We start from the raw sequence: 576,716 nt of genomic DNA, 5'->3' as shown, positions 1-576,716 counted from the left end.
TCACTGGGATGTCAAAGCCCTGGGATGCCTCGGGATTCATGCCTTGAAGATGATGGCACGTCAGCACCCTAAATGGTTGCATGGAGCCCAGCACCGCCTCCCCAGGCCCATCAGACTTTACGTGAGAGAAGAGTGAACTCCTATTGAATGAAGCCACTGGATTTCAGGGCCTACCTCTTACAGCATCTGCCATTACCTTAACCAACATATCAGCCCCATGCTCTGATGAGAAATGAGAAAGAGCAGATACCAACATACTTCATTAGCTTCATCACAAGCACATTTAACATCTTCTGCTCCAGGATAATAACAGTCACCACAAACTGAGTGTTGGTCACGGGCCAGCCTTTGTTAATAACTGCTTTGCCTGTATTAATTCAGGCAATTCTCCTCACAACAATCTAATTGTTAGTAAAGGGTGGTGCTATTACAATCCCTGTTTTGCAGATGCAAGCTGAGTTAGGTGGCTGGGTGCTGTTAGGTATTGTGCCCAAGGTCACACAGTGATAGTCTCTAGTAAGACGCCATCTGTCTCTAGCCCTCACATGCTAAACTACACCATCTGCTCCCCAAAGACGCAAGGCCCAATCCTCAACTGTGCGGAGCTTATGTTTCAACTGGGAAGACCTGATATATACCTGGGAGCGTGAATTTGGGATCAGGGAGCAGAATTTTTCTGACCCTACTGTTGCTCACTAAATTCAGATATATATGACCCCAGAGTTGAAGGAGGAAAGGAAAATGAGATTAATGGGACAAGGACAGGTCCATAGAAACCTTAGGGATTTGAGCAAATAATGTGTAAGTTTGAAAAACTCCGCGTGAATCACATTCCCAAATTTCCCTTTCCCTCCCATTCTCTGCACCACCCTGCACTCTTCTTTAACTTTGTGGTTTCAGGTCTCTCCCAATAGTTGAACACAGGACAGAGTCCCGTTGTATCCCTGGAACCTACAACAGTGCCAGGCACATAGTAGATGCTCAATAAATATTTGTGGAGTGAATTAATGGGGAGAAACAGTTGGCTGGAACTTGGCAGCAAGTTCCCATCCACTCAGGGTCTCAAATCATTGAATCTTATGGACCGTGGAACACTCAAGAAGCCATTTGGTCCATGCTTTGCTTCTACTGAGGACTGCCTGCCAGCCACCCCCTCTTTCCTTTTCTGAAAGACTTAATGAGACTGGGTGCGGTGGCTCATGCCTCTAATCCCAGCACTATGGGAAGCCGGGGCAGGTGGATCACCTAAGGTCAGGAGTTCAAGACCAGCCTGGTGAAGCCCCATCTCTACTAAAAATATAAAAATTAGCTGGGCATGGTGGTGGGTGCCTGTAATTCCAGCTATGTGGGAGGCTGAAGCAGGAGAATTTCTTGAATCCAGGAGGCAGAGGTTGCAGTGAGCTGAGATCACACACTGCATTCCAGTCTGGGCGACATGAGTGAAACTCTGTCTCAAAAAAAAAAAAAAGAAAAAAAAGAAAAAAAAAAACTCAATGAATGTCAGGGCTGATGGAGACCTTTAGATACCATCTAGCTCTGCAAGTCTCAAACTTGATCATGTACAGTATTCCAGCTGTGGACCTCACTCCTAAAGATTCCGATCGAAACTATCTGAGTTGCGGCCTAAGCATGGGGATTTTTAGCAGTTCCCAGGTGATTCTAATGTGCAGCCAAGTTTTAGAAAAAGGGATGTCGTTCAGCCCCCTCCTTTTATGGACCAAACTTCAGAGAGGGGAGGGGCATGCCCAGGATTCTCCACGGGTTATTGACGGGGCTGACCCCAAATTCAGCAAGTGCTGCTCTCTACCCAAAAGGCATCTCCATTATCTATTCAGAAAATACATTTTAGGGTCTCCTGGCTCTTTCAGTAGAAGATTCTTCCTTAAGTCATATCCTTCAAGCTTTTCCTTGATCTGCCCAGAGCAGATTTAGTTTAAATCCAGCAGAAGTGCAGCTTCACTCAGGTCCTCCCTCCTGCTCAGTGCTGTCCTCCCTTTAAAATCCTGTGCATAGCTGGGTGTGGTGGCTCACACCTGTAATCCCAACACTTTGGGAGGCCAAGGTGGGTGGATCATGAGGTCAAGAGATTGAGACCATCCTAGCCAACATGGTGAAACCCTGTCTCTACTAAAAATACAAAAATTAGCTGGGCATGGTGGCACCTGCCTGTAGTCCCAGCTACTCGGGAGGCTAAGGCAGGAGAATCGCTTGAACCAGGGAGTCAGAGGTTGCAGTGAGTCAAGATCGTGCCACTGCACTCTAGCCTGGTGAGAGAGCGAGACTCCATCTGAAAAATAAAATAAAATAAAATAAAATCCTGTGCACTGATGTATTCAGTTTCTCAGAGAAGTCTCCGATGATGCACCTCCTTGGATGCCTCCCTCTGCTCTACCTCTTTGTCCCTTGCCACTTTGTTTCTGGCCTTCCTTCCTCCACCTGGCCTCTAGCCCGTTCATTCTTCTTGGGCTAGTCCTCCCCAGATCGCCACTGCCCCACTGAGCTGCTCCCCAGCAAGACCTGGAAATAAGTGAATTTTTGACTCCTCATTTTTCACTCCTTCATCCTTGTGACTTCCCTCCGGCTCTGCAAAGTGAGGGCTGGCCCCAGAGGATCCAGCTCTGTCTCCCTCACAGCTGGCAAACAGCTAACTTGAGTCATGGCCTTGGAACACAAATAATCTGTTCTCATTTATTTAAAAAATAAAACAAACCATCAGCAGCCAAAACAATACACTGATAAAGGCTTTGGTGAAAGATGATCCAGAGTAGATAAACTGTTCCTTAATCAGTAGTGCGGTAAATAAAACCCCTCTCGGGGAACCTTGCTGAGGGTATTTTGGGCAGCCTGGAGAGTTTTTAACCCTCATTAGCCCAACTAAAACTGGACCCACTGGAATTTCTGCACGCAGCTATTAAGCATTGAGTAGGACTTTGAGTGTGTTATTACAAACGCTGTTACTGATTACGCCTCCCAATCTCTCATGAGCAGAGAGGGAGGCTGTTTTGTGCCTATCTTCCAGGGATGAGATCACTGCTGCTCTCACCCCTTCCTGACAATTTCTTCACCTCCCAGCCATGCCCCTGGGCTCGGTAGAACATCCCCTGCTGCCTTTTAGAACTTTGCCAATCATGGCTGGGCATGGTGGCTCACGGCTGTACTCCCAGCACTTTGGGAGGCCGAGGCAGGCGGATCACCTGAGGTCAGGAGTTCAAGACCAGTCTGGCCAACATGGTGAAACCCCATGTCTATTAAAAATGCAAAAATTAGCTGGGCGTGGTGGTGGGCATCTGTAATTTCAGCTACTTGGAAGGCTGAGGCAGAGGAATCACTTGAACCTGGGAGGCGGAGGCTGCAGAGAGCCAAGATCACACCACTGCACTCTAGCCTGGGCAACAGAGTAAGACTCCATCTCAAAAACAAAAAAAAAAGAAAGAAAAAAAAACTTTACCAATCATATCTATTTCAAACGTATTACAGCCAATAAAACCATGAGTCAACTGTATGTACGTAGCTCAGACACCTAATGATGTATGGAAAGCATAGGCGCAATGTCTCTGATACGCAGCAGGAGTTCTATACATAGAGAATTCATTCTTCACCAGTTGCTTCCCTCTGCAGCACCTTATTTAATCTTTATGGAACTCCTGTGAGGTGGGTGTTACTGGACCAACTTTTAAAAGAGGAAGCAGACTCAAAGACATATGGCATGGCCAAGTCTACTCTTTGCACTGATTATGCCTTAAAACAAGTCTGCATCGTTTTGGTTCTCATTTCCCCAAAGACAGGGGCTTAGCATCTGCATGCAAGAATAATGCTGAAGCTTGGCGCAATGCGGTCACACCTGTAATCCCAACATTTTGGGAGGCCAAGGGGGGCAGGTCACCTGAGGTCAGAAGTTCAAGACCAGCCTGGCCAACATGGTGAAATGCCATCTCTACTAAAAATACAAAAATTAGCCAGGTGGGGTGGCCATGCCTGTAATCCCAGCTACCCGGGAGGCTGAGGCAGAAGAATTGCTCGAACCCAAGAGGTGGAGGCTGCAGTGAGCCGAGATGGTGCCACTGCACTCCAGCCTGGGTGACAGAGTGAGACTCCATGAAAGAAAGAAAGAAAAAGAAAGAAAGAAAGAAAGAAAGAAAGAAAGAAAGAAAGAAAGAAAGAAAGAAAGAGAAAGAGAGAGAGAGAGAAAGAGAGAGAGAAAGGGAAAGAAAGAAAGAAAGAAAGAAAGAGAGAGAGAAAGAAAGGAAGGAAGAAAGAGAAAGAAAGAAAGAGGAAGGAAAGAAAAAAGGAAGGACAATGCTGAAAGCAGAGAATGATGGCCAAGGGGAGAGGCAGGAAGAGAAAGGTGTATAGAAAAATAATCTAGCCCAGAAAGGAAAAACTGGCCACTGCACACTGAGATGTCTTATAGATGTGTCTTCAATGGCCTGTACACTGTTTTGTGATGGAATTTCTTGCCAACAGTTGAAAAATCAAAACAATTCCTAAAAAGATCCAGATGTCTTGAAAAAGTGTAGCTCTGAGAACACAAGGCACTTGGCCAGTGATTGGTTGACGCTGACTAGAGGCTGCATCTCTATTTTTTTTTTTTTTTTTGAGACAGGGTCTCGCTCTGTCGCCCAGGCTGGAATGCAGTGGCATGATCTCAGCTCACTGCAACCTCCATTTCCCAGGAGGTTTCCACGTGATTTTCGTGTCTCAGCCTCCTGAGTAGCTGGGACTACAGGTGTGCGCCACCACGCCCAGCCTAGTTTTTTATATTTTTAGTAGAGACGGGATTTCACTGTTGGCCAGGCTGGTCTCGAACTCCTGGCCTCAAGTTGATCTGCCTGCCTCGGCCTCCTAAAGTGCTGGGATTACAGATATGTGCCAGGGCGCCTGGCCAGAGGCTGTCTCTTTCTAAGGGGGCCTGCCCTCTCCAGTTTGCCACACCCCTGTGCAGACAACTTCGCTTGTTTCTGTTATCTGTTGCCTCCCAGTTGACATCTGAGGCTACGACCCCTGATCTATTTCTACCCACCCGTTTCCTGTAAGAAAAGCAGGACGCTGAGAGATGAAGAGACCAAAATCTAAGGCAAATGGGTGAGTTTGAGAAAGCTACTTAGCTTCCCTATGATGCAATTTCTTCGCTAATAAAGGGGGAATATTGATAGTGCTTGTATTAGGCTGCCATAATAAAGTGCCACAGGTTGAGTGGTTTAAACAACAGACATTTACTTTCTCGCAGTTGTGGAGGCTAGAAATCCATGATCAAGGTGTTGGCAAGTTTGGCTTCTGGTGAGGGTGCTCTTCCTGGCTTGTCGATGGCCACCTTCTCACTATGTCCTCACATGGCGTGCGTGTGGAGAGACAGAGTGTGAGGGAGGGATAGAAAGAGAGGCACAGTGAGAGGAGAGAGACAAAGTGCTTTGTGGTGTCTCTTCTTACAAGGACACTAATCCTATTGGATCAGGGCTCCACCCTTATGACCTCACTTAACTGTAATTACAACCTTAGAGGGTCCACCTCCAGATATAGTTGCTCTGGGGGTTAATGCTTCAACACATGAATGTGGGGTGGGGGAGGACACACAACAGCACCCCTTTCTTAGGGAGGTTGTGTGAGGATGGAGTGAGTCTGTGAGAAGCACGGAGAACAATGTCTGGCATGCAGTACGTTCTTGGTGAATGTCAGCAATAATACATACTGGTCATATCGAGGGGAAGGGTTTCCTCCTGAGCTTGTCATAGCACCTCTTCTGTCAAAAGATGCATTTGTCCTGGGCACTCATTCTGTTCCCCAAATAGCTGCCATCTTTCATGAGGCCTAGGAAAGTGTTATGATCAAGGAAGACCTGTTGGCACATTTCTTTCTTTTCTTTTCTTTTTAGACAGATTCTCCCTCCGTCACCCAGACTGGAGTGCAGTGGCACCATCTCGGCTCACTGCAACCTCCACCTCCTGGACTCATGTGATCCTCCCACCTCAGCCTCCCGAGTAGCTGGGATTAGAGGCGCCTGCCACCACACCTGGCTAATTTTTGTATTTTTGGTAGAGACAGGGTTTCGCCATGTTGGCCAAGCTGGTCTCGAACTCCTGACTTCAAGTAATCTGCCCACCTTTGGCCTCCCAAAGTGCCGGGATTACAGGTGTGAGCCACCGTGCCCAGCCTGTTGGCACATTTCTAATGCTGAACCCGTTCCTCAAACTGGATGCTCAGGGAGGATCAAGAAAGAAGGTTGGACTCCCTTCCTATATAGCCATGGGCTCCTTGTCTCAATCCAGTACATCCAGGAGTGGATTCAGCCTCTGAATGTGCTGGCGCTGACAGTCTGAACACACCAATGTCTTGTTTTACCTCATGTATTATTCAGTCCTGTGACGTCTCATCTGTTTTTCCCTTTTATCTCTGTGTGAAACGCCCCCAGAAGGCCTGGGGTATGTGCCAGTGTCCTGAAGATTGGGGATGCATGAGGTAGTCTCTGTCTGTTCCCCAAATCCACTTTCTTCCCTGCTTTGTGCACAGGAGGCTGCCCTCAGGGGGCTGGGGCTCCTGACCTTGCTGGCTCCTCCAGGCCTCGGTGGGGGAGCTTTCCAGATGTTTCCAGTCCTGGATGCTTCGCCATCCTTGGTGTTTCCCTTCATCCTGCCTATACCTCTGTTAACATTCCCTTCACAAGTTTATTTCACTTACACCCTTTTCAGAGTTCCACCTGCACCCTGCTTGCCCCCTGACTGATACAGGAGGAATCTGAGCTGTATGTAGTTTTCTGGGGAATTGTGGACAAGTCTGAATTCAGATAATACTGTTCACTGGCCGGACATGAAGGGGATGCACCCATTGTGCTCAGGGAAGAGATTCTGACTCTAATTTTGCTGACTATTCATAATACAAATCCTCTGGCATTCACTAAATAGGTAGGGACTGCTACCTGCCTCGCCCAGGACATTCCAGGCTGAGCTGAGATGAGCAGGTATAGCTCCCTTCAAAGCACACAGGTTCCTGGACCTTCGGAAACTCCCCAGCCTGGCTCCTGTACAATCCCAATGCCATGCCTCCAGTTTAACTGCTTGAGGTCTTGCTCATCTGACTGGACAGGCCTGTAGCAGTGTGTTCTCATTTCCCTTGGAATAAAGATGCTATCTTATTAAGCTCATTTCATTTTTGTCTTTCTGAAGTGCCAGGGAGCTCAAAGGGGAACTTCCCCACACCACCCCTGCTGTCCCAAGGCATCTGAGCAACAGCTCCCCTCTGTATAAATCTGTCCAGGAAACCCCTGCAGAGGCCAGGCCCGAGCAGCTGCAGGATGGCTGCTTTCCTAGGAAGGCCAGGCACAGAGCCTGTGGCTGCACTGTTAAAAAGGTGACAGCAGGTTTCTCCCTGAAGGCTGCCATTGTAAGAGAAGGCAGTCATTTTACAGCAGATGATCCTCTTCTCTGGACAAAGAGGAGCTGCCATCCAAGAAAGGCTTAAATTTCTGCTCCCTCTCGCCAAATGTCCTCAAAGCACCCTAGAACCCTAAACCTGCAGGAAGGACCATTATCCAGGCCCGAGGCTCTCCATGGATTATTCAGATCCTAGTCTGGCTCTTTCCCCTGGCCGTGGTCATTTAATGTCTTATTCTCTGCCATTTCCCCCCTCCTCTGGCATCCCCCCCTCCAAGAGATAGGTCAGAGATGTAGATGAATCTGAAATTCCAGGCACTTCCCTTGGAGGCAAAAGTTGGAAGTAACAGGGCAGTGTATAAACTCTTTGATCATCAGGACGTCTGGGAAGTGTCTGTTATTACCACTTAAATTGATGTTCTTCCTGCTATTAAAAAGGAAAAGAAAGAAAAGGAAAAAGGAAATAATTACATTAAAATGATCTAGGTCTAATTCCCAGTTCTGACACTTACTAGTTACATTACCGTGCAAGTTGCCTAACTTTTTAAATCTCAGTTTCTTCTTTTGTAAAACAGAAATAATAATATGTATCTCACGAGGTTATTATAGTGGATATTTATTATGTATTTTCAGTCCCCATCCTTTAAAACTTTTCATTCAGAAGGCCGGGCATGGTGGCTCAAGCCTGTATTCCCAGTACTTTGGGAGGCTGAGGTGGGCAGATCACAAGGTCAGCAGATCAAGACCATCCTGGCCAACATGGTGAAACCCGTCTCCACTAAAAATACAAAAAATCAGCTGGGCGTGGTGGCATGTGCCTGTAATCCCAGCTATTCGGGAGGCTGAGGCAGGAGAATCGCCTGAACCAGGGAGTCAGAGGTTGCAGTGAGCCGAGATCGCGCCACTGCATTCTAGCCTGGTGACAGAGAGAGACTCCGTTTCAAAAAACAAAAACAAAAACAAAAACAAAAAAACTTTTCAGAAATAATTTAAAACTTACAGAAAAGAGGCAAGAATAAGAATAGTACAAAGAATACCCATATACCCTTTACCCAGTTGCAAATATCATGCCCCTTTTTCTCTATATATTTTGGTGTGTATTTCCTACGACTAAGAATATTCTCTTATATCACTAATGTCGTTAATAAATGGATAGTTATTAGTTAACATGGATACAATACTTTTTATCTAGTCTAATATGTATATTTCAATTTTTGTCAGTTGATCATTTATATTTATCATTTATATTTTTTCCTGCAGGTCAGGATCCCGTCTATGGTTATCTATTACATTCAGTTATCTCTCTTTAGTCTTCTTCAGTTTGAAACATTTCTACAGCTTTTGTCTTTTATTGACAGTTTTAAAATATGCAGTTTTGGGCCGGGCGCGGTGGCTCATGCCTGTAATCCCAGCACTTTGGGAGGCCGAGGCAGGTGGATCACGAGGTCAGGAGATCGAGACCATCCTGGCTAACATGGTGAAACCCCGTCTCTACTAAAAATACAAAAAATTAGCTGGGCGTGGTGGCGGGTGCCTGTAGTCCCAGCTACTCGGGAGGCTGAGGCAGGAGAATGGCGTGAACCCGGGAGGCGGAGCTTGCAGTGAGCCGAGATCGCACCACTGCACTCCAGCCTGGGTGACAGAGCGAGACTCCTTCTCAAAAAAAAAAAAAAAAAAAAAAAATGCAGTTTTTAAAAAATATAGAACATCCTTATTTTGGATTGGTCTGATGTTTTTTCATGGTTAGATTCATGCTATGGATTATCCGCCAGAATATTGCATGGGGAATGCTGTGTTCTTCCCAGGACATCACTTCTGTATACGTATGATGTCCATCTGTCTGTCAACGGTGATGTTAATTTTGATCACATGGTCAAAAGTTACACCTGTTGTATTACTATTTGACTGAATAGTTACTATTTTTCCCCTTGCAACTAATAAGAAATCTGGAGGAAGACACTTTATTTTTTTTTTTTTTGAGACGGAGTCTCGCTCTGTCACCCAGGCTGGAGTGCAGTGGTGCGATCTCTGCTCACTGCAAGCTCCGCCTCCCGGGTTCACGCCATTCTCCTGCCTCAGCCTCCCGAGTATCTGGGACTACAGGCGCCCGCCACTACGTCCGACTAATTTTTTTGTATTTTTAGTAGAGATGGGGTTTCACCGTGTTAGCCAGGATGGTCTCGATCTCCTGACCTCGTGATCCGCCCGCCTCGGCCTCCCAAAGTGCTGGGATTACAAGCGTGAGCCACCGCGCCCGGCCAGAAGACACTTTAATATCATGCATAGCCTACTCCCCATCCGAATATCCCCCTTAGATTTAGGATCCGTTTCTGATTCTTGCCTGAACTAATCTTTATTGCAATGGTTGCCAAATGATGATTTTCTAACTCTAGCACTCTCTCTACACTGGCATTGTATTCTACACAAGGATCTTCCCTTCTTCCCGATTTATTTATCTATTTATAACCAATATGGACTTATGAATTCCTATTTTTTTCCCAGTGATTTGTAATTCATTACTGTTATTATTTTGTACTGAAAGTGTCCCAGATTTGAGCAGTGGAAGCTAACTCTTTGTCCTTGTGCCTTTGTGAAATGCCCTTATTATTTTTTAAGCAGCTAATTTCTGACAGAATAAGATTGTGAGAGTTAATTTTGGGTGTCAATTTGACTGGACTAAGTGATGCCCAGATAGCTGATAAAATATTATTTCTGCGTATGTCCATGAAATTATTGCTGGAAAATGTTATCATTTGAATCAGTGAACCGAATAAAGCACCTGGCCCTTTTCAATGTGGGTAGCATCATCCAGTCCTCCGAGGGCCTGAGTGAACCCAAAAGTTAGAGGGAAGGTGAATCTGCTGTCTCTGTTTGAGCTGAGACATTCATCGTTTCCTGCCCTTGGATGTCAGTGCTCCTGGTTCCTGGACTTTTGGACTCAGACAGGGACTTAGACTATCAGCTCTGCAATTCTCAGGCCTTCCGACTTGGGCTGAATTATACCACTTGCTTTACCAGTTTGCCAGCTTGCAGACAACGGAGCATGGGACTTCTCGACCTCCATAACCATGTGAGCCAATTCTTATAATAAATAGCCTCTAATATTATCTCTACATAACCTGTTGGTTCTTTTTCTCTGGAGAGCCCTAATACAAAGGCAATCTGGGTTCATCTTGTATTTACCCTGCACCAGCCATGGAACTGGCCATTTCCTTTTTTTTTTTTTTTTTTTTTGAGATGGAGTCTCGCTCTGTTACCAGGCTGGAGTGCAGTGGCGCAATTTCGGCTCACTGCAACCTCCACCTCCCGGGTTCAAGCAATTCTCCTGCCTCACACTCCCGAGTGGCTGTGACTACAGGCGCTCACCACCATGCCTGGCTAATTTTTGGATTTTTAGTAGAAATGGGGTTTCACTATGTTGGCCAGGCTGGTCTTGAACTTCTGACCTTGTGATCTGCCTGCTTTGGCCTCCCAAAGTGCTGGGATTAGAGGCGTGAGACTGCGCCTGGCCCTGGAAATGACGATTTCACCAAGGAGCCCTGGGTTTTGTTTTGTTTTTTGACGGTTGGGGAATGGTATTTAAAAACCAAGGTATGGGTTCCAGGCTTGCTCATTGCTACTGGAGCATCTTTGCTTCTTGGCTGTTTCAGCATATGGCACTAGTAAATATATGTATATAATACATACAAACATGCATAAATATGTAGATAAATACATGCATATATACATATTTTAGAAATGAGTTATCAATACCTACAACTCCAATTCATCCTACAGGGTTTCTTTTTTTCTAAATTTTAAATTCCTGTAAAAATTTCTGTTTCCTCTGCTTGACTCAGAGCCACAGGGTTTGGTTTTGTTTTTTTTGTTTCCCCTCATTCCATATTTGTATATCTCTTCTTCCATAGTGAGAACACCGTCTCCCAACAACATCAATATATTTATTTATTTGTTCAATCCTATAAGACATCTAGAATAGTCTCAGAATTGTGCAACCTCTTTTTTTAAATGTATTTTTTTCATATAAAAACCCCGTAATGGGATGCAACCTCTTTTGAACACACTCTTTTTATGTCTGTGGAATTTCCCACCATGTGAGTCTTTTTTCCCTAAGATAAAATCTAAAAAACTCCCTTCCCAGTCTTCTTTGTAGGTAGGGCACAAATAAGTTACCTGAGTTCCACCAGTTAACTCCACCCGTGTGGGATGCTGGTCCACAATAAAGCAATGGGAGGAAACAGGCTCTGCCCTAAACATCTATTTATCTGGTGAGAATGGCTGATGGCTGAAAAGTCTGGAATTCAGAGTCCACTGAGTGTGTTAGGTGGAGCGCTACACAGAAATGGCATTGGAGGTGGCAACAAGGGCCACTCCAGCAAAGTCAATTTGGAGGCAATGTAAGTTGTGTGGTCTAGAATCAAAGGTGGTAGCAGAAATTCCTCATCAGTCCAGTGCTGAAATGTGGCTTTGGATATTGACCTTGGAAGCTTAGCCTAAAGCATAGTTCTCTAGTCCTACAAGAAATTCTGTGAGCTACTCAGCATTCTTTAATATGTTTTTTCCTATGTGGGCAAACAGAGTCAGCTTTGATACTTATTATGAAGAATTCTGCCCCATAACTTTTTCTGATCATGGGTCATTTTCCTCTAAAAATTTTGCATTTGTTTATTTTATTGTTATAATTTTTTCATTGAGACAGGGTCTCACTCTGTCACCCAGGCTGGAGTGCAGTGGCACCATCACGGCTCATTGTAGCCTCAACCTCCCCAGGCTCAGATGATCCTCCCACCTCAGCCTCCCAAGTAACTGGGACTACAGGTATGCACCACCATGCCCAGCTGATTTTTGTATGTTTTTTTGTAGAGATGGTGTTTCACCATGTTGCCCAGGCTGGTCTCAAACTCCTGGGCTCAGGCAATGTGCTTGCCTTGGCTTCCCAAAGTGTTGGAATTATAGGCATGAACCACCACACCAGCTTTGTTTTTCATTTAAATAATTAACTCAACTACAATTTTAAAACTTTCTTTCTTTTTTTTTTTTTTTTTGAGATGGAGTTTTGCTCTTGTTGCCCAGGCTGAGTGCAATGGTGCAATCTTGGTTCACTGCAGTCTCCGCCTCCTGGGTTCAAGTGAATCTCCTGCCTCAGCCTCCCAAGTAGCTGTGATTATGGGAATGCGCCACCATGCCTGGGTAATTTTGTATTTTTAGTAGAGATGGGGTTTCACCACGTTGGTCAAGCTGGTCTCAAACTCCTGACCTCAGGTGATCCACCTGCCTTGGCCTCCCAAAGTGCTGGGATTACAGGCATGAGCCCACCTAGCCTTCAACTTTTTTCTTAAGGCTATGTCTTAACCCAGGTTCCCTAAAACTTGCTTCTCAAAGTGGGATCCTTAACTAGCAGCATCAGGGAGAGTTATTAGAAATGTAGATGCATAGGACTCACCCCAGACTCACTGAATCAGAATCTACATTTTAATGGGCCCCCTAGGGGATGCAAAATTTGAGACCCACTGCCCTAAAAATAGAGCCTGAAGCAAGGATTACGTGCTGATGCTTTATTTGGGGGGTGTTAACTCAGAATAACAAGAGTAGGAAAAAAGAGAATTGAGGCAAGGAAAACTGGAAGCAATGCACGGTTGTGGGTTTCTACTCTGGCCTCTACTTTATAATGAGCCTCAAAAGACACTGCAGGTTGCTTGGCGGGTGTGTACACTTGACCATGTGGCAAGTGTTTGGACAGGCTGTATAGAGAAACCCTGCCTAAGAGAAATCCACCAATGGAGGTAGGTGAGGGAATAATCCTCATAAACCTCCCATCTCCTGTTTCCCAATGGTTGCTCCACAGGGAGTTAACCCTTATGCTTCTGGGTCATGTCTCTCAGACCGTTTGGTGGCCATTCAGAAGCCAGATTACATATCCTGTTGCATAATATTTTATCCAAGTGTGGAAGTGGCAGGAGGAGCCAGAGAGTACATCCACCAGCTAGCCACTCTGGTTATAAAATGGCAGCCAGAGAGAAGGGCCTGGGCAGTGGGACTGGGTGGAGCTGGTTGGCTACAGCAGCAGTCAAGGCCAAGGAAATCTGAGAAGACGTTAGAAGACATATCTAATACAGCTTACCCGTTCACCAATCAGAAAAGTTGTGTGGGGTAACATGCCAACGGATAGGACCTTCTGTAAGCTTTAGATGTGGTGCTGGTTGAGCCCTGTAGACAATTAAAGCAAACTCATATATGCTATGCATATTGATTCTGGTAAAAATAAATCACTGCCCCAGAGCAGAAGGCATGCCTTTCCATTATAGATGACTCCCACATTAGAATATGGAGCTGCAATTCTTTAAAATAAAACAAAATAAGAACTCTTCACCTCTTTTCTAAGAGAGGAAATACAAATCCATTTATTTATAAAGTTCCCTTTAAGGTGGTGGGCAATTGCAATTTTCTGGAAGGCCTAATGGAAGAGACAGATGTATCAAGCTACAGAAGGCTTGATTCAAGCTACTGTTACTGGTCCTAAGGCTATAATTGATATTCATCATCTCCCTTCTCCACCACCCATGCTAGACTTCCTTCTTGTCCAACACTTCAGCTGGTTCATCTAGATTGGTTGCCTGATTGGATCATCTTTGTATCTGGGAGAGGAGGTGGGGATCTGAAGCTCTTAGCTGAACAGCGCTTATTGAGTTATAATTGCTTTACCAGGAGTGGAAGTACTAGGAGGTATCTCAGTGAATCCCCTGGATTTCCTGCAATCCAAGAGGAATAATCCAGGCTGCTAAAGGTTTTATAAATTTTTTGGAGACAGGGTCTTGCTCTGTTGCCTGGGTTGGAGTGCAGTGGCGTGATCATGGCTCCCTGAAGCCTTGCGCTCCTGTGCGCAAGCGATCCTCCTGCCTCAGCCTCTTGAATGGCTAAGACTATAGGTGTGCACCACCATGCCCAGCTGATTTTTTAATGTTTCTGTAGAAACAGGGTCTCACTATGTTTCCCAGCCTGGTCTTGAACTCTTGGGCTCAAGCAATCCTCCTATCTTGGCCTCCCAAAGTGCTGGGATTACAGGCTCATTCATGAGTCTCCATACCTGGCCAATTATTATAATTATTGTACTTTAACTCCTTTCTTTGCCCACTGACTTGTGGTGCTCAAGGCAGCCAGGTAAGTAGTTACAGCTTCCAGGTCAGTGGAGCGTGAGTATGTGCCCTCACAGAGATATCTCCTGGGAAACCAGAACTTCTAACACAACAGAGTCCAAAGTTCCGGGACTTCCTGAACAAAGTTCCGCAAAAATTCCTCAAATGTATCACTGGGTATAATAGTGAAAGTGGCCACTTCTACTTCCACCCCTTGGTTTCTGGATTCATTCTTTCTAGCCATTACAGATTAGTACCATATACTGGTCTTTAGTTCAAAGTGTATTATAACCTGGAGGACTGTGCCACAACCCTGTGAGATGTTGTCGCCTCGCTTTGCCTTATCTGAATCTCAACAGGCTTTTCCACGATACTATCAGATCAGCTGCTCTTGCATGTGTGGTACATGGTAAGGCCAGTAGACCACGGTCATCAGCCCATTTTCATTCCCTCTTTCACCATAAAATAGCTCTCTTGTTTGGAGGAAGTGTTACATGGGTTAATATGTCAATGGATAAGGTATCTATGAGCTCTCAGATGGTGGTACTTCTGAAGTCTGTGGCAGGAAAGGCAAACCCATGTATTATATTTATATTAACATATGTGTTTATATTTTACCCCTTGTGTTTCTACCTCACCCCTTGGTAGGGTGACCATAGGTGTCAGTTTGATTGGGATGGTCCTGGTTTACACCCACTGGTATTTACCCATTGTTCCTGTGTAATCATGACTAGCATTCCTTTTTGCTCTCAACAGTGACCCAATTTGCACAATAAATTCTGTGGTTACCCTTCCCCTAGGAACACTATGCTATGTTAGCCGAGCACCATGAGTCCCTGCAGAGAAGGTCATCCTGATTGCCCCTCTACCTTGCTGTCTGTTGTGGTAAGTATGGCTGCCTTGTCCTTTACGGTGAAGTGCTCCCACCTGGCCCCTGCAATTCTGGGATTTTTATCATCTCCACTAACAATAGGGAACCCAGTTCCATAGCAGCCTTTTCCTTACCGACAACTCTGGACTACAAGGAGAGCCAGTACCACCCAAACCAATGCCTCCAAAAGCCTCCTCGATAGTGCATTCTTTTTTTTTTTTTCTTTTGAGATGGAATCTTGCTCTGTTGCCCAGGCTGGAGTGTAGTGTGGCATGATCTCGGCTCACTGCAACCTCTGTCTCCTGAGTTCAAGCAATTCTGCCTCGGTCTCTTGAGTAGCTGGGATTACAGGAGTGTGTCACCACACCCAGCTAATTTTTATATTTTCAGTAGAGACAGGTTTTTGCTATGTTGGCCAGGCTTGTCTCGAACCCCTGACCTCAGGTGATCTACCTGCCTCTGCCTCCCAAAGTGCTGGGATTACAGGTGTGAGCTACCATGCCTAGCCAATAGTGCATTCTTTATTGGCTTAGCAGGGAGTGTCGTCTGGGCCAGCCCAGGGAACCAGGCAGGTGGTGGGTTCTTGAGCCATACCTAGGAAACACTTCAAATACTCCCACCTCCTTGAGTCTTCTGACTCCTTCCTGAATAATACACAAGGATATCTGGCTTCTCCACTTTGCTTATTGTAGGCCATTGCTGAGACCAGGCTTTCAAGAGCTATCCCAGAAAACAACTAGGACAAGCTCCAGCCTTCCCCGCTGAACGTTAATTCTCGTGTTCTGTATGTATGTATTAGCCAGGGTTCTCCAGAGAAACAGAACTGGTAGGATATATACACTGATATATAAGGGAATTATTATGGGAATTGGCTCAGGCAATTATGAAAGCTGAGAAGTCCCACAATCTGCTGTCTGCAAGCTGGAGAAACTAGGGAAACTGGTGGTGTAATTCAGTCTGAGTCCAAAGGCCCGAGAACCAGGGCGGCTGATGGTGTAACTCTCAGTCCAGGGCCCAAAAGCCTGAGAAGAAGGGGTGGGGGCAGCTTGGGCATAAGCCTCAAAGTCTGTAGGCCAAAGAACCTGGAGGTCTGATGTCTGGGGGCAGGAGAATATGGATGCCCCATCTCACGAAGAGAGAAAGAGAGAGAATTTGCACTTGCTTTGCCTTTTTGTTCTATGAGGGCCCTCAATGGATTGAGTGATGCTTGCCCATACTGGGTGAGGGCAGATCTTCCTTACTCAGCCCAGGGAGTAAGAAAGTCAAATCTCTTCTGGAAACAACTCACAAAAATACCCAGAAATAATGCTTTACCACCTATCTGGATAACCCTTAACCCAGTCAAGTTGACACCCAGTCAGGTCCACACACATTTCCACAATTCCTGCCAGTCCACATTAGCCAAGCTCTGCAATATCTTTGGCAAGTATGCTTTTTTCTCCCTAGAGCAGGGCATTTTCTCCCCAGTATGGGCCGTGCTATAACCTGACTCTGGTATTGTTGGAGACAATAAGGGGTGGGGTCAGGTCTTGAGGAGAACAAGTCATGAGGAAGTGGGTCTTCTTTGGGCAGGAGACTTCAAGGCATTTGACTGGTCAAGATGCTCATCCACTCTGATATCCCTATCCCAGGTCTCAGTGTCCCAATCTTCTCCTATCTGGGCTCTCACTTTGACCTGGCAGCCTATAAAGGGCATGCGTTAATTTCCTTTGCCATTCTGCTACCCTTTGATCTTGGGCTTGATTTTAAGAGCCTATCCTATGAATACAGGAAATAAGACTTTCTCTTAAAGTTTCCATAGAAGCTTTCTGGCTTTAAAGCATTGTATGACTTGGCTCCGAGCCTGCTATTTTTTGTTTCCAAGATCTCCAGTGCCTTATAATTTATCATTGTTTCTGAGCTGATTATCACAGCCACTTGATCTTCCAAGGTCTTGCTCTCCATACAGTTTACCCCAATTAAACCCAAGTGAAAGCTATGGTGCTATTGCATATCAGGGTTATCACCATCTGCCTTAGAGAGGTCTCTATTGATTTCAGGAAGGTGAGCTATACAAACCCAAAATTTATCTTGAGGATTTGCTTTCTAGAACTACTTGTGACCCAGTTGTCTTAACTCATTTTCTCTAGAAAGCAGAATCTGAAACAAAGATTAACTGCTGATTGGGAAGGCAGACAGAGTGAGTAGAAAGGGAAATGACATTGGCTAGGATGAAAAGCAATGCAAGGTGGCATGCTATCATATAGGCAACTGCTTCATGACCAGCGGCAAAGAGCCATGGCAGGTTACTTAGTAGGTACGTCTGCTCAGCCATACAGGACATCTCTGGACAGGCTATTTTGGAAAACCATAACTCAGAATAGTTCATAGGAGGGAAGAAAGGGAATTTATCTGACCAGCTCCCTCCCATCCTGGTTTGTTGGTTTTTATTTTTATTTAATTTTAATTTTTTTTTTTTGAGACAGAGTCTCACTCCGTTCCCCAGGCTGGAGTGCAGTGAGGCAATCTTGGCTCACTGCAACCTCTGCCTGCCAGGTTCAAGCAATTCTTATGCCTCAGCCTCCTGAGTAGCTGGGATTACAGGGGTGTACCACCACACCGGGCTAATTTCTTGTATTTTTAGTAGAGATAGTGTTTCACTATGTTGGCCAGGCTGGTCTCAAACTCCTGGCCTCAAAATGATCCACCTGCCTCAGGCTCCTAAAGTGCTGGGATTATAGGCATGAGCCACCGCGCCCGGCCTCTCTCCTATCTTGTTTCTCATTGGTCAATATGCTCCCCATAGGGAATTAATTCCCTAGATTGCATCATCCAGCCCCTCTGGCTGCTCGGAAGCCAGATCCCACATCCTGCAGTGTGGTGTTTCATCTGAGTCCAGAAGTGGTAGTGGACCAGAGACTCCAGACAGGTGGCTGGCCAGCCTTGTTGTGCAGCAGCAGCCAAATGGAGAGCTGAGCACTTCTGAGCAAGTGACTAGTCAGTCACAGATGGCTGAATGCACAGATCTAGTTGGCCATGGAGGTAGCTGTGGAGCAAGGAGAAAAGCTAGACCTAGGGAATGTGAGGCGGCACATGGGATGTGTCTGATACATTTATGAATAAGCTATTAATACACACATTGTTTTATATGGCAAATGTCAAACATTCATAAAAATTGAGAAAATCATTTAGTGACTCTGTGTACCCATATTTTAGTTTCAACAATTATGAGCATTTTACCAACTGTTTTTTTACTGCAACATTGTAAAGCAAGTCCTAAACATTGTGTCATTTCACCCATAAATATTCATTATGTGTTTCTGAGATTTTACATAACCACGTCACTGATAAAGCTAACGAATTATCAATAGTTTTGTAACATTATATAATGCTTAGTCTATATTCAGATTTCCTTAGTTCTCTCATACGAGTTTGTTTTATTTTGGTTGGTTTTGGTTTTATAGCTGTTTATTTGAAATAGAATCAGAGCAAAGCCCACACATTGCATTTGATTGCTATATATCTTAAATCTTTTCAGTTCTATTTGGGTAATTCCCCACCCCATCCCACACTTTTTTTTCCCCATTGCCATCAGTTTGCCACTGATTTGTTAGAGACAGTGTAACATTTGTCTCACATTCTGAATTTGACTGTTTCCTTCTGGTGTCACTCAATTGTTTCTTCTATCCCCACTTAAAATTTTTTTAAATTTTTTTGTAGAGTTGGGGTTTCACCATGTTGACCACGCTGGTCTCAGACTCCTGGCCTCAAGTAATTCGCCCTCCTCAGATATCCCTTTTAGTTCCTAAAAGTTGTTCTTTAGATCCAGACACTTAATTACAGGTTCAACTGTGTTTTTTTAAGGCAAGAACACTCCATAGGTGCTACTGTATACTTACTATGGCACAACACCATAAGGCTCATGTCAGGCCTCTGAGCCCAAGCTAAGCCATCACATCCCCTGTGACCTGTATGTACACATCCAGATGGCTGGTTCCTGCCTTAACTGATGACATTCCACCACAAAAGAAGTGAAAATGGCCTGTTCCTGCCTTAACTGATGACATTGCCTTGTGAAATTCCTTCTCCTGGCTCATCCTGGCTCAAAAGCTCCCCTACTGAGCACCCTGTGACCCCCACTCCTGCCCGCCAGAGAACAACCCCCCTTTGACTGTAATTTTCCTATACCTACCCAAATCCTATAAAACAGCCCCACCCCTTTCTCCCTTCGCCGACTCTCTTTTGGGACTCAGCCCGCCTGCACCCAGGTGAAATAAACAGCCATGTTGCTCACACAAAGCCTGTTTGGTGGTCTCTTCACACCGACGTGAGTGAAATTTGGTGCCGTGACTCGGATCGGGGGACCTCCCTTGGGAGATCAATCCCCTGTCCTGCTCTTTGCTCCGTGAGAAAGATCCACCTACGACCTCAGGTCCTCAGACTGACCAGCCCAAGAAACATCTTACCAATTTCAAATCCGGTAAGCGGCCCTTTTACTCTCTTCTCCAACCTCCCTCACTATCCCTCAACCTCTTTCTCCTTTCAATCTTGATGCCACACTTCAATCTCTCTCTTAATTTCAATTCCTTTCATTTTCTGGTAGAGACAAAGGAGACACATTTTATCCGTGGACCCAAAACTCCTGCGCTGGTCACAGACTAGGGAAGGCAGCCTTCCCTTGGTGTTTAATCATTGCAGGGACGCCTCTCTGATTATTCACCCACGTTTCAGAGGTGTCAGACCACGCAGGGATGCCTGCCTTGGTCCTTCACCCTTAGCAGCAAGTCCCGCTTTTCTGGGGAAAGGGCAAGTACCCCAACCCCTTCTCTCCGTGTCTCTACCCCTTCTCTGCCTTTCTGGGGGGCAAGAAACACCCAACCCCTTCTCCTTCACCCTTAGCGGCAAGTCCCACTTTTCTGGGGGAAGGGCAAGTACCCCAACCTCCTATCTCTGCACCCCAATCTCTTATTTCCACACCCTGACCTCTTATATCTCTGTGCCCCATCCCTTATTTCCGTGCCCCAACCTCTTATATCTCTGCACCCCAATCCCTTATTTCCATGCCCCAACCTCTTATATCTCTGCACCCCGATCCCTTATTTCCACACCCCGACCTCGTATATCTATGCCCCGACCCCTTCTCTGCTTTTCTGGAGGGCAAGAACCCCCCACCCCTTCTCCGTGTCTCTACGTTTTCTCTGGGCTTGCCTCCTTCACTATGGGCAAGGTTCCACCTTCCATTCCTCCTTCTTCTCCCTTAGCCTGTGTTCTTAAGGACTTAAAACCTCTTCAACTCTCACCTGACCTAAAATCTAAGCGTCTTATTTTCTTCTGCAATGCCACTTGACCCCGATACAAACTCGACAGTAGTTCCAAATAGCCGGAAAATGGCACTTTCAATTTTTCCATCCTACAAGATCTAAATAATTCTTGTCTTAAAATGGGCAAATGGTCTGAGGTGCCTGATATCCAGGCATTCTTTTACACATTGGTCCCTCTCTAGTCTCTGTGCCCAGTGCAACTCATCCCAAATCTTCCTTCTTTCCCTCCCACCTGTCCCCTCAGTCCCAACCCCAAGCGTCGCTGAGTCTTTCTAATCTTCCTTTTCTACAGACCCATCTGACCTCTCCCCTCCTCCCCAGGCTGCTCCTCGCCAGGCCGAGCCAGGTCCCAATTCTTCCTCAGCCTCCGCTCCTTCACCCTCTAATCCTTTTATCACCTCCCCTCTTCACACCTGGTCTAGCTTACAGTTTCGTTCTGTGACTAGCCCTCCCCCACCTGCCCAGCAATTTACTCTTAAAAAGGTGGCTGGAGCTAAAGGCATAGTCAAGATTAATGCTCCTTTTTCTTTATCCCGAATCAGGTAGCATTTAGGCTCTTTTTCATCAAATATAAAAATCCAGCTCAGTTCATGACTCGCTTGGCAGCAACCCTGAGACACTTTATAGCCCTAGACCCTAAAAGGTCAAAAAGCCGTCTTATTCTCAAAATACATTTTATTACCCAATCTGCTCCCGACATTAAACAAAACTCCAAAAATTAAATTCCAGCCCTCAAACCCCGCAACAGGATTTAATTAACCTCGCCTTCAAGGTGTACAATAATAGAAAGAAGTTGCAATTCCTTGCCTCCACTGTGAGACAAACCCCAGCCACATCTCCAGCACACAAGAACTTCCAAACACCTGAACCTCAGTGGCCAGGCGTTCCTCCAGAACCTCCTCCTCCAGGAGCTTGCTACAAGTGCCAGAAATCTGGCCACCAGGCCAAGGAATGCTTGCAGTCCAGGATTCCTCCTAAGCCTCGTCCCATCTGCGCGGGACCCCACTGGAAATCGGACTGCCCAACTCACCTGGCAGCCACTCCCAGAGCCCCTGGAACTCTGGCCCAAGGCTCTCTGACTCCTTCCCAGATCTTCTTGGCTTAGCGACTGAAGACTGACGCTGCCTGATCGCCTCGGAAGCCCCCTAGACCATCATGGACACTGAGCTTTGGGTAACTCTCACAGTGGAGGGTAAGTCTGTCCCCTTCTTAATCAATATCGAGTCTACTCACCCCACATTACCTTGTTTTCAAGGGCCTGTTTCCCTTGCCTCCATAACTGTTGTGGGTATTGGCGGCCAGGCTTCTAAACCTCTTAAAACTCCCCAACTCAGGCTGGGCACGGTGGCTCACGCTTGTAATCCCAGCACTTTGGGAGGCTGAGGTGGGCGGATCACGAGGTCAGGAGATCGAGACTATGGTGAAACCCTGTCTGTACTAAAAATACAAAAAAAATTAGTGGGGCGTGGTGGCGGGCGCCTGTAGTCCCAGCTACTCGGAGAGGCTGAGGCAGGAGAATGGCGTGAACCCGGGAGGCAGAGCTTGCAGTGAGCCGAGATCACGCCACTGCACTCCAGCCTGGGCCACAGAGCGAGACTCCGTCTCAAAAAAAAAAAAAAAAAAAAAAAAAACTCCCCAACTCTGGTGCCAACTTAGACAATACTCTTTTAAGCACTCCTTTTTAGTTATCCCCACCTGCCCAGTTCCCTTATTAGGCTGAGACACTTTAAATTATCTGCTTCCCTGACTATTCCTGGATTACAGCTACATCTCATTGCTGCCCTTCTTCCCAATCCAAAGCCTCCTTTGCGTCCTCCTCTTGTATTCCCCCACCTTAACCCACAAGTATAAAGTACCTCTACTCCCTTCTTGGTGACTGATCATGCACCCCTTACCATCTCATTAAAACCTAATCACCCTTACCCCGGTCAATGCCAATATCCCATCCCACAGCATGCTTTGAAAGGATTAAAGCCTGTTATCACTCACCTGCTACAGCATGGGCTTCTAAAACCTATAAACTCCCCTTACAATTTCCCCATTTCACCTGTCCTAAAATCATACAAGGCTTACAGGATAGTTCAAGATCTGTGCCTTATCAACCAAATTGTTTTGCCTATTCACCCCATGGTGCCAAACCCATATACTCTCCTATCCTCAATACCTCCCTCCACAATCCATTATTCTGTTCTAGATCTCAAACATGCTTTCTTTACTATTCCTTTGCACCCTTCATCCCAGCCTCTCTTTGCTTTCACTTGGACTGACCCTAACACCATCAGGCTCAGCAAATTACCTGGGCTGTACTGCTGCAAGTCTTCACAGACAGCCCCCATTACTTCAGTCAAGCCCAAATTTCTTCCTCATCTGTTACCTATCGGCATAATTCTCGTAAAAACACAGGTGCTCTCCCTGCTGATTGTGTCTGATTAATCTCCCAAACCTCAATCCCTTACAAAACAACAACTCCTTTCCTTCCTAGGATTGGTTAGTGTGGTCAGAATTCTTACACAAGAGCCAGGACCACACCCTGTAGCCTTTCTGTCCAAACAACTTGACCTTATTGTTTTAGCCTAGTCATCGTGTCTCCATGCAGCAGCTGCTGCCGCCCTAATACTTTTAGAGGCCCTCAAAATCACAAACTATGCTCAACTTACTCTCTACATTTCTCATAACTTCCAAAATCTATTTTCTTCCTCATACCTGACGAATATACTTTCTGCTCCCCGGCTCCTTCAGCTGTACTCACTCTTTATTAAGTCCCACAATTACCATTGTTCCTGGCCCGGACTTCAATCTGGCCTTCCACATTACTCCTGATACCACACCTGACCCCCATGACTGTATCTCTCTGATCCACCTGACATTCACCCCATTTCCCCATATTTCCTTCTTTCCTGTTCCTCACCCTGATCACGCTTGATTTATTGATGGCAGTTCCACCAGGCCTAATCGCCACACACCAGCAAAGGCAGACTATGCTATAATACAAGCCACTAGCCCGCCTCCTAGAACCTCTCTTTTTCTTTCCATCGTGGAAATCTATCCTCAAGGAAATAACTTCTCAGTGTTCCATCTGCTATTCTACTACTCCTCAGGGATTATTCAGGCCCCCTCCATTCCCTACACTTCAAGCTCGAGGATGTGCCCCCACCCAGGACTGGCAAATTAGCTTTACTCAACATGCCCCGAGTCAGATAACTAAAATACCTCTTAGTCTAGGTAGACACTTTCACTGGATGGGTACAGGCCTTTCCTACAGGGTCTGAGAAGGCCACCACAGTCATTTCTTCCCTTCTGTCAGACATAATTCCTCAGTTTAGCCTTCCCACCTCTATACAGTCTGATAACAGACCAGCCTTTATTAGTCAACTCAGCTAAGCAGTTTTTCAGGCTCTTAGTATTCAGTGAAACCTTTATATCCCTTATGGTCCTCTGTCTTCAAGAAAAGTAGAACAGACTAAAGGTCTTTTAAAAACACACCTCACCAAGCTCAGCCACCAACTTAAAAAGGACTGGACAATACTTAACACTTTCACTTCTCAGAATTCAGGCCTGTCCTCAGAATGCTACAAGGTACAGCCCATTTGAGCTCCTTTTTATTAGGCCCCAGTCTCATTCCAGACACCAAACCAACTTGGACTGTGCCCCAAAAAACTTGTCATCCCTACTATCTTCTGTCTAGTCATACTCCTATTCACTGTTCTCAACTACTGATACATGCCCTACTCTTGTTTACACTGACAGTTTACACTGTCTCTCCAAGCCATCACAGTTGATATCTCCTGGCGCTATCCCCAAACTGCCACTCTTAACTCTTGAAGTAAATAAAAATCTTTGCTGGCAGGACTATGCTGAATCTCCTTAGGCACTCTCTAATCAGATGTCCTGAGTCGTCCCAATTCTTAGACCTTTTATACCTGTTTTTCTCCTTCTCTTATTCCATTTAGTTTTTCAATTCATACAAAACTGTATCCAGGCCATCACGAATAATTCTAAATGACAAATGTTTCTTCTAACAACCCCACAATATCACCCCTTACCACAAAATCTTCCTTCAGCTTAATCTTTCCACTCTAGGTTCCCACGCTGCCCCTAATCCTGCTCGAAGCAGCCCTGAGAAACGTTGCCCATTATCTCTCCATACCACCCCCCAAAAATTTTTCACCATCCCAACACTTCACCACTATTTCATCTTATTTTTCTTATTAATATAAGAAGTCAGGAATGTCAGGCCTCTGAGCCCAAGCTAAGTCATCATATCCCCTGTGACCTGCATGTACACATCCAGATGGCCAGTTCCCGCCTTAACTGATGACATTCCACCACAAAAGAAGTGAAAATGGCCTGTTCCTGCCTTAACTGATGACATTGTCTTGTGAAATTCCTTCTCCTGGCTCATCCTGTCTCAAAAGCTCCCCCACTGAGTACCTTGTGACCCCCACTCCTGCCCGCCAGAGAACAACCCCCTTTGACTGTAATTTTCCTATACCTACCCAAATCCTATAAAACGGCCCCACCCCTATCTCCCTTCGCTGACTCTATTTTTGGACCCAGCCCGCCTGCACCCAGGTGAAATAAACAGCCACGTTGCTCACACAAATCCTGTTTGGTGGTCTCTTCACACGGACGTGAGTGAAAGCTCATAGTGATGATGCTATGACTGACAAACTCATGTGGAATTAATTTTCTTATATAGCGGGAGGTAGGAATCCAGCTTCAACTTGGTTGTGAGGCATGATAGTTTTTATACATTGCTGGATTCCATTTGTGGATATTTTGTTTAGGATATTTTCACTTATGTTCCAAAGTAAGATTATCAGTAATGTTCCTATCTTATACTTTCTTTGTCTTATACCAAGATTTTACCAGCTTAATACGATTAATGGGGGAGTGGTTCTTTTTCTATTTTCTCAAAGATTTCATAGAGGATTTGTTTCTTCAATATTTGATGTGATTCAAGTAAAACTCTCTGGGTCAGGTGATTTTTTTGGAGGGTAAATTTTAACAGTTATAGGACTACTAAGATTTTCTATTTTTTCTCAAGTAAGTTTTGAAAATATGTTCCCTTAGAAATTTAAATTGTTAGCTGGGTGTGGTGGCTTACTCCTGTAATCCCAGCACTTTGGGAGACTGAGACGGGTGGATCACCTGAGGTCAGGAGTTCTAAACCAGCCTGACCAATATGGTGAAACCCCATCTCTACTAAAAATACAAAAATTAGCTGAATGTGGTCACGGGCACCTGTAATACCAGCTACTCAAGAGGCCGAGGCAGGAGAAATGCTAGAACCCAGGAGGCAGAGGTTGCAGTGAGCTGAGATCGCACCATTGCACTCCAGCCTGGGGGACAGAGTAAGACTCCATCCAAAAAAAAAAAACAAAAAATTAAAATTGTTTTTTGTTTGTTTTTTGAGACAGGGTCTCACTCCTGTCACCCAGGCTGGAGTACAGTGATACAATCACAGCTCACTGCAGCCTTGACTTCCTGGGCTCATATGATTCTCCCACCTCAGCCTCCCGAGTAGCTGGGACTATAGGCACATGCCACCATGCCCGGCTAATTTTTTTTTTTTTTTTTTTGAGACGGAGTCTCGCTTTTTCACCCAGGCTGGAGTGCAGTGGCTCAATCTCGGCTCACTGCAAGCTCCGCCTCCTGGGTTCATGCCATTCTCCTGCCTCAGCCTCTCCGAGTAGCTGGGACTACAGGCACCTGCCACCACGCCCGGCTAATTTTTTGTATTTTTAGTAGAGACAGGGTTTCACCGTGGTCTCGATCTCCTGACCCCGTGATCCGCCCGCTTCGGCCTCCCAAAGTGCTGGGATTACAAGCGTGAGCCACTGCGCCCGGCCTGCCCGGCTAATTTTTTTATTGTTTTACTTTTAGTAGAGAGGTAGTGGGGTGAAAGAAATTTAAGTTGTTGACTTTGTTTTCAAATTCATTGGCATAATGTTTTCATAGTATTCTATTTTCTTTTTAATCTGTCATATCTATAATTTCTCTTCCAACTTCATTTGTTTCTATTATTGCTTAAGTCATTCCTCTTTTTTCTTATTAGTCTTATCAGAGGTTTTTTTTTAGCTCATTAGTCTTTAAAAAAAATCAACTTTTGGTTTTGTGGATCCTGTCTCCCATAACTTTCTTTCTTTTTTTTAAATTTATACCTGTTCTTTTGTTTATTATTTCCCTTTTTATTTTCTTTAAGTTAATTCAGTTGCTGTTTTATAACTTCTCATGTTGCACGCTTAACTCATTACTTTTTAGCCTTTCCTATCAGTACTAGAAGTAGGATCCTAAACATGTGATCCTATCACAGTGATCTGTTGGCACATGGCAAGGAAATACACATTATAGGCTGGGAAGATAGGAACCTAGGTTATGTAGTAACAAAACACTTGGTAAAATGGTTGCTTGCAGTGACTTGATTGCAAATCTGATCAAGTGCCTACCTACTACTGATTCAGCTGCTTCAGAGGAAGTTGTTGGAAAGAGCCAGAGTGTTAGCATGTGTTGGTTGCCTTTTGCTTTGTTTAGCAAGGTTTTTAGATAAAGAGATGATCCCTGGAAAGAATTGACTAATACATGAAAAATGGAAAAGAATGGACTGAGCACAGATACTTGGCACTTTCTTGTGTTAGAAAAAAATTGCTTTTAGACCCCAAATACAAAGTAAGACTAATAAAAGTTTTGAGTGACTAAGGCCAATTAACACTTTCTAAAAAAAAAACAAAGTGATTCAGTCTATGGTAAAGATCGGATTGGAAGTTTAGACTTCTCACTCAAGCCTATTATTTCAGACGGCCTCAAAATAATCATTATTAGGTGAAACAGAAAGGCATGCGGACAAGGAAATTAACTAGGCTTGGGAATTTTATTTAAAAGAGAAATTCGGATGTGCTTGTTGGCATATGGAACTATCTAGAAGCAAATAGGTTAAAAGCCTATGAAATTTTAAGGAATTGTACAGCCAAAGAAATCACAAATGCAACTTTGAAAAAGGCTTTGACTATTCAAACTTTAAATTAATCCTAAAGTCCTTAAATTCACACCACCATGGCATTGGCTGTAAGAGTTCTGCAGCCCCCCCAAGGATGTAGCCACTTCAGATGTGTCCATAGAAGAACCAGAGAGCAGAGTGAGGGGCTATGATAACACAGGATAAAGAATCTTTCCAGAAAGCGGAATCAGGGTCTAAGGAAGGAACTTTCCCTATCCTCAGGGCAGACTTCATAATGCTTATTTCTCAGGGTGTAAGTGATAAGTTCCAGGGACTTATTTATTTATTTATTTTTTTTTGACAGAATCTCGCTCTGTTGCCCAGGCCAGAGTGCAGTGTTGCAATCTCTACTCACTACAGCCTTGAACTCCTAGGCTCAAGCAATCCTCCCACCTCAGGCTCCTGAGTAGCTGGGACCACAGGCATGTACCACCATGGCCAGTTAATTTTTTGTGCTTTTTTTTATAGAGACGGAGTTTCGCCATGTTGGCCAGGCTGGTCTCAAACTCCTGGCCTCAAGTGATCCGCCCACCTCGGCCTCCCAAACTGCTGGGGTTACAGGCGTGAGCCACTACTATGCCCAGCCTGCATCTAATTTTAGTATCTGAAGTCTTTAGAGATTTAACTCTAGTTGTGTATGCTGACTCTTGATTTTGGTGGCTTGCTTCCTTGTGACTTGGTAATTTTTAGACATGGGTTTCTGTTTGCCTGAGCTCTTTAGGATTACCTGTGGGCCTGGGTTGAGGATGTGTTTATCCAGAAAAGATGTTCATTTGCTGTTTCCAGGCACCTAAGGACATTATCAACCTGGCACTATTTAAACATGATTTTTCAGCTTGGGTTTTCCTGAACTATCCGGATAGTGTAAGTTAACTGCAAGGCCAGATAATATAGTTACAAACTCTTGAAGGAACCTTTTTTATTATTATGCTTTTTTCTATTCAGAGCTGAGGCTGAAATGGACAAGTTATTTTTGTGGTTTTCCTTTGCTGGCTGGACTTTGGGCCAATTATTTAACCTTTTCCAGTTTCAATTTAAAACTTATAGCATAGATTTCTTGTGAGCATTAAATGACATAATGCAGGTGAGGTGCTTAGATTGTGCTTGGCATAAAGTACTCAATAAGTGTTGCTTTTTGTTTTGCTCTTTCTGTGGCGAGAACTAGATCCAACCCAATTAGAAATGGTACAAAACAGGCCAGGCATGGTGGCTCACTTCTGTAATCCCAGCACTTTGGGAGGCTGAGGCCAGTGGATCTCTCAAGCCCGAGTTTGAGACCAGCTTGCGTAACATGGTGAAACCCCGTAATATGGCTTGGATTTGTGTCCCTGCCCAAATCTCATGTCGCACTGTAATCCCCAGTGTTGGAGGAGGGGCCTAGTGCGAGGTGATTGGGACATGGGGGTGAATTTTCCCCTTGCTATTCTCGTGATAGTGAGTTCTCATGAGATCTGGTTGTTTAGAAGTGTGTAGCACCTTTCCCTTTGCTCTCTTCCTCCTGCTCCAGACAAGTAGGATGTGCCTGCTTCCCCTTCACCTTCCACCATGATTGTAAGTTTCCTGAGGCCTCCCCAGCCATGCTTCCTGTACAGCCTGTGGAAACATGAGCCAATTAAACTTATTTTCTTTATAAATTACCTAGTCTCAGGCAGTTCTTTTTTTTGTCTGTTTTTGTTGTTGTTTTGTGATGGAGTCTTGCTCTGTCACCCAGGCCGGAGTGCAGTGGCACAATCTCAGCTCACTGCAATCTCTGCCTCCCGAGTTCAAGTGATTCTCTTGCCTCAGCCTCCTGAGTAGCTGGGATTACAGGTGCATGCCGCCATGCCCGGCTAATTTTTGTATTTTTAGTAGAGACAGGCTTTCACCATGTTGGTTAGGCTGGTCTCGAACTCCTGACCTCGTGATCTACCCACCTTGGCCTCCCAGAGTGCTGGGATTACAGGCGTGAACCACCACGTCCAGGCTGACAGTTCTTTATAGCAATGTGAGAATGGACGAATACATCCCGTCTCTACAAAAAAAATAGAAAGAAAAAATAGCTGGATGTGGTGATGTGCACCTGTGGTCCCAGCTACTCAAGATACTGTGGTGGGAGGATCACCTGAGCCCAGGAAGTCACGGCTGCAGTGAGCTGAGATTGCACCACTGCACTCCAGCCTGTGCCTATGAATAGGTGACAGTTCATGTGATTCAGATACTACCGTGGAATATATGCAAAATATCCTTTAGGGAAGTGAGGGATGAAGAAGCTATTTGATTTTTCTGAGACCTCCAGGAAAGACACTTAAGTTCCTCATTTGGCATTCTCTTCTGTGGTCCTAGAACAACACCAGGATTGCTAAATCTCATGATTTACAGAAGATTAGTGTTGATATTTAGTGAAAAAGTCAGTTCACTAGTTCAGTGCAGTGGTAACATCCCTCATCAGGATGATCATAGGCCCTGAACACATGGGCCGAACCTCCATCAGCCCCATGTGGGTATCAGCCTCATATGGGGTGTATTAGTTTGCTAGGGCCACTATAACAAAGTGCCACAAACTGTCCGGGTGCGGTGGCTGATGCCTGTAATCCCAGCACTTTGGGAGGCTGAGGAGGGTGGTTCACCTCATGTCAGGAGTTCGAGACCAGCCTGGCCAATGTGGTGAAACCCCATCTCTACTAAAAATACAAAAATTAGCAGGGCATGATGGTGGGTGCCTATAATCCCAGTTAATTGGGAGGTTGAGGCAGGAGAATCACTTGAACCCAGGAGATGGAAGTTGCAGTAAGCTGAGATTGCACCACTGCACCTCCAGCCTGGGTGACAGAGCAAAACTCTGTCTCAAAACAAACAAACAAAGTGCCACAAACTGAGTGGCTTAAACAGAAATTTATCGTCTCACACTTCTGGAGGCTGGAAGTCTGACAGCAAGGTATTGGCAGGGCCAGGCTCCCTCTGAGGGTGCAGGGAAGGGTCTGTTCCAAGCCTCTCTCCTGGATTCTGGTAGTTCCTTGGCTTGTGGCAGCATCACTGCAATCTTCACATGGTGTTCTCTCTGTGCACATATCTGTCTCTGCATCCAAGTTTCCCTTTTATAGGGATATCAGTCTTACTGGATTAGGAGCCCAACCTACTCTGGTATGACCTCATCTTAACTAATTATGTTTGCAAAGACTATTTTTGAATAAGGTTACATTGTGAGGTGCTAGGGGTTGGAACTTCAACATATGAATTTGGGGATGGGGACACACAATTCAACCCATAACTGGGTAGATCTTCCTCTGTGCTGTCAATAGAGGCAGAAACAAACTCTTCCTGTTCCTGTGTGCCACTGCCTGCCCACTCCTGTGCCTCCCAGCTTTTTCTTTTCCCCTCCATACACCCATGGCTTGTTTGAAATATACATCCCTTTCCCTGGGCAGCTGCAGTAATTTCTCAGTCTTGACTCCCAGGCAGTGAAATGTGCTGGGAACAGATGTCTCCAAATCTGTCTGGGTCACTGTCTCAGATTCAGATGAAAGCCCAACTTACATGTACCAGGAATTTAGCATGTGTGTTTACATACCTTACCTCTCTGTCCTCATGACATCCCTCTAGAGTAGTATCATATCTTCTTCATGAGGAAATTAAGGCTCATAGATGTTGAGTAACTTACCCAAAATTGCACCATTAATAACTAGTAGAGCTAGAAATATGAACCATCAGGGTAGGATTTTGTCTTATTTCTCGTCACGATACTAGCTGGCATTTGAATAATGAGATATTATCTAAGTCCAGTTCTCATTCCAAACTTTTCCACTATGCTTCCCTGCTATACCGGTGGCCTTTCTCTCAGAGGGTGAGCATCCAGTCACCATGTCCTTGCTCAAACTGCAAATTGGCCTTGTCCCACTATGTGTATATGTGGCTGTGTCAGTCTTACTAACTACCAGAACATTCAAAATCCTTAATCTAACTGGCCTGGGTTCACTGGAGCGTCATATAACACAAAATACACAAGGAAATGAAGAACAAAGTTGGCCGGCCCATGCAGCCTAGTTCAACTGTCAAATGAGAAGGAATTCTGGACAAGACAGCCCTTCTGCCTGACACAGCACAATTCACTTCAGAAGCTTCCTTACCAGCTCTTTGGAGAAGTAGCACAATCTCCTAACTACATTCATGTGCCATGCCACTTGGCTCTCCACTCCATCCCACTGCTGGGGAAGAGAAGAAAAGATAATTGGAATATTGGAGATGAACAGCAAAAGCTCTTCTCCTCAACTGTCAGGGAGTCCTGAGGTGCTTGGAGGCAGGAAGATGAACTGATAACCCTCTCAGGTCCCCAGGACTTTAATTCAGGTAAAGCAGGATGCAGGCTCTGGCTTAACAGGGTAATCGTAGGAGCTCGGACTTGACCTGAGTGGGGACACTGGGAAGTGATTCCAAGGAAGGTGACCCTTGCCAGACATTCTTTGATGTTCACCAACTGGTCTGTTCACCTGAGCTTTGAGAGCTCAGTTTTCTCCAGAGGGACTGTCAGGTTAAATCCTCATTCTCTGCATACAGGTCCTCATCCTGAAATTCTAGTCTCCTGGACTTGAAACTCCCGGGAAATGTGGAGAAAAGGGTGGATTTGAGAGGTGAATGCAAAAAGAAGGGAAGAAGAATGTGCAAGATGAGAAAATAGATCACTCTGAGGCATGTTTTCTTTTAATCAGGAAATGAAAACTGAGGCAATTATATGGTGAGGGGATAATTTTCTTTCACTCCTTGCTTTTTTTTTTTCCAGGTATTCTTCTCGCAGTCAAATGAGTCAGACAATTTCATGAATTGGCCCATTTCCTTTTGTCTCTATGAACCTAAGATATTATTCTCATTATTTATTTTTGTTTTACTTTTAGAAATAAAGTTTCACTCTGTCAACCAGGCTGGAGTGCAGTGGTGTGATTATAGCCCACTATAATCTTGAACTCCTAGGCTCAAGCAATCCTCTCACGTCAGCCTTAAAAAAATTTTAATTTCAATAGTTTTTGGGGTACACATGGTTTTTGGTTACATGGATAAGTTCTTTTGTGGTGATTTCTGGGAATTTGGTGCACCCATCACCTGAGCAGTGTATATTGTACCCAATATGTAGCCTTTTTCTTTTTTTTTTTTTTTTGAGACAGAGTCTCACTCCGTCACCTAGGCTGGAGTGCAGTGGCGCAATCTCGGCTCACTGCAAGCTCCACCTCCCGGGTTCATGCCATTCTCCTGCCTCAGCCTCTCCCAGAAGCTGGGACTACAGGCGCCCGCCACCACGCCCGGCTAATTTTTTTTTTTTTTTTGTATTTTTAGTAGAGACGGGGTTTCACCGTGGTCTTGATCTCCTGACCTTGCAATCCGCCCGCCTCGGCCTCCCAAAGTGCTGGGATTACAAGCGTGAGCCACTGCGCCCAGCTAATTTTTGTATTTTTAGTAGAGATGGGGTTTTGTCACGTTGGCCGGGCTGGTCTTGAACTCCTGACCTCAGGGGATCTACCCACCTCAGCCTCCCAAAGTGCTGGGATTATAGGCATGAGCCACCCCACCAGGCCCAATATATAGTCTTTTATCCCTCACCCTCATCTTCCCCTTCCTGGCCCACCACTGAGTTCCCAAAGTCCATTATATCATTCTTATGTCTTTGCATCCTCATAGCTTAGCTCCCACTTATAAATAAAAATATATGATGTTTGGATTTCCATTCCTGAGTTACTTCACTTAGAATAATGGCCTCTAGCTTCATCCAAGTTGCTGCAAAAGACATTATTTCATTCCTTTTTATGGCTGAGTAGTATTCCATGGTGTATATATACCACATTTTCTTTTCTTCTCTGTTTTTTTTTTTTTTTTTTTTTTTGAGACAGAGTCTTGCTCTGTCGCCCAGGCTGAAGTGCAGTGGCACGATCTCAGCTCACTGCAAGCTCTGCCTCCCAGGTTCACGCCATTCTCCTGCCTCAGCCTCCTGAGTAGCTGGCACTACAGGTGCCTGCCACCATGTCCGGCTAATTTTTTGTATTTTTAGTAGAGACGGTGTTTCATCGTGTTAGTCAGGATGGTCTTGATCTCCTGACCTCATGATCCACCTGCCTGGGCCTCCCAAAGTGCTGGGATTACGGGCATGAGCCACCGCACCTGGCCTATATACCACATTTTCTTTATCCACTCATTAGTTGATGGGCACTTAGGTTGTCCCATATTTTTGCAATTGCAAATTGTGCTGCTATAAACATGCATGTGCACATGTCTTTTTCATATAATGACTTCTTTTCCTTTGGGTAGATACCCTGCTGTGGGAATGATGGATCGAATGGTAGTTTTAGCTCTACTTCTAGTTCCTTAAGGAACCTCCGCACTGTTTTCTATAGTGGTTGTACTAGTTTACATTCTCACCAGCAGTTTTAGGCGTGTTCCCTTTTTGCCTCATCCACATCAAAATCTATTATTTTTTTACTTTTATGACAATTCTTGCAAGAGTAAGATGGTATCTTCTTGTGGTTTAATTTGCATGTCCCTGATAATTAGTGATGTTGAACATTTTTTCATATGTTTGTTGAGTGTATATCCTCTTTTGAAATTGGTCTATTCATGTCCTTTGTCAATTTTTTGATGGGATTGTTTTTATCTGGCTGATCTGTTAGAGTTCCTTGTAGATTCTGGATACTGGTCCTTTGTCAGATGCACAGTTTGTGAATATTTTCTCCCACTCTGTGGATTGTCTGTTTATTCTGCTGATTATTTCTTTTGCGATGCAGACCCTTTTTAGTTTAATTAGGTCCCATTTATTTATTTTCATTTGTGTTACATTTGCTTTTGAGGTCTTAGTCATGATTTCTTTTCCTAAGCTAATGTCTAGAAGAGTTTTTCTCATGTTATCTTCTAGAATTTTAATGGTTTCAGGTCTTAGATTTAAGTCTTTGATCCATCTGGAGTTGATTTTTGTGTAAGGTGAGAGACGAGGATCCAGTTTCATTCTACATGTCCACTTCAGCCTTTTGAGTAGCTGGGACTACAGGCGTGTGCCACCACATCTGGCTAATTTCAAAATATTTATTTATTCATTTAGTAGAGAAAAGGTCTTGCTATGTTGGTCCAGTCTTTAATTCCTGGCCTCAAGTAATCCTTTCTCCTCTTTCTCCCAAAGTGCTGGGTTTAAAGGTGTGAGGCACCGCGTCTGCCCTATTCTCATTATTGAATCTATAAAGTCCTCGGCATGGGCTCTGTCTCAGGGAGCAGTGCAGGGCTAAGTCCAGAATCCAGGTCTCCTCACCCAAGCCCTGGCTCTCAACTACCCCTCAGGGGTCTCTGCCCTCCTGTGGAAGAGAAGTTCCAGTTCCATGACAGGCAACTTGTCAGGATAAGCATCCAGAAACTGACCCACCATCAGTGGCTCTTTGACAACTGTCTTCTTAATTCAAGGTTCACTTAGCATAGGTCTCATAACTGCTTTGCTCAGAGCTGGCCTGCTGACCTGCAGTTTAAAGAGAAAGGATGCTATGGCCAGGATCCTCAGTGTCACAAGAGAGGGAGTCAGGGAATCACAGAACCTTACGGCCAGAACAGACCCTGGAGAGCGGGAGGTCTGCTCTCCTTTCAGAAAGAGAAGCTAAGGCCCAGAGCAGGGAAGTGGCTTGTCCAGGGTCACACAGCTGAGCAAAGTGACAAACCTGGACTTGGAGCCAGCCTTCAGGTCCACAGTCTGGTGCTCTTCCCACCTCAACTTGCTCTCCTCTTTCTTAAAGAAAAAGAAAGATAAGATGTTTCAGTAGTGAGTGTGGGATAGCCACCCACTTCACCACGGTTTGGAAACATCTATCCATCCCTCCTCTCACTCGACAGCTGTGGCAGAACAGTCAGGGCCTGCCTGACCTCTTGGGTTTTATTGTCTCCTCTCAACTTGGGCTTAAAGGGACTTTATTAACCATGACTAATACCAGGGGATCCAAAGCTGCACCCACTTGTTAATTTTGAGGAATTTTTAAATGCGGGATTAAAAAAAGATTTAATTTCACGCATAGGTATGAACAGCCCCTCATCATCCCAGGTAGAGGATGAACCACTCATCATCCCGGTTAGAGGCACGTTAGTGTGTACAGCGTCCCTCAGGCAATGCTGTTCTGATGCCAAACCCTCTGCTTCCGCGCGGTCACTTCTCGGGTGGTTTTGTTTCTCCTCTGCTTCCACAGTTGCAAACCCTCGAAGTGCCACGACCCCTGGGGAAACTCGATCTTAAGTCCCATGGCCAAACGCTCCAGCCCGCGGGGCTCCCAGGACACGACAGCGATCGGATTTCGCGTGGCCGCCAGGCTCCCCCTACTCCTGTCCCCTCCCGCCAGGGAACCCCTGGAGCCAATCAGAGCGTCGCGGAGCTCGGGGTTGTAGAGTCCCGAGCCCGGGACCCGCCCCTCTTTGTTGCGGTGGCCAATAGACGCATTCGGAACATCGGCGGCTGCCCGGGTGACTTGGTTATATGTCACAGAATAACATTCGAGAATGGGACATGGAATGAGGCGACGGCCCAAGCAAGCCCCAGCAGCCCCAGCCCCAGCCCCAGGCCCAGCAGCAGCAGCAGCAGCCCCCGCTGTCCCGCCGCCTGGAGAGGCTCTGCAGCCATGAAGCCAACCGTTCCGAGGTAGGATCTTGGAGCTGCCGCGCGCCCTTCCTGCGCCCCACCCGCCTGCAGCCAGTCCCTCCCGGTGCTAGGCGCTGGAACTCGGGGAAAAGGGGGCGGATGGAGCTCTTTCCACTAGATCCCCGCCGGGGTCCGGGAGGGCTTCCTGGAAGAAAGCGGGCCGCTTTGCAAGCCAAGGCTGCTGCAGCGCCCTCGCGCCAGCCCTGGGCGCTCACGTGCCGGCACGTTCGTGGCTCCGCTCCTCTCTCGGCCACATCTGAGGACCCAGGAATGCGTGGAGCCTTGCGGGAACCTCCTGTTCCTGCATGCTACACAAGCTGTCTTTCTTCTCCTCACACCTTGCGCTCCGCATCCGCCAAGCTCCTTGTGCCACTCCATCCCCAACCCCCGGGGTTTAGGTGTGTGTGAAGCTTCGTGGCACATTTTGAGCTGCCTTTCTAGGTAATCGCAGGGCTGGAAGCCCGTCATCCATTCCCAGGGAGGCTGTCAGCGTGCAGGGGGGAGCGGGGAGTGTCGTGGAGACACTCCGGGGCCCCCCACTCGGTTCCTCTGTGCGTCCACTTAGCTGTGGTGTCAGCTGTGTCTCCGCTGATTTCAGGCACCGCCGGTAAGCAGGGAGCCTCCGCGGAGCTCCCGCCGCCGCTCCCCCTTGGTGCGTCCTGGTCCTGCCGCAGCGAGAGGCATGGAGAAGGCCGCCCCCGCGGGGCGCTGATCCCCGCGCCGCGCCCGCGTGCACACGCCCCCACCCCGCTGCCGCCGCCTCCGCCGCCGCGCGCCCCCAGTACCTCGCTCCCCGCCCAGGCCCCACCATGACCGGCTCTGCGGCCGACACTCACCGCTGCCCCCACCCCAAAGGCGCCAAAGGCACCCGGTCCCGGAGCAGCCACGCGCGGCCCGTGAGCCTCGCCACCAGCGGGGGCTCGGAGGAGGAGGACAAAGACGGCGGGGTGCTGTTCCACGTTAACAAGAGCGGCTTCCCCATCGACAGCCACACCTGGGAGCGCATGTGGATGCACGTGGCCAAGGTGCACCCTAAGGGGGGAGAAATGGTGGGCGCCATCAGGAACGCCGCCTTCTTGGCAAAGGTCAGTGTCTTCCAGGGCGGGTTTGGGGGCCTGGGGGTAGGTAGGCAGCGATGGGACCGTTTCAGCCTATACGTAGCAAATAGAGGCAATCTCCATTTTCCTAGTCCTGCTACAAACTCCCTTCCTCTCCCCATTCCTCCCTGCCAGCCCTTTTCTAATTGAGATGTTTAGATTGGAAGCCTAAGAAATGGGGAAAGGGGAGGTAGCGGGCTTGCTATCCTGGGACTGTGTAATTGGATTGTGCCAAGGTGTCTTTGAACCTCCAGCCAAACTCTATTATTTACTCACCCCCACATACATCCTTCTTCAGCAAAAGCTAGAGCTACCAGGTACCAGCGATGCCAAAGAATGCATAGACCCCAGGGATCCCACCCTGCTTGTTCTCTTTGGAGTGTCTTGCTCCTCCTCTGCTCCCCTCTTCCCCCAGCAAATGATTTATTAAGCTGTGAATGAATTTGAAATCAACCAGTCAGACTTCTCAGTGTGAATCATTTCCAGACTTCTTGCCAATTTTTTTCTTTTCTTTTCTTTTCTTTTTTTTTTATGACAGTGACTTTCACCTCTGAAACTTGCAAAACAGTGAACTCTCTCTCTCTCTCTCTTCCCAGCTTATTTGGGCTCCAAGAAAAAAGAGACTTTTGGCTGAGACTTAAAAGGGACTTTCCAGTACACATGATGAATTAGTCTCACTGGATAGAAAAAGAGGCTGAGGAGTGAAACTCTCTTTTTGCCTTGGAGAGAAGCCAGTGAGCCATTTGGGTTTGGTGGCTAAGGATATCTTTACCGAGGGAGGGAGATGTCCCCTGGTGGGAGTAGATACGTTATATGAAACATCAAAATGCAAACTGGGGAGAAATGCTGCCGAGCCTCAGGGTTATAGCGTGGCGGATGGTTTCCCCTGGACCCTGGGGACGCTGGTACGGCTGAGAAGATTCCTGGGCAGGTCTAGGAATGCCAGACTTGAGACCCGGAAGGCCATCTGGTTGAGTCCCCAGCCTGGTGACAGCTGAGCATCTGAGCCTGCAGGCCAGAAAGCTGTGTGTGTCCTTGGGGAAGTGACAGAGCCTCTAAACTTCCTGCTGCAGTCAGTTACAGTGTTATATTACTCTGCTGGTCAACGAGATCTTCATTGTGCCCAACTAGAATCTTGCCTGCTTTAGTGTCAACCATAATTACCCTTGCTGAGTTCTTGAACATGAGAACAACCTTGTTCCTGGTTTGCAGTTCTGACTTGAGAATTTTTCCTCCAGTGAGGAGCTGAGAGCCCTTAAACTTGGAAGAAAAGTGACCACAAGGAAAAAAACACCTGGTCCTACTGTCCCATGCTGCCTTTCTTAGTAGCACCAGCACCAACCCTGCCTCTAATTGTGCTTTCATCCTTCCCCCAACCATGTATGTGGGCGCGTGGCGGGGTGAATTTTCTATGTGGGAATCATGGAATTTTGCTGTTTGTAGAGACCAGTCTCCCACCTCTCAACAGAATCCCCTCCTTTTTCTGAAGATCTCTTGGGAATGGGGAGCTTGCTGCTTCCCAGGGCAGCTGATCTTAGGCCTGGCCAGAGTTGATTGTTAGGAAAGACCAACCATAAATCCTCCTCACAGCACCCTCCCACCCCCAAATCACATTTCATCACTGATTGTTGTGTTGCTTTTTGAATAAGGGCAGAGCATTGTCAACTTCCTTTGCTACTCACAGCACCCTTGAATGTATGAGAGAGTGGTGTTAGGATGGAAGGGACTTGAGTAGAAATCAAGGAACTGAATCTTAGTCTTGGTTGTATGACATCTAGCCTTGTGCCTCACTTAAGTGAGGTCATTCACTTAAAATCTCTGTCCTTAGTTTTCTCTTCTATAAAATGGGAATAGACCAGACTTTGTAAGTTCTTTCCAACTTTAAAATCTCATGATGTTATGACCTGTGAGTCTCCAGGTCGCTAATGCTGATCTGTGTGATGCTAGAGGTCTGCTGGACTATCAGCCCTCAGGACTGACTTTTTCTATAATTCTGCTTCTGCTTCTTCCTTTGGCCTTCTTTGTCCACAGATAGCTCCTTTTGCCCTTTTTCTTTTTTCTTATTTTGGAGACAAGGCTTTCCTCTGTCACCCAGGCTGGAGTGCAGTGTGTGATCATGGCTCACTGCAGCTTCAACCTCCCAGGCTCAAGCAATCCTCCCACCTCAGCCTCCTGAGTGTAGCTGGGACTACTGACACGTACCACCCAACCTGGTTAACTTAAAAAAGAATTTTTGTAGAGACAAGGTCTCACCGTGTTGCCCAGACTGGTCTCGAACTTCTAGGCTCAAGCGATTCTCCCTCATTGGCTTCCCAAAGTGGTGGGATTACAGGCGTGAGCCACCGCGCCTGGCCTTTTGCCCTTTCTTATATGTCATAGCTCCTAGACCAACTCACCCTCCTCCTTCTGAGACAATTCCTAGTTTGTCATTAGTCATTTGCAAGCACATATGAAACACAGGATTCTAAATCATGTCTGAGCAGTTTAGAACACAGACTGCTACTTCCTGAGGCCTGTACCTGATTTTTCCATTATTGTAGGTGAATGCTGTGTTCTTAAGAAAGTGTTCCCTTTTTTTTTTTGAGATGGAGTCTTGCTCTGTCGCCCAGGCTGGAGTGCAGTGGTGCGATCTTGGTTCACTGCAACCTCCGCCTCCTGGGTTCAAGCAATTCTCCTGCCTCAGCCTCCTGAGTAGCTGGGATTATAGGCACGTGTCACCACGCCCAGCTATTTTTTGTATTTTTAGTAAGATGGAGTTTCACCATATTGGTCAGGCTGGTCTCGAACTCATGACCTCATGATCCGCCTGCCTCAGCCTCCCAAAGTACTAGGATTACAGGTGTGAGCCACCGCGCCCAGCCGGTCTTCCCTTTTTTACACGGTGGCCACATCATATTGTACTTTTCATAGTAACTAGAAGGTCACATGAAAACTGCTTCCAAGCCAGGAATCCCCAGCCCAAATGTGGACAGTCAGCTTTTTGGCCCTAAATATAAAGAACTTAACATTTCTCTCACATTGCATCTTAATGGTTGGTTCTCTATCCCCAATCCTATCACGGTATCTCCCCTGACCGTGACATTCCCCAAGCCCTGACCGCTGCCTAGGCCTTAACATGGGAAGAGCCTCAAAAGCTCCCTTTTCCAGGGGCCACTCGTCTCGGATTAGAGGGCTATTCCTGTGCTGAGCATGGCAGACTCTTTCTTCTGTGGTCAAGTCCTTTTCTCCATCAACCAAATCAATATCTTACCAAGGAATTCGTACAGAAGAAGGGTGGTAGGTTGGCGGCGCTGGTAAAAGCTTGGCAGGCTTCAGGGGGATTAACCATTTTTGGCCATTGAACATAGACTAAGAAGCAAAAGAAGTGGATGGGGGAGGTTTTCAAGGGCCTGCATGGAGGACTAAATGACACTTCATTTGACTACAGGACATTCCCTTAGCAGCCATGGTAACTTCTGCCTGAAGGTCCAGATGTCCCCATCTTGCAGGGATTCCCCTGCTTTGAGATCCTCCTTCTAAATTTGTGACTGTAGGCCTCTCCCCTGGTGGTTGTTGAGTCTGAAGTTAGCAGTTGACCAGGTCAAAGGCAGGATTTTTCAGAGACTTTAAGGAAACAGCAAGAGTCAGTTGGAAGATAATAGCAGATGGGAAGCGAGGCTCAGAGAGAGTGGCCAGCCCAGAAGAAAACAGTGGGCATTCTAGGAAAATTCTAGGACAATCCTCCTGTTTCTTAACAGCCTGGAACTGGACTCTCCTTGGGGCAGAAAACCAGGATGGATTCAGCAAGAAACAGCAGTCGGTTTCTTGCAGACCTCACTTCTTGTGCCTTATTCTCAAGTTGATTCCCAATTGGAAAATAATTCGCATTTAGAGGACTGAGCTTCACCTGAGTGAAGACACGGGCGTGTTTGATACTAGAAACCTGGCTGCAGTCAAGGCTGTTCCTGCCCGCTGCCAGCTCTTGCGGGCAGCTCCTTCCCTCCTCAGTCCTGGACCGAGAACCTTTCATCTGTCTGTCTGTCCCGCACCTCTGTCCCAGGCCATTCACAGATTCCTGGCTGCCTCTGTTGCAGGAGCCTGGGGCCCATTCTGGGCTCACGGGTGCTGTTTTGTACTTCTCTTCCCAAGCCGCCAAAGAAGATTTTTCTGCCTGGTGCCTGCATAGTGTTTTCAGAGTAGGGATGACAAAAGGTTTTGAATTCCCCTTGCTCTTGTTAAAGATTCCTAGTGCCTGGGGTTCTTGCTGCCTCTCTGGCTCCTTTCCTGGTCTTTCCCTTCTCTCCCACACGGCAGTGTCAGTTACACAACTGTCCATCCGTATCACTTCCCTTGCATTCTTCCCACAGGTCAATTGTGCTTCACAAGAACAGAGTGGAAGAGAGGCTGCTCACGAGAGCCTTGCCTGTGGTTTGTTTCATTGTTCTTTCTCTTGAACACCATCTTTCTGTCTACTCCACTCCCTCCTCCTGCCCCCTAGCCCTCAAGTTTGCTGGGGCCCCCACCCCTAGAAAACAGGCACAGTGCCTGTGTGAAGAGGTTGGTTTCGATCTGTTTCCTCTAGATTGTGCCTTCATCAGCCTGGCCACGGCTGTGGGGCTAATGTAGGCAGCAGGTGGTAAGACCCTTGAGGGGAAGGGCTACAGAAAATCAAAGTCAGAGTTTCAGGTAGTACAGCAATTGATGAAATCTGGCAGGAAAATAGCATGAGGAGGGATTCTGCAGACCCCAGTCACGAACAGAAAAAAGGGATACGCCCTGGGCTTTTCCTGAAAAGGTTGCACCAATTTATGTTTGCCTTGATCCTCTAGGAGAACATCCTTACCAGCATTGGGTATCTGCATTTCAGCACGTTTTTGCTAATTGGAGAGGTGAAAAATGACATTTTGCAGTGGCTTTAATTTGCATTTCTTATATTAGAGCACTTAAACAATTTTTTTCAAGTATTTGGTTATTATTTGCTTTTCTTCTTTTGTGAATTGTCTTTTCATGGCTTTTAAAATTGTGAAGATATATACATATATATGTGTATCATACAGTTTACCATTTTCACCGTTTTTAAGTGTGCAACCTTCACATTGTTGTGCAGCCATCACCACCATCCATCTCCAGACGTTTTTCATCTTCCTAACTGAAACCTTGTACCCATTCCACACTAACTTTCCATTTCCCTCTCTCCCCAGCCCCTGGCAACCACCATTCTACTTTGTGTCTCTATGACTTTGACTACTCTGGGAACCTTATATAAGAGGAATTATTCAATATTTGTCCTTTTGTGATTGGCTAACTTCATTTAGCAAAATGTCATCAAGGTTCATCCATGTGATAGTGTGTGTCAAACCGTCTTTCCTTTTAAAGGCTGAATCATGTTCCACTGTATACCATCGTATATTCCGTGGTACTCCACATTTTGTTTATTCATTCATCTGTCAATGGACACTTGGGTTGCTTCCACCTTTGGGGGCCATTTTTATTTCCACTGAGGCCTAAAGAGTTTTCTTGTCACTTTGCATGAGCTCATAATGAATTAAGGATATTAACTCACTATCACCAATGCATCCCCAAGGAGCAGTGAATGTTTTCATCCTCTCCATTAAGGTGAGAAGGTATCTTCATGATGTGAAGCTCCCAAGCTGAGTGTCCAGGGACTCTGCTGCTGCTGATTCTGTTTTCCAGTTCCAGAAAGTTTGGATCATTCAGGTTTCCCCAGCCTAGACCCCTGACAATATATTGGTGATGAATAATAACACAGCTTACACTTTTTTTTTTTTTTTTGAGATGGAGTCTTGCTCCGACACCCAGGCTGGAGTGCAGCGGCTCAATCACTGCAACCTCTGCCTCCCAGATTTAAGCAATTCTCCTGCCTCAGCCTCCCAAGTAGCTGGGTTTACAGGCGCCTGCCACCATGCCCAGCTGATTTTTGTATTTTTAGTAGAGATGGGGTTTCACCCTGTTGGCCAGGCTGGTCTCAAACTCCCAACCTCAAGTGATCCACTCACCTTGGCCTCCCAAAGTGTTGGGACTACAGGTGTGAGCCACGGCACCTGGCCAACACAGCTTACACTTAATGAGCACCATATGCCAAGCCCCAAGTTGCCTACTTTTGCATTAGGTCATGTAATGCTTACAACCAGCTTGGAAGGTTGGAAGTAGGTGATACTATTCCTATTTTATCAGGAAGAAAACAGAGGCTTAGAGAGGTCATGCAGCTTGACCAGGACCCACAGCTAGTAGGTGGCAGAGCAGGGCTTTGGACCTGGTTGGTGTGTGTCTCCTAATGACACTCCAGGAAGCCCACCTGGTTTACAGTCCATGGCCAGTGGGAACGTTGGCAGCCCGAGGCGCTGGTTGGAAATGGACCCCCCAGGCTGAGCCCAGCCAGCTCTCCCAGACATCAGAGTGAGCTGTAGCCTATGACATCATTCCCTCTGCGGTCTCCGCGCCTCCCCGCCACTGTCCTGCCCCCAGCTGGGACTTGGGGAATGTATACGTTTGTCCTCCCATTGGGCAGGAAGTGTGGCCACAGCTCCTGCACTCTGCTCACAGCCAGGCTGAGGTAACCATGCAGCTGTTTTTAAAAGCCCTTGGGCGCCATCGGGTTGCTATTTTGAGGACCAGCTGCCGTCTGCTCCCACCCTGCCATCCAGCTCTTGTGGGCTCTGTTGGGCTTGAGGGGGGTTGAAATAATTTGGTGGTCAGTCCTTCAGCAGACTCTTGAACCAAGTCACTGGCTACAGCAAGGCTCTGGCCTAGGGACAGCCCTCTGGGGATCCCTTAGGTGGCTGGTGTTTCCTCGGGGCATTTTCCCACACTTATCAGCTTTTCTATTAAAGAGGTTCAGACTGTGCTTTTCTGTGCAGAAATGTTTATGTCTTTTTTTTTTGAGACAGGGTCTTGCTCTGTCACCCAAGCTGGAGTGCGGTGGCCCATTTATGGCTCACTGCAGCCTTGACCTCCTGCGCTCAAGCCATCTTCCTACCTCAGCCTCTTGAGTAGCTGAAACTACGGGCGTGCACCACCATGCTCGGCTAATTTTCTTTTTTTTCTTTTTTTAGTGATGGGGTCTCGCCATGTTGCCCAAGCTGGTCTTGAACTTCTGGGCTCAAGCGATCCGCCCACCTTGGCCTCCCAAAGTGCTGGGATTACAGGCGTCAGCCACTGCGCCCGACCTGCGTATGTCTTAATAAACTAGAATTCCCCTCCTCTCTGCCTCTGCTCCTGGGCTTTCTCTCCCGTTCATACAGGGCCTAAGCTTGAAACATAGGAGGTGCTAAAGACATATTTGTTCGCATCTCCCCTTCTCTCCTCACTTTGTGAAATCTCTGGCACATTTTTTACATAGAACACTTTCTAGTGTATGTTAGGGCAGAAACATAGGATACACTTTACATTTTGACTTGCTCTGTGTGTGTGTGTGTGTGTGTGTGTGTGTGTGTGTGTGTATGTGTCTGTGTGTCATGGGAGCAAATATTCAATGCCTTGCCCCCTGAAATGACTCTCTCAGACAGCAATGTGATTGATTTGGGTTGACACGTTGTAAACAAAATGGAGCTTGCAGAATAGCTGTGCCTGAGTGTGCACACACACTCACATTCACATGCACATTCACACACACACACGCATAATACCTTGGCTGTAATGCAGGAAGTGTGATTCTGATGAGTTTCCTTCCAGCTGAGGAGGCAGTTGCTGTGAAGTTGGACATTTCAAAGCCAAGAGAGAATTGAGGCAGTGAGAGGAAAGGAATGTCAAGGAGTATTTGCAGTAAGTGCAGCCAGCGGGGTGGAAGTACGGAAAGACCCCAATGCCCAGGCGGGGGGGGGGCAGCGTGCCCTCAGCCTCACACTGGGGCTGGCACCTGGAGAGCCAAGGAGAGAGCCTCAAACAGCCTTAGGCAGTGGTCTGGCTCTGCTGCCTGGCCTGGCTGCACAGGGCCTTCCCCTCGTCTCCCCAGCGGAGTCCCCTTCCATCAGCGGAGCACCAAATCCCCAGGGCCGCCCTTGCCCTGTTTGCTCTGAGGATGGGTCTCATCCGTCCTCAGGCCCTTTCTGCTTCTCCTTAAGTGGCGTGGCCTGGAGGAGCCTCCTTTCTCCTTCCCAGCAGCAGCACTGCTGGAGCTCCACCCACGTGGGCTGAGATTCTCTGTCACCAAGGACCCCAGGGAGAGACAGAGGTCAGAAGACCAAGAAACATATAGGTGAAATAAAGCAAAAAACAAAACCAACCAAGAAAACCCCAAACCGTGCCTGGCTTTTCAGCAGTGACTTGATTGGACGTCCCTGTCCGTTCTTGCTCTTGGCCTTCAGGGTACGGCTGCTCAGAGCCGAGTGGGTGTCTTAGCTCTAAATTCCTGAGAAGAGGGACCTGCTTCCCTCTTTCCAGTCCTTGCCTGACTTTGGTTCTTTCTCTTCCTGGCAGGGATTAGGACTTTGTCTGTTATGTTGTAGACATTCAGGGAGTGTTGATTGAGGGGCAGACTAGGAAGTGAGTGTGCTGATGGAGCTGCTGTGAGGGGTAAAGTGGTAAGATGGCGTGTGAGTCAGAGGAGCTGCACTTGTCTGGGGAGAGTCAAGGCAAGAGGAGGGATCTTCCCTAATCCTTCTGGGGTGGGACTCAGGGAAAGGGACATACTGGGTGTTGCAGGGAAGGTAGTATTGAGATGCGGCATTCGTAGTGCCATGTTGCAATTCTCTAGGGCATCATTCACTTTATTTACTTATTTAAATTTTAGAGATGGAGTTTCACCGTGTTGCCCAGGCTGGTCTCAAACTCCTAGACTTATGTGATCCACACGCCTTGGCCTCCCAAAGTGCTGGGATTACAGGCGTGAGCCACGGCACCTGGCATCCATTCACTTTATATTCTGTGTAAATGTTGCCCTGCAGTAGAGCACTTGTAGTGGATCACCATTTGCCGTGCAGCAGGCATTATGCAATCATTGATGGAATGCTTTCGTGTCCGTCCTGGGCCAGGCTCGGCAGGGGGACACAATAGAACATAGTTCTTCACCTCATGGAGGCATTAGGCTCCTGCAGGGAAAAAGGCTGTGTTCACACAGCACGGAGGGCCATAGAGAACCACCATGACTCAGAGGGAACTCAGAGAGGGAGAGCTTCAATGAGGGACCCACTGTTCCTGGGAGACCTCATGGAGGAGGCACTGCTCAATCAGGTAACCACGCCAGGGTGACCATGCTGCCTTCGGCTCTCAGGAGCACCTCTCTCTCTGGTGGCTTCAGCCCTCTGCCTGTCCCCAGAAGCTGGGCCCCAGAGCGCCTCCTTAATAAACACCTCCTCTTCTCTATTTTTCTGCAGCCTTCAATACCCCAGGTCCCAAACTACAGGCTGTCGATGACGATCCCAGACTGGCTCCAGGCGATCCAGAATTACATGAAGACCCTACAGTATCCTTCCAACCAAGGTCTGAGCACACCCAGCCAGGGGACAGGCATGGTGATCGCAAGCCTGCTGGCAAATCTGTCCCCAGCTGGTCATCAAAAGCTCTCTAAGGTTGGTGAGGCCAGGCATGGAGGGATGTCCCAGGTGGGAGTCTAGAAAGAGTGTGCATGGAAGTTGTAATTGCAGTGACCCAATAGGGCAGGCTGGTTCCCCTTGAGCCCTTCTGGCTTCTCTTTCTCCCTCCTCTTCCCTGTCCTTTCCCTTTTTCCCCTGAGCACCCCTCTTCCTTCTATCTTCTCTTCTTTCTCCACTTCCTTTCTCTTGGGCATCTTTATTCCCCTCCTCCTGTTCTCCTTCACTGTCCTTGTTTTTGAGATGAGGACTTGCTTTGTCACCCAGGATGGAGTGGGTTGGTGCACTCTCAGCTCACTGAAACCTCCACCTCCTGGGTGCAAGTGATTCTCCTGCCTCAGCCTCCTGAGGAGCTGGGATTACAGGCATCCGCCACCACACCTGACTAATTTTTGTATTTTTAGTAGAGACAGAGTTTCACCATGTTAGTCAGGCTGGCCTGGAACTTACCTCAAGTGATCCGCCCCCCTTGACCTCCCAAAGTGCTGGGATTACAGATGTGAGTCACCACACCCAGCCCTCCACTGCCTATTGCCTTCTTCCCTCCTACTCCTCCATTTCTTTTCTCTTTCTCTGTTTTGCCCTCATCCCTAACTGCTCATGATCTACAAGAGGCCCACCTGGTGCTGCCTTTGTTTCCTCAGGTGACCCAGGCTGGTGACCTGCTTGATTCTACATGAATGGTTCAGCTTCTGGGATTGGGGGCCCTCTCCCCCGACTCAAGCTTGGAGAAGACCTAAGAAAGTCACTGGGTTCAGTATGAATTCAGACCAGCTGGTTTGCTCCCTTTCTTCTCCGCATCCGCAGGTTGTTTGCAGTCAGGATTAGATCAGTTCTGAGAACTCCCACAAGCAGCACTGTAGGGACAGAGGGGCAGGAGCAGGTGGTCCACCTGCCCCTTCTGGTATTTTACAGAGGAGTCAGATGGGAAGCTGGACCCCAGCACATAGTCCAGGAGGTCAAGCTTCTGTGGACCGCTATCCTTCCTCCGTAAATGTATAAAACATAGCCTGTTCTACAAGGTCCCAGGCACATTGACTGGCTTTCTGTTTGTCTGCCCATACCCAGCCCTGAGGCAGAAAGGATTTCAGGGGGCACTGCACACATGCCCCACATGTCCCAGAAAAGCCCCTCCATTCTATGTTATGGCAAAAATCTTTCCAGTGGATTTTTGTGTCTTCCCTGCAGGGACCAAACACTAGCACCTCCCCCACAGGGCTTGGTGTTACTAGATCGGAAAACACCAATTTCTGCTCATTTGGGAGATTACTTGATTGGCTTCTCTGTTTTCACTTCACGGATCATCAACTCTCCAACATGGCATCTTCCCAGTAAAATCCTAAAGCAATATTAGGAGGAGGAGGTAGCGCCGGCCTCCAAGAGTGAGACTGGCGGCCTTGGCCCTTGGAAGGCTATCTGGTGTTTGTGCTGATCCCCACTCTGGGACCCGCATGGGGAGTTCCACATGGTCCCAAGGCACAAACTCCTGCCAGAGCAGACCCGGACCCCAAGAGCTGGCCCTTTCTGGATGTGACTGACTCCTCATAGGCTATTCTAGAAGGTGACAGCAATTAGAATGCCTCCCCACCTCTTTTATTTTTTTAACTTGAAGTCAACTGATTATAGGCTTTAAGACTCCCCACTTCTATCTAGGACATGGTCTTCACAAGGATCAGCTGGCTGAGAGTTAAGAGAATTAAACTCGGAATGCATTGATGGGGCAAATTTGCATGTGCTTTACATATCGTTTGCTCACACTGCTGTAAACCTGACAGCATATTCTCTGCCACGTTTTCGTGGTTGCCCTGAAGGATCTGCTTTTCCATTTTTCTCTTCTCTGACTCATTATGACTGCGAAGGTCAATGACCAACAGCATCACTGACTGCAGAGAGGGCCAGAGAAGGGAAGCACCAGCAGGCTGCGGGGTCCTGCTCCCAGCCCCCTGCCCACTGGGGCCACTGCACGAGGAAGGCAGGGCATCCACTTTTCTACCTGCTGACCTGACTTTTATCTAGTTCCTTGGGACTTCCTACTGCTTTGTTCTGGACACAGTGACAGGTGCCAGGATATGGGGACTGGTTGGCGTCAGTCCTGACTGTGAATGTGCTCAGCTGGCAGTGGGGATAGGAAAGGACAAATCCTGCCTTCCCCTCGGACATCCTCAGCAGCAACCAACAAGCGTGCTGGTGTTGCATGGGGTTCTGGAGAGAGGTGCCGTGTGAGCTCTGCTGGATTGAGGGAGAAGCCTTCTAACAGCAAATTCGGGCTCAGTGAGTATCTCCCCCTCAGGGCGTGTTTAGAGCAGATTTCTCCCCAGCCCACTTTCAGGGGCTCAATGATTAACTCTGAGGAACTGAAAGAAGACGTTCAGGTACACTTTTTAAAAATTATTTTACTCTATGTTTGTCTCATTTGTTACACTAGATGTACAAATTAGATATGTGAGCAGAGGAAAGTTGGGCATAGAACTGAATTTTCGCCAATTGAATTCTACTTTATGTACCAGGAACCTCGTTGCTTGTATAAAATTTTTGGTGAGGTAAAGAAATCACTTCGCAATGAGAATATTTAGCCCTTCATGTTCCTCTTTTACCTCTAGGATCTTGTATGTTGTATGTTTTAAAAACTGGGCAAGCCTGTATGGTTAGTTGTTGTTCTTATGGCCCAGGTCAGTAACTCTCAAACCGGTGATCTTGGGAGGCCCCCCAGCCCTCACCCTGAAGCTTCCTGCTCAGTCATCTAAGGTGAGGTTACTCTGAGTAGCATCCGGGGTTATGAACCACGGCCTGAAATCAGACTCTTCAGGGCTGGAGCCCAGAATCTGCTTATACTGAGCTCTTCAAGGGGTTACGTGTGCTCGTATCTGAGTGACCAAGCACAGCTGTGCCAGGAGAGGAATCCCAGCCCTTTTCAGGAGGGATCGAAGTGCCGCTAGGCACCCCTGTCACTGTGGGGCACCCATTGACTCTTCCACCCCCACCTGGCCTGCAGCAGCTCTGGGCATAGAAGTTCAGGCTTCATTAGCACCTTCCCGACATGCACTTTTCCTATAGGCTTTTGTTTGAGGCAGAAGAGCAAAACCTACAAAGCAACTTCTCATTAGGCTCAGAAAAATCAAAACCCAGTCCTCAGAGAGCACGGCATCAGGGAACTCTCCATCTCCTTCAGAACAACTTGGTGCAAGCTGGTCAGTCCCTGAGACCTCTGGGTAGTCAGCTAAATCCCGGATAGTGAATAATGGTGCAGCTTCTCAGATTTAGTAATCAATGCCAAGTGCCAGCACAGGCATGAAAAAAAGTGACATCTCCACAGTAAGCCCTGCTACAGAGTCTATGCACTACTGAAAAGCCCTACTGCTAACAATCCACCCTTTCATCCTTGCTTCCATCCGACCCCATCCACCCTTCCATTCCATCTATCCACTCATTCATCCATCCACCTTTCCATCCATCCATATATTCATCCATCCATTCATGTATTCCTCATTCATTTAGTAACATTTGTTAACTTGCATATGTTGGGTTTCTGCCAGGTTTTTTTTTTTTTTTAGACAGAGTATCACTATGTTGCCCAGGCTGATGTGCAGTGGCAAGATCTTATCTCACCATAACTTCCGCCTTTTAGGTTCAAGTGATTCTCCTGCCTCAGCCTCTTGAGTAGCTGGGATTACAGGCCTATGCCATTACACTTGGCTAATTTTTGTATTTTTAGTAGAGACTGGATTTCGCCATGTTGGCCAGGTTGGTGTCGAACTCCTGACTCAGGTGATCCACCCGCCTCAGCCTCCCAATGGGATTACAGGCATAAGCCACTGCACCTGGCCTTCTGCCAGATTTTATGGGTGATATAAAGATAATGAAAGAATAGTTCTATCTAGGTATGGTGGTGTATACCTGAGGTCCCAGCTTCTTAGGAGGCTGAGGCAGGAAAATCACTTGAGCCCAGGAGTTCAAGAGAAGCCTGGGCAACATAGAAAGATCATGTCTTAAAAAAATTGTTTTTTTAAAAAAAGAATAGTACCAGCTCTCAAAGAGCTTGTAGTCTATCTAGTAGGTGAATTAAGACAAATAGTCAACTACCCAGAATACAGAGCAGATTGAAAAGAGCTATTACAAAGGTCCATGGTACTTTGAAGCCTAAGTTAGAAATTAGATTTCCAGGGCAGGATAGTGAGGAGTTAGAGGCTACTAGCTACCTTCCGGGTGCTGGCGACTTCTGAAAGCCCTCGCATCCTCATCTCATTGAGAAATCAGAATGCATAGCTTTCTCTGCCACATTACTGGGACCTTTGGAGTTTTCTGTCACTTTCCCTTTACATACTTTACACAGATATAATCACACAGGGACCCAGTTCTTTGAAATTAGGAAAATGAGACCGCTGAGCGGGTAAGTGGTGCATGATCTATGGGCCAGGTGACCTCTCTCCTACCTTCGAGCTGCCAGCTTCCTCTCCCAACCTCTATTTCTGTAGCCCATGGCTCAGGTATCCTAGTCTGTAAGGGGTGGAGGTGGAGGGTGCCCCAGGGCCAGGTTGGAGGTGGGACTGAGGACTGAGCAACTCTGACGGCGGAGCTCAGTGGTGAATTCTAACTTCCAGGGTGGAGGAGGCTTGTAAACTCTGCCTCATGAGGCTTCCTTTATTTGTTCTATTGTAATGGCCCCATCCTGGGGCATTGGGAGGGTGCTATGGAATATTGGCACTAACTCCAGGAATTAACTCTTGTGCTTTGGTGCCTTCCTGTGAGACGACTTCTCCCTTTTCCCTCCGTGCTCCTGCGTGGTTCCTGGTGTGGGGACAGGCATGCTGATGGATTGACAGACTGACCGAGTGTGTAATTAAATAGGTTCTGAGATCCTCTGCTGTGCTCTATCCTACAGGTTAATGGAAACAGCAAAAGAAATGACTCGAGAGTCCTTGCCTATCAAATGCCTTGAAGCTGTCATCCTGGGCATGTATCCTTTAAGTTTTGTACGCTTAGTTTACTCCATAAAGGCGGCTTCACAATGGGGCTGGTTGTGCCTTTAACATTGTAAATTCGCAGAGATGATGCCCATTATCTCCTTTGAGGAAAGTGTCAAACCCCTCTGGTTCATCTCTTTAACTTTCACCATGTAAAATTGAACCAAATCAATGCTTGGCTTCTTGGACCAATATTAGTCTAACCTGTGAGCTGCAGCCTCCATCAGGGCCAGCTCTCAGGCCAGTGACCTTGCAGACTCACTAATCACAAGGAGAATTCTAACTTGGAGGGACTAGAGAGAGTGTGTATGTGGCTGTTCTTTGCATTAATATGACATTGCAGCAGGAAAGACAGTCAAGGGGAAATGCAATCAGAGCCAAGAGTGCTAGTATCCAAACCCATCTCCAGGGAAAAGTCTTTGAAAATTCAGTGATGTGATCTCAGCTCACTGCAACCTCTGCCTCCCAGGCTCAAGTGACCTTCTGACCTCAGCCTCCTGAGTAACTGGGACTACAGGCACATGCCACCATGCCCAGATGATTTTTTTTTTTTTTTTGTATTTTTGGTAGAGTTGAGGTTTCACCATGTTTCACCAGCAGGCTGGTCTCAAACTGCTGAGCTCAAGCGATCTGCCCACCTCAGCCTCCCTAAGTGTTGAGATTACAGGCAGAAGCCATCGTGCCTGGCCTGCCAGGGAAAATTCTAAGAGTGGCGTGTGGAGGAGACCAAGCAGTGGTGGTGTATTCTGACTTGACAGAACCTACAGCTAAAACAAGGGTCTAGCTTCTCCCACACTTTCTGTTCCATTTTTCACCAGACTCCCAGCTCTTCAGCCTGAGAGGAATATGGTGCAGAGAAACCGTGATGGCATCAACATATTGGTGGTGATGACCACCTCCCTTACACAATAGTCTCATCCCTGCACAATTTTATACATTCGAGCATCATGCCATTGGAATCAACCACAACCTTTTGAAATTGTGGGGATAGACCCAGGAACAGCCTTTGAGTCTGATCTGCCACGATCAGATAGAAGAGCAAAGATGCTCCGAAGTCCTGTGGGATGGATGGCTGGAAGGGACAGTGGAAAAGGAAACACTGCAAGACAGGAGCTTGAGAGATGGTCCCAGGCAAGATCAGTTAGGTCCTTGAGCGCTGTGCTGAGAAATAACTTTTTTCCAAAAGGCAACGGGCAACCCAGATGAAAGCTCTGAAGCAGAGGTGCGGCATGCTTAGGTATATGCTCTAGAGAGGTAGTTCTCCAAAGGACAGGCTGAAGGATGGATTGGGAAAGGCTGGGCTGGATCAGCAAAGCCCATTGGGAGCTGTTACATGAGGGAATGGTGAGGCTAGACTCATGGCCCTGGGGATGGGAATGGATTTCAGGGAATGGTTTGAAGAGCTATCAAGGAGATAGAATGTATAGGACTTGCAGGACAGCTAGACGCAGGAGTCCATGAGGAAGGAGTCAACATCTCCAGGTTTCTGAATTGGGCAATCGACTGCGGGATTAGCTGGAGGAATGACAGTGGCAGAGAAAGGATATGCGTCAATGCAGACCTGAACTAAGACAGTGCCAGTGAAGGTGGAGGGAAGGGATGGAGGCATACATCATCACCACCACTGGGGGACTGCTTAGATGGGAGGAGTTATTGGAGAAAGGCAGTGACTCCACATTTCTGGCTTGCATGATAATGCCACAAGGGAAGGACTTCAAGGAGAGGATCAGATTTAGGGAAAGATGAGCTCAGATTTGGTCATGTTAAATTTGAGGTGCCTCATGGGATGTCGGAATGAGGTATTTGCAATGTGGAGCTCACAGGGGAGCCTGCACTGGAAATGCGAATTTAGGAGCTGTGATTAGGAGGTTGTGCTTACTGTTCAATAAGTGAGAAGAGAAAAAGATCAAAGATGAAATCAGTATTTTTTGGTCTAGTTTGGCACAAAGAGCCCATGAAAGAGACTTAAGAAGGAAAGTCAGAGAGGTAGAAAGAAAACCAGGAGAGAAAGGGGATGGAGAGGTCAGTGGAAGGACATGGCTCAGAATAAGACTGGGGACAGGAGGATTGGTCTAGTCTGTTTTCTGGGTTTCTTGGACATCTTTGTGGGAAGGAGAATCTCTGTGCCTCTTTGCAGTCTGTGGAACACTTGCAGGCCTGATCTGAAACCAGATTGACCACAGGTGCCTTGGCTGACATTTGAAAAATGGAAACTTGAAACTTACTGAGGCCCCTCTCCAACCCTCTTGCCATCCTCCTCCCTGTTTCCCACAAAGGAGATGAAATATGTGCCTGGGGAACCCAGCAGGAGGCTGGGAATGGGGGTCGGGGCAGCAGATGGCTCAGGGCCCCTACTCTTTAGTGGCAGGAGTCAGCCACAGCTGTTCAGCGAAGCCTCCTGCAAGTTTAGTGGGGGCAGATAATTGGCTGGGGATTTGCTGGTGGAAGAGATCAATGAAGGGGAACATAAGCCCAGGCCCTTCATGGGATAGACAAGCTAACCTCAGACTCTTTGTGGAGGGGTATCTGAGTGCCTCTGGATTTAGGTCATTGAAATGACCACCTCCCTTACACAATAGTCTCATCCATGCACAATTTTATACATTCGAGCATCATGCCATTGGAATCACCCACAACCTTTTCGAATTGTGGGGATAGACCCAGGAACAGCCTTTGAGCCTGTCCAAATCAGAGAGAGTGTGCTTGTGGTTTTCCTTTGTTCTTATCCTTCTGACATTTCAGAAAAGTGCGGGAAGGTAGAGAGCTTCAGTTCACACTGCTGAACTCAGGGAAATTTGACTCTTGCACACAGACAGGAAACACAGACCCGAATTCTTCTTTTTTTTTTTTTGAGACAGAGTCTTGGTTTGTCGCCCAGGCTGGAGTGCAGTGGCGAGATCTCGGCTCACTGCAAGCTCTGCCTCCCGGGTTCATGCCATTCTCCTGCCTCAGCCTCCCCAGCAGCTGGGACAACAGGCTCACTCCGCCACGCCCGGCTAATTTTTTTGTATTTTTAGTAGAGACAGGGTTTCACCGTGTTAGCCAGGATGGTCTCAATTTCCTGACCTCGTGATCCGCCCGCCTCGGCCTCCCAAAGTGCTAGGATTACAGGCGTGAACTACTGCGCCTGGCCCGAATTCTTTTTTTGAGACGGAGTCTCGGTCTGTGATCCAGGCTGGAGTGCAGTGGCGCGATCTCGGTTAAGTTTTTGTATTTTCAGTAGAGATGAATGTTCACCATGTTGACCAGGCTGATCTTGAACTCCTGACCTCAGGTGATCTGCCCGCCTCAGCCTCCCAAACAGACCTGGATTCTAAAAGTTACAGCATCTCTGTCTTTTCTCGTTGCTTTTGTCAGCATCCCTGGGTCCTGCTTTCCACTCGGGGATAGTGAAGGATACGAATGGGTTCATCCGTCTGTGTCTCCCACAGGCCCTTCTGCAGGTCCTGGCTCGACAACTTTGAAACTGGTTGGCTTGGCTGCTTGGATGCCTGTGTCCATCGGCCTGTCCTTCCTTGCTTTCTGTTTTTTTGACTTTGGCCCAGAGTTCAGGATTCATTAGTTCTGAGCCACTTCTTTTTATCTTGCGTAAGGGCATGCGCATGCTTTTACATGCATGCTAGAAAGGTAGATCTTTGCTTCCAAATTATCTTGTGAACTATGGCAGGTATTTTGGGGGGCCTCACTGGCTATGGTGGGGTTTTCTTGTGGTACTAAAGCACTGTGGTTTATTAAAGAAACAGGTTCATTATGAGAGGCAGGTTAGGAATAGCCCCAGGAGGCTGGATGCCAGAAGGATGATCCTGGGCTTGGCACTGATGCTCCCGCTTCCCTGGAAATGTAGGTTACTCCCCTGCCTGCCTCCATACTACCTCACCACCTCCCTCTCCATTCCCAGTTGCTCCAGGTCCCAAGGCTTTACCAGTTGATGTCATGATGGGAGAAATCCTCAAGATCAGTTACTCATGACATGAGGGACTGGTGCTCTCTCTTGTCTCCTCCCCACTTCTCCACCTGGCTGACTACTTATCCTGTAAGATGAATCCCAGTGTTACTATGCTGAGGCCCCTCCTCTGTCCACCCAGAGGTTGCTAGGCTTGCCTTTCTTGTAGCACACTTCACATTGTGTTTTGGTTTTTATTGTGGTAAAATATAACATAATTTACCATTTTAACCATTTTTAAGTGCACAGTTCAGTGACATTAAGTGCATTCATAATGCTCTGCAAAATGACCACCATTCCGGCCAGGCGTGGTGGCTCATGCCTGTAATCCCAATGCTTTGGGAGGCCGAGGAGGGAGGATTACCTGAGGTCAGGAGCTCGAGACCAGCCTGGCCAACATTGTGAAACCCCGTCTTTACTAAAAATACAAAAATTAGCTGGATATGGTGGCGGGTGCCTGTAATTCCAGCTACTCAGGAGGCTGAGGCAGGAGAATCGCTCAAACTTGGGAGGCGGAGGCTGCAGTGAGCTGAGATCGCACCACTGCACTCCAGCCTGGGTGACAGAGTGAGACTCTGTCTCAAAAAAAGGAAAAAAAGGCCACCATTCCTCCCCAGAAATGAAAGCCCATACCCGTTAAACAGTACTCCCCATTTCCCCCTCCAGCCCCTGCCTACCACCGTTCTACTCTCTGTCTCTATGCACTTGCTACTCCAGGTACCACAGATGAGTGCAATCATACCATATTTGTCCTTTTGTATTTGGCTGATTTCACTCAGCATGTCTTCAAGGCTCATTCTGCACATTGCAGAATTTCCTTCCCTTATGGGGCTGAATAAATTCTATTACATGTATGCGCTACATTTTGTTCATCCCTTTATCCATCGATGGATATTTGGGTTGTTTCCACCTTCTGGCTATTGCAAATAATGCTGTTCAGAGCATGGGTGTACAAATACCTGTTGCGGTCGCTGCTTTCAATTCCTTTGGGTATGCACCCAGAAGTGGAATTGCCAGGTCCTAGGGTAATCCTATTGAATTATTTGAGGAATTGCCATACTGATCACATTGTGTGCATTCTGAGTCCATCTCCCACCAGACCTCCGGAGAAGGGCTGTGTTCTTACCTTTGGCTCCACAGCCCTACCTGGCAGGCTGTCGGGCACAGCAGACACTCAGGGTAAGTGTTTGTCACACTGACTTAAGCAGCTAAGGAATGCCCTTGTTCCAGCCCCAGAGAACTTGCCCCAGAAAGCAGCTAGGAATTTATGTAAGAGGACTCAGAAGGATGTGATTTCACTCCCTAACTGCCAGTTGATCTCACATGATAAAGTGAAGAGAAAGCAGGTACAAAACATTTTTAGAGAGTGGAGCCATCCGTGATTAAACCGAGGGCAGAGGACAAGGCTGCCACCAGTGCTGTGGATGGATTCTGTCAGCATCCTTCTCTTCGGGACACTTGGATTAGCTCTGCACCGAGAGCAGCCCTTTTAAGTGTAAGGCAGTGCGCATCCGTGATCCAAGGTTCATTCTTTCTGTAAGCATTAAACAAGCCCGTCTGTGTACCAGGCCAGTGCTGTGCCCAGGGGATGCCAGGATGTGAGACACAACCCCTGCTCTCACAAGATACAAACAGTTACAATACAGGATGGGTAAGCACCAAGTGCCATGGGGGTTCTTGTATGTTTTGGAAAGATGATCCCAGGCTTGGTGCTGCTGCTCCCTCTTCCCTGGAAAAGCTCAGGTTATACTCCCCTGCCTGCATTCACACTTCCCTGCCACCTCCCTCTGCATTCCCAATTGCTCCAGGTCCGAAGGCTTTACCAATTGACTTGGGGTGGGGCGGGGAGCAAGAATACCTAAGCTAGGACGAGGAAGGTCAGGGAGGCATGACACCCAGGAGAGGGGAAGGGATGGTCATGAGGCTGTTCCAGGCCGGGGTGCAGCCTGTGTGAGTCCTGGGAGCAGAGGGAAAAGTGCCTTGTTATTGTTTTGTTTTGCATGTATGTAATTACTGAAGAAAATGACAAGTTTTTCTTTTTGTCTCATATTAACTTGGTTTGGATATACAACATATAGTAGATAGTCAAAGATAACAAGTGAATCCTTTATAAAAGGATTAGTCTGGAAAAGTTAGATGTGGGCCTGCTCAGAGGCAGGGGGATGGACTCACTGACCCCTTTGGGACACTTTCCCTTCCTTTGCTTCCAGGCTCCAAATTTTCAAGGTCTCCTTTCTCTTCCTTGACTCAGATTGTCTAAGCTACTTAACCAATGGACAGCCTTCCATCGAGCGGTTCCCCATCAGCTTTAAAACCTACTTCTCAGGAAACTACTTTCACCACGTTGTGCTGGGGATTTACTGCAATGGCCACTATGGCTCACTGGGCATGAGCCGTAGGGCTGAGCTGATGGATAAGCCATTGACTTTTCGGACTCTGAGTGACCTCATCTTTGACTTTGAGGACTCCTACAAGAAATACCTGCACACAGTCAAGAAGGTCAAGATTGGGCTGTACGTCCCCCATGAGCCTCATAGCTTCCAGCCCATTGAGTGGAAGCAGCTGGTCCTCAACGTCTCAAAGATGCTGAGGGCTGACATAAGGAAGGAGCTGGAGAAATATGCCAGGGACATGAGAATGAAGGTGGGTGCTGGGAAGACAAGGAAGCCATGTAGGAGAGCTCTTCTCCCATTCCTTTCTCTCTGCCTCTTGCTCCAGGCCTCATTTTTCTAGGATGGTCAAAAATTTCTTGAGGTTAAAGTCTCTCTTTGCATATACTACTGCAAAGAAAGCCATCTAAAATCAATTTAGATGTGACAGATCTAAATCAGATCTAAAGTGTTAGTCATTTTATATTGAAGCGCTAGTTTGTTCTGTTTTGTCAATGTAACAGGGTGACGAATTGTACTAGTTTGCCTGGAACTGCGGGTTTTCCCAGGACATGAGATTTTCAGTATTAAAACCTGGAAAACCTTATATGCCGGCCTTATATAGACTATACTCATACGTCCCTCTTCCCCCTCTCAGTTTTACCTCCAAAGTGATGTGATTCCCGCTTGTCCATGTCCCTCCAGGGCTTGTGCAGTCACTAAGAGAAAAGGATTATGCTGACTTCAGGCCTGGCTATGTTTAGCACTTGTGGACTTGTCATCTTTACTCTGCAGGACCTGGGGTGGAGATTCCTGATCAATTAAAACCATTCTGTCATATGTGTGGGATGGGAGCATCAGAGGAAGAACAAGCTGGTTTCTGGGGCAATGTAGATGAGACTTTGCCTTCGTGAGGAGAGGAACTTGCCAAGCAAACAAACACAGCCCCGGGGAGACTGAGGCATTGGGCTGTGTTCCTCTCTCCACACGGCACAGGGAGCACAATGTGACCATCTGTATATCCGTCTTGGAAGTGGTGCCCTTGCTGCTTGACAGCACAGGACGAGAGAGGAATGTGTGTGTCTCCAGCCTCCTTTTTTAGAAGTCTTCCTGCTCAATGCCTTCTAAACCATGGCATCATGATTGGGCTGGGGGGTGGGATGTGGTGCTGGAAGAATACCTGAGGGTGGAGATCCTTTAGGAACCAGGGTGATTAACTCCTCACATCTCCTTCAGATCTTGAAACCTGCAAGTGCTCACTCTCCGACCCAAGTGAGAAGCCGGGGAAAATCCCTGTCCCCCAGAAGGAGACAGGCAAGTCCCCCGAGGAGACTCGGCCGTCGAGACAAGTCGTGAGTAATATTTCCTCTTCCCCAACTCAAAGCCCAACACAAACATTCAAGGGGTTGTCCTGGCCCATGGGGACAAAGCTGTGTCTTGGGCCTGGCATTTGAACCTGACAGCAATCTCCAGGAGGACTGCCCCTCATTCAGGGGATGTCTGTGGAAAAGGATCCACTGTGCACATCACCCCCATTGCCACTTCTCTGCTGTCAGTTGCACACAAACAGAGGGATAAGCCCCAGGCAGAATGAGGTGAAGAATAGCCTGAAATGCAGGTGGTCCGGAGGGAGCCTTGGACTTAGAATTAGGAAACCTGGGGCTGGAACCGGCGCAACTGCTTGGGGATGTCTTTGTTATCTTTCTGGGCGTAAGTTTTCTCACCCATAAAATGGGATTGTTAGAATTTATGAACTTTCCTAAAATTCTGTAGTCCTCTGTACCCAGCAGAAAGTGTGATTACCATCAGTGGACGGTGGCATCAGAAACACCCACCGGCTCATCTTCTTCCTTGTCTAACTCTACCGTCTCCGTTTCAGCCCTGAGGCCAGTGATCCCACATCTACTTCTTAGATCAAAATAACCCACTTAAGCAATGACAGATTGGAGATGCTGGGGATGCCCAAATTCACCAGTGATAATCTGCTGGCAAATATTTGAACTATAGCCATCCTGGGAAAAAATACTGCTTTTCTTAATAATAGCAGCATGCTGTGTCACCCAGCCTCTTGCCGTGCTGGGACCATGTGGCACAGTGCACAGGGGCCTTGGTTGAATCCCAACTCTGCCACGTGTTAGCTGTGCAGCTGGGCACATCCTTCCTCCTCCGGGAGCCTTGGTTTCTTCATCCATGAAAGAGTATCAGATGCTCTCCTTGCCTATCTGACACGGTGGTTTGTGAAGATCCAAGTAGATGATGTAACGAGAGTGACTTGTCAGCAGTGAACTGCTTTCACACAAGCACATTATCATCATCACATCAATCCTGTACAGTAAGCAGGGAACATTTTACAAGTTTTGTTTTCAGGTAAAGAAACCAGGACACAAAAAGGGCTTGTTATCTTGTAGTAAGTTCTGTAGCTGGTCAGTGAGAAATGGGGCCGAAACCCAGGTCCTCTGATTCTGGGAGGTGGCAGGGCAGAGTCGGGGAGGGTTCTGTTTTCGGAAGAACAGGACGGGACGAAGTATTTTCATTTCCAAGGAAGGTTCTTTACTTGCCCCATTCCACGTCCTACAGCCAGTCCTGGGTTCAGCAGGTACTGCCACGAGGGCCTTGGTGACAATGGCTGTCGTTCTGGGTTGGAAAGGAGGGTGTGAGGTGTGAAGCAGTGAGAGGTCAGGTGTTCCTGGTAGCAAGAGAGGCTGAAGATGAGAATAGTTTCGGCATAGGTTTGTCCTTGTAGGGAGCAGGATGGCTTCCAACCTTTCACACATGACCTCCTGACCCCAATCCTCCCCCTGATGCTGGCCACTGCCCTTGACCCTTGACCCCTAACCTTAGCCCTTACCCTATCTCTCTCTCTGTCTTTGATTCAAACATCAATTAACTGCTGTCACTGCATAAAGTAGCGGTTGTCTCAGAGGACTATGAACATAGAAATCTTCCCAGAGGGTCATTTAGCACAGAGTGAGTGACCCAGCAATAGCAAGTTGCTCATGAAACAACTGATTTTGTCTGATTTATTATCTGTTTTGCCCAGGGAGGGCTGAGTCATTCCCTGAGGAGCTCCCAGTCTTCAGCAAATGTCGAGCAGAGTCTATAAAAGCCTGCCCTTCCCTTTAGACTCTAGAATCCAGAGGACATGAAGGCCCAAGCATTCTGCCTGGCAATGGATTCCTGCACAGAATGGTGGCTATTGATTTTGAAGACTAGTCCTGGTGGATCCATTTTACTTGGATCCACAGGGACTTTGCATTCACAGGGCCGTGTTGAGTTTTTAACCAGGAAACGTGACCATAAATGCGAGGGCATGGTAAAGATCTTAGAAACCATGGTAACAGGATGATGTCAGGAGTCAGGAGGTGCTGGTGGCTGGTTTGGGAAATGTGGAGGAAGGAGAGTTTGAGTTTGGATGATGGGATGTGGGGTGCATCTTTGGCATCAGGGGAGCTGCTAAAAATGCAGACCTGGAGTTTGAGGAAGCTGGGGGATAAAAGTCATATTGGAGCCATCTACTTAGAATTGCCAGCTGAAATGACAGCCAGATAAGTCTGTGAGCAAAGAAAGAAGAGAAAAAAGAAATGGCCGGGCGTGGTGGTTCACGCCTGTAATCCCAACACTTTGGGAGGCCAAGGAGAGATAATTGCATGAGTCCAGGCATTTGAGACCAGCATGCCTGTGCCACATAGGGAGACCCTGCCTTTACAACAACAAATTAGCCAGGCATGGTGATGCATGCTGTAGTCCCAGCTTCTTGGGAGGCTGAGATGGGAGGATCGCTTGCGCCTGGCAATTCAAGCCTGGATAGCGCCATTGCTCTCCAGTCTGGGTGAAGGAGTGAGGCCCTGTAAAAAAAAAAAAAAAAAAAAAAAAAGTGATGACAAGGCCCTGAGGAAGCCCAAGAAAAAGAGCCAGAACAGAAGATGGAAAAGGAACAGTCAGAGAGGGAGAGGATGGATCAGGACTGTGAGTGCACCTGCGCCTGCAGAAGACAGCTGTCAGAGTGCTGCAGCCGTGAGTGCAAAGCTACCTTCTGGTGTTGAGGCACCACTTGCCCTCTGCCCTCCTGCCCATCTGGCACACCAGAGTGGGCCTGGGAATGGGGAGAGAGACCAGGGAAAGGGAGTGGTTGCCTGAGGTCAGGAAGGAAGACCTGCAGGAAGAGGGCATTCTCCTCCATTACCTTCTGTCCCCCATACCCCGGAGTCGACCCCAGCCCCACTGGGGGAAGCACAGGAGCACAGAGGTGATGGCTCAGGGCTCAGCAGTGAAAACATAAGCTTTTCAAAAACGATGAGAAGTGGCCACAACAAGGTGAGGAGGGGTGGGCTTCAAGAGGAAGGAGGGAAAGTAGTGGGGGAAGGAGAAGCGCTATGGACTGGGGTGACATTTAAAGAGGCAGTGTTGAGAGGCTGAGGAACCAGCCTGTGAAAGGGAGTGAGAGTGAGAGCTGATGGAGCTGATGCAGGCCAGGATTCATTTATCAAGAAGGAGCCCTGAACAGAGATGCAGCAACCTGATTTCTGTCTCCAACTCTGCCATGAACCAGCTTGCGGCTTTGAGCAAGCTGCGTCTCTGTGCCTCACCTGCGTAAGGGGACAGGGGACTTAGAGCAGATTATTCTAGGTAGTTTGTAAACTCTATAGAGTTCTCCTGGGCCTTTCGTCTTTCTAGAATTGGAAGAGACCAGAGTGTCTTTGGACACACAGAGAAAATAACCAGGAGAAAGAAATGGATGTTCAAGAACAAAGGGATTAATGGAGGAAGATATATGAGCAGCTGGGGTCACATGGTATGGAAGGCTACAGAGAGGGCTTAGAAGGTGGTGGGTGGGGGAGAGGGTAGGGCAGAGGAAGGGGGGGGACATTAGGGAGAGCTTGACATACATGAGGAGGTAGAAGTTGAAGGACTATACCTTAAGTGGCCTTTATCCTGCCAGTGAAGGAGTTGAAGAAAGGGCCCAGCTGAGGACAGATAGATAGGCCCTACAATCCTGTTCTTACCTCTGAGTGTGCACCAGCATCACCTGAAGGGTTTGTTGAAACAGAAGACTGCTGGACCCCTTTCCCAGAGCTTCTGATTCAGCACATATGGGATGGAGCCTGAGAACTGGTGTTTCTAATGATGCTGATCCTGCTGGTCTGGGGACCACACTTTGACAGCTACCGTTTGCTTCAGCCGCAGGCCTCCACCTGTGTTCGATGAATCAGAATGGGAAAACTGAGTTGGTGGTTGACCCTGAAAAATAACAGTCACTGGCTGAAAGTACTGGGTCTGCTGAGAGGGTCAGATAAAGCCGTTGGATGTGATTTAGGGGCTCAGCCTTGTCCAGTGTCGCCTGGATCTCTGGATAATGAGGTTGTGGAAGCGAAGTTAGGGGGTCTGACCCTGCGCTGGCTCCCATGTTTGGGCCCCAGTGAAGTCATTCTGGGAAGGGCCCAACTGTTCACTCTCCTGGGGGCCAGACCAGGCCTCCGGTCCTTCATCCCCTAGGCCATGCCCATACGCTAATCTCTGACTACTTTGTCATGCAGCCAAGGCAAGTGACCACCCCTGCGCCTGCAAAGGACAGCTGTTAGACTGCGTCAGTTGTGAGTGCAAAGCTATCCACTCTCCCGCTCCCCTCCTACCCTGCCGGCACATCAGAGTGGGCCTGGGAATGGGGAGAAAGTCTGGGGAAGGGAGTGGTCGGTCACTCGAGGTCAGGAAGGAAGACCTGCAGGAAGAGGGGAATTCTCTTCCATCACCCTCCTCCCTCCATGCCCCAAAGCCAATCCCAGCCCCAGTCGGGAAAGCCCCAGGAGCACGGAGGTGATGGCTCATGGTTCAGTGAAATCATCAACTTTTCAAAAAAGGTGAAGAGTGACTGCCACCTGCCTCAGAATCCCCCTGACTCATGCCCCTGCCCTGGAGCCCTTCCTCCCGGGTAAATATTGATTCCCAAAAGTCCTCCTTCCTAAACTGCTCCCAGTAGGTCAGAGTCTTTGGGGTTTTTTTCCCCACAACTAGGGCCGAGTGGCCTTGGAACAGTTTGACCATCCACAGAGCCCAGTTGGCTTGTAGGTGCCCGTGGACAATTTTGTATGAGCAAATCCAGTAAGACCATGGTTATTCTTGGTGGCAGAAACCTTTGCCACTTCTTTTCTCTTTCTCTAGCACTTGGAGGTTGGGAGGGAACTCTAGAGGGCACATCTCTCAGCTGAAGTTTCAAATGGATTGAGGTGTTTGAGGAGGGAAGATTCTCTCCCTAATTCCCCCGAAACTTTGACTTCTGAGTTGCAGGGCTGGGGAAGGGATTGCAGGCGCTACTGTGTAGGAGGAGAGGGAAGAGAGGTGCGGGACATGAGAATAAGAAGAAGGGCTGTGAGAGGCCACAAGCACTGGATTGCCAAGCCCCAGCTTCCCTCTCTAGATTCCAGCTCCCGCCATTCTGCCACACTAGAACTCAGGACAGCCGCGTTCCTGGAGGTATGTTTGGAGAGAAGCAGCTCCTCAGCTTCCACCCATGGCCTTGACCAAGCAGGCTTTTCTCCAGGTAATCTTGCTTTTGGCGAGGAAATGAGAAAGTGACAAATATGGTCTTGACCCAATCACTCCACAAACTCTGAGAATCTTACTGTAACATGGCCAGGACTAGGGTTTGGTGACTGTCCCTGTGCTATTCTGTCAGCATTACATAAGGCCATCGCGTCATTTCTAAATGTGTTGGGTGTCATGAGGAAGCTTGGGAGGGGCCCAAAGGGTGGAAAATTACCATAACGGGCAAGAGGCCCATCAGCTGTGGGGTCCCAGTCCCTGTCTGCCATGGATAATTTTAGTGGCATTATATCCCCATCCACCTCCTCCCTCCAGCTGGAGCGACTTCCAGCCTTGAATTCCTCTCCATTTTTGCACTTGTCTAAATAATCCCTTTGGAGAGGAGGATCAGTGTCACCGGGTTGACAAGAATCAGCTGAGTGGGAGGGCAGGTGAAGATGACTGCGTAGCATCCGCTGAGACCAAGTTTCAAGAGGGAAACCAGGACTCCCCCACCCTTCCACCCACGGGTCCTTTCTCACACTCTGCTCCTCTGGGAGTGTTTAAAGCACCTACTACACTGAATTGTCAAGTTTTTTCCTGTGGTTCGTAAAGAGAAAGGAAGAGGGAGGTTGAGATTCATGTTTCAAAGGCCATCTGTGAACTGAAACCAACTCCTTCCCAGCCCTGGGCCTCAGAACCCTTGCAGCTCTTCACTGAGGGGTGTTCCCAGGGGTTCTCAACTGGGTCAGCTCTGGGAAAGGAGAGATAGAAATGTGGTGGGAGGTGGAAGTGTTTGCTGCTCACATCTTGGTAAGTGAGGAAGCTCCTTGTTAGGGGCAGGGGCCTGAGATGGTAAATGCCCCGCAACGCCCAGGACCACCCTGCCCAATAAAGAACCGTTCCACCTCAAATGCCAACAGCGCCCTCGCTGGGAAGCTTCAGCGCTCTCCGAAGTCCTTTCCATTTCTGACAGTTCATGACTCTTGGCTTGCTGCCTATGACCTGGCCCTGGGTGAATTGGAGTGAGCAGATAGTGATTTTCTGGTTTTGCGGCCAGAGTGACCACGTGGAACATTCTTCTCAATTGAGGCCAGTGTTCCTGAGGACCCATGAGAACCTCTTCATCTTCTCTCCCCTGTGTGGCTGCTTTTTTCCCGCTGTCCCTCATCCTGTTTTCTTTGCTGGTCATCTTTCTTTGCCTCCCCTTTTCTTCCTCTTTGATTTCCCTTCTTCATCATTGATCTCTGTGGCAGTTCATGGCTCCAGCGGGCTTTGTCTACCCTGCTGGACACCCTGGGGGTCCCAGAGGTTAGTAAGCCCTGAAAGCCCATCTCCTTTCACTGCAGGGCCTTGAGCTGGACAATGGAATTCATGCTCCATTCTGTCAGGAAGGATTACATATGTCCAGACATGTGGTTGAGTAAGGGCAGAGGTTGTTTAATGAAGTCATTGAAAATAAATTTGATTCCATGGTCTAATCACATTGACTGGTGCCCAAGGAGTAATTCTCCTTAGATCCCAAATGAGAAATATCCCCAGTGGGAAAAGGAGATTTCCTTAGGGTAGAAAGTAGAGGGAAACAAACAAAAAAGAACACTAGGAAGGCTATGAAGGGAAAAGCTAAACCTCCAAGATGGTGAAGGGCAGTTTCTTCTCCAATGACTGCCTGGTCAGTTCCCCCAGGGAAATTCATATGGTCCAGAGTCTCCAGGGATGCTTGGAGAAATCAAGATGGAATGATGGGCCTCATCAGAAAAGACCACCTCAGGCAGAGTGAGCCAGGAGCCTCTGTGAGCTCCCCAGGGTCACTTAGGGTCAGACAGGGGCAGACAGGGTGAGGTTTCCTAGAGCTGAGGGGTTCTTGTCCCAGAAAGGAGAAGTGACATCAGAGCCTGGAAACTGTGCCCTGGAACCTCCAACAGTTGGCCCATGGCCAGAGCCTCCTGCCTGGGGAGGGCTCAAAGGGATGGGCACCGGCTGAAAAATCTCTTCTGGGCCGAATCCGTCTTGGGTGAGGCCTCTGTTTACATAGCAACATCAGCTGTCTGCCCTGGCAGCTGCTGGCAGCAGTGCCTTCCATCCGGGGAAGCAAGGAATGTGAGGGAGGAGCGGACTGGCCTGGAATGAAGGTGACAGGTGTGAATGAAGCTTCCCTTTCCCTGTGTCTGTCCAGCTGAGGCCATGCTCTGCCTCTGAGGCCTACCCAGACAGGCCATGAATCCTAAATCGGGGCCTGGTCTGACCTGATTCCAGCCAGACTCCACAAGAAGGGGGGCCCTGGGGTCTTTGCTTAAACTTGTAAATGCTGGGCCGAGAGCACCCCTGATTTAATCTCTTCCACACTCTTAACATCCGGGATTAAGAGTCTAACGTTTAGAGTGGCACTTTTCCCACACTTCCCTTCCTGGACTCCCGAGCCTGCAGGCTGTACCGCCAGTCTGGCCTTTGTGTTTCTGTGTGAGGGTGAGTGCCGGCACATGTGCCCAGACATGGCCCTCGGTCAGAGATGCGGAAGAGAGACTGGGTGGTTGAGGGAACCCCGTGAACTTCCTCTCCTCGTCCTGTTTCTTTTCTTAAACCTCATCTCTCCCAGATACACCCCTATGCATGTTCAGCCTTGGGATGTGGTGATGTCTCCACTCCATCACTTTCTGGTTCTGAGGCTTCTTGTGGCTGCACAGATGGCACCATCTGGTCAGGCCGAGCTCCTCCTCTGCACCGAGGCTGCCTCAGAGTGTGAAGGACTTCGTGTGCAGCTGTCAAAGTTGAGATAGCAGTGGCAGAGAGTAGTAGGATTTTTGACAGAATAACTTCTCTGTGGAACCACCACCCTGTTCTCCCCAGCCTACCTCCTGCTTTGAGCAGCCTCCGTCCAGCTGGCTCCAGGAATGCAGACCTGTCATTGGGGTTAAGCGTAGCCTTGGGGCCAGGCCATCAAGCTTTCACCCTAGTTCACTCTGAGTCCATTTACGTCACAACAGGTGAGGCTGGGACTGTCCGTGCATGTGGATATCCTTCCTCCTGCAAAGTGAGTCAAAGTAAAGTTTTCTACTCTTTTTCCCCTAAAACAAAATGTTGCCTGAGAACCTTGAAAAAAGAAAATTCTTTCATTTCTTTGCCTTGTTTGGAGGAGGATGGCAGGGAGGTGGGGTTGGAGAAATATATTAGTCTAAAATAATAACCCTGGATCTGATGAGAGGTTCTGGGCAAGTGCAGACCGGGGTGAATCACCATCCTAGTGCTCGTGTTTCTTAAAAATAAACCCCCTTGCAATATTCTAATTATAGCTGGGGGAGCACTTGGAAGAGGCCTCTCTACACATAATAGCTCACCCAGCTCTGGCCCTGAGATGAGCTGGCAAGGACTGAACGACATTTCTGGCTGGGCCTCACAGGCAGGTGGCATGCTGTGATAACCTACTTCTGCCCTATGCCAGCCAAGGAAATTGCAGCCACGGTTGCGGTAAAAGAAAAGGATTTCATCTTCCGGGCAGTTCACCAGGAATCTCAGTTTAGCTCATTTTCTGCCAGTATTAGTCCTTTTCTTCTCCTGGGTTCTGGGTACTTAGTGGAAGGTGGCAGGGGTGGGGATACAGAAAAAGAAGATGACCTAGTCCCTTTCCTTTGGAAGCATTCAAGCTGTTGATGCATTCAGCTTAATGAGTAGGCAGGTTCCCCACATGGCTTTCAGGGGTAAAGCAAACTCGCTCCAATACAGAAAATAAATGTTCTTCCTGCTTGTTAATTCTGAAAATGTTGTCATGGTAACTTGAATTCCTGGCTTAGGACTTTGTCTCTAAAATAAAATATCCCATGATAAAGGTAACAGATGATTTCCTATCATCCATTTACATGTTAGTGAGAATTTGATTGATAGGTACATATTCCACGGTGAGATTCATAGATGAATTTCCTTGGTCCCTGCTTTCAAATTGTCCACAGTCTCTGAGGCAGGCCTAAGGATTATGAATTGGCAGGATTCTTGAACAGATGTTGTCTTAGTCCATTTTGTGTTGCTGTAACAGTACCTGAGACTGAGTCCTTTATAATGAACAGGAAATGTATTGGTCCATGGTTCTGGATGCTGAGAAACCCAAGATCAAGTGGCTGACATCTGGTGAGAGCCTTCTTGTTGCACTGTCACATGACAGAAGGGCAAAGAGAGGGAGAGAGGAAAGAAAGAGAACAAGCACAAGTGTGCAAAGGGGCCAAACTCATCCTTTTATAAGAAACCCACTTTTGAGAAAACAATACTAATCTATTCATGAGGGTGATGCCCCAGGATCCACACACCTCCCACTAAGCCCTGCCTCCCAACCCCATGGCACCGAGGATCGAGTTTCCAAACCCATGAACTTTGGGGGACACATTTAAGCCATAGCAAATGTACCAAAGAAAGTGCCAGGGCATACAGAGCAAGTAGCGGATTGTGATGATAGGGAGTCAGAAAATACTTCCTGAGGTAAGTGACATTTGGGATTGCCTTCTAAGGATGAGGAGATGTCGGGGAGAGCATTCTAGACAGGAGACAGCATAAGCCAAGGTGCAGAGGCAGGAGTGGCATGGTGTCCTTCTCAGATGCTTGGAAAGATGCTTTGAGGTGGCAGAGGAAGGGGGAAGTTTGCATTGTGGTTCAGGGTGTGGGCTGTAGATTCTGGGGACCAACTCTGGCTCTAACACCTGCTAACTGTGTGACTTTGCTTTGAGCAAATTCCCTACCTTTCAGTACCTCCATTTTCTCTTCTATAAAATGGACAATACCAGTATCAACCCCACGGGTTATGGTGAGAATTAATCCAGGGAAACCTCTTAGAACGATGCCTGGCACATCATTAAGTGCCTAATAAATAAAAGCTATTTATAATGGTGATTTCCTGGTACCTGGAAGGCATGGGAAAACTGGTGCAAGTGCGAGGGAAAAGACTAAAAAAAGGAGTTCAAAGGTTCCCAAATTAAATTTCATCTATTTTCAAATGTGCCAATAGCAGAACACAGGTAATGGTAAAGAGTGAAGTTTAAGAAACACACCAACTACAAAAAAATTTATGGGCTGAGGGGCTCCAAAGTGAGGAATTAAGGTGAGTGGCCAAAAAGTGGCTTCTCAAGGAGGTGGCAGGCCTGTGGCTAGTTAGCTACAGTGATCCCAGTGAGCCTCCATGACAGGGATGAGCGGGTGGGCTTTGTTTTCTCCCTGAGCCTACCCTGTAGGCTGTCCTGGCCACTGACTTTCTAGGAGAGACTGTCGGGCACAGGACTGAGGGAGAGAGAACAGGTCACTGCAGATCTAGTCCAACAACTTGAAAATACTATGAAGCTAGTGTCTTATTTTCTTATATGAAGGGCAGCATATTTAGAGTTTCAGAAGGAGGAGAGGTGTGACTTGGTGTTGAGGAAGATGCCAGGCCAGGAAGGGAGCATATGTAAGAAAGCTTCAGAAACTGGGGTGAGCTAACTGGTAGGTCCTAGAAGGACCATGGAACAAGAGAGTCTCTTGTTAAGCACATGCACTGCTTAATTTTCAGAGACATCAGGAGATCTAAAGAGCTACCATGGCTTAGGTCCTACATAGTTTGCAGGGTTACAGGAAAGACTGACTCTTAGCAGTGAGTACGACTCCTGACTTCATTTGGACTGTGGCCATTCCTCCCGAGTTAGAACTTGCTAGAAACATGTTCTCCATACTCCACACAGTAACCTTCCTCAGGTTGACTTAGCACCCACTGTTAGTAGATCAGGTTTGGCTAAGGTTAGGTAGCTTAAACATAATTCACTTTTTTTTTCTTTTTTGAGATGGGGTCTTGCTTTGTTGCCCAGACTGGAATGCAGTTGTGCAATCTCAGCTCACTGCAACCTCCACCTCCTGGGTTCAAGCGATCCTCTCATCTCAGCCTTCCAAGTAGCTGGGACTACAGGCACACATCACCACATCTGGCTAATTTTTTTTGCATTTTTTTTTTTTTTTTGTAGAGATGGGGTTTCACCATGTTGCCCAGGCTGGTCTGAAACTCCTGGGTTCAAGTGATCCTCCCTTCTCAGCCTCCCAAAGTGCTGGGACTACAAGCATGACCCACCGCGCCTAGCCATCATTCACTTTTACGTTAAAAGCAGCTCAACAGAGGTGGAAATGGGCTTCCTGCTGCATGCCATCTTTAGAGACCATCTTTTTTTTTTTTTTTTTTTTTTGTGACAGAATCTCACTCTGTTGCCCAGGCTGGAGTGCAGTGGCACGATTTTGGCTCACTGCAACCTCTGCTTCCCAGGTTCCAGTGATTCTGCCTCAGCCTCCCAAGTAGCTGGGACTACAGGAATGCGCCACCATACCCGGCTGTTTTTTGTATTTTTAGTAGAGACAGGGTTTCACCACGTTGGTCAGGCTGGTCTCAAACTCCTGACCTCAAATGATCCACCCACCTCAGCCTCCCAAAGTGCTTGGATTACAGGCCTAAATCACTGTGCCCAGCCCTAGAGACCATCTTGAGGTCCCCACTCCAGCCATCACTTCCATCAGCAGGAAGAACAAAGGAAAGAAAAAGGTGAAGGGCACATACCAGTTGTCTTCTGAAGACGTGTCCTGCTAACTGCCACACCACACTTCCATTTAAATCTCACTGGCTACAACTTAGTCTGAGGCCATGCCTGGGTACAGGGAGGCTGGAAGATGTACTTTGTATTCAAGGCAGCTACGTACCTAGTTAAAAATCGTGAATGGGAGACAGGGGTGTTTTATACTAAAGAAGGGAAGAGTGGATGTTGAGGGGCAACTAATAGACACTGCCGCACACAGATCGTTAGATAAATCAGTTATGAAAATAATCTAATACAAAGGTAGTTTATATTTGGATAAAAAATATATGCTTACCTAGTTACAAAACCAGGAAAGATAGTGTGGAAATAATATTTTACTAGCTTTAGGAAATGACCCGCATTTAATCTTTTTCTAAAGCAAGGAATGCATAGGTACTGCAGGTTTATCCTTTTGCCTTATCCTGCAGGCAAATTGAATTTTTGATTGTTGAATTTTCTACAAGTGGGGCACACTGTGGAGAAGTGATTTACTTTTCTAACCACATCTGCATCAGGCTGATGCTAACGTATGGGGAGTCTACTTGAGAAAGTCTCAGATTAGCTATTTGTAAAGATGACACCACCTCAGGTAAGGAGACAAAATGGAGGCTCCCTTCAGGCTTTATGAGAGAACCAGATGCATATGGACTCTTTAAACCTGACTTGTGTGTAAGAACCCTAGTTCTCTCCACATTAGTGGGCTGAAGGCTAGGGTAGGAATATAAATTTGAATCCCCAAGCAAATGTGTGTTCCTTTTCCTGTCAATCCAAGAATGGTCCTCATAGTGTCCTCTGGGGGCCACTCCTCCAGGCCTGTAGCAGTGGCTTTGTTTAAGGGAATGGCTAATCTCCAGGGCATGCAGAGGCTGGACACCATCCCCTGAAGGATGGAAGCCTTGAGCTCTGATACAATGAGCAGGAGTCTACACACTAAAGTGTAGGGATTTCTACTGGCAGTCAGCTGTGTTAATTAGCATCATGTGTATGTCCCAGGCGCTATGGGGAGAGACACAAAGAAATAAGAGGTATAACTCCTGACCGATAAAGGAGGGCACATGGTCAAGCTAAGAAATAAGGCCCATGCAACAGATAAGTAAGGTTACAAGATTTGAGTAAGGCCTAGTCAGGGACGGTTTCTTGACCACCTTGAGTAGTCAGGTTTCAGAGGGAATGATCAGACTGTTGATGACTGTTCCTTCCCATTTCAGAGACAGAGAGAGAGAGACAGAAAGAGAGAGAAGGGGTAGTGGAATTGCTGGCAGAGATTAATGCCATTCACTGAGCTGTGCTTTAGATAGAAGCTAGCTGTTGATTTCTAGTTCTATCAACATAGAATTAGTTGGACCACTTTTATGCCAGGGAAAAACCATTAGCTGTTAGGAAATCTTTCAAGGGCATAAACTAAGGCAACTTCTAACAATTGTATTTTCTTTTTTTTGTTGTTGTTGTTTTGTTTTGTTTTTTAAAATACTTAAGAACAAGGTTCGGCTGGGTGTGGTGGGTCACGCCTGTAATCCCAGCACTTTGGGAGGCCGAGGCGGGCAGATCACCTGAGGTCAGGAGTTTGAGACCAGCCTGACCAACATGGTGAAACCCCGTGTCTACCAAAAATACAAAATTGGCCTGGTGTGGTGGCACATGCCTGTAATCCCAGCTACTCAGGAGGCTGAGGCAGGAGAATTGCTTCAACCGGGGAGGCAGAGGTTGCAGTGAGCCAAGATGGCGCCACTGCACTCCAACCTGGGCAACAAGGGCGAAACTCCATCTTAAAAAAACCAAAACAAAAACAAAAACAAGGTTTACGTGTAACCTAAACATGTCTTTTTCTTGCAAAAATGGATGTGAAACTTCTGAATTAGAACTCACTAGCCATATTGAACATCATAAACTTGATTCATGATCTTAGTTCTCTCTTATCCAAGGTGAGAAGAGGCTCATTAAGAAATGGAAAAGTTGTAAGATACATTGTGAGATCGTTTAGGCATAATTGTATATTGGAAGTCATTTAGGACGCATCTTTAATGAAGACAGATGATGTGCTATTGATGTGAATGTTGTATTTCCCAGCTTGAAGTACTTTCTCACATGACTTTGCATAATTGCTTAGTTGTAGTTTTATGTTGCAAGTGACTTTAGCACGTTTTTAGGGAAGACATGTTTTGCCACTGAGTGATTTTCCACACTGACATGCTTTTTCAGATGAATCCTAAGATTCACCTTGATTTTATACATTCAAGCCTGAACATTAACCCTCTTCCTGGGAACGTGAGTCACCTTTGATTCCTGGGCTTCCTCCAAGACATGAACACTAGGAAGCCAACGTTTCAAGGAGAATTTGACTCAGATTGTTGGCTCTACTTTAGAGTATGTGAATTTCATACCCTTGCAAGGTTCAAGAGTACTGGGTTTCAAAAGCTATAGTGTAACCAAAGTCAGGCTTAAAGCTGCAGAAGCTCATTCGACACCCTGAAAACTTTTCTGAACTCTACATTGAAAGTCTGTTAAAATGTTCCTTCAAACCTTTAAAGGTGGACTTAAGAACAAGAAGTAGAGTTGTGAGCTAAGGCTGGCAGGGTGGGGGAATGGGAGGATGAGACAAGTATCAGAAGGATTAGGAAAACCCGAGTAGAGGACCTTGAAAATGCTGTTATCTTTCTTTGTCCCATCCCTTCTCCTCCACCATTTTCTGTCTTTTACCCTTAGGCCTGCACTGCCTGAAAAGAAGGTGGCTGATCTGAGCACTCTGAATGAAGTGGGCTATCAAATCCGAATTTAGCCAAGCCATACCGGCCAGCAAGAGGGTTTCTGTGGTGCTTCTCTCTGCACTTTACCCAACATCTTCAGGAGGAACTGCAACTATTTATTAAGAACCTGTGAATTTTATTTTTAAGAATTCACCTGGAAATAGAATCTGAGTGGGTGGTAACCATTAGCTTTAAAAACTTCACTAAAAGTCACCATGAAAAGGCTGAAGTAATAAACCCCACTGGGGTTGGACTATGTCCCTCACTCAAGATCTTAAGGGTAACAACCATAACTGTAGTTTTATATTTTTCCATTTACCTACTTTCTTTTACCTGCTTTGAACATTATGCCTCACCAATAGTAAATGTTCATGAAATAATCTCTTAAACTTTTGGTATAGTAAGGTAACTCTAACAGTATTACTGTCTTTTTGAGCAATAACAGAAAGCAAAAATGGGTGGGTTTTTTTTAAGCAGTTATTACCTCAGCATTTTGACATCAGATATGCAAACTTAATGGTGTTTTGTTTTTTTATATTCTATTTGTATTCTTTCCCCAGTATTTCCCATGGGGATCTCCACAAGTTTGGAGTTTTTTTCCTGGTGCACACACGTGAGGAGATTTAAGGTATTGTATGCAAGTGTTTTACTAAAAAGCACTGAAATTCTTCCGGCAATACAAGAACCATTTTCAGGATCTTGGAGTTACTTCCTTCTTAATCTTTCTTAAAGCATTCACTGATGTTTTTGTTTTTTCAAAATGAAACAAAAATATCACATTGAGAAGCTAGTCTATGTTCTGTCACTAACATTTAAACTTTGCAGACTCTAGCAAAAAGCACAAGAGGTCATGTACTATTATACAAATGTAGCAGTACTGGATTACCTCTGACACCAACATACTCAGGCAGAGACCAGGAGTGATCAGCAGGTCTTCAGAACCAAAAAACCTTTCTGTTCACATTTCATCTGATTTTTAAACTGAGGCAGGCTTTGATTCTTCTGAAGGATGCAAAGAATCAAACTAAGGGAGGACTCACTGTTAAAGATGTGTTCTGATGTCTTATATTAAGACCAAATGTGACATGATGTGATTATCTTCCAGTACTTTGCTTTTAGGTACCATTTCATGACATTTTAGGAATGCGTATTGGAAAATATAAAGAATTAGAAAAGCAGGATTTTTTTTTTTTTTTTAATGGAAAAGTCTTCGGTCCAGTGTTAACCTTATAGTGTGATTCAGTCCCTAAGCACAGAATGAATGTCTGGCCTGCATATGGTAGTTACAGTGTAACCTCTGGCTGCAGACCACACAGGACAACCCTAACAGCCTAGTCTTGTATGGTATAAATATCAAGAGTACAGCTTCGATTTCATTTGCTTTATCTTAGCAACAATGCCAACTCAGGAGACCAGTCGGCCGATTTCAGTGAAGTCTGGTAGTCAACACATGTTATTTCAGTCTCAGTGCATCTCCTCTGGCTTTCTTTGACTGAAGGTGTTTATAGGAAGGAAGTTTAAAAAAAATCCTCATTGAGATTCTTTACCAATTCTTTACAAGATTTCTGGGGGTGACAGGGAAAGCAAAAGGACTTCATCCTTTAGCTACGTGCACAAGAGCTTACTTCACCCTAAAAATCAGTATTATTAATGAAAAGTACTGTTTTCTTAAAAAAAAAGAAGTCTAATGTCCTTTAGATGAACAAGACCAAGTATACATCTCCATTAGATTAAAATGTAGCACAGGGTTAAAAATTCTCAGTTTAATCTCTTTAAGAACAGTATTATCAGAGTTTAAAATGAGTTCTCTCTGTTTATCTTCACACAGCAAACCCATTCGCAGCCTCCCGGCCACATGTATTCAGATGTTTGAAATAGTGAATCATTTCATTTTCATTCTAAAACAATACGGACTTAGCCATATATCTTCTGTCAATCTGAAACTTGCTTACATCTAATAAGTAGACCTCTTATAACACTGCAACCATTCTAAGAGTTGGAATTTATTTTTGCCAAGTCTTAAGTACTGCTAAATCTAAAATACAGAATATCAAATGGTTGCATAGCTTGTTTCCCACAACAAGGAGGAAAAGAACAGGAATACAAACTCTGTAATATGCTGATATAGAAGCCTTAGAACTGCTAACTGGCTTGATGGTTCAATTAGTAAGCTAATTTCTCCCACACCTGCTCCTTGATTTTTAGACTAATTTTCCCAAAGCAAGGTTTAGTCACACAAACTTGAAAGTACATTTAAAATGTTCTTAGTTGTCATCCTACTTTTATTGCCTATGGAATATGCTAATTTCTAAAAAAAAAAAAATGGGAAAGGCACCAAACCTCTAAATTCTAGTGCAATAATTTAATTAAAAAAAAAAAACAAAAACCAACATGTTATATGCACCCCCCTCCCAAGGCTGATTTTAAGACTGGCTAGAATTCAAAATATAAAAAATAAAACTATGAAGTGATTTGAAATCGGTTTTAAAAAGTTCTTAGTGCAAGAGAAATTTTATGTTTAAGCCATCATGGCAATATATGCAAAGTTTAAATGAATGACAGAAATCTTGATTTTAGACTGTATGTTGTGCTGTTTTGAGTACACTTTATTTCGGAAAGTGATATTTAGTATTTTCTATACACTCTGAAATCATGAGCATTTCACTTTTTCTAAGTCAATTATTTCATAAGGATTTTATTAATAGATATTGGTAAATAGAACTTTGGAAATCTTAATTCAGAATTCTTACTATACCTGAGGCTTTTGTAAGCTATAGTTTTATGTACAACCTTGTACAGTTTTTTTGACATACAATTCAGAACTTTGTTTATTCTCTTGGACTTTGTTCTGGCCAATACATTTTTTTTTAAATCTTTAAGAAGAACTGTGATTGTTTTAGTGGGTATTTTTCTAAGTAAATGAAAACTTGTATAATGGTATTTTAGAGAATGCCAGATAAGTGCATGTTTCGAGTTAATGTTTTTCTCATCACTTGTATGTTTCTAACACAGCATGGGACTTTAATAAAACCATCCTGGAAACTTAAGGATTGTTTTTCTTCTAAATATGTAAGATGTGGCCGGGCTCAGTGGCTCAAGCCTGTAATCCCAGCACTATGGGAGGCCAAGGCGGGTGGATCACCTGAGGTCAGGAGTTCGAGACCAGCCTGACCAACATGGTGAAACCCCGTCTCTACTAAAAATACAAAAAATTAGCTGGGCATGGTGGCGGGTGCCTGTAATCCCAGGTACTTGGGAGGCTGAAGCAGAAGAATCGCTTGAACGCGGGAGGCGGAGGTTGCAGTGAGCTGAGATCCCGCCAATGTACTCCAGCCTGGGCGACAGTTCGAGACTCAGTCTCAAAAAAAAAAAAAAAAAAAAAAAAAAAGTCAGATGGTGTGATTTTTTTTGGTCCTCTTTATTATATACTTATTCTAGTGAACCTATTTATCATTCTTTCACCCTTCTTTCACAATCTGCAGACTCTATATTAAAAACTACTCTATTACTTTATTTTGACACATCTCAATTCACTTATCTTTTAGCATCACCCCTAAGTAAAAATGGCTGAAAAGAGCAATGAAATAGTTTAGTAAAGGCAACAGGATAGCTTATACATCTCAGTATACCTATTACAAAACCTTCAGGCACAGAAGTACGAGTATAATAGTTTATTACATAACTTACAGGTACAAAGTGCAAATGACTTGACACCTCTCTTTCCCCAATCCCTTGAACTCTCTGGATCTCAAACTTTCTTTAGGAAAGCAAATGGTTAAAAGTAGACAGTAACTAAATTCCAAATAAAGACAAGATTTCAAACATGCATATTATCTTGATAGCAAAAGGTACAGTAAAACCAAAATTTCATTACTCCACAGTTTACCTTTCCATTTAAAACTTGGATAGTATAACACTTGAGACAGAGATTTGGTTTCAGGCATTAACCAGATTTAATTGTTTTTGGCAGGTAAGTACAGGCTCTGGCAGAGTTACCAACTATTCTGGTCAACAAAAGTAAAGACAAGTGGGTAATTATTTTTAGTGGAGCTTTAAAAACCTGTGAGAAGCTCACATTGACTTTTTGGCCTCCAGTCCACAAAATAATACTTCACTTGATAAGCTAAAGTAGGGAGCAATTTTATGGACTAACTCTATCAAAGTGAAGCACATGAAAAATGGGCCTAAAGTCACAATATATTAATCAGGATATAAAAAATTAAATTTTCACAGAGGTTTTCAGGGATGTTCGTTTGTTAACAATGACCTATATGTAATAATGCTATTTGTTAATAAATTCACATGACACAAAGCAGTAATTAACTAATGAATTTTCATTTTTCTTTCCCCAATATTAAAAAGGGATAATTATACTATCATTATAACTTGATAATGTCTGTATCTGCTAATTAGGGCATCTGCAAACTACTACTATAAAATGTGGGAAATCCTGGAACTATAATTAATACTGTAATTAAAATCCCCCCAAAGGCCAAGCATGGTGGCTTATGCCTGTAATCACAGCACTTTGGGAGCCTGAGGCGGGTGGATCACCCCTGAAGTCAGGAGTTCAAGACCAGCCTGGCCAACATGGTGAAACTCCATCTCTACTAAAAATACAAAAATTAGCTGGGAATGGTGGTGCACGCCTGTAATCCCAGCTACTTGGGAGGCTGAGGCAGGATAATTGCTTGAACCCAGGAGGCGGAGGTTGCAGTGAGCCGAGTTCGCGCCACTGCACTCCAGCCTGGGCGATAGCGGGAGACGCCATCTAAAAAATAAAAAAATAAAAACCCCCCAAAGTGAGAAATTAAATATTTAAACATATTCAATTACAATTTTCTAGACAAATCTTATAATCCACATACCTTCTTTGAGGTTTTCATCTGTTTTTTTAAAAATAATTACAGCAAATGCTTTAGCACAAAGACTTAGTCCAAGACTATTATTGTTTTCCAATTTAAGGTGGAGCATTCTATTAATAAAACTCACTGTAAAAACATTTATAATTCAGTGTAAAATTACTACTTAGTAAAAATGCATATAATTCCTTGTTCCTACTGTCTACAAAAAAGGAAACTTTCACTTTTTATGTTTTAAAATTGATTCAAACACTTGTATAGAAGATTTATTAAACCTGCTCATAACCACTTCATAGAAAGTGTCAGCACCATCTCATACTGGTGCATCACTGTAAAAGAAAACATTTTAGAAACAAAACCACTAAAACCAACGTTTAAATGACTATTTACAGAGTATTAGGTCTCCAAGTTAATATCTCCCCACTAGAGTTTTACAGGCTTCCTCATATTTCTGAGGCATAACAAAAATAATTTTATAGCTGCCACTTTGTTCCAAAGACAAATTTCCTAATAAAATAAATTTCTATAGAACTGGTTCAGTAAAATAAAATCTCTCTCTTAAACCAGAGATCTTAAAACTGAATTTTAAAAAAATGCTGCCAGGAGCAGTGGCTTCCGCCTGTAATCCCAGCACTTTGAGAGGCTGAGGTGGGCGGATCACCTGAGGTCGGGAGTTCGAGACCAGCCTAACCAACATGGAGAAACCCTGTCTCTACTAAAAATACAAAATTAGCTGGGAGTGGTGGCGCATGCCTGTAATCCCAGCTACTCAGGAGGCTGAGGCAGGAGAATCGCTTGGGCCCGGGAGGCAGAGGTTGCAGTGAGCAAAGATGGCGCCATTGCACTCCAGCCGGGGCAACAAGAGTGAAACTCCATCTCAAAAAAATAAAATAAAATAAAAATAAATAAACAAAAATGCTAGGGAAACAAAGGTATATCCCCAAGTCTCTGCTTCTATTAAGCCCACCTCTGTCTGTTCCAGGGTGAAAGAGTGAGCTTTATACGTTATGCTGACTTATATTTCCCAAACATTTCCCCAACACGATGCAGGCATATTACATGGCTCAGGACAGTAATAAGATGGATTAAGCATTCTGTACAACTTAAAAAGCATTATCAAACCCCTTCAAAAACAAACTAAACAATGGCTGGTTGGATACCTGTGGATGACCCAAGGATTTCTAAGATAAACTATTTAGAACTCAATAGAGGGGTCTCCTAATGAAATCAAGCCTTCTGGAAAGGAAACAACTTGTAGTTTGCAAGAACTCAAAGAAACTTTGGATCCACTACAGAGCTTGCCAAAATTATGAAATGAAATTTTTTACTAAGCAGACAAAGGAAGATGCATTATATTTAAAAATCACTGTCAATTTTACTAGGATTTAGAATATAAAACCTTTACATCTCTTTTACAATAAAGAGTATTTGAATCTCACTTGTCAGGAAAATATTTTTCATTATTAAAAAAATTGTTATAAAGTCGTTTCTTTTGATGTGGAGTTTCAAAGCATCTAACATAACCGCTTCAGAATCTCCACAGTGCAAAAATAAACAACATGCATACACTTCAGAACTTTACATTCTTTGAAAAACAATACAAATTGGAAAGAAAATTAGTATGTGATCAAAGAGAGTCAGAGCTCAAGTCTGAACTTTGCCAATAAAGGCAGATGATCTGAAGAGTTATTTTCGTTTGGAAGTCCATTAACAGTCCACAAGTCTTGTTCTGTAAGAAGTGACAGTCTAGCTAGAAGTTTCAAGCCACCAACCAAAGCAACTTCAGCTCCTACATTAAAGAAGCACATACATATTTAGTAAAACTGTCAACAGGTTATTGTAAATTAATCATACAAGTCTTTTCTCCAAACAAATACAGAACTTGAGGCCTCTCCAGAAGACTGAAAACTATGAAACAGTTTTTAGAATATTTAAGCTTTATTGAGTTATAACCTAATTATAATTATCAAACACACAGCAGTTTGAGATATTTTTTCTATTTCCAGCTCTGTAAACAATCTTTAGAAGAAAATATAAATGTAATACTTAAGAATGTTAAGAGTAATTTGTGGTTGACAACTACATAAGAAACTCATCCAGCAACCATTCTGTAGTTGCATAAAGCCAGAGACACCGGGCCACAGCTCTGTAGAAGTTTATAAGGTGAATGGAGAATAAATTAGTATAATTTAGTCCCAGAGACTCAGCACCCACAGAAGTAAAGATGACATCCTCTTTTTGAAATGCTGATCCATAACACTCTCCCGCCACCTAGTGAACTTCTGTCAGCATGACAACTACAAAAACCTTAGTATAAATTCAAAGCAGCAGGCATATTTTTTGTAGAGTAAATCTAGTGGCAGGAGTAAGTCATCTCCTGAGTGTTACTAATAAGGTTATTCCCAGAAGAAAGGAGGTGGGAACAAACAGAGGGGAAAAGGGTAAAGAAAAAGAAGCATCAAAAAAAAAGGAAGAGAAAAAAATGAAAAAAATCAGAAAAGAAAAAAACAGCTGCTCACATTCCAAAGTTTTCTTAATGATATTTTTGTACTTCCAGTAATCTTAAACTGCATTTTCTTCTCCACTTTAAATCCTTTGGCTAATGTTTAAAACCTGATTTTTGACCGGGTGCGGTGGCTCATGCCTGTAATCCCAGCACTTTGGGAGGCCGAGGCGGGTGGATCATGAGGTCAGGAGATCGAGACCATCCTGGCTAACACGGTGAAATCCCATCTCCACTAAAAATACAAAAAATTAGCCAGGCATGCTGGTGGGCACCTGTAGTCCCAGCTGCTCGGGAGGCTGAGGCAGGAGAATGGTGTGAACCCAGGAGGCGGAGCTTGCAGCGAGCTGAGATAGCGCCACTGCACTCCAACCTGGGTGATGAGCAAGACTCCGTCTCAAAAAAAACAAAAAAAATTATATAGTCTTTTCTGACCGAATGTGGTGGCTCATGCCTGTAATCCAAGCCACTTTGGGAGGCCGAGGTGGGCAGCTTGAGCCCAGGAGTTTGAGACCAGCCTGGGCAACATGGTGAAACCCTGTCTCTACAAAAAATACAAAAATTAGGTGGGCATGGTGGCTCGTGCCTGTAGTCTTGGCTACTCAGGAAGCTGAGATGGGAAGGGCACTTGAACCCGGGAGACAGAGGTTGCAGTGAGCCAAGAATCATGCCACTTTTATATATATATAAAAGTATATACATTTACTTTTCCTCCTCAGAAAAATCCAATATTCCAGAGTCAACATGACAGCATAAGCTGTGTTGCTGGCAGTGTAACTATGGTCCTCCAATGAAGGCAGCACGCCTCAGTAAAATTTAAGCACAAAACTATGATGACCATTAACAACATATTCAGTTCCTGTCAAAGGAAAAACAGTAAATTTATGGCAAGCAAAAAGAAAGGGCAATATGAAAGACCTATAACTCAGAGGCTGACTGGAACTGGAGGGTAGGACTGATAATGTAATTCTTGGGTAATAATTTGCTTGGATGTGTTTTATTACCTCCCTCATATGCAAGTAATCAACTGATTTATTCAAATATATTACCAATCTGTCTATTTCAAAATATTTTTACCTTCTAGATCTAGAACTTCAACTGGATGTTTAGAGAGCTTTCTTAACTTTAACCTTGAGGTTTTAGCTACTGTGCTCTCTAGCAGAATTTAACATTACATGCATTCCTTACCTGGGTGCTCAGCAACATCTTCCTTTTCTGCAGAGTAGAAAATATAATCCACAGTTATGGCACTTCGGGAATGACAGGTGGTCACTTCTGGAATTCCAGTGTCAGGAAAGTAATGTGAATAAACAGATGACAAGCTGAAATGGTGTTGTAAATTTGAAGATAATCTAAATAGAAAAGAAGAAGTGTTTAGAATCCAAGTTTTTTGTAACTTCAAGAATTCCTCCTATCTAAAGTTCTTTTTTCATTTAATTTCTAGACTAAGACCAGACATTAGGACAAGCCTTATTTAAATAGACCATATCATAATTTAGTATTAATTTACTTATGCAGTGATATCTAAAACCCATCAATAAAGCCATCATAAATGTGGTTTAAAAAAAAGCTCAATAATTAACATACTAATGTGTTTTTTCATTATTTATAACATGTATGAATGCCTCCACTTACTAAAGAACATGTATTCTAAAACAACTTAAAAGTTTTATTGTGTTTTTAAGAAAGAGAATCAAGGGGGTCTTCAGGAACACTATTTGGAAACCCCTAGACTTTTGATGACAGAGAGGCCATATTCTTCTCTAATTTTTCTTGCTATGACATATGAGACAATTTTGTACCGCATCTTAAAACAGCTTCTCTAATAGTTTATTATATTTGCCCCATGCACAAATATAATACATGTGATGTTATGAGTAAAAGGTTTAAAGATCACTTTCTAGTGATACTTTATGAATCTTAGGGATCTTTTATGCCTTGAAGGAAAATAAAATTTTAAAAAACTTATCCAACAAACATTTACCAAACATCTTCTAAGTTCTAGGCAATATGTCAGGTGCTGAGAATACGTAGATGAAGATGTTTCCCTTGCTTTTAAAGTGTTCATATGTCAGGAACAAAGGTAAATCGTTAAAAATGCCCTCTTAAGTTTTAGCAACTTTTTATGTCTAAGGATTTATAATATTAAACATAAATAGGGCCGGACGCGGTAGCTCACACCTGTAATCCCAGCACTTTGGGAAGCCAAGGCAGGAAGATTGCTTGAGCTCAGGAGCCCGAGACCAGCCTGGGCAACAGAGTGAGACCTCATCTCTACAAAAAAATCAAGAAAATTAGCTGCGCATGGTGGCACATGCCTGTGGTCTCAGCTACTTGGGAGCCTAAGGTAGGAGAATTGCTTGAGCCTGGGAGGTGGAGGCTGCAGTGAGCCAAGATCATGCCACTGCACTCTAGCCTGGATGACAGTGAGATCGACTCTCAAATAAAAATAAATAAATAAAAATAGGTCTTCTGCAAACTGTTATCTTACTATCAATTTTTCAGTTTACAGATATAAGCTATGCATATAAACACTCTGTATTTACATAAAGATACTAAAAAGTATCTTTTCTTTTTTTTTTTTTGAGACAGAGTCTTGCTCTGTCGCCCAGGCTGGAGTGCAGTGGCACGATCTCGGCTCATGCAACCTCTGCTTCCCGGGTTCACACCATTTTCCTGCCTCAGCCTCCCAAGTAGCTGGAACTACAGGCGCCCACCACCACACCTACCTAATTTTTTTTTGTATTTTTAGTAGAGACGCGGTTTCACTGTGTTAGCCAGGACGGTCTCCATTTCCTGACCTCATGATCTGCCCACCTCGGCCTTCCAAAGTGCTGGGATTACAGGTGTGAGCCACCACGCCTGGCCTGGCCTCTTTTTTTCTTTTAATTTTTAGACATCAAGGGCAAGTAAGGTATCTGTTTTATTTTTTAATATTATTATTATTATTATTATTTTGAGACGGAGTCTTGCTTTGTCGCCCAGGCTGGAATGCAGTGGCGCAATCTCGGCTCACTGCAACCTCCGCCTCCCCGGGTTCAAGCAATACTCTGCCTCAGCCTCCCTGGGATTACAGGTGCCTGCCACCACGCCTGGCTAATTTTTTGTATTTTTAGTAGAGATGGGGTTTCACCATCTTGGCCACACTGCTCTTGAACTCCTGACCTCGTGATCCACACACCTCAGCCTCCCAAAGTGCTGAGATTACAGGCATGAGCCACCACGCCTGGCCAGAATGTTTTGATTTTTTTTTTTTTTTTTTTTTAATAGAGGCAGGGTCTCACTGTGTTGCCCGGGCTGGTCTCAAACTCCTGTTCTCAAGCAATCCTCCCGCCCTGGCCTTCCAAAGTGATGAGATTACAGGCGTGAGCCAACACGCCCAGCCAATATCTTTTTTTATATCCTATATTGTTATAAAAAGATTTAAGAATCACTCAAAACGAAGTACTTATTAGATTAGCCTCCTTATTAATCTTATTCAAAGAAGTTTTTACTATATTGAAAGGTTTAATCGTTAATTTTTAAATATTCATTTAAAAAAATTTTTTAAAAATTGCTTCGTCCATTTTTGCCGGGCACGGTGGCTCACGCCTGTAATGCCAGCACTTTGGGAGGCCGAGGCGGGTGGATCACGAGGTCAGGAGATCGAGACCATCCTGGCTAACATGGTGAAACCCCGTCTCTACTAAAAATACAGAAAATTAGCTGGGCGCGATGGCGGGTGCCTGTAGTCCCAGCTACTCGGGAGGCTGAGGCAGGAGAATGGTGTGAACCCAGGAGGCGGAGCTTGCAGTGAGCCGAGATCACGCCACTGGACTCCGGCCTGGGCCAAAGAGGGAGACTCCGTCCCCACCCCCCAAAAAAATTGCTTCCATTCTTATTAGTTCTTATTTATGTAGTAATATTTTCTCAAAACAAGCTATACAAAATAAAGATTGAGAAGCAGATAAATGAGAATTGGTTCCTAAATTTAAATGTTAAAACAAAAAACTATAAAACAGCCACAATATAAAACAATCAAGATATTTCAAGAATCTCCCCGAGACAAGATTTAAGTCTCTGTCCTGTTTTATTAACATGTATCAATTTCTCAACCATAGCCCCAAATATTCCTATTTCTTTAATGAAGAATCCCAGCATCTTCACCCCTCTGACAATCTTCTCCTACAGTTCAAGAGATAAATTAAAATGATCATCTTTTCAACTGGCATATTCATTTTTGGATCAATTTTTTTATAGACGGTTTTGAGATTTAGTAAATCAAAGACAACTAAAGATCCTCTTGGGATCTGAAAGATATTCTTCTGTCATCTTGACCTTTGTTTATGTGAGTTTCAAAGAGTATTTGAGCTGGTCCAGGTCCACAGACAAGTTGTTTCCCTTCCTAACACTACCTAGGCACTTAACTATGTTTCAAACATTGTGCTTTGTATGCTTTGTCTCATCTAATCCTCACAACAACCCAAACTATAGACAAAGAAACTGAACCTCAGAGATGTTAAGTTTCTTGCTCAAAATCATTCTGCTAAAACACAGCAGAGTCAGGACTGGAACTCAGGCCTATCTGACTTAAGGGCCAGCACTCTTCACCAGCATGGAATATTATCACCTTCATTTTTTTATCCAAGTGATTTTTGAGAAATGAGTTTTTTATTCAACTAAAGTTAGCAAATGTCTCCTTTTGCTTTCCAGAACTCACTTTTCAGCTGTCACTAAGACCTCTGTTTGCTTCAGCTGTGTTTGTGTCAGATCACTGTCTGTAAAAAGAGGAAAATATATTAATGTTATTGTTCTAGTTTGCCTTAGTACCATCATCTTACTCTAGAAACAATATTTAAGACTTATCTAGGTTAGAAAGATGCCTAGTTACTTGTTTCATTCTGGAATCTATATATTTCAATGGCCTCCAGAATTAGGAAAAATAAAAAAATGCAAACAATTCCAAAGCAACATGCAAGTAAATCATGCACAGATAATTCTAGAAGTTCAACTTTAAAAAGGTAAATTTAGAGGTCTTAAGAAAAAGAATGAATAACTATTTTTATATATGAATATTCATCCCTGAGATTTTTTCTTTTTAAAAACTTAGTTTTATGTCTTCAAAGGGAACATGATTACCCAGCAGACTGCCAAAATGTATTACAAACACTTACCTGTCTTTTCTACTTTTGGTACCTGCTGTACCTCATACACACAGTTCTGTGAGATACCTAGGTTTGGGGGCCAAATTGGAATAGATAAAATTCTTTGTCCCCGTGAAGACTGTTCCTGGCCAGATACCTAAACAAAATTTCAACAGGTATCTTAAGTGAAAAGATTTTAAATAGTTTATGAATTGAAAAGTTTATGTATTAAATAAAAGGTAATCCAAAAGTGGTAAATTATTACCCTTTATTCATTATATTAAGTGATTCTTTGGACTTACAAAATCTTCTGTTCTTCAAATACAATTCAGAAAGCACTTATCATTTACATAAAAATGACAATCTTTTTCCCATACATGTTTTTCTTTAATTTGGACATACAAATGATCTATCGCTTTGGACTAACACTGCTCATCTTTTTACCACCTGCAATATAGTTCCTATTGTATCAAATACAGGCATGCTCAGAGACACTGTGGGTTTGGTTCCAGGCCGCCACAATAAAGTGAGTATCTCAATAAAGCAAGTCACATAATTTTTTCAGTTTCCCAGTGCATATAAGTTGTGTTTATACTATACTGTAGTTTACTAAGTGTGCAATAGCATTATGCCTAAGAAAATACACACCTTAATTTAAAAATACTTTATGGTTAAAATATCCTAACAATCATCTGAGCCTTCAGTGAGTCATCATCTTTTTACGGATGGAGGGTCTTGCCTAGATATTAATGGCTGCTGGCTGATCAGGGTGATGGTTGCTTAAGGTTGGGGTTGGCTGTGGCAATTTCTTAAAATAAGACAACAGTGAAATTTGCTGCAGCCATTGATGCTTCCTTTCATAAAAGATTTTTCTGTAGTATGTGATGCTGTATGACAGCACTTTGTCCCCAGAACTTTTTTTTTCAAAATTGGAAACCTTGCCAATGTTTTATCAACTAAATTTATGTAACATTTAAAATCCTTTGTTGTCATTTCAGCAATGTTCACAGCATCTTCACCAGGAATAGACTGCATCTCAAGAAAATACTCTGCTCATCTATAAGAAGCAACTCCTCATCTATTTAAGTTTTATCATGAGATTGAAATAATTCAGTTAATTCTTCAGGCTCTACTTCTAATTCTAGTTCTCTTGCTATTTCCACCACATCTACAGTAACTTCTTCCAGTGAAGTCTTGAACCCCTCAAAGTCATCCATGAGGGCTGGAATCAACTTCTACTAAACTCTTTTTAATGGTGATATTTTGACCTCCTCCCATGAATCACGAATGTTCTGAATAGCATTTAGGATGCTGAATCCTTTCCAGGTTTTCAATTTACTTTCCCCAGATCCATCAGAGAAATCACTTCTATGGCAGCTATAGCCTATGAAATGTATTTCTTAAATAAGGAGACCTGTAGGTACAAAATTACTCCTTGATTCCATAGGCTGCAGAATGGATGCCGTGTTAGCAGGCATGAAACAACATTCATTTCCTTGTACATCTTCATCAGAATTCTTGGGTGACCAGGTGCCTTGTGAACGAACAGTAATCTTTGGAAAGGAATCTGTTTTTCTGAGTAGTGGTCTCAGCAGTGTGCTTAAAATATTCTATGCCATAAACAGATGCACTGTCATCCCCAAGCTTTGTTTTTCCACTGATAGAGCACAGGCAGAGTGGATTTAGCATAATTTTTAAGTGCCCTAGGATTTTCAGAATGGTCAACGAATGCTGACTTTAACTTAAATTAACAAGCTATATTAGCTCCTAACAAAATAGTCAGCCTGTCCTTTGAAACCAGGCACTGACTTCTTCTTTCTAGCTATGAAGTCCTAGATGGCATCTTCTTGCAATATAAAGTGGTTTCATCCACATTAAAAATCTATTGTTGGTCAGGTGCAGTGGCTCACACCTGTAATCCCAACACTTTGAGGGGCTGAGGCAGGAGGATTGCTTGAGCCCAGGAGTTCGAGACCAGCCTGGGCAACATGGTGAAACCCCATCTCTACCAAAAAATATTTGAAAATTAGCCCAGCATGGAGTCATGCACCTGTAATCCCAGCTACTTGGGAGGCTGAAGCAGAATCGCTTGAACCCAGGAGGAGGCTGCAGTGAACCGAGATCGTGTCACTGCACTCCAGCCTGGGCAACAGCGAGAGACCCTGTCACAAAAAAAAAAAAAAAAAAATCTATTATTTAGTGTAGCCACCTTCATCAGTGATCTTAGCTAGATCTTCTGGATAACCTACTGCGCTTCTACATCAGCAGCACTTGTTGCTTTACCTGCACTTTTACGTTATGGAGATGGCTTCATTCCTTAAACCTCACAAATTAACCTCTGTTAACTTCCAACTTCTCTTCTGCAGCTTCCTCATCTCTCTCAGCCTTCATAAAATTGAAGAGACTTAATGCCTTGCTCTGGATTAGGCTTTGACTCAAGGGAATCCTGTGGCTGGTTTGATCTTCTATCCAGACCACTCAAACTTTCTCCATATCAGCAATAAGGCTGTTTTGCTTTCTTATTATGCCTTCATACACTGGAGTGGCACTTCTAACTTCCTTCAAGAACTTTTACTTTGCATTCACAACTTAGCTGTTTGGTGCAAGAGGCCTAGCTTTTGGCCTCTCTCAGCTTTCAAAATGCCTTCCTTGCTAAGCTTAATCATTTCTAGCTTTCGATTCAAAGTGAGACATGTGAGTCTTCCTTTTACTTGAACACTTAGAGAGCGCTGCAGGGCTATTACTTGGCCTAGTTTCAATATGGTTGTGCTTCAGGGAATATAGAGGCCCAAGTAAGGGGAGAGAGATGATTAGTGGAGCAGTCAGAACACATTTATCAATTAAGTTCATCGTTTTATATGGGTACAGTTCATAACACCCCAAAACCATTACAATAGTAATATCGAAGATCACTAATCTTGGATCAACATAACAGATGTAATAATAATGAAAATGTTTGAGTAATGCAAGAGTTACCAAAACGTGACAGATACAGGAATTGAGCACAATGCTGTTGGAAAAATGGCACTGATAGAGCTGCTTAAGGTAGAGTTGCTACAAAACTTCAACTTTGTAAAATGCAGTATGTTTGAAGCTCGATAAAGCAAAGCACAATAAAATGAGGTACACCTGTACTAAGAGCGATTAACTCTTCTAAAATTTTAAACTATTGGCTGGGCACGGTGGCTCACTCCTGTAATCCCAGCACTTTGGGAGGCCAAGGTGAATCTCCAGATCACCTGAGGTTGGGAGTTAGAGACCATCCTGGCTAACACTGTGAAACCCCGTCTCTACTAAAAATACAAAAAATTAGCCGGGCGTGGTGGTGCATGCCTGTAGTCCCAGCTACTTGGGAGGCTGAGGCAGGAGAATTGCTTGAACCTGGGAGACGGAGGTTACAGTGAGCCGAGATCGCACCATTGCACTCCAGCCTGGCGAAAGAGTGAGACTCTGTCCATCTCAAAAAAATAAATAAATAAATAATTTTCAACTATTACTCAAAACTCCAGTGTTGGAGAGCTTATTTTGGTAAATATACTGAAGATCAAATGATCTAAAGTAAGGAGAGGAAAGCACAATAAAAATAATTACATGAGATAAATTGTGCTAAGCTAAAGAAAATATTTATTATTATACAAGGGAAACTTACATAATAAATGTTAAATTACTGTTTTGCCCACAACCAGCATTCAAAATTCTATCCTGCCACCTTGTGTTACTTATTTGTGAAGTATCCACGTCTGTCAATACTTTTTTTTTTTGCTGCCTGTTAATTCCTCCAAGCAGTATGTTGCCACAGATAGATGAAAATCAACCAAGTGAAAATAATTACTTACTAGAAGAAGCTGGGCACAGTGGCTCACACCTGTACTCCCAGCACTTTGGGAGGCTGAAGCGGGTGGATCACGAGGTAAGGAGTTCGAGACCAGCCTGGTCAACAAGCTGAAACCCCGTCTTTACTAAAAATACAAAAATCAGCCAGGCGTGGTGGCACACACCTGTAACCCCAGCTACTCAGGAGGCTGAGGCAGGAGAATCACTTGAACCCGGGAGGTGGAGCTTGCAGTGAGCTGAGATCATGACACTGCACTCCAGCCTGGGCAACAGAGACTCCATCTCAAAAAAAAAAAAAAAAAAGAAGTCATGGAAAATCATAGTTTGATAAAGTGAGGGTACTGGATCATCCAAGGTTTTCAAACAGCCATGTACTGACTATCTTCACATTATCATGAGCAGAGCAACTATGTCCACTTCCTAATAACAATGAAGAAAGCACTTACCTTTCCTATGGGAAGTCCTTCATAATTCAATTTTCCTTCCTTTATGAAACTATATAGTGGAGAACCAGGAACAGAATTAAAGTCACCACACATAACAATAGGGCAGAAGCTGCCATCTTTCTGGTGGGCAACACTGGAAATCTCTGCCAGTAGCATTGCCAATTGCGTCAGCTTAATATCACCTCGCCTTGGATTATACAATAGATGCGTATTTGCTACGCAGATTGCAGGAGAGGCAGCATATGGAATTTTGGGCTGCAAGAGTAAAACTAATCCAACATTGTCTCTGTCCAACAGAGAAATATCAGGGCGGAAGAATTCCACTGGGTTCACTGACAAGAGTGAAAATTTGGAATGTTTGAAGCAAATAGCACAGCCATCAGGTTTCCTTCCTGTCCGCATCTTATATTCACAGTGATAACCTACAAGAAACAAATGAATTTAAAACAAATGACTGCTTTTATATATTTGTCAAAAGACAGCTCACCTGATACTTCTGAACAATGTTTACCAAACTGTATTCTGCAAAACATTAGTAACGTAGGATGTCAATAAACATTGGAATAAAAAACGTTTGACACTGGGTCTAACAGGCCTCTTTATGCACAGACTTCAGCCCTTGATATGCTAATGTGTTATTATCAGTCTCCCATTGCCATCCTAGTAAAACTCAGTCAAACAGTAAAGCCTTATAATAATCTATTCTCTCACTCTCTCCACCCTATATTCCTGATCTTTTTGCCTATAACTCCTTCCCCCTCACTTCATTCCAATCTCACTGGCCTCCTCACTTGCCTTAACACACTCTAACCTCAGGGCCTTTCCCTTGCTATTTCTGCTGCCTAGAATGTTTTAGGCACGGCTTATTCCTTCACCTCCTTCAAATATTTGTTCAAATGTCACCTTGTCTGATCATTTTGTTTAAAACTGAAACCTCTCCCATTCCACTTTCCTGCTTTTCTCCAGAAAACTATCATTACTTAATATGCTATTTACTTATTTATTTGGTTAGCCTTTCTCCACTAGAAGGTACACTCCACACGAGGGAGAAATTTTTTAAATCTTTTTTGCCCAGTGCTATATCCTCATTCCCTAGAACAGTGCATGGTATATAGTAGGCACTCAAAAAAAAATTGCTAATGAAGGCTGGGCATGGTAGCTCAGGCCTATAATCCCAGCACTTTGGGAGGCCAAGGTGGGTGGATCACGAGGTCAGGAGATCAAGGCCATCCTGGCTAACACAGTGAAACCCCGTCTCTACTAAAAAAATACAAAAAATTAGCTGGGCATGGTGGTGGACGCCTGTAATCCCAGCTACTCGGGAGCCTGAGGCAGGAGAAAGGCGTGAACCTGGGAGGCAGAGCTTGCAGTGAGCCGAGATTCTGCCACTACACTCCAGCCTGGGCAATAGAGGGAGACTCTGTCTCAAAAAAAAAAAAAATTGCTGAATGAATGAATGCAAAGTAGGCACACTTCTCAAGTATATGGGACCACAGATAACTTGTTTCTAGAAGTGTTTATTTATCAAACAGGTTTTTGGCATCTATCCATTAGGTAGACACTGGTAGGCACTGGTATTATAATGATGAACGAGACAAAATGGTACCTGATCTCCTGGAGCTCAGAATCTTATAGGTCTAGAGGTGGACAGAACAACTCCTAGGAAAGGGAGCTACTAAGATATTCTTACACATCTTTCTGTTTGAATTAAAATTATACACCAACACAAGTTTCCAGTGAGTACCTCAATCTTTTCCTGACTCTTTGAAATTAAGTTTTCAAAACTAAGATTTTTAGCCAAAATATGCCACACATCTTTGTTAGCAAGTTATATTTTAATGACACATGAATTTTCAAAAGTAAATTTGGCTAAAAGTTACATTGCCTTGTCTCTATAAAAAAAAATTAAATAATTAGCTGGGCATGGTGGCACACATCTCTAGTCCCAGCTACTCAGGAAGCCGAGATGAGAGGATTACTTAAGCCCAGTAGGTTGAGGCTGTAGTGAGCCATGATTGTGCCACTGCACTCCAACTTGGGCGACAGAGTGAGACCCTGTCTCAAAAAAGAAAAAAAAACAAAACAAAAGAGTTGCATTGTACCCAGTGATTCCAAACTTGGCCTGATCTCTGCTCCATAATGATCTTCTTGAACTTCTTGTAAACAAAGTACCTTGGAAGAAAAAAAGAGCTTGAATTAGAACACAGAGATGCAATCATGAATTTCCTGGTGCTTTTATCTTAAAATATCTAAAAGCAGGCTTCTAAAATTCCACACCTGATAAGAATTGAAATAAAAGACTTACCCGTTTTTCTTATTATAGATCTACCAAATTAATGTTTCCAAATTTTGATCAATCTCAAAACTCTGGCCCTCAACCACATGGAGTTCCCTTAGTACTCCAAATTATTATTTCCAAAAGGAAATATTCTTAGCTCACATGTCAGGATATTTTTCCGGGTTTTACATATTCATTGGTACTACCTTTCAGGTCTTAAGAGGCTGATTTCTTTGAATGCTATCAGGTAGGTGACATTTTTGCATGAATTACTGAAATTTCAAATCAAAGTTAATATTTACTGAATACTTAATATGTTGCCAGTTTCTGTCACAAAACTGACCCATACTTAAAAACTTTTTGGACCCTCTTTGAAAAGTTAGATGATTATTCATACCAGCAACACTAACAAATGCCTCTCTGAAAGTTTTACCTTATTAAGACTTATTCCATCATTATTCTTAAACATATTCCTTTCTTACCCCACAAACAAAATGGATAAAACCATTTAGTTCATAAATGCACAAATGAAACATTTAACCCAACTTTTTCTTTCTTTCTTTTGAGGCAGAGTTTTGCTCGTTGCCCAGGCTGGAGTGCAATGGCGCAATCTCAGCTCACTGCAACATCGACCTCCCGGGTTCAAGTGATTCTCCTGCCTCAGCCTCCTGAGTAGCTGGGATTACAGGCACGCGCCATCACGCCCGGCTAATTTTGTATTTTTTAGTAGAGACGGGGTTTCTCCATGTTGGTCAGGCTGGTCTCGAACTACCGACCTCAGGTGATCCACCTGCCTCAGCCTCCCAAAGTGCTGGGATTACAAGCATGAGCCACTGTGCCCATCCCCAACTTTTTCTTATGTGAAGAATTTCAATAATATTTTGCACTTACGTCTGCATCAAAATGTTTAATTTCTTTCAGAATATTGGGAAACCTAAAACTCCAGTGTAATACTGGCCGCCGGCAATGTCTATAAAGGTGAGAGTTATCTTCCAGTAAATCTTGTGAAAGTATATTATAGGACATCACTGAAAAGTCAAACTTGTTCTCACTGTCTTCACATTTGGGATCAACATTTTTGTCTCCTAGGATCTTCGTTTTTTCTTTATCATGGCTACATATATATTCCCAATTCCGCTTTATCACGCCTGTTAAAATATATTGCACAAATATAAGGAATTAATCAAAAGCAGACCATACAGTTTCACACATATATGTATTTTTCAGCCTCTTAAAAATTCCCATAAGCAATGAATAGAATGTTTTTCCCTAGGAAGTGACAATATAGCACTGCATAATTAGAACTGTTATCAAATTGGTTACAAATGTGGTAACACAATATACTGACTGACCAACAGGTTTAAAACAGGTTTAAAAGAATCTTGCAAGTCATTCTGGAAGCTGAGAGTATGTGCTAACAAAACTAAGACTATACAGAGGTTGTGGTTTCTCACTTCTCTACAGTTAAGAAGTGGCTCTGCCACAGATGTGATTGGCAGTTTTGTAACTGTAACAACATATTTGTATGTCAAAGTTGGCTTTTCAATAAGATGATTTTATATTGTATTTTATTCCCTATTAGTGGGATAAGATCATCAAATGATTAACTAAGTTCCAGAAGCAACCCTTAGTTCAGAATTCTAGTTTATACATGAAAGAAGAGTATATAATGGCAATATATGGAAGAAGTTTTAGTGTTTAAAACAGTAAAGTGGAACATGCAAACAAAATAACAAAAGAAATCTTTTAAATGTACAACAAAGAAAAAGTTAAATATCACATAGCTACAGAATGCTAGTAAATGATGGCTAACCAACAAACCTAGCATGCAACAACCAGGAGTGTGTCATAGTTCATATTCTGCAAACACATCATGCATTCTGCAAAAGTGATGAAAAGAGAATAAAAAAAATGAGACTTTGCAATCATAGGCAGTCCCTGACTTAGAAATAACCGTGTGTGTGATGTGTGTGTGTGTGTGTGTGTGTGTGTGTGTGTGTATTCACCTTTGATCTTGTCTCCTACATCCTATCATTAAAGAGCATGCTCTTACTGCCATGGAAACCATGAAGAGAAACACAGAATTTTTAGAGAATTTATGAGCTCAAAAGAAAGAGAAAACAAAAAATGGGAAGAACATGGGAAAACAGATTTGGAAATGGACTTCTAAGTATGATTAAATTATATAAAAAATTTCAGCCCCTAGAATATCTCCCTCTATCCTGCAAAGGTTTTCACTTCACTGGAATACAATGCCTGGAATTCCACCAATCAAAAATTAAATTGAAGTTAAAATATCCTATACACTTATACAGAGGGTGAAATAAAAGACTAAAAGGAAATACACCAGTATTTTCAAGAGTAGTTATCTCTGACTGTTAGGACTGTGAAATATTTTTGCAAATCTTCTGCACAATACATTTACAATCAAAATATCAATATGCTATTTAAAAATGCCAATGAAGTAATCATTTTAAAGTATGATTAGGCCAGGCACGGTGCCTCATGCCTGTAATCCCAGCACTTTGGGAGGCTGAGGCGGGTGGATCACCTGAGGTCAGGAGTTCGAGACCAGCCTGGCCAACATGGCGAAACCGTCTCTACTAAAAATACAAAAATTAGTCGGGCGTGGTGGCATGCGCCTGTAATCCCAGCTACTCAGGAGGCTGAAGCCGGAGAATCGCTGTAACCCGGGAAGCGGAGGTTGCAGTGAACCGAGATCGCGCCATTGCACTCCAGCCTGGGCAACAAGAGTGAGACTCCATCTCAAGAAAAAAAAAAAAAGATGGAAAGAAACAAAACCAAACTAAACAAGTCTTCAACTATGAAGAATTTTGCCTAGAGCCTATCCTATGCCCAGGAAAGGAAACTATCCTCTTCCCTATCATTCACTGAAGATAGGAATCCTACCCCCAATGGCTCAGAACTAAGGCTAATTATACTGGCTCTGCAGAGCCATTCAGATTTATAACAAAATTTCTATAGGGAAAACAGAACTGATTGCCCAGGCATGGTGGCTCACACCTGTAATCCCAGCACTTTGGGAGGCCAAGGCGGGTGGAACACAAGGTCAGGAGATCAAGACCATCCTGGCTAACACCATGAAACCCTGTCTCTACTAAAAAATACAAAAATTTAGCCAGGCGTGGTGGCGGGCACCTGCAGTCCCAGCTACTCAGGAGGCTGAGACAGGAGAATGGCGTGAACCCGGGAGGCGGAGCTTGCAATAAGCCGAGATTGCACCACTGCACTCCAGCCTGGGCAACAGAGTGAGACTTCATCTCAAAAAAAAAAAAAAGGAACTGATCATGTGTAGAACACAATTCATTCATAAACTGGAGACTGTCTATGATGGTTTTAGCCAAATCAAAGTCTTCTTATGCATACAAGATGGAAAGGGTTCTAGTCATGCAAACAATATATAAGCTATCATCATAGATGGAGCACTACCCTGGTTTCACTGCCATATTAAAATATGAAAATTAAGGTCTAAAAACCTTATTCATATTTCCTTATAAAACATGTACATGTAATGGCATATAAATGCATTAAGATTTTTATTGTCCTGGTCATTAAAGTTTGTAACCAACTCTTTTTGCAATTCCATTTTTTAAACAACCAGGACCATTAGTTTATCTGGTTAATACAGTGGCTTTCAAACTTCTACAGCTTGTAGAACCCTTCTGCGTTACTTTTCATGTCATGGAACACCAATCCCTGGCATGCTGGGACTGGGGCTGGGATGATGGAGTGAACACATATTTTATACTGACCACATTTGCTTTTAATAAACTTACAGAAATGTGTTCAAATGTGAGGGTTCCATGGAAGACAATTTGAAAACCACTGATAAGAGTGGATAGTCTCTGGCCTTCATATGCTTCACAACATAAATTCACACTACAAAAGCTTATATACCTTCCATATCAGGAGGAACAAGGTGATCACAGCAGAGAAGACAGATGAATCAAAGAAAGTAAGCAATAGGCCTGATCAGGATTTTAGGGTGCCTAATTACAAAGTCATAATTGTATCACACAAATCCTTCAAACACCACTTTAAAGTGATAGGCAAGTTAGCAATGCTGTTTTCTTGATTGAAAAGTATTAGTGAAATATCGGAAGTCACAAATATGGCTTAACGAAGAGCATTTTCCTTATTCACAACACCTAGGAAGAATGGACATATAGAAAGTCAGGTTGTCATCAAGCTTTATCAGTAGGTAAATGTAATTCCCCATCCATTAAGGGAAAACAACACCATAATTTTCTGAGTACCTACTATGAAGCCAACAGTGTGTTAGGCACTTTGACATACAGTATCTCATTTCATTCAACAGACTTTCAAGTAGGCATTATTTTACACAAAAAAAATCAAGGAGCAAAGAGGTTAAGTAAGCTGTCCAAGTTTATTTAATTAGTGGTGGGGCAGAAAAGAAAGCAGGGAGTGGTTCCTCAATCAATGCTTATGTAGCTATGCTACAGCTCCATCTGAAAGCATCCCAGATTTCTAAGAGGTTAAACAAAAGAGGAGTGTGCTGACCTGATGAACAAATTTTTATGAGTGAAAAGCAATCTGGTATCATCTTACTGCCCTATATTTATAGATCTTAGGATTGTTCTTAGGAACCTAATTTGAATGCCTCTAAATACACCTTTCATTGATTCAAATATTTCTTGTTTATCTCCCTATGCTGTGGTTAAGTACTATATACAAACGGATTTTCACTTTTGGATAGTTAAGAATTTCTACAAATGTTTGTTTGTTTCTGACTAGGTTCTTTGTAACTGCGCAGCAATAAGTTACATATTTATTTGAATATTAGCTTAGCAAAGCTGATTGGGACCCAGCTGAAGCCTGTAGACTACTTTCTGATAACAAAACCAGAGGGAACCTGAAGAGCACTAATTCTAGCTTTGACTTCCAGATGAGACTCACCTTGAATGCCTTCCTTTGACAAACTTACATGTCAGCTCCCTAAACATTAACACCCACACATCCTTCTCTCAAATATCTTCAGAGGAATTATCTTCACTGAAAATTATGGTTCAATAAGAAAGACAATTCCAAATTCTACCTAGACACCTCACTTATACTTTCAGGAGATGGGGTTGTGGTGGGGGCAAGACTGGCAGCACAGAAGGAGTCTAGTGAATTGTTCAAAGTAGAAAGAATATGAAAAAATAGAAGTAAATTAACACATTTTAAAAAACTGTTTCTCAAAGTGGAATAAGATGTGGTTCCCTTTCTAAAAGATAATACTTCTGGCAAACTTTCAAGATTTTATCTATGGACCCCAATTTGAGATATACAGATGTAATAAACGAAAATCTTATCCTATAAGACCATGTCTTTCATTTATGATTGCTTCTATTTATGAGTCCTTTTGTCTTACATAAAAATGTTAGCTTAAAAATGAAAACACTAAAATTTTTTTAGATCTGTAGACTTCTAAGCATATAGCCATCAATTTCTAAGAAGTCTAAGGGCCTTTGTTTCAAAAACATTGGATTTAAAAATTATCCTTAAATAAAACCTACTTTTGTAATCTATTTCTCCTTTCTTTGCCAATCTTATTCTCTCTGTAGACTCATTTCTATTTTTATAGTCAGAAATACACAATTAGTTGAAGATAAAGACTTCATTTAAGGAAGAATTCATTTTTTTCTAACATAAAACTACTGGCTAAAAATCAACATCAAACACCTCTAAAACCTTAGGAGGTTTAAAGGATTAGATATGAAAGTTTCAATTTAGTCTATCACTTGTATCTATTTCTACACCAAGATAAATGTCACCTTTACCTTGGTGTTTTCTTCGTTTTGATGAAGGCTCATCTCCCTCAGCGTTCATGACGTAACTAGAGAGATGAATCAAAGATGTCTGGCTCAGGTTGTCAGGTCTCCAGTTACAGTACTGGAACTGAGTTCTAGACTCAAACAAACAGGGTGGTCTCCAATTTAGTGAAAAATGCCTACTACTGAAGTATGGGTAAGGAGCTCGAGAGTAATGTCCAGGCCACCTCATACAACTAGAAATATGTCTGTTCCAGCAACACCTTTGCAGATTCTCCCACGGTGTAGTCCAGTCTCTGCCCAGACTCCTCGAGTGATGGGGAAACATGGGGTATCTAAAAGAAATAAATACACTCCTTGAGGCACCACTTTTTGTTCAACTACAGTTTACAAAATCTAAGCCTGTTTCCTCAAGGGAAGACAATGTCTAACATTTAAAATCTGGCTTCTAAATCTGTGAAGGATGAAGGGGAAAGCACCCATGATTTACCTATTAGCATCAGTATCTCAATACTCTCGTCCTAAAAAACCATGAATGGTATTCTGAATACTTAACACAGAATGTCTCCCAGGCTCCCAAAATACCACATACCCCTCAAAACGTACATAGTTCAACTGAGAGATGAATCAACTATCAAAATGATATTCAGAGTAGCTTTCAAGCACCTACGAAACTCAATGAGAAAATAAAACATACAACAAATATTATACTGAAATCGAATAAGGAACTCATATGACACTACAATTAAAGTAAATCTCTCCTCCCACTTGGAGTAATAACAAGTTTCTGAACAGTTTTTTATACCAAGGGCAGATTTTTCCAAACACTTGTATAGCTAGGAAAACAAATGCCTATCCACAACTTCATAAATTCACAAAACTACTTCTCTTACTAATCAACGGGTGGATAATTTATTTCTCCATTCTTTTTTAAGCATGATTCTCCTTGGGGGAAATGAAAGAGGATGGTGATTACGTACTAAGAATGCACCAACACTCCAAACCAATAGCTTCAATTTAACCCATCATCCAAAACATCTCCAAAGTGGCGCTAACATTTTTAATAGATATGTTGCTCTCAGGCTCTCAAGAAACACTTCAGCTTAATAAAGCACCATGTTCCTCTCACTATACTACTTTGGCAAAATGTTAAAATTCAGAGAAGGACTTTTATCCTTTCCTCCAAAATTCTTAACAGCTAAATTTCTACTACAGCATCAACAATGTGCTCTCCCATCCCTAAGGGAATTTTAAGGTGCATTTACTGTTATTTAACTTTATATGCTGTTATTTTCGTTTTAACAGCATTTAAATTTTTATTATATATTTTTACAGTTTAAGTATTCGCTAGTTGTTCTTTAAAATCAACTTAATTGTAAATCTTTAAAGGCATAACATGGGCATTCTACACTGCTTTGTGATAACTCTGAAAGCCATAGGAATTTGGGCACTTGGTCCATGCATTTTCTATCCTAATAAAACACTGTATTGAAATATAATACTTATACTACAAAAGCTATTCTCTATATTTGCAGTTATTTATTCAGACTTTTTTTTCTCTTCAGATGTTAAGCTCCTTCAGGGCCAGAACCGTCTTATTCATTTTAATTCCGTTATCTTCACAAGTGCCTAGCACAGTGCCTGGCAAACAGCTGGTACTCAGGAAACATTGTTGAACTCAATTACCATCAAGTCCCAGGCCTATGGGAGTTACAACCAAATCCCCATCACTTATGTAATAATACATGCTGTGTTTCCCAAGCGTGGTGGGTGGTACACGAGTCGGTTTCATAGGGTACACAGTTAAATTACTTGATTGTAATATCTAAATACTTATGTTAGTTTATTAGGAAAAAACATAATCTCACATCAAATCCAAGACTCTGCAGACACTGCTTAGGGTGAAGCTAATGTGGGCAGCACCTACTTAAGTGCTTTTTTTAAAAAACTGAGTCAATTTAAAGAAAAATATCCAGTAAATAATACACGTGAAACAAGAACTTGGCCGTAACAGTAAGGGATGACATACAAGTGACTAAAGTTTGAAAGACACTAACACATCAACAAAAATCAAGCCCCTCCTGGGCGTGTGCCACACACGCGCCTCCAAGGGATCAGGCCTGCCGAGACCTACTGCGGAGAGGCGGCCTCCCCGCCGACGCTCGGTTCCCAGGACGGTGCTGCGGAGTGCGTGGAGCAGGCCAGCGCTGGTCTGGAGGCTGGGTTGGGGGAAGCAGGCCAGGGATCCAAAGCCACTGGCACAAGCCTGGCCGGCGGCCCATGAACTCCGCGCCAAGACCACAGACCTCGTTGGCCCAGCGTCCCGCCGGCTGCGCGGCGGGTTTACCTATCCCACTTGGTCTCTGGAGGCCCGTCCCGGATGCACCATCGCCCAGACCCTCTTCCTCTTCCTTCCTCCCCTAGCCCGCCCCGCCCCGCCCCGGGTTAGTCCCGGACGCCCGCCCGCGCCTTCAGGCCGCCCGCCCCTCTCTCCTCCCTCCAAGTACCCAGCCCTACTGACCGGCCTCTTCCCACCACACAGTGGCCGTAGCCCTTCCTCACACAGCGCCAGGCTTCCATCTTCTCCCTCCGCGTGCGTCCAGTTCCCAGGCCCCGGGTTCCACCTCAATCTCTATAACCGATGCGACGGCCTAAAGTACCTAGGGAAGGAACCCCATCACTCTTAAGTACCGACTCCAGTCCCGGCTGCAAGGCATGCTGGGAGGTGCAGTCTCGCCGCCCGCCGGCCTACACTCCATCTTGCGCAGTGAGAGTCCCTGAATGCCTTAACCCGGAATTCTGCTCAAGGAGCATGCGCAGAGCGTGGGAAGCGCGAGCAACCATTTCTGAAGAGGGCAAAACACCCGACCTTCGTCTTAAAGAAACAGAAATAAACTTTCTTTCTTTTTTCTTTTCTTTCTTTCTTTCTTTTTTTTTTTTTTTCTTGAGGTGGAGTTTTCGCTCTTGTCGCCCAGGCTGTAGTGCAATGGCACGATCTCGACTTACTGCAACCTCCGCCTCCCGGGTTCAAGCGATTCTCCTGCCTCAGCCTCCCAAGCAGCTGGGATTACAGGCATGAGCCACCACACCCGACTAATTTTTGAATTTTTAGTAGAGACAGGGTTGCACCATGTTGGCCAGGCTGGTCTCGAACTCCTGACCTCAAGTGATCCGCCCGCCTCGGCCTCCCAAAGTGCTGGGATTACAGGAGTGAGCTATCAAGCCCGGCAGAAATAAACAGAGCAGTGAAATTTTTTAGTTGCCCAAAGTGCAGATTCCCAGCTGAGGCTGAAAAACGCATCCTCTGGGTGCCCATGGAACTGAGGTACCAGAGAATTTTGCAATTAATTTTGCGGAAGCACAGCGTAGCTCTCACTTTAAAATGTACGTGTGGGCCGGACGCAGTGGCTCACGCCTGTAATCCCAGCACTTTGGGAGGCCGAGGCGGGCGGATCACGAGGTCAGGAGATCGAGACCATCCTGGCTAACGTGGTGAAACCCCGTCTCTACTAAAAATACAAAAAATTAGCCGGGCGCGGTGGCGGGCGCCTGTAGTCCCAGCTACTCGGGAGGCTGAGGCAGGAGAATGGCGTGAACCCAGGAGGCAGAGCTTGCAGTGAGCCGAGATAGTGCCACTGCAGTCTGGCCTGGGCTAAAGAGCGAGACTCCGTCTCAAAAAAAAAAAAAAAAAAAAAAATGTACGTGTGGGCCGGGCGCGGTGGCTCACGCCTGTAATCCCAGCACTCTGGGAGGCCAAGGCGGGCGGATCACGAGGTCAGAAGATTGAGACCATCCTGGCTAACACGGTGAAACCCCGTCTCTAGTAAACATACAAAAAATTAGCCGGCGTGGTGGCGGGCGCCTGTGGTCCCAGCTACTCGGGAGCCTGAGGCAGGAGAATGGCGTGAACCCGGGAGGCGGAGCTTGCAGTGAGCCGAGATTGCGCCACTGCACTCCAGCCTGGGCGACAGAGCCAGACTCCGTCTCAAAAAAAAAAAAAAAAGGTACGTGTATGTCTTGTGTGTCCACCTTTATTAAATGTAGTATAGGACTGCAGATTGTTGGAAGACATTATTTAAGTGGAGACCCTGCAAGAAACAGAAGAGAGAAACCGAGAAAGAATAAAGTATAGAGAGTAGAGGGGAAAAGGATACTAGAAGGCAGGAGCACTGCTTTTATAGGCTGTTTGAAACAGTGGTAATTTCTTGGGAAGGCTTTTCTTATCCCTGGTGTTTAAAAGGAAATAAAGTGTATTTGAAAAAAACGCTTTCCCTCAGTATGTAATTGATTCTTGTTATTTGCAGTAGTTAGGTTCTGTAAAGTTGCTGGAAACACTGAATTAGTAAATACTGAATCATTCATTACTCCTAAGGGAAATACAGGATTAGGATCCCGTAAGCCTCTGGTCGCATTTTCATCAACTTATCAATACATGGTTTTGTTGTATGTGTGTTTCCGCTTAAAGACATCCTATTTAATATATATTGTTGATTCATTAACATTGAACTCAGTCAACAGCACCGTAATTCATACCTCAACAAAGCTTATCTAACACTGCTGTTTTCTCTGCAAGGCTCATGACAGCCTTCTTGTGCTTAGGAGCACTATACAGCACAACGCTTGGGGACCATTTTAAACAGCAACATCAACAAAAAGTACAAAAACGTGAAAAACATATCACTAAATGGAATGTGAAAAGGACACTTGGTCCTGATGGCTCACGCCTGTAATCCCAGCAATTTGGGAGGCCAAGGCGGCTGGATCGCTTCAGCCAGGGAGTTCAAGACCACACTGGACAACATGGCTAAATCCCGTCCCTACAAAAAATACAAAAATTAGCCGGGCATGGTGGCTCTCGTCTGTAGTCCCAGCTACTCCAGAATTTGAGGTGAGAGGATTACTTTAGCCCGAGAGGGCGAGGCTGCAGTGAACCAAGATAGTGTCGCTGTATTCCAGCCCGGGCAACAGTGGACACTATGGTATAGCATGAGAGCTGAAACAAAAAGGCAGAGGATGCCTTGTTCAGCCTCAGCTGGGAATGTGCACTTTGGGCAATTAAAAATTTTCCCTGCTCTGCCGGGCGCGGTGGCTCACACCTGTAATCCCAGCACTTTGGGAGGCAGAAGTGGGTGGATCACGAGGTCAGGAGATCGAGACCATCCTGGCTAACACGGTGAAACCCCTCTCTACTAAAAATACAAAAAATTAGCCGGGCGTGGTAGCCGGCGCCTGTAGTCCCAGCTACTTGGGAGGCTGAGGCAGGACAATGGCGTGAACCCAGGAGGCGGAGCTTGCAGTGAGCCGAGATCACGCCACTGCACTCCAGCCTGGGTAACAGGGCGAAACTCCGTCTCAAAAAAAAAAATTTCCCTGCTCTGTACATGTCCAAGAATACATGGAGGTTACAGATCAATTTTAGCAAGTAGGCAAATTTGCAAATATGGAATCCACAAATAATGGAGAAAGACTGTATTTCTGTTTTATACTGCCCTATTTTCTAGTTGTACTCACAATTTTGTAGTTCATTAAATTGACTAGTAGTTTACTGTTATGTCTTGTCTCTATAATGAGATTGTAAATAACTTCTGAGGGAAGACCATGACTCATTATTTCCAAAATTTACTTGACCTAGTGCTGTGCTAAGTACACAATATATAGTAGTAAAAATATTTTTGAATGAATGGTTAACAGTGGGCCAGAACCTAGGACTTGTGAATGACCAGAAGCTTTTTCCTTTAGCACACCCTAAAAGGTAAGGAGAAATGTAACATTTTTAAATAAGTAAAAGAAATTAATAGATATCTTTTCATGCAGTGTTGGAATTTGGGGGTTTATCTGATCCTAAAAGATATTTGCCTTTATCTGGGCCTAGACTATTGCAAAGATTAAAGTTAACTTGCAGGGCGCTTATGGCAGTGCAAATGATTTTTGTCTATGGACTTGTAAAATAATTCTACCTGGTTGTGGGGAGAACTCTCCACCTCTATGGAAAAGCCAGTTTTGGCCGCCTGCAGTGGTTCACACCTGTAATCCTAGCACTTTGAGAGGCTGAGGCGGGAGGATCACGAGGTCAGAAGTTCGAGACCAGCCTGACCAACATGGTGAAACCCGGTCTCTACTAAAAATACAAAAATTAGCAGGTGTGGTGGCACGCCTGTAATCTCAGCTACTCAGGAGGCTGAGGCAGGAGAATTGCTTGAACCCTGGAGACGGAGGTTGTAGTGAGCCGAGATTGCGCCACTGCTCTCCAGCCTGGGCGACAGAGCGAGACTCTATCGCAAATAATAATAATAAACTAAACAACAACAACAAAAAAGCCAGTTTTGCACCATTTACAAGTTCAATATTTCTGATCTATAAACATGTCTGCTTTTTGGATTCTCCTTTGAACAGGTGATAACATCTGTCTGGTTCACCTATTTAATGAGTTAAATAAAATGGCTGGGTGCAGGGGCTCATGCCTGTAATCCCAGCACTTTGGGAGGCCGAGGCAAGCGGATCACTTGGGGTTAGGAGTTCAAGACCAGCCTGGCCAACATGGTGAAACCCCATCTCTAATAAAAATAGACAAAAATTAGCCGGGTGTGGTGGTTCATGCCTGTAATCCCAGCTACTTGTGAGGCTGAGGCATGAGAATCGCTTAAATCTGGGAGGCGAAAGTTGCAGTGAGTCAAGATCGCACCACTGCACTCCACCTTGGGTGACAGAGTGAGACTCCGTTTCAAAATAAATAAATAAAATAAAATGACCGATGTGTTCGTATTATATCTGTTTGAGAGTCATGATTTTACCTTTTTTTTTTTTTTGAAAATTATCTTTTAAAAGTTCAGTAGTTCCCACCAAGATGCCCAATGTATTCATCTGACAGAGGCAGGTGAATTTTATCACTGTAAAAGTACACTTCATGGATTGCCTGAGTCCTGGCAATTTTCTTGCTCCCAGAGATAAATCTAAAATGGCAAAAGAATGTTGCTGAGTCTTTGTTTTTCTAATTTTTATTTTCTTCTCCACTAATTGTGTGTTTTTCTTTGATTTATACAAGCATATCTTGTGTTATTGTGCTTCACTTTATTATGCTTCACAGATACTCTGTTTTTTGCAAATTGAAGATTTGTGGCAACCCTCCCTTTTGCAATTCTATTGATAACCATTTTTCCAACAGCATGTGCTCACTTTCTTTCTCTGTATAACATTTTGGTTATTCTCACATATTTCAAACATTTTCATCATTCTTATATCTATTATGGTGATCTGTGATCAGTGGTCATTGATGTTACTATTGTAATTGTTTTGGGGCACCACAAACTGCACCCATTCAAGATGGCAAACTTAACAAATGTTGTGTGTATTCTAACTGCTCTACTGACTGACCAACCATTCCCTGTCTCTCTCCCTCTCCTCAGGCCTCCATATCCCCTACACAATATTGAAATTAGGCCAATTAATAACCCTATGATGGTGCCTAAGTGTTCAAGTGAAAGGAAGAGTTACACATCTTTAAATCAAAAGCTAGAAATTATTAAGCTTAATGAAGGGACGACAAAAGCTGAGATAGGCCCAAAGACAGGCATCTTGCACCAAACAGTTAACCAAATTGTGAATGCAAAGGAAAAGTTCTGGAAGGTAATTAAAAATGCTACTCCAGTGTATGAAGGCATGATAAGAAAGCAAAACAGCCTTATTGCTGATATGGAGAAAATCTGAGTGGTCTATATAGAAGATCAAACCAGCTACAACATTCCCTTAAATCAAAGCCTTATCCGGAGTAAGGCCCTAACTCTCTTCAATTCTATGAAGGCTGAGAGAAGTGAGGAAGCTGCAGAAGACAAGTTGGAAGTTAGCAGAAGTTGCTTCATGAGGTTTAAGGAAAGAACCTGTGTCCATAACATAAAAGTGCATGCAGAAGCAGAAAGTACTGTTGGAGAAGCTGTGGCAAGTTATCTAGAAGATCTAGCTTTGATTACTGATGAAGGTGGTGACAATACACAACAGATTTTCTTTGCAGGTGGATCAGCCTCTGTTGGAAGAAGATGCCGTCTAGGACTTTCATAGCTAGAAAGAAGTGAATGCCTGGCTTCAATGCTTCAAAGGACAGGCTGAGTCTCTTGTTAGCAGCTAATGGAGATGGTGGCTTTTAGTAGAAGCCAATGCTCATTTATCATTCTGAAAATCCTAGGACCCTTAAGAATTCTGTTAAATCTACTCTGCCTGTCCTCTATCAATGGAAGACAACGCCTGGACAACAGCACATCAGTTTATACCATGGTCTACTGAATATTTTAAGCACACTTTGTGCTTAGAAAAAAAGACTCTTTTCGAAACGTTACTGCCCATTAACAATACACCTGGTCACCCAAGAGCTCTGAGTTGAATGTTATTTTATCCCTGCTAACACAACATCCATTCTACAGGCCATGGGATCAGGGAATAATTTTGACTTTCAAGTACCCTCATTTAAGAAATACATTTTCTAAGGTTCTAGCTGCCACAGAAGGATCTGGGGATAGTAAACTAAAAACCTCCTAGAAAGGAGTCACCATCTTCGATGCAAATCTTCTGGAAAAGATTTACCATGTTAGATGCCTTTCAGAACATTTTGATTCATGGAAGGAGGTCAAAATTTCGACATTAACAGGAGCTTGAGAGAAGTTGATTCCAGCCCTCATGGTTGGCTTTGAGGGGTTCAAGACTTCAGTGGAAGTAACAACAGATGTAGTAGAAATAGCAAGAGAACTAGGATTAGAGCTTGAAGAGGTGATTGGATTGCTACAATTGCATGATAAAACTTGAACAAATGAGGAGTTGCTTCTTATGGATGAGCAGAGAAAGTGGTTTCTTAAAATAGAATCTACTCCTGGTATAGATGCTCTGAACATTGTTGAAATGACAAAAATGGGTTTAGAATATTATATAAACTTAGTTGATAAAGTGGAATGAGCATTTCAGAGAATTGACTCCAATTTTGAAAGACATTTTCTACTGTGTATAAAATGCTATCAAACAGCATCACATGTACGGAGACATCTTTCATGAAAGGAAGAGTCAATCTATGCAGCAAACTTCGTTTTTTTCTAAGAAATTTCCACAGCCATCCCAACCTTCAGCAACCACCAATCTGATCAGTCAGTAGCCATTAACATAAAGGCAAGACCCTCCACCAGCAAAAAATATTATGGCTTGCTAAAGGCTTAGTTGATTGTTTGCATTTTTTAGCAGGAAAGTACTTTTTAATTAAGATACATACTTTAGGCCGTGCGCAGTGGTTCACACCTGTAATCCTAGCACTTTGGGAGGCCAAGGCGAGTGGATCACTTGAGGTAAGGAGTTCGAAACCAGCTTGACCAATATGATGAAATCCTGTCTCTACTAAAAATACAAAAATTAGCGGGTGTGGTGGTATGCACTTGTAATCCCAGCTACTCGGGAGGCTGAGACAGGAGAATCGCTTGAACCTGGGAGGCAAAGGTTGCAGTGAGCCCAAATCGCCCCATTGCACTCCAGCCTAGGCAACAAGAGTGAAACTCTGTCTCAAAAAAAAAAAAAAGATGCATACTTTGTTTTTTAGACACGATGTTATTGCACACTGAATAGACTACAGTATAGTGTGAACGTAACTTTTATATGCACTTTGAAACCAAAAAATTTGCATGACTTACTTTATTGCAATATTTGGCTTATTGCAGTGGTCTAGAACCAAGCCCACAATATCTTTGAGATATGCCTGTACATGGCCAATAAGTTATTTCCCTCTGTTGGGAGCAATGATTAAGAGTTTGGTTACATGGTCTAACCATTTGGTGATCTCTATAAAAGATAAAAGTGATAGCATTAAACAGAAAAATCTTAAAATGGAGTCATTCTTGAAATTCATTACTTTATAATTTTATATATTTAAATTTTTATTAACAATGTGGTTTACAGAGATATAATTTCTGTTGAGTGAGAGACAACAGAAAACCTTGTATGTTCTTTTTATTTATTTGTCTATTTGCCTATTTTGAGTTCAACTCAAGAATTTTGTGCCCATTGGAAGGAGAACAGCTCATTTATATCTGTACTGGTGAGTTTTTGTGTTCCTGTTTACTCTTGACCCATGGTTGAAATGGTAGAATTGAAGCCATAAATTCTCCATATATCTGTCTGTGTGTCTGTAATTTATAAATGTCTTTATACCTCACTATGTGAGTATAAGATATTGTCCTGCCTCTGTAAGGTATTACTAATTAAAATCTATTTTTATCAAAGGATCTCTGCTCTGATTGGCTTATAGAGATAAATAAGCACTTACATAAATTTAATTCCTAAAATTACCTGAAAATAAGTAAATCAAGACATTCCAAATGTAATATACTTTAAAGAAAAATAGACAGCTGGGCACAGTGGCTCACGCCTGTAATCCCAACACTTTGGGAGGCCGAGGTGGGCGGATCACAAGGTCAGGAGATCGAGACCATCCTAGCTAAGACGGTGAAACCCCGTCTCTACTAAAAATGCAAAAAACTAGCCAGGTGTGGTGGCTCGTGCCTGTGGCCCAGCTACTCAGGAGGCTGAGGCAGGATAATTGCTTGAACCTGGGAGGCAGAGGTTGCAGTGAGCCAAGATCGTGCCACTGCACTGCAGCCTGGGTGGGAGAGTGAGACTCCATCTCAAAAAAAAAAAAAAAAGAAAAAAAAAAAAGAAAAAAATATATAGAAACTAACTCAGAAATATTTTAAAAATTCAAGCTTACATCATTAAGGTCAATCTGTAGTGAAAGGCGATTTCTTTTTTTGAAGTAGTTTTATGTTAATAAGAATTGGGTAAGGAGAAACATTGATTGATGTTTGGAATACCATCCAACCATAATTGCATACCTAGTCAGGGACTGAGACAATGAAGAAGGGTGGGCAAAAAAACCTCAGAGACCAAGGTCTCTGCTAAAGAGAAGCAAAGTATTTTGGACAAGCACATGGAGTTTCATCTACTATGGATGAAATTCAGGAACTTGAATTGGCTGGGGTGTGGGTAGCCAATATGGCAAAAGTATGAGTTAAACCTCACCCAGAAGGACTGAGGTTTGAAAGAAAATTGAAGTACTTCAGAACTCACATTTCTATGACATGGAGAGAGCTTGGACACTCACGGGAAGTTGTTCTCCGTGGCAAAAACTAAAGTAGGGAAAACTGTCCTCTCTTCTACTGGTATTGCCAGATCTGATTACAGAAAAGAGAGGAGGATTGAGAGGTACAGTGGAATGAAGTCCGTGTGTCTCCTGTCCTGAGGAATAAGTCACTAGTGGAGGGACTTTCAGAGTGTGATCGAGATACAGGGAATCTCATTAAGGACTGTACAACTAGAAATTGAGAAGGCTAGAGCTATTGAAATGTGACAGAGGATGAAACTCAGCATATGGATTTCCAGCAAATAGCAGAGACCCTTAGAATTACCTGAAAATTGATTGTTTTTCAGATCCCTGAGCAGGAGAGTGACCATTTCAGCTATCTGGTCTAGAATATCCAGATTGGCTCAGAAGACAAGGCAGAGCCAGGGTTATGATGGAGGAAAAATCCAGAACAGACTAGAAAAGAAACATTTTATTTTGACATGCCTATATAAGGCCTTCATTAGTTTCTAGAGGGCAGGAGTCACAAGTTAATATTAATAGTGCAACAAGAGGCTGGGTGCAGTGCCTCATGCCTATAATCCCAGCACTTTGGGAGGCCAAGCGGGAGGATCCCTTGAGCCCAGGAGTTCAAGACGAGCCTGAGCAACATAGCGGGATGCTGTCTTTACAAAAATAAAAAGTAAATAAAAATTAGCTGAGCATGGTGGTGCACACCTGTGGTCCCAGCTACTCAGGTGTCTAAAGCAAGAGGATCACTTGAGCCTGGGAGGTCAAGGCTGCAGTGAGCTATGATCATGCCACTTCACTCCAGCCTGGGTGACAAAATAAGACCCCATCCCTGCTCTCTCTCCCCAACAGAAAAACCATAACAAGAGCATAGCACTTTGCAATTTGTTAAATTCCGATTTAAAAATCTCTCCAGATACTATTAAAGTTCTATCTCTATACCAGGTGGATGCCAATGACATTTGCAAATTCAAAATTCATTCACTCATTCATTTATTTATTTATCTCCACACCTGGTTTAAGAAATAAAATATTACAAATACAGTTGAAGCCTTGGCATCCCATCTGCAAACCCTTTTCTCTCCATCTCCCAAGATGAAACTACCATCCTAAATTTAGTGCTTTTCATTCTCATGTGTACCATTATATATTTTTATATGTGTAAGTATTATAGACAATATATAATAATTTTATATAACATATTTTAGAACTATATGTAGATGGTATCATACTCTGTATCTTTCTCCAACTTTTCAGTCTCAACATTATGTTTTAAGATTTAACCATGCTTATACCTGCAATTCTGGTTAATTGATTTTTCACTACTATATTCCAAATACAAATCACAATTTATTAATCCTTTATTCTGCTGATATACATTTAGTATTTCACCTCCTTCTCTCCTCCTTCTCATACTCTCTATGCTGAGACCTTAATGAATTCCTTAGTTCTACAAATTTACTAATTTTTTCTTTAACTGAGACCAGTCTATACTGTGTTTTGTCTATTCAGTATTTATTTCAACTGCTATATGTTTTTTTCTGCATCCCCCTTTTTTGTTTTATTTCTGCTTGCTTTTATAATTCCTTATTCTTGGCTAAGTGCAATGTCTCACGCCTATAATCCCAGCATTTTGGGAGGCCAGGGTGGGTGGATCACGAGGTCAGAAGTTCAAGATCAGCCTGGCCAACATAGTGAAACCCCGTCTCTACTAAAGATACAAAAAATTAGCTGGCATGGTGGTGCGCACCTGTAATCCCAGCTACTTGGGAGGCTGAGGCAGGAGAATCGCTTGAACCTAGGAGGTGGAGGTTGCAGTGAGCCGAGATCGCACCATTGCATGCCAGCCTAGGTGAGAGTGCCGAGACCAGCTCAGTCGGGGAGACCCTAACCCAGCAGTGCTAGAGGAATTAAAGACACACACACAGAAATATAGAGGTGTGAAGTGGGAAATCAGGGGTCTCACAGCCTTCGGAACGGAGAGCCCCGAACAGAGATTTACCCACATATTTATTAACAGTAAACCAGTCATTAGCATTGCTTCTATAGATAGTAAATTAACTAAAAGTATCCCTTACGGGAAATGAAGGGATGGACCGAATTAAAGGAATAGGTTGGGCTAGTTGACTGCAGCAGGAGCATGTCCTTAAGGCACAGATCGCTTATGCTATTGTTTGTGGCTTAAGAATGCCTTTAAGCAGTTTTCCGCCCTGGGTGGACCAGGTGTTCCTTACCCTCATTCCTGTAAACCCACAACCTTCCAGCGTGGGCATTAGGGTTATTATGAACATGCTACAGTGCTGCAGAGATTTTGTTTATAGCCAGTTTTGGGGCCAGATTTTGGGGGCTTGCTTCCAACATGTCCCCCTTCTCTGATTTGCAAAGCAATAAAAGCAAAGGCAGCTTTGTCATGGTGAGCTACTTCTCTCAGGAGTCAGGATCCACATCTGCAGACTATACAAAGACAAACAACACAGATTAGAAGCACAATCATCATTGAAATCACAGAGCTTCCAAGTGTTTTTATCCATTTCCTTTAAGCACTCCGGTTCCTGGCATTAATGTCAGGTGTGCCGGGGATGCTTTAAATATTTGTTCATTAATTTTACTATATCCTAAAACAAGTTTGTAGAGTGTCCTAGATGCGTTTTTATTCTTTCCCAAATTTTGATCTTATTAAGAGTTATTAATAGTTTCCACAAATCCTTGTGTTTAGCTCCTAGAGCGGGCCATATCATGAGGTTGAGGTGCCACTATACTGCCATGGTTCCAGATAAAAGGAACTCTTGTCATACTTCTTATATCTACCATCTGACCATTTTGTTCAGATCAGCTGAACATAGTGTGGCCATGGCATGCAGACTGAGAGGTGCAATTTAAGCTAAACATCCCTTTAGGGGACCAATTAATAATGATTCCATAGGAATCATTGTGCAGCACCTCTGCCTGTTCTGCAAAGCAATCTTCCTAAACAAGTACGTTCATTTTTTCTAACTGGGCCCAATCCTGTTTACAAAAAGGTTTTTGAGGGCGGTATGCCTCAATTACAGGAGCAGATTTATTATGGTAAATACTGAGATCAGAAAGCATGTGTAACTGTGTCACAGAGTGATTGCATCCAGGAATTATTGCCAGCCAAGATTGATAAATATGCCCAATAAGTATAATTGTTCTCTGTGTCAGCCCTTGTTGAAGGAATACGGCAGTGGTGATAACCGCTATCATAGCTACAATTAAATTACTCATTGTGACTGATTGTCCTGCTTTCCTCAGGTTTTCTTTCACCATCTGTGACAGCTTCTTGATCTTTCCCCTGGTGGGTGGCTGTGTCTGACAGGTGTTGCTCGTGACAGTTGGGGTCCTCCTCAGCATCAGTCTCCATATGGCTGCAACCGAGGGGTCCTTGGGATCCTCCCGGAAGCTCTTCCTTGGCATCTAACTCATGATGAGGTTTCAGGTGTCTTGATGGTATCCAAATCGGCTGTTGATTTTGGCCTGGAGAAAAGCAAGCATAACCTCTACCCTAAGTTATTATTTTACCTATTTCCCAACTTTTTGTAATCGGATCTCTCCACCAAATCAGTTGTTCTGCTTCTGTTTTGCAGCTGGTTTCTGTAGATGCTGCTCAGCTGCTGATAACATCTAGCCTTTGGGGAGGCTCAAAAAATTTAAAGTTAATAATGTTAGATTCAGTTGCATTTGTGGGGTTCCATATCTCTGTCTCCCCCTTTCTGCTTTTGCAACTGCTGTTTTAAGGAGAGATTTATTCTTTCCACTATGGCTTGTCCTTGAGAATTGTATGAGATACCAGTAATGTGTTTAATATTCCACATAGAGAAAAATGTAGCTAGAGCTTGGCTAGTATAGCCTGGGGCATTATCTGTTTTAATAGAAGCTGGAATGCCCATCACCGCAAAACACTGCAAAAGATGACATTTAACACAGGCAGAAGACTCTCCTGTTTGGCATGTAGTCCAGACAAAGTGAGAAAAGGTGTCCACACATACATGTACATAAGCTAGTCTCCCAAATGAGGGAACACGTGTGACATCCATTTGCCAAAGAGAGTTTGGTTCCAATCTTCGAGGATTAACTCCTCCTGTAAAAGATGAGGAGTGCACCATTTGGCAAGTTGGGCATCGCTGGATAATAGCTTTAGCTTCTTTCCAGGTAACACTGTATCTGCGTTTGAGACCAGAGGTATTAACATGGGTTAAATTGTGAAAATGTCTAGCATTAGATATTGCGTTAGCAACTAGGCAATCGGCCATTTGATTCCCTTCAGTCAAAGGTCCTGGAAGAGGTGTATGAGCCCTAATGTGAGTGACGTAAAAAGGGTGCATTCTACTTCTGACTGCTGTTTGCAATTGGGTAAATAAAGTCATCAGTTGTTCATCTGTATGAAATCATAACTGAGCATTTTCAATTAACTGTGTGGAATGAACCACGTATGAAGAATCAGAAATCACATTAATAGGCATATCAAAAGCAGTCAATACCTCAATTACTGCTACAAGGTCCGCTTTTTGAGCTGAAGTACAGGATGTCTGGAAAACTTTACTTTTTGAGCCAAAATAAGAAGGTTTACCATCACTAGACCTATCTGTAAAAACATTCTCAGCACCTTCAATTGCTTTAAATTTCGTTATTTTGGGGAGAATCTAATTAGTTAATTTCAAAAATTGAAACAGCTTCACTTTTTGGAAAATGATTATCAAGAATACCTACAAAGTCAGCTAAATGGGTTTGCGAAGTAAGACTATTTATAAAAGCTTGCTGTGTTTGTGCCATCATGAGTGGGACAATAATTTTTCCAGGATCATATCCATGTAATTTAACAATCCGAGTTCTCCCAATCCCTATCATAGTAGCGATTTGATCTAAGTAAGGAGTTAGAGTCCATGAATTAGCATGTGGAAGAAAAAGCCACTCTGCTAAGTCCTGTTCTTGGAAAATAGCACCAGTAGGTAAATGTCGAGTTGAAAAAATTAGCAAATCTAGAGTCTTCTCTGGATCTATTCTGTTTATTTGAGCTTTATGGACTTGCTTCTCAATCAGTTGTAACTCTGCCTCAGCCTCCTTTGTTAATTGTCGAGGGCTAGTGAGACTAGGATTTCCTCTAAGGATAGAAAACAGATTACTCATGGCATAGGTAGGAATGCCTAGAGCAGGTCATATCCAATTAATACCCCCTAGTAATATTTGAAAGTCATTTAATATTTTTAGTTGATCCCTACATATGGTTCCTTTCTGTGGCACAATGGTAGTGTCATTTACTAAGTTTCCCAAGTAGGAGTAAGGAGTAGTAGTCTGAATTTTGTCAGGAGCTATAATTAAACCAGCGCGAGAAATCGAATTTTGCAAGTGATCATAACATTGGAGTAATATTTCTCGAGTGGGGGCAGCACAAAGTATACCATCCGTATAGTGAATAATGTAACACTGAAAATTTTTTACGAGTAGGTTCAATTGCTTGCCCCACATACGTCTGGCAAATTGTGGGACTGTTTAACATGCTCTGTGGCAACACTTCCCAATGATAACCCTTAGCAGGCTGCAGGTTGTTTACTGCAGGAATTGTAAATGCAAACCTTTCACAGTCTTGCTCAGCTAAAGGGATAGTAAAGAAACAGTCTTTTAAACCTATGATTATTAAAGGACTTTTTTTGGAATTATAGCAGGAGAAGGCAATCCTGGCTGTAATGCTCCCATAGGTTGTATAACTGAATTGATAGCTCTTAAGTCAGTTAACATTCTCCATTTACCTCATTTTTTCTTAATTACGAAAACTGGAGAATTCCAAGGGGAAAATGTTGGAGATCTGTTCCCATTTTCTAATTGTTCAGTAAATAATGTCTCTAAAGCCTCCAGTTTCTCTTTACTTAGCAGTCTTTGTTCTATCCAAATTGGCTTATCTGTTAACCATTTTAAAGGTATAGGTTCTGGAGGCTTAACAATGGCCGCCATCAAAAATAATATCCTAATCTTTGGCGGGAACTTTGTCTTTCCACTTGAAGTGGTTTTTTTCAAACCTTGCAAATTTTTTTCTAGTCCCATACCAGGAACATACCCCATTTCATGCATTGTATGTTGACTTTGAGGGCTATATAATTGTTCTGGAATTAGAACTTGCACTCCCCATTGTTGTAATAAATCTCTTCCCCATAAATTTATAGGTACAGAAGTTATAATTGGTTGAATAGTCCCAGGTTGTCCATTGGGTCCTTCACAATGCAAAATATAACTACTTTGATATACTTTGGGGCTTTACCAGTTCCAACTATGTTACATTGAGCGGGTTGAATTGGCCACATGGATGGCCAGTGCTGTAGAGAAATGACTGAAATATCCGCTCCTGTATCTACCAAACCCTTAAATTTCTCTCCCTGAATAGTTATTTCACACTTAGGACATTTATTAGTAATCTGATTTACCCAATACGCTGCTTTGCCTTGTTTATTTGTGCTTCCAAATCCTCCTGTTCATTTAATTTCACTTTTTCCTGTTCCCACATACAGCAAAATCAGGAGCTGTGCTATGCGCTCTCCTGGCTCTGCTTTCCAGGGAACAGAAGTAGATATAACAATTTGAATTTCCCCATTGTAATCTGAATCAATGACTCTTGTATGTATTTGTACTCCTTTTAAACCTAAACTAGACTTTCCTAAAGGTAATCCTATTGTCCCCACTGGCAAGGGTCCACAGACTCCTGTTGGGACCTTTTGCAGGGGTTCCCCAGGCAGAAGGCTCACAGGTTTTGTGCAGCATAAATCTACTGTGGCACTACCGGCTGTGGCAGGGGACAGACATTGTACGGGGTGAGGGAATGGCCTGAGCTGGAAATGCCCCAGTTTAGTAAATGGGAAATGCCCCATTTAGGGTTGGGCCCCTCATGGCGTTCCCTTCTTTACCAAACTTAGAGTGACACTGATTAGTCCAGTGTTTTCCTTTTTTACATTTTGGACATATTTCAGGATCAGCAGTTTTCTTTTTTCCCCTATCTGGCAGCCTGACTTGCTGATTGTTTCTACATTTTTTTTTTAGTATGACCATGCTTCCCACAGTTAAAACAAGCTCCAGGAAATGGAGTATTTCCCTTATCCACTCTCAGTCCTGCCATTGCCTGTGCTAGCAGAGTAGCTTTATGCAGATTACCTCCGATACCTTCACAGGCCTTGACATAATCAACTAAATGTGCTTTCCCTCTGATAGGTCGCAGAGTAGCCTGGCAATCGGGATTAGCATTGTCAAAAGCTAATAACTGCAACACTATATCCTGAGCAGCTGAATCTGCAATCATCTTTTTAAGAGACTCCTGTAATCAAGCTATAAAATCCACATATGGTTCTCTTAGTCCCTATTTTATAGCACTAAAGGAAGGGTATTGTTCTCCACCTGAAGTGATTTTTTTCCCAAGCTCAAATGCACAATCTGCTAAGCTGTTCTATGGCATCATCCTGCATGACCAGTTGTGCATCTAAACCAGTCCAGCCGCCAACCCCCAAAAGTTGGTCTGCAGTTATATTAATTTGAGGTTGGGCTTGGGCATTGTGAGCAGCCTGAATGGAAGCTTCATCTGCCCACCAAGTTTTAAATTGTAAGAACTGAGCAGGAGTTAGACAAGCTTGAATAGGAGCATCCCAGTCAGTAGGTATCATTCGAGTGGAAACAGCAACATTCTTTAACAGTCCCATTACAAAAGGAGAACCTGGTCCATACTGATTTATAGCTTGTTTAAATTCTTTGAGTAATTTAAAAGGAAAAGGCTCAAATGTAGCTGTAATATTTCCCTGTTGTTCTGGTGGGTGTATTCTAATGGGGAATTGCCAAGCCTCTATAGCACCCTTTCATCTAGCTTGCTGAATTCCTGCCTGAATAGAACTAAGAGTGGTTGCTCGAGGCCCTGCTTGAACAGTCACTGGGGCAACTACTTTTCACCCAGTGTCCTCCGGAAAAGAAAGATCTGGAGTGTCTTTTTTCTTCAAAATAATAAGGAGGGGATGCAGAAGGGTAGGGATGAACCTCTCCTTCCTTTGCTGCTTTAGCTTTAGCTGGTAAATAAACATGCTCTGTAACCTCTTCTGTTACTTCGTTATACTCTCGTTCCTCCTCATCATCAGTGTGAAAAAGTTCCAAGGTGGAACGAACCAGACCCCACACCTGTCCCATTATTACCCTGATGCTTCCAAGCTCCCCTTCTTACTCACCACGGAAATTGCTTTAAGAGTATTCGCTTGTCCTCCAGCTAGTTTTCGATTCCAACCCTCACTCTGGTGACCCTTCGACCTGGATTCCAGCCCCCACGATGGACACCACTTGCCGAGACCAGCTCCTTCAGGGAGACCCTGACCCAATGGTGCTAGAGGAATTAAAGACACACACACAGAAATATAGAGGTGTGAAGTGGGAAATCAGGGGTCTCACAGCCCTCAGAGCTGAGAGCCCCGAACAGAGATTTACCCACATATTTATTAACAGCAAACCAGTCATTAGCATTGTTTCTATAGATATTAAATTAACTAAAAGTATGCCTTATGGGAAACGAAGGGACGGGCCGAATTAAAGGAATAGGTTGGGCTAGTTAACTGCAGCAGGAGCATGTTCTTAAGGCACAGATCGCTTATGCTATTGTTTGTGGCTTGAGAATGTCTTTAAGCAGTTTTCCGCCCTGGGCGGGCCATGTGTTCCTTGCCCTCATTCCCGTAAACCCACAACCTTCCAGCGTGGGCGTTAGGGTCATTATGAACATGCTACAGTGCTGCAGAGATTTTGTTTATAGCCAGTTTTGGGGCCAGTTTATGGCCATATTTTGGGGGGCTTGCTCCCAACATGAGAGGTCGAGAATCTGTCTCAAAAAAAGTTTTTTTCTTATTTTTTTTTAACTCTCTCAAATGATACTAATCACACTTGTTTAAGCTCATCTTCTGATTATTCTGTTATGTTCATTTTGTCTGGAGTAAATTTATCTGCCCTATTTTGATTTTGTTGGTGGCTATTCTGAGTGTAAATTTCTTCATGTGTTTTGGAATTTTCATGTGCAAACATCCTGATTAAGAGATTTTTATTTTTTCTGTCTGTTGACCCTGTTTGTCTTAATTGCCTCCATCCCCACTCAAGGGACTCCTCGACTAGAATCAGGTTTTATATTGGTGGCTTGGGTCTGTCTAGCTATGCTACCAGAGATGTTACATTTCTAGTCTGTGAGCTAGTGGATAGCTTGGCCCAGGTCCTAGATGTGAAGCTGTATCCCTTTTCTCCTGCCTCCCTAGGCCGTGGCTATGGAAGTAGTCACTGCAGCACCTTTCAGCCTTTCTTCATGGGTAAAGTAGCCCTTAGTTTCAACAGCGAGCCTGAATCCATCCCTTCTCTTTCTTGGGAAGGCTTTTAGTTCCTGTTACCCTTCAGTAGCAAAATTCCTGGATAGGAGGCCCAGCATGTCTCAGCTTTGATGTTTCTGGGCCTCAAAAAAAGTTAATATTGCTTTTGAGCATGATGGTGTTTTCCAGTTCTGTTTTGTTATGATTTCTCTTTTTATATTTTATCTCTCACTACCATGTGTTTGGAGCAGAGACTGTCTTCAATGCAAGAACTTAAATAGTATCTGCACTAGAAGTACAAATATACAGTATTATGTAATATTCAGAAAAAAATATCTTTATAAGCTGAAAGTCTGTTCCTCAAGAATTATTGAGATGTAGTGTGGCACAGTAAAATGGGAAAACTTTTTTTTCTTTTTTGAGACAGAGTCTCAAAGCTGGAGTGCCAGTGGTGTGATCTCAGCTCACTGCAGCCTTAACCTTCTAGGCTAAAGTGTTCTTCCTGTTTCAGCCTCCCAAGTAGCTGAGCACCACCATGCTTGGCTAATTTTTTATTTTTTGTAGAGACAGTGTCTTGCTATATTGCCCAGGCTGGTCTTGAACTCCTGGGCTCATGGCTTCCACCTCAACCTCCCAAAGTGCTGGGATTACAGGTGTGAGCCACTGCACCTGGCTGGAAGACTCTTGAGTCAAATAGACCTGGGTTTTAACACAGACTCTGACACTTCTCAGTTGTGGCAATGGGCAAACATATCACCTCTTTGGTCACAGTTATCTGCAAAATGGGGATAATAGTACTTATAAAATATTATGAAGATGGCTGGGCGCAGTGGCTCACACCTGTAATCCCAGCACTTTGGGAGGCCAAGGCGGGCAGATCACAAGGTCAAGAGATCAAGACCATCCTGGCCAACATGGTGAAACCCTGTTGCTACTAAAAATACAAAAGTTAGCCAGACGTGGTGGCACGTGCCTGTAGTCCCAGCTACTCGGGAGGCTGAGACAGGAGAATTGCTTGAACCCGGGAGGTGGAGGTTGCAGTGAGCCGAGATTGCGCCACTGCACTCCAGGCTGGCAACAGAGTAAGACTCTGTCTCAAAATAAATAAATAAATAAATAAGAATTAAGATAAATAAAATGATATATGTAAAGTACCTGTCAAAAGATACAAAGGGGCAGAAATATTTTGTTTTTTCATCACATTTATATGCAAATTTTTTCATCACATTAACTTGATTAATAAAGCAGCATAGCTGTGGGCGGTGGCTCATGCCTATAATCCCAGCACTTTGGGAGGCCGAGGCGGGTGGATCACCTGAGGTTGTGAGTTTGAGACCAGCCTGACCAAAATGGAGAAACCCCGTCTCTACCGAAAACACAAAATTAGCCGGGCATGGTGGCGCATGCCTGTAGTCTCAGCTACTCAGGAAGCTGGGGTGGGAGAATGGCGTGAACCCAAGAGGCGGAGCTTGCAGTGAGCCGAGATCGCACCACTGCACTCCAGCCTGGGTGACAGAGTGAGACAACATCTCAAAAAAAGAAAAAGAAAGCAGCATATACTGAGTGGATAATATACATATAACAGAACTTTGTGCTGTTCTGTTCCTTTGGAAAATAGTACAGAGAAAAATTAAAAACAAGACAAAAATTATATAAAATGAGAAGTAATATCATATAGATTCAATACATAAGAGAAGTATCTATCTGATACTTTCAGATTTTTCTAAAAAATTATCTATTTTGGTTATTGTACATTAGCATACTCCTTTGGAAGATTGATGTTAATCTTCCTGTCCATCAGGAAAATGAGTATCCTTTGTTAAATAAAAATCTCCCTAATTAGTAGTTACATAATCATATATACATGCTGATAACATTTATATATAATTCTAGGACTTTGCCCTTTTCTTCTGTCTTAGTCTGTTTTGTGTTGCTATAACAGAATACCTATGGGTAGTTTATAAACAAAAGAGGTTTATTTAGCTCACAGCTCTGCAGGCTCAGTTCAAAAAGCATGGCACCAGCATCTGCTCAGCTTCTGGTGAGGGCTTTTATGTTGGCTCAAGACATGGCAGAGAAGGTCAAAGGGGAAGGGAACATATGCAAAATCCGAGGGGCATACTGGCTTTACAGCAATTCACTCTCATGGGACCTTCCCACAAAAATTAATCCAGTCTTGTAAGACTGATAACTCACTTACTACTGCAAGAACTGCACCAAGCCATTCATGAAGGATCTGCCCCCATAACCCAAACACCTCCCACTGGGACTCACCTTCTAATACCACCACATTGGGTGGTATTAGATTCGATTCCCCACATTGGGAATCGAATTTCTTTTCTCTCTTTTTTAATTTTTTAATTAATTATTTATTTTTTGAGACAGCGTTTCACTCCCGTTGCCCAGGCTGCAGTGAAATGGCATGATCTTGGCTCACTGCAACGTCCACCTCCTGGGCTCAAGTGATTTTCTTGCCTCAGCCCCTCGAGTAGCTGGGACTATAGGCACACACCACCATGCCATGCTAATTGTATTTTTTGTAGGGAATGGATTTCACCATGTTACCCAGGCAGGTCTCAAACTTGTGAGCTCAAACCATCCACCTGCCTTGGTCTCCCAAAGTGCTGGGATTTGTGAGCCACCATGCCTGGCCATGGGAATCAAATTTCAGCATGAGTTTTGGAGGGGACAAAGTCAAACCCATAGTACCACTTATAAAACAGAATTTGGCAAAATATAGGTTGCGAGGAAAAGCTAAAAAATAAGGATGAAAAGCCCATTCAGAATGTCTCTCAACTCCCACACATGTACTTGTACTTTGCTCTCAGCCTCCAAATTCTGGAAAATGTTTCTGTATAACCTACCAACTCTTTCAGTAAAAATATCCCAGGTTGTCATGGTGACATAGTTTTTCCCTTACAGAACCTTATAGTCTGGTATGGTAGTTTCCTAATTTTTTATGGTTGTGGAATTCTTTCTTTCTTTTTGGTACTATTTCTTATTTTTCCAGCTGAATATTATATCTAGGCTTGCTGAAGTGGTAGCAAATTATAGATTTAATTTGAAGCAGGGCAGATTTAACCAATGGTCTTATAGGCATCAGTAAGTCAGTCTATAATGCTGATAGAGTACTCCATGAGTATGTGTTCTGCAGTGGTCCTTGATGAGAACATCTAGCACTTAGCCCTTGCTAGAATTTCTAATTTCTTTCTCTAACACGTGTAGACTAAGAACTTTTGATGTCCAGGCTTTTAAAACAGAATCACAATGATAGGAATTTGATAGGATATAAAATTTAAGTTAGCTCTTCTCTTTCCTTTCCTCCATCCCTAAATCCTTCTTCTTTTTTTTGTTTTTGTCACCCAGGCTGGAGTGCAGTGGTGCAGTCTTGGCTCACTGCAACCTCCACCTCCCTGGTTCAAGCGATTCTCCTGCTTCAGCCTCCTGAGTAGCTGGGACTACAGGCATGTGCCACCACGTCCGGCTAATTTTTGTATTTTTAATAGAGGTGGGGTTTCACCATGTTGGCCAGGCTGATCTCGAACTCCTGACCTCGTGATCTGCCCGCCTCAGCCTCCCAAAGTGCTGGGATTACAGGCGTGAGCCACCGCCCCTGGCCAACCCTTTCTTGTTTCTACCTCTCAGCCCCAGAATGGGGCTTTGCAGATTTGTGAGAACTTATACTACAGAGACTTGTGGATGTTATGTAATTGAGCTCATCTCTAGCAGATGACCTTAGTGCCTGGCCTGGTTTGTTTTAGGGTTCTTAAAATGGTTTTTCTGGGAAGGTATTAAGAAGCAAGAGCCAATCTAAGGGGCTCCTTAGACCCAGGAAAGAATGAAGAGGCTGAGCAATGGAAAGTCAGAGAAGAAATGAGAAAGCTGTATGTAAGAGCAGAAGTGCTTTCTGTGGTTGTCTGATACCCATCTGAGGAGAGAAATCATGTCTATTGTTTGTTAAATAATGAATAAATAAATGGCTATTTGGTGGTCACATATTCTGCCTCTGCCCATGCCAAAGCTAGATATTGATCTGGAAGAAGTGTATGTTCTTGAGTACGATTAACATCGAGGAGTAAGGTATGTATCTTTTTGTTTCTTTTAATGAATGTTTTGTTTATTGATATCTAAACCTTGGGTGTCTGGAAAACTGGAGGTTAAAAAAATGATTTAAGGGACTCTTTGAGCTATTACAATATTTTGAAAAAAATCTAATAGAAATTGAAGAAAAATTCACAGCCATAAAGCAGAAGTTCACCAAAACCTCAAGTGTCTTTGTTTTTGATTGATAATATATAAGTTTAATATGGTAAGATTTGTTATTCTGGTCAGAAGCTCACATCTGTCAATGACTTCAATTGGCAAAGACAAAAAAAGATGATATTGTTGTTATATTAATATTTAATATATTTAATTTAGTTATACATTAATTGCCTTTTATTTGTGATTAATTAATCTGGACAGCCTCCATTCTACAAAATAGAATTAGGACTTCCGGCCAAGCATGGTGGCTCACGCCTGTAATCCCAGCACTTTGGGAGGCCAAGGCAGGCGGATCACGAGGTCAAGAGATTGAGATCATCCTGACCAACCAACATGGTGAAACCCCGTCTCTACAAAATATACAAAAATTAGCTGGGCATAGTGGCGCATGCCTGTAGTCCCAGCTACTCAGGAGGCTGAGGCAGAAGAATCACTTGAACCTGGGAAGTGGAGGTTGCAGTGAGCTGAGATAGCGCCATTGCACTCCAGCTGGGGTGACAGAGCAAGACTCCATCTCAAAAAAACAAAAAGAAAAGAAAAAAAAAGAACTTCCATTGGCCAATAACAGAAAAATGGGTTTTGTAAGATGGGAACAAGGAAACAGAACAATCGAAAAAAAAAAAAAAACCTGGCCAGGCGTGGTGGTTCACGCCTGTAATCCCTGCATTTTGGGAGGCCGGGGTGGGTGGATCACCTGAGGTCAGGAGTTTGAGACCAGCGTGGCCAACATGGTGAAACCCCTTGTCTACCAAAAATTCAAAAATTAACCAGGCGTGGTGGTGCAGACCTGTAATCCCAGCTACTCGGGAGGCTGAGGCAGGAGAATCGCCTGAACCTAGGAGGTGGAGGTAGCAGTAAGCCGAGATCGCGCCCTTGTACTCCAGCCTGGGCAACAAGAGTGAAACTCTGTCTCGGGAAAAAAAACAAAAAAACAAAAAACAAAAAAACTAACAAAAAAAACCTAATTGGTTAACATCAGGTTACTTTTTTGTAAAGGATAATGCAGAAGAGACTTCCTTATTATGATGACTCAGACTAGAATCTCCTGTTTTCAGAAAAGAAACTGGTATTATTTGGAACCTATCTACTTCCTTAAAGTTTCAGTTTGGTTAGGTGGTGTTTAGGATGAGTGACTCCATTTTGGTTTGGTTTGTTTTGGGCCCATTGCGGGAGCTCAATTCAAACAATGACCTGTCATAATCTTGTTCAACAATTCTTCCCTTTTTGGTCAGGCTCTCTCCTAGGTGGGAGTGTGACCAAAACTTAGGGTGTTAGTGCTACTCTCAGTTACCACCACTCTGGGTTTCCAGTCTCAATACACCATTCATAGGTTACAGTGTCCTCATGATCATACATTTCTTTGTTCCAGCCAAAGAGAGATTATTTGACGTTTGGTGGATGACTGCATGCAAACATTTAAAGCCTTTGAGCGAATACAGCATAGCAGAGACACTTCTATTATGACTATCAGAAGAGTAATCCAATAGTTTGGAGTATACTCTCTTGAGCCAGGATCCCCATGAACCAAACCAACTAAAATTGATTAGATCACAGAGTGAGCCAGAAGAGGAGTCTACTCATTTCAACCAAGTAGCCTGTTTGTTAATTTTTGCAAACGAGGCTCTACAATATCTGATGTATTTATCCATGTGCAACAAGAAATGTCAGCAACTGCACAGACTCATCCTATTCAGTTAGCAGATAATCTAGCATCCCATGATGGAGTTAAATTAAAACAGGGAATGAGAACAAGTGGATCTAGAAGTTCAACTCTATAAAAGAGACCATGAGTACAATTTGAAAAAAAAAAAACAACAGTGGCATTAGGGATGTTGCTAAAGTTAGCTAATGGGTGAACTAATGGATCTTTAAAGCCACGTAAAGATTCAGGTTTGACATGACGGATCCAACACTTCAAGTTGCCTGCAGAAGCTACTGATTGTGAAATTCTAATTATAGCATTATCCTGCCAAGTGAAAGAGGTAGGTATAAGCAAAGAAAAATTAAGAGAGGGAAGAGTCTCATTATGATGGGGAGTCTGTTCTGATGTCTTGGGAAAAGCTGTCCAAAGCATGAAGTCATCAACTTCCCATGGCCTTCTATAATTTTCATTTAACAGTTGTAAACTGTCTTATATCAGCATTCACCATTTCGTAATTTCTAGAAATATGTTTCCTCCATTTTCCATGTTAATTAACAGATCCAAATATATTTAGCTTATTTATACTGTACAAAAACAAGATGCATATATACATATTTTTAAATTAAGTTCAACAATTAATATTTTGGTATTTTAACTTACTGAGAAATGACTCAGACATTTCATGAACATCTATCTCTTATATAATATAGCTAAGATTTCAAGTTATGAAAAATAATTCTGTAATTATTACATTAGCCTAACTTACTCAACAATTATGTTTGAATTGCTCATGGCAAACAAGGTTTGCCATCATCTGAAGTTACTTTTTAACAAGTCAGGCAAGTATCAAAAATATCACAGAAGCAAAGAAATGAAAAAGTTAAGTATGATTTTTCCCTCTGTTTTTCCTTTCATTAATGACATGCATTAACCAATTTATTTTCATCGTGTATTCGGCTCCTAGGTTGGATTTATAGTTTTATGACCTTAACCATCTAGGAGATAAAACTTGTTTGACTAGTAAGTCTATGTTTTAAAACTGCATGCTTGGGCCAGGTGCGGTGGCTCACGCTTGTAATCCCAGCACTTTGGGAGACCAAGGTGGGCGGATCATGAGGTCAGGAGTTTGAGACTAGCCTGGCCAACATGGAGAAACCCCATCTCTACTAAAAATACAAAAATTAGCTGGGTTTGGTGGTGCATGCCTGTAGTCCCAGCTGCTCGGGAGGCTGAGGCAGGAGAATCGCTTGAACCTGGGAGGCAGAGGTTGCAGTGAGTCAAGATCAAGCCACTGCATGCCAGCCTGGGCAACAGAGTGAGACTCCATCTCAAAAAAACAAAACAAAACAAAAAAAACTTAGAGCGAACATGTTGCCTGTTAACAGAGGTTAGTGTCATAGAGGCTGTGGAGTAGCTTTTGGGTCCAAATGTATCCAAAACTCACTTGAGTGACAAAGTATCCATTTCTGCTAAATCTGGATTTGATGTATTTTCCTCTAATTTGATCTTGAGGTTGTCTCTGGAGAGTGGCTATGAATTCCAGCCCTGTCCTGGTGGAAAGCCAAGAGATTTGGTCATGGATATTTACAGTAAGCCTTTCATGGGATACTTCTTTATCCTGGAAGGCAGCCTAACACCTAAATGCCTGATCTGCAATGTGTCCGTCTGAAAGGAAACTTGTTTATATTGCAGATGCCCATGTGGCTCCATGATTGTCCTGTGTCCAGTTTATTCCTATCATGAGAGCCACTTTCTAGGAGAGCCCTGACTAGGAGAAGAGTTAGGCTCAGCTGTGTCAGTCAGGTGAGACACAGAGGCAGGCCCCTGTAATCCCAGCTACTTGGAGGCAGGAGAATCGCTTGAACCCGGGAAGTGGAGGTTGCCATGAGCCCAGATCGCGCCACTGCACTCCAGCCTGGGTAACAGAGGGAGAAAAAAAAAAGAAAAAAGAAATTAGCTGTGTGTTGTGGTGAGCGCCTGTAATCCCAGCTACTCAGGAGGCTGAGGCAGGAGAATCGCTTGAACCTGGGAGGTGGAGACTGCAGTGAGCCGAGATGGTGCCACTGCACTCCAGCCTGGGTGACAGTGTGAGAGTCCATCTCAAAAAAAAAAGGAAGAAGAAGTTCAAGATCAAGGTGTCAGCGGAGTTGTTTTCTTCTGAGGGCTTCTCTTCCTGGCTTTTAAATTTACTAATACTAACTTACTAATACTAATTGGGATACAACATGCCCATAGATGCCTATCATCTGTGTCTTCAAATGGTCTTTCCTCTGTGTCCTAGTTTCCTCTTCTTGTAAGGACATAAGTCATATTGGACTAGGGCTCATCCATATAATTTCTTTCTTTTTTTTTTTTTTTTTTTGAGACAGAGTCTTGCTCTGTCACCCATGCTGGAGTGCAGTGGTGTGATCTCGGCTCACTGCAAGCTCCACCTCCCGGGTTCATGCCATTCTTCTGCCTCAGCCTCCTGAGTAGCTGGGACTACAGGTGCCTGCCACCACGCCAGGCTAATTTCTTTTTTGTATTTTTGATAGAGATGGGGTTTCACTGTGTTAGCCAGGATGGTCTCGATCTCCTGACCTTGTGATCCGTCCGCCTCGGCCTCCCAAAGTGCTAGGATTACAGGTGTGAGCCACTGCGCCCGGCCCATGTAATTTCATTTTACCTTGATTGCCTCTTGAAAGGCTCTATCTTTAAATACAATCACATTCCGAGGTACTGCAGGCAGAACTTTTCAGTATGTGAATTCTGCAGGGACACAGTTCAGCCCATAACACCATCCTAATGAATGTGAATTTGTAGCTCATTGTGGTTTTGATGTGCATTTCCCTGATGACTAATGCTACATCTTTTCAAGTGCTTATTGGCCATTGGTATGGATTCTTTGGAGAAACATTTTCAGATCATTCGCCTATTTTAAAATTGAGTTATTTATCCTTCTATTGTTGGGCTGAAAGAGTTCTTTATATATTCTGGATACTAGACTCTTGTCAGATACATGATTTGCATATATTTTCTCCCATTCTGTGGATTCTCTTTTCACTTTGATAGTGTTCTTTGACATACAAAAGCTTTTAATTTTGATGAATTCCAGTTTATCTATGTTTACTTTGCCTGCTTGTGCTTTTTGGTGTCATAACAAACCATTTCCTATAACGAGGCCATGAAGATACACACTTATGTTTCCTTCTAAGAGCTTTATGCTTTTACCTCTTACATTTCCATCTTTAGTCTATTTTGAGTTAATTTTAGTATGTGGTGTTAGGAGGGGTCTAAATTCATTATTTTACATGTGAATATCTAGTTTTCCCAGCACCATTTGTTGAAGACTATTTCTCTGCTCTCCCCATCTCTCCTTCCTATTGATTGCTCTTTGTTGAAAATTGCTTGACTGTAAACATATGGATGTATGTCTGAACTCACAACTCTATGCCATTATCTATACAGTTACCTGTATACCAGTATCACACTGCCTTGATCACTGTAGATTTGTAGTGAGTTTTGAAATCAGGACATGTGAATTCTCCAATCTTTATTAAGATTGTTTTGCTATTCAGAGTCCTTTGCATTTCCATATGAATTTTAAGATCAACTTGTTCCTTTCTGTTAAAAAAAAAAAAGTTGAAATTTTAATAGGGATTGCACTGAATATGTATTCTATTTGGGGAGTATTGCCATCTTAATGACTTTCTCTCAGTATTTTATTGTTTTAGGTGTACAAGCATTATATTTCCTTTGTTAAATTTATTCCCATTAGCCGGGTGTGGTGGTGCACGCCTGTAGTACCAGCTACTTGGGAAGCTGAGGCAGCAGAATCGCTTGAACCTGGGAGGAAGAGATTGCAGTGAGCTGAGATTGTACCACTGCACTCCAGCCTGGATGACAGAGCAAGACTCTGTCTCAAAAATAAATAAATAAAATAAATAAACAAATTTATTTCCAAATACTTTATTATTTTTGACAGTATTGTAAGTAGAATTACTTTCTTAATTTCATTTTTGGATTGTTCATTGTTAGTGTATGGAAATATAATTAGTTTTTATAGAGGGGTCTTGTATCTTTCAACTTTGCTAAACTTATTCTTTGGCTCTAAAAGCTTTTGGAGAGTGTGTGTAGATTCTTTAGAATTTTCTATATGTAAGATCATGTTGGCTGGGTTTGGTGGTTCACACTTGTAATCCCAGCACTTTGGGAAGTTGAGGCGGGTGGATCACTTGAGCCCAGGAGTTTGAGACCACCCTGGGCAACATGGCAAAACTACATCTCTACAAAAAATACGAAAATTAGTCGGGCATGGTGGTGCGTACCTGTAGACCCAGCTACTTGGGAGGCCGAGGTGGGAGGATCACATGAAGCAAGGGAGAGGGTCGGGGGAGGTGAGGGGGTGGGTTGAGGCTGCAGTGAGCCATAATTTTAAAAAGACAAACAACAACAATGACAACAAAACCTAAAAACAAACAACTTTGGCTGGATGCTGTGGCTCACACCTGTAGTTCCAGCACTTTGAAAGGCCAAGGCAGGCAGATTGCTTGAGTCCAGGAGTTCAAGACCAGCCTGGGCAACATGGTGAGACTCCATCTCCACAAAAAATACAAAAATTAGCTGGGCATGGTGGTGCACACCTGTAATCTTAGCTACTTTGGAGGCTGAGGTGAGAGGATCACTTGAGCCCAGGATGTCGAGGCTGTAATGAGTCAAGATTGTGCCACTGCACTCCAGCCTGGGTGACAGAGTGAGGCCCTGTCTCAATTAAAAAAAAATCATATCATCTGACAATAAAGATTGTTTCACTTCTACCTTTCCAACCTGGATGACTTTTATTTCTCTTTCTTGTCTAATTGCCTCCACTAGAACTACCAATACAATATTGAATGGATGTGGAAGAGCAGACATCCTTGTCTTGCTCCTGCTTAGGGGGAAAGCTTTCGGTTTTTCACCATTGAGAATGATGTTAGCTGTGGGTTTTTCATCAGTGCCCTTTTTCAGTTTGAGGAAGTTCCCCATCTATTCCTAGTTGGTTGTGTATTCTTATCATGAAAGGATGTTGGATTTTGTCAAATGTCTTTTCTGCATCTATTGAGATGTTCCTGTGTTTTTTCCCTTTATACTATCAATATGGTGTATTACATTGATTTATTTTCATACATTGCACCAACTTTGCATTTTGGAGATAAATCCCACATGGTCATGTCACCTAATCCTTTTACTGTGCTGCTCGATTTGGTCTGGGAGTTTTCAGTTGAGGATATTCACAAGGAAATTTTTTTTCTTGTGATTATTTGGCTGTGGTACCTGGGTAATACTGGCTTCATAAAATGAGTTGGAAAGTGTTCTCTTTTCTTCTTTTATTTGACAGAGCTTGAGAAAGATTGACGTTAATTCCTCTTTAACATTCAGTTTCACTGAATTCATTGGAAAAACTTCTAATCCCAGGCTTTTTTTTGTTGACATTTTTTGATACAGACTTAATGTCTTTACTGGTCTATTCTGACATTTTTATCTTCTTGAGTCAGTTTTGGCTTTGTCTTTGGTTTCTTTAGATGTGGTTTTCTTTAGCTTTTTGGATGTATTTAAAGTAGCCAATTTAAAATTTTTGTCTAGCAAGACCAACATCTGAGCTTCCTCATGGACATACTTTTTAAATGATTGCTTTTTTATCTGTGTATGGGTCATACTTTTTGTTTTTTATAATGCTTCATAAATTTTTGTTGCAAAATTATTTTAAATATTCTAATATGACAACTCTGAAAGTCAGATTATCTCTCCTTCCTAGAGTTCATTGTTAGTGCTTACTGTAGTAGTTGTTTAGTTTTCTGAACTAATTTTAAGTCTGTTATTTGTTGTGTGTGACCACTAAAGTCTCTGTTCCATTAGCTTATTAATTAGGCAGAGATTGGACAGCAAATGATTGGACAGTGATTTCCTTAGATGCTGGAGCCAAAAAAACAGCTCCCAGTCTTTGCAGAGAGGCCCTGTTTTTATTTTATTTTATTTTTATTTTTTATAGCGACAGGGTCTCACTATATTGCCCAGGCTAGTCTCAGACTCCTGGGCTCAAGCAATCCACCTACCTCAGCCTCCAAAGTGCTGGGATTATAGGCACGAGCCACCGCGCCTGGCCTTATTTTATTTTTTATTTTTATTTACTTATTTATTTTGAGACACAGTTTTGCTCTATCATCCAGGTTGGCATGCAGTGGCATGATCTTAACTCACCACAACCTCGGCCTCCCAGGCTCCAGCAATTCTCTTGTTCCAGCCTCCGGAGTAGCTGGGACTATAGGTGTACCCCACTATGTTGGGGACCAGCCTCAACACCACCCGTAGGGTACTTGAAGTCTGGTGGTGACAAAGGAATGAGAAAAGACAGGTTAAGAGTCTATAAAGGTGGGAGCCAGGGGGCCAGTTGCAAAATGGAGGCTGCAAAAGGTTCAGAGCTCTGGTCTCTATACCATTTATTGAGTACAATTACTTAGATTTAAGAAGCAGATGTTTAGGGTGAAAGGGTGGCAGTGTGTCATAGGTGTAATTTATAGCAATAGCGGTTTAAATGAATCTCCTTTGTGCTCAAACAGCGTATCTTTAACTCATCGGAGAGTAGCTAGTGGGAGTGGCTTAACTAGGAGCCTGCACGTCTGTCTACATTTCAGTGTTTTAAAGGAGTGTCTTTCTCCTTGAACACAGTGTTTACAGATAAGAGAGCGGGTCTTGTTCTGAGCATGGGAACATGATGGCAATTAGGAGGCTTTCCTCCTCAGAGGCCTCTTGTGGCTTTCCACAACCTATTGTCCATATTTTTATGGTCAGTTTATACAGGCACCCCACAAGCCCTTTTCCCAACACCACTATGCCCTGCTATTTTTTTTTTTTTTTTTTCATTTTCTTGTAGAGATGGGGCCTCACTATGTATCCTAGGCTGGTCTGGAACTCCTGGGCTCAAGTGATCCACCTGCCTCAGCCTCTCAAAGTGCTGGGATTATAGGTGTAAGCCACTGTACCCAGCAGAGGCCCTGTTTTTATGCAGGTGTACATCTTCAACACTCAGCCAGGCAGTTTACAACCCTGCCTTAGTCTTCTCATCTTGCTTGTACAGAGCTTCAAGGTTGGCCAGATGTGAAAGCTTAAAGCCTTCTCAAGTCTTTCCTGAGCATCTGCATAGCTCTGGTCATGTGCATGTTCTTCTAGATTCTCAAGAATATATTGGAACTTTTCAAGGCCCTTATTCTTCCAAAGCTTCTCATTCTCCAGCCTTTTCTCTCAAGCTTCTTGGGCAGTCAATTGTTTGCTCAGCTGTTATCCATTACTTCAGGCAGCAATGACAAACACATTTACCTATAAATGTTGTGGAAAAATGTCCCCTGGTTAATGGCTTTAGCGTTGGGACAAGGTGAAGATAAGCCTTTTGAGCTGGTCTTCTGAAAGCCACCAGACAAATAAGACCAAATATTTATTTATTCATAGTAATAATTACTATTCTATAAAAACGAGGTCTCTTCTCCCTCAGAACTAGTTGTAGGAATGTTGGCTGTTATTTTCAAGGATATCCCTGAGCTGAGGAGCCTAGGGTTAGTTAAAATGCCAGAAAGTTTGCTGTTCTTGAAGATTCAGCCTATTTTCTTTCTTTCTTTCTTTTTCTTTCTTTTTTTTTTTTTTTTTGAGACAGAGTCTTGCTCTGTCACCCAGGTTGGAGTGCAGTGGCATGATCTCAGTTCACTGCAACCTCCGCCTCCCAGGTTCAAGCAATTCTCCTGCCTCAGTCTCCCAAGTAGCTGGGACTACAAGTGCCCACCACCACACCCGGCTAATTTTTTGTATATTTAGTAGAGACGAGGTTTTACCATGTTGGCCAGGCTGGTCTCTAACTCCTGACCTCGTGATCCACCCGCCTCAGCCTCCCAAAGTGTTGGGATTACAGGTATGAGCCACCACACCCGGCTGAGATTCAGCCTATTTTCTTAAATAAGTGTTCCTGGGTTGCTGTAAGCTTTTGGTTAGCTTCCAGAGTTCTGAAAGAGTTAATACTGAGAGTTTTTGTTAGTTTTTTCATAGTTTATGTGGAGCAGTGAACTTTTGGAGTTCCCCCTAACAAATAATCAGTTTTTGGTTTCATTGGTTTTTCTTTATTGCTTTTCTCTTTTTCTATTTCATTGTTTTTCTCTTTTTTTAAAAAATTTCATTGAGTTAATACTCTTTTCTTTATGTTTTATTCCTTATTCTTGCTCTAGGGTTCAATATTTTTTTTCCAGCTTCTTAAAGTAGAAGCTTAGTTCATGACCCTTCTTCTTGTCTACTATAAGCCGTCAAGGTTATACATTTCCGTCTAAGCACTGCATTAGCCGTGTCCCACACATTATGATATGCTTCCATTTTCATTCAATTCCAAATATGTTTAAAAGATTTTTGTCACTTATTTTTGATCCAGGCATCTTTAAGAATTGTATTTACTTTCCAAATATTCATGAATTTTATGGCTAACTTTCTATTATTAACTTCTAGTTTAATTCCCTGAGGTCACAGAGCAAATCCAATTTATATTGGTTTTAAAAAATTTGTTAACATTTATTTATTTATTTACTGAGACAGAATTTCACTCTTGTTGCCCAGGCTGGAGTGCAATGGTGCGATCTCAGCTCACTGCAACCTCCGCCTCCCAGGTTCAAGTGATTCTCCTGCCTCAGCCTCCCGAGTAGCTGGGATTACAGGCATGTGCCACCATGCCTGGCTAATTTTGTATTTTTAGTAGAGACAGGGTTTTTCCACGTTGGTCAGACTGGTCTCCAACTCCCAACCTCAGGCTATCCGCCCACCTTGGCTTCCCAAAGTGCTGAGATTACAGGCATGAGCCACTGTGCCCAGCCTGTTAACATCTATTTTATAGCCCAGGATATGGCCTGACTTGTTGAATGTTTTCTGTACACTTGAAACAAACATTTTCTGCTACTATTGAGTGGCGTGTTCTATAAACGTCTATCAGGTAGAGTTGGTTGATAGAGCTTTTCAGGTTTTCTGTATCCTTATTCATTTATTTGTTTATGTGTTTCGTCAATTACCGAGAGAGGAGCATTGAAATCTTTTTTGTTTTTTTTGAGACAGATTCTCGCTCTGTTGCCCATGCTAGAGTGCAGTTGCATGATCTTGGCTCACTGCAACCTCCGCCTTCCTGGTTCAAGTAATTTTTGTGCTTCAGCCTCCCAAGTGACTGGGATTACAGGAATGTGTCACCACACTGGGCTAATTTTTGTATTTTTAGTAGAGATGAGGTTTCGCCATGTTGGCCAGGCTGGTCTTGAACTCCTGGCCTCAAGTGACCTACCCACTTCATCCTTCTAAAGTGCTAGGATTACAGGCATGTGCCACCATGCCCGGCCTGAGTGTTGAAATTTTAACTATAATTGTGGATTTGTCTATTTCTTCTTTTAGTTCTAATGGTTTTTCCTTTTACATTTTTAGTTTTGTTATTAGGTATATACACATTTAGAATTGCTCTGTCTTCTTTATGAATTGAATTATTTAAGTTTTGTCCTTCTTTATTCCTGATCATATTTCTTTGTCTTAAGTATTTCTAGCAGTGTTTCCGTGGCACATGTTTTTTCACTTTTAAAATTTTTAATCAATAGTATCTGGTAAATCAAAGAAACTCAGAGAACATGGAGAGGAAGTTGCTAAGGATGATCTCAAATACCTAACTAATGTAATTAAATGGAGAGTAAAACCAGTGATGGAGATAGAAATAGGCGTATGAGGGGAAAAAATGTTGAGATTTTGATTTGTTCTGTTTCCAGTGTTAGATATATAATAAAGATGTAGGTAAAGTGAGTCAAGTCCTGGAAGAGAGATATGCTGGGAGATAGACATTTGCAAGTCAATGGGAATAAAGAACAAAGCATCAAAGGCAAAATCTTGACAAACAAGAATACTAAAAGTTCTTGGAAGGAAGAGAAACCAGCAAAGGAGACTGAAAAAAGAGCGAGTCATCTGAGTATAAAAGAGAAAAGAGAAATAGTGCTGACTCATATGCTAAGAACATAGAAAAGTTTTAAAAAGGTAGAAATGGTCAGAGACTTTCAAAATCCAGAAATATTGGGCAAATTGAGGTCATTGGAAACTGTTTTCAGAGCAGTTTCAGAGTAGCAATATAGAGGTGAAACCAGATTGAATTGGACATGGTAATAAATGGTTGATGATGCAATACTGACGTAGATTACTTTAAAATCAACTTAAACAACTTTGACAGTGAGTAGAAGGAGAAAGAAAGGAAGAAAAGAAGGCAAAATGAATAATGCCCTTTACTCCCTTCTTTCCTGGCTAACTCCCATCTCTCTTCCAAAATTCAGTCTTCTATCAGAAAGCCTTAGGCGATCTTCCATTCTGAATTGATGCGCTCTTTAGCACTCCATATATACATTCACCATGGTACTTATCACAATATATTTTGTGATTTTATTTTTCCCACTAGATGGTACATGAGAACAGGGACTATCTACTTTTTTTTTTTTTTTTTGAGAGAAGTCTTGTTCTTGTCCCCCAGGCTGAAGTGCAATGGCGCGATCTCAGCTCACCGCAGCCTCCACCTCCCAGGTTCAAACGATTCTTTTGCCTCAGCCTCCCAAGTAGCTGGGATTACAGGCGCCTGCCACCACGCCCGGCTAATTTTTTGTATTTTTAGTAGAGACGGGGTTTTACCATGTTGGTCAGGCTGGTCTCGAACTCCTGACCTCAGGTGATCTGCCCGCCTCGGCCTCCCAAAGTGTTGGGATTACAGGCGTGAGCCACCGCACCCCGTGGGAGAACAGGGACTATCTTTGTAACTCCAATGCCAAATTGGCATCATGTCTGGCACGTAGTAGGTGGTGAATTCAGGTTTAATGAATGACTAGTAGACTTAGATATATGTAGGTTGAAAAGAAGGAGCCAGTGGTGAGAAAGAGATTAAACACATAGAAAGATTTGGAATGTCATTGAAACAGTGTCTTAAGGTCTGCCAAAGAGGATGGGATTCAGATCACATGTGGAGTCATTAGTTGTAAAAATGAGCAAGTGATATGTGCACGTCTCAGACTGGCATGGAAATGTGAGAAGATGAAGGAATTGGTACTAAGGGCCATAGCTGCTTCTTTCTCTTCTTTTTTCCCTGTGAAGAAGAGTGGTGGTGCAGAGAGTAGGGAGGCAAAAGGAAGAGGAACAGAGTCTTTAGGATAATGGCAAAAACTAGGAATGAATATTTTGTGGAATGAAAAAGAACCCTGATCACAAAAAGATAAAGGAACTGCCAAGCATTGATAACAACCTCAGCTGAAATTGGAAACTGTAGTGAGTGGCTTGGAGGGGCGAGTGACATATTTCTTTCTTCTAGCCAGAGGCGGACTCCAGATTTTCGAACCTAAGGGGATTTTTAAAAGATTGATATTGGCTTGGGAGCTTTTTTGGGTTGGGGGCTTGCTGTGCAGATGTGTTACACAAAGGCGCTCAATGGAAGGAAATTCGTCTTAGAAAGAAGGGATATGTCTCAGAGAACGAGATGTTGCTGTGGGTATTTAAAATGATAGACCGTGAATAGGTAAGGAAAGAAGGTGCTAGGCTATGGTATCTCTCCATCCCTTCAACACTCCACGTAAGTTTGTACTACGGCGGGGCGGAGGCAGGGAGGACCACGCTCTCCGGGTGTGGCGTGGCTATACCAACTCTCACAAAATCTAGAAGGTGACGGAGCTAGCGTACAAGGAGTCTTTAGTGGAGAGGCCCGAGGTCTCCGCAGTGACGGGGGTGGCAACGCGACCCCTTAATCTTCAACTACAGGCCAGTCCCAGGTGCCCCAAAAGGGCTAGAATCTAAGGGAGAGTCTCCCCTCCCCCTAGAAGCGGGAGACAGCCAGGCCCGGAAGCTTCTTTGCTGACCCGGAAGCAGAGCTGTGCAGCGGAGGCGCTGCCGTGGAGCCGCCTTGGAGCCACCGCCCCCTCGCCGCTTCGCCGCTGCGTTGGGGAACCTGGACCGCGGCGGCGCCGGGTTGCCCTCATGATCCCGGGCGGGCGGCGGCGGCGGCAGAGGCGGCGGGAGGATGACCTCTTACCGGGAGCGGAGTGCCGACCTGGCCCGTTTCTACACTGTCACCGAGCCCCAGCGACACCCAAGGGGCTACACAGTATATAAGGTCACCGCCCGGGTGAGTGCCGGTGTCGGGCTGGGATGGGAGCTTGGATTGGGACCTGAGGATCTGGGGTGGGGACCGTGGTGTGAGGGTACCTGACTCTGGCTCAGAGCCGAGGGTGGGACTGAGTGCTGCTCCTACTGGCGGGACTTGGGTGTCGGAGGTTGGGATTTTTAGAGTAGTGGCTGAGTGTGGTGTGCCCAGGGCTTCACTGTAGTAGGTCGTGGTAGAGTCCTTTTTCTGGGGGTGGGGCAGTCAGTGGTTGATGGTTTTAAATTGATGACTCAGTTCTCATCCCGTTTGGACTTTCTCTTCTGAGTTCGCAATTTGCAGAAGTGGTTTTGCTTGCTCCAGGAAGATAATGCAGATTTAAAAGTGTTAATTTATGTATTGTTTGGTTTATGTAATATAAGTTATTTTTTCTCTTGACCTTTATCAGGTTTGCTGTGAGGAAGACAGACTCTTGGGACAGATGTCAGTGTTAGGCCACCAACCTAGGAACTGTGGATCCGGGCTTTGTCAAACCCTTGAGTTTTTCATGTTTTTCAGTAGGAGACGTGAAAAAAATCTGCTGAGGGTGGCTTGTGTGAGCTACCATGAGGGCACATTTTAAAGTTGGGAGGCTCCTTTACATCAACTAACTGGTCCAATTTTTAGTACCCACTTTATGTTTCATTGCTTTTGCCTTGAGTTTTAAAGAGAGTCTGCATCTTCTTATAGGAAAGTAAGAATAAATTAAAATTAAATAAGTATATATGTATGTGACGTATGTGTGCATGAATATATGTGTATAGTAGGCATTTTGTACACATCACCCAATTTAGTTCTCATTTTAGTGAGGAAGAAGCAGATTAAAGCAAGTTTAGTAACTTGCCCAACTTTACATTGCAAGGCAGTAGCAGATCTGTCTGGGATCTGAAACCAGTTTTGCCTAACTCCAAGTTATATAAAATATTAAGAATTAACTTTATCAATTTTTAAAGAAGAGAGGTACAGATTAAGTAACTATAGTTCGATATACATTTGGAGGATGTAAAGCAGGCCTTCAGAAGAATCTTTTTTTTTTTTTTTTTTGAGACGGAGTTTCGCTGTTGTTGCCCAGGCTGGAGTGCAATGGCATGATCTCTGCTCGCCGCAACCTCTGCCTCCTGAGTTCAAGCGATTCTCCTGCCTCAGCCTCCCGAGTAGCTGGGATTACAGGCAGGTGCCACCATGCCCTGCTAATTTTTTGTATTTTTAGTAGAGATGGGGTTTCTGCATGTTGCTCAGGCTCATCTCGAAGTCCTGACCTCAGGTGATCCGCCTGCCTCGGCCTCCCAAAGTGCTGGGATTACAGGCGTGAGCCACCGCACCCAGCCTGAGAAGAATCTGAAAGGTTAAATAGATCAGTTTGGGGCATGGGAGTGGCACGTGGTGTATGGAAATGGTGCACAATTCAGATAAATGTGAGAAGGAGGGATAGATGAACATGTCTGTATAAAGATAGTGAGAAAACCTGACCTGCTGTTGCCGATTGCTGTTCGGAGAATAGAGGGCAGTTTGTTGCTCCCTGTTTGCACGTAAGGTTGTTATATGGGTGGAATGTTAGTTTCAGGTTGTGTAAAGAAATTTTGTGAGATTGAGGGGCCCTTGTTATACCACTCTTGAAACCTTTCTAGTCATTGGGCCCTTTGAAAATCTAGACTTTGTTTCCTAACACATAGTGTGTGGAATCAGAACAGTTTTCAACATACATAATGTTTCTCTCACAGAATCCTACTTACCCTTTAATTTAACAAGAAAGTTATATTGTATTAATTTAGTTGCATGTCTGTGTCTCTTAGTGGATTTAGAGCAGTTCTCTGTCACTGGCATTTGTTTCTGCTTATATCAAATAATAGATAAAAGAACATGCATGTGCATGGCACACAGTGCCTGAAAAACATTGTTGAATGTTTTCCTCTTCATTGTACGCAGCACACCCAATAAATGTTTAGATCCAGGCACTAAATACTGTGAGGGACGTAAGGCTGAATAAAGCAGGGATCTTTATTCCTTTCAAGGATACTCATAGTAGAAGAGAGTTTAGTATACTTAAAAGAAGTGTGATATAACACAGGAAGTTCCAGCAGACACTACAGAAAAGGGCTGTGGGAAGACAGATTGCTTCTGGATCAAGAGATTGGGGAACATGTACCAATCAAGATAGTTAAAAGGGGAAGAATCCAGAAAAGGAGAGGATATGAAAAGGTAGACAGTTGAAGGGGTAGAGTCCATAAAGACCTGGAGGTATGAATATGTGTGGAACTGGAATTGGAAGCACTGAGTATAATTATTTGTATTGTTACTTTACAAAAGGAAAGGTTAACCAAATTCAGAATTTTTTTTTTCCAGGGCGTAGTCTCGCTCTCTTGCCCAGGCTGGAGTGCAGTGGCGCGATCTTGGCTTACAGTAACCTCGCCTCCTAGGTTCAAGCGATTCTCCTGTCTCAGCCACTCAAGTAGCTGGGATTACAGGCGCCCGCCACCATACCTGGCTAATTTTTCTGTTTTTTGTAGAGACGAGGTTTCACCACGTTGGCCAGTCTGGTCTCGAACTCCTGACCTCAGGTGATCCACCCGCCTCAGCCTCCCAAAGTGCTAGGATTACAGGCATGAGCCACTGCGCTGGCCAAATTCAGATCTTAAATATCTGAAGCTGTGACCTATTTACTGAGCTAAGTTTTGACAATATAAACTAGATAAAGTAGCACATTGCCTTAGAACTAACCAAATTTATATATATGCATGTTACATATTGCTCTGGTTATTTGAACTTGAAAATTGCGCACGCTGCCTTTTTTCTTCCCGTAAATGTTTATGTCTTCATTTATTGCTTATGTTACAGATGTTGTTTTTAAAATGTAAGGTCTGAGAGTCAACATGGAGACATACTTTTAAAGTAACTGTGCTTAGTATTATAAAATATTTCTTGAGCGTTAGGGAGAAAAACGCCTTTTTTCAGGATAATTAACCAGGTAAATAGTGCTCTCCTGAGAGAACTTCATGAGATAAAAATTAAGAATGTCTTCTGTATATTTTCTACTACTGATTTACTTCTAGCTTCAAGGAACAATTTTCTATATTTTTGATCCTTGCAGGGTTATTTCTGTAGGAGTAGAGTTTTAATCATTGGAAGTACCAATGTTAAATTTTGGATAGCAAAAGAGCTTTTTCATCTTCTTAAATCTCCTTTGTGCTTTTCTGCAGTTCTCTGAAATCTGGCAAGCTTAGATGATTTTGAGGCCAGTTGCAAGCATACTAACAGATTCTGCAGTTAAACTCTGTGTTATTTCTTAATTTTTATCTAGAATAAGTACCTCTATTCAGAATTGGAAAATTCTTTCATAAGTTCCCTTTGATTCTTTAGTTGAAGGAGACACAAGTATAAGAGAACCATCAGCAGTGTTTTTCAGTTATTTCATCATGCTAAGTTTACAAAATTCTCATATTGTAATATAGATTTCTCAGCAGCAGTAGGTGAATGGCAGTTCTTGCCTGTATTTCCATGAGTATAAAAGGTATGTTTTTATTCTCAAAAGACAGTGCTGCATTATAACTTATTTAGTTTGCATTGAGTCATAATTTACATACAGTAAAATTCACCCATTGTAAGTGTCCAATTTGATGAGTTTTGACAAATGTATACAGTTGTGTAACTACACCATGTTCATCACTGCACAAGTTCCCTCATGTTCCTTTACAGTCAGTCACTCCCCCTCATCCCCTATCTCTAGGCAACCACTGGTTTGCTTCCTGTCATTATAGATTGGGTTGCATTTTCTAGAATTTTGTATACAAGGAATCATACAGTATGCACTTTTTTTTTTGATCTGGCTTCTTCCACTCAGTATGATTATTTGAGATTTATCCATGTTGTCATGTGTTTCATTCCCTTTTCTTGCTGACTCATATTCCATTGTATGGTTATACTGCATTTTATCTGTTCACCTGTTGATGGATATTTGTGTTGTTTCCAGTTTTTGGATATTATGAATACAGCTATTAAGAACATTCATATACAAGTCTTTGTATGGACATACGGTTTTATTTCTCATGATACCACATGACTTTGTTTATGTAGCTTTATACTAAGTTTTGAAATCAGGTAGTCTAAGTAGTCTAACTTTCTTTCTCAAAACTGTTTTGGCTATTCTAGATTGTTTGCATTTGTGTATAAAATTTAGAATCAGCTTGTCTGGTTTCTACAAAAATGCCTGTCCAGATTTTGATTGGGATTATATTGAGAATGAAGATGAATTTCAGAAGAATTGGTATCTTAACAATATTGTCTCTGATCCATGAACATATATATCTCACCATTTATTTAGCTCTTCAGTATGAGCAGTACTTTGTAATTCTCAGGATACAGTCTTGCACTGTTTATTTTTATTTATTGATCTTTTTCAGAGATGGGGGTTTCACTGTATTTCCCAGGCTCGAGTGCAGTGATGCAATCATAGCTTACTGCAGGTTGAGCTCTTGGGCTCAAATGTTACTCCCTCCTCAGCCTATCGCCTGGGATTGTGGGCACAAGCTACCTCATTGGCTTTGCACATATTTAAAGTAGTTTGGGTTTATTTTGAAACCAGGAGAATGTATAAATCCTAGTTTTACTATACATAGCTAGTGTTTGTTGAGTAATAACAGCAAACACATGGCGCTTACTGAGTCAAGCAGTTTATATTAAATTAACACATTTGTCACAGGGGCCGAGTGAGTAGGTACCATTATCATTTCCACATTTTCGATGAGGACATTGAGGCACAGAGACGTTTAGTAACTTGTCCAGGGTTGTATAGCCAGCAAGTGGTAGAGTCTACATTTGAACCCAGGTAGACTGGTCCCAATCACAGTGCTTTTAATCCCAATGCTATGCTGCTGAATACCTGTATTATAAAACATTTTTCATTAGGTGCTGTGTGAGTGTGCATATGGGGACACCTATGTGTCCTCACAAGGGCATTACTATAGTTTGGCAAAAGTGATGGATACATGAATAATAAGTAACTGTGATGATGTGAACAAAGGGGAGTAAGGGAATTAATGGGAAGTACTGAGCTTCACTTAAGTCTGAAAAATTACCATTTCCAAAGCTTCAAATCGAAGCACTATTTATATTGCTTGGAGGGAACCTGTCTTCAATTCCTGACCATATTCTTGAGCAGCCTGCTTGTGCCTGAGAACGGAATTATTTGTGGTTTCCAAATTAGGTTAGAACACTACATTCTTCCATATCTCTCTGTTAGATGCTATTTTCTCTGTCTGAAATACTCTTTCCTTTTGTCTTGGCAATCTCTGCTCATCTCAGGTGTCAGCTATACCCTGTGTTCCGGGAAGCTTTTTATTTTTTAGGCGTTGCTGTCTATATGTCTTGTATCTCCTCCATTATCATAATGTACTTGACACCTCTTCTGATGGCAGATTCTATTCTTTTTTGAGAGTCTCACTCTGTCACCTAGGCTGGAATGTAGTGGAACGATCACGGCTCACTCTAGCCTTGACTTCGCAGGCTCAAGCAATCCTCCCACCTCAGCCTCCCTAGTAGCTGGAACTACAGGAACGTGCCACCCTGCTTGACTAATTTTTGTATTTTTTTTAAGAGGCAGGGTTTCACCATGCTGCCCAGGCTGATCTTGAACTCCTGAGCTCAAGCGATCCACCCACCTCGGCCTCCCGAAGTGCTGGGATTACAGGCGTGAGCCACCATGCCTGGCCAACTCTGTTTTTTAACTGTATGTTCTTGGTGCCTAGCACAGAGCTTGGACCGTAGTAGGTATTTCAGGTAGGCTGGAAGGAGGCAGCGCTTTGCTTTTCAAGTGTTGATTTTTAAATTAACATACAATGAAATTGACTTATTCTTTTATATAATTCTTTGAATCTTAACATGAGTATAAATTCATTTACCACCATAATCAAGAAACAGAAGTTTCATCATCCCAAAAAACTCCTTCATGCTATCTCTTTTTCCCACCCTTCCCCCTACTCCTTATACCCTGGCAAGCAGTGATCTATCTCTACAACTATACTTTTGTCTTTTGAGAATGTCATATAAATAGAATCATACAGTATTTAGCCTTTTAGACTGATAACCTGCCTATTTTTTTCTTTGGGTTGTTTTCATACTCTTGAGTTTTGAGAGTTCTTTATGTTCTGGGTATCTTTTTTTTGGGTCAGATATGACATTTGTAAATATTTTCTCCTGATCTAGAGCATATCTTTTAATTCTGTTAAGTATCTTTTTTTTTTTTTTCCCTTTAAGACAGTCTCCCTCTGTTGTCCAGGCTGGAGTGCAGCGGCACGATCATGGCTCACTGTAGCCTTGACCTCCTGAGCTCAAGCAATTCTCCCACCTCTCAGCCTCCTGAGTGGCTGGGACTACAGGAATGTGCCACTGTGCCCAGCTAATTTTTGTATTTTTTAAATAGAGACCCAGTTTCACCATGTTGCCCAGGCTGGTCTCAAACTCCTGGTCTCAAGCAATCTGCCTGCCTTGGCCTTCCAAAGTGCTGGGATTACAGACGTGCGCCTGGCCTTTTTGTTTTGTTTTGTTTTTTTAGAGATGGGGTCTTGCTGTGTTGCCAGGGCTGGAATGCAGTGCTTATTCGCAGGTGTGATCATAGTGTGCTACAGCCTCGACCTCCTAGGCTCAAGCGATACCCACCTCAGCCTTCCAAGTAGCTAGGACTACAGGTATGCCACTGCACCCAGACAGTGTCTTTTGCAAAGCACAATTTGTAATTTTGGTGAAGTCCAGTTATCAGTTCTTTATTTTATGAACCATGCTTTTAGTGTCATACCTAAAATCTCTGCCTAACCTCAGGTTACAAATATTTTTCCCAATGTTTTCTTTTAGGTAACTTATTTCTTCGCATTTTATATTTTGCTCTATGATCCATTTTGAGGTTTTTGTTTGTTTGTTTGTTTGTTTTTATAAGGTGTAAGGTTTGGGTTAAGGTTCTGTTTTTGCCTCTGGTTGTCCCATTGCAACAAAACACCATTTGTTCAAGAGGCTAACCTTTCTTCATTGAATTGCCTTTACTCCTTTGCCAAAAGTCAGTTGACTATATATGTGTAAAGCTGTTTCTCGATTCTCTTATTTTGTTCCGTACCATACTATCTTGATTATTATAGCTTTATACTAAATCTTAAAATTAGGCAATATTGTTTCTCCAATTTTATTCTTTTTCAAAATTATTTTGACTAACCTAGTTCCTTTGCTTTTTCATATATATTTTAGAATCAGTTTATCTATAGCTACAAAAAATCCTTTTGGGATTTGATTAGGAGTGCATTAAATCTGTAGATCACTTTAGGGAAAAATGGACATCTTTTCTATGTTGAATCTTCAAATCTATGAACACAGTATGTCTTGCAATTTATTTGTGTTCTCTGATCTCTTCTATCAGTGTTTTGTGGTTTTAAGCAAATTGCTTCTCTGTATGTTTTGTTAGATTTATTCCTCACTATTTCGTATTTTTGTAGCTATTGTCAATAGTGTTTTTAAAAATTTTGGTTTTCAGCTTTTCTTTGCTAGTATATAGAAATTTAGTTCATTTTTGTGTTGTCCTTATATCATGTGACCTTTTTTTTTTATTATACTTTAAGTTTTAGGGTACATGTGCACAACGTGCAGGTTAGTTACATATGTATACATGTGCCATGTTGGTGTATCATATGACCTTTCAAACTGACTTATTAGTTCTAAGACTTTTTAGTAGAATTCTTGTTTTTTTCCTGCATAGACGATCTGTGTTGTCTGCCACAAGGCATAGTTTTATTTATTCTTTCCAAAATTTATGTCTTTTATTTCTTTTTCTTGCTTTATTACACTGGCTATGACTTGTAGTCCACAGTCTTGAATAGGAATGGTGAGAGTAAACTTCCTTGCCTTGTTCCTGATATTAGAAGGAAAGCATTCAGTCTTTTATCCTCTAGTATAATTTTCACGGTAGAGTTTTTGTGTATGGGAGGCTGCATGTTTTATTTATTTATATATATATATATATATATATTTTGAGACAGAGTCTCACCTGTCATCCAGGCTGGAATGCAGTGGCACAATCTCAGCTCACTGCAGCCTCCACCTTCTGGGTTCAAGTGATTCTCCTGCCTCAGCCTCCCGAGTAGCTGGGATTATAGGCATGTGCTACCACACCCGGCTAATTTTTTTGTTTTTTTTTTTGAGACGGCATCTCGCTCTGTTGCCCAGGCTGGAGTGCAATGGCGTGGTCTTGGCTCACTGCAACCTCCGCCTCCCGGGTTCAAGTGATTCTCCTGCCTCAGCCTCCCGAGTAGGTGGGACTACAGGCACCCACCACCATGCCCAGCTAATTTTTATACTTTTAGTAGAGACGGGGTTTCATCATGTTGGCCAGGATGGTCTCGATCTCTTGACCTCGTGATCTGCCCTCCTTGGCCTCCCAAAGTGCTGGGATTACATGCATGAGCCACCATGCCCGGCCACACCCAGCTAATTTTTTTGTATTTTTAGTTGAGACAGGGTTTTGCCATGTTGGCCAGGCTGGTCTCGAACTCCTGGCCTCAAGTGATCCGCCCACCTCAGCCTCCCAAAGTGCTGGGATTACAGGTGTGAACCACCGTGCCCAGCTGCATGTTTTACTTTTTAATTTTGTTAGCTTTTAAATTTTAAAGTAATATATAGTCATACACGTTTCAAGCAATAATTTGAGTCACTTTAAAGGAAAAAAAAAGAACCTACTAAATTTTAAATCCTTAACCCGTTAGGATTATTAACAAATGTCTGATATTAAAGCAGTGGGAGTTGTTAGATTTCAGTTGTTTAAAATCAGTAGCTTCTTGAAGATTTCTTGAATAAATACTTAGTTTTGGCTTAATCTGGAGATATTTTCAACAAACAAAATAATCATAGGGATAGGGAGGGCAATTAGTTTGTTGTAAAATATATTTATGCTTAAAATTTTTGAAAAATGGCTCTCAAGGTGTCTTGTGTTTTCTGGAGTCTAGTTTTATTCTACTCTTCCTTTGTTTTTGACTTGTAATATTGTTTAGTAGAAAACTATCTAATATACCAAAAATTCCAGTAAATGGAACTTAAAAAATGTAAACCATTCCTGATTTCATCTTGTTTGTTGACAACTTGATCTCAGATATTAAGATTTTACGTTAAACTGCTAACTTTCTTTAACATTAAGGATTTTGATTTTCCTTGAACCTTGATTGGAAAATAATTTAGAATACTGCTATAATTGGTAAAATTTGAGGTGAGAAAAATAACTTTAGCAAACATTTACTGAGTATCTAGAGATAACTTGCAGTTTTAGCTTCTTTACTCTCCCTGAGATTTGGGGATTTTAATAATATAGAAAGCCATAACTCCTTACTGTCTTTGTCAGTTTGGATTTTTATAACAAGATATTATAGACTAGATGGCTTCAACAATAGACATTTCTTTCCCACAGTTCTGAAGGCTGCAGGCTGGGAAGTCCAAGACCAAGATGCCAGCAGATTTAATACCTGATGAGGGCCCACTTCCTGATTTGCATACAGCTGCCTTCTTGCTGTATGGTCTCATGGCTGAGAGAGATCATTGTCTTTTTCTTGTAAGCGCAGTAATCCCATCATGAAGTTCCCACCCTCATGACCTGATTACCTCTGGAAGGCCTCACATCCAAATCCATCACCTTGGGGATTAGAGTTTCAACATGAAATTCAATATGAATTTTAGGGGGAACACAAACATTCAGTCTGTAGTACTTTTGATATAATGCTTTCGTGAAAACTTGCTAGAAAGTTGAATGTCTAAAATTTGTCCCACTGACTTTATCTATCTTATATGGGAGTTCTTTCACTCCAGAGAACTAAAAATTATAAAATGTCTAATTATGGTTTGTGCAGGTGTTGCCTCTTGGGTCCAGACTGCCTGGCTGGTGGGTGATAACCAGCCCAAATATTCTTGCTAACCAGTGCCACCTGTGGCTCTGCAGGGACGAGCAGGAGAGAGGAACTGAGATGCAGGTGGTCGTGAAAGGGAGGTTGAGTTTGGTAAGGGAACAATTGCCTATGTGAGCTGGGTGCTTTGACCTACTTTTCGTGCAAGACTTGTGTTTTTTTTTTTAAATATATGATGTACAGTGTAAATATGTCAGTATATTTACATGAAAGTATGGATTTTATGAAAGTTAATGTCTGAAAATCAGGACTGCATGCATTATATTGACGAATGTGCCACTTGGTATACCTGATCACCACAAGGAGAAATGTTCAGAATAGTGTAGCCTTCTATTTCTGCATATCGTATTATTCCTGTCCCACATTCAGAGAGTCATATCTTTGAAAAATGAAGAGTGGACATGTTTTCCATGTCTGATTATTTGTACCTTGACACTTAGTGTAATTACTAAGTATTACTTTTGTCACTTTTTCTTCTTAGCTCTGCTACCCTAAACTAGCAGCTGAACAGTGATAGTGAAGTTAGCCCTCGGAAGACTTGATTACAATACTTTGCTCATAAAAGTAGCTTCTTAAATTTTATATTTAACTTCTCATCAATATTGGTTTCTAAAGGGGCTTATTTTATCTTTTTTTTTTAACCTAGGAAATATTATAAGTTTGAATAATTTTTGTAGTTTTGTTTTCTAGTACAGGTTGAGCATCCGTATTCTGAAAGTTTGAAATCCAAAATGCTCCAAAATCTGAAACTTTTTGAGTGTCAAAATGATGCTACAAGTGTGAAATTTCACACTTGACCTCATGTGATAGGTTGCAGTCATGCACACAATTATTAAAAATACTGTATAAAATTACTTTCAGGCTATGTATATAAAGGTATATATGAAACAGGAGTTTTGTGTTTAGCCTTGGGTCATATCCCCAATATATTTCATGTATGTGCAAATATTCCAAAATCCAAAAAAAAATCCAAAATCTGAAACACTTCTTGTCTCTTGCATTTTGGAAGAAGGATATTCCACCTGTAGCTACTTAACTATCTTATATGGGAGTTCTTTCACTCCAGAGAACTAAAAATTATAAAATGTCTAATTATGGTTTGTGCAGGTGTTGCCTCTTGGGTCCAGACTGTTAATCTTTGTTAATCTTAACAAAGAATACAGCTTTTTGTATATGTCTAACAGAGTGATTTCTAATCATCATTATGGTGGTAATCAGATAAGAGAGTGCTTTTGAATCTTTTTTTTTTGGATGGAGTCTCGCTCTGTCACCAGGCTGGAGTACAGTGGTGCGATCTTGGCTCACTGCAACTTCCGCCTCCCGGGTTCAAGGGATTCTCCTGCCTCATCCTCCCAAGCAGCTGGGACTACAGGCACACCTTACCACACCCAGCTAATTTTCGTATTTTTAGTAGAGACAGGGTTTCACCATGTTGGCCAGGATGGTCTCGATCTCTTGACCTTGTGATCCACCAGCGTCAGCCTCCCAAGGTGCTGGGATTACAGGCGTGAGCCATCGCATCTGGGCAAGAGAGTGCTTTTGACCTGACTTTTAAGGAAATGTGGTAATATTTATTAAGAAGTAGATAGAATAAGTTAGCATACTGGAAAGGATTTCAGGGACCCAGTGACAATGTGACCTGTTGATTATTATGGAACTGACCTAGGCCAAGCCTCAAAGTCTGATCTTTGTTTTCAGAATAGGCAACGGTGCTGACTGGGTCTTGTCTTTGCTTTTACTTTGTTTTAGTACTGAGCTGGCAGAAAAAGCAGTTCATGGGCAGTACCAACACCATTATTCAGACCCCATTCTTTTTAGTTCCAAGCCCCTTGATTTTTTTCTGCTTTTCCAAAGTGGTTCTTCAATTTCTGTATTTTAGTTGACTTATAAGACAAAGGGTTTATCTAACTGTAATGCCTATAGGCATTTTGTCAGAGATATTTTGTCAGGAATATTACCTGAATACTTGGAATTTTAATCTTGAAAAGAGCCAATTGACTCATGGCCTAGAGAGAGCACTTTGGAGTCATGGAGTTGTGAGATCTGGTCCTGCCTCTGTTATTTGATTGAGTCTATTTTCTAGGTCTTTTGTTATCTCATCTTACCAAGCATGGTTGTTGCGTTTATTGAATGGAGTATTTAATTTCTTAGCACAGTAAGAGATAGTTACTTTTGCTGTGAGACATTGTTTTTCTAAATTCATAATTTGCTGTTCATGAACAGAGGCAGATGGACTACAAAAATTGTGGTAGTATTTCTCGAGTGCTTCAAATTTTAGTAGGTGTTGTACTAAATAAATAATGAGGATGATAATAATAATAAATAACATAAAAATAAAAAGTTGACTGGCTAGATGTCTTTGGGAAATACTATGTGTCTTCCTTTTGGGGATTTACTAGGCATAGTAATGTATTAAAGGGTTTGAAGAATTCTGCTGTAAACAACATTCCCTTCTTAAACAGAGGTAAACTGAATTGATTATTAAGCCCTTCCTGTGAGATCACTGATTTTAACAAATACTGGTATTCCATGTAACATGGTTTGTGAAGCACTGCTGTAGGGTAATACTTTTTTTTTTTTTTTTTGTATTTTTAGTAGAGTGTAAGGTAATACTTTTTAAGACGAGTTGGTGATAAATTTCTAAAAAGCAAGAAGCTTTTCAAGATATATAGATAGTACTGAGTCAGTGGCAGTTAATGCTTGCAGTGGAAATTTGTGAACTTTATTTTTATTTTTATTTATTTATTTTTGAGATGGAGTTTCACTCTGTCACCCAGGCTGGAGTGCAGTGGCGTGATCTCGGCTCTCTGCAACCTCTGCCTCTCTGGTTCGAACTGTTCTAGTGCCTCAGCCTCCTGAGTAGTTGGGACTACAGGGACATGCCACCACACCCGGCTCATTTTTGTATTTTTGGTAGAGGTGGGGTTTCACTGTGTTGGCCAGGCTAGTTTTGAACTTGTGACCTCAGGTGATCCACCTGCCTTGGCCTCCCAAAGTATTGGGATTATAGGCATAAGCCACCAGGCCTGGCCAAATTTGTGAACTTTTTTTTTTTTTTTGAGATGGAGTTTTGCTCTTGTTGCCCAGGCTGGAGTGCAATGGCGCAATCTCAGCTCACTGCAACCTCCACCTCCCGGGTTCAAGTGATTCTCCTGCCTCAGTCTCCGTAGTAGCTGGGATTATAGGCGGATGCCGCAACGCTTAGCTAATTTTTGTATTTTTAATAGAGACGGGGTTTCAACCATGTTGGTCAGGCTGGTCTCGAACTCCTGACCTCAGGTGATCCTCCCGCCTCGGCCTCCCAAAGTGCTGAGATTACAGGCGTGAGCCACCATACCCGGCCTTTGTGAACTTTTTTTTTTTGAGATGGAGTCTTGCTCTATTGCCCAGGCTGGAGTGCAGTGCCGTGATCTCGGCTCACTGCAAGCTCCGCCTCTTGGGTTCATGCCATTCTCCTTCCTCAGCCTCCCGAGTAGCTGGGACTACAGGCACCTGCCACCACGCCTGGCTAATTTTTTGTATTTTTAGTAGAGACAGGATTTCACCGTGTTAGCCAGGATGGTCTTGATCTCCTGACCTTGTGATTTGCCCGCCTCGGCCTCCCAAAGTGCTGGGATTACAGACGTGAGCCACCGTGCCCGGCCTTTTTTGTTTTTGTTTTTTTTTTGAGACAAAGTCTCGCCCTGTTGCCCAGGTTGGAATGCAGTGGTGCGATCTCGGCTCACTGCAACCTCTGCCTCCTGGGTTCAAGTGATTCTCCTGCCTCAGCCTCCTGAGTAGCTGGGATTACAGACGCCTGCCACCATGCCTGGCTAAGTTTTGTATTTTTAGTAGAGATGGGATTTCACCATGTTGGCCAGGCTGGTCTCCAACTCCTGACCTTGTGATCCACCCTCCTCAGTCTCCCAAAGTGCTGGGATTACAGGCGTGAGCCACCGCCCCCAGCCCTTTGTGAACTTTTAATGAAAAGAGTCACTGTTTTAGATTCCAACTTTTGTGGAATTTATTGGTTGAACTTTGTGACAAACTCTCTTGAAATTTATCCAGAGAAAAATTACTGAGTTGCTAGCTCAGTTTTATTCATTGTCAGTATGGTTATATTCTTCCCTCAGATTTCTGATTGATATTCTTATTTTTCATTAACTTTTCAGTCACAGAAGATAATTACACAGAAAGAATTGTTACTTATGGATGTTTGCACTCAATTCACATTATCCTAGCTGTTTTGTGGTTTTGGTTTCCGTTTTGGGGGACACATTTGTAAAGTATTTAAATGAGATGTCACATTTGGGAATACTGAATCCCTAATAGTGGGGTACCAAGTGGTTGAAGTTGGTAATGTATTTGGGAAGTGATTGTATTTTTATAATGCGGTTGCATAGGAATCAGACCTAGTATGTTCTCCATTGTACTGCAGTACCTGGCAGCAGAGTAGGCCCTAATATGTGTTGAATGAATAGGTGCAATAAACAAAAACCTAATGGCGATGGAATTTTATGGAAATAAGTAAACTTCATTATTGCTGAAAATACCACAGATAAATAGAGGGAGGCAGTGTAATAGAGTGGAAAGAGCAGTAGACCAGGAGTCAGACAGTCGAGGATCTCATTCTAAATTTGAAGGTGAATAGCCATGTGACTTGAGACAGGACTCTGAACCACGTTGTTTTCTTATCTGTAAAAGGGGAAGTCATTAATAGCTACTCCTGCCTAACTCATAGGTTGTTGAGAAAATGAAGTGATTCATTAATATAAAATTCTTTGCAAATGTAAATGTACAAAGTCAAATTTTCCCTATGCCTAGCACAGTGCCTTGAACAGTATTAGCACAGATATAGACTGTTAATAATAAAAATGAGGCTAAAAAACAAGAGTTTAAAACTGATTCTTGGAGTGCTCGCAGAATACTAGGGGGCAGAAGGATGAAGAATAACCTACAAAAGAGAAGCAAAAGCACCAAAGAGGAAAGAGAATCAGGGAAGTATAACCCTGTACTTTTAAGACACAGTTTTCACTAAGCTTTAGGCTTGTCAGGTAATACCTAAGTAGCTTTTGATTTGATTTTCCAAACCCTGTCTAAATTTCCTCCTTCACTGTGAAGTATTTGGTGGGCACAGAGTAGTTCCTTTTGTAAGCCTAAAATTAAAGACCTTCACTTAGGTAGTTTAAGTGTACTTCAACTTTGATTTTCTGTGTATTGCATAATAATGATGAATTACTTTTGTTACCAAAACACCAGGGGTTCTGTCTAGGTCCTGCTGCTTGTCACACAGAAAGCAATCTCTGAGACAATGAGTATTGCTAAGGAAGCTGGCTTTAATCAGGTGCTGCAGCCAAGGAGATGTCTCAGATCCATTTCTCTGACTAAAATTAAGCGTTTATATAGCAGGGAGGAAATGTGATTATCTATGGGAAAACAGGAACTACAGAGGGTTAAGGAAGCAATCGTGACGGATGAGAGGTCTGGCATCTCATTGTTTGGATGCAGTGATCTGGTGAATTTCAGTTCATTTGATATTGTAAAAGGAAAATAAATCTTGGGGCCCCCAGATCACTAAGCTAAAGGTAAAAGTCAAGTTGGGAACTGCTTAGGGCCAACCTGCCTCCCATTCTCTTCAAAGTCACTCCTCGGCTCACTGAGATGACTGTTAATACATACCAGATTGCCTCATTTGGAGAAGCGAATCAGAAACTCAAAAGGATACAGCCATTTGTCTTTTATCTACCTGTGACCTGAAAGCCCCCTCCCCACGTCGAGTTCTCCCACCTTTCTGGACTGAAGCGGTGTACATCTTACACATATTTATTCATGTCTTATGTCTCCCTAAAATGTATAAAATCAAGCTGTGCCCCTACCACCTTGGGCACATGTTGTCAGGATCTCCTGAGGCTGTGTTACGGGCGCGGATCCTCAACCTTAGCAAAATAAACTTTCTAAAGTAATTAAGACCTGTCTAAGATATTCGGGGTTCACAATATTAATACTTTTTGAGAGGCCTCAGGGCCCTTTCCTGAAGAAGGAACTCTGATAAAACAAATGTTAAGTTTCAAGCTTTAATACCAGAAGGGTCAGTTTCCATGTTTATCCAAAAAAAAACTGTCCGTAGGACCATTGGGTCAGTGTCACTTTTATTATCATGAAGACATTAAGAGTCTTACATCACTAAACCGTGACTGGTTGACTGCTTTTGGGATGCCACTTTGCTCTGCACAGTGAGGATTCAGTGTCATGGGAAGGATCTAGGATGAAGTATTTCCCAATCTGTTGCTTAGCATATTACTGTTATCTGAGGTATGGAAATATGTTTGGGAAATACACCCTCCTCCACTCTGCACTCCCCTCCCACCCCACCACTGTGTGCTCCAGGAAGAAAGGGACTTGCTCACCATTGTAATACAGCACATAGATGTATGTAAAGCACTAAGAGGACAGCTGAGAAATAATCAGATTGGTTATTTCTGATAAGATGGTTTTAATATTGTGGCTATTGTTAAGGGATGGCTAATGTGGTTTTGTTTATGCAGTACACATGTATTTGATTTCCAGGACTGGCTTATCTGAAGAACACCCAAAATGTGGTACTTCTAATATGTACACCAAACTAAGAAATAAGTTCTTCTGTCTCAAAAAGATAATTTGCTTATATTAAGGAAGATTATTTAAAATGCTTAAGATACCTTAATATATTTATAAATTCAGGAAATGTATTAAACTGAGAAAAACATAAATTGTGAAATTTAAGGTACATTTGAGTAGACCTTGCTGTGAATGACCGTGTGCTATTTTTGGTGGGTGGATTATTAGTGGATTGGTTATCCATGACTTTTCTTCTCAATACTTTTAATAAAAATGTAAGAACGGCAGGGTGCAGTGGCTCACGCCTGTAATCCCAGTACTTTGGGAGGCTGAGACAGGCAGATCACGAGGTCAAGAGATTGAGACCATCCTGGCCAACTTGGAGAAACCCTGTTTCTACTAAAAATACAAAAATTAGCTGGGCGTGGTGGCACATGCCTGTAGTCCCAGGTACTTGGGAGGATGAGGCAGGAGAATCACTTGAACACGGGAGGCGGAGGTTGCAGTGAGCCGAGATTGTGCCACTGCACTCCAGCTTGGGTGACAGAGCAAGACTCTGTCTCAAAAGAAAAGAAACACAAGAAGCAAAATTAGTCATACTATGTGAAATACTATACTTTTGGAAAGGTGTGTGTGAGGGGACAGGCTGGTATTTGAAAGTAATAGCTAAAATCAAAGATTTGAATAATGTATAGTTGTTAAGTTACCTGTTACAGTCTCTTATACTAAATCTGTGTTGTCTGATTTGGTAGCCATTAACCACATGTAGCTATTTTGATTTAAATTTAAATTAAGGCCTGCAGTGGCTCACACTTGTAATCTTACCACTGTGGGAGGCTGAAGTGGGAGGATTGCTTGATCCCAGGAATTTGAGACCAGCCTGGGCAACATAGGGAAACCCCCATCTCTACCAAAAAAAAAAAAAAAGTGTGTGTGTGTGTGTGTGTGTGTGTGTGTGTGTGTATGCCGACTGTGGTGTTGTGTGCCTATAGTTCCAGCTACACAAGAGGCTGAGGTGGGAGGATCAGTTGAGTCCAGGAGTTTGAAGCTGCAGTGAGCTGTGATCATGCCATGGCACTCTAGCCTGGGTGACAGAGTGAGACCCTGTCTCTTTAAAACAAAAATTTTTTTGAATTAAATGAAATGAAATTAATGTAGTTTCTCAAAGTAGCCATATTTCAGTGGCTCAGTAGCCACACACATGTGGCTAGTTGTGGCTGTGTTGAACACTGCAAATAGAGAACATTTTTTTCTATTATCACAGAAAGTTCTATTGCATAGCACTGTTGTATAAATTAATGAAAATTGCTACAAGATTTCACCAAGTTTATATATTCTGAAAGTTGGAGAATAGAGTGCAAGATATTTGTTCTCTGGAATTCTTAGGTGGGACCTTTTACAGTGGTTAACCTGTCTGGTAGGGGACAGAGGAAACTTTTAAATTATAGAGTTCTTGCTATGTTCTTATTTGTTGTTCACAACAGCCAGGCCAGGCAGTTAGTATTATCTCCGTTTTATCGATGATATCAAACCTGTAAGTGGAGGAACTGTAATTTGAACCGAGGTTTGTCTGACTTTACATCCTCTATTTTTTGTTCTTGTTTTGGACTTTAAGGGTGGTGCTGAATAGATTATAATCCCTAGTTCATGGTGTATTGTCATTGGATATCAAAGACCCTTTTCTTCCTCACACTCATAGGCAACCATTTTAATGTGTGTTTGATCTTTTTTTAAAAATTTTTTTAAAGTGAAAGCAAGTTTATTAAGTAAGGGAATAAACAATGGCTACTCCATAGGCAGAATAGCCTGATTTATCTTTTTGTTTATTTTTGCAAAATACACCACTGTAGCTTCAAAACCGTTAATTTGACACTTACATGGATGGTACTGTATTATGTAATCTAATGTGAGATTTTCCTAATTTAGGATGCTGTTTGATGATGTAAACACCTAGCCTTTTTAAAAGTTTTGTGAAAAAAATCTTTTTACCTGGTGTTAGACTTTTTGGCCTTTGTCATCAGAGAAGTCTGAAAGAATCTGCTCTTTTCCTCTTTGCTTAGGGAGTATTGATAGAAGGATTATTTGTTCCTGAATGTTTGTAAATAATTTATATTACTTTTGTTTTCTTCATCATTAGGCAGCCAGTGATTACTTCTCATACTTCTCACATGGTGTGTCTGAGCATTATAGCTGCTTTTTTTTTTAATTGAAATTTTTTATTGTGCTAATTGTAGATTCATATACAGTTGTAAGAAATAATGTAGAGAGATCCCTTGTACACTTTGCCCAAGTGCAGCTGCTTTTTATGCTTCTAATTTGTATGTAGGCTTGCTGGGAAGGGGAGATGTAAACAAACTTGTTAGAATTATGTTAATTAAGTAAGAGTAACTAGATGCTTTTTCTTAAGAATGTAGTGAATATATGAACTTTAGCATGTGGACTTACTTTTAGCTGCTTTTTTGCTTAATTTTTAGTATTGTTAAAATAACATTTTTAGCCAAATTAAATTTAACAGAGTTTAATTGAGCAAAGAATGACTCACAAATTGGTCAGCCTCCTCAGCCAGTGTAGGTCCAGAGAGACTCCAGCACAGCCACATGGTGGAAGATTTATGGACAGAAAAAGGAAAGTGATGTACAGAAAAGGAAACTGAAACAGCTGTATTGGTTCCAACTAAGCATTTGCCTTATTTGAACACCGTTTGAACAGTTGGCTCTCTTTGGCCAAAACTTGGTGATTGGTGCCAGAGTAGGTTACAGTCTTTACACATTATTTACATATCTATTTCTCTGTTCATTATGTACAGAGAAACTTTTAGGCCAAACTTAAAATATGTAGCCTAAGGGAGGTAACTTTAGGTTAAACTTGATTTAACAGTATGTATTTCAGATAGTGAAGTTATTATATAGCTGAGTTTTGGATAAATGATACCATGTTTATTTTTTTAAGCAAATTGAATTTTTCATACAAATACTATTGAAAGTTAATTATACAAATATGAAATCTTAAATTTTGATAATGATTAGAAATTTCTATGTATGTTTTGTTTTAGGTTGTTTCACGAAGAAATCCAGAGGATGTCCAGGAGGTAACGTTTATATAAAGATTTTATTTTATGTATTTGATAAAAATTTAACTAAATGCTTTTTTGAGGAAATCACCTGAATCATTTGTACATCAATCTCTTTTTTTTGAGACGGAGTTTTGCTCTCGTTGCTCAGGCTGGAGTGCAGTGGCGCGATCTTGGCTCACTGCAACCTCCGCTTTCCGGGTTCAAGTGATTCTCCTGCCTCTGCCTCCCGAGTAGCTGGGATTACAGGCATCTGCTACCACGCCCAGCTATTTTTGTATTTTTAGTAGAGACGGGGTTTCACCACTTTGGCGAGGCCGGTCTCGAATTCCTGACCTCAGGTGATCCACCTGCCTCGGCCTCCCAAAGTGCTGGGATTACAGACGTGAGCCACTGTGACCAGCCTGTACATCAGTCTTTATATGTTTGCGTGAAGATTGTCTTGATTTCACAAAACAGTAGCTGAAGTGTACTATTTGAGACCTACTAAGTAATTGTTAAGTTTTAGTAGGTGTTGTTATATAAATAAGAATTTAATGAATTATGGTGCTGTTTACTAAGTGGTAGTTGTTCTGGTAACTAGTATTTACAAGATTTCAGTGTCACTTAAGGGCCCTTATTTACCCATTTCAAGATCATAATGCCTGTGTAATAAAAAGTATTTGGTAACTAATATTTATTTTAAAGATTCTAACAATAAATTTTGGGCCTCCACCTGCTTTTACTTTTATATTGAATTGACATGTTGACATCTTGGAAAACTGCTTTAGGTGTAGATGTTTCTTTTTTTTAAAACTTTAAGTTAGTTTTGCAGATTCTTCTGTGAATTTTTTCATTTTTTTTCCTTCTTTCTATAATGGTACCAGCCTGTTATGTTTTGCTTAAAATTGTAGAATTCTCTATTTGTATTTACTTTGTGCTTGTTGTATATCTTTAGGAATCCTTACTGAGGAGCTTGCTGCTTTGAATGTTTCTTGATTTATTTTCATTTTAGTCCCTGCTCATTTTCACTAAGACTAGGACATATATCAGGATTTTTTCCCCCTCCCTAATGTGTTTAAAACAGATACTTTAAGTTTACAGTCCTGATTCTGCAACAGTGTTGTTGTTTTTTTTCCACAATTAAATGTCTTTGGGTGGTAGGTTCTTTCTGTTGAGCCACAGGTCCCACTACGCTACAGAAAATACCTGGCTTGATTCATACATTTAAGGTGGCTCTTTGGTACTGGTTGATATGAGTGTATGGCCCCAGGTTTAGATAATATTTAAATTTTATACATTATCATTTCTGGCTATGTCTGATTTCATAGTTGTTTTTGCCCTATGATTTAAAACAGATATGTTTTTATACAAAAATTAGCTGGGCATGGTGGCAGGCACCTGTAATCCCATCTACTTGGGAGGCTGAGGCAGGAGAATTGCTTGAACCTGGGAGGCAGAGGTTACAGTGAGCTGAGATCGCACCACTGCACTCCAGCCTGAGCAACAGAGTGAGACTCTGTCTCAAAAAAAAAAAAAATAGATTTAATACTGTTTTCCTGATGAGTTTTAAGACAATTCCTTCCTACCAGGAAACAGAAAGAATATTGTAATATTGTTATTTTGAAAGAAAAAAATATATATATACATATATATGTATCAGTGAAAGTAATTTGCACCATTGATTAAAGTACTTTTCTGTCTTTACTTCTATCAGTTGATGAGTGTGAACTGTTCTTTAGATTTCTAGTTTACAACTCTTAATATTGAAAATGGGTGTATTTCCTTTGAATGCATTGTCTGATTGCTGTACTGTAGTTTGTAGCTTGATGTTCCCATTTTCCAGGGAGAATCCTGAACCAACCTATCCATGAACATACTCTCTGCCATTTTCTTAGTCCTTTTTTCGGGAAAACTCTTTTATAATAACAACTGTTGGTGAACCATTCATCAGAAAACTCTTGTAAGTGTCTTTTAGTTAGACAATTGCATGGTTCTTTGTTAGAAGTGGTATAAATTTTTAAAAGTTTTCTATTTAGTTGGCTTCTTAAAATATAGAATAATCTTAAAATTATAACAGTACTTTTTTTAGTTTCCCATTTAGTGTATTTAAACATTAGAATTCTTATTTGGGAGAGGAATTCACCACTTAGAGTGAATTCCTTTCACTTTCCCTCTCCATTAACTTATTCATTTGTTACTGCTTTAGACTATATAGTAAGGCTTCACAAGGGCTATTGAGGACTAGATGTACTGATAGTTCAACAAAATGTAGGGCTAGTAATATGCTAGCCTTATAAAATAGGAGAAATTTTGTTGTTTTTCTTTTATATATACCTTGGCACATGCCACCACATCAGTGTTTTCTTCCTAAGAATGCTAAAAGATCTGTGGCCTCTGATTCAGTAGATTGTGTAGAACATGAATAGACAGCAGAAAAGTGAAGAAGAGATGGTTTTGGTCCCCTTCACCCTTTTTTAAACAAATTAACCTATACCTGTTTCTCTCTACAGGTAGGATATTTCACTGGTGAAATTTGGGAAAGGAAAAGAACTTTAACAGGACTTTCTATGTATTATGTCAGAAATCTCTAACTTTTAAATCCTTTATTAAAAAATAGTTTTATTATTTATTTATTATTTTAATTATTTATTTATTTCTTGAGATGGAGTCTCGCTCTGTCACCCAGGCTGGAGTGTAGTGGCGTGATCTCGGCTCACTGCAACCTCTGCCTCCCGGGCTCAAGTGATTCTCCTGCCTCAGCCTCCTGAATAGCTGGGACTACAGGCGCCCGCCACCACACCTGGCTGATTTTTGTATTTTTAGTAGAGACGGGGTTTTACCATGTTGGCCAGGCAGGTCTTAAACTCCTGACCTCAGGCGATCTGCCCATCTCGGCCTCCCAAAATGCTGTGATTACAAGTGTGAGAAAAAATCGTTTTAGAAAATAGGTACACACTCAGAAATATATCAGGGGAAAGGAAAGGCTCTTGAAAAGAGGGAAAATAAAATCTGTTAGCAAATGGTATGGTAGTGATTTTGGTTGTAAGAAGAGATAATCCAGCAAATTTTAAATATTAAAACTATGTGAGAGTGAAAAGGACAAAGTTAATTCAATTGGTGGTTCTGTAAAATACAGGAATCTAAAAAGTTCTTGGTGTTATTAAGTGTAATTATCTGAAAAGGAAACATTTATGTAAAAAATATTTAAGGGAATGTTTTTAAAATTAAGCTTTTATTTGTATGTTTTATATGGTTGTCACTGAATTAATATTTCATTGAGACATTTTCTTCAGAGTAACTTTAATAAATAAGAAACTCATGGAGACTTGGTTCAATAAAGAAATAGGTGTTATAGACCTATTTTTTCAATGGGAAAGTATTGAACATTAATTAGAGAAAATAATTTCTATATGTCTCTCAGGACTTTGTGTAGTCCAGATATGAACATCAGTACTTGCTGTTGTAGTGGGAGTATACCTTTGTTCGCTTTTGTATTTTGAAGATTTCTGGAAACCTCAAAACTTAGAAGGAGTAAGAAGAAAAGAGGGCAGTGGTTGTGACAATTTGCGATGCTGTTAGGTATTTTGGTTCTGCAGCCCTAGGGTTGAGAAGAAGGAATATGAGAGTGAATAAATTAGGGCATGGTGAAGAAACACAGATTCTCACCCTGGGGGGTTCTAATTCTTGCTCTGACAGACTACTGGTTCATATACCATGGTATTTTAATAATTATTATGATTAAATTGTTAAAATTTGCTCCTTAAGTTTGTCTTGCAGTATTTAAAAATGACTTTAACTAGAATAAATTTTTTTTTTTTTTTGAGGTGGAGTCTTGCTCTATCACCCAGGCTGGAGTGCAGTGGTGCGATCCCGGCTCATTGCAAGCTCCGCCTCCCGGGTTCATGCCGTTCTCCTGCCTCAGCCTCCCGAGTGCTGGGACTTCAGGCACCCACCACCACGCCCAGCTAATTTTTTGTATTTTTAGTAGAGATGGGGTTTCACTGTGTTAGCCAGGATGGTCTCAATCTCCTGACCTCATGATCCACCCGCCTCGGCCTCCCAAAGTGCTGGGATTACAGGTGTGAGCCACCACGCCCGGCCTAGAATAAAAATTTTATCTGCAAATCTAATTGTTTCCATGAGCTACATCTTTTGAATAACTTCCACGTCCAGGTCATAACGACCTTAACCTTATGTAATGTCCAGTTTATAATGACATTTACCTTATACAAGGTACTGCTTACATAAGCCCATCAACCATTTCTCCTTTAATTCCTTGGCAATGTCGTGCGATTGTAATTTGATATATTTTTAAAATATAAAAATAACAATTTTTGTTCCCATCATTTCATTGTTAGAATCCTCACATCTCATTGCATATGCTGAGAAACCTTTCCTGAGTGATTACTGCCTATCTGCTACTGATCTTTTAATCTACAGGCTAATAGATCCTGCTCAGTTTTTGTTCTTCAACCCTAAACCTGTCTATCTCATTGAATAGCTCCAAGCAGCTCCCTCATGAGCTCCTAAGTCAAATGTGTTGAAAACTGAACCTCTTTCTTGCCTCGGAACTGCTGCGTATTCCTTGCTGTTCACTTCAGGGCATGGCACCACCATTCTGTAGGAAAACTTGCTACACAGCTATTTATTCTTCAGTGTTCTTCAGTTTCCTTATCATTTTAGGCAAATACCGAGTATGTACTTTTGTTTAAAAATTGCCTAAATTAATTGTCTTCATTTAGTAATATATACTTAGCATCTCACTCTTCTTTTAGAAACTTCACCCCCACTTCCCTCCCTTTTTATTTTATTTTTTTCAGTCTAGTGACCACTTCCCTTCAGGACTCTCTAAGGTAGTACTTTTTGTGAAGGCTTCTCAGACGTACAAGGCTGATTTAGGTACTACATCTACAGCACTCTTGGGCTGCCCCTCTCAGCATTTTTCAAGCCATCTGATGATGTTGTTGTCTTATGGTGTGTTGGCTTATTCTTCCTAACTAGACTGTGAACTCTTTGAAGGCAGGACCTGTATTTCCCTTTTCTTCATACTTTGTGACAATATGATGCTTAGTGGAAACTAGGGCCATAGAAATATTTGTTTGGTGCCTCTTGTTGTTGTTGAGTAAATGAATACAAGGGAAGCATCAGGAGGAAGCAGTTTTTAAAAATTAATCAATATTGGCCGGGCGCAGTGGCTCAAGCCTGTAATCCTAGCACTTTGGGAGGCCGAGGTGGGCGGATCACGAGGTCAGGAGTTCGAGACCATCCTGGCCAACATAGTGAAACCCTGTCTCTATTAAAAATACAAAAAAATTAGCAGGGCGTGGTGGCGGGCTCCTGTAGTCCCAGCTACTCGGGAGGCTGAGGCAGGAGAATGGCGTGAACCTGGGAGGTGGAGCTTGCAGTGAGCCGAGATCACGCCACTGCACTCCAGCCTGGGCGACAGAGCAAGACTGTCTCAAAAAAATAAAAAAAATAAAAAAAATTCATTATTATGGTCTGCCTAGCCTCCTAGGATTATAACTATATTAAAAACAATAAACATTAATTAAGGTAGAATTTGGCAGCATGAAAATGTTTGCTGAAGAATTTTATACATGCAGAGAGAGTAGGTTTTTTGGCAGGAATCTCTTAAATCACACCTGGTTACCTGCTTGACCTGTTATTTGCTCATTAGTATTATACTCTATTGTACATGAAAAACTTGTTAGAAAACTTTGTTAAAACTGAGATGATTAAGCTTTTCAGAATTAAAGACCCCAGTATCTGAAATAATGGGATTTAAAACTCAATTTTACCCAATTTTCTAGAGACTGAGGGGCTGAATCTGTGATATCAAGGCCATGTTTCAAATCCTTTTTCTTTACAAAGTGGTTTTTTTTTTAGATATAATCTGAGTGAGGTTAAATAATAATTCAGACTAATGAAGGAAAACGCACTTTTACATGTCGTCTAATCTAGATGATTGTTATTTTGTTTTTTAAAAATATACTAATTTTAATGATGTTCTGGTCAGGATTCAGCTTGCCTGCAGACATTTTATTACTAGTGTAAATTAAGATTTATGACATGAAAGTCCATGTTAATTGCTTGCTGCATAGCTATTTCTTCAGTGTTACTCAGTTTATCCTTTTTTTTTTTTTTTTTTTTGAGACAGAGTCTTACTCTGTGGCTGAGGCTGGAGTGCAGTGGCACTGTGTTGGCTCACTGCAACCTCCATCTCCTGGGTTTAAGCAGTTCTTCTGCCTCAGCCTCCCGAATAGCTGGGATTACAGGCGTCCACCACCACACCCGGCTAGTTTTGATATTTTCAGTAGAGACGGAGTTTCACCATGTTGGCCAGGCTGGTCTTGAACTCCTCAGGTGATCCGCCCGCCTCGGCCTCCCAAAGTGCTGGGATTACAGGCGTGAGCCACTGCACCCGGCCAGTTTATCCTTTTAGGCAAATACTGAGTATGTACTTTTGTTTAAAAATTGCCTAAATTAATTATTTTGTCTTTATAAATATTTTATTTTGAGAAAGAATACATGTTTTGACATCTAACTCATTTGCAGGCCAACTGTAATTGGTTTTTGAACAGATGAAGTGACATTTTATATAATATAAATCTTCTCCATACTGGGTTGAATATTTTTCCAGTATGAATAAACCCATACTTGTTTAAAATGAAAATTTGAAACCGAAACAGAATAGTTTGAGGAAGAATTGCGGCTTTATATGTAATATATTTTTACTTTATTTTTTTGTACCCCTGGTCAGCAGGAATCTGCCTTATATTTTTAAAACAAATATTATTAGTTAATTTCAGTCAGTTAATCATATTGGTTAGGACATGTGTTTGCCTTTGCATGACACTTTTGAACACTTTAGTGAAAAGATTATTTGTTGTTCAGATATCTGAACCTAAATGGTTATGAGATACACGTTTAATTTTTTTCTCTCTTTAGATAATTGTATGGAAGAGATACAGTGATTTTAAGAAACTACACAAAGAACTATGGCAAATTCACAAAAACTTATTCCGACATTCAGAGTTGTTTCCTCCATTTGCTAAAGGAATAGTGTTTGGTAAGTGATTATTTTGAAATTGTAATTTAAAAAAATGATAATTAATTTTGTATATATACTGAACTCTAACATAACTACACTATGAAGTCAGAAGCCCCTTTACTTATTGAGATAATTCATATTGTTCAACAAGCACTTGAAATTGTCTTTTCTTGTTCTTGTTATAGTTTTGTGTACCCAGAATATATTTACTCTTCCTGTCTATGAAACAAAACAACTTCGGTTCCAACCAACCAAATAAAAAACCCTGTAGGAACGTAAGAAAAGGTGATATTCAATTATTCTTATAGTTTTAAAATTCTTTCTTTTTTAAAATTAAGTCTCATTTTGTACGTTTCCCTGACACCTTGCTTATAGTATGAATGGTGTGGTTTTCTAGTATTTGCTTCTTGCAACTTCTTTTTGATACCTTAGTATTTTTTTTTTTTTTTGCCTCATCAGTTTTCAAATACCTAGGTAACAGTTTTTTATATTAAATTTCTGTGTCAAAATAATTGGTGTAGTTTCTGTCACCTGTCTGGATTTTGACTGGAAGTATAGAATATTCATGTTTTTTTTTCTATAACTCTAACGTAAATGTTCTTATATGGACAGAATTTTTTTGAAATGGAGTCTCATTCTGTCACCTAGGCTGGAGTGTAGTGGCGCAATCTTGGCTCACTGCAACCTCCACCTCCTGGGTTCAAGTGATTCTCCCGCCTCAACCTCCCGAGTAGTTGGGATTACAGGCGTCTGCCACCACACCTGGCTAATTTTTGTATTTTTAGTAGAGACGAGGTTTCACCATGTTGGCCAGGCTGGTCTCGAACTACTGACCTCAAGTGGTCTGCCCGCCTTGACCTCCCAAAGTGCTGGGATTACAGGCATGAGCCACGGTGCCCGGCCAGAACATTTTATCCTATTACTTTTTGCAACCAATTTCTGCATATGTCAAGGTATATGCACATTTATTTTTCAAACTAGACAATTTTTTTTCAGGTTATGAAAGTAGTATATGCAAATAACTCAGATGGTACAGAAAAATACTTAAAACATAAAGAGAAATTCAGCAATAACACCATCTCCTAGATAGTATAATATTTTGGCATATTATTCTAGAATCTGTATCAGTGTGTGTGTATGGTGTATTTTTGTGCTTATGAATATGTGTATGCCTTTTTACCCATCTATGTATAGAAACCTCAAAAATGGAATCTTGCTGCATATGATTTTGTAACCTGGTTTTATATAACAGTATATATATTTTTTCTTTATTTTTTATGTGACAGTATATTATGATTGTCTTTTCATGTCAATAAAAAGATCTACATTACTAATTTTAATATGTACATAGTATTCCAGTTTTTGAACTGATTTATTAACCAATCTTTTACTGGCATATTACTTTTGGCCTTTTGCTGTTATAAATAACACTGCAGTTACTATTCTTATTCATACATTACTGTGCAGGTGTACAGTAGGGTGAATTCCTGGGAGGAGAATTACTCAGTCAAGGGGTCTGCATATTTTTGAGACTTTTGATGCATATTGCCTTGTTGTTTCAAATAATTGTAACATCATTGTCCTTTATACATTGGAATAACTTTTAAATTATTATTACTATGTTTTGAGACAGAGTATCACTCTGTCACCCAGGCTGGAGTACAGTGGTGTGATCTTGCTCACCGTAGCCTTGACTTCCTGGGCTCAGGTGATTCTCCTACCTTGGCTTCCCAGGTAGCTGGGACTATAGGTGCACACCACCATGCTTGGCTAATTTTTCTGTGTTTTGTAGAAATGGGGTTTCACCACGTTTCCCAGGCTGGTCTTGAACTCCTGGGCTTAAGTGATCTGCCTAACTCAGTCTCCCAAAGTCCTGGGATTACAGCTGTGATCCACCACGCCTGGCAGATAACTTTTAAAGAGGCACGTGGCTAAGTAAAATAAAAACAAAACACAAAGGTAGTATTGAAGAATGTACAATAAAAACAAGTTTCCTGCTCCTTCCCTCCACCTAGTTTTGCTTCTAGACATAACTGAATTTTAATCCTTTTTTTTCAAGTACTTATATCTGTATCTGTAATAAGCTTATATCATTTTTTCTTTTTTTCTTCTTTTTTTTTTTGAGATGAAATTTCACTCTTGTCGCCTGGACTGGAGTGCAGTAGTGTGATCTCGGCTCACTGCAACCTCTGCCTCCTGGGTTCAAGTGATTCTCCTGCCTCAGCCTCCGGGGTAGCTGGAATTACAGGCACCTGCCACCATGCCTAGCTAATTTTTTGTATTTTTAGTAGAGACGGAGTTTTGCCATGTTGGGCAGGCTGGTCTCGAACTCCTGACCTCAGGTGATCTGGCCTCCTTGGCCTCCCAAAGTGCTGGGATTACAAGCGTGACCCACTGTGCCTGGCCCATTTTTTCTTGATTTAACAACTTTTACATATCTATTGACTCACTACTCTGGTGGGTAAGGATTTAGCTTGTTTACCCTGTTTCTCTGTATTATTACATAATATTTTTAGTTTTTCTATTGACTTTATTTCTCGTTCCGTAAGTGTGGACAATATCATTTGTCTAAGATGATTCTAATAGCATTTTTGATCTTCCTATTTCTTCAGCTCTCTTCACCACTTAACATTTGAAATCTGTACTTATATTTTAACATTTGTCAAAGGTGGCAATATTTATATTTTCTTTAATAGTCATAATTAAGCTCGTATAGAATAATTCTCAAAGCTAGAATTTAATAAACATTATTTATAACATTATTATTTTTTGAGACAGGGTTTCACTCTGTCACCCTGGGTGGAGTGCAGTGGTGCGATCACACAGCCTCCGTCTCCTGGGCTCAAGTGATCCTCCCACCTCAGCCCCCCGAGTAGCTGGGACTACAGGCACGTGCCACCGTGCCAGTCTAATTTTTGTAATTTTTGTAGCAACATGTTTTCACCATTTTGCCCAGGCTAGTCTTTAACACCTGTGCTCAGGCAATCCTCCTGCCTCAGCCTTCCTAACTGCTGGGATTATAAGCGTGAGCCAATGCACCCCACCTTATAACGTTATTATGACAGAGCAAATATTGTTCATTATAACGTCAGGTAGTATATCACAATTACATTTTGTTCTGCAAGGTTCAGTTGTTACAATTACTGTGCCAACATAAGAAAAATGTGTAAGTGAAGTCTCTGTTTTCCTTATACTACATCAGGGAATTGAAATCATGCCACATTTTAGTTTGCTAAATATTTGGACCATGCCTTTTATGATAGCCAGCCTCCAAGATAGCTTCCTATGATTCTTGTCTCCTGGTATTCACACCTTTGTGTCTTCCCTTCTGTCTTAGTCTGTGTAGTGTTACTACAAAGGAATACCCAGGGCTGGGTAACTTAAAAAGAAAAGAGGTTTATTTGGCTCATGGTTTTACAGGAGGTAAAAGATGCATGGGGCCTCCATCTGCATCTAGGAAGGACCTCAGATTGCTTCCACTCATGGCAGAAGGGGAATGAGAGGCCACCACATGATGACAGAAGGAAACGAGAGAGAGGAGGAGGTACCAGGCTTTTTCCAACAGGTTTAGTTCACGGGAACTAAGAGTGAGAACCAGCAAGCCACTCATGAGACATCCATTCCCGTGATCCAAACACCTCACAGGAGGCCTCACCTTGAACATTGGGGATCAAATTTCAACATGAGACTTGGTGGGGTCAGACACACCATATCCAAACCATAGCACCTTCCCAGATGGTACCAGGGTTGGTCTGTATGACCAGTAACAAAAGTGATGGTATATGTCATTCCTGAGATTGATTTATGAAAGACTGTGGCATCTCTCTTAAGGTCTTTTTTTTTTTTCCTTTCTCTTTCTCATAACTTGCTGTGAGGGATACCAGCTTTTCCTGTGGTTAAGAACATTCTGGTAGCCTATGAAAAGACCCACATGGTGAGGAACAGGGGCATCTAGCCAAAAACTAGCAAGCATGAAGCCTGCCACAGCCATGTGAATGAACTTAGGAGCAGATTCTCCAGTCCCAGTTGAACTTCGAGATGACTGCAACGTTGACTGACAGTTAACAGCAATCTCTTGAGAGGCCTGAGCTAGGGCCACCTAGCCAAGCCACTTTTGAATTCCTGACCCTCAGAGACTGAGTGAGATAGTAAATGTTTCTTGTAAGCTACTATGTTTTGGGATAATTTGTTACACAGCAATAACTACTTAATAGAGTTTGTAACAAAACTGAAAATGTGGAGAGTGGTCTTGAAATGAGCTATGGGCTTTGAGGAGTGTTGGTGAGTGCCTGAAGTGCCTTGAAGAAGTGATTAATTGGGCCTGACACGGTGGCTCATGCCTGTAATCCCAGCACTTTGGGAGGCCGAGTTGGGCAGATCACGAGGTCAGGAGATCGAAACCATCCTGGCTAACACGGTGAAACTCCGTCTCTACTAAAAATACAAAAAAGAAAAAAAAAAAATTAGCCGGGCGTGGTGGCAGGTGCCTGTAGTCCCAGCTACTCGGGCGGCTGAGGCAGGAGAATGGCATGAATCTGGGAGGTGGAGTTTGCAGTGAGGCGAGATCGTGTCACTGCACTCTAGCCTGGACAACAGAGCGAGACTCCGTCTCAAAAAAATAAATGATATAAAAAAGAAGTGATTAACTGGATCCTCATGGTATTTGGTAAGACTGCAATTGAGGATTCTCAAGGAAGTTAGGTAAGTGTTACTGGAAACTGGAGGGAAGATCCCTCTTACGTAGTTGCAGAAAGTTTAGCAACACTGTTGCCTACAGTTATGTGGAAAGTTGAAAATGTACTTTGCAAATGAACTGGGTAAGCTAGCTGAAGAGATTTCCACCCAGAGTGTTTACAGTATGGTGCTTCTTGCTGCTCATAGTAAAATGTGAAAGGAGAGAGAGAAACTAAAGGAAGGATTGTTAAACAAAAAGGTCCGAGGACTTGTTTTGAAAATGCTGTCTTTCTGCATAGCAGAGAGTACTAAAATTAAGAAATGACTTCTGAGCAAATATGGACTAAAGATGAAGCCCATTGTGAACTAAAATGTTTCTTAAGACCTCAGAAAGATTCATTCAGACAAAATGCTCTCAATTAAGATTAAGATTGTGCCTTACAGATCCTCTCAAATAGTAGGGCTTGGTGGAAGTGTAAGCCTCTGCCAACTCAGAAGAAGCCAAAGCTACAGAAGGGTTTAACTTGAGATTTGTGGCTATCACTTTTGTCTGATTGAGTAAACCCCAATAAGAGTCACAGGTGACCCCCCACAAAAAAGTTATAAGTAATTATATGTGCAGAAACATTGTTAGCTTGGACTGACAAGCACAAAAGCAGTACAAAGTGAAAAGAGACTTTTGTCTCCCCCAAATTTTACTGGAAGGAAGGCTAAAAACAACCATGAAGCCACACACCTTGCTGTTTTTCACCGAAAAGGAGGTATGACTCAGAGGGTGGAACCAGAAGCTCAGAGGGCAGAGCCATAGCCTTGGAGAATTTATTCCCAGCCTGTGAGCCTTAATCAGAAACTTCCAACATTTACCCTGCTGGATTTCAGAATTACTGTGGACCCATTGACTTCTTTGCATTGACTCCCTTTTTTGTACAGGAATGTGTATAGCAGTTATTCCATGCCTATCCCACTATTGTGTATTGAGTGGGTAGAGGGGAGGTAACTTGTCTATAGTTCCACAGGTTAGGAAGATTGTACTTAAGGAGCTACACTTAGGGAATGACACCTGAAGAACCTCAATCACATGTGGATCTGATTTAGATGATGAGATTCTAGACTTTGAATTGCTGCCATAATGGGATGAGAGTTTTGGGGACCTTAGGAGGAGGGTGAGGAGATCTTGTATGTGGGAGGGGTGTGAATCTTTGAGGCCAAAGAGTGGTCTGTGTTCGCCAGCTTCCAAGATGGCCCCCAGTGGTCCCTGTCTCCTGGTATTTATGTTCTTGTGAAGTCCCCTCCCACATTGAACCAGGATTAGTCTGTATGACTGGCAGCATATGCAGAAGGGATGGTATGTCACTTCCAGTATTAGGTTATAAAAAAAGACTGTAGCTTCCATCTTGTGTGCTCATGCTCCCACCTCCCCTCCATGTGTTGTTACATGTTTTGGGGAAACTGGTTGCTGTATGGTGAGAACACTCAGGCAGCCTGTGGAGATGAGGGATGTTTCAAACTTACAGAAAGTTGCAAGAAGAAGAATAGTACAAGAACACCTCTATACTTTCCAACCAGATTCACTTATTGTTAAGCTTTTATCCCATTTACTTTATCATTTGCTGGTGTCTCTCTTGCTCTTTCTCCTTCCCTCTCTCCTTTTCCCTCTCTTCCTCTATCTCTTCTGTCTCCCTCTTCCCCTTTCTCCCCCAGCACACACATAAAATACATGCACATAATTTTACATTATTTTAAGTTTTAAGTTTTAATTTCTTAACTTTTTTTGAGACAAGGTCTCACTTTGTTGTCCAGGCTGGAGTGCAGTGTCATAGTCATGGCTCACTGCAGCCTCGACTTCCCGGACTCATGTGATCCTCCCACTTTAGCCTCCCTAAGTGCTGGGATTACAGGTGTGAGCCACCACACCTGGCTATAATTTTTTAATGAGCTATTCCGAATTATATTCCAAATTTCATGTCCCTTTACTCCTAAGCACTTCAGTTCTTCACTAAGAATAGGGATATTCTATTACATCAATGGAGTTCAGTTATCAATTTGAGTAAATTTAATATTGATACAATACTTTGATGTAATCTACCATCTGTATTGCAGTTTTGTTAGTTGACCTTTTAATGTCATTTTTCTTCTCTCTGGGATAGGATCCATTCTAGGATTGGTATTTTATTTAGTCACTGTCTTTAGTCTCCTTTAATCTGGAATGTTATTATAGCCGTTTTTTGTTTTTCATTATATTGGCATTTTTGAGGAATACCTTCTCCCTTTCTATCCATATCCCTTTCCCCCTTTTTAAAGAGAATGATTCTCATTTTAGGTTCTCTGATGTTTTCTCATGTTTAGTTCTAGGTTATGAATTCTTCGTAGCAGGATACTGCATAGGTGTCCTCAGAGTATCTCATCTGAAGGCACGTAATGTCTGTCTGCCCCTCATTAGTGATATGAATTTGTGTCACTTGGTCAAGTTATTGTCAAGCTTTTCCACTGTGTTAGTTTCCTGGGGCTGCCATAACAGATTACCATACACTTGGTGGCATACAACAATGGAAATTTATTTTCTCACAGTTATGAAGGCCAGAAGTCTGAAATTGGTATCACTGGGCTGAAATCAAGGTGTTGGCAGGGATGTGCTCTTTTCAGAGGAGAGACACTATTCCTTGCCTCTTTCAGCATTTTGTAGCTGCCTACATTCCTTGGCTTGTGGCAGCATTACTTTAGTCTTCAGGGTCCTCAACTTCAAACCTCACTCCGTTCCATCTTCATATTTCCCTCTTTGTGGAATTTCCCTCTGACTCTCTTATAAGGACACTTATGAGGCATTTAGTGCCCATCCAGATAATCCAGGATAATATCCCCATCTCGAGATCCTTCATCATATCTGCAAAGACTCTTTTTCCAAATAAGGTAATATTTACAGGTTCTAGGGATTAGCTTTGGGGGACCATTTTTCAGACTACTACACAATGTATATTCATTTTTTTTTTCTTTCTTGAAGCTAATAAGTAACCTTTGGGGAGATATTTGTAAGGTCATGAAAACAAAATTATCCCCTGGATTTAGCATCCATTGATGATTCTTGCCTGACTCAGTGTTTTTATGATAGTTACAAAATAATGATTTTCCGATTCCTGTACCCCTCCACCTCTGCTATTACCCTTCCTTTTCCCTTTATCTGTGTCTCTGTGTTTATGCATCTGCCTTTCTCTGTGTATCTATACAGCTGTGTATCTGTGTCTGTATATCTATATGTTGTATCCATGATTCTGTCCATCTATCCCTAATTGATCTGGACTCATATATCTTTTTTTTTCTAGTAGTTTAGAATTCATTAATACATTTAATTATTTTGATGCACAAATTGTCCCAGCTTTGGTCAGTAGGAGCCCTTTTAGGCTGGATTCTCTGTCCTTGTAACTTCCTCTCATCCTATTTTCTTTTTTTTTATTTCAGCACTTGTTATTTTTAGGCATAACAAGATGTTCAGTGCTCATCTTGAATTTATTCTGCTCCTGCCCTGAAATCTACCATTTCTTCAAGGAACGCTGGTTGCTTTTTGTGGATAATGGTGTTAAAGACTATGCTCCTTCTCAGTTTATTGTATTTTAGCTCCAAATCGATCCTTCATTGCCTTGTCAGATCTCCTTTTCCAGCTGGTACGGATGAGCTTAGTCAGTAGAAGGTGTTGGAAGGACACTGTAGGAAGTAGGGTTTTGGCGTGCTTCCGTTCCTGTTTGCTCTGTGCTGCCAGTGGCATGTGTGGGATGCCTGGTGGTACTCATCCCCTAGGAAATTTTGTTGTCAGTTACTGCCTGCGGCTCCTTGCCTTCCAGCCTGGATCTGCTGGCACCACAATAGAGTTTCCTGCTTGCCAGTCTCGGCCTGTAGTTCCTTGCCCATGAAGTTTGACCCTCCTACTATCATATTAGAATGGCTATGTCAGGGACAACCAGTGGGTTACAGCCACATTGCCTCCAATGAGATCTGAATTCCAGCCTTGGGGAGGAGGCACCTCTTTCAGGTATTTCCTTTGGGTTTCCTCCTCAACCTAGGCATTCTTAAGAGTCGTCTTTTATTTCTTCTTAGTAGTTAATACTGTGTACATAGTTAATAATTCTTTATAAGACTCCCTATTCAAATTGCTGTATGGATTTCATTTTCTGTCCAGACCCTGGCTGCTACAGAGATCACTATCTGGACAGTAGGTATGCTCCTTGCAACTTGCGTCTAAGCTTTTTTCAACAGCCAGAGATAGGAAATGTAATACATTTATCTATATGCATAGGTATAATGCACACATTTATACATACATCTAATCATTTACAAACCTGCATATATATGTATATGTGCATGTGTATTATATAGACATACACATATTTTAGAATTGTTTATAATACCTTTAGTGAAACAAAATTTTATATGTTCAATTATATGTTTAGTTCTCTTTGTACTCTCCTCCCACCTCCTGGTTTTGGGTTTCTGATCTTGACTAGAAATGTCTCCTAATGCCTACATGTTTTACAAGATGATTATTATAGTAATAGTTAAAAAAAAAGTTTAAAAAATAATTCTTGAGGAATTTATATTTGAACAGGGTGTCAGATGATGTTTCACTTTACTTTTTTTTTTTTTAGAGATGAAATGGACTTATAAGATCACTTGTTAGATAATCTACCTTTTTCTCAATGAAGTTGAACTATTATCTTTGTTATGTATAGACTTCATATGAGTTTTCACTAATTAAGGATTTTCTCTTTTGTGGCATTTATTTGTCTATTGTTATATAAATGCCTATGTCTATATCACATTGATTTTTGTGTAGCGGCTTTACAGAGTGTGTTCTGATAGCTAATACCAGCTATATTTCTCATCAACATTGGGGAAATTGTTGCCTTTCAAGATCAGCCTGGAGTTCCTGGGGCTCTTACAGTGATAATTCTTGGTTCTAAGAGGCTGTGCCAGTTATCCGTTTATTGCTTCTTAGCTTCAGATCTCTTTCTTCATTTCCTGCTTGGTTAATGGGTAGGATTCTTTCATGTATTTTTTCTTTATGGTGAATACACTGCTAAGCTTAGCAACGGAGGGCACTCCATTGCAGGAGTATAGGGGGCTTGTCTTCCTTCTTCCAGTATCCTGTGGATTTTGTTTTATCTTGCTCTTTTTGCATTGTTGCCAGAGCCATTCTGCCTTGGCCACACAATCTCTTGATAAGCTTGCAGGCTCAGCCAGTTTGGTGATCACCTAGCTAAGGACACCAAGGTGCCACAGTCCTATGGGAGACTTGAGTTTCTAACTCTCTGACTCCTTCTGTGTACCCGGAATTTGTCTGTGTATCTGCCCCTCAGCTTTGGCCGGCTAGCACCTTGCAGAGTTGTTTCCTGTGTCCCTTGTTCCCCCTCCCTGCCAACACATTTTGGACTCTAGACCTGGTTGCCCTTCTGGAGAGTGTGCTCCTAATAACCCCCTCTCCTTCTACAAGCCTGTCTGCTAGCCTTGGCCTGCTTTAACCCCAGAAAGTTGTTTCCTATGGTCTTCCCACTGCAGATACTAGGTACCCCAGGACTTGCATTACCTTGCTGGTGAGTTGGTTCCTCACACCATGACTGTGTGCTCACCTGCCAGCCTTGGCATGCTTGAATTCTGGAGGAATCTTTCCTGTTTTTCTGGCAACTATGGTTCAACGATGGCCCAGGGAACCTAGCAAACTTTTTTTCCATCCAGTGGCTGCAACCACACCTTCTCTACAGAGATCCGAATCCCAGCCTTGAAGAAGAGTTCCCCTTTTTAAGTTGTTCCTTCTTTGGCTATTCTCCCTCACCCTAGGATATTCTTCAGAGTTCTCTTTTTACCTTATTGTGACTCCAGTCTCACGGCTAATAATTTGTTTTTTTTTTTTTTGAGATGAAGTCTTGCTCTGTCACCCAGGCTGGAGTGCAGTGGTGTAATCATGGCTCACTGCAGCCTCCACCTCTGGGTTCAAGCGATTCTCTGGCTTCAGCCTCTCAAGTAGCTGGGATTACAGGCTACCATGCCCGACTAATTTTTGTATTTTTAGTAGAGACGGGGTTTCGCCATGTTGCTCAGGCTGGTCTCGAACTCCTGAGCACAAAGTGATCTGTCCGCCTCGGCCTCCCAAAGTGCTGTGCTGGTATTACAGGCATGAGCCACTGCGCCTGGCCTCATGGCTAATTTTTTTTATATTAAACTTTTCCCTGTTCAAATTACTGTGTGGTTTCTGTCTCTTGATTGAACCCTATATTGATACTCTGATTTAGGAAAAGTTCTGAATAATCTGAAGTGATTCTGAATGACCTGTTTCCATTGGCTGGTAGTCTACATGGAATAGGGGTTTCTCCAGGCTGGTTACAGGATAACAGTATTCACTGAACTTGACACTTGCTTCCTCAGAACGTTTTACGTTTCACACCTCCTTGAGATTTGGGGACAAGATACAGAGAATCTCACATAGTATAGCAACATCAGTGGCATTTGTGCCAGAATGAAGTGATCATCAAAAGCTTATTGCTGCTATTCTTTAATTTTAACAAATATTTAATAGTAACAATTTATGATTTTTTAATATCTTGAGATAGATGTAGTAGAGGTAACTTGGGCGCATAATAAAAAGAAAAGCATTTATATTTTCTTATGTGAAAGCAATTGAGGGATGTGGGCAACAGGTCAATAGCAATAGAACCATTAGTTCTGATGATGGGTCTTCAATCCATTCTGTTCCCCTACCAAGCATTAGGGAATTCATGAACTCTTACTGTTGTAGGCTGTTAGCATGTGACTGCCTGCTTTTGGCCTTTGATCTTATATTCCATGGTGCTTCACATTTCTGTTGTTTTCTCTTTACAGTTACTTTTCAATATCAGTGGTTCCTTACCTTTTTTCTTGATACCTTTCCCATTTAAAGATGTATGTGTGTGCCCTTTACCATTGCAACTGCTACCTCTTTTGACCACCATTTTGCTGTTTTTTTTTTTTAAGATGGAGTTTTGCCCTTGTCGCCCAGGCTGGAGTGCAGTGGCGCAATCTTGGCTCACTGCAACCTCTACGTCCTGGGTTCAAGCGGTTCTCCTGCCTCAGCCTCCCGAGTAGCTGGGATTACAGGCATGTGCCACCACACCTGGCTAATTTTTGTATTTTTAATAGAGATGGGGTTTCACCATGTTGGCCAGGCTGGTCTCGAACTCCTGACCTCAGTGATCCACCTGCCTCAGCCTCCCTAAGTGCTGAGATTACAGGTGTGAGCCACTGCGCCCGGCCCCATTTTGCTGTTAAAGTGCCTGGCAAGCATATTTACATGCCAAAAATCTATTACCTCATACTTTTTTTTGCTCAACTTATTTTTCAAGTATTTATATGTCAGGCACAGTCCTACCTGCTGAAGATACATTCATAAGACTGAAGCAGTCTCTGGATCATGTAGCTATTAATAATCTTTGACTAATTTCAGTCCAGCTATCAATTATCTAAAAATTTTATGGGCACATTTAATTCAAGAAGCTTTCTAAAAATTGGCACTGAGGATATCATGATGCAAAAGTCTTATGGTTGAAGAAGTGAGCATTAGGATCCAGAGTTGAGAAAGAGAACTGTTTCAGGATGTGGTATCCTCACCATCAAGTTTTTAAGACTTGTGGCACTCTAAATATGAAGATGAAGATAATTTTAAGAAGTCGTCAGTCTGAGGAGTTTTAAGAATCATGCTTCTAAACCTACAGCCAGTATTGTTTTCTTGTGTTCTAAAAGTAAGAACCCTCCCTTGCCCTTTAATTATAATTTTCTCTCTTTCTCTTTGATTCCTTGAGAAGACCCTAAGCTGCATGATCCAGAGACTGCTTTGGTGTTATGAATGTATCTTCAGCATGTAGGACTGTGCCTGACATATAAATACTTGAAAAATAAGTTGAGCAGAATAAAAGTACGAGTTAAGATTTAAAAGGTAGAGTAGTTATAGGTGATGATGTCATCAAAAGTCAATCCCAAGGCCAAAATTAAAATGTTTGATTATACCTAGTATGGAGCAATAGATATACAACAGGAAGAGTATAAATTCATACAGTTTCTTTGGAGGGCAATTTGAAATAAACCTTTTCTATTCTGTTTTTAATTAATTTTTCTACACATCTATTCTCATGTCTACATGGGAGATATATATCAATGAGTTTTAGATGTTTTGGTCTTAGATTCTTCTTTATATTCTTAAAAATTTTTGAGGACTTCAAAGGACTGTTGTTTATGTAGGTTATAGCTATTAATATTTACCATACTAGAAATTTTAAAAATTATATTAAATAAAAATAAAAAATACACTACATGTTAACATAAAAGGATGTTTTTATGAAAAATGATTCTTCCAAATCAAAAAAGAAATAGCAAGAAGAGTAGTATTGGTTTATGTTTTTACAAATCTCTAATGTCTGGCTTAAAAGGAGATAGCTGGATTCTTATAGCTGTTTCTGTATTCAGCCTGTTGAGATATGTTGTTTTGGTTGAAGTATATGAGTAAAATTCAGGGTCACAAAGATAATGCAGTTGAAAAAGGGAGGAGTGTTTTTTTTTTTGAGACGGAGTCTCGCTCTGTTGGCAGGCTGGAGTGCAGTGGCACGATCTCGACTCACTGCAAGCTCTGCCTCCTGGATTCATGCCATTCTCCTGCCTCAGCCTCCCGAGTAGCTGGTACTACAGGTGCCAGCCACCACACCCAGCTTAATTGTTTTTTGTATTTTTAGTAGAGACGGGGTTTCACCGTGTTAGCCAGGATGATCTTGATCTCCTGACCTCGTGATCTGCCTGCCTCAGCCTCCCAAAGTGCTGGGATTACAGGGGTGAGCCACCGCGCCCGGCTTGGGAGGAGTGTTTTAATACCTTTTTCAGATAATTAAAGGTATTCTTTGATACACCAAAACTTGATGTGTGGTAATTTCATAAAGGCTAGTTGCACTGTGGAATCAGAACCCTATAAATGAACCTTTTGTACTTTGTTACATTACATTCCATTGGTCTGTCTTAGATTTGAATATATCTTTTACCTGGGCATGAGTTTGTAACATCATGTATTGGTCATTTAAAAATATTGGTTTCCTGAATTATGCAGATTTTGTAAATGCTTACCCATTTTATTATACAGTGTTAAAAATCATTAATATCGTCACAGATTTCTAAGGAAAAAATTTTAAAGTATTGGGAAGCTGTCAAGCTCACAGTGGTTTGATGGCTTGAATTTTATCATTGATAACAATACTGTTGATTATTTTCCTTGAATTGTTAGGCCCAGTTGTTTATATTTGAGAAAATGTCTGTCAAATATCAAAATCTGAAGTTATAGTTTGTTTCATTTCACAGAATTTAAAAAATTAATGTTCTCAAGGGTTGAGATTTAATAAAGTTAATAATTTTTACTGCTTTATCAAGGACATTCTAAGTGAAACTGGCATTACATTTCTTTTTTTTTTTTTAAATATGAGTGGGTGGCAGTAAGGAATATAATCATTACGAGTAAGTATAGTTTGGTGCTGTTGCCTTGATTTCATGCTAAGAGGTCAGCAGTTTTATTACCATTGCTTTTAGATCATCAGTGCAAATGTTAGTGCAGTAAAAAAATGCAACTGCTTTTGTAGTATTATTATGAAAATGGTTTGACCTTGCTGATTGCCTGAAAGGCCCTGCAGGGACCACCTGCAGTCTGTGGATGACTCATAGAGAACACACGTGCACACATATATATACATACACAGGGTGTTCATTGCAGCATTATATTCAGTAGAAGAAAACTGAAAATTGAATGTTTCTCAATCTGTGATTGTATGGATGTGCCATAATTTAGCCAAGTAATAGGATTCTGGGGCTGTTTGAAATACACTTGTATGGGCTGGGCCCGGTGGCTCATGCCTGTGATCTCAGCACTTTGGGAGGCTGAGGTGGGTGGATCACAAGGTCAGGAGATCGAGACCATCCTGGCTAACACGGTGAAACCCCGTCTCTATTAAAAATATGAAAAATTAGCCAGGCGTGGTGGCGGGCACCTGTAGTCCCAGCTACTCAGGAGGCTGAGGCAGGAGAATTGCTTGAACCAGGGAGGCGGAGCTTGCAGTGAGCCCAGATTGTGCCACTGCACTCCAGCCTGGGTGACAGAGCAAGACTCCATCTCAAAAAAAAAAAAAAAAAGAAATACACTTGTATGGAACAATGTCCAGATATGTTTTTAAGCTAGACAAAATGAATATTGCATATAATGATGTTTAGTAAGATCCTGTGTATGTGTAAATAAACATATATGAATCATACCTATACACATTTGTATAGTGTATGTAACCTCTGAGGGAGTGGTAGGAAGGATATTTTTACTTTTTGCATTGCACTTTCTATACTGTGGAATTTAACACATTTATCTTTAATGTTGGAGGATACATAGCTAGCTTCTTAAAAAAGAAGCTTGTCACTGGGTGAAAGAGAGTGGCTTTTAAATTGGTTGAAGTTCTTAGCTGTTATTATCAGCTGCTAATGGATTGTCTTAAACTTTTCTCCACATCCTTCCATATTATAGAATGAAAGTTTCATATTAATCTTAATAAGTAAGCAATTTATCTCTTTTAATAAATGGTACAGTCCATTTGTAATATTTGATAACTGTAATGAACCTTGTAGGCAGCAGTTGTGGTTGTATGGAAGGAATTGTTGGTTAATAATCTACTTTTTTTTTTTTTTTAAATGAGGCGGAGTCTCGCTCTGTCACCCAGGCTGAAGTGCAGTGGCGCCATCTCGGCTCACCAAAACCTCCACCTCCTGGGTTCAAGAGATTCTCCTGCCTCAGCCTCCTGAGTAGCTAGGATTATAGGTGCCTGCTGCCATGCCCGGCTAATTTTTGTAGTTTAGTAGAGATGGGGTTTCACCATGTTGGCCAGGCTGGTTTCAAACTCCTGACCTCAGGTGATCCGCCCGCCTGAGCCTCCCAAAGTGCTGGGATTACAGGTGTGAGCCACTGCACCCAGCCAATCATCTACCTTTTTATAGGTCCTCTTACATTAGTAAGTAAACTTCAGCAGCAAAGGAGTCCTCTTGTAATTTTACATATCATCGAGCTGATGTAGTTACTGTTCTAATGGTATGGTGAGAAGTACTTATTTTTTTGCAGTCAGATAGATTTAGACCCATATCTTCTGTTAACTATTTACTACCAGTGTGATCTTATACAAATTAACATCTGAGTCTAATTTTCTTACTGGTAAGGTAAGGATAATACCTTACTGTTCCGACAATTATATCTGTATAATATTTAGCTCCATGCTAGATGCACGTCAGCTAGTGTTAGCTATTATCTGTTGCTCAATGAGTTTACCATTCCTCTAACATACCTTACTCTCTTGTGTCTCCTTCTTTAGTTTTGTGTTGCTCCACTGTGAAGTTTCTGGTTAGCCTTTCAGAAGATATCTCTTCTAGGAAGTTTGCCATGCTTCTTTTCAGCTGAGTTAGCTGTTTACCCTTCCTGGTTATTCATCTCGTCAGTATAGCACTTAACTCATGTATTTTTCTCCATTTTTTTAAAATTGACAACATTTCAAATTTATGCTCCCCCCGCCCCGAGAATAGTATAGTGAACACATATATATATACCTTTTTTTCCAAATTCATGGATTGTTAACATTTTGCCACATTTTCTGCATTTCTGTCTCTATGTGTGTGTCTCTCATTTTTTCCTGAACCATTTGAGAATAAAATGCAGACATCATGATATTTCATCCCTACTCCCCATATTTCTGCTATGGTCATGATACCATATTGCACCTATGAAATTTAACATTGATGCAATATTATAAAATAGGCAGTCCATCTTCAGATTTCTGTAGTTGTCCTTGAAATGTCCTTTTTAGCTTTTTTTTTTTTGATTCATAATAATCCCTCTCTTGGTTTCTTTAATCTAGAATAGTTCTTATTTTTTTTCTTTTTGGTTTTTCATAACACTGACATTTTTAAAGAGCGTAGAACAATAGTTTTGTCGGTTTCACTAGCTATATCTGTCTGATTGTTTTCTCATGAATAGATCATTGTTTGTTGTTTGTTTTGTTGTATCTGTCATCAGAGTATGACTTCCTGTGAGAAAGAGACAGGCAGCTCCCAATAGCTAAGAACTGGCCAGGCACTATATTGGTTTGACCTTGGTGTTTCTTAGAGTTGGCCTGGAATTCACAATTAGGCTGTGTTGTTCTCCTATTGAACATAAACAATTTCATAGAACATGAACATTAGACAAGATCACTCCATGTCCTTGGATGATGACAAAAACAAGACCATCCTGTAGTCATGTCTGAACACAGACAAAAACATAAACATTGTTCAAGTCACAAAAATGATCAAATATCCTCATTCTGGTTACAGTGAATGACTACTGCTTCTTTATAAATCATAACCTTAGCCTTGCTTCATTTTTCCTGCTTCATAGTAAGATATATTAAAAAATCATAGAATCATAGAATTAGAATTGAAAGAATCATAGAATTACCTCCACTTCCTGACAGCGTCCAATCCAGGGCAGAACCCCACTTCCTTGAACCCTTCCCTAACACAAGCCAAAGCCCCGTAAGTCCTTTCTGATACCCTCTTGGTGAAATGCCACAGTGTTCCCAATGGTATGTATTCTTTTAGTTGTAAGAAGTAATAAATTGAGCTTGTTTAACTACAAGTGTGTTCCTGGTGCTGTTTGGCTAGAGAGAATTTAATCCAGAGAATCTTGACCTCTCTCTTTTTACTCTGTGAATGAACTTTTGATATAGTTAAGAATCATCAGCATTAAGCTTTTCTAGATAATTTCATGCTGGTCAAGGATAAGTTTTAGTTCCATGAACTAGCTTTTGATGACTAACATATGCATTTTTAAAAAGTTGTAAACGCTGCTATTTAGGAATTCTTCTAAATAGTAAAAACAACATAGGGAAGATTCCAAAGACAGCTTATAAATCAAACAGAGAGGCTTTATTTTTAGTGATTAATGAGCTTAGTTAGAATGTTTGGATTTAATTCCCTCCCCTCCACAGCTTTTAATAAACCATTGTTGGGTGATTGGGGGTGGGATAGTGGCTTATATATATTATACACACACAGAAATATGTAGATACACCTCAGAGATACTGCAGATTTGGTTTCAGACCATCGCAGTACAGTGAGTCACACAGAATATTTTGGTTTCCTAGTACATATAAAAGTTGTGTTTATACTGTACTGTAGTCTATTAAGTGTGCAGTAGCACTATGTCTTAAAAAATGTACATACCTTAATTAAGAAATACTATATTGCTAAAAATGCTAATTTTCATCTGAGCCTTCAGTATGTGGTAGTCTTTTTGCTCGTGGTGGGTCTTGTCTCCATATTGATGGCTGCCAACTGATCAGGGTGGTGGTTGCTGAAAGTTGGGGTAGTTGTGGCAATTTCTTAAAATAAGACAGCAATGAGATTTGCTGTATCCATTGACTCTTACTTTCACAAAAGATTTCTCTGTAACATGTGATGGTGTTTGATAGCATTTTACCAACAGTAGAACTTCTTTCAAAATTGGAGTCAGTCCTCTCAAATCCTGTGACTGCTTTATCAACTAAGTGTATGTGGCATTGAGAATCCTTTGTTGTCATTTCAACAGTGTTCACAGCATCTTCACCAGGAGTAGACTCCTTCTCAAGAAACCACTTTCTTTGCTCGTCCATAAGTAGCAACTCTTTGTTCATTTAACTTTTATCATGAGATTGCAGCAATTCAGTCACATCTTCAGGCTCCTCTTCCAGTTTTCATTCTCTTGCTATTTCTACCACATCTGCAGTTACTTCCTCCACTGAAGTCTTGAACCCCTCAAAGTCATCCATGAGGGTTAGAATCAACTTCTAAAATCTTATTAATATTGGCTGGGTGTGGTGGCTCATGCCTATAATCCCAACACTGTGGGAGGGCAGGGTGGGTGGATCACTTGAGGTCAGGAGTTCGAGATCAGCCTGGCAAACATGGTGAAAAATTAGCCGGACATGGTGGCACATGCCTATAATTCCAGCTACTCGGGAGGCTGAGGCAGGAGAATTGCTTGAACCCGGGAGGCAGAGGTTGCAGTGATTTGAGACTGCGCTACTGCACTCCAGCCTGGGTGACAGCACGAGACACTGTATCAAAGAAAAAAAAAAGTTGATAGTTTTACCTTCCCCCAAATGTTGTCAATGGCATCTAGGATGGTGAATCCTTTCCAGAAGGTTTTCAACTTATTTTGCTTAGATCTATGAGAGGAATCACTTGTATGTCATCTATAGCCTATGAAATGTATTTCTTAAATAAATAATAAATAATAAACCATTGTTAGGTAATTGGGGGTGAGGGAGTGGCTTGTATATATTATATACACACAGAAATATATGGGTAATTAAGGAGGATTGAAAGTACAAAATTACTCCTTGATCCCATGGACTGCAGAATTGATGTTGTGTTAGCTGGCATGAAAACATCATTAATCTCCTTGTACATCTCCACCAGAGCTTCAAGTGAACCAGATTCATTGTCAGTGAGCAATAATATTTTGAAAGGGCAGGGCGCAGTGGCTCACACCTGTAATTCCAGCACTTTGGGAGGCCAAGGCGGGTGGAACACGAGGTCAGGAGTTCAAGACCAGCCTGGCCAACATGGTGAAACCCCGTCTCTACTAGAAATACAAAAGTTAGCCAGGCATGGTGGTGTGCACCTGTAATCCTGGCTACTCAGGAGGCTGAGACAGGAGAATCACTTGAACCCGGGAGGCGGAGGCTGCAGTGAGCTGAGATCGCACCACTGCACTCCAGCCTGGGACGGGGTGAGACTCTGTCTCAAAAAAATTTTTTTTGAAAGGAATCTTTTTTTCTGTGCAATAGATCTCAACAGTGGTCTTAAAATATTCGGTAGACCATGCTATTAACAGATGTACTGTCATCAAGGCTTTTTCTGTTGATCGAACACGGGCAGAGTAGATTTAGCCTAATTCTTAAGGCCTTAGGATTTTCAGAATGGTCAGTAAGCATTGGCTTCAACTTAAAGTCACCAGCTGCATTAGCTTCTAACAGAAGAGTCAGCCTGTGCTTCGAAGTGTGGAAACCAAGCATGACTTCTCCTCTCTAGGTATGAAAGTGTTGGAAAGCATTTTCTTCCAAAAGAAGGCTGTTTTGTCTCCATTAAAAATCTGTTCTTTAGTGTAGCCATCTTTATCAATGATCTTCACTAGATCTTCTGTATAACTTGAAGCAGCCTCTACAGATCAGCCCTTGCTGCTTCACCTTGCACTTTTATGTTACGGTGATGGCTTCATTCCTTAAACCTCAGGTACCAACCTCTGCTAGCTTCCAACTTTTCTTTTGCAGCTTCTTCACCTCTCCCAGCCTTCATAGAATTAGAGAGTTAGGGCCTTGCTCTGGAGTATGCTTTCGTTTAAGGGAATGTTGGGGCTGGTTTACTTTCTCCATATCAGCAATAAGGCTGCCTCACTTTCTTATCATTCACTGGAGTAACACTTTTAATTTCATTCAATAACTTGTTTTTTGTATTCACGACTTGGCTAACTGGTGCAAGAGGCCTAACTTTCAACATTTCTTGGTTTGTGTTATGCCTTCCTTACCGAGTCTTGCTCTGTTTCCAAGGCTGGAGTGTAGTGATGCGATCATGGCTCACTGCAGTCTTGAACTTTGGGACTCAAGCAGTCCTCCCTTCTCAGCCTCCTGAATATCTGGGACTACAGGGGACTACAGGCATGCTACAGGCATGTGCCACCATGCCCGGCTAATTTTTTTTTTTTTTTGTAGAGACGGGGTTTCACCGTATTACTTAGGCTGGTCTCAAACTCCTGGGCTCAACTGATCAGCCCGCCTCAGCCTCTCAGAGTATTGGGATTATAGGTGTAAGCCACTGCACCCTGCCTTATTTCCAGCTTTTGATTTAAATTGAGACACCTATAACTCTTCCTTTCACTTGAACACTTAGAGGCCATTGTAGAGGTTAATTGGCGTACTTTCAATATTGTTGTGTCTCAGGGGATACAGAGGCCTGAGGAAAGGGAGATTGGATACAGCTGGTTGATGGAGCGGTCAGAACACACACAACATCTATCAACTAAGTTTGCGTTTTATATTCTTGTGGTTTGTGGTGCCTCAAAACAATGTTATTGTATTGCAAATGCCAGTACCAAAGATTACTGATCATAGATCACTACAACAGATATAATAATAATGAAAAAGTTTGATTGTTGATTGTGACATTTACCAAAATGTGACACAGAGACATAAAGTGTTGGAATGCTGTTGGAAAAATGTTGCCACAAGTCTTCAATTTGTAAAAAAATGCAGTATCTGTGGAGAGCAGTAATTGAAATTCAGTAAGATGAGGTATATAATATTGCACTGTAAACCTCGGGAAAAATTTGTTTTGCATTTTCTATGTTTACCTATAATTTTTCTACTCCGTTCACAGGAAAATAAACATTGGTACTACGAATGGAAATTCAAAGCTGTAGTAGGAGAAGCACCTGATTATGATTTATCATGTTGTTACAGCCTTTCAAGTGAAATTTTGATTATGTTGAAGGATACACAAGTAGAGAATGGTTGCAAGGTTATTGTCTGCCATTAGGATGACTGTTGAATCTTGCTGCTACTTTTTTGAAAATTTTCAAATTAGATTGTCTTTATTAAATATATTAGTTCTAGAAGTTATTTCATTAAAATTCATCTGTTTTTTCATTTATGCTACGAGTACTATTTTTTTCTTTGTAGTAGACTTTACGCAACATTTTATTGTGAAAATTTTCAAGCATATAGACAAGTTGAAAGATGTGGACAGTGACATTTTGCTATATTTTCCTTATCATACATCTTTCCATAATCTGTCTTGTTTTTATGCATTTCAGCATAAAGTGCAGATATCAGTGTCTTTCACCCATACATACTTTAACATATTGTCATTAATAAGAGTTCAATATTTGTTTACATTTTGTTTAGATAAGTTTACACACAGTTAAATGCACAAATCTTAAGTATCCCATTGGTATGTGTGACAAGCATATACCTGTATAACCCAAACCCCTATCAAGATAGGACATTACCAACAACTAAAAGTTTGCTTCTTGTCCCTTCCCTGTCAATCCCTGCCCTCAAGCTACCCAGAAGGAACTTTTTCTACTATATATTAGTTTTGTACATCCTGGATTTTAAATGGAATCACGCTGTACAAACTTTTCATGTCTGGCTTCCCTCCTGCAGCATGTTTTTGGGATTCATCCATACTATTGTGTTCATCAGAGGTTCATTCCTTGTTATTGCTGTTTAGTTTAAATGTACCACAGTCTGTTTATCCACTGTCCTGTCAATGGGCATCTGGAATGTTTCCAGTTTGGGGCAATTTTAAGTAAATCTACAATAAACATCTTTATATGGACATATGTTTCTCTTGGGCAAATACCTGGGAATATAATTTCTGGATCATAAGATAGGTGTATGTTTTATTTTATAAGGAACTAAGAGACTTTCCAAAAGTGCTTGTATCATTTGATATTCCCATCAACAATGTATGAAATTTCTGGCTGCTTCACACTCTTACCAACATTGGGCATTATCAGCCTTTTTAATTTTAGCCATTCTGGGGCATGTGTAATGGTATCTTATTGTGGTTTTAACTTTCAGTTCCTGATGACTAATTGGCTAAAGATTTGTTCACATGCTTATTAGCCACTCATATATCCTTTTTTTTTTTGAAGTATCTGTTTACATCTTTTCTGGGTGTGGGTTCTTTGTATATCTTAGACACCAGTAGTTTGATGTTTTGCAAATGTTTTCTCCCAGTCAGTTGTTTGTCTATTCATGTGTTAATGGTCTCTTAAAAATTTTATTATTATCAGGAAATGGGAAAACATTATTTTAGATTCAGCAGGTACATGTGCAGTTTTGTTACCTGGGTATATTGTGTGGTGTTGAGATCTGGGCTTCAAATGAACTTACCACCCAAATAATGAATATAGTACCCAATAGATAGTTTCTTAACAATTATCTCCTTCTTTCCATCCCCACTTTTGGAGTTCTCAATGTCTGTTTTGCCCATCTCTGTGTCCATGTGTACCCAGTGTTTAGCTCCCACTTATAAGTGAGAACATGTGGTATTTGGTTTTCTGTTCCTGTGTTAATTCACTTAGGATAATGGCCTCCACCTGCATCCATGTTGCTGCAAAGGACATTATTTCATTCTTTTTTACGGCCATGTAGTATTCCATGGTGTATATGTACCACATTTTCTTTATCCAGTCCACTGTTGATGGGCACCTAGGTGATTCCATGTCTTTACTATCGTGAATAGCGCTATGATAAACGTGAGAATGCAGGTGTCTTTTTGGTAGAATGATTCGTTTTCCCTTGGGTATATACCCAGTAATGGGATGGCTGGGTCAAATGGTAATTTTATTTTAGTTCTTTGAGAAATCTCAAACATGCCTTCCATGGGGGCTGAACTAATTTACACTCCCACCAGCAGTTTATGAGCATTCCCTATTCTGTGCAACCTCGCCAGCATCTGTCATTTTTTGACTTTTTAATAGCCATTCTGACTGGCGTGAGGTGGTGTCTCATTATGGTTTTGATTTGCATTTTTCTAATGATCAGTGATGTTGAGCATATTTTCATGTTTGTTGGCTGCTTGTATGTCTTCTTTTGAGAAGTGTCTGTCTGTTCATGTCCTTTGCCCACTTAATACCATTCACCATTCTTCTGTTGTTATTCTGAAGTATTTTAGGAACAAAGAAATGAGCATGTTCCTTTATCGTATTTGTTCTGATAATAGGATTCAATGTAATTGAAGCTTATTTAATGCATAACCCTTTATTTTTGGTTGTGCACTACTCTGAAAAAAATGTCTCAATTCATATCTGCTTGTCAAAGTTTAGTGGAATAGAAACAATAAATCAATAGAAGTATAAGAAGATATGCTTTTGACATTTATTCCATTGCTTAAGTGTTTTACTTTAGCTTAATGGGGAAGATTAAAGCCTCCAAATTTTTTTTTGTATTTGTTTCAGATAGAAATAAGATCTTTTTAGGGTACTATTAAATATTAAGAAGACTTCCATTAAGATTTCTCAACAAGTAGTTAATGCATTTAAAGATATTCTCAGGTAGTCTAGTGGGTCGAAGCATAAAATAATGTGTTCATTTTCTGGGTTACTGTTCTAAGCTTTTAGATGTTTACACAATTACTAATATTAATTTATAGACACTTGAATTTACCTTTTCCTTTAAGGGATAACTATATTGGATTATAATCATAAGCACTGATTTATACTTTCTTATTTAGGCAAAATAAGGAATAATGAGCATTTAGTTGACCAGTAGATTTTTTCCTAAGATTAAATCATTTAGATTGTTTTCAAGCCAGATAATTGGTTTTACCTATTGGGGTTCTTGCAGATTTGTTTCTAGATAATATTAGTGATAGGTAAGCGAGTGGTGTCATTTTAGATTTGGTATTGTTATTGGGAGGGTTGAGTTTAATTGTTGCACTTGAACTGAGAGCACTTGAACTGAGAACTAACAAAAACAAATGTGGCATAATGGATTATGTTGGGTTTGGTTATTTATGAGAAAACTTAAGATAGAAGTCCATTTCTTCCTTATGGCAAAAGATTTGGAGGTAGCCTCAAGCGTGGCAGCTGCACAGTGATCTGGAATCCAAGCTCCTGTCTTGTTGCTCTGTCATTTTTTAATGAGATGTAGTCTCGCTATATTGCCCAGGCTGAGTTGAACTCCTAGGTTCAAGTGATCCTTCTGGCCTCTGCCTCCTGAGAAGCTGGGATTATAGGTTTGCGCCACTGTACCCTGTTTGCGTCATTTTTAACCTTCCACTTCGTGGTTCTTCTTGAACGGGGGAAGAGACAGAAGAAAGGGAGAGAGGTTGTATGTCATTTGTCTTTTAAAAAGATTTCTGGGAAGCTACAGTATAATTTGTTTATATGCTATTTGCCAGAACTTAGTTTATGTCTGTGCCTAACTGCAAGCAAGCTGGCAATTACAAATTTTTTTTCCTGGGCTGTCATGTACCCGTTTGAATAAAAATTGAGGAAGAAAGCAAGAACAAATATTTGGATAGCAGTGGACAGCCTATTCCATAGTAAGTAAAGCAGTATACAGAATGTTAGGAATCCTCTGATTGACTGCTGCTTGCCTGCTGACCTTTATTTGGTCCTAGGCTCTATCAAGATACCGATAAAAGTTATAGACCCTATCCTTAGAAAAATGCACCTGTGTATATATATGCATGGAATTCTGTGGGATTATTGTCTGTGGAGCCCATCCATGAACCATTGCCTAAGAGGTTGTGTATGGATCCACTGTTAAGATTTCCTGTTATAGGCTGGGTATGGTGGCTCATGCCTGCAATACAATCCCAGCACTTTGGGAGGCCTAGATGGGAGGATCACTTGCATCCAAGAATTCGACATTAGCCTGGGCAGCGTAGTGAGACCCTCTCTCTACAAAATAATTAGCTGGCTGTGGTTGCATGTGCCTGTAGTCCCAGCTCCTTGGGAGGCTGAAGTGAGAGGATTGCTTGAGCCTGGGAGGTTGAGGCTGCAGTGAGGTTGTGATCACTCTGGGTGACAGAATGAGACTCTGTCTCAAAAAAAAAAAAAAAAAAAGATTATCTGTGATAACGTTTCACTGTAAGACAGTTATTTATTTATTTTTACATAGCTTTTAAAAGTTTTTGTTATTCACTCACACAGTCAATAAAAGTTTGCTAGCATGCTCTGTATTTTAGTCAGTATGATAGAACTTGAAGATTCAAAGAACCATGATATTCTATTAAGTGTTTACTGTGTGCCTGGCATGGAACTGGGAACCTTAAGTACGTTATTTATTTCCTACATTTTAAAAATGGGGAAATAATCTGCCTAAGATTTTATAGCTAGTGAATGATAGAGGTAGTATTTGAACTCAGGTCCTTTTACTTATCGTGAAATAGACACTTCACCATAAGCATGAGACACACTGGGCAGAGGGTATTTTAGTGGTTCAGTTTCACTTGCCAGTCATGTAGGCACTTGCCTTGCCTATATAACTAGGAATCTCTTTGTGCCTCAGTTTTCTGTTAATACTCTGCAAAGGCACTTAAAATGCTTATGTGATGATGCTACCTTTCTGACTTTGTATTTTTTTATTGCAATCAGTATGATACATGGCATATGATAAATGTCAACTGGTAATCTAATCTAAGAATACTACAAAATGATCATATTTGAAAATGTCTTATCAGCATTCAAATTGTATATATCATTTAAAAATTCTATGGAAACCACCTTTTGATCACCTTGTAAAGCAGAACTCACTGGTGCCGTATGTGTGTTCTTTTTTCTCACAAGCATGCTGTTATGTACGCTGACAGCATCACACATGGAATTTGGCATAAAAGCTTTTTGCTTCAAGCTGAGGTTTTTGACCCCACTGATAATACAGATGTTTTCATAATTTCCTCTCTTCAGCCCCTTTATAAATCAAAAAGAGTAGAAAAGGGAAAATTATATGAGTAATTACAGTATTAGATTACTATAGAAAACCATTTCACTTCTTTAAAATTCTCTTTTCAACTTTAGTTTCAAATCACCAGCTTCTTAAATGGTAACTTTCTTAAACTGACAGGCTCTAAATTATGAATGTATGATTTATTTATCAGTTGAGACCTTTGTCTCTTGTTTTATCAGAAACATTTTCTTTTCTGCTGAAAGTACTGCTGATTCTAATTGTAGAGATTAGATTCGACTTCAGAAGTTTGCATAATAAGCAAAGCAACTAAGTGATAGGCCTGCTGCTGCTTTCTGACTGTGGACATAAACTATCATACACCAGTGTTTGATCATTCTTCCCTTAAGTGTTGATTCTTATTTAATTGTAGGGCGATTTGATGAAACTGTTATCGAAGAGAGAAGACAATGTGCTGAAGACCTGCTACAGTTCTCTGCCAATATTCCTGCTCTTTACAATAGTAAACAGCTTGAAGACTTTTTCAAGGTTTGGTAGTCTTTCTGGAATATTTTATATCTTATTAAATACTTTTGTTTTGTAAATTGTAGTAAAGTAAAAAAATGCCACTTAATTTTGAATTTCGTTATTTACTATAAAAGTAGAAATTAATAGCTCTATAATAATGTTTATGGCTTATTTCCTATTTTTAGTATAGAAATTTATGCTTTTTTTTTTTTAAAGGACCTGGTTCTGCTCTGTTGCTTAGACTGTTGTTCAGTGGCCATTGACAGGTGTGATCATGGCGTACTGTAGCCTTGAGTTCCTGGGCTCAAGCCTCCTGTTGCCTCAGACTCCTGAGTATTTTTGATGCATGGATCTTAAAAAATTGATGCAAAGAGCTTAGAGATTATTTAACTCACTCTGTCATGATTGAAATACATTAAAAAAAATGAAGCATCATGAAACTCCAGTACTTACCTTCACTTTTTGAAGTGTCTTTCAGTGGCAGATTACTCTTGGAATATAAGCCCCTGTAAGTCTGTATTAAATTTGTTATTATTATTGACTTGTATAAAGATATAACAAAAATATAAAACTGCACAGTTTTAGAGAGCAGGCCAGTGCAAATTATAATACTGGAGATCATTGGATATTAGTGTTGTAAGTTCCTAGACATGTAATGCTTTCATTTTAAGTTTTTTTTTGTTTTACCATTTTTAATAATAATTTTCTAATTTATTTTGAACTGAATCCGTATATGTTGTCAGTTGATATTGTTGTATTTAATTACCGCATTTTCCCTGTTGCATTGAGTTAGCCTTCTAAAAAAAAAGAAATCTAAGTGATTGTGCCGTAATTGTTTTTACTTCTTTAAAATCTACTTACTTGTATAAGTCAAATTTCGTAGACTATATAAGCAGTGATATGTATGAATAGTGGGATATTTAATTTTTCTGATTTTAGTGGATCTACACAGATTATTTATTTGTTTATTTTTTTCCGCCAGCACTTCATCACCCAGGAATTTATTTTTTATGATCTGTTTCATCTACTGAAGAAAGTTCTTTTGAAAGATATTGCAAATTTACAGTAATAGAAATAATGATAGTAATAGAAGAGTTTGTAGTAACAATAACATTCCTGATGATTGACCGTGTTGCTTAATTTTTCACCATTCTGCAAATTAGGCTGAGATAATAAATGTGGTTTCTGCATATGGCCCTATGCAGATCTTTAGGATAAAGGCCAGGTCAAATTGATAGAGGATTTAGCTCTTTGCTCTTCTTTGTCATAATTGTTTCTATGTGTGAGGGAGTCTGTTTTTATGGAAAAAGGCTTTATTATTAAACAAGAATATTGCTTTATAGAAATTGTGAAAAGCTGTCATGCAAATTACCACGTGCCATATGGCTAAAAAAAATTAGGGATTATGGAAGTCCTATTAAAGACTTTAAACAATTTAAGTAAAAGTTACCTGTTCATTGTATTTCTTCTGTATATGGGAATTCCTGATTGTAATTGTTGCTGGAAGTCACTGGGAAATGAGACTGTCATTTTCAGAGTTTGTGAAGGATTGGACAGTTTAAGAGAAGTCAAACTAATCTTGGAAAGTATCTTAGAACTATCTTTAATGGTGTGCTAGGCAGGAACAGGATGCTGATTTGGGAATATCAGAACAGTGGTATTCAGTCATTTTAAATAGAGATAATCAAGCAAGAAAAAAAAACTCATTCCATTAGCTTGAACAAAAAAAAGGTATTTATTTTTCATTTGACAAGAAGTATGAATGAGGAAGGTAGTCCAGGACTGGTGTAGAGCTCAGTAATGTCATCAATGACATAGGTTTCTGGGTTTAGGTGTGAAAGGCAAAAGGCCAAAAGAAACATGCCAATTTTTAAAAGCTTTCCCAGAAACATGATCTAGAGATAGTCCTTCTTACATCTCATTGGCCAGAACTGGATCACATGCCCATCCTTCATTTGAAAGAGTCTGGGAAGGTGACACTTAGCTTTCTAGTTCTGATCATGGATGAAGGCTGTGGGGAAGGTTTTGGGGTAGCTAATTCACAGGGTGTGCTATAGTATCATAGTCTATTTTTCTCTTTAGAGACATTGATGATGCCACATGCAAATGACCATGTAGCCACTTGCTTACATTGACTTGACTTTAAAAAACCACATACATAAGAGTAGAATGAATAGTATAATGAACCTCTATGACCCATGGCCTGGTTTCAGAAATTATCAGTATATTGCCAAACTTGTTTTATCTACACCTTTCCATCCCATACTCTTCACTGGTTGGTTATTTATTAGTATTAGTACAGTTACTAATTGTAATTGTACAATTCACTGATTTTCAGTAAATTTATAGAGTTTTGCACCTATCACCAACATCCAATTTTATTTTTATTCTTTTTTTTTTTTTGAGACAGAATCTCAAATTCACTCTGTTGCCCAGGCCAGAGTGCAGTGGCATGATCTTGGCTAACTGCAACCTCTGCCTCCCGGGTTCAAGCTATTCTCTTGCCTTGGCCTCCCGAGTAGTTGGGATTACAGGTGTGTGCCACCACACCTGGCAAATTTTTGTGTTTTTAGTAGAGACAGGGTTTCACCATGTTGGCCAGGCTGGTTTTGAACTCCTGACCTCAAGTGATCCACCTGCCTCAGCCTCCCAAAGTGCTGGGATTACAGGTGTGAGCTACTGTGCCTGGCCAACATCCAATTTTAGATCATTTCCATTACCACACTTCTGTGTCTGCTTGCTATGGTGATCTCCTTTTCCATCCCCAGCCTGGGGCAACCACCTTGTTCTGTCTATAGATTTGCCTTTCCCCATCATTTCAAATACATGGAATTACACAATATATATAGCGTTTTGTTCACAACATATGTATATAGGTTTCTTTCACTTAGCATAATGCTTTTGAGCTTCATTCATGTTATGTGTCAGCATTTTGTTCTTTTATGTTGCTGAAATTTATTTCATTGTATAGATAATACCACATTTTCTTCATTCATTGATAAATTGATAGACATGTTTGGATATTTCTACGTTTTGGCTGTTATGACTAATGCTGCTGTGAATATTTGCATACAAATCTTTGTGTGGATATATGTTTTCATTTTTCTTGGGTGATTCCTGAGGAGAGGAATTGCTGGGTCTTATGGTAAGTTCATGTTTTTAAGAAACTGCCAAACTATTTTCCAAACAGAAAATAGCCAATAATGTTTGAACTTACCAGTTGTTCCACAACCTCACCAACACTTGGTATTGTCTGATTTTTTAACCGTAGCCATTCTAGCAGGTGTGCAGTGGTATTTCACCATAGTATTAATTTCAGTTTCCTAACGGCTAATGATGTTGAGCATGTTTTCCTATGCTTTTATCATATATCTTTGGTGAAATGTCCATTAAAATCTACCCATTTTTTTGATTGGGTTGTCATTGAATTGTAAGAGTTCTGAATATATTCTGTATAAACAGTCTTATCAGATAAGTGATCTGTAAATATTTTCTCCCCAATCTGTAGCCTTTTAGTTTTCTTTTTTTTTTCTTTTATTATACTTTAGGTTTTAGGGTACATGTGCACAATGTGCAGGTTTGTTACATATGTATCCATGTGCCATGTTGATTTCCCGCACCCATTAACTCGTCATTTAGCGTTAGGTATATCTCCTAATGCTGTCCCTCCCCCCTCCCCCAACCCCACAACAGTCCCCGGAGTGTGATGTTCCCCTTCCTGTGTCCATGAGTTCTCATTGTTCAATTCCCACCTATAAGTGAGAACATGCGGTGTTTAGTTTTTTTGTCCTTGCGATAGTTTACTGAGAATGATGTTTTCCACTTTCATCCATGTCCCTACAAAGGATATGAACTCATCATTTTTTATGGCTGCATAGTATTCCATGGTGTATATGTGCCACATTTTCTTAATCCAGTCTATCATTGTTGGACATTTGGGTTGGTTCCAATTCTTTGCTATTGTGAATAGTGCCGCAATAAACATACGTGTGCATGTGTCTTTATAGCAGCATGATTTATAGTCCTTTGGGTATATACCCAGTAATGGGATGGCTGGGTCAAATGGTATTTCTAGTTCTAGATCCCTGAGGAATCGCCACACTGACTTCCACAATGGTTGAACTAGTTTACAGTCCCACCAACAGTGTAAAAGTGTTCCTATTTCTCCACATCCTCTCCAGCACCTGTTGTTTCCTGATTTTTTAATGATGGCCATTCTAACTGGTGTGAGGTGGTATCTCACTGTGGTTTTGATTTGCATTTCTCTGATGGCCAGTGATGATGAGCATTTCTTCATGTGTTTTTTGGCTGCATAAATGTCTTCTTTTGAGAAGTGTCTGTTCATGTCCTTTGCCCACTTTTTGATGGGGTTGTTTGTTTTTTTCTTGTAAATTTGTTTGAGTTCATTGTAGATTCTGGATATTAGCCCTTTGTCAGATGAGTAGGTTGCAAAAATTTTCTCCCATTCTGTAGGTTGCATGTTCACTCTGATGGTAGTTTCTTTTGCTGTGCAGAAGCTCTTTAGTTTAATTAGATCCCATTTGTCAATTTTGGCTTTTGTTGCCATTGCTTTTGGTGATTTAGACATGAAGTCCTTGCCCATGCCTATGTCCTGAATGGTATTGCCTAGGTTTTCTTGTAGGATTTTAATGGTTTTAGGTCTAACATTTAAGTCTTTAATCCATCTTGAATTAATTTTTGTATAAGGTGTAAGGAAGGGATCCAGTTTCAGCTTTCTACATATGGCTAGCCAGTTTTCCCAGCACCATTTATTAAATAGGGAATCCTTTCCCCATTTCTTGTTTTTGTCAGGTTTGTCAAAGATCAGATAGTTGTAGATATGCGGCATCATTTCTGAGGGCTCTGTTCTGTTCCATTGATCTATGTCTCTGTTGTGGTACCAGTACCATGCTGTTTTGGTTACTGTAGCCTTGTAGTATAGTTTGAAGTCAGGTAGTGTGATGCCTCCAGCTTTGTTCTTTTGGCTTAGGATTGACTTGGCGATGCGGGCTCTTTTTTGGTTCCATATGAACTTTAAAGTAGTTTTTTCCAATTCTGTGAAGAAAGTCACTGGTAGCTTGATGGGGATGGCATTGAATCTATAAATTACCTTGGGCAGTATGGCCATTTTCACGATATTGATTCTTCCTACCCATGAGCATGGAATGTTGTTCCATTTGTTTGTATCCTCTTTTATTTCGTTGAGCAGTGGTTTGTAGTTCTCCTTGAAGAGGTCCTTCACATCCCTTGTAAGTTGGATTCCTAGTTATTTTATTCTCTTTGAAGCAATTGTGAATGGGAGTTCACTCATGATTTGGCTCTCTGTTTGTCTGTGATTGGTGTACAAGAATGCTTGTGATTTTTGTACATTAATTTTGTATCCTGAGACTTTGCTGGAGTTGCTAATCAGCTTAAGGAGATTTTGGGCTGAGACGATGGGGTTTTCTAGATATACAATCATGTCATCTGCAAACAGGGACAATTTGACTTCCTCTTTTCCTAATTGAATACCCTTTATTTCCTTCTCCTGCCTGATTGCCCTGGCCAGAACTTCCAGCACTGTGTTGAATAGGAGTGGTGAGAGAGGGCATCCCTGTCTTGTGCCAGTTTTCAGAGGGAATGCTTCCAGTTTTTGCTCATTCAGTATGATATTGGCTGTGAGTTTGTCATCGATAGCTCTTATTATTTTGAGATATGTCCCATCAATACCTAATTTATTGAGAGTTTTTAGCATGAAGGGTTGTTGAATTTTGTCAAAGGCCTTTTCTGCATCTATTGAGATAATCATGTGGTTTTTGTCTTTGGTTCTGTTTATATGCTGGATTACATTTATTGATTTGCGTATGTTGAACCAGCCTTGCATCCCAGGGATGAAGCCCACTTGATTATGGTGGATAAGCTTTTTGATGTGCTGCTGGATTCGGTTTGCCAGTATTTTATTGATGATTTTTGCATCAATGTTCATCAAGGATATTGGTCTGAGATTCTCTTTTTTGGTTATGTCTCTGCCAGGCTTTGGTATCAGGACGATGCTGGCTTCATAAAATGTGTTAGGGAGGATTCCCTCTTTTTCTATCGATTGGAATAGTTTCAGAAGGAATGGTACCAGTTCCTCCTTGTACCTCTGGTAGAATTCAGCTGTGAATCCATCAGGTCCTGGACTCTTTTTGGTTGGTAAGCTATTGATTATTGCCACAATTTCAGAACCTGTTATTGGTCTATTCAGAGATTCAACTTCTTCCTGGTTTAGTCTTGGGAGGGTGTATTTGTTGAGGAATTTATCCATTTCTTCTAGATTTTCTAGTTTATTTGCATAGAGGTGTTTGTAGTATTCTCTGATGGTAGATTGTATTTCTGTGGGATTGGTGGTGATATCCCCTTTTTCAATTTTTATTGCATCTATTTGATTCTTCTCTCTTTTCTTCTTTATTAGTCTTGCTAGCGGTCTATCAATTTTGTTGATCTTTTCAAAAAACCAGCTCCTGGTCATTAATTTTTTGAAGGGTTTTTTGTGTCTCTATTTCCTTCAGTTCTGCTCTGATTTTAGTTATTTCTAGCCTTCTGCTAGCTTTTGAATGCATTTGCTCTTGCTTTTCTAGTTCTTTTAATTGTGATGTTAGGGTGTCAATTTTGGATCTTTCCTGCTTTCTCTTGTGGGCATTTAGTGCTATAAATTTCCCTCTACACACTGCTTTGAACGTGTCCCAGAGATTCTGGTATGTTGTGTCTTTGTTCTCGTTGGTTTCAAGGAACGTCTTTATTTCTGCCTTCATTTCATTATGTACCCAGTAGTCATTCAGGAGCAGGTTGTTCAGTTTCCATGTAGTTGAGCGGTTTTGAGTGAGTTTGGTGTTACAGGTCTATGATTCATTTTTAGTTCCTTTTATATACGGTGTGAAGGAACAGTCTAAATTCATCTTCTGGTGTGTGTATATGTAATATTCTGAGCATCATTTGTTGAAAAGACTATCCTAATTGAATTACCTTGGGACTCTTGCTGAAAATAAATTGACTGTAAATATGATGGCTTATTTCTGGACTGTTGATATGTTCTATTAATCTATATGCCTGTTCTTATTCTAGAACCATACTGTCTTGATTACTGTAGCTTTTTAAGTATTGAAGTCAGCTAGTGTAAGTTTGCCTACTTTACTTTTTCAAAATTGTTATGGCAATTTTGAGTTCTTTGAACTTCCATAAAAATTTTTAGTGGCAGCTTATCCATGTGAACAAAAAATTCTCATAGAATTTTAAAATTATTTTATTATTTTACTTCTTTTTTTTTTTTTTGAAGAATTGGGGTCTCACTTTTTTCACCTAGGCTGGGGTGCAATGGCACAATAATAGCTCACTTTAATCTCAAACTCTTGGGCTCAAGGGATCCTCCCACCTCAGCCTCCCAAGTAACTGGGACGTGCACCAGCACACCCAGCTTATTTTTAAATTTTTTGTAGAGACAGTTTCTCACTGTGTTGCCCAGGCTGGTCTTGAACTCCTAGTCTTAAGTAATTCTCTTGCCTCAGCCTCCCAAAGTGCTGGGAATACAGGTGTGAATCACCACACCTGGCCGAAGGTATTGGAAACACCTGCTAAAATCCTCCAGTGTGATGCTCTCCCAACTGAGCTATTTTGGCTTGCTCCTCAGAATTCTGATTGGAATTGTATTGAATCTGTAGTTCAGTTTGGGGAAAATTGTCATTTTAACAATATTATCTTGCAATCCATGAAAATGAAATGACTCTATATTTATTTGGATATTCTGTAATTTCTTTCTGAGACGGAGTCTCGCTCTGTTGCCCAGACTGGAGTGCAGTGGTGCCATCTCAGCTCACTGCAAGCTCTGCCTCCCGGGTTCATGCCATTCTCCTGCCTCAGCCTCCTGAGTAGCTGGGACTACAGGCGCCCGCTACCACGCGTGACTAATTTTTTTGTATTTTTAGTAGAGATGGGGTTTCACCATGTTAGCTAGGATGGTCTCAATCTCCTGACCTCGTGATCCTCCTGCCTCGGCCTCCTAAAGTGCTGGGATTACAGGCGTGAGCAACTGCGCCTAGCCTGATATTCTGTAATTTCTATAAGCAATGTTTTGTAATTTTCAGGGTATAAGTCTGGAGCTTCTTGCCTTAAATTTATTTGTAAGGATTTTAATCTTATGATGCTGTTTTGAATGAAACTGTGTTTTTTTCCATGCAGTAATATGCTTTAATGGTTCATTCATGTTGTAGCATGCATCAGTACTTTATCCCTTTTTGTGATTGTATAATATTCCTTTGTGTGGCTATGGATATACCAAGTTTTGTTTATCTACAGTGTGTGTTGGTGCATATTTGGGTTGTTCCCCTTTTGGCTATTATGAATGGTGCTGTTTTGAATATTGACATACAAGTTCTTGTGCAGACATGTATTTTTGTTTCTCTTAGGTATACCTAGGAGTGGAATTTAGGTGGGGAGTTTTTTTTTTGTTAGAGATTTAGAGGGTGTGTATGTGTGTACATATATTTATGTTTTTAAGTTTCATCCAGGTTGTAGCATGTATCTGTAGTTCATTCCTTATTATGGCTAAATAATATTTCATTGAATGGATATGAATATACCACATTTTGCTTATCCATTCATTAGTTGATAGACATTCAGATTGTTTTTGCTTATGGCTGTTTTGAAGACTGCTTCATTTGATCCTTTTTCATAATTTTGATTTATTATTTGCTATTTCATGAGTCATAGTCCTTTTAATTCTTTAATTATGTTTTCCCTTGATAATATGAACATATTTTTAATAGCTGCTTTAAAGTTTTTGCCAAGTCCAACATCTTTGTCCCCTCACAGATAGTTTCGATTGACTGGTTACCTCCAATGTTTGGGTCACTTACTTTCCTGTGTCTTTGTATGTCCTGTAATTTTTTTTTTTTTTTGGAAAATCTATATTTTCGATAGTATACTATAGAACTCTAAGTTCTGATGTTTTTTTCTCCCTGAGGATTCTTGCCATTTTATGTTAGTGTGTTTAGTAACTAACATTTTTTGTTAGTGTGTTTAGTCCATAGTAAATCTGTGGAGTCCATTTCCTGTGAAGCGTGTGACTGCTCATATCTCTGCCCAATATTTAATTCTAATTTTATTTTTAAGCCTGGCTATGTAGGGGTTAGACCTGTGTCAGCATAGCTTTGTGGTCAGCCAGTGCTCGGTCATTGCTTGTGCTTAAACACCTGTGCCATTATATGCTTTCCTTTTAATGCTGATGATTTTTTAATGTGTTTTCAAAGTCTCAGCTGTTTTAAAATTTGCCCTGGCTTTTACTTTCCTCTGAAGTCTTGAATTTCCTCTGTGCCTGTGCACTGTCTCATGGTTTGCCAGGTATTCGTGGATAGCTTGACCCCTCTCTGGTCTCTACATAGATGGGTAGTGAGCTTTAGGAAGACCCCCTATGGCTGTGTTATTTTCTGGATCTCCCTGCTGTCTGGTCTTTTCCTGACTGCAGCTTCAGGTGTGCTGAGCCATCGCTTTTCCTTGCCATATAGTTGGCCCTGAGATTGCTACTATTATTGACAATATTTGGGGTGGATTTTTTTTTTCTGTGCTTCAATCCAAATCACGTTAGCCTCCTCAAAAGTGAACCTGCTAGTTTTCAAGACTTGCCTTGCCCTTATATAATTACTGTGACCACCCAGCTGGGATGGGGGTTGGGAGGAACTGAGGCAAGAACATCACAGACCTCCATAGTTCTTACCTGCGGTTCTGTGGTTTCTCGGTAACCACTCTTTCATTTGCTTTATGCTTTTAGTCAATTTCCAGAGCCCTCAATGGTGGTTTTGACAGATTTCTCCAGATTTATAATTGCCTTTTGGGGAAAGCATTTGCTGGATCTCCTCACTTAACTATAGCAGAAGTCCTTCCCTGCTAGACTCTTCATTAACAAAAAAACTTTGAGATACTATATATCCCAAAATTCCTATGAAATTTTTTTACTGCATACTCAGAAACACCCAAAAGGTTATTTTTGAATTAGAAATTTAAAATTAGGATTGTGGCATTATTTTACTGCTACATCCCTCTAGTTCCTGTATAACAGTTTTTGTTGTGTTTCATTAAATATTTGTTCTTTACTATTTTTTTTATAACAGTGTTAAACTAGGTAAATAAAATATTTAGGATTATGAGCTAAAACATTTTGTATTTTAAATTTTATCTTACAAGAAGATCTTATGTCAACTAATAATAAACATTTATTGAGTGCCTACATTGTTCTAAATACTTTGTGTGTATTTTTTATTTTGCATGAAATATGTAAAATAAAATAATGTCTTAGTTAGAAGACATTTTATAGGTAGGTAACTTAAATCGCACACCTAGTGGTAGAAGAGGTAGTTAATAGTTGAAAGATGCTTTCTTTTAAAATTAACTTTATCTTTTAACATTCTCTAGAATACTTGAAAATCTTGATTTGGTTTGGATGTTGTTTAAAAGATGGCTTAGTCTAGAATAGATACTCTTTTTGGAGAAAAGTTCAAATATAAGCTGTAATCTGAGTATTGTAATAAAGGGTAGAATAAAGTAATACAAATTGTTGCTCCTAAAGAGAATAATCATTTTTAAGGTTTTAGTTCACATAACACTCAGGGAAGTAAAATTTGGTAATTTGAGAGGGACCATTTCAAATTTCTGTTCCTTAAAAATAAGCTGACAGAGAAGGGACTTCTGATTAGGTAAAGATAGTCATTGAGTTTTTTTTGTGCTGAAGTAGAGAGGAAATGGGGGCTCGTAATTCTTTTGAGCTTTATTATTCTGTTAGTAGCGTTTGGAGGCATAGAACTGTTGGTAGAAGGTAGAGGGGAAGGAATTATGGAGCAGAAGAGCTATTGTTTTAATTAAGGGTTATAAGCTCTTATATTGTGATTGGAGCATTCATAAAGCCATAGAACGGCATCATACCACCACTACTTGTCTGGTGATATCATTCTCTAGCTGCATGTAGAGTAAGATAACTTTCTGAGACGTGAATTTGCAAACCTAAATAGGGAATTAAAATGATGGCCACATAGAGAAATCAATTTTATATTTATTTTTTATATCTTTAAAAAATATCTCTACTAAAAGTACCTTAATTTTTTTTAGTTTTACCTATATTGTATAAAAGTGGTTCTCAAACTTTAAATGGCTTCTCAGATCACCTGAGGTTCTGTGTGATATGTTGTAGGGTATAATTTGATAAAATTCAATGAATTCCTGATGGGCCATCATTTATCACTAATTAAAATGACCAGTCCCCAAGGATACTGAACAATATTCTTTAGTTCATGTTTTTTTTTTCTTCTTCTGTATTTGCTTAGTGAGTACTTGGGTAGAATTAAAATAATATACTTTTATAAAAAACCACATATTATTATAAACATAATATTCCTATTGAATTTTAAAATAATAGTCTATTTCTAGAGCAGTTTAGGTTTATAGAAAAATTGTGCAGAAAGTACAGAGTTTTCTCATATATCTCTTCTTCCCCCCCAGCCCCCAGTTTCTGCCATTAAGTATCTTGGGTTGGTATAGTACATTTGTTACAGTTGATGAACCAATATTGATATACCTATTGATTTTTTTGAAAACACTTGTCATCTAGTTTAATAGATTAGTATAGTCGTTTATGTACATCTTTACACATACTTAATAGGGATAACTTTTTTATTTAGTATTGTTTATGCTCTTAATACTAATGAAACACATTTGCTCTTATCTCTTTAGGGTGGAATAATTAATGATAGTTCTGAATTAATTGGTCCTGCTGAAGCTCACTCAGATTCCCTCATTGATACCTTTCCTGAGTGTAGTACGGAAGGTAAGAGATATTAATTTTTTTGCATTTCAAAGGTTTTGATTACAGAAGACTATAAATCATATCTGCATTGCAAAAAGACGGATGTATATAGGAATTTGAGGATATTTCACTGATTCTAAGATACTTGTTTTCTTCACATTTCACTATCACTGATGTTGGGTGCATGATATTGGTCAGTGATGTCTCATATTTAATTGGCAGCTTTTTTTTTCGTAGTGGTATATAAAATAATGATTCATCCTCCAATTAATGGCATCTTAGAATTGATGAAATATGGTATAATGAATAGTTCAGAATTTGTATTGTCTAGTGTAAGAAGGCCGTACTCGGCCAGGCGTGGTGGCTCGTGCCTGTAATTGCTGCACTTTGGGAGGCTGAGGTGGGTGAATCACCTGAGGTCAGGAGTTTGAGACTAGCCTAGCCAACATGGTGAAACCCTGTCTCTACTAAAACAGAAAAATTAGCTGGGCGTGGTGGCGGGCATCTGTAATCCTAGCTACTAGGGAGGCTGAGGCACAAGAATCACTTGAACCTGGGAGGTGGAGTTTGCAGTGAGCTGAGACTGTGCCACTGCACTCCAGCCTGGACAACAAAGCAAGACTTTGTCTCAAAAAAAAAAAAAAAAAAAAAAAAAGCCTTACTCATTTCTTTAGCACATCTGACTTTTAGACAATTAATTTCAAGACTGGCTTTAGAGATTTAGTCATTTAGTCACAAAGAATAAACCCTAAGGCAGTTTTAGTGTTTTTGATACGTTTTTAAATAAAATGAGTCTAAATCAAGTTTTAATCACTTTCATTCAAGAATGCTTAATCTCTTGTTTTATTCTTCTATTAAGGTACACTTGAATTTATACATTTCAGCCTTTGGATTTCTGTAACTAGTTTTTTTTTGGGGAAGTTTACGGAAAAAAAAGATTTGGGGGCAGGGGTAGGAAGGATTTTTAAAATCAAAATAGATAATTAGATTTATTTTAGGTGGCATAGGTTTGGTTTATTAAAGGTAAAATAATAGACTAAATAATATTTTTTATCTCTTTCTTGAGTAAGAATTTATGGTGGAGGAGGTTGCTTTATGAGGATGAGGTAGCCATCATCTCATTGTAGTGTTGTTTTTGTGAGGGTATGTACTCCTGTCGTACAGCAGCAGCCACACTAATGTAAATCTCTTGCGGTAAATTTCCATCATGATTTGGTAAGAGCAACATGTTCTTATCTATTATGTGGGCTGATGCACTTAAGTTTATTTTTTCTTTTGGTACTACCATATTGAGAAGTGGTTAGCTTTTATTCTTTTTCATTGTACTTTCCATTGACTTAACATCTATTTATTTAAACTTAGTGTTCTGTGTAATGCATGGGGGCCACATGCCCAGGGGTCTTCACTGAGTTCTCAATACCTTTGACTCCACCCTGATTCTGCCAGGGTCATAGAAAAACATTGTTGACAGTAATTTTACTTTATAATCCATTATGTTTTTTTTGTGTGTGGGGGGCGGTGGTGGTAAAATATCTGTTCTTTGTGACCTGTTTTAATCAGAGATCCTTGCGAAGGTTTGGAAAATCTAGTCCCTGCTTGGGATCCCAATGTGATTCTAATAGAACTAGTTTCCTTGGAAGGTGACTTTTCTGTATAACCTAAGCTGGCTGTTGCCTCAGTTTCCCTACTCCTGAGAAAGAGGAGTGCACATTTTCCATCCAATTCCATACTTATTCTGTGAGAACAAGTAGGAGAGTTAGAAATATTTGTAGGAGAGGCTGGGCATGGTGGCTGATGCTTGTAATCCTAGCACTTTTGGGAGGCCAAGGCAGGTGGATCACTTGAGGTCAGGAATTTGAGACCAGCCTGGCCAACATGGTGAAACCCTGTCTCTACTAAAAATACAAAAATTAGCTAGACAAAGTGGCTGGTGCCTGTAATCCCAGCTGCTCGGGAGGCTGAGGCATGAGAATTGCCTGAACCATGGGGGTGGAGGTTACAGTGAGCCAAGATCACGCCACTGCACTCCAGCCTGGGCAACAGAGTGGGACTCCATCTCAAAAAAAAAAATATATGAGAGTATTCAATGAGGAGTACAATAGTCAGAAATGCAGAATGTTTCTTTTCTCTATTTTTTTGATACAAGAATCAAAGGTTCTGTTATATGGGAGTAGTTATATTCTTCTGATATCCATAATAAGCTTCTGTTACTAGGTAGGAGTCAACCATGGTGAAAGAACAGTATCTTAGGAGCCTATTTTAGTATAAGGCAATCATGGATGCAAGCTCTGCAGAGATCTTTCTGTTCTTTGCTGTAGTCTAGGCCAGAAGGGGAGAAGCATGATTATTAGGGAAGAGTTTTCTTGGGGTGGTATTCTAAAATACTGATGGCTATTCAAGGTGAACAGATGGCTGTATTAATGCTAAAGGAGACACAACCTAAAGCTAGGGTGAGCATGTAGTTTATTGTCCTAACTGGGACACTTCTGAGAATTATAGACAGTGCTATTAATAATTATACCAAGACCACAAACATGACACAGGACAGCCTCAGGCAAACTGAGCTGTAAGGGTGACCCTTCCTAAAGCAGTTGTTTCAGAGTTTACCTCTGAAGTTTCAGAAAGATGTGTTTTCTTTGGAAGGATTTATCTTTTAGGAATGTGCTTTTATGAGAGAAATTGGGGCTAACATTTCTGTCAAAAACACGGAAAATGACTTATGACATCTAAAAGGAATATTGACATTTTATCCTGTCAGTGCGGTTTAGTTTTTCAACTACGCTACCATCTCTGAAACACACTGTGATCCATGAAGAATGAAAACCACGGAACTGGAAATGCTGTTAATGGTTATGTTGTTTTTCTCCCCTCTCTTTAAAAGTTGCATGCCTGGCAAATTAATCCTGCTGAAAGATATTAGGTTGATAAATACGGATAGATCAAAGTGTCAGACAGCTTGCAAATTCATTGTTATTTGAGAGGGAAAATGGCTTTTAAATATCCTGAGATTGTTTGGCATAGTGGGAAAGTGGAATATTTACTTCATACCAAAAGGTCTGCAAACTCTGGAGACAACCAGGGAGAGGAACATCTAGTAGCAAAAGAGCAGGAAAGACAGCAGCCAGCCAAGCCCCATAGGTATGCAGCGAAATGGAGGGTTGTTAGAGGGATCGTGGTGACAAATGCTTGTGTTTTGGATTTAGAGCTAAAATGTGAGGAAGTGATTCACCACATGAAAACTTCTCTAAATGTACTATTTTAAGCCGTGTTTTAAAGGTGGATTGTCATTTTTCATATTTGTGAATTAGCTAGCTGGTGGAGTGAGGTGGAGGGGGTCAATCTTAATATATAGTCTGCTGTTTCAGTGTTCTTTAGTTACAGTTAGAGTTACATGGCAAGTTGATCACTTCTCAGAGAAGAGAGGTAGAGGTGAAGTGATCATTATTTTTGTTAATACCTTAAAATGCAGTCAACAGATCCTAATATACTTTGAAATGAAAGTTTTCTGAGGAAAACATGAAGATCTGGATGTCTATTTGTTTTGTGATAGGGTCTCACTGTGTACTCAGGCTTAGTGCAGCCTTCATGTCCTGGGATCAAGTGGTTCTCCTTCCTCAGCCTCCTGAGTAGCTGGGACTACAGGCAGGCACAACCATGCCTAGCTAATTTTTCTTTTTAAATTTTTTGTAGAAATGGGGTCTCACTATGCTGCCCAGGCAGGTCTCAAACTCTTAGATGCAAGTGATTCTCCTGCCTTAGCCTCCCAAAGTGCTGGCATTATGGATGTGAGCCACTGTGCCTGGCCTGTTTTTTAAAATTACAGTTACTTTGTAGTAGCATGGGATAGAGAAACCCCTTTAAGGTTTTGTAAAAAATAATTTGGTGATAAAGTGGTAAATATATTTTGTTTAATATGAAATTGAAAATTAAGAAATTATTTAGTAGGTTTTTAGACAAAAAGTTAATATTGTTTTACATTTAAAAAATGAAATCCTGGTTACTCTTTATCTCCTTTGTTCAAAGAAGTTTAACTATATTTTTTCAAAGATGAAAGAAGATGTAATTGGTTGCTAACATCTTATTTCCATTATGTCTGTTTCAACTTACGTCTTTTCCTTGAATTAAATTTAGCCGTGAAGTTACTAGGACATTTGTGGAAACCTGCCCAAATCGGTGCATATCAGTTGAGCTCCTTGACATATTTCTCTCACCTGTTGGCTTTTTTGAAGGGTGTAGATTGCTTTACTGCCATGCTGGCCTTGATATCAGAGACTTGGATGTTGGTATAGTCTCATCTGGTAACCTGTGTCATTTCCTCTTCCTAATGCATCACTTTTCAGTTTGGGGAGGGACATTTTTTCTGATTCATGCAGCAAATGAGAGAAAATAATTATGTAATTGTAACCACAAAGAAAAATTGAGTGATCAGCTTATTGTATGTAGCAGATCTTAAGAATGAATATGCTTAAATGTCTTCTGGAATAACAAAATCTACCCCCACCTTTTTTTGGCTGTAAATTGTGAATTAAGAACTCCTCAAGTGCTTATTGTAACAATTGTAGAGACATGAAAGGATCTATTAAGCTGTCTTGAATTAACTATTTTAAAGTAAATGAAATGTACATTTTGAGGATAGCATCTATTGCTGGTCTTTGTAACGGATCCCTTAAATGACATTAAGCTCAAGATTTGTATGTTTATTTGATGGCAGGTGGGGATAGATTTTGTTATTCCAGGAGACATTTAAGAATATTAATTCTTAAGATCTGCCACATACAATAAGCTGATCACTCAATTTGTCTTTGTGGTTACAATCACCTAATAATTCTTTACCGTGTGTAGACAGACATGAAGATTGTGATTAAACTGTGTTAAATTGAATGGTATTGATTATATTTAAAGCACTGGTTGGTCTAATTGGAAAGGTGTATAGTTATTTAAGTTTGAAAAAATCTTCTGTATCGAAATACCATTTATTTTGTCTTATTATTTGTGTTATTTTCATTTAGTAGATTTAAACTTGACACTTTGAGGCAAGATCATTTTAAATAGGAATATTTGTCACATGATCGGTTACTTAATAACCTAAATCTATTTTCAAGACAAACTTAAAGTCTATTTACTACATAGTATAGTGTCAGGTGACAAAATATAGAAAGTATTAAATATTAATTTAAATGTAAATTTATAGAAAGTGCAAGTAATTTAAAGTAAAATTAAGTGCAAATGTCCACTAGGTGGCACCATGAGAACTCTAAATCTTGTTACTGGTATTTTTTTCTAGGCCCTGTGGTGTTATGTATGTTAGCATATCTCTTGCATACTCAGCTTGAAGAGATTCTTTTTTCTGTTATGTGCTTATTTACCCAACTTATTTTTATTCCCTGCCCCCAATTGAATTTTCTTTGGTAGTGGAGCTTGACAAAAAAGAACAGCTCATTTTTTTTTCCCCAAGATAACCCCAAATGAGAATGTACCAGTGTGTGTAAATGATACACATGACACTGATGATAAATACTGACTCTTACAAATTCTAGGGCTATTGAGGATAATATTGGATATTAGGAGTTTAGGGGTTGGGTGGGACAAATAACAGAAAATTCATGGTATGCCATGGGAATCATTAGAAATGATATACTTAAATGTCTTATTTTACAATTATAGCGTTTGAATTTCAGAGAAGTTTAGTTATGTGCCTAAGATACTCCAGGTATTTGATAGCACTCAAAGAACTGTATTTTGAAATGAAGAGATTTGATTTTATGGAGGCGAGTCGGGGAGAAGACATATTTAGTATAGAAAACTCAGCGTGAGCTACTTGCATGCTAGTAATGGGCTTGATATCCTGGAGGCTAGAGAAAGTTACGGAGAGTAGCAGAGTATAAAGTTCATTTGGCAAAAAATGAAGCCAAGTGATGGATCTTTATTATGATAAGATAGCAGTATTAGGGTTGTAATTAAGATTGCTGTGTTGTTTTCTGGCCTTATTTTGTTGTTTTACCAAATCTGTACAAGGTATTCTGATGCTCTTTTCGTACATTTTCAAGGATGAAGCATAGACAAGACCCAAGAACGTTATAAAAATGTGAAACTTCAAAGGAAAGGTTCTTTTTTTGTAACAATAGCTATTACTAAATGATGAATAGGGAATCACATACAGGAATCTTAACTAGCATTAAGCTTTAGATTTGGGTATTCACTTAAAATCATATTTATAAGGGCTTGTTTCTTAATGGAAACTGATATGTATGTCTTCTACCTTAGGGTAACCTTTGTTCTGCTGGCTAGATAAGTTGCTTTGTGCATGGAGCATGAGTCATTGCTACCAGGAAAAATAGAAATTTCTTTTTGTTGACTATGGCAATATTTGAACCTCAGGGCTCAGTGAAAGCTATCAGCTAATAATAATGAGGCCATGTATTTTATATATAGTCACCCATGAGAGACCACCTGTTGTTCTAAAGGAAACCGATCTCTTTTTACAGATGGTCTTCAAATACAGATTTCTGATAGTTTATAGTATAAAGATTTATTCTATGGCAACTCAACCTGTTCCCCTGGGGCCTGTCTTTCAGAGATGGTGTCCTAGACAGATTTCACTATACTGCCCTACTCTGAGCAGTTCAAAGCACAGAGGTAAGGGTAGGTAGGTGAACTGGGATGCTAAATAAACGCCTATGTCTGTAGCTGCTTTTTAACAAGTCACCTGGGGCCCTCTAATAGCCCTGAGACTTGAATTTCTGTGATACGAACCTGGAGGCAGAACGCTTTCATAGAACCTTTGACTTTTTCCCCTTGTATCACTTCCAAAAAAAGCTTAGGTTTTTGCCTTGATGGTGTTGGTGAAGGATGCACCTTTTACTCTTGTGATGGCCCAGAGGGCCTCTTTAAGTATGGGGTTGACTTCAGGTTGGTTTAACTTTTGACAAATAGTCTCTATATTATATCAAATGTCAGTGGTTGCCCTGCCTTATCCACAATGTCCTTCCTACCTAGACTGAGAACCTGTCACTTGCTTGCTGCTCCCTGTATCTTTCTTGTTAACTTTCTTTCTGGGCTTTAGGGAGCTAGTTTGCGCTTCGTATGATATTTATATATAGTTTTGTATGAAATAAGTTGAATCGTAGTGTGATTTCTAGGAGTTGAACAAGCACTGTATTAAGCAGATGTGTTAAGTATATAATATAAATAAACTAGACTTTGTATATTTACATATAATATGTTTATAAATAAGATTCATTGCTGTGGTGGTGAAGGAGTTTTTAAATATTATCTTCCTCGAGCTGGCCGGAGAATACGTCATTGAGAAGAAGGGAATTTAGAAACTGCTTAAATATGGAAGAGAAAGATATCAGTGAGTACTAGAAGATGATTGGTTGCATTGTGTGGTCAAGGAGATATGGTAGGGTTAGGCTTTTCAGGCATGGTAAGGTGCAACTTCAAGAGGATAATTAAAGGAATAAGGTGGGCAAGGAAGAGGTATCAGGGGTTTGCCTGCTTTAAACAGATCTTTGTACTCATGTCTAACTCCTTTTTTAAGTTTGGAATTCTTGGCGCTAGCTGCTGGTTGATCATAGAGGTTTATCTTTCACAAATGATGCCTGTATAACTTTCTTTTACTCAAATGAATTCCCAATATTGGCCCTTGATGCATCTCTTTTGATATCTTTCAGATACCGAGCTTAAGGGCTTACCATACACAAAGTATATTGTTAAATTCTATATTATAGAATTACCTATAATCTTACCATACACAATCACTGTTAATAGTTAGTGTATGTTTCTAGCCTTTTTTCTGTGTGTGTTTGTTTTTAAAGTAGAATTATAGTATACGTGCTCATGTGTAGTTTGTTGTTTTTGCATAATATATCATAAGACACTTTAGCATTAAATATTCTTCTATAAAATGATTTTAATAGCTGTATAATATTTTATCATAAGGAGATATAATCTATTGTTAGGAATTTGTTATTGCCACATTTTTACTAATTTTTGTGATGGACAGATGGACATTCATGTACGTAGATCTTTTTTGTACACCTCTGATAGGTTTTGGTATAAATTGCTGAATTTCTGGGTGAAAGACAGAAGCATTTTTGCACTTTTGATATGCATTGGCAAATTGTCCTCTGAAAAGGTTAAAGTAGATGTCTTTTTATTTCTTTTTGCTTCTTTTGGTTTGGCTATATAACTTTCTCTTTTTTATCTGCTGGGGTGTGTGTGTGTGTGTGTGTGTGTGTGTCTGTGTGTTTGCTTGCTTTTAAAGATGCTGAATTAAATTACTTAGAATTTGAAAAGGAACACTTTGTATAGAATGTTTATTTACTTAATCTTACTATCTTTCTCTCTAGGTATTTTAATGGTCTTACTTTTTTGATCTAATCTCATTTAATCATGATTCTCATTGCTAATAAACTATGATTTGAAAAGTAAGAGGAAATATGACTATGGTACTAGTTTTTTGTGGTCAAAAGCCAAGAAACAGAGTATACGTAACTTTGCCCTCTTGCCCTTTGGTGTTATTGTTATTGTTAAAAGGAAAAATGGGGCAAAACATGAAACAAAACAATGTGATAGATGGTGTGAAGGTTATAGTGACAAGATACCAGAGAACAGACAAAAGAGATCTCTAATACAGCATTTCCTTTCTTTTGTGATTAGCTATATAAACCAGAACTTTTTTCAACCTTATCTATTTGTTTATCAGTTTCAATGGGCTAGGTTATATATTGGCATGATTTAAGGAAATAAGTTTACATTGAAATACATTAAATGTTTTAAAATGATTTAAGAACAATCTCATAAAATTTATATACATTTCTTAGGATAGTAGATAAATAACTTTGTAGATTGCTATAAAAGATTCTTATTATGAAGTACTGTTACTGTCTGTATGGCTGAAATGTCAGAGAACTGAAAAGATTTTCACTAGACTCAATCTCATCTGAGATTGTTGGCTTAATGAAATCTGTTGCTTTTTGGGAATAGAATTTGTTCTTTTTGGGCATTCTAAGGACTTGAAAAAAAGTTGAAAATGAGGATATATATTGACAGGGTGCCGAAGCAGCATCTAAAGTTGATTAGAAATTTGAGCTTAGTGGCCAATAACATGTTTTTACCCTGACTTACTTTATTTGATATGAAGTAGGCAATTTGAATTTAAAATAGGGGTTGGCAAAACTATGTTCTATGGGCTGAATCTGGCCTGCTACCTGTTTTTGTATGACCTGAAAACTAAGAATGGTTTTTGCATTTTTAAATAGTTAAAAAAATTAAAAGAATATGATTTTGTGATTTTGTGATGGGAAAATTGTAAGGAATTCACACTTCAATGTCTGCAAATAAAGTTTTACTGGAACACAGCCATGCTTATTCATTTATATATTGTCTATGGCTGCTTTTACACTACAATGGCAGTGTTGAGTGGTGACAGAGACTACATATGGCCTGCAAAGCCTAAAATATTTACTTTCTGGCCCTTTATAGAAAAAGCTTGCTGATCCCTGATCTAGAATTATATAGTCTAATCCACTTTTAATTTTGATTTAGTATATAATCCTGAGGAAATCATTTTCTTTTTAATTTTTTTTTCTGAGAAACTTGGCAGATAATGTTCAGTGGTGAATGCAGATCTCATAGTTATTTCCAAACTAGTTTTTATATAACTCTGTTGTCAATCTTATTTAATGATATAGATCACTGGCTCTCAAATGTAATCTTCAGATATCTGGGTGTTTCTGAGATATTTTCAGGGAGTTCATAAAGCAAAACTATTTTGATAATAATGCCAGGACATTCTTTGTCTTTTCACCATGTTGACATTTGCCCTGATGATGCAAAAGCCATGGTAGGTGAAACTGCTGTGCTTGGGCATGAATCAAGGCAGTGTCACCAAACTGTAACAGTACTCATTGCACATACTTATAAAACCAATGCTAATTTTTCCTAAGTAGTAGAAACCATTACATTTTATTAAATCTTAACCCTTGTCACTTGTCTTTTTAATATGCTGTGTGAAAAAATGAGAATTATACATAAAGCACTCTGCATACTGAACTACCATGGTCGTCTTGAGGAAAAGCACTTAGACAGTTGTTTGAGCCACTAGCTGAACTAGCTGCTTTTTTCATGGGACACCATTTTGCTTGAAAGAACAATTGGCAAACTGTCATTATTCAGACTTGTGTATTTGGCACTTTTTTTCTTAAAAGGGAGTGAAGTAAGCTGACGCTTCAAGGAAAACAACTGATATTATTTGTTGCCAATCATAAAATTGGAGTTTTCAATTCAAAATTAGGATTTTCAGATAACCTCTGTCTGCCACTTTGGGTTTGACAGTTTCCCAATACTTAAAGAATTTTCTGATGAGATTGGCAGATAATGAAATGTTGACATATGATTTTTTGGGATAATGAAATGTGCTGTCAACATTTTGAAGATCTTTATGACTAAGGGAACCAGTATTTTCAGGATGACCTATGTGTGATGTTATAAATTCATGCACAGATAAAAGATCCATTCAGTGTGCAAGAGAGACCAATGGATTTGAATGTAGCAGAAACAGAAATTTCATTCACAGGATTTTATATTCCACATTACAACTAAGCTTTAAAAAACTGTCACTTGTTGAGTTTTAGTGTAGTATCAAAGAACAATATTCATAATTATTTGAAAAGGCTAATACTTGTTTCTTTTTCAGTTACATTATCTATGTGACATTTCCTTCATGTCTTTCATCCAAAACAACATATGACAACAGATTGTGAGCAGAATCAGATATGAGAGTCTAGCTATCTTCTGTTAATCCAGACATTAAGAAGATTTTCAAAAATGTAAAACAATGCCACTTCTTTCACTAACTTTTTTTGTTTTGGAAAATATAGTTATTTTTCATAAAAAATATATTAACATGTAATGGGGCTTTAATGCTTTATTTTATACATTTCTAGACTTCTTTTGTAAATATCAATATTGGTATTTAATAAATATTCACAGATACAATTCACATGAACAAAAGCTTTTTAGAGTCCACAATCATTTTGAAGAATATAAAAGGCAGTCCTGGGAGCAGAAAGTCTGATATGTATTGTGGATCATGCTCATTTACCATGAAGTCAGTTACATGAACTAGGAGAAGGAATTTTCACTGCTAAGTAATTCAGTAGCACCTATTACTTCTTTTTTGTCTGAAAACTAAGGTGGAAATATACCTTTCCAGAAGCTTGTAGAAGAGGCTGAGATGACAATGTCTAAAAATTCAGTCTTTAAAAAATGCTAAATAGCATACATTTTCCAGATACAGATGGTTACCTAAAAGCACACTTCTGAGGACACATTGTATAGTTGTTATATAGTTATAGGTTGAGTATCCCTAATCTGAAAATCTGAAATCTGAAACACTTCTGTCCTGAGCATTTCAGATGAAGGATATTCAACCTGTTTATATAATTGTTATAAAAGTTATAATGATAGTCTATTATGCTTTATATGCATTAACTCTATTCCTCATTTAAAGACTTGCATAATAAGTAATACTATTAAGTAACCTGCTGTTGGTCACATAGTAAGTTTTAAGAGCTGGCGCTGGGCTTGGTGGCTCATGCCATATAAGCTACTCGGGAGGCTGAAGTGAGAGGATTGCTTGAGCCCAGGAGTTGGAGTGCAGCTGGACGACATAGCAAGATGCTGTCCTCAAAAAAAAAAAAAAAAAAAAAAAAAAAAACAAAACTGAGATTCAAGTACTTTTTCCTTTATCAAAATGCTATTATTTATAGCAACTGTGTGTACAGGCAACAGTTTTCTGTAAATAGCTTACAGGATCTTGTGGTAAAGGCTCTTTTTGGCAACCAAACTAGATAAAGATTTGTCTTCAATTTTAGTTTGATGATTAAGGCAAGAAGTTGTCTTCCAGAGTTATAGAGAGACAGTAAAGTGAACAGACTAAGCCGAAACAAATTGCTAGACAGTGACTTCCATCAGTAAATTACAGCCTTCCAAATTGACTTGGATAATATGAAAAATGAATAATTAGCATGATTTGTATTCATTTGGCTGATTCTCAATTTAATATCTGTTTACTATTGTGATCATATTTCTAGGCTTCTCGAGTGACAGTGATCTGGTATCTCTTACTGTTGATGTGGATTCTCTTGCTGAGTTAGATGATGGAATGGCTTCCAATCAAAATTCTCCCATTAGAACTTTTGGTCTCCATCTTTCTTCGGATTCTTCAGCACTAGGGGCTGTTGCTTCTGACAGTGAACAGAGCAAAACAGAAGAAGAACGGGAAAGTCGTAGCCTCTTTCCTGGCAGTTTAAAACCCAAGCTTGGCAAGAGAGATTATTTGGAGAAAGCAGGAGAATTAATAAAGCTGGCTTTAAAAAAGGAAGAAGAAGACGACTATGAAGCTGCTTCTGATTTTTATAGGAAAGGAGTTGATTTACTCCTAGAAGGTGTTCAAGGTATGGTTTTATGTATATTAATATGTTTTGGCATGCCCTTTTGTTGGTATATGGGAAAAAAAGTATGTACATACATCTTCTGTATAGTCTTATGGAAATAATACTGAAAATGAGAAATTACTGAAGCTTAAAATACCTATATATGAATATATACTTTAAGTTCCATGAGATGTTAGACATTATCAGAGGTACTTAACCCTCTACTTTTAATCTGCAAAAACAGGATTAAAAGAAAGTCAGCATGTCTTGAAGTCTCTTGTGTGAATAATAATCTTTCTTTCCTGACTTGAAAAGGCAGTGTTTTACCGGCCTTCATCTCTCTCAGGAGTAATTCACAGAGATTCTCGATGACCTGAAGAGACAAAATGAAATGGATTTTTAAACTAAGAGCATAAAAGGTCCTTGGGTTTGCCTACTATTCTGTTCTTTGTAGTTGTAGTAAATTCTCATTTAATTAATGGATGTGATGTGGGACATGTAGAGCTGAATGTAACCGAATGGCTATATATAGTACTTACTTTTTTGAACTATCAGCTATTGTTTTAACCCTTAAATTTTTCCTTTTAGAAGCAGAATGAAGCATTCTGCATTTAGTTACATGACTTTTTGGATGCAGTAATCAAAGATTGATATTGACATTCTTCCAGTGATTTCATTTACAGAAGATCATCATTTTCATTGTTCTGTGGTCTTGGGTTTGTCAGTACCATTCAGATTACCAGTCTCCTGTATTACTAACACTTTTTACTACAGTACTTCTCACTATGCCTAGTATCCTGTAGTCCAGAAGCCTTTTGTTATTTCTGGAGTATAAACTTTCAGTTTTATAAAATGGTGTACCTACCTTTATATGGAGGGTCCTAACTGCTTCTTACCAGGATTTTGACCATTTCTCTTGTTTTTAGGTTTCACTCCCACTTCCTAATGCCACCAATTCCTGAATTTTTGGAGAGTTTTACCATGCCATGTAAATCAGGCATCTTTCTTGATTTCCTTTTAGTAACCTCTCATCCATCTACCTTTTTTTTTTAAATTATATTCCCATGGCAGCCTTTATATTCTAAAATTTTGTTGCTGTTACCTTCTCAGTTTCTTTGTCCTTGTGGGGTTTTGTCTTAAAGAAATTTTTGACTGCCATGTTAATAGAGTTTCTGGAGGGAGAATAGCTAAAGAAATGTGTTCAATTTGCCATCTTCAACTGGGAATTCAGATTTCACAATTGTTACTTAATTTCAGTGGGCCTAGGATCAAACAGCTGTTAGTGTTTTGTGTGTATAGCAATAAGAGGAGCTGGAGTCTTGTTTCTTTTTTCATTAGTTATTGTCTTACTGAAGTTGCTGATATAACCATTTGGAACCTGTTAACACAGTTTCAAATAATTGATTCTAAATTCATTTCTCATTAATTTTGTCACCTTGATATGATTAATATTAGCTATCACTTTTAAGGTTTCTAATTGGTAATCTAATTTTGAAGTTACTTGTTTTCTTGCTTTGATGGAAAGATCATTTTCATCCTAATTTTATTTTTCAAATGGTTTTATAATGTTAGGTTTTTTTTTTTTTTGAGGTAGAGTTTCATTCTGTCACCCAGGCTGGAGGGCAGTGGTGTGATCTCAGCTCGCTGCAGCCTTTGCCTCCGGGGTTCAAGTGATTCTCCTGCCTCAGCCTCCCTAGTAGCTGGGACTACAGGTGTGTGCCACCATGCCCAACTAATTTTTGTATCTTTAGTAGAGACGGGGTTTCACCATGTTTGCCAGGCTGGTCTCGAACTACTGACCTCAGGTGATCTGCCTGCCTTGGCCTCCCACAGTGCTGGGATTACAGGCGTGAGCTACTGCCCCAGGCCATCTGTTGGGTTTTTTGTTTGCTAGTGGAGCATTCTGGTCTTAAAGATTTATTCATTTTTATTCTTTGCCTTAACTCTCATTTTGGGCTGGGAGTTTAAAACGGGTATGAGTTATAAAAAAATCTGCTGTGACATTTTTTCCATTTCTTTTCAGATAATTATGTGCTAAAACATCACTGGTGTTTAATTGACACAAATAAAACACATCAGTGTGGTCAGTGTGACATTTTTTTAAGTTATTTGCATTTAATCTTAGAACATTTCATAATGCTACCACTTGATGGCACCAGAAAAATAAAAATCTGTGCTTCAAAATGAGAATTATAGATGTATGTCAGAAAATAACAAATAATGTGTCATTTGGTTAGTTACTTTGCTGATTATGGTGGTGAATTATTTCTCCACTAGAACTTGATACCAAACCTACTAAACTGCTATCTTAAGGAACATTACCATTTAAACATATATTTCCTATTTAGTGCATGTTTGTCTTTTTGAAAGCACAATATCCATTCCTGCTCTGGATTGGTTTCTGTTGTTAATATGCCACAATTCCAGAAGTTAATAACTGACTAAATTGATTTTAGTCTTTTATTGTTTATTCATAATGTGATCAATTTTTATTCAGACAAACTATGGGAACCACAATCATAGAATTCTAATTTTTAACCAGTATATAAAAGAACCTTTGTTTCAGTCCTCCTGGTTACACATTTGACCCTGTGTCAAATGTAAGATCAGGACAGTGCTTCCAGTCCATGGATTCTGTACTAGCATACTAGTCACCACCTAACAGACATATGGACATTGTCCTTCAATTTCTGGGGAAACTGGGGGCTCTAGTTGTGGGCTTGATTTGACCTTTATTTTCAGAAGAGATGTTTCCTTGGGTAAAGTTTGTTCTAGGGTGACAAAACTATTAGTGAAATATCTCTATAGCCAGTAAAACATATGAATCATTTAAATTGAACTCTTCATAACATTTGTTCTTGTGACCTTTATTGGCATGGATTGGCATGCCTTATAATAAAATAAGTATTTCTGGATATCTGATAATAAAGAGAAAATAATCTTTCAGAGCTAGGTAGTGCTTTATACAAAGATTCTTCTGGGTCGGCATATTTTGTTATTTTGTTACTAAAGTATTCATCCTAAAGAAGTTTATCTGGGTTGTTAGTAGGTCTGATAAAAATGGCTTGATGTTTTTCTTATTTAACTGGCATTTGCACAGCTGAGACCACATGCAAAACACAATAGCAACAGCTCTCTTTGCCCATCCGGCAGAGAATAAGTATACCCTGATAGTGGTAACTTTGAATTCTCTTTGAACCTGACACTTCACTTACTCCCTTTTAGAAATGGCTCTTGGAATGAAAGTACTGTCTACTCTTCTAAATTCTCAGGTCTTTATGGATTTAAGAGAGAAAATCCAAAAGTCAGAGTTGAAGGAATCAACTTGAATTTTTGAAAAGGATGTTGCAATATATATCACACTTTCCTGTCCATCTTGTTTATGTATTACTGAAAGTGGCTGATATGATTAATCTATGTGTGGGCTTATTGGAGTGGTTGTGGTAATATAGAGTGGTAAATGGATTACATAAATGTATTAATAAAATGTTTAAGTAATTTATTACATGCCTGTCACTGTACAAGGTATTTTTCTTACATTATTTTTAATCTTCAAAGGAACCCTATAAGTTGAACTATGATTGGCCATACTGGACTTTGTCTAAGGACACCAAAATTTAGAGGGTGCAAACATTTAATATAATGATTCTAAAAGCTTGGCACCTAGTTAGCAAGAATAATTATTTAAAACAGGAAGCTACCAGATGGCGAGCATTGTTAGTAACACCCATCTGTGGGCTACATTATGAATTACAGAGTTGATTTGAGAGCTGGTTTTGTGTAGTTTGTTCCAGGTGCCAAAAGTACTGGTTTGATGTCTTTGTAAGGTAGATATTGTGATCCCTGTTTTATAGGTGGAGAAAACTAAGACTTACATAAATTAAGCAATTTGCTCAAGGACACAAGCCAGTAAAAGTTGAGCTAGGATTTTAATCTAGGTCTTTCTGAGCCTAAATCGTGTTTTCTTCATATTGTGCTATGCTACCTCTCACATGTTCCTCCTAATTAGATTAGCATTTTAAGATGGAGAAGTGGGAAATCCTCTCCATTGTCGAATATTTGAAAACTTCCTTATTTTGAGTATTTGTCATTTTTCCTTCTATCCATTTGTTTGTTTTCACTCAGCCATCTATTCATCTAGTTGATCGTTCAACAAGCATTTATTTCTTGTATGTACCAGGCCCTGTAACAGGGAATATAAAATGGTTATTTTCTAAAAATATAAGATAAAATTGAGCAATGGCCCTTCAAGATGAGACGTTTCTGTCAACTTAATAGCATGCTAATATGACCCATGATTTTGTAGTGTATATCTTGTTGAAAATATCTGGTAGATTTGCTGCCATAGTCATACCTGTTGCTTTTCACTTAACTTGATGTTGATGCCACACTTAAAAAATACCCTATTATTTCCCCCTGCCCTTCTCACTCTTTTTCTTTTCTTCCTCTCTCATTTTCTTCCTTCTCCTCTCCTTCCCTTTTACCTCCTTTCCACTCCTCTTCTCTTGCATACATTAGAGTGAAATTTCATAATATATTTCTGGATATTGTTGATATCCAATTTTTCTCTGAAGATTTTGTTGATATTTTTGACCAGTGAGACTATTTTTAATGTTAGTACTCAGATAAGAGATGCAAACATTTTCATTCTGGTAAATGGTATAATAAGCAGTACCAAACCATTTTTTATAGTTTATTCTTGGGTAGATGTGTGCTAGGCTATCAGGGATGTCCAGACATATTTCAAACACCATGACCTTGTATGGAGCTTGGACCATTGATTTATTCCATGAATAAGAGTTACTCAAATATTTAGAAACCCAAAGGATAAAGTTTTTGGCTTTGGAAATAGATAGATAATATGAAAAAGGTAGTAAGTTTAGGTTTGATAAAGGGAAGCAAGTCATATGATTTTGGTATTTAGGGGATCTTAGAACCAATCCTCTGTGGATACTGAAGGGCAACTGTATAAGATTGTAATTCTGAGAATAGAGGTAGTTTTCCTTCTTCCTTTTCAATTTGGATGGCTTTTATTTCTGTTTCTCACCTAATGCTCTGGCTAGAACTTCCAGTACAATGTACAAGAACATTGGGAAAGCAGGCATTCTTATCTTGTTCCTGATATCTTAGGGGGAAAGATTGCAGTCTTACCATGGAATATGATGTTAGTTGTTGGTTTTTCATAGACACCCTTTATCATTTGAAGAAGTTCTATTCTATTCCTAGTTTTCTGTATGTTCTCTTGCAAGGGTGTTGGATTCTGACAAATGTTTTTTCTGCATCACTTGAAACAATTTTTTTTTTCTTCTTTGTTCTATTAATGTGGTATATTACATTGATTTTCTTATATTGAACCACTCTGGAATTCCTAGGATAAATCCCACTTGCCACAGGGATTTTTATCTTAAGTTTGAACCCAGTTGTGCCTTTTGGTATCTCTTGTGTATTTTGTTTATCATTGTAATATAGTTGGAAAAGAGGGACTGCTTATTTAGGTATGAGCCTTCTATCCATCTCCATCTTGAAGTTGAGATCTTATTTTCCAATAGGGAGGAGTATAAAACAAATACAGAATATTTCTTATTTTATTTTTTCCTTCAGTTGTGACCTGTGACCTAAATGTCATGAAAATTTTCCACGGCCTTTTCTGTTTTAAAATAAAATTTGTACTTTTCACTATGATTTAATAAATTGCCTTAGTTGAGAATTTTTCACATGTTAACTGTTTTGAAACTGGCTGGAAGGAAGCATTTTAAAACAGTCTAATTAAGATTTTTAAAAATAGAGATTTGAAATGATTTAAATATGCCACTTAGTCTTCTGTCTTCCCTCCTCATCAGCATTTTTTTTTTTTCCTTTCTTTAGTTGATCCAGGAAGTGTCTGCCAATAGGAGTAAGCAGTTACTAATGCAGTGAACTCAGAAGGAACTATTTCATAGGTTCAGAGAGAAGACTTTAGATTCTCTGTTCTCAATATTCACAAATGAAAAGAGAGTTGCTTTTTGAATTATCCTATACTCAGGTAATTCTCTTTCAGGTTTTGTGTTAAGACCAGATTTTCAGCTCTAGGTAGCAAAATCCTAACCAACTCAAAGAGGCTCACATAGAAAACATTGTTTTAGTCCATCTGAAAAAGTGTTTTATTCCACAGAAATGATTACATATAGCTCAATTCAGGTGTTCAAGAAATGCCAACAGGTCTCTGTCTTTTTATTTGCCTGTCTCTGTTCACACCCCGTACTTGCTATCCCCTTTCTCTTATTTGATTTTATCTTCATGGCATGAAAGATAACCCCCGACTAGCTCCAGGTTTACAAAGACTTTGTCCTCAGGATCCTGGAGGAAGAGGGTATTTTCCCTCATAGCTCCAATAAAAGCCCCAGGGAGGACTGGCCTGGCATGCGTCACGTAGCTTTCACCTCTGTCTTTGTAACCTGATTAGGCATAGGTTATTTGGTCATTCCTGGGAAGGTGGACAGAGCTATCCCTGATGCACTGCATCAACTGAACAGCATAACCATGGAATGTGGAAGGAGTGGATCAAATGAAAAGGGATGTTGGGCAGAAACAAAAAAAAACACACTGAAATGTTATCTTCTGCTTATCTGTCATGGCCCAACAGTGCTGTTTATTATCCTTTCTCCCCTGGCCTTAAAAAACAAAAATGATTGTTTTGGTTGTTCACGTGTGTTCTCTTACATGTTTCTTAGATGATAATTCTCTAGAGAACCGGCATGGTATCTACTTTTTTTAAACTTTTAAGGGAAGTATATTGTATATACAGAAAAGTAAATATCATAATCATATAGCTGAATGTATTTTCACATACGGGACACTCCATGTGACTGGCATCCAGATCAAGGAGCAGAATTTGGCCAGCACCCTAGAAACTTCCTCATCTCCCCTCTTCAAAGGAAATTATTATTCTGATCTTTAACAGTGTTGAGTGGAAGAGGTCTGCTTTTTCTTTTAAGAAATATTTTGGAGAAGGAGTCTTGCTATGGTGCCTAGACTGTCTTGAACTGGCCTCAGGCAATCCTCCTGCCTCAGCCTCCCAAAAAGCCAGGACTTCATTCAGTGTGAGCCATGGCACCTGGCTCAGGTCTGCTTTTTTCTATTCCTATTCCTTACAAGTGTAGGGCTCCAGTTTTGAGAGCCTGCTTTCTGTTGTTTCCACCCTCTTCTCTGCAATTTCCATTATGGATGATGACAGGGAATGAGTTGGGGTCTTGTTTCTCTTTTATTTCTGTAGGATCCTGACCTTTCTCTCATTTTCTTCTTTCCCTTTGGCCTTTCACTGCCGCACCTTGAAGAGGTATCACTCATTTTCTATATATCTGATTCTTCCCCAGTAGGAAGGCTTTACCAAGGCTCTCACTTTTTATTTTCTTCACTTTCGAGCCTATAAAGCTTGTTTTTTTTTTATTTTTAAATTTTATTTATATTTTTATTTTTTTTTTGAGATGGAGTTTCACTCTTGTTGCCCAGGCTGGAGTGCAATGGCGCGATCTCAGCTCACCACAACCTCTGCCCCCCAGGTTCAAGGGATTCTCCTGCCTCAGCCTCCCAAGTAGCTGAGATTACAGGCATGCGCCACCACGCCTGGCTAATTTTGTATTTTTAGTAGAAACGGGGTTTCTCCATGTTGGTCAGGCTGGTCTCGAACTCCTGACCTCAGGTGATCTGCCCACCTTGGCCTCCTAAAGTGCCAGGATTACAGGCATGAGCCACCACGCCTGGCCAAAGCCTGTTCTTTAACTATCAAATGCCAACCTGTGTTTGACATTTAGTTGGGCTTCCTTTTTCTGTTTTTGTTTGTTTGTTTGTTTTTTCCTGCGCTTTGGTTTAAGTCCAGTTTGCTCCCTCTCTCTCTCTCTCTCTCTCTATATATATATATATATTTTTTTTTTTTTTTTTCCTTCTCCCCACTCCCACCAAGGAATCTCTTAAGCTTTTCTTCCTCTGGTCACCACATCCATTGGCTTGTAATGGGGGGCCCTGGGAGTGCTGTTGTAATTTGGTTTCTTTTTCTTTTTACAGATAATCCAAAGGTCATGGTATCTTTGTTTCCTAGTGGTGCTGAAAATGTGAGTCATATGTGGATTTATTTGTGCTCTTGGTTTTTTGTTTGTTTCTTGAGAGGTTATGTGGAGACATTTGAAATTTGGTGGCCACCGTTGTCCTCTAGGCCCAAGAGTTCACACAGGTTGATTTCAGAATGTTCAACAACTTTTGTATGCCTAAAATAAACTTTACTTTGTTGTGATATGCATTATCCTTTTTATATATCATTGGATTTAATTGCTAATATTTATTCATTTGTGTACAGGCTTACCTTGTTTTGTTGTACTTTATGGCACTTTGCAGATTTTTTTTTTTTAAATCAAATGGAAGTTTTATGGCAACACTGTATTGAGCAAGTCTTTTGGGGCCATTTTCTTTTTTTTCGTCACAACTTTCATTTTAGGTTCAAAGGGTACATGTGCAGGTTCGTTACATGGGTAAATTGTGTGTCACAGGGATTGGTGTGTAGATAATTTTGTCACCCAGGTAATCGATATAATATTTGGTAGGTAGTTTTCCAGTCCTCACTCTCCTCCCACCCCTCTACCCTCAAAGAGGCCCCAGTGTCTATTGTTTCCTTCTGTGTCCATGTGTACTGAATGTTTAACTTCCACTTACAAGTGAAAATATGCGGTGTTTGGTTTTCTGCTCCTGTATTAATTTACTTAGATTAGGGCCTTCAGTTCCATCTTTTGTTGCTGCAAAGGCCATGATCTCATTTTTTTAAATAGCTGCTTAGTATTCTATAGTATATCTGTACCATATTTTCTTTATCCAGTTCACCATTGATGGGCATCTAGCTTGATTCCGTGTCTTTGTTATTGTAAATGGTGTTGTGATAAATATGTGCATGTGTCTTTATGGTAGAATAATTTATATCTTTGGGCATATACCCAGTAATGGAGTTGTTGGATTGAATGGTAGTTCTATTTTCAGTTCTTTGAGAAATCTCCAGACTGCTTTCCACAGTGGCTGAACTAAATTACATTCCCACCAGCAGTATATAAGGATTCCATTTTTTCTGCAATGTCACTGGCATGTATTATTTTTTGACTTTGTAATAACAGCCATTCTGACTGGTATGAGATGCTGTCTCATTGTGGTTTTCATTTGCATTTCTTTACTGATTAGTTATATTGAGCATGTTTTCATATGTTTGTTGGCTGCTTGTATGTCTTCTTTTGAGAAGTGCCTGTTCATGTCCTTGCCCATTTTTTAGTGGGGTTGTTTTTTACTTGTTGATTTGAGTTCCTTATAGATTCTGAATATTAGACCTTTGTCAGATACATAGTTTGCAAATATTTTATCCTATTCTATGGGTTGTCTGTTTATTCTGTTGATAGTTTGTTTTGCTGTGCAGAGGGTCTCTAGTTTAATTAGGCCCAGTTGTCAGTGTTTTTGTTGCAAATTTTTTTGGGGTCTTTGTCATGAAGTCTTTGCCTGGGCTGATGTGTGGAATGGTATTTCCTAGGTTTTCTTCTAGGGTCTTTGTAGTTTTAGATTTTACTTTTAAATCTTTAATCCATCTTTAGTTGATTTTTATATATGGTAAAAAGTAGGAGTCCATTTTCAATCTTTTGCAGATGGCTAGCCAGTTATCCCAGCACCATTTTTTGAATAGGCAATCCTTTCCCTATTGCTTGCTATTGTTGGCTTTGTTGAAGATCAGATAGTTACAGGTGTTCTGAGTTCCATAACTCAGAAATAAAGAAGGGTTTCATTGGTCTGTGTATCTGCTTTTGTACCAGTACCATGCTGTTTTTGTTACTGTAGCCTTGTAGTATATTTGAAGTTGGGTAGTGTGATGCCTCCAGGTTTGTTCTTTTTGCTTATGATTACTTTGGCTATTCAGGCTCTTTTCTTATTCCAAATGAATTTTATAATTTTTTTTTCTTATTCTATGAGAAAATGTCATTAATAGCTTGGTAGGAATAGCACTGAATCTGTAAATAGCTTTGGGGAGTATGGTAATTTTCATAATACTGACTCTTCTATCCATGAGCATGGAATGCTTTTCTATTTGTGTCGTATCTGATTTCTTTGAGCAGTGTTTTGTAATTCTCATTGTAGAGATTGTTTACCTCCCTGGTTAGCTATATTCCTAGGCATTTTATTATTTTTGTGGCTGTTGTGAATGGGACTGCATTCTTGATTTGGCTCTCAGCTTAGACATGATTGGTGTATAGAAATGCTACTAATTTTTGTGCATCGATTTTTGTATTCTGAAACTTTGCTGAAGTTGCTCATAAGATCTAGGAGCCTTTGAGCAGAGACTATGGGGTTTTCTAGGTATAGTATCTTGTGAAGAAAGATGATTTGACTTCCTCTCTTCTTATTTGGATGCTTTTTATTTCTTTGTCTTGCCTGATTGCTCTGGCTGGGACTTCCAGTACTGTGTTGAATAGGAGGGGAGAGAGATGGCATCCTTGTTTTGTTCGGGTTCTCAAGGGGAATGCTTCCAGCATTTGTCCGTTCAGTATGATATTGGCTGTGGGTTTGTCATGGATGACTCTTATTATTTTGAGGTATGTACCTTCGATGAGTAGTTCGTTGAGGATTTTTAACAGAAAGCGATGTTGAATTTTATCAGCAGCCTTTTCTGTGTCTATTGAGGTAGTTTTCATTTTTAGTTCTATTTATGTGATGATCACATTTATTGATTTGCATATGTTGAACCAACCTTACATCCCAGAAATAAATCCTACTTGATCATGGTAGATCAGCTTTTTGATGTCCTGCTGGATTCGGTTTGCTAGTATTTTATTGAGGATTTCTGCATCTTACATTCATCAAGGATAGTGGTTTGAAATGTTTTGGTATCAGAATGATGCAGGCCTCATAGAATGAGGGAGGAGTCCCTTGATTTTTTTTTTTTTTTTTGGAATAGTTTCAGTAGGATTGGTACCTCCTCTTTTTTTTTTGTTTTTTTTTGAAACAGTTTCACTCGTTGCCCAGGTGGGAGTGCAATGACGTGATCTTGGCTCACTGCAACCTCCCCCTCCCGGGTTCAAGCGATTCTCCTGTCTCAATCTCCCAAGTAGCTGGGATTACAGGCACCCATCACCATGCCTGGCTAATTTTTGTATTTTTAGTAGAGACGGAGTTTCATCATGTTGGCCAGCCTGGTCTCAAACTCCTGACCTCAGGTGATCTGTCCGCCTCAGCCCCCCAAGGTGTTGGGCTTACAGGCATGAGCCATCATGCTTGGCCACCCCCTCTTTTTTATACATATGATAGAATTTGGCTATGAATTCATTTTGTCCAGGGCCTTCTGTTTGGTAGGTTTTTAATTGCTGATTCAATTTTGCAACTTATTGTTGATCTGTTCAGATATTCAGTTTCTTCCTGGTGCAGTCTTGGGAGGTGGTATGTTTCCAGGAGTTTACCCATTTCTTCTAGTTTTCTAAGTTTGTGTGCATAGAGGTGTTGGTAATAGTCTCTGAAGGTTTTTTTATTTTTATTGTTTGAATTTTTGTGGGGTCAGTAGTAATGTCCTTTTGGTCATTTCTGATTGTGTTTATTTGGATCTTTTCCCTTTTTTTCGTTTTTAGTCTAGCTAGAAGTCTGTGAATCTTATTTGTTCTTTCAAAGAACCAACTTAAAAAAATTGTTTGTATGGTTTTTCTCATCTCCATATCATTCAGTTCTGCTCTGATTTTGGTTATTTCTTTTCTTTTGCTACCTTTGGGATTGGTTAGCTCTTGTTTTTCAGGTTTCTCTAGGTGTGACATTAGGTTGCTAATTTGAGATCTGACTTTTTAATGTGAATGTTTAGCACTGTTAACTTTACTCTTAACACTGCTTTAGCTATGTCCCAGAAATTCTGGTATTTTGTATCTTTTTTTTTTTTCTTTTTCATTAGTTTTGTGGGGTGGAGTGTTCTGTAGATGTCTGTTAGGTCTATTTGGTCAAACGTTGAGTTTTGGTTGTGCTTATATTTGCTGATATTCTGCCTCAATTATCTGTCTAGTTCTGTCAGTGGAATGTTGAAGTGTCCCAGTATTACTGTGTGATTATCTAAATCTCTTTATAGGTCTCTGTGAACTTGTTTTGTGAATCTGGGTGCTCCATTGTTGGGTGCATATATATTTAGGATAGTCAAGTTTTCTTGTTGAATCAAACCCTTTATCATTATGTAATGCCTTTCCTTGTCCTTTTTGATTATTGTTGATTTAAAATCAGTTTTTTTCTGGAATGAGAATGGGAACCCTGCTCTTTTTTGTTTTCCATTTGCTTGATAGATCTTTCTTCATTCCTTTACTTTGAGCCTGTGGGTGTTACTGCATGTGACATGGGTCTCTTGAAGATAGATATAGTTGGGTCTTGCTGTTTATCCAACTTGCCACTCTGTGCCTTTTAATTGGGGCATTTAATCTGTTTATGTTTTTCTGGTTAAGAACCATTACTGGGGAGCTAGTACAGTCTTTTGGATGTAAGGAGACACTCTGGCTCCTAGAGTTGCCAGAGTTCTTGCACTGGTTCTTTCTCATCTGTGTGGGCTGATCTTCCTTTAACTGTGGTGTCATTTGAGTATAGGCAGTTGGCTTTATTTCTGGATGTTTTTGGGTGGATGAAAGTTTGTAAAGGGTCTTTGCTTGTGGCTGAATTCTTGGCATTGGTTTCACAGGGTTGCAAAGTATTTTTGATGTTGAAGTTTGGGCTGCCATCCAGTAGATGGCGATTAAGCAACCACTACCCTGATCAGTCGGCAGCCAGCAACATAAAAGCAGTATTCCCTCTAACAGCAAAAAGATTGCCGCTTACTGAAGGCTCGGATGATCATTAGCATTTTTTAGCAATATTTTAAAATTAAGGTATGTACATTGTTTTTAAAGACATAATGCTATTGTACTCATAGTACACTACGAATGGTGTAAACGTAATTATTATATGCACCGGGAAACATAATGTGTGACTTGCTTTATTATCAAATCCACTTTTTTGCAGTGGCCTGGATCAGAACCTACAATATCTCCAAAGATACGCCTGTATATGTATTTTTATTTTTCATAGATTAGGTATATTTAGCAAATGTAAAAGTAAATTAAAGACATCATGGCCTTTACTACCACTGTGTAGTTTATGTCTGTAGAATATTGGGTCATTCTTCTTCATATCCACAATGTATTTATCATACTTAACATATTCTATGGGAGGATTTTAATAGTAGATTCAATTTCTTTAGTAGATATTCAACTATTTTATATATTTCTCCTTTCATGAAACTCAGCAAGTTCTATTTTTCAAGAAATTTGTCTGTTTCACATAAAAGGTGAAATTTAATTGTAGAAGTGTTCATAGTGTCTCCTAATCTTTTGGATGTCTGTTTGGTTTTTCTGGATTTTGGTTATTTGTTACATATTTTTTTCTTAGTCACTCATGTTAGCATTTTATCAGTTTTTTTAATGTTCAAAAGAATTAACTTTTAACTTTTATTTTGCTGATCTGTGTTTTCTATTTTATAGATTTGTATTCCTTTCTCTCATTCTGCTTACATGAAGTCTGAATATTCTTTTTATTTTTGAGTTAGAAGATTACATCTTTGAGTTTCAGTCTTTTTTTCCATATGCATTTAGGATTATTAAATTTTCCATTAAGTATTTGTTTAGCTACCTCCTATAGATTTTGATATGTCAAACCTTAGTTATTATCAGTTCAAAATATTTTTCATTTTTTGTTTTGGTTTTTAAATCTCCTTTTATTAGTTTTCTATTGGTGCTATAGCTACTTAACATAAACTTAATGATTTTCAAAACAAATTTTTAATTTTATTGTTTTGTATGTTAGAAATCTGACGTGAACCACCCTGGGCAAAAATCAAGGTGTGAGCAGCACCTTTTTTTTTTTTTTTTCCCGGAAACTGCACATAAAAATAACTGTTTTCTTGCCTTTGCTAGCTTCTGGTGGCCACCTGCATGCCTTTGCTTATGGTCCCTTTTGTGCATCTCAAAGCCAGCAGTTTTGCATCGCTCTGACCATTCTTTCATAGTTATATTTCACAGTGATCCTCAGCCAGGAAACGTTGTCTGGTTTTAAGGAGCAATATGATTGGATTGGGCTCATGTGAATAATCTAGGATAATTGCGCTATATCAAAACCCTTAACCTTAATCACATTTGTAAAGTTTCTTTAGCCACGTAAAATAACATAGACACAGGTTCTGGGCTTAGGGCATGAACATCTTCAAGAGTCCCCTCATTATTCTGCCTCCTGTACCTGTGAATTACTTAGAAGTATGTCATAAATAGCATAAGCATATTGTTTAATTTTCTGGCAGTTGGAGTTCTTTAGTTTTTTATTTTTTAGAGACAGGGTCTTGCCTCATTGCTCAGGCTGGAGTACAGTGGCATGGCATGATCATAGCTCACTGCAGCATCAAACTCCTGAACTCAAGTGATCCTCCCACCTTAGCCTTCAGAGTAGCTGGGATTACAGCTGTGAAAAAAATTCATAGAAATGGGAATCTCACTATGTTGCCTAGGCTGGTCTTGAACTCCTGGCCTCAAGAAGTACTCCAGCCCCAGCCTCCCACAGTGCTGGGATTATAGGTGTGAGCCACTGCACCTGGCCCCCTTTCTTGACCTTTCTGAGTCAACTTTACCAGCTTCTTCTTCCCCCACTTGATCTTTAAATGCTGAAATTCATCGTGATTTGGTTATCAACCTTCTTAGGCTCTTTACCGTATTCTCCTTAGTTGATTTCAGGATTACATACTTTAATAACTGTCTACAACAGCAGTGTACAATAGCAATATCATATCAACACATATGTAATCTTGAATTTTCTAGTAGTCACATTAAAAAAAAAAGATTTAGGGCTGGTGCAGAGGTTCACGCCTGTAATCCCAGCATTTTGGGAGGCTGAGGCAGGCAGATCACGAGGTCAGGAGATTGAGACCATCCTGGCCAACATGGTGAAAACCCATCTCTACTAAAAATACAAAAATTAGCTTGGCATGGTGGTGGGTGCCTGTAATCCCAGCTACTCGGGAGACTGAGGCAGGAGAATCACTTGAACCCGGGTGGCAGAGGTTGCAGTGAGTCGAGATCACGCCACTGCACTTCAGCCTGGGTGACAGATAGAGACTCCCATCTAAAAAAAAAAAAAAAAAAAAAAAAGATTTATACTGCTGACCAAGAAAGGTAACAGTCTTTCCTGAAGCAACTAAAAATACCAGACAATATATTTAACAATGATTTTCGAGACACTGGGCATCAGGTAATGAAAGACAGTGATTTCTGAGAGGAAACAAATGAAGTTAGGCTCATAATTGTCCCAGATTGCTGTCTTGAATTTCTAGGTTGTGGTGCAGGGAGAAGGAAGCCATTTGGATCCTGGCAGAACCTCTGAGTTAAGAAGATAAAGTTGAGAGGCTAGGAAGAATGAAGTTAGAGTTTGTAGTTAGAGCTTGCAGGATACGATACTTAGAATTATTGCCTGATGTCCAGTGTCTTGTCTAGAGGAGAGAGAATGGTACAGAGATTGGTAGTGTCTCCTGGAATACACATAGAGTACTCATTAGTGTATGCATGTGGGGAAACTATTCAAGAGCAAAAAAGATATCCCAAAAGGATTACAAGACACAATTCTGGTTGCTCACGCAGGGCTGGGAATAGCGTCTTCCTAAGAAGTAGTCTCAGAAACCTCAATCATGTGGCATTAGGTAGAATACTTAGAAGGAATAATAATGCTGTGGAATAATAATTAGGCCCACTCCCACAAGTCTTTTTAAAAATATATAATTTTTATTTTTTTCAATTTTTTGGTAGGTACATAGTAGGTGTATATATTTATGGGGTGCATGAGATGTTTTGATACAGGCATGCAATGTCAAATAAGTACATCATGGAGAATGGGGTGTCCATCCCCTCAAGCATTTATCCTTTGAGTTACAAACAATCCAATTACACTCTACGTTTTTAAAAAATGTACAATTAAGTTATTGACTATAGTCACCCTGTTGTACTATCAAATAGTAGGTCTTATTCATTCATTCTGTTTTTTTTTCTTTTCTTTTTGATATATTTTAACCATCCCACCTCCCTGTAACCCCCCACTACCCTTCCCAGACTCTGGTAACCATTTTTTTACTCTCTGTGCTCATGAATTCATTTTTTTTTTTATTAAATATTTAGATCCCACAAATAAGTGAGAACATGCAATGTTTGTCTTTCTGTGCCTGGATTATTTCACTTAACACAATGATTTTCAGTTCCATCCATGGTGTTGCAAATGACAGGATCTCATTCTTTTTCATGGCTCCATAGTACCCTGTTGTGTATACGTACCATTTTTTCTTTATCTGTTCATCTGTCAATGGACACTTAGGTTGCTTCCAAATCTTGGCTATTTTAAAAAGTGCTGCAGTAAACATGGGAGTGCAGATTATCTTTTCGATATACTGATTTCCTTTCTTTGGAGTATATACCTAGCAGTGGGATTGCAATTTTTTTTTTTTTTTTTTGAGACAGAGTCTTGCTCTGTCGCCCAGGCTGGAGTGCAGTGGCGTGATCTCGGCTCACTGCATCCTACACCTCCTGGGTTCAAGCAATTCTTCTGCTCATCCTCCTGGGATGATTACAGGAGCTGGGATTGATTACAGGAGCCCGCCACCATGCCCGGGTAATTTTTTGTATTTTTAGTAGAGACGAGGTTTCTCCGTGTTGGACAGGATGGTCTCGATCTCCTGACCTTGTGATCTGCCCACCTCGGCCTCCCAAAGTGCTGGGATTACAGGTGTGAGCCACCGTGCCCGGCCGTGGGATTGCAATTTTCTAATGTATTGTTGAATTCAGTTTGTTAGTATTTTGTTGAGGATTTTTGCATCAATATTTATCAGAGATATTGGCCTGTGGTTTTCTTTTTTTTTTTGATGTCTTTGTCTGGTTTTGATATCAGGGTAATACTGGCCTCCTGGAATGAATTTATAAGTATTTCCTCCTCTATTTTTCAGAATAGTTTGAGTAGGATTGGTGTCATTTCTTCCTTAAATTTTTGGTAGTATTCAGCAGTGAAGCCATCAGGTCCTGGGCTTTTCTTTACTGAGAGACTTTTTTACTATGGCTTCAATCTCATTGTCTGTTATTGGTCTGTTCAGATTTTGTGTTTTTTCCTGGTTCAGTCTTGGTAGGTTGTATGTAAGTAGGAATTTGTCCATTTCTTCTAGACTTTCCAATTTATTGACATATAGTTGCACATATTAGCTACTAATGATCCTTTGAATTTCTGCAGTAACAGTTATAATGTCTCCTTTTACATTTCTGATTTTATTTGTATACTCTATTTTTTCTTAGTTTGGCTAAAGGTTTGTCGATTTTGCTTACATTTTCAAAAATCCAACTTTTTGTTTCACTCATCTTTTGTATTATTTCATTTCAGTTCATTCATTGCTACTCTGATCTTTATTATTTTTTCTACTCATTTTGGGTTTGGTTTGCTCTTGCTTTTCTACTTCTGTAAGATTCATCGTTATATTGTTCATTTGAAGTTTTTCCTCTTTTTTGATGTAGGCACTTGTAGTTCTAAACTTCCCTCTCAGTATTGCTTTTGCTGTATCCCATAGGTTTTGGGATGTTGTGTTACCATTATGATTTGTTTTAAGAAATTTTCAGTTCTTTTCTTTTCTTCTTTATTTACTCACTGGTCATTCAGGAACATATTGTTTAATTTCCATGTATTTCTGAGGTTTCCAAAATTCCTGTTGTCATTAATTTCCAGTTTTGTTCCATTGTGGTCAGAGAAGGTCCTTGAAATAATTTCAATTTTTGTTGAATGTTTTAAAACTTGCTTTGTGACCTAACATATGGTCTGTCCTTGGAAATGATCCATGTGGTGAGGCAAAGAATGTGGATTTTGCAGCCCTTGGATGGAATGTCCTGTATCTATTAGATCCATTTGGTCTGTAGTATAGATTAAGCCTGATGTTTCTTTGTTGCTTTTTCTGTCTGGAAGATCTGTCCAATGCAGAAAGTGGGGTGAAGTCTCCAGCTATTATTATACTGGGGCCTATCTTTCTTGTTAGCTCTAATAATATTTGCTTTATAGTATATGGGTGCCCCAGGGTTGGATGCAAATATATTTAAAATTGTTATATCCTCTCACTGAATTGACCCCTTTATCATTATATAGTGACCTTGTTTGTCTCTTCTTATAGTTTCTGTTTTGAAATCTATTTTGTCTGATACAAATATATCAGAAAAATATTTCTTAGTTTCCATTGCTGTGGAATATCTTTTTCTATCCCTTTATTTTCAGTCTGTTTGTGTCTTTATAGGTGAAGTGTGTTTCTTGTAGGCAACAGACTAATGGGTCTTGTTTTTTCATCCATTCAGCCAGTCTGTGTCTTGATAGTAGTTTAGTCCATTTGCATTCAATGTTATTATTTATAAGTAAGGACTTACACCATTTTTTTTTTCTTTCTGGTGGTTTAGTGTTCTTTCTTCTTTCTTTCCTTCCTGTCTTCCTCTAGTGAAGGAGATAGGATTTAGTTTCTTGCTTTTTATTTTTTTGTATGTACATTATGTGTTTTTTTTGTTTGAAGTTACCATGAGGCTTGCAAATATCTCTTATAACCCATATTTTAACTTGATAACAACTTAACACTTGTATAAACAGACAAGCAAAAGGAAGATTAATAAAAACTCTACACCTTAAGTTTGTCCCCCAGCTTTTAAACATTTTGTTGTTTCTATCTTATTGTGCTGCCTATGTCTTGAAAAGTTATTATTTTTCATTGGTTCATCATTCAGACTTCCTACTTAGGATAAGAGTAGTTTACACACCACATTACAGTGTTATAATACTTGGCGTTTTTCTGTGTACTTACTATTACCAGTGAGTTTTGTACCTTCAGGTGATCATTTATTGCTCATTAATGTCCTTTTCTTTCTAATTGAAGTACTCCCTTTAGCACTTCTCATAGGACAGGTCTGGTATTAAAGTCTGTTAGCTTTTGCTTGTCTGGGAAGGTGTTTATTTTTCCTTCATGTTTGAAGGATACTTTTGCTGGATATACTCTTCTAGGGTAAACTTTTTTTTCTTCAGCATGTTAAATATGTAATTCTTGGGGAGGCTTTCCAGACATTTGAAAGGACTTGCGTGTTGTGATCTAAGCTGTTTCTGCTTTAGGGCTCACCACAAGCCTGGTAATGTTATGGTTCTTGCAGACTCTTAGAAGTACCAGCCACCTTGATGGTCTTGGACGAGATCAGGGAGAATTCTCTTGATTACCAGTCAGAGGCTCTTGTTGTTTCCTTACTTTCTCCCAAACATTTAAAATCTCTCTGTCTGTTCTAAGCCACCTAAAGCTGGAGGTGGGGTGACATAAGCACCCCTGGGGCTGCCACCACTATGACTGCTCTGCATCAGACCTGAAGCTGGCACAGTGCTGGGTCTTGTCCAAGGCCTGTTATAGCCACTCCCTGGCTACTGCCTATGTTTGTTGAAGGCCCTGGGACTCTGCAGTCAGCAGGCAGCAAAGCCAGCCAGGCTTGTGTCCTTCCCTTCCTGGTGATGAAGTCTCCCAGTCCCTTCGTGGATATAGAAGTGCTGTCAGGGAGTCAGGGACTAGAATCAAAAACCTTAGAAGTCTACCCGGTGTTCTCTTTTATTGCACTCTTGGGGCACTCAAACCACAAGATGCAGTTCTTCCCAGTCTTCCCTCCCTTTTCTGAAGGCAGACAAGCCTTATCCCATAGCCACTCACCCCAGGCCATAGGACTACTGCCAGAATACTGCTGGCATTCTCTTAAGTCCCAGGATCGCTTAACTCAGCTTGTAAATACTGCCTGGACCGGGACTCACCCTTGAGGGTAGTGGGTTCCCCACTGGCCCAGGGCAGGTCCGGAAATGCTGTTCAATAGTCAAGGCCTGGAATTGGGACACCTTAAGTGCCTGCTTGGTGCTTTACCCTTCTGTGGCCTTGCTGGTATCTAAGGTACAAGACAAAGTCCCCTTTACTTTTCCCTCTGCTTTTCTCAAGCAGAAGGAGTTTTACTCTGTTGTCACCACAATTGGTAATGTGCTGAGTCTCACTTAAAGTCTGCAAGTCTCACAGGCTCACCTGAAGCCGTCAGTGTAGTACCTGGGTATCGTTGCTGATTATTCAGGGTCCAAGGGCTCTTTAGTTACCAGGTGATGAATGCTGCCAGCACGAAGTCCTTTCTTTCAAGGCAGCAGGTTCCCTTCTGGCTCAGGGTGTGTCTAGAAATGTCTGGGAGCTAGGGCCTGGAATAGGGACCGCATGGCTCTGACCAGTGCCTTATCTTGCTGTGGCTGAGGTGGTTTCCAAGATGCAAGACAAAGTCCTCCCCACTTTCCTCTCCTTTCCTCAAGTGGAGGAATGGCATTTCTTTTGGAGCTATGAGCTGTGCAGCCTGGGGTTAAGGGAGTGGTGATGCCAGCCCTCCCTTGACTGCCTCAGCTGGTATCCCAGTATGCAGTGTGTCCTCCTGTCCACTGTCTCTGGGCCTAGTTCAGTACTAGGACTCGCCTACAAGTTGCAATCCTTATGGCCTCAACTGCGTTTCAAATTTGCTTGGAGACACAGAGTGCTGTAACCCTTGTTGGCGAGGTTTGCACGCAGTCAGTTTCTGACCACTAGGATCAGTGATTCCCCTCTGGCTAGAGTTGGTTTAAATGCTCCCGTCTTGGGTGGGCGTTAGCTGAGTTTGGTCCAGTTTTCCTTTTTGGTCTAACAGCACAGCAGTTGCTGTTCAGTACCTCACAGTTGCTGTGTTCTCCCTCCCCCAAATGCTCTCATAGACACTCTCTGCACTATGCTGCTACTGCTGGGGATGGCGGGGCGGGGGTGGCGTCAGCAATTCAGGACTGCTTTTTTTTTGTATCTTTTCAGTGCCTCTTTCAGTAATATGAAGTTAAAACCAGGTACTATGAGTACTCACCTGATTTTTGGTTCTTATGAAGGTGTTTTTTTTTTCTGTGTAGGTAGTTGTTAACTTGGTGTTCTTGTGGGCTTGGGGATGATTGGTGGAGCTTTCTATTCTGCTGTCTTGTTCCACCGTCCCCACTCTCTCAAGTCGTAAAAGCAAGACCTAAAAGGATCAAACTATATTCAAGAACCATTTCTGTATCCTAGAACAAAGCTCAAAAATATTGATAGTAGTTAGAAAAACACCCACCACCCAACATGGTAAAATTCAAAATGTTACCATTCATGCATAGAAGCAGGAAAAATACCCCCTTAACTGAGGGAAAATTAATCAATCTAATCCTACCAGGAATTGACAGAGATGTTAGAATGATCAGATAAGGGCTTTAAATGTTGTTATAACTTTGTTTATTATCTTGAAAAAGTTAAGTGGGGACATGGAAGAATTATAAAAGGCCAAACTGAACTTCTATAGGTAGTATCCACAGTGTCAGAAATGAATACAAAGGTTGTGATCTGTGGCAGATTAGATTTTCCAGAAGGAAAGATTAATGAACTTGAGGACATAGTAATAGAAACTATCCAAAATGAAACAGTGAGATAAAAGTATTTTTAAAAATTATAAAAAAGGACTTCACTGAACTATAGAACTATTTCTGTATATGGAACTGGGACATGTGAAAATGGAGAGGGGGGAAACAAAATATTTGAAGAAATGATGCCTGAAAGCTTTCCACATTTAATAAAAACAATTCGTAAGTCCTAGAAGTCCGATAAACCCCAAGCAAAGAAACATGAATACTACACCAAGGCACATGATAATCAAATTGCTCAAAACCAGTGATAAAGGGAAAACCTTGAGATTAACAGCAGGCAGAAGAAAAAAGACAATTCATGTATGAACAAAGATATGAATGTCATCAGATTTTGTGTTGAAAACAATGTAAGAGAGATGACGATTGATCAATATGTCTGAGTAGAGAAAAAGGTAGAAAAAAACCTGTCAACCGAGATTTCTGTACCCAGTGAAAATATCTTTAAAATTATAGGCAAAATAAGGAATTGTTTGGGAGTGATGAGTATGTTCTGTTTTCTCTTTGATTTTCTTGGTCAGTCTACCTGAAAGTTTGCCAATTTTGTTGATCTTTTTGAAGAATTAATTTTTAAAATTTCGTTTGTTTTCTCTATATTTCTTCTATTTTCTGTTTCTTTTTTTCTCCTTTCCCTGTTTTCTTTTATATGGTTTGCTTTTTATTTTTTAGAATTTATCTTAAGAGGTAAAAGCTTAGGTTATTGATTTGATATCTTGTTTTCAGTGTTGGTATTTAAAGCTATTAGTGTCCCTCTGAGCACTGCTTTCACATGCCATAAATTTAGATATATTGCTTTCATTTTCACTCAGCTTGAAATAATTTCCAGTTATCTTTGTTTCTTCTTTGATTGATGTATTTTTAAGATATACATTCTTTAGTTTTCAAATATATGTGAATTTTCCAATTTTTAATTATTATTATTTTTTTGAGACAGAGTCTTGCTCTGTTGCCCAGACTGGAGTGCAGTGGCACAATCTCGGCTACTGCAAGCTCCACCTCCTGGGTTCATGCCATTCTCCTGCCTCAGCCTCTTGAGTAGCTGGGACTACAGGTGCCTGCCACCATGTCTGGCTAATTTTTTAATTTTTTTTAGTAGAGATGGGGTTTCACCGTCTTAGCCAGGATGGTCTCGATCTCCTGACCTCGTGATCCGCCTGCCTTGGCCTCCCAAAGTGCTGGGATTACAGGCGTGACCCACCACGCCTGGCCTTTAATTGTTGATTTCTAGTTGATTGTTATGGTTGGTGAATATAGTTTGCATGATTTAAATTATTTTATATTTATTGAGACTTGTTTTGTGGCCAAGTACATGGTCTGTCCTGGAGAATGTTCTATGTGTGCTTATAAGAAGCATATATTCTGCTGTTTTTGTGTGAAGTGTTCTGTAGATTCAGAATTCAGGTTGGTTGATAATACTGCTCAAGTTTTCTATATTATTACTGATTTTCTGTCTCTTTGTTCTAGTGATTATTGAGACATATCTGATGAATATTGTTGAATTGTCTGTTTCCTTATTTCTGTCATTTTTTGCTTCATCTGTTTTGGAGATCTGTTAGTAGATGCAGGCGTGTTTATAGTTATAGTTTCCTGATTAATATAACCTTTTAACATTATAAAATGTCTATTATTGTCTGTGGTAACGTTTCTTTCTTAGAATAGATTTTGTCAGATATTGGTATAGCTGTTCTCTCTTATGATTACTTTTTGCACAGTATGTTTCCATTTTTTTATTTACAACCTGGTTGCTTCTTTGAATCAATGTGTATCTTCTATAGACAGGATATAGTTAGATCCTGTATAGTTTTTTTTAATCCAGTCTTAGAAATAATCTTTGCTTTTGATTAACATGTTTAATTTATGTACACTTAATATTTGACAATGTATAGAATTCAGCCATTTGAAATGGCACTAGTTAAATACATTTGTAGCTGTGTAAGCCAGGTAAATCAGTATTGTGACTTCTTGCTACTCTCACCCTGTGTTTGATTACTAGCCTTAATAGGTAAGATCTGTCTTGTTCTCCTGCCTTGTCTTGGCAATGTGCTTGCTATTCCAGCACTCTTGAAACTAGGGCTCTGTTCAGTTTTGATCAGACCCACCTACAGTTTCCTCAAAATAACCATTTGACCTAAAACTCAGGCTTGGCAGCTGGGAAACTCTCATTTAAGTTGTTATAATATTTTTCTGATCTTTGTGGGAACAAGGTGGGGATAGACAGATACCCATAACGTATCACAGTAGCTAATATTCAGGGAAAGCAAAGTTTAATTAATTTTAGTTTTTTCTACTTACAAATGGAGCATCCCAGTTTAGAATGATTTGTATAAAAATAAAGACTTAAATAAGCTTGGACACATAGGGCTACTTCTCCAGTATTTTTTTTTTAAACTTTTTTTTGAAAACGTTCATACAGAAAGGCGTGTTCCCTGAGAGTTGTTTATTACCAAGTTTTTTCTGTGCTAAAATTAGTAGTCACAGATATGTAAAAAATTGCCCTCCTTTTTTCAGGAAGAGAAGGAACCCTAGAAAACTAGTATAGGCTTGTAGTTCTTCCTTAATCTTAGATTTAATTTGCTCTGGAAGCATAGAACTTTAGAGATTACTTACCTGGAGCCTTCAGGAATGTCTGTCTGGGAATGATTATTGGTATACACTATTACTTATTATATAATAGTAGTAGTAATAATAATGGTTATGATGATCTCTCATGTAGTGAGAACTCAAGAAGGACAAAGTTCATATGCAAAACAGTATGTTTTGCTTCTTCATCTGTCATTTCAAGATATATGTTTGGTGGATCTAGATGGAATGGATTTTGTATCATTAAAAGAAAATGAACCCTTAAACTTCTGTTGATACTCAGGAGGCTTACTGTACTATAGCCTATTGGCATAAAGTGCTGAATTTACCCCAGGGTTACCACTGAAAGAAGAAAGTCTGGACGAATAGTTTCCTGGCATATGCTTCTTGAATTGTTGGCTATTTTGGTGTCAAATTTTATGTTGAGAGTTTCATGTTTTAATGACAGAAGTGTTTACTGGAAATTATAGCTTGGAAAAGAGAGCCACTTTCCTGCTTCAGTAGAAAGCTAGGTAAAGCATTGATGTGGGGTAAAGTAGCTGTGGAGTTTTATATTCAGATTGTATGAACAGTAAACAGAGCATCTAAAATAACCACTTGCACGTTGCAACAAACACATCATCATTTGCTTAAAAAAGAGTTATAATTACAGTTGACGAAGCATGGACACCATAAAAAATGCATTAGTTTGGCTTGACACATTAATTACCTGTTTTTGCAGATGTTTTTATGTATTGTTGTGTGAACAGTTTACAAAATAATTACAGGAAAGTCATATGGAAAATAAACTAAGTGGGTGGTTTCTCGTCTAAATATTTTCATTCATGTGAATCTGCGAGGCACAGCTGCTCTATAGCAAAAGCAGAGAGATAGATGAGGATTCTCGAAGTGTTTTTTATTAGCTGATCTGTCATCAGTATCACCACATTTTTATATCTTTAGCAATACAGTTTAAAAACATTTGAGAGGGCTGGTTTATTCCCTGTGATTACTCAAAAATCTTTGATTCTGATCAGAAGAAATGTGGATATCTGTGATTATTTTAAAGTAAACCAAATGAAACCCAAAAAATCCTAAATGAAAATCTATTATTTTAGTTCTGACAGATTATTAGGTACCTTGAGAAAGAGTTAATCATTATTTTGTAATTACTTGAGTTATGCAGTTTTATATTACTTATAGCTTATTCTATCTTTCTAATTAAACCACTAGGCCTGGCGAATTAAAAAAAATTTTTTGTAGAGGTGGGGTCCCACTATGTTGCTCCAGCTGGTCTCAAACTCCTGGGCTCAAGCCATCTTCCTGCCTCAGCCTCTCAAAGTGCTGAGATTACAGGCGTGAGTCACCATACTTGGCCAGCAATGTTATTTTGAAGGGAGTAAATAAGTCTTTGGATTCTCTCTTTAAAATTGCATAACAAGGAAAAATAGGTTAGGGAGCAGAAAGAAATTGTTGAATCTAAGAACACTGCCTCTGTAGGTATTTAACACTCTATGATATAATGATGTATATTATTTGTTTTCATTTAGTGTTACTGATAGCAGAAAAGCTGCTAAACATCATTGAAAACAATCATAATTGAGGCATTGCCTGGGCGTCAATATTATGACTTTTGCTTTTACTATTCTTTGGTGAATCTCTGAATTTCTAGGGGTCACATGAAATTGATTTTGAAAAAACATTAATAGGGGGTTGACTAAATGCAAATGGAAATCAGATTCCCTGACTGGTTCATGTTATACATGGAAAGGCTGATGGCTTCAGAGTTGTGGTAGACGTGTAGAACTATAAATTACTGTTCTTCTCAAGGTTGCCTTTTGTTATCAGAACACTTAGCATAAGGCAGAAATGGTAGGCTATACCTGAAAAGAACAAAACACCATTAAACATAATAAATCAGCACTTAAAAAATACTAGCTATAACTACCAAGGCCATCTCAAGCGTGAGTTTTCTTTTATGTGACTAAAGTTGTTAACAAAAAAAAAAAAAAAAAAAAAAAAAAAGCAAAAAAGCAGCAACAAACAAAAACTCAAACCCAGTTTGATTTGGATGTTCTTTCTATTGTGATAAATCTGAATGAAATCAAGCATGCTTGACTAAGCACAGGGCCTATTGGGAGGGTATTTGTGGTGTAGAGAAATAAAGATAAGAATATAATAAAATGTGACTAAGTAGAGTCTTATGTGGGGATTAAGTTCTGTGCATGTGGCAGAAATCAAATAGAGTCAAAATACTGTTAATAACCCCTTAAAATTTCCCATGAAGCACAGATATAGACATACTGTCTTTCAAGATGTTTAAATTGGCTTGTTCTTCCTCCAGCATGGCTTTTCTTTTGTTGAACAAATGATGAGGCTGTTAGTTATATTTTTAGTGACTAAGGGTAGAATTGAAATAACTATTTTTTATTCTAGGTTGCGAAACTGAATTTTATTAGTTCCATGAGTAAAAATGCCCCTTGATTTTTTTTTTTAATGGGCAAATGAGAAAAGGCCATTGTTATCCAAAGAAATATTTGGTAATAAAGATGTTCAAGAGACCAGTTTTTCTCAGAAAGGCCTATTCTCTTTTACATGGTATGACATATACCTCTTTGTAGCTCCAGTTTTCCTGTATGTTTGTCTGTTGTCTTGGTTGTCTCTCCATTCTGATTCTACTTTGCTTTGTTGCCTGACAGGCACCTTTCTCAAATTCTTATGTTTATTTCTCTGTATCTTTGTTTCCATACTCACCTGTACTTCTCCCGTGCTCTGTATTTTTCTTGTTCTACTCAGAAACAGTAGAATAATCAAATTCAAATTCAGTTACGGTACTTTATATTGAAAGGTAGCTTAGGATAGTGGCAAGTACCCTGAAGTATGGTGTAAGACATGATCTAGGTTCAGGCTCTTATAGTAACTGTGTAACTGAGAAAGACATTTCACATTCCTGAGACTTAATTTTCTTATAAAAGAGAAGAGATATATTTCTTATAAATAGAATATGGTATAATGAAGGGTGCCAAATGGTGATGGCTTCTTGGATAAGTTAGAACTTCTGGATTCCATTATCTGTATACCATGCCTTCTATAAACTTTTCTTAGTGACTGAAGTCAGAGATGGTGCACTGAGAAACACTGCATGGATAATTGAGTGTTTCTGTAAATTTCATCAACAACTTTGGATTTTCTCCTCATATCTACTTAGCTACTCCCTATTAGAGATCACACACTATAATCACCCTGTATGATCAGAAATTGAGAAGGTGAAGAAACACAGGTTGTCACAATCCACATTAAGACATTTCTTATGATACACCAGAACTTTTTAACATAAAGGTTATTAAATAATGGGAACAGTTTTTCTTTTCTTTTTTCTTTAAAGACAGAGTCTTGCTCTGTCCCCCAGGTTGGAGTGCAGTGGTTCATGGCAGTGGCATGAGCGTGGCTCACTGCAGCCATGATTTCCCAGGTTCATGCAATCCTCCCGCCTCAGCCTCCCAAGTAGCTGGAAACACAGGTGCGCACCAACACGCCTGGCTGATTTGTATTTTCAGTAGAGACAGACACGGGGTCTTGCTATGTTGCCCAGGCTTGTGTTGAACTCCTGAGATCAAGCAGTTCTCTCACCTTGGCCTCCCAAAGTGCTGGGATTATAGGAGAGAGCCACAGCCTAATTTTTCTTTTTTGAATGCCTAAGCCCAGTGGAAATTCTTGCTGTAGCTGAATGATTAACAGATAATCATTGTGGACTGTGTGTGTGTATTTTAAAAGGGAGAACAAGAAATCAAGCAGGTTAGAGTTAATTAAACATTTTTAGTCAATTAAAATCTGTTTAAAGTCACATTTGTCAATAATTTGACTAGTTAGAAATATCCTGGAAATCTACAGAGTTATCTTTTTTTTTTCTGCTACTGACAAACCTGAATAAGCATTCAGGAGCAGAAATCTTCAAGAGATAGTTTTTATTCTTGGATGCTGCTATTGATCAGCAGTGATTATGACCTCCTTTTGAGGGACTGATAAGGAATGAACCGTAGTATTTATGTATAAGGTTACTTTTTTGAGTCTTGCTCTGTTGCCCAGGCTGGAGTGCAGTGGCGTGATCTCAGTTCAGTGCAACCTCTGCCTCCCGGGTTCAAGTGATTCTCCTGTTTCAGCCTCGTGAGTAGCTGGTATTACAGGTGCCCACCACCATGCCTGGCTAATTTTGTGTGTTTTTTTTTTGTTGTCGTTTTTGTTTGTGTTTTTTTGAGATGGAGTCTTGCACTGTCGCCCAGGCTGGAGTGCAGTGGCACTTTCTCGGCTCACTGCAAGCTCTGCCTCCCGGGTTCACACCATTCTCCTGCCTCAGCCTCCCGAGTAGCTGGGACTACAGGCACCCACCACCACGCCCGGCTAATTTTTTGTGTTTTTAGTAGATATGGGGTTTCACCATGTTAGCCACGATAGTCTCGAGCTCCTGACCTTGCGATCTGCCCACCTTGGCCTCCCAAAGTGCTGGGATTACAGGCGTGAGCCACCGCGCCCGGCCAGTTTTGTGTTTTTAGTAGAGATGGGGTTTCGCCATGTGGGTCAGGCTGGTCTCAAACTCCTGACCTCAGGTGATCCGCCTGCCTCAGCCTCCCAAAGTATTGGGACTATAGGCATGAGCCACCACACCTGGCCTATATATAAGGCTACATTTAAAAATCCTTTCAGTATTTCCATCACATCATTGTAGTTTCCTTGGAAGTGGAACCACCATATTCAGCAGGAGTCCATTTCAACTTCTGGCTTCTGGTTCTTGTTTCTCTATTACTATGGAGACTGCCTAGAAAGTGGCAGAAAAACCAAAAGTTTAAAAAACAGTAATTTGATTATAAGATATGGCTTTAATTCTAGCTTTAACTAGTTGTTCCATATCTTGACATTTTCGAATTCCAAATTATTTTGTGAGTTTTTTTTTACAAAGCAAATTTTGAAACTTTATTAAAGCTTAACTACACTGAATTAAAAAGTAAATTGCCATAGTTTTTATTATATTTGAGCCTAAGGTGAATCAAAAATCTTAAATGGGGATTTAAATTAGGGCTTGGAAGCCATTATATAATCTGAAATGAGAAGAGCTAATGATAATGGAAATAGCAGACTCCAGACACGGTAAACCCTAAACCAGAGGACTAGTATTGTGTAGAAATAGTGAATAGCTGTTATTATGTGGCATGTTTTATCTTCAAACTATGTTATAGTTATTTAAGTGATTTTCACAGAATATACTCATTTTTCAACTGAGTAGAAAAGCCCTCTAAAACCTTGCAGTTAGGAAGTAAGCAGATTGCAAGGGTACAGGCAGAAGTACGCTGACATTTTAGTTGTGGGTTGAGGAGTTGGAGAGTTAATAAATAAATGTAGATGGTTCCACAGTTAAAAAGCAGTAGAATTTTTTTCCTCCACCAAGACCAGTTATATTTGTGAATTCCTCATGAAGGAAAGAAGAGATGGAATAGTAATGTAAAAGGTGTGAAATGAAAGTTATTTAGCGAAATTGCAGTCCCAACTTTGTTGCAGCTTTTTGTTGAGGTCTGTATTTAGTCAGGATTCTTTGGTTTGCGTGTGCGGAAATCCAAATTTGAACTACCTCAGGGAAAGAAAGGCAGGAATGTAGCTTCGCCTGAAATCAGGGATGCCAGTTACATTAGAGGAATGTAGGTTCACTTGAAAACACTGGGATTTCTTTCTATTTTTTCTTTTAAGTCTCCCATATCTGCTTTCTGAGTCAAGTTTGTTCTTTCACATTGGCCTTTTTTTGCATTGGCAGAAACCAGCTGTTGGCAGTTCCTACTCCTCTTATTTACAGCTTGAATAACAGAGACAGTCCAGTTTGTGTTGTGCCAATTCCTCCCTTCTTCAACTGTGGCCAGGAGGATAGGGTTCTATGATTGGCTCAGCTCGTGACTAGGGGGGCCCACCCTTGGCTAAATGGACCTTGGTGATTAGAGGGACTGACATCTGAAACAAGAAAGCAGTTTTCATTCAAACCACCTGGTTAGTGATGGGGGAAGGGGTAGAAGAGCATGATGGCAAGAAGAAAGGGACATTTCCCAGAAGCAGGAGAAGATGCTGTTCCAGGCAGAAATAAGAAGAGGGTTCTACTAATAGTCTTTTGGGGGAAATTATCTCTTTATTATAATTCAGTTCACTTCAGTTCAGCAAACCAGGAAACATTATTTTGTAGGATTTGGTTTTTAGAAAAAAACCAAGGTTGAACACGCACACACACACACACACACAACAGCTGTTGCATTTGGTCCTATTTGTTGAGTTGCTTAGTTGTGTAATGTCTGGACTAGGGCTAGTCTTTTTGTCTTCAGAGCTTTTTACAAATAGACATTTCTTATATATTTGACTCCTACAAAAATACATCAAATTATCAATACGTATTTAAATATGAGAATGTCAGAATTTGGATAAATGAAATCAGTGGGGAGTAATAGTTAGACTTGGTTGATATTAATAACTTTCATGTCTTTTCCAATTTTGAATATCTCTTCTTTTCAGTTAGAAATGTGAACAAGCAGCGTATTGGGTAGAAGGAAGTTAATTTTCAGGTTGAACTGAGGAAAATTTATTTTTTACATGTCCAGACTTGTTTTTTTTTTTTTTAGGAGAGTCAAGCCCTACCCGTCGAGAAGCTGTGAAGAGAAGAACAGCTGAGTATCTCATGCGGGCAGAAAGTATCTCTAGTCTTCATGGGAAACCTCAGCTTGATGATGTATCTCAGGTATGTCTCATATTTTGTTGTGTGTTTTCTTCAGTGATTTTTTGCTGTCTGGTCTCTCTGCTTTATTTCTAATTAGAATGTTATAGGATTTTGATTTTTTGAATTTTATTAATAATTTTCACAAAGGTTGTTGGTAGAAAGAAAAGCGTTATAGCAAACCACCAAAAGTGGAATAAAATGAGACTTGCTTTCTCCTTTTCTTGGTCTTTTATTAGTTTCTTACTGTACCCTTAATCTCCTCATCGGTAGATTGACAGTAATTTATACTGTTATGATATCTATTTGTATTTGGACTTCTTAAAGTTAGATTGTGATTCTTGTATAATTGTTCTCCAGTTTTATTGATTCATGTTAAAACTATTCATTTTAAGCATAAGTTATACAAGTATATGCTATTGGTCACCTGGAATAATGAAAGCATAATTCTAGCAGAGATAGTTAGGTTATTTGGGACTTCTCCTAGACTTGTCTAAAACGCGGATGAATGCTGAAAACATTAGAAACATTGCAGGTTATTATTGTTTTTATGCTGTATTGACCTGGATTTGGCAAATTTCTGGAGGAAACTTTTCTGTTATTTTTTTCTTTATATCAAACTAAGTTTTTCTGATGCAATTTAAGAATTGTGTCTTCTGGAGATGGGAAAAAGGGGTTAGTTTCTTTTCTTTTTTTTTTTTTTTTGTTTTTTGAAACGGAGTCTCGCCCTGTCCCCCAGACTGGAGTGCAGTGGCACGATCTAGGCTCACTGCAAGCTCCGCCTCCCGGGTTCACGCCATTCTCCTGCTTCAGGAGAGTAGGTTGGACTACAGGTGCCCACCACCATGCCCGGCTAACTTTTTTGTATTTTTAGTAGAGACGGAGTTTCACCGTGTTAGCCAGGATGGTCTCTATCTTCTGACCTCGTGATCCGCCCACCTTGGCCTCCCAAATAGTTTATTTTCTTAATTGATCTAAGAGTCAGGCAGGCTTGTTCATATCCAGCTCTGCCACTCGAAGTCATAGAAGATTGGACAAGATACTTAATCCCATCTGCATGTCAATTTCTATATCTGAATGATGAGGATATAGTAATTTTTTGCTGGGTATTTACTAGGATTAAACGAAGTAAAAAAAAATCTCATATGTGGATTACACATATACACATAAATCAAGTGCCTCTCTAGCATGAAGATCAGCCCATAAGCCAAAGACTAAGTTTTAGCCTCATTCTTCATTTCCCCTTCATATACCGGCTTATATACTTTTTCCCACACATTTTTATGCTTTGTATACTTTTTGAAAATAATAAGATAGCAGTTATCAAAACTGTACCAATCAGTGTTAGACATTCTGAGAATATCTGATGTTAAGTGTTTGACCATTTCTTATAAAACAAAAAGATTGTATTTCAGCTTGCAAGCAATATACTTATGTTTCTCTAACATAATGATTGTGTTTTAAATGACATTATTCTGCTGATTCATTTTCAGATTGTGAATTACTGCAACTCTGCTAGTCTGTATTCTGTTTGCTAATCTTATCCTATTCTCTATCATTGTTCTTTTAATTATATTATTAAATTTATTTCCTTTACTTTTTTACCATTGAATTTTATCTTTTTAAGTGGAATATTTATGTAAACATTACTTTGATTCAATTCCCATTTTCCATGGGATCGGCAGCCTTCCTCCTGTGCAGTACTGATGTGTATATACTCAGTTTCATTTTGAGGTGGCATTGATAAAAGCATTAACATAATTCCCTGCGAACTTGTTTTACTAAGTCCATTTTGTATATAAATATTGTAAAAATTTTTTTAAATTTTTAAGTTTTTTTTTTTGAGTTGGAGTCTCGCTCTGTCACCCAGGCTGGAGTGCAGTGGCATGATCTCAGCTCACTGTAACCTCTGCTTCCCAGGTTCAGGCAATTCTCCTGCCTCATCCTCCCAAGTAGCTGGGACTACAGGCATGTGCCACCATGCCTGGCTAATTTTTGTATTTTTAGTAGAGATGGGGTTTCGCCATGTTGGCTAGGCTGGTCTTCAACTCCTGACCTCAGGTGATCCACCTGCTTTGGCCTCACAAAGTGCTTGGAATTACAGGCGTGAGCCACTGCGCCTGGCCAATATTCTAAAAGTTTTAGGGATTTAAAATTACCAGTATTCTATTCATTCTTAATAACATTAAATTTGAATGGTCTACCTATACTTATTCATGTAATCCTCTTACTTTTGCATCCCTGTTATTTCCCTATAGGCATGTCTATAAAGCAATAATTTCTTAGGTAAATAAGTATGTTGAGCCTCCCGTATAGTTTTGACTAGAAGAATAGAACCGTGAAGTATATCAGCTAGAATTTCTTCAAGTATAACTTCTAATGAGAATAAAACAGAAGAGATCTAATATAGGAAAGCTGATTACATTTGATTATACAGTAATTCATTAAGCATCTGTTAAGACTGTATATAGAATCAAACTAGATCTACTTTGGAGTTATACAAAAGATGATGACACAGCCTGCTCTTGCAAATCCCGTAGCATAGTTGAGGACCCATATATGTACATAGTTGAGCAAAGTTACACTGGTAAGAGCCATGTAGAATAATGGGAAATTCAATCAGAAAGGATAAAAAGGGGTACCTTCTGAATCTGATTTGACGTGTAGGATTGTTTCAGTTCTTAGGCAAGGAGGCTAGAGGAGAGTAGGCGCAGTATTTTTCTTTTATGGTGAACATTTGCTTTTTAAATTTTCCTTTTGTATGTTATTTTTGTTAAGCCTGGCTCTTTTTGGCCAAGAGCATGCTTGATTATTTTCTTATGTATAATTTAAGTTAAAAGTCTTCCAGAGGATTTTGATTAGCTTGGTGCATTTAATATTTCACTTCTTTAACCATCTTTGGGCCTGAATTTCAACCAACAGGATGAGAGGATTTGTATAAATGATTTCTAAGGCCCCTTTAGCTCAAATTTGGTGCAAAGCAGATATTGTTTCTCTCTGGAATCAGTGTGCAAACATTTCTTTCTAGCCTGGTTAAGACAATAAAGGAACCCTTTTTGCCTTTTTAAATTTTTGTTAATTATTGTTTTCTCCTTTGGTACAGTCTGTCTTGACTCCTTCCACCCAGGTTTTCTGTGATGTTTTAAGTGTTTGCTTTATTGAACTTCAGAGATCCTTATATAGTAAATATAAAAGTTCTAAGTTTCCCAGTGATTCATGTTAATATCCTTTTCGCAAAAGCACAGAAAGGAAAAAAAGCACTCTCTTACTTTTTCTTCATTGCTTCATTACTAAAAGTCTCCAAGAAAATTTAGGAGCAGGTTTCAGATAAAAAGGAAATGAGGTTTTTTTTTTGAAGTAAAGGTTGAATCTTAACTGAAGGAGACAGATTTCTTTCTTTCTTTTTTTTTTTTTTTAAATAAATCGTAGACAACATTGAATGATTTAAGAATTAATGTTAGAAGAGGCTTTCCCTGGAAAAGATTTAGAATAGTTTTTTTGCTTTTTTTAGCTATAGGAATTTGAAACTAAAGATCAAATTTAGAAAAAGACAATAAATGATCTAAATTTAGAACATAAAATATTGTGTAGTTTCCAAAGTGTGAATATGTTTTTATGCAGTTACAAGGTATGAATGAAAATTAATATGTAGAATGTATGCCTTCCCTGAATATTTGTAGATTTTGAATACAACTGATAATATTGAAAGTGTTTTTCTATTGTGCATTTTGTTTGCTTGTATTATTAATTTATATTATACCATTATTCCTTAGAAAATATTTTAAATTTGCCCTCAGTGAGACATTTGCTTAAGTCAGTAACAGGTCTGCAATTCAGTGTCAGGCTTGAAATGTGACCTAGTGTGGCTCAGGAGACTGGGTATAAGGGTTGGTAGATTGCCCATGAAAGACTTTGCAGAGCCGAAAATTCATGGATGAAGCCAAATTCAGGAGCTCTGGCATAATTAGACGTTAGAGTTCAGAGTGTGGTTTCTTGATACATTCTTTGTGGTACTTTCCTTTTGCCCTTGATTGCTTATTTTCTTGCAATAATGGTTACTCTCTCTCAGGTTATTTGAGGAGTAAGTAACCCTATTCTAAATGTGGTTGGTGAACCAGCAGCATCAGCATCACCTGAGAGCTTGGTGGAAATGCAGAATGTCAGACCTACTGAATCAGAATCTTCTTTTTAACAAGTTCATCAGGTGATGCACATACACATTAAAATTTAAGAAATACTGCACCAACAGATTGGGAAGAATAGGGACAGAGATCTCATTGAGAACAGGAAATAATATCAAGTGAAAAAGGCAGTGGGCAGGCTGAACAGCAACTTCAAAAACAAATCCCCAAACAGAAACAAAGCCTTTTAAAGAATGTACAACAGGTCTGTAATCCTAGCCCTTTGGAAGGCTGAGGCAGGTGGATCACTTGAGGCCAGGTGTTCGAGACCAGCCTGGCCAACATGGTGAAACCCCATCTCTACTAAAAATACAAAAAAAAAAAAAAAAAAAAAAAATTAGCCAGGTGTAGTGGCACATGCCAGTAACCCCAGCTACTCAGGAGGCTGAGGCACAAGGTTATCATTTGAGCCTGGGAAGTCGAGGTTGCAGTGAGCCGAGATCGTGTCGCTGCACTCTAGCCTTGGCGACAGAGTGAGAACAACAATAGTAAGTAGGTTTTAACTAGTGTGCCAATTTTAATCCATGAGTAGTAGCTGCCAGGAGCATTGTATTGAGAAGAGTTGTGAGACTGTGGGATTAACAGAGATGCCTGCCATGGACTTGACCAGTTGAGTGACATGTACTTGCCACCTCTGCTTTTGAAGATTGCTGGGTTATCATGTATTCCTGCCTCTCTTCCCTTGTCTTTAGTCCTGGTATAGATGAATACAACTATTCTTTGCCTCTCTTGGCATCTTCTGCTATAATAGCCAATAAATATAAGTGAAAATCTTACTTTTCCATCAAGGAACTCAATCATATTACCTAGAAATACACTGCCTCTCCTGTTGCGCTTCATAGCGCAATGGGCCAGGTTTCCCCTAACAACATTCTATTATTCCATAAGTAAGATTTAATCCCCTCTTATCTATTACCTACTTTTGTTAACCTTGCTGCATCTCAGTTTTCTCATTTAAAAAAAAAGTTGGACTTGATCTCTAAGGTCTCTTTCTGCTCTTAAATTCTGTGGATTTGTATGTCCTTTTGCCATCTGAAGAAAGGAGTAGATCTATAGGATTCTACCCAATTTAAGCACTACATAGGAGAAATACAATTTTTTTATTGATGATTTTATTTCATGGTCTTTCTTTGTTCGTTTCTGTGATCTCAAACGTTTATAGATGGTTAAAGTAAAAAGAGAACTTTAATGATCACTTTGCCTTTGATCATTTCCCCTTCAATTTCTCCATTCCCGTCTTTGCAAGAGTAACCTTACTAAATGACTGTTTTCATTGGGTTATTCCTCATAGAAAAACTTGTTGTCTAGACTTTGGAGACTGTATAGTCAAGACTTTTCTTCTTGGCATTCAAGGCCTGTGAAAACTGATCCTAAGTACATAATTTTATTTTCCTCTGTTCTCCAATTTGAACAACTTTTCCCCACCAGGCTAATGCTATCCGACTGTATACAGTATAGAATAACTTTTTCCTAATCTGATTTCCACGTAACATTTAAAATCACCTTTAGTCCCACATCTTTCTGAGACCACAGTTTTTCATATACTAATGACGTTAACTATGTAGTCCCATATTTTTAAGAGAATGTTTTACTGTTATTTGACTTTTCATGTATGTGTCTTACCTCCTTAAATAAATGGTGAACTTCTTGAGGTCAGACTGAGCCTTTTGATAATTTATAGCCCTTTCAGTTATCATGCACATAGTGGGTGCACAGTAATTATTTGTTGAAAGATGCAATAGAGATTTCATAGTTTGCTTTCTTTGCTCTTTAAATTGCCAAAGTGAACCAATAACTTTCTTTGGAAACTGAAAGAAACAGTGACATCTGTGAATAAGAAGGTATAAATAGGAGATAGGGATGTTGGAGATACTTGGCCATATTTCCTAACACAAATGTAATGGATTAAATATCATTTAAAGTATTCTTTTTTCCCTCCTTATAATTTTTCCTTGGCATTCCTTTTGCCAAAATCACAAGCAGTTCTTACTTGTTCTTGTAGCAAGAAGCAGCAGCAGCAAAGAATCTTTAATTTTCAGAATGTGTTGGTTAGTAAAAGGACTGCAAGCTTTAGAATAGTAGTTGGAGTTCTTCCACTGTCTCTCTTCCTGACCACAGACAAACACTCCAGCATTCTGAGAATCCCTTTATTCATCTGTAAAATGGGAATTATATAATACTAACTTCCTGTAAGTACATCACCTGGTATGGGGTGAAGAACAGAGATGAAACAATATAAATGAAGATAGAAAAGACTATTTCTACTGGCTGGGTGTGGTGGCTCACGCCTTCAGTCCCAGCACTTTGGGAGAACGAGGTGGGTGGATCACCTGAGGTCAGGAGTTCGAAACCAGCCTAACCAACGTGGTGAAACTCCGTCTCTACTAAAAATACAAAAATTAGCCGGGTATGGTGGTGGGTGCCTGTAATCCCAGCTACTCAGGAGGCTGAGGCAGGAGAATTGCTTGAACCCGGGAGGCAGAGGTTGCAGTGAGCCAAGATCGAGCCGCTGCACTCCAGCATGGGCAACAAGAGTGAAACTCCGTCTCAAAAAAAAAAAAAAAAGGCTGTTGTTGTTACATGTCTGTTTACATATTATAACACTAAAATACCTTGCTAAATGTTTTTATAGCCCTGAAAAGTTTCCCCTTGGTTTTTAAGCTTATAGGAAGGCAGAAATATATCCTTTTTTTTATGGTACCTAGCTCAGCACGTCATGAATTGAGATATTAAATAAATATTTTTGAAATGTATCTAAGAAGCATAAATTAAATCAATTTAAAGGTTATTATCTAATTGTCACTATCACCAACTTTCTCAAGCATCTTTAGAAATAAAAAGTCTCTTTTAAAACTTAAACATCAGTTCAGGTGCAGTTAAATTATTATTTGCTTGCTAAATCTAAAAACAAAACAAAAAAATGAAAACAATTAGAATTGCTGCTTTTAGAAAAATCCACAAGAGGTAGTTTTCCCAGTTGTAAATGACACCTAATTTTCCAAATAACCTCTGTCCCTAGATTCCCTCCTTTCTCCCTCCTCTCCTCATTTCTGCTGTCCCTCACATTTTCCAACTAACTAAATACTAGCAATATGCTAGGCACTGTGAATATAGAGATGAATAAGGCACATTTTCTATTCTCAAGGAGCTGCCTGTCTGGTGATGTTGTTCTGTACAGGGACTTAAAGTACCAAAAATGGTATCTCAGTAATTCCCTTACCATGGTGTTTGATCAGGATATTTTATCTTCCATTCATAGGGTCAGAATGTTTCCTCTGTATTCTAATAGATTTTTGATAGCAATAAGGTCTGCTCTAAGTATGTAATAAGGCTTTGTGTCTCCTGTTGTCCTTCGCAGCATCACCATTTTAATACAGGATCAATGTAGCAGTACATTATAGTTGTAAATGTCATATGGAGGTGCCCTTAGAATTTATCTAATTTAATGGCTTGTATTACTGATAGGGAAAAACTAAAACTAATAAATGGAAGTTGGGATTATTTTAAAAGTGTGTGCAGAATTTAAATGTTCCTTCCTATGTTCACTGATTTTTTAAATCTTTTTTTTTTGTAGCTAACAGACTGTTTTCCACATCACAGATATTCAAAGATTTGAAGAAAAATTTCTTTCTCTTGTAAATCATCTCTTAAGCAGGCTCAGTTTTAGTAATTATTGGTTATATGATGAAGCTTTTTAATTTTTCACCATTATTGGTAATTTTTCTGGCTGAATTTGAATGGACCAGTCCTTCTGAAAACACATAATACATAAAGTAACAATTATAGAACTGTAGCTTTATGATGAGAGAGAATGGCTTGTGCCCCTCCCTCCCCATGTGTGCTTATTATTATATTGTTTTTTAGTTCCCCCACTTCCAAATTACTCTTGAGGTGTCTGGGGTAAATATCAGACTGAGATTGGTTGTTGGCCCAGTTATCCATTTGTTACAAAGTTTTATGATAGCTGTATGGTCTGAATTGAATTATTGCTCTGGAAACTGTATTAGCTCATTACTTTTTCTTTTTAAAAATTTTTCAATGTTATGATTTATTTACTTGCAACTTTTTTCTTGCTTTTTCTTTTTGATTTTATTTAGTTTTTATTTTTAAAAATTTTATATTGCAGACAAACAGAAACTTCTTCCTTTCATCTTTCCATTCTCTGATTTATGATGCATTTACTTTCCTTTGGCCTGGCATTTGCTTCAGCAGGCAGCCTTCCTTCAAGTACCTCCCTGATTGATGTATAATCTTTGATATCTTCCATTAGCCTCCAGGATCACTAAGTTCAAGGCCCCCTTGGAACCTAAGGAGCCCTGCCGAGGAGCTGAAGGCCTTCAGAGTCCTTGGGGTGATTGACAAGGTAATTCTTCAGTGTCTCTTCAAGAGTTCAGTCATAAATCGACTGCATGCTGACATTCTGTCTTTGAAGCTTTGGATCTTAAGGATATGAAACAAAAGGAGAAAATGACTCAAATGCATCTGCACTTTAAAATAACAAAAGCAGAAGAGAAAAAGCTTTTATCTGAGCAATTCATGTAAGGTCATGCAAAATATATTTGAGCTAAAGGAGAAGGTGCATATTTGTTGGCATTCAGTTGAGTAAGGGGTTTGGTTTTATAAAAGTGTTATAGCAGAGTAAAGATGTACTTTGTGTTAATTACAATTGTGAGCCAGTAGTTGTTCAACATTAATTAATACAGTCATTTTAATGGTCAAAAAGAAAAGTGGAATCCCCTTATAACTACCATTTATTGAGCACCTACTATGTGTCAGAACCTATATTAGGCATTTTATATGAAACAACTTAATCTTTCTTAAAATTTTATTTGCAACTTGGTGGAAAAGTGATGTTTAAAGCAAATTAAATAACTTGGCCCAAAGTCACATAGCTAATTTAGGATGGTGCTGGGATTTGAACATTAATTTTCGTGACTCAAAAGCTGTGCTTTTTCTAGTACACTAACCCCTCACTTCACACGCACGTACATTTTAATTTTGGGGGTAAAAATGCTGGCCTCACAGAGATATCTGCCATTGTGTATGTGCAAATTTGGTGACATCTCATGCCAAATATTAACAGTACTGTTCCTATCAGATGTTTACAAGTGTAATTTAAAAGCCACAGACAACAAACTATGTTTGAAGTATATTTGCTCAACCACCGCTTTACCATTCAAAGTAAAATAAAATGCTTTATTTAATATTAAGGGATTGGTTAATGTAGATATTTTTTCACCATTAACCATTTTTTATGAAGCACCTTAATGTTCATTTTTAACTTACTATTCATTGAGTATTTGTAAAATATGCATGTGATTCCATGCTAAAATTGAACAATATGTAGTATTCTGTAGCAATTTAGACAGTAAAAGTTTGAAGCATTCCAAAGGGAGCATTAAGTTGGATATTACATAAATCTGTCAGTGTCTTAAGTTCTGGCAAGGATCATTTTTCTCAAATTCATATTACTGAATTTTGAACTTAAAAAATTCTAAGCAGTAGGATTTTTCTTTTTTTAAGAGCTGAAATATTTCCATAACTGTGTTTTCTGTGGCTTTTCCAGTTTGAAAAACATTCAATTTGAGAGTAGATGAAGACAATATAGTAATTGAGTAGTTTCTAGGTTCTCAGATTTCTTTGCAGGCAAGTATACCTTATTGAGGTACAGTGTCTGCCCCCTCTCTTAGATCTATTTCTTTGACAAAGTATGGCCTTTCATTGCTACGCTATAAGTGTGAGTAAGTTACCTTGAAGTCCTAGTAATAGCTGTTAGTCTCACAGTTTGTTTAAATAAGGGGTTTTGGCTGGGAGCTGTGGTTTGCACCTGTAATCCCAGCACTTTGGGAGGCCGAGGTGGGCAGATCACTTGAGCCCAGGAGTTTGAGACTATCTAGGCAACATGGTGAGACCCTGCCTCTACAAAAAAATAGAAAAGGTAGCTGGGCATGTAGTCCCAGCTACTCGGGAGGCTGAGGTGAAAGGATCCCCTGATCCTGGGGAGTTTGAGGCTGCCGTGAGCCGTGGTCATGTCTCTGCACTCTATCTAAAAATAAATAAATAAATAAAATAAATATCAAGTCTTAAAAAAAAAAAAAGAAAAAAGCTGGTTGTGGTGGCTCACGCCTATAATCTCAGCACTCTGGGAAGCCGAGGCAGGTGGATCACTTGAGACCAGGAGTTCGAGACCATCCTGGGCAACATGGTGAAACCCCGTCTCTACCAAAAATACAAAAAATTAGCTGGGGATGGTGGCACACACCCGTAATCCCAGCTCCTCTGGAGGCTGAGGCAGGAGAATCACTTGAACCCAGGAGGCAGAGGTTACAGTGAGCCGAGATTGTGCCACTATACTCCAGTCTGGGCAACAGACCGAGACTCTGTCTCAAAAAAAAGAAAAGAAAGAAAGAAAATAAGAAAGAAAATAGAAGGACTTTTGACAGTAGAATTCCTAAGTTCTGCTGAGGGATAATTTGGTACTGTCTTTGCTTACTCTGTTTAGCTAGGAAATGTGTTTGGTGTTTAGAAGGTGACATTTAACTTTTTTTTTTTTTTAATATAATCTTACTCTGTCACCCAGGCTGGAGTGCAGTGGCACAGTCTTGGCTCACTGCAGCCTCCACCTCGTGGGTTCAAACGATTCTTCTGTCTCAGCCTCCTGAGTAGCTGGGATTTACAGGCACACACCACCGTGCCTGGCTAATACTTTTTTGTATTTTTAGTAGAGACAGAATTGCACCATGTTGGCCAGGCTGGTTTCGAACTCCTGACCTCAGATGATCCACTCGCCTTGGCCTCCGAAAGTACTGGGATTATAGGTGTGAGCCATGGTGCCTGGCCTAACTTTTCTTAGTGGAGATAAGGGAATATGTATTTGGAGAATTAAGAAGTTTTGGGAATTAGTAAGTCTTTAAAATTTATAACATATTCCTGTGAAAACATAAGTAGGTATAGGCCGGGAGCTGTGGCTCATGCCTGTAATCCCAGCACTTTGGGAGGCCGAGGCAGGCAGATCACCTGAGGTCAGGAGTTCAAGACCAGCCTAGCCAACATGGGGAAACCCCATCTCTACTAAAAATACAGAAATTAGCTGGGCATGGTGGTGGGCGCCTGTAATCCCAGCTGCTCGGGAGGCTGAGGCAGGAGAATTGTATTAACCTGGGAGGTGGAGGTTGCAGTGAGCCAAGATTGCACCACTGCATTCCAGCCTGGGCAACAGAGCCAGATGCTGTCTCGAAAAACAGAAAAAAAAAAAAAAAAAAAAAGCAGGTATATTTTTTGAAAGTTGAACTGTTTTTTAAAGATAAGTTACTTTCCATTGTACTGAGGACTACCTAAAATTTGGGTTTTAGAAACTTGAAGTATGGAAGATAAATGTTGAATAAACTCAAAAGGTTAGAAAATACCCAGGATATATTGATCTAGTCCTACAGAACACAGTTTCTTTGATTCTGTTTCATTACATTATTTGTTTTTTATGAGTTATTTTGAGTGTTATCTATTAACCTAGGAAAAATACATAAGGATTTCACAAATCTTTATGTAGAAAAAAATAAAGCAGATTTTTTTATTAATATCTAGACTGTAAGCTCTGTGAAAACAAGATTGTGTCTTTCTTGGTCACCACTATGTTCTCAATACCTAGAATCGCTTGGCACATAATGGGTGCTCAATAAATATTTGTTGAATAAATGAAACTTAATTAATTTTAAATATATATAGAATGACATCTGAGACTGCTACCTGGTACGATTGTATGAGGTGACAACTCAGAAAGTGTTTACCCAGAGGGATAGTAATTCCATAGCTGTATGTTGCTCTAGTATTCAAAGAGAAGTAAATGACTTTCTGTTCTTGAATTGGGATTGTAAAATCCCTCATTAACATAGATATGCAAAAATCGTATAGCCAGAAAACAAGGAAATGTTTAACCTGATTTAAAAAAAAAGTGTAGTCTTCAAATAGTTGAGGGCTGTCTTGAATAGGGGAACTATATAATGTTTTCTCTAATCTTGAGGGTGAGAAGTGCTATTAATTATGTCAGAACAACAGGTGCAAACTAAAATAATCTCAGATAAACCAGGAAGTCTGGTTTCTCTGTGAAAAAGGTAGTTAGGAAAGAGACTTGCATGTTAATATCCTAATAGGCTCTAACTAGAACTAAATTAGTACAAATTCAAGAGAAACAAATTATTGCTCATGATAAGAAATACCTTTTGAGAATTTGCATATTGACCAAAGGGGTACTAGATTCTTTTAGATCTTATGAGTTTCTTGTCATTTGAGACATTCAAGTGAAGGCTGAAAGACTGATCATTGGGATGCTGTAGAATGAACTGGATGGAATTTTACATTGGATAACTTTTAAATATTTCTTTGATCCTGCAGGTTTATTTACGTAGTCTTTGTGTAGCAATAGCAGGGGAGAGTAGAAATTAGTGGAAAAAAACAGTGATGGGATGAGGAGGATGCATTACTATTATTTTAATGTAAGTTTTTATAGACATGGGTGCAATTCTTTTTGTTATATGTGTGTGGTACGAATATATGGGATGTGCTTATATTTGTATGTGTATAAAGATTGTTTATATATGGTAATTTGTATTTGGGTTAGAAGAGTCTAGATTGGTAGTTTGGTAGTAGAATGCCCAAGTGCTAAGAGAGTTTCTGAGAAAGGTCACTGTTGTATAACTTCTCTATAAATGTATAAAGGAGCCCATAGTTTAGTATACAGTAATGTACCAATGTTACTTTCCTGGTTTTGTTATTGAATTAGAACTATATAAGGTGTCACCATTGGGGGAAGCTGGGTGAAGGGTACACGAGACTCTTTGTACTGCAGCCTCCTGTGAATTAAAAAAGAAAAGGGTAAGGGGAACATTGATGACTTGAAACCCAGGGTATACTAAGATTTGATTCCCTCATGGCCAGTTAACTCTTCTGGTTTGTGTGTAGCCTGAATAATTCTGTGTGTGCATGTGTGTATGGTATTCACAAGGAAGATTGGTGAAGATCACGTATCTGGATCGCCCAAATTTTTTGTCACTGAAAAACCACTTAAATATGATGCTTTGCAAGTCATTGTTATAAGAGATGCCACACACTTTGTAAGTCTATGAGTATTTACTAGGTCAGATGCCTTCACATTTTGTAATCAAGATAGCTTCCCAACTTTATCTGATGCCTGCCAGGCAGAATTCTTAAGTTGACTTGCCATTGGAAAAATGTAGGTATTTCTATTTCGTAGCTAAAATATAATTGAGAAAATGTGTGGAAATTGCTCAAATTGAGTAGCTGTTGAAAGATTGGTACTTATTTTTTAAGGTAGCTAAATAATATCTTCTCTGATAATATTTGGAAAAACCTGTATTTGGAACACAGAAGCATCAATATTTGGCTATTTGCTCATTAAGGGAACACTGGATTGAACTGGATTAAATCAAAAGGACATAGCACAACATTTTTTAAGAGCTAAAAGGAAAGAACTGTCAACACAGAATTCTATATCTTGTGAAAATACCTGTCAAGAATTAAGTGAAAATATATTCTCAGATGAAGAAATGCAAAGAGAATTTGTTGCTGATGAGCCTACCCTAAAAGAATAAAGTGTATTCTCTAAACAAAATGGAAAAATACATGCAAGAATCTTGTCACATTAGGAAGAAAGAAAGAACACTGGAAAGGGTAACGTATAAGTAAATACAATAGACTTTCTTTGTCTTTAGTTTTGGAAATTATCTTTTATGATTGAAGCAAAAATTCTAACACTCTCTGATGTAGTTCTAAGTTTATGCAGAGAAAATACTTAAGGCAATTTTAAATGAGGGAGAGTAAAGGGACATAAAGGAAGGTAAGGTTTTTATGCTTAGCTTGAAATGGTAAAATGATGACACCAGTAGATTGCAATAAGTTATGTATATATAACTAGAGCAACCACTAAAAAGCTTTTTAAAGTATACACTCAAAAATGCTATATAGGCTGGGTGCAGTGGCTCACACCTGTAATTCCAGCACTTTGGGAAACCGAGGTAGGCAGATCACTTGAGGTCAGGAATTTGAGACCAGCCTGGCCAACATGATGAAACCCTGTCTCTACTAAAAATACAAAAATTAACCAGCATGGTGGTGCACGACTGTAGTCCCAGCTACTCAGGAGGCTGAGGCATGAGAATTGCTTGAATCTGGGAGGCAAAGGTTACAGTGAACTGAGATCATGCCACCCCACTCCAGCCTGGGCAACAGAGTGAGACTCCATCTCAAACAAATGAACAAACAAACAAAAAATAATGTAGATAAACCAAAATGGAATTCTAAAAAATGTTCAGATAACCCACAAAAATGCAGGAAAATAGAAGCAGAGAGAACAGAATGCAAAAAATAACATGCAAACTTAAGCCCTAACACATTATAAGTATACCAGTTAAAAAAACAGAGATTGATATTGGATTAAAGATATGACCCAACTTTATGGTATTTATAAGAAACTCACTTCAAACATAATAAAATGATATATATATATATAATGAAATATATATATTATATATAATGAAATATATATATTATATACAATGAAATATATATTATATATAATGAAATATATATATTATATATAATGAAATATATATATTATATATAATGAAATATATATTATATATAATGAAATATATATATTATATATATGATGAAATATATATATGATGAAATATATATATTATATATGATGAAATATATATTATATATAATGAAATATATATATAATATATATATGTAAAAAGTCAAAGGATGGAAATGACATGTCATGCAAACATTAATCAAAGAAAACAGGAGTGGCTATATTAATACAAGATAAAATATGCTTCATACCAAAGAAAATTATGAGAGACAGGACATTAGATAATGATAAAAGGGCAATCTACCAAGAAGACATAGCAATCCTACAAATGTATACACCAGACATCAGAACTGTAAAATATATGAAGCAAAAGCTGATAGAAAGTGAAAGGAGAAATAGGCAGTTACAGGTGGAGACTTCAGCTGTCTCAAAAACTGATAAAACGGTTAGACAGAAAATCAGCAACAATACAGAAGAACTCCATAATACCATCAACCAACAAAGTGTAACTGACTTTTATAGAACACTCTACCCAAGAACAGCAGACTACACATTCTTTTTCAGTGCCCATGGAGCAGACCATTTCTAGGGCCGAAAAACCTCAACAAATTTGGAAGTATTGAAATCATACTGGGTGTGTTCTCTGACCATATCTGAATCAAATTATTAATCAGTAACAGAAAGATAACAGGAAACTCTCCAAATACCTAGAAACAAACAGTTATACTACTAAGTAATTCATGGGTTAAAGAAGAATCTCAAAGGGTATTAAAAAATGCATATAGTTGAATGAAAACAAAAGCAGAACATATCAGAATTTATGGGACACAGCTAAGCCAGTATTCAGAGAGAAACTTATAGCACTAAATGATTATATCAGAAAACAGGAAAAGTCAAATCTAGGTTCCTAACTCAAAAGAACTAGAAAAAGAACAAAATAAACCTAAAGCAAGCAGGAGAAATGAAATAAAGGTAAAGAGCAGAAATCAATGAAATTGAAAATAAAAAACCATAGACAAAAATTATTGAAACATAAAGCTGGTTCTTTTCAAAGATCAATAAAATTGACAAACGTCTAACAAGAGTGACAAAAAGAGAGAATACACCAATTATTACTGTCAGGAATGAAACAGGTATGGATCTTGCCTACATCAAAAGGATAACAAGGGAATACTACAAACAGCGCTACACATGTAAATTTGATAATTTAGATGGAATGGACCAATTCATAGAAAAATACAAACTACTACCCAAAATAAATAGATAATTTGAATGGCTCTTTAACTATTAAGGGAATTGAATTTATAATTAAAATACTACGAAGATGAAATCTTGAGGCCCAAATAGTTTCACCAGAGAATTCTACCAAACTTTTAAAGAAGAGTCAACACCAGTTCTACACATTTTCTTCCTGAAAATAGAAGAAAGGGAAACAGTTTCCAGTTCATTTTGTGAGACCAGTGTTACTCTGATATCAAGACATTAGAAGAAAGAAAACTGTAGACCAATATTCTCATAAATGTAGATATAGAAATCTTCAACAAAATATTAGAAAATAGCAACAAAATCTAAAATGAATTCTATACCATGAATTTATTATTTAAATTCATTTAAATTCATTAATTTCATTAAATTCATATTTATCTTTTCAAGAAAACCAACTTTTCATTTCATTGATCTTTTGTATTTTTTTGGTCTCAATTTGATTTATTTCTGCTCTGATCTTTATTTTCTTCTACAAATTTGAAGTTTGGTTTGTTCTTACTTTCTAGATCCTTGAAGTACATCATTAGATTATTCAAAATTTTTCTTTTTTAAAAAAATATGGGCATTTATTGCTATAAACTTTTCTCTTAGTGCTGATTTTGCCATAGCCCATAGATTTTGGTATGTTGCATTTCCATTTTCATTTGTTTCAAGAAGTTTTTTAATTTTCTCAATTTCTTCATTGACCCATTGGTCAGTCAGGAGCATATTGTTTAATTTCCATGTGTTTCTGTATTTCTGACGTTCCTCTTGTTATTGATTTTGAGTTTTATCCCATTGTGGTCAGAAAAGATACTTGACATGATTTTTTAAAAAATTCGTTCATACTTGTTTTATGGCCTATTTTGTGGTCTGTTCTACAGAATGTACCATGTGCTGATGAGAAGAATGCGTATTTTCTAACTGTTGGTTGAAATATTCTGAAAATATCAGTAGGCCTATTAGATTTAGTATGTAGTTTAACTCTGGTTTCTTTGTTGATTTGCTACTGGATGACCTGTCCATTACTGAGAGTGGCAGTTAGAGTCTCCTATTATTGTATTGCAATCTGTCTTTTCTTTATTAGATCTATTATGTTTATTTTATATGCTTGGTTTTACGATCTTAGATTTGTAGTCTGTTTTATCTAAGTATAGCTACTCCTGTGCTTTTTTGTTTTCCAGTTGCATAGAGTATCTTTTTCCACCCCTTCACTTTCAGTCTATGTGTCTTTATAGGTAGGGTAAGTTTCTTGAAGACAGCATATAGTTGGGTCTTATTTCTTTATTCAGCCACTCTGTGCCTTTTAATTAGAGAATTAAGGCCTGGCACAGTGGCTTATGCCTGTAATCCCACCACTTTGGGAGGCCAAGGTGGGCAGATCTCCTGAGGTCAGGAATTTGAGACCAGCCTGGCCAACATGGTGAATCCCCATGTCTACTAAAAAATACAAAAATTAGCCAGGCATAGCTACTTGGGAGGCCAAGGGAGGAGAGTCACTTGAACCTGGGAGGCACAGGTTGCAGTCAGCCGGGATTGCGCCACTGCACTCCATCCAGCCTGGGTGACAGAGCAAGACTCTGTCTCAAAAAAAAAAAAAAAAAAAATTAATTCAGTATTATTATTATTATTGATAAGTAAGGACTTACTTTACTTTTAACAATCTTTTTTTTTTTTCCTGCTTATTTTCTGGTTGTTTTGACACTCCTGTCTTTCTTCTTGTCTTCCTTTGTGGTTCTGTCTGTCTTTGTGGGTAAGTACTTTTCTCTGGTAGTATGTTTTAATTTGTTGCTTTTTATTTTTAGTGAGTGTCTCACAGGTTTTGTGCTGTGGTTACCAGTTACCATGAGGCTTACAAAAAATATAGATATAACAAGAGACAGTTCATCTTAGGTCACAAATAATAAGAATAGAAACAAAGGCAAAAAAAACTACACAAAAATAATCTGCAGTTTAACATCATCACCCCCACATTTTGACTTTTAGTTGTCTCACTTTACGTTTTCTATATTACCTGATTTGATAAAATCAGTGGATTTTGCATCACTGTTACAGTAGTATAGGATTCTGGTTTGTTTATATACTTAATTTCACCAGTGTTTTTTCTTTTTTTTTTTTAAACCTTTTTTTTTCCCTTCAAATTGAAGAACTCCCTTTAGCATTTCTTATAATGTAGACCTGATGGTGGTGAATTCTTTCAGCTTTAGTTTGAGAAATAGTTTCTCTCTCCTTCATATCTGAAGTATAATTTTGCTGAATACAGTATTTCCGGATGGCAGTTTTATTTTTGGTTTGTTTTTTAAGCACTTTGAAGATATTGTTTCACTCCGTCTGTGTGGTTTGTGTTGAGAAGTCTTGTCAGACAATGTGGAGGTCCTTTATATGTTATTTGCTTCTTTTCTCTTGTTGTTTTTAGGATCCTCTCTTAGCCCTTGACCTTTGAGAGTTTGATTATTATATGCCTTGAGGTAGTCTTATTTGGGTTGAACCTATTTTGTATTCTGAGATTTTTTTGTATCTGGATATGTATATCTTTTGGAAAAATTTCCGTTATTTCTTTGAGTAAGCATTCTAGCCCTTGGTGTTGCTCAGCTCCCTCTTGAACACTAATAATTCTTAGCTTTGGTCTTTTGAGATAATTTTTTATATCTTATAGGCAGCTTCATTCTTTTCCACTCTTCTTTTTTCTCCTCTGATCGTGTATTTTCAGATAGCCAGTCTTTGAGCTTGCCAGTTCTTTCCTCTGCTTCATTCATCTGCTTTGAGAGCCGCCAGGAAGTTCTTGAGTTCAGCAAATGTGTTTCTCAGTTCCAAGACTTCTGTTTGATTTTTTGTTTTTGAGACAACGTCTCACCATATTGCCTAGGCTTGACTGCAGCGGCACAGTCATGGCTCATTTCATCCTCTATTGCCTAGGATCAGTGATTCTCCTATCTTAGCCTCCTGAGTAACTGGGACCACAGGCTTGTGGCACCATGCCTGGCTAATTTTTTTTTGTAGAGATGGGGGTCTTCCTATGTTGCCCAGACTGGTCTTGAACTCCTGGGTTCAAACAGTTCTCTTGCCTTGGTTTCCCAAAGTGCTGGGATTATACCATGCCTAGCCTCTGTTTGATTTTAAAAGATTATTTCAATTTCTTTTTTTAAAATTTTTTTCTTGTTCCTTTTTTTTTTTTTTTTTTTTGAGACAGGTTCTCACTCTGTCACTTGGGCTAGAGTGCAGTGGTTCTTGGCTCACTGCTGCCTCCACCTCCCAGGTTAAGGTGATTCTCGTGCCTCAGCCTCCCGAGTAACTGAGACTACAGACATGCGCCACTATGCCTGGATAATTTTTGGCAATTTTAGTAGAGACGGGGTTTCACCATGTTGGCCTGGCTGGTCTTGAACTCCTGGCCTCAAGTGATCCACCTGCCTCGGCCTCCCAAAGTGTTGGGATTATAGGCATGAGCCACCGTGCCTGGCCTAATTTCTTTTTAAAATTTCTGTGATAAATTTTTGAGTTGCTTTTGTATGTTATCTTGGAGGTCACTGACTTTCCTTATAACTACTATTTTGAATTTGTGGTTAGAGAACTCACAAATTGCTTTCTTGTTAGGATCAGTTGCTGGATTTTTGTTTTGTCCTTTCGGGGAGGTCATGGTTCCCTGTTTGCTGTTGTTTCTTCTGGGTGTATTTTATGTCTTTGCATAGAAGGATAGTTATTTATAGATATTTATAGAATAGTTACTTATTCTAGTTTTTTTTCTGTCCATCTTGTTTTGGTTTCTACTGGATATATTTGCTTAGCGAATCTTTACATCTAGGTCACTGCCTCTTTTTAGCTCTAGGAGGTACCTTAAGCTTGGGTTGACCTCACCTCTGGTAAATGTTCAGAGTGATGCCTGCTCTGAAGGTGAGAGGTCCCAAAGGGATTAGGCTGGCAATATATTAAGGCTAGCTAGAGGTTTGTGCCTAGGAGTCCTGTGGACATACCTCTTCTGCTGAGCAGCCACTCAGATTGGGCATCTCTGTTTGCCGAGTAGCAGAGCAGACTTTCCAGGGTTGCGGGTGATAGTCCCACCTCCTGTCTTTGTCTCTGCCTGTCCTCAGGAATATTTCTCCCTTTAGGCAGTCATGATGCTTCCCATGGATTAAGGTGGGGACAGGTCTCCTGCTTGGGAACCCAAGATGTTGGGGAACCTGGCTGACCCCCTCAGTCTTACCTTTTCCAATATAGAAATGTGAGTTGGGTGGAGGGGGGGCGAGATTTTCTGCTTGGTACCGGGCAGAATGGAGGGGGGGGTGTGTCACAGATGTGGAGGTCTGATTCCCTTACCATCTGTTCAGAGTTATTTTTTGTTTGTTTGTTTGTTTTTTTCTTACTTCTCCGTGGCCCCAGGAATTATCTCATTCTCATATTTGAGTTCCACGTTGTTACTGGTAAAAATCTTGGCACTTACATATTTGTTTGTTTGTTTGTTTTTCTATTGGAGAGGGGGGAGTGAAAACAGCTTGCACTTATATTACTATGTATGAACAATGCACACATAAAAACTGGAATTAAAAATACAATACCTTTATAATATTGAATTACTAGATGTAAATATAACAAGACATACAGAGCTTTTATGCTGTAAACTTCATAGCACTGATGAAAGAAATCAGAGGTCTGAATAATTGGAGAAATACATTTGTTAGCAGACTCACCATAGATGTAAATTATTTCCAAATTGATACACAGTTTTAAACACAGTTTCTATCAAACTTTCAGCAAGTTTTCTTTTTTTTTTAAATGTAAATATAGACCCGATTATTTTAAGACTTACTTGGGAAGTTATAGGAACTATAATAGCTAAAATAGTTTTCAAAAAAGAGTAAGGTGGGAGAGTCACTCTGTTTGATTTCATGACTTTACAGTAATCGATTGTGTGGTGCTGGTATAGAGACACACACATAGAGAACAGCATACAAAATGTAGACATAGTCCCAAAAATATGGCTAATTGATTTTTGACATAGGTTCAAAGCAGTATAATGTAGGAAGGTTAATATTTCCAACAAATATTGCTAGAGTAATTGGGTATTCTCTAGCAATAAAAGTGTACCTTGGCCAGGCATGGTGGCTTACGTCTGAAATCCCAGCACTTTGAGAGGCCGAAGTGGTTGGATCACTTGAGGTCAGGAGTTTGAGACCAGCCTGGCCAACATGGTGAAACCTTGTCTCTACTAAAAATACAAAAATTAGCCAGGCATGGTGGTGGGCGCTTGTAATTCCAGCTACTCGGGAGGCTGAGGCAAGAGAATTGCTTGAACCCAGGAGGCAGAGGTTGCAGTGAGCCGAGATCGTGCCAGTGCGCTCCAGCCTGGGTGACAGAGTGAGCCTTTGTCTCAAAAAAAAACCAAAAAAAACAACAAAAAAGTGTATGTTGACATATCCTCACACTTCTTAAATTTTTTTTATTTTTAATTTTTGTGGGTACATAGTAGATGTATGCATTTATGGGTTATATGAGATATTTTGATACAAGGATGCAATGTGTAATAATCACATCAAGGGAGATGGGTATCTATGCCCTCAAGCATTTATTCTTTGTGTTACAAATAATCCAGTTTTTTTTTTAGTTATTTAAAAATCTGCAATTAAGTTGTTATTGACTATAGTCATTCTGTTGTTTTATCAAATTCTAGTTATTATTCATTCTATTTTTTGTACCCATTGTCCTTTCCCACTTCCCCTTCCGAACCCTACACTATCCTTTCCAGCCTCTGGTAACCATCCTTCTACTCTCTGTCTCCATGAATTCAATTATTTTAATTTTTAACTCCCATAAATAAGTGAGTACATGCAAAGTTTGTCTTTTTGTGCCTGACTTATTTCACTTAATATAATTTGACCTTAGCTTCTATCCATGTTGTTGCAAATGACTGAATCTCATTCTTTTTTATGCCTAAATAGTACTTCATTTTATATATATACCACATTTTTAAAATCCGTTCATCTGTTGATGGACACTTAGATTGCTTCAAATCTTGGCTATTGTGAATAGTGCTGCAATAAACATGGGAGTGCAAGTATTTCTTTTGATTTATTGATTTCTTTTCTTTTGGGTATATACCTAGGAGTGGGATTGCTGCATGGTAAGGTAGCTCTATTTTTAGGTTTTTGTGGAGCCTCCAAACTGTTCTCCATGGTGGTTGTACTAATTTAGATTTCCACCAAGAGTACGAGGGCTCCCTTTTGTCCACATCCTTGCCAGCATTTATTATTGCTTGACTTTTGGTTAAAGGCCATTTTAACTGGGGTGAGATGATGTCTAATTATAGTTTTGATTTGCATTTCTCTGATGATCAGTGATGTTGAACAGCTTTTTATATGCCTGTTTGCCATTTGTATGTCTTCTTTTTAGAAATGTCCATTCACATCCTTTGTCCATGTTTTAAATTAGACTATTAGATTTTTTCCTATAGAGATGTTTGAGCTCCTTATATATTCTGGTTATTCATCCTCTACGAGATGGGTAGTTTGCAAATATTTTCTTTCATTCTGTGGATTGTCTCTTCACTTTTTTGATTGTTTTCTTCGCTGTGCAAAAGCTTTTTGCTTGATATGATCCTAGTTGCCCATTTTTGCTTTGGTTGCCTGCACTTGTAGTGTATTACTCAAGAAATTTTTGCCCATTCCAATGTCCTGGAGAGTTTCGCCAGTGTTTCCTTTTAGTTTCATACCTTGAGGGATTAAAGTCTTTAATAATCAATTTTGATTTGATTTTTGTATATGGTGAGAGATAGGGATTCAGTTTCACTCTTTTGCATATGGATATTCGGTTTTCCCAGCACCTTGTATTGAAGAGGTTGTCCTTTCCCCAATGTATTTTCTTGGCACCTTTGTCAAAAATAAGCTCACTGTAGATGTATGACTTTATCTCTGGGTTCTCTATTCTGTTCCATGATCTTTGTGTCTGTGTTTATGCCAGTACCATGCCATTTTGGTTACTATAGCTCTTAGTATAATTTAAAGTAATGTAATGTGATTCTTCCAGTTTTGTTGTTTTTGCTTAGGATTGCATTGGCTATTCTGCGTCTTTGTGGTTACATATAAATTTTAGGATTGCCTTTTCTATTTCTGTGAGGAATGCCATTAGTATTTTGATAAAGATTTCGTTAAATCTGTAGATTCCTTTAGTGTGGTCATTTTAACAATAATGATTCTTTTAATTCGTGATCATGGAATGTCTTTCCCTTTTTTGTGTGTCTTCAATTTTCTTGCATCAGTGTTTTATAGTTTTCATTGTAGAGATCTTTCACTTCTTTGGTTAATTCCTAGATATTTAATTTTATTTGTAGCTATTGTAAATGAGATTACTTTCTTGATTTCCTTTTCAGATTGTTTGCTGTTGGCATATAGAAATGCTACTAATTTTTGTATGTTGATTTGTATCCTGCAGTTGTACTGAATTTGTTTGTCTGTTGTAATAGTTTTTTAGGGGAGTCTTTAGATTTTTTCAAATGTAAAATCATATTCTCTGTAAACAAGAATAATTTGACTTCTCCCTTTTCAATTTAGATGCCCTTTATTTCTTTCTCTTGTCTGATTGCTCTAGCAAAGACTTCCAGTACTGTATTAAATAACAGTGGTGAAAATGGGCATCCTTGTTATATTCTCGATCTTAGAGGAAAGGCCTTCAATTTTTCCCCCATTCAGTGTGATACTAGATATGGGTCTGTTGTATATGGTTTTTATTATGTTGAGGTAAGTTTCTTCTTCTTTTGTTTGAGACGGAGTCTCGCTCTGTCGCCCAGGCTGGAGTGCAGTGGCATGATCTCAGCTCACTGCAACCTCCGCCTCCCAGGTTCGAGCGATTCTCCTGCCTCAGCCTCCCAAGTAGCTGGGACTACAGGCACGTGTCACCATGCCCAGCTTATTTTTGTATTTTTAGTAGAGACAGGGTTTCCCCGTGTTGGCCAGGCTGGTCTCAAACTCCTGACCTCAGGTGTTCTGCCCGATTTAGCCTCCCAAAGTGCTGGGATTACAGGTGTGAGCCACTGCACCCAGCTGAGGTAAGTTTCTTCTATCCCCAGTTTTTTGAGGGTTTTTATTATGAAGGGATGTTGAATTTTGTAAAATGCATTTTCAGCATCAGTTGAAATGATATGGGTTTTGTCTTTCATTCTGTTGGTATGATGTATGACATTGATTTATTTGCATATGTTGAATCATCCTTGCTTCCCTGGGATAAATCCCACTTGGTCATGATGAAAGATCTTTTTAACGTGTTGAATTTGCTTTGGTAGTATTTTATTGAGGATTTTTCCATCAGTATTCATCAGACATGTTGTTCTATGGTTTTCTTTTTTTGATGTATGTTTGGTTTTCATATCGGGGTAATAGTAGCCTCATAGACTGAGTTTGGAAGTATTCCCACCTCTGTTTTTCAGAATAGTTTCAGTAGGACTGGTGTTCTTTAAATGTTTGGGATAATTCAGCAGTGAAGCCATTGGGACCTGGGCTTCTCTTTGCTAGGAGACTTTTCATTATGCTTTCAATCTCATTACTTGTTATTGATCTCTTCAGATTTTGGATTTCTTTATGATTCAATCTTGGTAGGTTGTATGTCTCCAGGAACTTAACCATTTCTACTAGATTTTTCAATTTATTGGCACATAATTGTTCTTAGTAGCCACGAATGATCCTTTGAATATCTGTGGTGTCATTTGTAATGTCTTCTTTTGCATCTCTAATTTTATTTCTTTGAGTCATCTCTCTTTTTTTTTTAGTCTGTCTGAAGGTTTGGCCATTTGAATATCTTCTTTTGAGAATTGTCTATTCATGTCCTTAGCCCACTTTTTGATGGGATTATTTGTTTTTTTCTTGCTGATTTGTTTGACTTCCTTGTAGATTCTCCATATTAGTCCTTTGTGGGTTGCATAGTTTGCAAATATGTTCTCCCCATCTGTGGGTTGTCTGTTTACTCTCCTGATTATTTCTTTTGCTGTGCAGAAAGTTTTAGTTTAACTACATCGCATCTATTTATCTTTGTTTTTATTACATTTGCTTTTGGGTACTTGGTCATGAACTCTTTGCCTAAGCTAATGTCTGGAAGAGTTTTTCTGATGTTATCTTCTAGAATTTTTATGGTTTTGGGTCTTAGATTTAAGTCTTTGATTCATCTTGTGTTGACTTTTGTATAAGGTGGGAGATGAGGATCCGGTTTCATTCTTCTACATGTGGTTTGTCAATTATCCCAGCACCATTTGTTGACTAGGGTGTCCTTTACCCACTTTATGTTTTTGTTTGCTTTGTTGAAGATCAGTTGGCTGTAAATATTTGGCTTTATTTCTAGGTTCCATTGGTCTACATCCCTTTTTTTTTTTTTGAGATGGAATTTTGCTTTTGTTGCCTGGGCTGAAGTGCAGTGGAGCGATCTTGGCTCACTGCAACCTCCGCCTCCCGAGTTCAAGCAATTCTTCTGCCTCAGCCTCCCGAGTAGCTGGGATTATAGGCATGTGCCACCACGCCTGGCTAATTTTTGTATTTTTAGTAGATGGGATTTCTCCATGTTGATCAGGCTGGTCTCGAACTCTTGACCTCAGGCTATCTGCCCACCTCAGCCTCCCAAAGTGTTGGGATTACAGGCATTGAGCCACTGTGCCCGGCCTCTACATGCCTGTTTTTATACCAGTATTATCCTGTTTTGGTAACTATATCCTCATAGTGCAGTTTGAAGTTGGGTAATGTGATGCCTCCAGATTTATTCTCTTTGCTTAGTCTTGCTTTGGCTATGCGAGCTCTTTTTTGGTTCTATATGAATTTTAGGACTCTTTTTTTCTAGTTCAGTGAAGAATGATGATGGCATTTTGATGGGAATTACACTGAATTTATAGATTGCTTTTGGCAATATGGTCATATTCATAGTATTCATTCTACCCATCCATCAGGATAGGATGTGTTTCCATTTGTTCGTGTCATCTGTGATTTCTTTCATCAGTGTTTTGTAGTTTTCCTTGTAGAGGTCTTTCACCTCCTTGGTTAGGTATATTCCTAAGTATGTATGTATGTATGTATGTATGTATGTATTTTTTGCAGTTGTTGTAAAAGGTGTCGAGTTCTTGATTTGATTCTCAGCTTGGTCACTGTTGGTGTATTGCAGTGCTGCTGATTTGTGTACATTGATTTTGTATCTTGAAACTTTATTGAATTCATTTATCAGATCTAGGAGGTTTTTGGATGAGTCTTTAGGGTTTTCTAGGTATATGATCTGTCTGTTTTGTCTGCTATATGAGTAGTTACTTCTGCTTACTTTTGGCTTTCATTTGCGTGGAATATCTTTTTCCATCCCTTTTCCTTAAATTTATGTGAGTCCTTATGTGTTAGGTGAGTCTCTTGAAGACAACAGATACTTGGTGGATTTTTATTCATTCTGCCATTCTGTATCTTTTACTTGGAGCATTTAGGCCATTTACGTTGTTAGTATTGAGATATGAGGTATTGTTCTATTGCTAATGCTAGCTGTTGCCTGAAAACCATGGCCTTTTTTTTCATTGTGTTACTGTTTTATAGGCCCTGTGAGATTTAAGCTTTAAGAAGGTTGTATTTTGGTGTATTTCGATGTTTTCTTTTAAGATTTAGAACTCCTTTGAGCATTTCTTGTAGTGCTGGCTTGGTAGTGGCACGTTCTCTCAGCACTCGTTTGTCTGAAAAATACTTTATCTCTCCTTCATTTATGAAGCTTAGTTTTGCTGGATACAGAATTCTTGGCTGATAATTATTTTGTTCAACAAGGCTAAAGATAGGACCCCAATTCCTTCTGGCTAATAGAATTTCTCCTGAGCTATCTGCTTTTAATCTGATAGGTTTTCTTTTATAGGTTACTTGATGCTTTTGCCTCATAGCTCTTAATATTGTTTCCTTTGTCTTGACTTTAGATAACCTGATGACTATGTGCCTAGGTGATGATCTTTTGCAACCAATTTCCCAGGTGTTCTTTGAGCTTCTTGTGTTTAGATGTCTAGCTCTCTGGCAAGCCCAGGGAAATTCTCCTGGATTATTCCCTAAAATAAGTTTTCCAAACTTTTAGATTTCTCTTCTTCCTCAGGAATGCCAGAGAGAGTAGGAGGGAGGAAGGAAGAAAAGATACAAAATGTCAAAACTCAAACGGGAAGAATAGACTACTGAGTAAGTGTATATCTTTTCAAGAAACTGAGTCAATAATTAATAACCTTCCAAAATAGAAAGCATCAGGACCAGATGGTTTTATTATTGAATTTTACCAAATATTTACAGAATAAGTTATATCAGTTCTCTACAATCTCTTCTAGAAGACAGAAGTAGAGGGAATACTTCCAACTCATTCTGTGAAGCCAGCATTATTCTATTACCAGTTTTTAAATTTACCCAAATAAAATTAAAACTGCAGTCCCCTCAACATACATCCACCCAAGACTGAACCAGGAAGAAGTTCAATTGTGAACAGACCAGTAATAACAGGTTCTGAAATTGAGGCCATAATAAATAGCCTACCCCACCTCCCCACCAAAAAAAGCCCAGGACCAGACAGATTCACAGCTAAATTCTACAGACGTACAAAGAAGAGCTGGTATTATTCCCACTGAAACTATTCCAAAAAATTGAGAAGGAGGGACTCCTTTGTAACTCATTTTATGAGGTCAGCATCACGCTTATACCAAAACCTGGCAGAGATACAACAAAAAAGGAAAACTTCAGGCCATTATTTTTGATGAATATCAATGCAAATTCCTCAACAAAATACTGGCAAACCGAATCCAGCACCACATTAAAAAGCTTATCCACCACGATCAAGTAGGCTTTATCCCTGGGATATAAGGTTGGTTCAACATATGCAAATGAATAAACATGATTGATTCATCATGTAAACAGAACTAAAGGACAAAAACCACATGGTTGTCTCAATACATGCAGAAAATGCTTTTGATAAAATTCAACATTTGCTTATGCTAAAAACTCTCAATAAACTAGGTATTGAAGGAAACACCTCAAAATAATACGAGCCATCCATGACCAACTCACAGCCAACCTTGTACTGAATGGGCAATAGCTGGAAGCATTCCCCTTGAAAACTGGCACAAGACAAGGATGCCCTCCCTTGCCACACTTATTCAACATAGTATTGGAAGTCTTGGCCAGGGTAATCAGGCAAGAGAAAGAAATAAAGGGCATTCAAATAGGAAGAGAGAAAGTCAAACTATCCCTGTTTGCACAGTGCTGTATGTAGAAAACTCATAGTCTCAGCCCAAAAGCTTCTAAAGCCAATAAACAACTTCAGCAAAGTCGCAGGATACAAAATCAATGTGCAAAAATCACTAGCATTCCTATACACCAACAACAGTCAAGCCAGTAGCCAAATCCAGAATGTAATCCCATTCATAATTCCCACAAAAAGAATAAAATATCTAGGGATAAAGCTAACTAGGGAGGTGAAAGATCTCTACAAGGAGAACTATAAACCACTGCTCAAATAAATCAGAGATGATGCAGACAAATGGGAAAACATTCCATGCTCATGGATAGGAAAAATCAATATTGTTAAAATGGCCATACTGCCCAAAGCAGTTTATATATAATGCTATTTCTATTAAAGCACCATTGAGGTTCTTCACAGAACTAGAAAAAACTATTTTAAAATTTGTATGGAACCAAAAAGAGCCTGAATAGCTAAGGTAATCCTAAGCAAAAAGAACAAAACTGTAGGCATCATGCTACATGACTTCAAACTATACTACAAGGCTACAGTAACCAAAACAGCATGATACTGGCATAAAAACAAATACATAGACCAATGGAACAGAATAGAGGACCCAGAAATAAGACTGCATACCCACAACTATCTGATCTTCAACAGACCTGACAAAAACAAGCAAATGGGGAAAGGATTCCCTATTTAGTAAATGGTGCTGGGATAACTGGCTAGCCACATGCAGAAGATTGAAATTAGACTCCTTCCTTACACCATTTTCAAAAATTAACTCAAGATGGATTAAAGACCTAAATGTAAAATACAAAACTATAAAAACCCTCGAAGACAGCCTAGGTAATACCATTAAGGACATAGGCACTGGCAATGATTTTATGTCAAAGATGCCAAAAGCAATTGCAAAAAAACAAAAATTGACAAATGGGATCTATTTAAACTAAAGAGCAAACTTTAAACTGCACAGCAAAAGAAACTATCAACAAACAGACAATCTACAGAATGGGAGAAAATTTTGGAAGCTATGCATCCAACGAAAGTCTAGTATCCAGCATCTATAAGGAACTTAAATTTACAAGAAGAAAAAAACAGCCCCATTAAAAAGTGGGCAAAGGACATGAACGGACACTTTTTAAAAGAAGACATACATGCAGCCAACAATCTTATGCAGGAACAGGAGACCAGATACCACATGTTCCTACTTATAAGTGGGAGCTAAATGATGAGAACACTCAGACACATAGAGCGGAACTACAGACACTGGGGCCTACCAGAGGGTGGGGAGTGGGAGGAGGAATAGGTTCAGGAAAAATAACTAATGGGTTCTAGGCTTAATACCTGGGTGATGAAATAATCTGTACAACAAACCCCCTTGACACAAGTTTGCCTATGTAACAAACTTGCACATGTACCCCTGAACTTTAGAAAAACAAACTTATGTTCATACAGTATCCTGCACAAGGATGTTTATAGCCACTTTATTCATAATTGCCAAAATATGGAAACAACCAAGTTGTTCTTCAGTAGGTGAATGGGTAAATAAACTGTGGTACATTTAGACAATGGAATGTTACTCACCGGTAAAAAGGAAATAGCTATCAAGCCTTAAGACATGGAGAAACCTTAAATGCATATTACTGATTGAAAGATGACAACATGAGGAAGCTTTATATTATATAATTCCAATTGTATGACATTCTGGAAAAGGCAAACCCATGGAGACAGTAAAAAGGTTAGTGGTTACCAGATATTGGGCAGGAGGTAGGGATGAGTGGTGGCGTGCAGAGGATTTTTAGGGCAGTATAACTATTCTGTATACTAGAATGGCGGATTGTCCAAATCTATAGAATATACTACAGCAAGATAGGACCCTAATAAAAACTGTGTACTCCAGATGATAATGAGTCATTGGTGTAGGTTCATCAGTTGCAACATATGTGCCACTCTGGTACAGAATGTTCTCAGTTGTGGAGGTTGTGCGTGTTTGAGGCCAAAGGAACTTTCTATTTTCTGCTCAACATTTGTATGAATCTAAAATTGTTCTAAAAAATGAAGTCTGTTTAAAAGGAGAAAAATGAATACAGTGACTACCATGTTTGATGAAAGGCATGTGGTACCTTCAATAGTGTGCCTTCATCTAAAATTGTAATACTATATAGTTGATGTTAAAATTTTAAGAGATACAGGAGAAATTTTGAGCTGAGTCTCAGGCAGCTGGCTAGCTATTCCAGATGTGGGACAGACCACTGTAAGTTTCTAGGCGGTTTTTAGTTTGCTTGGGGGTCAAAGTCTTAGGATTACATATTATGTGTACACCATGCACAATTCTAAGCTCTCTACATAAATTATTTAATGCTCTCAGACAGTTTGCAGATAAAAAACCTGAAGCCAGAGAGCTTAAGTGTTTTGTATAAACACACTAAGTTACAGATCAAGAGTTTGAACTCAGGTCTCTTTCCAAAACTATAGTTCTTTATTGTTATTCAGAACTGAATTTCTGTGATGATTATAACATTTATATTCCTTCTCAATTTACTGTATTACAGTATCATTATTCATTAAACTTCCTTTAAAAAATCAGCGTGCCCTAATTAACGAATTTACAATATGAATAATAGCATTTAAAAAAACTACAGCAGCTGGGTGTGGTGGCTCACGCCTGTAATCCCAGCACTTTGGGAGACTGAGGCAGGTGGATCACTTGAGATCAGGAGTTCGAGACCATCCTGGCCAACATAGTGCAACCCTGTCTCTACTAAATGTGCAGAAATTAGCCAGGTGTGGTGGCGGGTGCCTGTAATCCCAGCTACTTGGGAGTCTGAGGCAGGAGAATCACCTGAACTCAGGAGGTGGAGGCTGTAGTGAGCCAAGATCGCTCCACTGCACTCCAGCCTGGGCGATAGAGTGAGACTCAGTCTCAAAAAAAACTAAAAAAACAAAAAACAAACCAAAAAAGACAGCAATCAAAACCCCCTACAGTGACAAATAGGGTTAATTGAATGGCTGAGTTAGGGTCTTATTTTATCCTTACTAGACACCATCATTGCGTGTTTTATAAATACCTCGATGCTTTCAAACCATTTTAAAAGACAAAAATATTTTAATTATGATTGTATTTATTGATTAAAAAATAAAAAATGGGAAACATATGACATTATTATGCTATTCTAAATTCTCTTTAATGGTCTCGTAGTTTTCTGCTATGTACTGTGGTTTATTTAATTCGTTCTCTTTAGGTTGTTTTCCTATTTTTTTTTCTGCCTGTGATGAATATTCTTAGAGGTCAGTCATCTTCTATTTTGTTTTCTTTAGTATATTTTTTCAGAGTTGGAGATTATGAGTCAAACAGTATATATACATATTTTAACCTCTCCAGAAATATTACACTATTTTAAACTACTAGTAGTACAGATTGAGTTTCCTTTATCTGAAGTGCCTGGGACCAGAAGTGTTTCAGATTTTGAATTTTTTCAGACTTGGGGATATTTGTATTATGTATATTTACTGGTTGAGAATTCCAAATCCAAAAATTTGAAATTTGAAATGCTACAGTGAGCATTTCCTTTGAGTGTCATGTCAGTTCTCAAAAAGTTTCCAATTTTGGAGCATTTTGGATTTTGCATTTTCAGATTTGGGATGCTCAACCTGTATGTGAGAAGGTTTACTTCCTCATATCCTTACTGACAACATCTGCCATTTGCTGATGAAAATTTGGATTTCACTATCATTTTGATGTGCAATTTTAATTGTTAATAGGATGTATTTTTTAAAATTTTTATTGACTGTGTTTCTTTTATGAAATGCCTGTTTTAAGTCCTTTTCCTAAATTCTTTTATTAGAGGTTTATATGTTCTTACTGAATTTTCAGAAGCTCTCTTTATAAGAATATGTAAACTTTTGTCTTGAAAATACAGGTGTATTTTCCTTCAAGACAAAAATTTTATGTTTCTTACATGTTCATTGTAGAAAAATCAAACAATAAGCTAAAAAAAGATATAATTTACCTATAACCCTGCTACCTACTGATAATTATTTTTACATTTTGATTTATACTCCTGCTGTCTTGTTTCTGTGCATATATACGCTGTTAAGGCCCCATTAGCCTGTGTTTTCACGTAAGGTCATAATGACATTAACATATAAATTATAAAGACTTGGTAGCTTTACCTGTTCATTAGTGGGATGTCCTTTTCTACCTTTCCCATCCCGGAAGTATTTCTGAGAGTATGGTCTCAAATAAGTTTGAGAATGAATGTGTGTCTCCTGGAAGCTCCTATTCTTCTGCCATTTTCCAGTCCTCCAGAAGTTTCCTGATGGTCCATGTCTGAATTAGACACCCCTCTTCTTTTTTCCAGTTGCACCTGTAATTTTTCAGCATAGCACTTCTTAAACTGTTTTTAATTGCCTCTCCTCCATGCTAAACTTTCAGCTCTTGTAGAGCACAGACCCTATCTGCTGTGTTCATGGTTTTTCTTTATGTTCAATATCTGTGTGTACATAGCAGGCATTCAGTAAATATGTGTTGAATTGACTTTTGTTGAATTTGCACACTTTCCCATCATACATCCAAGTATATATATGATGTCATTTTTTTTTCTTTTATCTTTTTATGCTTTTCCTTTATGGTTTGCCTTTGGTACTATTAATTAGTTTCTTTTTAATAACCAGAAAGATAACTTTTTATATTCTGTCTTTATTTATAGTACAATAAAGTTTGTTTTCCATGTTGGTATTTCCTGAAAAATCTCATTTTAGTATTGTTAGAGTATACTGGAATAGATGATATATATACCTCTAAACTCTCACTTATAGCAGCCTAAATCTGCACATGCTGTAAAGAAAACATTTTTAAATAATTTGCCATTAAACAATTTCTAATTTAATTATCACTTTTTTTTTTTTTTTTTTTTTTTTGAGGCAGGGTATCACTCTGTCACCCAGGCTGGAGTGCAGTGGCTTGATTACGGCTTACTGCAGCCCCGACCTCTTGGGCTCAAGGAATCTTCCTACCTCGGCCTCCTGTGTAGCTAGGACCACAGGTATATGCCACCATGCCTGGCTAATTTTTTTATTTTATTTTTTGTAGAGATGGCATCTTGCTTTGTTGTCCAGGGTAGTCTCAGTCTCCTGGGCTCAAGGAGGTTCTTCCACTTGGCTTCCCAAAGTGCTGGGATTACAGGCATGAACCACGATGCCTGGCCTCACTTTTTATAATAGACTTAAATGAGGTTGGTTATTTTAAAAGTACCCTAGCATTTAGCACATGAATACATCTTATTTTGATTAGTGGCCAAAGTATTTTTGGGCATTGTGAGCATTTTACCACTCCCAGGCTGCTTATGGTATGTTATAGTATCAGATACCTCTGTTTCGATCCATGCTGTAAGTAGAATTGTGTTGTATACCTTGCTTAATCCGTTAAATTTTTACCTGTTTTTTTGAGGATCACCAAAAGAAAGTTGCTATCAGAATGTACGTTCTACTTTTTAATCTACTCTACTGATTCATTAGTACACAGCCATGGTTAGACACTTGAGATGTTCTGTTGAAGACAATTGTTACATATTGAGATTCTGGAAGGACAGCAAGTTAAAGATAAGTCATGCTTTTAAGAGTCCCATGGAACATCAGTCATTGTGATGTGAAGAAAGTGATAACGTAATGCATGAAGCAGTTTGAGCCGCTGTGATGTGGATGGTGGGAGGTAACCCTGTTAATCAAAGCTTTAAGAACGACCAAGAACCTAAGGAATAGTTACTTATACCACCAGATTATGCAGATAATGTTAATAACAACAAACTAATTTATATATATATATATATATTTCAAAAGAATGTAGTAGTCCCATAGGTTTTATATATAGAATCAGCATAGTATTTGATTGTAATTAATGATATCATCTTAAGGACTTCATCTAATATACTTATTTTGAAAGTAAGATGCAACCATATATTTTTGACATAAATTATAGTTATTTTTCTTCAATTCAGTGTTTTGATATTTTATTCTGTATTCCTATCAGTTAAATGTATATATTATTTAAAATTAAGAGTATACAATTTAAATATCTCTTATTCGAAATGTTTGGGACCAGAAGTGTTTCAGATTTTGGTGTGTTTTTTCTTCATTTTGGAATATTTGCATTATATTTACCAGTTGAGCATCCCAAATCCAAAAATCCCATATCTGAAATGCTCTGATGAGCATTTCCTTTGAACATCATGTTGGTGCTCAAAAAGTTTTAGATTTTAGAACATTTTGGATTTTGGATTTTTAGATTTGGGATGCTCAACTTGTATATGCAGTACATTCTATACTTGCATTTGGATACTATATTTGGATTTGTGGGTGTTTTTATTCCAAAGAGCTCAAATTCCCTTAGTATTTAAAGCATAGTTTCCTAACATTTTTAGAGATAGCATTGTATGGACGCTTTTATAATAGGATAACCTTTAAGTAATTTTGACATAAAAGGACTAGTTTCCTTTTACCTCCTAGGGCTTGGGTTTTATAATCTTAGGATTAGAAAGGGCTTTAAGGTTATGTGACCCAGTGCATTACAGATCTTGTGGTCTATCTACAGTGCCCCATTAAATGGCTCTTCAGCTTCAGGGCCTTTTATTTATCAATTTAACAAACACCTTTTGAATGCTGCCCTGGGGCAGGCACTGTGTTAGGTGCTGGACATATTACAGTATATCAGACATGGTTCTTCTTTTTAGTCTAGTTGGAAAGATATAAGTAAATACATAAATTGTAAAGCAGCACAGAAGAGGCCATAAAAAAGCATGAAAAAAGACAGAGCCACTTAACGTCACAAAGTCATTTCATTTTACACAGTTCAAAGTCTTAGAAAGTCCTTTTTTCTCTTGAGCCAAATACTGCTTCTTTAGGTCTAAATACCGCCCTTCTCCAGTGATCATCTTTCAGTTTTTTCAAGATAGTTAAGTTATATTTCTTAATATATTTCTTAATTTCTGATTGATATTGTTTGTATGTTAATTTCTTTAAAATTTTATCTTGCTTAAAATTGGCCTAAATTACAATTTGTTAAATATTTTTGGATCTTCCTTGTACAAAATTTTTTCTCTTGGGGTTCATATAGTGCTTCTAGGGCCAGGTGTGGTGGCTCACACCTGTAACCCCAGCACTTTGGGAGGCCAAGGCGGGTGGATCACGAGGTCAAGAGTTTGAGACCAGCCTGGCCAGCATGGTGAAACCCTGTCTCTACCAAAAATGCAAAAATTAGCTGGGCATGGTGCTGTGTGCCTGTAATCCCAGCTACTCGGCAGGCTGAGGTAGGAGAATCACAACTCTGGGAGGTGGAGGTTGCAGTGAGCTGAGATCACAAAACTGCAATCCAGCCTGGGCATCAGAGTGAGACTCACTATATATATATATATATAGCTTCTGTGGAATAAATATGCCACCCCAAAATATACTGCTTTGGCATATTTTGAGATGGCTATTCAGAAAAGCTACAGAAAGAGGAATAGCTCTGAAAAGCTGTCCATTTGTGGGGGAGATGTGCATCTCTGGTAGAAATCCACACTAGGAAAGTAAACAGCAGACAGAAATGGACTTTCTTTGAGAATCCCTTATCTGCCTTATTTAGATTTAGGAAAAAACTAACTCTCAGGAAAAAAGAGACTGAAGGTCTGACACTGTTAAAGGTGTGACAGAGAAACTTTTTCAACAAGCTACCATCTATTCTTTCTGAGGGCTGCTACCTGAGAGATTTCATTTGCAATACAAAATAGCTTTTGTTCAGCTTGCATTTCCTCCTCTCACCCTTCCACAACCTGTAAGCTATCTTCCCCCACCCTGGAGCTCCAAGCCCCTGACTCTTTTCTGTATTTTCTGTGTGGTATAAAAACTTCAGTCATTTGTCCCTTCTTAGAGTCTCATATTTTGTGTGGCTCCCCTGCACATGTGCATGTTTATAAATTTGTATACCTTTTTTTTTGTTTGTTTGTTTTGAGACACTGTCTCACTCTGTTGCCCAGGCTGGAGTGCAGTGGCGCGATCTCAGCTCACTGCAACCTTCGCCTCCTGAGTTCAAGTGATTCTCCTGCCTCAGCTTCCCAAGTAGCTGGGATTACAGGTGCCCACCTCCATGCTGGCTAATTTTTGTATTTTTAGTAGAGACAGGGTTTCACCATGTTGGCCAGGCTGGTCTTGAACTCCATACCTCAAGTTGTCTGCCTGTCTTAGCCTCCCAAAGTGCTGGGATTACAGGCGTGAGCCACCGTACCCGGCCTTGAATACCTTTTCTTCTGCTAATCTGTCTATTGTCAGTTTGTTTTATAGACTCAAATTATTAAACTTTCAGAAGGGGGAGGAATTAAAATTTCCTTTGCTCTTATACGTTACGTTTTCCCCCATTTGCGTATTTTTATATGTATCTATCTCCATCTCCCAACCCTCTGATAGAATTTTAAAATATCTCTCAAGTACAAACACCTAAAATAATCCATCAGATATGTGGTTTCCTCAGAGCCTCCTCTTCTGCATTCTTTCATTATTCTGCTCAAGTTTGCATTGGTTTCCTCTCTTGGCATACTACCTAGCTCTCCTCTTTATACTTCCACTTTTTGTTATTCTGGGAATCTCTTCACCAGTCTTCTGTATTACTTTTCAATTCCTGATTCTTTGTATGTGACTTGTTTTTCTCCTCCTCTGCCTTTCTCTTTGGAGGCCTCTAGGATTTTCTTTTTGTCCTTGGTGTTCTATAATTTCACAGTGATGTTGTGGTGTAGAAATATTTTTCATTTTTTGAGCTGTGCCTTTGCTCATCTTTTTTCCGTTTGGGTAACAATCTAGATGTTTTGTTGGGAGATCAAACAAATGTCAGTATCTGTATGTTTTATCTCTTGGGCCAATTGGTTTTCTTAGAGAAGAACCTCATAATCTGCTCAGGGAGTTAGTTTAGACCAGCATCATTGTGGGAGCTCAGTGGTGGAAGCAGGAATGATGTCCTCACTATTTGGTGTACAGGTTTTCACATAATGCCTCTGTTTTCGGTTCCACTCTTCAGTCCCACCTTTAGCTGTTTGTAGTATCTGTCTCATTCTACATCTTCAGAGGTTGAACCTTTAGTCTTCTGCTTGTGTGGAAAAGGGTGGCTATCTCGCTGGCTGTGCATAGAGTATATATACTTTTTTCATGTCCTCCTGTTTTTAGGAGATAATTTCAGGATATACTTAAAATCTAAAACCTTTTCACAGTTTTAAAGGTAAAGTTTAAACTTCAAGCTAAGCCTATAAAGTTCTTTGTGATCTAGTCCTTCTTTTCTCTATTGGTTCTTAACTTGGTTCTTCCCCTTCTGGATGAACTAAGACCACACCACAACATACTATGTTGGCTACAGCCCGTTGAACTTGGAGGGATACAAATGCATCACATTTCACACGTGATGTACCCCTCTACCTGGAGTGCCTTCTTTTCCTTTTCTTCCTCAATTTCTTTTTCTTAATTGTTGTTTTCTCTCAGTAGCCCCCCTCACTTTCATCTACTGTCTGATTTAAATATCTTTTACCTGTATTCTTTTACCACCTCAAACTTATCTTTGATAGTGTTACCAGAAAGGATATTGATCCAAACCCCAAGAGAGGATTCTTGGATTTCATGCAAGAAAGAATTCCTGGTGAGTCCACAGATTAAAGTGAAAGCAAGTTTATTAAGAACGTAAAGGAGGCTGGGTGTGGTGGCTCACACCTGTAATCCCAGCTCTTTGGTAGTCTGAGGTGGGTGGATTGCCTGAGGTCAGGAGTTCAAGACCAGCCTGGCCAACATGGTGAAGCCCCATTTCTACTAAAAATACAAAATTAGCTTGGTGTGGTGGCGCATGCCTGTAATCCCAGCTACTTGGCAGGCTGAGGCAGGAGAATGGCTTGAACCTGGGAGGTGGAGGTTGCAGTGAGCCGAGATCATGCCACTGCACTCCTGTCTGGGCAACAAGAGCGAAACTCTGTCTCAAAAAAAAAAAAAAAAAAAAAAAAAGGAATAGAAGAATGCCACTCTGTAGGCAGAGTGGGAGCATGGGCTGCTCGACTGAGGATACTTACGGTTATTTCTTGATTATAGAAACTGAACAAGGGGTGGGCTATTCGTGAGTTTTTTGGGAAAGGGGTGTGAATTTCCCAGAACTGAATGTTCCTACCCTTTTTAGACTATATAGGACAACCTGCAGGCATTGCCATGGCATTTGTAAACTGTCGTGGTGCTGGTGGGAGTGTCTTTTAGCATGCTAATCCATTATAATTAGTGTGTAATGAGCAGTGAGGACAACCAGAGGTGACTTTTGTCGTTATATTGGTTTTGGTGGGTTTTGGTTGGCCTCTTTACTGCATCATGTTTTATTAGTGGGGGCTCTGTTACCTGTATGTTGTACCAACCTCCTATCTCATCTGTGACTAAGAATGCCTGACCTCCTGAGAATGCAGCCCAGCAGGAGTCAGCCTCATTTTGCCCAACCCCTGTTCAAGGTGGAGTTGCTCTGGTTTGAACAACTCTGACAATAGTATTTATCTATATTATACAGTAGCTTTTGATGTTATTTCTTTTCCAATAAGCCTTCAGGTTTCTGAAGTGTACTTGACCAAGTATACTTGTTGAGTAAGTTTGAAGGTAACGAAAAGAGACAAAATTGTGTCTTAACATTTCAAATAATCTGTAAATCTGTGCCTCAAAATACATTACACTTGAAGCATCAGAGCAAGAGGATATTACAAACTGAAAACCGTCCAAACATTCCTACTTCTCCCGTGTCCACCTTTTCTCACAGAGTATACCTGTAGATTGTTGACAGAGTACTTTGTTGCAGTCGATGAACTTGTCAATTTGAGAATGAGTATTGTGCCTTTGTGTTTCATATGGGCTTTAAAACATTTTGGAATTTTTCAGAACATGAACACATTGTGTTCTTATACTCAATAAATTTTCTAGGTCATTTAAAAATACTGTTAAATTTTAATCAATACCAGAAGTTTGACTCCATCTGCTACAAAAGTACAAACTCACTAAACACATTTTAAAATAATAGCATTTAAAGCTTCCTTGTCCTTGAGGCATTTTCTTCTGAATTGGAATCAGGCTACCTTTGACATTGGCAGCTTAGTTGGGTATGTATTGATTGACTTGAGAATGTTGCTTCTGTGTCTATTATCATCATGAGAGAACATTTATTAACTGTCTGACTACATACTGCCCTGATTCTATAAACGAGAACTATGTGGATGTATTTGGTGCTTTTTAGGGACTTATTTTAAGCGTATTTATAGAGCATATCTAGCAGCAGACAGAAAATATTAAACTAGGGTATGAATGGACAGTGAAATAGTTTACATCAGCATCAGAGTATTTGGTTTTTCTAGCAAATGCAAATAAGGAACTAAAGCTAAATACAATAGACTGTACTTTTAATTGAATTAATTTTCATCTAAATTTAACAGTGTCAAGTTATCATCCCAGGTGAACTTCAGAATTCAAACTAGAAAAATAGAATAAATGGATTCATTATGGGATTGAATGGCATGAGCTGAACTTGGGCCTGTAAACCCAGAACTTTAGAGTTTTAACCTCTCTTTAGCATAATCCCTTTATGGCCTTGGGCAGATTCTTCACAAAAACAGAAAACAGACAATCACAATGAGAATGACAAAGGTATAGAGAGATCTAGCTTTTAAAGCATTTGGATCTGAGAAGAGCCTCCTAAGTGGTTGTTTTTCCTAGCTCTTTAGCAATTCTGTTTTAAACCCAATTTCTCTGTCTTTTATATTCTGCCTTCTGCTATATTTATTTCCATTTTCCTTACAAAGACACACCATGTCCTTTGGAAGCAGGTTTTATGAAGTAATAGATGTATAGGCCTAGAATTTGAAAAATTATACAAAGTAAAATTCTTTTTACATACATATAAAAGATATTTCTTTGATAGGTTTATTGTTCACTAAATCGTTAACTTCACACTTTAGTATGAGACATCATTGAGGAATGGCTCATATTCATTGACATTTGGCTCATATGAATATGAGAGATTTTAAGTTTGTGTTTGTAGTTTATTTATTGGAGAATGACCTGGATTTTGCATCACTTTAGTGCAGGACTCATTTTAGTTATTTGTGTAAAGATGTGTAATCCAAGGATCTGGCCAAGTGATTTTTAGATGGGAAGTAGAGAAGCATTTTGTTTTTTAAGACTATTTTTTGAGGGCAGTTTTAGGGTGACAGCAAAATTGAGAGAGAGAGACAGAGTTTTTCCATGTGCCCCCTTGACCCCACCCATGCATAGCCTCCCCTATTGTCAACAACCCCCACCAGAGTGGTACATTTATTACAATTGATGACCTTTCATTGACACATCATAATGACTTACAGCTCATAGTTTATATTAAGATCATTCTTGGTGTTGTACATTCTGTGGGTTTGGACAAATGTATAATGACATGTATCCAGCATTATAATATCATACAGAGTATTTTCACTACCCTAAAAATCTCTGTGCTCTGCCTATTCATTCCCTGCCAACATGTGGTAACCACTGATCTTTTTTTTTTCTATCTCCACAGTTTTGCCTTTTCCAGAATGTCATATAGTTGGAATCAGTATGGAATCAGTATGTAGCCTTTTCAGATTGGCTTTCTTCACTTAGTAATATGCTTTTAAGGTTTCTTCATGCTTTTCATGGCTTGACAGCTCATTTATTTTTAATGCTCAATGGTATTCTGTTATCTGGATGACCCCAGTTTATCCATTCACCTATTGAAGGATGTTTTGGTTGCTTCCAAGTTTTGGCAATTATGAATGAAGCTTCTATAAACATCCATGTGCAGGGGTTTTTGTGGACATGCATTTTCAGCTCCTTTGAGTAGACGCCAAGGAGTGTTAATTGCTGGTTCATTTATGGTGAGAGTATGTTTAGTTTTGTAAGAAACTGCCAAACTGTCTTCCAAAGTGGATGTGTTATTTTGCATTTCCACCAGTAATGAATGAAAGTTTCTGTTGCTTTGTATCTTTGCCAGCATTTGGAGGTATCAGTGTTCTGGATTTTGGCAATTCTAATAGATATGTAGTGATATCTTGTTTCAATTTGCACTTTCCTGATGACATACAATGTTGAGTATCTTTTTATATGCTTATTTGCCATCTGTATATCTTGTTTGGTAAGGTGTCTGTTAGTCTTTGCCCCATTTTTTAATCAGGTTTTTAAAATTATTAAGAGTTCTTTGTATATTTTGGCTAATGGTCCATTATCACATGTATCATTTATAAATATTTTCTCTCTGGTAGTGGCTTGTTTTCTCATTGTCTTGACATTGTTTTTCATGGAGCATAAGTTTTTAATTTTAATGAAGTGTATCTTATCAATTGTTTCTTTCATACAAGTGGGTTCTGCTTTGATATTATATCTAAAAAGTCATCACCATATTCAAAGTTATCTAGGTTTTCTCCTGTGTTATCTTCCAGGATTTTAATAATTTTATGTTTTACATTTAGGTCTATAATCCATTTTGTTAATTTTTGTTAAGAGTGTAAGGTCTGTTCTAGATCCACATTTTTGCATGTGGCTGTCTAGCACCATGTTTGAAAGGGCTCTTTGCTCCGTTGTATTCCCTTTGCTCTTTTGTCAAAAGTGAGTTGAGTATATTTATGTGGGTCTCCTTCTGGGCTCTCTGTTCTGTTGCATTGATTGATTTGTCTGTTCTTTAGCCAATACCACACTGTCTTGATTACTGTGGCTTTATAGGAAGCCTTGGAGTCAGGTAGTATCAGTCTTCCAGCTTTGTTCTTCAGTATTGTGTTAGCTATTCTGGGTCTTTTGCATTTCTACATAAAGTTTAGAATCAGTTCGTTGATAATCACTAGAAAATCATTTAAAATTTTTCTTTATCTTTAATGATCCTGATATTAGTCTGTCAAAGAAAAACTTTGCCAATCATATTTCACTGGCCCTTGGAGCAATGAAACAATGTAGGAATGAATAGCTTTTGAATTTTGAGTAAATTTTATTTGTAAATCTGTTTTAGTACTATCAAAACATGCTTATTTTTCTAATATTATTCATAATCTGCTCATATCTTGGAAGGTAAACTTAACTCTGGTAGCATTTGCTCTGTTTTCAGCTATTATCACAATGACAAACTATGATTTTTAAAAAACCATCATACTGGGGCAGTTCCAAGATGGCTGAAGAGGAACAGCTCCAGTCTACAGCTCCCAGCGTGAGTGACGCAGAAGACGAATGATTTCTGCATTTCCAACTGAGGTACTCGGTTCATCTCACTAGGGATTGTCGGACAGTGGGTGCAGGACAGTGGGTGCAGCGCACCGAACGTGAGCCGAAGCAGGGCAAGGCATCGTCTCACCCGGGAAGCGCAAGGGGTCAGGGAATTCCCTTTCATAGTCAAGGAAAGGGGTGACAGATGGCACCTGGAAAATCGGGTCATTCCCACCCTAATACTGCGCTTTTCCAATGGTCTTAGCAAACGGCACACCAGGAGATTATATCCCGTGCCTGGCTCGGAGGGTCGTACGCCCATGGAGCCTCGCTCATTGCTAGCACAGCAGTCTGAGATCAAACTGCAAGGCAGCAGTGAGGCTGGGGGAGGGGTGCCTGCCATTGCTGAGGCTTGAGTAGGTAAACAAAGCAGCTGGGAAGCTCGAACTGGGTGGAGCCCACCGCAGCTCAAGGAGGCCTGCCTGCCTCTGTAGACTCCACCTCTGGGGGCAGGGCATAGCCAAACAAAAGGCAGCAGGAACCTCTGCAGACTTAAATGTCCCTGTCTGACAGCTTGGAAGACAGCAGTGGTTCTCCCAGCATGCAGCTTGAGATCTGAGAATGGACAGACTGCCTCCTCAAGTGGGTCCCTGACCCCCGAGTAGCCTAACTGGGAGGCACCCCCCAGTAGGGGCAGACTGACAACTCACATGGCCAGGTACTCCTGAGACAAAACTTCCAGAGGAATGATCAGGCAGCAACATTTGCTGTTCAGCAGTATTCGCTGTTCTGCAGCCTCCACTGCTGATACCCAGGCAAACAGGGTCTGGAGTGGACCTCCGGCAAACTCCAACAGACCTGCAGCTGAGGGTCCTGACTGTTAGAAGGAAAACTAACAAACAGAAAGGACATCCACACCAAAACCCCATCTGTACATCACCATCATCAAAGACCAAAGGTAGATAAAACCACAAAGATGGGGAAAAAACAGAGCAGAAAAACTGAAAATTCTAAAAATCGGAGCGCCTGTCCTCCTCCAAAGGAACACAGCTTCTCACCAGCGATGGAACAAAGCTGGACAGAGAATGACTTTGACGAGTTGAGAGAAGAAGGCTTCAGACGATCAAACTACTTGGAGCTAAAGGAGGAAGTTCGAACCCATGGCAAAGAAGTTAAAAACCTTGAAAAAAGATTAGACGAATGGCTAACTAGAATAACCAATGCAGAGAAGTCCTTAAAGGACCTGATGGAGCTGAAAACCACGGCACAAGAACTACGTGATGAATGCACAAGCTTCAGTAACTGATGCGATCAACTGGAAGAAAGGGTATCAGTGATGGAAGATCAAATGAATGAAATGAAGCAAGAAGAGAAGTTTAGAGAAAAAAGAATAAAAAGAAATAAAGCTTCCAAGAAATGTGGGACTATGTGAAAAGACCAAATCTATATCTGATTGGTGTACCTGAAAGTGACGGGGAGAATGGAACCAAGTTGGAAAACACTGCAGGATATTATCCAGGAGAACTTCCCCAATCTAGCAAGGCAGGCCAACATTCAAATTCACAAAATACAGAGAATGCCACAAAGATACTCCTCGAGAAGAGCAACTCCAAGACACATAATCGTCAGATTCACCAAAGTTGAAATAAAGGAAAAAATGTTAAGGGCAGCCAGAGTGAAAGGTCGGGTTACCTATAAAGGGAAGCCCACCAGACTAACAGCGGATCTCTTGGCAGAAACTCTACAAGCCAGAGGAGAGTGGGGGCCAATATTCAACATTCTTAAAGAAAAGAATTTTCACCCCAGAGTTTCATATCCAGCCAAACTAAGCTTCATAAGTGAAGGAGAAATAAAATCCTTTACAGACAAGCAAATGCTGAGAGATTTTGTCACCACCAGACCTGCCCTACAAGAGCTCCTGAAGGAAGCACTAAACATGGAAAGGAACAACCGGTACCAGCCACTGCAAAAACATGCCAAATTGTAAAGACCAATGAGGCTAGGAAGAAACTGCATCAACTAACGAGCAAAATAACCAGCTAACATCATAATGACAGGATCAAATTCACACATAACAATATTAACCTTAAATGTAAATGGGCTAAATGCGCCAATTAAAAGACACAGACTGGCAAATTGGATAAAGAGTCAAGACCCATCAGTGTGCTGTATTCAGGAAACCCATCTCACATGCAGAGACACACATAGGCTCAAAATAAAGGGATGGAGGAAGATCTACCAAGCAAATGGAAAACAAAAAAAGGCAGGGGTTGCAATCCTAGTCTCTGATAAAACAGACTTTAAACCAACAAAGATCAAAAGAGACAAAAAAGGTCATTACATAATGGTAAAGGGATCAATTCAACAAGAGCTAACTATCTTAGATATATATATGCACCCAATACAGGAGCACCCAGATTCATAAAGCAAGTCCTTAAGAGACCTACAAAGAGACTTAGACTCCCACACAATAATAATGGGAGACTTTAACACCCCATTGTCAACATTAGACAGATCAACAAGACAGAAAGTTAACAAGGATATCTAGGAATTGAACTCCGCTCTGCACCAAGCGGACCTAATAGACATCTACAGAACTCTCCACCCCAAATCAACAGAATATACAATTCTTCTCAGCACCACCTGGACTTATTCCAAAATTGACCACATAGTTGGAAGTAAAGCACTCCTCAGCAAATGTAAAAGAACAGAAATTATAACAAACTGTCTCTCAGACCACAGTGCAATCAAACTAGAACTCAGGATTAAGAAACGTGCTCAAAACCACTCAGCTACATGGAAACTGAACAACCTGCTCCCGAATGACTACTGGGTACATAACGAAATGAAGGCAGAAATAAAGATGTTCTTTGAAACCAATCAGAACAAAGACACAACACACCAGAATCTCTGGGACACATTTAAAGCAGTGTGTAGAGGGAAATTTATAGCACGAAATGCCCACAAAAGAAAGCAGGAAAGATCTAAAATTGACACCCTAACATCACAATTAAAAGAACTAGAGAAGCAAGAGCAAACACATTCAAAAGCTAGCAGAAGGCAAAAATAACTAGGATCAGAGCAGAACTGAAGGAGACAGAGACACAAAAAACCCTTCAAAACATCAGTGAATCCAGGAGCTGGTTTTTTGAAAAGATCAACAAAATTGATAGACTGCTAGCAAGACTAATAAAGAAGAAAAGAGAGAAGAATCAAATGGACACAATAAAAAAATGATAAAGGGGATATCACCACCAATCCCACAGAAATACAAACTACCATCACAGAATACTATAAACACTCCTACACAAATAAACTAGAAAATCTAGAAGAAATGGATAAATTCCTCGACACATACACCCTCCCAAGACTAAACCAGGAAGAAGTTGAATCCCTGAGTAGACCAATAAGAGGCTCTGAAATTGAGGCAATAATTAATAGCTTACCAACCAAAAAGAGTCCAGGACCAGATGGATTCACAGCTGAATTCTACCAGAGGTACAAAGAGGAGCTGGTACCATTCCTTCTGAAACTATTCCAATCAATAGAAAAAGAGGGAATCCTCCCTAACTCATTTTATGAGGCCAGCATCATCCTGATACCAAAGCCTGGCAGAGACACAACAAAAAAAGAGAATTTTAGACCAATATCCCTAATGAACATCAAAGCAAAAATCCTCAATAAAATCCTCTAGCAAACTGAATCTAGCTGCACATCAAAAACCTTATCCACCATGATCAAGTGGGCTTCATCCCTGGGATGCAAGGCTGGTTCAACATATGCAAATCAATAAACGTAATCCAGCATATAAACAGAACCAATGACAAAAACCACATGATTACCTCAATAGATGCAGAAAAGGCCTTCAAGAAAATTCAGCAACCCTTCATGCTAAAAACTCTCAATAAATTAGGTATTGATAGGACATATCTCAAAATAATAAGAGCTATCTATGACAAACCCACAGACAATATCATACTGAATGGGCAAAAACCGGAAACATTCCCTTTGAAAATTGGCACAAGACAGGGATGCCCTCTCTCACCACTCCTATTCAACATAGTGTTGGAAGTTCTGGCCAAGACAATCAGGCAGGAGAAGGAAATAAAGGGTATTCAATTAGGAAAAGAGGAAGTCAAATTGTCCCTGTTTGCAGATGACATGATTGTATATCTAGAAAACCCCATTGTCTCAGCCCAAAATCTCCTTAAGCTGATAGGCAACTTCAGCAAAGTCTCAGCATACAAAATCAGTGTGCAAAAATCACAAGCATTCTTATACACCAATCACAGACAAACAGAGAGCCAAATCATGAGTGAACTCCCATTTACAATTGCTTCAAAGAGAATAAAATACCTAGGAATCCAACTTACAAGGGACGTGAAGGACCTCTTCAAGGAGAACTAGAAACCACTGCTCAGTGAAATAAAAGAGGATACAAACAAATGGAAGAACATTCCATGCTCATGGGTAGGAAGAATCAATATCGTGAAAATGGCCATACTGCCCAAGGTAATTTATCGATTCAGTGCCATCCCCATCAAGCTACCAGTGACTTTCTTCACAGAATTGGAAAAAACTACTTTAAAATTCATATGGAACCAAAAAAGAGCCCACATTGCCAAGTCAATCCTAAGCCAAAAGAACAAAGCTGGAGGCATCACACTACCTGACTTAAAACTATACTACAAGGCTACAGTAACCAAAACAGCATGGTACTGGTACCAACACAGAGATATAGACCAATGGAACACAACAGAGCCCTCAGATGTAATGCTGCATATCTACAACTATCTGATCTTTGAGAAACCTGACAAAAACAAGAAATGAGGAAAGGATTCCCTATTTAATAAATGGTCCTGGGAAAACTGGCTAGCCATATGTAGAAAACTGAAACTGGATCCCTTCCTTACACCTTATACAAAAATTAATTCAAGATGGATTAAAGACTTAAATGTTAGACCTAAAACCATTAAAATCCTACAAGAAAACCTAGGCAATACCATTCAGGACATAGGCATGGGCAAGGACTTCATGTCTAAAACACCAAAAGCAATGGCAACAAAAGCCACAATTGAGAAATGGGATCTAATTAAACTAAAGAGCTTCTGCACAGCAAAAGAAACTACCATCAGAGTGAACAGGCAACCTTCAGAATGGGAGAAAATTTTTGCAACCTACTCATCTGACAAAGGGCTAATATCCAGAATCCACATTGAACTGAAACAAATTTACAAGAAAAAAATAAACAACCCCATCAAAAAGTGGGCGAAGGACATGAACAGACACTTCTCAAAAGAAGACATTTATGCAGCCAAAAGACACATGAAAAAATGCTCATCATCACTGGCCATCAGAGAAGTGCAAATGAAAACCACAATGAGATACCATCTCACACCAGTTAGAATGGCGATCATTAAAAAGTCAGGAAACAACAGGTGCTGGAGAGGATGTGGAGAAATAGGAACACTTTTACACTGTTGGTGGGACTGTAAACTAGTTCAACCATTGTGGAAGTCAGTGTGGCGATTCCTCAGGGATCTAGAACTAGAAATACCATTTGACCCAGCCATCCCGTTACTGGGTATATACCCAAAGGATTATAAAACATGCTGCTATAAAGACACATGCACATGTATGTTTATTGCAGCACTATTCACAATAGCAAAGAGTTGGAACCAACCCTAATGTCCAACAATGATAGACTGGATTAAGAAAATGTGGCACATATACACCATGGAATACTATGCAGCCATAAAAAAGGATGCGTTCATGTCCCTTGTAGGGACGTGGATGAAGCTGGAAACCATCATTCTCAGCAAACTATTGCAAGGACAAAAAACCAAACACCGCATGTTCTCACTCATAGGTGGGAATTGAACAATGAGAACACATGGACACAGGAAGGGGAACATCACACACCAGGGACTGTTGTAGGGTGGGGGGAGGGGGAGATATAGCATTAGGAGATATACCTAATGTTACATGATGAGTTAATGGGTTCAGCACACCAACATGGCACACGTATACATATGTAACAGACCTGCACATTGTGCATATGTACCCTAAAACTTAAAGTATAATAATAAAAACCCATCATACTTACCCAAATTACTAAATATTTATAAGTATGAATTGAATTCAGATGGGATGTACACACACAATACAGTATTATATCGTAGAAATATTGATATTTACATTCAACAGGTTATGTTTGTATTAATCAAGTTTAAATATAGGGTAAGATAAATGTGCTTTATTACAACAGTTTTTATGGTACATGAATGTTTAATAATGCCCCATCTTTAAATTAGTTTATAACTAATTCTCTGTGGAAGCATTGAAGAATCTTTAAAAATCTGAATTAAGATCAGAATTAACGCAAAAAAATGCATCTGTTGCCATTTTGTTTTATGTTTTTGAAATGGAGTCTGGCTCCGTCACCCAGGGTGGAGTGCAGTGGTGTGATATCACCTCACTGCAACCTCTGCCTCCCAAGTTTAAGTGATTCTTGTGCCTCAGCCTCCCGAGTAACTGGGGTTACAGGCATGTGCCACCTCACCCACCTAATTTTTGTATTTTTATAGAAAGGGTTTCGCCATGTTGGTCAGGCTGGTCTCGAACTCCTGGCCTCAGCGATCTGCCCGCCTCAGTCTCCAAAGTGCTGAGATTGCAGATGTAAGTCACTGTGCCCGGCCTTCTGTTGCCATTTTAAAACTAAGAATTAAAAGATTTCTTTTGTATAATTTTCTAGAAAATATCTTCTATACTTATTTTCTTCTAACTACATTTAAAATACATTTTATAAAGCAGAAAGTAAAAATGAAGTCTAAGCAAATTTACTGTGAATACATTTCTTTTACGATGAATATATGCCAGTTATTCAGTGTTAGAATTGAATATAGTTAGATTCTTGAGATTCTGTTTTTAAAAGACACCACAGTATTTTGTTTTTATATGAGGTATTATGGTAAACGTGATCATTACTTTAAATATATGGCATCAGGTTTTTAAAGTGGTATTTTGTGGATTTTGTTAAATCTGTCTCAAAGTCTATTTTCTCATGTTATGTTTGAAGTATGGGTATGATAGTACCCAGAACAACAAGCCTTTCAAAACAAAATACTTTTATGACTCCATAAAAAATACAATCTTTATTATTATCCATAGACTGAATAAAACATCTTACATTTTATGTTTCATTTTATTCACCATAATGCCTATTTTCAATAAAATTACAGGTGATTTTAAATATGACTAGACTTTTTTTTTTTTAACAGAAAGATCACATAATGACTTAAGTATATTCCATTAGTAGTAGTATTTCTCTTGTCTTTTTGTTCAGCCATTGGAGTCCCCTGTGACCTTGGGTACTTTTTCTGTAGGCTAACTGATGGTTCATGATGTTCTGTATTTTCTGGTAGCTTGCCTGTTGCCTGCCTCTGGGTTCGTCATCCCCCTTAGCTGACTTAGGCAATATTTCTTCAGTGTCTTATCTTGGGGCTTTGATGCATATGTTTTGAAGGTGGCCACAGTGACTTTGGGCAGCAGCAGATGGTAAACCCTCAGGCTCCCACCGGCTAAACTGGTGTTAAGTTGGAAAGTTAACGTTTGATGAAGAATCAGTAGTGCATATGAAAGAGCTTTCACTGCCGAAATACCTTTTAATTAAAAATTAGCATACTAAAATTACTTTGTGAATGTCTGGGCATTTAAAGAAATCTACAATTAGTTGTGTTCTTACAGAAGTAGTTATTTACCAGATTAGTCTTATGTTACTTGCACTTCCTAACCTGGTTCTTTTTCCTCTGTTTCTACCCCAGTTTGTTGGTAGTTAAGATAAATAAGATTAGCTACATAAATTGAAATATAGGATGTTTTTAGGAATCCTGGGTGTTTGCATAAACAAAGTATATTTTGAATTATGGCATTTTGGATTTTAATAACTAAGAGAGATGTGGATTTTAAGTACAATCTTCATATAATTCTGGTGGATATGGTCTGTTTTCTTCTACCTTTGAAGGTACTTCTGGATCAAATAGGAGCCTGAAGAGCTCAACCTGCCTCAAAGAGGTGTTTCCTTTTGTTCTAAATTAGTTGGTGATTCTTGACTCTGCCGTTCTTAACTTTGTTAACTTTGCAGAAATTGATGCAGCGACTTCTGATGAGCTAAAACTGTAGGCGCAACATATTTTGCTTTTGGAGTTACTGAGCAGTGGATATAGGGAACATTGCTAACCCTTTTGGATTATTTGTTCAGTTCATGATAATCTGCTATGTGGGAAGTTGTAGCACAAATAAAACATTGGTAAGGCTCCAAAGTATTTTCTTTGTTACCCATAAATCTTGGGTACCTTATATACTTTTCTCAATTGAAAATGTATCCTTGAGAGTAATAGCTGAAAATATCTTGTAGACTAGAGTTATAAGTATCCCTGTCAAATTCTACTCTTTGTGCTTGAATTTTCATCAGTGGAAAACTTACGAAACCAAGGACAGATTGGTTTCGTGGCATAACATGAGAGAAGTGTCTCTGCATGGTCTATTCATGCTGATGCTCTTGATGGTGCAGCTTCTGATGGACTAAAGCTGTAGGTGCAACATCTTTTGCTTTTGGAGTTGCTGGGCAATGGTACAGGGAACGTTGCTGGCCTTCTGATGCCAAAGAGAAGTTATACCCCAGTTAGGAGAATTGTTGATATTAAAGCCCACCGAGTACTATTCCTTGTTTTCTGGTAGTTGAATTTTTATAAAGATGCCTCATGAGAATAAGGTGTGGAATTAAGAGTAGAAACACATTTTGGATGTTTTAAGAATACAAAATGAGATTTATTTTAGCAGAAAATACGAATAACATTTGATAATTACGCATGGTGTTAGGGGAGGAAAGCAAAGTTTTAATGCTCTAGGTTTGTTGTTCAAATCCATTTCTATAGAAGGATAACATTACCAGCTCTTGTAAATTTGCCCATCTGGTTAAAAATTCAGATCTAATACTAGTCAAGTATGGATTATCTTTGAAAGAGAGTATAGTAACTACAATCATGTTCACATGAAAGTATGTTGGGAAAAACTTATTTGCAAAATTGGTCTTGTACTATTTTCTCTAGTTTCTTTGTTTTGTTGATCTCATTCTTTCTGTTATCGTTATTTATATGTGAATTAACCAGGAGCATGACTTACACAGTTGAGATCTCATTCAGATTATAAGCAACGAACACAAATCAGGTTATATGCGACACCATTAAGGGATGCTCTGTGTTTGTCCTGTAGTCTTTTTGTTTCTTTTCTTTTTTTCAATAGTTTTTGGGGTACTGGTGGCTTTGGTTACACAGATAAGTTCTTTAGTGGTGATTTCTGAGATTTAAGTGCATCCATTACTTGAGCAATGTACACTGTACCCAGTGTGTAGTTTTGTCCCTCACCCACCTCCCAGCCTTCCCTCCTGAGTCCCCAAAGTCCATTATATCACTCTTACGCCTTTGCATCCTCATAGCTTAGCTCCCACTTATGAGAACATATGATATTTGGTTTTCCATTCCTGAGTTACTTCACTTAAGAGTAATGGCCTCCACCTTCATCGAAGTTGCTACAAAAGACATTATTTCATTTCTTTTTATGGCTGAGTAGTATTCTATGGAGTATATATACACCACATTTTCGTTATCCACTCATTGGTCGCTGGGCACTTAGGTTGGTTTGGTATCATTGCCGTTGCTAATCGTGCTGCTATAAACATGTATATGCATGTGTCTTTTTCATATAATGACTTCTTTTTCTTTGGGTAGCTACCCAGTAGTGGGATTGCTGGATCGAATGGTAGTTCTACTTTTAGTTCTTTAAGGAATCTCCATATTGTTTTCCATAGTGGTTGTACTAATTTTCTGTAGACTTAAGCATTATTTTAACTTGTATTAATTGTTCTGGAGTCCCATGAAGTAAGTGGCACTAAAGTAGAGACAGACAGTCCCTCAAATTACCCAAGTAGTCTTTCTTTTAAAAGGTATTGGAGCTGAAGTTATTTTCAGGGACTTCCAGACTTCCAGTGTCAACATTTAAATTAAATATCTAAAAAGATTCATGAATGCGGAGACACTGAATCCCCACTGAAGGGAACTCTCCACACTTCTTCACCACATTCATAGTGTCTTCATAGTAGCATATCTCTTTTCTCTTCTCCATATTATTTTTCTTTATTTGCTTAAAAATAATCATCATTTGATACTTTTTGATCATTTGGTGTACCCCTTCTCCCTCTTTTCTTTGCAAAGATGGTTGCCTACTTAAATATTAGTCCTTTCTTAATTCTAGTTAACAAATAGACTCAAACCTGTAATCAGTTGGAGCTTTTCCTACTACTATTCTGACAGAAAAGTGGGAAAAGTGAAACTTGTGGAATTGAAGAACAGATGAGGCTAATCCTTAAGGAATAAGTTGCCTGCTTTTTCTTTTTTTTTCCCCCAGTTAGGAGCAGTTATTTCATGTATTAGTATGGGCAAAGATGAAGTAATCTCTTCTGTTAGACCATATGCTAATATAGGGCTGATAAGTAAGTGTGAAAAATGAAAGGGAGAAATACATTAATTGTATTCTTTGAATAAGGTATGCTATCCAAGATAATTATTTCATGGCAGTTTTAGTTATAGTACTTGTTTTATCATGAAATAAAAGATTGTTTTAGGAGCCTTTTATTGGAAAGACAATTGTATCAAGCTAGTACAAATTAGATTTTTGTCTTCATAAAGGTGAGCAAACCCATGGGCAGTTTTTAAATTGATGTGTTCTAGTCTACAAATGAACAAATTCTGTTTGAGGGTTAAAGAAGCTATTATTTTGTCCTTTATGCTGACAGTTTCATTACAGATTGGCCTACTGTTGGCATTAAAAAAAATGTTTGGCTCCTTATGATCTTTGTGCATGCAACTATAATATTAATGCAGCACCATAGCACTGTTCATTAAGAAATGACTTTAAATGAGGTCGAAGCACGTAAATTTGGAAAGATACAGATGTTAAATGCAGTCGTTTCTCTTTGTGTACAGCTGTATGGCTAATAATTTCCAAGCAGCTAAAGCTCTTGTTAGCAGGAGTGCTGGTGTGTTAAGAATGGCTCTATAAATAACTTTAAGAACTGAAGTTGAAGGTGCTTCTTTTAAAGACTATTGTTAACTAAACATTATTGCCAAACAGATGGAAAGCATTCACCAGCCTGATGTTTTTGGGTCTAATTATATTATCACCAGCCCTGTACGGCTCAGTTGAAGAGGTGTATCCAGAGGCCAATTTATAATCATTTAGCCAACACCTGTTTGGGAGAAATTGACAGTCAAAGGGCACATTTTAAAAAAATCACATATGTTCTTGTGTTTATTGCCTCAATGTGAACATTGTCTAGTTGCACACAAACTTCGTAGGAGAAGAAAGTAAATATAAACAAAGCAGCATTTCCCAGCCATGTTTATCCATCTTAATTTGCTTTTTTTTTTGGAGATAGAGTCTCACTCTGTTGCTCAGGCTGGACTGTGGGGTGGTGCGATCTCAACTCACTGCAACCTCCGCCTCCTGATTCAAGCAATTCTCATGCCTCACTCTCCCGAGTAGCTGGGATTACAGGCATCCACCACCATGCCCGGCTAATTTTTGTATTTTTAGTAGAGACAAAGTTTCACCACGTTGGCCAGGCTGGTCTTGAACTCCTGACCTCAGGTGATCCACCCACCTTGGTCTCCCAAAGTGCTGGGATTACAGGTGTGAGCCACTGCGCCCAGCCGGTTTGGCCTTTTTATCTGATCTGCTTCATGCTTCATGACTAAGTGAGAGCAGTAAGGAGGTATCACTCCTGATTTGTGCAGGTATATTTTGTTGAGTCAATTAAGGGGCTTTTAATAGGGACAGGTTCTTTCCTTTGGTTATACAGCTTCCATGCCTTTTACCTAGTGAGATGTGTTCTACTTCATATAGATATCTCTTGTTCAAATAGAATTGGCTTTCTGGTAAGTGACTTAAAAGTCACACCTCATATAGGCCGGGTGCGGTGGCTCATGCCTGTAATCCCAGCACTTTGGGATGCCAAGGCAGGCAGATCATGAGGTCAGGAGATCGAGACCATCCTGGCTAACACGATGAAACCCTGTATCTACTAAAAATACAAAAAATTAGCCGGGCGTGGTGGCAGGCACCTGTAGTCCCAGCTACTTGGGAGGCTGAGGCAGGAGAATGGCATGAACCCAGGAGGCGGAGCTTGTAGTGAGCCGAGATCGCACCACTGCACTCCAGCCTGGGCAACAAAGCAAGACTCTGTCTCAAAAAAAAAAAAAAAAAAAAAAAAAAAAAAAAAGTCACACCTCATATAAAAACAAATGAGACTTAAGGAACACTAAATGTCTTCACAGATTCAACAGATGTTCAACAGATATTTATTGAGCTCTCCTTTGCAGAAGAAGGGCCATGGTGCCTCCTTTTACATTCTTGATATGTTGATTTAACTCTTAAAGTTCACAAATGTGTTTTCATGTTTTGAAGGCTCAAGATTTGTGTTGATTATAACTCAAAAGGCAGCTATGGAGAGAATAAGTCTATCCTATCTGAAAAAAAAGTCACACCCTTTGTTTCAACTGATGATCCCACTATTTCATTTTAGTGTTTTTCCTTCTTCTGACATACTTTACTATTGAAAGGCTTATATATATATCACCTCTATTTTCTTATCACTCATTATTAACTCTGTGCAATCTGGCTTTTATCCTCAGTTCATTGTACAGTGAACTGTACAATGCTGTGTTGAAAGTTACACATGACTTCCTAACTGCCCTAACCAGTGATGGTTTCTCAGTCCTCATTCTTCATAGCTTCTCTCTGTTGTTTAGCATAGATTGCACTCATCTTAAGCATTCTCTTTCTCTGTCATCTGAACCACTATGTTTTCTCTTTGTACTTTTCTCACTACACTTTTGGTTATTATTTACTCACAATATTTCAACTATGTATATTTTCAAAATTCAGAAATAAATAGTATAGCTTAGCAGTTAAAGAGGAAGAAACCTGGAGCCAGACTACCCTCTACCACTTATTATCTTTGTGAGTATGGTCAAAGTCCTGAGGTTAAAGAAGTTTCAGTGTTTCAGAGTGCACCTCAGAGAGTACAATCAGTTTTATGTTTATTTCCTTATCTGTAAACTTGATTAATAAAAGATACCTACCTCTTTAGATTGTTGAGAGAATTACATGATTTAATTCCTTAAAGCCCAGCACAGTGCCTGATATAAAGGAAGTGTCCCAGTGGGATTCATTCTTGTGTCTTTAGTTTTTATCTTTATGGAGAATGCTCAAATATAAATCATTAGTACTGACTTATTTTTCTAAGCTCTATTCCCGTGTCGTCATCTACCTTATAAACTTTTAGAGTTGAATTCACTAACCATATGTTTATTAAACATTTACTGTGTGAGAACAGTGTGTTATGTGATAGAATAATTTTTATGCTGTTGGTTTTCTGTTGCTGTCATAACAAATTACCACAAAGTTGGCAGCCTATAACAACTAAATTATTAAAGTTCTATAGGTCAGAAGTCTGACACAGTTACTGGGTTGAAATCAAGATGGTGGCAAGACTATATTCCTTACTGGAAGCTCAGGAGAGGAATCTGCTTCCAAGCCCATTCAGGTTGTTGGCTGAATTCTGTTCTTTTCATAGAGTTGTAGGACCGAACTCTGTTTCTTTGCTGGCTGTCAGCCAAGGACTGCTCTATGCTCCTAGAAGTTGCCTAGGTTCCTTCTTAGGCTTGCTGTGAGATCCTAGAAACCTCTCTCCAGTTCTTGGATGTGGGCCTTTGCACCTGAGAGCCAGCAGCCGTGCATCCCTTTCATGCTTTGAATATGATTTCCCTTTCAGCCTTATCATTTCTGTGCTTTGCATTTCTTTTCATAGAAGATAGTTCTGTGTTTTTGAAATGGATTCATGTGATATTTTGGAACCCACCCAGATAATCCAGTGTAATCTCTCTGTTTTAAGGTCTGTACCTTAATTACATCTGCAAAGGCCTTTTTGCCAGTAACATAACACGTTCACAAATGTTGGGGATTCTTAGGGTATGAACATCTTTGGGGCCCATTATCCTGCCTTACAGCGTGCCCATAAAGAGCTCGAAGTCTCACTGGGAGATAGACCCCCAAATCGAAGGGTTAGAGATGCTATAATATATGCTGGTGCTGTGTAAAACAGCAGAAGAAAGGAAGAAAGTAGTCAGTGTTACTGAGAAATACAGTGACATTTGTGCTGCATATGGAAAGATGCATACTTGTTTGATAAGTGCCTGGGGGAACATTTCAGGGAAAAAGAAGCAATAATAGTGATAGCAGTAATAGCAACTGGCTGTACTTTTATAAGATTATCTTACTGAAATCCTCACAAGTGTTAGATACTGTTACCGACTATTATAGCTTCTACATAATAAGAATGTCTTATGTCCATAAGAAGACATGTCTGTAATGTCTTCTAATGTAGAATAGGAATGGTAAAATTATTTCACTGGGCCGGACCTGGGGGCTTATCCCTGTAATCTCAGCACTTTGAGAGGCCAAGGCAGGAGGATCGCTTGAGCCCAGGAGTTCAAGACCAGCCTAGGCAATATAGTGAGACTCCTGTCTTACGAAAAAAAAAAAAAAATTACCCGGGCATGGTGGCACATGCCTGTAGTACCAGCTACGTGGGAGGCTGAAGTGGGAGGATCATTTGAACCTGGGAGGTTGAGGCTGCAGTGAGCTAAAATCACACCACAGCACTCTAGCTTGGGTAGCAGAGTGAGACCCAGTCTCAATAAAAATAAAATAAAACAAAACAAAATAAAATAAATCATTGGCTTTTTTGGGAAGATTAATATTGATTCCACCTGGGTAAAGTATAGCACATAGTAAATGCTTAAAACATGGCAGATTAGAGAATACGGGGTGGATAAGAGAAGTGCTTAGGAGGTAGAATTGATTTGATTGATTTAGAATTGATTCTAAATACTTGGTATTTAGAAGTTGCTCAGTGTATAATTGTTGAATCCTGGATCAGTCACTTGTTTTGAAGGTGGGAGACAGGAGACAGTTCAGAGTAACTTAGACCACGTTTGGTTTCAGAGCATGCATGGAAGATGGTCTTACTTAGTACTACAGGAGGAGCAGCAGGCTGTTTGTTTGGTGAAGGCAGGGCCTTGGGAAGGGGATATGAGGTACCTGTGAGAATATTTTATTGAAATTAATGGAAATTTAAATAGCATAGGTCAAACACTTAGAAGACAAAGATGAAGTTTTCACTATTTTTTCAACTTTAATATCTAAAATGGAATTTTCCATCTTCTCGAACTGGTTTCCCATCTCAACTTCCTTGTTTCTTCTCACCCTTTAAAAATTCTTTTATTTTTTTCAAGCTTAACATCTTTTTTTTTCATCCTTAATTTCTGTCTTTCCTTACCCAGTGGTGGGCTGGTAAATCTTTGACAGTCAGCTCTCTGGTAGGGGGAAGAAGGCTCATTTGCAGTGTTTGCTGATTTCTGTAGTACAAATCCTCCTGCCATGGCCAATTTCAGTCTGTGGCTGCTTTTGTTCTATAATGACAAAGTTGAAAAGCTGTAACAGACTGCATAGGCCTGTAGAGCCTAAAATATTTACAGTCTGGCCCTTTAAAGAAAAAGTTTGCCAATCTTTGCTGCAGTAGTTTTTCCAAAATAATAAAGCTTTAATAGGGTAGGATATTTTCATACTTCTGTTAATTTATTTTATCCATCAAGATGAGGGGTGGGACTGAGTAGTTTAAGGGGGCATTGTGTGAGAGGATATGAAGGGTCTTGAGGTCATTTTATGGGCTTAAGCTTTTTCCCTCAGTGAGATAAGAAGAGTGCCATGTTCTAACTTATGTTTTAAAAAGAACACCCTGGCCGCTGTTTTGAGGATAGACCACAGGGCAGCAAAGATGGAAGCAGAGAGATCAGTTGGAACACTGTAGTTACAAGTTAGATAAGAGTTGGTCTTTGCTTGAATCAGAGTAATAACTGTGGAGGTGGTAAGGTGAGTTCAGATTCTGGATACATTTTGAAGACAGAGCTGACAGGATTTGCCGGTGGTGGAAAGGGGTGTTAAGTCGAGTTCAGGGTGAAGAGATACCAAAAGGATGCCTTAGGCTAGAGCCTGAGTTATTGAGATCACATTATAGCAAGTTGCTACATAGGAGATTTTAGGAAGAAAATTGAGACTTGAACAATTTTTTTGAACCACTTCCTGTTGATCATATATGTTCCAAGAGGAAAAACTCTGTTTAAAATAATATTTCCTTTACTTCTAAGAAATACATTTTAAAATACTATAGGAAACAGTAATGTTTCTAAAATACGGCATTTTTAGAAAAGGAAACCATAATAAAACCAATTTTGGATAAGATTATTTTGATCCTGTAATTTGCTGACTTAAAAAAATTTATTCAGAAATGAACAATTTTGAGGAGGGGATTGAATTTCAGCCCTGCCCTACTCTTAAAGTTTAGTTTAAAGCTAAGAGTTAATGTTTCATTATATTGTTAATGCATTATTACTCGTGTCTTTTATGTAGGTTTTACTTGTAATGGACACAAGGACAGAACAGACTTTCATTTTAAAAGTAAGTAAAATTTGTAGCCAGGCGCGGTGCCTATAATTCCAGCAGTTTGGGAGGCTGAGGTAGGCAGGTCACCTAAGATCAGGAGTTCAAGACCATCCTGGCCAACATGGTGAAACCCCGTCTCTACCAAAAATACAAAAATTAGCCGGGTATAATGGTGGGCTTCTATAATCCCAGCTACTCGGGAGGCTTAGGCAGGAGAATCGCTTGAACCCAGGAGGCAGAGATTGCAGTGAACCAAGATTGCACCATTGCACTCCAGCCTGGGCAACAAGAGTGAGACCCTGTCTCAAAAAAAAAAAAAAAAAAAAAAAAAAGAGTAAGTAAAATTTAAATGTTTAATGAATTTAAAATTTTAATTTCAAATTATGCTTCTGAAAGAAAAGTTAATATTTTAGTTAATATTTAGTTAATATTTTAGTTAACATTTAGTTAATATTAACTAAGTAGTTAATATTTCCCACCCCGCCCCCCGCCCCCCAGGTTTTAAATGTCCTTTTATGTTGTTTCTGGTGATGTTTATTTACTTTTCTTTCTATCCTTTCATCACGGTTGATAGCATGCATTTAACAACTTTTTTTTGATACAGAGTATGGAGGAAACAATTTGGATAAATTGAAGAACCATTTCATATTGTTTGAATGTGTGGTGTGTTGTTTAAATACATCTCAAGAACATTTTGTTCAATTGTGAAGACTACACACAGTCTCACCTTCGATTATCACTACAGTTCTGAAGAGCTAAAATTTTGCCTTAAAGTCTTGTTACAGGTATTTTGGGAAAGTGTTATCTACATTCCTGGTCCTCTTTTTGATCTAAATTCAATTTTGATTCTATACATAATGCAATTTATAACTAAATGAATAAGGAGAGAAAGAACCCTCAATTTTGAAATTTTGAAATTGTATTTGGAATGGGCTGTGATAGTACATATTCCTAAAATATCCTAATTTAAGCATTTCCACAGCATTCAGAAGGTGAATTTATTAATTTTATATTTCTTTTTCTGATGCTTTTTTTATTTGCTGATAAGGCATGGCAGCAGGTCACATTGACACATACTGAAACATGTGCATTATTACTTGTGTCTTTTATGTAGGTTTTACTTGTAATGGACACAAGGACAGAACAGACTTTCATTTTAAAAGTACTGAAACACATTTTGTGTGTGTGTGTGTGTGTGTGTGAATGTACTTTATCATTGACATTTCTTTAGAAACAGAGTATGACACCAGAAAATAGACAAACCTTATTCCTTGTAAGAAGACTTAATATTGTTTGTACTTTTGGGGGATAGGATTTTAAAATTGCCTGCTTAATCTAAGAATACCTTTTGCATCTCAGGAGTTTGCATTGCTCTTACAATGTCTACTGCTTTAAAGATATAGATAAGTAAAATAAAACTTAAGAAAAGGTCACAGAGAAATAACTGTGTGTCATCCTGATGACTTAGTTTGAGAGCATTTCTAATAAAAACACTGACCCACGTAATTGATTTTAATGGCAGCTTTGTGGCATCTTCCTTCTCTGGATTCATGCCAGATGCCATCAGCAGAGCCTCCAGGGACTGGGGGGCATAGAGCAGCAGATGAGTGGTTTCTCTGAAGCCCAGAGTAACTCGGATAGATTAGTTTGGTTGATAAACACAGAGCACAGCAGGCTCCAAAGGCAACTGAGGATACAACTGACCTTTTTGTTCTCTGTCAGGGTCTAAGGAAAAGCAGTGAATACAGCAGGAACAGAAAGACCATCATCCCCCGCTGTGTGCCCAACATGGTGTGTCTGCATAAGTACATCATCTCTGAGGAGTCAGTATTTCTTGTGCTGCAGCATGCAGAAGGTTGGTTTGTAGTTTGGATTGTTTATGCAGTGAAGAATGTCACCTACTTAGCTTCCAATTTCTCTCTGTCATTTCATGAGCAGATAGAATATATGAAACACGTTTAAGAAACCATTTCCTTTTCCTCTGCTCTACCTCTCTACTTTGAGTTGTGAGGGAAAATGAAAACCCAGGTGAACAGCAGATTTCATGTGAACTATGGTACCACTTGTAGATTTACTTCACTACTTACTTTCTCATGGAATTTACCTAATATAATGAGAACTTTAATGTGAATGTGTGCTAAGAGAGCTAGATTTTATTTTAGTGGTATTTTGTTCGCTTGTTCCCTGCTAAAAGGATACATTATGTTAGATGACTAAAATGAAAAGCATCCCCTGAAGAATTAATTAATTACCTCCTTCTTTTAGAAGCCAAGGGTGTTTGCTTAACATTTGACATTACCTAGTTATTCTGATCTGAGTTTTTATGAATACAGCCATTGGCATCACATATGGGTACAAAGCAGAGGCACAGTTCTCTGCCTTCAAACTATTTATGAAATTTCAGCTCTTTATAGAGGGAACAGGTGGCAAAAATATTATGTTTTGATTTTTTTTGCCCTTTAATACCTGAATTTAAATAAATAGTCTTTTATTTAAGATGACTGAAAACAGCATATAAATATAAATTCATTTAATACATATTGCCATTTGGCTTTTAAGAGATGTTCGTAAAATAGTAAAAAAAATTTTAATTGTTTTCCGTATTTCGTGAAGGCATTATTATTTTTATATAACTATTATACTTTACTAATAGGCATAACATTTGTATTTAATACAATTTTTTAGGAAAAGAAGTCATTGCTTTCTGGAATGAGGTCTCATATGATAATGAATGCAAGATTTTTGATGGGGGCAATAAACAATATTATTTATTGTGAAGTACAGCACAAGATAACTACAGATGGAGGGAAGACCTCCATATGCAGTATTTAATAGGAAATTCAGAAGGGGCTCTATGGTCTCTCAGGTATTAACAGAGTTAATTGTGTGTGTGAATTGGATAACTAATTCACCTTTGTTCAGACATTATAGACAGCTTTTATCTGAGGATACCAGTGCATTACAGACATTATTGAATTAGAGGTCGTGTCATCTGATAGCGAAATACAGCCACCTCTGGTGTGGAACAAAATAACTTGCGTAGTAATAATCCATAATAATTTAGAACAAGGTCAGTAGGATGAATGTAATTATAGTCAATATTCTATTACCCAGTGTGGATTATTCATGTTGGAGATTATCTATGGCAAAATTTTCAGTCTTAACTTACCTCTGTTATTTGTAGCTGTATCTTCCTCTTCTTCCTCTTCCTTCTCCAAATCATTTTTCAGTTTTTTTCTACCATCTTCTCACCATCCCTTATACCTCTTGAAACTGATGTTTCAATTGATTTTACTTGAATAATATAGAAAATTTTTATAATCTCTTAAAGTCATAGACTTATGACTTTTAAATTTTCTACTATTTTAGATCCTTCTTTACTATCGACCATACCTGACTTTGAATGGTCACATGACCATAAAATTTGTCTCTTTTGACCATTCATTTTAGGTGTCTATTGTTTAATTTTAAGATGGTTTTATAATATAAAGATAGTAAATTATAGTGCAAATAGGGACTCTGGATTAATTAAATATTCAGCAAATTTATTGAGCATGTATTGTATAGTGGCTCCTTTTTAGGTGAACAAGACAAGAAAATTCTTTTTTTTTTTTTTTTTTGGTTGGGGGGTGGTCAGGGTCTTGCTCTGTCTCCTAGGTTAGAGTGCTATGGTACAATCATAGCTCACTGTAACCTTGAACTATTGGGCTCAAGTGATCTCCCGCCTCAGCTGGGATTACATGCGTGCACCAACACATCTGGCTAAGTTTTAAAATTTTTTGTAGAGATTGGGTCTCTCTATGTTGCCCAAGTTGGTCTTAAACTCCTGGCCTCAAGCGATTCTCCTGCCTCACCCTCCCAAAATGCTGGGATTGCAGGTGTGAGCCACCACGCCAGGCCTGAAACTTAAATTCTTGTTGTGAAAAGTCAAACAGAAAAACAAAAAGCAAGAGAACATTGGATAATAAAAGGAACTATACAGATCTTTAACAAAGGGAGATCTAATAGATAACAACTGGGGGACTATGTTGAATTAAGTAGTCGAGGGAGCCCTCTCTGAGAAGGTGGCATTTAAGAGAAGTTCTGAATGGCAAAAGAAACAATCATTTCAATGTAAGATACAGATACAGGGATGAGTGTAAAAACAAACTTGGGATGTTTGATGACCAAGAAAGGCATCATTTGGTTGGAATGGAGCAGAGTGAGGACAACGTGAGGCACATGTTGGTACATGAGGCTGTTGGAGAAGTAGGCGGGAGCCTTGTACAGCAGAGTAAGGACTTTGGCTTTTATTCAAGTGCATTGAGAAACCATTGGACTTCTTAAGGGGTGACAGAATCTAATTTACATTTTAAAAAGGTCACTGGCTCTTGTATGGGGAATGGGTTGTAAAAAGGCAAGAATAGAAGCAGTAAAAAGACTAATACAGGAGGCTAGTCAAAAGGTGCTGCTAGCTTGGCCTTCTGGGGCACCAGTCGAGATGTTTGAGGGTAGAGTCAATGGGACCTGTGATGGATTTGAGATTAGGAAGAGGAAAATCTACAGTAATTTCTCAGATTTGGCTTGAGCAATGCAGTGAACTGGGTGATGAACAGTGTGTTTTCTTTTACACATCGGTGGCACCTCCGTAGATGAGGAAGTTGGCTTATGTCATAGAAAAGTAACTTTTCATATGTGTGAATAGTTATTACTGAGAAAGCAAACCTTGAACAGTTGTTTTCTCCATAACATGAATGCTTTGAATACTTATGATTTGTGGCTTTATCTTTCTACTGCTTACAGAACTACTCATGATTTATGTGAGTCTCTTGGACTCTTTCTTTCCATTTTTAATTCATTTCATTAGAAATGTATTGAGTGCTTGCTGGGACACAGACATAGTTCTAATTTGGCAGTGAACAAAACAGAAGACTTTGCCTGCATGCAGCTTACATTACATTACATTATAGAGGCAGAACAGACAATAAGCAAATATTTAAGTAAATATATGACAGATGGAGGTAAATATGCTATGGAGAAAAATTAAAGGAAAGGGGAAGGGAATGCCAAAGAGGTGAGAGGGGTGGTTTGCTATTTTATATAGGGTGGTCATCTTATTGAGAAGGGACATTTGACCAGAGACCTTCAGGAAGCGAGAGAGGGAGCAGTGTGGATATGTAAGGAAAGGATGTCTTGGCAAGAGGAAACAAATATGTCCACAGGCTTAGAGGAAGGGGTGTGCTTGGTGTCCAAGAAACAGCAGGATCAGTGTGGCTGGAGCGGAACAGGAGTGGTAGGAAGAATGCTTAGAGAAGTGAGGAGGCAGGCAGGCAGATCCTGTATAGCATTGTAGGCCACGTTAAGAACTGGACTTTTATTCTAAATGAGATAAGATGTTATTGGGGCATGCTGAGCAAAGGAGTGATGAGATAGGGATCATTGGCTGCTCTGTGGAAAACAATGTTGGAGAGCAGAAGGAAAACCAGGGAGACCAATTTGGAAGTTGCTGCAGCACCCCAGGTGAAAATGCTGATGGCTTGGACAAGGTATTAGTGTGTAGGTCAGGAGTCCCCAGGCCACAGACAGGTACCTGGAGGTGAGTGGCAGACAAGTGAACATTACTGCCTGAGCTCCGCCTCCTGTCAGATCAGCAGTGGCATTAGATTCTCATAGGAGCACAAACCCTATTGTGAACTGCACATGAGAGGGATCTAGGTTGCACACTCCTTATGAGAATCTAATGCCTGATGATCTGAGGTGGAACAGTTTCACCCCAAAACAGTTTCCACCCCCACCCCCACCCCTGTCCCCATCCATGGAAAAACTGTCTTCCATGAAACTGGTCCCTGGTGCCAAAAAGGTTGGGGACTGCTGGCATAGGTGGTGAAGAATGGTTAATAGAGTCTGAATGTATTTTGAAGGTAGAATGGGCATGATTCTGTTTTACATGATTTCGAAGTTTTTGGCTCAAATAATTGAAATAATGGAGTTTCTGTTTGCTAAGCTGTGGGAGAAGTAAGTTTAGAAGGAAAATCAGGGATTCCATTTTGGACATGTGAATTTGAGATTCTTATTAAATATTCAGGTGATGTTGAGTAGACAGTTAGGATATATCACTCAGGATTTTAGGAGAGAGGTTTAAAATATTTACTATTCCTTTTAATAAAGCCCTTTCTTAAACTGTTTGAAAGAGAAAGGTGAGGAAACAAAATGTATTCAGTCAAGGCCATGAGAGTTTAAGTTTCTAAGATTAGGGATTATGTAATATTCATCATATGTATGATGAATTAGCAAAATATTTGGTATTTGGAAGGTGCTCAGTGTATAATTGTTGAATACTGGGTCAGTCAAAGATGAAAGACCAAATTAAAAGGCAGAAGTTCCAAAAGTCTCTGACTGTGGATATACAAAATAGAAAGGAGGTAGAAAAGAATTTCTCTCCAAGTTACTTAAGGCCCCAAGGAGTAAAATGATTCTCCTTTTATTAATTAGTTTTCTAAAATTATAAAACTAATTTATAAAATAAATTCAAACAAAATAGAAGTCTATAAAGTAAAAATAAAAATTATCCCTCCCTATTCACTTTGTTGCTCAGACCTATTCCCCAGAAATAGGCACTCTTTTAACAGTAATTATATATCTTCCAATAACTTTCTATGTTTATAAACATTCACTCCCTACCTGTCTGTTTTTAAAAAACTTAAATGGGTGTTACATATTGCCTTGAGCTTGCATTTTTTCCCCCATCTCAAAAGTGTGCCTTGGACGCCTTTAGTATATCTTTATCAGTATATTTAGGTCCGTATTAAGGGAGGCATACAGTATAGTGATTAAAAATAAGGACTATGGAGCCATGCTATGTGAATGTAAATGCTGGCTCACCATTTCTAGTGTGACTTTGGGCAAGTTATTTAACCTTTCTGTGTCTCAATTTCCTCTGTAAAATAGAGATAATATTAATTACCTACCTTATAGGGTTGATGTGAGGATTAAATAGTTGTATATGTAAAATGCTTAGAATAGTACCTGGTACATGGTAAGCACTATGTATTTGCAAATGGCTATTATTAATTGATGTTTAAATTGTTTCCAGTACTCATATAAATACATGTATAAACATGTATTTATACATACATGTTTTTATTTGTTATATTTTTTGAGAATTATATGTAGGACAGATTTTTTTCAAGTTGAATTGCTTGGCCAAAAGATAATTTTGATTGCTGTGATAGCAGTGTTTTATCATACGTATGAAATTTAAGTCCTAATTCTGACCAAGCAAATTAAAAAACTTACTTTGCAATCTTGTAGAAAAACAATAGACTTAAAATCTGAGGAGAGACAAAGAGGTTTAATTAAACATTATGAATTCTAATTTTTATATCTTAAAATGGTTCAATATCTACAATTTTATGTGCTTCAAAAAGACTTAGAAAAGTATCATTTACAGTCTTAGAGTGTTAAAAATTAGACAAATTTTATGCGCTTTAGCAATAACAGGTTTTTTTTTTAAGGCTAATATATGTCTTTGGAAGAACATATGACCCCCAAAACAACATTATACTTATAGATCCTTATAGATTCTTACTTACAGATTCTTTTCCTTGAAAGGTTTTCAAAAAATTTGTAAAGATGTTATCTTTTTATAACTCAGTTTAATAAATATTTATTTAATACCTGTTTTACATGCTAGATAGAATCCTCTGCCTGCAGCTATTAAGACTTTATAGTCTAATGAAGGAGATAATAAAAGCATAAAAGTAATATTAATATGATGTAAATGTCATAAGGAGTATGAAGGTGGATGATAGAGGATTGAGAGAAGATATATATTGTGTCCAGTTAAAGGATACATAGAAATTGGTAAAAGAGAACAGATTCTGAAGGACCTTCAAGAATAGGTAAGATTTTCACAAGCAGATACTGGGGAAACTATTAGAAAAAACATTCCAAGTGTAAGCATGGTATGAGGAAAAGCCCATCTCATGAATTCTTTGTTGAGTAGGGGGAGAGGACCAAATCATGGGTTGATAACTGTATTACTCAAAAGTTCAAATGCCTATGTGGAGTTGGTATATGATTCAGTAGATGGAAGGCTTCTTGAATGCAGAAATGACATAAGATCTGTGCTGAAATGGAAGATTAATTAGGCAGCAATTAGTAGGGTAGAGTGATACAGGAGGGACTTAAAGTAAGGATCTAGTTGTAGTTATAGCATTATCCCAAAAAATGAAGTCTTTAAGTACATTGAATTTTAGATTTCAGTAGTTTATTCAGGTGGAATTGGCCTAGGAATGAATGAAGCTTTTCTTAGAACTTTATTAAAAGGTACCGTTTCTTGCTGATCAGTGCAACTTTATGGATTGCTTATATGGTACATCTCATCATCTGATTTAACAAGGAGTGACTTTTATGTCCTGCACATTGTGTAGGCAGTAGACATACAAAGATGAAAAAGACTTGATCCTTTCCTCAAAGTAGTCATCATCTAGGAGAATTGAAAACCACCCAAATCATTTTATTTGGATTGCATACAAGAATTTTAGTTTTAGGTTCAAGCATTGTTAGAATGCCACAATATAGGTATTTGTGGTAAGAGAATATGAGTATTGTTGTCAATAGACTAAAGAATATAGATTCAATGCATAGCTCCTTTTAAACTTCAGTTGAAATATGGGGAAATGTGAAACACTGAGTATACTCTAAAGAGGACAGAAAGCATTAGCTAAGAAAAAAATGAGAGGAAAAAGTTAAATGTCATAATATCCTATACCACTAACTGTTATCAAAATGGGGAAGATGATACAAAAATTAGCTGGGTATGGTGGCACACGCCTGTAATCCCAGCTACTTGGGTGACTGAGGCAGGAGGATAACTTGAACCTAGGAGGTGGAGGCTTATAAGCTGAGATCCCGCCACTGCACTCCAGTCTGAGCTACAGAGTGAGACTCTAAGAAAAAAAAAAAAAAAGTTAAATAAATAAAATAGGGAAGATGGTTAACTAGATCGCTGCTACAAAGAGGTGTGTGAGAATCCTAGGATTAATATTATGACAATTAGCCTTTATTGAGCATTTATTCTATGCTAGGTACCATGTCAGGTGCTATATGTATTTATTGAATTTCTCGAAATGAAATGTGAAATAGGAAGAGGTATTTTTGATGTTTCCATTGACTTTTTTACACATGCGATTGACTGTCAATGGTTATTTTCCTTAAGGTTTAGGTACCCTTGGCATATGATGCTTAATGATTACAATAAATATGTGCCGAAAAATTGTCTTCTTTATATGAATAGAGGGATTTATTTTTAACACATTATTCTTAATTTATCATTTCTTTGCAACTACAATTCTGTCTCCACAAAGTATACTTCTGCAGTTACTGCTTTTGAGATTTCTGGATCAAATTTAATTAATTATTCTTTCTTATAATACTGTTTCTAGTCACTACTGTTATAGCAGGTTTTTGGTACTTAGCTATAATTGTTTAACAAAAAAATTATAATTGACAAAGGGATTGAGGTGTTTTAATGGTTAAAATAAAAGGAAACTGGTGAAATAATAACTACAAGTATTGCTGTTAAAATACTGGATTTTTTTTATTTCTCTGATTTACATGAAAGTGATTTTTATGATTTTAGTTTTAAAGATATATGTCAGAATACACAGTCAGAATTTCCATAGCTTGCTTCATTAATGGTTGCCCAATTAATTTTCCTCAATAGCTTTACTTATACAACATATTACATGTAAGGCTGGGCATAAAAGGGGAAATATTAATATGCCATTTATAAAGGCATAATTATATACCACATGCCAAATTCCTCCAATCCTAGACTGGACATTTTCAAAATGGAATAATATTGTTGCTTTTTCCCCCCATTGTAGTATACAATTTTAAACAGCACTTATTTATGTATTTCCACTTGACCAAGGGGCCATGCATGAAAAAATTATTGTGTAAACAGAACATAATCAGATTATTGTATAAACAGAACATAATCAGATGTTTCTAAGACTAAATGATATTTAACTTTAGAGTAGAATTTTAGCTGTGAAATTTCATATTAGTATGTGTTATAACTAATTTCCCTTCAAAGGAAGAAATAGGTTGTCACTTAAAAAAAAATTGATATCAGGAGATGTGCTTGAAACCATACTCATCAGTCAGCAATAACAAGCATTTTATTAAATATGCTTATCTTATGGCACACTTGATGTTAATGGGTATTATTGACTTGTTTTGATTGATTTTTAAGATAGTTTTTGTTTTTCTAATGGCTTAAATAAATGTCATTTTGGAGATCTTAATACTTTTGTTTGTTTTGTTATACTTGTTCACAGGTGGCAAACTGTGGTCATATATCAGTAAATTTCTAAACAGAAGTCCTGAAGAAAGCTTTGACATCAAGGAAGTGAAAAAATCTACACTTGCAAAAGTTCACCTGCAACAGCCAACTTCTAGTCCTCAGGACAGCAGTAGCTTTGAATCCAGAGGAAGTGATGGTGGAAGCATGCTTAAAGCTCTGCCTTTGAAGAGTAGTCTTACTCCAAGTTCTCAAGATGACAGCAACCAGGAAGATGATGGCCAAGATAGCTCTCCAAAGTGGCCAGATTCTGGTTCAAGTTCAGAAGAAGAATGTACTACTAGTTATTTAACATTATGCAATGAATATGGGCAAGAAAAGATTGAACCAGGGTCTTTGAATGAGGAGCCCTTCATGAAGACTGAAGGGAATGGTGTTGATACTAAAGCTATTAAAAGCTTCCCAACACACCTTGCTGCTGACAGTGACAGCCCCAGCACACAGCTGAGAGCTCATGAGCTGAAGTTCTTCCCCAACGATGACCCAGAAGCAGTTAGTTCTCCAAGAACATCAGATTCCCTCAGTAGATCAAAAAATAGCCCCATGGAATTCTTTAGGATAGACAGTAAGGATAGCGCAAGTGAACTCCTGGGACTTGACTTTGGAGAAAAATTGTATAGTCTAAAATCAGAACCTTTGAAACCATTCTTTACTCTTCCAGATGGAGACAGTGCTTCTAGGAGTTTTAATACTAGTGAAAGCAAGGTAGAGTTTAAAGCTCAGGACACCATTAGCAGGGGCTCAGATGACTCAGTGCCAGTTATTTCATTTAAAGATGCTGCTTTTGATGATGTCAGTGGTACTGATGAAGGAAGACCTGATCTTCTTGTAAATTTACCTGGTGAATTGGAGCCAACAAAAGAAGCTGCGGCAATGGGAGCTACTAAGTTTACACAAACTAATATAGGGATAATAGAAAATAAACTCTTGGAAGCCCCTGACGTTTTATGCCTTAGGCTTAGTACTGAACAATGCCAAGCACGTGAGGAGAAAGGCATAGAGGAACTGAGTGATCCCTCTGGGCCCAAATCCCATAGTATAACAGAGAAACACTATGCACAGGAGGATCCCAGGATGTTATTTGTAGCAGCTGTTGATCATAGTAGTTCAGGAGATATGTCTTTGTTACCCAGCTCAGATCCCAAGTTTCAAGGACTTGGAGTGGTTGAGTCAGCAGTAACTGCAAACAACACAGAAGAAAGCTTATTCCATATTTGTAGTCCACTCTCAGGTGCTAATGAATATATTGCAAGCACAGACACTTTAAAAACAGAAGAAGTATTGCTGTTTACAGATCAGACTGATGATTTGGCTAAAGAGAAACCAGCTTCTTTATTCCAGAGAGACTCTGAGACTAAGGGAGAAAGTGGTTTAGCGCTAGAAGGAGACAAGGAAATACATCAGATTTTTGAGGACCTTGATAAAAAATTAGCACTAACCTCCAGGTTTTACATCCCAGAGGGCTGCATTCAAAGATGGGCAGCTGAAATGGTGGTAGCCCTTGATGCTTTACATAGAGAGGGAATTGTGTGCCGCGATTTGAACCCAAACAACATCTTATTGAATGATAGAGGTCAGGAACTTTTGCAAATGCATTTCTTTTTATTCGCTGTTGCTTCCAATTAACTGAGTAGGCGTTTTATCTTGTAATTAGTATCTTCATTTCCTGTCTAGAGCTTCATTATCAGTGCAGCAAATTCACCCCCAGTAATAGCTTCTAGTACTTAATGATGCCATTATTCTTAATGATACTGTTTTTAGCTACAAAAGGAGTAATTACAGTTCACTTCTGCAGAAAATGGAAGAGAAAAATGTTTTGATTTCTCCTGTCGTTTTGTTTTTAGGACACATTCAGCTAACGTATTTTAGCAGGTGGAGTGAGGTTGAAGATTCCTGTGACAGCGATGCCATAGAGAGAATGTACTGTGCCCCAGGTTAGAGCAATCTCCTAAAATGTTTCACTTGAAAAAGTGGTTCGGCAGCTCTCATTTCTTTATAGAAGTTGTATTTTTGTATTTTTCACTAGCAGTTTACATATGTGTTGGATTTGGTTATCTGTTTAACCCTTCAAAAAAGAAAAGTTGGGGCTAAACCAATTAAGTAATTCATAGGTACATATGTGTATGTATATATGTGTGTCCACATATATATTATTGTTAAATGAGTTTATACCTCACTAAATATTATTAAATGAGTTTATACCTCACTAAGAACTGCAGTGAATTCTTAGAAATGTCTTAACTTCTTAGTGTTTACAAGGACCTTTAAATACCCTGATCCTCTTTAGATGCATGATATTTTTCTTTCTTTTTTTTTTTTTTGAGACATATCTCACTCTGTCACACAGGCTGGTATGCAGTGGTGCTGTTATGGCTTGCTGCAGCCTCCAACTCCTGGGCTCAAGCAGTCTGTTGCCTCAGCTTCTGAGTAGCTGGGACTACAGGTGTGCACTACCATGCCTGGATAATTTTTTTAAAAAACATTTTTTGTAGAGATGAGGTCTTCCTGTGTTGCCCAGGCTGGTCTAGAACTCCTGGGCTCAAGATGCTGGGATTACAGGTGCATGCCACTACTCCCGGCTAATTTAAATTTTTTTTTTTTTTTTTTAAATAGAAACAGGGCTTTGCTGTGTTGCTCAGACTGGTCCTGAACACCTGGCCTCAAGCAATCCTCCTGCCCCAGCCTCTGGAACAGCTGGGATTACAGGCATGAGCCATGGTCCCCGGCACAATGGAGGTTTTAAAAATGCAATATGATTTTAGTGATGTGCCAACCTGGCATTTTATAACAAATTTTTATAGACACAACAGTTTTATCTTGCCCTTACTGTATTGTCTTTATTTTTTAAAAATTAGAGATTTATTCTGTGGGTGTTAGATCTTTTACTAACAATTATAGGTAGCATAAGCATATGAATTGCATTTGAGTTGGTTTTTCTCAGTCATCAGTGCAGATGGGGCTGTATTATGAATCCAAAGTTTGTTCACCTTTTGCTTACTGTTTAGCCTCTTTGGATGGCCAGAGTCACTTCACCTGTCACCCCATTGGCTTTCAAAGGAGTTTCAAGCTGATTTTTTTTGACATAATCTGCTTAGGTGTTGATCAATAAAGTATTTAATACTTAACAGCTAACTAATGTATTGATGCTAACCTTGTTTCTCTGCATAATGGGAAGTGATGATGATAAGGATTAAAAGAGCTAGATTGATTCTAGTTACAACTTCCATTGTTAAGAATTATTTCTGCAGTAGAGAATACCAAAGTTTTCCAACCTATAAAATAAATATCCTAAAACGTTCCTGAAAGCAACTATTAGGGTTTTCTTTTTTTTTCCTCCTTCTTCCTTCAAATTAAGACTGGTTTTTATTTACTGTTAGAGACAATAGAGCACACTTACATTTTTTTCTCAAATAGATAATGTGATGTTATGTATTGAAATCATATTAGTTAATAGGATAAAAAATTTCATGTTTAATTCACTTCATTACAGTTACTTGATTAAAAAAAACTAGATCGTCCCCACTTTCTAATTTGATAAGAAATAACATTTTAGGTTCCAGTGTACTTAGAAATATATTTGTTAATTATAATGAATTTGGAAGTTTTAGAATCAAACTTAATTTGGGAGTTTTTTTGAGTCATGCCTGTTACATCCTAAAGTGAAGTGCAGTGGGAACCATATAACAAAACAAAACCAAACATTTATGGAATATTGTTTAATATTTGTAAGTAGCTTCTTATTTCTTATTTTTGTTGTTACTTTCTTTTTTTTCTCCTGGTTCCTAGTAAGTGTATATATTGTTACTTATTGGAAACTATCTGTAAATTTGTGCTTGAGCATTCTAGCAGATTATTTTTCTTTATTCTCAAGCACAGTCATATTTACTTTAATATCCATAACATGTTGGTATCATGAGAGTTTTAATATATGTGGAACAGAACTGTATTACATTCATCAACAGATACACACTTTCGATTTCATATACTGAAATACCGAATTTAATACAGATCAGTTTCTAATTTTTAAGCCTTGTCCCAGAAATTACAATTCTCTTAGTTGACCAGCAGGTGGCAGTCTACCATTAATGGATTTTGCTGTCCTCTTCCAGGTTGTCCTTCACTAGCATTTGAAAAAAGCTGTAGTCTGAAGAGGTGCTTTGTTGTCATTATTTGCATAAAAGAATTGTACTTCCAAGCTTTGTGAGTTGCAAAAGTGTTCTAGTGTTATGGCATGCTTTGTGAACAATGTGGAAAGGCTTTCCATTCATTGGGCCTGTTAATTTTAGCAACCAGGTAAAACAAAACAAGTAATGGCCTTAATAGAAAAGTAATACCAATGTTCTACTTAAGATGACCTTAAATCTAGAGAGTTATAGAACTTGGTTAAGTCTATGTGCTCGTACCCCTCACTTATAACTTAAGGGGAATTGGAGCAAAAACTTATAAATTACTGTTTGCCCCAAAAGTTCATAGGCAGTGCTACTGATAAATCAAAACTACAGATAGGTTTTCCTCTCCTCAAAGGATGGAAGCAATGATAATATGTTAATATTTCAATGCTTAAAAATACAAATCAGTAACTACATGGGGCATAGATTGTTTAACCACCTTTTGATCTACTCTTAGGAACACTAAGGCTTGAAGTAATTTCCTTTCATGTGATCCCCTCCCTCTTACTTCCCAAGTCTAACCTTAGTATTATTGTCCAAGTAACTCTAAAGCATGTTAAGCAGCTGATGTTTGGTTAGAAAGAAAAGTTGTCACAAGATTATGATGAGAGCAACTCACTTCTGTTTAAACAGTGTGCACCCTCTACCCTGCCACTTCACCTCCTGGGAATCCTTATCACATATTTGTCCTGAAAACATTATCCACCTGCCCTGTACTTTATAATATCAGCAGTGTATCTTTTTATCTTGTGGATGATGTGCCTTTATATTTTGAGAAAAATTTCCAGTAACAGATTCGATTTGCATGGACAGAAACTTGAGCAAATGCCAAACTAGCAGGGGGGCCATTATTCTGCTCTATAAATAAGTTTAAAAAAGAAAAAACACACACACAGAAACCTGTGAATCACCATGTTTTGGTTTAATTGAGGGGAAAAGCAAGACAGATAAATTTTGAAATGCAAATGATCACCTTCTGTTATTTAAGTATAGTTTCTGCCAACTTTGTGATCCTAGATTTTAAAAAGTCATAATTATTTTAACAATGTATACTCCCAAGGATGCCCGAAATTCACAAGTTTCTATAACAAAACTGAGAACTTTTTAAAAAGTTGCCACTTTTTTATATTAAAGAAAACAAATCCAACAACAAAAAGACAAAAACCATGGAGCTTTCTCTGTCTACATCTGTGAAAAAGCCAGCGCATAAATGGCTGCAGCTGCAGACCCATCAAGAGGGTCTTGAGAATACGAATTCACTGATCAAACCCAGCCCTGTTTTCAAAGTAGAAGCCATTCCTTTTAGATTCACTTTGTATCCTTAGATTATCTAGGATGATTCTCTAGAAAGGTTTTATTTTAAATAAACATCATTCATGGTAAATGGGTTCCTTTCATACCACAGAAACACAGAATGGAGTTCAGGAAGAGAAAAGGCAAAAGAAATAGTCCACAAAGTAGGAACAGATTGTATAGCATGACAATATAAATATAACACTGTCTGGTTTCCACATTAGGAGACTTTTAGATACTTTATTAGGATACACAGGTTCTTCTGTTTTTTTGTTGTGAGGGATTAGAAAATAAAAACTGGAGTAAATTGGTTATTTTTCTCTGGAGGACTTTCCTCTGGTTACTCTGATTTTATATCTGTTTTTACACACATACACACAAAAGTTTTAGCCAAAAGATTTTATATGCTTTATCATTTGATTTATTAACTTATGATAATAAAGAATAAACCTTTGTTTATAGTGTTTTAAGTATAAAGGAAAAATAAAATGTCAAAATTTTTTTTTTTACTACTTTTTTTTTCTTGACTCTTATCATTCAAAAACAGCTAGAAAATAGAACTTGTACTACTAAGCATATAAAGTACAAAAAACAAAAACTGAGTCTGAGGTGGGAGGATTGCTTGAGGCTGTGAGTATGAGACTGCAGTGTGCTGTGATCATGCCTGCGAATAGCTACTGCACTCCAGCCTGGGCAACATAGCAAGACCTTGTCTCTTAAACAAAAATACAAGAAAATGATATTTGAAAGCTTAATATATGATCTGAGACAAGTGCATGAAATTATTTGTGTTAGTTAACCTAATATAGTCACTTAAGTTTCCCATTCTAGTCTTGAACAAGTTGATATGGTATCCTATCAGTGTGTGTCCTTCACTTTTATTTTCTGCCCTATTATGAGTCTTTAATTTTAAATGCTTGAAATTTACATTGATATTTGTCATTGAGTACTTTTCAGACCTGAGCATTTATAGGTGCATATGTGTATAAATTGAAGAAGTCCAAAATGCTTTTCACTGCAGCCCGATCTCCATGCTCCCAGATGTCAAATGACAGCTTTGCTTCCTCTCTTAGGCAATTTCACACTTGGAAACAGCTCACAGCTGACGGTGAAAAGTGAAACATAGAAAAATCATGCTGAAAACTATCTGTAAAAATTCAGTTTTAGAGCATGACATTTATTGACTACCTTTCTTTGCTCTTCTAGCCTGACTTTATCAAACAATCCAGGAATATATTTTGGGGAATAGTTTCCCCTGTCCTTCTCCATAAACATGTTTTCCATGGCATTTGTTTCTTTTTAGGCATGGAGCTCCATGTAATAGTTATGTATCTGATAATTAAAACTAGGACTCAGACCATGGATGGAGTTTAAAATATCTTGAGGCTATCAGAAGTTTTTAAGGTTTAGAACATTTTGACGGAATTGAGAACTACCAAACCTGTGTATTGTCCCAGATCAGGTATTAACTCATTGCTTGACCTCGGGAAATTTATTTAAGACTTTCTAGGCCTCAATTTGACAGTAGCAAAATAGATTTGTTGGATATAAGTAAAATCACAGATGTCACACATCCTCCTTACATAAAATGTACTCAAAATTGAAGTTTATCTTATTAAGGCGGGATTTTTCCCCCAAGGGTAAATATTGATTTCTTATCTAATGTTAGTAGAGTTAAAAAATTATTTTATTAGGATGACTGAGTATGTATTTTTACTGATTGATAGAGTTTGTACATAAAGTATATCATGTGGAAATAAGGGATTTATGGAAAATACTTTCATTTAGAGGAATGAAGCCAAAACAACTTTTGTTTGGGGTGAAAGTTGAATGTCAAGATTCTCAACAAACAAAATTGTTTAAACAAGAAAGAAATATTTAGATATGATAATTTATGGGACCTGGATAATTTCAGCAAACATGAGAAATCTAATGTTAAGAATGGGATATTGATAGTGAAAGCAAATAAATATAGATGTATATTTCAAAATAATAATGACATAACCAGGAGATACCACTTTTTTTCCTAAAACAGAAAGAAGGTGGCAGCAAGAGGGAACTATAGGAATAATTTTGAGTAAAATATTTATGGTTAATATTTAAATATTATGTTTCAGACAGTAACTGTTTTATTTACCCTTAAGCAAAACTTCAGCAATAGCTAGCTATCTTGTACATAGTATTTTAATGTTTTCCTCGAATGATTAACAAGTATGTTTAGTCCTTTGCCCTCAGTTCTTATCATCATAAAAACCAAATCTATTTATTCCTCAGGAGAACCAGTTAATTTTTCAGTTTGCCATAGAATAGTGAGACTTTTCCACTGAAGAAAATTTCTTGATACACTTCACCACTGTATATCCATGAAACTTGTAACGTGAGTATAGAGTACAAGCAAAAAAGGCTTCAAGTTAACACAAGTCTTACCTTGTCTAGGCAAGGCCCTTGTGGTGCAAAGAAGATTAAAGGATCACTTTAGGGGGACTTGAGGGTCTAAAACCCTGGAATCCATGGGCCAGTCACCATCACATCTCGGTTAAGTTTGCTCCGTATTGAAACAGACTATTCTGAAATCATGATTCTCCTATCAGGCCTGAGTGTGATTTGTCTCTAGTGGTGAGAATGAGACAAAGTAAGAGCAAAGAATTCAGTCCCTGTTATTTGGCATCTTAGCAAATGACACATTAGCACATCCCAAGAGAAGTTTAATGAATTGATGTTTTGATACGGAAGAGGTGAAAAACAATGTCTCTGTACATTTTGTAATACTACCTGATATTTGGAGTGGAGGGTTTATGTCAAGCTTTAGAGTATTAAAAATAAGTTAATCTTAACCTTTTATTTACCCCAAACCTTTTTTCTTGATGATCTTGGGCAAATTTCTTTTTCAGAAGAGGAACATGAGACTAGAGACTTATAGTTTAAAGTATTAGCTACAGTGTAATGCTTTTTCATTTTTCATATCTCAGTTGACTTTTGTCAACTATTCAGTAATTGGCCTCACCACTGCATTATTATAAAGAAGAAAGTGAACTGACTTTTGCCTCTGATGTTTAACAAAGATGTAATGCTGAGTCTTAAACATTATATACCAGCGCAATTGGCTAACTACTTTTATCAAATCATCAGTTTCTGTATCCCATAACATTTTGTAAATTTTAATCTCCATTAGGTTACCAGGTCTTACTCCTTCTAAGCAATTCTTCACAAATTCTTCCTTTGAATAAATGTTTAAAAATGCTAAGGTTTTTAAAAATGAGTGAGGATAAGGCAAGTAGGATTTCGGAAGCTCCTTTAATAGCCGTGCATGTAGCTGTCTGCCTAACACAGCAGCAGAGCGGCAGAGAGAGTGCAAGCGAGTGCGAGAGCTGTGCCTGTCATTCTCACAATTTTCAGTTAGCCTTTTTCTCATCAATCAACTGTAATGGCTTTGGTTGGGTAACACTGTGACACCTGATGGCTCTTCAGAATGGAGTTGTTGTGATATGATCGATGGAAAATGGGGCATGCTGTTGGTTTTTTCCTACTAGAAATACAGGGTGAGAGAGTAAGCAAGATTGTTTAGAGCTCAGAATTACAATTATATTCAGTCAACCAGAAGTCATGTGGTAGTTACTAGTTTCTTATTTTATCTCACAAGAAAACCGTATAGTAATGATACCTATAAACTCCCTTGAACAAGTAATTCTTGGCTCTCGAGTGCTGAATCAAGTGAAATTAAGGAGTTTTGACCCAAGTTATACAGATAATTGCAGGAAAGCTCAGAACATGGTTGCCAGGTCACCACGACAACAAGAAATTCAGAGCTAGGTAGTGGGAGAAAAGTTGAATTAGACATGTAGCCAAGCCTAGCCTGACCTAGCTGAGTATGGTCTGCACTCACGTTCAGTTTCCCACAATACAGCAGGCCCAGGGATTCAGGTAATTGAATTACCTAAAAACCAACTGAATAAATGATGAGGTGGTGGCAGGAAGCGAGGCTAGAGACTGAGGTGAGCCAAAAAAGCAAATGTGTATAGGGTGGAGCAGCACCACATATCCCCTGTCACCTTGCAGCATTGGGAGAAGAGCGGGGGCCCCAGCTGCTGCAGACTTCTCTCTCTGGAAAGTGCCAGTCTCTGTCATTGGTCTTCTCTGGATAATACGCTAATTAGAGTAATGTGATTCCAGGAACTTTCAAACAGTTCATGTACCCTGCTCAACAAATACAGCATTTGAATAAGCAATTGAGTACAATGCTGGAGGACTTCATGGAATATAGAATGGATAATTAGGCAGTCAATGTTTTCTGAAATAGTATAAAATAAGAAAAAAGGAGCAAAATGCCCATTTGAAACGATGGGCTAGGAAATGAAAATTCCAGGCTCTAGTTAGTCTATCATGTAAGAATGAAGATCTGCCTCAGAAATGTGAGACTATAGGGAAGTTTCTTCTGTCTGACTTGACTCATTTCAAGTACAAGGCCCCTGTGAACAGCTTTGCACCTTTGAACTTGTAAACTTTAAGCTATTAAACTTTGATGTTTTAGTTTATAACTATTAGAGGAGCATTCCAAACCTGGAATTAAAATGAAATTTTATTCTCATAGTTGCTATGGCTTTTAGTTTTGCTTTCGGTTGTAACATTTTCTATTGTCATATACAAAAACTTAAAAAAATTGTCTCTATATTTAAAATAATACCCCGGCTAGGTAGTGTAGTTGTCCTACAATACATTTAAATGGATTTGTTTTTGGTAACATTTAAAAAATATTTCTAATTGATACAAATGGTCTCACCAGCCCACCAGCCAAATAGAACCAACTTACAAATTTGTGGCACATTTTATGGAATTAGGTGCCTAAATTCCTTTAACTGAACAGGGATAGAAAAAACCTTGAGTTATCTCCCAGTCCTGTCTTCTTTATTCCCCCAGGGTTTTTTCAGCTTTTTTTTTTCTTTTTTGAGACAGAGTCTTGCTCTGTCACCCAGGCTGGAGTACAATGGTGTGATCTGGGCTCACTATAACCTCCACCTCCTGGGTTCAAGCAGTTCTCCTGCCTCAGTCTCCCAAGTAGCTGGGATTACAGGCGGCCACCACCATGCCCCGGCTAATTTTTTGTATTTTTAGTAAAGACGGAGTTTTGCCATGTTGGCCAGGCTGGTCCTGAACTCCTGACCTCGGGTCATCCACCTGCTTGGGCCTCCCAAAGTGCTGGGATTACAGGCATAAGCCACTGTGCCCAGCCCAGCTTTCTTTTCTTGATGTAACACACGCCCCCTGTGCCAGAGCAAACTGTACCATCCAGAGGCAGTCATTGTGCTTTGCATGGGGAGCACTGGAAGGTGTCCATTCCACCACCTGAGTTTAGGCTACCTTCATCTCTTGCCTGGAATAGTGCAGTCAGCTGACCAGCCTCCACTCTCACCCTCTAATCTTTGTTTCTTCCTGCTGCTGAGTATGCTTTAGATAATGTTTTAAACTTTTTAGCCTACAACTTGTAAAAGTGCAAAAGGACTTGATGTAGATCTGCGTGCTCAATGGAACTTAAAGCGAATGTGATGAGGGCTTTGGAGGTGCTTTGAATGCCTTGAATGGACAGTGCTACAAAATACAAGATTGATATATTTATTCAACAAACATTTATTAAATGCCTCCTGTGTCCCAGGCAGCGTGCCTGGGAGCCAGAAATAAAAGACATAATTGGTATAATATTGATGGTTACTTTTGAAGATTTACATGAAAAGGAGTCTACCCAAACAGAAGAAATATACAATTGGTTAACTAGGATGTTAATAGACCTTTATAGGTGAATAGTTGTATTTATAGAACGGTAATTTTCTGAGCTAACAAAAGACATGCTTAGCTGTTCCCCCTTCCCACAGTTTAGTTCTATATATTGTTGGATACAAAAAATGCTTTCTTCTGTGTTTCTTTCTCTTTGCTCTTTAGTCATCAGCTGCAGTGGAAGACTAATGCTCAGCCCCTGCATAGAAAATCTTTATACACAGCAAGAGCTGGTGAGAGAAATTGACTAGGATTTTGTAATTCTAGTCCCTTTCAATTAGCAACAGATGCTGCAGGGAAAGATTGCCTGTGTAGGAACACAGTACTAATGTTTCTGTGCCCTCGCTGACATGGAATGCTCATTGCAAAAGAAAGATGTTCTTTTCCTTGGTCGAAGTTGTCTCCAATGACAGATTAGATTTTTTTATCCTTTCTCTACTCCTAAATCCATTAATGAAGTCTGACTCCCTTGGAAGAAAGTTAAATTCTTGACCAATTGTAACAGCATTTCTAATTGAATACTTAAAGAATTTATAGAAAGTTTAGACATTCCAGCTTCCCTTCTGATAGTATAAAGGTATATACATTGTGCTTAATTTTAAGGTTTAGAAGAATTTGCCTTTGTTCATATGTTGTCTTATTTACCAGAGATCTTTTTTTGATCCTAAAAGTTAATATATTTTGTCTCTTATGTTTTTTTTCCCCCAAAGAAAGCTTTGGAATCCTTAAGGTCAGATATTTAAAGTGAAAACTTTTTATTATTTTGAGAAAAAATCCTGTGGCATTAGAAAACTATACTTACTTTTCACCTCTTTCCCTAGTGTATTTACTACTGATTATCATTTTAATGTATTGTATGGATCTTGTGGCCTTAAAATTGGCCTATCATTCTGATATTTGGATAAAGCATTATGTTACTTATGTGATACATTCTTCCAGCATCCGACTATTGGTTTATTTTGAGTATTACATAAACACTTTATTTACAATGATGGCTGCTTTTTAATTAAATTTTATATGACTTCTTAATAACAGTTCCACAGTTGCTATAACTTTGAGAGTGAAAAGAAATGAGTCTTTTAAGATTCTATTCATTTAAAAAAGCCTAGTTAAGAAAAATAGTTCAGGAGTTCTAAATTACAATAGAATTTCTCTATAAGTGAAATTCTCTTCTAAGAAGATTCTGAACATATTGTATTTCCTGCTGTATCTTGGGGAGAGAAGATAGCAACAACAGAATATATTGCCAGAAGGAGGTTATGGACTTGTCTCTGGGAATTTTTGGAATGGGGGTGGGTAACTATATTGTTAGTAAAGGTAAAGTGAAGAATGAGATGATCTATGTGGTGCTCCTTTAGTGGAAAAACCAGGGAACTGAGTCAGATGCCCTCACCAGTCTGACGGTGTGTCTTAACACATATCTGTAAATGTGGAATATCAGATTCCCTTATTAAGCATTTTAAAAATGATGTCTTTTAAAGAAAAGTAAATTCTGAATTTGGGATATTGAAGGCCCCACAATTGCTTAAAATGCAAGATGGTTCATGTTTATAAAATTTTATGGAAACGTTTTCATTTAAAGCTTGAGTTTAACTTGCAGTTTCTAGTTTTCTCAATTTTCAATTCAATTTCCAGTGTAATGTTAGATCTGTCTTTGGTTATTTTTGCATCATGTCTTTGACAAATCCATGCAGTTTAAATTGTATAATCTTAAAAGGCAAGGCCTGTACACTTAGATAAGCATACGTCATGAAGCATACATCATGATTTTAGTATGTTGGAATCACATAGTCTCTCCAATGTCTTTCAAACTTCCTTAAGTCTGAGAGTGTGTACTGTTCTTCTTTCCCTTCCTTTCCCATCGCTATATAGACATCTTATGGTTGAGTCCAAGCTCTCTGCTTTTTTGCTCCTTTACTTTTGGGAGCCAAGCTTATTATAGTTGCAGTTCTGGATTTAGGGTAAACATTATTATTTTGGCTGTAAGAGGGAGACTTGGAAGACTCTGAATATCGTAAGGACTATAAAACTTTGTTATTCTGTGTTTTAGCAAGCTCTTTGGCAATATGGGCTACCAAGACAGCATTATTTTTCTGAAAAATGTCTTGGCTTATTGAAGAGTGTTCTATGAGGTGTTAAACATGAGTAAAGCAAAGGTAGGCAAAGCACATTTTATGTTGTGATATCTTTGTTTTATTTATTCTTGTTTATTCACTTGTGAAATATAGTTTGAATCATTAGTATGAATCAGTAAGATTCTATATTATAGTTAGAATATCAGAATACTGAAGTGAAAGTTCTAGAATTTTACTAAACAGTTTGCACATGTTTGATGTCCTTAAAAATTTATGGATGAGTTGAAATTTAATCAGGAGCTGATTCTGTGTCTCCATTACATTAAAAGATGATAATGGTTAGATTTAGTGACCCTGATTCATTTCACTTACCACCAGGTAATTAGTCTTTTAGGGAAAGAAAGGAGTGGCTATGTATAGAAAGGAGAAAAGGAAGAAGATTGAGGAATGCTTGCTCATCTTAGCATAATCCACTCTTTGGGCATCTTAGGTTAATGGAGGGAGAAGAAGTTATGAGAAAGGCTCATGAGTGCTTTTGAAAACACTTTCAAGATCATAAAATTACAGATTATAAGAGGCTGAAAGAATGTTAGAGGTCTGGCTGTTCTCATTTTCAGAGAAGCATAGTAATATACTCAGCCAAGCTCAAACAGCAGCATAACCAGACCGCTGGCAATACATCTGTTTGACTTAAGGACAAAAATCCAGGATTCTTTGATATCACCATCTCTTTTTGAGTTTTTGTGGGAATAAACTGAGAAATTGTTTTCTGAGGTAATAGTTTGTTTTTCTCTGATCATGTTTCTTAATGCCTGTAGTGTGCCACTACACTTGTGGAGAATAAGGATACTGTTTTATCAAGCCTAGAAATTGCAATTATAGAATGTAGTGGTAGGGAATGGGGCATGCCCAGAGACTTAACACCTTGTGTTTTATAGGAAAAATGTTTTGAAAATTGGCCAAAAAAAAAGTGGTAGAATTTATCCTCTAAAATATTTTTCTAGGCCAGGCGTGGTGGCTTGTGCCTGTAATTCCAGCACTCTGTGAGGCCAAGGCAGGAGAATTACTTGAGCCTAGGAGGTTGAGACCAGCCTGAACAACATGGTGAAATCCTCTGTCTACGAAAACTAGAAATAAAAAAATTAGCCAAGTGTGGTGGTGCATGCCTGTGGTCCCAGCTACTTAGGAGGCTGAGGTGGGAGGACTGCTTGAGCCCAGGAGGGCGAGGCTGCAGTGAGCCGTCATCCTGCCACTGCACTCCAGCCTGGGTGACAGAATGAGAACCTTAAAAAAAAAAAAAAAAAAAAAAAAAAAAAAAAAAAGGAAAAGAAAACAAAATGCTTTTCTGCTTGTTTCTAGAGATTTTTCAGATTTGAGGTAGGAGTTAAAGGGGATTTCTCAAATTCACTGTGTTATTCTTTTAAAATAGCCTCAGAGACTTATATGATATTTCTTTTCATTCTCTACTTTTGATTTTAGGCACATATACCTGATGTTTGTAGTAACTATCATGTTGCTTTATATATAAATCAGTGTTGTTGGTTTATGCTTAGATTTTTTACATAGAGTTTGCAAGTAAAGTAGTTTTAGAGTAGTGGTCTTTGACAGCCACACAACCTCAGGCTTCTTTTTGGCAATACAGTTTCAGTGTGTATCTTAAAATTTTTAATCTAAGAATTACTGATATTTAAGGAGGTTAAAAGGGCAGCCAAATAAAGTCCTTTGTTCTGATAATTGAAAGAATTTTTTTTCTATTTTAATACCTATAAAGAAGAAATTCTACAACTACTTACCTTCACCTGTTCTTATATTTAAGCTTCCTAGCTGTTAGGAAGTTCTTCTTTATATCTTACCTAAATACAGCCTAAATACAGAACTCTTTGTCATAGCTTAGAGTCATGTATGAAATCAAGGACAGTTGGTCATGATACCAATTTCACATTAATTAATGAATCCCTGCTTGATATAAAGTCATTTTGAACAGTTTCAACCTGTGTTGTTAAGGGGATGGATTTAAAAATTATTCAATGTCTTCTTTTCTGGTTTCCATGAAAAGCCAATTCACCTTTTTACAGTTCTTATCCTTCTCTACTACTCCAGTCAGATTAAGGATGACATTCAGCTTAGCGGCCTTCATAGTTTCAAAAGCAGTTTTCCTTAGATGGGACCAGCAGTGTCTTTAGGCCTAAGTGCTGTTAGAAAGCTGAACTAATCATATCCAAGAGGAGGCAAGAAAGAAAGTCAATGGGGAGGAAATGAAGCAGGCTGTCTGTGGAAGAGAGAAGAGATGAAGATCCAGGAAAGATGGAAAATGGGGAGTGAAAGAGGTAGACTGCGGCTGACAGCTTAGCTAAAGTGTCTCCAGCAGTTATCTCAGGTGCCACTTGGTGTCTTGGACTAGCTAGCAAGCCCACTGAAGAGTGGGAATGTAAGTAAGCTTTGCAGGAATGTCCAATCATGTGGCTTCCCTGGGCCACATTGAAAGAAGAATTGTCTTGGGCCACATAAAATACACTGTAACACTAATGGTAGCTGATGAGCTAAAAAAAAAAAAAGTCGCAAAAAAATCTCATATGTTTTAAGAAAGTTTACGAATTTGCATTGGGCTGCATTCAGCCCACAGGCTGTGGGTTGCACAGGCTTCCTCTAGGGGATTCTTAGGTCTCTTGCTGCTGTGTTGCCTCCCATTCAGATTGGGGCTCATCAGACACTGTGGCAATCCACATTTGGAGCAGTACATTGGTCACTATTTACCTGTTAAGGACCCCGGCAGAAGATTACTTAGGGATTTCAAAGCAGCATAAAGCCTAGTTCATAGACTCTGCAGTTGAGCAAGTTCACAGAAACCAATACAGGAATCCACCTTGTCTGTCTCATGAAGTGCCTCTCAAATTTTTCTGCTTATGTACTTGACTGTAGAGGTAGATATGAAATGAGTATCCCAGGGGACCAGTGAAATAAGATTCTGAGATTTCTTTGAAGTCTTTTTATCTTGCAAATCCATGCAAATTTTACATTGTGTTCCATAATAGGTCTATTTATTTTAAAAAATAGTAATAGTAAAACAATACTCCATCCCCTCCCCACATACAAAAGTCTTTGAGGCTCAGGAATATGGACTGTGCTTATCTTGTGGCTTCAAGAACACACTTCCCCTCAGCCTCCCCACTAACACATTTCATCTGGGGTGCATGTTCCCTGCAGTGGTGTGGAAAACAAACATAACATGTAGCTTTTGAGGATCTAGGCTACATTGTTGGTGGCACTTTGGACCTTTTGCTGAATTTAAAAGGTACCTTTATAAATATGTTAGCCATCGATTAGACAGACCCATCTGGGCAATCCTTTGCTCAGTTTTAATGAGGAACCTCATGAGCAGAGACTTAGAATGGGGCTTCAGTCTAGAGCTCCTTAGCACATGTTATTAGACCCTATAAACCATCTCATTAATTTTTACGTTTCTCTAAGCTAACTGGATCTCAGATGTCCTGCTTCTTCCTGGGCACATAAATACAATATTCTCTCCCAAAGTCACCATACCCAAATAAGTTATTCCATAAGGTTGCTTAGAAATTGTAAATAATTCATGTAAAGTGTTAAACATGGTTTCTTACATGTAGTGAGCAGCCAGGAAACGGTAGCTGCTATTTTATTATTGCTGCTATCATAGCAATGTGTACCTACTGTGAACAAAGCAGCATTATAAATGGAAAGTAAAGCTGCTAGGTGGCACATTCAAAACTGATGGCTGACAGATAACTTTGGATCTTGAATTGTAAACAGGTAAAACTTTTTTTTTTTTTTTTGAGATGGAGTCTTACTCTGTTGCCCAGGCTGGAGTCCAGTGGTGTGATCTTGACTCACTGCAACCCTTGCTTCCTAAGTTCAAGCGATTCTCCTGTCTCAGCCTCCCAAGTAGATAGGACTACAGGTGCACACCACCACACCTGGCTAATTTTTGTGTTTTTATTTTTTATTTTTTTATTTTTTGAGATGGAGTCTTGCTCTGTTGCCCAGGTTGGAATGCAGTGGCATGATCTTGGCTCATTGCAACCTCTGCCTCCTGGGTTCAAGCAATTCTCCTGCCTCGGCCTCCCGAATAGCTGGGACTACAGAGGCGCGCCACTACACCTGGCTAATTTTTTGTATTTGTAGTAGAGACGGGGTTTCACCATATTAGGATGCTCTTGATCTCCTGACCTCTTGATCCGGCCTCCCAAGTGCTGGGATTACAGGCGTGAGCCACTGCACCTGGCCTATTTTTGTATTTTAGTAGATACGGGGTTTTGCCATGTTGGCCATGCTGGTCTCAAACTCCTGACTTCAGGTGATCCTTATAATACCAAGAAGTATACACTGCTTGCAATATGATTAAAGAAAATGGAGCAAATGAAATTTTTGAATAAAAAGATACTTAAGAAATAAAACCACTAACTACACTAGGGGAAAACTGATTTTAGCTTCACATTATTTAACAGTGTGGCCAAAGCATAGAATTCTGTGGAGGAATAGTGCCTAGTATGGTGCCTAATTTGTGCTGCTTCATGTATGTTGGTTGAATGAATTTGATGGGTTGATACCTTATTATGGAAGCCGAATTGTATATATGTACCTGATTAAGCAAGAAATTTGAATGTTATCTAATGGTCAGTGAGAATTTTGAGCAGGGAAATGATGTCATTCATTGCTTGTTTTAGACTGGAAGGAAATGTACAAAAGGTTATATTTTATGATAGAACTATGATAAATTTCCCTTTTAGTTTGCTAACATTTCTAAGAACACACACCCTTTATAAAGTCTAAGAGTACACTTCCAAAGGTGATAGTGGCTCCCTGTGAAATGGGGATGGGGGTGAGGGTAATGTATTTGAATCTGGGAGGGGTAGCATATGTACTTTGAAAGAGAGCACCCAGGGATATGTCCTTCATGAGTGTCATTATTTTAGAGAATCCTTGAGTATCAAATCGTAGAGTTCCTAGAGCCCCTCCGCTCTAACCCTCATGTTATAGATGAGATCAAGTGAATTCCTTGACTCAACCCAGTACTCCTGATTCCTAGTTCATTGTTCTTTCTCATGCATTAAAGTTGTGGAAAAAAACTATGCAGATGAACAGAAGGGAGGATTGGTTTACGTAGTTTTTCTTCCCTGCTCCAGAGTAACTTTTCCAACAAGCCTCAATGTTTTCATATCATCTTGCTGTACTTTAAAAATTTAAACATTTGTGTCAATTACATATTCATGTAGGTAATAAAAAAATCTCACTGGCCGGGTGCGGTGGCTCATACCTGTAATCCCAGCACTTTGGGAGGCCAAGGCGGGTGGATCCCCTGAGCTCAGGAGTTCGAGACCACACAGGGCAACGTGGTGAAACCCCGTGTCTACTAAAAATACAAAAGAATTAACTGGGTGTGGTGGCACGCACCTGTAGTCCCAGCTACTTGGGAGGCCGAGGCAGGAGAGTTGCTTCAGCCCCAGAGGTGAAAGTTGCAGTGAGCCAAGATTGCGCCACTGCACTCCAGCTTGGGCTACAGAGTGAGACTCCGTCTCAAAAAAAAAACACACCACCCCAGAGGCAAATCAGTAAAACATCTTGTCATGTTTTCTTACCAGTCTTTTTTCTAAATGTGTACTTTTAAAATTAGAATTGTATTGTTTTTATAGCTTTTTAAAAAGCTATTGTTTTATAGCTTTTTATATGTTTATATATACAAACATTCACTTAAGTATATGTAGGTGTTATTTTTTTAATTTTTTTTTTTTTTTTTGAGATGGAGTTTCGCTCTTGTTGCCCAGGCGGGAGTGCAGTGGCACGCTCTCAGCTCACTGCAACCTCCACCTCCCAGGTTCAAGCGATTCTCCTGCCTCAGCCTCCTGAGTAGCTGGGATAACAGGCGCTTGCCACCACGCATGGCTAATTTTTGTATTTTTGGTAGAGATGGGGTTTCGCCATGTTGGCCAGGCTGGTCCTGAACTCCTGACCTCAGGTGATCTGCCTGCCTCAGCCTCCCAAAGTGCTGGGATTACAGGCGTGAGCCACCGCACCCAGCCCTATTTAAAATGGTTATGTAGTAGTAATGCATCATACAGATGTGCCACAACATATATGATTAAATCTCTATTGTTAGGTAGTTCTCAATTTTTCAAACAAGCAACTATTTTATAAACGCAAATAGTTCTAAGAACGTTAGGAGACTTCGAGTCATTCACATACTAGTTTGAATTAGTTAATATCTGGTTTCTTTTTACTACCTAGTTGAGAGCAGCTAGTTGGAGAATGTAAATTGTGATTTGGCATGAAGCACTTCAGGAAGAGGGTGGGCTCGGGTAGGGCTGTGAAGGGGTAGAGTTCCATATAGGCTGTTTGAACCTCAGAAAAAGGGATGTAGAAAAAGGTTGCTGAATGGAGTAATTTCAGTGTTTTGCACAGGAATGGCTCTTTTTCTTTTTCTGGTCCATATGACTTTTGCTTTAAGACTATTGCTCAAGCTATTTTGTAAGTTTGGGGTTCTCCCACACAAGTAGATTGACTAAGCATTGGTTAAAAGGCTAGGCACCTGAGTACCACTTACATGTTTTACTTTCCAAGTTCCAACCTAACTACTTATAAACTTGAAAATAGTTATGAATTGTGGGTTACCTATAGTCAAATAGTAGGGTTTTTTTTTTTCAGTCAATTGGAAATGAAAGGGCAGGTATTGGAAAGGCTTGGGGACTAATTTAATGCCATTAGGAAAGCACAAGATAACATAAGGGCTAAAAGCCTCAAAAAAAAAAAAAAAAAAAAAGGCGAAATGAGGAGTTGTTGCTGATTGGTGCAGGAACCTGAAAGATGACACCTGAAAACTCAAATTACATTTCAGGAACTTGTGCTGGCGAGAGATAGGGATAACACAGATAAAAGTGTAATTTGTAGATATTCTAAAATCCCTTATCTTAGCCAATAGTTTCAGCCGCGTGGCTTAAAACAATATATCTATCTGTACTTTAGCAAAATGGGTGGATTTGCATTTCACATGCTCCTCCTTTGGTTGAAAACAACTGATTACATAGGAAAGGGAAGATGATACTATAAACTAGGTCTTTGTTCTGCTACAGTATGACATTGGACAAGGTATTTCATCTCTCTGGTTTCTAACCTGCAAGTAAAAGGATGATTAATATTGGTTTAGATAATTTTTAAAGTTCCTTTAGAACCTGAAGCGTCTTTATTTCTGCAACAAAAAAATCACCCATGAGGTAGAATTGGCTATACATTCTCAAATGTAAAAAATTAAGCAAAATGCTGATCTAGTAGGTTCACGTAACTTTTAAGTAAAGCATCTTGAAGGTGTCCCTCTATCAACTGAAGAACAAATATCTGAGTTTAATATATGACTGCATAAAAAAAAAAATGCAACCGCAGTAGGTGACCAAAGGGATAAGTAACTTTCAGGAATTTTGAAAGCCCAGTAGTGTTTAGTAAATGCTCTCTCAGCATTAAAGAGGTCACCTTGCTAATACATGTTAATTTTGAAAGTTTAATTGACCTTTGGAATTTTAATATCAACCTTTTTTGGTGTTTAGAGGTTGGAGCAATCACTGAAGAAACTGAAGCCTGTGATTGGTGGAGTTTGGGTGCTGTCCTCTTTGAACTTCTCACTGGCAAGGTAAGCAGTGGCCTGGATGTTTAATAAATTTACTCAGATGCTACCTTGATTTCAAATTGAGAACATTAGCCTTCACCCTTAGTTTTTAAATCAGGGACTAAGCAAGAAAAACTTTGATACCGAAAGCAAGTAGAGAAATGCAAGTTTATCAAGAGTCCAGATTTTTTTAGAAGTTGGATTGCATTACATTGAATAAATTGATGGTAAAGTTATTTTATGTCACAATATTTCATAGTGAAATATGACTAAACCTTTTTTCTTTTAATTTTCCATGATTCAGCTTTAACAGGGTCAAATCTGTAAGGTTTATGTAAGGATGTATTAAAATTCTCTGGATGTTTTAAACATATTGTCTGAAACCAGGAGAGAATTCTTATTTAAGAAAATTAATGTAGATATTAAAGTTAACATTATCTTTTTCTCAGTACCATAAATTTTTCCTATCTGTTCTAGCTTAAGGACAGAAATTATACTCTCAGATGAATGACTTTTGAGTATGATGTTTGAGTTAGTAGACTTTAATAAAGTATTGTGCAGATTGGCTCCTGGGAAGAAAATGAAGGAAATGAACAGTTACACTTTTGTAAATAGTCATCTACCTACGTGTGTAGATAATACTGACCTAAGATTGCTGGGGAGTTTACAAATCACCTTTACATACATTTAAACTGTAAAGTGCTATATATGTATGTAAAGTATTATGACTAACAAATTCTAAACTCTGTAGGGTTTTTAAAACGTTAAAACATTTTAAAGGTGTCAAATCCCTTTTTAGTTTTGCGTATAATTTAAGCTTTTCTATAATATTCTGAGCCATTAATTTTATAACTAAGGATGATGGGACAGTAGCATAAGCTTATGATGTGATCATGGTGTTGTCTTCATTTCAGTTAAAAGTTCTATAGGCTCACAGCCCTCATCCTAAACTGCTTAGGCGGCACTGTGTTGATTACTACACTTCCAGTTAAAATGGTTGTTGAGCTCTCTGTACTTGCTGTCCATAAATCCTATGATAGAACAAAATATGATGTTGTTTCGGATAGAAAGTGTACCTTATTGATTGTTTCAGACTCTGGTTGAATGCCATCCAGCAGGAATAAATACTCACACTACTTTGAACATGCCAGAATGTGTCTCTGAAGAGGCTCGCTCACTCATTCAACAGGTAATTTAATTGACCTATTGGCCAGGTTTATCAACCGTGCAGATTAGCAGAGCCCACACCTCCAAAACCTTAAAAAGAGATTAGTTTGGAGCAAGACGCATTCAGAATTAATACTGTATATTTTCAGGCTTTTGCTATCATCAAAGTATTGATGGGGTTAGAGAGTATAGTTAAAACTTCTTGGTATTAATTTTTTTCCCAAAATTTAGGGCTCACAGTTAGTGAATTCTGTATATTTGTGTAACTCTGTGATTTGAGTATTGCTTTTAGCTTGTTTGGGGCTGCTCTAATTTTGCAGTTACATTTTGTAACCTTATATGAATGGCTGTTTTCAATTTTTAATTCTTATTTATAAGTTTACTCAGGTTATTTATAAAGCTACTCAGGTTGCTTAGGAGAGACATATTAGAAAATCTTGTCAGGTTAGATACTTCATCATTGGTTGAACTTGGGCGTTGGTGTCAGTGATTACATTTCTGGTGGCTTTGAAGAAAGAGACCATTGATAATTAAAGTTCAGTATCCCAGAGATAGGCTTGGAACTCCAGTGAGCCTCTTAGATTGATTCCTCATACTTAAATTACTCCTCTAGTTTTGTATAGTGAATTTTGCTGATATTGAGCGTTGTTAGTACTCTGGTGTGACAGGCCCATTGCTGGGCTATCAGCAGGAACAAGAACTGGGATCCTTATACTTTTATGAAAAATATAATGGAAAAAGTTCTTCAAAAAAGATCAAGAACTAAAATTATGTAATGAAACATGGATTTTTAAAAAAAAATTCAGGGAAAACAAAAATTAAAAGAGGGCAGGGGAGCATATATTAGGAAGATAATTAACTAGTATTCTCTTGAAGAGTGATTTTGCTTTCATTCAACAAATATTGTATACAAGGCACAGTGCTATAAGCTACAAAGGTAAGACAGGTATTATAACCATACCACATGGAAATTGATAAAGGCTGTCAAAGAGTTTTAAAAAATACTGTGGCAAGTCAAAAGAAGGAGGCGGATATAATCAGTGGAGTGGTAGTATTAGGGAAAGTTTTTGTGGAATGGATGCTACTTTTGCTGGGCCTTAGAATTTCAGCATGGCGAGGATGTGGGGAGAATAGTCTCGGTGGAATGAATGGTTTGAACAAAGGCAAGGAAGGAGTCTGAAAGACCCAAGTTTAGGAAACAAAAGTTTGATTTATCTGGAATAGAGAGAGAAATAAAGGTATGGGTAGTAGGTGAGCATAAAAAAATAAGTTGGGGTTTTCTTATGGGGTTCTGTTATCACAAACACAAGAGTAAAGTGATAATATTTAATTCATTAAAATTTGAGATTTGGAGTTTGTGGAGAAGAGTAAAAGGTTTAGAGTTGTACTTCAGGAAGATTAATTTGCCCAGAGTATGCAAACTATAAAGAAACAATCAGGGTGGAAATGCTGAGATGAGAATACCTAGATCACTTTAGATTAAGAGGTAATGAAGAGATACATAAAACATTTCATTCTAATGGAGAAAAAAAGAATAGCTATTCATTTGATTTCATCTTATTCATTGTGGCACGAGATAAATTCAAAGTATTTTTTAGTAAGTAATTTAGGAAAGACTAGCAACCACTATTTTTTGTTTCTCTTCCTTGAAGAAGTAGTCATTATTATATAATATTGAAAATAGAATTCCTCATAATAAGTTATCAAGTTCTGCTTTTGTCTTTATTAGAAGTTATGTTGTAAAGGAATCTAGGCTTAAGGTATGGTAAGTCCCCAAACTCAGATATGTATAGCTTATATAGTAAATCAGCATTATGTCATTGGCCTGCCTAAGGAAACTACCACTCATGTTGAGGAAACATCATCAGGAAAGGGAAAAGGGGTCTCTTGGCATGATTAGCAATTTGTCATTTTGACTTTCCTTTTCCACTACCTCACAGGTCATAGAGGTCACTTTAAAAAAAAAAATCACAAAATGATTTATATGGAAATAATTCTACGTGGGGGAATTTTCTCCTCTTTGGTCTTTTAGCTCCTTGCAAGGAGCTTTGTTCTTAGATTTCATAATCCCCTGTACCCCTGGTTCAGTTATCTGTCCGAGTCAAGGGAATGGTGCCAAAGTAAACATAATTACATTTTAAATGAAATCTTAAAAAAATCCCTCAGAGCATGTATGTTTGTGCTTTAGCATATACAGTAGTTAATTATGACACAGTTGCTTGGTCAGTTTTAAGAAATCGTGTGACGAAAAGACCAAAACAAATTTTCGTGCCCTCATTGCTCAGCTCTGTTGCCTATTCTTCAGGAGAAAGGAGGTTGGCAGCTGCTGTCTTGGATTCATTAACTTGAATGTGCCACTGGTTGACATTTTCTTAAGCAGTAGAATCTTTGTGTGACCTCTCTTGAGGTGTGTTATTGCCTTTAAAATGGCAGAATAAGCAAGATAGTCATGGTTAAAACAATTAAACTTTTGCCTATAGATTTATACTTGTGGATATATAGAGGAGTTCATGAACTAGTTAAATTGACTTTAGTAAAAGTCAAAATGTGAACCTTTAGAATTTCACATTTAAAGTAATATTTTAGAAAGAAGCCAGTTGTTTATAATGAAGAAGAACTTACATGTTTATATGTTTCCTGAAATACTAAATATAATTGTCATTGCAGTTAATTCTTACAAATATTTGAAATGTTAGATTTATATTAAAATGTTTGGTGCCTTCCACATTTCAGTCAGTAGACATAAATTGTCTGATTGTGAAAGTGGATTTGATACATGTAGGATATTCCCATGATGTTTGTTTTGTAGCAATAACTTTTCTCTTAACAAATCGTAGCAACTACTAATATAAAAATTCTTTGAGCAATTAGGTTTAATAAACAGTGTAGTATGGTTGAATTTCAGTGCTAGACATAATTTCAAGTAAAAGACTGTTAGTATAGTCTTTTGAAGTGTATGCTTCACTCCTCTTATGGATTTGGTAATACCCAAGTGAAGTAATAGATTCTTAGCTTTTGCAGATCTCACTTTCGTGAGGCAGTGTAATGTTGTTAAGGCATGGATTCTGGAATCAGAATGCTTGAATTCAAATCTTTGCCACTTACTACCTGTGTGATCTTAAACAAGTTACTTAATTTCCCTGAGCTTCTGTTTTCTCAACTATAAAATGGAGATAATAGTAGCTTTTCATAGAGTTGTGAGTTAAATGAGTTAACCTATCATAAACACTTAGAATAGTACCTGGCATGTAATAAGTGTCGTGTATATCTTTGTTATTATTATTGATAGGACAGTGACGAACATTCATGACACAGTAATTTGCAATTTGATGAAGCATATATTGGAATTATAGGGCTGCTAATGAAGAATGAGGCTACTGCTATTGACATAGGTCAACAAAATTCCAAAAAAGTAGTGGACTGGCATATATAGGCAAACAATTGATACTTATACAAATAATTGAATTATGAATGAAAGAAAAATTAGAAATAATGAAAAAGAGAAGAAATAGAAGTTTTGGTTAACCTCCAAGAGTGGATTTTCCTATATATTGGACTATAAATGTTGTAAATAAATAATTTAATATTTCAGTTGCACTTGACTACTTTCTGTGGAAAAAAAATATGTACTGTGAGTATTCTTAAATTTGAGTGGCTGTGGCTTCATGAGTTAGTTGGCAAGTTTCTTTCCCCCAAAAAGTATGAAGTTAGACAGATTTGGTAAAAAACCAATCATTTCAGTGCTCTGTAAATGTATCAAAGGATACAACAATCTGAAAGGTGTTTATGCTTAAAAAACAGCTGAACTGGCCAGGCACGGTGGCTCATGCCTGTAATCCCAGCACTTTGGGAGGCCGAGGTGGGTGGATCACCTGAGGTCAGGAGTTCGAGACCAGCCTAATATGATGAAACCCTGTCTCTACTAAAAATACAAAAATTAGCCGGTTATGGTGGTGGGTGCCTGTAGTCCCAGGTACTTGGGAGGCTGAGACAGGAGAATTGCTTGAACCTGGGAGGCGGAGGTTGCAGTGAGCCGAGATCGCACCACTGCACTCCAGCTTGGGCAACAGAGTGAGGCTTCATCTCAAACAAACAAACAAAGAAACAAAAAACAGCTGAACTCTGGGAAAGAATGGTGGGATTCTTGACCCAGGGCTGCTTTCAATCTCCCCTTCCTGCTTGGTCAGGTGCAAAGGTTCTGCCAGGGTGGGATAAACCATGAGGACTGATTCTGAGGCTGCATAAATGTGTACAGGAACAGGGAATGGGCCCAGCAGAAAGTAAAAGCCAGGGCAGATGTGGTTTTGTGGCCTAAACTTTGAATGTGTTCTGCTATGCATTGGCAGAGAACAGAAGTTTGAAGGGCTGAAATATTTGAATACAACCTCTGTTCAGTCACTGGTTGACCCATAAGCTATACAGACAGGGGTGACGCTGAGAAATCCAGCTTTAAAAAGAAAAAAAAAAATGTGGAAAGTTGTCAGCAGCTGCACATTACAATGCAGTGAGAAGGGGACTTAGCAGCTTTACAGATCTAACTGAAACAAGTTAGCAAACAAAGAACAAACAATCCAACAGCAATGATAAACTTCATGGGGAAAAAATCAGACTCTAGAGTTGCTAAAATATACTATCTAAAATGTCCTGTTTTCAGTGAAGTGTAATGTAAGACATACACAAAAACAAAAAAGTATGTCCCATATTCAGAAAAAAAAAAAAAAATCAGTAGAAATTGTCTCTGAGTGTACCCAGACACTGGATTTACAAAAACTTTAAAGTATCTATTATAAGTATTTTCAAAGAACTAAATGAAACTGTGTTTAAATAATTAAAGGAGAGTATGACAAAAATGAATCAACAAAGAGATTCTGTAATAAGGAGATAGAAAGTATATTTTGAAAAAATAGAACTAAGTAGAAGTTACAAGTTGAATAATACAATGACTGACATGAAAAATTCACTAGAAAAATTGAAGTGGCTAACAGCAAATTTGAGATAGAAGAAGAAAGAATAAATGAACTTAAATTAATAGAAATTATTGAATCAGAAAAATGGACACAAAAATTGAAAAAAGTGAACAGGACTATGGAAATCTGTAAGACAATAGCAAATGTACCAGTATACATATAATCATAGTCCCAGAAGGAGAGGAGAAAGAGAAAGGGACAGCAAAAAGAAATAATGGCTAAAAACTTTCCAAATTTGATGAGAAACATTAACTTATGCATCCAAGAAACTCAACAGATCCTATGTAGGAAAATACAAAGAGGTCTACACTTCGACGTATTTAGACATGTCCACACTTAACCAAATTGTTGAAAGATGAAAACAAGAAAATTTTGGAAACAGTAAAAGGAAAATAACTTACGTAGAAGGAAGCATTAATGTCTAACTAATTATCAAAAACATGGAGGTCAGAAGATATTGGAATGACACAGTCAAAGTGCTGAAATCAAGAAGCAGCAATAAACCAAGAATTCAGCAAAATTATCCTTCAAAAATGAAGGTGCACAAAGACATTCCCAAATACAGAAAGACTGGGAGGATTTATTGCTAGCAGAACTGCCTTACAAGAAATACCACAGGAATTCCTTCAGGCTGGAAAGAAATGACACCAGGTAGTAACTTAAATCCAAGGAGGAAATGAGGAACACTGAAAATTGTAGATATGAGTTCATAGAAAAGACTAAAATATATATATATATATTTTATTTATATATAATATATATTTTATTTATATATAACATCTATTTTATTTATATTTATTTATATATTGTATATATAAATATATATATTTTATTTAAAAGACATAAAATTGCATGTAGCAACAATTATAAAACCAGCTATTGGGTTTAACATATATAGAAGCAATATCTAAATATTTATGACAATAATAGACAAAGGAAGGGGGCTATGGTGGAGCAAAGTTTCTACCTTTTGCTAAATTAAAGTTACTATTATTTTGAAGTAGATAAATGATCTTATAAGGTAAGTGATATATTAAATGATAAGATGCATATTGTAGGGATACAGCAACCACTAAAAAAAAAAAAACCTAAAAACTAAATACTAAATGAAAATTGGTAGAGAAACTAAAATGGTACAGCAAAAAGCATTTAACACGAAAGAAGGCAGTAAAGGAAGAACAAATAAGACAGTAAATCTACAAAACAAGTAGCAAAATAGCAAATATATAAACCCACCATGTCAATAAAGTGAATATCTAAACATGCCAAACCAAAGGCAAATTCTGTTAAGCTGGATCTTCTGTGTGTGACAGACACACCTTAAATTCAAAAACACAAACAGATTGAAAGACCAAGGATGGAAAAGGATAAACCATACCAACAGTAACCACAAAAGAGCTGGAGTGGCAATATTAAATATCAGACAAAATGGATATTAAGATAGATTTACTAGGGTCTCACACATGTTTCATAGTGATAGTACAGGGGTAGCTGTAACAGTTACAAATGTATATGCACTAATAATGACCTCAAAATATAGACAACAAAACTGAACTGAATTGAAAGGAAAAATAGACAATTTAGTAATAGTAAGTGGAGGCTCAATACCCCATTCTCCATGATTTATAGAAAACTAGCAAGGACATTGAAGACTCGAACAAACTGTAACTGACATGTATAGAACACTTCACCCAGTGACTGCAGAACACACATTCTTATCAAGTACACACAAAACAATCTCCAAGATAGATCACATGCTAGGCCATAAAACAAGTTTTAGCATTTAAAGGAATTGAATTCATACACTGTATTCTGAATTACATTGTACACTGATTATAATAACCGTAACAATCAAAGTAGAAATCAACAAGAGGAGGAGATCTGCTAAATCCATAAATATTTGAAAATTAAACAGTATACTTCTAAGTTATGTATGGGTCAGAAGAAGAAATATCAAGAAAAACTAAAAAAGGTTTTAAATGGAACGAAAAGGAAAACACAATATATCAAAATGTATAGGATGGAGCTAAACCAATTCTTGAGGGAAATGTATGGCTTTAAATGCCTATATCAGAAAAAAAAGGAAGGTTTCAAATCAGAATCTTAGCTTGCACTGTAAGAAACCATGAAACAAAGCTAGATGTGGTTGTGTGCTCCTGTAGTCCCAGCTGCTTGGGAGGCTGAGACGTGAGGATCACTTGAGTCCAGGAGTTCAAGACCAGCCTGGGAAACATAGTGAGACCCTGTCTCTAAATTTCAAAAAGAAAGAAACTGTGAAAAGAAACTGTAAAAAGCAAAGTAAATCCAAAGCAAGCAGAAGAAAGAAAGCAGAAATCAGTAAGATAGAAAACAGAAGAATAAGAGAAAAATAAAACCACAAGGTAGTTCTTTGCAAAAATTAGCAAAATTGGGAAACCTTTAGCTGGTTCCAAACTGTGCATAAAAAGGCAAAGGACCTATAATGTCCAAAACAATTTTTCCAGAGAACAAAGTTGGAGGACTTACACTACCTGATTTCCACACTAACTGTAAAACCACGATAGTTTTAAGACCACAGTGTTTTTCTAACATGGCACCGGGAAATTGAATATGCACACGCTAAAAACAAAATGAACTTAGACCCTTCATACTGTTTGCAAAGGTTAATTCAAAATAGCTCATATGTTTGTATATAAGAGTTAAAGCCATAAAAATTGTAGAAGAAAACAAAGGAGAAAATCTTTGATGTTGAGTTAGGCAAAGAAGTATTAGATGTGATACCAAAAGCATGGTCCATAAAAGGAAAAATTGATAAAGTAGGTTTCCTTAAAATTAAAAACTTGCGCATTCAAAAGTCACCATTAAGAAAATGAAGACAATAGAATGGGTCTGGTGGCTTTTACCTGCAATCCCAGCACTTTGGGAAGCCATGGTAGGAGGACCTCTTGAGCCCAGGAGTTTGAGACTAGCCTTGAGAACATAGCGAGACCCCACCTCTATGAATAACTAATAAAAATATAAAAATTTTAAAGAAGGAAAATGAAGACAAGTCATGGACTGGGAGAAAATATTTGCAAATCATGTATCTGATAAGGGACTTATATTCAGAATATATAAAGAACTCTTATAATTAAGTAAGACAGACAATTCAGTTTTAAAATGGGCAGAAAGTTAGATATTTCACCAAGAAAGCTATTTGAATGGCTAACGAGCACATGAAAAGATGCTCAACATTATTAGTTGTTAGGGGATGTAAATTAAAACCATAACAAGATACTACTGATATCAAGAGAAGGGCTATTATCAAAATGACAGTACCAAGAGCTGAGGATGTAGAGAAACTGAAATCCTCATACATAAATGTTTGTGGGAATGTAAAATGGTACAACTACTTTAGAAAAGTTTGGCAATTTTATGAAAAGTTAAACATAAGCTCATTATGTGACCCAGCAATTCTGCTTCCAGGAATGTAATCAAGAAAAATGAAAATGTATGTCTACGCAAAGACATGTACATGAATGTTAATAGCAACATTATTCATTATAGCCCCAAACTGGAAAGTCTAAGTATCTAAAAACTAGTAAATGGATTAATGAAATGTGGACATCCAAACAATGGAATACTAAGAAAAAGGAACGGCCTGTTGATACCTGCTACAATTGTGGATGAATCTCAGAAACATAATGATCAGTGAAAGGAGGCAGCAGCAAAAGACTACATATTTTATGATTTCACTTATATGAAATGTTCAGAAAGGGCAACTTGATAGAGACAAAAGGCAGGTCAGTGGTTGCCGAGGGCTGGGGATGGGGGTGGGGATTAACTGTAGATGGCATGAGGAAACTTTTCAGGTAATCAAAATGTTCTAAAACTGGATTGTGGTGCTAGTTGCACAACTCTTTAAATCTACTAAAAGTCATCAAATTGTACACTTATAAGGGATGAATTTTATGCTATATAAATTATCCTTCAGTAAAGTTGTTAACACAAAAGTTTGACATTATTAATTTTTTTTTTTACTTATTTTACACATGATTCCTGTTTCTGAAGAAACCAAAACTTGTTTCATTCATTAGATTAAATTATTTCATTTGTGTCAAATGCCAAAGACTAGTGATTTTGGAATACTAATCAGCTTATTCACACTTTAGGTAAAGTTTAGTCTCAATACATACATAGTTCATTAGGGGTCGAAAGATTTACTGTGCTTCCCAAATTTTCTAATCATGAGGGAAGTAACTGGCTATCTCAGAATCTAGTGCAATATCTAATTAATGTCATGGTGTACTTTTGGGGTAGGAAATTGATGGGTATAACTATCCTATTATATTACATAAGGATGAGGGAAACAAAGTAAGTTGCTCAAGGCCATGTTTCCCATCAGTTGAAAAGCCATAAACTCAGTTCAGGTGTCTCTCACACCCCACAGCTAGAGTGGTATTAGACATAGCTCCCTTTCAAGAAAAATGGTCACTTGGCTATTAATCAAGACTATTTGTTACCAGGTTGAATTTAGAAGTTGTTTCTTTTCAAATATTGGTTTTCCTTTGATTTACCAGTTGGATTCCTGTTACTCACTAAGTCCATCTTTTTTTAGCTCTTGCAGTTCAATCCTCTGGAACGACTTGGTGCTGGAGTTGCTGGGGTTGAAGATATCAAATCTCATCCATTTTTTACCCCTGTGGATTGGGCAGAACTGATGAGATGAACGTAATGCAGGGTTATCTTCACACATTCTGATCTTCTCTGTGACAGGCATCTCCAGCACTGAGGCACCTCTGCCTCACAGTTACTTATGGAGCACCAAAGCATTTGGATAAAGATCATTATAGGAAATGGGGGGGGGAAATGGCTAAAAGAGAACAATTCGTTTACAATTATAAGATATTAGCTAATTGTGCCAGGGGCTGTTATATACATATCTTCAACCAAGGCGTGATCTGAATTTAATCCACATTTGGTGTTGCAGATGAGTTGTAAAGCCAACTGAAAGAGTCCCTTCAAGAAGTTCCTCTGATAGGAAGCTAGAAGAGTAGAATGAAGTTTTACTTGAAAGAAGGACCTTTACATGGCAGCTAACAGTGCTTTTTGCTGACCAGGATTGGTTTATATGATTAAATTAATATTTGCTTAATAATACACTAAAAGTACATGAACAATGTCATCAGTGCAACTTAAAAGTGAGAAAAAAGAATATACACACAATTTCTGATGGAAAACCTGTACCCTGATGCTGTATAATTAATGTATGTTGAATGTGGTCCCAGATTATTTCTGTAAGAAGACACTCCATGTTGTCAGCTTTGTACTCTTTGTTGATACTGCTTATTTAGAGAAGGATTCATATAAACACTCACTCTGTGTCTTCAATAGCATCTTTCTTTCCCTGTCTTTCCATTTTCTGCACCCTCTGCTTGTTCCCTCATATTCTGTTCTTCCAACTCCTGCTAACACACATGCAACAAAAAAGGGAAGGGAGTGCTTATTTCCCTTTGTGTAAGGACTAGGAAATCATGATGTCAAATAAACATGGTGAAACATTAGATCTCTTCTTCATTTAATAACCCTCCCCCCTTTTTTCCTTGAAGAAATGCCTCCATTCCTTTCCTTGTGAAATATTATCAGTTTCTACCATTGCTTCTCATGCTTGACTTTGTTTTACTTTTTGGCTTGGTATACTAAGAAGCAAAGGATCTCATCTAAATGGAATTGAATGGCAGTCCCAGTTTGTTACTTATGGTGATGAGATTTTCAGATTTGAATGGATCTGTTTGACGTGATGTAGAAAGAATGTAAGTATTCACACATCTCCAAACATTTGCATTTGTTACTTCTTTTTGTTGCTAAGGTAGCTCCTGTAGTTATGCATTGTTGCAAAAATTTACAAATGTTTTAAAAGTGTTAACATCTGTTTTTTTTTAAACATTAGCCAAAGAAGAAGTCACTATTTCCAAGTTAGAAACCACCAGAAATAATTGAAATTTTCGATATGTTCTAATCTTCTTTGTATTTTTGAGATCTGTGTGAGAGCCCACCTCCACTCCAGGAGCTTCTGTACAGCTTCATCAGCCATCGACCAGGTCCTCTCATCAAATTAAATGGAACAGAAAATGCTCTAGTGAAACAAAGGAAATGTGCAAGCATTTTTCCTTTTTCTGTTATTCTATTTCCCTTTTTCCTTTTTGGCCCCCTTATAATCCAAACCCCAGCTGAAAGGCTGCAACAACACCAGGTTGGGGAGCAGGTCACCAGGATCATAGTTCAGTCAAGATGACATCACTCCCTGGAACTAGATTTCAACTCACTAGTCCCCTGGCCTCATAACAGGAACTTATGCAGGTGAGACACAAGAATGACTTCCTGTGTAGGCCTAGTAGGAAATCTGCAAGTACTTAGAGCTGACCATTACAGAACTTCCTTCCAGAAGTGCCCTGTGACATGAAAGTAGGACTTCACAACTAAGGTGAAGATCCCTGCCCTACCACATGATTTGAGTCTCTTGGATTCAAAGGACATTAATGTCAACAGATGGTTGCCGTGTCAGTCTGTTGACACAATTCCATTGCTTCAGTTTCTCCCCTTTTCTCTCTATATGTTTGGTTGGAGCTTGTGCCTAATGTAAATACATCATTCATAATTAGAATGGACATTAATTATTTTAGTAATAAACACAGGATAAATAGCTTTGGGGTGATGAACCAGAGTCTGTTTTTATTTTATGATGTGTACATATTTTAAGCTGTACTTCTGTGAATGGTACTGATTTTTGTGGTTTTTTTTTTATATTTTGTTTAAGCAGAAGAGTGGAATATGGGATCAAAATCATAAAAGAAGTTGCCAAGAGTGTTTCCCATTTGATTTTTTTATTGTAAAATATACATGACATAAAATTCACCATTTTAACCATTTTAAAATATATACTTCAGTAGTGGCATTAAGTACATTCAAATTTTTTGCGACATCACCACTATCCATCTCCAGGACTTTTTCATCACCTCAAATGGAAACTCTGTACCCACTAAACAATAACTCTTCCCCATTCCACACTCCAGCTCCTAGCAACCACTATTCTACTTTCTGTCTCTATGAATTTGACTGTGACTATTCTAAGTACTTCATATAAGCAGAATCATACGATATTTGTTTTTTGTCCTGGCTTATTTCACTTAGCAAAAAGTTTTCAAGGTTCGTCCATGCTGTAGCATTTATCAGAATTTCCTCCCTTTTAAGGCTGAATAATATTCCATCATATGTATTACAATATTTTGTTTAGCCATTCATCTGTCAATAGACATTTGGATTGTTTCTACCTTTTGGCTGTTGTGAATAATGCCATTATGAATATTGATGTACAGATATTTGAGTCTGCTTTCTGTCATTCAATTTTGTATTTTATTTTTATGTAAAATTACCAATATCATTCACTATTATTCTACCATGATCTTTATAGAAGGGTTTTTCCAGATAGATTGCAAATGCCATTATGGTGCAGTACCACTTATCCTAAGATATAATATAAAAATCTGCTGTTTCTATGTCAAAGATGGATAAGTTAAGCTTCCCAAGAGTGAAAAGAATGACATTTTAGCCATTTAACTACTACATGAAATAATACTATTTGAGACATGGACCTTTTCAACTTGTTATAATGACAACTTTTTTTTTTTATTTGACAAATAATAGTTACGTATATTTATGGGGTACAGTGTGATATTTCTATACCTGTATACATTGTAGAATGATCAAATCAGGCTAATTAACTTATCCATCACCTCAAATACTTATCATTTCTTTGTGGTGAGAACATTTAAAATCCACTCTTTTAGCTGTTTTGTAATATACAATATGTCGTTAACTGTAGTCACCATGCTATGCAGTAGATCGCCAGAACCTAGTCTTCCTGTCTAACTGAAACTTTTACCCTTTGACCAACGTCTCCCCTTACCTCATTCTCCCCCGGCCCCCAGCCTCTGGTAACCACCGTTTTACTTTCTACTTCTATTAACTGAACTGTTGATAATATATTTAAACCTGTCTTTTAAACAGCTGCAATACCTATTGTGTTTTGACCTTCATGCTTTTCCTGTCTTCACTTACTTCAAGGTCAGTGTGAACCAAGATTGACCTTTGCTTTCAAATGGTGCATGTACCGAAGAGCATAAAATGTATAGATAATACTCATGCTATAACTAGTAACACTATATTAGAGCTCCACACCTAGTATGCCTTGATTGAATTTACTTGCCCACAAGTTTGGAATCCAAATAGCAAGAGGTCTGACTAGAGCCCAGAGATTCTGCCTCCCGAGGGCTCCTCAGAGCATATTTATCAGATTCACTTAGGGCTACTAAAGGCCTAAGCATAAAACTGATCATCTTTTTTCTTTAGAGGAGTTGATTTAAACTCTGGTATATCTAAATGGTCTGGTCAATGGAGCCTGGTATTTCAAGCTCACTCTTCGAGAATTGTGCAATAATGCAAAGTCTAGAGTGGTGTCCTGGTCATGTCTCTGTGACTAATTAGCCATGTAACCTTAATCAAATAACACTCTCCTGGACCTGTTCCCTTACCTATAGAATGAAAGGGTAGGTGAGTTCTAAGCTTTACAAGTATATGATGGATTTTCGGCTTTTCAGAGTGAGCTAATTTGATAAAACAACATTATAGGAAAGGCAAGGTTAATGAAAATCTTAAATTGGTACTTAACTGTTTTCTTATTGTTTTTCTAGTAATCCTAGATGCTTGGGTTGCTGCCGTACACCTGCTCAGTAGCATAGCCCTTGGTGGTTACATGGTTATAAAATTACAATTAAAATGAGATATTAAAAGGTTGTTTCTCATTCAGTTCTACACTGGAAAAGGAGAGTTGAAGGTCCAGATAGCAGTACATAGAGGTGAAAGGAGGTTAGGACCACACCTACATTTGCCTATTTCCTAGACCTTTCTCAGTAACTATGGTGGTATTTGTACACCTGTTGCCCTCATCTATCATATTTTGTGTGTTTATTTGACTGAGTCCTTTGGCAGGCATAATCAGAGTAAAAAATGGATACTTTCTGTTCCTATTTAGTGCAGAACATTAACCTCTACCAGTCTAGGTAATTTAGATTTTTGATTATTTTATGTCCACTAGGCTCATTTTAAGGATTTCATATTAAGCCCTCATGCTGAAGGGTTACTGAATGGCAAAAGCTGTGAAGTCAGCTATTTCTAAATAAAGTTGTAAACAGAACAGCAGCAGGGAAATAGAAAGCAAAGTACTACAGGTTTTTGTGACTCAGCATCACTTACTCTCTCAAGGACAGTAAATAGGAAACTGGAGAGCAAGCTTCCTTTTTGGTAAGATTTATGATCCTGGTGGTGATATGTAGTCAGATGGTTTGGCCTTGTATTTTTGGTCCCTATCACATGATTTGCCCCCTTGATCTAGCTGTCTCATCTCGGAGAAATGGAGGCAGAGAGAATTTGCGGCAGTGTAAGAGAGAAAGTAACCTGAGTGAGTAAGTTGGGCCAGGGAGATGCAGCAGAGCACTTGGCAGGCATGTTGGCCCAGGTACCTGGAGCAATAGAGAGCCTTCTTTGTTGATCTGGATTTGAAGTCTAATTCTTTGTTCTTCCCCAAGGAAGGGTGAGGCAAAAACTGACACTATTTCTACTGTCCCAGGAAAAGAGATGGCCAACCTGCCTTTTAGGAAAGAATTAATTGACATGCTTATCCTAAGTCAGTTCTATCTCCATCTCCTTGCTAAAGACAGCTGGTACAACTGGTAGTTAAGGCAGAGGCCATGAGTGTTTGCGAAGGGCTGTTGTGATTTCTTTTGGGCAGGAATGCCTCTTAATGTGGTAGGAAAGAATGACAAATGAGCCAGCTTTGGGGCACATTTAGAATTGCTGGCATCTTGCTTTTGTAAATCTCAAATTGAAACACATCAAAAATTTCATATCAACTCTGTTGATCAAATTCTTCCTAAAGCTGGGTGCAGTGGCTCACGCCTGTAATCCTAGCACTTTGAGAGGCTGAGGCGGGCGAATTGATTGAGTCCAGGAGTTCGAGGCCAGCCTGGGCAACATGTAGAGACCCTGTGTCTACAAAAAATACAAAAATTAGCTTGGGCACGGTGGCACGAACTGGTAGTCCCAGCTACTTGGGAGGCTGAGGTGGGAGAATTGCTTGAGCCCGGGAGATCAAGGCTGCAGTGAACCACGATCACACCACTGTACTCCATCCTGGGCAACAGACTGCGACACAGACTTAAAAAAAAAAAAAATCTTCCTAAAGTTTGGGTATTTGGTTAGGAATCCACAAGACAGATGTTTGATTAACCCCACCAAGAGGCAGATGTCAAAGGGGACTGTAGAAGAATTGGAGCCTGTTTCAGTGCCAATATAATGACTGAAGTGTGTTGTTGCCCTTATTATGTGGGATATGCATATAAAATTGATCCAATGGAAAAGAAGAAGAAAAGGAGAGGTGATGTTTGCAAGACATTTAAGATAATTTGTAGAACACTTGAGTCTGTCAGGATTGTTATAGGAAGAAAATGTGTTAGATATTTGACGGGTCTGTCTTTAGCAAAAGGATTCTAAATGACTAAGAAAACTTCTTTAAAATTGAACTCTTCCCCCAACCATATGCTTCTACTGCTCTCTCATTTCTTCTTTCTCTCTTCATTCCCCGCCCCCCCCACCCCACCCCCCCATTATGGGCTTCTCTGGTCTCTGAACAAAAGATACGGCACCTGCCTTCAAGGATCTTATAAAACACAGGGGAAAGAAAGAAGCATAAATAATAAGTAGGGCAGAATGTGGCAAGTGTTATAAAGTACAACTGGAGTATGGAGAGCATACAAAGGAGAGATCTGAGGAGCTGCAGGAAGCCTTCCTGTATAGGAGCAGGACCTTGAAGTGTAGATAGGATTTTTAAACATAAGATTTTTTTTCCCTTTTTTTTATATTTTGTTTGGAGAGAAGGAAAGTTCTTGGGGGGACAAAAAGACTGGTGTATAAAGGCATGGAGATGGGAAAATGGAAAGCTATGCGTATTCTGTTTTGGCTGGTTCGTAGATAACGTGAATTTAAAAGGTAGGTTGGGGCCAGGTTAAATGCCATGCTGAGACATTTGGACTTCATTCTCTAGGTTGTGGGGAACTAGTGAAGTTTCTTGGAGAGCTGGCATTATTGCAGCCTACAGTTAAGAGAGATAATTTTAGGGTTAGAATGGGGAATAAATTGGAGAAAGAGAGATTAGAGGCAGGGAAAGCAGTTTGGAGTTATTGCAGAAATTCAGGCAAAAGATAAAGTCCGCAGTTAAGGTGGTAGAATATAAATGAGGGGGTACTTAATCATCCTCGTCTATTTCTCTCAAGTGTATAGAGGTAGAGTGTTTCTATCAAATAATTGCTTTCCCTTTTTCTTGAAGTCAGTTTATACTAGGAGATTATGGACTGTTGTTTGTAAAATCACCCCCAAGGAATCACCAGAGAGAGACAAACCAGGAAAGCTTATACACTTTTTCCCCCATTGGTTGATAATGATATTCACTATTCAGAGCCTAAAACCCCTGGGTCCCAACTCACTCTTTGATCATTTTGTGGCACTTTTTCCCACATTTTGCTTTAAATAGTTGGTTTGCTTTCTATTTGGATAGTGTTCTGATCTTTGCTCTTAGAAGACATTACATCCTGCCAGGTGACTTCTCTCTTTGTACCAGACCTCTGACATACATTTAGCTTAGCTCAGTGGTTCTCAAAAAGTGGTCCCCAATCTGGGTCAAGGGAATATGGATGATTTTTCCTCTTCTTGCAACTTTTCTTTAAATTTGAAATTATTTCCAAATAAAAGCTTTAGGAAAATGAAAAAAAAAAAAAAGTGATCCCCAGATCATCAACATTAGGATTACCTGAGAATTAGTTAGAAATGCAAATTCTTGTCCTCATCCCAAACCTATTAAATTGGAACTCTGAGGGCTGCCACAGCAGTCTGTGTTTTAACAAGCCCTTTCAGATGATTCTGATGCTTGCTCAAGTTTGGGAACTACTGGCTTTGTTTGAATTCAGGTTATCGCCTCTGCCTTGCCTGATCATGGGCATCCTCCCCTGTGGTATATGTTTTGAGTTTGAAGACATTTTCAGTGTTTATCATATTTCCTAGGAAGCTTGCCCAGGAGTCCTTGTGTCAGTAGGAAAGGGTGATAGGAGAAGATAGATAATGAAGAGAAGGAGGAAGGGAAAAGACAAGGGGATCAGGCAGTTGGATAAAGAGAAAATCAGGGGGCAAAATGAAGAGCACTTGATGGGCAGTGGTTAAGTTCCCCCAAAGAGATTCAGGCAGTCTGTCAGAGTTACTTGTAATCAAATAACTCACCCTTTATAGACAGCTTCTGTTATCCATTTCAGAAATAGATGGCATAAACATCAAATTATAGTTATAATTCCTTTGATGACTTGTATAGTGTTGGGTTTTCTGCTGCTTCTTAAGCAAAACCACAGTGGAAATTCAGTATTTAGTCCCTGTGTTGTTCAAAATCTGAATGCAAAGAATCAAAACCAAGTTTGGGAAAGATACCAGAATGTTCTCATTGGATTCTGACCTTGTAGCAGAGCTGCTCTGTGTTTTCTTTAAAACTGGGGAACTCAGCGGGGGATGGTTTCTGGGTAGGCTTGGTTTTACCTTTTAAAAATGGACTTCATAGTAGTAAAGTGAAATCAGATGTTTGCTGAAGGTTAAGTGTGTATGTGTGGGGTGAGGGGAATGTGGGTGATTATCTTTCACTTTAAATTATGGATCTTTTGTTTATAAAGGGCCAAGATTATTAGATGAGATTTTTAATAAAGTATATTTTGACCTCTCAATGGGCACCTTTAAAATGTTTAGATAATCTTGCGTCTTTAACAGGTGGGATTTCAGAGTCAGCAGTTGCTTCATCTGTCTCTAAGCTGTGCCTGAACTCAGCCATAATAATAATGTGCTGTTCTTTTTTTAAAGCAACACTATTGCCAAAATCACCATTTGATAGAACAGGCTTTGCACTGCTTTTTTCCAGTGGTGGGCAGGGATTCCCACTAAATGTCCTTCCCCTCCCCTCCCGACCCACACACACACTGATTATGACCAGAGGCACACTCAAGTGTTTCTGGTTAGGAAATGTAGTATCTGGTGAACAGAGAGAGGCCAGTTTGGCCCTAGGAGAAGCAACCCTCCAGCTGGTAAATGACCTTAAGGGGCTATTTCCCCCATCTCCAGACTGCAGAGGCCCGGGTGCTTTTCACCATATAGTCTGTCTCTTATTCTGACTTGCGCATATACCTGTCTTTCAAGTGCAAGGCTCTGAGTAACTCTTCATAAACATGATATGGGGGAAGGGGGACACTGGATAGAATTTGCTATTTTGAGAACATGCTTTTTATTGTCATATCTTCCTTCAAACCCTAAACTGGGGTTCAGCCCACCCTTTCTGGGCCATGCCTCCTCCTAATGTGATTAGGGCAGGGCCTGAAGCCTCTGTCAGGCAGGTACTTCCTTACCAGCAGAAGTCACAGCAACGCACAGGGCTGCCTTTTGCCCGCACCCCATTCCTGTGATCAGAACACCCCTGATAATACCTTTCCTGATTATAGACTGTGATCTGCATCTCGCCCTTGCCATTTAGTTGGCCTTGCTGGCATTGGTAAATCTTGGCACCCAGAGAGCAGGGAGCGACAGCCATCCTGATGTGGCCACTCTCTGTCCCTCTGCTGCAGATTTAAGCTATATCCCGTAGCTTATCTCCACTGTGGGCTATCATGGTTTGAGGGAAAGGAGGGGAGAGCAGTTGCTGCCTGCTGCAGCTGTCTCCTTTTGAATCAACCACCCCCACTCCCCAGGTGCCAAAACAACTCGCTGGGTTTAGAATGCTCCCGTCTCTACCTCTCCCGCCCATTGCAGCATTGGTAGCAGCTTTCCAACAAGTCTTTTGTTGTGGAAGCTCTAAATCCATGGTAGGGAAATTACCAAGAGACTCTTCCACAGTCTGCCCCCCCTCCCCTTGCTCCGTCTCTTTCTTTCCTTCCTTTGTCTCCTTCCGTAGCTAGGGTCAGAATCCCTAGCCAGACTGAGAACATGGTTGCTATTCCAGGACCCAGATGCCAATATGTGGCAGCATCTGGCTTATTGGCAAGCATTGCCGGCAGTTGTGCTGGCTGCTCCTAGGCCTGTCATGTGGCTGAGCCTGCTGATGGGGGCCCTGTCACAAAACAGAGTTTCTTTGAGAATATGGTTTCAACCAAGGAGCCCACCAGAAAACAGTGAGCTGCGCCGAGAGGACATGAATTATTGGGCAGGGTAACTGCGGACTGTAGCTTTGATGCTGATCCTGGACCTGTTTTGCAAAAATTTCTGTTTCATGTTGTGGAGATGGCTTCTTGTGTAACCTTACCTTCTTGTGCTGATAGTGTTTCAGGTGCCTTAAGGCATGGAACTCCTTGAAAGAGAAACACAAATCACTAAAAATGTTGAGATAAAATCCTGCTCCTCAGAGGCACCTGCTTGGCACAGGGAGCGCATGATAACAGCTTGCTTTAGAAAGGTGACATTTCTGCTGAAGGCTGAATAATAAAAAATGCATTTTAAAAACTCAGCTCTTCCGTGTCTTCTGATGGTTGACTTTTGGAGTGAAGGCCGTTTCTTCCATGTGAAGGGTCTTTCCGAGGCTAGCCTCTCTAGCCCTCAAGCATGGCCATATTAACTCTTGTCATCATTGATGAGGCTCTGGAGCTTTTAAAATTAGCATATAATAAGGCTTTAAATACTTTTTTCAAGGTGCAAACACTGAATGCTCTGAAATGTGTCAAACACTGTCCAAGGCATGGAGGGGTAGAGACAGAGATGAAGAACACAGGGTTTCTACCTTCGAGGATGCAGGTTATTGGTGACCAGATCACATATGCTTTCATTATTTGACTTCTATACAACCTGTACAATTAGGGCAAATGATACGCTCTGTGTTTTACAAATGGAGAAACTAAGGTCCTAGGAAGTTGTCTTGTTCCAGTCGGCATGGCCAGCTAATAAGACCTGTGATTGGAAACTAGCTGGTTGTAGTTCTGCTTCACTAAGTGGATGTACATTGAATTCTTGGTTATAAATTCCTAAGGGCAGGAACTGTGTCTAACTCTCTGCAGCTCTGCTCACAACTAACAACCTCTACTCGCTCCGTACATCTCCCTTCCCAAACACATATACGCTGTAATACAGGGACTCTGCGAAACTGAGGCCTGTGACAGACTGACGGAAGGAACCAAGAAGAAGCAAAAATTAGCTCAAATTAAAAGATGTGCTGCTGCTCCTGCTGTTGCTGGGAAGATAGTGAAGATGGCAGTAGCATACTGCCCACGTAATCCCCCATAAAAGCATACAGAGCAACTGGATAGCAAAATAAATTCATAGACAACATTTGCAACAAAACTAGGTGACAAAACATTAATCACAAAGTACAAGCAGTTGGGGACGAAATACCTGCAAGACTTGCATGATATGTGAGAGAGAAAAGGAAGCAATAGTGTAGCTTCTAACTTGACCTGAGAACAGGAGAACCCCAAATAGCCAACTGGTGTTCACTGGGAAGCTCAGTGGCCCAATTTGAGAGCAGCAGCTGAAGGTGGAAGGTGTTTTGCTCACTGTAACACCTGGTAAGTGCTAAGAGCTCGAGACGGGGATTAGAGGGCTGACCTTTGAACTCTCAAAATTGACCTGCCAGCACTGCCTTCTAGTGCCGGGCCCTACACTTAGGAGAGATTGCTGGGAATGGAATTAAAAGGGAATAGTCTAGGGACAAGAGAAGGGTCCAGAGCAAAGGAAGGGAAGAGCAGTTGGGAAATTTCAGAAAGCAAGATGTCATGCTTTAAAAAACCACCAAAACAACAGAAGAAGGATCTTGGTGAAGTTAGAAATGTTTTTTTTTTTTACTTAACCCACTTTATTCTCATCGTTTAGGAAAACTAATTTCATGTAAAAATGCACAACAGAAAAGAATCAACATTAAGTGCCACTCAGAGATAAGAAAAAAGAGAAATAGGAACAGAATAATACCTTTACAAATAACGGGAGCATTCCAGAAAGATGTATTCACAAAACAGAGTAAAACTAATAATTTCAAAATGAGCTGAAAGATATTTTAAAAAGTATAGAAGACATGAACCAAGAAAAATTAGAAAGTTCAGAAATGAGTTGACAGCTCAGGAAAAAATTAGAAATTAAATATTATTTCAGAAATGAAGACTAAATTAGAGGGCAAAAGAGTGAATAGGCTGGACACTGTGGCTCATGCCTGTAATACCAACACTTTGGGAGCCTGAGGCCAGTGGATTGCTTTGGCCGGGAATTTGAGACCAGCCTGGCCAACACGGTGAAACCCTGTCTCTACTAAAGTACAAAAAAGCCGAGCATGGTGGTGCACACCTGTAATCTCAGCTACTCAGGAGGCTGAGGCACAAGAATAGCTTGAACCAATGAGGTAGAGGTTGTGGTGAACCAAGATCTTGCCACTGCACTCAAGCCTGGGTGACAGAGCAAGACTTGGTCTCAGAAAAAAAAAAGTGAATAAACACAACAGAAGTATGAATCAACACAACAGAAAGAAACGTTAACAGAAATGTAAGTTGAAAAGGAATTTAAAAAAGTTAATTTTAAGTCAAAAGGATTGAAGAAAAAGTGCCAGATATTGAAGTAGGCAAAGAAGATGGAACTTGTTTAGTAGATCACAAAGAAAACCAACGCAAGGGAACTGAACTAGTAAAAACTAATTCAAGAAAACTTCTGAAATTTTAAAAAAAGAAGCACCCTATGAAAAAAGCACACTGCATACCTGAGAGTGTTTACAGTATGACTAATACCAAAAAAAAGGAAAAAGTACTTTGAACTTCTAGAAGAAAAAGCACATGATTTACAAGGGAAAACGTTTCTAGTTACACTTCTCAACAGCATTTTATAGAAGGGCAAAAGTAAAAGAACATTTAAAATACTCAGTGAAAGAAAGAGAGCCAAGGATTTTATATCCAGCAAAACTGACTTTTAAGTATAAAGGGCACATGTGGTTATCAACATGGAAAAACTCAGAAAGTATTTTTTCCCTTAGTTTGGACTACTATAACAAAGCGTCATAGACTGGATGACTTACAAACAACAAAAATTTATTTCTCACAGTTGCGGAGTCTGCAAGTCAGATAAGGGTGCCAACAAGGTTGGGTCCTGGTGAGGGCTGCCTTCTGGGTTGTAGATGCCGACTTGCTGTGTCCTCACATAGGGGAGAGCAGAGAGGAAGCAAGCTCTCTGTGACCCTTACAAGGACACTAATCCCATTCATGGGGGCTCTACCCTTATGACCTCATCTATCCTAATTACCTCCTGAAAGCCCCATCTCCTAATACTCTCATGTTGCGGGGTAGGATTTAAACATGAATTTTGGGAGAACACAAAGATTCAGTCTATTGCAGTTCCCACGAGTTCTTCCTAAGAAACCTAGTAGAGAATGTATTGTAGACAACTGAAATGAGAAAGACCTTAGCATATAAACTTAAGAATTAAAGAGTTACCTGTAGAAATATGACTAAAGGAGGACTAAGAAGGAGACAGTACAGTGTGTAATGGCTATATGCTCTGACCGTGTAATAGAACTGCTTTTCTTAGTGGAGAAAGTAGCAAGAGTATATGCAAACGATTTGCAATGTTTTTGGTAATCTTTGTGGTGATGGTATTGTCATTCTAAGATTTGCTGTGTCATGTGGTGCTATGATCTGAATCTTGGTGTCCTCACAAAATTCCTATGTTGGAACCTAATACCCAATGCAATAGTATTAAGCTGTGGGGCTTTGGGGGAAGTAATAATTAAGTGGTAAATGGGACTAGTGCTCTAATGAAGGAGATTAAAGAAAGCTGCCTAGCCCCTTCCACCATGTGAGGATGCAGTAAGAGAGCACCATCTTTGAAGCAGAGAGCAAGCCTTCACCAGACACTGAATCTGCTGGCACCTTGGTTCTGGGCTTCCCATCCTCCAGAACTGTGAGCAGAAGAATTAAGTTGTTTATAAATTACCCAGTCTAAGGCAGAACCGTCTGATGTGGGACAAAACAGATAAGTAATATTGGAATATCATAATTCTGCCATTTCTTCTGCTTTTAAGAACCAGAATGAAAGAGTCTGATGTTGAGAAGTGGTTATGTAAAAACTGAGTACTGAATTTGAATAGAAATTCTCAATATAAATATATGAGATATTTTTATCTTTGAATCAATAATATTTCCTGGTTTATCATACTGAAAGCCCTTAGAAACAGTGTCCAACTTAGCAGAGAGTGTGTCTAGAACCCAGATTGTGGTTTTGAAATAACTGTTTTATCCTAAAAGAAATTAGGACTTCTTGGAACAATAACTGTGGTGCAAGAGGCTTACAAAATGAAGCTGAAACATTTTGTAAGAGATAACACAGAAACTATCAAAGATTCTTGGGGTCATGGCAAAAGGACTCAGAGCCTCCTACTGGCCACACATGGGACAATTTGACCTTCAAAAATAATAAGAATTGATACATCCTATATATTTAAATGCACAACTTGATATTAAAAATATTGATCACCTTTGGAGAATTACAGGGAACCAATTCGCTATCTTGAAATCTTGGAAATGAAGGGATTCAAGCATTTATGCTGATTTTTATGTGAACGATATCACTGAGTATCCAAATAATGAGAGGTAGAGTGTCTTTATAAAATTATTCCAGCTACAGAATGAAAAAGAAGTGATAGAATATTCCCATTTTGCAGTCTTCAATGGATGGATACAGGCATTGAGCATCAATGGTTGGTAAGATCACAAAAAGAAAGACAATCAGACAGGAGCCTCCTGTAGTATTGCCAGACACCACCTTGCTAAAGGGATACAATCTGGGTTTGAAACTGACGTGGATCAAGCTGCTAGCTTGCAGGAAATACAGAAGGCACAGAAACATGTTGACTGCCACCATGAGTATGCAGTTGGCAACAGACACTGTGGGCAATGATAGGACTGATAGTCTGGGTTCTTTAACAGATAATTTGTAAAGAAATGAAAAGTAGGTAAGAGAAACCAATAGATTAAGAAAGAATTGAAAGATATATTTTTAAGAAGTGAAAGACTAAACAGTAGTATCTAGAGATGCACATTTGGGTGATAAAATGATTTTTAAAATGCAAAGAAATGAGAACTATAACAGGATCATTGGTGCATTGGGGGAAGTAAGATTGTGATTGGTTGGGGCACATGAAGGAACTTCTGGGGTGCCTATACAATGTGTGTGTGTGTGTGTGTGTGTATTTTTTAAGTGGAAAAGATAAAAGCATCTGGATGCTGGCTATCTTGTCCGTTTACCGGATGTCATTTCTACAGGGCTACTGCTAGCCTTTATTGGTATCTTTGTGCAACTTAGGAAACGACCACCCTTCCTCAAGGCATTTACTGCTATTGGCCAGTAAATATAAATCTACAATGCCTAGGATGTAGCAAGTGCCTCTTTGATGGGGTCCTTGTGCGGTGTACAACATGTACAACTTTATGAAATGGACTTGGGTCTCTGGTTCAAGCTTATCTCTGTTCAGTGTTATCAAGGAAAGGATTTTTTTTTGTTAACTGTTTTTTCAAGCAGCGTTTTGTTCTTTCAAAAACTTTACGGCAATGCGATTTTGCAGTCCAGTGGGATACACAAAGCGCTCTTCTAGCTAATATTTCTCTTGCTCATTTTAGCATGCAGTATCCCTGAGGTAGAATTAAGTACTTCCTGAGATGTTATGTGGTATTAAAAATGTTTAAGAGGGCTGGCTGGCTGCTGAGGCAGGAAGTTCCATGGCATACCCCTGCTGTGGCTAGCACCACTGGGGCTCTAGACCTCATCTTGGCTAAGTCTAGAACTTGATTGACCATAATTAATCAGATTCAGTGAAATAGACCCACATTAACAAAAGTTCAAAAGGTGTGATATAAATCAGAATATCTGTTTATTAATCTTTCATAATAATAGTAACTGCTAAATGAACCAGAGTGCTCCCGTTAGCCCCTATTCTCTCCGTGCTAGGCAGGTAGCTTTGAAGCCAGGAGGTTGTGTGGTTTGCAAAGGGAGGTGGATGATCCTAATGGTTGGTGACATTCTCATCTTATTCTGTTCCACCCATCACTACTCCAGGGATATACCTGCCAGCTGGACCAAAACACTTGTGTCAACCGTGTCAACATTGTGCAATGCACACACTTACACATTCTTACTTGCTAGCTTATCTTCCCAGACTTCATACTGGGGGAGGAAGGGAATACCATCCCAGTCAGCCTGAGCATCTGGGTCGACCCCAGTGATTAGTGGCACGACAGTTGAAGCAACCAGCTCACCTTGCATACAAAGAATTTCAGGTGCATGAATCTAACCCACATGGAGCACTTCCCATAGACTAGACAAAAGGAGGAACCAACAATGGTTTCTGATCTTAAGTAGCTTACAGTCTAGAAGGGACAGATTCAAACATTCCTTTCCCATTTTTATTAGTTTCCTGCTTTTAACTTATAACCTAGTAGAGCCAGATTTAAACATTCCTTGCTTGCTTACACTAGTTGATACCTATAGATATATGGTGTGATTGAATCAGAGAAAGCCATAAAGTAAACTTCGGCTTGGCTTGTGTCTGGACTATCACAAAATTCATATTATTGCGTTTCTGTGTAAGTAAAGTTTCACTGAGTTTCTTTCCTTGGGTGGTTGTATAACAGGACTGAACTATACCTGAACTCAATCCCTACATTTTATCAGATTGGATTGGATCTATTGGATCCTGCTGGATGCAGCCTTATCAGGTAGAAGCCTGCTGTTCAGTTCTGTATTTAGAGAAACAACAGAAACTTCCTGTGCGAGTGGCAAAGTACCAAGAGACAGGACTTCATCTCTCCACCCTTCCTTTAATGCTGTAGGTCTGTGTGATTGGGATTGGCTTGTTGTTTGTTTGTTTGTTTGTCTATTTTTTTAATCTGGCACAGAACATGGAACTCTTAGTGCTGCTGCTTCAGGTTTCCGAAGCACATCCTGATCTGAACTTGGGCGATGCTGGTCTGTGAGCCCCCTGCTGTTCTTCAGGCGCCCCCAGCCACAGCCACAGGGCCACTGTATTATCTTCTCACATGCCTGGCACTAGGTCTGGAAACATAGTATCTAAAATTAAAGAGTTCTTTCCGTCCTGGAATTTTGAACTAACCTTTAGAGCTCAAATGAGGGCTGGATGATGACAGCAAAAGAATTAATCTGGGGAGTTGGATGCTCAAAAAAAAAAAAAAAAAAAAAAAAAGACTTAAAGATCTCATCCCTTAAATATATTGGACCTGGGATGGAGATGATTTATGTATATTTTGGATTTAAAAGAGTTTTGTAAAGAAATTTTTTTCCACGACTTTTTGGTTTAATTGCCTGGCATGGTGGGAAATCCCAACACAACAGCGTGGAACTGGGGCATGAAAAGCAGCAAGTGAAACGGATTTATGAAGCCCATAAATAAAAATGAAACTCATTTCTTTGTCCAAATTGAGTGGAAAGGCACAATCTATCCCAATTCAGATAAATGGCAGAATGGGACACGCACAGGGGAAAGTTCTTTCCATTTTAATAAGGCAAGATAATGGGTGTAGCATAACTGAAGAATTTCAGAAAAAGGGACATTTCATTTTGCCAGACTTGACCAAGGAGGCATGTTACTTCTATCTACTCTATGAGGAAAATGTGCTTTTCCAAAAAGAATTACAGTGAACTGCATATTTAAATCATGCCTCAGGCCGGGTGCTGTGGCTCATGCCTGTAATCCCAGCACTTTGGGAGGGCGAGGCGGGTGGATCACTTGAGGTCAGAGTTTGAGACCAGCCTGGCCAACACGGTGAAACCCCATCTCTACTAAAAATACAAAATTTAGCTGGGCGTGGTGGCACGTGCCTGTAATCCCAGCTACTCCGGAGGCTGAGGCAGGAGAATCTCTTGAACCCAGGAGGCAGAGGTTGCAGTGAGCCGAGATTGTGCCATTGCACTCCAGCCTGGGAGACAGAGCAAGACTCCGTCTCAAAAAAAAAAAAAAGAATCGGTCATACCTCAATGGGCATTTTCCTGTAAAGGCAATAGCAGTGAAAGGGATGAGAGGCAAAGGCCAAGGTGAGCCACGTTAGGCAGTAGATCTTCCTGCTTCTGGAATTTGGGGTTGCCAACCTTTTACTGTTCTCTCCTGAGATGCACATTGGTACTTAACTGTTCTTTGAAGGCTGTTTATTTCTGTACAAATGGATAGGTAAGACTGAGGTGAGGGCCAGCAGTGAGCAGCTATATTTTTAAAAGGCGGGAAGGAATGATACAGGGTGCCTGCACGTTGGGTGGCAGGATGTTTGTGTTCTGTGGCTCCTCAGTGATGTGGAAGCCTCTGCTTCTGACTCCACATTGATTTCCAGCCTTTCCTTTTCTGGTATGTCAATTCAGCCTATTCTCTTTCCAAACTAAATTCCTAGGGCTTTTTTTGCTGTTGTTGTTGTTGTTTTGTTTTTGTTTTTTAGATTTTTGTTTGTAATTTTTTGCTGGTCCACTTTCAGTCTTTTCCTAGGTCTAGTTGTGACAGGGCAGACATGCAAGCTGGTTGCTCCAAAGTAAGAGCCTGGTCACTAGTCAAGAAACAGGAAAACCACGGGGTGCGTGAGGGACCCAAACGCAGGCATGAACTTATTGGTAGGACACAAAAGCCCACTTCTCGTTCACTTAAACATTTGACCACCTGTGTTGTACTCATCCTGTTAGGCAGCGTAGATGATTCAAAGATAAATTAGACCTGGGCCCTCTCACCCTTCAGTAATCTCACTGCAAATGGCAGTGTTTACCTCCTCCTTCGATTTCCACCAGCATTCCAGGCCATGCCAAGAAACACTTAACCTAAGTAAAAATGGGATGTTTGCCTTGCAAATGTGGCTTCCAGGCAAGTTCTTTAAGCCCTTTCCAACTCGATTGCTCCCTAAGCCTGGCTTAAATAGCAACTCTGAAGCTACCACAGCTTTACCTGTATACACTGAAAATGTACTCCGGCAACTAAAAGGCCACATAATCAAACCATTCACTTCATCCATCTCTCTGGTCATGTATGATGCAGGGCTTAAATTCAGGCTAAGAAGAAGGGTAGATTCCTTCCAACTTCTTTGTGTGAGGTTCTGGAAGCATCTTACCACCTTTTTGTACTTTGAGGAGAAATCGCCCCTCTCTGCAAGAGGATGAAATCTCTTCACCTGCTGCCTCTCGCACTTTATCTTCAAGAATTGACCTTACAGCAACTTAGCTAACTTGATTCTTTGAAACATTTCTGATGCAAACTCCTGGAATTGATCTTTCTTGTTTGGTGTTCTATCCTTGGATCCTTAAAGACTGTGACTGCACAGGGTTCCTTGCATGGTGAGAAGTTGACTAATTAAATGACCACAACGGGAGGTGCTTTACTGTCAGGTAAAGAAAAATATGTGTCAGTGAAATGGGGAGGAATCTGCACTGAAAATTGGAGCCCACAGAGACCAAAGTCAGCGTGTTTGCAGCACTGCATAAGGAAGAAAGGCTCCGTGTGTGGGAGTCCGAGTGAGTTGCTAACAATAAAGAGGTGTAGTGGGGATATTCCTTGGGGCAGAATCCTCCCACACCATTCTGCTTCCCTCTTCTGATTTTGTGTTCACCAAGGAGACTTCTGATTAGTAACCCAGCTTCCTTTCTTAAACATGTTGACATTGGAAAGATCACCTTGACAGGAAGCCTGGGAACTCCAAGCTTCAGCAAGGGAATATCTGAACCCCTTCATTATAAATTAGTAAATTAATATGCTGATTTATTGTTTAATCATATGTGAATTTGGTTGGAAAAAGGTCATCACTAAGAAAATCCAGTGTCTGAGTAGTAAGGTTGAGCATCTGGGCCCTGTTGCTTCGAGGTGCTTGAGAAACCCTTTCCTGTGACACCCCTCCTGGCATCTTCATAGGTACCTCCCCAAAGTCCAGCATATTTCCCATTACCTTCCACTCCAGGAGGAGACCGTGCATCAGACTGTGTGCTGGTTAGGATGAGGGTTTTTAAAGATTTTATATTTTTTTCGTCCTTACCACTTATGATAGACAGTGATTTTCTAAAAGGAAGTAGAATAGAGGCCGTAGGATTATGCAAATTCACATAATTATTAAGAAACAAAGGAAGAACTGCAGGCCCTCTTAAACCATGATCGGGTAATTGTTCTGATTTATTGGTGTAGACTTGAATAACACCTCTCTGACCAATGAGGGCTCCCCCACAATGTTTCCTACAAAAGGGGAAAAATAAAGAAAGTCACTGTTAAAATAAGGCAGACCTCCTCTTTGAATCACTCTGACATGGACGAGGGAAAAACCCAGAAGGAAAAAAATGTGAAAAGTTTACTTCAGGTTTAGAATTTCTAATTCCACCACTTTTGTGTGTGTGTGTGTGTGTTGTTGTTTGATAGACATGACAGCATCTCCTCATTATTATGGAAAATATAGGGTTGGTGGTAATTACTATCTGAATATGAATGGGAGCAGAAGTGGGCATAGCCTGCACTGGCCTTTCTTTGACAAGGTATAACTTTCTTCTGAATTTCTGTGTTAATTAATGCTTATTTAAAAACCACTTTAATTGGTAGTAAACACCTCAACTTTTTGTACTCATTAAAATGCAGCCATTGATGTGTGATGGATTTTTTTTAAAGCTTAATTAACTTTCCTTCTGTATATATAACCTATAATAATGACAAACATATTGGGAAAAAATTACCCCTGCTTTTTCCCCCTTTCTCTCTACCCCCATTATAAAGACATTTTTAGCTGTGGATGCCTCACTTTGTTAGGATCAGATGCCATTAATTTGGCATTTTTGAGAAGAGTAGGTGGCAGGAAATCAAAGCTTTTTGAGACATTGGTCATTTCTAAACCAAATACTCACATATCTGCTGGGGAAATAGGCTATTTTTCTTTTTTCCCTTTTTTTAAATAAAGTTTCCTGCTTGAGCCCAGGAGTTTGAGGCTGCAGTAAGCTATGACTGCACCACTGCATTCCAGCCTGGGTGACAGAACGAGATGCTGTCTCGAAAAGAAAAGAACAAGTTTAAAGAAACTGTACCCCAGGTGACTTAATTTGAGTATCTTCTTGGAAAATATCAAATTGTAAAGATCTTGGAAATGTTTTCTTGGAGTTGGTTATAATTATGTAGGAACTGAGTAACGCATCCGTCTCCTTTTTCATTAGGAGATACGATTAAGATACCGTAACTACCTTAGAGAAAATTTGGAAAATAGGAAACAATTCTTAATAATCTAACTACCATAACACAATGACAGTTTTTAATTTTTCATAATCCCCTTGCGTTGTTTGTCTATATTGAGCTTGAAATTGCTGAGCAGTGAAACCACAGCTGGTGTGGAAGGAAAGCAACCCGAGCACCATTGAACAGCAGAGCACTTTACTCAGATGCCACAGCATGAGAAGACCTTGAGAGAGTGCTCTGCCTTGGGGAAGAAGGGCAACATTTTTATAGACCTCTAGCAAGAAAAGTCTGCTGAAGCTCAGCTAATTTTGGTAATAGTTGATCAAAGATGGTTCTCACAAGAGGAAGAATTGGTCTTGTATTTTACCATCCATTGGATGAGAAATCTGCGTTTTGCCAAGGAGAGTGAGAGAAACAGCTGTAAAGGGTCACAGTGGAACATTGTCAGTCATTTAGGGCCTCTTATCTCTTGGTCAATAGAGAGGTGAAGTCTCATAATTTGATCATATTTTGGTTTGTTCACTCCTCCAAATACATAACTGATGTCAGTTGCAGACTCAGGCTCGTTGGCAATGACTGCTGTTGGATGTGCTGGTGATTTTTGCCTTCATAGTTGAATTTCAGCCATTTTTGAGTGAGTAGCTGACCAGAGCATTTAAGACTCTGGAGAGAGCACAGTCAGTGACTGTGGGACAACACCTATTAAAAGAATTACCAGAAGGCCTTGGATAATGCCCATATTCCTAGATGGATCCCGCCCTACCTAGGATCAGCCAGAACAGTTCCATGCCCAACCCAAAGAGAAGAGAAGTTTGTTATTAGTAAACTCACCTAACAATTTGTTCATCTTCTTGACTTACCAAGGTTTAATCTCTGATATCCAGGATAGCATAGTTACAGGAAAGAATTTTAAGAATCTTATTTGTTAAAATAAGATTCTTCTTTTTTCAAAAACGCTTCTTCTTCTTTTCAAAATTATTCTTTCTCCTCCTCTTCAAAACTATCTTTTTGAAGGCATTGGTTTAGTGCTAAACCAATGGAGAAGGGAAAAGACAGTTTTGAAAAGAAGGAGAAAAAACAGACAATTAAGGGTATGGCACTCAGTGGCTCCCTGTGATTGGGGTCTTGAACTGGAGGTCATGAGCAAAAGCACTCCATGTCTAGCTGTCTGCTACTTGGTTTGAAATTCCTTGGAAAGCTGTCTCCTTTGTGATGCCATTTGTTTCAGAAGAATTATGAAATCAGTTTTAGATATCCTGTCATTGTAGAAGTTCAGGATGAGCGTGTATATCTTGGGAAACAGGAATCCAGTGGGATGATTTCTTGGAGTTTCACTGCAGTATTTGTATTTTATGTTACCTGATAATGTTTCCTCCAAGAGGTACCCCTCAGGTGTAAGACCACAACCAACAGGAAGTAGATAAGGCAACTGTGATATTATCATATAAAGATCAGAGTAACTCTGGAAGGTAAGATAGTTAATGATCTCTGAGATTGGGATGTCTTCTTTCCCAGTTTGTAAGACTGGATTTTTGATGTGAAGGATCTCAGGGAGAGCTGCCAAGATATCTTGTCATATGTTTATGCTCTTTTTTTTAATCCATCATGGTCAAATTTTGATTCATATATTGGATATAGTTTTGGAAATCAAATTATTTGCTAAAGACTAAGGAGCTCAGAATATATGTTCCAAGGACAATTCTTAATTCTTTTGTTTTTCCTTGCTAGGGGTTGGGAAGTCCTTAACTAGATCATGCAAATCTGATCTTGACCAAGGATTAAAGTTAACACGTCATTGACCTTGAAGGTGACCTTCATTCCTACCTATATTAGGAAAACATTATGAGGATATATTGTCCAGTGAGAGGGATGTGTTTAGGAAGGGGCAATGGAGGAGAGGAAAGAGGATCTGGAGAATGAGGAACAGCAGAGCAAGAGGGAAGAGGAAGCCGAGGTTCAGGGAACTGGAGGGAGGCCAATGAGCAATTAATTGTGTTGGGAGAGGGAGAAGATAGTTCTAAGTTTAGATTTTAGATCATCCAGGTTTTTTTTAGCCTTTCTTAAGGAGGCCTTAAAGGAAGCAATTTTAGAATATTTCTGTCTTTCAAAGGCTTTTTTATACCAGTAAAAAAACGCCAGTCATTGAATATTTGGAATCTTTGAATCATTTGTAAAGTGCCATGCAAATGGATTATCTTACTCATATCCCAAATTGATCAGAGTGGCCACTGAAGTTCTAAATTGTTCTTGGTAAAATTCCATCAAAGCTTCAAATATTTGGTGCTATTGGCGTCATGTTTGTACATGTAAGAAGCCAGAAAAAGACTTGGCGTTTCATTGAATGGCTCACGATTGGCCCTCAGAATCTCGACAATACACACCCATATTGTTGCTGAGAGCCCTGAGTTAAGAAACAATCGAATGAAAGTTTTTCACCAAGGATAATTAAGAAGAAGAACAAAGGCTTAGGTGGTACTTAAATGCAAAGAGAGCCAAGTATTAGTTGGGGGCAGGACTTTACTGTGCAGTCCCTGGGACTTCCAGAAGAGACTTGGGGGTCTCTTGCATTCTCTATCCTCATCAGAGTGGCTAAGCTGTTCAGCAGTGGGTCCAGGCAGTGATTAGTGTCTTGGCATCAAAAACTGTAGAAGATAATCAGCCAGAGCATCATTAGCATAAACTTTTGTTCTGAATGCTACAGCATGAGAAGACTTTAAAGGATGTTCTGTCTTGGGGAGGAAGGGTAATATTTCTATAGAGTCAGAGTAGGAAGAGCCAGCTGAAGCTGAGCTGTTTTGGGGCCTAGTTGGTCAGAGAGGGTTCTCAGAAGCAGGAGAGATCATTGTGGTTTAGCAGCCATTGGTTGGGCAATTCAGGCTTATCAAAAGGGATCAGGCAGACAGTTATGGACTAAGGTCAAATAAGGGTCAGAGTGAACATTTTTAGTTCTTTTAGAGTTTTTTTTAAAGGTGCTTACTACAGTGATAAAAGAAGTCACTAGTGTGATGAGTAAGGAGTAAGGTGGGGAAGAATCTTCCAGGTGGCCCTCTGCTCAGAAGTTGTTTTCTTTACAAAAGAAGAGGAGGTTGTTGATTCTTCCTTTCTTCCCGATGCACCATCCCCATCTCTACCCTGCTTGTCTCACAAACCAACCAAAACAGCAGGGAGAAATGCAGTCGTATCTAAGCAGCAGCAGATGACAATAGCGTGCCAAGTCTTAAAGAGGACGGTGGGCAGGACCACACCTCCTTAAGCTTCCAGAATGCCACAGTAATGAGCCAGAAGAGCCCACACCCTTGCAGACAGAGAACTGAGAACTCACACAGACTGATCATGTAGCTTCACTTAAATGATGCCTGAAAATGGGTCCGCATTGTTTGGTTGTACTACTAAGGCCATACTACCACGTGAGCATTTGCTTATGGAATGTGAGAAATACAAACAGGAACAGGCCTTGTTCATGTACCTGTGTGTGAACCGTGGCCTAGTCACTTGTGAATCTGAACACAAATGTCCACTGTGACTGCCCAGTCTGGGTACCTCTGCTTACAATGTCTGGAAACAGTCTCTTTACCTTTTTTAGGATAAAGTCAATGCAAAGGATTAGCTGAAAATACTTGAGTCCACATGATGGAAGGAACTGGATGCCATTTAATGAATAAGCAATTTAAGCGTAAGTATACATACCTAGAAATAACTATATGTGGTTTGGGTTTTATTTTAATGTGTATTTTTTTTAGAGACAGGATCTTACTCTGTCACCTAGCCTGGAATGTAGTGGTAACCTCAAGCTCCTGGGCTCAAGCAATCCTCCCTCCTGGGCCTTCCAAGTAGCTAGGACTACAGGCATGTACCACCACACCCAGCTAATTTACAAAAAATAAAATATTTTTTTGGTAGGGATAAGGTCTCACTACATTGCCTAGGCTAGTCTCAAACTTCTGGCCTCAAATGATCTTTTCACCTCCCAAAGGGCTGGGATTACAGGTGTAAGCTACCATGCAGGGCCCTAAGGTTTGGTTTTGATATTAATTTCCTCTTCTTCTTCATTAACTCCCTGGCTAAGAAACTGCCTCTTTCTTAGGCTTTGCATTAGTCATCTCCATTGAGCACTGCAGTCCCTGCTTCAAGCTGAGCGCTCCCAGACCAGCAGCCACAGGGTGAGGTTCAACTTGGGGGCGTCTTCAGCCTGGCTGCAGGAGCTCAGCCACTGTCCTGAGACTTTGCTTCAACATCATGCTAGGAATTCTTGAATTTCAGTGTCCCAAGCCTTCGTCTTCTACGTTCTAGTAACTTCTTGAATAAGGGTGCATAGGAAATACATTTTTGCATGTGTCTTTTGCCTAAATGTATATACTTCCTTCAAATTTGATAGTTTGGCTTGGTATAGCATTTAAACTATAACTCCATGCGCATTTAAACTATAACTATTTTCCTCAGAATTTTAAAGGCAATTATCTTGGATTCTATTTCTATTTCTGACCCTTTGGCCAACCCTTTTTTTTTTTTCCTCTTTGAAAGCTTCTAGTATTTGTTCTCAATGCTCGTTATTCTAAATTTCCCAATCATGAGCCCTTAGTAGGAACTTTCAACCTGGAAACTCATGTTCTTCAGCCTAGAGACTGTTTATTGTATTTCTTCTTATGTTTGCTGTTTTTTTGATCATTTCTATTAGCTAAGTTTGAGTCTGTTTGAGTGATCTTTAAATTTTTTTCTTTTCTGTTTTTTTATCTCTGCTCTTTTTATTATTTCTTGGAAATTTCTTCATCTTCCAGTTTTTCTATAAATTTTTCTTTCAGCAATCATCTTTCTAATTTCAACAATTATTTTCTTTGAATATACCAATTTTATAGCATCTTATTCTTGTTTTATAATGTAATTTTTTAAATCCTTTTAAGGAGAGAGAAACCACAGTTTTAGTTTTTATTTTTTCCATTTCCAGCATGATTCCCCCTATTGTGGTTATCAAGTGCTGTGTAACAAATTTCTCCCCTCCCCTTCATGGCTTATAATATCATTTATTTTGTTCATGAACGTTCAACCTGAGCGGGGCTCTGCAGGTTCAGCTCATCTTTGATCTATTCAGTGTCAGCTAGGGCTGGAATCACCTGAAGTCTTCTTCACTCACGTCTGGTGTTTGGTTTGGACAAATTCAAACAGCTGGGGCATCTGTCTCTAGCAACATGTGGTCCCTAAAGCATGGAAGCTTCATGGGAATCAGACTTCTAGTTTGATGATTCAGGGCTCCTAAGATGTGTATCCCAGGAAAGCAAGAGCCGAGTGAAAGCTGCATTCTTTGTATGACCTAGCTGCAGAAATCACATAACTGCCATTTCCCTTTTTCTGTATTGCAGTGATGTCTGATTAAAATATACTGTGGCCAGGCACAGTGGCTCACGCCTGTAATCCTAGCACTTTGGGAAGCCAAAGCAGGTGGATCACCTGAGGTCAGGAGTTCAAGACCAGCCTAGCCAACATGGTGAAACCCTGTCTCTACTAAAAATGCAAAAATTAGCTGGGTGTGGTGGTGCACACCTGTAATCCCAGCTACTTGGGAGGCTGAGGCAGGAGAACCACTTGAACCTGGGAGGCAGAGGTTGCAGTGAGCCAAGATGGCACCACTGCACTCCAGCCTGGGCAACAGAGCGAGACTCCATCTCAAAAAAATAAATAAAATAAATAAATAAAATATATCGTGAGCCACATGTGCAATTTCAAGCTTTCTAGTGGCCACATTAAAAATATAACAAGAAATAAAGTTAATTTTAATAATATATTTTATTTAACTTAATATCACTTTAATATGTAATGAATAGAAAATGGTTAATGAGATAGTTCACATTCTTTTCTCATACTGTCTTCAAAGTCCAGCGTAAGTTTCATACTTACAACACAGCTCAATTCAGATGCTAAATTATTTTTATTTTTATTTTTGAGACGGAGTCTCGGTCTGTCGCCCAGGCTGGAGTGCAGTGGTGCGATCTCTGCTCACTGTAAGCTCCGCCTCCCAGGTTCACACCATTCTCCTGCCTCAGCCTCCCAAGTAGCTGAGACTACAGGCACCCGCCACCATGCCTGGCTAATTTTTTTGTATTTTTAGTAGAGACAGGGTTTCACCGTGTTCGCCAGGATGGTCTTGATCTCCTGGCCTCATGATCCGCCCACCTCGGCCTCCCAAAGTGCTGGGATTACAGGCGCAAGCCACCACGCCCGGCCGCTAAATTCTTTTTTTCAGATGCTGAATTTCTAGTAGTTAATGTGAAATACAGTCCTGCCAAAACAATAAAGCTAGAAGAAAAACACTTTGTGTTGCTTCAGTTTTTAAATTTAAATTATTTAGAATTGAATAAAATGATTATTTCAGGTCTTCAGTTGTAATAGCAACTTTTCACTTATTCAACAGCCACACGTGCCTAATGGCCACTGGCAACCATATTGGGTGGTGTGGCTCTGTTAGTTGAAGTCCCACCTAGATTCAAGGGAAAAGAAGATAAACTCCAGCTTTTAATGGGAGAAAGGACCATGTTTTAAAGAAAAGAAGCAGAAGTATTGTGGCTGTTTTTGGAAAATGCAATCTGCCACACCCTCTGAGTTTCCCTTTTTCCCTGGTTTATTTGCTTTGGTCTCTATATTTCATGGCAGAGACTTTCCCTTAGTGTGTTCACATTAAGACTGAAGCTCTTCGAGGTTGATTGGAGGCTCTGTGTGCGGGGGAAGTCTGTCTTTGGTAGGCTTCACTGAAGGGTGATTGACAGGGGCCAGGACATCTTGCTGGGAACTGACCACAGGTCAGCATCTGCTGGTTGTTTCTCTTAGGTCAGTTTCTTCTGAGAAGGCTCAGCCAGTCTCCTTAGGATATATAAACCCGGCTGTCGGTGTTCTGGAGGCAGAGGAGGAGGCAGAGGCAGTTTAAATGTTCACCAAATGTCATCATTTTAGTAAAACAACTTTCTGGTGTCTCTACCAGAGACTCTCTGATCTAATTATGCAAAGAATCACCCTCCCAGTACTTGCTGGGTTGGGAGGAATGGTCTCCTGACTGCCACAGGGAGGGTGGGGAATCAGCTGATCCTCTTCTTCACACTTCACCCTCACCCTGCCTCCTGAGGAAGGTCCCTGAGCCTTTCTGGGGCTCTCTACTGTGACGCAATCCCATGTCAGGGGCGCCCCCTCTACAGGCTCTTAGGATTCATGTTTTTTCCACTCCACTAAGCCAGTTATCAGTCATATATCCACTTTCCATCCTCCAAATATTTGGAGACATCTGTTGTCTGCTGTCTTCTCCTTTCCTGTTTTCAGTGTCTTTTGTATGTTTCTTTCCTTATTATTTTAGTGGGGTTCTAGGAGAAAGCAGAGATAGCCTAATATGACAAGGCCCACCAGAAGGAATGTCAAGGCCATTTGGTGCCCTAGGACTTCTAGCTGTTGAGGTCAACAATTGTGTAGCTTCAAAAATAAAAAATTCATGTGAAATTTCGCTATAAATTGCACATTACTCATTATAGACAATGGACAACAGTCAGCCAGTCGATAAATAGTGGGCAACTAGTATATGCCAAGCATTGTCAAGGTTCTGGGGATGCAGTGATAAACAAGGCAGAAAAGGCATATAGTCCCCCCCCCCCACCAGTGCTTCTCATGTCATCTGGAGATTTGTTAAAAATGCAAATTCTGTAGCTGGTCATGGTGGTGCATGCCTGTAGTCCCAGCTACTCTGGAGGCTGAGGTGAGAGGATTGCTTGAGCCCAGAAGTTCCAGGCTACAGTGAGCTATGATTGCACCACTGCACTCCAGCCTGGGTGACAGAGCAAGACCCATTTACTTATTTTATTTATTTATTTATTTATTTATTTATTTATTTATGAGACAGAGTCTTGCTCTGTCGCCCAGGCTACTAGAGTGCAGTGGCATGGTCTTGGCTTACTGCAAACTCCACCTCCTAGGTTCAAGCAATTCTCATGCCTCAGCCTCCTGAGTAGCTGGGATTATAGGTGTGCACCACCACCCCCAGCTAATTTTTGTATTTTTAGTAGAGAAGGGGTTTCGCCATCTGGGCCAGGCAAGTCTCGAACTCCTGGCCTCAAGTGATCTGCCTGCCTTGGCCTCCCTAAGTGCTGGGATTACAGGCATGGGCCACTATGCCCGGCCAAGACCCCATTTATAAAAATAAAAATATAAGAATTTGGAATTCTGTTTCAGTAAATCTGTGATAGGGCCTGAGATTCTACTTATAGAGAAGTCTTTCTCCTTTATTCCCCCCAGAGTTAACCCAGTCTCTGAGTGCTTCACTCTCAGTGTGAACAGAGGAAAGTCTGTAATGTGAAAAATGAATATTGCGACCTTTACTAATATCCTCTGCCTGTCTGCTTTTAAAATGTTTTCACTTGACCAAAAGTTGGCTAATGGCCTTTTGTAGGTTTCTGCACCTATTGTGTTCATTGGCTCCTAGAATCTCAGGAATGAAAGAGACCTGAGAAGTTACCTAGTCTAGACCAGGTGTGGTGACTCACACCCATAATTGCAACACTTTGGAAGGCCAAGGTGGGAGGATCCTTTGAGCCCAGTAGTTTGAGACCAGCCTGGGCAACATAGTGAGACTCTCTTTCTAAAAAGAAAAAAAAAAGATATCTAGTCCAAAGCGCCATTTGTAATCCTTATATTCCTGTGGATTAAGCATCACTTCCTGAGGTTACTGGACCATTGTCTTTGTGTTGAGAGCCCAAAGGGGGGGGGGGTTGACGTGTAGTGGAAGATTACTGTGCCCGCTGGTCTAACTGTGGCTCATCCACGTGTGGGCATAGATTTGACCCTAGGCAACCCCTATCTGTCCTAGTGGCTTCAGTGTCCTTACAGACATGTGTCATTAAGATCAAGGCTGGGAGAAACTCAGGGACAGACTCCACGTGACAAGCTTCTTGGTGCTTGGCACACTGTAAGTATTCAGGAGCTTATTTTTGTATATTTTATATATATTATTCTATATATTTTGTATATATTTCATCCACTGGACCTTTGATACTTAAAACATTGCCCATGTACCAGAAACATCAACATCATCTGACAGCTTGAGAGAATCTCAGTCCCTACCCCAGGTCTATAGAAACAGAATTTGCATTTTTAACAAGATCCCCGGGTAATGTGTGGGCACACTAAAGATTTGAGTAGCACTCGACTGTATGCCTTTTCTGCTTTGTTACCACAAAACTTTGTGAGTGCCATGGCAGTATCTGGTGTATGCTGGCTGTTTGGCATTTGTGGACTGGCTGACTGCTGGTCATTGCCTTAGGTCTTCAGCAAGCCAGGCTGCAGCCCGAAGAAAGGGATCTCCAAGTCAGTTTCAGGATGAGCGGGGAGAGGAGAGGATAAAGATGTCCTTGCTTTGTGCCTGGGATCTGTAACTTATTTGGAAGCCTCGGTAGTGAAAGCTAGTATTCCCTCCAAGATTCATCTTAGGATTTTCCCATCTGAAACTGACCTTTGCGATCTCTCTGTTCCTTCGGCGATCCTGGAAACTTGACACCATCTGAGACTCCTCCCAGCTCTGAGGTGACTTGGACATTAGAGCAGATGTCATGGCTGTGTGGATGCCTGGAATCCAGGGCTTTCTCTGCTGGTCTGTTCTCTCTGGTGGTGCAGGAGCTGTTTCTTGGGACTGGAATGTGGGGCCTGGCTCTTCCCCAAGCATGGTCCGCACCCTGGCTGTGTTTCTCCTGACAAAGGCGCGAGTGTAGGATGTACCCAAACCCCAGAGAGTCCAGCACCTTCCTCCCAGCCGTGCAGAATTATTTCAAGAATCCCCCATGGTTTTCTTATCCTCAGGATTTCGAATGAGCCAACTTGAGGATAGCTTTATATTACCAAAAGGTTTTATAAATAATTTAGCAACAAGGCTCTAGTGTTATAATAATATTTTATTTTATTAAAAATATATCAACTGAGGCCAGGTGCGGTGGCTCACGCCTGTAATCCCAGTACTTTGGGACGCCGAGGCGGGCGGATCACAAGGTCAGGAGATCGAGACCATCCTGGCTAACACGGTGAAACCCCGTCTCTACTAAAAAATACAAAAAATTAGCTGGGCGAGGTGGCGGGCACCTGTAGTCCCAGCTACGCGGGAGGCTGAGGCAGGAGAATGGCGTGAACCCTGGGGGATGGAGCCTGCAGTGAGCCGAGATCGCGCCACTGCACTCCAGCCTGGGTGAAAGAGTGAGACTCCTTCTCAAAAAAAAAAAAAAAAAAAAAAAAAAAAAAAATATATATATATATATATATATATCAACTGAGAAATATAAAAATAAAACATCCCCTCAATAGAGCCATTGTACCGAACATTAATGACCATTGCCTGAATTGCGTTTAGAAGGTATAGATGCTTGAGCCAAAGCCTTCCTTAACCCAGGGCATACTCTGGGATAATTAAGATCACTGAAGCCTCATTACATATGTATTTTGCTTAAAATAAAAATGCTTTCTCTAATTTAAAATAATACATATTAACTAAAGAGAATTTGAAAAATGTAGAAACTTTCAAAGAAGAAACAAAAATCACCGTAACTCACCACTCAAAGATAAGTGTTGGTAACACTTTAAATCTATTTTCTTTTAGTCTTTTTAATGCATATTGTGTATTATTTGTATAAAATTGAAATTACTCTGTATAGAAAATTTTGCATCTTTTTTTTTTTTGAGATGGAGTTTTGCTCTTGCGCTTGTTGCCCAGGCTGGAGTGCAATGGCGCGATCTTGGCTCATCGCAACCTCCGGATCCTGGGTTCAAGTGATTCTCCTGCCTCAGCCTCCCGAGTAGCTGGGATTACAGCATGTGCCACCACATGTGCTTTTGTATTTTTGTATTTTGTATTTTTAGTAGAGACAGGGTTTCTCCATGTTGGTCAGGCTGGTCTCGAACTCCTGACCTCAGGTGATCTGCCTGCCTTGGCCTCCCAAAGTGCTGGGATTGGGCATGAGCCACCATGCCCAGCAAATTTTGCATCTTTTTATTCACCTAACATCATGACAAACATTTCCATGTGCCACTAAACATTCTTTGAAAATATCATTTTGCTTTACCTATAGTGTTCTATTACATGGATGTCCTCTGTTTTTGTTGTTTGTTTTTCAATGACTCCTCTTTTGCTCATCACTGAGACCATTTTCAATTTTTGCTCTCACAAGTAATGCTGCAATCACCTTTCCTAGAAATTGTCTTTGGGAAACAGTCTGAGATTCATGCAAAATCTTTTTTTTGAGAGAGTCTTGCTCTGTTGCCCAGACTGGAGTGCAGTGGCGCCATCTTGGCTCGCTGCAACCTCCGCCTCCTAGATTCCAGTGATTCTTGTGCCTCAGCCTCCCGAGTAGCTGGGATTACAGGTGCGTGCCACCACACCCAGCTAATTTTTTATTATTAGTAGAGATGGGTTTCACCATGTTGGCCAGGCTGGTCTCGAACTCCTGACATCAGGTGATCCACTTGCCTCAGCCTCCCAAAGTGCTGAGATTACAGGCATGAGCCACTGTGCCTGGCCACATGCACAGTCTTTATTACTGGACCAAATTGGGATTTAAGCTTAAGACTCTTGCTGTATATTTGCCCAACTGGTATGTGAAATAAGTTTCCAGTTTGCTCTGGCTTTATGGGACCAGTTCTTTGAAAAGTACAGTGTCAAAAACTCCAACTCCGTTCAGCTGAGTGTTCTGCCTAGCTCCTTTTCACTCAGTGGAAGGGAGATGGTGCCCATGGCTGGGCAGGAGGGGGGTATCAGAACACAGAGTAGATGAGTGGAGAAGAGTTAGGAGTAAAGGCTAGGGATTCAATTAGATGGCATCAGTGTTTCTAGTGTCTAAGGTAAGGACAGATCCCACTGGCCAAACATATTACTATAAACTTCCCAATAATGAGTTTCTCTGTCCATGTTTTCTTGTTCTTACCAGTTCATCTCTCCTATGTGCCGTGCCCTCTCCATTTCCACCTCTGTTTTGTACCAGTCGATTTGCTTTTTCATCAACTGACTTGACCCTGTAACTTCTGAGAATCTAGTCACCACTCCTAAATTACTCTTGGCTGAGGTCAGGAGACAGGTACTCCATTACAACTGACAGACCTCATTCATTACTGTTATTAGGATAAGCTAGGTAATGCTATGGTAACAACACCCAAATTTTAGTGCCTTTATATAATCAAGTTTATTTCTCATTCAAGCAGCTCTCTTTCAATGGAGAGTGTGGCTTGACGATCCAGTTGGCTTGGATTTCATGGCATCTTGATCTTAAGACATGATTTTTGAGATTACCATAGCAAGTGATGAGGGTACAGAAAATTAAGCATTCTCTTAAGTGCTTCACTTTGGAAGTGACACAGTTTTGTTCAAACTAGGTGCATGGCCTCACTTAATTGCCAGGGATCACGAAAATGTGATTCTCTGTGTGACCGGAAAGGAAAGAAGCTGGACATATTGGTAAGCATTATGTCTACCTGAATTATCAAAAAAAAACCCTTAAAATATATTCCAAACACAGTAATTAGAGAAAAACGTAATTATTAAATATATGCAAGCAGCACTGATAAATAAGGAATGATGAGAGCATCCATTATGTAGGCTTTATGTTTCCAACAGAATTTGTTTACAAATATGTGAAGCTGTATGCCTTATGGTGAAAGCAATTGCGTCAAATTAACCTGGATGTCATAATGGAGCTCAAGGTAACCCCGGAATCTACTTATATTTCGAGGTACAAATTGCATCACTTAAAGGGAGAATGTTATGATTTAGCTAATTGGGAAAGAATGGCAAGTAGTTTTCAATTTGCATGCCACCTCTACTTGATTGGTTGTAGACTGCTTGGAACTCAACTGATGTGTTGAGAAGGACTCTACAGCAGCACCTAGGCTCAGTGGGGAAGAGCTCAGAGGTCCATTCATTCAGAGTATTTACAAAGCACTTAGTAGGTAGTAGGCACTATACCAAATGCTGATACTTCCAGGCCACATGGAACTTACAGTATCAATATCATTTAGCAGCGTCCGTCGTGGGACATGTGCATGTGGGTGTGTGTGGTGGGTTAGGGAAGTAGAGGCACGTTATTTGCATCATATTTCCACCTCTGAGCTAATTTGACCGTTCAGTGGCCAGTTGGTGCCAGATCTAAGTAAGAGAAGTAATTGCTAATCTGCTGTCTTTCACATGCACTCCCATAAGAAGGATGCAGGTTTTTTGGTGTTTTTTTTTTGAGACTCCATCTGTGGCACAGGCTGGAGTGCAGTGGCGTGATCTTGGCTCACTGTGAGCTCTGCCTCCCGGGTTCACATCATTCTGCTGCCTCAGCCTCTCCGAGTAGCTGGGACTACAGGCGCCCGCCACCACGCCCAGCTAATTTTTTGTATTTTTAGTAGAGACTGGGTTTCACCGTGGTCTCAATCTCCTGACCTGGTGATCCGCCTGCCTCGGCCTCCCAAAGTGCTGGGATTACAAGTGTGAGCCACCGCGCCCGGCCAGGATGCAGGTTTTGAAGGGTTTTCCTCTTGTCAGGATGAGTCCCATAGAACTAACCATATGCTCCTTCCCTGTGACATGTGAAACTGAAGGCGTAAGCACGTACCATCATCTCCCTTTATGTTTCTCTCTGCCTAGTTTCTCTCTGCCTGTTTCTCTCATTCCTCTGGCTTCTATGTAAAACTTTGTATATTTTCATTCTTAGTCCCATATCCTATTTCCTCACATATAGTTTTCTCTTTTCTTGAAAACTTAAGCTAGCAAATGGAAATGATATCAGTATGATTCTTTAACTCATCCCAGGACAGGAGCAGGAGAACTGCCACCTTTCCTTTTCAGTTCCTTCAACAGAAGTGATACAAAGACCAGCGGGGTCTCCCAAGGGGCTTCTTCTCAGCCTGGGCCCTGGAGTGGCTTCTCCATAGGCGCTGCACAGTGAAACTCAAGTGGAGTGGTACACTGCACAGAGAGGGCCTCACCAGGACCTACATGGTCAATTTCTGGTCTCCTGTCTTTCTTTGTTCTCATCAGCTTACCTCTCTTGGCTCCCCCAGTCTCCCTCATTCCAGAGAGCACAGTACTTGCCTGGGACCTTCTCATGGCCTGTAGTGGGCAGCAAGTCAAGGTCTATGCCAGCCTTGAGTGGTCACAGGGCTGTTTAGTGATACTGGAATATGGCCAAATTTAAAGAGAAAGAAGAGGCTGGGTGTGGTGGCTCACACCTGTAATCTGAGCACTTTGGGAGGCTGAGGCGGGTGGATCATTTGAGGTCAGGAGTTCAAGACCAGCTTGGCCAACATGGTGAAACCCTGTCTCTACTTAAAATACAAAAAAATGAGCTGGACGTGGTGTCGGGCACCTGTAATTCCAGCTACTCGGGAGGCTGAGGCATGAGAATCACTTGAACCCAGGAGGCAGAGGTTGCAGTGAGCCGAGATCATGCCACTGCACTCCAGCCTGGGTGACAGAGTGAGACCCTGTCTCCAGAAAAAAAAAAAAAAAAAGAGAGAGAGAGAAAGAAGAAAAATGAATCTGTTTCCTGTTTCTAAAGAAGAATGGGAAATACACCTTTACACATTTTTTCTTCTTCCTTATTATCTCTGTACCTATGTAATAAATATGATAAGTCTACGAACAGGTTATACAAAACATTTTCTCTATTGAGACTCACTGAATATTTAGCATTTATAATTATAATAATATATACAACCATATTTGGCACTAGATATTAAAACACCAATGTCTATCTTCTAAAAGTCATTTCAGACCAATTATGGGAAACTTTTTGAAGCTGACTGTTTCATTGGTTTAAGGATCCTTTATTCTCTAAGTATTCATTATGAGTCCCCACTTGCACATGGAAGGAAAAGTCATTCTAACAAGTGACCACTCATAAAATCAGTCCCTACTTGAACATCTCTCCCTGCTTCACACCAGAGTTCTAACCCTGCCCATTGGCTCAATATTTTTACATCTTTGCCTCTCAGATAATTTCAGGGCGTGGGAAACATTTGACAACACTAAGACAAATAAAATGTAAATGGATGAAAAAGTAAAATTGCAAATCTTGCAGAAAACCCAAGCTTTCATAAAGTTGTCAGTAGTGATTAGAGAACTGTTCCAGTCATGGGCAAAGCGTTTGGCAGCTGGAGATCTGGCAGAGCTGGATTAATTAAAAACTGAAGAACAGGCCGGGCGCGGTGGCTCACGTCTGTAATCCCAGCATTTTGGGAGGCCAAGGTGGGTGGATCACGAGGTCAGGAGTTCGAGACCAGCCTGGCCAATATGGTGAAACCCCATCTCTACTCAAAAAAAAAAATACAAAAATTAGCCGAGCGTGGTGGCACACACCTGTAATCCCAGCTACTTGGGAGGCTGAGGCAGAAGAATCACTTGAACCTGGGAGGCGGAGGTTGCAGTGAGCTGAGATCGCTCCACTTCACTCTAACAGAGTGAGACTTTGTTTCAAACAAACAAACAAACAAACAACAACAACAACCAAACTGAAGAAGAGAAATGGAAATGGATAAAGACAGTATGGATGTTTTCCAAGACAAAATTTGAGCCCTAAGAACACTGATGTAATACCCAAGTATTTAAAAAAATGATCTGCTGTGTAATCTTACTCTGTGGCAAAAATGAAGTGAAAAGTATCAGAGTTCATAGGAACTTTAGACATCGTTAGTCCAGCTATCTCACTTTTGAGATGAAGAAGACTCAGAGAGGTTAAACATGTTGCACAAGGTCACGAAGCTGGTGATGGGCAAGACTGGAGACTGGGTCTGTCTGCTTTGCCAATTCTTCTGGTAATTCCAGCCAGAGTTGTGCTTGATTCTCCTCTTCTCTTAGTTATTTATTTATTTTCTTGAGACAGAGTTTCCCTTTTGTTGCACAGGCTGGAGTGCAATGGTGAGATCTTGGCTCACTGCAACCTCTGCCTCCTGGGTTCAAGCGATTCTCCCACCTCAGCCTCTCGAGTAGCTGGGATTACAGGTGTCTGCCACAATGCCTGGCTAATTTTTGTATTTTTAGTGGAGACGGGGTTTCGTCATGTTGACCAGGCTGGTCTTGAACTTCTGACCTCAGGTGGTCCACCTGCCTTAACCTCCCAAAGTGCTGGGATTACAGGTGTGAGCCACTGCGCCCAGCAGATTCCCCTCTTGTCATTCCCCACATTCCACCTATAAGCAAATTCTGGTGGCCCCTCTTTCAATGTATACCTGGATCTGACTCCTTCTCCTTTCCCTGACTATCCCCCAAGCCCATCCTCGGGTGTCCTGCACCTGGCTTTTGGCAGTGGCTTTCCAATTGGTCTCCCCATTCCTTTCCTTGTCCCTGTTTTGTCTATTGTCCACACAGCAGTCATTGTGACCCTTTTAAAACAGGTCAGACCTTATTCCTCCTCTGCTCAAACCTTCCAGTGGCTTGTCATCTCCCTCAGAATAAAATCCCAGGTCCTCACAGAGGTTATAAAGTCCAACCAAATCTGGCTCCTGCTCACCTCTGTGATGTCACCCATATCCCATCCTCCCTCCCTGTGCTCCAGACATCTGTCTCTTTTGCTGTTCCTCAATTCCCTTAGCACGCTTCCTGCTCATGGCCTTTGCACTTTTTATTCCCTCTGCCTGAAAGGCTCTTCCCTAGATGGCTCCCTTCCTTCTGGTTCTTTCACAGGTACCTAAGCTATTTGAAAGAGCACCCTACCCCATCACCCTTTTCTACTTAATTTTTCTTCATAACAAAAATAATACTTGACATGATATATATTTATGTTTATTACCTGGCTTCCCCTATCAGAATCTAAGTTCTGCATTCATCATATGTTTTCAGTGTGTTCATCAGGCATTGTATCTCTTTTGTTTGCAGGCACTGTTTGAACACGAACGTAGTCAATGCTAAATAAGTAATTCTTGAATAAACAAAAGAAATAAATAGCATGAATATGGAAATGAATAAATTTTGTTATGTATATTGGGGTTTCATGTAAGAATTTGTCTTAAAAGTCAGACTGTTTTGCGAAGTGGGCTGGTGGCATGTGTTTCTGGCCCTCCTCTGCACTAGCACATTGTCGGGCACTGCATGGATCCATCCTGTGCTCCGTTCCTGTCCCCCTTTGCCAGGGTGAAGCCTCACATGGGGAACCAGAAGACCATTTGGGTCCCTGGTTCTCAGGTTCTAGGTGACTCAGTGGGGCAAAGTCACTCGTTCAGAGCCTCAGGATCTCAGGGTTAGGAGGGTGCTGGGAGTCTCAACCAGAGCCACTGGGGCTGAGAAGAAATGTCTTACGTGGGAGAAGGACTAGGTTTTTTTTTGTTGTTTTGTTTTGTTGTTGTTGTTTTTTTTTTTTTTTTTTTTAATTCTAGATTTAGAATTTAGGCAATTTTTTTTTTTTTGAGATGGAGTCTTGCTCTGTTGCCCAGTCTGGAGTGCAGTGGCGCGATCTCCACTCACTGCAAGCTCCACCTCCCGGGTTCATGCCATTCTCCTGCCTCAGCCTCCTGAGTAGCTGGGACTATAGGTGCCCGCCACCACGCCTGGCTAATTTCTTGTATTTTTAGTAGAGACGGGGTTTCACCATGTTAGCCAGGATGGTCTCGATCTCCTGACCTCGTGATCTGCCCATCTTGGCCTCCCAAAGTGCTGGGATTACAGGCGTGAGCCACTGCGCCTGGGCAGCAGGGCTTTTTTTTTATCAGGGTTTACATATACAATTTCTGGTCTTTTGGCCCCTCTGGTCGTACTCCTTTATTGTGGCCAGAAGGGAGGGTAGAAATTTGGTCTAAGTCATCAGACTTGTAGTGGGAAAAGAGGTTGAAATTCCTGGACAAAGTCAGCCTTCTTGGATTTCTTTGGTGTGTACATGCTGGGGCTGGGTGATGGGGGTGAACATTTGGGGGTGTAATGGAGAGCTGTGCAGAAAATGGATGCTTCCATGTAAAGGGGCTGTGCTGTTTGGGGATATTAGTTTTGAAAGTTTGAACAACATTTAAAGACTGATGATTTTAAACATTATTATCAATTAGCACTGGAGAAGGGAAATTTTGCGGCTGTGTGAGGTGGGGAGATGGGGAACTCAGCCCACAGTAAGAGCAGTTCTTAGTGTTGAAGAAAGTTAGGCCAAGCCTCAGGAGGATCTTTTTTTTTTTTCTTTTTTTCCAAGACAGAGTCTTGCTCTGTCGCCCAGGCTGGAGTGCAGTGGTGCGATCTTGGCTCACTGCAACCTCCGCCTCCTGGGTTCAGGTGATTCTCCTGCCTCAGCCTCCCAAGTAGCTGAGACTACAGGTGTGCACCACCATGCCAGACTAATTTTTGTATTTTTAGTAAAGATGGGGTTTCACCATGTTGGCAGGATGGTGTTGAACTCCTGACCTCAAGCAGTCCACCTGTCTCAGCCTCCCAAAGTGCTGGGATTAAAGGAGTGAGCCACGACATCTGGCCATCAGGAGGAGCTTCCAATTCTGCACACCAAGAGAGGCTTGGGGCACCTCCCACTGCAGGGGGGCAACTGCACCCCATGGGCAGACTGAGTAGTTCTCTTCTCAGGGGTGCTTAGGTGTCTGGGAGCAGAAAACGACTTGAGGTGACCTGTTTGGCTTTTATAATTCTTCGATTCTGGGCTCTTTCCTTAATTTCAGAGTCAGCAAAGCAACTCAGTTTGGTGGCTATTGATCTGAGAAATCGGAACTGGAAGGGGATTTTCAGGGCAGGTGGCTTCTATTCTAGCTCCTGTCTCCTCCTCCGCAACAGAACCGACTTGGAGAGTTCAGAGAGGGGTGCTGCAACTCCATCTCCTGCCCTTGGCTCAGTCCTGTAAACACTTGCCTATAATACTGTGCAGTGTGGCTTTTCTCTTGCACTGTGGAATGAAAGCGAGCCTGGCCCTTTCCTCAAACCTCGGTCCTGATTGAAAGATGAGTGAGCCTACTAACTGCCATCTCCGGCAGCTTCCCCAGCTCACAATATGAGGACAGGGTAATGATGTCCAATTTTGCACACTTCAGATCCATTAGTAGCAATTACCTTTCTCGAGGTGTTTTGAGTTAGTTTTAACATAGCATTCTTACAGTTGGTGGATAATGACAGTAATAATGTACACAACATTTTCAAGTCGCTGTTTTTAGCTACAATAACACCATTAGTAGGTTCTGTTTAACAGATGCATTTCATGCTAAAAGTTAAGGTTCTCATGATTCTTTTCCCTTCCCCCACATAGACCCTTAACTGCTGTTTTATTCAATGAAGACTTTTACTCTGAAGTTTCAGAGATGTTTTCTTTTTCTGAGTCTTCCTATTGAAACCGGATGGTTATGTCGCTGGCTTGATCTAGAATCATTAGTTGTTTTGCTGTTCTTATTTATCTGTTCTTTTCATGACCTGCAAGGTGACCCAGAAATCCAAAGCTCACAAAAATGAAAAATACATGTATTTTCCAAAACTCATGCAAGAGCCTGTGAGAGATCAGCAGGTTCTACACGATGCCTTCAGCCTTCAAGGCGGATAGGTGGCCACCGATCTGCCCAGAGGAGGCAACTCTCCGAAGGGAGATGTCAGTGTCTTCTAGTTACTTCAGTTGAGGTGTGTGGGTTTTGTTTTTTTTTAACCCCCCCTAATAATACAGAAGAATTGTGTATTCACTCCTTCCCACCTCCCCTACTCCTCCTTGAAGCCATCTCTGAGCACCCCAGGGACCAGGAACTCTTCTCTCAAGCCCTGCATTTTCATTGTTTATATCCCTTTTTTGACACTTTCCTATATACCACCTCCTTCCATTCTTGCCATTTTTCCTGCTGTTTTCTACATAGCTGTTTTGGTTTTGTTGTGTCCATTTTGCAGTTAGTCATTTGTATGTCTTAGTCCTTTATGTTAGTTTGATAATGTCGCTGCCACAAAGTATCACAAACTGGGTGGCTTAGAATAACAGAAACTTATTCTCTCCCAGTTCTGGACGCTGGAAGTTCACAATCAAGGTGTTGGTAGGGCCCTGCTTCCTCCCAGGGTGTGGCAGGGAAGGCCCTTCCTCACCTCCTCCACCTTCTGGGGGTGGCCATTGCTCCTCGGCCTTCCTTGGCTTGAGGCCACACACTCCCACCTCTGCCTCTGCTGTCACATGGCATCTGCTGGTGTCTCTGTCTTCACATGGCATTTTCCTCTTCTTATAAAGGACACCAGTCACATTGGATTAGTTCCCATTCTCATGACCTCATCTTAACTTGATTACATCTATAAAAGCCCTATTTCCAAATCAGATCACATTCACAGGTACCAGAGGTTAGACCTTCAACATAGCTTTCTGGGGGACCCAATTCAATCATACCCCATCCACCCTACCAGTAAACTGTAGTCTTCTTGAAGCCTGGAGTGTTTGGTGAACCCCCTTAGGTAGCATTTCCTAACACCTTGACTACGGAACAGCAAGAATGGAATCCTGAGATTCTTTTTAAAAGAGAGTATCCTATTGTCAAATGCATTAGAGAAGCACTGTTCCTATGCCCTGACCTGGGGACGTGAGATGCTCACTAGCCTACTAAAGGCTCTGAGGAATCCTGTGAAGACACTTGATTAAGTCAAGCTTATTTTCACTAGATTTTTGGACCATGGTGGCTTTTCTTTTCCCCTTCTGGGTTTTCTCTATTAGCAGCAATGAAAACACTTTGGGGGAAATAGGCCCATTAAATGCTGTTATGAATTGCCCAAAATGAGGTAAGCAGAATAATATGACATTTAGTTGAATAATTTTTTTTTTATAACATGAAATGGGTGCTGAAGAATAAGAGGGATTTTTTTTAAGGATTTAATGCCGAGAGATACTCCAATTCAGTCGAGAGGTGGATAGAATGGCTGCGAGTCCCCCACATGCAGCCTCCGCTCCTAACCCTGTATGGTGTGCTTCCTCGCTTGAAAGTGGAAACAAGTATAGGTCTTAAAAATGGGCAGTGCATCATTACTATTCGAGCTCCGTAATTCAACCAGGAAAATCGGTGAAGTCAGTGAGTCCTTCTGCTATTCTGTGCTTTCAATCACAATGATTTTAAATGATGTGATAGAACAGCAAGCTGCCTGGGGAAAACTTGGTTTTCTGCTTACATTAAAAGGAACATAACATTGGTAATTTTCCAACAACAACAACAACAACAACAACAAATATTCGGTTTGACCCTTTCAACATCATGTGAGTTCTTCATCTGTCTTTTTGGCAAAAGTCGAATCCCAGGAGGACTTCTTAGCAAACCTGTGAGGTTGTTTCCCTTCCCTCTCTGTCCATTGGTATGATTTGGGTGGACAAATTCATTTTGACACTAGCCTGAGCAAAACCTAATTAGGAAGGTCAATCTCCTGGCAAAAATGCCACACATTATATCATAAAGCCAAATAAAAATGTTTTTTGGAATCACAGATATTTCCTAGTTTAACATGGAACTGAGTATTTATCACACATAGATATTAAGCACTATTTAACAAGAAGCATTATTTGTTTTTTAAAATATACAACTTGGAATTCATTGCAGGTTCCCTTTAAATAGCAAATACTCCTGGTATATTTCAGTTAAGCTTCAGTGTTTGATGTCAGCACCAATTTTCAGATCTATATTAGTATATAGGAGAGAGTGGTTAAGAGCATGGGTTTTTAAGTCAGGCAGACCTGAGTTCAAATCCTGACTGGCTTCATTCCTTGCTGCCCCCCATGGACTTGTACAGATGACTTGCTCTATTAGCCTCAGTTTTCTTATCTGTAAAATGGGACTCATGATACCTGCCTCAAATGGTTATTGTGAGAACTAATGAGATAATGAATTTAAAACTCTGTTCGTGGTATGTAAAGATTTTAGCTTAATGCCCAGTATGTATATCATTTGCCACTGTTATTATCTGCTACCTTATAATCATTCACATTTTTCATTTATTTAAGAAATACTTATTTTTTATGACAGAGGTAGTATTACTTCTTTATTCAGGAGGTGATATCATCAGGCTCTGTGTACCCACACAAATCTCATCTGGAATTGTAATCCCCATAATCCCCACATGTTGAGGGAAAGACCTGGTGGGAGGTGATTGGATCATGGGGGCAGTTTCCTCATGCTGTTCTTGTGATAGTGAGTGAGTTCTCACGAGATCTGATGGTTTTATAAGTGGCAGTTTCTTCTGCTCTCCTCTCTTGCCTGCCACCATCGAAGATGTGCCTGCTTCCCCTTCTGCCATGATTGTAAGTTTCCTGAGGCCTCCCCAGCCATGCTGAATGGAGTTGGTTAAACCTCTTTTCTTTGTAAATTACTCAGTCTCGGGCAGTTCTTTATAGCGGTGTGGAAGTGGACTAATACCGTCATTTTCCACTCAAGTAGGGTGTTTAGTCTGAGGAAGAGATTAATGACCAAGGCAGGTTAAACCATGCCTAGATTACATTACCAAATTGGGACGATATTTAAAATGTGTTTTCTGGTGAATCTGATGATTTTAAGAAATAGTTATTGAATGTCTATTATGTGCTAGACACTACTGAAATTGCTAGGGATATAAGAGAGAACAAGTAAGTTCCTGGCCCTGTAAAGCTTTCATTTTAGGGAGAGGCAGATGATGAACAAATTAAGAAGCAAATTGTGTGTCATATTCTGAGGATGACTACAGAGAAAAATAGAGCAAGTACGTAGGGCATGCAGTGTGTGTGTGTGTGTGTGTGTGTGTGTGTGTGTGTGTGTGGTTGGGGGGAGGTCTGTGGGTTACTTTTACACAGAGTGATTGGTGGGGGCCTCATTAATAATGTGACATTGGAGTAGACACAGAAAGGAAATGAGGAAATAGATTTCAGGCACAGGGAGCGGGGAATGCAAAGCTCCTGCGGTAGGCGTGTGCTTGGCGTTATCTGAGAAGCTACAGAAAGCCAGCATGGCTGGGGCAGAGTGAGCCAAGGGGAGGATCATGGTGGGGGTGAGGTCAGAGAGGGAGCCTGCCAGGTGAGGGGGTCTTGTAGGAGCCGTAGTAGATTTGGGCTTTTATTCTGAGGGAAATGGAGCCACTGGTGAATTTCCAGCAAAGGAGCGATAAAATCAGACTTATGTTTCAGAAAGACCAAGCTGGCTACTGTATTGAGAATATATGATATTAAAATACAAATGTAACTTGGGGGTGTATGTAAATTGAGATAATGGGCTCTCAAACAAAACTTTCTGAAGAAGGCGTTCTCTGATTCATTGCTTGCCTTTTTCTCCTTTCCCTAGCTCTAATCTTCAATTCCCTATTGTACATTCTCTGTCTGTAGCTGCCCATTTCCCAGAGTCACTCAACATTACTGATGTTGAGAGCAGTGTCATGGTCAGCTCAGGCTGCCATAAGAAAAAGGTAGGTCCACTCTGAGGCTTCTTCTTTTGGTTTGTAGATGGCTGCCTTTTTACTCCATCCTCACATAGCAGAGAGAGAAGGAGCAAGCTCTCTCACATCTCAAGGACACGAATCCTATCAGGGATCCTATCTGGGATCCAGGCTCCACCCTGATGACCTTCCTTAACCTTCTTCACTTCCATAAAGACCCCATCTCCAAATACAATCACATTAGGGGTGGGGCATCAATGTATGAATTTGGGGAGGGAGGCAAAAACATTCAGCCTATAGCAGGTAGGAAGTGCCATATTAAATAAGTTCAGTTCTTTTTACCACAATGAAGAGTGTGGCTTTGAGCTAAAATGAAATCTATCACCTTTCTCTTAGGAGAAACCCAGCAGTCACCATTATTGGTCATACTGAGGCATAACCTAGTAGTAGAGTTATGCCAGATGTGGTAGCATCTACTGGGGGATTGAGAGCTGGGGTCCAGGAGCATATCCCATGGGTCTCCATGAGATAATTTAACAGATTTCACTTCAACATGAGGGGCTTTAGGAGGAAACAGTCACCTGCATCCCCTGAGCAGGGCTGTCCCAGGCAACTGTGCATGACACAGAGGCACCTGTCTCAGGGGGCAAGCAGGGCAGAAAATCCAGCCTGGGCTCCTCTTGCCCAGCTTTGTGCCTACCTGGGGGGCAGGGGCTGTGTTAACCTGGAGAGGGATGCGCCTTTGTGATTCACAGAAGTGCCTGTGGGCCAGCAGCTGCTTCCTTACTGCAAGTGTCTGATTGAACATCAAATAATGTCTTCTCTGTCCTCAGAAGAAATTTCTCTCCAGTGTGAGTATCAGACATTGTTTTGGTTCCTTTGGATGCCTGGATTGTTTTGTCTTATGGATATTTACAGCTGCATTTTCATCTTCCTGTGGACTGTTAGCTTAGAATTAAATTAGAGCCTCCCTCTAGCAAGTAGATGAGAGTTCATGGTAGGCATTTTCTGGGCTAAAGGGCCCTTGCAGGATTCCTGGCCTCTTGAAGTGCTATGGGTGGTCTGGGATACCTTGTAAATTTATTAATTTGATGCACTGCTTGGACTGCATCATAAATTGAGTTTTAATCTCCTTATTTTGGGGGATTATTATAAATTTGTATTCATTCCACAAATATGTGTTGAGTTTCCTACTATATGTCTGTATTAGTCTGTTTTCACCCTGCTAATAAAGACATACCCAGGACTGGGGAAGAAAAAGAGGTTTAATGGACTTATAGTTCCATATGGCTGGGGAGCAAGCGGAAGGCAAGGAGGAGCAAGTCATGTCTTACATGGATGGCAGCGGGCAAAGAGAGAGCTTGTTCAGGGAAACTCCCCCTCCTAGAACCATCAGATCTCATGAGACTTATTCACTATCATGAGAACAGCCCCCATGATTCAATTACCTGCCCCCATGATTCAGTTACCTCCCACCAGGTCCCTCCAACAATATGTGGGAATTCAAGATGAGTTTTGGGTGGGGACACAGCCAAACCATGTCAGTGCCCATAGTAGGGATGAAGATGACAGGCTAGGGTTCTCTCCTAAGGAGTCTGCATGCTAATTAGGGAGGCTTAGACATTTCTCAGGTAAACAACTAGCAGGATAGTTATAGGTTGGGACAAGTGTCATACAAGAAGTAAGCAAGGTTGGCTGGGTGCGGTGGCTCATGCCTGTAATCCTAGCACGTTGGGAGGCCAAGGTGAGTGGATCATCTGAGGTCAGGAGTTTGAGACCAGCCTGGCCAACATGGTGAAACCCCATCTCTACTAAAAATACAAAAATTAGCCAGGCATTGTGGCGGATGCCTGTAATCCCAGCTACTAGGGAGGCTGAGGCACAAGAATAGCTTGAAGCTTGAACTGGGGAGGCGGAGGCTGCAGTGAGCCATGATTGCACCACCTCACTCCAGCTTAGGTGACAGAGTAAGACTCTGTGTCAAAAAAGAAAAAAAAAAAAGCAAGCAAGGTGCTGTCATGGAGAGTAACTGTGGATGTGTGTTGGAGGAAAGGAGGCTCTTTAGACAGAGTAGGCAAGGAAGACAGCTAAGAAGAGAATTACTTTACATAATGTAAATGAAGTCCTTAGCTTGATCCCTGATGTGCGGTCAGCTCTCAGTTCATAATAGTTACTATGGTTATTATTGCTGTTGTCACCTTTCCCTTATTATATGCTGCACAATGCATGAAAGCAAGAAGAACACATTGGCAGGATTTTGAAGAAATGACGAAAACTTTGCAGATGTACCAGCACTGGATGGTTGGGAAATTTCAGTTCATAATAACTGAATTTAACTCTTTCCATCTCGAAAGACAGGCCTTGCTTGTCGGGTGGAACTATGGAACTTTGCTGTGCATCTCGTATTGGAGCTATGCATCTCCTAATTTGAGCCCTCTCTCCAAACCATCATCTTTAAGCATCAATCTGCTGTACCTACCCAATATCTTTAAATCCGGATTCTCCTGATTGTTATTATAGTGCAAGTTTCAATTCATGTCCATTCAGAACCTAATGCGATTAGATCCAGAATTAATTTGGGGGCAGTGTATAGCCAAAGGCCCCTCTTTGCAGAGATTATATTCCACGTAGAGTCATTAAATAGAAGTATAGCCCCTCTAACTTAATATTTTGAGCACTCCCTGAGCTTGTAGCAGAGTCAGCCTATGTGGTAGAAGAAGAGGGAAGAATAAGGGCGTGAGGCTGGGAGTTTTGGTGAGTATAACAAGTTCACTGTATTTTTAAGAACACTGAAAAGTACCAGAGCTAACCTGTTTGAAGAACTTGGAAGAGCAGAAGGCCTCCATCTTGCCCACAACTCAATGCCTTCCCTTGGTTACCTAAGGGAATGCACTTACGACTCTATTACCCAGCAAATTAGGAGAGTGATTCAGTCAGGTATATTTATCACGAAGAGAACTGAAGATAATTAATACACTGCATTGAATGCAAATTGCACCCACAGCACTTATCTCATTTTCAATTAGCACAAATGTTACAGCACTGCGGGCTTGTTATGGTTTTACCATGGGCTGGGTAATTAATTTCTGTGAGCCACATATCAGGCACCTGGTAATGCCGTTTATTAATAAATGTCACCCCAGGTATTGGTTTGTTAGAGGAGGTAAATAAATGGAATGTGCAGTTGTCTGCCCTGTGCAAATCTATTTTTACACCTCACTGAATCTTTTCACTTGTTTGTTTATTGACTAGAGTGACTACTGAGATTACAATTGCAAACAAAGGAAAATCCCCACCCTTAATGTGGCCTCGAAGGGGATTCCTTTTCTTGTCCCTCCGGGATCATCAGGCCAGTGAGTGAAGTTGCTTTAGAACGCATTTTCCAGATAAGACTCATGGGGGTAGAGTTAGAAACGGGAGACTTCTGGGAAGCCAACCCCATCTGACCTCAGCCTCACTCACTTATGCAGTATTAGGCATGTTTCTCCATCTGTGAGTCTTCGAGGAGCATGAGATTGTACAGGCCCCTTTATGGGCAGCCTGTTCTACTCCTCATTTCGGCCCCCTTTCCCCTGCTCTGTTTCTCATTACAGTCTTTGCTGCCCAGTCTGTGCCATTCAGGCTCCTGACGGTATGGGTAGGACCTGGGGGCTTTGGACAGGGGTGGGGTGTTGAGCAGAAGTCCCATATTTTTGTGAGGTTTTCTACATTTCTCAACTTGTGTCCTCTTTCTCCATATTGGCAGGTGATATTAGAATTTCTTGTCAAAAACAAAACAAAACAAAACAAAACTCCAATTAGCAAATTTTGATGACACATCAATGATGGACCAGACAGTTTTCAGAGCCTTTCAGAGGGTGATGGGCTCAAACTCCATTTTATCAAAGCCCTTGTGATGGTATCAGTTTTTCTGGGTAGACAATTTCTTCCTTTTGCTCTGAATCGTCTGAGACCTTAATCAGAAATCAGCAATTCCCACCCTATATTTTGAATTTTATTGCTCCTTGAGGTGTTCCCTTGAGGATCCCATGAGAAGAACCACTGTGATCTGACTAACCGAGTTAATACATGTAAAGCGCTTACCACAATGCCTGGCACTTAGCACCCAGTCACGTAACCATGGTTGGCATGATTGTAGTTCTTATCAGTATTTGGTTCTCTCATTTCACGTGGCCTAGGAGCAATATTAGTATTGCTCCTGTAGGGAAAGGCTGGCAGAGAGTGATCCTTTATTAATTATAGCAGATATTTATTGAGCATCTACAATGGGCCAGGCACTGATTTTATGCTGCTGATAAAATAGACAAAAATCCTGGTCCTAATGAAGTATATGTTCTATTGGAGACAAGAAATAAATAAGCAGGGAGTAAAATATGTAGTATGTCAGAGAGTTTGAGTGCCATAGAGACATTAGGTGGGGAGGAAAGACAGGAAGTGAGAGGGGTTTCCTTTTGAAATGGGACACTTAAGGAAAGCCTTACTGAGAAGATGCCATTTGAGCAAAGACATGAAGGAGCTGAGGAAGCTAGCTGTGGGATGTCTGGAGAAAGAGCTTTCTAGGCAGAGGCACAGGAAGTGTAAAGGCCCTGAGACAAGGATGCTGAGGGCCTCAAGGAGGCCAACAAGGCCAGAGTGGAATGAGTGAGCGGGGTAGGGTGAGAGGGAGCCTCAGAAGTTGTGAGGGCTGGCCCAGCATGGTGTCTTATGCCTATAATTCCAGCACTTTGGGAGGCTGAGGTGGGAGGATCACTTGAGGTCAGGAGTTTGAGACCAGCCTAGCCAATATGGTGAAATCCCAACTCTACAAAAATACAAAAATTAGCCAGGTGTGGTGGCGCATGCCTGTAATTCCAGCAACTTAGGAGGCTGAGGCAGGAGAATTGCTGAACCCGGGAGGCAGAGGTTGCAGTGATCCGAGATGGCATCACTGCACTCTAGCCTGGGCGACAGAGTGAGACTTTGTCTCAGAAAAGAAAAAAATTATGAGGGCTAGGTCAGGTAGGCCCTAGTGGGAGATTTTAAGAACTTTGTAGTTCACACTGAGATAGGGTGCCATAGGAGGACTTTGGGCAGAGCAGGTGCATAATGTGACTTAGGTTTTAAAAGGATCATTCTGGCTTTTGTTTTAGAAATAGACCACAGAAGACAAGGGCAGAGCTGCTAGACCAGTAAGGAGGGTGTATTAGCTTCTAATTGCTGCTATTAACAAATTACCATAAATGTAGTGGCTTAAAAACAGCACCCACTTATTATTTTATAGTTCTTGAGGTCAAAGTCCTAAAATCAAGGTGTTAGCAAGATTGTGTTCTTTCTGAAGGCTCTAGAGGAGAGTCCATTTTCTTGACTTTTCCACTTTCCAAAGACTGCCAGAATTCCTCAGCTCATGGCTCCTTCCTCCATTTTCTTTCTGCTTCTTTTTTTTTTTGAGAGAGTTACGTTCTTGTTGCCCAGGCTGGAGTGCAATGGCACCATCTCGGCTCACTGCAACCTCTGCCTCCTGGGCTCAAGTGATTCTCCTGCTTCAGCCTCCCGAGTAGCTGGGATTACAGGTGCCCACCACCATGCCTGGCTAATTTTTTTTTTTTTTTTTTTTTTTTTTTTTTTTTAGTAGAGACAGGGTTTCACCATGTTGGTCAAGCTGGTCTCTAACTCCTGACCTCAGGTGATCCACCCGCCTCAGCCTCCCAAAGTGCTGGGATTATAGGCGTGAGCCACTGCGCTGGGCCTCCTTCCTCTGTTTTCAAAGCCAGCAGCATAGCATCTTCAAATTTCTCTCTTTCTCTGAGTTCTGCTTCTGTCATTCCATTGCCTTCTCTGACTCTGACCCTCCTCTTTCCCATATAGAGACCCTTCTGATTATACTAGACCTACCCCATAATCTAGGATAATTCCCCTGTTTTAAGATCCTTAGTCACATCTACAAAGTCCCTGTTGCCACATAGGGTAACATATTCACAAGTTTTGGGGATTCGGTTGGGAACATCTTTGTAAGGCCATCATTCAGACTAGCACAGAGGCAGAAGCATGAAGGCAGGTGAAGGATGAAGGTGGCAGGGGCAAAGATGGTGAAAAACAGTGGATCCTGGTGGTGTATCCAGCTGCCATACATCTTGGACCAATGTCAGCATGGAATCTTCCATATTATCTGGGCCTGTGGTAAAGGCATCCCCCTTTCCATGATCATTTCAACTGATTTAGCATCTGTTCCTCATCCCCATAGTTCGTGCACAAACTGAGGAACCATAGACAGTTGGAGTGGGAAGGGACCGTAGAAACTATCAAGTCCCTATTGCCCCTTTATAAATTCCTACTTTTTCCTGGGGTCATTGAAAACTTGTTGGAAGTTTTTCTTTTTTCAGGATTTTATTTTTTTTAGAGCAGTTTTAGGTTCACACAGCAAACCTGAGAGGCAGGTACAGAGATTTTTCATTTACTTCGTGACCCTACTCATGCATAGTCTCCTCCATTATCAATAACCCCCACCAGAGTGATACATTTTTTACAATCAATGAACCTCCATCAACACATCATAATCATCATCATCATTAGGGTTCACTCTTGGTGTTGTGCATTCTATGAGTTTGGACAAATGTTTATTGACATGTACCCACCATTATAGTATCATACAGAGTATTTCCATTGCCTTAAAAATCCTCTGTGGGGTAGTTTTTTTTTTTTTTTTTTTTTTTCTTCGAGACGGAGTCTTGCTCTGTCGCCCAGGCTGGAGTGCAGTGGCGCAATCTTGGCTCACTGCAAGCTCCGCCTCCCGGGTTCACGCCATTCTCCTGCCTCAGCCTCTCCAAGTAGCTGGGACTACAGGCGCCCGCCACCACGCCCGGCTAATTTTTTTTTTTTTTGTATTTTTAGTAGAGACGGGGTTTCACCGTGGTCTCGATCTCCTGACCTCGTGATCCGCCCGCCTCGGCCTCCCAAAGTGCTGGGATTACAAGCGTGAGCCACCGCACCCAGACTGTGGGGTAGTTTTTACTAACTTTATCTGTTTATTCTTTTATTCATTCACTTAGCATTTACTGGGCATCTGCTGAGTGCACTGCTCTGTGCTATAAAAGCAGAAATAAAAGATATAAGAGTCATGATCTTTATCTCCAGGAGCTTGCAATGTATTTGGAATCAGAGAACAATTATAGAGCTAAATATAAGTGAGTGAAAAATCAAATGTTAAGATTTATGCATCAGTACCAAGAGAGTGAGGAATGTGGAGAGCCTTTTTGGAGGAAGTAACAGGTCATGGATTTTTATTTTTTAATTGGGGCCAGTGAGAAGAGTGCCAGCTTTTCATTTTGCTAAGAATGGGCATTAGAATAATTCTTACGATATCTTATTGCCTTTATTTCATTTTAGGTAGGATATTTAAACATCCAAGATATAAAAAAGACATGATGTCAAGATGGAAAGTCCTTGATCTTGGACTTCAAGCTTCCAGAACTATGAGAAAATAAATGTCTGTTGCTTAGGTCTATTGGAAAATACTGGTCTGTGGTATTTTGTTACGGCAGCCCTAGCATACTAATACAGACACTATTCAACCCAGTGTAATGCTTGATATGCTTTTTTTTTTTTTTTTAAAGCTTAGATAACCCAACGTTTGATGGAGGCATTCCAAGATGGATTTCAAGATGTCTGTGTTATACCTGTACCTTTTGTTGCCATTTGCTTCATATCTATTCCTACTAATTTTGCCGTGCTTGGCAGGGAGGGGGTTGGAGGATAGTGAGCGCTTTCACACAGGAAACTGTGAGATGGCGGTACCCAGCTAGACATTCTGCTTAGGTGAATTATGGATTTGCCACACTGAGAGTTCTCTTGAGTCTCAGGTTCAGAGGACATGTGTGTACACATGGGGGGCAGATATATGGGGGGAGGGCTGCCTTGGGGTGGGGGCTCTAACAGTACCGTTTTCCCTGCTCCCAGCCTCATTATCGCTCTCCAAGGACCTCGATCTCACCCAGGCCAGCCCTGCCCCCTTTCTGCACCCAGTAAACATTGCCGGCCTCCTTTCTCATGAATATGGATTTCCATCATCCCTCACTGTAGGGATAGATGTTGGGGGCAGAGCTGTTGATTACATTTTCAGCCAATCATTGCCCATTAGCAGAGAAGAGCGGTGGGCATTATCCCTCTTCAGTGAGGAGGAGCCATTTGCATTTGGTTGGGGCCGCTTTCTTTCTGAGCATCTACGGACCCTCAGCGCACTCAATTACTCCGGCATCCGGCCCTTCCTCTTTCGCTTTCTAAGTGTCTTGATTGGATTGGCCAAATAGCTTGGTGCTAACTACAGCTGTTTAGCATATCCCTGGGTGGAGGGTGATAAGGACCGCAGGGTTTGAGTTGGCTGTAACCTGCAGAAACAAATACCTTTCCCTTTCTGCCCATACTGCCTTCCACCCTCCTACTAAAAGAATCCGCAGTGGTTTGCAGGGAATAGCCCCAGCAGGCAGTAGGGTACGTGCTCCATGCACTTTGCATCTTTTGGGGAGGTCCCTCCTTCTAGAGTTCTCTGTCTAGTGCCCTTGCCCCCAGAGATGTTGGTTTCCCGACTGCCCTGGGGGGCCTGAGGGGTCTGGCACGGATAGATGGTAAGTTTCCCCTACCACTTCCGCTTCTGGGAAAGAGGAAGGAAGTGGATCTAAGGAGAGTCCGCTGGGAAAGCAGGTCCCCTCCCTACTGGAAGTTCCAGCAGCGCTCCTGGGCCTTATGGAAGAATTGTAGGCCTGACCTGGGAGAAAGGCATGTTTCTGTCCTGCTCACAAACCTTGGTCATCAGTAACCTGTGACGACAACTGAGAATGACAGAGGGTCTCTTTCGTTCACAGGATCATGTTATCTTCAGCCCCCTTCTGCTGCCCATGTTCCCCTGGAAAGCCCTTTTCCAGAGTCAGAAACATTTGTTTGCTCTTGTTAAGGCTGGAGCCATTTCCCCTCCCTCTTCAGGGTTTCTCCCACCCCTCAGCTCCCTCTTCTTCAGTGTTACTAGGGATGCTGTTTTGTTTTCTTTTCCTCTTCTGTTTTGCCCATTCAAGAAAATGAAAGTGAGCACCTGAGAAAGAGAGAGCGGGAGGCAGAGGGGGAAGAGAGACTGTGAGCACCAAATGATCTGAGCGTGATAGAAGAAGGTTACCTGTGTGTTTGTCAACAAGATGAAATAAATAAGAGAAAAAAAAAAGAAAAAAGAAAAAAAGACAGCAGTCAAAGGCAATCAAATATGTATTTAATTAAAGCAAACATAAAAATAAAAGTTACATGTTGAATCAATAAACAGCACTTTTTTCTACATGCATTTTGAACAAGACAGATCAGAATCTTGCATGATGAAGACATAATGTGTCATAATAATTAGGAACACAGACAAAAGAACAGCTAATCAGCATGCAAATGTATGCAGTTCTGGTGATTCAGATGAGGCAGATTTCTACCTCTTTTTTGCTTGATTCATCTTCATTGCTAATCATCTGAAGGCTGCCAAATGTTCACTGACACTAATGTATTATAGGTCAAGAGAGGCAGGTCTTCACCTATTACCCCCCCAAACAATATGCTTCCCTTCCCTGTTTCCTCTTCAGGATTTTCAGCAATCACTGCCAGATGCAATCAGACTCCTTGAATAGGAGCAACTGAGGCTTGTTTGTGGCTCGGATTCATTAGAATCAGGAGGCTGAAGAAAGGAATAAATTACTTAATTGCACAAAAAAGTTGCAGCCAAAGTGATGGTGAGAGAAACTGATTGTGTAGATATGCATTAGGCCACTCTTGGAATGGGGTGTCTTAGAATAGCTGGTAGTTTGGCCTCACAGATTCAGACAGATTTGGGTGTCCTCCAAAACAGATGGCTCCACATACCATCTATTCTTCTCTTTGTCAGGTTTTACCATTTATTTGATCTTGGTCCCTCTCTGATGCTGGTTGTATTAGTTGTAACACAAATATGCATTCAGATCATATCCATTTAGTCTGGCCTCTCCCAACTTTTGTTCTTCCTCTTTTTTCTTTTTCTTTTTTTTTTTTTAATTTTCTTTTTGAGAAGATGGTCAAGTTGAATTAAACCCTTGTTGTCCAACTCTTGAATGCTCCTTCACATGAAATGCAGGAAATGGGAAGATTGCACAGGCCTGCAGTGCGGGGGTGTGAGCCCTAGACTGGAGGGAGGAGGAGGGAGAAGCTGCTCAAATGGGAAAAGAAAGAAAGAAAGAAAGAAAGAAGCTCTATTTTCCAACCACAGGGATACCTTCCTTGCCTCAAACTAACTCTTAATCCGTTAAAAAAAAAAGCACAATATTATCCAGTGTTGTTCATACACAACCAAGGAAGAAGAAACAAAACCATGCAGAGCAGTCTCACAAATGCTTCCTTCTCTTTTCTCTGGCACTGTGGCATGTCCCTCCAGCCATGGGGCCTCTGACTCACACATTCCACTCAGGTTTTTGGTCATGTGCCCGACTTGCGGGTGGTCTTAAGGTCTTGAAGATGGAACTTCATTTTCTCTGTGAAGTTCCTGCATTGCTACTCGTTGTGTGTGCATGTGTGTGTGTGTGTGTGCATGTGTATGTGTGTATTTTGGGGATGGGGTTGGGAAGAGGGAGGGGAAGTTTCAGTATGAGACAAGAGGCACCGACAGGGAAGAAATTGGGAAATAAATTATTATGATTGATTTCTATTTGGGAAGAAAAAGCATTCAGAGAGGTAACTTTTCTAATACTGTTGAAAAGTAATTGGCTAAGTGGATTTACCCAGGTTTGTTCTGACATTTTTCCATCCCACCTCCCTTTGCTTTGCTGTTCCCTCTGCCAGACAATCCCTTTCCCAGATTGTTCCAAGTCTTGGTCATCTCATCAGTCATCTCCTCATCAATCCCATGTCCTCAGCGGGGCCAGCTCTGCCCTCCAAAAGTCAGCTGGTGGTCACCTGTTCACCCCATCTGATTCTTGGGACTGCATTTTTATTCCCTTTATAACTCTTACCATTATCTGAAATTTATTTTTCTAGTATTATTTATTTTTTAAATTTACATGTATGGTAGCTGTCGCCCATGTTAGAAGGTAGGTTTCTTGAGAGCAGGGCAGGATTGCCTGTGTGTTTCAACTCCGTATCCCCAGTTTCTACATCTCTATCTGGCTTTCAGTAGGCGTGCAATACATTTTTATTGTTTAAACAAGTTATTTCTGAAACCTAATGCTGCCTAAGGTCCTGTCACATTAATGGTGGACTCTGAAAGGTTACCCAAGTTACTTTGCTGTGCTGTGGTACCATAACAACGCTTCCTGGAGGCTAAAATGTAGGCCATTGTTATCCTTAAGTTACAAAGACATTTTGCCCAATTCACCTTTCTAAGTTTGGTGCTCATTGGATGGGTGAGCGTGGGGCTGACTTCACAGAAAGAAAAGACATTTCTTTTCCTGAATTCATCGTCTGTGTTCAACTTAGTAGGAACCGGGAGTCAGTCATTATACTATATATATATATATATATATGAACACACACACACACACACACGCAAAGTCAGCTATATATTTCTGTATAGTCCTTTAGGTGTGGGTAGGAACCACTGAGAGGTCTCAGCAGTGTGAGAAAAGTGGGGAGAGAGAAGGGGAGAAGAATAAAAGGGGAGAGGAGAAAGGAAAGACGTTCTAGACAGTGGGGGTTAGATGGGCCCTGTGTGACCTGACACACTGTCCTGTGTTATTTACTGCCTTATTGCAGACACTAGAAGACACTGTAAATGGACCCTACAATGGCTGGAATATGGAGTGAAATGCCAGGGTGGTCCCTATTAAGTGCATGGACATGGGTTAACTGCTTTTTTCTAGGAGCTGAGTAAACAGAGAGGGTCACACATAAAAACATTTGTTTCTCTGTTTTGATCATGCCCTTTTAAAGTGCATATTGTATAGATCAAGATTCCAACTGCTACGAGTTCCCTCTCGTAGCCCTGAGGCCCCTAACCAGGGCGTGGTGCTAGTGGTACCTTTCTTCAGAGAAGTGAAGACGTTTTTTTCTGCTGGTTAGAGTACCGCTTTGATTTTATTTTATAACAAAATAAAACAAATTCTTCCCTTTCTGGAACTTGCCATGAGTAAAATAAATGGAAATTAAATTCATCTTGGGGCTTATTATTTTTCTCAGTCTTACCGTTGGAATGACTCCTTTCTTCCAGGAAACTCAGTGAGGCGTCTCCCAATGGCCTTGATCCCATTTCCAACTGCAGGGGACCCATGGAGTCACAGATTTATTGGGAGTGGGAAGTGGAGTAGGGTGCAGGTTCTGGGTGAGCAGCTCGGCTCTGGGCATTTTAATTCCATGTGGAGCTGGCAGGGAGAAGGCCAGAGCAGGCCCCAGACCATCTAATCCCTTATCATGAGGGCCCCAGCTCCATGCCAAGAACTCGACTTTTGGAGAATGGCAGTTGTCTTGGGGGAGGCTCTCATCTCTGCAGGAAGCCAGCAGGCAGAATGGACACCACCAGATAGAGCCTTCTGTAGCCCGTCCAGAGGCATCTGATTATTCAGTTGATTTTTTTTTTCTGGTCCAAATAAGCCTCATATCCCTTCATCAGAACAAAGCTGAACTTTCCCACTCCCCGGCTGGCGGAGATAGCTGTCTTAGGCTCCTTGGAAAAAGCTCCATGGTTACCTTTCTTTCCCATTTCCTTAGATCTTTTTGTTTGTTTGTTTGTTTTCTTTCTCATAAAGTAAGAAAGACATTCTTCTGTGCCTTGGCAGACAGCTGTCCGAGGTCCTTCTTCTATTGGGGTCTCACCGTTGGCCCCCCCCAACCCCTCCCAGTCACACAGGCGACAAAAGCTCCTCCCACCCTTCCTTTCACATAGGAAGGAGCTGCTCTCTGAGCCGGCGAGTGAAACCTTGGCACCCTCTCAAAGAAACCTGAAGTGAGAAGGGTTCAAGAGGGAGGTCGCTTTGTGCGGAAAAGCTCCCACCACAGACCTCTCCACCAGCCTGGTGGAGGGCCTCCCGCAGGGGCACCGGAGAGATGGAAGCCCATTCACACTGGGTATTGTGTCCACCCTGGCTCCTTAGCCATTACTTTTAACTTTAAACAGCTCAAAGAAAAAGATTCCCATGGGATACAGGAGAAACCTATTCCCATCTCCTCTCCCATCCATCTGTGATACGGACTTGGGATTTTAGTTCCAAAATGCTTTATTTCCCCTCATCTCCAAGTTGGGTTACCGACCTTCTATCTGTAAATGCCACCAACCGGCTTCTCTGTTCATGTCTCAGGTTAGTATTTCTTTAGCACAAATACACATTTATTGCTGGGTACTAGGATATCAGATAATTCAATCAGTGTTCTGTTGGAGTCTAGTAGGGAAGAGAGACATGTAAACAATGAGCTTACAGTGCTGAGACAGGTGACTGGATGTCTGTGGCTTACACCAGAAGCTCCCTTATAGAAGCTCCCCTCTGTACAGCACCTATGCTAGATCCGTGTGCAATCGGAGTTGTCAAAGGCTCATTGATCTTGGCGACTGATGGTGAGCAATGCCCCCACCCCTTCTTGTGTTCAAGAGTAGGGAAGTTGGTGTTAAAACTGAGTTACTATGATCACCGGAACAATACAGAACCACCCTGAGCCCCTTCTCGTTTTACGTTTTACTCGTACAAAGTGATGACCAGCTTGGAGAACTGAGAAGGAAATTTCCACAAACTCGTGGGAACAGGGTGCTGTCCACTTTGCTCTCCATGATCACTCCTTTTCTTGAGAAGGTGAACGGTGAGGAGTTCATGGTTTAAGTGACTGGCCCTTGAGTTTAAACGTTTTCATTTTCTCCTAGAAGGAGAACTTTTCATGGCACTGGTGGCTACTCTCAGAAGGTGATCACTAAAGCAAGAGGAGATCAGATCTCTGCTGAGCCATTCACAACTCAGGCATCTGCTGGAAAGGCAGAAAGAGAAGGTGGCATTTTATCCTGGTGCATGGAAGAAGGAAGAGAGAAGAGGTTGTGATGGCTGGCTTTTTGTTAGTAAAGAAAAAAATAAAGAGAGAAATAAGCATTTAGCCATTGCATTGTACATGGTTGGAGGTGAGCCAATGCCCCTTTCTGACTGCTAATGTGCTGGCACAGGAGACTTGTAAGCTAAAACTTTTCTATCTGTTGATGTAATGATGTATGGAGGATTCATATTTAAAAAGAAGGTTGGACTTGTTGAATTCTAGGTCCCCATCCAAGTCTTAAAGTTCTGCTTGTCTATGAGTTAATCAACCACATTGGGTGCCCACTCTGTGCAGGAGGGGTCTCCTTGTGCTGGCCCTCTCACCTATGGGTGAGTACTTTTCTCTAGTTGGAACTGAAAACCTAGATTAAGAAATGAAAATAGTATGGTAAGAGTATTGGGTGGTGGGGTCAAAGCCATTTTAGTTCTGATGGGTCAATGGTTAATTGAGCCACTAGTATGAATGGGCCTGGCCAGTGCCGGTGCAGAGATACAGGGATGAAGGAGATGAATGGGGGCATGTGGAGAGCCTCTGTGAGGAGGCCAGGCCTAGGTAGAGCCAGGCTTCTGCACCTGTGTCCTGTGCACTGCTTGTCTGTCGCTCCACGTCTGCAGATGTTTGGGGGCTGGTAGGCCCAGACAGGCAGGGAGAGCTGTCTGCACAGGGAAGTCGGTGGCATTGCTATTATTTAGTTTTGAAGGAGGCCATGACTTTGTGTGTAAAACAGAGGTGAAGAGGCCAGGGTCCTTTTGTGTGGGCCAGGGCCTACGTCACCCTGCAATTCTCTGAAGACTCCTGAGGAACTTGTGCCCGCAGCTGAGCTCATGGCCTCTCTGCTGGCCTCCTCTCTCTGCCCGCCCAGGGCCTTTGTTTTGACATCTTTTTACTCTCCTCTCCATGTTTCCTGTTTTTGTGGATCTTCCCCTTCTGCTGTATTTTTCCTGTGTCTGTTTGGGCTCCCAGATGTTGTGGCCACTGGTTATTTTGGTAACTATCTGGGGCATCACAAGATCTTAAAAAAAAAAAAAAAAGACAATGGAAAAATCCTATATTGGAAAAAAATTTCCATACATGTGTCCCAGGTTGGATAATGGACCATCCCAGTGTTTCAGATGCATAGCTTGGGTGTTACAAGGACAGAGCCAACCAACTGAAATGTAGTAAATTCAGTTAAAACATTCACAATTCTGTCTTTTTATGCCACCTGCCCAGGGCCCATCGTGGCACACTGTACATCATTGGCACCCACCAAACTTTGGTTGAATTCAATGTATTAAGTGCTGTACCTTCCCTGGAGATATATTTTTAGGTAGGAGGATTCACAGTCCTTTTAAAATACCTTTTTTCCACTAGCTGTCGTTTTGAAAAAGCTGTTGATACAGCGATCCAATCAAATGGCAGTGGAGGGCATGCTTGTCTGTATATGCAAAATAAAAGAAATGCCACAGAAGACATATGCTGCTCCGATGGGGACTCTAATCCATCTCTGGCAGCAGAACGGCCAGCAGTGCCCAGGAATTTGGCCTGAGAGAGGCCTATAGGAAGAGTCTCATTAGTTAAGTTGGTGTGGGCCAGATCCTGCAGGTAGGTAAACTGTTTGCTTCAACACCGTTTAGTCAGCTCCTCTGTGGTGGCTGTGGCAGAGGCACAGCTGGGTCGTGGGTTCCTTCTAGAGTGGAGGGGGTGGCTTCTCTGCCCTGACCACAGATCACACTTCTGCCCAGAAGGCCGACCTCAGATGGTGCTGGCAGGGCAACTTCTTCCTTATGTACTTTTCATACCTACCGCAGGACAGATCCAGGCATAACTACTGACGCATAAAAATTGACAAAAATGATAGAAGCCCCTCAGTGGCTTTTCTGACCACTGCATGGTTAGGAGGAGGAAACACTACTTGGTTGGAAAGAAACTCAGGGTTCCAAGGGGGCAAGTGGCACAGCTGGCAGAGCAATGGGCTGGACGTCAGATGGGACCTCTCACCAGGTCTCTTCTTGTTTGTGAACACCCGACTCCACATCCAATCAGTGGGAAAATCTTATTGTTTCCACCTTCCAAAGTATTTCTCAAATGTGTTTCTTTTCTTTCTATTCCATCCATAGGTGTCTCTTGGGCTAATAGTTACATATATAAGGAGAAATAGCTTTTCCGGCATTTCTCTTGTGAATGGGTATAAACCATCAAGTCTCTACAACAGGAAGGAGCCAGCCAACTGGTCTTGTACGTTCCTTGTCATTTTTATGACCACAGTTCCTGGTGTTTCTTTTGCTACTTGGAGATCTATGGTTTTTATAAATGAAAAGCTGGATGTGGTGGAATGGAATGCGTGTCATGAGTTAAGGGAGAACCCTGATATAGCACTATGTTAAGCAAATAAGACTTACCCATGTGGTGATTGTTTCATGTTTAGTGGAAACATTCATGTCCATTTCTAGAGACAGAAGTTGATCTACAGAACAATCAACCCCAGTGATTTCTCCAGCTGTGTGGAATTGCCTTGTGAGGTGCTCAGGGTCAGGTTTTCGTGCTTCAGGTATGGTGTAGCCGGGGGACTGTTCCTAAGCTCTTTCCTATGTACCTGTGGTGCCGCATGTTGCAGGTCAGGGACATTTTGATAACAAGAAGGGCTGGCTTTTATTTTATTTTATTTTATCTTATTTTATTTTATTTTTTGAGATGGAGTCTCGCTGTGTCACCCAGGCTGGAGTGCAGTGGCACGATCTCGGCTCACTGCAACCTTTGCCTCCCAGGTTCAAGCAATTCTCCTGCCTCCTGAATAGCTGGGATTACAGGCACCCACCACCACGCCTGGCTAATTTTTGTATTTTTTAGTAGAGAAGGGGTTTCACGATGTTGGCCAGGCTGGTCTCAAACTCCTGACCTCAGGTGATCCACTCGCCTCGGCCTCCCAAATTCCTGGGATTATAGGCGTGAGCCACTGAGCCAGGCCAGGACTGGCTTTTAAATAGTAACTAGAAGAGGCACTCAGTGGAGAACTTCAATAATGGGATTGGTACTACCTGGGCTCCAAGGGGGCGGCGGCTGGAAACCTCTCCTAGTTTCAGGGTGATAATAATAATAACAATAGTAGCATTTACTGAGGTCAGGCCCGTGTTAATAATGCTTCACATGAATGAACTCATTTAGTCTTCACAACAGCGCCATGAAGTACAGTCTGTCATCTTCTTGTTATGGATGAGGAAACTGAGGCACAGAGAGGTTGATTAGCTTCCCCCAGGACATACAAGTGCTTCCAAATTTTGTCAAAATTGGGAACACCTTCATTACATTCTTCTCATATATTATTCTTAAATACTGAATGAATCGATGATATTAGGAGAACTCCTGGCAGCAATAATACTAGGACCTCCAGCAGTAAGTTCTCACAGGATCGTGGACCATACAGATATATCCTGCAAAATCCAAATGAAATGTATCAGCAACTCAGCTTTTCCTTAGCTGAATCCCCAAAACACCTGCAGCCATTCCTGCACCATCGAAGTGGAAGTAGGAATGAAAGTCAGAGTGGAAAGAGAGAGATCTTAACCAACTCAGTCAAAAATAGCTATTTTTGCACATTTTATGAAAACATACGCTCCTGTGAACACATTGCAAGGGCTCCGCCCAGGGCCTTCGACAGGGTCTGCGTGAGGGTGGGACTCTGAAGCTTCTGCTTATTAACTGTACAATAAATTTGCTCCTGGCCTTAAGGTATATATGGGAGATGTATCTCTCTCTCTCTCTTTCTCTCCTTTATCCATCATAGCTATAGACATCTATATTTATCTATCCATTTCCTGTATCGATCTAGAGATAGATATATTTACATATCTATGTATACATCTACATCTCTCTCTATGTATGGTAACAGGATGCACACTGAAGGTGTTGGATGGATGTCTGCCAGTCCTGTTGGGTATTGCTGTGACAGAGATAAAGACTCACTTGGAGATAATGTGAAGCCCTTTGTGAGGTTAAGGGTTAAATCAAATGACTTCCCCGCCCCACCTCTCCCCATAACAATCCTGTTAGACCGGAATTATTATCCCCATTTTGCACACGTGGGAGCTAAGGCTTAGAGAAGCACACAGGGGAAGAACCAGCTCTGACAGTCATTTTTAACTCATATGAACTAATGATGGCTTGCATAGAAAGCACAAATAAGGATCACATTTCATGGCCTCAAGAGGATAGGATGGCAGAAAGCTTATAGCTCCTTAGGGAAGTTAAGTACATAATGATAGGTTGTTGTATTAGTTAGGATTAGCTGGGGCTGTGAGTGGCAGAAGTCCCTGAATAACATGGTTTAAATCAGATGGATACTGATTTCTCACTAATGTGAACGTCCAGGTAGCTGGTCCGCTATCATCAGGGGTCAACTTCTATTTTATTGCTTTGCCATCCTCAACACATACTTCTAACTCATGGTCCAAAGTGGCTGCTATAGCTCCAACCATGAGGTCTATATTCTAACCAGCAGAAAGGACAGAAGGGCAGAAGAAGACAAATTTCTTCTCTTTAACTACACTTACTGAGAACTGTGTATGTGTGTGCATCCACAGACATATATGCACACACCTGCCACTCCTATCTACAACCCCATTGGCCAGAACTTGGTCATGTGGCCACACCAAGATACAAGGGAGATTGGGAAATATAGGTTTTATTCAAGGCAACCATGTTCACAGATAACTCTGTGACAAAGGGGCAGAGCTGATGTAAGGAGATAGCTAGCACAATTGTCGTGTGCTGTATCTCATCATATTTTGCTTATTATCTTCTTAAGAATATTGCATTCTCTTTGAAGATGGGGATTCTATTCTGTATTCATCCACTGAATTAGAGAATGTGAAAAGGCTAAAGAGGTGATCCAGTTTAGTGATTTTCAAACTTCTTTTTATCAGTATATTTCATTTTTCAAAGGAAATTTTTTAGGAGACTCCAATATGTAAGACATGAAAGCAATATGTTATCAAAAGTAATTTCATGAATTCAAAGTTATAGCATTTTCTTCTTTTAAAATCAACATGGAGTCAAGTTAAAGGGTCTAAAGTGCTAATATTTGCTACACAATACATTTGAGTGTATGTGTTTCCACTGATTTATAAATAGCTGAAAGTTCACTTCTAATAATGAAATTCAATAAAATAGCTTCAGAACCCCTTCAAACTTGAGCTTGAAAACAGCCAATCTAGTTCAAACTTCTCATTGTGCAGCAAGTATTGAAGGCCCAAAGTGGTGAGCTGATTTGGTCAACATCCCAGAGCTAGGCAGTGGTGGAATGAGGCTGAAATCAAGTTTATGAGTCAACAAGTATGGGCTAAGGTTCCAACATTGCACAGGTGCCAAGCACTTCTTATTAGATCCCTCTATATTGCCTAGAAGACTGCTGGGTGCAGAGAGGCTGCTCAGTACATATTCGTTGGTAAGAAAAAGGCTTTTTCCTTGATGATGGGGTATGTTTACTTAAGGAGAACAGAGGCCCTAAGGGTCATAAAGTCATTATTTGGTATGGAGGGAATAACAATACCTAACATTTGTTTGGCTCTTTATATATTCATAAAGTGTGATCACATACCTTTTCCAATTTAATCCTTTCAAAACCTATTAAATAATTAGAGCAGATATTACTCTTATTCCCATTTTACAGGCGAGGAAACTGAAGCTCACGGAGTTGAATGACTTGCCCGAGAATGCAAGGCAACTGAGTGGCGGAGCCTGAAGCTAAATCTGTTTTCTGGCTCCAAATCCAGAGCTCTGTTCTTTGTTGTCACCCAGCTCGTTGAGTTTTTCATACACCTATTTAGACTTTTCTTGCGTTACACAACTCTGGGGGGTACCATTCCCACTGTAAACTAAGGAGTTATGTTTTGGTCTATTTACATAGACCACAGTGGTATCTTTGGCACTGTGCAAAGGGGTGACAGTATCTCTCCCTACATTGGGAGTTCTTTGAGTGAAAGCATTATGATTTATTTACCTCTGTATCCCAGGCACCTGGCCAGGGATATCAATTGATGTTGTTGAATGAACTGCGTTGCATGACTACAGAGTGCAGTAGGTTTTCCAATAATTTAATTTGTGTTCCTTTTTGTCTCTTTAATCAGACCATAGGCCTGGAAAGGACAAGGTGTTAAACTTTGCCCTCTTCCCTGCATCCTAAGTCCCACCTTCCTCATTCTTCCAGGCTTAATACAGGCTAAGGCTCAGAGTTCTCACTCAGCCAGCCTGCATTATTTCAGCAGCATCTGCAGTGGTGCGCTTAGATCTGAACTATGGCCAGAAGACCTGTATTTCAATCTCTGTTTCATCATTAACAAGATATATGGTCTTGGGGTAGTTCTCTCCTCTGTAAATGAAGAAGATGCTCTACCACTGTGTATGGTTATCATACTAGATTGTGTGTGTCCAGTTCTGTGCCTCTAGACAGCATTGATTATATGCTCTATGAACCCCACTCTGTTTGCTTCTGGAGGACACAGGAGGTACACGCAGCAGATGGGTGAGGTTGACGGATTTGACCCCATGTTATTGCACTCAGTGAGTGATCATTAAATTCCATGGCATTTCTTCCAGTATCTCATGGTCACTGTGGTTATTGATGTTGATGCTCTTCTTGGTGATGACTGGACCCAGCTGATTTGTTCCTGGTATATTGTATACATCCACTTACTCATTTATTCATTCAACAGATATTTATTGTCTGCTGTGTATCAGGTATATTCAAGGAGTTAGGGATGATACAGCTCCATACAAAATGGGCCAAGTCATTGCCCTCGTGCAGCATATCATGCTGTAGGGGAAAGAAGGAGAGATATGCAAGAAGCAAAGAAACAAAAAAGTATGTACTATAGTAATATAGGGTAGGGACAATTTCTATGAAGACAGTGAGGCGGGGCTAGTGAGGGGTGAGGCTGTGTGCATGTGTAGGAGTGGCGTGTGTGTCTGCATGTGCATGTCTGCATGTACGGGTGAGAGTGTATGTGGGACCATTGGGAAGGTGACCTGAACCAAGAGGAGTGAACTCTTCAGTTATTGGGGGAAGAGGTGAATTCCTAAGTTCTTGGAAAATGTTTCCTTAATGTTAAATAAATAATTATGAATGAATCTTAGGCCTACCCTGTCCAAATCTCACTTTGCTTTCACATTGATCCTCACATCAAGTCCAAACACCTCCAAGGGCCTTTTCAGCATGAACTTCACTCCCCCCTTATGTGATTATCTCACTACACCACGGGGCCTGGATTCTGATTCCCTCCTGCCCTTGGCTTCTCCAGGCCTGTCTACTTCATGCTCCACTGATCTCTTTTTCCTGGGCGTTCTTACTGTATTTAGAGTCTGCACTTCATAGTTTGCACATTCTTTCTTTCTGTTTCGTTCATATTTGTTGGATTTGCCTCTTCAACTGAGGCTTAGTAGTTTTGGAGTGAGCTATGTATTAAACTTCTGTTGGATCCTCTATGGGACCTACCACAAAGCTATGTCCATAGCAGGTGTTCAGTAAACCCTTGGATATCGACTAATTGAAGAATTATTTTCTTCTCCAAAAGAATAGATTAGAGATAAACGTGATGTGGTACTTTGGGAACAATGGCACAGACTTCTTCCTTCAAGACCTGGCATCTATTTTCTCAGTCCTTGAATCTGGGCTGGCTTTGTGACATGTTTTGACTAACAGAATGTGTGGTAGAAGTGATGTGCAAGTTCTGGTCTAGAAGTCTTGCAGCTTTTTTTTTTTTTTTTTTTTTTTTGAGAGACAAGGTCTCACTATGTTGCCCAGACTGGCTTGATCCTCAGGGCTCAAGGGATCCTCTTGTGTCAGCAAGTAGCTTAGAGTAAAGATGTGCTCTCCCATGTCTGGCTCCTTGTACCTTTTGATCTTGGGCTGGAAATGCTTCCCACGCTGAACAGAGCAAGGCTAGCTTAGTAGAAGATGAGAGACCAGGGCCAGGCGCAGTGGTTCACGCCTGTAATCTCAGCACTTTGGGAGGCCAAGGCAGGTGGATCACCTGAGGTCAGGAGTTCGAGATCAGCATGTACAACATGGTGAAACCACATCTGAACTAAAAATACAAAAATTAGCTGGGTGTGGTGGCTCATGCCTGTAATCCTAGCTACTCAGGAGGCTGAGGCAGGATAATCGCTTGAACCTGGGAGGCAGAGGTTGCAGTGAGCTGAGAGCATGCCATTGCACTCCAGCCTGGGCAACAAGAGCGAAACTCTGTCTCAAAAAATAAGAAGATAAATAAATAAATAAATAAAATGAAAAAGAAGATGAGAGACCACATGTAGACAAATCCTGGCCCTCACAGCTGTGGCCCCAGACATGGGAGTAATGCTCGTTAAGAACAATTGACTCTGTTTCAGACCAGAAAGATAACCCAGCTGAGCCTGGTCCAAATTGTCCATCCACACAGTTAGGAGCTAAATAGTGTAGTGTTGCTTTAAGCAACTGGGTTTTGGGTGGTTTTCTCTGCAGCATGGAATAAGCAATCATTCGGTGAGACCATTCTGGTAGCATGGCAAAGTAGTTCTAGAAATAATCTCTTGAACTCTGATTGCATTTGTAATATACTTGAGATCTCTTTCATGTTCATTACCTCATTTAATTCTTGCAGGATTATTTGAGAAGACAAGCAATCGTTATCGTGCCTATTTTACAGATCAGGAAATTAAGGCTCACAGAGGCTGCCTTAGATGTGCTATGTGGAAGAGGATGTAGGATTCAGCCTATTGTGATGTGGAGGTCCCAGGACGCATGGTGGCTTTTCCTGTTGAGGGCAGGTTAGCCCTGAGGGCAATAGCCTGAGTTAGATGAAGAAAGTTGAGAGCTGAAGGCCTCACTCTGAGGCTGCCTTTGTTTTTTCTCTCAAGACGGAGTCTTGCTCTGTCGCCTTAGGCTGGAGTGCAATGGCGTGATCTTGGCTCATTGCAACCTCTGCCTCCCGGGTTCAAGCGATTCTCCTGCCTCAGCCTCCCGAGTAGCTGGGATTACAGGCATGCACCACCATGCCTGGCTAATTTTTTGTATTTTTAGTAGAGACAGGTTGGTCAGGCTGGTCTTGAACTCATAACCTCATGATCAGTCCGCCTTGGCCTCCCAAAGTGCTGAGATTACAGGCGTGAGCCACCATGCCTGGCTGAGGCTGCCTGTTTTCATGAGCCCTGTGATCCTGGGCTTCTCTCACCTCCATGTAGGAAGGTTGCGTAATGAGAAACTCATAATGAGGCTTAGCAAGTCCTTGTTTTTTCCAGAGTAGCTCAGAGCCTCTGCTTTGCTGCTGGATTGGGTTGCTTGTGAAGGTTTCTAATTCGGGGTCTTAATTTTTGTAAAGCGTGAATTACAAGAAGTCAGAAGAATGATGCAAAGAGCATTTAATAATGCACATTCACAAAAGAAGTGGTGTAACTACATTAATTAGGCAAGTCTTGCGTAAAGATGCAATGTAATTATATATTTGAGACAGTTAATTAGGGAGCTACTTGGAAATTTCAGTGAATATTAAGGTAATTATACATAAATACTATAACCATTAAGACTGCACCCATAATGAAAGCAATAACTAATTACATAAATAACAGCATACTTATGTTTTTACATTACCAACACCTAACAATGCTTCCTCTCCCCCGCCTCCCTTCACCATGCAAATGGCAAGTCTTTCATTTTTAACTCAGATATTCTTGCAAATGGTTGGGAACAATGACCTTTCCTCTTCTTTCCTCTCTGTTGACAATGCTGGGCCTGCTGTGGAAACTTCCTGTGAATGGACAGAAGCATGAGATGTGAGGGCAGGCGGGGCCTGCCTGACTCCACCTGTGTGATTGGGGGCAGGAATAAAGCAGGGCCAAGCCGTGTAGTGGCTGGAGAGGGGCAAGGTGGGGCCATGGTCAGAATCAAGCTGACTCCAGTCCTACCCTGCCCTTTATCAGGTAGTTGAACCACCTCAGAGAAGTCACTTAGCATTGCTGAGCCTCAGTTTCCTCATTGTATCAAGTGGGCATAATAGTAATCCCTGCGTGTCAGGGCTTTCATGGACAGCAGATATAAAGCCATCAAATGCCACCCTGTGTAACCGGCCATAGTTTGTCTTTGAAGCTCCTGCTCATAGACCTCTATGCCTTTTGCTCCTCTCAGCATGTCCCTTTTATCTTCACGGCTCTCGGACACCCACCAAACTGCCTATATCACCTTCTTAATTAAGAACAGCTTTTATAAAATGATCTGGAGCTCATTCACACTCAAGTGTGACTGACTGATGACCCCAAGGATTGGGAGCAGGTGGATGACTGAGTATGTTTATATTGTAATAGGGAGCAAAGTCTTCAGCTGCTGCCCTACTTATAAAATTCCCAGGCAACAGGTAGTTAATGAAATGTTTGGACTCCAGGAGCACTTCTGGGCACTCATGGTATCTCACCATGTAGGAATTTGTTCTTTCACATGAGAGAGGCCACATGAGAGAGTGGTGGGTAAGAGCATGGAATAGGAGTCCCAGACACCTGGGGTTAAGCTCTTGGCTCTAGCACTGGCAGACTACTTAGTCCTCCTAATAAGAATAAAAATGCTAGCATGTATTGATCAGTTACTAAGTTGCAGACACTGGTTTAAAGACCTTACTTGTATTAACTAACATTAACTAATTTAATCTTCATGACAATCCTGCAAGGTACATGCTATTATTGTCTTTGTCTCATGGATAAGAAAATTGAGGCACAGGGATGTTAAATAACTTGTCCCTTCCAGGTCACATAGCTAGTAAGAAGAGGAGCTTGGATTTGAATTTCAATGATTGACTCTACAGCCTGAGTTTTCTGCCATCTTCAAATGCAAGATGGTGGCAATCATTGTATCTACTTCATGGGGCTGTGGTATTATGTGAGATAGCTTGGGTAGAGTGCTTAGCTCATTGCTAGCACATTGTAAGTACTCTATTCTATCAAACTTTGCCTCTTGGCCCAAGTGGCAGTGCACATTTATTTCTCTGTTTGATTCTTCTCTTGGCCAGGCAGTGTCTCCCCTGCTCCTCATTTCCCACTACCTTCCATTGTTTATAGCTTGGTCAATTTCTCACCAAGTTGCCTTTCCTGCTTAGGTGGGATGTGGACGTGAGGGGTGAGTCAGATTCTACCTGACCTACCAGACGAATGGTGCCCTTTCAAAGATGTTCAAAAGGGAAGCCACCTGCTTGATCTGACAATGCTGCCATTACCCGAAGTCTGACTGACACTGTCCCCTCCTGTCACATTTTGCTGATTCCTTGGAATTCACACATCAGTTTTTACTGGAGAAGTTTCATCATCTCATGTATTGAGCAGATTTATATATGAATTGCTTTTAACTCTTTTGAGAAAATAAAATGGACCTTTCCCAGCATGGTAGGCAACAGCAGTATTTGGTACATAGAAACTTGTTCTTTTAAGACGTGCAGATGGTCTGTCTGGAATAGGAAAAGGCTCTTAGTATATGGCTTTTGGTGCCTCAGAATGAAGCCTTTCTTAATTTGGCATGGGTTGGGGACCAGCCTGTTTTCATGTTCCCATCGATGTACCCTAACTATAGCCATTGGCCAGCCTTTCCATAAGTCACTGTTTGCAGCCATTTTTTTTTTCATGCTATCAGAAGAAAATCATCTCATTCACTTATATTTGACTTTTAACACAAAAGTCTACGTTTCCATTATTCATAAGTGAATAATGAGACACCAGACAATCTCTGGATATTTGGGAAAAATCATAAAGCACAAAAGAGAAGAACTAACAGATAGAGATGATCCCAGAGAACATAGAGATAATTTAGAGAACAGAAGAGGACTTAAAAATGTTTTTGGCTGGGCGTGGTGGCTCACATCTGTAATCCCAACACTTTGGGAGGCTGAGGTGGGCAGATTTCTTGAGCTCAGGAGTTCGAGACCAGCCTGGGCAACATAGCGAAACCCTGTCTATACAGAAAAAATACAAAAGTTAGTCGGGTGTGGTGGTGCACACCTGTGATCCCAGCTACTCAGGAGGTGGAGGTGAGAGGATGGCTTGAGCCCAGGAGGCTGTGACTGCAGTGAGCCATAATTGCACCACTGCACTCCAGCCTGGGCAACAGAGTGAGAACCTGTCTCAAAAAATTTTTTTTCGTAGTTGAAATAAAAGACAATATTATATTATAAAATAACTACTCTTTTAAAAAAAGGAGAAATCAAAGAACAAGAAATGATTTTTGGAATTGAAAAAAATGTGAATACTCAAATAAACATTTCAATAGGCTATCTGGAAGATAAAGTTGAAAAAACTCCCTATTTTATAGCGCAAAAAGAAAAAAATATAAGACACAATGAAAAGTTAAGAGGTAGGGATGAGGAAACCAAGAAAGGTAACCTCCAGTCAATAAAAATTCCAGAAAGAAGCAACAGAGAAATGGAGAAAAGGAAATAATGAAGGCTGAAGAGAGGAACTTAAACTTTTTTTTTTAATGTGGTGTATATACATATACCATGGAATACTACTCAACCATAAAAAGGAGCAAAATAATGACATTCTCATTGACCTGGATGGAGTTGGAGACTATTATCCTAAGTGAAGTAACTCAGGAATGAAAAACCAAACGTTGTATGTTCTCACTCATAAGTGAGAGCTAAGCTATGAGGATGTAAAAGCTAAGAATGACACCATGGACTCTGGGCACTTGGGGAAAGGGTGGGAGGGAGGTGAGGGATAAAAGACTGCACATTGGGTACAGTGTACACTGCTCGGGTAATGGGTGCACCAAAATCCCAGAAATCACCACTAAAGAACTTCTTCATGTAACCAAATACTCCCTGTTCCCCAAAAAACTACTGAAATAAACACAAAATGAAAAAAATAAAAAAGTTTTTTTTTGAGAGGAAAATATTGTTAATGAAAGAAGAATAATCAGATTGCCATTCCGTTCTCCTCACGACACTAATTGCTAGATGAAAATGGCACGATATCTTTCTACTTATAAGGAAAAATAATTTTGACCCAAGGTTTCTATACCTAGACAAACTATCATTCAAGTGTGAAGTCTAAATAAAAGCAATTTTCAGAGATGGAAGGATCTAGAAATTTTATCTCCCACATAGCTTTTCTAAACAAAATAAGACAAAACAAACAAACAAAACCTTCAGCATGTAACTCATAAACTTAAGAAAAAAATTGAAGAAGGAGGAAGATACAAAACCCAATTCCTAGAGAGCATCAGGAACAAATCCCAGTCTGCCAGCTGTGTAACAGGCCTAAAAAAACAATCAGTTCAAGTTAGAAAAAGGAAGTCACATCATTCCAAGAAGAATGTTTTTAAGAAAAAAGTAAATTTTATTCACTAAGTAGTATGACTGTAAACCTGCAATATCCTATGGATGTAATTTTTTAAATGCGTATTTCTTCTCAAAAGATAAAAGAAGAGAATTTGGAAATATTAAGAAACATAAAAAGCTATCTTAAAAATCATGGCGCAAATATGAAGTCAGCTAAAATATGGCATAATTTTGAGTAATTCTATGTACAACTTTTCCTCATGGTACTTAGCATCTTTTAACATTCCTTATAAGTTACCTACTTATTATACTTTTTTTTTTTTTGAGACAGAGTCTCATTCTGTTGCCCAGGCTGGAGTGCAGTGGTGTGATCTCAGGCTCACTGCAACCTCTGCCTCCCAGGTTCAAGTGATTCTCATGCCTCAGCCTCCCTAGTAGCTGGGACTACAGGTGTGCACCACCACGCCTGACTAGTTTTTGTATTTTTAGTAGAGACGAGGTTTTGCCATGTTGGCCAGACTGGTTTTGAACTCCTGACCTCAAGTGATCCACCGGCCTCGGCCTCCCAAAGTGCTGGGATTACAGGCATGAGCCACTGCACCCACCTATGCTTGTTTTTTATACCCCAACTAGAATGTATTCTCCACGAGGGCAGAGAGTTTCACCTATTGCATTCATTGTTGTATTTTCTGCACCTGGAAAAGTGCTTAGCACATAGTAGCCACTCCAGTATTTGTTGAATAAATGAATGTATGAAGCAAATGCAAATTCTTTTGACCTTTTAGTATATTTTTCTTCAAGTTGTACACGTTTAATGACAGAGGGTCATGTATCTTCCTTAGGAGTTCAATTATACTATTTTGTTCTGCAGTGAATAATATTTGCCTCAACTTAATATTGTAAATACAGTTTATTTATTCAAGAATAAATTATTTTATTGAAATATAATCTACATTCATAAATCATAAGGATACAGTCTGATGAATATTTACACCCAGATCAAGAAACAAAACACTACCAGCATCATAAAAATGTTCCAATTACCATCTCAATGTAATGAAGTTATCCATCTTGTCTTTTACTTTCTTGAACATAATAATCATAGTTATTTCAAAGTTCCTTTCTGATAACTCCAACATTTAAACTTCCTTTGAGTCTGTCTTTATCGTTTGCTTTTTCTTGTGGCTTTGGTCATTTGGGCTTACCTGTTGTTATACCAAGTAATTTTTTATTGAATCCTGGAGGTTACGAATGAAAAAATTTACAGATCATCTGAGGCTCTGTGGTTTCTTCCTCCAGAAGCGGCAGACAGTTCACCTGAATACAGACTGGAATGGAGTTTGTTAGAAGCTAGGCTTCGGTATTGGTAAAGGCAAGTCTATTTTGGTTTGCCTTAACTTCTAGGGAATTGTCTTTCAGATGTCTTGAATGACTGGGATGTTTTCCAGGGCTCCTCCTTTTTGATGGGCCCCGAACTCCAATTTTATTCTTCTAGCCATGTGAGGTGGCTTAAAACTCTGCTTAGATTCTCAGACTTAGGGCTGACACTTTCTGTTCTGCTCCTTTGACACTCTGCTCCTTGGCCTCTTGCCTGCAGCTTTAAGAATTGGCAGATACTTTGAGGCTAAAAGTGACCTGGTCTTTCTTCTGCACTTCTTTTCTTTTTGAGATCTTGGCTCCTCAAATCCTCCTGTCTTAGAAGCTATCTAGTGCCCTCAATTTTTTAAATAAGCTTTTTATTGTGTAATAATTTTAGCCTTACAATAAAGTTGCAGAAATAATATAGAGAGCTCTCATATACATCCCACTGTAATGGTAACAATATCATGGGCACATTTGTCAAAACTAAGAAATCAACGTTGGTCCACTACTACACTATTATTAATAAAATTTCAGACTTTATTCCAATTTCCTCAATTTTTGCATTGCATTTAACAAATGTATTTTTTTCTAAAGTCCAGCTTTTTAGTTATTCTTGGTAAGAAGGCTGATGTATTATTAGCTAATATACCATAGCTAGACACAGAACTAGTATTTATTTGTTTTAAAATTTTAAATAATTAACCCACAGATAAGGCACAGAAGGCTTAAAATTGGACATTCAACATTCTAAAGGTAACTGGTAGAACAATAAAAAAACAGTATCACCAATAAAACTCCAGAAATAGATACGAGGTAGGAAGTAGTATTAGGGAGTTAAATTTTTACATTTTTTCATAGAGGAGATTCAAATGATACTGTCAAGTTCATAAATCAGGATACAGAAGTATAAGAATTATGATGAAAATGATCATGAAGACAGAAAGTAGAATTGAAAGTGGTTATCTCTGAGTAACGGGATAGAAGACAGTGAGGGTACAAAAATTCTGCTTTTCTTATATTCAGGCTGGTTTGTTGATTTTTTCTTTTTAACCATATGAAGCATAATCTGTGTGTACTGACATAGTATAACACTATTAATACATTATAAATGACAAATATCATACTATTTACATAAAAACTCTATGTGCACATGTAAGTATGCAGTGCGATTTTATAAACATATATGAACTCTTATGCTTCTTTCTTATGAAAACAGCATGGCCTTGTCCCGTAAGTTTAGCCTGCTTGTCTCAGGAAGAGGATGAGACGCACATGGAGCAGAAGCTTCCTTTCTTTCAGGAAATTTGGGCTGAATCAGAATTGCCTAGTCCTCTCTTAACACTAGTGGAAGTGAAGAATAATTTTACAGTGATAATAAATTTCTCATAATTAACAATAAATACCAGAAACAAAGGAATAATATCTTCAAAGGGCTGAGTGACAATAGGCATGAACCTGGCTTCCATAGCCAAAACCCCCTAATATTTGAGATTTGAGGTGACACGTAGACCTTTTCACAGGGACAAAAACTAGGAGAATTAATCCTCCAAGACCTTTCCAGAATAAATTAGTAAATATACTTCAAAGGAAGTGATCCTAGCAAGGAGTTGGATGCAAAACAGGTGGTGAAAATGAAATTAACACTGATTGGTAATAAGATTAATGATTGTAAACACTTTTTTTCTTTATTTTACAAAAGGTCTGACAAGAAACTTTGTTATTGGTTTTCAGGAGATAAACAGTTCTTGCTTTATTTTAGAGGAGATTAGAGACATGAAGCAACTTCAGAATTAGGAAAACATATAGTTATGTATGTATATTAAAATGTATGGGTTGGCTGGGCACAGTGGCTTATGCCTGAAATCCCAACACTTTGAGAGGCTGAGGCAGGAGGATCACTTGAAACCAGGAGGTTGAGAGCAGCCTGGTCAACATAGTGAACCCTGTCACTGCAAATATTTTTAAAAATTAGCCATGTGTGGAGGCATGCACCTGTTGTCTTGGCTACTTGGGAGGCTGAGGCAAGAGAATCAGTTGAGCCCAGGACTTCAAGATTACAGTGAGCTATGATCACAGCACTGTGCTCCATCCTGGGCAACAGAGTGAGACCCTGTCCCTAAAACATAAACAAATAAAATGTATGGGTAATTAGAGTAATAGTATAAGTCTAGCTTTCAAATCAACAGAAGAAAAATGAAAGAGTAAAGAAAACTTGTAGGAGGTGGGAAATGGGAAAGATGAGAAGGCAGACATGACTTACCCCCATCTGCAAAGTCCGCTTTGCCATGGAGTAAACATAACACCAGTATGGCAATAGGACATGGCCATCTTTGGGGGTTATTAAGCATACCCCAGGAACATTAATGCAGAGACCCTGAGGTGAGAATGTGATTGGCATATTCAAGGAGGTCTGTGTGGTTGGAATGAGAGAGGAAAATGGGAGCTGCTCATGAAGGGCCTGATAGACCCCACTAATGACCTCAGTCATCTCTTTACCGGGTCTGAGGGTGGATTTTAATATGCTCAAAGTCACTGAACATGAGAACCAACTGGGGAGCTTGTTGCAATATACATTTCCGGGCCCAAGAGGTTTTGATTTAGTGGCTTTGAGGAAAAGCCCTAGAGACAGATATTTTCTAAAGCATCCCAGATGATTGCAGTGGGATCAAGCTACAGCCTATGGCTACTTGCACCAGATGAAAATGACACAGAACACTGTGATAATAAACATAAGAACACTGTTCAGTTCTTATCTCCGTGGTTGTTTTCATTCCTCTTGCCATTGACTCATTTTGGAGAGGGCAGGCGATGTAATTCTGGCCAATGAAACATAGAGAGAAGTCTTCCAAGGGTGCTTCTGCAAAACTGTTCTTGCTCTTAAAAGAAAAACTATCTGGGTTATTGCAGCTGTCATTCTATCATCTTGAGGATGACACCAACACCAAGGAAGGCAGAGAAAATATGCAAAAAACATGGGACTTAGCATTATTAAGTGACTGAATTAACCCGTCCTGAACTCACCTCTCTTTGGATGTTCTGTTAAGAGAAATAATAAATTCCCATACTCTTTAAGGTAATTTGGGTTGGAATTTCTATAAGTTGCAGCTGAAACATTCGTAAATGACATGGCAAGAATGGGCTATAGGTTTTTCAAGCTGCTCCGTATTCTCCTTATGGGTAAAATAGGAAAGCTATAGCTCCTTGCTTCTTTCCTCCTCTGTGTAACAATAAACCCTATGGAGCAGGCTTATAAATGGATTCAATGAGATAATCTTTAAAGTGCTTAGCACAGTGTCTGGACAAAGGAAGTGTTTGATAAGCGCTCCTTGAATTGAATGAATGAGTGAATGGGTGATCAAATTTGTTGAAAGGCTGTGGGTAAACATGGAAATAACATAATCACATACTGGTCTTCATTTCTAGGTGTCTCTTTCTCAAATCAGCATTGAAGATTACTTTGGCTTTCTTTGGCAACCATCTTGTTGCTAATCATTACTCTTTAAAAATAAATTTCTATCAGCTTAGGAAAAAAGAAGCATCTGCTTATTTGTTTATATATTTTTATTAAACAGATTCAGGCCTCATGAATGTTTTTTCCTTTCTAAGTAAAGAGAAGAATCAATTATTTTACCTTTACAAAAACTACACAAACACACTTTGAACATAACCCAAAAATATTATTGACATTTCACAGTAGTTTCCTTTTCCCTTCTTGTTTTCCTAACCCTCTGCCCATACCCTATCCACTGGTCACTGCCAGGGCTGACGTGGGGGATGGTAATGCATTACCACTGGGGCAATTCAGGGCAGTAAAAAGAAGTAGGATGGATTTAGGCTACATGATATGATACTTGGGTGCATCTTCAAGATGCTTAGGCAGCATCCTCACTTTCCACACCCTGGGTTTGCTTGAGTTGCTGGGCACTTTGCAGCTTACTATAGTTACAACAGGCAGAACTCAGGCTGAAGTCAAATGCTAAAGTTCATCAGACACTTAGGAGGATCATAGATAGGCAAACAGGTCTTGAAGAGCAGGAGGATAATTCATAGTTACTTCTTGTTTGAACCCAGATTTGTCAGACCTGAAAACCTTCTCAAACACAAAAGCACTAACCACGTGAGAAACAATCAGTATTGTATTTCAGCATTTCAAACATAAATTGGGAAAAACAGGCCTTCTGTCCTTTGGAGTGAAGTTGCTTAGGATGTGCTGTGCTACTGGACCTGGAAGTGATGATCAAACTTGACAGGGCCATGAGCATGCGCTAAAGAGTGGAATTATCAACATTTCTGTTCCCAGAGACAGAGAAAATTTCGTATGGTAAATATCAACATTTATGCTGTGTGTCAGACTGTTTTCATATTGAAGGCTGTGACTCTATATCCTGTCTTTCCCCACATCCTGTCTCACCCAACTCATGGCTGAGACCACCACTGGGTGGTCTGAATACTCTTTTTAAGTCCCCAGGGGTTTGGAAACTAAGCAACTTGGGAGGCATGGATTTAGACTCCCCAGGAAAAGTCATAGGATGGCATGTTACTTCATTCTACCTGGCTAAAACCTTGATCCTGGATTCTGTTCCCTTGCAGAAGTGTGGGGTGACGTTATGACTCAGAAAGTTCCTGGTTGTCTCTCTCTCACTAATTAAAGCCCTACATCTCTCACGTCACCTGTGGATGGAAAGCAAATCGGAGATCAATCTTGCAGCCTTGCAATGGGAACTGACCTGGTTCTTTTTGTCCATCACATGCATGTGCAGTGGGTGGTATTCTGATGTTTTGAAAATCAGAATGCTTCTGTGCAAATACAGAATTCTCTTTTATCAGCAAAAGAGCTATCGAGGAGTCCTGGTAAATAGGACAGACACTTCTGGGGCAGATGTGGCAGTGTGTGTGTATTAGCGTGTGCATGACAGGTGGGGGTTTTGGGCACTGCCTCTGAGAGTGTTAGAATCAGATTTCCCAAAAGTGGACACCTGGAAAATCCTGTGCCATATTGGCTATTGCTTCTTAAGGATGACATAATAGAGCTGGAAGAGATCCAGGATAGGGCAGCTGAATTAATTAAAGAGTTGGAATGATTATTAAAAACACTTTTTTTCTCAGATTATAAAAGTAATACGTATTCATTATAGAAAATTTGGAAAATATTCAAGGCAAACAATAAAATGAAATTATATGTTATCTTACCATCCAGAGATAATTTAACATTTTACTGTATTGCCTTTTAGTTTTTTTCTTAGAACACAAACATATGTATTACAAAATTGGTATCATATATATGTATGTATAGTGTATATATTTATATTCACATATATTTATTCACACACGTATATAATATTTTGTATCCTATTTGGTACATGTTTTGTATATGATTGGGTATATGTTTTCTTGTCGTCAAATATTTTCTAAAACATTTTAATGACTAATGTAGCAATTGATGGGTCTACAAAAACATACTTGATGATTTTTATATTATTTAGGTTTAGTTTATTTTTAGATTATATTTAATTAAGTACATGTACATATTTACTTTCATAATTAACACTGAAATGGAATGTTTTCCACCAAAATCCTCATGGGCATTTCTGATTATTTCCCTGGGATCAATTCTTAGATGTCAAATTACAGGGCTAGATTTTGAACACTTTTAAAGTTGTAGCTAGATTTTAGTAGACACACAAAATGAATTTAGAAGCTGAAGATTTGTCAGCATGAAAAGCTAACTGCTGAAAGGAGACACAGATGAAGTCTATAAAAGTGCAAAAGGCTTTAATTGGTGAAGTAGAGATTTGCTAACCAAATCCAGAAATATTGCAAATACACAGCAATTTTTGGAATTCCATGAGGGTAGCTTTGGAGCCAATGCAAAGAAGGTGTGATTTGGTTGGCAGAGAGAAGATCTGTGCGTCTCTTTGCCTTGAAAAGTGGTAACTGGCTAAAAATATAGACAGATTCTGTAAGATTTTAGATAATGGCTATGTGAATGGAGTTTTGTCAGTACGAAGTAGTATCATCAAGTGCCTAGAACTGAATGTTATAGTCATGACACATGGTCATGAATGTGTATTCTGACTGTGTGGCATGGGGCTGAGTGAAGGGATCACAGGGTCTCTGAAGCCCTGGTACCTGGAAACTGTGACAAAAGGGCTCTTCTAAAATTGCCAGAGGTGACTTCTGGAACTCTAAAGGTGGAAGCAGAGATTGGTCTTTGGGAAAGATTCTTCTCTTTTATTTTGGGAGGTGGCATCACTTTTGTGAGTCCTCTTAGCCATGTAGAAGGGATTTAACTATCTACTTGATTTTCTTAGGGCTAAGTGAACCAAATGTATATATGGGTATGCTGAGTATTCTGTTTATTAATATCAAATACTACTCCAGGCTGGAGGTGGTGGGAGGACACTTCAGGATTTTTTTTTTTTTTTTTAATGAGGAGATTGGTGACTTTCCCTTATGGGCTGGGAGATAGAGTTTTGGGGAAGAGGGCTATGGAGGAAAGAAGCAAGGCAAAAATTAGCTCCAAATTTATTGAAATTGTTTCAGTATTCAGTATCAGTGTCTTCATTTCTTCCTTCCTTTATTCCTTTATTTTTTAACTGCAGGTGTGAGAAAAATTTTCAGTGTAATAAACAGTGTGTTCATTGATGAGCAAAACAGAATATGCATGGAAGTGGTGTAAAAGATGCAAAATGAACTGAGGCGTTCTTCAATATTCTCTACTGTAATTCTAAAATTTGGAAAAACCTGTTTTAAAAATAAAATATTATAAAAGCTGTGTATCAAGTAATAAGTACAAATTATTAATTGAAACATGAATATGATGAAGAATTAAATATGTTTGCTTTAAAATTTATCCTCTAAATTTTGTGTCTCGTGGGAGGGGGTGCTGGTGGTAAGACTGGGGCTTTGGGAACAGAGAGTTTCTCAGGGGCCAAAATATTGTAAGAGGCAAGGGAAGTGAAGGTCTTTTTTCCCAAGAAATTAGAGGAAGTAATCATAGAAGGTAAAGGAAACACATACTATAAAGATAGGCTCTTTGAAGCTTCTCAGTTGGAAGGAGGCTTCTACAATTTCTGTTTGAGATTGGGCAAGCAAACAGATCCACAGGTGACTGTCAATCAGAGTTTAACCCAGTTATGTTTGACTGTAAGTTCTCCCTATGATTGATCTATGATTGATACTAACTCTTGGCTGGTTGCAGTGGCTCACACCTGTAATCTCAGCATTGGGAGGCTGAGGCAGGAGGATTGTTTGAGGCCAGGAGTTCAAGACCAGCCAGGCAGGCATAGTGAGACCCATCTACGTATCTGTATCTGTATCTGTATCTGTATCTGTATCTGTATCTGTATCTGTGTCTGTGTCTGTGTCTATATCTATATCTATTATCTATCTATATCTATGTTTATATCTGTATCATCTATATCTATAGAGAAATTCTCTATTAATGAAAGCCTCATTAAGTTTACTCCTCATTCTCACCTCCATCCTTTGGTACCACTGTCAGAAACAGAAAGCCTATTTGGATGATTAAAGAGACACGGATGACAACAACAACAAGAACAATAGCAAGAAGCTAACCCTGGGCAGATCCTAGTAGTCAACTGGGTGTAGACAAATGCAATTCTGGACCTATGGATGCTTCTACCTAAGATCAACACCTATGGCATTGACAAGGTATGCAAGAAGGTGTGGAAGATATGTACTGTTAGGAACTTATGCTGTCTATTTAAAAATCAGTCAACCAACTTATATTTGCTGAGCCCCCTTCAAGACCCTGGGTGAATGCATGGGGAGAAATCAGAACAATGTGAGAGGGGAGGGCTCTCCTCAGGCATTTACAAGACAACATCATTCGGACTTCTAAAGAAATGAATGTACTCGCTCACGCTGTAGAATTTACTAATGTATTATGTGTATTGTCTATCTCCACCAGCTAGAATGTCAGTTCAGCAGGGTAAGGATCTTTGTCTTGTTTTCCGCAGGAGGGTCTTGAGCAATGCTTGGCCCAGAGTTGATGTTCAGTATCCATTGAATATCTACTTAGTAAATGAATGCCTGGGTATGCTTCTCCAAGAATGCCCATCCATTTGTACTTACAAAAATAAGTACACCTATATCTCACTTTAAATGTGCCAGGCACTGTTCCAGCCCTAAACATATCTTAGCTCCTTTGATCAATCCTCTGACGTAACTACTAGTATTATCATTCTAATTTTATAGAAGAGGCAACTGAAGCAAAAAGGAGTAACTTACCTGTGGTAACCCAGCCAGTAGGTGCTGAAACAGAGATTCTAACCCAGGCAGCCTGGCTCTGACATCCATATCTTCACTATCACTTTGTTTTCCTTCTCCAGGACTTGGGTCCAAGGTGTCTACTCAGCACAAAGGTGCATTCTGTGGCTGTGAAATAGCAAAGTGAACTGGCCTATTCCTTTCTGGCTCTTTCTACCCAGGAGGTTGCCTTTAATGTTTCTTTCAGGCTGACTGCATAATCGGCCTTTCTCAGGGCTGAGCTCTTATTATGAGTCAGGCATACGTATTAGCTTTCCATCTTGTTAGGAAGATAAGACACAATTTCAAGCAGTTTTTTGGTAATATGTAGAAAATGGAGTCACCATGAGAAAGGCACAGAAAGGAATGTTATGGAAATTCAGAGGAAGGTGCTATTGCTTCCCTATGTTGTGTTCAGAGACATGGGAAAATGACGTGGAAAAGCAGAGGGAACAGCCTGAGCAAAGGCACAGAGGGCCGTCAAGAGGATCCTTTGTTAGCTGCTACTCAGAGTCCCTCACAGCCAGAACCCTTCCTCCCATGGACCAACAGAAAGTCCATTAAGTTCCTGGTGTGTCTGCCCTTTTGGCAATCTAAGAATGTGTCTAGCACATGGGTTCTGAGACCCTTACCTGTCTTGGCACCATTCCTCTCTGGTGCCCATTGTCAAACTACCTTGAGCCTCAGTTTCCTCATATGTAAAACAGAAGCTAATAGGATCTACCCTAAGGGCTTGTTGGAAGAATCCAAGCTGGTCACGTAGTTGAAGCTCTTAGCATCACCTGGCACCATGAGTGCTCACTAACCTTGTTGCTCTTTTCCACCCTAGTTGTCTGAGTGCTCATAGGTGATGATGGTAATGATCCCCTGCACTTTTGTAGAGCTCAGGAATTAGAACCCTCTCATGTGTATGAACTCTTTGAAACTTCACAACTGCTCACCTGCCCTGACCTGGGAAAATCATTTTGTCACTTCTTTCCCCAAGAGATATTTTTATTCTGAGTCAATTTAGGCTGAAGTGAACACTAAGGGCCATTTTCCATTTCTTATAACAGAATACCTGAAACTGGGTAATATATAGAAAAGGAATTTATTTCTTATAAAGGTTGAGAGTCCAAGGTCAAGGGGCTGCATCTGGTGAGGGCCTTCTTGCTGGTGGGGACTCTGCAGAGTCTTAAGGCAGTGCAGGACATCACATGGCAAGGGGGCTGAGTGTCCTAGCTCAGGTCTCTCTCTCTCCCTTTTCTTATAAAGCTACCAGTCCCACTCCTATGATAACCCATTGATTCATTAACTCATTAATCCACAAATGGATTCATCTATTCCGTTAGGGCTTTGCCCTCATGACCCAACACCTCTTAAAGGCTCCACTTCTCAATATTGCCACATTGGGGATTAAATTTGAACATGAATTTTGGAGGGGAAAAATATTCAAACCGTAGCCAGCCCTTGGCAAGAGAGGGAAAATCAGGCTGGGTGCAGTGGCTCACACCTGTAATCTCAGCACTTTGGGAGGCCGAGGTGGGCGGATCGCCTAAATTCAGGAGTTTGAGGCCAGCCTGGCCAACATGGTGAAACCCTGTCTCTACTAAAAATGCAAACATTAGTCAGGTGTGGTGGCGTATGCCTATAATTCCAGCTACTCAGGAGGCTGAGGCAGGAGAATCACTTGAACCTGGGGGCAGAGGTTGCAGTGAACTGAGATCGCGCCACTGCACTCAAGCCTGGGAGACAGAGTGAGACTCTGTCTCACAAAAGAAAAAAAAAAGAGAGAGAGAGAGAGAAGGAAATCTTTGGAAAGCCCAAAGAAGGGAGTGGCTGAAGGGGGCTGGTGGAAGAAGGCTGGCAGGATGTACAAGGGGGTGTCATTTTCAGACCAGCTGAAAAGGCCCATTCTTGCTACACCCATGATGCCTTGCAGAATCGGGAGCTGTGGGGACTGCTTGGATCCACTGGCCTTAGACAGGGGTCTATACACTAGCACAGGCATGGGGCAGTTGAAGGGAGTGTTTGCAATCTGATATTCTCACTTCTTAGGGAGACTCAGAAGTCATTTTTTGTGAGAAGTGAGACACATAGCATCTCGCAAAAATCATGCTCTGGAGTAGATTTGCATAAATGAATGTGTTTTTTAAAAAATTGTGAAAGCTTTAATTACCTAAACTTGAATTAAGTTGTCTCTTGCAGAATGCACAAAGTATTAGCTTATTTTGTACTTGGTTACCTTTTTGTTTTCATAAATTGGATGATCTTCTATGTAACTCTTGTTTCAACTCAGTGGCAATACCTCAGAGATGTTTTCAAAGTAACAAATATTGTTATGGGGCACTTGCTATGAGCCAGCACGACTTATTACTGAAGAGCAGAGACCCTGAGAGCCAGGCTGTCTGGGTCTATTCATGATTCTGCCACTTACTAGCTGTGTAATCCTGGACAGTTATTTAACCATCTTCTGCCTCAGTTTACTAATCTGTAAGACAGGTACCTATGTCATAAGGTTGTTATGAGAATTAAATGGGCTAATATGAATAAAGTTTTCAGAACGGTGCCTGCTCATGGGAAATATTCAATACAGGTCAGTCTGGTTATGTGCTGGACACTGGGCCAGGAGCTGGGGATAGAACTCCAAAGATAGACAAGGTCCCTGAATTCTTTGAGCTTACAGTCTAGTGCAGAAGCGAGAGAGGTGGCAATTAGTCAACAATGAGGGCGATATGTGGTATAGCAGGGGTGGTACAAGGTGCTCTAGGAGGAGTAATTACAGGCTTCTGTAGATATGCTGGATATTTTCTTTTTCCTATCTTGTTAACATAGACTGATTTGTTTAGCATCATAAATCCCCAGGATTGAAAAGCGTTTTCAAAGGTCACTGGTTCATTTCAGTGACCCAAGTAAAACCTGCCCCCAGGCCAGGTGTGGTGGCTCATGCCTGTAATCCCAGCACTTTGGGAGGCCAAGGCGGCGGATCACCTGAGGTCAGGAGTTCGAGACCAGCCTGGTCAACGTGGTGAAACACTGTCTCTACTAAAAATACAAAAAATTAGCGGGGTGTGGTAGCAGGTGCCTGTAATCCCAGCTACTTGGGAGGCTGAGGCAGGAGAATCACTTGAACCTGAGAGGTGGAGGTTGCAATGAGCTAAGATGGCACCACTGCATTCCAGCCTTGGTGACAAGAGCAAAGCTCCATTTCAAGAAAAACAAACAAAATAAAAGCCTGCCCCCAGATAACATCATAGACATGTCTGCTTGTTTCTCTGCCTTCATCACTACACCGGAAGCTGCTAGCCCTGCAGTTTACATCCTGCCAGCTTTTCTCAGGTCCCTCAGCTGGGGTGGCCTGCTTTCAGGAACTACTTAGATGCTTAGGAGCCTGCCTGGGGAAGAGGTTCTCAAAACTTGTCTTTAGGAATGGAGCTGCTTTCTGCATTCATCTGTGATCCAGCATTCTTGATTCTTGGACCTGGGCAGTGCACCTGGACTGTTTTTCTGTTTCTGTGCTTGTGACTCTGACTGTAGTCACCAGGGCTGCTGTGGGCAACAGCACAGGGAGGGGGAGAAAGCAGGGGCCAGGACCAGGGGCTGGGAGAGTAGTGATCACCTCCCTCCAATTTTCTCAGCCTAGTACTTGTGCAGCACCTACATCGGGATCACCTGGGATTATTGTTTAAAAATCAGATTCCTTGGCTTCAGACCCAGTGAGATCCAGGAATACACATATTAAATCAGCTTTCTTGGTGATTGTTAGGCAACGACTCCTCAAAGGTGGGCCCGTGTGTCTGCTTGGAGCCCTTGTTGGAGATAAACACCTTTCCTTGCTCTTCCCTAGTGGTGCACACCTCCTGGGGCTCTGTCCTGCCAGCTTTTCTCAGATCCCTCAGCCTGGTGCACAGTCTAGCTGGTTCCGGGTCTACCTAGATGCACCAGGAAGGGTGAGAGGGGGTAAGCATGTTGGAATGACTGGCAAATTGGAGCTGGCTTCTGTGGATCACAGAATCACAAAAGATTAGAATCGGAAAGCATCTTAGTGATGGGTCCATACAGACTTTTTATTTTGTGGGTGAAACATCAGACCTGGGGCAGTCAGGTGATGCACTGAAGGTCTGACCAGCAGGGCTCTGGGCCAGGGCTAGAGTACAGGCCGCTGGCTCCTTGTATGACCACAGTGGTCCTCTCACTAGGGCCACCCCTGGTCTGGGTTGTGGAGACCAAAGAAAGTGCCATTCACTTCATCTGTAGGACTTGAACTTGGAATTATTTTTTCAGCATTCAGATGGGCCACACTGAGGTTGGCTCCATTCGCAGCTGAATGCATAGTAGGGAGAAAGGTAAACCAGGTTGTGGATTCTGGCTGAGTCCAGAAACAACCTGGCTGGCTCTTGTGTGGCAGGACCCTCCTCCTGGGCTTCCACGGGGTGGTGGAGGTGGTACAGCCTGGCATGAGGCATACGAATAAGCTACCTTGTGGTCATTCTTGATTTGCGTTTATGTTGAACCAGCCTTGCATCTCAGGGATGAAGCCCACTTGATCATGGCGGATAAGCTTTTTGATGTGCTGCTGGATTTGGTTTGCCAGTATTTTATTGAGGATTTTTGCATCGATGTTTATCAGGGATATTGGTCTAAAATTCTCTTTTTTTGTTGTGTCTCTGCCAGGCTTTGGTATCAGGATGATGCTGGCCTCATAAAATGAGTTAGGGAGGATTCCCTCTTTTTCTACTGATTGGAATAGTTTCAGAAGGAATGGTACCAGCTCCTCCTTGTACCTCTGGTAGAATTCGGCTGTCTGGTCCTGGACTTTTTTGGTTGGTAAGCTATTAATTATTGCCTCCATTTCAGAGCCTGTTATTGGTCTCTTAAGAGATTCAACTTCTTCCTGGTTTAGTCTTGGGAGGGTGTATGTGTCAAGGAATTTATCCATTTCTTCTAGATTTTCTAGTTTATTTGCATAGAGGTGTTTATAGTATTCTCTGATGGTAGTTTGTATTTCTGTGGGATCGGTGGTGATGTCCCCTTTATCATTTTTTATTGCATCTATTTGATTCTTCTCTCTTTTCTTCTTTATTAGTCTTGCTAGCGGTCTATCAATTTTGTTGATCTTTTCAGAAAACCAGCTCCTGGTTTTGTTTTGAAGGGTTTTTTGTGTCTCTATCTCCTTCAGTTCTGCTCTGATCTTAGTTATTTCTTGCCTTCTGCTAGCTTTTGAATGTGTTTGCTCTTGCTTCTCCAGTACTTTTAATTGTGATGTTAGGGTGTTGATTTTAGATCTTTCCTGCTTTCTCTTGTGGGCATTTAGTGCTATAAATTTCCCTCTACACACTGCTTTAAATGTGTCCCAGAGATTCTGGTATGTTGTGTCTTTGTTCTCGTTGGTTTCAAAGAACATCTTTATTTCTGCCTTTATTTCGTTATGTACCCAGTAGTTATTCAGGAGCAGGTTGTTCAGTTTCCATGTAGTTGAGTGGTTTTGAGTGAGTTTCTTAATCCTGAGTTCTAGTTTGATTGCACTGTGGTCTGAGAGATAGTTTGTTATAATTTCTGTTCTTTTACATTTGCTGAGGAGAGCTTTACTTCCAACTATGTGGTCAGTTTTGGAATAGGTGTGGTATGGTGCTGAGAAGAATGTATATTCTGTTGATTTGGGGTGGAGAGTTCTGTAGATGTCTATATTAGTTCTGCTTGGTGCAGAGCTGAATTCAATTCCTGGATATCCTTGTTAACTTTCTGTCTTGTTGATCTGTCTAATGTTGACAGTGGGGTGTTAAAGTCTCCCATTATTATTGTGTGGGAGTCTAAGTCTCTTTGTAGGTCTCTTAAGGACTTGCTTTATGAATCTGGGTGCTCCTGTATTGGGTGCATATATATTTAGGATAGTTAGCTCTTCTTGTTGAATTGATCCCTTTACCATTATGTAATGGCCTTCTTTATCTCTTTTGATGTTTGTTGGTTTAAAGTCTGTTTTATCAGAGACTAGGATTGCAACCCTTGCCTTGTTTTCCATTTGCTTGGTAGATCTTCCTCCATCCCTTTATTTTGAGCCTATGTGTGTCTCTGCACATGAGATGGGTTTCCTGAATACAGCACACTGATGGGTCTTGACTCTTTATCCAATTTGCCAGTCTGTGTCTTTTAATTGGAGCATTTAGCCCATTTACATTTAAGGTTAATATTGTTATGTATGAATTTGATCCTGTCATTATGATGTTAGCTGGTTATTTTGCTCCATAGTTGATGCAGTTTCTTCCTAGCCTCGATGATCTTTACACTTTGGCATGTTTTTGCAGTGGCTGGTACCGGTTGTTCCTTTCCATGTTTAGTGCTTCCTTCAGGAGCTCTTTTAGGGCAGGCCTGGTGGTGACAAAATCACTCAGCATTTGCTTGTCTGTAAAGTATTTTATTTCTCCTTCACTTATGAAGCTTAGTTTGGCTGGATATGAAATTCTGGGTTGAAAATTCTTTTCTTTAAGAATGTTGAATATTGGCCCCCACTCTCTTCTGGCTTGTAGAGTTTCTGCCAAGAGATCAGCTTTAGTCTGATGGGCTTCCCTTTATAGGTAACCTGACTTTTCTCTCTGGCTGCCCTTAACTTTTTTTCCTTCATTTCAACTTTGGTGAATCTGACAATTATGTGTCTTGGAGTTGCCCTTCTCTAGGAGTATCTTTGTGGCATTCTCTGTATTTCGTGAATTTGAATGTTGGCCTGCCTTGCTAGATTGGGGAAGTTCTCCTGGATTATATCCTGCAGAGTGTTTTCCAACTTGATTCCATTCTCCCCATCACTTTCAGGTACACCAATCAGATGTAGATTTGGTCTTTTCACATAGTCCCACATTTCTTGGAGGCTTTGTTTGTTTCTTTTTATTCTTTCTTCTCTAAACTTCTCTTCTCGCTTCATTTCATTCATTTGATCTTCCATCACAGATACCGTTTCTTCCAGTTGATTGAATTGGCTACTGAAGCTTGTGCATTTGTCACATAGTTCTCATGCCATGGTTTTCAGCTCCATCAGGTTCTTTAAGGACTTTTCTGCATTGGTTATTCTAGTCAGCCATTCGTCTAATCTTTTTTCAAGGTTTTTAACTTCTTGGAGATGGGTTCGAACTTCCTCCTTTAGCTCAGAGTAGTTTGATCGTCTGAAGCCTTCTTCTCTCAACTCGTCAAAGTCATTCTCCATCCAGCTTTGTTCCATTGCCAGTGAGGAGCTGTGTTCCTTTGGAGGTGGAGAGGTGCTCTGATTTTTAGAATTTTCAGTTTTTTCTGTTCTGTTTTTTCCCCATCTTTGTGGTTTTATCTACCTTTGGTCTTTGATGATGGTGACATACAGATGGGGTTTTGGTGTGGATGTCCTTTCTGTTTGTTAGTTTTCCTTCTAACAGACAGGACCCTCAGCTGCAGATCTGTTGGAGTTTGCTGGAGGTCCACTCCAGACTCTGTTTGCCTGGGTATCAGCAGCGGAGGCTGCAGAACAGTGAATATTGCTGAACAGCAAATGTTGCTGTCTAATCGTTCCTCTGGAGGTTTCTTCTCAGAGGGCTACTCGGCTGTGTGAGGTGTCAGTCTGCCCCTACTGGGGGGTGCCTCCCGGTTAGGCTACTCAGGGGTCAGGGACCCACTTGAGGAGGCAGTCTGTCCGTTCTCAGATCTCAAACTCTGTGCTGGGAGAACCACTACTGTCTTCAAAGCTGTCAGACAGGGACATTTAAGTCTGCAGAGGTTTCTGCTGCCTTTTGTTCGGCTATGCCCTGCCCCCAGAGGTGGAGTCTACAGAGGCAGGCAGGCCTTCTTGAGCTGAGGTGGGCTCCACCCAGTTGGAGCTTCCCAGATGCTTTGTTTACCTACTCAAGCCTCAGCAATGGCGGGCACCCTCCCCCAGCCTCACTGCCACCTTGCAGTTCGATCTCAGACTGCTGTGCTAGCAAGGAGCAAGGCTCTGTGGGCGTGGGACCCTCTGAACCAGGCGCAGGATATAATCTCCTGGTGTGCTGTTTGCTAAGACCATTGCAAAAGCACAGTATTAGGGTGGGAGTGACCCGATTTTCCAGGTGCTGTCTGTCCCAGCTTTGCTTGGCTATGAAAGGGAATTCCCTGACCCCTTGCACTTCCCGGGTGAGGTGATGCCTCACCCTCCTTCAGCTCATGCTCGGTGTGCTGCACCCACTGTCCAACAAGCCCCAGTGAGATGAACCCGGTACCTCAGCTGGAAATGCAGAAATCACCCGTCTTCTGTGTCGCTCACGCTGGGAACTGTAGACTGGAGCTGTTTCTATTCGGCCATCTTGGAACCGCCTTGTGGTCATTCTTATTGCTCGCTCAGCCACATACCTAAAGATGCCCCAATTTACAAAGACGCACTCCAAGAATGAGATCTTTTCTATGATGACAACCTGGAGAGGGCATTTTCTTCTCTACTGCAAGCTGACTATGGGGTCTTTGCGGCTGTTCTGTTACCCTTTTGAAACAAACAAAAAGCTGTTGTGGGTGTGGATGTGTCTGTGACAGGGCAGGCTTTGGCTGTGAAGGGCGATGGAATACCCTCTACAGTTGTCTGTGTGCACAAGTGCCTCTCTGTGTGTTTGAAACTTGCACCCAAATGATTGACAGATGGTAAATTATTTTAAAACCCTTTTTTCTCTTTTTGCATGTATCCTTCACCTGTGGCTTGCTGTATTGCCAGGGTACCAGGCCTGGATCAGAGATGTCAGGTTTGAGAACTGGAACCTGTTCAAGGGGAGCTATTTGTGCCAAGGGAGAGGGGCGCAGCAGAGAAGAGGTTGGAGTTGGGCATCCAGATGTTTGCTGAAAGTTTCCAACTGGAAATACAGTGGACTACAGTGGTGAGGGATTTATGCTATGCTTGGAAGAACATCATGGAGAGTTAAAAGAAATTTTGCACATTTTTTCTCGGCTATGTAACTCTAGAGCTGCCTAATACCTTCACATCTCCAGCTGTAAAATGGGCCCAGGCACTCTACCATCTGCTAGGCAACATTCTAAGTGCTTTACCCCATTTACTTTTATATCTCATTAATTCTATGAGATAGAATTGCTCCCTTTTACAGATGAAGAAACTGAGGCACAGAGAAGTTAAGTTACCCCAGGCCACACAGCCAGATATGATAGGTCCCAGGAATTTTGGCTCAAGTCAGCACTCTTTCCTCAACTGCCATGCCATGGGCGAATACGTGGTCAGGAGACGAGTAAGAAGATTACATATATATTGTTAAGTCCTGGGGGCACAACTGGCTCGTGATGGTTAATTTTATGTGTCAACTTGGCTGAGCCACAGTGTCCAGCTATGTGGCCAAACATTATTCTGGATGTTTCTGTGAGGGTGTTGTTGGGTGAGATTAAAATGGAGGGATTTTGAGTAAAGCAGATTGTCCTCCATGGAGTGGGTGGGCCTTGTCTAATCAGCTGAAACCCTTAATAGAACAAAAAATACTGACCTTCCCCAAGCAAGAGGGAGTTCTGCAACAGACTGCCTTTGGACTTGAACTGCAACATCGGCTCTTCCTAGTTCTTCAGCCTGTTGGCCCACCCTGCAAATTTTGGACTTGTCAGCCTGCATAACTGTGTGATCAACTCCTTACAATCTCTCTCTCTTTCTCTTTATCCTGTTGGTTCTGTTTCTCTGGGAAATCCTGGCTAATACATGGCTCCATATCTTCATCTGGTCATCACAGTGTTGGGCCACATCTATCAGTAGCATCCTGCTCTAGGACTAACAATTCATTTCTTGGCCTCGTCTACCCAGGGACACAAGTCTGTTTCCTCGGTGGGTCAGTTAATCTCTCTCTCACTCTTCCTCCTGCCCCTGCTCTGCCTCTGCATCATCATTCAACTTATTAGCTTCTGACTTCACTTTCTTTATATCCCCTTGATCAGTTAGAATTCACTCCTATTGTGAGTAGCTGAAAACCTGTCAGAGTAGTTTGGTGAGCAAGAGGTTGATTTTTCTCATGTCACAGGAAGTCTGGTGGTACTTAGAACGTAGTCTAGTGCTGGGCACCTGCTCAAGGATGTCAACAAGGACCAGCTCCTTCCATCTTCCAACTCTACCATCATTAGGGAAGACTTTGTCTTCATGGGTGCAAGATGGCTGCTGCATCTCCAGGTATTGTGTCTGTGTTCCAGGCAGAAGGGGCCTGGCAGAGAAGGGAGAAGTGAGAGAAACAAAGGGCAAAATTTCTCTATTCTTTAGCCCTTGATCGCTCTTTCTTTCTTTCTTTCTTTCTTTCTTTCTTTCTTTCTTTCTTTCTTTCTTTCTTTCTTTCTCTTTCTTTCTTTCTTTCTTTCTTTCTTTCTTTCTTTCTTTCTTTCTTCTTTCTTTCTTTCTCTCTCTTTCTCTTTCTTCTCTCTCTCTCTCTCTTTTTTTTTTTTTCTGGTGGCGTGAGGAGATTCAGGGAGGGAAAACCTCTGCAGGGACTTCTACCTATATCTCATTGGCCAGAACAGTTTCACATTGTTTTCTTTAGCCACAAAGGAGGCTGACGTTGAGTATTTTGCTTTCTGTCCTCTATAGTAGAGGAAATCAAGGGATAGGTGGGTCAGTATATGGCTATTTAGTGCAAGGATTGGCAAGTGTTTTCAGTAAAGGGCTAGATAGTAAATATTTTAGGCTTTGTGGGCCATACAGTCTCTGTTATGCCTACTCAACTCTGTGGTGTAGCACAAAAGTAACTACAGAAAATACATAAACAAATGGATGTGGCTGTGTTTCAATAAAACTTTATTTACAAAAACAGGCAGTGGGCTGGATTTGGATGATGGGCTATCCTTTGCCCACCCCTAATTTAGTGATTCAACCTATAATATCTACCACTGGACTCAAATATTTCAGCCAAAAATATTTTCACAAATTGTGGTACAGCACTCCTAAAAGATGAGAGTGGGGATGGATATGAAATAGTGGAACTGGATCTTAATTGATACAAAGTTTTCTTCTGTCATGCTAAGGAGTTGGTACATTACCCTCTGGGCAGAGGAAGAGGTCAGAGAAGACTGGGCTGTGGTTGCGGTTGTGGGTGGTGGGTTCACAACCTGTGGTGATCCCAGGGTTGACTCTGATGGCTGACAGCCTGGTAGAGAGGACCTCTCTTCCACATTCCTCACTGCACGTCCCTCTTTAAACCACAGGTCTGGTCAAAGAGATGACCAGGGGGTGCCCAGCTAGAAAAGAGAGGGTAGAAAATGCTGTAACTAAAAGCCTAAGTTTTCAGCTAGGTGCAGTGGCTCACGCCTGTAATCGCAGCACGTTGGGAGGCCTAGGCAGGCGGATCACCTGAGGTCAGAAGTTCGAGACCAGCCTGGTCAACGTGGTGAAACCCTGTCTCTACTAAAAAAAATCACAAAAATTAGTCAGGCATAGTGGCAGGCACCACTGTTTTTCCAGTTACTCGGGAGGCTGAGGTAGGAGAATGGCTTGAACCCAGGAGGTGGAGGTTGCAGTAAGCTGAGATCGCACCACTGCACTCCAGCCTGGGCAATAGAGTGAGACTCCATTTCAAAAAAATAAACAATAAAAATAAAAATCTCAGGGTTGAATGGGCACGTAGGATTCACTGAGCACCATAAATATCTGTTTCCATATTCTTGAGCTCTTTGGTACCCAGAGAATATACCAATAACATGTTTGGATTTAGGGTTAGAGAAATCTTCTCGAATTTTCCTAGCCTCACAAAATTTCACAACACTTTACCTTTGCAAGTGCAGAACCAGTATTAAGACAGTATGCATTGTGTAATCTTACATCAAACCTTTGTATTTATCATTAAAAATGTGGCAACATCATTGCAGTCATAAACAGAGTTACCAAGGAAACCAGTTTATCATAATTAGCTATTTATTCCCTCTTCTTTCTCTCTCTCTCTCCCCCTTCTACCTGAGCTTTCTTTGGGCTGAAAGGTATGATAAGCTGTTATCAGCCTGGGCTCAGTGGCTAATTAGGTCCTAATATTGATTCATAGAATTACACTGCTCTTTTCCATAACTATGCTGTAGTGCATTGTCTGTGCTTATTAAAAATAGACACAGTGATGGAACAATTGGTTTATTATGTGTTTTAAATAGTCGTAATAGCTGTTTCCCAGGGGAGTGGTATATCAAAACCCGACAGACAGAAGATAAAAACTTTTGGCCTACAAAAGACTTGTGGCTCTTTCTCTTGCATTAGGAAGTAGTTGTGAAAGGAATTTTGCTTCCTGGATGGGGCTCCCAGTCCAACAGGCTTTTTCTCTTTTTTTTTGTTGTCTATTATAATAGAGAACATGAGCTAATACTCATATTCCACATCACTGTTCTAGAGCAGAGGTCTGCCAACTTTTTATGTAAAGGGACATATAGTAAGTATTTTAGGTTTGTGAGCCATATGCACTCTGTCCTAACTACTGGACTCTCTACCTTTTATGGCAGGAAAACAGCAATAGACAATATGTAATGAATGGGTGAGATTGTGTTCCAATAAAACTTTATGTAAACAGGTGGCAGGCCAGATTTGGCCCGTGAATTGGAGTTTGCAGATATCTATCTAGAGCCTTGGTCTCAAAGGGTAGGGAATTAACTTGCGGTTGGCCCCTTAAAGTGGGAGCAATACCTGGAGAAGGCTGGACGAGCCACCAGGAGCCACTGGGAGCTCCTACTGGGCTATCTGTGGGGGTCTCTCCCTGCTTGTCCATCTCTCATTAAGAGGGGTGGTTTCTCACAGTGATCCCCCCACAGAAGGGTGGACTAGGGACCAGGTAACCTGGAGTAGTTCCTGACTTGAATGCTTAACTGGATGACATTTTCTCATCTGTAATGCCCTCTACCACCTGTTCCAAAGAGCTGTGAGACGCACAGAGATAATGAATAGGAAAGGACTCTGTGAACTGTAGACTGTAAACCACCAAGGCATAGAAACGTAACAGCTGTGGCTACTAAGATGTTGCTTGATAAGTTGAGTATTTGCCTTCTGGGCCCCATAGCAGAGGAAATCAAAGCAAAGGTGGATCAGAATATGGCTGTTTAGTGCAGGGATTGGCAAATGTTTTTGGTAAAGGGCCAGATAGTAAATATTTTAGGCTTTGTGGGCAACACAGTCTCCGTCATTCCTGTTCACCTCTCGTTGTAGCACAAAAATAACCACAGACAACACATGAATGAATGGGTGTGGCTGTGTTTCAATAAAACTTTATTTATGAAGGCAGGCAGTGGGCTGGATTATAAAGCAATCACAGAGTTGCAGAATGGGAATGACCCCTTCAGGTGTTAGTCCACCTGGCATCCGGGTCTTGAGCCCACCCTTTATTACTCTTCTGGGAAATTGTCCACCTTGAGTTTTAATTCCTCCAGTGGCCAAGTTCATGATATTTTTGGCTGATCTATCTTCATACAGTTTTGGTTATCAGAAATTTCTTGCTGTTTCTCAGCCAAAATCTGTCTTTCTGTATCTTCCCTGCATTTGTCCTAGTTCTATGCCTCAGCATTTTCCAGAACTATTAGATTAATCTCTTCTTCATATGACAGCTCTTTGAATATTTGAAGATAGAGGTCATAGTCTTCAAGTCTTCTCCTCACCAGGCTAAACATCAGCAGTTCCTTGAACTGTTTCTGTATGACATGGTTTTGACCTTTCACCATTCAGGTTGCTCTCCTCTGCACAAGTTTCAGTTCCTCAGCATCTCTCCTAAATGGTATATCCACTGCTGGGGACAATATTTCATGCATGTTCTAACTAATATAGAGTAGGATTGTAGCCTCCTTTGTTCCAGATTCAATGCTTCTGTTAATGCAGCCTAAGGTCATATGTGCTCTTTGGGTGAATACATCACAATGCTGGATTTTACTGAGTTGATGTTGACTGAGACTTTTAAGTCCTTTTCTTGCATACTGCAAAGTCATGGCTACCCCATCCTGACTAGTGCAGAGTAAGGATAACTTGGATTTCCAGTAAAAATCCTTTGGCTGCTTTGTATTCAAGGTCAAAGTCCTTTTGAATTGAGATTACATTTCTTTTCACTCTTTGGGTAGTCTGTGACTTAATGAGAATGCTGATTGTGATGTGAAATCAACCACGTCTTCACATAGCCTACCATGAGTTCTGCTGTGGTTGAAGATACAGCCTCTAAATCAGTGCTACTTAATTATTACTAGCCTACAAAAAGATAAGGAGCTTACCCCAGAATGCAAATAAAAGCACTGTTTCCTTCATTGAGAAAGTCTTGGTATGAATAAAATGTCAGCTGAACTAAACATGGTGCTTCGTGACATAGCTGATTTGCAGACAGCAGATAAGCAGGGGTTCTCAGACCACACATTTTGACTAGTAGGGCTCTAAATGACTCTCTAAGATCTTGATTGAAACTCTAACTGGCTTAAGGAGGGTAGATAAGAAGAAGAAACATCTTCAGAAATAGTAGAAAGGATTATGGTGATTAGATGAAAATTAGCCTTGAGATTCAGTCTAAGTTAGGATCCTAATGGGAAACCTCTTCAGTTTCTTTTATTTCTAAAACTAGGGCTGGATTTCAGTGATTATTCAATGCACATCTGTTGGTCTCTTAATCTGTGAGAGGCATTGAGCTAGGAACTGAGGGGTTACAAATTTAACTGAGATATAGCCGGAGTCCTGGTTGGGGAGTCTTAGATGCAAACGAGTGACAAATTGTGGCATAGGCCGCTAGTGGCCTCCTCCTACATAATTCTCTCCTTTTACCTTAGGGACAGAATGCTGATGGTATTCACAGCAGCTATGTCCTCAGATAAAAGACCACGTATTTCAGCCTCCTTTGCAGTTAGCTTAATCATGTGATTTCCAGTAATCATCTCACAGCATGAAGGGGCTTTAATGACGGGGGTTTTATGCTGTAGGGGTTTTGGGGCAGAAGGGTGGAAGGAACCCAGATCTCTGATGACTGTGGAGCCTCCAGTCCTGTCTAACTCTGGGCTTCTTTTACACAAGAGGGTAGATCCTTGTGAGTTCCGTGCCTGCTATACACAGCTGAACCTCATCCTAAAATGATAGAGAATTTGATTCTTAGGGAGGGGGTTCCTATAAGAAACATAACTTAAAATGTGCTGTTGACTTAGGGAAGGAGATGGGAAGGCAGATATTTAGAGCTCAGATTTTGCAAATTAGAAATCTGGGGACCCTTGCTATGCATTGTTAGAGCATTGGATTGAATTGTTGCCTACTGTAACTGGGAAAGCAAACCGTAAGTTGACTGAAGCTGTAGCTTCAGGGGAAATGGCAGCAAAAATTCAGAATGACAGCAAGAGTGTTGGCTTGCTGTCTCCTTCTTGCTACTTCTAGCAAAGTCCTGCAAAAGAGAGCTGGCCAGTCTGCGGACAGATATGGAGAGAAATGCTGCTTTGCTTAGGAGGTGTTCTCAGCCTGCGGCCTGCAATCTAAGTTGATTGAGATTCCTATAATTTGAAGCTTTGTCAGTTTTTATGCTGCAAGATGAAGTAGGAGTTATTAATATGTAGTATCTCCAAATCAACACCTTAGCAGGAAATAAGGCTGAGGCCCACTATGGCAAAGTCAGAATTAGGTGTATTATTTTCCACAGTTGCGTACTGTCTGCCTCTGAATTTACTTTATGTTAGAGATTAAGTCCTTGTCTATAAGCTTCTGAGATTTGGGATTTTCTGTTTACATAGTGGAACTTGATCTTAATTGATCTAAAGTTTTCTTCTGTCATGCTGAGGAGTCAGTATGCTACAGATAAGACCTGAGAAGAGCGGGTTGGGGGAGGTATGGAGTAGGCAACTTCTAAGATGGTTGAAGTTATAGGACATGCGCGAGATTTCTCTTCTCATACCTTCCTGCACCTTGGCTTGTTTGGATCCTGACATTCTACCATTACATTCCTATTCCTTTAATTTTCAAAGGCATTTCAGGTGTTGAAAGTCTCTTCCTAATGAGTTTCAACTACTCAGAGTAGGAGATGGACACAAGAATATTCTAGCCCCTGATAACTACCAAAGACCCCTGGCCCTATGGGGCCAAGGTCCTGGGGGTAAGAAAGGCACTGAATGGGAATGGAAAGGATGTCACAGAGAAATGCAGCCAAGCTCGCGATTCCACTAAAGGCTGGTGCAGCCTAGCATGCCGGGATACTGGGATGTGTTTCTCAGTGAAACCCATTCTTTAGGGCTGAACCTGCGTGGTGTTAGTGAAGTGGAATTTGATCCATGTAGACAGCTGATCTGGACATTTTTGGCCTGGATTATTTGTTTGGCTGTCTCCACTGATCAAATTAACTGGATAATTGCCAAATCTCTTCTCAGTTGTGCTCCCCTAGGCAGCTGGTGCGGCCAGCAGGATGGGGAGGGAACCTCCAAGGACAAGCCAGATTAGAGAATTAGCACATATTTGCGACCTGGTCGACCCAGGGAACTGTCATTTAATCAGGGGTGAGAATTGAGGGCCTGGGTTGGGGGGAAGTGAGAGCTTCAGCCCTCCTGGCTTTATAGGCAGGAAGATGCCACAGTGGTCCAGCCTGCATTTTCCTCAAGAAACCCTCTAGGCCAGCATGTAAGATGGTGCCAAATCTGTCTAGGAGAGCTGCCCTAATTCTGCTCTCACTCACTATGGTGCCTGTGTTGAGGACATAGGATGGTCTTATCTCGAAGCAATTGCCATGTAGGAAGATGAATTTCTAACCTCCAGGGCCAAGAAAAGCTCAAAAAGATGTTGTGCAAAAGACAGGGAAAGAGCTCTTCTTTCTCTTTCCTCCTTCTCAGGGGTGGTGGGACCCCAGGCTCTAGTTCGTACTAAGACACTTTGGACCTTACCTGCTTCTCTGTTTTTTTATTTTATTTATTTTATTTTATTTTATTTTTTTGCGTGCATCTTGTCTCCACAACCAGGATACATCTTTAAGAACATGATTTTTTATGGGTCTCCTCAGCACCTGGTGGAATGTCTGGCACATAATTAGTGCTCAGTAAGCTGGCTGGCCAACTGCTTGATTCAATAAGATTTGTTGGGCACTTACAGGCTTGTGCACTTTGGGACGTATAAAGTGGTCAAGGCTAAACTGAGAGCCCCCAGTTTCATGGGGCAACACAGGACCACACTGCTGTATGGGAAGAGAGAGAATAGCTTTCAATGGAAGAGGTATGGGGGTATTAAATGGGGTTGGAGGCTAACATGCTCTTACAGAGCCAGAGCCCTGAGAGGGCTGAGGAAACAAGGGAAGTGTTACTAGTCCCATTCAATAGATGAGCAAACTGAGGTTCGAAGAGATGAAATGACCAACTTGCTCAAGGTCTCACTGCTAGCGCAAGTTGGGGCCAGGATTTAAACTCAGCTTTGCTGACCCTCTTTGTAGAGAGACTCTGCTCTAGATGGGCCCTCTTTTAATGGATTGCATCTTGGCTTTTGGGGTTGGGGACAGGGCAGTGGCATTGAGTACCAGAATGGGGCAGAGATGTCAAACTCGTGCCCCATGACCTGAAGCAGTCTGCGGATGGGTTTGTTAGATTCATACAGTGTGGTTATTTTTAATTGTAGTAAAATACACATAACATTGATCTCTTTAACTGTTTTTAAGTGCGCCATTCAATAGTGTTAAGTACATTCACATGGTTGTGCAGTCAGTCTCCAGAACTTTTTCTTCTTGCACAACTGCAACTATACCCATTAAACAACAACTCCTTCCTCCTTACCCCAGCCCCTGTCAACTGTCATTCTACCTGCTGGCGCTGTGAATTTGACCACTCTAGGTACCTCCCGTAGGGTAGGAACCAGAGTATTTGCCTTTTTGTGTCTGGCTTATTTCACTTATTATGATGTCCTCAAGGCTCATCATGTTGTTGCATGTCAAAATTTCCTTCCTTTTTAAGGCTGAATAATATTCCACTGTTATGTAGACACCACATTTTGTTGATCCGTTCATCTGTCAATGGGACTTTTTGGCAGCTTCCATCTTTTGGCTGCTGTGATGAACACGGGTGTGCAAATATCTGCTTGAGTCCCTGTTTTTAATTCTTTTGGGTATATACCCAAAAGTGGAATTGCTGGATCATCTGGTAACTGTATGTTGAATATTTTGAGAAATTGCCATGCTGTTTTCCATAGTGGCTGCGCCACTTCGCATTCCCACCAACAGCGCACAAGGATTCTAATTTCTCCACATCTTCTTGTTACTTTCTGGTTGTTGTTGTTTGGTTTTTGTTTTTAATAGTCGCTATCCTAGTGGTTGGCAAATATTTAAAAATGAAGATATTTTACATAAAAACTCAGATCTCTGGCTTCACTTTACAAAATAAGAAACCCTGCCACTTCTGCATAACATAAACCTGCTAGGCCGAGGCGGCGGCCTGCACTGAAATGGGGCACAGGCTTTCTGGTTAGCTGCTGAGCACACTGACCTCCTCCACTCCCGACCTCACCTCTCCAGGCATTTGAACTGGTGAGTCTGGGGGAGGGGGACCAGAATGCCCACTCCCTGCTCACCATCATCCTGGAGGGTCTTCATGAACATGCCCCAGTAGTCACAGGACTGGACAGGAGTCAGAAATCTTGAGCTGTCTGTCATTCCACCTCTGTGAGTTTGGGCAAATCACTTCACCTCTTCCTTACTGCAAAATGGAGTCCTGCCATCCTTGCTGTGCAGCTCCCAGCAATTCTGTCGTAATGGAGACAGGCAGCAGAAGTGGAAGCTCTCCATAAACTGTTGACTGAAAATAAAGGATAGGCTGCTTGTTGTGATGAATGAATGGGTGAGGCCTGTGCAGGTGGGTGCTGCTGAGAGAGGGGTGTCTGCCTGCACCACCTGGGCTGGGGCCTCCAGCCCACCTTCTAACAGGGCACCTGGAAGTGGTTGTTGACAAGCATAAGCCCAGCTTTTGTGCAAATGCCCCAAATGTTTCCCTTCAGATCTATTGAGAAGCCACCTATCAGGCAGGGATGTAGGTGCAGGAGGCTCCCTGAGGCCTTTGTCAACAGGCCCTTTGGTCCTGCACATAGGCCTGGCCTCATGGGATTGGGCATCTGCGTGTGGCCCATCCTGTCGAGGGGGAGCAGGCTGGGTGTCTGCCCGTCTATCCTAGCTTTTTTCTGTATGAGTTCGGCAGCAATTGCCCTCTAACCATTTCTGTTGAACTCCCTCTCTTGGGAACTTCTGCTTTGTCATTTAAAATAGTTTGGGAACTTCAGATTTAGCCCAGTGTCAGAGCAGTTTATTTGGTCCGTAGGCGTTTTTGTTTTTAAAATTCATGACAAGTTCCTTGCAACATGTTTTATTATATTTTCACCACCTGTTCTACCTTGGGGGTGGTATTAAAATCTGGGACCATCCATCTATCGCTCTTTTTTTTAAGTTCCCTTATTTGCCATTTATATATGTCTTGCAAACACACACACGCACACACAATGTGGATTTAAATATAGAAGGATATATATACAAATATATACATATTTAATATATATAAATAAATATATATATTCCCCTCTCTCCCCTTGTGGCTTGATTGGCTTTAAACTGTGGTTGTATTGTTGAAGGTGTATGTTTGACAGGCTAATTATGGAGTTTTAAATGATAAATTTGTAAAACAAATAAATCCTTAGAAAATCCTTTGCCAGTGTGAAGTGCTATCTCTGTGAACATTAATAGCGAAAAAATTATCATGATATCTAATCCTCTAAAGAAAAAGCATTTGAAAACTTTACAGCTTCTTTCAGCTTCCACTGAGGTCAAAAAGGAGGGGTAGCATGCCCATTTTTACAGATGGAAAAATCAAGTCTTTACACAGATATTTAACAAGGGTAGCTGGAGAGCCAGTGTTGGAGTTGGGGGCCCATCCTCAGATCCTGACATCCACGCAATTATCTGAACATTTCTCTATGTTAATTAGGATAATGGACCAGGACATATTTAGAGCACTGTGTGCTATTTCCTGTCTCTAAAAATCCAAGTATGGCACAATGCATTTGGGTTTAATGTTGGTCTTATTTGAGCCCTTGGATCCAGCTATTCCTGAAGCCTACATTTTTCAGTTATGTATGTCAATAAACGACTTTTGGGTTTCTTTTACATGAAATAAAAAATCAGAACAAAACAAAAAAAAAAGAAAATCCATCCATAAGTAACCTATGCTGTCAGAATTAAGGTTTACAGCATATTATGTATTTGACAATTTAAAAAAACACGAGGGGGCATATTATCATCTCCATTTCTTAACAGATATAAAACCAGATCAGATATCCATACAGAATATCCTATTGCTTATAAAAGCAGGCCAACAAGTATTTAGGGCTCAAAAGCAAGCCTCTCTTAGAAGAAATAAAAAAGTATGGCCGGGCGCGGTGGCTCACGCCTATAATCCCAGCACTTTGGGAGGCCGAGGTGGGCGGATCACGAGGTCAGGAGATCGAGACCATCCTGGCTAACACGGTGAAACACCGTCTCTACTAAAAATACAAAAAAATTAGCCGGGCGTGGTGGCAGGCACCTGTAGTCCCAGCTACTCGGGAGGCTGAGGCAGGAGAATGGCGTGAATCCGGGAGGTGGAGCTTGCAGTGAGCCGAGATGAGGCCACTGCACCCCAGCCTGGGCGACAGTGCAGACTCCGTCTCAAAAAAAAAAAAAAAAAAAAAGTAGCGTTTTGCACCTTCCATAATATCATTGGAAAATATGTATCTAGATCCTTAACATGATGGCCTATCATGTCCCCTTTGCTGATAATTTCAAGAAGGATCTGTTTGTGGCATTTAGACAGTGAATTTCCCTTTATCACCACCGAAACCAGAAGCTTCCCAAGGGCAGTGAGGGAGACCTCTGTATCCTTTGAAGGCTCCTGCTTTTCCTGTTTCATAGAGAGATAATCTGTAGTATTGCATGACTGGTAACATAGGGAATAAGAATGGCATGTATAAGCAGAATTTGCAGAATAACATCCTGGAGCAAACATAAAGCCAGGATCTTGTAATGGTTAAGAGCATGGGCCTTGGTGTCATGTGAACCTAACTGAAGCAAGTTATTTGACCACCTTATGTATCAATTTCTCTATTTATAAATGCTAATACTATGGTTGATAGTAAATGCTCAATAAATGGTAGTTATCCTATTATTTCACAAAAGTTCAATCAAATAAATCTGGATCAGTGAGATTCACAGTGTTCATTAGTGTATTTAAAGGATTGAAGACATCCTCCACTAAAGCAAACTGATTACTTTTATTTATTCCAGTGTTTTCAAATCTGACTTAACATATAATACTTTTCTCTTAGGCTATTTTTCTGCAGAACTAAGGTCCAATGGAACACACTTTGAGAAACCCCAGGGGTTGCACCCTATAGTAATTGAGGGGGATTCGTTAGGCCACCACTAGGGGGTGTGCCAGCCAAGTTTTCTGATTCTTGGTGAGAAAAGAGGGTTTGCTCTGGGCTTCCAAAGAATAGAGGTTTTGAAAGCTTCAGTGGAGAGGGAGGGCAGGCCAGGAGAGTCCAAAATTCCAAGATGGCAATGACTTTGAGAAGCAAGGGAAGAAAAGAGACGTGCTCACACCACGCGGAAAGGTGGAAGAAGTTTTCCTGCCCTTTCTGTTGAGATGTACAAATGGCTGACCTTCGGATAATGAATCACTAGAGATCCCAGAATGGCTGGAATGAGAAATGTGGCCTGAAGACCAGGTCAGGACTAGGCTGGGGACAGAAAGGGAAAGGCCTGCAACAGAGCTCCAGAGGCTTCTGGGCGGGAGGCCTTGGCCCTGGACCTCCAGGAACCCATGTGATGGGGAGGGAAAATTTAAAAGGCGAACAGTTTCCAGGATTTTTGGTTTCTATGTCTCATATATTTACTACTACAACGACAACAACTATTACTACACACACACATATACACGCATACATACACACACATACATACACATACACACACATATACATACACACACATACACAAACATACACACACATACACACGTACACACATACACACATATATACACACATACATACATCTACACATATATAAACACATATACTTACACATATATACCCATACACATACATACATATATACACACATATATACACATATATACACACAGCCACACATATACACATATACACACATGTACATACCACATATATACATATACATACATTCATTCACATACATACACATATATACACACATACACACATATACACATACATACATACACACATACATACACACACACATACACACATACACACACACATACACACATATACACATACATACACATACATACACACATACACATATACACATATATACACACATATATACACACATATTTAATAAATACATATTTTCCAATAAGGTTTTCTCTTAACCTCATGCAAAGTGTGTATATCTGTTGTAAGTGAATTAAGGTGGTAGATTTCGAGGTGAATGCTGAATGCCAGATAATAAAAGTGTTCATAATAGAAAATTTGGGCAAAAACACAGAAAAGCAAAAAGAAATCACTTGCCAGCGGATCACCCACCCCCAAGAACATGTTGAGGGATGTAGGAGATTATATAAGCAATTGGGCATTTGAGGGAGCACATATTGGTTAGGATTCTTTTGGTTATAAATGACAGAAATCCAATTAAAAGGACCTAGGTAAAATGATGGCTTGATTATAAGGATCTGGGGTTGTCTGTCTCATGCACCCCAAGGGCAGAAATGTGGCTAGGGCTCAGAAACAGCATGACAGGGGGACCTATGTGTTGTCAGGACACTCCTTCTCTAACTCTTTCTTCCTCTCTGCATTTGCCTCCTCCCTGCTCTACTTTTATGGATTGGCTGCTGGGGGGTCTCTGGCCCACACGGCCAGACACATGGGCCCACAGCTGCAACTACTAGGCATGCTGTCCTATCGTTTCTGCTGCTGGAAAGAGAAAGACTCCCTCAGTTCCAATTCCAGAATTACTGAGGAAGGAGAGAATTGTCCTGGCTTGGGTCAGATGTCCACCCTGGACCAATCAGCTGTGGCCAGGGGCCAGCCATGTTGTGTATAATGGCTCCTCTTGTGACAACTGTGTGTGTGTGTGTGTTTTGTGTGTGTAAAGTTTCCAGAAAAGCTGGAAACAAGGACAGAGAAAGTAGATACTGGCAGACAAAACAATATCTAGTACTGTATATGTTTTCCATATTTGTATAACTGAGATTAAACTGTATGTAAATGAATCTTGTTTTTAACTAAACATCATGTCATTAGCATTTCCCTACTCCCTAAAATCTTTGTAAATTGCATTTTGAATTATTGCATTGTATTCAATAATTTGGATTTACTTAGCAAATTCCCAATTGTTAGATATTTAGGTTGTTTCTATTTTTTAAAAAATTGCATACTTAATGATCTTGAGGTGTTAAAAAATTTCAGCTATCATTAGTAATGCGATGGTAGCAGACAATTTTCCTGATTTCATGCAAGAATTAGATACATTATTGAGAATTAAAAAAAAAAAAGATTTGGTCCCACAGTTCCTCATCCTATTTCAAAATTGATGCAAATTGTTCCTCCGATTTCACCTCCTGCTCTGCTTCTCTTTCCCTTTCTATCCTTCCCTACACCAGAAATGACAGTGGGAGTTGATGGTTGAGCAGTGCAGAGAGTGGGCAGACAGACAGTTAGGGGGGTGCCCTGGGGCCCCAGGTTTGCCTTGTCTCGCCTATTTTCTTTCTGGAAATAGATCTGGGTAAAGTGAACCATACAAGTAAACCCTGCTACTTTGTAACGAACAATCAACACCCCCAAAGTTAGGCATCTCAGGAATGAGGCTCTCTTCAGATGAGGCTGGAGGAAGTAGTGCGAGATAATACAGGACTGGAGACACAAGGAGAAGAAGAATGAGGTGGAGGGCTTGTGGTCAGGGGGACCTCAGCAAAGGTTGGCTTCTCAATCTGTGTAACATTCTTGACCACCTTGCACTGGGGACCAAGTAAGAGTCGCCCAACCACTGATCTGCCACATTCTCCTCTGGGAAGGTAAGCCTGGGAAGGCCAGTCTTGGGATGCTGTTGGTTTTCAACATCCTGTGACTTTTCCCAAGTTGGAGTTAAACATTTGCTCAGGCTGAAATGTGCTTTAAAGGCCCTGAGACTTCCTGAACGTGGGGGTCATTGGATGTTTTCTAGTGTAGAGCAAAGAATTCCTGAATGTGATAACCTTTTCTCCTTAGCTGCAGGGAGTTTAGACTTTTTGAAGGAAGTTCCGTTGAAATTCACAGGAGGGGGAAGGAAAGTAAAAATCATGCCCTACTCTGTGCTGCATGCTTCCCATCGATTTGGTCTTTCTGAGGTTTGAACTGGGAGTACCCTAAACAGTTCTCTCTGTGTCAGATTCACTGGTCGTTTAGAGCTGCTCTGTTGTTTCAGGTGATCTGTGTTTTGAGGAGAAGGTGCAGAATGTCCTTTGTCATTGTTTTTCTGCATTTTATAACACTTTCTATTTGTGGAATACTATGGTTTTTATTAGATATTCCAGTTCCTTCTGTCCTGGAGTGGCTCCAACTGATGTTTTATCACTCTTATTTGTTTTGAATAATAATAAGTGAATAGTAATACTAAATGCCATGACTCCAGGAGGTGGAACATTTCTCAAGCTGGAGCTGCATTTAATTTTGTTTTGGAAACTGCTAAAATCATTCAATACAACAAGGCTAAGAGGTGCTACATTTCTGATTGGGGGTGGGAAAATAGGAAATAAAAATATTCCCACTCAGTTTGGGAGGAAGAGAACTGGCAGCTGAGTATGTTTCTTACCTTCATGGGGAAGCCCTACCTCTGAGCTTGAGAGCATCTCGACAAATCTGGAGTAAATAGGAAAATCCTACACATTGTGACTTTAGTCCTAAAACTTGGCATTTGGGGATACCGATTTATACTTTGACACGATATAGGGAAGAAGGATTTGGCAAGTAAAGAATAATGCAAATAGCAGAGCAGGAGCAAGGTTTAAGCCCCTTGAGAGACCTATTTCCCCAGCTCCTGTTAGGGCAGCTCTGAGGGCCCTCCACCCGGCAACCTTGGTTAACAGAGGCATTGCCGTCTGAGGAACTGAGGTACGCTGTTGTAACCTGATAATTGCAGTACCTACCAGACAACCACAACTGTGACTTTCTCCTAATTTAGCTCTCCCTCTGAGTAAGTAAAACTGTAGTTAGCAAAATAAAAATAGAGTTCTAGAACAACTGGCTTTGTTCAAGGAATTATGCCACGTGACTTTGCCTTTTTGTTCTGTTTCCCCATCTGTAAAGAGGGGATGGGTCCTCCTTATGGGACTGGTAGGAGGATTAATTCAACTCATTGGTTAGAATAATGCCTGGCATGAAGTAAGTGATCAATAAATACATTTAGTTATTTGTTTCCGGATGGGCAGGCACATAGCCTTTGCTTGCTAAATTACATTCGTGTTTTCTCATCTTGATATAATAAGCTTGTGCTCCCTGAGCAGAGGACAGGGAAAGTGGGGAGAGAAAGTTTGGAAATGTGTTGAAAAGGAAAGAGGAAACTGATGTTTATTGAACCCAAACTATGTAGTAGGTACTGCCCCACCATTATTTTATTATTTAATAAATAAAATATGGATATGCATATCCATATTTTATATATCCATATTTATTCATTCGTGAAATGAATGCATGAGAATAAAGGACAGAACATTTTGTTTCCTTTAGAGTTGAGAAGAAGCGAAGAATCTTGCCAAGCAAGAGCAGCATGTGCATAAGAGAACCAGGCCCTAGCCCAACATGCCCTTCCTCCCACGTCCATCCAAGGCTGCACCTCGAAGGTCACCTGCCATGTTCATTCTGGAGAAAACACAGCTTGGTGAGTGATTCATGCTGGGATCTGATAGAGATCCTAGGCCAGGCTACCCTAGACAGGGTGGCACATCAAGAGAAGGCTGAGGGGGAGAGAGTTTCCTCCGAGGGTCCTAGGGGAGAAGTGTGGCAGTGGCCAAACCCCAGGTTCTCAGCAAGGGTTGGGTGGTTGTGTTCAGATGGTCCTATTGTTGTCTAACTTCAGGCAAGACCCTTGAACTTTCTGAGCCCTGCTTTCATTCTCTGTGAAATGGGAATGAGAACACCTACCTTACAGGACTGTTAAAGGTCTGGTACATGTAGATCTTCAATTGTTATAGATTGAATTCTGTGTCTCCCAAATTCATATGATGAAGTCCTAATCCCCGGTATCTTTAATGTGACCTTATTTGGAAATAGAGTCATCACAGATATAATTAGTTAAGATGAGGTCACATTGGAGGGTAGGCCCCTAATCCAATGTGATCCATATCCTTATAAAAAGGGGGAAATTGGAGACAGACACACGGGGAGGGTGCCATGTGAAGATGAAAGCAGAGGTTGAAGTGATGTGACTACAAGCCAAGGAATGCCAAAGACCGCCAGCAAGCCAAAGGCTCGGGAGAGAGGCCTGGAACAGATTCCGCCTCAGCCCCCGGAAGGAACTCATGCTGCTGACAGCATGATTGTGTACTCCCAGCCTCCAGAACTGTGAGACAATAAGTATCTGTTGTTTGAACCTTCCAGTTTGTGGTACTTTGTTATGGCAGCTCTAGCAAACACATACACCATTGTCATCTTTGATAACCCTGTGGCTCCTCCTCTCCCTGTCTTCCTGGTGTCTTCCTCCAAGGGTATCCTGCAGGCAACTGGAGCAGCTGCTTGGAGGGATGCATAAAGGAAATGCCAAAACCACAGTGAGGACCCGTCTCACACCAGTTACAATGTCTATTATTACAGAGTCAAAAAATAACAGATACTGGTGAGGTTGTGGAGAAAAAGGAATGCTTTCACACTCTTGGTGGGAGTATAGATTAGTTCAATCATTGTGGAAGATAGTGTGGCAATTCCTCAAAGACCTAAAGGCAGAAATACCATTCGATCCAGTGATCCCATGACTGAGCATATACCCAAGGAATATAAATCATTCTGTTATAAAGATACATGCATGTGTATGTTTATTGCAACACTATTCTCAATAGCCAAGACATGGAATCAACCTAAATGTCAATCAGTGGTAGATTGGATAAAGAAAATGTGGTACATATACACTATGAAATACTATGAAGCTGCAAAAAGGAACGAGATCATGTCCTTTGCGGGAACATGGATGGAGCTGGAGGCCATTATCCTCAGCAAACTGACGCAGGAACAGAAAACCAAACGCTGTATGTTTTCACTTATAAGTGGGAGCTAAATGATGAGAACACATGGACACAGCAAGGAGAACAGCACACAATAGGGCCTACTGGAGAATGGAGGGAGGGAGGAGGGAGAGGATCAGGAAAAATAACTAATGGATACTAAGCTTAATACCCGGGCGATGAAATAATCTGTATAACAAACCCCCATGATATACATGTTTACCTATGTAACAAACCTGCACATCCTGCGCATATACCCCTGAACTTAAAATAAAAGTTAAAAAAAAGAAATTTGCTAAAATAGTAAATATTAAGTGCCCTCACCATACACAGAGACACACGCACGGTAACTATATGCGGTGATATGTGTATTGATTAATTTGTGCTAATAATTATACAATGTGTATATTTATCAAATTATTACATTGTACACCTTGAAAATATATAATTTGTATTTGTCAATCATTCCTTAATGTAGCTGGAAAAGAAAAACAAAAGGAAATATGCCACGGGATGAACGGACTGGGTGCTGAGACCAGAGCAGTGATGGTTCTCCTTCCTCGTCTCAGCGTTTCCGGCATCCTCGTCTCAGCGTTTCCGGCATCCGCACCTCAGCCTGGGCAGAGCGTCTGCCCACCTCTCTCCCTCTCATGTCTCGGGGCTCCTGTTCTACTCCCCTTCTGCCCACATGTTCTCTTCATGCCCATCTGTGCCGTGGGGTCTTAGGGAACACCATTTCCAGCCCCAGCAAGGTGCCTGGATCCACCAAACAAGGATGCCTGGCTTGGCGGAGGGATCACAGGAGATTGTCATGACAACTCGTAGGGCTTGGGAAGTGCTTCTGCAAACTGCTTTCTTAACGATTGGCCCTCGGAACAGTCACAACTGGGCAGAGAGATACCTGGACCAGGCTGGGCTGTTGTGGGACTGGAAGAGGGTGTGTGGCCAAGCGACGAATAACTTTAAAGAGTGACGAGCAGGAAGCAAGATAGTGGGATTCTGATTTATTTAAAATTCTGTGTGGAGGAGTGGGAGAGCAGACGCCGCATCTCCTGGTGAGGCTTGGGACGAGTCCTGGAGCACAGTATTTTTCTTTCCTCCTCGCTCCTTCTTTTCTTTGCTCCCTGTCCTCTGTGCATTGCTTTCCTCTCCTCCTTAGCTGGGTGCTTATGGGGCCAACCTTATGTTGCACCTGCCGAGTCCCCCCATTAATCTGATCTAGTTCCCAACATGTGATTTAGGGGTGTTGCGTGCCCTGAATGAGAGCAGGAGGGGGGCAGGAGAGGAGAGAGAGAGAGGCAGTGGTGGGGAGAAACCCCGTTTGATCTGCTGAAATGCACCTTAAGAGCAAACCCATCCACTTTACTGAAGGTATCAGCTGGGTCCTGCCTACAGTTATGTCAAACAAAGTGTGCTGCGAAGTGCCAACTCTCCCTTTGTGCTGTGACACCGAGAGCTGCCAAAAGATATTAAAAAGCTTGCATGAACTAGGTGATGGCAGCTGTAACTATCTAAGTTATTGCCTGGCAGCTGCAGCACTGCCTCGCTGCTGCTGGCCGCCTCTATAGTTGGTTCTCCATTTGTTTGCCCTTTCTCTAGCAACCGATAGCACCAAGCCTGCAGTGGGCGAGTCGCCGCCCCAGCCCCCTCGCGCCTGCAGGAGGGGAGACTTGCAGCGAGCTGAGCCGCATGGAGAGACACCCTCGTGCAGCTTCCGTGAGAAGTTGTGTTTTTCTTGGCTGGGCCCCAGACTGGTTTTGCATCAGTCAGCTCGACTCCAAGGAACCTTGGACGAGGGGATGGCACAGAGGCGAGTGTGCACACCCAGGCGCACGCACCAAATGCCGCTTTTTTGTGTTTGTGTGTGTGGCTTTTTTCCCTTCCGTGTTGGCTCTGATTGAGCTAGAACAATATCGCCAGCTCCAAGCCCTGCCAGTCCTACATCTGCTCCCTAAAACCTCCAGCAAATAAGAATATGGTGGTGTTGTTTAACCAACACTTACAATATACACACTTTTCAACTTTTCTCCCCCTGGGTTGCCCAGGCTCAGAGATCTGGATGCTGGTGGCAAAGGGTTGAGAGATAAGGGGCTAATGATCCCTGTGGGCATCTGTCTCCGAAGCCTCCTTCTCTGGCATGTTGATCTGTGGCATAAAATACATTTCATTGTCATGGGCTTCGGGGAAGGTGTCTGTACGGCGAGCTGGTTTTTTGTATTCTTCTGTTGAGTTTGGTCTTTTCAGCTGTCTGTTAAATAATTCATACAGCTCATGAAAGTAATATTTCTGGGATGTAGGGGGTTCCATTTTTCCAATTCCCTTTCACTCCATCTTTTTTTTTTTTTGAAGCGGTTGTGGGGAGAACTTGGCAGGCGTGGCCTGGGTGGTATAATAAAACCTTCTGTCTTTTCCTCTCACCTCTCCAGTTCAGACTGGGAGGGCAGGAGGTGTTGCTGACCTTCAGCAGGCCAAACCAAGGTCAAGCCTGAGGTTTGAGTTTGGTTTTCATCTCAGAGTTCAGCCATCAAAGGGTGCCAAAGGCACGGGCCATTTTCATCGCTGTGCTGGACACCCATTTGAGCCATTTTCCTGTGGGGAGGGCCTCTCCTTCCAGTAATCCTAAGTGCTTGCCTGGTGCCTAGCATGGGGCTTTGCCATGCATAAAGGAAATGCCAAAACCACAGTGAGGACCCGTCTCACACCAGTTACAATGTCTATTATTACAGAGTCAAAAAATAACAGATACTGGTGAGGTTGTGGAGAAAAAGGAATGCTTTCACACTCTTGGCGGGAGTATAGATTAGTTCAATCTATACTCTTGGTAGGTAGATAATGACAGTCTGGTAAAATGGATTGAGTTGAGGCCATTTTGGTGGAAGGCAGGACTCGGTACTCTTAACCTCTGTTATCATGGTCAGATCAATCAAATAACGGATTGGCCAGTTTTGTTTGTCTTCACGGGTTAGATTAGCATTCAACCTTTGCCAGTGCATAAGCGAAGCCTCTTGTGGAAGAGTGAAGTCTCCTCCTTCTTGCCCCACAGAGCCTCCAAGCTGGGTCGCGTGTCCTGCTGAGTGTCGCTCCCCTGCCGTCTGCTCTGTACTGTGTTTGTCTTTTCATCTGTGACCCTCCACTACACTGAAAGTACCCCCCGAATGGGGACCAGGTCTACCTGGTTCACAGTAGATGGAATGTGAAAGGATATTTTCAAAATTAAAACAGGCTTTCATGGAGTCATGTGCAACCTTCCTGAAAGTCTGAGGTGAAAGGGGCATTTCCTTGGAGCTCTCCCATCCCATCAGAAGCCCCCTTTATCTTGGATCTCCACAGCCCTTGAGGGGCTCTTTGGGAGTTCTGTGCCCAGGCAACATGACCTGTGTGAGGCCCTTCCCTTGAAAGTAGACCTTTGGGATGACTGCCCATTTGCTGGTTGTGTGCTCCAGGGCAAGAATTTCATATCCTCATCAGTTAACTCTACACCCACTTCAAAGAATTAATTGGGAGGTATTATGGATTAAATATTTGTGTCCCCCACCCCAAATTCATATGTTGAAGTCCAAACCTTCAGTATGACTGTATTCGGAGACGGAGCCTCTAAGGAAGGAATTAAGGTGAAATGCAGTCTTATAGATGGGGCCCTGATCTGATGGTATTAGTGTCCTTATAAGAAGAGACACCAGAACACTCCTCTCTACCCCCACCCCTACCCTTCCCTGCATGCACACACACACAGGGAAAGGCCATCTGAGGACACAGTGAGAAGGTGACTGTCTGCAAGCCAGAAAGACAGCCCTCTTGGGAAACTGAGTCAACTGGCACCTTGATCTTGGAGTTCCCAGCCTCTAGAACTATGAGAAATAAATGTCTTTTGTTGAAGCTGCCCACTCTATGGTATTTTGTTATGAAGACTAAGCTAAGACAGGGGAATTAATCCATATAAAAATACAAATCTCGACCGGGCGCAGTGGCTCATGCCTGTAATCCCAGCACTTTCGGAGGCGGAGGCGGGTGGATCACGAGGTCAGGAGATCGAGACCATCCTGGCTAACATGGTGAAACCCCGTCTCTACTAAAAATACAAAAAATTAGCTGGGCGTGGTGGCGGGCGCCTGTAGTCTCAGCTACTAGGGAGGCTGAGGCAGGAGAATGGCATGAACCCAGGAGGCGGAGCTTGCAGTGAGCCGAGACCATGCCACTGCACTCCAGCCTGGGCAACAGAGCGAGACTCCATCTCAAAAAAAAAAAAAAAAAAATATATATATATATATATATATATCTCAGCACGGTGTTCGGCACATAGTAAAGAAAATCATGAAGATTTGACATTTTTCTCGAGTATCTGTGGTCTGGAAGGTCAAGGGCATGCGGCCAGGAGGAAGAGGGATGAGAGACTGAGGAGCCTCCAGGTCTGTGATGGGGAAGGGCCAAGATGTCTTTAGATGAAAATTGGCAGACTATGGAGGAGGTGCGGTGGTCGGAGGCTTGCATGATGGTTAGGAGGTCTGTGGAGGACAGAGGTGAACTGAAGCCACCACGGGAAGGCGTGGAGGGCAGGAGGGGACTGTGGTTTATCAAAGGCCGACTGTCACTAGGTCTTTGCCCAGAGCTTCACACAGATGCCCCTGCCTGGCTCTCCACTTTCCCTCCCCCAGGAGGCCACCCCATCTCCATTCTGCAGACAAGGAAATGCCTTGGGTTTCAAGTGAGGATTGCTGACATTCACTTCTCACTTGTAGGTGTCCAGGTACAGGTATATTCTCATTCAGTTAGCACAACTACCCACAAGGTACATTTTTTATATCATCCCCATTTCATAGGTGAGGACATTGAAGCAGAGTGCTTTTAAGTGACATGCTGAAAGTCACACAGTTAGTGGTGCTGGTGCAGGGATTTTAAACCCAGGCAGGTGACTTTGGAGCCTGTGCTTAGGGTCATATGTTTTACTGCCTGGGGGGCTGAATAATGGGTCCAGATCCCACTTTGCCAGACTGGGATTTGAACTGGGTTCCACCTGGATTCCAAAACTCCCCATGATGTTATACTGCTCTGGAGTCAAGAATGTAATTCTTAATGGTGGGGGTTTGCTGCAATGACAGCAGCAGTAACATTAAAAATAGAAGATAACAGATGATGACAAGTGACTGAACATAGGAAAGAGGTGGTGTCTGGGCCCTTTGGGGCAGGACTGTGCCTATGTGGCAGCAAATTGGGCACAGAAGAACACAACAGTGTTTGCAGGAGAAGGTTGTGGGTTCATACTCACAACATCCTCAGGAGGTTGGTGCTATTATTATTCCCATTCTATAGGTGAGGAAACTGAGACACAGAGAGGTGCAGAAGCTTGCCCAGGGCCACACAGCTAGTAATGGTAAAGCCAGGATTTGAACCAAGGTGGTATGACTCCTGACTCCATCCTCCTAGCCATTATGCCATGCTGCCTTCAGTGGAGATTTGATACTATGTGGTAACATTGACCTGGTGGAGGAAGTTATAGGCAAAATAAAGAAGATGGTATTGCATTTCTCCTCACTAGCTGAGGACTTGACAGAGTGGGGATTTGTAGAATGCATATGTCCTGTGTGTCCAAGAAGCTGGTGGCATTATGGACCTATGCACTGTCTTGGAGGGTATTCCTCTTAGCTCCATGCTGACTAAATAGATTGCTATTGATGACAGGAGACCTCACCAGGACAGGTGCACTGAGTTGACAATTTGGGGAATTTTCCCGAGGCCTCTGTTTCTCTTCCTTAGACATACAGGGCTCTGTGTGGTGTGAACAAGCCCTTCAGTGCTGCTACTGTTCACAGGTGCTGAGCTCAACTGGTAGCCTTCCAGGAAGACACTGTTGTTAAGAGTGGAGGCTGCTGGGATTTGAATCCACTCAGTTATTTACTGGCTGTCTAATTGTGGGCAGGTTACTAATCTCTGTGTGTCTCAGTGCTGTAGTTTGAATGTTTGTGCCCCTAAACCTCATGTTGAAGTTTGATCCTCAGTGTTGGAGATGGGGCCTGGTGGGAGGTGTTTGGGTCATGGGGGCGGATTCCTCATGAATGGCTTCATGCTGTCCTGGAGGGAGGGAGTGAGTTCTCACTCCAGTTGTTCCCTGGAGAGCTGGTTGTTAAAAAGCAACTGGCACCTTTCCACTCTCTCTTGCTTCCTCTCTCACCATGGGATCTCTGCAAATGCTGGTTCTCCTGCACTCTCCCCATGAGTGGAAGCAGTCTGAGGCTTTCACCAGATGCCCAGTCTTCCAGCCAGCAGAATCGTGAGCCAAAGAAACTCTTTTTCTTTATAAATTGGCCAGCCTCAGGTATTCCTTTATGGCAAACAAATGGGCAAAGACACTCAGTTTCCTCATCTGTGCAATGTGGGTTGTTACCATACCTCCCTGTCAGGGCTGTGATGAGGATGAGATGGATGAAGTGCTTAAAGCCTTGCTTTGCACACAGTGCCCATATTACTGTTCTTGTTGCTGTTTGTATCCCAGTGGGGCTGGCTGTCTTGTGTTTATGGCTGACTCACCATTGCGGCTTGAAGGCTTTGCAGGTCTTCCTTCTACATCCAGGAGGGATGCCGCTAACTCACCTGTCCTCTTTCACGCAGCCTCTTCATCACTGATGGCAGATGTTGGGGGACTCGGCAGGGATTTCGGATGCAGCAAAGTCAACTCCCTTAGGTCTCCTCTATGGCTCTGTGGAGCTGAGATCTAACCAGCTGAGGGATCAGTGGCTGGCTGCCATATGTCAGAGCTGAGGTCAGAGACCCTGCTTGGCCTGGTCCTTCAGTTCACCTCTGGCTCTTAATGACTGTGGAATTGCTTGTTTTCTCTGGTGTCAGAAGGTGTCCTTGTCATTTTTTTAAACCATCTCCATAGATGTTACAAGTAAAGTCATCAAGGCCTTTAGACACAATGAGAGGAAGGGATCTGAGGGCAGAGAGTCAGCTCTTCCATCTTTTTCTCTCAAACTACCTTAGTACCAACCAACTATTGCTAGAGCGCCTTTTGTGCAAGTCTTTGAGAACACAATATGGACAAGCTGGACACAGCACCAGCCCACAAAGAGCTTTCAGCCCAGTAGGGAAGACAGTTCAACAACCATGAAGAGGATCTAGAGAGTTAATCAGGGTATCCCAGACAAAGCTCTACTGAGACTTTATCTGTAGCAGGGTTGCTGGAGGGAGTTGTATCCAATATGCCAGACCGACTCATATTTGAGGGAATCTTAGGGCATTTTCTGTCTTAGTAGTAATAAGCACATTGCAAGGTTTTATAAAACCCACAGGTTTAAGGTTTTCATTTGTATTGTAATTGCCTGACTTTCAATTGCCTGTGGCCAATTTTTAGTCCCAGACTGACCTATCACCATCACTTCTGTTTTCTTAAGTCATCTGTGCAGTCTTCCTGGGGACTCGACTTTGCACATCAAATTTGTCCCATTCAACACACATTATTCATAATGAGCCTATTGTGTACCAGGCCTGGAAATTGAAAGCTTCAGTTCAAAGGACTTTACTATCTTTTCCTGAAAAGTTGAGCATACGTTGACTTTTGTAAATCTGATATCTAATGTACTAAGAGAGTTTACTTTTTAAAGGAACCTTCAAATTTAGTGTTTGACTTTCTGTACCTTGGGTGTTTTTAGAGTGGGGCATACATACGCTCCTATTAGCAGAAGCTAAAAAAAATCAGGAAGACAATGACATAGCATTCTAGAAGTGGAGGAATCTAGGCAATTATCTGACTCAACTTCTGGATTTTTACAGATGAGCTGATTTAGACCTTGACACAAGACATGGATGTTTTTGGTGGCTGAGCTGGCAAGAGGCAGGACCCAGGCTCATTGTCCGTCGCTCCTTCCTGTGTGCCCTGCTCCTAAACCAGTTGTCTAGTCTGTCTGGGTTATCTGTTGGTTTGCCTTATCTGTTCCGGGTTCCTAATCTCAGTATGAGGAACTGACTCTATCATATTTCCATAAAACCAGTGTGGGAGTTGTTAATCTCGGGCTGAGTTGTCCCCCCAACTGCTGGGCCTCCTGGGTCCCATTTTGGGCACTCTCCTGCCCCTTGGAGCTTGTGTGTGGAATTTGAATCCTGCTGTGATATTTGGCTACTTGAATTCACTGATCTCCGAGAACATGCATGACGCTGACAGACCTCTCCCTCTTGTGCCCAGAAACCCCACTAAAGGAGCAAGGACAGATGCAGCCACCACTGCCCTTGGAGGGGGGAAATCATTGAACAGAAGGGCACGAAGACATGGCACACGAAGCCTATTGTCCCTGCTGCGGCCATGCTGGGCACCTCAGCGCCTGTTCTCCTGGGCTGCTACTGCTCAAGGTGTGTGGAGCATGGGAGCTGGATAGGCACGTGGCCTTGGACGCTGCCCCTGCCAACAGCCACTCAGGTGGGGGCCTGGTGGGGGGCAGGAAAGAGCCTCCCACATTCTTCATGCAATTCTTCTTCTATTTTGCATAGCCAAGTATCGACTTTGGGAATCTGACTCCGGTTGCAAATGAAAACCTGAGGGCTTTGGTGAGGTGACAGATGCCCCAGGAACAAGAGTCTCTTTTCAGGGCGGCCCCATCTGGAGGGGAGACTTGGACTTTGGCCATCTCCTCGTCACCCCTAAATTATCTCCCTTGCTGGGACCCTATGCTAGTTCCTGGCAAGGTACAGTCACAGGAGGGGAGAAGGAGATCACCCTGGCAGTCACTTCCCAGGGACATCAGGAGATGCTGATCTTCAGCGGGGGCCTGTAAGCTGATGACTGCCCTGGGGAGGGAGGGGTACAGAAACAGATAAAAGATGAGACCAAACAAAGAGAGTTCACTTTGGCTCCCCTGTCTTCTTTCAGATGAGGGCTGACTACCTGGGTGGTGAGAGCTAGAGTTAGGACGAAGGGGAAGGGGACTGGACTGCTCCCTACTGACTTTCTTTCTCCTTTTCATAGGGAGGGGGTTTGGGGAGGAATAGTGGGGTGACAAGAAACTTGTTGAAGAGAGCTGTGCAAACAATGGCTGGTGCATGCCAAAGCTGGCAGTCAGTGGTTCTTAATGTTTGAATGGAAGTGGCTGGAGCTAGCTTTTTTTTTTTTTTTTTCCACAGTGAGTGTTGCCAAGAAAACAAGGAGTAGCTGTTTTAAGCATTTACAAATGGTAATGTACCAACAGCTGGTCTCAGTCCAACTGAGCTATTGTAGGGGTATTAAAAAGACAGGCCAGAGTTGGAGATGTACTGCCAACCTCCCTTGCAGAGTTGGGGAACATTTTACTTGGAAAAAAAAGGTCTTATATTCCTGCAGAGATCGACAGGACGGTTCTCCTGTGGAGTCAGTGCCTTGCTTGGCAGAGGAGGCAGCACGGGCAGGCCAGCCAAATGCTTGGGCGACAGGGAAGCATGGAGTCTGCGGGCTTGCGGCGGATTTATCAGCGCAGCCATGCCACCTCCCTGCTCACAAGAGGCTTGCGTGCACATGCGTGTGGACATGGCTATCTCGCGTGTTTGTGTCTGCGTGCACACTGGTGGCGGCTTGGGCATGGTGGCGGCAGCAGCAAGACCAGGGTCACCCCCGAGGCCCGGGCTCCAGGTCCCCATGTGCTCTGAGTCTCTGCTCTCTCCTGAACATCTGTGGCTCCTTTCCCTTTCTTTTTACCCAGGCCAAGAAGACGAAAGAGAAAATCTCATGGAAATGCTGCCCTCCTTTCCCTCTTTCCTGGTCCTCTGCCCCTCAATAGCATACACAGGCACCCGAGCAAAGGGCAGTCTGGGTTTATCTCCTGCTCTTCATCTCAGCCCTGAATCTGGGGTGTTCTTTAGGGTTTTTTTTTTCATCTCAGGAAATTGTAATACACAGAGCATGCTTCTTCGCTAAATGTAATTACCAGTGGCCCTGTGTTTATGGATGAGGCATGGTGGAAAGTAATAGAAAATGATTATTTTTCGTACTGAAGGCCTTCTTTATTAGTGGTGCGGTAGGGACGTCAGCTGCCTTCTCTGAATGGCAATGCAATGTTTTGCTTTCCCCAGCAAGATAAACGATCTTATTTGTTGATGTTTGCTGCTTGAGATGACATTTATGTGAAATAAAAGGGACCAAATTAATAATAAAAAAAATGATTAGCCAGACACAAATGAAAAATGTACATCTCTCCCCCACCCCAGTTAAGTTGTTTGTATTTACATGCTATTCACAAATAATGGCAAAATGCCCAATAGTTGGATGGCGAGGGTTTTTTCTTTTACAATCATATGGCTTGATTCCGTTTTCCAGATCTTGTCTGAGAGCTGCTATTTGAAATAAAAATGTTTGCATCCATTTCCTCATTAATCCTACTGTTGTAATACAACCTGCTGCAGAGAAATGGCAAAACAGATGCAACAATGAAAATTAAAAGGGATGGACACTTATCTTGGGCTATAAAAGCTGCTAACCATGTAGGAACGAGAGAGGCTTTTGGACAGAAAATATGGCAAATGATAGAAACAATCATCGGACTAAGAGTTTGCTATTTGCAAAACTCTGGTGGGACATTTCTCTGCTTGTAACGGCTGGAGGATCACTCCTGAGTTTAGTGCACACCAGAGAGACTGTGTGTCTGCTTTGCCTTGAGGCCTGTCTTCAATATTAGGTGCATCTACCCATCTGGTTTCTCATTGGGCTGGAATTTTCTCGACGCAAACAAGCACTTTGCAAAGGATCTATAGACCTCGTGTTTTGAGGGCTCTATATTTTTGCCTGGAAATATTGCTTCCTGCCCTCCTGGGAATTACAGACCCAGAGCAAAGCTGGATTGACCTTGATCTTTATTTTGCAGCCAAATACATTATGTTCTGGGGAGGCAAAGGGATTTACAGCATGTGTGGGGGTGAGGGGCCATAATTCCTTACTGCTCAAACAACTGGATACAGAGGAAAAAGAAGGTCCAAGTGCACTTTTTTGGGTATATGTGATACCGATATATATCATTCTGGTTTTTTTTCCCCGTCTAATTGTCTGATGTTACCTCATGCTTATACTCAACTCCTGAATTCACTGGGATTTGGGGTCATATGGAGATTCAGTAGTTTTGTGCATACTTACTGAGCATCACCTGTTTGCAGTCTAGGAGTAACAGAGGGAAACAGAGAAAGGCAGAAATGTGGTCTTTGCCTTGTACAGCTTAAAAACTTCCTGGTAGAGACTGGACTGGAATAATTAAATACACAGAAAGACAAACAGCCAACGAGGCCCATGCACGTGGGAGTTGATGTGTGAGACGTGAGATGAGAGCATGGCTCTCGGGGGAGGTTGATTGTGGCTACATCTCCCCATGCAGTGCTGAGAGCAAGAGACCAGTACAACTTGCTGATGGATTGATCAAACCCTGACAAGTAAACTAAACAAGCAGAGGAGATGGAAGTCTGTGCATGTGGAACATTTGTTAAAGTGTCAGACCTTGGGTGACTAGCTTCTGGTTTGACTGACACATTGGAATAATTTTTTGGTCAGGGAGGGTGTGCAGTTCAGACCTGTCTGGTAGGCCTAGTAGAGGAATACAGGTGGTAAAGAGGCTCTGGACATGGATCAAGTCTTGGCTGTGCCACTTATTGTTCAAACATCTTTGGCTTTAATCTTTTAGTGCCTCAGTTTTCAAATCTGTGAAATAGGTAGAATCATAGCACCTATTTTGTAATTTCACTCTAGGGATTAAATGACAGAATATATCACAGTATCTAGCACCAAACCAAGTATGTGTCCAAAAATGTTCATGCAAAGAATTATTTTTATTCTATATATCTTTTATCTTCATTTTTGCTTCTATTCCTGTCTAAGATGCAGGGCCAAATATGTGTTAATTGTCCTTCTTAGGATCATCATTGACAAGGAAGATTCTTGTCTTTCCACTAAAAGGGAGGCCCCCTTCCTATGATGTAGCTGGGGGCAGGAAGCTGGGCTGCATGACCTCTCATAGTTACTCTTAGCAATTTGGTTTTTGAATTTTTTGAATTCTTCTGCTTCGAAAGCCTTAGCAGGGCTTGGCCATAGGGGAGTTGTGCCTTTTGGTGAATTGGTAGGCAGGGAAGTGGTTAATTAGGCACAGCCCCCAGTATAGAAAAAGTCCCACCCATGATGTAGTTGGGAATCTGGTTCTGTTGACTCATTACATGTAGATTTTTAAGCAATTTTATCAGCAGAACCAATGGTCTGCTCCTGGTGCTGTTGAAACTCACCACCACTATGCAGGCAGCACTGCGCATTCACAGCTGCTGAAGAGTGTGAGTAGGGAAGGCAGGAGGAATAGTAACACAGCACCTACAGCCCGGTCTCAACTGGTAGAGGCTGGCAAACAGTGGCAGTAAAAGAACCAGGGTGGCATGATACAAGCAGAGATGGATTGGCAGGTGGGAGGAGGAGGGTCAGGGCTGGGGATACTGCTGTACTGCTTTTGTCAAGTAAAACTTTAGGGTAGATTACAGGAAAAGGAACGGAGTAATCCTTATTCCCAACTTAGATGTCAACATTATCTTGTCACACATGGAATTACAGCTTCCAAAATGTGGATGGGCATCAACTCATGAACTTCTCAAAAACAAAAGCCACATCTTATTCATCTTTGTATTTATTTGAATGCCACTTGCCTTCCCTGGCCCAGAGTTTGCTCCTGCTATATGTGATTAAATGCTTGACTATGTGAGTACTGCACATGTGTAGTGTGCCAAGGAAAACTGCTCCCACAAACTGACATTATCTTGCTGAGTTTGGATGCAATAGCAATGCGTGCATCTTCCAGAGCCTGGAGGAAAATTCAGAAATTCTGATTTAACTGATATTTATTTGGTCAGTTAAATCATTTCCAGAGCAAGTTTCTGTACCTAAAGTGCGGATGTTGGTGTATGAGAGGGCTAGCTGGCTCTTTCTTTTCATTTCTGGAAAGAGAAATATGTGTGAAATTCAACGACATCTGCTGAAATTCAAACATATTTTTATTTATTCATGGCCATGATCAGGGCAGAACCTCTAATTTCAACCAATAATTAGACTTGACAATAGATGTGGAAATAAAACATTTTTGCTGAATTCACTTGTCATTCCTCCCTGCTGTAGCTGGTGTAACCCAGATGTCAGCTGTCCCTTATTTTTCTCTTCGAGTGTCCCCTCCCTCAACCCCCTCATACTAATGCATTAGTGAGCCTCATGGCATTTACTGAGGGTCTCATGGGAGAGACACAAGAGAGGGCTGACATTGCATACTTCACAGTCACCCACTTAAATATCTCTTGGGGTCCAAAAACAGTTTCTTGGAGGTATTGGTGCTGCCATTCCAACAAGAATCCCTTTTTCTTTCTCTCTTGGTCTACCCGGATCAATAGGTTTTAACCCTGTATCTTTTCTCCCTTCACTCCAAAGTTCAAATTCCTCCCCTTGCTGTTATGGAGTTTTTAATCTCACTCTCAATGTATCACCATCCTGCATGCTGCTGCTCACAGGCAATTTAAAGACCTTCTGAGCAAAAAAGACCAACTATCTTTTTTGACTTGACTAGCATTCCTTCTGGAATAATCGCCATTTTCCACGCTGATGATCCAAGCATTTGTTTATGCTTTTTGCTATTTGATCCTTGAAATGACTATGAGATTGTCATATATGCAGAGAGTCCTTGCTAGCCTTTTCCCTGAGCCTTCAGGGGAATGGTGAGACAGGAGCCAAAAGGTAGGGAATGGGGAATGAATGGGATTGAGTAAGGGCAGACAATGGTTTTAGGAAGTTTGCTTGTGAAAGGGAGGAGAAGGAGGAGGACCTGGGAGTGGGATGGAAGGTCAAGAGAAGCTTGTTTAATAAAAATGGAAGATCTCAAGGCATGTTCAAACACTGATGGGGAGGAGTAAGGAGAGAGAGAGAGGCTGAGGATTAATCTCTGAGAAGGGTGAGGGCATGTGATTTAGAGCACCAGCGCAGGGATTAGCCACAGCCGAAGGCGGATGTAATGGAAGGGAGGCCAAGGGACATGGGGCTGTGGACAGGTTGGCTGCGAGGCTGAGGAGGATGAAGGGGGGTACAGAGGAGGCTGGGTGACCTCATGGCAGCTTAGCTGAGTGCAGAGTCCAAAGTTCTGTCCTGGAAGGGGCTATGCAGTTGGCTGTTGTCATTGCTATTTACCATGTGGATTCCTGGAGCCTGCCTGAAAACCTGGTCTGCGAGCTCCCTGTGAACTAGCATCTTTTCCAGGGGTTTTCTGGATCCAGTTCATGCTCATGCCAGTGATTAAATCTTTAGGGAGTTTGCAAGCCAGGTATTAAACCATTAGTAGTTTGAAATCGGCCATGGCGAGGGAGTATTTATACTACAGAAATTGGCAATGGCGGCAAACTAGGGCCTTCCCACTGTGAATGCACCCCTCACACCCCGCTACCCCCCACCCCACCTCCACTGCCAGCCTCGGAATGCTGGTTGCTAGACCTTCAGCTGCTCAGCACTGCTCTCAACTCTTGCTCCTTACCTCCCTCGGTTTGGTGCACTGCTCTACGCCTTATAGAGTGCATGTGATGGCTTTGCTCTTCTGTGCCTCTACGCCTTATAGAGTGCATGTGATGGCTTTGCTCTTCTGTGCCTCAGCTTCCTCCTCTATCCCCAGGTCTTTGCAGCCTGGGAAGTCAGGTGGAAACGGGCCATGCCTGCAGCAGAGCATGGTCTCTGAGAGGTGTTGGATGAACATCGCGGGGGGGAATGGCTGTATTCGGGTGTTCGTGGGTGCTTTTCTGGAAGAAATTCTCCCCTGCGGATATGCTCTTACTCTCTCCACCCACTCGCAAGTCTAGGAAACTTTGGCTTGTTTTCTTTCTGTACTCGCATGTTGGAGGAAGAGGGATTTTCCCTGCCCTTCCCAGCTCCACGAACTGCACACACAGAAGGAAATAGTGCAGCTGCTCCTCATGCTGAGGCTCAGGGCACTGTCAGTGCAGTGGCAGTGTGGAACTTATTGACAGAGTGCTGGTGTGGGCTTCTAGAAACAGCTCGGTTCTTCGCAGTTCTCTAGCAGAGCGGCTGTGCCCTTTCCCACCCTCCTTCCCCTGCCGCAGCTTCCCACAGCTGCTCTTGCCCTGGCTGCCATTGGCCAATAGCAGGTGTTGGGAACCCGGAACATGGAATGTCATGGATCTGTAGTCCAGGGAGGATGGTGGAGGAATCCCAGCTTTAGAGCCCCACAGATCTGGGATTGAGTTTGGGCTCTGGTGGGTGATTTCCTGCTATTCTTGGGCAAGGTATTAAATATCCAGCTGCAGGGTTCTCCTCTGTGTAATGAAAGATTAGATGTGATCATGTTTGTAAAGAGTCTGGCGCACGGTAAGATCTCAAAGAGTGTTGGGTGAAGGGTCAGTGGGGAAGATTAATTATGAATTCAATATTGCATGTCTTCAGGAAACCTTCCTGGACTTCTGCTTCTCCCTCCTACTCACTAGTCAGTTGACACCTCTGACAATGCCCCTTGTCCATCTGCTTCATTGCATGCTGACACTCAAGGCTTAACACATTTTATGGTATAAGAAACTGGGCAGGCGGTGAGCTGGGAGCAAGAGTTAAAAGCAGTGGTTTTCTGCTAACTCTCTAACAACCAGCATCCCAGGGGGAAAAAAGCCCCAGTTTGTAGCCATTGCCAATTTCTGTAGTGTAAATACTGTCTCACCATGTCTGATTTCAAGCTACTAATGGTTTAATACCTGGCTTGCAAACTTTCTAAAGATTTAATAATTGGCACGAGCCTGATCTGGATCCAGAAAAGCCCTGGAAAAGACACTTGTTCACAGTGAGCTCGCAGACCAGGTTTGTGGGCGGGCTCCAGGAAAACACATGGTAAATAGCAATGACAACCAACACTCAAACATTTCAGAGTAGTTACAAGGCAGCACAAGGCAGTGCAAAGAATCCATTTACATTGGATGGTATTCCATAAAAGGAAGGCTCCGAACGGAGTCTGGGCTGGCATTTCAGGTGTGAAAGGATTCAGGATTCGGTAGAGGGCAGGTAGATGTTTAAGAGGAGACAAATGGCATTGGCAAGGCTTGAAGGTGAAATCTGAAGAGTCAGGCTTAGGGGTGGGATGGGAATAGCATGGAGAAAGACCATGCAGTGACTTGGGGGCTTAGATCTTGGACTCTTCAGCCTGAGAAAGGCAGTTTTGAATGTTGGTTGCATCACTTACATCTAGGAAGTTTATCACCTCTCTGGGCCTCTGTTTCCTAGTGCCATCAAGGGGAGATGCAATCTACCCTTTAGTGATGTTGCGAAGATTAAATGAGATAATGATGCTAGAATGTGGGCATAGTGGTGTCTGGAGTCAGTGAGGGCTCCATGAAGGGTGGCTGCTACTACTGCCACCTGCCCAGTCTCTCCCTCTCTAGCCTTCAGTGTCCCCAAGACCAGAGACTACATCTTCCATTTCTTTCTTCTTCATGCCTGTCACAGGGTGTGGCACATTCTGGGTGTCCACATACTCTGACTCAGGACCCATCTCTGGGCCGAGGCTGGACCACCGGACACTTGTGGACGGCCTCTCCTCCTTGCCCTTCCCTGCACTGGTGTCAGGGTGCAGCTTTGAAAGCTTTGGGTTCACTACCTTCTTTTGTGTGGTGGAGCCTGTTACCTTGAGAGTTCCAGAGAGGCTGCTGCCCCTTGAGCCCCTTCCTTGTCTGTACATGCTCTCCTCTGTGCAGCAGTGTTAGGAAAAGGGCTGCTGTGTGGAGGTCCTTTTGTTTGTTCCATACACGTTTGTGGAGCTCCTGCACCTGGCACTGTGCTCATAGCTGGGAAGCAAGAGGAATACGACACAGACATCCCTCAGGGTCTCAGCTGATAGTGGGGTGGGGCCTCAGTTGTCAAGCAGTGTTTACCTGCCGTGATAGAGGTGTGCATCCATGCCATAGCCAATGTGGGCACAGGCTCCACGTTGGCCAGGGTGTTGGGTGAGTTCATGGGTCTTGCCAGGGTCTCTTTCCTCTCTTTGTAGAGGCTTCCATAAAGCCCTTTCTAAATTCTCAAAACATAAGTCCTTTAAAGAAAATCTATGTGTAAAATCTATCTACATCTTTTGGGAAAGGTCTACTAAAAGTGCCCAACACATCAAATAAGATATTGATGCTACTAAATGGTTGAGAATTCTTACAGTACAGCAGGTTCCCCCGTCGCACATCGTGGCTCATTCTACTGCATATAAGCATGTGGAAGCCCATTGCTCAGGTGACCAGACTCTGACATCAGTTAGCGTTTGGCAGAAGACTATACCCTTACTCTTTCTTCTCCTTTCTCCTGCTTTTCTTATGTTTTGTCCCATTCTTCTTTCTTTTTTAAAAAAATTCTTCTCCCCGCAAACCTTCAAAGGACTCTCTAGGCACCACTCAGCCCCCAGTGGTTCTTAGGGTTAAAGAAATTGTTCATTCCTAGTTAAAATTTTTTTTGCACTGTCTTCAGCCTGTAGAAGAAAGTGTTGGTTCCAATTTGCCAGTAGCTTGCATTCCACCAAGAAGGAGGATCTGTCAGCACCAAGGGTGGTCCTGAAAGGATGGGGAATCTGGGGTGTGAGGGGTGCTGAGGCTAGCTCAAGAGTCAGGAACACATACACACGCATGCACGCACACACGCACACACACACACCCACACACACACTTTGAGTTAGGGCAATCAGAATCCCGGAAGGCTAGCAGATGATCTGAAATGCTGGAGGTCAAGGCAAAATGGTAGAGAAGAAACCCAAAAGACATTTAAAAAGCAAATGGACTCAAGCTTCAAAGAGCTAGGCAGGGGAGCTACTCACGGGTAATTAGAGCCAGTGGGGTCAGGTCAGGGGCAGGAGAGGACACTGTTTGGAACGTACACTCTGGGAAGCCTTTCATACCAGGCCATTCCCATCCCAACAAAGCTTCCTCTGTTTCCTGCTGGAGTGAATCTGCTAGGCCATGGAGACAGAAGGGCCTGGGCAGTGTTAGGCCGAAGGGAACACATGGATGGAACACAATAACAAAATTGACAGGGGTGCAGAGAAACTTTAATCAGCTTTGACCGTCTTTTTTTCTTTTTTTTTTTTTTTTTGAGATGGAGTCTTGCTCTGTCACCCAGGCTGGAGTGCAGTGGTGCGATCTCGGCTCACTGAAACCTCCACCTCCTGGGTTCAAGTGATTCTTCTGCCTCAGCCTCCTGAGTAGCTGGGACTACAGGCACCCACCACCACACCTGGCTTTTTTTTTTTTTTAATTGTATTTTTAGTAGAGACGGGGTTTCACCATGTTGCCCAGGCTGGTCTTGAACTCCTGATGTCAGGCAATCTGCCTGCCTTCGGCCTCCCAGATTGCTAGGATTACAGGTGTGAGCCACCGTGCCTGGCCTCGGCAGCTTTGACTTTCATTTTGGACCCTCTTTTCAGGTCAGTGGGTGACTGAACATTTTTTATAGTAACCTGCCATGCTTCAAACAGAAATATGGCACCACCTGTCTATCTCTTGGTGGTGAGGACAGGCTCTTTGGCCTGTGTTTTCTTTCGCGGGAGTGGGTTTTGCTGAGCCTGTCACACTTCCTCTTCACCTAGGTTGTGACCTCAGATGCATGTTTGCCATGCTGGACTTAAAGGACTTCCTTTATTTATTTATTTTAGTTTTGACATTGCAATTCGTGTAATTGTTCATGTTTTCTCTTTTTCCTTGGAAGCTCAGAACCAAATTGCAGTGCATGTCTTAAAATGTGCCTATTAGGCATCATTTTATTTATAATTCACCCTTGGCTTTATCCTATTTTTTCTCCTATATTTTCTTTAATTTCCTCACTTATTTTTCCTAATCTCTCTGTGTATATAATCCTCCTCAATTCTTTGAGACATTAGACTTAGAGTTACATAAAAGTCATCCCCATAATATTCTGCCTCTACACTGAATAAATGTCCATTTAGAGTCTGTAGGATGGCTTGCAAATCAATGCATGAAATCTCAACAACCAACCTTGGGCCCTAAGGGTTATATATGGCTATATATTAAATAAAAGACAAATGCCTGTCCTCAAGGAGATTCTAGTCCCAAGACATAGACAAAACAGATAGATTCAAGTTAACGGGACTGTTTAGCTACAAAATTATAGAGTCATTATCAAAGGAAAGGCTTCACTTAGTTCTTCATTCATCCAAGAAATATTACTGAGTACTGACTATGCATGAAGCCCTGGTTATGCCCTATGCAGCAATGTTGAGCAAGATATAGTCCCTGCCTTCTAGGAGTTCTACTTAGTAGGGAAACAAGTAAGAAGGCAATTACAATACGTGTGATAAAGCCATTGGTCCACACAGGCAGGATGCAACTCAGTCCTGGGAGGGAGTGGACTGGAGCAGATTTCTGGAGGAGATAACTTGTAAGACTGAGCTAGCAGACAAGTGTAGAATTGAGTAGATCCTTTGCGTCTTCCAGAAAGATGTGAGCCTTAGCTGTTGTGCCTTGAGTGAGTCCAGCAGTCTCTCCTTACCTACCACGGATGGATTCTTGCTTTACTTAAGGAGGTGAATGTTGACTCCAAAACTGCTTAAACTCCCTGACTTCTCTGCTTAAGGGCAGCATGGCTTTCCCTAGCTACACTGAGAGCCTCCCCTACCCCTGCCACTTCTTCTTAAAAGATATCCAGACCTCGAACTGACAGCACACGGGCTGATGGGTGCATGAAGCCGCCCACCCTCTCCTCCCCTGCACCAGACCATCCTGCTCTTTCAGTCCGAGGAGCTGAGCTAACTGCCTGGTGCCCACTGCTGTAGAAGCCCGGCGATGAATGGCAGGCACTAAGATGTCCATCGCTGTGGGAAGAAGGGAGCTGGGGCGGGCCAAGATGGCAGATGGCTTGGAGTGGCATGCTGTTTTCAGGCCCTCTACCTTTGTAGCCTGTGCCATTTGAAGCTGCCGGTTACTGTTTTTAGCTTGGCTTGACAAGAGAGCTTTTGTTGTCACTCAGGAATGCAGGGTATTTTTAGCGAAGAGATTCTGCTTCAGGCATGGGCATTGTGTTCTTCCAATTACAGGCATGGCGGAGGAGGGCTGGGCGCCGAGTCACTTGAAAGATCAGCAGGCTCAGCTGAGAAATTCATAGAAAAAAGAGGTGGGCGGGGCTGCATAGCCAGAACCCTCGGGTCTTGTGGGATTTATTTTATTTTATTTTATTTTATTTTTATTTTAATCTTGTCTCCTTGTTCCTCCTCAGAACTGACTGCTCAAGTGACATGGAGGTACATCCCAGGAAGGCAGGAAGGGAGAGCAGGAAAGAAATTGCCTGGGGGTTGAAGAGCTACCGAAGAGGAACTACCCAGCCACAAAACCACATTTATTGAGCTCGACCATAAGAGAACAGGTGGTAGTGAAATGAAAGTTGCAACTTTTCTCTTAAACTTGAAATCAATTTGTAGTTACATATATTTATTGATTAATTCAAAGGAATGACCAAATGAACAAATGTTTTCCCATCCATTTATTCATTGATGCTATAGCAATGTACAATTTTTGGTCTGGAAGATCTGTGGATCATCCAGCTTAATCTGTTTCCCTAGTTCTCTTCCCTGCCCGACAGCCCTGTCCCTGCCCCTTCCAGAGATGAGGAAACTGAAGCCCAGAGAGGTCAGGTGACTTGAAGAAGGTCCTACTAATTAGCAGCAGCTTTGGGACTGGAACTCAGGTGACCTGACACCAAGTTCCCTGTTGTTCTATATTTACATTGTTGGAAACATCTATGTTGCTTGCCTTTTTTCTTTTCTCTTTTTTTTTTGAGACAGAGTCTCGCTCTGTCGCCCAGGCTGGGGTGCAATGGCGCAATCTGGGCCCACTGCCGCAATCTGGGCCCACTGCAAGCTCTGCCTCCTGGGTTCCCGCCATTCTCCTGCCTCAGCCTCGTGAGTAACTGGCATTATAGGCACGCAACACCGTGTCTGGCTAATTTTTGTATTTTTAATAGAGATGGGGTTTCACCAAGTTGGCCAGGCTGGTCTCGAACTCCTGACCTCAAGTGATCTACCCACCTTGGCCTCCCAAAGTGCTGGGATTACAGGCATGAGTCACCGTGCCTGGCCCCTTTTGTTCTTATCTTAATGAACAAATCAAAATAACAACTTAACAGACAGCCTGAGATGGGGACTGGGCTGAAGGTTGGGTCCAGGGCCGTGCTTAGAGCCTTGGAACCATGAAGAGTTTTTCAGACTTCCTTCTTGGCCATCTTTTTTTGTTTTTCCTCTGCTTGGGTAGGTATTTATTGAGCACCTACTATGCAGAAGGCACATGCTGGTTACGTTGACATGGATTATTTTGTGAATTACTCACAACAGCCTGCAAGGAAGGCATGAGACCTGTCTTTTGAGATCTGAAGACTGAGATAGAGAGGGGCTAAGGGGGTTTGCTCAAGATCAATGACAGCCAAGTGGCCGAGCCAGAATTAAAAGCCCGGTCTGTCTGCCACAACGACCAGGGCTCTCTCCGCTGACACCCAGATGTTTTCACAATACTGTTGGGGCTGAGTTGTTTGGAGCTGTGGTCACTATGGTGGGCCCCCTGGCTGGTGGAATGTGCTGTCTATGTTCTCCTGCAACCTGAATTTTCACAGAGCCTGAAGATGGAAATGTGGGAGGAGATGTCGTGTGCCCCATCACACTCTTAAATTACTAATAAATGAAATGTCTCCTTTCCCCACTGGAACTCTCTCCAGAGTGGGCCCAGCCTGTTCTACCACCTCCTTCCTTGGGCCTTCAACTTTGCTTTACAGCTGCGATGGCACCCCTGAGCTCTTACCTTTGTATCAGAGCTCTTTTTGTGTATATTTGTTTCCCGAGTGTATTTTTTATTTTTATTTTTACTTATTTTATTTATTTATTTATTTTGAGATAGGGTCTCACTCTGCCACCCAGGCTGGAGTGCAGTGGTGCACTCATAATTCATTGCAGCCTCTGTCTCCTGGGCTCAAGTGATCCTCCAACCTCAGCCTCTCGAGTAGCTGGGATTACAGGTGTGTGCCACCATGCTTGGCTAATTTTTAAATTATTTTGTAAAGATGAGGTCTCACTATACCAGCTCAGGCTGGTCTGGATTTCTGCCTTCGGCCTCCCAAAGTGCTGGGATTTCAGGTGTAGGCCACCACACCTGGCCTGAGTGTATTTTTAAAAAATTCAGGTTAGTATAATTGAATGAGTGTTTATCAAATTCCTCCCAAGGAGCCAGGAGCGGTGTCACAGACATGGCTCTTCAGATCTCATGACAGGACTGGGCCTTGAGCCACTCACTTTTTCTTTTAGCAAACATGGTGCCAGGCAGCCTCAATGTGCTGACAGTCTAGTAAGGGAGGAAGACAAGGACCCAGGTGACCAGGCCTCCCAGACGCCTCCAGCTGGTGGTGCAGGAGCTGACACTGCCTTTGGCCACTCAGTGGCCGTGGTGCCTCTAAGTCCCAGGAAATACTCACACACCCCCTTCCTCAACCTCTTCAGATGGCACAGGCTTCCACATTAGGCTTTGTCTAGCACCCATAACTTACCTGTTGCACACAGATTCCAACATCCCATTTAGAATCCTGATGATATTGAGGGTCCTAAAATGACCCTGGGAATAATGAGGAGAACTGAGATCTAACTCTTCACAGGTAGGGAGGTTCCAGGTAGAACAGGAGAAGGAAAGCCCTAAGTTCCATGGAGTTAAGAGATGTATCTGTCTTGTTCATTTTTATATCCCCAGCTCCTGCTCTGGTGCATGGCAAATACGTATGATGTTGAATGAACAGGTATGTGCCTGAGAATGGATTGATTCAATGGGTTCTCCAATAAACTCATAAGGAGATCTACAGGTGTCTGAAGAGTTGAATATTGACATGTTGGAAAATAATAGAATGCACTTGAGATCATTCTGGATTTCAGAACAGATCATGGGGTAATTAAAAAATACACTTTTTTTAGGGGGGGGAGGCCGAGGCGGGCAGATCATGAGGTCAGGAGATAGAGACCATCCTGGCTAACATGATGAAACCCCGTCTCCACTAGTAAATACAAAAAAAAAAAAAAAAAAATAGCTGGGCATGGTGGCAGGCGCCTGTAGTCCCAGCTACTAGGGAGGCTGAGGCAGGAGAATGGAGTGAACCCGGGAGGCGGAGCTTGCAGTGAGCCGAGATCGCGCCACTGCACTCCAGCCTGGGGGACAGAGCAAGACTCCGTCTCAGGAAAAAAAAAACAAAAACACACACACACACACTTTTTAATTAAAAATATTTTAAAAATATAAAACATTCAAGAAGCTGGTTATCTTGTGTTTGTTCCTCTATATCCACTTGCCACGCTTTTCAACTCTCCTCTCAGCTCAGGAGACTTTTTGGGCCTTCTGGCTTCTCACTGGGGAGTCCTGCTGGGAGACAGAGGGAAGAAAGTGGGTGAGATCTGGGTACTTTCCCTGGCTCTCTCCCTGAGGGGTGCCCTCAGGCTGTGTCTAGGGCTCTCCTTTTTTCTTGTAGCTACTCCCTCTGCCTTCATCCCTTCAGGCCGAGGATAGTAACAGCCCCTCTGTTACGAGCCTTGGCTATGACACCAATGCCCTGTGACTTTCCTTTAACTTGCCCACGCCTTTAAAAAATGGTTCCTATATTAGACCTTCATCAAATTAGACTGATTTGAGTGCGCCATCTGTTTCCTGTTTGCAGCTTTGATGAAATAGGTGCAGCTCCCCATAGCATGAACACTCATTGAGGGTTTCTCCTAGCCTACCTTTGTTCACGTGCTCCTCCCGTTTCTTAATTTTCTTAATAGTATGTGAGCTAGTTGGTTCCACCAAATATGTCAATCAAGATGGAGGTGCCAGTTCATTTTTACAGATGCATAAACACTTATCTGGGGGAAAGGGGGTAGTTCTATCATTCTGACACACAACATCACACCCAAAATTAATTAATTTAGAAATAATCCATGTACGGGTGAGGCCTGCCCTTCCTATCATGAGAAAACTGAACTGGAGGAGGGAGCTCCCTTCTGCTCTCTCCTAACTGGACCTCTCTGTCTTAGTTCAGGTTCGCGTGAGGCAGAGCTTGCCACAGGGATTGGGGTACACCTGGCTAATTGGAGGTTATCCTAGGAGAAGGCAGGTGAGGGAGGCTGGGTAGAGCTGGGAAGGCCCTAAGCGAGGATGTGGATAGTCGCGGGGTCTGGGATGATCTCAGCTGGATTCCTGCCTCAGCCTGGGCCGCAGGGAGCTCCTGTGCGTAGATAACGCCAGTGAGTGGGGCCCACCTTGAGGCAAGGGGGCTGCCTTTCCACCTTCGTGTCAGTCAGGTATTGGCCGTGGGCTGCCTTCGGGGAGGGGGTTTACACTGGGGGTGAGGTGGCTGCTGTTCTGTTGAAAGAAGTTCTTTGAGCAAGGAGGCAGCTGTGGGCCAATATTCACAGCAGCTGGGAGATGGGAACACTGGCCAGGTAGAGGGGACCTAGCGGGGAGCTCCAACAGTGTGGATGCTACAGGATTCTCCTTATCTGTGTTCAGTGAGAGATAATTACCACTATTTTCATTTGACAAATCACCAAATATTTTTTATCTTTTTCATTCTTACATTCCTCCTCCCCTCCCTTTTCTTTCTTCCTTCCACAAACATTTAGTGAATCCATGCTACATGAGGACCAATGGGACATTCAAGACACTGTCTCCTCCTAGGAGGCTCTTTCTCTCTCATTGGGATGCCATGACCTGCCACACTAGGTGGCGGGTAAAGCGATGTTTAATTGACTATTCACTTTTGTGGCTGTACCTAGAGATCAGTGAGGACTGGGATTATTTCAAGGGATTTAAAGGTAAAGTCACATTTCCAAAGCCACCTGTGAACTATCTGTTGCCAAAGATGGCACCCAGGGCCTCCCATTTCCCCTTTGCTGGATTATTTCTTTCTTCTCAAATGATACCGATGGAAAACAATGCTGTGTTCAGTTCACACTCCTATTTAATTCTGTTCCTTTTAAGCCATGCAGAGTTTCTGTTTCAACAAAAGCCTCCATAGGGGTGACTCTGCAGATCCCCTAAAACAATGGGGTGGGGACAGATTGTGGTGGAGTGAGGTGGAGGCACAAACGCCACCTTTCAATTCTGCGGCGTAACCCAATCCCTCTTTTGGCTCTAGCTGTGGGATGAAACCAGGTGGAAACACTATGGCAGTTTTGACCTATTCAAGGCATGTGGAAAAAGGATTCTTTCTTCACCTGGGAAATCAGAGTGCACTTTTGATGCAATCCATGTCTATCTATCCTTTTAGTGCCAGTAGGGCTACCCGTTTGGGCACTAGAACCTCAGGCCAGGTTGATAGGCATTGGGATACGGAGGACAGAAATCCTTCAAGGCAACAGGATTTTCTCCAGGTTCCCTGGCTCGAATCCGCTGAACCTGTAATCAGCATCTCCAAGTCACAAAATGTCGGGTTGGAGCCGCTGCCATTGGAGAGAAGGGGAATTGGCACTTGCTTATTGTCCATGGCAGGGATCCTGAAAGGTTCCTGTTTAACATTTTATTTGCATGAAAAAAAATTCACCAGCATCTCTGAGGACAGGATTCAGTGCCTGCGTATGTGGTGTGCATGGGTTAGGGTGGTGTGGTGGGAGCTTCCACATTGCACTGAAATCGACTCCTCAACAGCAGCCATTTTCAACAAGATCCCTGTGTTTGCTTGGCAAAATCCTGGATTGGAAAAACAAAAGCTTTTCCTGCCAGATTCCATTAATTTCAGCAGCAGCAGTAGCAGCAGCAATCTAGTTCTCTCGGATGAATGTTTGACAAGAATGGCCAGGAGTGAGGTTCGGGAGACTTGTGGGGTCTTTTTCAGTGAAAGTCTGGGCTTTTTCTGCCCATCTTTCCTCTTCCATAGGAGGGTGTGGCCAGACAGAATGACAGGCACGTGAGGCAGTGGCATGCAATAAGTAGGTGGGAGTATAGGAGGGCTCTGAGAGGGGCAAAGGATGTGGAAGAAATGGGCAGTGTGGGGCCATGGCGGTGAAGCCTCCTCCGACCCAGCTAAGGGAGGAGTCAAGGGTCACTCCTCACCTGCTGGGGCTGGAGAGCATCCAAGGGGCCCGGTGCTGGAAAGTGAGACCGCAGGGTGAGTCCTGAGGTGTCTGCCCTCCGGGGTCGCAGCACACTGCCTGGAAAACAGGAGCTGCCCAGTCAGAAAAGCTGACGCAGATGGAGGGGCCAGTGACCCGGAGTGAGCAGGAATGGGGCTGGTGAATTTCCACTGGCTCCACAGTGGAGTCGGAGTGTATGTGACCCACCTGGAATGTTTAGAAGTCTGGTGAGCGGGCTGCGGGAGGGATGCAACCCTGAGATGCTCTCTCATGGGCATGGGCCTAAAAGCTGGACCTGAAGTTTGATGATGGTAGCAGATAAAGGGCTGTTTGCTCAGTTTATTTTTCAGTTGCATTTTTTTCCTTCCCTTTTTTTTTTTTAGAGTTTTTAGATTTTCCTTTCCTTTCTTTCAGATTGTGGTCAGCAACTTTATAGAACTGGGAGGACCAATGAGCATGTGACTAGCCACATGAACTAATGACATGGCCACCAGAATTTCCCTGGAGGTCAGAGGAAAGGTGGGATGGGAGGCCCCTGGAGAGGTGGAGCTGCTCGTGTGTAAAGAGCTCCTTGTTTTATCACCCCTAGAAGAGAGGGCACTGTTGGATTAATCACTTCCCTGACTTATCTGCTTAATCACAACTCTTCTAATGGATTGCAAGTGTTGAAGGGGTCATATAAAAACAAACAGCCAGCAACAGCAACTCCTTCACCATCTACTCCCCAAATACCTGACAGCCCTTTAACACAGCACTAAGCTGTTGTGATGGGGATGACTTAGGAATGATGACGAGGCAGCCCTACTGATGGAGTCCTTGCTATGGCCCTTTGCATTGGGCTGAGTGTCGTGCCACATTGCCACACTGAGTCCTCGGCTGATCCTGAGAGGGCATGATTGTCATCATTTTACAAATGAGAGCGCTGAGGCTTGCCCTTAACTTCCCACAGTTACACAGGGCTGGGACTTTTACCCAGTTCTTTCACTTGCAAGTCCTGGCTGGAGCATCTCAGAGGGTAAGGGAGTCCTGGTGCTGAGGTGCCTCTGCTGGCCCAGGTGAGGGAGAAAGGAGCCTGGGCCTCAGCCCCCAAGGTCCTACCTAGAGGCCTGACATCCTACAGGTGGATTCACTCTACCAACTGCCAGTGGTTGAATCCCAGGGCTGCATCTGGGTTTCTCACTGGATTTGGGACTTCTGGGATATAGAGTGTATGTGAATATTACACACACACACACGCAGAGAGAGAGAGAGCAGAAGCGAGAGAGGGCACAAAGGGCGGCATGATTCTTTCGAGTAAGTTACTTGGGAAGCCCCTATACCCCTATAGAATGGATTAAAGGGGCCCTAGGTTTTGCTCATTCCCTTCTGCATGAAACTGAAAGTGAAGGACTAAAGGAGGGAGAAGAAGGAACTGAGAGTGAGCGGAAATCATCCCTGACATCCACAACCACAATTTGGAAGAGCCTTAGCACTACCTGAAATAGCTTGCCTGTTGTCCAGGGCTTTGACAGGTATCCAAAATGAAAGCAGACTGTGGGAACTTTATTTTTTCTGAGACATTGAAGATGCTTAATAAACACCCTTTGATTAATTGACTACTTAAGATTATGGCAAACATATTGTGCATTTAACATTGCTCCTCTCAAATACATTTTTGTTCTAGTGTTTTGGAGTCTTCTTTGTGAACATCTCATTTTCTAAGTAGGGCTCTTCTTGCCTTGTGTTGGTCTATGTGAGTTTGGCCCTTCAAGATGAGTAAAAGGTCCTGTGGGCTGCATGGAAGAGATATGTGTTATGACTGGACTGTCCATGTGATTGCATGCATTTTTCAGGTGAGTGAAACCTGACCTGATACAATATAACCTCCATGAGGTAAGGACTTTGTTAGTTTTGCTCATGGTTGTATACCTGGCCCTTAGAGTACAGCCTGGCACATAATAGATGCTTAATACAAATTTATTGAATGAATTCCCATAACTACAGATGTAGAAGCTCCATCAGTGACCTGAATCTGAGTGTCCTCTAGGACTCACCTTTTACTGCTGGAAGCACAGGGAGACACCAGGACATTCATTCTTCTGTCCTTATAATGTGAGAACGTACCTGGCTGTCTCTTAAACTTGGGGGTCTTTCCCCAATCTAGCCACAATCAGGCTGGGTGACATTGCCTAGTGGAAAGCTCAAGGTTAAAGTCACACTCAGCAGATGGTCCATATGCCAGGAAAAATGGTGCTCTTGTGTAGCTTACCATGATGCAGGGCCTTGCACCCCTTCACTGCTGATGGGCAAGGTTGGTAGCATGTCCCTATATCCTTCTGGATGTTTCCATTGATCATCTCATCTTCCAGGGTGTGAGGGTTAGTTTTATGTATCAACTTGGTTAGGCTGCAGTACCTAGTTATTTCATCAAATACAAATCTAGGTATTGTTGTGAAAGTATTTCACAGATGTGATTAACACCTAAAGTAAAGGGGGTTACTCTTGAAAATGTGGATGGGCCTCATCTAATCAGTTGAAGACCTTAAGCCGAAACTGAAGTATCCCGGAGGAGGAATTCTACCTCAAGACTGCAGCACCAACTATCGTCTGCACTTCCAGCTTCTTGACCTTACCTACAAATTTCAGACTTACCTGCCCTATGGATTTTTAACTTGTCAGCGCCTGTAATTGCGTAAGTCAGTTCATTCTCTGTTTCTCCATATGCAGATATGCACACATATACACACATATTTTCATAATTTCTTAGGGAAGGATTGTATTATTATTCTTGTTCAATAACCACATTTATGGAGCACACAGTGTGATATCTAGCAAGGCTAGATATTCTATTCTGCACTGTGCCATATACTACAGAGGCAAAGGAGGAAAAAGCATGGCTTTCCCTCTCAGGACCTTACAGAACTGTGGAGAAATATCGCATCTCGTTTCTCCTGTTCTTTGGTGTATCCCCTCATAGCACTGGTAATTTCGCTGGAAGGTCTTCCTCTGCTCAAGAGGTGAAGAACTTGTCCTCCAAGGCCTCTTTAGAGGCCTCCTGGAGCTGCTTGAGAAGGTGGAGAGCGGAAGAGTGATGATGTAAAGAGCGCATCGGAGAGGATTCACTGCTTTCTGTTCAACCCGGTGCCACGCGATTATTACTGCCTTTCCAGGGCAGATCCCACACTTGTCCTCTAGAAGCCCATGCAACCAACCAAGTGCAAAGTATTAGGTTGGTGCAAAAGTTATTGCGGTTTTTGCCATGATTTTCTATGGCCAAAACCGCAATTACTTTTGCACCAACCTAATACGTTGTGGGGATGCCGTGACAGTCCAGGGGCAAAGTGCTAAGGAATGCGAGGAAGGGGAGGTGGTTCTGACTGAGGAAGGCCAGGTATGCCTTTTCAGAGGCTCTGTTTTAGTTGGTTTTGGATGAAGACTCATCTTTGGCCAGAGAGACAAGGACAGGGGTGTGGAGACTGTTTGTGAGGGAGGCACAGAGGCAGAAAAAAAACATAAGGCAGGTTCAGGCAGCTCTGAAAGTATGTTTAGTATTCAGCTTAGCTGATTTGTGGTTGAAAGAAAAGGAACACCAAGTGTATGTGGACCTGAATAAGAAAATAGTTGAACTGAAAGTTCAGATTTGGGATCACGTGCAAAGCAGAATGACAATACTTTGTGAATGGGTGCTGTTTTCCATTTCAGTTCAGTCTGCTCAGTGGCTCCAATGTGTTCAGTGCATGCTGTGTGTAACAGGGCTGGGTCTGTCACGTTCCAGGATCTGTTGAAATATATGAAGTTGAATTTATATAGGGTCCTACCTTCAAGGAGCTTATAAGCCAACAGGGAAAGACAGAGAGGTGAATTGTTTATGATACTACAGTGTTATAATTGCTGAGCTGGGTGCAGTGGCTCACGCCTGTAATCCTAGCCACTTGGGAGGTTGAGGCAGGAGGATTGCTTAAGGCCAAGAGTTGGAGATCAGCCTGGGCAACACAGTGGAGAGCCCCGTCTCTAAAAAGATAAAAAGTACTAGCCAAGTGTGGCTGTAGTCTCAGCTACTTGGGAAGCTGAAGTGGAAGGATTGCTTGAGCCCAGGAGTTTGAGGCTGCAGTGAGCTATGATCATGCCACTGCACTCCAGCTGGGCAACAGAGTGAGACTGTGACTCAAAACAAAACAAAACAATGGAGAGACTTGAGCATGTTTAGGATGCAGACCAATGGAAAAGAGGCAGCAGAGAGGGACCAAAGAGACAGGAGAGGGGGAAAGTGACTGACGGAATGTGGCCCCTGAGGAAATGAGAGGGGGTAAAATCCAGAGCCCAGGTGGAAGGGTCTGCCTTGGATGAGAGGAGGGAAGCAGAAGGAAGGAGAAAGGCCAGGCTAAGGTGGAGGCAGGTCAGTGATGGGGAGGAAGCTTAGGGAGTGCTTGTTCCAGGGCCTCCAAAGTCTTTGTGAAGGTGATGAGGCTAAGATCCAGTGAGGGGAATGTGGTAGGGGAGGGGTTTTAAGGAGACAGAAAATATCAAGAAAGGTTGTTGAAGAGGATGGAGAGGGAGGACTTGGTGGTAGGATTGAATTTAGAGGCCACAGATTCATGGGGAGTCCAGCTCAAAAGATGGTGTGGGTTTCTCCAGCCTCAGCAACCTGGCTGCAGAAGCAGGGGAGTTTGATGGATCCAAGTTCAGACTTTAAGTCATGGACACAGGCCCCACAGAGAATGGTGAGGAAGTGATTGAAGGGGTGGACTGTGAGGTCTCAGAAAGGGAAGGATGTGAAGCCGGAAGGGAGCTGATCAATGGAGAGAAGTTAACTTGTCAGGGACAGAAAGTGCCAGTGATTTTTTTTTTTAAAAAAGGGAAATTGAGGAAAAGAATAAGAGACTGTGATTAGAGCAGGGGATTGACTTTTCAGACTGAAGATGTTGAAAAGATGAGATGAGGGTTGGAAGGGGTCAGAGTCGATGGAATGGAGATGGTCAAGGGATATGAGGCTGAGGCATCGAAGGGTTGTCCTTACACCTGTGAAGTCCCCCAGGATGATGGTAGGACCAGGATGGAGAGGAAGGCACAAGATAAGCAAGGAGGGGTGACAGGAGGTTAGAGCACGCAGCCTCCATCCTGATGGCTGCCATCCACTCATCTCTTTTTCCACCCTGCTCATTCACCTGTCGTTTGACTCTCTAGTCCTGTCTTTACGGAAGGCCTTCTTAATATAATGATAAGGATTTCCAGATTATAGAAGCTGAGGAAAGTCACACGAGGAAGAAGCATAAAGCAGCTGTGAGCACAGGTGTCTGGCAGAGGTGAAGACTCACCTGGCCGAGAGGAAGGTGCTGTGGCATGAAGTTGTTTCTGAGTTGCTGCAGGCCCTTGGGAGGTGATGTCCCTCATCTCTTGTGATACAGTAGGCCATCGGGCTTTTGCTCAAAGTTGCAGAGAGAACATTAGAAGTACTGCTTTGGGCCTTTGTAGAGCTCAGACTTGCCAGGGTGGAGGGGGAGCTGTAGCTTGAATTGGATGGGAGACACTGGGATTCTCAAGGCTTTCTGACCTTGGCCAACATCATCGCTGAGTGGAGAGATGGGTACCCCTCGGCATCCAGGCTGATAGAGATTGGTCTTTTTTGGCTGGGTGGGTTAGCTGATGATGCAGCAAGCCTTCAAGGTGACATGTAATTAATTGCTGAAATGGGTGGCACAGATGGACAGTGCTGTGGGCTATCAGGCTGAAGTGGTCAAAGAGGAGTTCCTGGGGGAGCTGGGTAATTAAAAATGGGTGCATTTCTACAGCCTGGGCTTGGAGGTGGAGTAGGATGGGCACAGCTGGAGGCAGTGCTTCAGAGAAGCCAGGGACTGCATTAGACCTAAGGGCTCCTTTCTGGCTGCTGCACCAATGGGTGTGGGGTGACAGTGTGGCAGCCCTCCTCTGGGGACAGCAAGAGGCTTGGTGAGTTGGTTATGATGCAGATTGGCACAGTGTATCATATTGGCCTCCTTGCATATTTTGTGGGTGTTCAGAAGTCTTTTTGCTCACTTCCAATGTTCCCACTTGTTTTCATAGCAGGCACAGAATGGCTGCTACAACCAACCACCCCTGGAAGCCTGGGTGGGCAGAGGGTGGGCCTGGTCTGCTCCCCATCATATTGTCAGCGTCATTGATTCCTGCTGAGACCACTAAGTTCCCTTTTTATGTACTTGACAGGCCATGGTGTGGCATTCCTATCTATCAGGAAAGTCTTTATTAAATTCCATCTGTGGAAACTAATTCTAGTTTAAACCATCTGTCTTAGATCCATCCTTCTCTATTAGAGAAAGAAGGCTTCACAATTAGGGCAAGGAAGTAGAAAAGGAGAGAGGGAGAAGACACTTTTGTGCCATTTCTTTGATGAGGAGACTGAGCATGCTGGGGGCCCAGCCTGAGGAAGCAGAAGAATGGTCTAGTTCCTGACCACCTTATGTCACGCCTCAAATGACCCTTCTCTCTCTGCAGTGGCTTCTTGACATTTCTGTATGTTTCCTGCTTAGGGGCAATTCACACATTTTGTAGCGGTCCCTGCTTTCCCTTCAGAAGCTGTAGTGGGGGCAGATGTGCCCTGCCTGTCTCTTGACATTGACGCACAGGCAAGTGATACAGTCTTGGCCAGTTTGATGGACTTTCAATCTGGGGAGAGCAATGAGCATCCAGTGGAGTCCATGCATGTCCAGTGGGTGACAGGAGTGGCCGAGCCTGACTGTACCCAGGGATGCAGTGGCTGTGTCCTCAGCTCCTGCCTCCTGCTCTGCAAGTTGGCTGCTTCTCTGTTATTCCCATCACCTCTGTGAGCTTCTCATGTTCCTTCCCACAAATGTCTTTTCTACTGAAGTCACTGTGTTCTGTTGGCAGCTGAGAAGCACTCCCCCCAGCCACAGTGCTCTTTCTCCATATTCTTAAATTCAGCAGCCTTTGGTCAATGTTCTTTGACTGACTTGGGTCTATAATCTTTTCTTCTTAACTATGCTTTAAGATCCTTGAGGATCTTAAGAAACATTTTTTCTCAAGAATGTGCGTCTCATTTTGTTTGCTCTGTAAATGTTTGTTGAATGAATGAATGACAATGTGGCGGAGTATGTGTATTAGTTATCTACTTTCAAAAATTTTAATGGATGCACAGTTATACATATTTACGGGATATATGTGATATTTTGATAGAAGTATACATGTAATGATCAGATCAGGGTAATTGAGGTATCCATCACTTCAAGCATTTATGATTTCCTTGTATTAGGAACATTCCAATTCCACTCTTTCAGTTATCTTGAAATATATAATAAGTTATTGTTAATTGTAGTCACCTTAGTTGTCTATTGAGGCACAAGTACCCTAGAACTTAGTGTCTTAAAACAATAATAAACACATTATCTCACACAATTTCTAGGAGCTGGGAGGTTGGAGTGGCTTAGCTGGGTGGTTCACTTATATGGTTATACTCATGGTTGCCCGCGGTTGCAGTCTTATGAAGGCTGTGCTAGACTTAGAGAATCTACTACCAAAATAGTTCACTCGTGTGGCTGGCAAGTGTGAGTGCTGGTTACTGGCAGGCGCCTCAGTTTCTATCCATGTGTATATCCTCATTGGGCTACTTGAGTATCCTTATAACATGGCAGCTGCCTTCCCCCAGAGCATATGAACCAAGAGCATGCAAAGCAGAAGGTGGTATCTTTTATGATCTAGCTTCAGAAATCACACTTCTTCATTTCTGCGCTATCCTATTGGTTACACAGGTCAGCTCTATCAATGGAAAAGACCACACAGTGCATAAAGACCAGGAACCCAAAGTCACTGAGGCCATGTTGGAGGCTGTCTACCATAGCATGACTCACAAAGACAGCCAGAAATGGATTTGCAGGAACAGGGCATAGCTCAGTGAGATACTTAGGAGATCACAGGGGAAGCTAAAAGTGATGTTGGCCTGGCTGGCTCTGAGGGTAAAAGCCAGGAGTTCTGTCTGTCCTCTGTGGTTGACCTTACCCAGGGGTCGTCACTTTCAGTTTCCCGATGTGGTGAGACCTAATGACCATCTCCCCTCACTGCTGCCATTCATACTCTGATTTTGACAGGCCTGGAGGTGGGGAATGGGGGAAGATGAGCTGAGCAGAGTTGGAAAACTTCTGTCAGAGGGACCTTACCAACGCCTTTCATTCCCAAGAAACTTTCCTCATCATTTACTCCTCTTGTTATGATGGCACCAAGTTCATCTCTTGCTGTTTGGCTTTAAGAAGATGAGTGGATTGAATAATGTCCTCCCTCAAAATTCATGTGCACCTGGAGGTCAGCTGCACATGTGACTTTATTTGGAAAGGAAATACGGTCTTTGTAGATATAATTAAGGTAAGGATCAAAATGAGAACATACTAGGTTGGAGTAAGCCCTAATCCCATGAGAGTGTCCTCACAAGAGATAGAACAGAGAGCCATAGTGCAGGAGGTGATGTGAAGAGGGAGGCAGAGACTGGGGTGATGCCTCTACCAGTTGAGGAGCACCCAGGATTGCCAACAGCCACCAGAAGGAAGGAGAGAGGCATGGAGCAGGTTGTCCCACAGAGCCTCCAGGAGGGACCAGCCCCTTCTGACCACCTGCATGTCGTAGTTCTTGTCTTCTGAGCTGGGAGAGAATAAATTTCCATTGTTTCAGGCCACCTGGTTTGCAGTCATTTATTATGAGCCCTAAGAAACTGATGGATAAATGGAGTAAAATAAAATCTTTGAAAGATCTTCTAAGACCAGCCATGATTTAGATGGGTAACTGGAAGCAGGAGGGTGTTTTAGTTGGGGGGCGGGGTGGGGGCGGAGGTGGTCTTTTCCATAACTTGGAAAACCTCAGGACAGCGTGTTCACCTGGGGCTTTAGGACCAGACCTTCCTGCCTCCCCCACACAGTGGTGCTCTGCCCAGTGAGGGCCCTGGGATTGCTGATGCTTTGGGGTGGGGGTGGGGGCCAGAGGGCTTAGCACTGGGTTCTTCACTGGAAAAGGTGGAGTGGCAAAATGGGACCTATTCTATCCAGTGACCCATTCATTGGCTTAATCAACGAGTTATCCACTGATCAATTAACTCATTATTAACTCAAGGTTTACTATGAACAAAGCTGTGTCATTTATTTCTTCCCCTTTCTTTACTGTGTCTATTTCTGTTTCATCCAGCGGTCATACACTTTTCCTAAAGCTGATACTGTTCCAGTGAGGTGGAAAGAAGCTGCTATCGCAGTTCATACCAACTTAATCATATTATTAGCAATGATCGAATGGATTTCTCAAGAGGGTATTTGCATTTTGAAAGTGGGATCTGGAAAGCTCCATAATAGCTCTCCAGTGGTGGGGCTTCAACTTTGTTGTGGTGAGGGTAAGTCTTCTTTCCTACAGCTCCTCATTCCTGGAGCAATGAGGACTCGGTTCTGCTTTGAGTCCATTGGTGACAAGCTAAAGGGGTCGGCTTCTCTGTACAATCCGAGGTGGGGCAGGACTGGAATTGGGAACAAGAGAAACTGAAGGAACCATCCCTGCCCTTGGGCAGCTTCACTTCCGGCCCCTCAAGGGTGAAGCAGTAGGGGTGGGGTAGCTCAGCCCAGGGCTTCCTCTTGTGGTGGAGTTGACCTTGAGAGGGGCAGCAGTGTCCCCAGTCCCTTCCTGTGGGGTTCTTTAATACCAATCCGAACAGTCTGGAAATGGAATCCCTGGGACCCCTCCCTATCACCATTATTATAATAAACTCCAGGATTGTAGCTGTGGAGCCTCGGGCTTCAGGAATGCAGCCTGTAATTACCTCGCTTTTAAATGCTCATGGTAATGGATGATGAGGCCTCATGCATCAGACCAGTTAAATTGCTGTGTGACTTGGTTGCATTTTAACTCGGCAGATGACACGCTCAAACTTGGCAAAGGGAGAGAATGTGAACTATTTGGGAATTGTTAACTTACAGCACAACCTGGAAATTGACGGAGAAGTCTCTGGAAAGGAGAAGTCAGCAAAATCTTGGACCAAGAGCTGATTCCTCATGACCACCTCCCCTTTGCTTCAGACCTGGCCCTGTGTCGCCCAGGGTGAGGGTGTTGAGGTGGGTGGGAAAGTGCCAGGGGATCTCCCAGGCTCCCACACATGCACCCGGCACTCTGCTGGATGCTGAGGGGAAGAATGCTGAAGACAAGAGCATGCCCGTCTCTGTCCTGCAGGAACGTGCTCCCATGGGGGCAAACCCACAGGCCTCTGTTTCACAGGTCACTCTAGGCACTCTGCAGACCTACAAATTGAAGATCTAGGGCTTCATGGTGACTGAGTCATCTTGCCATGGGGCTTGGGGGATGATGGAAGTGTAACAGAGAAAGTGATCTCTGAATTGGACATTGGAGAATGCATAGGATTTGGGCAGGCTGAAGGGCAAAGCTAGAGAGTGACCGAGAGGCCTGGCTTGGCCTGCAAAGGCAGGCTGTGAGTAGTGTGGCTGGATTGCATTGTGGGAGGGTGAGTGAAAGGGGAGTGTGAAAATCAGAGGGCACTGGGGTGGTAAGCCGGGGCTGGGCTGTGAGTCCAGATTCACCCTTTTCCCAAGGAAATGCTTCTAGTGAATTCACAAATGCAAGCCTCCCCTGTCACAGTCCCACTGCACACCCAGACCCTGGTGTTGTGCCTCTGCTGGGACTGAACGTGAGCTAGTCAGGCTGGGGTCTGCTATGCTAGGCAAGGGTCTGAGAGCAGAAGGATGGTGCCAGAAACCAGCTGGCCGGCTCCAGAGACCCTGGGCACTGCCCCTCCACTCCCCTCTTCCTGCCATGCCCTTGAAGAGGGACTGGGGTCTTCACATGGTCATTCCTAGCCATGGTGTGAGGCTGGAGCCTCTCCTCTCCTCCTCACTCACCTCCCCTGGCTTATGTTCTGAAAGGGTGAGCTCCCGCTCCAGAGAATTTGACCTTGGGGTGAAGACCCAGCCACAGGAGGTTTGCAGGTGGACTGCAGCTGGCCCTGTGCACTTTGGGGCAAAGTGCTCCCGGGGTCTGTTCTCTCTGCCGGGAACAGATATGTGATGTGGCACTTCCCACCACCCCAGGGATGGGCTACTGTCCCTCCTCAGAGGGACCATCGGGCCCTCATCGACATCACCTCCACGGTCTTTCGTCCTCCTCCTCGCTGCCTTTCTTTCATTCGCTAGGCCCCAACTGCTTCCAGAGCTCCTTATACATTTGCTACGAATCTTTATTTCCAGATTAGTCACCATGCACACAAAATGGAGCGTCCCTGATTTGAGGAGCAAAAACAGTGATTACTAGATTGGTTCTCTCTCACAGAATGTGGAGGAACAAACAATGCCACACAATTTTAGTTTGTATAGCGTCTTTCAAACCACGCAATGCCCCGGGCACAGCGCGGAGTTGCTGTAAATAATACAATAACCGAGATAAACATTCTAAAAATCTTTGCATCAAGCTTCATTTTGTCCTGCTATACTCAGCCAGGGAGGCTGGAAGGAAAGAGATGGGGAAGGTCCAGCCCTCAGACCCTGGAGGAAAGCCGATGGGGGCTCAGGGTGCGGCTGGAGGGAGGCAATGTGGGAAGTGAGGTGGTGGGAACTGCAGTCAGAAACAGCTGCGTTCAAATGGGTGGGACTAGTGGAGAGGTAGGTTTTGTGGGGGGGTGGTCAAATAAAGTAGGCCTGCTTTCGGGCAGGCTCCCTCATTTGGCCAGGATTAGGGAGAAGTCAGGGTAGAGGATGAACAGGAGAGGTTGCTCTTTTTCTGGATGTCTTTATGCTGCCCTAGAACACACACAGGTGAGTTGGGTCTTGGCTGTTTTATTAACATACTTTACGACTCAGTGTTGTTTCCCTGAACCTTAATTTTTCCACGAGGCAGGTGATACTGGTCATTAAATTCCCTCCAGACCTGATGGTCATTGATTTTGTAGCCCCCACAAATTCCCATGGTGTGACAGTGTCAGGGGTCCCGGCCACATGTCCTCTGACTGAGGGGAAAGGACAGAGCTCCCCATTCCCCCCAGCTTCCATCGGAGCAAACCCCCAGCTCCTGCTCCTGGCCTTACTCTTGGAGCACGAGGGTGATGCTGAGAAACGTGATCGTGACCTTGAGTGAATGACCAGTCTGCATTTGAATCTTCAGTGGGATCTTGGGTTTTGCCAACCTTAAATAGGCATAAAGACACCTATTCACAGGGTTTTTGTGAGGATGAACTGATGTGTGTGCATTAAATAATATATGCAAGGTGCCCAGTGTCGTGTGTAACACACTGCGTATACACTAAATGGGAGTAGTGATTCTTAGTATTTTAATTATTGATGATGGTGACTTGATTCACCGAGCGGGAACACAGCTTCGCCCTGAGGAGGGCATTTGGGGACCAAGGGTGAGGTTGCAGGGGTGCAAGGAGAGGCGTCTGGGTGCTCTGGCCTGCTAGACCCACCCTGAGCACTGGGCGGCGGCTGCCTCTGGGATGGGCCCCTGGAACTTGCTCTCATTTTCAAGCCTTTGGAGCTTTGTTCATCAGTTCCTCCTAATTTGGGTGAAGTTCGCCATATGGAGAGCAGGGAACAGTGTTAAAAAAGCTTTCACACATAGATAGCGCAGCACTTTCTCTGCTAAATGAGGACTCTCTTCCCCAGTACAGATTTCACACGCCGATCTCCAGGGTGTTGAGTTCCCTCGTCAACAGGGGTGGAGTTGTTGAGGCTCTTGGAGCCATTGTCTCTGGCTGGCCGGGTCCTGTTCCGACCCCGGGAGAAATCCCATCTTCTTTTTCCTCCCCCGGGGTGAGCGTTTTCTAGCCCTCTCAGGTGAAACAGCTTTGCTTCCAAGGCCAGGCGGAGTGTGCTCAGCTCCCCCCAGCTGCAGGCGGCTTGGTTGCCAGGCCCGGCTCGCCTCACCGGGGTCTCCCGGGGCTCCCTCTGGATGCTGCTCTCGTGTTGCATTTCCCCGTCTGGAAGGGAGCTGGGTTGTTCTGAATTGAGCCCAAGCTCCCAGTTCCCCAACCCACGCATATTCTCTGGAACTTTCTCTGTCAGCCAAGACATCTGCCACGTGTGACTCCCTATCCTTCTTCCTCTATGTCCCCCTGGCCTGACTGCCTCAGTGCAGTTACTTTGGCTGTTAAATAAACCTCTCCATGTGTCTTCTGGAGGCTGAAGTGTGCTGTTCTTCACCTCCGACAATGCCCCTCCTAGAGGTGCTCCAGAGCGCTCTCCCTCAGCCAGCAGCACAAGGTCCCATCCAAGTTATCCACATTGTCCGGTTTTGTCTGCTCTCAAAGGGGCTGCCGTTAGCTGGGATCAGTAAGCAATTTGTTGGGCTTCAACTCTTTTCTTGGTGACAAAAATAATGGTGGTAATTAGCCATTGATTGAGCACTTACTATGTGCTGGGTCCTACCTAGCATTATCTCATTTTCTACTCATAGTAACCAGGCATGATCTATTTAACTATCCTGACTTTAAAGAGGAGGAACCTGAGAGGCAGAGAGGTAAGTGACTGGCACAACTAGTTAGTGGCAGAGCTGATGTTCAAACCTAGATCTACCGACTCCATATCTGTGCAATTTCCTTCGGCATACTGCCCCCGTCTGTCTTAGTGCTAACATTCAACTGCAACCAAAGATGCCCTACCCGGGGGTCAGGGGCAAAAACTATACACAAATAGAACTGAAGAATGAAACTAAAAAGGGATATGGGAAGAGAGCTAGAATTTTTCTAGGCTGGCTGGCTTTGCGGAATGCTGTCCTGTGTTGGGAGAGAGAAGTAAACTGCGTGTGTCAGGGTCTGTGGCTTTGTTCCAGTGGAAATCTGCCACCTACATGGGTTTGGCTGTCCTTGGCACCCCTGCACAGCACAGCAGGGTCTGGCTTTGCCACCCTGTGGGAGGAAGAGGAGCTCGAAATTGTTTTTGAGATATTTTCATTGATTTTCTTTAATGCATGGAAACACTTCCATTCACACATGAGCTTAGTTGATGTGGAGAAGAGAAAAGATTTGACACAAATTTGGGGGGCTGGGTGGAGCTCAGGGAGGGAGCCTGAGTGCCTTGTCGATTACTCTTCAATTTATCAGTATTTTCCTGGAGTTCCTTTGCAAAGCCCTCTGCTTAATCTTGCCACTGCATGGGGGATTGGAAGAGGAAATGTGGCTTCCCGGGTCCCTTGGCTTCCAGATCTGTTTAAGCTGGGCAGCTCGGCCCCTGCTCTGTTTAAACCCATGTGCTGAAACCATAGCACCAGAGCTGTCCTGGTTTTCCCAGAGAGCATGTAGCCTTCAGGTTAGAGTTCTAGGTTCCCAAAAGGAAAAAGTAGGGGAAAGTGGGACAGACATGCATTGTGGGGTATGGGATGTGATGTGAAGCCCAGAGCAGGGGTGCGCTCCCACCTGTAATTCACAATGGAAACAACTCTACACTGTCAAACAGCTGTCAGAACGGCCCATGAAGCTCCAACAATGCTTACAGACAAGACAAAAAGGCAAAAGCAAAGCATCATGGATCTTGTTCTTAAGGAGACCTATCCTGGTGGAGGGTAGTGAGGAGTGTGAGTAGGAGTGGGGATGGCAGGAGAGAGAAAAACTGGAATCCCAGTTGTCTGCCTCAGGGCCCCTTCCTGAGGGCTGCGAGAGTCCCCAAGGCCCACAGGTGAATGTCCTCAAAGCCTCACAGAAGGCTCCTCCTCAATTTCCCTTGGTTGACCCCTGTATTAGCTTGTTTGGGCTGCCGAGACAAAGTACCATGAACCGGGTAGTTTACGGGTTTACTCTCACACTTCCGGAGGCTGGAAATCTGAGATCAAGGTGCTGGCAGGGCCAAGCTCCCTCTGAACGTGCAGGGCAGACCCCATGCACGCCTCTCTCCTGGCTTCTGGTGCTTCCTTGGCTTTATGGCAGCATCACTCCAATCTTCACACAGCATTATCCCTGGGTAATGTCTGTCTCTGTGTGCAAATTTCCCCTTGTGGTAAGACACCAGTCATATTGGATTAGGGCCCATCCTAATGACTTCGTATTCACTTAGTCACCTCTTTAAAGACCCAGTTTCCAAATAAGGTCACATTTTGAGGTACTAGGGGTTAGGATTCCAACATATCTTTGGTTTTTTTGTTTGTTTGTTTTTTTGAGATGGAGTTTCCCTCTTCTTGGAGTGGTGTGATCTCGGCTCACACTGCAACCTCTGCCTCTGGGGTTCAAGTGATTCTCCTGCCTCAGCATCCCGAGTAGCTGGGATTACAGGTGTGTGCCACCACGCCCGGCTAATTTTTTGTATTTTTAGTAGAGACAATGTTTCACCATATTGGCCAGGCTGGTCTCTAACTCCTGACCTCAGGTGATCCACCCACCTTGGCCTCCCAAAGTGTGGGGATTACAGGCGTGAGCCACTGTGACCGGCCCTCCAACATATCTGTTTTGAGAGGACACAATTAAATCCTAATAGTCTGTCTCTTCATTAGGCATGTCTTTTTCAGTTAGCCACCCATAAAATTTGAATGAGACCAAATAGTATAGTGAGAAAAACATGGGTTTGACATCCATACAGGGCTATGTTCTAACCCTGGGGCTCCAGTTTGCCAGCTATGCGATGGTGGAACCCGCCACCCCTCAGCCTCTCTTACCCCTGCTTCCTCAGTGGAAATGACTGGTCAAATTTCTCTTTCATTGACTGAATGTGAGGTTGAATGAACTAAAGGGTCTGGTGTGGTACCTGCTACGTGGTAGGTGCTCCCAACAGTTCTGTGAGGCACAGAGGAAGGTCATTACCATCCCAGCTTGCAGATAAGGGCGCTCAGGCTTGGAGATGACTTGATCTGGAGGCAGCATCACAGCCATCTCTGGCAGACCCTGGGTCCCCATCTCCCTCTGCCTAGTGTGGTAATAGTGCCAACCTCATGGGATTGCATTTACTATTTATGCATTTTAACCTTGCTTCTTCCCTTGCTAGACCCCAAGTTCCTGGAGGACTGTGACTAAACTTACTCACTTTTTTTTGGTATTATTTTTTGTTGTGGCAAAATATACATAAAAGTTACCACTGAAACCATTTTAAAGTGTACGGTTCAGTGGCACTAAGACATTCACATCGCCACTGTCCAGCTCCAGAATTTTTTCATCTTCACGAACGGAAACTCCGTACCTGTTAAACACCAACTCCCATTCCCTCCTTCCTCCAGCCCTTGTCTCTATGAATTTAACTTCTCTAGGTACTGCATATAAGTGGAATCATACAGTATATGTCCTTATGTGACTAGCTTGTTTCACTTAGCATAATGTCTTCAAATGGTTCATCCATGTTGTAGCATGTGTCAGAATTACATTCCTTTTTAAGACTGAATATTCTATCGTAGGTATATGCCACATTTTGTTTATCCACTCATCTGTCAATGAATATCTGGTTTGTTTCCACCTTTTGGCTATTTTGAATAATGCTGCTATGAACATTGGTGTACAAATGTCTGTTTGAGTCCCTGCTTTCAATTCTGGAAATATGCAGAAGTGGAATTGCTGGATCTAACCTTATTTACCTTTATATTCTAAGGGTTGATTATAGTATCTATAAAACCGTATTACTTATTAAGTGTTTGTTGAATGCATACATTAAGGAATGAGTGATTGGATGAGTTGTTGAATAAGGAATGAAACAATGAAGAGAAACTAGGCAAGGAGAAAGGGAGTCATCCTGATAGTGGGCATCATGCAGTCCATGGACTGTATTAGAAGGAAGGAGAAGGGAGTGGTCAGATTTCACAAGAACTGTCCAACACATTGTTTGTATTGATGCCATATTACACCTGCGAGGATTCAACCAAGGCATCTGCCTAATGCTTCCCTCAAAAAATTCTTCCAGAGGTAACAGAAGTACCAATAGGTTGATGCTCTTGCTTAATTACTACGGTGACCCAGGACACATTAGAAATTGGTCTGAAATGTTACACTTGCAGGGAATAGCCCTGAAGGCCTTTCCACCCACAGAAAAACCTGGAGTCTCACTAGCAAGGCATCCCTGTGACTTCTTCAGGCACCTACTCCCAGGAGCTCTGCAGACATGTGCCTACTTCATGTGTATCTTTTTGGCCTTGCAGAACCAGCTACATGCACTGCCCACATGACCTGCTCCTTTTCCATCTGACATGAATGTCATGTGGCTGAATGTGACTTTATTTGTTTTTCTTTTGTTCGGAGCTGAGGACAAGCTGCCCATCTTCCTCTGGGCCCTGGATGCTGGGAGGCTGTGATTGGCAGCAGCCCAGGATGAAAGAGGAATGCGCCTCAGGTAGCAGATCTGCCAGAAAAATTCTGGCCAGTCTGGGCTCATTTCACCCCATTCTTGATGGCAGGAGTTTCGTATTTCTCTGGGCAACTCCCTCCTCTGATCCTTCAACCAGCCCCTAAGAAACTCAAGTCCCAGAGGCAGCAGCATCGGATCTGAGGCTTTCTTCTCATTTTGTCAGCTCATCGCCCAGATTTAGCCACCAGTTTGACAAGGAGAGTACCCAGGAGGGTAGCTTTGGGGGGTGAGGATGTCGACTGCAAATAGCTCAGCCAAGGCTCACTGCTGAAAACTTTATTTAAAAACTGCAGCATCACGCCGACCTTCTCTCTCTAGGTAGCTGAGAAGCCGGCAGGAGGAAAGGACTTCTTTTCTATGTCAAGCCTCTGTTAGTTCCAAGTGTTAGCAAATGCTCATCTTGAGGCACAGTTTCTTTCCTTATTTTGCTGTTAAAGTGGGAGCCTTGGAGGGGGAGCGGCAGGGGGCTGGTGGGGAAGGCAGGCCCAGAGGGGAGGCGGCAGGAGGAGGGGGCATGGGCTCGGTGAATAGCGAGCTCAAGAGCTCTTCTGCACAACGAGATTAGCGCGATGTGAGTATTTCCATGCCAAGGTGCTAACGCAATAATACACGCGAGTTTGCCAACTTTTCAAATTGAATGTATTTGATTATTTGCTTTTAATTAGTGTGAGTTTTGGAGTATGTACAGGATTGTCAGGGATACATGCAAAGCCTCCTACAGCCCATGAAGTCTCCCCTTGGTAAAGACGGTCCGGGATTGTTCTTTTTTAGCTGTGGAGAATGAGATTTAACAGCTCTGTTAAATGTTTTAGCCCATTTCCATTGTGCCTCTGTTTCAACCTATTGGCAAGACCAATTGAAGTGAGAAAATAAACCTCTTATCTGATCTGAATGCTGAGAGCTGCTTCTAAGAAGACTTTTCCAACTCAACTTCGGCTTTCTACGAACATCCCTGTTTTGTTTTTGTTTTGTGTTTTCTTTTCTTGTTCTTTCCAAAGGTGGCTGTTAAGCTGGCTTTCTCTCTTTTCCATTCTCTATAAGTACATTTGAGGGAACATCTATACACATGAAGAAAAAAAGTAGATGGTAGGGAGGGAGAGGGGAAGAAATGGGTTTAGGTAACTTGGGAGCGTTTCGAGAGCTTTCTAGCTGCCAAAGGCTTCAGAGCATCGGAGGTTTATATCTCTCCATACTGCTCAGGATGGCGCTGCTCAGGATGGCTCGTGCCCTTGTGTTACTCTGGGGGATAACGAGGCCATGGGCCTGGCCCAGGCCAGTGAGTGGTCAAGTTGGATTTGAGCATTAGTGCCCATGCTCCCATCTGCACCCTGATGGACAGTGCTCTCCTGGCTGGAATACCAGCTACTGCGACTTTCATTTTGTTGTTGTTTTATGCAGGATTTCACACCCTGTTTCTCTTGGGCATTTTGCAGGCAATGGTCTTTTACCAAAATAAACCAAGTCCTTTTGTAGGCCCAAACTTCAAGAAGCAGGATGAGGTGTAGCAGCCCCTTCCCATCCTTCTTCCCCACCTGTTATATTTGCTCAAGAGAAGACGGATGTTGTGAGAGGCTTCCTCTGCCAGCACCGCTCTCCTCCCAGCGTCCTCAGGCCTGTCCCTCAGCTTGCCTCTGTCCCAGGGCACTGTGACAAGGACAGAGGCTGAAGCCCACCCTCGCATGGCCGGCCACTTTGTCCCTTCCTGTCCCAAGCTCACATCGCTGTTCCAGCAACTCACCAGGGCCACGGAGGAGCTGCCATGTAGCAGGGAAGCAAGACCCCTCATCCACATTCTGAGGATGGCCGCCCGCTCACCCATTACCTACACAATCTCTCAGTTACATTAAAAAAAAAATCTTTCCCCCCCTTAACAATAGAGAGGAACAAATGGTTGACAAATAACAACAGCAGCAGCTCTCCAACAAAAGCACGCAATTATTACAATTATACTATCCTTGATTAGGCTGCCATGCATTGCATTTCAATGTAATTGATGTTGTAGGTTGACACATCGGACACCAAATATTCTCGCCTGTCCCTTCTCTCTTTTGTTTCAGAAGCTGATTTGCATTTTCTATGCTTTTAGTAATGAAGACTTAGCACTTTTCCTCCATTAGAAAAAAAAAGAGAGATACAATAATCTGCAACTCGGCACTTGTTTAAGGATTCTGACCCTCGAAAATACCACTTTGCTTCACACATTAGCTGCTTACAAAGAAGGAAGCTAATGTATCATCTAATTGGGCAAACCACTGCATCTGATTTCTCTCAATCAGACTATTAGCTTCGTAATTACCCATCTGCCTCGTGTGGAAAAACGGCAAGGCGCACACCCAGCTAATAACGTTCTCAAGAGCTCTCCACCACAATGAGAGGAGGCGACGTGGAGGGATATGGTCTCTAACCATTTCGGTGCCAAGGTGGCCACACAATGCAGGAGGGCTTTGCCAACCTTCCCCCGCCTGAATGTGTTTAATTATTTGTCTTTAATTAGTCAGAGTTTTTGGGGTCTGTTCAGGATTGCTGTCCCTGCTGCTGCTGCTGCGGTGGTGGTGGTGGTGGCCTGGGCGGATGCTGAAGGATGGTGACCAGCGGGTAGGCGGGGAGGCTTCCCGTGGCCTCTGCAGGAGACGCTTGGGTTGAGGGAGGAATGTCCCCGAGTTTGGCGGGTGTCCTCAAGAGAGAATAAAGATTCTCCCAAGATTGGAGTAGAGTGTTTTATACCTCTTTTTGTTCCTTTTCTTCTTCTTCTTCTGTGGTTGAGCTCCCTTTTTCCGCATGTGGGTGAAGCTGCACCCTTTGCGGCAGAGCCAGAGTTAACCTGAGGACGAGGACATCAGTGGTGGCCTCCGCACTGCCAGGGTGTGAACATTCTGACTGCCAGGTGACCTCTCCAACTGGCTGTGGTTTCTCCTGGCTCCCTTGTGTCTGGTATTGTGTTCTAAACACCATTTGGTTCAGTTTGGCCACGGGAGGGCTTTTCTGCAATCTGAATGAAGTTGTGAGTCCTGGGGCAGGTTGTGGAAGGCCTTCTTTTTTCCTCCTTCATAACCTGGGAGAGGAGGCTGGGCCACCTCATGCCCTTGGGGACTGGGGTGGTCAGCACGTGGGTGTATTTGGGAAGGCTGGTGGGGCCAATTTTGGTGCACACTCAAGCGAGTTTTTGGGATCTCCTTCCCCCTCAACTAGAGTAGCTCAGCCATTATTTTTATATCCTTCTATGTCAATTTTATTTGAATAAAGGATTATGACTAAAATTTTTGAGACCAACTGGACACATATGGTTCGGCTACTAATGTCTAATGACTTAATGTCTATTTCAGGTCACTGAGCTGTGCCTGTTGGGATACCAGTATTCACTATCTAATGGTTGGTTAATTTAGCCCCATCACTGCTGCCATTTAAATAGGCTAGCATATCAAATGGAGTCTTTTGGGGCTAACACAGTGATGAATTTTGCTTTTGTGTATTCTTTTGTAGTCAACATTTAATTGCGGTATGATCTGAAAGACTCTGTGGTAGCTAATACTGAAGTATTAGATTGAGAACAGACATTTACATATTGTCTACCATCTAGGAAAACATAAAATAAAACCCCTACTATGTGTGTGTTATGATGACAGGCCCTCTAGCTACTGTGTATACTGGATGTAGCTCCTGTCTAATAGAACTTTGAGTTATAAATAAAAGGCAAGTTTGTTCCTTAGGCAAGTAACAGCCCAAGTCTCAGAAGTCCACTGGTCTTGCTAAATGCTCCATCATGTTGGCCAGAGTTTTCCCATGTGGATGCATGGCACAAACTCTCCCACTTCAGCCAAATCACTGCCATCTTATAGTGCTCAGGCTTCTAGAAGTCAGTTCTTTTTATCTGTTTATAATATTGCATTTAAAGAGTTTGACTGATCTGTGATATTTTCCCTGTTTTCTCTGTAGGAAAACTGGGGACATTAAGAGCCATATGTATCTCTTTGTGTTTTGGAACTTTGTGGAAGATGCTGTCACTGCATCATACAGAACCTTATTTTTATAAAGACCATCTAAGAATTTTTTGTAGGTCTCTGTTTAAGGAAAGGTTCCACTTCCCTTGAACCATATGCACACCCTGTATTTTATAATTGATGGTCTTTTCCTCTTTGCTTTGGCTACTAGGAAGCTCAAAGGCCAAATTTTAGCACATATCCATAGGCTTGATAGGACTAGATGGCCTATATTTTATGTGCTAATGTCACTAAAACTTTATTATTTTTCTGTCCATTTATAAATCATTGTTTTTTGCTCTGGCTCCTATAAATATTTATTTTTCTTAAATCGTTTTGAATTATTATATGCATTTTTGTACAGTATCTAAATACTTGGTGGAAAAATGTCCTAGTGCAGAGACCAGAGAGGTTAAGTCATTTGCCTAAGTCACACAGGAATGAATGCAGTCAAGAAATGTTTCTTGTGCCAAGAGCAGGTTTTTCCACATGTTCTCATGTTAGCTATGAAATCTGTTAAAATCAGCTTACCTTGTGATCAGCTCTGACTTCTTAATTTATCTTTGGCAAGGTTCACATAATTTGTTAGCCTCCATTACAGCTTTCTTACTCTTCCCTGAAAGTCTAGGATGCTAAGCAGTAGGAATCCATCCAACAACATCCAGGGACTGAGGCAAAAGAAAAGATGCTCTCATGGCCTTCTGTGCTGTGGGGTTGACTTCCTGGTCTTCACAGTTGTGGTACCTGCCATCCCTTCTGTTATACTCTGAGAAGTCACGGTTTGCCACAGCCTCTGCATGGCCTTGAGGTCGAGGTGAGAAGTGACTTCCTCTCTCAGGGAGGAACTACTGAAGACCAGGGAACAGGTTTTCTGCCTCAGACTTTTCAGGAGCTTCACAGAGGCTGCCTCCTTTCAAACCAAGTTATATGAGAGAGTCTGGGACCTGTCAAACAGCTGCCTGGACATGCTCTCATTTTAGCTCCAAATGTGAATCATCTGTTTAGGGCAGGCCTATAGCAATCATCTTTTATTAGTTTTTACTTACTTTAAGCAGAGCCATTCTCCAGAGGCTGATACGGGAGACCTTCCCTTCCTTTCCCTTCCTCTCTTCTTTTTTACCTCCCTCTCTCTCCACCTCCCTCCCTCCCTCTCTTCCTCCCCCATCCCTCCCTCCCTTCCTTCTTTCCTCCTTCCTTCCTTCCTTCCTTCCTTCCTTCCTTCCTTCCTTCCTTCCTTCCTTCCTCTTCTCTCCCTTTCTTTCTTTCTCTCTTTCTTTCCCTTTCTTTCTTTCTTTCTTTCTTTCTTTCTTTCTTTCTTTCTTTCTTTCTTTCGCTCTTTTCCTTCCTTCCTTCCTTCCTTCCTTCCTTCCTTCCTTCCTTCCTTCCTTCCTTCCCTTCTTTCATCTTTCCTCTTTCTCCCCCTCTCTCTTTCTTGTTTTATAACTTTACTTGACAATCAGCAGCGATTAGTTCTCATATCCATTGACTGTGCAGATTTTTCAAAGTGGTGACAGATGCGTAGGTAACCAACACACAGAGCTCGTTTGCTGAACCCTCATCCTCGTTATATTTTCTGGACAACCTCACATGGACACAGTATGAGACACTCCTCATTCTTTTGGCCCAGACAGCTTTGTTGATTCTGGTGTCAATGTGCACATCTGGAATTCCCATCTCTTTCATGGCAAGTTTCTGGATCTCTTTGAGTGCCCAAGGGCCACACTTCTTGAGCTCCACCCCATGGCTGCCCTTGTGACTTGATGATGTGCTTTCTGGTCACCACCTCACTGACATCAGAATAGCCGCTTTTCTTCTCATTACCCTTTTTGTAGGAGCTATTCTGTTGCGCCCAGGTTGGAAAAAAAATCTGGGAGTTTATTTTCAAAGACCTCCCCTGAAGTAGGATGTTCCTTTTTTTTTTTTTTTTTTCTTTCTGAGACAGGGTCTTGCTCTGTTGCCTAGGCTGGAGTGCAGTGGCACAGTCACAGCTCACTGCAACCTCTGCCTCCTGGGCTCAGGTGATCCTCCCACCTCAGCCTCCTGAGTAGTAGCTGGGACCACAGGCATATATCACCATGCCCAGCTAAGTTTTGTGCTTTTTGTAGAGATGGAGTTTTGCCATATTTCCCAGGCTGGTCTCTAATACCTGGACTCAAGCGATCCACCTGCCTGCTAAAGCCCTGGGATTACAGGTGTGAGCCACCATGCTAGGCCAACATTTCTGGAGTGGGGACACGCTAGCAATTGTTTTTGAAATTGCTCTTTCCCTCGCTACCTTTTTATTGGAAAATGTTCTCTGACTTGTTGGCCTTTTCAAGAATACTTTTGAAAATTCAGTATCATCACCTCTTCCCCACTCTCATAACCTTAGAGAAACTGGACACTTAGAGCAGATACTATGAAACAGGCCCCAAAAGCAACTCTATGATGAATTCTAGTCTGAACACCTCTCAGGAAGTTCTTCTTCATCTCCAACCACTATCCCTCCTATTGCATTTTATCTCTGTTTCCTCTAGGTCTTTCCCCAGAGGGGATGAGCATCATGCTAATACTCAGATAATTAGAAATATAGCCAACTTTCAGTGGATTATAAGTAGATTATGTGGCAGTTCATCTCTGGCAAATCTTGCTTTCCTCTCTTAGTTAACATCTCTGTTGCTTACTTAATTTCTTTATTGCTTTTATAACCATTGCCATCTGCTACTGAAATTGGAGTTCAACAGGAACTAGAAGATTGAAACTTTTAAAATGAGAATAATTATTCTGAGGCCCGGGGAAGGTAGCAATCATGAAGGAAGTGTTGGCTCTGCTTAGACTGACCCTGGGCTACCTAGCACCAGGTGACCCTTTGCAATCACCTAGTCGTCTTCCACTGGCTTACTGATGTGAAATCAAGGCCTGGAACAGGTAAGAGGCTTGTCAAATGTCACAGAGCTACTTGGAGGAAGTTCTAATACAAAGACCCAGTTCTGGATCACTCTCGAATCTATCATGATTCTTACTTATCTGTCTTAAAGGTGAAACTGCCCATTTCCAGCATGGAATGTATTGGGCAGAATTGCATGGTGGGACAGAGCTGAAAAAATGAGATAGTTCTTAGTTTCCCAGCTCCACAGGTAGTTTTTCTTCAGGGTGCAATTTCACGATTTTATGTGCAATATCATGAATAACTAGGACATCAGATCTCCCCATAAGAAAAAGCAAGCAGAACCAGAGACTGTAGCACATATATACCAGGACAATTTGACATAAGGAATTATTTTGTGTTTATCTACTGTTTGGATTCCCTATGTGATGACTCTCTTGCATTTCTGTGGATGATGAGGAATTGGTGTTATTTATGCCTTCATGTAGGAGTTGGAATATGTGCAACATCCTCAGCATCTGGATGAAGTCCAGTCTGTATTTTTTTTCCCATCTGCTCCTGGTATTTTAAGTAAAAATGTTTGTATCTGCATCCCCCAAGCCCTGTTGTAAATTGTAAATCATGCCATTATATCTGGTAAAGCCACAATGTCAAGCAACAATTCACAAAGCCACAAAGATTCTCTGGAGTAATTTTCCTGTTCTCATTGATCAATTTTATATTTTCCTCTTGGCCATATGCACACATTAAATGGCACTAATTCAGTGAGAAAACTCATAAGGGATAATATTTCAAGTGGCACAAATGGCAGCAATGCCTTTACAAGTATCTGTTTTATAATTGCCTCTGCTCTCCAACTGAATTCGTGCTTGCTGTTGTTTCAGTTGAGTGAAATGGACACAGAAATGGGTTGGGGGTGGGGGAGTGTGGGAAGGGGGAGGAGAATGTTTTAGTTAAATTAGGTGTAAAGCCAGGAAAATCTCAAGTCAAAAACTGTGTGGCCGCAATTATTTCTTTCTTCTGGTGAGAATATTTATTATCTGCTCTTGAGAGACGACAGGTGGGGAGAATGGGCCAGCACCGCATGGGTGCTTACACTTGCAAAGCCCCTGTTCAGGACTTGATGGCAAGACTGTATCTAGGTCATTGATTTCTTATTTGACATTTTTAGATTTTTTTAATGAGATTTTTTTAAAGTAAACTTTTAGGTTCAAGCATAACAAGTATACGGAAAAGCACATAATTCCTAGTTATATGAGATATTTTTTTCCAAAGTGGATACATCTGTGTAACCAACAGGCACATCAAGAAGCAGAAACTTAGCAACTGCTCACAACACTCCCTCTTACCTTTTCTGGTCATTATCCACTCTCTCCAAAAGCTAACTAATATTCTGATTTCTATCGGCGTTAATTCATTATTCAGTATACATTCTTTTAGGTCTTGCTTCTTTTATTCCATGAGCATTATGTTTGTAAGATTCATTCCATTTTTAGTGTATGGCAGTATTTTGTTCATTTTCACTGCTCTATTGTATTCCATTGTGTGTATGTGTGTGTGTGTGTTACTATTTACCCATTCTATTACTGGTAGACATTTGAGTTGTTTTTGAGTTTTTGGCTTTTATGAATAATAGTGTTATGAACATTCTTGTACATGTGTTTTAATACACATTGTTTGTATTATGTGGGCATGCACTACGGATAAAATTGCTGATTTATAGGGACTCTCTATGTTCAGATCTATTATAGTGAAGATTTCCAAAGAGTGTTTCAGAGTGGTTGTACCAGTTGACAACAACAAGGTATGAGAATTCCAGTTGCTCCACACCCTCACTAGCATTGAGTATTGCCAGTTTTATTTAAAATGGCAGGGGCGTACTGTATCTCATTGCAGTTTCAATTCTTTTTTCCCACGTGCCTAATGACAATGATCACCTTTTCATGTGTTTTTGAGAAGTGCCAGTATAAGTCTTTGCCCATATTTTAGAAATTGGGCTCTCTACTTTTTTGATTTGTTGTTCTTTATGTTTTCTAGATACAAGTCCTATGCACACTTGTGTGCACACACATATTTATTACTATTTACGTAGCAAATATCTTTCCCCATTCTGTGACTTGCCTTTTCACCCTCTTAATGCTATATTTTGGTGAGCTTTAATCCTTAGTTTTAATGAAGTACAATTTATAGTCATTTCCTTTATGGTTATTACTTTTAAAGAAACAGTTACTTATATTCAGCAAGATAAATATATTCTCTTATTTTTATCTTCTAGAACTGCACTATCCAATTAAGTAACCACTAGCCTTGTGCAGTTATTTAAATTTTGTTTAACAGTTTTATTGGAGTGTAAATGACACACAATAAACTACACATTTTAAAGTGTACAGTTGGATGTTTTGACATATGTACACCCATGGAACCATTTAATCAGGATAATAAACATAACCATCATCCCCCAAAAGTTTCCTTGTGTCTCATTGTAATGAGACAACTTTTCACCTCCCAGCCTTTCACAGGCCCCCATCTTTAGGCAGCCACTGATCTGTTTTCTGTCATTGTAGATTAATTTGTATTTTCTAGAATTTTACATAAAAGAATCATACAGCATGTAATCATTTCCCTTTTTTTTGGTCTTGCTCCTATCAGCATAATTATTTCAGGGATTTATCATGTTGTTCAGTATATTGATATTTCATTTCTTTTATTGTTGAGTAATTTTCCATTGTATGGATGTACTACAATTTGTTTATTCACCTGTTGATGAACATTTGTGGTGTTTTCAGTTTTTAGCTATTGTAAATAAAGCTGCTATGAACATGTATTAATTTTCTATTTCTGTCATAAGAAGTTATCACAAATCTAGTGGCATGAAACAGCACAAATTTATTATCTTAAAGTTCCGTAGCTCAGAAGGCTGATATGTGTCTCATTGGCCTAAGATCAAGGTGTCAGCAGGGCTGAGTTCCTTTCTAGAGACGCTAGAGGAGAGTCTGTTTCTCGGCCTTTTCCAGTTTCTAGAGGTTAACCACATTCCTAGCTCATGGACTGCTTCCTCTGTCTTCAAAGCCAGAAATATTGCATCTCTCTGACTTGTCTGATATGATCACATCTCTCTCTGACCACAGCTGGGAACAAATCTCTCTCTGCTTTTAAGAACTCTTGTGATTAGATCAAGTCTACCCTCATAATCCAGGATAATTTTCTCACATCAAAGTCAGTAACCTTAATTACATCTCCAAAGCCCCTTTTTCAGTGTAAGGTAACATATTCACAGCTTCCAGGGATTAGAGTGTGGACATTTGGAAGATTGGTGTTGAATATTTTGCCTATTCTAAATTTTTATTTAATTTCCTTTAGGTAAATACCTAGGCATGAAATGGCTGGATCATACGGTGTGTGTTTAACCTTTTAGAAAACTGAAAAATGGTTTTCCAAAGTGGCTGTAACATTTTACGTTGCCATTATCAATTTATGAGAGTTCCAGTTGCTCCATATTCTCACCAACACTTGGTTTTCTGTGTTTTTGATGATAGCAATTATAGTTGGTGTGTAGTGCCATCTTATTGTGACATTAATTTTAATTTCCCAAATGACTAATGATGTTGAGCATTTTTTATGTGTTTGGGTATCTATTCAAATCTTTTGCCCATTTAAAAAATTATTGTTTAGTTATTATTATTGAGTTTTGAAAGTTAAGAAAATATTATGGACTTATGTCTGTTATCAGATATATGACTTACAAATATTTTCTCCCAGTCTGTGGCTTGTTTTTTCATTCTCTGAAGACTGTCTTTCAAAAAGCAGACAATTTAATTTTGAGAAAGTCCAATTTATCAATTTGTTCTTTTATAGAACTGCTTTTGTTGTATGTCTAAGACATTTTTCCCTAATACACATCACAAAGATTTTTTCTTACCTTTTTTTTTTTTTTTTACTGTGTATTAGTGTTTGTTTTTTCATTTAACAACATGCAGATAAGCAAAAAAAAAAAAAAAAGAAAAAAAAGCACTTACTCATTTGGTTAACATTTATACTGTTCTCCCATTATTTGTATAGTTGCTATTTCCATCTGGTATCACTTTCCTTCTGCCTGAAGGATTTCCTTTAACATTTCTTGGAGTACAGATATCCTGGTAATGAATTGTGTCAGCTTTTGTATTTCTGAAAAAGTCTTTATTTCACCTTGAGTTTTGAAAGATATTCTTGCTGGGTATAGAATTCTAGATTAACACCTTTAAAACAAAATTCCCTTAAGTATCTTAAAGATATTCCACTATTTTCTTATCTGCATTGTTTTCAATGAGAAATCTGCTACCATTATTATCTTTGTTTCTCTTTCTCTTTTTTTTTTTTTTTTTTTTGAGACAAAGTGTTGCTCTGTCACCCAGGCTGGAGTGCAGTGGCATGATCTCACCTCACTACAACCTCCGCCTCCTGGGTTCAACCAATTCTCCCACCTTGGCCTCCTGAGTAACTCAGACTACAGATGCATGCCTCCACACCCAGCTAATTTTTGCATTTTTATTAGAGACAGCATTTTGCCATGTTGGCCAGGCTGGTCTCCAACTCCTGACCTCAAGTGATCCACCTGCCTCTGCCTCCCAGTGGGCTGGGATTACAGGCTTTAGCCACTGCACCTGGCTATCTTTGTTTCTCTATATAACTGACTGTTTTTTTTTCTTCTGATTGCTTTTAAGATTTTCTCAGTCACTGGTATAGGACAATTAGATTACAATGTGCCTTGTTATATTTTTTCTGTGTTTCTTTTTGTGGGGCTAGTAGAATGTGTTAAATTTGTGGGTTTATGGTTTTTATCAAATTTGGAAAATTTTCAGCCATTATTTCTTCAAGTAATTTTTCTCTTTTTGCCTCCTCTTCTTTGACAATTCCATTTACAGTACTCCTATAATTAAGCTGCTTAGAGTGGTCCCACAGCATACTCAGGCTCTCTTTATTTTTAGAAAATTCATTTTTCTGTGCTTCATTTTAAATAGTTTTTATTGTAATGTTTTCAAGCTTACTAATATTTCTCCTGGAATGTCTATTCTGCTGTTAATTTCACTTAGAATATTTTCCATCTCAGACATTGTAGTTTTCTTTCTAGAAATTTATCTTTTAAAAAATATCTTCCAGTCCTCTACTTAAATTTTGTACATGTGGAATAGTGATAATAACCATTTTAATGTTCTTGTCTGCTAATTCTAACATTTGTGTCAGTTCTGGTTCTGCTTTGAATAATTTTTATCCTCATTATTGTTTGTTTTATCCCGTTTTTGCATAACTGGTAAATTTTAATTTTATGCAAGACATTGTAAATATTGCCTCATTGGGTGCTAGATCTTTTTATATTCCTATAAGTATTCTTAGACTTTGTTTGGGGAAGTAGACAAGTTATTTGAAACAATTTCATACTTTTCAATCTTGTTTGTAAGCTTTGTTAGGCAGAAACAGAGCAGTGTTTAGTTTATGTTTGCTCACTAATGAGGGAAGCCTCTGTGAGTACTCTACCTGATGCCCTGTGAATTATGAGGTTTTCCAGTTTGGCTGGTGGGAACAGGTACTATTTCCAGCTTTGTGTCAATGCTGAGTACTGTTCTTTCTAATCCTTTCTTGTGGTTCTTTCCTGGGACTTGGGTAATTTTCTGACACACATGCTAATTAGTTCTTTGTTAAATACTTGATGGGAACTTGCGCAGATCTACAGAGTTTTCTGTACACAGCTATCTCTCTGCCCCAGCCCCCACCCCTGTACTCTTTCCTGCCAACCCTGGCAGCCTTGATTTCCTTGGAGTCTGAATTCCATCTCCTCAAGTCAGAGAGTCCTCTGGGCTCTGCCTGAGTTCCCTCCCTGCTGCACATCCTGGAACCATCTCAAGGCATTATGCTGAAGCAGTTGTAGGGCTCCCCTTGTTTGTTATGTCTTTCAGGGGTCGCTATTCTTTGTTGCTCAATATTGTGTTTAGAAAAACATTGCTTTGTAGTTTTGTCCTTTTTGGGAGTTTCTCAGGTAGAAGGGTAAAGCTGGCTTTCCAGTCCCTCTGGGTTGAACGCAACAGTCTTTGTGAAATTTAAACTTGAATTATTTTGTAAGTGAAATAAGGTAAAGTAAAATTAAGTTAAATAAAAAGTTCAGTTCTTGAATCACAATGACTGCATTTCGAGTGTTCAATAGCTATATGTGGTTAATGTACAGCATTGTACTGTATAAATATAAAACATTTTCATCCCTATAGAAAGTTTAAGTGGAAAACTCTGTGATAGAATTATAATTTATTTATTTTACAAAAAGTACCTGGGTCTATTGTTCTGTATAGTATAAATTAAGAGTCAGGATAATATTGTTTTTTCAACATGGATGTCCAGGTGTGTTGTTTATCCTTGACTTTTGCATTTATACTAAATTTTTAGAAACATCAATTCCCAGAGACAAAAAACATTCTGGGATATTGATTGGAATGCATTGAATCTACATATCAAGTAGGGAGACCTGATGTCTTTAAAATTTACATTCTTCTTATTTATGAATATGGTTTATTCCTTTACTTGTTTAGACATTCTCTAATTCTTCTCAGTAATAATATTTTATAGCTCTCTTGGCAAAGGTTTTAGACACTTTTCAACAGATTTACTCTTAGGTATTTGAAATTTTGGTTGTTTTCATAAATAACATAATTTTCAAAATTTCATTTTCTAATCTTTTGTTTCTAATATATAGAAATGCAATCCATTTTGTATATCGACCATTTATCCGTGGCCTTGATGAACTCACTTATGTATTTTATCTGTGGATTATTTTTGGAATTTGTTTGTAGCCAATTCTACATCTATGGATAATGAGAGTTTTATATTTTCCTTTCAAATCTGTAGACTGTTTTATCTTTTTATTGCCTTATTACATTGACTAGGACCTCTAGGAATCTATTGTTGAACACTGTTGATGATAATAGACATCCTTATTTTGTCCCTGATCTCAGAGTAAAAACCTTCAATATTGCACTATGAAAGTATGATGTATGCTATAATTTTTCAAAGATCCCCTTTGTCAAATTAAGGAAGTTCTTTTTAAAATTTCTAGATTGCAAAGAATATTTTTGAAAATTATAAACAGGTGTTGGATATTATTAAATGTTTTTTCTGCATCTATTGAAATGGTTATATGTTTTATTCTTCATCTTTTTGGTCAATGAGATAAACTACATTGACTGATGTTCAAATTCTAAATCAACATTGTATTCTTTGAATAAAATTATTTGGTTGTAATGTAATTTTTTTATATATCACAGGATTTTTTTGCTTATATTTTTGTTAGGACTTTTGAGTTTATAAGAGATAACAGCTTGTTTTTTTATTCTTGTGATGTGCTTGTTTGGTTTTGCTACCAAGGTTATACTGGTTTTACCTTATAAGCTTCAAAGAGTTGATGGAAGATTGGGGCTTCTTTCTTAAATGTTTAGAAAACTTAACAGATAAGGATATCCAGGTCTAGAATTTTCTTTGTGGGTGAGTTTTAAACTATTGATTCAATTTACTAAATAGATACACACTATTCAGATTTTTTATTTGCTCTTGTGTCAGGTTTGCTATATTGTGTTTTTAAATTAATTTGTCGATTTTGCTTAAATTTTCTGCCTTTTTTTTTGTTTGTTTATAATTTGCTGGGATTTTTTTTAGCTTTTTGACTTGAATGCTTAGATAATTAATTTTCAGCCTTTACAATCTCCTAATATGTGAATTTAAAGCTTAAGTTTTCCTCTAAACACTGCTTTAGTTGCATTTTACAAGTTTTAGTCATATATTTTATATTTCATTCAAAATATTTTCTGATTTTCATTTTGATTTCTTCTTTGATTTGTTATTTATAAATTTATTTCAATTCATTTTTTACTGTGTGCCTGTTTCTTCATTTTCTGTGTATCTATCTTCCAGTTGAATAACTTCTTCTACTATATCTAATCTGCTGTTCAACTCATCTCTTTAGTTCTTAACATTTGTAATTGTATTTTTGATGTGTTAGAAGTTATATCTGATTCCTTTAAAAATAATTTTCTGGTGACATTTCCATTTTGTCATCCATTTTCTTCAACACATTAATTATAATCATTTCTGATCTATGTCTGATACCTCAAATATCTGGGTCATTTATGAGTCTGTTTCTATCGTCTGTTTTTTCTCTGTAGTCTCAGTCATTTGGTCTTGTCTCCTTGTATGACTCATAATTTTCGATTAAGTGCTGGATATTGTATATGAAAAGTCACGAGTTTCTGATGATACTATTTTCCTCTAGAGAAGATTTAATTTTCTTTTTTTGACCAGTAATTAGACAAGGGCAAATTACTCTGAGTCAATTGTGAATTGAGATGGTTCAAGTCAGTTTCAGGTTTATATGAGTTGGTTAATTTCTAGTTTCCTTTTCTGGCATCTCAACTGAAAGTCGGGTATCTAATTGAGGCTGCTCCTCCTTAGTAGGCTTCATATTCTACTTTGTCTTTATACTAAAAACAGCTTACAAAACTTTTTCTTGCATTTGTAGCCATTTAGTACCTATTTTCTACTTGAATTCTCAGCCTCTCATTCAAATACAGCTTAGGATTCAGCAAATACTTCAACAACAAAAGCTATAGAAAATTTTGGTCTTATTTCTTTGAGGCTCTCGTTTCTCTGGAATCTTGGTTTCTTTTTTTTTTTTTTTTTTTTTGAGACAAAGTCTTGCTCTGTTGCCCAGGCTGGAGTGCAGTGGCATGATCTTGGCTCACTGCAAGCTCCGCCTCCTGGGTTCATGCCATTCTTCTGCCTCAGCCTCCCGAGTAGCTGGGACTACAGGTGCCCGCCACCACTCCCAGCTAATTTTTTGTATTTTTTAGTAGAGATGGAGTTTCACCATGTTAGCCAGGATGGTCTTGATCTCCTGACCTCGTGATCCACCCGCCTCAGCTTCCCAAAGTGCTAGGATTACAGGTGTGAGCCACCGTGCCCGGCCAGAATCTTGGTTTCTTAAGTTATAACTGCCTTGATATACCTGAATTCCAACTTTTGTATTCCCAACACCATGGGGTTTCCAAATGCTCTAGGTCATGGTGCTCCATGATGTGAATTGGCATATGCCCTTACAGGAAAAAGCAGCACAGAAAGTCTAGCTCACTTCAATGTGTGTTTCTAATTTCTCCAGGATCTTAATTTTCACTCTCTGATGCCCCACCCCCTACCCATGTTTTATAATTCTTCTTGGCAGACACATTGGTTTGATGCAATCAACTCATCCATAGTTAAATTGACGATTAATTTTCTTGTTAAGAGTTGCTTATTCTTATTGGTAGAACTAAGAAGTATTTATTGGTGTGAGCACTGACTCCAGGTGGTTTAAGATAGCTAGAAAAGGCCTAATGTGTTGTTGTGGTTTGGGTTTTGTGGAAACATACTGAGAGGGAGGTTGAAGTGCCAGATATTTATTAAGGAGCAGGACCTGTGAAAGGAAGGGGCAGGAAGCAGGATTGAAAAGAGGGACAATTTGAACTCAGAGGCAGGCCTCACAATGACTCAGCAAGCTCAGCAAGGAAATGAGAACATGGGTATAAAATAGTTTCATTATTATGAACCCTTCTTAAAGTGGTTCTTATTATCCTGTTATCACTTTTACTGTGTAATTATGGGGTGCAGTTGGGCCAGAATTATTTGTAAGAAGGTGTTGGTGAATCAATAAAAGACCAATGAGAGAGGCAGAGATGGAGCAAGAGTGGGAGAGAGAGAGAGAAGGAGAGAGAGAGAGAGAGAGAGAGAGAAGATTAATGAGGCAAGTGATGCAATAATATGCCATTAAGCTATTGGTTAATGGCATTAATTTATTGAAAGGGGCTTCTACATCAGCCTATAGAAAGCAGTACCTATCTCCTGCCAATGGTACATAGCTACGGTTTTCTGTTGGTTTGATTATGACATGCCTTGCCTTGTTCATGAGACAATTACCTTCCATTGGAATGTTTTTTATTATGTGCATAATCAGATACATTGCACAGCAAGGGGGTGTGAAAAAATCTTTACTAGTTCCATTGTGAAGTCAAACGCTTTCCATCATCCTTCCCCAACTCCCTACCAGCTCAAAAATGCCAGTCGCAGCTGGCAGAAGCACTATAAAAACAAAAGTAGTTATTGAGCATCCTATGTGTCAGGCTCAGGGCTAAGTGCAGAAGACTTAAAGACAAGTCACAACCAAATGATGTAAGAAAATTCACGAAGAGAGCAAGGAAATGAGGAGGTGGATGTGAAGACTTCTTTCTCTTTTCTCCTAGTTTGAGAACTTTGTAACTCACTTCTTTCTAGGCTTAAAAAGTTTTGGGGAAGTGCTAGGTTTGAACTGCAAAATGTTAATATAAACAAGTAACTCTTTTATGAATGCTATGATTAAATGACAGCATCATAAAGCTGTTTTTGTGCTCATTCCAATGACCTAGGGAAAAACAACTTTAGGTGTACATATTAATGGAACTGGGGCAACAACAGTTCCACATGATAAGGTTTTACTCTTTCCTAATTCATGTAGCAGTTTCTCTAGAGAAGAAAACATTTGGATTATGCCTGCTTCTATAGAAGCCAAGGAAGGTGGAGAAGACAGCTGAGGGGTGAAGGATCTCTCGGGTTAGTTATCATATAGTTTTCTCATCAAGCATGTAGTGAGTGTAAAGTACAATGAGATGTTAAAAAATAATTGAGATAAGGTCTCGGCCTCTGCCATGGTATGTGTCTAGTCTGGGCCCTCCCCATAGCTCAGCAGAAAGTCCTTCCTTGAGGGGGCTGGGGGCACATCTCTTATCTCTACCACAGGTGGTAATAGGAGGGGTGATAGGTGGGGGAAGGAGGCTATACAAGCAAGTGACAGCATTATCAGGCAGATGGTGGCAAGTCATTATAGAACTCCATTATCCCGGCTGGGCGCGGTGGCTCACGCCTGTAATCCCATCACTTTGGGAGGCCGAGGCGGGTGGATCACGAGGTCAGGAGATCGAGATCATCCTGGCTAACATGGTGAAACCCTGTCTCTACTAAAAATACAAAAAATTATCCAGGTGTGGTGGCGGGCGCCTGTAGTCCCAGCTGCTTGGGAGGCTGAGGCAGAAGAATGGCGTGAACCCAGGAAGCGGAGCTTGCAGTGAGCAGAGATCGCACCACTGCACTCCAGCCTGGGCGACAGAGCGAGATTCCATCTCAAAAAAAAAAAAAAAAGAAAAAAAGAACTCCATTATCCCATAACACTGGGTTCTTTGCACAAACCAAGCTCAAGCAAGAGGAGAAGCCTCATGGAAAAGGTGAGATTTGAGTTGGCCCTGTCAGAATGGGTAGGGCAGGCTTCTTGTAGCGTTTCTCATAGATGGTGAGTGTTTGCAGATAATAGTGATAATGGCTACATTTACCTAGATCTTACTACAGGTCTGCCCCTGTGCTGAGGGCTTCCCACCCATCACCCTAGTTAAGCCTCACAGCCATTGTGTGAGTAAAATTAGCATCCTTATTTACAGAGGGGAAGCTTTGAGAGTTCAGACTTGGAGCAGCCAGAGCAGACTGGATGCATGTGAAAACTGCTGAGGAACTTTGAAAAAACACTCATGTCTGGGCTTTCCCCAGTTCAAGTGGAAGCTAATCTGTAGAGATCAGCTCCGGCCATCTAGCATACACAGCTCTTCGGGGGATTCTGATAAACAGGGAGGGTTAAGGAATTATCTCATACAGAGTAAATTCAATGCTATACTTAGCATAGGCCCCTTTAAACAGTATTTTAAATGTATCCGCAGTTGTATAGGAAAGTCTAAAAAATTCTCCTTAGCCTAACGCCCAGTTTAAAAACATCGCTGATATACTTGGAGTTCCTCAACTTCATCTGTCTCTCTCTCTTTCTTTCTTCCTTCACCAGGGAGTCACTACCTTGAATTTTGAGTTTTATATGTATTTCCTTAGTCTCTTTTAAAAACTGACTTCCTCTGTAACCACCATTATATTCTCTGCTCCTATGAGTTCAATTGTTTCAGGTTCCATTGAGAACATGTAGTATTTGTCTTTCTGTGCCTGGCTTATTTCACTCAGCATAACGTTCTCTAATGTCATTCACATTGCTGTAAGTGACAGAATTTCCTTCTTTTTAAAGACTGAATAGTATTCTTTTGGGTGTATATACCACATTTGGTTCATCCATCTGTTGATGGACACTTAATTTGATTCCGTAACTTGGTTATCGTACATAGTACTGCAACAAACCTTGGGTGCAGACATCTCTTTGACAAATGGATCTTAGCAAAGGCTAAAGAGTGTGAGGAGTGGTGAGATGCTGGTCAAAGGGAACAAAATCTCACACAAGAGGAATATGGAGTTTTTTTGAGTTCTATTGCGTAGTGTGGTGAATATAGTTAATATCTGTTTTAGAGTATTATACATTTTGAAATTGCTGAGTAACTTTCAGATGTTCTCAACACAAAAAGTATTAAGTATTTGAGGTGATGGTTATGTTAACTAGCTTGATTTAATTATTCCACATTGTATTTACAAATTATAGCATTACTTTGTACCCATAAATTTATACAGTTAGAAACTTTCAATTTGCAATTTAAAAAGAGGCTAACTTCCCATCACTTCCGTGGGAGGCGACACTTTGCCATGAGTAACAGTGGCTTTTTAAGATGTAATTTTGAATGTGTGTGTGGGGAGGTAGGCATGTTCCTTAAGGGAAGACATAACCAGAATCTCTTGGAAGGAACTTTGTCTAATTTGGAAAAGAAAGCCAGGCAATTCTGACATTACCCCGATTCCTAGGAGTGCCTCTCCAATTATGGTATTTGTTCCTCTGCTCATTATCTATACCCTCTGCTCCCATAACACTACATAGCTCTTTTGAAGGCAGGGACTTTGTCCTATTCATCATTCTACCCCCTGTGCCCAGAACAGTGCCCACACTTAGTAGGTGTTTAACAGACATTTTTTGATGGAATGAAAGAATCACTGAACCATGAGCTTCTTAACAGTTGGGAGCTTTTAAAATAATATAGTCTAGCAGAAAGGTCAAGAACCATGAATTTTAGGGGTAGAAAGTTTGGGCTGGGATCCCACACCTGCTACTTCTGATCTGTTACATGTCTTGGGCAGAGCTACTCAACCATTCTAAACCTCAGTTTCCTCATCTGTAAAGTGGAAGCTGCTCCTGAATTGTATTGTGGTGAGGATTAACTACTACAATGTACATATGTGTTAAGTGTACTAAATGATAACAATGTATGTGAAATTTGTTTTGCCACGGTGGTTGGCAGGTACCCAGTGCTCATATTAGCATTAGCTATGGTGGTGGACTTCCATGGGGTTGTTTGTGTACACCTCTTTTCCCGGGAACTGCTCTCTCAATATCCAAATGGCTCCCCTGGGGATGCTGTGTTCCTACATGGCCTTGTCCCATGGCCACATTTAGCTGTTTCCTTCCAGGCACTTGATCCATCTGGGACAAATCAAATTGCTGCCCTCTGGCCACAGTTCAGGAGTGGGCACCCAAAACCTACTGGGCCACTGGACTCCTTTCTGAGGGTGGTTTTTTTTTTTTAGGACTTGCAGCAAGAGCATTGGGGTGTCTCTTTATCTGTCTGGTAGCTGACACTATTAGATGCAGAATTTGAGAACTGTTGGTGGCCATGTTTCTCACTAGTAAGAATTAAGCCAACATTCTGACAGAAGTGGAGGTTGGAAATGGATGCAATTTGGCAGAGCAGGAGTCCTGTACTAGGCTTACCTGAGATCCGGCTACTTTTCTACCTTTTCTAGGCTATGATGATGGCCAGCCCATATGGTGCCATTGTGTAACTTGAGGAAGTCTTTATTTCTCAAGATGATTCACTTTTATCTGTCAGAAAATTGTCATATCATTTGAATATTGTTGGGACAAGACACATTACTGTCATCTAAAAATTTGTTATAGTCCATATACAAATCTGTGATGTCCATGATGTTCACCTGCCACTTTGTATGGTTGTTCAGTGTACAACCTCCACAACTCATCACAGTGGTGCTATATATTGGACAAGTTCCTTCTTGGCCTTTTGGATTTCTGTCCATTTTAGCCAGGGGTCCTAATTAATAGCTCAAAGACCATGCATTTTGTCTATATGGAAACGTGCTGGGCTGGGTTCTTGGGCATTCCTCTCCTTTGACTGGGAGACTGGCTGGGGGTAGCTGTCAGGTGGAGGTGAGCTGTCGGAAGTTTTGTTGAGGCCAGATGTGGTGGCTCATGCCTGTAATCATGGCACTTTGGGAAGGTGAGGTGGGCAGATTGCCTGAGCCTAGGAGTTTGAGACCAGCCTGGGCAACATGGTGAAACCCCATCTCTACTAAAAATATTTAAAAAATTAGCTAGGTGTGGTGGTGCATGCCTATAGTCCCAGCTACTGGGGAGGCTGAGGTGGGAGGATCACCTGAAAGCTGCAGTGAGATCATGCCACTGCACTTGAGCCTGGGCAATCGGAATGAGACCCTGTCTCCAAAAAAAAAAAAAGAAGTTTTTGGTGCTTTGCGTTTGCCTTTTGAGCTGCCATAACAAAGTATCACAAACCAGTGGCTTAAGCAACAGAAGTTTATTGTCTTTCAGTTCTGGACGCTAGAAGTCCAAGACCAAGGAGCCAGCAGAGTGGTTCCTTCTGAGGGCTGTGAGGGAGAGTCTTTTCATGCCTCTCTCCTAGCTTCTGGTGGCTTGCTGGCAATCTTTGGCATTCCTTGGCTTGTGGCAGCATAATTCCAATCTTTATGTGGCATTCTGCCTCTGTGCGTGTCTGTCAGTGTCCAAATTTCCCCTTTTCATAAGGACACCAGTCATAGTGGATTAGAACCACCTGATGGCTTCATCTTACTTGATTACCTCTGTCACATTCACTCGTGCTGGGGGTTAGGATTCCAGCATGTTTGTGGCAGGTGGGGGGCGGGCACAATTCAACTCATCACACTCTCTTTGGGATGTTCCTTCTCCGATGTGGGGTACAGTGGCCCCAGTTAAGCTGGTTTCTACATGGCTCTTCCCTGGGCTAAACTGGAGTCTCCTCCATGTGAGCTGCATTTCAGAACTGCATATGCCTCAGGTGCAAAAGCTTCAGCGATAATGTCTCTTTGTTTTCATTATGAGTATCAATCATATGGGTGAGATTTTAAAAATGAAGTTGGTCAGGCTGGTACCCTGTCTCTACTAAAAATACAAAATTAGCTGGGCGTGGTGGTGTGTGCCTGTAATTCCAGCTACTTGGGAGGCTGAGGCAGGAGAATCACCTGAACCTGGGAGGCAAAAGTTGCAGTGAGCCGATATCTTGCCATTGCACTCCAGCCTGGGCAACAAGAGTGAAACTCCACCTCAAAAAAAAAAAAAAAAGAAAAGAAAAAAATGAAGTTGGTGGGTTGTGGGCTCACTCACATACCTATTTCTTTTTAAACTGCTTTATTAAGATATAATTCACATACCATAAACTTCACCCATTTACAGGGCACAATTCAATGACTTTTCGTTTATTCACAGTTATGCATCCATCACCACAATCCATTTGAGAACATTTTCATTACCTCAAAAAGAAACCCCATGCCACTTAGCCATCATCAATGTCCCTATCTTCTTTTCCTGCAGCCCTCAGCAAATCACCAATCTGCTTTGACTCTATATGTTTGCCCATTCTGAAGAATTCATATCATACAACATGTGGCTTTTTGTATCTGGCTTGTTCGACTTAGCATAATGTTTTCAGGGTTCATTCATGTTGTCTCATGCATCAGCACTTCATTCTTTTTATGGCTGAATAACGTTATATTCTATGGACATACCATGTTTTATTTCTCCGTTCATCAGTTAGCGGACGTTAGGGTTGTTTCTAATGCTTCTGTGAACATTTCATGTACAAGTCTTTGTGTAGACATATATTTTCATTTCTCTTGGATATATACCTAGGAGTGGAGTTGCTGGGTTGTATGGTGACTTTATTTTTAAGAACCAGAATCCTCATCAATACTCCCAAAGCTGATCATTCCAAATCTACCCAATACTGTGTATGTTTTTCTTTACAGAAGTGACATTCTCGCCTTATTTATCTTTTCAGCGGCTGGGGAAAGCAGTCCAGGGAGAAACTGATGAAATTCAGGAAGTCTAAGCAGGAGGGAAGGGCAGGGGACTTAGAGTGCAGGAAGCACACAGCAGGGTCAAGCTGGCTGCATCTCTGCAGGGACAGACGCGAGAGAGGAGGAACAGGCTAGCCTGTGCTTTACTGGGAAAACAAAACACAACAAAACAGGAATGTGAAGTTGCCGAGGAAGCCACACCCCCGTTATTGTGGCCCACACTTTCTCCTGGGAAATGGGGACTGGAGCACAACAGAAGGCAGAATTTTGCTTCAGGCTGACTGCTAAGTGGCCGGTTTCTGGCTCCAAGTACCAGGTACCCCTCGCATTCATGGTGCACAAAGCCGTCTCAAGGCTTTCCTAATGGGAGGTGTTATCTCCATTCTACAGACCGAGAAGCCCCGTGCACGGAGGAAGCTGGGCCTTCCACCCCCATGCCTCCTCCCACCCTTGGCGGGCACAGGGTGAGTCGGTGGTGGCACGAATGCAGTCCAGGTCTTCTGCTTCCAAACCCGAGCTTTATCTCCTAGACCGTGCTGCCTCTTGGAGCCTTCTGGAGAGGATCGTGCTGTTGAAATGAGTATTGGTCCAAACTTTGGAGTCTGGGCTTCAAGGGCCTGCATGACTTTCCACTCCAGCTTCCAGCCACCATCATTCCTCATGTCTTCCCCACGAGGGTGTCCACTGCTGCAAAAGGAACCTGCAAAAAATGACTTGCTTGCTTTCATACATCCAGGCAAGCCTTTGCCCACATCCCAGATTTCTCTTTTCTATCCATTTTATCTAACTCCTCCTGGAGTTATTCAAATAAAAGTATATGGACCCTGGATGATACATGGGATTTGACTGATTTATTTTTAAGGAATTGGCTCATGCAATGGTGGGAGCTGGCAAGTCCAAAATCTGCAGGGCAAGCCAGCTAGAATCTCAGGCAGGAGTTGATGCTGCAGTCTTAAGGTAGAATTTCTTCTCTGTGATGCCTCAGTTTTTCTCTTAAGGCTTTCAAGGATTAGATGAAGCCCATTTTCATCATTGAGAGTAATCTTTACTTAAAGTCAGCTGATAGTAGATGTAAACCATAGCCACAAAACACCTTCCCACCAATACCTAGATGAGTGTTTGATTAAATAACTGGGTCCTATAGCCTCGCCAAGTTGACCCCTAAGCCTGACCGTTACACTCTGTCATAGGAGAGTTATGAGGATGAAGTCAGATACTGTGCGGTAGCTGGCACATGGTAAGCACTGATTCGTTATTACTACTGCTATGATTTTAATTTTTGTCTTGCTTTTTGGTCTGCTACTGATTCAACAAAAGCCCTGTGCTTCTTTCCTAGGTATTTGCCACTCAGATACATCACATCTAAGGGGATGTTTGTTTGCTGTGAAAGCAGAATTTAAACTATGCAAACACAGTAGTAGTAGGCTCCTGGAGGGCAAGCAGTGACTTATACATTAGCTCAGAATAAATGCTCAATATATATCAAGAAATGAATGCGTAAGTGAAAAGAACGTCCTTTGAAGCATGGCTTAGGTCAGTGCTGCCCAGTACACATATGATGCCAGTATTTTTTTTTCTTTTTTTGACAGTCTCACTCTGTTGCCCAAGCTGGAGTGCAGTAGCACAATCACAGCTCATTGCAGCCTGGAACTCCTCACCTCAAGAGATCCTTCTACCTCAGCCTCATAAGTAGGTGGGACAACAGGCACTGCCACCACATTTGGCTAATTTTGAAATTTTTTGTAGAGATGGGGATTTTTCCTTGTTACTCAGGCTGGTCTCAAACTCCTGGCCTCAAGCGATCCTCACACCTTGGCCTCCTCACACTCCAGCCTCCCAAAGTGCTGAGATTACAGGTGCAAGCTACTGCATCTGGCCTATAATGCTAGTTTCATATGTAACTTAAAACTTTCTAGTAGCATATTAAGAAAAGAAACAGATAACAATACCCAAAATATTGTTTCAACATGTAATCAATATAAATATTTTTAAGCGGACATTTTACATGATTTTCCCAGCGCATGTGTTATACTCATGGCATATCACCATTTGGACTGGCCACATTTCAAATCCTCCATAACTACATATGGCCGGTGGCTACTGTATTGGATGACATAGGTTTAGCTGAATGTTTCTTCAAGTCTATTTCTCAAAGAATTGCATCCTAATCAATGCGGCTCAGGTGGGGTGGGCCCTACTTTAGGACAATCTCTGAATATGATTCCCAGACTTATGCCTTCTTGTTCCTGGGTGGTTTATAACCAATCCTCAGGAAGATAAAATAGAAATTAAAAGTTAGCATTTAGAAAGTTTTATAACAATTGACAGAGTAATTTTACATTCTTTGAATCTAACAGTTGAAAAAAATCAGGAACTATATTGTGTGTTTTTTTATAATTTAATTTTTTGATAAATGCATTTGTATTGTATTTTTGAAATTATCCATGCTGGGCATGGGGGCTCATGCCTGTAATCCCAACACTTTGGGAAGCTGAGGCAGGAGGAGGATTGCTTGAGGCCAGGAGTTTGAGACCTGCCTGGGTAATATAGTGAGACTCCCATCTCTACAAAAGAAAAATAAAAAAAATTAGCTAGGTGTGGTGGCATGTGTGTGTAGTCCCAGCCACTTGGGAGGCTGAGGTGGGAGGATTGCTCAAGCCCAGAGGCTCAGTGATCTATGATTACACCATTGCACTCCAGCCTGGGTGACAGAGTGAGACTCTGTCAAAAAAGAAAAAAAAAGAAAGAAGCTATTTGTGGTGGAATGAAAATAAATAAAAACTGGCCTTTCAGCAGAGGCAGTCTGAGCAACAGCTCTAGTTGACGGATGGAAGTGGAGTCTCTGGGGGTGGGTGTTGGGAATCTGTGTGTTTTTCACAACCCCCGGATGATTTTTAGGCACATGCAAGTTTGAGCCTTCTGCAATTAGACCCAAACCCCCAAGAAATATAGACCTCATTTTATTTTCCCTCAAATTACTGTGTCCAGAAACAGAGCCTCAGGCCTGGGCGGGTCTTCGTAACAAGGGCAGCTCTGCTGACTTCAAAGACCTGGTCCCAGCGCCGGTGGGGAGCCCTCTGCCACCCGACATCCACGCAAGCCAGAGCATGAGTCTCACACAGTCCCGCTTCTTCTTGAGACCCTGTGTGAAGCCTCTAGGAGAGTGAGATTTTCAAGGTTTTCTCTGATCCCTCACACAGAGAATAAGACTTTTCAATCTCCATCTCTTGGAGCAGACAGGCAATCTGTTACAAAAAAAAAAAAAAAAAAGGAAAAAATCTCTAGAGCTAAAGGAACTCTATTTTTTCTTGTCCTTGCTCAAAGCTTTTATAGAACATCTTGAGCTTTCAAAGGCAGTGCGTGTATTGATTTTTTGTCCCTGACCCCCAGGGTTCATTGCTGCTGTGTTTTGGGCTAAGGCTCCCTATAGAAATCCCAGTGGCCTCAACTCGGGAAGTCTTGGTGATTGGATGATATCGGAAGCAGTTTCCTTATATAAACCATCACAGATGTCCTTTGTAATTTGTCATCTTCTCTCTCTGTGAGGCTTTCCTCACAGGATCTTTGCTGTGTGGCTTGAAACTTTTAAATCAGCCTTCAGGCCAGAATTTCTGCAGGGAAATGGAGGCCTTTGCCTCTGCTGTGCCGCGGTGGAGTTGTTTGAGTTTCTTCCAGTGGAGTTGTTTTAGGCTCTAGGACCCGCCCCTCCAAGCTCCAGTACCCACTTAGCAATTGATTTAGTCTATTTCCACAAAATTTCAATATGCTATTGTGTTAATCTATGAGGGCTGCCACAGCGCAAGACTGCAGACTGGGTGGCTTAAACAACTGACATTTATTTTCTCACAATTCTAGAGGCTAGAAGTCCAAGATCAACGTGTTGGCAGGCTTGGGTTCCCCTGAGGCCTCTCTCTGTGGCTTGCAGAGGCTCCTGTGTCCTCACATGGCCTTCCTTTTCTCTCTCTGTGTGCTCCTAGTGTCTCTGCCTCTTCTTACAAGGACACCAGTCCCATTGGATTAAGGTCCCACCCTTATGCCCTCATTCAACCTTAATTACCTCTTTAATGGCCATATCTCCAAATATAGTCACTGGGGCTTAGGACTCCAACATATGAATTTTTGCAGGACACAATTCAGTCTATAACAACCACTAAGTTGGTTTCTGCTTATTGCTCCATTTTCTCTGCATTCTGGGTTTCTGACGGCTCTGTCTCCTGCCACTACCATCAATGTTTGCTTTGCACACCATCTCTTTCTGGAGAAGGTCGGCCTTCATAGCTGTGTTCCATTCCGCCCGTGGTGACATTGCTGGCTTTCAGAAGAGTGTTTTGTGGGCAACAGTAATTTTTATTAGAGATTGCTCTTCATCTCCTATTCTTCAGAAATTATTCCAGGCTTTATGTAAAACCTGATTTTTGTGCACGCAACACCCATTTCCCTGCTCTTCTCTCCTATGGAGACCTGCTTTCCCCTCCATTGCCCCAGATTCAGCAGGAGAACAGGAACTAGTTGCCTTCATGTTTGCAACTGCTTAACCTCTCTGTGACTCAGCTTCCACTTTGCAAAATGGAGCTGATAGTACCTGCCTTATGAAGTGGTTGCCAGGATTAACTGAGAACCTACTTAAAGAAGCTAAGTACATAGGACAGCAACTGGTATGTAGAAAGAACTCAATATGTGTTCACTATTGCTGTGGTCAACTTTTTTTTCTTCCCCAGCAATCAACTAATCCCTAGTAAGTGATCCCCGGTTTGCTATTGTATCTTCTCAAAGCCAGCAGGTTTCATCAAAGACTAGCAATAAGCTGAGTTTGTAGATTTTTTTTTTTTTTTTTTTTTGCGGATAACCATATTAAATTACTTTCCTAATTTACCCCCAAATTAGCACCATCGGGTGGAATGAAAACTCTAATTCAGGAAAATCTTTGAACTAATCTAAGTGGAATGCTCTTACTCTTAGCTGCACCAACCTCACCCTTTCTTGTGTGGGTCCCTGTGGTGGCTTGTCCTCCTCCTCTCTCCACTTGTCTAAAGCTGACCCATCTTGAGAGACCAATCAAGGTTCCTCTTAGAGTAAGTGCCGTGGAGTTTGGTCCTTTGTCTCCTGCAGTCAGGAGTTAAATTTTATCCTTATTTTGTGGAACTCATAGAACTTATCTCTGGGCTGAGCACATAGCAAGTGCTTCAGAAATACTTGTTGTCATGACTGCAATCCCAGCACTTTAGGAGGCCGAGGCAGGTGGATCACCTGAGGTCAGGAGTTCAAGACCAGCCTGGCCAACATGGTGAAACTCCATCTCTACTAAAAATACAAAATTAGCCAGGCATGCTGGTGTGTGCCTGTAATTCCAGCTCCTGGTGAGGCTGAGGCAGGAGAATCTCTTGAACCCGGGAGGCGGAGGTTGCAGTGAGCTGAGTTTGTGCCATTGCACTCCAGCCTGGGTGACAGAGGAGACTCTGTTTCAAAAAAAAAAAGAAAGAAATATTTGTTGATTAACTGGCTGTTGATCACAACCATCAGATTATCTTGGATAAGTTTATTGGAAAAAATACTTAGTTCACATTGAAAAGAGCACTCACCTGTGGGTCAAATCTAACCCCCCCATTCTGATTCTTCTAATGGGATGATAGCCCACTGAATTCAAAATCCGTAAGGGAAGAGAAAACAGTTGTCACATTTCTACATTTCTCACTAATTCAATATTATAACTAAATATAGTGTTATTTAATGTTCTGAAATAGGTCAATTTTAGAGTCATTTTAAGGAAACCTATGCATTGAAGCTTTAGTATTTTATGTGGGTCACCTGGATTCTCTGTGAATATGAGAAAATGAACCAAATAGGTTTTAAGCGAAGATTCCTGGTAGATTTTACTTCCTTGGTGTCTTCAAGCTCAACTTATTCCAGGCCTGAAGGACATGGTTTAGTCCATCCGCCCAGTTGACAGAAGACTGCATAGAACAGGGATTCCCCTTTCTCCTCTCTTTTCATAGCAGCTGACTTCAGCTGCCTTGTTGTCTCCTAGGCTCCCACACAGTGGGTGTGGGGGAGGTCGCGTGGCTCCTGAGTCTGCACTGACTTTAAGGCCTGTTTTTCTAGAGTGTTGGGAACGCATTCTACCATCTCCATGAGGCTAAGCTCCTATCAGCAACATGAAGGCTAGTTGATCTCGAAAGTACTTACCATTCCCATTAGCTTGTGATGTTGGAAGACACAAGATCAGCTTTCCTGGAGTTTCTCTCTAACGAGAACCATGTAAACCTGAGCTGGGGCAAGAACCCAGGCCTGGAACTGCCATGAAGGCTAAAAGGTGAAGGTCAGGGGAGTCCCGAATGGAAGGCTCACCTTCACTCACACCATCCCCAGGAAATCCCCTCTCCAGCAGCCTGGTGCTCCAGCGAGGGTGGCGTCAGCTGCTATTCCAGGAGAAGGTGAGGCTTCCAGATGAACAAGGCTCTTTAAAAACACCGGGGCTGACGGTGTGATAGTCCACTCAAGAGCCAACAGAACAACTGCAAAATATGATAAAAATCACTTGAAAAGTTCATTGATTTTTCAGTAAAACTGCAAATCCTTCACTTTATAATAATTGTTCCCTCGCGCTTTTGAATCTTGTTCTTGAGCTACAAGGGCGTTTAGGTCAGGCTGCATTCAGCACACGGGCCCGGGAAGACAATGGCGCATGACTGAAGAGACACTTTAATCATGAGCTAATTTACAAACCAAAGCAAAACAGACTCGGGCTTTGTCTAAGATTATTAGAAGATGTTAATTCTGTGCTTAAATTATTTCTCTCACTCCTCTCTCTGAGCTCATAACTAGGAAAAAAAAAAAAAAAGGAACATCAACCCTATCTCGCCCTCCCCCACTTCTTATCTTCCTAATTAAATTTTGTGACTTGGCATCCACGGGTGGGTGGGTTACTTTTTTCCCTTTCTTCTTTTCTCTCTGAGGACAATGTACTTGTTATTCAAATTCTTATTGCTTCTTGGTGTGAGCTTCTAGCACCTAGATAAAATGGCTGTTAAGTCTTTCCTTCTCACATTTTCTCTAGGTCCAGAGAAATAATGAAAGAACTTGGTAGAGAATTAGTTTCTCATGGACCCGCAATACAGCACATCCCAGAGCCCAGTAGAGGCTGTGGCCAGCACTGTCCACTGCCCCGCCTCCACAGCACAGAGACCTCCTCAGTAGCAGGCTCAGCCCTGTCCTGTGCTGCTGGCTCCACCCTCCTCCTAGGCTGGCGGGATCCCACAGCCAGGATATAAAAGTACACGAGCAAACAAACCCCGAACTGGACTAACTCTCAATTATCTGCATGAGTGAGGGCTAATCCAATATTCATTTCTACTTGGCTTTGGAATGCCTTGTATGATTTGTACAGGACAGATTTACCTGGCTGGTTCCGTTTTGCTTGGGTGAATAGTGTTAGCATTTCCAGTCTGTCCATGGATTACTAGTGAGGATAGCACCCTGCTAACGTACTGGTGTGGAAGGGAAATCAATCTGGGAAGGAGCATCTGACAAAGGTAATCCACGTATGGTATCACTGAGCTGGCCGCCCTCCCATCATTTCATCTCGTGGCCATTTCTCCTTGTTATTCTCATCCACTAAAAGCATCTGGGTATACTCCGGTATCTTGACACATTTCTACTCCTGGATGGTAAGGAGAGGCAATTTACCAATTGATTCATTTATTCAATAAATAGTTATTGAATATCTCCTATCAGGCACTATGCTAGGGACTGGGGAGACAACTCTGAAGTCATCATGAAGCCGATGGAGCTTACACACATATGAGAAAGATAATCATGCCCACAGACACTTATGAGTGTGATAGGAGTTGTGGTGGGAGAGGAGCAGGCTGTTCCAGGATCACCTCGTGGGGCCACCAAATGGAGACTTCTTGGGGGCACAGGAGAGACTTTTAAGGAGAGGAGAAATCTCACCTGAGACCTGAAAAACAGGTGGGAGTTGTTCAGGAGATTTGGAGGGAGGGTGTTCTAGGCAGGGAGAGTACCTTGTGCTAAGGGCCAGGACAGGTGAGCACCAGAATAGTGAGCCGGAGACCGTGAAAAGCAATTAGTGTGATTGGAGCTCAGTCAGAGGCCGGAGGTTCAGGAGCTCGGGAAGGGTCTTGTAGAAATGGTAAGCACTTTGGGGTAACAGTAAAAAGTTGAAAGTCGCTGAACAAGTCAGTCCCTTTGGTTTTACAGGTAAGTAACTGAAGGACTGAGAATGGGAAGAAACCATAGAAGTTTGCCTAACCAGTTGGTGATAAAGCTGGGACTAAATCCAAATATAGTTGGCCCTTGAACAACACCGGTCCAGGTCTGAACTGTGGCGGGTCCGCTTATACATGGATATTTTTCAAAAAATACATTGGAAAATTTTTTGGAGATTTGCAACAAGTTGAAAAAACTTGCAGACAAACCGTGTAGCCTAGAAATATTGAAAAAGCTTTGTCAAATAATAAAAAGGTTTGTCATGAATGCATACAATGTATGTAGGTAATAGGCTATGTGTTAATCCACCATGTTATTGGCATGGCTTCTGGACAGCAATAGGCTATGAGTAATTACGTTTTGGGGGAGTCAAAAGTTTATTAATATATGCAGACTTTTGACCACATGGGGGGTCAGCATTCCTAATTTCTGTGTTGTTCAAGGGTCAACTGTATCTTAGAGTCCTTCTGCCACAGCTGCTTACAAAGACCATGCTCTTTGAACAAACAAAGACACGTGAAATTTATTAATATGAATATTCTTAATATCAAATAATCTGACACCCCTTCAAGGGCTATTTTAAAAATATTTAATACTTATTTTTAGAGGATAAGGAGAAACTGGTTTTCTATTAATAAAATTGCACATTTTTCTTTGTGTTCAAAATAAGGGAGTTAACCTCATGCAATGTAACAATTTAACATATTTGGATTAATGTTCTTTTTCTGTCTAAACTTATACCTGGAGGGTGTTGTGCACACACAGGTGTTAATTCACAAAAATGTGGCTAGACAATCTTGATAAATATATTTAAAAAATTTTTCTTTTCCCTGGCATGTATGTAGACAAAAAGTATTCTGAATTTTCTAATTCTTTTCCCTTTTTTTTTTTTTTTTTGGTGTGTGTGTATGTGTGGTTTTTCTGAAAGAAGCAACTTATAGGGAGGCTTAATAAAGGCCTTCAGATTTAGATAAATCCAAACCACTTGCTTGCTAATCAGAACTGCACCTGAATAACTCTGTTTCCAAATTCCAGCTGATCGAGATGGGTGCCTTTAGAGGCATGCCCTCTGGCTGGTGTTGTCTCTTAGCCTTGCACTAAGCAAATCACACTGTGACTATTAAAAATACTTGGCAGAGCTAGGTCAGCTCTGGCGGGGACCCACCTGCTTTCGCCAGACTGGGACCAGTTTATCCTTTGTCAAGGAACCTAAGTTAACTGGTAACACCTGTTTGATCTACTTTAGCAGTGCCTCGGAATGTTTTTCAACAGGTGCCTCAGGGAGCGTCCAGGCCACGAGGACCTAGTTAATCTGGTTCTGTCTGACTCCCATGTGGACATTGAGTTTGAGGGGAGAAAGGCAAATTTTATTCCTCCCAGAACCTTAAAAATTTTGGAGCAACTCAGAGTGATAGAGAAAAGGATGGAGGTGACAGAAAAGCTCTTTAATTAGAACTTCAAAGGAAATTGAGTGCTGGCTGTCCTGCATCCGTTTCCCCACAAGGAGGGGGAGGGAGAGTGTTGGTGATTCAAATGAGGAATGGCGGTGGATAGTAACCAGGAAATTCATAGTGGAAATAGGGTAAGTCAGTTTAAGAACATTAAAAAGTGGACTTGACAGAACTTGGTGACTGGATTTGAAGAAGGAAGGAAATGTCAGGACAGTGCCTACATTTCTTGTTTGAGCAACTTGGTGGATGCTGATGCTAGACCAAGGTGGGAAACAAAAGAAGGCTAGATGTGGGGTACAGGTACTGAGTTCTGTCTGGACAAAGGGAATTTCAGGTCTATCCTAAGTGAGATGTCAAATAAGCAGTTGAGTGGATGGGGTTCTAGCACGGGAGCTGTGGCCAGGTGAGAAATATAACATTGAGATGTCCTCATATAAAAGGTGAAGGAAGTCTTAGAATGAGATTATGCAGAGAGAGTATAGATTAAGTGGAATGAAGGGCCCATGACAGAACCTTGATTAATACCAGTTTTAAAGGAGGAAGCAAAGGAATATAAGCTACAAAGGAGATTAAGGAGACAGAACTGACCAACAGTAAGAAGCAATTCTGAATCTTTGTCTCATTGCATTTTGTTTTTATTGATAATTTTATTATTTTACCAAGAAATATTGCAGATATTTGAAAAGGTATAGACCAGAAAATTATGACAGACATCCATGAAACTCTACTGCTTGAACATAGTTGAAGGCCCTCCGGGAGCCCCTTCCTCGCCACTCTCCCCACCTTACCCGTGGGGTAACCTCTTTTATAATTCCAGTGCTTCTCTTTAGACTTTCATGGCCCCTCATGCCCTTACAACTGCTACACCTGCTTCGGTGAACCCAGCCTGTGCCATCAGAGACCCATAGCCAATGAGGAGCGAGGCTTTGTGTATCACAGGTGCCTCATTCCTATCGGCACATGGGGTCAGGGATTAGTTTTGTGCTCAAAACTTGCCACGGAGTGTGCATCCCACACAGCATGTCTTCTTGTTGGGTCGCTGCTTTAGTCTCCTTTGGTCTGGAGGCCTGGCTTCCTGTCTAGTTGAAGAGGTTGAATCCTAGGTCCTTGTATTAATATATATTTATATATATTCATATATACTTTAATACAACAGACTCTTGACATACACAAAAGATACAGTCTGACCAGCCCCTGGCTGTGTCCTGCTTCATGCTGGATAAACCTTCCAGGAGGCGTAAGAACGCTACCTGTTTGGCAACTGGATGTTTTTGATTCTGATGTCTGTCCTGAACGTATTTTCATTTGTCACCTTTCTTCAGGTATTCTAATTCTGATGGCTCGTCTTCCTAACTTAGGCCCACTTATACCCTACTCTTATCTGCCACATGAAGGTCCCAGTAAGGCTCATGTCCTAGCTGGGTGGATTGAAGAGTATTAAACCTATTAATTTATACTCTTTCATGATTTGCAGATATACAGTGGGGCAATGGGTAATTTCTTTCAATTTGCCTATTAAAATGTTCTATAAAGCAGTTGCTATTCCATAAACAATCACTTAAGTAGACCATAATAATGCACCTTAAAAATCATGCAATAATTCCATTTTTAGTAACTCCCCTTTGTAACACTGAAACTTGCCTTCCCTTCTCTACCTACCCCTTGTCCCACAACTGATCTGTTCTGTTAAGTACAGAATTTTGTGTGTAGTTTCTTAACGTGGCTATGAATCTCTGTTTTAGCCCAAGGAAGCTTGTCAATATTTTTGGGGGGTTTCGTATTTCATTTCTAACTTCTTTTGAAATGGCAGAAGTTTCTAAATATCCCAAGAAGAATCTGGGCTAGGACTCAAGAAGGACTTCCTGACACAGAAAGGTTGTAGAATGTTTCGTTTAAAATAATATAATAGTAATAGTTTTAAAAGGGGAGGGGAGAGGTCACCCTATATCTGTGAGGGCTGGAGGGAAGAGTTAAATGACTTCTGAAGGTCTGATTCAGCCCTAAGATTCTTTGATGTGATTGTTCTGTTCTTTCCAGCTGTCTGTCTTTGATCCAAGCTTTGCCTGCTGGAGCTGAGCTCCAAGTGAGAAACTTCCAGCTCCACGCCATCCTCGGCAACCCAGGACCTTGAGCCAGCTGGCTGACCGTGCTCTCTGGGGATTCCATACCAGGGCTGATTGGCTCCTCTGATTTGCTTTGACTGTTTGACTTCCAGGGAAGGCCTATGGCAGGTGGAGCTGATGAACCCCTTCCAGGGATCTTCTGCCTCCATTAGTTAACTCATTAGGGACTTCCCGGCATCCTCTCTCTGAGCAGGGACACTGTCTGCCTTTTGCCTTGTCCCTTTCACACTCACTGGTTATGCGTGGTTGACTGGGCAACTCACTTCTGCAACTGACCATCTAGTTCAACCACCGGAGCTCAGCTTGATTTCCAAGTTGTAGGTATGGTTCAAGTTAAGTAGAAGCCTGTTTAATTCCTTTTTGAGTACAAAGTGATCCAGCAAGTGGTGTATTCTAGATATAGTAATAACTTAATTGGCAACAGAATGGTTTAAATAATGTCTGTTGCAAGGAACAATTGGATCAATAACTTAATTGCTGGGTTCATACATATATAAATGCAACAGACTCTCGACATACACAAAAGATACAGTCTGAGACCCATGTGCTTCCCCAAATTCATAAATAGGAAAATACTTTTAAGATTCTTGGCTTACTCCTCAACCACATTCCTGTCGTGTGACTTTTCAACTTCTGGGAACATTTTACCTCTGATTCAATTAGATTTTTATAGCAGTAAGTGTACTTCCAAAAACTATTTTTAAAAAATAATATCAACTTTAATTTTAGATCCAAGGGGTGCATTGTGGGTTTGTTACATGGGTATATTGCATGATGCTGAGGTTTGGGGTGTGAATGATCCCATTACCCAGGTAGTGAGCATAGTACTCAATAGGTAGTTTTTCAGCCCTTGGCCCCATCCTCTTTACCCCTCTATAAGTCACTAGTATCTATTATTGCCATCTTTATGTCCATGTGTACCCAAAGTTTAGCTCCCACTTATAAGTGAGAACATATGGTATTTGGTTTTCTGCTCCTACATTAATTTGCTTAGGATAATGGCCTCCAGCTGCATTCATGTTGCTGCAAAGGACATGATCTCATTCTTTTTTAAGGCTGCATAGTATTCCATAATGTATATGTAACACATTTTTTTTTTAAATCCAGCCCACCGTTGATGGGCACTTAGGTTGATTCTGTGTTTTTGCTATTGTGAATAGCACTGCAGAGAGCACACAAATACATGTGTCTTTTTGGTAGAATGGTGCCTTTTCTTTTGGATATATGCCCAGTAATGGTATTGCTGGGTCAAATGGTAGTTCTGTTTTATATTCTTTAAGAAATCTCCACTCTTCCTATTTGAATACCCTTTATTTCTTTCTCTTGCCTGATTGCCCTGGCCAGAACTTCCAATACTATGTTGAATAGGAGTGATGAGAAAGGGCATCCTTGTCTTATGCTGGTTTTCAAAGGGAATGCTTCCAGCTTTTGCCCATTCAGTATGATATTGGCTGTGGGTTTGTCAAAAATAGCTCTTATTAGTTTGAGATACATTCTATCAATACCTAGTTTATTGAGGGTTTTTAGCATGAAGGGGTGTTGAATTTTATTGAAGGCCTTTTCTGCATCTATTGAGATAATCGTGGTTTTTGTGATTGGTTCTGTTTATGTGATGGATTCCGTTTGATTTCCATATATTGAAACATCCTTGCATCCCAGGGATGAAGCCGACTTGATTGTGGTGGGTAAGCTTTTTGATGTGCTGCTGAATTCAGTTTGCCAGTATTTTATTGAGGATTTTCACATCGATGTTCATCATGGATATTGGTCTGAAATTTTCTTTTTTTTGTTATGTCTCTGCCAGGTTTTGGTATCAGGAAGATTCTGGCCTCATAAAATGGGTTAGGGAGGATCCCCTCTTTTTCTATTGTTTGGAATACTTTCAGAAGGAATGGTACCAGCTCCTGTTTGTACCTCTGGTAGAATTCAGCTGTGAATCCATCTGGTCCTGGGCTTTTTTTTGGTTGGTAGGCTATTAATTATTGCCTCAATTTCAGAACTTGTTATTGGTCTATGCAGGGATTTGGCTTCTTCCTGGTTTAGTCTTGGGAGGGTGTATGTGTCCAGTAATTTATCCATTTCTTCTAGATTTTCTAGTTTATTTGTGTAGAGGTGTTTATAGTCTTCTCTGATGGTAGTTTGTATTTCTGTGGGATCAGCGATGATAACCCTTTTATCACTTTTTATGGTGTCTATTTGATTCTTTTTCCTTCTTTATTAGTTTGGCTAGAGGTCTATTTTGTTAATCTTTTCAAAAAACCAGCTCGTGGATTGATTGATTTTTTTGAAGGGCTTTTTTTCTGTCTCTATCTCCTTCAGTTCTGCCCAGATGTTAGTTATTTCTTGTCTTCTGCTAGCTTTTGAATTTGTTTGCTCTTGCTTCTCTAGTTCTTTTAATTGTGATGTTGGGGGGTCGTTTTGGATCTCTCCCCCTTTCTCCTGTGGGCAGTTAGTGCTATAAATTTCCCTCTAAACACTGCTTTAGCTATGTCCCAGGGATTCTGGCACGTTGGGTCTTTGTTCTCATTGGTTTCAAAGAACATCGTTATTTCTGCCTTCATTTCATGATTTACCAGTAGTCATTCAGGAGCAGGTTGTTCAGTTTCCATGTAGTTGTGTGGTTTTGAGTGAGTTTCTTAATCCTGAGTTCTAATTTGATTGCACTGTGGTCTGAGAGACTGTTATGATTTTCATACTTTTGCATTTGCTAAGGAGTGTTTTACTTCCAATTATGTGGTCAATTTTAGAATAAGTGCAATGTGGTGCTGAGAAGAATGTATATTCTGTTGATTTGGGTGGAGAGTTCTGTAGATGTCTATTAGGTCCGCTTGGTCCAGAGCTGAGTTCAAGTCCTGAATATCCTTGTTAATTTTCTGTCTTGTTGATCTGTCTAATATTGACAGTGGGGTGTTAAAATCTCCCAATATTATTGTGTGGGAGTCTAAGTCTCTTCGTAGGTCTCTAAGAACTTGTTTTATGAATCTGGGTGCTCCTATATTGGGTGCATATATATTTAGGATAGTTAGCTCTTCTTGTTGCATTGATCCCTTTACCATTATGTGATGCCCTTCTTTGTCTCTTTTGATGTTTGTTGGTTTAAAGTCTGTTTTATCAGAGACTAGGATTGCAACCCCTGCTTTTTTTTTTTGCTTTCCATTTGCTTGGTAAATATTCCTCCATCCCTTTATTTTGAGCCTATGTGTGTCTTTGCATATGTGATGTGTCTCCTGAATACAGTGCACCTATGGGTCTTGACTCTTTATCCAATTTGCCAGTCTGTGTCTTTTAATTGGGGCATTTAGCCTGTTTACATTTAAGGTTAATATTGTTATGTGTGAATTTGATCCTGTCATTATGATGCTAGCTGGTTATTTTGCCCATTAGTTGATGCAGTTTCTTCATAGTGTCAATGGTCTTTACAATTTGGTATGTTCTTGCAGTGACTGGTACCGGTTTTTCCTTTCCATATTTAGTACTTCCTTCAGGAGCTCTTGTAAGACAGGCCTGGTGGTGACAAGAATCTCTCAGTATTTGCTTGTCTGTAAAGGATTTTATTTCTCCTTTGCTTATGAAGCTTAGTTTGGCTGGATATGAAATTCTGGGTTGAAAATTCTTTTCTTTAAAAATGTAGAATATTGGCCCCCACTCTCTTCTGGCTTGTAAGGTTTCTGCTGAGAGATCCACTGTTAGTCTGATGGCTTCCCTTTGTGGGTAACCCGACCTTTCCGTTGCGGATGACATGATTGTATATGTAGAAAACCCCATTGTCTCAGCCCAAAATCTCCTTAAGCTGATAAGCAGCTTCAGCAAAGTCTCAGGATACAAAATCAATGTGTAAAAATCACAAGAATTCCTATACACCAATAATAAACAGAGAGCCAAATCATGAGTAAACTCCCATTCACAATTGCTACAAATAGAATAAAATACCTAGGAATAAAACTTACAAGGGATGTGAAGGACTTCTTCAAGGATAACTACAAACAACTGCTCAAGGAAATAAGAGAGGACACAAACAAATGGAAAAACATTCCATGCTTATGGATAGGAAGAATCAATATCGTGAAAATGACCATACTGCCCAAAGTAATTTATACATTCAATGCTGTCTCCATCAAGCTACCATTGACTTTCTTCACAGAGTTAGAAAACAGTACTTTAAATTTCATATGGAACCAAAAAGCCCATATAGCCAAGAAAATCTTAAGCAAAAAGACCAAAGCTGGAGGCTTCATGCTACCTGACTTCAAACTATACTACAAGGCTACAGTAATGAAAACAGCATGATACTGGTACCAAAACAGATATGTAGACCAATGGAACAGAACAGAGGCCTCAGAAATAATACTACACATCTACAACCATCTGATCTTTGACAAACCTGACAAAAATAAGCAATGGGGAAGGAATTCTCTACTTAATGGTGTTGGGGAAACTGACTAGCCATATGCAGAAAACTGAAACTGGACCCCTTCCTTACAACTTATACAAAAATTAAGATGGATGAAAGACTTAAATGTAAGACCTAAAACCATAAAAACCCTAGAAGAAAACCTAGGCAATACTATTCAGGACATAGGCATGGGCAAAGACTTTATGACTAAAACACCAAAAGCAATGGCAACAAAAGCCAAAATTGACAAATGGGATCTCATTAAACTAAAGAGCTTCTGCACAGCAAAAGAAACTATCATCAGAATGAACAGGCAACCTACAGAATGGGAGAAAAATTTTGCAATCTATCCATCTGACAAAGGGCTAATATTCAGACTCTACAAGGAATTAAACCAATTTACAAGAAAAAGCCCCATCAAAAAGTGGGCAAAGGATATGAACAGACACTTCTCAAGAGATATTTGTGCTGCACAAACATATGAAAAAAAGCTCATCATCACTTGTCACTAGAGAAATGCAGATCAAAACCACAATGAGATACCATCTCACACCAGTTAGAATGGCGATCATTAAAAAGTCAGGAAACAACATGCTGGAGAGGATGTGGAGAAATAGGAATGCTTTTACACTATTGGTGGGGGTGTAAATTAGTTCAACCATTGTGGAAGACAGTGTGGCAATTCCTCAAGGATCTAGAACCAGAAATACCATTTGACCCAGCCATCCCATTACTGGGTATATACCCAAAGGATTATAAATCATTCTATAAAGACACATGCACACGTATGTTTATTGCACCACTATTCATAACAGCAAAGACTTGGAACCAACCCAAATGCCCATTAATGATAGACTGGATAAAGAAAATGTGGCACATATACACCACGGAATACTATGCAGCCGTAAAAAAGGATTAGTTCGTGTCCTTTGCAGGGACAGGGATGAAGCTGGAAACCATCATTCTCAGCAAACTAACACAGGAACAGAAAACTAAACACCACATTTTTCTCACTCATAAGTGGGAGTTGAACAATGAGAACACATGGACACAGGGAGGGGAACATCACACACCGGGGCCTGTTGTGGGGTGGAGGGCTAGGGGAGGGGATAGCATTAGGAGAAATACCTAATGTAGATGACGGGTTGATGAGCGCAGCAAACCACCATGGCACGTGTATCCCTATGTGGCAAACCTGCACGTTCTGCACATGTATCCCAGATCTTAAAGTATAATTTAAAAAACAAACTCTACACTGCTTCAGATACCAGTTTGCAAATTGCTTTTATTTGCATGTGGATACATGTAGACATATGTTTCTGCATAGAGGCCTTATTATTAGGTCAGCACTGAATTAAACTTTTACTTTTTACTTCATTTCAAACTTTTTTTCCTATTAAGGTTCATCACTGTCTTCCTAAACTTGAATTTTTATTTTTAAATTCCTAAACAATGTGTGTTTATTCTTGTTAATACTTTCAAACAACACAAAGCTGAAGTTCCTTCATACTGCCAACCTGATCCCATTTTTCTTGCTAGAGAGTGTCAATGTTGAAAATTTCAAGTGCTTCTTGTGAGCCCCAAGGGCTCATCCAGCAGAGTTCTAAGAGCACAGACTCTGGGGTCTGTCTGCTTGTGCGAGCTGTAGGCTCTGCTTTGGTGTGAATCAGAGCCCTTCACTTATCAGCTGAGTGATTTGCGTAAGTTACTTAACTCTATGCCTCAGTTTCTTCCTCTGCAAAAATGGAGACAATAATAGTACCTATTTCATAAGATTTTCATGAGGGTTAAAAGAGTTAATTTGAATAAAGCACTTAGTACAGTATCTGGCATACAATAAGTACTCAAAAGTATATGTATATGTATATATACATATTTTAGAAAATTATGTTTTACATACATGGTACTATACTGTTACATATATTTTTATTACATTTTAGAAACTTTTTTTTTTTTTCTGAGATGGAGTTTCACTCTTGTCACCTAGGCTGGAGTGCAGTGGTGCGATCTCGGCTCACTGCAACCTCCGCCTCCCAGGTTCAAGTGATTCTCCTGCCTCAGTCTCCCAAGTAGCTGGGATTACAGGCGCGTGCTACCATGCCCAGCTAATTTTTATATTTTTAGTAGAGACAGGGTTTTGTCATGTTGGCCAGGCTGGTCTCAAACTCCTGACCGCAGGTGATCCACCTTCCTCGGCCTCCCAAAGTGCTGAGATTACAGGCCTGAGCCACCGGGCCTGGCCACCAGTGCATATTTTTTCATTGTATATATGTAACATAATTTGTTTAGCCATTGCCTGTTGATGGATATTCATATTGTTTTAAATTTGTTGCTATTACTAACAAAGCTGCAATGAATACCTTTGTACCTGCCTTTTTTTGTGTATGTACATGGATGTGTTTCTTTAGGGCAAATACTGAAATGTGGACTTACTGGGTTATAGGATAAACATGGTGGTTGGTAGTGGCTGCGTGTGTGTGTGTGTGTGTGTGTGTGTGTGTGTGTGTTTGCTATTTTGGACTTTATTATTCTTGCTTTAAAATATGTTTAATATTTACCAAAAATATTTACCTTTTCTGGCATTATTTATCCTTCTTGCACTTTGTACTTCCACTGGGGTCATCTTTAGCTCAAATAACTTCCTTTTGTGTATTTTATATTGCAGAAGTGCTAATGATGAATTTGCTCAGTTTTTCTCAGCTTTGGCTTGTCTGAGAACATTTCTTTTTGCCTTTGTTTTTTAAAATTAAACTTTCTATTTGAGATAATTGTAGACTCATGTACAGTTGTAAGAAATAGTACGGAGGGATCTTGTGTACCTTTTACTCAGTTTCCCCCAATAGTAAACTCTTGCAAAACCATAGTGCTGAAAGCTTGAGATATTCACCAGGATCTGTCTACTTTAGCTGGACCTGTACCTCAATATCTCCCTAGCAGTACATGTCCTCTGAGCTCTCTGCTCAGCTTTTAGCTTCCCAGCGTACTGTCTGCTAGGTTTTTTGAGGTCTTGCCTTCAAGAGTTGGCCAAACACTCAAGGTGAATTTTATGCTGAGTTTTTGGGGTTCCTTTTCAGGTCCCTCCTCTCTGAAACTCTGCCCCCCTTGAATTCAATCACTCTGGCAACTATTAATACTATTCTCTGTTTCCTCTATCCAGTGATCTGGAAAAAGTTGCAGTTAGAGAGGTAATAGGCTAGCTAGATTATTTTGGGCTTTTGTAGGCCATTTAAGCCACTATAGGCCACTGTAGTCATTGATATCAGAATAATCAACAATATAAATGGGTGTTGATTTGGGAGATGTCTACTGAGATAACTATATTGATTTTCCCTTTAATGTATTAATGTGATAGATTACATTAATGGATACGTAAAAGCTCATAGAATAAAGTGGTTTTGGTTCATTATTTTTTAGTATGCTTTTAAGTTTGCTAATATTTTCTTTAGGAATTTTGTATGTCTGCTCACAGGTGGTATTGGCTGATAGTTTTATTTTCTTGTGTTGTCCTTGTCCTGTCTCAGAAGTAGAATTATTACGCTAGCTTCATAAAATGAGTTTAGTAGCTTTCCACCATTTTTTTATGTCAGTATTTGATATGAATTGGATAGTTTCTGTTCTTTGAATGCTTGGTAGAATTTTTGCAAAGTTTATTGGTTTATTGTTGTTTATTTTTCACACCATTATAATTTATACTTTCCATAAAATCATTTTAATCTAGTTCTCAAATTTGTTGGCATAACATTGTACATAGAATTCTCTTATAATTAAAAAATTGTAGCTATAGTACCTTTTTCCATTTACTTGTAGCTTTCATCCTTTTCTTGATCAGACTCAGTTTATTTTCAAAGACTTAGCTCTTAGTTTGTTGATCAGCGCTTTTAAAAAATATATTATCTTTCATTAGTTTCTGAGTGTATCTTCATCAATTCTTTCTGCTTTATTTGGCATATTTATTTTTCCTTTTCTAGATTTTTAAGTAGTTTCTATCCAATGCAGTTAAGGCCATAAATGTTCTTAGGATTCATTTAGGGTGCATGCCATTGATTTTGGTATGTCGTATTCTGTTTGTTTTACATTTCAAAATAGTTTGTTATTTGCAGGTTTTTTTTTTAAATTGTATTTTTCAGAAATGCATTTACATTTCTGGCTGCATATTTTTATGGATAGAGGATGCTACAGTGGATGGCGTGGTGTGCCACATAGTTCTCTCTTTAGGACTAAGACAGTCATTCTCCCAGGTGCAGGGAATATCGGCTACTAATGGGTCACAGCTGAGTCCTTCTTTAGGCATTGCCCTCGGCCAAAGGGAGCTACTCACCCAAAGACACACCCGTTTCCAGGGCAGCTTACGTCTGTGACTGGTTGAGGGGTACAAAGCCCTTACCTCCATGCCTCAGTTCGGGACAACTTCAAGGGCAGTCCTAGATCCAGAATTATTTGTAGGATCATCCAAGACCTCTGTTGCTACTGCACTGTGGTTCACCACCTCCCTCTGCCCAGTTCTGCTTTGCCTTCTTCCCCTACCCCCTCTCTTTTGCAGGTTCTGCTCTAGGGAATATTACTCAAAACCTCCTGTTCACAGATATCTATCTCAGAGTTTGTTTCCTGGGAACCTGAACTTTAACAGGGCTATCTTGTGGTTGCTGTTTCTAATGTAATTTACATTAGTGAACATTTTTTTCCACATGCACAGGTAGGAGAGTTTCTATACCTGGAAGTAGAATCACTGGGTTAAAGGGCATACACATTTTCAGTTTCACCAGGTATCACTCACTAGTTTCCTGATGTGGCTGTGCCAGTTTCCTCTCCAGTCAGCTATGTATTTACATCCTTGCTAACACTTTGTTACCATCCTTTTATTGTAGCTCTCCCAGGTCACTCTAGGTGTGTCTCTCATACATAGCTGATAGGTGGTTTTTAAAAAACTCATTCATTGAGTCTCTGCCTTTAATAGATTAATTCCGGATGTTCACTCCCATTATTTTTTTTAATTAAAGAAATACAATTAACTTTTTCTAGTTCAAAATATAAACTGTGTGTTAGGAAACCTGGACGCTAGTCGGTATTTTTGCCTAGGATGAATTCTGTGGCCTAGATTCAATTTCATCCTCTCTGGACCTCATATTTTCTTATCTATTAAATATGTAAGTTTGAGAGACTCTCCTAGGCCCCTTCCACCCTGACAGCAAGTGATTCCCAGGCTCAGTCCCCATCTCTCCTTCCACCACTGCCCTCATTCCCCCACTGACCATACCGAGGTCATGCCTTAGAGACCATCTTTCCTCTTCTTCTTAGAGAAAAATCTTTTGCTTCTCATGGTGATCAGGGGCTTTGGGGAGCAGAATGCACAGAAGTGGGGAGGAAAAGATTGGGATGAATTTCTTCATTCTCTTTGATACTGCTTCTCCCCACCTGTCCCCCACAACCTCCACCTAACTCAAATTCTTTTGGATTTCCCACTCACTGATCTAGAAATAATGTTCACCAATTCTCATTCCATTGTTTTTATTTATACAATTATATTTTGTTTGAGATGCCAGACAACCTAAGTAAAAAAGATCTGGCCTTTTAAAAGTTAAGATTTTAGAGGGGTCGATATTTATTGAAAAAAAATTGTTGATATTATTTTGTTAAGTATGGGAATACAAGTTGAATGAGACTCTGTCTCCCCCTCTCAGAGCACACAGTCTGATGGCAAGATTGGGCAAACGTGCTCGAATGAATAAAAGCAAACACAGGGATCATGATCTAGAGAGAGTGCTTTAGGTGTGGCCAGGAATGAAATGCTTACCAGTCCTGGGGTGGCCAGAGGAGCCCTTGCTGGGGAGATGGAGTTAAGCTGGCAACAGAATGGCAAAGAGAAGGAGGGGATGAGACGATATTATTCATTCTGCTTCTGGTTGTACATTTGTACATGTTTAATGCTTCATGCAGAGAAATGAATGGATGCTAAATACACAGCTTTTCAGGATGCTCTAAGGCCCTTGGAATCTGCTCCAGATAAGACCTAGTGTCACTCTTTAATGTATCTTTATCATTAGCAATGCAGTTTTTCTGGTTCAGAGTCTTAGACTCCTCCCTCCTGAGATTTTGGGGTTGAGATAAGAATATATGCAAGCCCATAAGAATGTATGGGCTGTGGTTTTTCTGACAGGCAGGTCATTGCTTTCATATGTGAAGATGTCCAGTCAACCATGAACCTAAATGACCATGTGTCCTGTCTCGTGACTATAGGAAAGCAGTTATCCAATTTAATAGAATACTAAATTGGCAGGCATAAGAGCCTTAATGAGGCCTATGAGCCTTAAGGAAATGGGTCCAAACCTCTCTACGAATCTTTTTTTTTTCTTTTACTAGTTTTAGATTTTTGTTTTATTTTTACTGTTGCATCTGTGGGTGTGAAACTCCCTATTGGCAGCAGAATTGACTGTCTCTGGGCAGATGTCTGTGTTCCCAGAGCCTACTGACAAAGGGGTAAAGAAGGAAGTGGAGATACTGAGAACTGATTAAAGAACATATGGAAGGAATCAATATAAATTATACCAACTGAATTGGAATTCTAGTGACCAAGCACTGTTTAAACAAAATGGCTGGTCAGTTTTCATCTTGGATAGAAATGTCATCCAATAGTTCCCCTACTGGGAATAACGCCACAAGCAATTATAGAAAATTGACTTTATACCTGAATTCTCAAATGAAAGGGAAAAGTTCCAGGCACCTGAATTCTCAAATGCACACAAAAATATTGAGATGAAATGATCTGGAACAATGTATCAGCGAACTGTGTTCTTTGAAGCAATACATCAACATGTGTAAAAGTTCTTTATGTAAATGGGAACCAAGGGCAGTGACCAATCTAGATGGGGTTAATCAGGGAAGATTTGCTAAAGATGGATTTGACATGTGGTCTTTTGTTTCTTGGTTTTTGTTTTTGGCAAATGAAGAAATAGATTGGGATTGAGGATAGGGGTATAAATTCCATGTGGTAGGATCTGCTCCCTTCAGTGGTGGTTTCAGACCACAGAGATCCTCTTCCCTTCTCCATTTACCTGAATTCCCTGCATCCACAGCCTGTAGGTTGCAGGAAGGGAGAACATATTCCAGGCTATTATTTTCTAGGGCTCCATTCCGTGTGACAAACAAGGCTTCTTGGTGCCTTCTTTAGTGTTCATTTCCTCACAGATTTGCATTTCATTTCTGGTGTGAACATATCAACGCTGTCAATATGCATACATTTTCATTAAATGGCTTTCCATTTCATTATACACCCTTGTAATGGCATTAAAGGTAAACAATTACGAAGAAAGAGAACATTCCATTTGTTCTCTCCTTTAAGATCTAAAAGTAGATTACCTTGTTCTCCTAATGGGTGAAAGTCCTTTTGTTCAACAAATTAGACATAAACACATTACTTCCATTTCAGGCTATTTTGAAAGGCTTTCCCCTCTGTTGCCTTTCCCATCCATTTGTGTTTGAGGTATAAAGTTAATTCTTGATCATAGGCACTAAATGAGTGGAACCTTATCCTGCGTAACAGAAAATGGCAGATAATCCAAAAGATATTTTTATTTGGCTTTGGAATATACGTGTATACTTACCTTTGAATATGGAAATGTTTGACATTCCAAAAACTTATTTCAAACTAAATTAGGAAGCCAAGCTGGGAAGACTTCATGCTCCTGCAACTAAGAGGCTATGTCCAATTTCTAGTCCTGCCAACCTCAATTAATTCCACCTTGCAACTCACTTCAAGCTGTGGAAAAGCATGAAGGACTCTCAGGCTCATTCATACGTTATTCTCTGTTCTGTGAAACCTGTGCTGAAGCAGGGAAAGGGTTAAATAGATCAGTTTCTATAGGTTTCCTGAAATAAAGAGAGAGACTTGAGAAATCAACAGAATTGTGGTTAATACAAACTTAAGAATTAATCCATGAAGAACATCTGTCTGAGGTTCTAACAGGAACTTTCCAAACATAGTGGTTAATCCAGATCAATACATTGAGTTTATTGTGCACTAGACATTCTGGTTGTTATAGTGCATATAAGATTAAAAAGAAGCAAACAGGCAAACAAACATCTGATGCCTACAAAGACTTAAATGATCTAGCTCGTGCCTATTCAATCTCATCTGCTCCCCAGTGCCCTTCACTCACGATGTCCCAGCCCCACCTTCTCTTGTTTTCTTGAATGTACCAGGTCTTTCTTGACCCTGGGCCTTTGTATGCTTGACTCCTACTGCCTGGAGTTGCCCATCACTCGTCACATGGCCGACTCCTTCTCTTCTAGGTCTCAGCTTACTTAGCGACACCTCAGAGAAAGCTTTCCCAGCTGTCCTTCCTAAAATATACCCCTTTTGTGATTTGCTGTCTTGGTAATCTCGCGGTCCCCTTTAATGCCAGTTTGTTTCCTTTTGTCTTTGTCCTTTACTGGAGTGCAAGGGTTATGCAGGCAGGGACTTTCTTATTCCATGTTGTATCTCCAACTCCGAACACAGCCTGGCTCAGAGAGATGCAGGATGTATATTTAGAGTCAATCAAAGCTGAATAAGATCTGATATGAAAGAGCTCACAGCTGAGTGGTGGTAAATCTGAAAACAGCAATTATTGCAAGTTATTTCAAAAGTTACTGTTAGCTTAAAATTTAAAAAATGGCACTATGGATTTTAAGGATTTTTAAAAATCGTATTCTTTGATTATAAAAAGTTTTAATTTTTGTCTCATGTATATGCCTATCCATCCTTTTCTCCTCACTATTGGATTGTTTTGAAGCCAATCTCAGGCATCACATGAGGGCTAGGACTAGCGGGAGGAAAGAAGTGCCCAGGGTACACATGGAAGGGAGGGAGCCCCAGTTTGCAGGTGCTGACCCTGCCTTTGCATGACTTAAGGACTGAGAGTGAGGCCTCCTCCAGTGTCACACCCCAGACTCCTTGCTAGCCTTTCCTAAGCCCTGACATCATGTGAGTCCTGCATCATATCATTTCAACAGTAAGTGTCTAAGTATGCATGTGTCTCTGTAAGACAAACACACTTTAGTTTTAAAAATCACATAACTACATTACCATTATCACACTTAAAAATAACAATTTGTCTTTGGGAGGCCAAGGCAGGAGGATTGCTTGAGACCAAGAGGTTGAGACTAGCCTGGGCAACATATCAAGACCCCATCTCTATGAAAAAGCATTTAAAAATTAGATGAGTGTGGTGACATATGCTTGTAGTCCCAGCTACTGCTCAGGAGGGTGAGGCAGGAGGACCGCTTGAGCCTACTCAGTTTGAGATATGATCGTACCACTGTGCTCCAGCCTGGGTGACAGAGTGAGACCCTGTCTCTAAAGCAAAACAAAAGCAAAGCCAAAAAATCCCAAACAATTTCTTATTGTTATCAAATAGCCAGTCAGTATTCAAATTTCCCTAATTATTTCACAATACCGTTTTAGGTTGATTTGTTTGAAGGATCCAAGCAAGTTTCACACGTCACACTTAGTTGATATGGCTGAGTCTCTTACGATCTGTTCCTTTCCTCATCCTTCTTTTTGTTGCTATTTTTGTTTTGTGTTTTCCTTGCAATTTATGAGTTAAAAGAAAAACAGGTGATTGGTTCTGTAAAGCTTTCCACATTCTTAATTTTTCTGCGTGCAAAATTATGGAACACATTGTGTTTCTTCTACCTCTAGTTTGTCCTGTAAACTGGTAATTAGTTCTAGTGGTTTGACCGGATTGAATGTTTCACAGGGATACTTCATGGATGATGTTCTGTGCATCCAGCCAGCCTGGTTGTCTTCCTGTTTATGATGTCAGTAACTATTAAAGAGTATTGCCTGGATTCATTATTTATTAGGGCTACAAAATGGTAATATTCAAATTTTATTCTTCCTTTATTCCAGTCAGCTAGAATACTTCTTTTATTCTTATTTTTAATTTTTTTTTAGAGATGGGGTCTCACCATGCCACCCAGGCTGGAGTGTAGTGACACAATCATAGAATGCTGCATGCTTTGACCTCCTGGGCTCAAGCAATCCACCCACCTCAGCCTCCTGAGTAGTTGAGACTATGGGAGTGTGCTACCTACCACAGCTGGCTAATTTTTAAAGTTTTTGTAGAGGCAGGGTCTTTCCATCTTGCCCAGATTGGTCTTGAACTCTTGGCCTCAAGTGATCCTCCTCCTTCAGCCTCCCAAAGTGCTGAGATTACAGGCCTGAGCCACCATGCCTGGCCCGGAATACTTCTATAAAGAGAAACGTCCCCTCATCAACTATTGGTTCATACAGAAAAGAACAATAAATGCTTAATTCTTTCCCTTTATGTAACAGTTTTCGGAATGAGTTGATTTTCTTTTATTCTTCAAGGGTGACCAGTGAGGAGGTGGCAATGGTGGTTTTTGTGTGTGTATATCATGAGGAAATCATAGATTCATTCTGTTTTTGGTGTGTTTCAATAAAGTTGTCCCAACTTTTTGCAGTTGGAGCCCTGTTAAGTGGGCAAGTGAATCCATTTAACAAGACTCTAATTTTCTTTCTTTCTGGTGTAACTAGAGGCTTCAGGCTCATCTTGTGTATTTCCTGCCCCAGACCTAGAATCAGTCATTCCGCCAAGGAACTCTGGGGTTTTTTTAGGGAAAAATTAGAAACCAAAATCTGAGTGTAAAAAGATTTAAATCCAGAATCCCAAATGTCTACTTCCATTATTAATATACTTATTTATTAAAGGAATATGGTTAACAATCTTTGATGGTCTAAGGCACAGAACCAGTAGCCAGTTGGGGTTGAGGTCAGTGGAAGGAGAAGGCTGACATCAAGTCCAGTTTTCCCCTCCACCTTCTCCTACCTTCCCTCACTGTCATCCTCCTATCCCAAGTTTCTGAGAATCATGAGAAGCCAAATGTTTCCCTTTTCTAAACATAATTGCTGCTCATCTATCAGATATAGTTGGGGTGGGAATGAAGTTGGGTGTAGGAAATTGACTAAAGGACCACTGACAAGAAAATTCCATTTTTCCCCATTTAAAAACAAAGTGTTCCTCTTTCTATTTTTCTGCCTTCCTTTTTTTTGGGATTATGGATACCATTCTTTTGTTGTTCAACCCCCAAAAAGGAATGCAAAATTTTGGTTCCAAGTATAACACATCAGAAACTTATGGAGATGGTGAGGACAGGGACAAGAGTTGGGAGCCACAGCAGTCCTTCTCTATTTTGACTTGGAGCTGGAGAGAGGGTTTCCAAGAGACCCAGAACTGGCTCTGCTCTGAGTGTGTCTTCACCAGCGCAGCTGTAGGGCTCGACAGCGTGTCATTTCCCCAGGGTCAGGAGCAGCATCTCAGATGGAGGGAAAATAGCCACCTCTTCAAGCTGCCTGGAATGATTTTTGTTGTTATTGTTTCAGGGAAAAGCCATAATAGCATTTCTGAAAGTGGAGTGGTTGCTTCCTTTATTGTTACCCGATATTTCTTAGTTGATTTTTTTCTAGGATGCTTTTCCACAAAACTTACTGTTCAGAGGGAGACACAATGGAAATCAATTGCTAATTAAATTTGTGTCTAAATTAATAAATCACAACTATTCAGATCATATCTGTCTGAATAATTTCTCTTATGGTGAACATAATTGTTAGATTCAGCATTTAATAAACCATATTGTTAGGTAAAATTCTTGTGACAATTTGGACTAATAGAATATATTAACCTTTATTCTTCCCAGCTTGACATTACATTGGACCATGTTAACATGAAAACACCTGGAAGAGTTTCATCGTTAAGTAGCCATTGTGACTCTCCTGGCCCTCTGATGGAGCCTGTGAGGCTTTGGGAAATTAGTGATGTTTGATGTTTGTCAATGGGTGTCCTTATCTACAATTAGTTTTTAGGGCCTTGGTTCTATGTGCACATGTCTTCATGAAATGGAAACTCTACTATGCTCAAGAGCTGGAAAGCACCATCAAATGTTGACAGTTTCCTTGGAGCACCCATGTAGAGCATATTCTAGGTTTTGGGCCCCAGGAGATGAGTATGAAGTGGAATGGCTATAGAAAAAAATTAACATGAATCTTTTCCCTGGGGAGTACACAATCTAATAGAGAAAACAGAAGAGCTTTATAAGTAAGTATAAAGGACATCCATGCCAAAGAAATCTAAGTATATTTAACTAAAAGTAGTTTTATGGACCTATTCCGATGTGTGACTCTAAAGTTTGGCAATTTATTTCTCAGAATCTATTCATATCAGAAGGTAAACATCCCCTTGAATGTTATCTGCTTCAAGACATCAGCATAGCAGTCCATGCTGGTGCTTTGGGGACACCTATTCTAATGACTTCTGCTTTGGGAGATGTCTTCAGAGTCTGGCATCTGCCGTTTTAAATGCCCAGTATAAAACATCTGCCTTGCCTTTGTAGCAGGGAAAATGACCCTCGTTCACAGAACAAAGAAAGATTGGGCAATGTTACATTTAAGGGTGAAGGCCAGACCCCCTTGTCCACCTGTGAACCAATCAGTCTGGCAATGGCAAAAGCCAACACCAACCAAGCTTCCCTTGATGCTCATAGGCCAATAGCTGACCTCACTGTTCTCTCATCAGTCACAACACACACACCAGCACTTTGTGCAAAATCTGCTATCCCCAAATAGTGGACAGGGATCTTTCCATTTTGCATTAGCTAAAAAACTGACCCCAATAAACCACAGTAGGCATGAAGTCACTTTCCCTCAACCTAGTGCCTGACTTATCTTTCTTGCCAATGTGAGGGGGGTGAGATGGAGTGGGAGTATGTACTCCAGAACATCAACTGTGTAGCAGTGACTCTCTGCTGAAGTCACTGCAGGTTGGCACTCACCTCTCTTTATCTGGACATGGGTATGGGACTTACTTTTGCTTTAAGCAAATTCCTAGAAGGCAAACTAAACCCAAGTGATTTATAGGGAAGGGAGTAGGACAAATAGACCTAAAAGATCCATCCTCCCACCCGCCAAGTCCAACAATCTTGGGATATTTGCGGAAGTCCACGTTAGGTTTGTGAATACCACTTAGGACTTTCAATCCTTTACTGCATGTAACCATTTTAGATTATGGTCTAAAATAACTCAGTCTCCCCAAACCACTCAGGATTCATTTTGATAAGTTTTCATAGACAAGGCAGCAGAGGTTTGAAGAATTGGGATCTAGCAGGCAAGAGTGGGAAGTGCATTTCAGAAGAGGGGCATGGAACTGGATCTGCCTGAGTGGACAATGAAGGAGTCACTGACCTTAGACCTATTATCAGGTTTGGAGGCAGCTGCCCTCCAGCCCCTATCTAAGAACCAAGCACTTCCCTCTCTCTCCTTAAGGAAGAGCTAGGAGATATCCAGCTGCTTCTCCAAAGCTAGTCTTCCAGGCTGCGGTTTCCTCTCCCCCTTGTTATCCCCCATTTTCCTTCCCAGCAGTCTGTCCTTGGGCCTCTGACTAATTTTAGCTCAACTGTCCTGGGTTTGAGGTAGATGGAGCAACTGCTCCTATCGGTCTGCCTGGGGTTGCTTGGTGGATGTCAGCCATGAGCTGGGCTCTCCTTGGCCTGGATCCCAGTTCCCAGGCAGAGCTGAGCCTGGAGACAGCCAGCAGAAGGGACCTGAAGCTTGCAGCGAACAGGTGCTCTAAGTCCTGGTTTCTGAGGGTGGACACAAGGCTATTTTGTGTGTTTGATTATAGGAGTGGAAAGAGGGACAGGGAAAATCTATTCCTGAAAATAGTGCAGGTTTGAAGATGATGTTCTCCCAGCTGCTTTTTCAAAGCCATCAGAAACGGCATATGGGAGGTGGGAAAATGAGGTGCAATTTATCGAGCAGGCTGAAGGGGACCTTTCCAGGACACAGTAGGTATTTCTGTTTGGGTGCAAAAATACTTAGTTTTGAAATTATTAAACAACATCATCTTGGTGATTTTGTCCTTTTGGTAATCTGAGCAGAGCTCATATGTATCTGTGTCTGCAAATTACTTTGGAAAATGCATATTATTTACTTGTTCTGAAGAGGCTCTTAGGCTTGGTTATCTAAATAGGAAATTTGGATCTAATCAAATGAGGCTATTACAGACTCCCAGGCAAATAATAACAAAGGCTAATACCTTTAAAAATTCAGATTTAAGAAAAAAGGTCATTGGTTAGCTATGAGGACAAAGTTCAGTATAAACCCTCACAACTAATTTCTGTCTTTCCCCATTCTCTCCCTTTAACAACGTCAAGGCAAGCCCCGGGTTACAAGAGAGTTCCCTCCCGACCCCCAGCTCTGAGAAACAGTTAAGACCTCTGAGCATCGTCACAAAGAATGTCTTCCATAAGTGGGGCCTCACAGAAGCTGTGAGGAGGAGCAACTGGACATATTCTGAGCATTGATTCTGGAAGCATTTGTGCTGGCAAAGTGGGTGGTTGTAGGGCCGTTTTATTGGACACGTACTTTGGGGAAGCACGGGGCCGTACCATCTTGGACAGACTTCTTACCCTGGCACTGTGGGAACCTGTGAGGTACACAGTGGTGTCTGACTTGGAGAAGATTTCTGTCATGGGCCTCCTTTCCCCACTCACCAAACTTTGGTACAATTTTCCAAGTGTAGTCATCAGTCTACCTCAGGGGTCCAGAAGCTCCACTTTTCTTCATTTGTCTCCCCTTTCAAAGGCATATTTATTAAGAGGTGCTTGCATAATCTTTTTTTCTTTCTTGAAATTTCTGTTGCATTGAAACATCTATAGCTTGGGTGCGTGCTGTGCCCTGCTCTTCTCTTCTCTGGACCTGGGTTTTATCATCTGCAAACTAAGCAGAGGCAGCCTTTCTTTCTCTCAGAAGTCTCATGTGAAATTTCAATGGGTAAAAGAACGTGCCGGTGGAGTCGCCTGGCTACATCCAGTGAGGAGCGCCCCTCCCACCCCACGTCCCTCCCGCTGCCTCTCCTTCAGTCCCTTCGGGGGCCCCCAAGGAGGCCATGAAAGTTCAGGGTTCCATGGGTCACTGTTTGAGCTTCCAGGACTAGATGACTGCCAAGTCTTTCCAGCTCTAGAGTTTGGAGGTTCTAGCTATTTCACTGGGAAATGGCCATCTTTGGCCTCCATATTGGCTCTGATGTGTATGACGGAAAAGAGACGGTGAGGCCTCTTGCCTTTACCCTTTTGCTAGTTCACCCTCTTCAGATAGAAAGTTTGAAACCTTGGAGTCTCCTAAGCCAGTCTATTGAAACTGTACACTTGGGGGAATCTTCTCCCACATGGCATATTCCCCATTGCAGTGGGGTGGCCTGGGGCAACAGCCACATCTTTTCCCTGGAGAGGGCCCTCAGCAGTGCCTCATCTCTGCGGCCCACAGTGGCTGGTGTGACTGGTGTGACTGGTGTGCTTTGAGGAGTGTCAGGATGCTGAGAGAGAGGCCCTCAGGAAACACCCAGCAAAGAAGCAGAACTCACTTTCTGGAAACTTCCCCAGCTGTAAATCTCAGGCATCCTCCTTGGAGGATTGAAAAGACATGTATTCCCCGGCACGATCTTGATTGGGCTTGGCCCCCGGCTTGGTCACATGACATGCTGGCTGCTTTCCTCTGGAGCCCTTCTTTCCTAAATGATAGTGGATGAGCGATCAAATCTGTCCCACACAGGTAGTCGTTGCCATCTTAATATTTGTTAAGCTTTTTGATTTAGTGAGGAGTTAAAGTCATATCAGGTCACAAAACTGCACATTAGATCTGCTTCATGAAACACTCTGAGTGAATGGTTTAACTCATTTATTTCACCAGCTTTAAACCAATGTAGCTGAAGAATTGCACCTCCCCTTTATAAATCTTTCCATTTATTTCTGACTCAGGCTTATGGAGACGGTGAAGACCTAGCCTGTTCAGCCGTTTCACCCATGCCATAGAAACCTGACACACTCTGCTTACAATGATGAACAAGCCCAGCTCACACGTGTTTTAACTCAGCTGCAGAAATTTCACCCAGGAAGCTGCAGGAATGTGCTTTGCAGAGAGGACTTCTTTGGTGTTGGAGACTCACCTGTTCCTTACCCTTTTCTCTCTTCTGAATGTTGCCCTTGTGCTATTTTCCTGTTTGCCGCTTTCACTCCACCAAGTCCAACTAATTGAAGGGAAATTTAACCATCAGAGGATTTACAGAGAATCATTGCAGTTTGCTGTAAGAGACAGGGCTTAGACTTACATAATAGGGTTTAGGACCCATGTAAATTAGGTCAAGAAGAATCCACGTTGTGGGCATTCTCAATTCAACTCCATTTCTTATTCTTCCTCAGGAAAGAAAATTTCCAAAGAGGGACACAATTACTCTCGGCATCTTCGGCAATCCCACTGGGTGGTGGTGAGACCTTCCCCCTGATGAAATATCCCAGTGTCATCCTGAATGACTTAGTGGTGCTGAACTTGGCAAGGACAAACCCTCTATGGCTGCCTCACCTGTTCCTAATGTGGCCTACTGTAGGGCCAGGACACAGGCTCTTCGTATTTCCATTTTTTAAGGTATTTAAAGTTTTATTTATGATCTACTATAACTTTTTAAAAATGTTCCAAGGATATTTGAAAATCGTAAGTATTCTGTTTTACAAAGTTCAAAATCTTTTTATTAAATCGGGCTTGCAGTGGAGATCTTCAAATCTGTTATACCCTTATTTATTTTTTATCTATTTCATCTATTGATTTTTTTTCAAAGGCAAGTTAAAATCTCCCACTATTATAGTCTTCTTAGCATTTTGTTATGTTTCTAATAGATTTTACTTTATACATTTCTCTGAGGTTTTAGAAGTGTAAATGTTTATGATGGTTATATCTTTGTGAATTGTACTTTCATCACTGTAAATATCAATCTTTGTTTTTTAAAATTTGTAGTTACTGATCTATATTTCTGATACGTTTTTCTTTAAAACATTTTATTTGAAAATGAAAAACAAAAAGCAAGCCACAAAGGATAATGTAATAAAACCCAGATACCATCCAAAGTGAACAAATGTTAACACTTCATATGTACTTCAGATTTTTAAAAAATTAATAAGCTTTTTAAAAGCAGTTTTAGGTTCACAGCAAAACTGAGTGGGAGGTATAGAGATATCCCCTCTCCCTGCATGTATAATCCCCTCTGTCATTCACATCTTACATCATTCACATGCTTTATAATCAATGGGCTAACATCGACACATTATTACCAACCAAAGTCTATCATTTACATTAGGGTTCACTCTTGGCGGTGTATATTCTACGGGTTTGGACAAATATATAACATGTATCCATCATTATAGCATCATACAGAGTAGTTTCACAGCCCTAAAAAATCCTCTGCGCTCTGCCTGTTCATCCCTTCTTCCCTCTAACCCTGATCTTTTTACCAACTCCATAGTTTTGCCCTTTCCAGAATGTCTGAATAGTTGGAATCAAACAGTATACAGCCTTTTCAGATTAGCTTCTTTTACTTAGTTATATGCATTTGTTTCCTCCATGTCTTTTTATGACTTGATAGCTCATTTCTTTTTAGTGCTGAGTAATATTCCATTGTCTGAATGTACCACACTTTATCCATTCACTGATTATAGGAGATCTTGATTGCTTCCAAGTTTTGATAGTTGTAGTTAAGCCACTATAAATAACCTTCTGCTGGTTTTTGTATGGATATGTTTTTAACTCATTTGGATAAATACCAAGGAGTGCACTTGCTGGATTGTATGATAAGAGTATGTTTAGTTTTGCAAAAAAAAATTGTCAAACCATCTTCCAAGGTTGATGACTGTACCATTTGCATTCCTATGAGCAAATGAGTGAAAGTTCTTATTGCTTCAAAGCCTCACCAGCATTTGGTGTTGTCAGTGGATTTTGGCCATTTTAATGGATGTGTAGTGGTATCTCATTGTTGTTTTAATTTGCAATTTCTTAATTATGTATGATGATAAGCATCTGTTCATATGCTTATTTACCATTTGTGTATCTTCTTTGGTGAGGTGTCCGTTCAGATCTTTTGCCCATTAAAATAAATTTTTGTTTTAACAGTATATTTTGGAAGACAGTCTTTTATCAGATATATCTTTTGTAAATATTTTCTTCTAGTCTGCAGCAGATTTGGTTTTTAAAGAATAAAATATCACAGATGAACTTTAAATCCCCTATAGTTTCTTCTCTAGTCCAATTCCCTTCTATTTCTCTTCAGAGGGAACAATTCTTATGAATTTGATGAGTATTCAGTCTAGATGTTTAAATATTTACTTATTTTATATATTTTATATTTTGTAATCACTAATAGTCATTTTGTGCATGAAAAATGACTTAAAAGGTCTCATACTACAAATTACATTTCAAGACTTCATTCTCTGTTTTTAAAAGATCTATGCTTGTTAATACATATAGATTTACTTATTTAATGTATTCTATCACCTGAATGTATCACACTTCATATCCACTCCCTTATGTTGGGCATGTGAATTCTTTTTAACTTTTTATACTTATTAATGAAGCTTCAGTGTCTCATTGTGCTTGTATGAGATTCTCTAGTATATGAAACTAGAAGTGGAATTTCTGAGTTATAGGATATGCAGAGTCTATCTAGCTGCACTAGGTATTACCAAATTTATCTTCAATGTGGTTGTGTCAATTTACACAAGTGGTGTGTGAAATTTCTATTTGGTCATATTCTTACCAATAATTGGTGTGGTCAGGCTTTTACATTTTGGTTAGTCTAAGGGTGGAAACTGGCATCTTGTTGTGTTTTCGTTTGTTTTTCTAAACTGCATCTCTCCGATTACTTTTGAGGCAAAATACTTGTTGTGTATATTGGTCGTTTTCTCATTTGTTAACTGCCTGTTTTCTATTGTGCTGTTTATTTTTATTGATTTGTAGGAGTTATTCATGTATTTTGAATGTGAGTTTTTGTTGTCAGAGATGATAAAAATATGAAACAAAAAGAACTGAAACATCAGTACAGCATGAGTAATCACCAATCAAAATAAATGCCATATCCAGTTAGAACAAACTGAATTCACAAAGATGTTCTTTTATTTTTCTTCTAACATTATAGAAATGTGTTTCTTTACATTTAGATATTTAATTAAATAGAATTTTTTATATATATAATGGGAGAAATAGGATCTTTAAAAACAAAATCTATTTTTCCAATCTCATCTAATGGTTTGTTATTTCTCTACTAATTTTTATGCCTCCTCTATTTTATACAAAGGTACCCTATAAATTGGGTATGTTTCTGGTGTTCCTAATCCATTGATTTGTCTGCTTCTCTGCCAATAACATACTGTCTTTTATTGTTAAGTGACAATTTTATAAAGAATTTTGATTTTTCATAGAGGAATCTTCTTTGTTCTTTTTCTGAAGTATCTTGAATATTTATGGACATTCATTTTCCTGCATAAATTTTGGAATAGTGTTTAAATTTCCAGGAAACATTCTGTTGGCATATCGATTGGAATTACATTGAATTTAAAGAATAATGTGAAGAGGAACATTTTCTGATATTTAGTTTTCCTGTTCATGATTGTGATCATGATCTCTCATCATTTATTCCAGTTTTATTTTTATGTTCTTTAATAATGCTTTATGTATTTCTCCCCCTAAAGTTTTATATGTAGTTTGTTAGATTCACTTTGGCAGTGACCTGTTGTTAAGATTCTGTGTATTTTAGTAGCAATTGTGAATTCTGCCTTGTTTTTGGTTACATTTTCCAATTGGTTATCACTTGTGGTCAAATGCTATTGATTTTTGTGTGCTTATCATACACTAGCAATCTTGATGTACCTCTTATCAGTTCTAATAGTTTATCTGCAAATAATGACAGTTTTGTTTCATTCTTGTCTTATTGCTTTGGCTAAGACTTAATATCAGGATACAATTATAAAGGGAGGATTAACAGGAAATTTTCTTGATCTGATAAAGGTCATATACCAAAAATTACAGCACATATCACTTTTAATGGTAAAACTTTGTAGTAAAATTTTTTATGCTTTTCTATTAAAGTCAGGAAAAAAGGGTCCCCATTCTATCTCCTACTACTCCATGTTATATAGTAAGTAGCCTTTTTGGCAGATAGGTTCTTATCAGGTTAAAGGAATTCCTTTCTATTTCTAGATAGCTAAAAATCTTTTGTGAATGGTGTTTAATGTTATAAAATTCATATTCTTTCTGTTTTGAGATAACTATGCATATTATTCTTCATTAAACTATTAATGTGGGGTATTATATTAGAAAGGTCTGATTGAATCAACATTTCATTTATGAGATAGATCCTTGACAGTGACATAATTTTATATACTGATGTGGGTTCAACTTGCTGAATTTTACATTTGTTTTCTTTTCTATTTCATTTGTGAGATTGGTCTATATTTTTCTTTTTTGTTCTGTCACTTCTTGTTTGCATTATCAAGGCTATGTTAGTCTCATGTAATAGGATGAATGGGAAACAGTCTCTTTTATTCCATTTTTTCTTTAAACAAATTGTGTAAAATTTTCTGTCCCTGAAGATTTGGGAAAACTAGTTTATGTGATGTCAATTCTTTGAATCTATTATCTAGAGCACAGTCCATTGTAAATGTTCCATGAAAAGACAAGAAAATCTAGGTGGAAACAAGGCTCTTTGAATTGTAATGAGATATTTACATTGAAATTTTTGTTGATGCAGGAATGTAAAATAGACATCATGTGCCAAAGTGAAGTGTCCTTCTCAAACACAAATTTTAAAGGAGGTGGACCATGACTTGTTTCATGAGTCTTAGGCCCTTTACTCAGGAATCATGACTGTTATATTTAATTTATGTATTGTTCTTATTTCAATATGTTGGGTGTTCTTTATTGGCCCTATTAAGGTTTTTCACCTAAAATTTTATTTCACCTGAGGGCATTAATGCTCAGTCAGCTTGATTTTGGTATTTGTCTAGTATATCTTTCTTTATCTCCTGTTTTTTTTGAAACATGTTATTTTAGTTTGGGTCTAGATCTTTTAAGCAGAATAATAGCTGGAGTTTGTTGCTTTTGCTAATTTTTAAAATCCAGTTTGAGATTTCTGTCTTTTAATAGACTAAGAATATACTATGATTATACATAAATTATAAATGGTATTTACCAGTGATATAGTTTGTATATTTGTCCTCAGTCAAATTTCATGTTGAATTGTAATCCCTAGTATTGTAGGTGGGGCCTGGTGGGAGGTGATTGGATCATAGGGGTGGATTTCTCATGAATGGTTTGGCACCATCCTTGTGGTGCTGTCCTTGTGATGGTGAGTGAATTCTCATGAGATCTGGCTGTTTAAAAGTATGTGCACCTCCCTCCCTCCCTCGCGCTCGCTCCTGTTCTCGCCGTGTGAGACACCTGCTCCTGCTTCACCTTCTGCCATGAGTAAAAACTCCCTGAGTCCTCCCCAGAAGCGAAGTGAATGCTGGCACCATGCGTCCTGTGCAGCCTGCAGAACCATCAGCCAATTAAAACTCTTTTCTTTATACATTACCCAGTCTCAAGTATTTCTTCATAGCAGTGCAAGAACAGACTAATACAACCATCTTCCTTTATTTTTGTTTATCATTTATTTTTCCTCTCTTTTGATGCTCTTCTTGGTTTGGTAAAGTATAAAATTTTGTTTTATTTTGGTTTCCATCTGTTTTCTCTGCCTTTCCAGTCATTTTTTAATTCTTCTTTTGGCCCATGGAGATGCTTATTTGTTTTGGTGTGTAAGTCTTTTTAAACTTAATTAAACTTATAACATTCTGTATTCGGAGTAAAAAGTTTAAACATTTTCTTTTTGTGTCATTTTATTTTGAGTATATATTTTGTAAGGAGCTTATATTTAGTATTGGCTTTATTTCTTTGCAACCTAACTTAAGAGGTTTTTTTTTTGAGATGGAGTCTTGCCCTGTTGCCAGGCTGGAGTACAGTGGCATGATCTCGGCTCACTGCAGCCTCTACCTCCCGGGATCAAGCGATTCTCCTGCCTCAGCTGTCTGAGTAGCTGGGACTACAGGCATGCGCCACCACGCCCAGTGTATTTTTGTATTTTTAGTAGAAATGGGGTTTCACCATGTTGGCCAGGATGGCCTCGATCTCTTGACCTCGTGATCTGCTCACCTCGGCCTCCCAAAGTGACCTTCATTTTTTAATAAGGAAATGTAAACAACCACCTTGTGTTTTTTCAGATAAGTATTATGTCTGGTATTGCTCCTGTCTTTTATTGTTCTTCTGTTTATTATGTATTTTAGTGTCCATCTTTCCATTTTCCTAACTTTTGTTAGATTGATATCTCTTTGTTGTTGTTCTCCATACCTGCACAAAGTGATTTGGAATTTTAGCATCTGAATTGTGTTCTACCAGTGAGTCTTTATTATATACATTTTAAGCAAAATTTTCAAAGTACCTTTTTAATTGTTAAAGTTACAATCATGATGGAAGGGGAAGCAAACATATCCTTCTTCATAAGGCAGCAGGAGGGAGAAGTGCTGAGCAAAAGGGGGAAAAGCCCTTTATAAAACCATCAGATCTCATGGGAACTCATTATCATGAGAACAGCATGAGAGTAACCACCCCCATGATTCAATTACCACCCACTGGGTCCCTTCCGTGACGTGGGGATTATGGGAACTACAATTTGAGATGAGATTTGGATGGGGACACAGCCAAGCTGTAACACAATACGGCTGAATATTATTCCTTTTTTATGGATATAACACAATTTGTTTATTCACCACTTAATGGACATCCCCCCAAAGTTTTGGACATAATAAATAAAAATGCTATGAGAATTTATGTGCAAGCCATTGTGTATACAAAGTTTTGAAGCTGATGAGTCATATAGCAAGTGTATATTTAACTTTGTAAGACACTGCCAAACTTTTTCAAAGGGGTTTTCAGTTTTGTATTCCCAACAGCAGTATATGAAAGCTCTATTTCTTCTTGAGTGAGCTTTGATAGTTTGTGTCTTTCAAAAGATTTCATGTAAGTTGTACCCTATCAGAAAAGCTCCTGGCCCCTGTTAGCATCTCTGCAGCCATTGTGCCTACAGTGGATGCAGCTCCTAGCATAAAGAGTGACTCCTGATGAGAAGGCAGCAGTGGAGTTTTGGCTTCAAACAAAGTCCCATAGGGAAGCTAGGCGGTTTTGGAAACTTCTCCTTTGGAGTGAACAGTCCCTTTTTCTAAAATTGTTTGCCTGGCAGTCTAAGGCTTTCCTCAGGTGTGGTGAGAGTGTGAGCAGGGACTCTAAAAATCTGACATAGAAGGAGGGTCTCTTCCAGTTGTAGAGGGGATAGGCCAGTGGCAAGCTTTCTTCCTTATTCTTAAAATGCTGTCTTCCTAGAATCCAAAATTTCAAACATATAGGTGAGACTCTTTCCTTATTTTTCAGTAATGTCACAAGATTTTATTTTACACTAATTGAATGGCCTTAGGGAGGGAATTAAGAAGGAAGACAACCCATGATATAATTTTATCACCATCTTTCTAGAATTCTGTCATTTTTACCTCTGTTATCTATCACTGCATAACCAGTTAACCAAAATGTAGCAAATGAAAACACCAAAATTTATTATCTCCCTTGGGTCAGGAATCCAGATGCTGCTCAGTATCTTTCACAAGGTTCCAATCATGGTGTTGACTAGGCTACAGTCATCTGAAGGCTCGAATGGGGAAGGATTTTCTTCCATACTCACCCACTTGGCTATTTGCGGGTCTCAGAAGATCTGTGTCCAAGCTCGTTTATGTGGTTATTGGCAAGCCTCAGTTCCTTGTCACATGGACCTGTCCACAGGGTTGCTTCACAACATGACAAATGGCTTTCCCTAGAGAAGGTGAGAGAGTGAGCACCCCTGATGTAAACCACGGTCTTTTCATTGCCTCATTTTGAAAGTGATATCCACCAGATATGTTGTACTCTATTCACTAGGAACAAGTCAGTCAATCAACCCACATTAAAGGAATGAGAATTACACAAGGGTGTGAATATCAGGAGGTGGGTATCACGTACCTTCTAAGTTAATTTTTTGTCCTCCAGTGTCTTGGTTTAGGTTTGCTCAGAAGCAGATCCTGAAGAAAGGATTCAATTGCAAATAGCTTTTCTTGGGAGATGATCCCAGGAAACTCTGACACCAAGTGGAGAAGTGAGCTGGGAAAGATAAGGAAGCCCATTAAGGGAATATTTTCTTTTATCTTTTGAGACAGGATCTTATTCTGTGACCCAGGCTGGAGTGCAGTGGCCCAACCTTGACTCACTGCAACCTCCACTTCCTAGGCTTCAGTGATCTTCCTATTTCAGCCTCCCAAGTAGCTGGGACTACAGGCACACACCACCATGCCAAGCTAATCTGTTTTTTATTTTTTGTAGAGACAGGGTCCCACTAAGTTGCCCAAGCTGGTCTTGAACTCCTGGGCTCAAGCAGTCCTCCCATGCTGGCCTCCCAAAGTGCTGGGCTTACAAGTATGAGCCACTATGACTGGCCTAAGGGAATATTTTCAAACCAGATACTATTCTGAGAAATCATAAGCTCAGTCCTGCTGGGGAACTCTGGAAAACGGTGCAGAACACACCACAGTGTTCTCCCAACCAATGAGTGAGGAAGTTGTGGGATTTATCTACCAACTCTCTACCCATCATTGATTGAGGACTGCTTTGGGGAACAGTAATTCTGTGGCACTTCTGCTTGCCCTTGCGTATGCTAGAAGTATACTCTCCCACCCCTAACCTGCCACCCCCAATCCTTTCTTTCTATGGTGGTAAATGCTGAAAGGATATTGATGGGACACCAACAATGTCTTCTGTACCCAGCTAGAATGCAAGCATCACAAAGGCAAGAACCATATTTTCATCATTTCCTCTACACTGCATCAGCATTATCTAGCATATCACCTAAAACACATTGTTGCTCAAGTATTTGTTGAAAGAATGCAAGTTGCTGCTGATGGCACCATGAAGGAACTCAGTGCAGCGAGGAGACAGACTTGCACACCACTAACTACAAGACAGCAGGATAAGTGCTATCTTGTAGATATTCATGGGGTGGTATCAGAGTCTGGGGCAGCAACCCTGCCAGCAGCTGGAGAAGAGGCTAAGGAAGGTTTCACACAATAGCATATGTGTGCACTAAGGCTTGAAAACTGAGGATTTTGTGATAGGATTTTATTTGGTCAGATAATACATGAAGCAGTGCAGGAAGAAAAAAATGGGTGGCAGGGTCATTTGTCATTTACAAAAAGAGAGGATAGGCACTCTGGATCCTCTTGCTCTCACCCTTGTGCTTCTACTACTAGAGAAGTTTCATGCAGCTGAGGCTCTTGCTGCTGTTTCTGGGCCGTCATCTTGTCCATGAAGTAATCATCAGCTTGATAGTCTAAACATGCATGAGTTCACTCTCCTCTCTCCTTCCCAGCAGGCACGCACACAACACAGTGGTTTCAAGTCCTTTTGGCAAAGATAATCTTTTCTTGATCTTTGAAAAGGCAGGTAAAATATATATATACACATATAACAAATATTTTCTTTATGTATTTACTGTTTGTAGGAAGTCTAACCCTAATCCAGCATTTATTAAAACAAGACAGGATTTATTAAATTGGTTCAAGTTTATCAAATATGTACAGATCTTTACATAAATTAATTTGCTTGTTAAATATTTGTAAAATTTATTAAGACTTTGGAGAAACTTAAATACCTGAGCTTCCCAGTTTAATTTGGCTTGATTTTATTTTTTTCATTTTTTTATTACCTAAGGGACCGATGAGGCTTTAAAGTACAGACATAGGACTCTGGATGGTCAGGTAAGAGAGGGCCAGAGAGCAGGTGTCACCAGCTGGGACCTGACAGGTAGGCAAAGAAAGGCGATGTTTGAGTACTTTTGGGTGAACCTCTGTGTTCATCAAGATACTATATACAAGAACAGAAGATACTGTGTTCATTAAGCCTGGTGGTGTTGGTTCGCCTGGGCAACATGGCAAATCTCTGTCTCTACAAAAAAATTAGCTGGGTGTGGTGGCCCACGTCGGTAGTGCCAGCTACCTGGGGGGCTGAGGTAGGAAAATTGCTTGAGTCCAGGAGGTTGAGGCTGCAGTGAGCCCAGATCATACTACTGCACTCCAGCCTGGGTGACAAAGTGAGAACCTGTCTCAATAAATAAATAAAAACTAACTACAGTAGTTTTCTCTGTGGTCTTCCCAAACTCATTTTTGTTGCCTTCGAATCCATTCTTAAAATAGCAGCCTGAGTGATTTTTTTTTAGGCCCAAGAATGATCATGTCATTTCTTAGCTCACAACTCTTCAGTTCCTTCTCAATCCTCTTAGGACAAAATCCTACAAGGCCCTGCTCAGTATGAGCCCCTACAGGGGGGCATAGTGGTTAATGCATCTGGAATCAGGCTGCGTGGGTTTAAATCCTGGCTCTGCTACTCTGTGCAAGGGGGTCCTGGGTAAGAGATGTATCCTCTCTGGGCTCCCAGTTTCTTCATGAGTCATATGGGGATGCTCAGGGTATCTAAGGTTATTGATTGCATGAGACGAGACAAGCAAAGCACCTAGAATTGTATCAGGAATGTGGTAAGAATGTGATGTTATTATTACCTTTCCTACCTTATCTACACGTGCCTGCCTTCCCTCCATTCCTTCTGCTGCCCTTCTCCATCTAGCCTCTGGCTATTGGTCTTTGGTGATGCTGTCTCCCATACTGTCTCCCTCCCCACTCCTTTGATTACATTGTATTAATCCTTAGGTTTCCATTTAAGAATCATGTACTCCAGGTGGTCTTCTTGATTCCTTCCCTAGACCAGTTTCTCTCTGTGTATGCTCATAGCACCTGTATCTTTCTTCTGTAACACTCTTCACACTGTGGTCACCTAAACGATCCCTATCTTCTTGGCAAGAGCCAAGCTCCCTAAGTCAGGGGTGCCATGCAGCTGTTCACCATCATTCACCATCCTCAGCTCATGCATAGTGCCTGGCATGTAGCTGGCAATGGATGGCTGTATTAACAACACAGTGTAGCTGAACTGTCTACAACGTAGTGTATGTAACATGCTACAACAGGACCATTATAAACTATAATGGGAACACAGGTATTTGCCTCCTAGAGGTTCAGCTATGTCCAAAAAAGCAAAAAGCGTCCTGCTGGGAGTTACTGACAGATATCCAACCATTCTCCTAGGCTTCCCACTGGCAGGAGGTGGCAGCAGGGTTTTATTTGGTAGTGTTGGTGGGCTGTCTGTCATAGCCTCTGTTTCTTCATGCCCAGCAGATTTTGGTAACTCTGAGATTAAAGAGTGGACTTTCACAAGAAAATAAAGGACCCAAATGTCCTCTAGAGTAGATTGACCCTAAACCCCAGGGAACTGAAGCAGTAAATATGCAAATTGCTACGCACCTGGACATTGTGGTTGGAGTCTGAACTCTTAAGAATATTTCATTTCCTGCAAAGTTGCAACTAAAAAATAATTCTGGAATTGGGAATCCCGTTTGTTCCAAATTGACATAAGATCTTTCCAAAGATTCCAATCTTTATTTGAAATGGTTGAGTTTGGCTGTGGCTGCTAACACTTTACTCACCTTAGAGCTCTCTGCCTTGTGAACTGTCCAAATAAATTGGTAAGCAAATACTTACATACTCTAGAAAAGTGTAACACTGGAATGTATCTGTTGGTGATTCATATAATTGTCCCCAAATTAAATCTGAAATAAAGAGCAGATGGGTTTATGTTCTCTTTTCCCCTTAACATGATCACACCTGTTACAATGCTATTTGCAAGAAGGTATTGGAGGATGTGGAAGTTTATGCTTTTAGGGATCCTGAGCTCTAAGCGGGGAGCTGGAAGACACATACATGTGAGAAAAAAAAATCTCAAGAAGTCCCCTGGTAGAATAATGCAGTGGGAAATAAGCTTCCTAATTTGGCAGGACATGTCAGAGGGAGTGATCAGACCTGAGTGCAGTTGCTTAAGGAGGGCTGCTGGGAAGAAGGAGAATTTTGAGCGTCTTTCTGGGTATGAAGAGTTGGTACCCTAGGTGTGAAGGAGAGTCCCAGGGAGGGCCCAGGTGGGCTGGATGGGAAGTGAATGGCAGGAAAGCCCATAGGAGGGAGTATCCAATGGGAGTGGGGGTTGTGATGCAGGGACATAACGCTTAGGAATCATGCAAGCTGGGTTTGTGGATGATATCAGAGATCTAAGAATGGAAAGGGCTTATTTTCCTCTGGGCCTTTTCATTCAATAAGCATTTATGGAGCATCTACTTTATTCCAGACCATAAAAGAGATGCCAAGGATACAAAGAGCATAACACACCATCCTCACTTTGGAGGAGCTCACAGTTGAATGAGACATAGGAACAAAATATTACACCACAGTCTGCTGCAGCCTAGGATATAGGATGTGCAGTGGCAATTCAGGGAGGCAGGGACTCAGAAACAACTTCATAGAGTAGGTGATGTGGCTGAAAGATGCATAGTTATCCCAGGCATAGAAAGGCATGTCAGGCAAAAAATAAAGGTATCTCAGTGGCTTAGAATTCTGAATGAGCTTAATATGTTCAATGGAAAAAGCAAGAAGTTTGGGGTTGCTGGAGCTATCAGGGCAAAATGGAAGTTATTTGAACATAAAGGTGGAGAAGAAGTTTTGGGGCCAGATGGAGACACTCAGCCTCTATGCTGCAGGCAGAGGGGCTGGTGGGCGATCTTAACAAGGAAGCAACATGATCACATTTATTTCCAGGATAAGAGTTCTGGAAATGCTGTGAAGGATGGAAGGAAATCAGACAAAACCCAGGACAAAGATTGCAGTTAGTCTCTTAGTTAGGGGTTTGTGACAATCCTGGCAACAGAGTAACAGTGGACTTGGAATGGGCTGGGCAGTGAGGATGGAGAAGGGCTTATTTCTAAAGACCCATTGGGTGTGGTTTCTGCTTTTTCCAGAAGAAGCTTTTTCACTTCTATTTCCATTAATATCCTATTGAATGAAAACTCAGGTCCCTTTCCTTCAACCTTCACCCCTCTTTCCCCTACGGACGTTGAAAGTGGCTTAATATGGCAACACATACAATGAATCCCACTCAGTGGTAAAGCAGAGCTGAGATGGGCTCTCAGCGGTGCCGGCTGAAGAGTCCAACATTGTTTCATGCACATTTGACTTGCTAGGAGGGGCTCTTGGAGGCCAGTCTTTTCTGCTTCCCTCTTGACTCCGTGTGAGGTGAGGCGGGCCTCTGTTTCCTCTGCCTGGACATCCATTCACACTCAGACCAATTGTACCTGGGTGTCGGACAATGGTTTGGCTTCCAGCGCAGCAGATGGCCCCTTCTAAAAAGGCCTGGAGTGTGCTCTATGGTCATCAGAGGAAGGGGAGACGTGTTGGCTGTTGGCTGCCTGGACGAGGTCGCACTTTGCCTCCCTGGCTAGGATGGGTAGTTCAAGATGGCAGGACTGTGAGTGGTGCAGAAGTGCAGTGAAAGAATGAATTGCTCTCAAGGGCATCTGAAAAGCTGCTTGCTTTAAAGTGGGTCTGAAAAGGTGGCAGCAGGTTTGCCTTTGTCTTTGGGATTGAGGAGGGGAGTGTTCTGTAGAGAGGGGAAGGTCACAGAATGGCTCAGATAATGGCTGCATGGATAGGACCTCACCTTCTGTTTCTCACCTTCAAAGACTTTTCAGTTGGACTTGATCATCACAAGCAAAGCAACGGATCCTGGAAACATTGTCCCCACACTGCTTGTGATGGGAACTGGAACAGGATTGGTCTTATTCTAGGGCACAGTTTGGAGCTGTGTTGTTTGAGGAGGAACTGAGATGCTCCCCTTGCCCACCCCAATGTTCACCTCCCAGCCCCATGGTGGTTAGACACTGAGGGCAGTTATTAAAACGCTGCTCTTATCTGGAACAAAATGTGTCTGTTATCTGGCAAGTAGGCCCATTAATCTATCAGCAGCCATCAGAGTCTCCCCATTAAGTAAGTCATTAGGCTTGTAGAAACCAGGGGCCTGAAAGAAGGCTTTAATGGAGCGGCCAGGTGCAATGGCTCATGCCTGTAATCCCAGCATTTTGGGAGGTTGAGGTGGGCAGATCCTTTGAGGCCAAGAGTTGAAGACCAGCCTGGCCAACACAGTGAAACCCCATCTCTACCTGAAATACAAAAATTAGTTGGGCATAGCAGTGCATACCTGTGATCCCAGCTACTTGGGAGGGTGAGGCGGAAGGATCACTTGAGCCCAGGAGGCAGAGATTGCAGTGAGCTGAGATTGCACCATTGCACTCCATCCTGGGCCACAGAGCAAGACTGTGCCAAACAAACAAACAAACAAACAGGCTTTAATGGGGCACCTGGGTCAGGGGCAAGGAGTTGCCTTTGAAGAGGGTGGCTCCAGGTGAGATTCAGAGCTGGCGAGCAGGTGACTGTTTGTAGGGTAAACACAGTTGAGAGCAATAACTTAAGCATAGCCTTAGAATGACCCTGTATGGCAGATGCACCTGAATGTGTGTTGTGAGTTAGGGAAATTTAAGAGTGGCCAACCTGGAGATTTGCTCCTTGTCCATAAGGAACGTCTGAGTCCCCAGCCCATCCAGTGGAACAGGGGCTGAACAGGGGATTGAGTCTCCACGTTTTGGGTTGAATAAAAATTGCCAGGTGGAGGTTGTTAGGGGGAAGATGTTAAATGGAAACACTATATAAACTGCATGCTTTTTGCAAGTGACTGTGGCTTTCCTGCCCAGCCTGCCGCCACTAAACTGTATGTAAGGTGGTTCTTCTGTTCAGCCCACTGTCAGTGGGCTCCCTCCCCCATATGTAAGCCCCCCAGCAAAACTCCATTTCTTGTTTGCTGGCTCAGAGCCTCTTCTTTGGCTTCTTAAAATAGGGGTTCAGCATGACACCATTGTGTGCATAGAGGAGGCACGGGGAGGAGAGCAAACAGACCCCAAAGTAAAACTTCATCTACTTCTGAATTTTGCCTAGACCCCACCCAGGTGGCCACAGGCGTGGATTCGCAGTTGGGCTATCTGCATTGGAGCCCATCTGCTGCTTTTCCTTGGACAATGGCTGCCCATTTAGGGTTGTGACCCAGGAGTCGCTGTGGTTATCAACTGCGAGAGCTCAAACGGACACATGAAAAGCAGCTTTGTTTAGCGTCCTTGACATAACTAACCACATATTAACAACAGAGCCTTGTGGTATAGAGGCTCCTGTTTGTTCAGAATCTTAATAGGTGGGCTTTGTGCACATGGATTTCTAATACTGCTTACCCTGTATTTTAAGTCAAAGAGGGTCTTTGTGTGAAGGATTCTCCACCTCCTTTTCCCTTTCTACAAAGGAGATAAGTGTTTTCTCTCACCTTTCGTGACTTACAAGCAGCTGAATAGCACTTGTGGTGTTTGAATGTCATATAATAGGCATTGTCACCGATACAGAAATGTCCTTTTCCGTGTTTCTGAGCGCTCCTGTGCTTACTCTCCCTCTTACGTGTGAGCTCTCTCTCCCTCTTTATAAACTGGCTGTGAACAATTCTGTCCCCATGTTATTTTAAAGCTTGTATGTCCTTGGAATGCTGTGTGGGAGCTGCTGTTCCCCTGGGAGACCATTTTGTGTCCAGCTTCTTCAGCAGACCCCAGCCAGGCCTCTGCTGAGCATGTGACAGTTGGGTAGAGGGCTGCTCTGAGCCGGTTGATGTGATTTAAAAGTAGAGCCACATTCTAAAAGAAGTGAACTACTGTGAATAAAAGAAGACTCAAGGAAATACGTGCTGCTGGTAGAGATTGTGGTGATGGTGCTTGTGATGTTGGAGGTCTAAAATGCAAGAGGAGATGTTATTTGTAGTCAGTCACATCCTGTATAATATGAGAGCCTGGTTCTGTAGGAACATAGGAACCTCTGACTCCCTTTTCCATATGGTTTGTATTTAAGTAGCTTCAGAAATGAAATTAGTGGCAGTTTGCACTTAGTTATAGGAATATTCAGTTGCATGAAGCTTATGACTTTGAGTTCCTTATTAACATCATAAAATCAGAAATGGGATGGCTGGAAAGTTAAGTCAGGATCCCTGAGCTTTTTATATTGGCCAAATTGTGCAAAAATAATTTTGGTTTAAAATGGTGTCTTTGTTCGAAACAGTGCCTGGCTAATAGGCTTTGATATAGCTCTCACCAAAGATCTACTGAAATATTTACACACATTAAAAGTAGAAAAGTAGACAACTAAGGACCAACGTTTGAAGTGAAGCTATACTGACCATAAAAAAGGACTGCACAGAAAAAGACAGACATTGTCTTGGCCACATGAAACAGATAATCGGCAAGATGGTAGGAACGTACTTAATGCTCTTCCCTTCCCCATGTCTCTGGAGCTTGACTGTATATAAGTGCCAACCTAAAATGTAGATACTAGGGGAGTTGATATCTTCTCTTCTCCTACTGCTCCCCACACTCCATCATTTTACAACTAGTTGAAGTCAGAGCTGCCCTGCCAATAACTTCGTAGGAAACAGAATGAGAGATTGTGGAGGAGGAACACTGTATTTGAAAGACCTCATAGGGAAAGCCCTGTAGGGAAATGCAGAGAGCAAGTGTGTTCTAGAGAGAAGTGTGTGCTGGAAATCATGGCACATCACGTCCTACATTGTTTCAGAGGTTCAGAAAACTGGACAGGGATTTTATAGAATAATGGTTCTTAAAGTGCGGTCCTGGACCAGCAGAGTCACCTTGGAACTTGTTAGAAATGCAAAAATCAGAAATCTGGGTGTAGAGGCTGTCAATCTGTAGGTTAACAAGACTTCCAAGTGTTTCTGATGCACCCTAAATGTGATAACCCTGTAGTATATGATGCAATGATAGGGAGTAGGAATTAAATATGAAGTTATACACATTAGCCTGCCCCCCGGCTACAGAAATGGTTGGGACTAGGTTGTCACACACTTGTAGAAAGGAACTAATGCAATCAATTCATCATGTCTTTTGACAGACTCTAAGGGCAGATATGGCTCACTTTGTTCAAGGACAAGTAAGTCCTATTAAACTACTGTGAATAAAGGAAGACTCAAGGAAATGCATACTGCTAAGAATTATCAATGTCAGATCCAGATTTAAAATTCAAAAAATTCTTTGACATTTTCAAAAAAGGACAATTCAACATGAATAAAAGCAAAGTCTGCAGGATGAGGTAAAAAGAAAAATGTAGAGAAATGGAAGGATAGAAAAAAACCTTAAAATTTTAATAGTGGTACTTAGAAACAAAAGGAGGCAATGGAGAACACTAAGTGGTACATTGGAAAGTCATATTGTTTTGAGAGACAAATGTTTAAAAGTCTCTATAAGGATGCAGAAGGAGAAAAGGATGAAAAATATAAGCAAGAAAATGATCGAAGTGGATAACAGGATAACAGAGAATGGAGACCCAGAACATTAGTAATTGGTGCCTTTGAAGTAGAGGACAGAATAAATGGAAAGTAATAAAACCCAAGTATATAAATATGTGATAAAAATTTTTTTGAATGGAAGAACTGAAATCTGCAAGAGGTATATTGTAACGGCTGACTATTCCAGGTAAAACTGATGAAAAGAGAGCCACACATAGACAACCTGAAAAAAAAAAAGTAAATTTTAATGATAATTTAAAAATCCTTTAAAAATCCCATAGATAAACTAGATTATCTACAAAGAAAAGTACTCTTGATTTAGACTTCTTAGCTACATTAAATTTCAGAAAATAATGGAAAAGGATTTTGAAGGGGAATGGTTGTGATCAAGAATTTACAGCCCAGCCTTGTGGTCTTTGAAGTATAAAGGTAACAGAAAAACAGCTTCAAATACACAAGGTTTAGAAAATACACCACATAGGTGCATTGTGAAAGATTATTTAAAGATGTTCTACTGAGGGAGTCTTTAGAGAGCAACATTAAAAGTTCAATAATAGTAAAAGGGAACACATAAGGTATTTATTGTGTGCCAGGCACTGTCCTAAGACACATTAATTGATTTAAACTTCACACAATATTATGAAGTGTGCTCTTCTAATATGCACCCCACCCCTGCTTTTTTTTTTCTTTTTTAAGATGGAGTCTTGCTCTGTTGCCCAGGCTGGAGTGCAGTGGCACAATCTCAGCTCACTGCAACCTCTGCCTCCCAGGTTCAAGTGATTCTCCTGAGTAGCTGGGATTACAGGTGCATGCCACCATGCCTGGCTAATTTTTGTATTTTTAGTAGAGACGGGGTTTCACCATGTTGGCCAGGCTGGTCTCGAACTCCTGACTCAGGTGATCTGCCTGCCTTGGTCTCCCAAAGTGCTGGGATTACACGCATGAGCCACTGCACCTGGCCCTAATATGCCCATTTTACAGATGGGGAGCAGAAGGACAGAGAAGTTAAGTGACTTACCTAAGGTTACACAACCAGTATTTGAACTCAAGGAGTATGGCATTAGAGTCATTCTCCTAATCATTATTCTCTACTACCTTTCTTTTATAAAAGGCTGATTGTAACTCCAAAATTAAGGAATAAATTACTTTTTAAATGCATGATTGTAAAAGTGAATACAAATGCCTTATTCTTAAAAGATATAAATACAAACATAATACAAGGTAATCATAATAATCTAGAGTTTAAAACTTGGATAATATAACCAAATACCAAGACAATTATTTTTATTACCCTCTTAGAATTGTTTTCAGCATTAAAAACCCTTCCTTGGGTCCTAAATTTCTGACCTTAGATTATGAGGAGCTCAAAAGATACTTTTCATCTTTGAATCTGACAGTTAGGGAAATACACACTTTAGCACACTGTTGAAAAAAACATAAAGGTACTAGATACTAGAAATAAAAACTAGAGAAGTAAATGTGAAATATATAACAAATATTAGAAAATAAAGACCAAAATGAGAAAACAAAAGAAAAAGCATAAGACAAAGCAAAAAATGTCAGACCAAATATCTCAGCACAAACGATAAATATAAATATGCTAAACCTACTTATTAAAACATAAAGTGTCTCAGAATGGGTTTTAAAACAAAATATGCTTCGCAAGAGACATCTGTTAAAAAAAAAAGTTAACAGTATGGCTAAAAATGAGTGAATGGGCAAAGATATATTAGGTGGATGCAAACAAACACAAAAACAAATGATCTTTAGTATTAAAACAGAGTGAAAGGCAGAGATCAGAAAGCATAAGAAACTTACTTTCAGGCCAGGCATGGTGACTCACTCCTGTAATCTTAGCCCTTTGGGAGACCGAGGTGGGTGAATAATCATTTGAGGTCAGGGGTTTGAGACCAGCCTGGCCAACATGGTGAAACCCTGTCTCTATTAAAAATACAAAAATTAGCCAAGCGTGGTGGTATGTGCCTATAATCCCAGCTACTCGTGAGGCTGAGGTAGGAGAATTGCTTGAACCCAGGAGGTGGAGGTTGCAGTAAGCCAAGATCACACCACTGCACTCCAGCCTGGGTGACAGAGTGAGACTCAGTCTCGGGGGGGAAAAAAAGAAAAGAAACTTACTATCAGTGGTATGTTGGAGCTTGCTCCTGAGAGCCAGTTAGTTGTGTCCATCTTGCCCCACCTCTGAGTGCAATGACCTTGTATCAGTAACTTGGAAATTTGCCATAGTGGAAGCATTTACACCACAAGGGTTGCAAATGCTACAAATCAGGGCTTTTCAATTATTTTCTTCAGAGCCAGTTTATCAGCAAACCACTTGTTACTGTATAATGATGAATAATAAGATTCACAAAGGAGATATGCATTATATATTTCTATGTATCATGAACATTGTATTGAAATCTGTAAAGTTGGAAATACCATAAATCAGCAGAGAAAAATAGTAATAATCAACTTCAATGTTTCTTCTTTTGACTGAATGAGTCATCAAGCAATAAACATATAGAGGATTTGAATTATATAAAAAATTTGGTTGATTTAATAAATATGTTTTTACTGAACACTGTATGCTATAGCATATGTTTGTTCTTTTCCAGCATCCATGCAACCTATATGCTTCAACCGAAAACCTCAACAAACTTCGCAGAGCATACATGGTACAGGCTGTTTTCTGTGACCATAAGGCAATAAAAAGTTAAAAGTTTAACTTAAGGAAAAAAAAAACACTTGGAAATTTTACCCAAACAACAAATAACAAACTCCATCCAAACCCGAAATTAAGAAAATAACAACACAGTCTCCCTTAATAGCTTCTAAATCATATGAAGATATTACAATTTCAATTACATATAATTTAGAAAATAACAAGAACACTGCATATCCAAACACGTTGGATGCAACCAAAGCAGTAACAGGATTAAAATTCATTGTCTTAAATGGTTTTAGTATTAAGAATTAATGAAAATAAATGAACAGTATTTTAGCTCAAGAAATTAGAGTTAATGAAATAGTCCCAAAGAAAGCAGGTTGAGGGAATTAATTTTAAACAAATAAAAGAAATTAATAAATTCTCTAACAGTAAAAAGTAGTTAGTAAATAGTTCCAAAATCTAGGACTTTGAGAAAACCAAATATTTAAGACTTGGAAAATATAATAAAGAAAAAGACACATTAATGTAGGAATCAGGAGGAGATATAACTAAATATGTAGAAAAATTTTAAAAAATTTAAGAAACTACTAGTTAAAATTCTGTGCTAATAATTGTAAAAATTGTGTCAAGATATAACTAAATAAACTAATGACCAAAAAAGTTGGGAAAGTTTTCAGTTAAGGGAAAAAAATAATGCTGAAGATCTTTTTATGTTGATTGTTTTCAAACTGTTAAGAGATAATTCCTATGCTTTTAAATAACTTCTAACCATGAAGATATTTCAAAAGTTTGGAATTTCATTTCCTGGGTGAACATTATCCTATACCATATCTGACAAAGATAACAACCAAAATTAACAACTAATTCCTTTGATGATATACCCATATTGAATATATATGATGAATATATGCTAAAAGATGTATAAGTGATGTATTAGCAAATAAAATCCACCAGTAAGTTAAAAAATACATTATGGCCAAGAATTTTGAATTTTCATTCCAGTTATACAGTAGTTTTTCCATATTAGAAAATCTCTTAATATAATTATTTATATTATATTATATTATATTAATCACAATAGTTCAGATAAAAAGATACCAAGAAATACTTTTGATAAAATTAAGCAACTTGTCCTAAGAATAGAAGTATGTTTTCCTTTCTTTTCTTTCCTTTTTTTTTTTTTTTTTTGAGATGGAGTCTCACTCTGTTGCCCAGGCTGGAGTCCAGTGGCGCGATCTTGGCTCACTGCGACCTCTGCGTCCCAGGTTCATGCCATTCTCCTGCCCCAGCCTCCAGAGTAGGTGGGACTACAGGTGCCTGCCACCACGCCTGCTAATTTTTTGTATTTTTATTAGAGACAGGGTTTCACCATGTTGGTCAGGCTGGTTTCAATCTCCTGACTTCATGATCTGCCCACCTGGGCCTCCCAAAGTGCTGGGATTACAGGCATGAGCCACCGTGCCCGGCCATAAGTGTGTTTTCTTTATATGCTGAAGATTCTTTTTTTTTTTTTTTTTTTTTTTTTTTTTTGAGATGGAGTCTTGCTCTGTCACCCAGGCTGGAGTGCAGTGGCATGATCTTGGCTCACTGCAACTTCTGCCTCCTGGGTTCAAGCGATTCTCCTGCCTCAGCCTCCCAAGTAGCTGGGATTATAGGCACCCACCACCACGCTCGGCTGATTTTTGTAATTTTAATAGAGACAGGGTTTCACCAGTTGTCCAGGCCAGTCTGAAACTCCTGACCTCAGGTGATCCACCTGCCCTAGCCTCCCAAAGTGCTGGGATTACAAGCATGAGTCACCGTGCCCGGCCAGATTAATTCTTTTATATCAACATTCAGCATCATAAACAGTGTTGTAACACTTGAGGAAGGCCCTTTAAAGATCTTGATGCCTGTTCCCACTTCTATTTTGTAATTGTTCTCTAGTTGTAGAAAAAGCATAAAACAAGATAAAGAACTAGAGGTATACAACTGGAATGGAGTTGACAAAATGATCGTCATATTCACGTCATTTGACTACAGGACTACGTTTCTGAGAATGCATCACTAGGCGATTTCGTCATTATGTGAACACCATGGAGCCCCGGCCCTCAACCTTTTTGGCACCAGGGACCGTTTTCATGGTAGACAATTTTTCCATGGTAGGTGGGAGTGGTGGGGAAGTTGGGGGATGGTTTTGGGATGAAACTATTCCACCTCAGATCATCAGGCATAGTTGGAGTCTCATAATGAGTGCAACCTAGATCCCTCGCATGCGCAATTCACAGTAGTGTTCTGGGTTCCTATGAGACTCTCATGCCACTGCTGATCTCACAGGAGGTGGAGCTCAGGAGGTAATGCTGGCTTGCTCGCTGCTCACCTCCTGCTGTACAGCCCGGTTCCTAACAGGACATGGACCGGTAGTGGTCCATGGCCTGGAGGCTGGAGGCCAGTGTGCTTACACAAACCTAGATGGTATAGTCTACTACACACCTAGGCTATATGCTATAGCCTATTGCTCCTAGACTACAAACCTGTATAGCATGTTACTGTATTGAAAAGTGTAGGCAGTTGTAACACAATGAAAAGTATTTGCATATTTAAACATAGAAAAAGTACAGTAAAAATACCATATAAGGGATAAAAAAAAATGGCACACAAAAAACACATACCATAAATGGAGCTTGCAGGATTAAAGTTTCTCTGGGTGAGTTAGTGAGTAAATGTTGAGTGAATGTGAAGGCCTAGGACATTACACTACTATAGACTTTATAAGGACTATACACATAGGCTAAGTTTATGAAAAATATTTTTCTTTCAATGATGAATTACTCTTACTGTAACTTTTCAAAACTTTTAATTTTTTTATCCATTTGACTCTTGTAATAACTTAGCTTAAAACACACATTATATGCTATACAATTTTTAAAAATATCCTTATTCTGTAAGCTTTTTCCTGTTTATTTTCTTTTTAACTTTTTAAACTTTTTTTATTAAGAAGTAAGACACAAACACACACATTAGTCTGGGCCTACACAAAGTCAGGATCACCAATATCACCATCTTCATTTTGCCCCACTGGAGGGTCTTCAAGTGCAATAGCATTAATGGCGTGGCCATCTCCTAGGATTACAATGCCTTCATTTGGAATACTTTCCCAAGGATCTACCTGAGGCTGTTCTACAGTTAACTTAAAAAAATTATATATAAGTAGAAGGAGTACACTTTAAAATAGTGATAAAAAGAATAGGACAGTAAATAAATAAGTAACATGGTTTTTATTATTATCAAGCATTATGTACCACACATAATTGTATATGCTAGACTTTTATGTGACTGGCAGCGCAGTAGGTTTGTTTACACTGTTATCACCACAAATACGTGAGTATTGGGGTTGTGCTATGACATTAGGACAGCTAAAGGTGATAGGAATTTTTCAACTCCATCATACTCTTACAGGGCCACTGTTATATATGTGATCCTTTGTTGACTGAAATGTCTTTATGTGGTGCGTGACTGCATT

General features: G+C 40.9%; 3 protein-coding genes across 18 annotated transcripts; 2 read left to right on the top strand and 1 right to left on the bottom strand.

Annotated features, from left to right (window-relative positions):
* The first annotated feature begins 36,082 nt into the window (after positions 1-36,082).
* On the top strand, positions 36,083-77,082 carry VASH2 (vasohibin 2). 4 transcript variants are annotated; one of them, XM_030812893.1, is made up of 9 exons: positions 36,083-36,282; positions 36,881-36,934; positions 37,138-37,367; positions 46,691-46,779; positions 51,237-51,293; positions 51,786-51,860; positions 58,072-58,453; positions 59,416-59,531; positions 73,965-77,082. In XM_030812893.1, exons 3-9 carry the CDS (start codon positions 37,287-37,289, stop codon positions 74,035-74,037), a joined length of 873 nt encoding a protein of 290 aa, XP_030668753.1. In that variant the 5' UTR covers positions 36,083-36,282; positions 36,881-36,934; positions 37,138-37,286; the 3' UTR covers positions 74,038-77,082. The 4 variants fall into 4 exon arrangements, with proteins under 4 accessions (XP_030668753.1, XP_030668751.1, XP_003265168.1 ...); XM_030812891.1 differs by having other exon boundaries at positions 36,881-37,367; XM_003265120.3 differs by lacking the exons at positions 36,881-36,934; positions 37,138-37,367.
* Positions 77,083-77,661: 579 nt separating this feature from the next.
* Positions 77,662-101,637, bottom strand: ANGEL2 (angel homolog 2). Of its 6 annotated transcripts, XR_004030094.1 has the most exons (10): positions 101,368-101,637; positions 98,856-99,181; positions 93,943-94,199; positions 92,876-92,945; positions 90,774-91,195; positions 86,524-86,650; positions 86,070-86,127; positions 82,559-82,722; positions 82,077-82,229; positions 80,580-80,656 (listed from the first exon to the last, which is right to left on the bottom strand). XR_004030094.1 is itself a non-coding variant. In XM_003265118.2 (9 exons), exons 1-9 carry the CDS (start codon positions 101,424-101,426, stop codon positions 80,505-80,507), a joined length of 1,635 nt encoding a protein of 544 aa, XP_003265166.1. In that variant the 5' UTR covers positions 101,427-101,637; the 3' UTR covers positions 77,662-80,504. The 6 variants fall into 6 exon arrangements, 5 of the variants coding, with proteins under 5 accessions (XP_003265166.1, XP_003265167.1, XP_030668749.1 ...); XM_003265118.2 differs by lacking the exon at positions 82,077-82,229 and having other exon boundaries at positions 77,662-80,656; XM_003265119.3 differs by lacking the exons at positions 82,077-82,229; positions 98,856-99,181 and adding an exon at positions 96,970-97,220 and having other exon boundaries at positions 77,662-80,656.
* A 35,424-nt stretch (positions 101,638-137,061) lies between these two features.
* On the top strand, positions 137,062-380,060 carry RPS6KC1 (ribosomal protein S6 kinase C1). Of its 8 annotated transcripts, none has more exons than XM_030812885.1 (16): positions 137,062-137,338; positions 156,902-156,937; positions 158,745-158,861; positions 163,850-163,970; positions 190,551-190,666; positions 202,379-202,472; positions 214,550-214,912; positions 245,644-245,759; positions 254,187-254,279; positions 304,782-304,829; positions 306,537-306,669; positions 315,140-316,735; positions 317,007-317,096; positions 336,031-336,113; positions 337,183-337,278; positions 346,800-347,745. In XM_030812885.1, the coding sequence occupies exons 7-16, from the start codon at positions 214,621-214,623 to the stop codon at positions 346,908-346,910; spliced, it is 2,658 nt and encodes an 885-aa protein (XP_030668745.1). In that variant the 5' UTR covers positions 137,062-137,338; positions 156,902-156,937; positions 158,745-158,861; positions 163,850-163,970; positions 190,551-190,666; positions 202,379-202,472; positions 214,550-214,620; the 3' UTR covers positions 346,911-347,745. The 8 variants fall into 8 exon arrangements, 7 of the variants coding, with proteins under 7 accessions (XP_030668745.1, XP_030668747.1, XP_030668746.1 ...); XR_004030093.1 differs by lacking the exons at positions 158,745-158,861; positions 346,800-347,745 and adding exons at positions 371,098-371,187; positions 379,887-380,060 and having other exon boundaries at positions 137,075-137,338; XM_030812887.1 differs by lacking the exon at positions 254,187-254,279.
* The last annotated feature ends 196,656 nt before the right edge of the window (positions 380,061-576,716 follow it).

This window comes from Nomascus leucogenys, chromosome 5 (assembly GCF_006542625.1).
Source record: "Nomascus leucogenys isolate Asia chromosome 5, Asia_NLE_v1, whole genome shotgun sequence".
NCBI lineage: Eukaryota > Metazoa > Chordata > Mammalia > Primates > Hylobatidae > Nomascus > Nomascus leucogenys.
This window is presented reverse-complemented; position numbering and strand designations above follow the sequence as displayed.

Bases quoted from the DNA above. Each gene is read 5' to 3' on its own strand.
- ANGEL2 (XM_003265118.2), bottom strand. From the start codon at position 101,426: ATGGAAGCCTGGCGCTGTGTGAGGAAGGGCTACGGCCACTGTGTGGTG. The intron at 86,128-86,523 runs GTAAGTGTTTGT...CTCTTTTTACAG, and splicing joins ACCAAAAGTAGAAAAGACAG to ACAGTGATCTGACACAAACA. The intron at 80,657-82,558 runs GTAAGGAATGCA...TCTTTAATGTAG, and splicing joins AGATGTTGCTGAGCACCCAG to GAGCTGAAGTTGCTTTGGTT.
- RPS6KC1 (XM_003265117.4), top strand. From the start codon at position 137,234: ATGACCTCTTACCGGGAGCGGAGTGCCGACCTGGCCCGTTTCTACACT. The intron at 316,736-317,006 runs GTCAGGAACTTT...TTTTGTTTTTAG, and splicing joins CATCTTATTGAATGATAGAG to GACACATTCAGCTAACGTAT. The intron at 337,279-346,799 runs GTAATTTAATTG...ATCTTTTTTTAG, and splicing joins CTCGCTCACTCATTCAACAG to CTCTTGCAGTTCAATCCTCT.
- VASH2 (XM_030812891.1), top strand. From the start codon at position 37,092: ATGACCGGCTCTGCGGCCGACACTCACCGCTGCCCCCACCCCAAAGGC. The intron at 46,780-51,236 runs GTATCCTTCCAA...TACTTTACACAG, and splicing joins AATTACATGAAGACCCTACA to ATATAATCACACAGGGACCC. The intron at 51,294-51,785 runs GTAAGTGGTGCA...TCTATCCTACAG, and splicing joins AAAATGAGACCGCTGAGCGG to GTTAATGGAAACAGCAAAAG.